This window comes from Budorcas taxicolor, chromosome 9 (assembly GCF_023091745.1).
Source record: "Budorcas taxicolor isolate Tak-1 chromosome 9, Takin1.1, whole genome shotgun sequence".
Lineage (NCBI taxonomy): Eukaryota > Metazoa > Chordata > Mammalia > Artiodactyla > Bovidae > Budorcas > Budorcas taxicolor.
This window is the reverse complement of record NC_068918.1, coordinates 52,513,424-53,090,139: the sequence shown is the minus strand read 5'-3', so window position 1 is coordinate 53,090,139 and position 576,716 is coordinate 52,513,424. Positions and strand designations below refer to the sequence as shown.

General features: G+C 39.9%; 3 protein-coding genes and 1 long non-coding RNA gene across 5 annotated transcripts; 2 read left to right on the top strand and 2 right to left on the bottom strand.

Annotated features, from left to right (window-relative positions):
* Positions 1–228,435: 228,435 nt before the first annotated feature.
* On the bottom strand, positions 228,436–461,973 carry RNGTT (RNA guanylyltransferase and 5'-phosphatase). Of its 2 annotated transcripts, XM_052645721.1 has the most exons (16): positions 461,790–461,973; positions 452,845–452,954; positions 445,193–445,296; positions 445,014–445,102; positions 428,148–428,223; positions 426,373–426,613; positions 417,182–417,291; positions 415,893–415,994; positions 380,133–380,268; positions 371,140–371,211; positions 364,990–365,154; positions 339,167–339,235; positions 311,232–311,332; positions 272,344–272,410; positions 230,570–230,693; positions 228,436–229,068 (listed from the first exon to the last, which is right to left on the bottom strand). In XM_052645721.1, exons 1-16 carry the CDS (start codon positions 461,851–461,853, stop codon positions 228,911–228,913), a joined length of 1,788 nt encoding a protein of 595 aa, XP_052501681.1. In that variant the 5' UTR covers positions 461,854–461,973; the 3' UTR covers positions 228,436–228,910. The 2 variants fall into 2 exon arrangements, with proteins under 2 accessions (XP_052501681.1, XP_052501682.1); XM_052645722.1 differs by lacking the exons at positions 228,436–229,068; positions 230,570–230,693 and adding an exon at positions 254,169–254,298.
* A 21,178-nt stretch (positions 461,974–483,151) lies between these two features.
* LOC128053594 (uncharacterized) lies at positions 483,152–512,444 on the top strand. The gene is made up of 3 exons (XR_008199926.1): positions 483,152–483,192; positions 501,619–501,744; positions 512,246–512,444. It is a non-coding gene; the product is annotated as an uncharacterized LOC128053594 (long non-coding RNA).
* Positions 512,445–530,015: 17,571 nt separating this feature from the next.
* Positions 530,016–537,787, top strand: PNRC1 (proline rich nuclear receptor coactivator 1). Its single transcript, XM_052646063.1, has 2 exons — positions 530,016–530,712; positions 532,984–537,787. The coding sequence occupies exons 1-2, from the start codon at positions 530,167–530,169 to the stop codon at positions 533,425–533,427; spliced, it is 990 nt and encodes a 329-aa protein (XP_052502023.1). The 5' UTR covers positions 530,016–530,166; the 3' UTR covers positions 533,428–537,787.
* Positions 537,788–547,640: 9,853 nt separating this feature from the next.
* Positions 547,641–564,572, bottom strand: SRSF12 (serine and arginine rich splicing factor 12). Its single transcript, XM_052645834.1, has 5 exons — positions 564,508–564,572; positions 556,757–556,872; positions 555,340–555,447; positions 555,021–555,162; positions 547,641–548,012 (listed from the first exon to the last, which is right to left on the bottom strand). Exons 1-5 carry the CDS (start codon positions 564,570–564,572, stop codon positions 547,643–547,645), a joined length of 801 nt encoding a protein of 266 aa, XP_052501794.1. The 3' UTR covers positions 547,641–547,642.
* Between the last annotated feature and the right edge of the window lie 12,144 nt (positions 564,573–576,716).

Here is a 576,716-nt window from a genome sequence, read left to right as displayed (position 1 = left end):
GTTTACTGAATTCGGGAGTTTTGAGGGGGAGGTATATTTTATATTATTTTTTGTTGTAATAAGCAGCTCAACAAGATGAAAAGGATACACAACTTATAATGAAAATGAAAAGCTTCCTTCTCACACCCCATTGCTACTTAGTTCCTCTTCCCAGAAGCGATCAGTACTGGCTTTATGGATCCTTCCAGAAATATTCTGTGCAAACACACACACACACACACACACACATCATTCAGGTAATTTGTATTTTCTTCTGTGTTAGAGTCAACAAGGATTATAAGCTTTAGTGTAAACTTTATATTAGAAATATATGAGGCTTCCCTTGTGGCTCAGTGGTAAAGAATTCGCTGGCTCCAGGAAGATCCCACATGTCTCAGAGCAAAAGCCCATGCGCTGCAACTATTGAGCCTGTGCTCTAGAGCCTGGGCACTGCAGCTACTGAGTGCTGCAACTACCGAAGCCTCTGCACCCTGGAGCCCACGCGCCTGAATGAGAGAAGCCTTCCGCAATGAGAAGCCTGCACACCGCAATAAAGAGTAGCCCCTGTTCACTGCAATTGAAGAAAGCTCACATGCGGCAATGAAGACACAGTGCAGCCAAAAACAAAAAAATAAAATTATTTTTATAAAAGAAATGGACTTTATTTGAGACATAATTATTGTGCGCGTGCTCATGCTTCTCTGCATCTCCATGGACTGTAGCCCATGGAGTCTGACCAGCCCACCAGACTCCTCTTTCTTTGGAATTTCCCAGGCAAGAATACTGAAGTGGGTTGCCATTTTCTTCTCCAGTCTAATTATTGTCTATCTCATCAATCCACTGACTTGCATTATGTCTACCTGGAAAAGATACTATGAATATAGAGATATATGGGCATAATGCCTAGCTCACAGGGTAGCTGTGATAATTAAATGTATTAGAGGCAGTTGTTTAGTAAACTGTACAACAAAGCACTATACACCTGTAAGGTAATCTTATAATAATTTAAGATAGATAATGTTACCTAGAGTTCCTTGGAAAGCTGCTTTAGTGTATATGAAAGACTGTGTTGTTTGCATATTTATTTATGTTAATGTCCATCTAGTTTGCTGGGTAACTATCCTTCTACCTAATTAAAATTTTGGCTATCCTAGAACAAATCCTTTCTTCATAGAATTGTAAAAATAAACTTTAGCCCAGTTCCTTGTCCAAATTATTAGAAATTTCAAACAGACCAATTTTATTGCAGTTTTACTATTTTTTCATTTAGAAAACATAAAATTGTTGCTCTGGAGTAGTAAGACTTTTTTGAGAATAACATTACTGAATGTTATTCAGTGGAGTTCTGGTGATTTTAAATAAATGGAACTTTGTTATTATTACATGAAACGGAATTGGACTTTTTAATGGAAAATAAAATAGGACAGAAAAGATTTTAAGTAAGAAGTGACCATTTTATTTTAGTTTTTTAGGTAAAATTGTGCAGACATTTCTTATTAAAAGTCCCAAACAAGGAAACAATGACTAAAGATCCGATTGAAACAGGTTTCATGTGCCAGCTACATCTGACATTGTACCTAGAGAGGACCCTTATCCTTTCTGTGTACTGCTGTTGAGGTCAAAGAAATAAACAAGAAGTATCTGGGAGGTTTGTCATTCAGGTAAGAAATACAGCTCAGCACAGGCATGCCTCACTTTACTGTGTTTCACAGATATTGTGTTCTTTTAAAAGTTCAAGTTTTATGGAAACAGCATTGAGCAGGTCTATTGGCACTATTTTCCCAGCAGCATTTGCTCACTCGATAATTCTCAAAATATTTCAAACCCTCCAACAGCAAGAAGATTATGACTTACTACAGGTTCAGATGATGGTTAGTATTTTTTAGCAATAAAGTATTTGTAATTAAGAGGTGTCCATTTATTTTAAAATAATGCTTTTGCACACTGAGTAGACTACAGTAGAGTGTAAGTGTAATTTTTATGTGCGCTGGGAAACCAAAAATTCACCTGACTCAGTTTATTGTGATATTCACTTTACTGCAGGGGTCTGGAACCAAACCTGTAAGGTCTCCAAGGTCTGCCTACACTGCTAAATATAAAAAATGAGATTCATCCAGAGTTGAAAGCAAATGAGAAAGATATGGGAGTTGTCTTTTTTCTTCCTATCACAAATTTCTCTTGTCAAAATTATTTTTTCTCTTATTTCTAATATAGTCATAGTTTTATGTGAAGAATTTTATTTAGTTCAGTCTTTGATCAAATCGTATCATTCATTCATTCATCCCGCATGTTTACTGAGCACCTTTTATGTACTGAACATAGTTCTGGATGCCGTGAATGCAGCAGTTAAATAAACGTTCTCTGCCCTCATGGAACTTCCATCCCAGAAGCACTCAAAGTTGAGTTGAGCAAGGCATGGGTGGGTGGCAGGCTTACAAAAAATGAGAGGAAATGATCCATTTTGTCTTGAAAGAATATGCTTCCTCCTGGGGCTTAAAGGAACTAAAAGCCTTGAGAATCCTTTGACTCCAGACTTGATTCCAAAACGTGTACTTCTGTATATATCTGGAAAGCAAGGAAAAGATCCAAGGTGTGGGGGTCTAAAGAACCTGAGTGAATATGAAGACAGCAGATTATTTAACTGTAAGATCCACTGGTCCTCTCCTTTCTCCAAAGAGTAACGAATTGCCAAATTAATCTTGTGTATCACCGGTGTCCCAGAACGGCCTTAATTTCTAATATGCTGTCTTACCCTACTCATGAGTACATTCATACTTATCACACAATGTTTTCTTAAATTTTGTTTGGGAAAATATGGCCTCTGTAAGCATAAAGCAAATGCTAGGGCCACAGCCAAGCTGTTGTAACTGCTCTGCCAACACCTTGCACCCGGACTGAGGAGAGCAGACTGATTAACCGAGGCAGTAAAAGCCTGAGATCATGAGAGAAATATCCATAACTCCTAATATGTCAGGAAGTACAGTGGCATCTGGGGAGAAGGAATGACTCGTGTTTTTAAAGAGAGAGGAATATCAAACTGTCTAAAGCCATTTCGAGAGCCTTAAGGGACAATAAAGCACTACCTATCAAGTAACCTTATCTTCCCATTCCCTGTGGCTTTCCAGATTAGGGGAGAAAGAACTCTGCCCTCTTCCTGGGACTCCCAGGTGGAATTTCTGGCCCCATCTAGCCTTTTCAGCCCCACTGTTTTCCTATTGCAAACTCACCATGCAGATACTCCACGAGGGAACAAGGTCCCAGAGGCAGAACCACAATCAACATCCATCAATCTAAAACAGAACCTCTTAGTTTTGTCTCATTTGACTGAAGATTCCATTGCCTTTTAATAACAAAAATTACAACGTACTGGAACATATATTTGTAGGTTTTGAAGTCCACTTGGATCTTGCAAAGATGGCTATAATTTTGTTCTCCTCTCTCCTTTCTGTTCACATCCAGCAAGGGGGAGTCTTACTAATTCACATTTCTTGATCCCATTAAAAATCATGTCACAGATGATGATAGAAGCCAAATCAGACTTGACAGGTCACCTAACTCAAACCCTCATGTTGTAGTTGAAGAAGCTGAGACCCCTGGAAGTGATATAACTGTCCCTGGCCACAAAGCCAATCAATAACAGGGTCAGAGGCCATTGACTCCAACCCCATAGTTATTCCTCTAACTATAGGAATACACTCAATAACATTTCTGACAGACTTCTTGTATCCCTGAGATCCTCTGCTTCTTTGGGGGAGGAGGTGGAATCTCTCTGGGAACACAGGGAGGTAAGAAATGGAAAGAACAATTTATCCACTAAGAGCCCCCTAAAGCTCCCCATGACATGGGAAGGTGCCTCTGACCACATTCGGTGTCTCTTCAGCCTATAGATGGCACAGCTGGGCACAGAGTGATGGAAGGTAATTGTTTCTGTAATCTCCTGTGCTCAAGGACTTTGATTCATGTAAGCTGCAATAATTATTCATCAAACTATAAAATTTATATGATTCTTGACACTTAATATAGTTCCAGCCAATAACAAAGACATGCTATCGCATGGGGTCTAGACAGCTTAACTTGGACAAGTATGAACAGATACCCCTTTTTATTACAGTGGATTCCTAAAACTGATTTTGTATAAAGATAACTGCAATAAAATGGGCTGTAGTTGCCATAGGAACACAGTCTCTGGTGTTTGGTAAAAGTGTTGTAAGTGTGTGTATGTATGAGTGTGTGAGGGGGAAGGGCATATTCTAGACCAGAAAGGAGCCCCAGGAGATGGATAAAACCTAAAATGGATAAAATTGATGTGCGTACACAATAGTTGTGGATCATTTGTCTTCAAGATGATCTATTAACTCTAGCATGAATAAATTAAATATTTAATTTGCTATCATTTGATTCACTTCCTTAGAATTTAGAAAGACTTGGAGGTATTAATTTAAATAGGCCAGTTCTCTTTAATGTGCTACCCACTAACTTTCAGCTACTACCTTTTTCGCCTTTGGAAAATGTCTCCATAACAAACAGAAGTATTATTATTAAAAATAATTCTGTCATCCAGAGTTTCTTTTGAAGTGGTGATTACTCCACAAATCTCTGTTGGTGTTAGTAGCTGAAAAGAGTCCCAAAACACAGGAGTTCTCCTACAATTCTCCTCATCTTCTTTTCCTGCCTTCTCAATGTATTTAAGTTACAAGTTGAGGCAACCATGCACCTATCAGTCAAAAAGCACCGCTGTCTGGAGATGATCAGAGTGGCTGAGGATCCTTCCATAAGACCAACCTGACACTTTGTGGCTAAGCTTTTTGAGCACTTCACACCCCACTGAAAAGCATCAAGCCAATTACCAGACTTTTAGAACAGGCACTTTATAAAGAAGTTAATAGAATTACTAAGACAGCCACAACTACACTGGTACTAGAGTGGATACACTGTCATCAGAAATGCTAAATAAACAGGAGCAAACATGGAGAATTTAATTAAGGGTGTTGATTAGGCAGTTAGATAACTAGGGTTGACCAAAGGGTCTGAATGGCACAACAAGACAGAAATAAGCCTGGTTAATGTAAAATCACTAAAATTTGCTGGATTTTTCTGTCTCTGAAGATTTGACTTATGGCTGCAATAGTCAAATACTTTTCCCAGTTGCGTCCCATATATAAATGTATCTAGAAGGTGCTTATCCAGGGACTCCATGAACATCTCAAAATATTAATGGTTAGTAAACCTGAAAAAAGTCCATGTGGTACCTAATAAAGAATATAAACAAAAATAATAATGCTCAGGCATTTAACTGTATTCATCCAAATACTGCCAAGGATGGGGCTAGCTAAGTTTGATGAGTATGATATGTCCAAGTCAAAATATAAAGCAAGCAGTTGTCAATACAGATCTAGAGCTCAACAGAGAAGTCTTAGTTGACGGTATGTTTGGGAGACTGTGTAGGTTTACTGAATCCCAGGAAGGAAATGGAAAATATGAGGAAAAGTCTATAGAACAAGAAAGGGACTAAAAAACGAAGACCCGGGACAGGACTTGAAGAACCCCAGAACTGATGGCATGATTGGCAGAGGGTGAAATAGACTAGAGACTGGGAATAAAAGAGTGGTAAGATGGGCAGAGAGGAAGCCAGAGGATGTCTGTTATTGCTGTTTAGTCACTAAGTCATGTCTGATTCTTTTGCAACCTCATGGACTGGAGCCTGCCAACCTCCTCCGGCCATGGGATTTCCCAGGCAAGTATATCGGAATGGGTTGCCATTTCCTTCTCTAAGGGACAGAGAGGAAGCCAGAGGATGTAGGGGGAAACCAAAGAAAGAAGAGCACTGAAGAAGTGGGAGCTTCTGGCAGCATCAAATGCTGCTGGGGAGAAGTGACAAAAGGATAAAAGATGGCCAAGGGTAGTTATTGTGAACCTTGGTATATAAGGGAGAGTAGAAAATGTTTTTACTTTGTTGTTTTTTGTCTGTTTGTTGTTATCTTTTCAGAATTTTCCTTTTCTTGAACTCCACAAGAGATTTTGGTTGTCATCACATCTCAGGTTTGCTGGCCTCTGGGGTAATGTGTCATCCAGGCTGTGCCATTCCCCTATGGTATTTATTTCCAGTGGCTACTGTAACAAATTACCAACAACTCAGTGGCTTAAAACAACAGAAATTTATTGTCTCACTATTACAAAGGCCATAAGTCTGAAATCAAGATGTTAACAGACCAATGCTCCCTCTGGAGATCCTAGGGGAACATCTATTCCTTGCCTCTTTCAGCTTCTGGTGGTTCTGTTCAGTTCAGTTCAGTCACTCAGTTGTGCCCAACTCTTTGTGACCCCATGGACTGCAGCACACCAATTCATCACCAACTCCTGAGTTTACTCAAATTCATGTCTGTTGAGTCAGTGATGCCATCCAACCATCTCATCCTTTGTTGTCCCCTTTTCCTCTCTTTCCTAGCATCAGGGTATTTTCCAAAGAGTCAGTTCTTCACATCAGGTGCCCAAAGTATTGGAGTTTCAGCTTCAGCATCAGTCCTTTCAATAAATACTCAGGACTAATTTCCTTTAGGATGGACTGGTTGGATCTCCTTGCAGTCCAAGGGACTCTCCAAGAGTTTTCTCCAACACCACAGTTCAAAAGCACCAATTCTTTGGTGCTCAGCTTTCTTTAGAGTCCAACTCTCACATCCATACATGACTACTGGAAAAACCATAGCTTTAACTATATGGACCTTTGTTGGCAAATGTCTCTGCTTTTAAATATGCTGTCCAGGTTGGTCATAACTTTCCTTCTAAGGAGTAAGCGTCTTTTAATTTCATGATTGCAGTCACCATCTGCAATGATTTTAGAGCCCCCCAAAATAAAGTCTGACACTGTTTCCCCTGTTTCCCCATCTATTTGCCTTGAAGTGATGGTACCAGTTGCCATGGTCTTAGCATTCTGAATGTTAAGTTTTAAGCCAACTTTTTCACTCTCCTCTTTCAATTTCATCAAGAGGCTCCTTAGTTCTTCTTTGCTTTCTGCCATAAGGGTGGTGTCATCAGCATATCTGAGGTTACTGATATTTCTCCCAACAATTTTGATTCCAGCTTGTGCTTCATGTGGTCCAGCATTTCTCATGATGTACTCTGCATATAAATTAAATAAGCAGGGGGACAATATACAGCCTTGAGGTACTGCTTTCCCTATTTGGAACCAGTCTGTTGTTCCATGTCCAATTCTAACTGTTGCTTCCTGACCCGCATACAGAATTCTCAAGAGGCAGGTCAGGTGGTCTGGTATTCTAATCTCTTGAAGAATTTCCACAGTTTGTTGTGAGCCACACAGTCAAAGGCTTTGGCATAGTCAATAAAACATAAATATATGTTTTTCTGGAACTTTCTTGCTTTTTTGATGATCCAATGGATGTTGGCAATTTGATCAGGTTCCTATATTTTTTCTAAATCCAGCTTGAACATCTGGAAGTTCATGGTTCACGTATTGCTGAAGCCTGGCTTGGAGAATTTTGAGCATTACTTTACTAGTGTGTTAAATGAGTGCAATTGTGCAGTAGATTGATCATTCTTTGACATTGTCATTTTTGGGGATTGGAATGAAACTGACCTTTTCCAGTCTTGTGGCCACTGCTGAATTTTCCAAATTTGCTGGCATATTGAGGGCAACACCTTTACAGCATCATCTTTTAGGATTTGAAATAGCTCAACTGGAATTCCATCACCTCCACTAGCTTTGTTCATAGTGATGCTTCCTAAGGCCCACTTGACTTCATATTCCAGGATATCTGGCTCTAGGTGAGTGATCACACCATAGTGGTTATCTGGGTCATTAAGATCTTTTTTGTACAGTTCTTCTGTGTATTCTTGCCACCTCTTCTTAGTATCTTCTGCTTCTGTTAGGTCTATACCATTTCTGTCCCTTATTGAGCCCATCTTTGCATGAAATGTTCCCTTGGTATCTTGAATTTTCTTGAAGAGCTCTCTAGTCTTTCCCATTCTATCGCTTTCCTCTATTTCTTTGCACTGATCACTGAGGAAGGCTTTCTTGTCTCTCTTTGTTATTCTTTGGAACTCTGCATTCAGATACTTATATCTTTCCTTTTCTCCTTTGCTTTTCGCCTCTCTTCTTTTCACAGCTATTTGTAAGGCCTCCTCAGATAGCCATTTTGCTTTGCATTTCTTTTTCTTGGGGATGGTCTTGATCCTTGTCCCCTGTACAATGTCATGAACCTCCATCCATAGCTCTTCAGTCACTCTGTCTATCAGATCTAATTCCTTGAATCTATTTGTCACTTCCACTGTTAATTGTAAGGGGTTTGACTTAGGTCATACCTGAGTGGTCTAGTGGTTTTCCCCACTTTCTTCAATTTAAGTCTGAATTTTGCAGTAAGGAGTTCATGATCTGAGCCACAGTCAGTTCCCGGTTTTTTTTTTTTGCTGACTGTATAGAGCTTCTCCATCTTTGGCTGCAAAGAATATAATCAATCTGATTTTGGTGTTGACCATCTGGTGATATCCATGTGTAGAGTCTTCTCTTGCGTTGTTGGAAGAGAGTGTTTGCTATGACCAGTGCGTTCTCTTGACAAAACTCTATTAGCCTTTGCCCTGCTTCATTCTGTACTCCAAGGCCAAATTTTTCTGTTACTCCAGGTGTTTCTTGACTTCCTACTTTTGCATTCCAATCCCCTATAATGAAAAGGACATCTTTTTTGGGTGTTAGTTCTAAAGGTCTTGTAGGTCTGCATAGAACCATTCAACTTCAGCTTCTTCAGCATTACTGGTCAGAGCATAGACTTGGACTACTGTGATATTGAATGGTTTGCCTTGGAAATGAACAGAGATCATTCTGTCATTTTCCAGATTGCATCCAAGTACTGCCTTTCAGGCTTTTGTTGACTATGATGGCTACTCCATTTTTTCTAAGAGATTCTTGCCCACAGTAGTAGATATAATGATCATCTGAGTTACTGAGTTCTGGTGGTTACTGGCATTATTTAGCTGGTGCCTGCATCACTCCAGTCTCTGCTTCTGTGGCCACATCACCTCATTTTCTGTGTGGGCATCCATATCTCCCTCCAAATCTCTGTTATAACAACACTTCTAATGGCATCTAGGGGTCATTTATTTCTCATTTACGTTCATCATTTACAAGATCTGCTTTCCATTCAACTGTAGGTCACAGTTCAGCTAAGTTTCTGCTACTGTATAACAATGATCACCTTTCTTCCAGTTTCCAATAAAATGCTGAGTCTTCATCAGATGTGCCTTTAATGTTTGTATTTCTACCAATATTTAGCTCAGGACAATTTAGTATTTTTTTGCTATCAGGCACCTCAAATTTTTTTCAGCCTCTGCTATTCAGTTCCAAAGTCACTTACAAAATTTTTGGTGTTTATTACAGCTACTCCCACTTTCTGGAACCAAAATCTGTATTGTTTCCTTTGGCTGAACATTTTCTCCAGTCACAGGATCAGTCTGAGAAGGGTGTGGCCTTAGGGATCATCTCTGAGATTTTAAAACTTGACCTTGAAAGACAAAATCCTTATTTACTCTCTCATTAGGACTGTTAAGCTATCTGTGTAGGCTGTGGGCATCCAGGCTCCCTGTAGAAAGCCTATGCTCACTAGGAAAGAATGAAGCCAGTATACTAAGAGACAGACATGGAGAATGAACTTCCATTCTGAGTTCTAGTTTCTGAGTCCTTTCCCCCTTGAGGTCAGGACCAAGCCATCTAACTCACTTAGAGGTTGGAAAAATATGGAGTGCCACCTAACAAGATTGAAAAGAAGTGGCTTTCTGCTAGGGGAACAGAAAGACACCTGGAGTACCTGATTTTCCAGAAGTCGAAAGAAAAAATGACTCAATAAGAAGTAGATGGTGGGATGGATCAGTTATGGCAGAGATATCCAGAAGGGAGAACTGGAAAGGTTCTCCTGGCTTCAGCAATCAAGAGTAATTGCTTACACTATTTACAATAGCCTAGACATGGAAACAACCTAAATGTCCATCAACAGATGAATGGATGAAGATGTGGTCCATATATACACAATGGAATATTATTATTCAGACATAAGAAAGAACAAAATAATACAATTTGCAGCAACATGGATATAACCAGAGACTATCATACTAAGCAAAGTCAAACAAATACCGTACGATAACACTTGTATGTGGAATCTCAAATATGACACAAATGAACTTATCTATGCAACAGAAGTAGACTTACAGACATAGAGACCAGATTTATGGTTGCCAAAAGGGAGTAGGGTAGGATTGGGAGTTTGGGATTAGCAGATGCTAATCTGCCAATGTGGACTTCCCTGGTGGCTCAGATGGTAAAACACCTGCCTACAATGCAGGAGACCCAGGTTCAATCCTCGAGTTGGGAAGATCTCCTGGAGAAGGAAATGGCAACCCACTCCAGTATTCTTGCCTGGAAAATCCCATGGACGGAGGAGCCTGGTAGGTTACAGTCCATGGGGTTGCAAAGAGTCGGACACAACTGAGCAACTTATTATAATCTGCTAATTACATATAATAATGGAGAAAGAAATGGCAACCCACTCCAGTACTCATGCCTGGAAAATTCCATGGATGGAGAAGCCTGGTGGGCTACAGTCCATGGGGTTGCAAAGAGTTGGACACGACTGAGCGACTTCACTTCACTTCACTTCAGATATAATAATATATATTATTATTATATATAATCTGTATAACATAATATAAACTGTTATATATAAAATAAACAACAAAGTGTTACTGCATAGCACAGAGAACTACATATACTCAATATCATGTAATAAACCATAGTGGAAAAGCATACAAAAAGATACATATGTATAACTGAATCACCTTGTACACCAGCAACTAACACAACATTGTAAATCAACTATACTTTAAAAAAAGAAGGAGTGACTAGACTATTGAGTGCTCAGGAAGCCCATTTTTGGGAATGATGAAAACTGAGACAGGACTAGAAATGGCTGAAGGGAGAGTGGGAGGTGAGGAGGCACAAAGGGATTGAGAGCATATGTGGAGAGATCACTTTTGGTAAGATAATGAAGAAAATGGAGTAAATGCCCGTAGGATTGGCAATTTGTTGGCAGGAATACGAGGACTTCTATTTTCTCTGTCACATATGAGGCCAAGTCTATTGTGGGTGAAAAAGAGAAAAGCAGCGGATGGAAAAAGTTTGATGGAGAGGGGATAATAGTCAGAAATTCAGAGGGATTCCCATCCATTTTTGAACAAAATGGAGAAGATATTAAAGTTATTGAGGAGGATGATGGAAAGAACTTTTCTCAAAAAAACATCCAAAATTGCCTAGAAATTGTAAAAGCCTGGTTGAGTAATTCCTGTAAACCCAAGTAACACTGCTGCTCATATTAAGCTAAAGTCAGACAAAATCTCATCTCAGCCATATCATTAATTCAAGCCCCCTCCACCAGAACTCTGTCAACCAGAGAACTGTTTCAGATTCCTTTCCCCCCTTATTAACACTTAAATGACCACTTGGGAGCAATACTACAGCTCTGAAGCCTTGGAAAAGGAGGAAGAGAATGAACAGAGGGCAGAAAAGGTAACTCAGAGGTGCTAAAGACATCCTTAGTCAAGGACAAAAAATCCTACAATGTGAATATTCTTGGTCTTTCTATCCTGCTCACTAAAGAAAATATGGTCTCGCCACCTCAGCCCCGAGCTTTTGTGATGTTGAATGAAGATTGAGTAGAAAGAAGTAAAAGTAGGAAAATGAGGAGGAGTTGAGTGGTTTAGTGTTGAGATTTATTCTTGGTCAAGAATAAAGAATAAGAGCAGAAATAAAAGGAAGGAAGACCAAGGACTTCCCTGGCCATCCAGTGGTTAAGACTTTGCCTTCCAATGCAGAGGGTGTGGGTTTGATCCCTGGTTGGGGAAATAAGATCCCACATGCCTTGTGGCCAAAAAAACAAAACATAAAATGGAAACAATGTTGAAGCAAATTCAATAAAAACTAAGAATGATTCACATCCAAAAAATCTTAAAATTTTTTTAAAAAAATTAAAAAGAAAAGAAGGCTAAAATTCATGCTGGAAGATTAAGGGGGTCATTGGCTGCCAGCGGAGGATGTTAAACAGAAAGAGGTGGAGAGAGATGACTTTTAAGAAATTTCAGTCTGTGCTTAGAATGTATACCTGCTGGGAGACTATTTTGGATAGACAGATGGATTTTGCTTCCGTGGTTGGGTCATACAGTAAAGAATTCACCTGCAATGCAGGAGACTCGGGTTGGGTCCCTGGGTCAGGAAGATCCTCAGGAGAAGGGAATGGCAACCCACTCCAGTATTCTTGCCTAGAGAAGTCCTTGAATGGATTTTGCATGTTTCTGGATCTTGCATGTTTCTGTACTGCTTGCAGATGTTCCAAGCTGACTTTTCAAAGATATTTGTCTGGCAAAGAGTCTTTGAAAATGGAGATGGTGTCTCCCTCCAGAGCAATGAGGAGGCATGCTTGCTCCCCAGTACAGCCAGTCCTCTGTATCTGCCATTGTGGAATGGGAGGTGTGAAAGGCTGAATGCAAGGGTCTCAAGCATCTGCAGATTTTGGCATTTGCAGGGTGTCTGGGAACCAATCCTCCATTGATATTGAGGGATAATTGTGTAAAAGGTTCAGATTCCTATTCTGTATTGCAACCCACTGGGTATGTAGGTGTGCCAGTTTGACTCTCAGTTTGACTCTTGTTAGACTGTCTGAGCATCATCAGGTGGAAATGAAACCTGGGGGCCCAGAGTAAAAATGCCTACCCTCTGGGTGTTGCTGTTGCTGTGAGTAGTAAACTGTCCTTCACCTCTGATCCAGGAATCTCCTGTCTCATGTCTTGGAAATCAGGAATTTTGTGACTCAGTGGCAAGGAGACTTGTTAACTTGCAAGTAGGTTAAATCTCAGATCCACCACAGTTCTTGACAAGAGTATCTATCCATCCATTTGTCAGCTTCTTAGAACACTAAAGCATACATTTGAACTCCTTAAATCATATTTTTTTGTCAAAATTTATTTGAGCTGACATCATGAAGACACCAGACACTCTTAACCATGCCCAGGGACTCCACTTACATTCAGATCTTACCACTGTCTTTTCCTGTAGTCAGATCGTATTAGTCATTAACAATGGGTCATTAACACAAGGTGCTTTTTATTTCTCTTGTCATGTTTACCCTGTCACACTCCAAAAGAGGACTTACAGTGCCTTACAAAAATTCATAGAATGCAACAAAATAAAAAACAAGTTAAATGAGGAAATCAGGTTAAAAGAAAATGAGGACAGGAGAAATCATTATGAAGCCAGGTACGCAGCTGTCACTTTCTAGAGATGGGTCACAGATTTGGTGCTGAGCCTTCTTACCATCATGACAAAGATAAAAATATGTAAGATTCAAATACACTTGTTTTTCATGTACTTAAGTTAGTTATCAGTCATTCCTACAGAATTTTTATATCCTCCTAAGTCTAAGTGTAAATTGTTAAATTTGAAGACTCTTTCCTTTTTCCTCCCATAAGCATTATTGGAATAGGAAAACTAGCACAGGGCTTTAATACCTACTATTTGTATGAACTTCGTAGAGTCTCTTAGCCTTTCTGAATCTCTCGACTGTTAGCTGTAAAATAGGGATAGGGCCAAATACACAAAGCTTATTCATTCATTTGTACACTAATTCAAATATTTACTGAGTGTACAATGTGCAACACTATTCTGATAATTGGAAATAGAAGTAAAGAAAACAAGCATCCTTGCCCTTATGGAGTTTATTTGGGCTTCCCCAGTGGCTGAGCCGATTAAAAACAACAATAACAGCCTGCCAATACAGGAGACACAAGAGATGTGGATTCCATCCCTGGGCCAAGAAGATCCCCTGGAGAAGGAAATGGCAACCCACTCCAGTATTCTTGCCTGGAAAATTCCAAGGACAGAGGAGCCCATGAAGTCACAAAGAGTCAGACACGACTGAGTGTGCACACATGAATGCACCAGTATGTCATAAACCATATAATTAAGCAAATAAAGATTATGTTAGATGTTGTTATTAAGGGAAGAAAAATAATCAGAGAGTGGGACAGTGAGTGCCTGGAGAGGGCTGAAGGACTGCAATTTTAAACAGGTTGATCAGGAAAAGCCTTATTGAGAAGGTGCATCTCAGGAGAAGTCCGAAGAAGGAAAAGAGGGAGCCACGAGTTTATAGGAGGAGGAGCATTCCATGAAGATGAAACCATCAGTGCAAAAGCCCTGAAGCAGCAGAATTCCTAGCTTGTTAGAAAAAGAACAAGGAAGCCAGTGAAGCTGGAGTGGAGTAAATAAGACTGGAGGGTGGAGAAGATATAACTTGGAGAGGTAACAGGGAACTTGGCTAAGTAAAGGCTTCTAGGCCCTCATAAGAGCTTTTATTCTGAGTGACATGGAGAGCCATGGAGAGTTTTGAATAGAAGGGAGACATTTTCTGATTTTTATTTAAACAAAATCACTCTGACTGCTGTGTTGAGAATGAAATGATGTAGGATTTAATGTTAGAACAGGAGGAAAGGCAAAAGCAAGAAGGCTACTTATGAGACAATTGCAATAATCTGCGTCAAGATAAATTGGTATCTCGGTCCAAGGTGTTAGGCATAGAAATGGGAAGATGTGGTGGACAGGAGTTGATTAAAAAGATTCAAATGAGATGATGCATAGGATGTTTGAAACCTATGAATTCCCATTAAAAGATCAAGAATTATTTTACATTGTATTTTATAGGGAACTTTTCAGTACAGTCATCCCAAGAAGTGATATAATCAATATAAAGGTCTTTGGCAGCCCCCAAAGGAGATATTGCAACTAGAATCCAACTGGGTAACTTGAAAGAGCAAAACAGAAAAGGAGGGAAATCCAATCCAAGGTGCATTATTAAGCTGCAATTTATCTGTAAGTATTTTCTATACTTTTCCTTAGTTTCCTTTTCTTCCCCTTTTCTTTAGTTTACCATTTTAAATGTATACCAGTCTTCCCTGGTGGTTCAGACTGTAAAGAATCTTCCTGTAATACAAAAGACCCAGGTTCAATCCCTGGGTTTGAAAGACCCCCTGGAGAAGGGAATGGCAACCCACTCCAGTATCCTTGCCTGGAGATTTCCATGGACAGAGTAGCTACTGTAGGCTACAGTCCATGGGGTCGCAAAAGAGTTGGACACCACTTTTTAAATGTACACTAGATGTACAAGCTGGGTTTCAAAGAGGCAGAGGAAGCAGAGATCAAATTCCCAACATTTGCTGGATCATGGAGAAAACAAGGGAATTCCAGAAAAATATCTACCTCTGCTTCGTTGACTGTGCGAAAGCCTTTTACTGTGTGTATCACAACAAACTGTGGAAAATTCTTAAACAGATGGGAGTACCAGACCACATTACCTATCTTCTGAGAAACCTATATGTGGGTCAAGAAACAGCAGTTAGAATCTTACATGGAACAATTGACTGATTCAAAATTGGGAAAGGAGTATGACAAGGCTGCGTATTGTCACCCTGCTTATTTAACTTCTGTGCAGAGTACATCATGGGAAATACTGGGCTAGATGAATCACAAGCTGGAATCAAGACTGCAGGAGAAATATCAACAACCTCAGATAGACAGATGATATCACTCCAATCGCAGAAACTGAAGAGGAATTAAAGAGCCTATTGATGAGGGTGAAAGAGGAGAGTGAAAAAGCTGCCTTGAAACTCATCATTCAAAAAACTAAGATCATGGCCTCTGGTCCCATCACTTTATGGCAAATAGATGGGAAAAGTGGAAACAGTGACAGGTTTTATTTTCTTGGCTTAAAATCACTGCAGACAGTGACTGCAGTTATGAAATTAAAAGATGCTTGCTCCTTAGAAGGAAAGATATGACAAACCTAGACATACTTTGCAAACAAAGGTTCACGTAGTCAAAGTTATGGTTTTTCCAGATGTCCTGTACAGATGTGAGAGCTGGACCATAAATAAGGCTGAGCACTGAAGAACTGATGCTTTTGAATTGTGGTGCTGGAGAAGACTCTTGAGAGTCCCTTGGACTGTAAGGAGATCAAACCCATCAATCCTAAAGGATATCAACTCTGAATATTTGTAAGAAGTACTGATGCTGAAGCTGAAGCTTCAATATTTTGGCCACCTAATGTGAAGAGCTGACTCATTGGAAAAGACTCTGATGCTGGGAAAGACTGAAGAAGGAAAAAGGCAAAGAGGGTGGCAGAGGATTGGAGATTGGTTAGATAGCATCACTGACTCAATGGACATGAATTTGAGCATACTCCAGGATATAGTGGAGAATGGAGGAGCACGGCATCCTGCAGTCCATGGGGTCGAAAGAGTCAGACATGACTTAATGACTGAACAGCAACAACAATTTCATACCTGAAATTTTCCACATATACAAACCCACTGAGGAACCGCTTGGGGGCCATGTAGAGCACACCTCAGGATCATCCACCTGAGATGGGAAGGGGTGATATTTATCCATGTGCTGTGCCCCAGTGGCCCATGGGTTGCCCTTGCGTGTTAGCCCCCTTGAACATGTCCTGAACAAGCTCCTGCTGGCACCCAGGCATTGTGGCAGAGGTGTGGCTAGTCCCTGCAGTCCCAGCTGCATGAAGAGATGGTTCCAGAAGATGTGACAGAGGGCACAGGCACCTCTGCCTTCACAGCACAGAGCACCCCAGAGTTTGCAAAGTTGCATGTAGAAATATTTTCCAGAATCAGGAAGTAAAATGATAGCTTCTTAATAAATGCAGCTATGATTATGTGACTAGCGCCCCTGACTTGGTCCAGAGATTTTGTTTTTAGAATGGCTCATGCCTCCTAACAAGCTTGTGACATCTCCACATCCTTTTCCAGATAAAATTCCTTTTTCTAAAAAGATTCCTATTTTTTTCAGATAAGCAATCATATCTGAAAAAGAAGAGCAGTGATAACTTTACCAGGCAGCATAAAAATTAAATTAGATGGCACTTATATACATATACATATGTCATCTAATACATCACACATACACATAGGCTTCCCTGCTGACTCAGTGGTAAAGAACCCACTTGCCAGTTCAGGAGATGTGGCTCAATCCCTGGATCAGGAATATCCCCTGGAGAAGGAAATGGCAACCCACATCAGTACTCTTGCCTGGAAAATCCCATGGATGGAGAAGCCTGGCAGGATGGAGTCCATGGGGCCGCAAAAGGATCAGACATGACTTAGCAACTAAAATAACACAAATATCTAGTGCTAATTCACAGAACTGTATAAAATGTGAATCCCATTGGGCAATGTTGTTGTCGTACCCCACTGCAGTGCTGGACAAAGCTCAGGTGGGATCAGGGTTCTGGGCGAGGCTTGGACCAACACAGCCAGGTTCCTACTTCCTGAGGAGGAGAGGTGGGATCTTGGCCACTGTTCTTCCCACTCCATTCTCTTTCCTCCTCCCCAGCATCTCTTCTTTCTGATACAACTTGGTGAATGCTCCCATCACAAAACCTGAGTGTGGCCACTAAAATGCTCCTTTACAACAATATGCAGGGTAGTTCAGCCAAAGATCTACACTGCTGCTGCTGCTGCTAAGTCACTTCAGTCGTGTCCAACTCTGTGCGACCCCATAGATGGCAGCCCACCAGGCTCCCCTGTCCCTGGGATTCTCCAGGCAAGAACACTGGAGTGGGTTGCCATTTCCTTCTCCAATGCATGAAAGTGAAGAGTGAAAGTGAAGTCGCTCAATCGTGTCTGACTCTTAGCAACCCCATGGACTGCAGCCTACCAGGCTCTCCCGTCCATGGGATTTTCCGGGCAAGAGTACTGGAGTGGGTTGCCATTGCCTTCTCCAAAGACCTATAGGTGTGTAAGACCTACCTATAGGTGTGTAAGACCTACACACCTATACTTATTCTGTCAGAGAAAACTAGTGATGATGTCCAGTGCCCTCTAGGGTATCAAATGTTCACTCTTGAGGTCCGAGTTAAGTGAAATCTGTAATCCACACCAAATGAGAATGTTGAATTGTTAATAGTCCTTTAAAAGTTTCACTTCTTCCTTTTAATTAGCACACTGCACTTGAAAAGAAGCAAAAGATTGTCATTTGTGCTTATAAATTTATGTCCTAAAAAGTTTATTTCCTTAGTTTGATGTTGATGTATTTCAAGCTATATCTTATATATATGTGAGAATAACTGTGTGTATATATATATACACACACGTATGTATTCCTTTTAGATTTTTTCCCTTATAAGTTATTGCATAATGTTGAATATAGTTCTTTGTGCTATACAGTAGGTCTTTGTAGTCCTTGTATATTCTGCTTTACTAAATAACTTTACAGTGGGCTCATTTTTATATATAACCATTTTATAGGATTTCTTAACAATGATTATTATTTCTCATGTTATTTATTAAAGACACAATGAAAAAATTAGAAGTTAGTGGCAGAAAGATGAATAAAAGGGGAAATGAGCTCAGCATCTCTGGCAGGGGACAGATGGGTACCGTAAGACCTGGCCATGGAATAGGGCTGGTGGCAGGGGGTAAATAAAAATGGGCCACGAAAGACTAGTTGTTTTGTTGTTGTTGTTTAGCCACTAAGTCGTGTCCAACTCTTTGTGATCCCACGGACTGTAGCCTGCCAGGCTCCTCTATCCATAGGATTTTCCAGCAAGAATGCCAGGTTGTTTTGCCATTTCCTTCTCCAGGGAATCTTCCTGACTCAGAGATCGAACCTGCGTCTCCCACGTCTCTTTCATTGCAGGTGGATTCTTTACCGCTGAGTCACCAGGGAAACCCAACTGAAGACTAGAGACTTCTGTAATGGAGAGAAGGGATGAGAATATTCCCCTAATTGTCCATCACACATGGCTCAATCCTAACCAGGCTCAGAGCAAAATCCCACATGCCCACTTGGTAGTCTGATGCTGTTTCTAAACGAACCCAAGGTCCAACTTATTCCTGTTGTCTGTCCAGATAAGGTTTTATTGTTTATTGCTATACAAACCTCCAGAAGTCATATTTATGCTTTTGGCTTCACATAGTTCCTCATGTGAAACCCAAAGAAAATAAGCTAGAAGATATGGGAGGGAAAACATGATAAGATTAGGGAGTCTCTATTCAGTGAACAATACCCTCATTTTCATTGACTTCAAGGTTATATTGACTTTCATAGATCAGGATGCTGGTCTTTACATTGGGATTTCAAGGAAGACTGCACTTATAAATTAGTAAAATGTATGAGTCATTGCAAAGTTGTGTTTGATCCAAGATTCAGCTACCAGCCTAGCATAACACTCGGCATCTGTCCTAAATGCTGTGGGCCCTTCATTAAAACACCATTCCTGGAATCTAACCAGTCTTGGGGTTAAACTACAGAATTTTTATTGCTGTCCAAATTAATGTTCAATCACTTAAAATGCTGGGCTTTTGTTACAGGGCAGTTGCCATCCGAGCATGTGTATTTAATGTAAATGCATGGTTGGGTTATAAGGTAGAGCTCCTTAAAGGATCGCTGCAAGCGTAGTTTTTTAAAAAATGAACTTTGTATAATAACCTTGACCCCTGTGTTCCAAAGACATTAGTAAGTTGTGAACAACACTGATGTGTGGTTGTGGCTTTTGGAACAGAATCAGTCTATTGGGTTTTATAAGGTTCAAGAGGGAAAAATCAAGAAATGCTAGATAACTCAGTGAAAAACATTCAACGATGGACTGCATTAATCCAGTAGAAAGTTTCTTTCAGTGACAATTAACCTCACAGATCATAAAGGTTACTCAGTTGAATTATTTATTCAAAGGATTGCACTCTAAAAAGAAAAGAAAAAGATCTTTAAATGGCACTGCTTTGCACAGATTTTAGGCAGTGAACCAACTTCCCAAGCAATTTCACTTATTAATGGGCTCAACTGTGTTAGATTATCAAACCAAGGGAAAGAGCAGCACGTTCTACATTTGGGACCCAGAATATACGTACATTATTGCCTTCAGGCGTGTCTCTGTTGGTTTAGGAAGAGAAGCACATGTTTCACAGGTCGAATAATTTTCCAGCTTTTAGTCCCAGACTGACACAGTGCTGACACCAAGAAAATTGGTAGAATATCACTGAAGCTTAAATTCTGTAAATATGAACCTAGTGTGTTCCTTTTGCATCCAGTACAAAAAAGAATAGATTCTTCTCAGAGATTAAGGTCTGCAGCAGGGGACTAGGAATGAGCCTGAGATTGGCAGTTGTGTGCTTTTGTGCAATCAATATTGTGTATGGATTGCTCTGACATGGCTGCATCCATTTGAAGGGGAGAGAAAAGAAACTACAAACACACACACTTGAGAATTCCAGGGAAATTACCCAAATGCTCAAATCCTTCCCTGGGGGCAATGGCTTTCAATAGTTTACGTGATAAATCCATGTGGTGAATACATTTAAAAAATAATAATCTGGCAGCCTCATGGAACAATAGAACACCCATATCGGCTGCTTATTTTGAAAAGAGTCCTTAGTCAGAATGTGTGTGAAATAGGGTATCTAAAAGGAAACAAGACAAAGGAGTCCAGAATGACTAAGCCAGGCAAGACGGCTTATCCACAAGTTGCCGACAATGTCACACACACTGCGGAAACTACTCGAAACAGGGCTTACAAAGAGGGACACAAAGCCAGTGTGGAAATGGATGATAAGCAGAGATCTGCAGCCATCAAGAGTGGGAGAACAGGCAGCTACAAAGAGAGGAGGCTGCAAATGACAGAGTCCAGTTGTCAATAAACACATCCATAGGAACAAGATGTGCTATTGAGAGCCAGGAAGTGTTAGCATGGGGTCACTGCCATTAACTCGTTTTTTGCCATCTCCATAGCTTATGTGCTGCTAACAAACAAGGTCAACTTCCATGGCCAAGGTTGTGTTAGGGTTTTGATCAGGAGAGAAAATCCACTGCAGATTCCAAGTGCAGTTCTGAAAAATATCATGTCTGAAACTAGAGTAAACACCAAAGGCTAAATTTTCAAAAACAAAAACGGAGAGCCAGTGTTTGTGAGAAAGCCCATGCACACCCACACGCTGGCTGGCACCAGAAATGTGGGCATATCTTGCAGGGTAGCTGCTTCCAAAGTGAGAACCCACTGACAGCCATCAGTGCTCTCCCGCACAATCTTGCGTTTTCAGCTGCATCTTCTCTGAGTGCAAGATGCAAAAACTCTCCAGGTTTTCAATAACTTTTTTTTTTAACACTTGAGTCATTTCTTTACCACAAAGGAAAAGTGTTCCCACAAGACAAGTGTCATTCAAGGTATAAGCCAAGAGGAGATATTTTTGAAAACATTAGGAATGTGCAAGAATCCTATTTCCAAAATCTCTTCTCTGTATTGAAAATCTCCATTTGCATGCCTGCAGTTTTCTAAGTGTGGCTTCAATGTTCCATTTAGAGAAACTTGCTGGAGGGGAGGGATAAAGTAAGAGTTTGGGATTAACATATATACCTCAGTTTAGTCATTCAATTGTGTCCGACTCTTTGAGACCCCATAGACTGCAGGAGGCCAGGCTTCCCTGTCCATCACCAACTCCCAGAGCCTATTCAAACTCACGCCCATCACATCGATGATGCCATCCAACCATCTCATCCTCTGTCATCCCCTTCTCCTCCCACCTTCAATCTTTCCAGCTTCAGGATCTTTTCCAACGAGTCAGTTCTTCACATCAGGTAGCCAAAGTATTGGAGTTTCAGCTTCAGCATCAGTCCTTCCAATAAATATTCAGGACTGATTTCCTATAGGATTGACTGGTCGGATCTCCTTGCAGTCCAAGGGACTCTCAAGAGTCATCTCCAACACCACAGTTCAAAAGCATCTATTCTTTGGTGCTCAGCTTTCTTCATAGTCCAACTCTCAAACCCATACATGACTACTGGAAAAACCATAGCTTTGACTAGATGGGCCTTTGTTGGCAAAGTAACGTCTCTGCTTTTTAATATGTTGTCTAGGTTGGTCATAGCTTTTCTTCCAAGGAGCAAGTATCTTTTAATTTCATGGCTGCAGTCACCATCTGCAGTAATTTTGGAGCCCCCAAAAATAAAGCTTCTCACTGTTTCCATTGTTTCCCCATCTATTTGCCATGAAGTGATGGGACTGGATGCCATGATCTTAGTTTTCTGAATGTTGAGTTTTAAGCCAACATTTTCACTCTTCTCTTTCATTTTCATCAAGAGGCTCTTTAGTTCATATACAACTACTCTATATAAAATAGATAATCTGCAAGGACCTATTGTATAGCACAGTGAACTCTACTCAATATTTTGTATATAACCTAAGATTATTATATAATATATATATGGCTTACCTGGTAGCTCAGCTGGTAAATAATCCACCTGCAATGCAGGAGACCTAGGTTCGATCCCTGGGTTGGGAAGATTCCCTGGAGAAGGGAATGGCTAACCACTCCAGTATTCTGGCCTGGATAATTCTAAGGACTGTATAGTCCATGGGGTTACAAAGAGTCAGACACAATTGAGTGACTTTCACTTTGACATATATATATATGAAAGGGAAAGTGTTGTTCAGTTGTCTCCAACTCTTTGAGACCCCATGGACTATAGCCATCCAGGCTCCTCTGTCCATGGGATTCTCCAGGCAAGAATACTGGAGTGGGTAGCCATTCCATTCTCCAAGGGATCTTTCTGACCCAGGGATCAGACTCAGGTCTCTTGCATTGCAGGCAGATTCTTCACCTTTACTGTTAATATATATATTAACTGAATCACTTTGCTGTACACCTAAAACTGACACACATTGTAAATAAAGGATAAGTCAATGTAAAAAAATAATTAATATAAAAGAAACTTGCCAACTAATCATGTTTCCCCTCCCCATCCCCACTACTATGGATAGACAAAAAAAGCAGGTCTAAACCTGAGGAATAAAGGCCATCATGCCAAACCAAGGATGGTACAACATAAACCATCCCTGCTGGATTCTCAAATGGATATGAGCATATAGCAAATTACTTTATATTTTCAGTTGTAAAGGAATAATTTGACAAAAGCACTATAAGTAGTACAGTTCATTCCCTGGTCAAAAGGTTGAAGGAAAGGAGCAAAGAACTTGCCCTGAAGAAAAAAAGAAATCTCTATGATTCTGGTCTTATGAGCTGCTCTTCAGCTCTAGCACAAAAGAACGATGGGGAAGAATGGACAGAGAGCATTGCTTTCTCCCCGGTGTGTCTCACTCCTGGCTCCATATTTATTTGGAACAAATCTCATGTTTTATAGCTCCATGCTGAGTCAACGTCTACAGAATCACGACTGTGCTGTGCTTTCCTGGTTCAGAGAATAGACACCCTGGGCATTGAGAAAGGGATGGGCAGCGTCCCTAACTTAGCAAGCTGGCAGTTTGGGGGATGGAGTGGTTGAGGGGAGTCATGTGATTGTGGCTTCATGTGCACAGGGTGAGAAATACCCTTTGAAGCTCAGCCTTCTTTTTTGAGGGAAAGGCAGTCTTTGAAAAAAGTGTCAGTGGAAGGTAGTCTCCTTAATAACAGCAGGAAATTATTTCCCCAGCATTTGGGGCTCTGATGATACCTATGACATCTCCTCCCAGTTCAGCAGGCTCCAATCCTCAGTTTGGATTACAAAAAGGTGATAGCAGACCCAGGGCCTCATTATAACAAGACCCCAGGGCAGGGGAGAAAAGAGCTTTTCTCCAATCTCTAATAATTGTGTCAGCTATAAAATCTGTGTTTGACTCCCCCTTTTTCTTGTATCAAAGGTCTTACGGTGATGAAGAGGCATCTTTCTTTCTTCATTGTCGATTTCTTTCCAGCTCTAGAAGAAAAGACTTCCTGGTGTTGTTGCTAGCTCGAGGGGGACCAGTGTCCTTAATGACAGGCCAGTCCAGCCCAGATTCTAAATGTTAATAGGCCGACCACCCTAGGGGGAGCAATTCTCTTCTCCGCCAGCCCCAGGCCGGGAATGGAGCTGGCAACCGCCCATCTTGCAGTGTTGACTCATGCCTGAATCACAGCCAGGCTGGCAGGATGTTGTTTTGGGGAAGTTCACAGGCCTGTCAAAAACCTGCTGTTGCCATTGGTTGATATTATGCAAGATTCCAAATGATATTTATTTATATTCTCCTTTTGGGTTTGTTGTGTGTGTGTGTGTGTGTGTGTGTGTTTTTCTTTCTCTCCCCCTCTCCACAGGCACTAGAGCTTCAAGTGACCGAAAAGGAAAAAAAATAAAAATAAAAAACAAATACAAATTTAAGAGATAGGCAAGAGCCCATTAAAAATAAAAAGGACTTTGCCCCCAAGCTTCCTTCGGCTTTCAGGTCAGAGCAGTGCCAAGCAATTTGCTCTAATGCTTTAAACGCCTCTCCTCCCACCTCCAGATTGATGCAGTTGGAAAATGGGGCTGGTGAATGAGACATAGCCCCTGTTTAGAATTCCATTGATGGCAAAGAGCAGCTCACAGCTCCATCCAAGCATATTCCTTTCCACGTTGGTAGAAATCTTTCTAACTTGTTGGACTGACAGTTTCTCACATCAAAAGAGTAACTTCCCTGATGAAGTTGGGCTGAAGGCGAAGAGGATTTCCTTTGTTCTGTGTCTGACTGATGATGGGGTGAGGGAATGGAGGGGACAGTGCCTCTCTGAGGAGACTTAAGCTTTTCCATCTGAGTTTCTCCCACTCCCTCCCAGAGTCTGTAGGAGTTTCACTGTAGAGCTGAGGAAATTCTCCCAACTGTATTATGTAGTGCAGAGAAGTTCCTTTGCAGAAACTTGGTAGGCAGAGAGAGTGTGAGTGAATTCATTTATGTGCCTAATTTAAGACACAATTGAGAGGCACAGTGTTCTAATAGATGGAGTTCTGGCTGAGGAGGTAAGAAGCCTGAGTTCCATTCTTAGCTCAGATGATGGCTCAGCTCGGTGAAACTGAGGTTTGGCACTTTCCAGAAGAATTTGAACTCTAGAGACAGTCAATTCAGGACAAAATTATATATAAGTACAACCATGATCCCCATTATCTAGTGCTTTCATTGTTCTGATAAAACCCAAATTTTGTTCTTCTTTAATTCTTAGAGATGTCCTAATGAAAAATGTTCTTTGAGTTGAATCTCTAGGGGAAAAAGGAGTTGTTCAGCATTCACTGTGCAAGGGGGACATTTCTGTGGGAGGTTGTTAAAAGCAGATGTGTGGTGCAGGGGAGGGGCACTCCCCCCAACCCTGGCAGTGGGGAGACAAACAGGGTTCTTTCAAGTCCTGCCTAGGGCACTGGAAACAGCTGCATCTCTGCCCTGCTAGAAAAATGACCTTGGCCGTTAGTTCGAGTGCTTGATGGTTGCTTCCATCTGAAGAGCACACTCCGGGAAGATTTTAGATTTAGAAGACAAGACAATCAATAACCACAGTTCCACTGACCTGACATCCAGTACAATCTGCTCATTGGCTACAGTCTACTTTCTCAGGCCTCCATGATGGCATAAAAATAGATCTCAAGTACAGATAGAACCGTACTGTACCTGTGTGCTCATGCATGCTCAGTCACTCACTTCAGTTCCGATCAGTCGCTCAGTTGTGTCCGACTCTTTGAGACCCCACACCAGGCCTCCCTGTCAATCACCAACTCCCGGAGTCCTCCCAAACCCATGTCCATTGTGTCGGTGATGCCATCCAGCCATCCCATCCTCTGTTGTCCCCTTCTCCTCCTGCCCTCAATCTTTCCCAGCATCAGGGTCTTTTCAAATGAGTCAGCTCTTCGCATCAGGTGGCCAGAGTATTGGAGTTTCAGCTTCAACATCAGTTCCTCCAATGAACACCCAGGACTGATCTCCTTTAGAATGGACTGGTTGGATCTCCTTGCAGTCCAAGGGACTCTCAAGAGTCTTCTCCAACAACACAGTTTAAAAGCATCAATTCTTTGGCACTCAGGTTTCTTATAGTCCAACTCTCACATCCATACATGACTACTGGAAAAACCATAGCCTTGACTAGACGGACCTTTGTTGGCAAAGTAATATCTCTGCTTTTTAATATGCTATCTAGGTTGGTCACAACTTTCCTTCCAAAGAGCAAGCATCTTTTAATTTCATGGTTGCAATCACCATCCACAGTGATTTTGGAGTCCAGAAAAATAGTCAGACACTGTTTTCCAATGGGACCGGATGCCATGATCTTAGTTTTCTGAATGTTGACCTTTAAGCCAACTTTTTCACTCTCCTCTTTCACTTTCATCAGTCTTGTCCAACTCTGCAACCCCACGGATTGCAGACCACCAGGCTCTTCTGTCCATGGAATTCTCCAGGCAAGAATACTGAAGTTGGTTTCCATTTCCTACTCCAGGGGATCTTCTCAACCCAGAGATGGAGCCCACATCACCTGTGTCTTCTGCACTGGCAAGCAGATTCTTTACCACGGAGCCACCTGGGAAGCCCATTATAACTAAATTACAAAGCCTAATTTTCTCCTCAAAATAATGATTGCTTCATGAATTAATGCAATGTGCCAATAAATAATGCTATAATACAATAATGTTTCATTCAAAGTAGTCCTTCCCCCTCTGGCACTAAGAACATCTTTTGATTCCTTTTTCCCCAAACATTTTAATTTTTTCAACTGTCAAAAAAAATCTATATTTGTATCCTGATTGACTTTATCACTGATAAGCAGTTTATTTGTGTTATAATTATCATTCAATAAATATTTATTATTACCAACTATTGGTCATGCACCTTGTCAGGTATTTGGGAGACAAAGATAAACGATTGTCCCTGTCCTTAAGAGCTGACAGTCGAGGTGGGAAAATATATGGATTGGAGCAGGACTGAGGGACTTCCCTGGTGGTCCAGTAATTTAAAAATCTGCCTTCCAACGCACAGGACTAGGCTTTGATCCCTGGTCAGGAAACTAAGGAGAAGGAAATGGCAACCCACTCCAGTACTTTTGCCTAGAGAATCCTGTGGACAGAGGAGCCTGGTGGGCTGCTGTCCATAGGGTCGCATAGAGTCGGACACGACTGAAGTGACTTAGTGTGTGTGCATGCATTGGAGAAGGAAATGGCAACCCACTCCAGTGTTCTTGCCTGGAGAATCCCAGGGGTGGTGGAGCTTGGTGGGCTGCCATCTATGGGGTCACACAGAGTCGGACACGACTGAAGCAACTTAGCAATAGCAGCAGCAACAGGGAACTAAGATCCCACATGCTGCAGGGCAACTAAACCCAAGTACCACAGCTAGAGAGAAGCCCACCACCACAATGAAGAGTCTGTGCACTGCAACTAAAGATCCCATATACTGCAGCTAAAACCAAAAATTAATTAACTAATTTTAAAAGAGTAGGACTAGGTCACAAGTGCTCTGATACAAACCTGTGTAGGCTTGGGGGGATGCAAAAGCAGGATAAGATGAGAAAGTAGTTGGGAGAGAGAAGTTAATGCAAAGATATTTTCTAGGTGGAGACATAGCTATTTTCTAGGGTTTGGCTTCCTGAGAAAATTCAAAGTAGAGCATAATATAAGGTGTTTGGGGAATCTCAGTGGTTGGAGCCAAGGCAGAGAGGGGAGCAAGGGGGAGGGGCAGAACTTTCCAAGTAGGCAGAGGGCAGACCTTGGAGTGTCATTCATGCTTTTCCAGACCTTACCATGTAGAGGATAGGAAATTTTGGAGGGATTTTAGCAAGAGGAGGGTGTGATTCAATGTGCAGAAAATGATCGATCTGGTTCCTGGATAGAGTTTGAGATAGAGTTTTAATGGACATTTACACTCAAGTATACATTCTCTTGGTGCTTTCCAGGTGGCTCACTGGGTAAAAGAATCTGCCTGAAATGCAAGAGACACAGGCAGACACAAGTTTGATCCCTGGGTTGGGAAGATGCCCTGAAGGAGGAAATGGCAACCCCACTCCAATGTTCTTGCCTGGTAAATCCCGTGGACAGAGGAGCCTGGCAGGCTACAGTCCATGGGGTTGCACACAGTCAGAAACAACTGAAGCAATGTACACATGCACACGTTCTCTCTTCTTCTACTAAAAATTCTTTATTTTTCTTGAGGAACCAACTGTTCCCCATGCCCAACTGACAGGGTTCATGTAGGCTGATCTGACTCCTCTCCTGGCGCAGTGGGCATCAACATGGTGAGAGTCAAGAAGAGCTGATCCCAAGACTTCTGCTAAAGCACCTAAGGAAGAGGCTGTCTCTAAACTGAGATTGTTAGAACAGACCTGAAACTGATCTGGCAGCACAATCCATTTTGGGATCACACCTGAGAGCCTGCCTGAGACAGAACCACAGAGAAGAAAGTAAAGTATAAGAATGAAGTGACGCCAAGCTCTAAGTAAGTCTTTTAGATCCTGAATTGAGCTGCTCTAAATCTTCTGACTTCTGTGTTATATAAGCCCACTAAGGTGAGTTTTCTGTCACTTGTGACCAAATATTCCTAATTAATGCAGTGAGGCAAAGAGATCCATTAGAAGGCTAATGCAATAGTCCAGGTGAGAGATGAGAAGAAATTGAACTAAGGCAGTAGGAGCCGATGTGAAGAAAATAGTGGAAAAAGTGGATTATACTAAAGAGATAGAATCCCAGAATTTAGTGACTGGTTAAATGTAATGGTGAGGAGAGGAAGGCATCTAAGATGATCCTCAGGTTTTTAATTTGACTGCCCTAGCAGTAGCATTCAGCAATAAAGCAGGCATTTGAGATGAAGAGTTTTGAGGGAGAAGAGAACAAGTTTGATTTTTGGATGTGCTGAATTAGGTCCTCTGGAATATCCAGACCCAGATGGAGATGTAAACAGTTTGGATAATGATTCCAGAAGTCAGGAAAGAAGTCTGGATGATCTAGAGATATGAAATATCAAATGTGGTTCACAGATTCTCACAACTCATGACAACGAAGACACTCAAAGATCTTGAGATGGGAACATTCAATGGATATGAACTAAAAAAAATAGCTGTTTCCCAAAGAGAGAACAATTTACATTTTTGGCAAGACAATTCTTGTTTGTGCAGAACTGTTCAGGATGTTGCTGAATTTTTAACATCCCCCGAAGCTAGGCACTAAATGCTAGAGCACCTTCCACCCTTCAGTCAATGTGGCAACTGGAAATGCTCCTATAGGATTCCAGACCTCCCCTTGAAGAGGCAGTGTCGTCCTCCATAGCCCTGTGAGTTACTGTACCAGCGTGTGGGTCTGTATGCTAACATTGGCAGCAGTCTTCTGCTACAGTGCCATTCACACAAATATAGATGAGATGGCTTATTTGTAAATATAATTGAAAAGCTACACAATGAATCCAACTCTGATAAAGTAGAGTGCTTCCTCACTGTGTCATCTTGCCTGTCTGCTCTGCTGTTCTCAGGATTTCAATCTTCTCAGACCACTCTCTCTCCAGGCTTTCTCATTCCCTGTACCATCTGGAGTGCATCACTTTCAAATGCAGAAATGACCATACATGTAAAAGTGCATGAGCCCTGTGTTACCAACTGCATCCTGACTTTGGGCTTTCAGGCGGGCATCCATATATTACCTACTTGTACCATCTCTAAGTTTGGGGAAATGGTTGATTTCTTACAAAGCAAAGCAATATGGCAGTATGCTTTGAGAGTCAGATTCTACTAATGTAAAAGTCACCTGCAAATAAGCAGGTTTCTATGTTAATAATGTACTTATGTGTTGAGAATGACATATAATATGGGAATTATGTAAACCTCTGATGAAGATGAATATATAAAAGATATTACTGAAGTATACTGTGATTGGCTCCTTGATTCAATGACTAATAGGTGTCTCTCAGACTAAATTGAAAGCCTTCATTTTGGTGACAAGTCCTTTAATTTGCACACTGCCATGAATTAACTTGTATGTAAACATTGCAATTTGATGAGTTAAATAAAATGCACCAAATGCCTCATATTATATACACTTGCTCTTGGAGTAAGAGTCTTGAATAAATTAAGATGACTTTATCAATCAGAAACGGTGGGAGGTTAATTTTTTTTCTCCATTTCTATTGGGATTAAAGAGAGCCTGAGGGAAAAAAAGGGGCGGGGGGTGGGGGGGAGAGAAGAGCAAAAGTAACCGGGAGATAGAATCCTGTCGGTGTAGACCACACCTCTGGGTTGACAGTGGAAGAAGGGTCATTGTCTGTCAGTGTCATGCCTACACAGGCTACAAGACAGTTTTCAGGCCCAGAGCCTGTGTAATACAAAGAATATGAAGATAAAAAGAAAACCCTAACCCAATATGCTTGTGAATAACCTAATATCTGGTCAACTTTTCCTGCAGTCTTTACTTACCAAATTGAGTCACTTGTATAAGTTACTAGTCAAGACTTCCCTTCCCAGATCATTACCACTGAAACACACACAACAGATGAACAAACAGAATGAACTAGAAAATGTCTCTGTCCGCCATATTGGATAGTGTGTTCTATAACGTTGTGGTGAAATGGGAACAGAATATATTTACTTCCAGATATAAAAAGGAAGAGAGGAAGAGTGAGAAAGAGTGCGACATGTGCTCTGGTTCTCAGTTTCCAGGTGGGGAGTTCTCCAAGTGCAGAGCCATTTACTAGAAAAGAGAATGGCTTGTAAGTGAGTAGTGGAGAGATTTGACAACTCTTTGGGTTTTACATCTACTAAAGCATGAAAGAAGGCAAAAAAAAAAAAAAGTAGGGATAAAAGACGGTTTTGATGCACACTCAGCCATTTTCTTCAAAGAATTGCGCTTGGCTTTTTATTCCACGGTGTCATCTTCAAAGTCCCAGGACACAGTGCATTTGTTCTGGGCAGAATTTTATTCAAAAAAAGCTGCCACATGGTGATGCTCTCATCAACATGGAAAGTTTCCCATGAATTCACAAAGCAGCAATATTTTTAAATGTGCTTTATAACTAGACAAGTGGAATCAGGACCATTTTTGTGATATTCCATGAGCCAAGGAAAATTATTTACTTCTTATTATTTCAGTGAAAACTAGATTTCCAAATCTCATTCTTTTTATTCAACAATTAACTACAGGGATTATTCTTCCTATTTATTATTGAGAAAACTCAGCATTCAAAATCAAGGGACTTGCCCAAGATTATCCAATTAAGAAGTAGCAAAACAAAGATTAAGGCTAACTCCAAAGACAGCGTTTTTTCTGATACAGTGCTTCCCTAATGCCAGTAGTTCTTCAACATGTTTCAGAATTACCTAGAAGGCTGGTGAAAACACAGATCGTTAAGCCCATCACAGAGTTTCTTTCTCAGTAGGTCTGGATTGGAGTCAAAGCATTTGCATTTTGCTTTAATATTTACTTATGTGGCTGCACTTGGTCTTAGCTGCAGCCGGGTGATAGCTGCAGCACTTGGGATCTGGTTCCTTTACCAGGATTGAACCTAGGTCTTCTCCACTGGGAGCACAGAGTCTTAGCCACGGGACCACCAGAGACGTCCCAAGAATCTGCATTTTTAACAAGTTCCCCAGTGATGCTGATGCCTCTGGTCCACAGACTGCACTGCACTTTGAGAAACACTTATTCATTACCTATGTGTGTTTTTGTCTTCCCTTGGTTCTTTGAAAGCTGACTGCTCTTGAATCTGGAAAACAAAAGTACTAATTACTACCTGGCATTATTGTTGTTGTTTTTTTTTCAGTACAGTCTGGAAACATAAGTAAAATATGGGTTCACAGTAAAGATAGAAAAGTGTTTGATAATAAGGCATTACCAAAAATTTATGTCCCTTTCATTTAACAAGTGCTCAGACTATGAAAGGCAATTGGACAAATAACATATGATATTGTTTATATGTGGAATTTAAAACATGACACAAATAAACTCATCTACAAAATAGAAAACAGACTCACAGACATAGAGAACAGACTTGCGATCGCCAAGGGGGAGGGAAGATGGGGAAGGGATGGATTGGGAGTTTGGGATTAGCAGATACAAACCATTATATTGCTATATAGAATGGATAAACAACAGAGTCCTATTGTATAGCATGCTAAGTTGCTCAGTAGTGTCCAACTCTTTGCAACCCCATGGGTTGTAGCTCACCAGGCTCCTCTACCCATGGGGTCCCCCAGGCAAGAATAATGGAGTGGATTGCCATTTCCTCCCCCAGGGAATCTTCCCAACCCAGGGACTGAACCTGTATCACTTATCTCTCCTGCATTGGCAGGAGAATTCTTTACCACCTAACACCAATATCCAAAAGAATGTGGAAAAGAATATATTTATATGGATAACTGAATCACCTTGCTGTACAGCAGAAATTACCAGAGTATTGTAAATCAACTATACTTCAATAAAATAAGTTTTTAAGAAAAGAAAGGTAATTGGATTTGTGAGTCTCAATGAAGTCGTTCCTTCAGAGAAGTCCCTTGGGGGACTACATGCTAATTCTAAAGATAATGGTTATTGAATATCCTTATGATAACAAATCTTTATACTTTGAGGGGGAAAAAAGCCCATGCCACTTAAAGTCTAATGAAGTAAGGAAACAATTAGAATAGAATATAGTATTTTGGATTTTTTAAAAAGCACATTATCTTGAATGCCCTTTAGACTAATTATGAATAAAATTCTGAAGGAAGAGGTTCAAACATTCACAGAGTTGTAGCAGATTTCCGATGTAACTGCTTTGTATATGTGGAAGAATTTTGAATTAAACAACTATAAATTTCCTTCAAACACTGCAATACTGTACAATTCAATAGCAGGTTAGATCAGAAGTTCTTGGTTTTTTATTACTTTTTCATTGTCTCCTGCAAGATCCACAAATTTCAAAAGGAATCAGTTTCATGGAACATTTTAAAGTAAACAGGTATTGAAGTATAGCATATGTATGAAATGTATATGAATTACAAGTGTGAAGGTCTATGTATTTTCAGAATGAACACATTCATGTACTGAACACAAGGCCAAGAAAAAGAACATTATCAGCATCCCAGGGGTCTCCACCCTTGTGTCCACTACCAGTCATAACGCCTCTTAAGGTAATCTCTTTCCTGGCATTGATCACAATTGATTGATTTTGCTTAGGTTTGAACTTTCAGTACTCTTTTGTGTCTGGTTCATACCACTCAATATTATACTTAAGCATTTCATCCCAAATTGTTGATGTTGCCATAATGGTTCACTCTTGATGCAATATAGTATTCCATTGTATGAATATACCATGATTTCTTTATCCTCTGCTGTCAAAGGGTATTTGAGTTGTTTCCAGTTTAGGGATATTACAAACAACAGTTCTATGAATATTGGGGTGCCTGTCTTCTGATGTCCACTCCATATTTATCCCACCCAAGAATAGAGTCATCGGGTCACCTAATGTTCAACTTAAGTAGATGCTGTCAAATAGTTTTTCAAAGAACTGGGTCAATTTACCTTCCCTTCAGCCATGTACAAGATACCACTACACATCCTTGCCAGCATATTGTCTGCATTCTTGAGTTTTTTAAGGTGCGTGGTAGTATCTAGTAGTTTCCATTTGCATTGCCCTGTTGACAAGAAACTAATTACCCTTTCATATGTTTACTGATATTCGTGGATATTCTCTGTTGTGAAGGATCTCTTTAAAGTCCTTTGCTCATTTTTCCACTGGTTTGTATTCCTTTTTCTTATTTACTTTTGGGAATTTCTATATATATTTTCAATATGAATCCCATGTCAGATGTAGGCTTAGAAAACATCTCTTCCCTGCTTGCCTTTTCACTATCTTAATGGTGACTTTTAATAATTAGAAATTTTTAATGTTAATGTAGTCCAATTTATCCTGATTTTAAGACATTCCTTTTTTTATTTGTATATGAACCCATAAATTTCTCTTCAAATAAGTTTTAACCCCATATTACAAATTTTGATATGTCATATTGTATCATCATTTAGCTCATAATATTCTCTCATTTTCATTTAATTTCTTCTTAGGTCCATGGATTGTATAGAAGTATACTGCTTAATTTCAAAACTTTGGGGAATATTTTATTTATTTTATTGTTGTTTTATTGTTATTTATTTCTAATTTAATTTCACTGTGGTCAGCAAGCATATTTTTAACTGCTTCTGTCTTTTAAAACTGCTATGTCTTGCTTTACGCCCCAGAATACAGTCAATTTGGATTAAATGTTCTTTGAAAGAAGGTGGATTCTGTTCTATAGCTGTTTGCCATATATTTCATTTACATCAAGTAATTATGTACTTAAAATTTTTTATTTTTTCACTTATTTTTTCTGCCTTTTTATATCAGTTATAAAAGAATTGTGCTATTATGCTCTTTTCAGCATTTCCACCCTTTTTTTTCTTTGTGCTTTAGTTAATATGTTTTTTATTGTCCTCTTTTCCAGTCTGCTAATGTTCTGTATCCATCTGATATTGAGTGCTTTATTATAGTAAGTGTACTTTTTAGTTCTCAAAATTCTGCTTTATCCCTTTTAAAAGATTCTAATTATTTGGTGAAATTTTCCATCTTGTAACCTGTTTTGTTAGACATACCAATCACAATTATTAAGAGAAAAATGTATGACTGATAAATTCAATAGCTTAGACACCCATAAATAGGTATCTATTGTCTATTTCTCTTTTTGTTCTATTTCTTATGATGACCCCTCACTTTCAAGGATTTTCTTTTTTTTTTTTTTTTTTTTGGCTGTGCCAGGTCATGGTTGCAGCATGCAGGATCTAGTTCCCTAACCAGGGATCAAATCTGGGCTCCCTGAATTGGGAGAGCAGAGTCTTAACCACTGGACCACTAGGGAAGTCCCCTTGTTGTTTCTCTGTATGAGTGGTAATTTTTTATTGAATGCCAAAAATTGTGATTGAAGTATTGTAGAGGTGCAATGCTATCCTCCTCCACAGTGAATTTACTTTATCTTTTGCCGGGAAGTAAGCAGATGACTTTCACACTCTTTGACAGTTTAGTCTATTTAGCCTTTATGATGCAGTCAACTCAGAACCTAGGGTATTGACTAGCTCCCACATTTTTGGCAGGTCATGCACTCCAATTTTTATCTCCTTAGCATCAGTGAAACTGCTAAACAAGAAAACTTGACTCTGCTTTCTGCTCAACTTCATAGCATCTGACCCTGCCTAATTTAAGAATCAGAAAATATGTAAAGGGCAAGACTGGTGCTAAGTGTGAGCTTACCTCTCTGTACCTCCTTTCTCTCTGGGACCTTAGACCTTCAAGATCTAGCTGCCTTAGCAGGCCCAAACTTAAATTTGGCCATCCTGGCTCTTTGAGATCGCCTATAATTCGGCTGAGCAACTCAACCTCTTTCTCTAGCCAAAAAATTGGAAAAGCACCCCAGGAGAAAATCAACATGCAAAATATTCAACTCACCACAGTAAACATGTCTTTTCTATCTATTGGTCCCTCAAGTCTTGGCTGTCTTGGTAGCTCCTAAGTATTTCAAATGACTGGTTTTGCTTTACCCCCTCTGACTTTGCTAGTTGTTGTCAGTGGAAACATCAGTCTTTAATAAAGCACACCATCATATCCAGAAGCAAAATCCTCAGCTTCTTGGAATACTTTTGCTATATAACATCTGCACTGCCTTCCATGCTAACTCCAACACCCTTACAGATGTCCATAGCACAGGATAATGCTCTCTATATCTCTTTTGACAACACTGGTACCCCTGGTGGCTCAGATGGTAAAGCATCTGTCTACAATGCGGGAGACCTGGGTTCGATCCCTGGGTCGGGAAGATACCCTGGAGAAGGAAATGACAATCCACTCCAGTACTATTGCCTGGAAAATCCCATAGACAGAGGAGCCTGGTAGGCTACAGTCCATGGGGTTGCAAAGAGTCAGACACGAATGAGCGACTTCACTTTCACTTTCACTTGTGATCTACTGTAATGTTGAATTCAGGACACATGCAATCCTGGTCAATGACAGAGCGTGGCAGGAGGTACTAGGTCCTGACCATTTCTACCCAACATGGGGATTCTTCTACAGGGAATCTTACATAAACCTAAACTCTCTTAGAATAATACCCAGGTCTTAGGCACTTCCTACACAAACATCCTTTCTTTCTTCTCTCCTTTCACAAGTGTCAAATCTGCACTGCAGTCTGAAGGCTTTTCCTATCTACTTCTAGTCCTTCTTCCTCTATCCTTTATAAGTGTCATTCACCAAAAGTTTTTGTACTTCTGACCCACCTCAGGGTCTGCTTCCTAGAGGACTTGAACTGACACACACTCACAGAAATCTCATTCGTTTAGATATGTCTCCTTAACTTATTCGTGATGACTGAAGAAGTAGAAAACTTTCTGGTTGTACTTCCTCCCTAGTTTTTAATGCACAAAATATGGCAAGATTCATCTCACTTTTCTGGAAACCCAACAATAAGCATTTCTCAGATACTAACATCTCTTTTCCATGTAGTTTATTGTGTTGTTGTTGCTGTTGTTTTGGGGAGTAAACGTTTGTCAATTTATTCTTCCCTTTATTCTTTCATTAAAAAAAGAAATCTTATTGAGTGTCTAACACATACCAGATACTTAAAAGCCCTAAGAGTACAAGACAAAACTTATCATCTAGCAGGTCATGTTCAACCCCTTTTTGATGTCTCTCTGACCCATCAGATATTCTCCTGTATCATTTCCTATTCATGTTGCAGTTTTTGTCATCCTGAGGTTTTAGACTGTAAGTACGCTGGCTGTCTGCTTACTGTTCATGGCCCAATTATAGCCATGTTTCAGAACAAACACCTAGGGCACTTTGGGTTAACCTATGTAAGTGGCTCTGGAAGTTTGAGCATCACCTCTTTCTACTATCAAACAACATCTAACCAGTACTGTGTTCCTTTGCCCTTGCAATTCTGATATGAATTACAGTTAGGGGAACAGGGAGCTATGGCTAAAAGAGAAATTATAACACAACTGCACTAAAAGAAAATCTGAGGAAAAGCCTTGCCAGTAAGTAGGACTTAAAGGGAAGAAGACATCAGGCAACTACTACAAAGCTGATCATCTCCCAAGGACTTGTGTTTCCCCAGGAAGTATGGCCAGGGAGCAGACTCCTGATGGCCTGTGAGAAACCTGTAATGATTTCCTGGTTCCCTTCCATTCCACAGGCTAACATGGCTCTCATTTCAGAAAATACTTTTCTCAGTCATTCTCCTAAAATCCATGGAAGTCAGGCTGAACAGTTTCATTATCATTACATGGCAGAGAGGAAAAATTGGTCTGTGAATAAAAGCTGGCTCGAAGGCAGTCATGAGCACAAATGGGGCAGTGACAGAATTGCAAAGAGGCTGATATTATTCTAACACATTACACATCTCCAGGCTTGCCATTCCCTTCCAGGGTCTCACAGCCAACTCCAGACTTGCTGAATAATTTTAAAGAAAAAGCTGTGCCTTAACAGCTTGAGTAAGATGAGCTTTCATTCCTTCACAATGTCTGACACCAGAGTTCCAATTTTGATTGGCTTACATGGATCAGTAATTTTCTTCTGTCTGAAGAGGGACCCCACACTGAAGTCTGCTAAATAGTATGAGGTAAAGTGTGCAATAAAATATGAGTACAATAAACTCCAAGGAGAAGATTGAAAATATAACTGATAAGCTGAAGGATCTCAAGATAAGGAATTGAAATACCTCAAAGAAATGATTACAGAAGGGCTACGTGTTCAGAAGACAAGCACAGTTTAAAGCTCACTGATTCATTTTCCCAGTCCGAAAAGGACAATATATCAGGAATATTCCAGCCACTAAAGGTGAGATGATACTGAAGCAATTTTTGCCATCTTAATTACAGTGAATTCTTTCTTTTCGGCCTTACATCCCTCTGTGGATGAGTCAATGCTTCTTCTTCCTTTTAAACTCAGTATGAAATGTATGGTTGAGTTAGATAAGAAAAATGTGCAGTATTTGTCTATGTTGATTCCCCACTAGTGTTTGCCATTACTGGAGGGTGTGTGTGTGTGAGGAAACCTTCCTGACCAAACTGTGAGGTAACCCTTTGTAGTACCATTTACCATCCCTTTTGCACACTCTTCTGGGGAAATACCCAGATGTTCCCACCCCAGGGAACCAATCTATGTATTCTTCTTACTCTCCCCTGCCTGTCATCCTTGACCTGCTGAGGTGTTATTCCTACCAAGCTGTCAGAACAGAGCATGGCATTTTGGCCTCCAAACCTTGGCTTAACTCCTGCTCTGCCTAGAATTCCCTCCCCACCCTTCTCCATCTGTTTAATTTCTGCCTTTTCTTAAAGGCACAGATATTGGTTTGGACTCTTTAGTTCATAAGCAGCTAAAATCATACTCAGCTTAGGCCAAAAGGGCATTTCTTAAACATGAGTATGCAAGCCATGGACAGAATAGAATCTTGGTCGCCACAGGATGTCTGGAACTGGGCTTTCAAACGCTGTCGAGATCCACTAACTCTGTTTACTTTGTTTGATACCTTTAAGAATTTGGCTAGCTTCTTTTCAAGAGGCTTTTATACAATGTGGGAAATGTGGTCTTGTGCAGTTCTATTCTTCCCAGCTTTGCCAACAGAGAATAACTGTTCCCTTTCCTTAGGTCAATTTTTTAAATTCTCTAGAAGAAGACTGGGTGGTCTAAGTTTGATCACTAACACATATTCATGTGCATGGGAACAAGTCAATACAGTTTTCAGCCCTTATTAGGGCTACATGGTTGGAAAGATAAGAGAGAGAATTCTCTGAAAGAAAAGATGGAGCTTTTTACTTCTGGAAGAAAAATACCATTGGTGAACCAAAAAATGAGTATCCTCCTATGTGGAATTTAGTTCTGTCTCTGTTCCAGTAGCAGCCTCATGTAGTTGGGTAAGTCACTTGTACTTTCTTAGCCTCAGTCTCTTCATCTATACAATTAGGAAGTTGAGCTGAAATGTTTTCAGCGTTCTTTAACTTTAAAATTTTATAATTCTGTGTTTTGAAGACCCTGTAAATGATCTCAAGGATCTTGTATTACTATCCCTTGGGTTGGAAAGATTCCCTTGGAGGAGGAAATGCAACCCCACTGCAGTATTCTTGCCTGGAGAATTCTATGGACAGAGTAGCCTGGCAGGCTACAGTCCATGGGGTCACAAAGAGCAACTAACACTTAAACACTAACACTTTTTCTCTGAATCTAAGCATTGCTGATATAATTATGGACTATATAAAACAAGCTTAGATTGAACTTTATAATAAGCTTGAGTTAATTATTTGGAGTGCTCATTTAGAATATTAATAATGTCAAATGAATGTGACTACTGAAAAACAAGTTGAAGAATTATTCAGAGATTCTATGGAAGCAATGTGTGTTTGTGCGTGCTCAGTCGTGTCTGACTCTTTGCAACACCATGGACTGTAGCCCACCAGGCTCCTCTGTCCATGGGATTCTCCAGGCAGGAACATTGAAGAGGGTTGCCATTTTCTCCTCCAGGGTGTCTTCCTGATCCAGGGATCGAATCCGCATCTCCTGTGTCTCCTACATTGGCAGGTGGATTCTTTACCACTGAACTCCCTGGGGTTAAATAAAAGCAACTATTAATAAGATAAAGTTGCCACTATGAAAGGAAGTAGGAGTTAGAAAGAAAAGAATTATTCTTAAAATAGTGACTGAGCCCAGGTATTAAATCTCTCTTCAAATCATCACCATATTCAGACTGGAATAACCAGTGGAATGGAGAGGATAGCAATATGGAAGAAATTTCATGACAATTCATGGAAATGGACAAATTAAAAATTAGGCCATCTATGAGGCACAAACTCCAAGGAATTTTAGCTATACATATTACATATAGAAAGAGAATTTTGAGAGATATTAAGATACATTCCTGAGAAAACAATGTTAAATTGTAAGGGAAAAAAAGAAGAGATATCAGAAAATTCCCCACAAATATGAGTTAATAGGATTTTGGCTAAAAGCAAGTATAAAACAAGAGAGAAATATAAGCCAATTCTTTTGAACTTATTTCAACAATTCTGATCAACAATACTTTGTGGTATTACCTTCACATGCCATTGAATATAACTGATGGAAGCTAATAAGAGGTGCTTCTTAATGCAACAAAGTTATCCTGGGAAGGAGCAGCTAGTGCAACTAGGATACAGGCAGACATTCTTTTCCTGAGTATCAGAAGCAACAACTTAGACAAAATTGAAAACTAGATGCAATGAGCAAGTCCCCAGTGCACTAGCATACTAACAGAGAAACTAGGCGAAGATAAATTTATCTTTTGAAAATGCAGAGAAAATGGAATTAGAGAATTTAAATGCCAAAAAGAACGTAATAGATACTGTGGGCACTGAACAGTAATCAGAAAACAGGTACAAGTGCTCATGAGACTCCACCAGGAAAAAAAAGAACAAAACAAGTATTAGAAATATAATAAAAACAAACTTAGCTAAGGTGAAGAAAATTGAATTTAAAGCTGAAATAATTCTTAAAGTACCAAACAAAATCAATGAAGTGGGAATCATATTTAGACATATTCTGGTAGATTGTTGAACAAAAGAGAGAAAAAAGTCTACAGTTGTCCAAGACGAAGGTGACCAAGAAAGGGAAAAAATGTCTTTTTCTTTCAGATTTCTCTCCTACCACATAAAAGGAAGAAAATTTTGTTATAGTAAAGAGAAAAAGTTGTAGCCATGTATATATATCCAAATCTATATCTAAATAGGAAAAAAGAAATGTACATAAAAAGAAAACAGACATTTTCAAAGGTGCAAGTGTCAGAAATTTATAATTTGCTATTGAAAAAATCCAAGAAAAGAGGAAGCACTAAAAATAAGATTCCTGAAATGAATAAAATAAGTTCCAAATAACTGTTACTATTTGGAAAATATTCTTATTTGGGAAATATGGTAAACAAATTCAAATAACACAAATGATTTTTTAATGCCAAGACATAGTTAAAAATGCTAATATATTAATACCAATAATAAAACAGACAAAAATCTTAAGGCATGCTACCTCAAATCAAGATGTGACAATGAGAAAGTGGGATCAAGACTAACTCATTGAATAATATACTAAAATTGGGGAATTTATTGTATATAATTTACATGTAAATAGATCTGAATACATATGCAAGCATACACAAACATATATAAATACACATATATACAGAGAATATTATGGACAAATTCATGCAAATAAGTCTAACTATTTAGAAGTAATAGACATTTTTTTGGGAAAACACAATTTTGCAAATTTGACAAAAATAGAAATAGAAAGCAAAATTTGTCATGTACCTACTAAAGTAATTGAATCTGTAATTTAAAACTTTCCCATGAAGCATTTGACAAAATTCATTGCTAAAATGAATTCATAATAAAACTTGTAATGAACTAGAAAAAACTAAACTTCAATAATCTGATTTAAAGTATTTTAAAAAACCAAATAATCAAAATCATATTAAACAGTGAAATTTGATATCTCCCTGAGATCAGAAATGAGACAATAATGCCTAGAAATAGCACTTCTATTCAATATTGTTTTGAAGAACCAAGAGAGTGCCAAAGGCCAGAAAAATAAGTACAGGATTTAAGGATGCAAAAGGAAAATATATTCAAAGTCATATATAGATCAATTGTGTGAATTCAAAGTAACTTCAGTTTCGTAAATTCATTTATCATTTCCTTTTAGATTCCATATATAAGAAATGTCATATGATATTTCTCCTTTCTGTCTTACTTACTGCACTCAATATGATGCTCTCTAGGTCCATCCACATTGCTGTAAATGGCATTATTTCATTCTTTTTAATGGCTGAGTAATACTCCTCTGTATATAAGTACCACATCATCTTTATCCATTCCTCTGTCAATGGACATTTTGCTTACTTACAAAACAGAAAGAGACTCACAGACTTAGAAAACAAACTTATGATTGCCAGGGGGAAGGGACAGTTAGAGAGTTTCGGATGGTCATGTACACACTGCTATATTTAAAATAGATAACCAACAAGGACCTATTGTATAGCATGTGGAACTCTGCTCAAAGTTATGTGACAGCCTGGATGGGAGAGGGCTTGGAGGAGAATGGATACAGGTATATGCATGGCTGAGTCCCTTCAATGTTCATCTAAAACTATCACAACATTGTTAACTGGCTATACTCCAATACTAAAAAAAAAACAAGCAAATTCAGCAAAATTGCTAAACACAAAGTCAATGTACAAAAATCAATTTTATTTCTATATATCAACATAAAACAATAAGGAAATTATATTTGAAAAACAATTAATAATAATATCAAATAAAAACATCAAATACCAGTAATACATATAACAAAAAATATGCAAGATTCTTACCCCCAAAACTAAAAACCTTTATTGAAAAAAAGTGAGAAAACCTAAACAAATGGACAGATATATTATATTTGTGAATTGGAAGATTGTGTATGGTAAAACTATGATTTTCTTCCAATTAAACTATGCATTCAATTCAATCCTAATAAAATCTCAACTAGGCTTTTAGTATTGCTGTTGTTATTTCTTTTTTCCTATTTCCTACTCTTTATCTCATCCTTTGAAAATTTCAATGTTTATGGGTACATAATATATAAACCTAGCAATAAGGTGACTATGGTTTATAAGTACATTAATCCACAAATTCTGGAATGTTTCCCAGGGGAGAAACAGCCCCTCATCCCAGTCGGCTGCACCCAGGAACTCACACTTAATAGGTGTCCAATAAGCATTCTGTGCTTGAAAGTGTGCCAAGCATTTATGTTTGGAAAGCAGCAGGGAGGAGATTCTTCCTGCTTCAGGAGGTATGCTACAGCCCCAGCCCCTCCAGGGGCCCAGGCCTGCCTGTAACCTGCAGTTGTTATTTCTAATTGACAACATACTCCTAAGATGTACATGGACTGTTAAAGATCCAAGAATAGTTAAGGCATTCTCAAAGAGCTAGTGTGGAAGCTATCAAGATTCATTATAAAGCTACAGTCATTGCTCGTGTACGTGCTAAGTTGCTCCAGTCATGTCTAACTCCTTGGGACCCTATGGACTGTAGCCCGCCAGGCTACTCTGTCCATAGGATTCTCCATGCAAGAATACTAGAGTGGCTTGCTATGCCCTCCTCCAGAGCATCTTTCCCACCCAGGGATAGAACCGGAGTCTCTTACAATTTCTACATTGACAGGTGGATTCTTTACCAGTAGTGCCACCTGGGAAGCCCATGGGGTATGGAAATAGGCCACAGGAACAAAATAGGGACCATAGAAACAAACCCACAGTTTTATGGTCATTTAATTTATGATAAAAGTAACACTGCATAAAAGAAAGATATCTTCAATGTAGAGAAAAACAAACAAATCATGACCTCACACCATGTTTAAAAATCAATAAATATTATTCCTAGATAAAAACTAGATCTAAATAAAAAAAATTTTTTAAGTTTTCAGATTATTTTCTTGGAGTATAACATTATGACTTAAAATAAGCAAAGCTTTTTATAATAACATGAAAAGCTATAACAATAAAGGAGATGATTGAAAATTATAAATGTTAAAATTTTGATTCATCCAAAGACACCTATAAAAGAGTAAAAAACAAGTCAAGATATAGATGAAAACATTAATATATATCTGACAAATGACTCCCATCCAAAATATATTAAAATTCCTAACAATAAATTTTAAAATATTTCCAAATAGAAAAAAAAGCAAAATATTTGAACAAGAACTTAACAAAAGAAAATATCTAAATAGCCATAAATATATTTATTTTTTAAAGTGCTCTGCCTTTTTAATGCCATGATAATACAAATTACCACAAGGAAATGCTAACATACTCAGCATAATGATTAAAATTACCAAGAGTTGGGACTTCCCTGGTGGTCCAAAGTTTAAGACTACATCTTTCCGCCGCAGGTGGTGCAGGTTATATCCCTGGTCAGGGAACTAGACCTCACATGCCTCTTGGCTTAACCAAAAGATTTAAAAAAGAAATTAGCAAGTGTTGACAAGGACATGCAGCAACTGAAAATCTCATACATCACTCCTAACAGCTGTAAACTGGTAACAAAACTTGGGAAAACTTTCCTGGCATTATCTCCTAAAGCTGAACACATACATACCCTGTGACCCAGCAACTCCACTCCTTAGTATAAAGCCAACTAAGATGCAAACATATTGTCTCCAAAAGACATGTATGAAAAAGTTCATGACAACATTGTAATAGCTCCAATTGGAAATAAACCAAAAGTCCATTCACAGTCAAAAGAAAAAATAAATGGTGGTGTTGTCAACGAAACATAAAAAAATGAACACTACCAACAACAGCATGGAGGAACCTCACAAATACAATGCTGCACAAGAGAAGCAAACTTTACAGAATGCAAAGCGCATGGCTTGCTCACATCAAGTTTGAAAATGGTCAAAACTAATGGGTAGTAGAGAAGTCAGGAAAGCGGTCATTCAGGGCAGGGTAGTTCAGGGAGTTCAGGGAGAAGTTCGTGGGAGATCTCCAAAGGGTTGATGATATTCTTCTTTCTGTTCTGCATGGTGGTTCACCAGATGGGTTTACTTCATGAAAAATTAATCAAATGACACATTGATGATTGGTGTACTTTGTTACATACAGCAATAAAAAATTAAAATCAGTTGATAAAAAATTGTAGTAAAATGTCAGCTTCAAGGACAAAATGATGATGTGTATATAAGAAAAAGTCAAAATGTAGTTGTTCCTGTGTATTAAAATACCTAAGAATTACTTTGGAATTAATTGCTTTAGACTTAATTTGCATAGTACTATTTTTTTCTTTTCATTTTCTGTGTTGTTCTCTATTTCCAACTTTTTCACAGTGCCCAGGAATCACTTTTCTATTTTAAAAGAAAAATAAAAGTACTTTAAATACAGTAAAAAGGTCTTCTTCAGGCTTGACCCATCAGATGGCTTGACCAGGAAGGCTGTAGTTAACAGGTAGATCGGTGAAAGAAGGTGCTTCCTTAAAAAGTTATTGAGCTGAGCAGAAATGACTGATGAGCAAATAAAAAAATTATTCCACCAGATAAGTATAAAGCATTGTACTTCAGGTTAAACTCAGTGAGAAATGATAACATCTCATATTTCAGAGGCTCTTTATGGTTTCAGTGTACTTTCATGTCCATTTTCTGATTTTAGCCTTGCAAAATTCTGTGAAATAACTGGGACAGGTCTATTATCATCATTTTGTGAATAAGAAGTGAGTCCTAGAGAGAGAAAGCAACATGCCGCAACCTAGAACTGGGTAAATGACTGATGGAAAATAATAGTGACCTGGAAATTTTTGTCCCAGTTAGGTTGCATTTTATGAGAAATGGTGATCAAAACTTTTGAATATTCAAATATACTCAAAATATATCTCTCAAGTAACCATTCCAAAAAATTACTGGAAAACCAATTCTACGCCAAAAAAAGCAGTAAGTAATAATTTAAAAGCAATAAATAATAACAAGAATTCAGGCATTAAAAAGTATATGAAAAGATACACATTAGCCTTAAAATCAAATAAACTTATGGAGTTAAATGTAAATAATGATAATAAATATTTCCAAATTGAATCTAGAAAATGTTTTAAAATCTTGATGTCTTGTATTTCTAAGTATATAATAATCTAAGCACACAGTCACTAATGTAATTAATATTGGTAAGTGTTTGACATATCAAGAAATTAAAATTTATTCTTTTATTTTTAAACTTTGAAAATTAAAGATATTCTCATAGGTATTTTTAAAAACTTAAAAAATCACCAACAGAACTTGAAATACTATGCCCTCCTTATTATATTCTTTGTAAAGGATATAAAAGCAAAGCAAATGAAAAAGGCACCAGTAAACATAAAACAAGGTGACAGGAATAAGAACTAGTGATTCACTTGGATCAATACAAAGGACATAAACACTAACTTAAAAACAAAAATTCTAAGATTCTATTAGAAAATAAATTCTACCAGATGATTCTTACAAAAAGCTCAAAAACTAAGGGTAGAACTTTAAAAAAAATTCCAAGTGGGTTTATATCACACAAAAAGAAAGAAAACTGTAGAATAATAAATACCAGATTAAGTAGAAGGGGACGACAGAGGACGAGATGCTTGGACATGAGTTTGAGCAAGCTCTGGGAGATGAAGGACAGGGAAGCCTGGCCTGCTGCAGCCCATGGGGTCTCAGAGCTGGACACGACTGAGTGACCGAACAAAGACGACGACAAAGCCAAAGACACTGAATATGTTAGAAGAGAATTGTTTTATAATGAATTATGTCCACAATGAATATATAGCAATTCAAAATATATAAAATAAATCAAGAACTATATAAAATAAAACTTTTTTGATAAGATTGTCAGGGAGGCAATTATAGTGAAAGGTTTAAATCAGCAGTCAGTCTCTGACAGGTTAAATTGGATAAAAAATAAGGACATGAAATTTTATATAATTTAAATACTAGCCTAGAATTAATAGATCTATATTATGTGTTCTGAACAGGTAATATGTCATCTTTTTAACTGTCTATGGATCATTTACAAAAATTGACTACAAACACAATTTTTTAATTCAAAAAGTAGACATTCTATGACCCACATATCCAGGAAGTCAGACCAGGCAATATGTCGACAGCCAGTAAGTAACAAATGCTAAAGCCAAAAATCTCAAACAACCTGAACATTAAAAAAAAAAAAAAACCTGTCCTAAATAAATAATGGGTCAACAAAGACATCAAAAGTAAAATCACAGACTCTTTTTAAAATAGTAAAGTTGAAAACATTATCTTCCAGAATTTTGGAAATGGGGTGAGAGCTGTACTTATTTCTTTAAATTAAAGACTTTTTCTCTCTTTCTAATAAAGGGGTAAACATTTTTTTAAAATCTTCATCTTTCTGATTATGTTCTCGTAGTTGATGAGATTTAAAACCAGTCATCTAATTGTCCCTTTTAAAAGTTGAAAACTGAGACCACTTTCTCTTAGGATATTTGAACCCACAACTGATCGCAAGAACCAACTGGACTTTTGCGGGTGCTGGAGATGACCCTGTACAGAGTTTGTGTCCAGTGACTTGAGTCATTCCTAATAACACCATCCTGTGTCCCTTGCATGGGTTTCTTTGCTGGCTACAAAATGTGAGAGTGATACTCCTCTTTCTAGAAATGATGCTCTTGGGTGACATCGTCAGGATGATGGCAGAGAGGCCAGGAGAAAGGGAGAATTCTCTAGCTGAGGCAAATTTAACTCCGCTGCTACCAGATTAACGTAAGCATCAGGGCTACAGTGGCCCATGGGGTTCCGCTCTGGCCAGGCAGTGATAACACACATGGGGCAGACAGGGAAGATGGCACATTCAGCTGGACGGCTCTGATAACTGGGGAAGTCAGCTGTGGCGTGTGGCCACCCACTGACAGACCGCACAGTCCTGTAATGAAATTCACTAAGGACAGTGATAAACAAGTTTCACCTGCTCCGTTTCAAAAGAGTAGTTAAGAAATCTGAATCTGAGAGACTCATTTACACTCCATTGAAGGCAATAATCTCAGTATCAGACTGGGCCAAATTTTCTCCGTATAATTTGGAATGAGAAAAACACTTCTGCTTCCAGAGTATCTAATATCCCTATGCATGCTTAAAATCTGTAAAACACAGGTCCCTCACTACCATTTCCATAGTGATCACAGCAAGTGGGTCTCTGACTCCAAAAAGCTCCCAGCAGATAACCGTGGTTCTCTCCAAGTGACAGTTCAGCATTATTTCCTGGTGTGTAGGACTGAGAGATTTGCAGAGTAGAAAAGAGTCTGATGATAGTCCTTAAATGTAACCTGCCTTATCATATGACATCACTTACATGTGGAATTAAATTTTAAAAAATCACAAATGAATTTATTTACAAAACAGAAACAGACTTAGAGACATCAGAAATAAACATATGGTTATCACAGGGGAAACATGGGGAGGGCTAAACCAGGAGCTTATGATGAACATATACACACTGCTGCTGCTGCTGCTGCTGTTGCTGCTGCTGCTGCTGCTAAATCGCTTCAGTCGTGTCTGACTCTGTGCAACCCCATAGACGGCAGCCCACCAGGCTCCCCCGTCCCTGGGATTCTCCAGGCAAGAACACTGGAGTGGGTTGCCCTTTCCTTCTCTAGTACATGAAAGTGAAAAGTGAAAGTGAAGTCGCTCAGTCGTGTCCGACTCTGTGCGACCCCATGGACTGTAGCCTACCAGGCTCCTCCACCCATGGGATTTTCCAGGCAAGAGTACTGGAGTGGGGTACCATTGCCTTCTCCAATACACACACTACTATATATAAAACAGATAACCAACAAAGACCTACTGTACAGCACAGGGAACTCTACTCAATACTCCATAATAACCAATATGGAAAAAGAATCTGAAAAAAAAGTGAATGTATGTATATGTATAACTGAATCATTATGCTATTTACCTGAAACTAACACAACATTGTAAATCACCTATACTTCAATAAAATTAAAATTTTTTTTAACTGTAACTTGCCTTGGAAAGATGCCAGAAGCCAAAATAATATCATGGCGAAATATCTCTGGTTATTTAACAAAGACAGATGATAAGTACAGTGATTATGAATCTACAGTTTACAAAGTGCCTCCAAATATTGAGAATGGAAGTCGGTGCCCCTTCATTGGGAAGACAGAGTTGGTGGGAGGGGGCGGGGAGGGGTGTTGCAGAAACACCTAGTTTGCTGTCCAAACATTTAACCAAGATTCTACCCTTTCAAACCTTGTTTATTACCTGAAAGCGAAAGTGAGAGACGCTCAGTCGTGTCTGACTCTTTGTGACCCCGTGGAGTTCTCCAGGCCAGAATACCAGGGGATCTTTCCAACCCAGGAATTGAACCCAGGTCTCCTGCATTGCAGGAGGATTCTTTACCGGCTGAGCCACAAGGGAAGCCCAAGAATACTGGAGTGGGAAGCCTATCCCTTCTCCAGCGAATCTTCCCAACCCAGGAATTGAACCAGGGTCTCCTGCATTGCAGGCGGATTCTTTACCAATTGAGCTATCAGGGAAGCTAGGACTGCTCAAATACAAAACCAAATAAAATCTTAGTTTCCTGTCAAGCTCTCTCCCATTTACATAATAAATATATAATTTGCCACTGGTAAACCTGTGTCATTGGTAAATAGTATGACATAATGCCTTGGATTTTCTATCCTTTTTATCCTTGAATTTTATTGTTGATATGGATAGCAAATTATGCAATTCCTTTACTTCCCGTGGAGACAAGTGCTCTGACTCATCCACATTACTTTGCTGAGTTCACTGGGAATAAAGGCACATTTTTGAGGTGATTAGCTGAAGTCAGGGGGTCTGAGTTTGTTCTTGGAGCAGTTTTTCTTTCAAGAAAAGTCAATGAGCTGGTGTTGGCCCTAAATGAAGACTCTGAGCCTGTGGATTTCTACAGTTGTCTTTTGACTTGTGATTCTTTTCATCGCTTTTTTTTTTAATTACTATTGAAATCCTGTAGAAAGTGGTTTATGGCTCATTAAGCGGAAGATTGTAAAATTATATTGCAAAGTAAGGTAACTATGGCTGAATCAGTTTTATATATTTTCATGGTATTGAAAGAAAATATATTTTGTGTTATGAATTCTCAGAGATGGCCACATTATCTAACAATAGCCCTATGGGCCTCTATAACTTAGGAGTGAAAAGTGCTGGACTACTGGAATGTATTTGCAAAAGTAACTTTAATGTTGTCTTCCACTGTCGCTTTAAATTTACTCTTCAAAGAGTTTTGCCTTGATTATCACTGGGAGGGACCCCATGATTTTTCTGTTTCCTTCTAAAAATAATTTGCATACCATAAAAAGACTCTTTATGAATGTATAGTTCCATGATACTGTTAATAAGTTTTAGTGAGTTATACTTTTATCATGACAATCTTATTTTAGAACATTTCCATGACTCTCCCAAAATTCCTTCAAGCCCATTTGCAGTGGATTTCTGCTCCCTCCCCAGCCCCAGGAACCACCCAGCTTCTGTTTGTCTCTATTAATTTGCTGTTGCTGGATGATTTATATAAATGGCATTATACAATTTATTCTTTTTTCTGGCTTGTTTCACTTATCATCAGTTTAGTTTAGTTCAGTCACTCAGTTGTATCCGACTCTTTGTGACCCCATGAATCGCAGCATGCCTGTCCATCACCAACTCCCGGAGTTTACCCAAACTCATGTCGGAGTTGGTGATGCCATCCAGCCATCTCATCCTCTGTCATCCCCTTCTCCTTCTGCCCCAAATCCCTCCCAGCATCAGGGTCTTTTCCAATGAGTCAGCTCTTCACATCTGGTGGCCAAAGTACTGGAGTTTCAGCCTCAGCATCAATCCTTCCAATGAACACCCAGGACTGATCTCCTTTAGAATGGACTGGTTGGACCTCCTTGCAGTCCAAGGGACTCTCAAGAGTCTTCTCCAACACCACAGCTCAATACGCTATATAGGTTGGTCATAACTTTCCTTCAATTCTTCAGCACTCAGCTTTCTTCACAGTCCAACTCTCACATCCATACATGACCACTGGAAAAACCATAGCCTTGACTAGATGGACCTTTGTTGGCAAAGTAATGTCTCTGCTTTTGAATATGCTATTTGGGTTGGTCATAACTTTCCTTCCAAGGAGTAAGTGTCTTTTAATTTCATGGCTGCAGTCACCATCTGCAGTGATTTTGGAGCCCAAAAAAGTAAAGTCTGTCACTGTTTCTACTCTTTCCCCATCTATTTCCCATGAAGTGATGGGACCAGATGCCATGATCTTCGTTTTCTGAATGTTGAGCTTTAAGCCAATTTTTTCACTCTCCTCTTTCACTTTTATCAAGAGGCTGTTTAGTTTCTCTTCATTTTCTGACGTAAGGGTGATGTCATCTGCATATAATCCTTATGAAATTCATCCATGTTGTAGCATGTATCCATATTTCATTCCTTCTTTATTACTAAATATTATTTTATTCTATGGATATGCCACAGTCTTGTTTATTCATTCAACAATCATTGGACAGTGAGGTTTTTCTCATTTTCAATTCAGTTCAGTTCAGTCACTCAGTCGTGTTGGACTCTTTGCGACCCCATGAATCGCAGCACGCCAGGCCTCCCTGTCCATCACCAACTCCCGGAGTCTACCCAAACTCATGTCCATAGAGTCGGTGATGCTATCCAGCCATCTCATCCTCGGTCGTCCCCTTCTCCTCCTGCCCCCAATCCCTCCCAGCATCAGAGTCTTTTCCAATGAGTCAACTCTTCCCATGAGGTGGCCAAAGTACTGGAGTTTCAGCTTTAGCATCATTCCTTCCAAAGAACACCCATGGCTAATCCCCTTTAGAAGGGACTGGTTGGATCTCCTTGCTGTCCAAGGGACTCTCAAGAGTCTTCTCCAACACCACAGTTCAATATGTTATATAGGTTGGTCATAACTTTCCTTCCAAGGGATAAGCATCTTTTAATTCTCATTTTGTGCTACTATTAATAACAATGTCATGCATATCCATGTGTGCTCAGTTGTGCCTGACACTTTGTGACCCCATGGACTATAGTTTGTGAGACTTCTCTGTCTGTGGAATTTTCCAGGCCAGATTAGTGGAGTCGGTTGCTATTTTCTTCTCCAATACAAGTCTTTGTGTGTGCATAAATTTGCATCATCAATTGGCCAAAAATAGAATGTTAGATTTTGACCCCTTGATTCTGTCTCATTGATCTGTATACCTATTTTTCCACCAATACCAAACTGTCATGATTACTGTAGCTTTATGTTCAGTTTTGAAATTGGATTATGTAAGTCTTCCAACTTTGTTCTGTCCTAAAATTGGTTTAAAAAAAAAAAAATGTTGAAGCCCCAGTACTTTGGCCACCTGATGCAAAGAGCCGACTCAGTGGAAAAGACCTGATGCTGGGAAAGATTGAAGGCAGGAGAAGGGGACAACAGAGGATGAAAATGATTGGATGGCATCACCAACTCTAGGACATGGGTTTGATCACACTCTGAAAGATGGTGAAGGACAGGGAAGCCTGATGCGCTGCAGTCCATGGGGTCTTACAGTTGGACCTGACTGAGTGACTAAACAACAACAGCAAAAAATTGGTTTGCCCAATCTGGATTCCTTGCATTTCCATATAAATTATTATATCAGTATGTCAATCAGAGTTCAACAAGAGAAGTAGAACCAGTAGGACAGATATGTATTATTAAAAGATTTATTATGAGAAATTGGCTTATGGAATTGTAGGGGGTGACTAAGCAACTCTGAAACAATAGGAAAGCAGGCAGGCAGGCAGGAAAGTCAGCCTAGAATTCAGGGATATGGGCTGAAGCTACTGTCTGCAGGTAGAATTTCTTCTTTTTCTCAAGAAAACATCAGCCCTGATTTTAAGGCCTCCGGCCAACTGAATCAAGCCCATCAAGATTATCCATCATAATCTTTCATAAAATCAAGTGATTAAGACATTAAATACATCTCCAAATTTTCTTCATACCAACATCTAAATTAGTGTTCTATTTGAAATGCTAGAGATTATAGATTGAAGTGACTTAGCACACACATATACGTAGCACATAGACTAGCAAAGTTCATACATCAAGAAAAAAACCCAAAACCAACCATCTGGTTGGCAATTTCTATTATAAAAGTCTGCTGGGATTTTGAAAGGAATTGTGTTGCTTCTATAGGACAATTTGGAGAGAACCTCCATCTTAACAATTAAGTCTTCCAAAACAAAACAAAAAATATCTCTTCATTTATTTTTGTCTTTATAATGTTAGCAATGTTTTGTAGTTTTCCATATGGGAAGATCTTTTATTTTATTTTTGTTTTAGGTTTTTTTTGTTAGTTTATATAAGTTTAATCTGTACAATATTATATGTCAACTTCTGTATACACTACTGGGTGCTCACCATCAAAAGTTGAATTTCTATCTGTTGCCATGTAGTTGACCCTCTTTACTCATCTCATCCTCCCTTTACTTCTCTCCCCCCCGGTAACCGCTATTGTGTTCTCTGTATCTGTGTGGGTTTGTGCGTTTGCTTTGGTTTGTTCATTTATTTGGAGTTTTATTGGTTTTTTCCCTTGCCTAGTTGCTCTAAGCCTTCCAATACTGAGTTGAGTGGACATACTTATCTTATTTCTGATCTTAGAGGGATAGCTTCCAGTATTTCACCATTGAATATGAAGTTAGCTGTGAATTTGTTATGAAAGTGAAAGTACTAGTCACTCAGTCATGTCTGACTCTTTGTGATGCCGTGTAATGCCACTGTAGCCTGCCAGTGTCCTCTGTCCACGGAATTCTCCAGGAAGAATACTGGAGTGGGTAGCGATTCCTTTCCCAATCCAGGAATCAAACCCAGGTCTCCTGCATTGAAGACAGATTCTTAACTAACTGAGCCACTATACATATAGGGAACCCCTATAGCCTCTATTATGTCCCGGTACATTCCCTTTATACCTATTTTTCGGGGGGGTGTTTATTATAAGTGAGGGTTAAATTTTGTCAACTGCTTTTTCTACATTTATTGAGCTGGTTATATGATTTCCATCTTTTATTTTGTTAATGTGGGATATCAAGTTGATTGATTTGATGATGTTGAACCATTCTTGCATCACTAGAAGAAGTCCCGTTTGATCATGGTGTATAATCCTTTAACCATGTGGGAAGTTTTTAACAACTAATTTAATTTCTTTACTTCAGTTCAGTTCAGTTCAGTCGCTCAGTCGTGTCCGACTCTTTGCGACCCCATGCCAGGCCTCCCTGTCCATCACCAACTCCCGGAGTTCACTCAAACTCATGTCCATCGAGTCGGTGATGCCATCCAGCCATCTCATCCTCTGTCGTCCCCTTCTCCTCCTGCCCCCAATCCTTCCCAGCATAAGAGTCTTTTCCTTTTTTTTAAATATAAATTTATTTATTTTAATTGGAGGTTAATTACTTTACAATATTGTATTGGTTTTGCCATACATCAACATGCATCCACCACAGGTATACACGTGTTCCCCATCCTGAACCCCCCTCCCTCCCCGTACCATCCCTCTGGGTCGTCTCAGTGCACCAGCCTCAAGCATCCTGTATCATGCATCCAACATGGACTGGCGATTTGTTTCATATACGATATTACAAGTTTCAATGCCATTCTCCCAAATCATCCCACCCTCTCCCTCTCCCACAGAGTCCAAAAGACTGTTCTATACATCTGTGTCTCTTTTGCTGTCTCGCATACAAGGTTATCGTTACCATCTTTCTAAATTCCATATATATGCATTAGTATACTGTATTGGTGTTTTTTTCTGGCTTACTTCACTCTGTATAATAGGCTCCAGTTTCATCCACCTCATTAGAACTGATTCAAATGTATTCTTTTTAATGGCTGAGTAATACTCCATTGTGTATATGTACAACAGCTTTCTTATCCATTCGTCTGCTGATGGACTTCTAGGTTGCTTCCATGTCCTGGCTATTATAAACAGTGCTGTGATGAACACTGGGGTACATGTGTCTCTTTCAATGCTGGGAAAACCGGTCAACCACTTGTAAAAGAATGAAACTAGAACACTTTCTAACACCATACACAAAAATAAACTCAAAATGGATTAAAGATCTAAATGTAAGACCAGAAACTATCAAACTCCTAGAGGAGAACATAGGCAAAACACTCTCCGACATATATCACAGCAGGATCCTCTATGACCCACCTCCCAGAATATTGGAAATAAAAGCAAAAATAAACAAATGGGACCTAATTAAACTTAAAAGCTTCTGCACAACAAAAGAAACTATAAGGTGAAACTATAAGGTGAAAAGACAGCTTTCAGAATGGGAGAAAATAATAGCAAAGGAAGCAACTGACAAAGAACTAATCTCAAAAATATACAAGCAACTCCTGCAGCTCAATTCCAGAAAAATAAACGACCCAATCAAAAAATGGGCCAAAGAACTAAACAGACATTTCTCCAAAGAAGACATACAGGTGGCTAACAAACACATGAAAAGATGCTCAATATCACTCATTATCAGAGAAATGCAAATCAAAACCACAATGAGGTACCATTTCATGCCAGTCAGAATGGCTGCAATCCAAAAGTCTACAAGCAGTAAATGCTGGAGAGGGTGTGGAGAAGAGGGAACCCTCTTACACTGTTGGTGGGAATGCAAACTAGTACAGCCACTATGGAGAACAGTGTGGAGATTCCTTAAAAAACTGGAAATAGATCTGCCTTATGACCCAGCAATCCCACTGCTGGGCATACACACTGAGCAAAACAGAACTGACAGAGTCTTTTCCAATGGGTCAACTCTTCGCATGAGGTGGCCAAAGTACTGGAGTTTCAGCTTTAGCATCATTCCTTCCAAAGAACACCCAGGACCAATCTCCTTTACTATCATAGCTCTATTCAGATAATCCAGTTCTTCTTGCATCAGTTTTGGTAATTTGTCTTTTCAATAACTTAATAACATTTGGCTTTATTAGTTTTCTCTACTATTTTTTGTTTTCTATTTCAATAATATCTACTACACTCTTTGTTATTTGCTTTTCATTAAGCAAATATATTCTTTCTGTTTACTTTTAGTTAAGATTGCTCTTCTTTTTCTAGTTTTTAAGGTAGGTATTTATATTTATCAGTTTTCTGCCCAGCACTACTTTAGATTCTTTCAATATTTTTATTTGTTCTTCTTTTGTTTCATTCAGTTTAAAGTATTTTTACTTTTCTTTTTGATTTCTTCTTTAACCCATAGGTTGTTCAGAAGTATGTTATTTAATTTCCAAGGAGATTGGAAATTTACCAGATATCTCTCTGTTGTGAATCTCTAATTTAATTCTGTATTGTCTCAGTGTTTGGTCTAACCTAGAAAATGCTACATGTGCACTTGAAAATAATTTGTATCCTGAAGTCTTTTGATGTTCCATAAATATCAGTTAGATTAATTTGGCTAATAGTGTTGTTGATGATTTATATAACCCTGGTTGATTTTCTGTCTCTTCTATCATTTATTGAGATTGGGCTGCTGAAATTCCAACTATTACTGTTAAAATGCCATTTCACCTTTCAATTCAGTCCATTTTTACTTCATCTATTTTGAGGATCTGTTGTGAGGTATGTATGTAAATTTATTTTCTATAGCAACTTTTCAATTTTTTAGTTGAAGTGCATTTGATTTACAATATTATATTAGCTTCAGGTATACAGTATCAAACTCAATATTTTTACAGATTATGCTCCATCAAATGTTATTGGAAGATGATGGCTGTAATTCCTATAATTTTTAATCAGTTGATTTATTGATCCTTTTATTAGTATGAAATATCCCTTTTCTTTCAGTGATATTTCGGACCTTAAAGCCTATTTTAAGCCACTTTAAGCCACTCTAGCTCTCCCATAGTAACTGCTTCGTGCTATATCTTTTCCATCCTTTTACCTCCAAACTATTCATGTTTTCGAATCTAAGGTATGTTTCTTGTAAATAGCATATAGTTAAATCTTGCCTTTTTGTCCAGCCTGACAATCTCTGCCTTTTGAATAGAGTATTTAGTTTATCTACAATTATGTAGTTACTGATACCACTGGATTAAGTAGACAAGTTTGTTGACTGTTTTCTATTTGTCTCAGGTTTTGCTTATTCCTCTGCTTTCCCTTTGCCAACTTATTTTATATGAAATACATATGTAAGTGCTCTAACCCAAGAGAAAGAATATCCTGGGCATAGAGCTAAGTTAAGAGTTTTAGACATGAATCCAAAACCATAGTTTTTAAGAGAAAAAAAAAATGGACTTAATTGAAATTAAAATCTTTTCCTCTGTGAAATACCTTTTTAAGAAAATGGGAAAACAGGTTACTGATTGGGAGAAAATATTTGCAAACTATATATTTCACAAATAAGTTGTATTTGGAATATATAAAGATATCTCAAAATTCAATAGTTAGAAAAATCTAATTAGAAAATGGATGAAAGACATAAATAGATGTTTCATCATTAAGTAGGTATAGATAACAAAGAAACACACAAAAAGATGTTCAACATCATTAGCCGTTAGGGGAATGCAACATAAAGCCACAAGATATTACTACACACCTGTTAGGGTAAGTAAACTAAAAAATAATAATACCAGATGCTGACAAAAATGTAGAGAAACTGGATCTCTTATACTGGTGGGAATGTAAAATGACACAACTACTCTGGAAAAAAGTATGTCATATTTTTAAAAAATTAAATATGTACTTACATACAACCTGGCAACTTTCAGGCATTTATTCCAGAGAAATGAAAACTCATGTTCATACAATAACTTGTATATAATATTTATAACATACATGAAAGTTTATTTGTAATTGCCCAAGATTGAAACAACCCAAATATCTTTTAATAGGTGACTGGTTAAACAAAATCTGGAACAATCATATAATGGAAAACTACTCAGTAATAATACTGAGTAATAACACCAGGGAGTAATAATGTTCCCTGGTGGCTCAGAGATGAAGAATTCACCTTCAATGCAGGAGACTCGGGTTCAATCCCTGGGTCAGGAAGATCCCCTGGTTACTCACTCCAGCATTCTTGCCTGGGAAATCCCATGGACAGAGGAGCTTAGCAGGCTACAGCCCATGGGGTCACAAAGAGTCACACACAACTGAGCAACTAACACTTTCACACTCAGTAATAAAAAGGAACAAACTATTGATATAGACATCAATTTGGATGGATCTTAAGGGCATTATGCTTAGTGAAAAAAGCCAATTTCATAATGTAACATACAATATGATTTCATTCATGTGATATCCTCAAAATGATTAAGCTATAGGAATGGAGAGCAAATTAGAGATTTCTAGGGAACAAGGATGGGCTGGAGATTGCATATGACTGTAAATGTACAGCATACAAGATTTTGTTTACGGGGTTAAAACAGTTCTATATGCTGATGTTCTCTGATTATGATGGTGGTTACACAAATTTATACCTGAGAGTAAATTGCACAGAACTACACACAAACACTAGAGAAGAAAATGGCAAGTCACTCCAGTATTCTTGCCTTGGAAATCCCATGGACAAAGGAGCCTGGCTGGTTACAGTCCATGGAGTCTCAAAGAGTCGGACATGACTGAGCAAATGAACACACAAACACACACACACACGGGTACCTGTGAAACTCAGCGAAAACCAAATGTAGTCTGTAGCTAACCATACTATGCCAACGTTGATCTCCTGGTTTCTCACATTGTACTATGTACTAGTTAAATAAAGGCTTCCTTGGTGGCTCAGAAGGTAAATAATCTGCCTGCACTGGAGGAGACCTAGGTTCGATCCCTGGATTGAGAAGATCCCCTGGGAGAAGGGAATGGCAACCCATGCCAGTATTCTTGCCCAAAGAATTCCAGGGACAGAGGAGCCTGACAGGCTACAGTCCATGGGGTCACAAAGAGTCAGAGATGACTGAGCAACTAACACTTTCACTTTCACTAGTTATATAAGGTGCCACCATTGGGAGAAGCTGGTTGAAGGATATAGTGATCCTATACACTATTTTTGCACCTTCCGTTGAGTCTAAAACAATTCAAAATAAAAAAGTCAGAAACAAAAACACATTCACACATGTGCATACAAAAAGTGTCTAGTCCATCATGTCAATGTATGGCAAAAACTACTACAACATTGTAAAGTAATTAGCCTCCAATTAAAATCAATAAATTAATTTTTAAGTATCTAGTCCAATATATTAATTTACACCAGTTTTCATCTGATGGCAACTGGTCTTTTCCGTTACCTGAGTTGGGGGTTGGGGGTGAGTTAGGGGTACAGAGTAAGGAGCAAAGCAAGAAGACAAGATGATAGGACAGTTCCTGTGTGATGGGTACTGTCTTGGGACAGCCTCATGTTCTTCAAGTTTGGCAGGAAGTTGAAAGTGGGTACTCTCTCATCCTCACTTTCAACTTCCTGAGTAAAGTCAGCATACCTTCACTGGCTGCCCTGCCCAGTCTCCTGCCTCTGCTTCCACTGCTACACCCACAGCTTCTGAATGCTGACCTCTGGTGGCTCCCTCCTTAGGAAGAATTCCTTTCTTAAAAAATATTTATTTGGCTGTATTGGCACTGCTGCATGGGCTTTCTCTAGCTGTGGCAAGCAGGGGTTACTCTCTAGTTGGAATGTGAGGGCTTCCCATTGCCCTTATCTTATATGCAGTGACATATAGAATCTTCCCAGACCAGGGATCAAACCCATGTCCCCTGCATTGGCAGGCAAATTCTTAACTGTTGGACCATCAGGGAAGTCTGGAAAGAATCCCTTTTAAAGCAACCCTATGCCAACATTCTCCATGAGTTCCGCCTCTGATAACTGGGACTCCCTTGCCTTTGATCTGCTGAGGAAATTGGGTGAAATTACTGCCCAAAGGCAGTATCCACTGTGTGGCCACAGGCCACGTGAGCTTTCTCAGACATGAATTGGTCATCAGTTCTTACCACTTTGGTAAGATCTTTCTAAAATACTCATGGAATACTCATAATAATGTGAAATGAAATACCATCAGTACCTCAGCAAATATCCATAGTACCTCTGAGAGCACTGCTGCATTTGGTTTTAGAAACAAAAAACAATGACTTGGTTGAATTAGTGTTCACTGCAACTTGTCTGATTTATTTCCCATACATAATAAAGAAATATGGCAACATCTTGAAAATAGATGGAGTGGGTCATTTTTACTCATAGTACAAAATTTGTGCCACCAATCCTAAAAAGTGTTTCTGGATCATTAAAGCACTACAGTTTAGTGAACAATTAAACACACACTCACACATCAACCTTAACCATACAAAGTGTACCTAGGCATAGATCTTTGCAGAGTCTGAAGACAGCATGGAACTCTGAGGCTTAAGCAACATGCTGTAAAACAACACACTAATAAGCACAAAAAAAAAAAAAAAAAAGAAGAAGAGGGAGTTATAGCGAATGGTCTGGCAGAGCTTACAAGAACTAACAGGCAGCATCCTAAATTGGATGTGTCACATGTTGGCAATAGCAGCCACTTGTGATTAGTGCAAAATAGGCGCTAACAGGCTAAAGTGCCCACAAGAAGCCAAAATAAGTGGAAAACAAATGAACCTCCAACAAAAGATGAAAATGAAGACAACTCAATTGTTGCAGCTTCCTTTCCTCGTCAGCAATTCCATGACTCCCCAATATACAGATTTGAGCTCGTTTTTTCATTCTTTTCTCACCTTTACACTGTGTAGTCTTTCTGTGCCCTGAGTTTACCTGCTCAAGCCCCCCTTCTGCCCCTTTATTGAGTTTCATCCTTGTCAGCTTGGTCCCTCTGGGTTCCATTTGCAATCTCTGATTCCTCCTGTACCAAACATCAGAACTTCCTCGAATGCCACTTTTCCCTCATCACTCCTGGGTCAAGAACTTAACTCAATTTTAGAAGTAAATGCAGATTATCTCTACAAAGTGTACCTTTTACATTAAGGCACAGACTAATGAAGAATACATAAAAGCACATTTTAATGCTGTTTGGTATTTCAGAAGACTCAATCAGGGAGAAAAATAAGACCTTTAGCCAGAGGGAGGAAGGGTTAATCCCTTATCACCGCCCTAGGCAAGCTGCAATGCATGCTGATGCATAGAAGGGCATGAGCATGGTTCTGACCACCTGAGTCCTCCCTTATTTGGACTAAGAGGATATATGCCCACCCTATCCTTGTACATAGGTACACAGCTCCAGCAGTACAACAGGAGCAGACCAAGTGGCCAATGCATGTTCTACTGTCTCAAAGTGAAGTCACTGAGTCGTGTCCGACTCTTTGCAGCCCCATGGACTGTAGCCTACCAGGCTCTTCTGTCCATGGGATTTTCCAGGCAAGAATACTGGAGTGAGTTGCCATTTCCTTCTCCAATGTCCTCAAAAGTTGGCCATCATACCTTCCTTCTTATGGCTAGAGAAGCTCTGCATACATATACTAATTCAGTGCAGAATGTCCAAGTATTAATATTAACATATAACCAAAGCCACCTGGGTTGAAAGGTGTCCCGCAAATAGATATGTCCAAGTTCTAATCTTCTGAACCTGTGAATGTGATATTATTTGGAAATCGAGTCTTTGCAGATGCGGGCTTCCCAATGGCTCAGCAGGTAAAGAATCAACCTGCAATGCAGGAGACACAGGAGATGCCAGTCCAGTCCCTGAGTTGGGAAGATCCCCTGGAGAAGGAAATGGCAACCCACTCCAGTATTCTTGCCTGAAAAATCCCAAGGACTGAAGAGCCTGGTGGGCTCCAGTCCAAAGACTTGCAAAGAGTCAGACATGACTGAGCAAGCAAGAAGATGTAATTAAGTTAAAAATCTCCTGGAAAAGGTCAGTTTTCATTCCAATTCCAAAGAAAGGCAATGCCAAAGAATGCTCAAACTACCACACAATTGCACTCATCTCACATGCTAGTAAAGTAATGCTCAAAATTCTCCAAGCCAGGCTTCAGCAGTACGTGAACCGTGAACTCCCTGACATTCAAGCTGGTTTTAGAAAAGGCAGAGGAACCAGAGATCAAATTGCCAACATCCGCTGGATCATGGAAAAAGCAAGAGAGTTCCAGAAAAACATCTATTTCTGCTTTATTGACTATGCCAAAGCCTTTGACTGTGTGGATCACAATAAACTGTGGACAATTCTGAAAGAGATGGGAATACCAGACCACCTCACCTGCCTCTTGAGAAATCTGTATGCAGGTCAGGAAGCATCAGTTAGAACTGGACATGGAACAACAGACTGGTTCCAAATGGGAAAAGGAGTATGTCAAGGCTGTATATTGACACCCTGCTTATTTAACTTCTATGCAGAGTACATCATGAGAAATGCTGGACTGGAAGAAATACAAGCTGGAATCAAGATTGCCAGGAGAAATATCAATAACCTCAGATATGCAGATGACACCACCCTTATGGCAGAAAGTGAAGAGGAACTAAAAAGCCTCTTGATGAAAGTGAAAGAGGAGAGTGAAAAAGTTGGCCTAAAGCTCAACATTCAGAAAACGAAGATCATGGCATCCGGTCCCATCACTTCATGGGAAATAGATGGGGAGACAGTGGAAACAGTGTCAGACTTTATTTTTTGGGGCTCCAGAATCACTGCAGATGGTGACTGCAGCCATGAAGTTAAAAGACGCTTCCTCCTTGGAAGAAAAGTTATGACCAACCTAGATAGTATATTCAAAAGCAGAGACATTACTTTGCCTACTAAGGTCCGTCTAGTCAAGGCTATGGTTTTTCCAGTAGTCATGTATGGATGTGAGAGTTGGACTGTGAAGAAGGCTGAGCGCTGAAGAATTGATGCTTTTGACCTGTGGTGTTGGAGAAGACTCTTGAGAGTGCCCTGGACTGCAAGGAGATCCAACCAGTCCATTCTGAAGGAGATCAACCCTGGGATTTCTTTGGAAGGAATGATGCTAAAGCTGAAACTCCAGTACTTTGGCCACCTCATGCAAAGAGTTGACTCATTGGAAAAAACTCTGATGCTGGGAGGGATTGGGGGCAGGAGGAGAAGGGGACGACAGAGAATGAGATGGCTGGATGGCATCATTGACTCGATGGACATGAGTCTGAGTGAACTCCGGGAGATGGTGATGGACAGGGAGGCCTGGCGTGCTGCGATTCATGGGGTCACAAAGAGTAGGACACGACTGAGCAACTGAACTGGACTGAAGATCATCCTGGATTTAGTGTGAGCTACAAATTCAATAACTGCATACTTAAAAGAAAAAGGAGAGGGAAATTTGAAACACACATATAGAGAAGGAGGTCATTTGAAATGTCATGCAGAGATGGGAGTTACATAGCTACAACCCAAGGAACACATGAAAGCAAGACTAAAGTGTAAGAATTTTAGGTGTACATTTGATGCGTCTGGCAAACATACACTCTTATGTAACTATTACCAATCAAGAAGGATTTGTTTCTGTCCAAAAATGTTTCTCATGCCTCTTTCAAGTTCAGCCTCATCCACTTCATGAAAGGTAACTACTGTTTGTTTGTTTGTTGTTTTTTCCACCATAGAATTGTTTTGTTTGTTCAGATATTTCAAATAAATGGAATCAAAAAGTATACACTCTTCTCCATCTAAATGTTTTTACTTAGTAGGATTGCCTGAATTCACCCATGTTATTAAATGTATCCATAATTCATGCCTTCCTTTTGCTGGCTAGTATTCTATTGTATGAATATACCACAAGTTGTTCATTCATTTACATGTAGACAAACATTAAGTGATTCTAGTTTGTAGCTAATAAGAATGAAGTTGTTATAAACATACTCATGTAAGTCTTTCTGTGGACAGATGCTTTCATTTCTCTTGGGTAAAAACTAAGAAGTTTAATTGCAGGGTCAAGGGTAGATATACATTCAATTTCATTTTTTAAATTGACAAACAATTTTTCAAAGTGATCCCACCATTTTATACCTACATCAGCAATTTATTATAATTTTAGTTGCTACATATATTGACCAACATTTAATTTTTCTTTTTTAAATTTTAGCAATCTTGTGGATATGCAGTGGTATCTTATGATGGGTTATGATGGGCTTCTCTCATAGCTCCATCGGTATATCATCTGCCTGCAATGCAGGAGACCTGGGTTGATTCCTGGGTTGGGAAAATCCCCTGGAGAAGGAAACAGCAACCCACTCCAGTCTTCTTGCCTGGAGAATCCCATGGACAGAGGAACCTCGCAGCTACAGTCCATGGCGTTGAAATACAGATTAAAATCACAAGATGGTGATGGTCATCTTGTGATTTTAATCTGTATTTCGCCAGTGTTTAGTGTTATAGAGCACATTTTCAAGTTTATTGGCCATTTGTGTAATTTTTGTGAAGTATCTGCTCAAGTCTTTTGCTCATTCTTTAAAAATTGGGCTGCTTTTTCAATATTGACTTTTTGGCATTATTTATATACTCAGGATACAAGTGTTCTGTCAGATATATAGACTGTAAATATTTAATCCCAGTCCATGGTACACTGTTTCATTTTCTTAATGGTGTACTTTTATGATAAGCCATTTTGATTAAGTCCAATTTATCAGTGTTATGGTTAGTGCTTTTTGTGACCTAATTAAGATTAAGTTAATTAATCTCTCTCAAAATTGCAAAGATAGTCTCTTATGTTTTCTTCTAGAATCTTTATAGCTTTGGCCTTTCTATTTAAGTCTATCATCCATCTTGAATTATTCTGATGTGTAGTGTGAAGAAGGGACTGAGGTACATTTCTGTTTTCATAAGAACATCTAGTTCTTCTAGCGTCAGTTCTGTTCCCTTTCAAATGCTTTACACCTTTATTGAAAATCAATTGACTGTCTATAAGTCAATCTATTTCTGGTATTTCTAGTTCATTCCTCCAATCTATTGGATTGGTTAAAAAGTTCATTTGGGTTTTTTTCATAAAACCTTAAGAAAAACTTCAATGAACTGTTTGGCCTACCCAATATTTGTCTGAACTTATGCCATTATCACACAATCATCATTGCTATAGCTTTACAGTATATCTTAATATAACTTTATTTTAATGCAAAATAATACTCATGAATATTTTACCAGGACAATAATTCTACTGTGATATCTTCAGCTTTTATGAATGCATAATATTCTCTTCTATGGATGAATTATAATTTAGGAAAGAAATTCCTCATTGTTGTAATTTCTTAGCCTTTCTATTTTTAAGAAGCACTTAAAATATTGCAGTGAACATTGTTCTAAATTATTTCCTAAGAATAAACTCTTGGAAATAGAATTGCTAAAATTAAAATGCTTGTTGATTTTAAGATTTTCATATATATTACCAAACTACTCTATAAAGTTGCATCTGTTTGCACACCAGAAGAGTATGAGGGAGCAGTACTGTGAGTTATCATTTAAAATGCTGCTCTTTAGTCGTTAAGTCGTGCCAGATCATTTTGTGACTCCATGGATTATAGCCTGCCAGGCTTCTCTGTCCATGGGATTTCTCAGGCAAGAATACTGGAATGGGTTGCCATTTCATTCTCCAGGCGATCTTTCTGACCAAGGGATCAAACTTGGGTTTCCTGCATTGGCAGGCAGATTCTTTACTGATGACATCATCCTTATGGCAGAAGGCAAAAAAGAACAAAAGAGCCTCTTGATGAAGGGGAAAGAGGAGAGTGAAAAAGTTGGCTCAAAACAACATTCTAAAAATGAAGATCATGGCATTAGGTCCCATTACTTCATGCAAATAGATGGGGAAACAATGGAAACAGTGAGGGACTTTATTTTCAGGGGGCTTCAAAATCACTGCAGATGGTGACTGCAGCCATGAAATTAAAAGACACTTGCTCCTTGGAAGAAAAGTTACGATAAGCCTAGACAGCATATTAAAAAGCAGAGACATTACTTTACCAACAAAGGTCCATATAGTCAAAGCTTGCTTTTTCCAGTAGTCATGTATGGATGTGAGAGTTGGACCATAAAGAAGACTGAGTGCCAAAGAATTGATACTTTTGACCTGTGGTATTGGAGAAGACTCTTGAGGGTCCCTTGGACTGGAAGGAGGTCAAACCAGTCAATCCTAAAGGAAATATATCCTGAATGTTCATTGGAAGGACTGATGCTGAAGCTCCAATATTTGGCCACCTGATACAAAGGGCGAACTCATTAGAAAATACTCTGGTGCTGGGAAACATTAAAGGCAAGAGGAGAAGGGGATGACAGAGAACAAGATGTTTGGATGGTATCACTGACTCAATGAACATGAGTTTGAGCAAGCTCTGGGAGATGGTAAAGGAGAGGGAAGCCTGGCTTGCTGCAGTCCATGGGGTCAAAAAGAGTCAGACAAAACTGAGTGACTGAACAACAACAACAAATCATTTTAAATAAAAATTACACAGTAAGTTTTAATTAATATTAATTAATTAATTTAAATTTTTTTTAATTTTTAAATTAATTTTTAAAATATAGATTTATTTATTTTAATTGGAGGCTAATTACTTTAGAATATTGTATTGGTTTTGCCATCATCATCATGAATCTGCCACGGGTGTACACGTGTTCCCCATCCTGAAACCTGCTCCCACCTCCCTCCCCGTACCATCCCTCTGGGTCATCCCATGCACCAGCCCTGTATCCTGTATCCTGCATCCAACCTGGACTGGTGATTCATTTCATTTATGATATTATACATATTTCAATGCCATTCTCCCAAATCATCCCACCCTCTCCCTCTCCCACAGAGTCCAAAAGACTGTTCTATACATCTGTGTCTCTTTTGCTGTCTCGCATACAGGGTTATCGTTACCATCTTTCTAAATTCCATATATATAATATGCATTAGTATACTGTATTGGTGTTTTTCTTTTTGGCTTACTTCACTCTATATAATAGGCTCCAGTTTCCTCCACCTCATTAGAACTGATTCAAATGTACTATTTTTAATGGCTGAGTAATAATCCATTGTGTATATGCACCACAGCTTTTTTATCCATTCATCTGCTGATGGACATCTAGGTTGCTTCCATGTCCTGGCTATTATAAACAGTGCTGTGATGAACAGTGGGGTACATGTGTCTCTTTCAATTCTGGTTTCCTTGGTGTGTATGCCCAGTAGTGGGATTGCTGGGTCATAAGGCAGTTCTATTTCCAGTTTTTTAAGGAATCTCCACACTGTTCTCCATAGTGGCTGTACTAGTTTGCATTCCCACCAACAGTGTAAGAGGGTTCCCTCTTCTCCACACCCTCTCCAGCATTTATTACTTGTAGACTTTTGGATAGCAGCCATTCTGACTGGCATGAAATGGTACCTCATTGGTTTTGATTTGCATTTCTCTGATAATGAGTGATGTTGAACATCTTTTCATGTGTTTGTTAGCCACCTGTATGTCTTCTTTGGAGAAATGTCTGTTTAGTTCTTTGGCTCATTTTTTGATTGGGTCGTTTATTTTTCTGGAATTGAGCTGCAGGAGTTACTTGTATATTTTTGAGATTAGTTCTTTGTCAGTTGTTTCCTTTGTTATTATTTTCTCCCATTCTAAAAGCTGTCTTTTCACCTTGTTTATAGTTTCCTTTGTTGTGCAGAAGCTTTTAAGTTTAATTAGGTCCCATTTATTTATTTTTGCTTTTATTTCCAATATTCTGGGAGGTGGGTCATAGAGGATCCTGCTGTGATATGTGTCAGAGAGTGTTTTGCCTATGTTCTCCTCTAGGAGTTTTATAGTTTCTGGTCTTACGTTTAGATCTTTAATCCATTTGCAGTTTATTTTTGTGTATGGTGTTAGAAAGTGTTCTACTTTCATTCTTTTACAAGTGGTTGACCAGTTTTCCCAGCACCACTTGTTAAAGAGATTGTCTTTTCTCCATTGTATATTCTTGCCTCCTTTGTCAAAGATAAGGTGTCCATAGGTGCATGGATTTATCTCTGGGCTTTCTATTTTGTTCCATTGATTTATAAATTTGTCTTTGTGCCAGTACCATACTATCTTGATGACTGTGGCTTTGTAGTATAGCCTGAAGTCAGGCTTGATTCCTCCAATTTCATTCTTCTTTCTCAAGATTGCTTTGGCTATTTGAGGTTTTTTGTATTTCCATACAAATTGTGAAATTATTTGTTTTAGCTCTGTGAAAAATACCGCTGGTAGCTTGATAGGGGTTGCATTGAATCTATAGATTGCTTTGGGTGGTATACTCATTTTCACTATATTGATTCTTCTGATCCATGAACATGGTATATTTCTCCATCTATTAGTGTCTTCTTTGGTTTCTTTCACCAGTGTTTTATAGTTTTCTATATATAGGTCTTTAATTTCTTCAGGTAGATATATTCCTAAGTATTTTATTCTTTTCATTGCAATGGTGAATGGAATTGTTTCCTTAATTTCTCTTTCTATTTTCTCATTATTAGTGTATAGGAATGCAAGGGATTTCTGTGTGTTGATTTTATATCCTGCAACTTTACTATATTCACTGACTGGCTCTAGTAATTTTCTGGTGGAGTCTTTAGGGTTTTCTATGTAGAGGATCATGTCATCTGAAAACAGTGAGAGTTTTACTTCTTTTCCAATTTGGAATCCTTTTATTTCTTTTTCTGCTCTGATTGCTGTGGCCGAAACTTCCGAAACTATGTGGAATAGTAGCGGTGAAAGTGGGCACCCCTGTCTTGTTCCTGACTTTAGGGGAAATGCTTTCAATGTTTCATCATTGAGGATAATGTTTCCTGTAGGTTTGTCATATATGGCTTTTATTATGTTGAGGTATGTTCCTTCTATTCCTGCTTTCTGGAGAGTTTTTATCATAAATGAATGTTGGATTTTGTTAAAGGCTTTCTCTGCGTCTATTGAGATGATCATATGGCTTTTCATTTTCAATTTGTTAATGTGGTACATTACATTGATTTATTTGTGGATACTGAAGAATCCTTGCATCCCTGGGATAAAGCCCACTTGGTCATGGTGTATGATCTTTTTAATGTGTTGGTGGATTCTGATTGCTAGAATTTTGTTAAGGATTTTTGCATCTAGGTTCACCAGTGATATTGGCCTGTAGTTTTCTTTTTTTGTGGCATCTTTGTCAGGTTTTGGTATTAGGGTGATGGTGGCCTCATAGAATGAGTTTGGAAGTTTACCTTCCTCTGCAATTTTCTGGAAGAGTTTGAGTAGGATAGGTGTTAGCTCTTCTCGAAATTTTTGGTAGAATTCAGCTGTGAAGCCGTCTGGACCTGGGCTTTTGTTAGCTGGAAGATTTCTGATTACAGTTTCACTTTCCGTGCTTGTGATGGGTCTGTTAAGATTTTCTATTTCTTCCTGGTTCAGTTTTGGGAAGTTGTACTTTTCTAAGAATTTGTCCGTTTCTTCCACGTTGTCCGTTTTCTTGCATATAATTGCTGATAGTAGTCTCTTATGATCTTTTGTGTTTGTGTTGTCTGTTTTGATCTCTCCAATTTCATTTCTAATTTTATTGATTTGATTTTTCTCCCTTTGTTTCTTGATGAGTCTGGCTAATGGTTTGTCAATTTTATTTATCCTTTCAAAGAACCAGCTTTTGGCTTTGTTGATTTTTGCTATGGTCTCTTTTGTTTCTTTTGCATTTATTTCTGCCCTAATTTTTAAGATTTATTTTCTTCTACTAACCCTGGGGTTCTCCATTTCTTCCTTTTCTAGTTGCTTTAGGTGTAGAATTAGGTTATTTATTTGACTTTTTTCTTGTTTCTTGAGGTATGCCTGTATTGCTATGAACCTTCCCCTTAACACTACTTTTACAGTGTCCCACAGGTTTGGATTGTTGTGTTTTCATTTTCATTCATTTCTATGCATATTTTGATTTCTTTATTTATTTCTTCTGTGATTTTTTGGTTATTCAGCAGCGTGTTGTTCAGCCTCCATAAGTTGGAATTTTTAATTGTTTTTCTCCTGTAATTGAGATCTAATCTTACTGCACTGTGGTCAGAAAAGATGTTTGGAATGATTTCAATGTTTTTGAATTTACCAAGGCTTGATTTATGGCCCAGGATGTGATCTATCCTGGAGAAGGTTCCGTGTGTGCTTGAGAAAAAGGTGAAATTGATTGTTTTGGGGTGAAATGTCCTATAGATATCAATTCGGCCTAACTGGTCTATTGTATCATTTAAAGTTTGTGTTTCCTTGTTAATTTTCTGTTTAGTTGATTTAATTGATAGATGACACTGGTATATCACTGATGCTTTAATGTGCTTTTTAATTCATATTTCTAGTAAAACTGAAAGACTATTTTATGCATGTTGGCCATGCAAAAGGCCATGCAAATACAAATTTCATCTTTTTTGAATTGCCTGTCATGCCATTTGGTCTTTTTTTCTATTGCCTTTAGTTCCTTCATAATGAACTAATGATCAAAGCTAATTGTAGCCTCAGTGTAGAAATCCTTTCAGGCTAATTACAGGATAAATAAATAAATCATTTTTTTCTAGAAATAGTGTAAATGAAATGAAATCAGAGGAGAGATTTTATGAAATGTAGCTATTAAAAAATAATTTATTCGTTATAATTATATTATGACCTTGTCCCAAGTACGAGCTCATTTTCTTTACTTTGAATGAAACTGTGCTACTTCAGGGCTTTGGCACCAAACTCAGTTGGTCCAGATGGCTTCAGACTTCCTATTTCACCCTTACTTTCCCCTGAAAACTTGTCATTTCTGTCCTCTTGGCTTGTTTCTTCTAGATGTATGTCTTTGCCATCCCCTTGTTGTCCCTTTCAGTTTCCCCTAAAAATTATCTTTTTTAGCCTTGCCAAGGTTTTGACCAGTATAATCTGACTGTCCAATTTTTGTTATTGAAAATTATAATGGAGAAAAAAAATACTGAAAAAAAAAAACCTCAAAAACATCACAGTGGAGACTCTTATGTCACTTATTCAACAGTCGTGCCTGCTTCTCTTAATCACTTGGCTGTCATAGTTTAGAACAGGAAATTTCCCTCTGATCTTAGTCCCAAGAATAGTTATGCTTTGGAGCAGTTGGTTTGTTTTTATGTATGGACTTCGTGAATCATTTAACCGATCATGCTCTCCTAAGCTGGCTGCTAGAAATCACAGAGTCAGATTTGCAGTCCATCTGTAGCAAATGGATTGCATCTCAAGACATGCTTTCTGTCTATTCTTTCCACTCTTGTTTTTCATCATCTTATGTGTTCTACTTTTCTCTTACTTTTTCAACTACTTGTCCATTTATGCTTTTTTAACTTAAATTTTTAATCATATATTTTGAACACTGACTTAAAACTCTTTTTACAGAATAAGATGGATTATCTATAAATAAACATCTCTTATTTTCTTTTTTTTTTTCCTCGAAGAGAGTAAAGGGAAATATAATGCTGTAACCTAATGCCATAATTCATGTCTCATCTATCATAGGCTAAATCTTCTAAAAGCAGTACCTCTGGTACCCTAATCTTATCCCCATTTGCAAATAGAGAGGTAGATATCAAGAAGTTAAGTGAATGGTCCAAGATCACAGATTGAGTCAGTGACAAAGATTCATAATGAACTTCCCCACCCAAAGAATTGTTTATGTGTCTAGCAGTCCACAGGTACTCAGATCATGACTATTTGGGATAGCTAATAAATTTGAAAATGTATTTAAAGAGCACCAGTCCATGGCTTTTAGATCAATGGGTTTTAGGTCTATGGAGATATGGCCTAAGGTTATGACAAAGTTAGTGGTTTGGATTTTTTTTTTTTTTTTTTTTTTTTTTGGAGCAGCTATGGTGGAGGGAAAAAATCATTGCATCTTGATTTTTTTCAAAATCTATAACTTAGGATTTTAAAAATTCCTTTGATTTTGTTGATCCTTACAGCTCAAAGTACAAAATATTTACATTCCAAAGGAAAATACTGTTATGTTAATGAAAGTATTGGGCTTCCCAGGTGGCGCTAGTGGTTAAGAGCCCACCTGCTAATGCAGGAGACATAAGAGATGTGAGTTCGATCCCTGGGTTGGGAAGATACCCTGGAGGAGGGTATGGCAATCCACTTCAGTATTCTTGCCTGGAGAATCCCATGGACAAAGGAGCCTGGTGGGCTATAGTCCAGGGGGTCTCAAAGAGTCAGACAGGACTGAAATGACTTAGCCCACACTCTTGCAATGAAAGTATTAACCTGATGTGTTAAAACCTTCCAAGATGCTAAGGAAATTCAAAGGTTAAGCCAAAGATGATTTTGGTTAGTTGTCAGAAGAGATTGAAGAGCATGTTTGAGTTAGGATTTGAGAGAAGGGAAAGACTTGAAATGTTTAAGTCAGGGAGGAAAGTCTTCCAGGACTTTGAGAATACAAAAATAGGAATGAGGAGGCATTCTGGAGACAAAGGAAGGATACCATTTGGCCAAGGTGAAGGGAGATTTTGGAGATCATGAGTTTAAATCATATTTCTTACCTTCATGGGGCAAAATAAAAACTCAAGGGAAAGTTTCAATATTCTGAGAGGCTCCTGGAATCACCATAGGCTCTTGAATAAGATAATAATGGGTTTATCTTTGTGTTGTTTGAAAACACAGCTGAGAGAAGAATGGGACACAGTGCTGGGAAGGGCTGTGTTGGTTAGTAAGGCCTCACACCGACCCTGTGAATGGAAAAGTGAAAGTGTTAGTCGCTCAGTCGTATCTGACTGTTTGCAAAACCCATGGACTGTAGCTTGCCAGGCTCCTCTGTCCACGAGATTCTCCAGGGAAGATGCTGGTGTGGGTTGCCATGCCCTCCTCTGGGGATCTTCCCAACCTAGAAAAAGATATGTTCAATTTCAGACACATTGCCCAAAAGAAACAGAGAGGACTTAATTATTGGTTACATAAAAAGATAGCAGAATAAAGAGCATTTGTAATACCTGAAATGTTAGCAATGAGGCAGTTTTGAGATGTTCAGGAAGCATCTGGACACAGGAATCTGGGCACTTGATACAAAGTCAAAACTGGAAGTGATGATATGATAGTTTATTTTCTCTCTCTCTCTTTTTTTTTTTTTTTTTTTTTTTGCCACATGGCCTGTAGGACCTTAGTTCCCTGACCAGGGATTGAACCCATGCTCCCTGCATTGAAAGCCCAGAGTTTTAACCACTGAACTGCCAGGGAAGTCCTTGATGTGACAATTTTACATCATTCAATTTGGTAACTTAACTATTGAGTTTCCTCTTAATATATAATCTTATGTTAAACACTATAAAAGGTAAAGAAGAAGGGAAGATGTGGTAATGCCAGGCTTAACAAGGTATGCAAATAAGAGCGAGAAACATAGATCTAAATTAAAAGCCCAATTGAAGTATGATAAAGTCGTAAATAGAAGAAAACTCTATACAGCAAAGAAAATAAACAGAGTGAAATAGCAGAATGTGAGAAGTTAATTGCAAACCATATATTTGATAAGGAGTAATATCCAGAATATATTTTAAAACTCCTACAACAACAACAAAACAAATAATTCAGTTTAAAAATGGGCAAAAGACTTGAAAGTATATTTCTTCAAAGTGAAATGAAAGTGAAAGTTGCTTAGTCATTTCCAACTCTCTGTAACCCCATGGACTATAAAGTACATGGAATTTTCCAGGCCAGAGTACTGGAGTGGGTAGCCTGTCCCTTCTCCAGGGGATCTTCCCAACCCAGGTCTTCAAACCCAGGTCTCCCATACTGGAGGCAAATTCTTTACCAGATGAGCCACAAGGGAAGCCCAAGAATATTGGTGTGAGTAAGCCTATCCTTTCTCCAGTGGCTCTTCCCCACCCAGGAATTAAACTGGGGTCTCCTGCATCACAGGTGGATTCTTTACCAACTGAGCTATCAAGGAAGCCCATTTCTCCGAAGAAGATATACAAATGGTCAATAAGCATGAAAAGATACTCAACATCACTAATCATTAGAGAAATGTAAATCAAAACCACAGTGAGACATCACTTCACACTCATTAGGATGGCCACTAACAAAATAAAAAAAGACAGAAAATAAGCATTTGACAAGAATGTGGAGAAACTGGAATTTTGGGTACTATTGGTAGGAATAGAAAATGGTGCACCTGCATAGAAAACAGTATGGAGATTTCTTAAAAAAAAAAAAAAAAAAAAAAATACTGTATCATCCAAAGAGGCTGGGGTAGAAGAGGGTACTATTTTATTTTGTTTCTTTTTTTTAATATAGTAATCAGAGGGTCACCTGAGCAGAGATGTGAAGGAAATCCTATGAATATATGAGGAAGAGCATCAAGACAGAGGGAGGACCAAATGCTAAAGCTGGAAACAGGGGCGCACTTAGCAGGAAGTAGCAGTAAGGAGGCCAGTGTGGGTGAAGGCCAGCTTGAGAAACAAAGAGATGAGATCTGAGAGATGCCAGGAGGGCTGTGCCCCAAGAATCAAGAAGAGAGGGATATGAAGTTTACAATAATTCAGAGGGTTTCCTACTGAGCCAAAGGAAAGATGGAATGAACTGGAGTTGAATGGTTCATTGGTGTCACAGGAAGTCTTTACTGTTTGGTTTTTTAGAAAAGTGATATGTCAGTATTTGGGAAGTAAGTACTTTTTTCCTCTCCAGAAGGAAATCAACGGAGATATGAAATAGGAGGGCATTAATATAGAAGAAAATTCCTTCAGAAAGGAGGAAAAATGAAATTGGAGATAGAGTTCAAGATAATAGATTAAGGAAAAGGAAGACATGCCTTCCTTCCTCCAGAGACCCTGGGGTGAGATCCAAGAATAAAACTGTAGCCACTGATGCCTGCTCTCAGCATCTGCTTCTTTACAGCCAACCCCCCAAATCTATATATAAATATAAAGTCAGACAGTATAGATTCAATTCAAAGAAGAGACAGATGGTCCTAGAAGCCTGTAGCTATGGACAAATATTTGAGGTGATTCATTAGGACAAAGCAAAGGAAGCCTTTGGTGGTTGACTTAATACATTACTACAGGATCTTTACAAAACCTTAGGCTTGACTAGATTTGTGTTTAATAAGTGGTAATCATTACAAGATAAAGAGAAATGGTTTGATCTTCCTTTTCCTTAAGGCTTCTAAAATGATTGAAATCATCTTAAAAGAATTTTAAAATTAATACATTACAGTACTCTAGAAAATTCATAAACATACCAGAATATATGAGCAGCATGATTTTATAGGAAAAGTCATGTCAGATAAAACTAACAATCCTGCTCTAAAAAACAACAATGCTACTAAAGAAAACTGAGGGACTTCCCTGGCAGTCCAGTAGTTCTAATGCAGAGGATACAGGTTCACTCCCTGGTTCGATCCCTATTCTAATGTAGGGTGTGCGGGTTCGATCCCTGGTAGGGGAGTTAAGATCCCACATGCCTCGGGGCCAGAAAACCAAAGTAAAACAGAAGCAATATTGTAACACACTCAGTAAAGACTTTAGAAATGGCCCACATTTTTAAAATCTTAAGAAAAAGAGGGATTGAGAGATTTAAATAATACTCGACCATACTATTCAACATTAGAGTTGTTAATTTAAATAGTCTCAGACTCATGGCCCTTCTGTCCTAAAAAGTTTTGCAGTAAACAAGGTGCTTTGCATTTGTGATCAATAGGCAATACACGTCTTGAAATTTAATGTGCAGGGTTGGCTTAATTGACTAAAGCTCAGGCCCAATACTAAAAACCATTAGAAAAAGCTCAGAGAAGATGAGAGATAAATTAACAGCCTAATGCCTTTCTGTCAACCATAACGCAAAACCTACCAAGTATCAGAACGACTTTTGGAATTAGCTGATACCAGCCTTTAACATCACTCATATTTTTCTTAATTGTGAAACATCAGCATCCCTACAAAAAAATGTATAAATGATACATGTGTAGTTAATAAATGGTAACTGTGACCCTCCCTTCTCTTTCCCCTAAGAAATAACTGCCATCCTGGATTCTGTATTACTCATTCCCTTGCCATTCTTTGTGGTGTTTCTAACCATATGTGTGTGCATGAATGCTTAGTCTCTCAGTTGTGTCTGACTGTTTGCAACCCCATGGATTGGCTCCTCTGTCTATAGGATTCTCTAGGCAAGAATACTGGATTGCCATTTCCTTCTCCAGGGGACCTTCCTTACCAACGGATCAAACCCAGGTCTCCTGCATTGCAGGTGGATTCTTTACCACTTGAGCCACCAGGGAAGCCCTTCTACCTATATAAGCATTCCCAAATAGCATATTGTTTCACACCAGTGGTGGACAAGAAATCCTGTTTGATCTACACCCTGCATTGGTATTGACCAATTTTTTAGCTTTTCACCCTTCCGTTCTAGTGGCTATGAAATTCTACTTCATTGTGGTTTTAATTCACATTTCCTAATTACTGAGTTTGAGCCTCTTCTCACATGTTTAAGGAACATTTGGAATGTTCTTCTGATAGTAGCTTTTCTCATTTTCTTATGGGTTGCTTCCTTTTTTTCCCTGTTGATTGCTGGGAGTTCTTTACATAATCCTTTGAGTTATACATCTTGCAGATTTCTTCCCCTGGTTTCTGACTTGCTTTTTCACTTTCTTTTTGATGTATTTCAGTGAACATCCATTGTTAATATTAATGTAGCCAATATTTACCTACTTTTTCCCTATGGTTTTCGCCTTTAGTGCTCCAAAATTGATTTTGTGATGGTCAGAGAATAATTATAAATTGTTGAGCTGCCTCTTGCCCTAGCAGGAATTCAGTTTTTATAAATGTTTCACGTGGGCTGTACATTAGTCTGCAGAATGTGTATTTTCAAACTGTTAAATGTACCGTTTTCAAATGTCCATTAGATCAAATTTAATTGTTCATTGTTAAACTGCTAATTTAATTTATTACTATATTCTTACCAATTTTTCTCTACTTGATCTATGAGTATTTTAGAGATGACTATTGTAATAGGTTTGTCAATTGTTCTTTGTAGCTATGTCAACTTTTGATTTACATACATTGAAACTATGTTATTTGTGCCTGTCTTAGGTTTGCTTTAATTACAGGGTGAATTAAAATTTTTAGTGTTATTTTATGGTCTTCTTTATTTCTTCTCTCATCCATTGTTTTGTCTGTTATTAAGATAGCTGCCCTCGGCTTCCTTTGACTGTTAGCTAATGTATCTTTATTCTATCTTCTGGTTCTATATATCTCTGTGGTCATGCTGGACCCTTGTGATCTCCAGGACTGTAGACTGCCAGGCTCCTGTGTCCGTGGGATTTCCCGGGCAAGAATACTGGAGTGGGTTGCCATTTCCCTCTCCAGGAGATCTTCCCAACCCAAAACTCACTAGCAGGTGGATCCTATACCACTGAACCACCAGGGAAGCCCCCATGTTTCCAATATTGCAAAGCAAGTAACTGCAAGAAATAAGCTTGTTAGGGAAAAAATGCTGTAAATTTTTTCTGATAAAAAAAGACAATGACCTGCAAAAAGTTAATTCCGAATGAGCAAAAAACATACTAATGTGAAGAATACTTAGAAGGGAGAAGAACCATGGGAAGAATGCTCCCTCGTTGTAGAAAGGACTGAAATACATGAGTAGGTTGAAAACTGGTCTTCTCAAGCAAACTGTTCAACACAGAAACTGATAGAAATCCTCTGTCATTTGGAACTGCTGAAGAAGCTGCTGAACAAGAAAGCCATGGGAAATTTTCAAAGGAGCTGACCAACATATAAGGATGAAAAAATTGTAAAGTGGAGCTTGGCTCAAACTATTATTTACGTTTGTTTTTTTCACCACACTTTTCTTTAATGCTTTTTTGGAGAGTGTGCGTGTGTGTGTGTGTGTGTGTGTGTGTGTGTAACTCATTCATCACTAGTCCAAAATGTGGGCTAAACAGACAGACGCTTTGGAAATGTGCTCCAAACAAGTACACAATGGCAAAGGGCGATTCCTATTGAGTGTAAAACTGTGATATTTTGCTCAGAACCAGCATCACCCTTGGCTGGAACGTTGCATGCTTTAAAAAAATCTTCATGTGATTTATCCATTGTATTTGGGATATAACCTGATACCTTTCCAGCACATCTTTCTATTAAAAACAGATTAATTTGGAATGTAATTAGACATTGCATCTGTATAACCACTGGCTGATTAAAAAAAAGTGTATTCAAAGATATATAAGTTGTATGATTTTGGTTACTAAGAACTGAGAGGTATTCTACTGAAAAGATGTTAGTTGAGAAAAACTCTACAATGCATACTTGTACTTGGGTTTCCTTGGTGGCTCAGATGGTTAAGAATCTCCTGGCAATGTAGGAGACCCAGGTTTGATCCCTGGGTCAGGAAGATGCCCTGGAGAAGGGAATGGCTCCCCACTCTAGTACCCTTGTCTGGGAAATCCCATGGACAGTAGAGCCTGGCACACTATAGTCCATGGGGTAGCAAAGAGTCAGACGTGACTGAGCAAATAACACTTTCACTACTTTCATACTTGAATTTACTCTCAGAACCTTATTCTCCTATTTGTATCTCATTTCTCTGTTCCCCTCCCTCTCTACTGCTTCCTTGTCTTCAAAGCCCAGCTGTGGGCTGGTTTGTGGTTATAAATTATTGGGGGAGATAGGACACATTGTTTTCTCATTCCCAACACCAAATTCAAGGCAGGCAAATCCCCTGCTGCCCCGTTCTATCTGGCGGGCTTCACTTCTCATTTTCCATCGCCTTGAGAGTATAGCCTTTCAAAGTCCTGGCTTATCTGACATCACCTCTTGATACTTCCCTAGCTTCAGTCTGTTCCCTTCATCCACCTCTGCCAAAACACAAGTACAAGGTTTCAGTTCAGAAGCCAGCCTGGGTGATCCTTTGCACCCAAGATTTTACATTTATTCCAGTTCTCATGTCTGAGAAGAACTTACTCTCATGCCAGCTTAACAATGAATTTATAAGATTTTTTAAAGTATTTAGTATTTAACTTGTTTCTGTCAAGAGGGCTGTTCAGGGCATCTAATCTGCTGGCACTGGTGGAAACAGAAGATGCTCCTCCTTTCTAACATCTTTATTATTGCCCACACCCAGGGAGTCAGAACTCTGTCGATTAACTTCTCTGTTCATGCTAACTGAATCCAGAACATAAACCGAGCAGGTCAAAAACTGCCATAATGTTTTAATATGACGGAATGTGACTTAAATCATAAAATTAAGGTGAATCGCATATTCAACCATCACAGACAGTTTGCATGCTTAGTGGGGTGTGCCACTCACCAAACTCAGCAGGTTTACTGCTACTGGGATTTTGGAATTTTATTTTTGTGGCTCCAGAATCACTGTGGACGGGGACTGAAGCCACGAGATTAAAAGACTCTTGTTCCTTGGAAGAAAATCTATGAGAAACCTAGAGCATGTATTGGAAATCAGAGACATTATTTTGCCGACAAGGCCCGTCTAGTCAAAGCTATGGTTTTTCCAGTAGTCATGTATGGATGTGAGAGTTGGACCATAAAGAAGGCTGAGCGCTGAAGAACTGATGCTTTCAAACTGGTGCTGCAAAGAGTTTTGAGAGTCCCTGTACAGCAAGGAGATCAAATCAATCAATCCTAAAGGAAATTAACCCTGAATATTCATTAGAAAGAGTGATTTTGAGGCTGAAGCTCCAGTCCTTTGGCCACCTGATGCCAAGAGCCAACTCATTGAAAAAGACCCGATGCTGGGAAAGATTGAGGGCAGGAGGAGTAAAGGGCAACAGAGAATGAAATGGTTGGATGGCATCACTGACTCAATGGACATGAATTTGAGCGAACTCTGGGAGATGGTGGAAGACAAGGAAGCCTGGCGTGTGCAGTCTGTAGGGTCACAAAGAATCAGACACACAGTGACTGAACAACAACTGGTGTTTGGGGGTACATGTAAAGAAATGTTATCTTGTGTTTATTTAAAATAAGAATAAGGGACTTTCTTGGTGGCCCAGTGCTTAAGAGTCTGCCTGCCAGTTCAGGATACGTAGGTTTGATCTCTGGTCCTGAAATCAAGATCTCACATGCCACAGGGCAACTAATCCCCTGGTCTAGAGCCTATGAGCTGCAATAAAAGAAGATACCAAATTGGGGTGCTAGAGAGTAACCGCCCCCCCCACTCTCACCAACTAGAGAAAGCTGGCGCACAGCAAAGAGCCTGTGCAGCCAAAATAATAATAATAATGATAAAATAACTAATTAAAATAAAATAAGAATCATATGGGCATAGAAAGCAGGCTGGAAAAAATAGTGATCTATGGGTGATGGGAACTATGGCTCATTAATTATCTTTTCCCCCCTAAAATATCCATAATAAACATGTTTCATTTTGTTTTAAAAATGGCATAAGTTTTAAAGGCAAAGATATATGAAATTCAGCCATCTGGGGAGTAGGAGGCAGGGTCTACACAGGGACTTTAGAAGGGCAAGACTTGACTATAGACACCACTGTGCAGACAGTTGTCTCTGATCAGAAGGAGCAGAAAAAATGATAAAATGACTTATGGGAGTAAATGGTGCAGAAAGGTTTAAGTAGGCGAACATGGCAGGGAACAGTTTCTAAATGTTAGAGGTCTAAACACTCAGGAAGATATATTTCTTTAACTCACAATAAAATGCTATCATTAGACAATGTAAAATGAAAGCAGTTCTTTTGAAGGCTGACAATGAAAAAAACACTTCCTGAAATTGCCTAAGATTGGAAAATACATTTAAATTTTAATTAGGATGATTAATCAGCTCAATATTCTTACACATACAGGAAAGTACAAAAAGAAAAACAGGCTTTTAAGGATGCCCATAGTCATGTCAGCAAAGAAGTTACCTTACACAATCCATCCATTTTCTATCAACAGACATCACTGAGTACCTACTGTGTGCCAAGTACTGTGATGGAGCCTGGAATTCATAGACAACTGGTCTACCATTTATGCCTTCAAGGATCTTAAGCTCTTTTTAGTAAAACAGATTCATACATGAGCTGTGATATAGCATGATAGAAGCATGTTCATTTGGGACTGAATCCCTTCCTGAGTTTGCCAGTGATCCCTCTTTAACTATCTCTTACCACACTATCAAGGAACCAGTGTCTGGTCTTTGTACCTGACCTATATTCTCCCAACCAGATCCACAGGCTTCATTTTACCTTGTATATATTTGCTGAAAGCAGTAGAAGCAATCCTTGTCACCTATCTTCTGCCAAGAGACCTTAACAAAATTTGCACTCAGGAACTAGAGTCCTAGTTTGTGGTAGATTTGACAGGTCCAAGCCCTGCCCTCCCAGGGGTATTGCACTGTCATTAACAGTTAAAATATTTGGCTCCCAAATGTGGCCAAGAAAGAGAATTCAGGTACTGGTGTTTTGAAGCAGAGAACATACAGATTGACAGTCCTGACCTAGAAACTTCCAGAAACTGCTTCAGTTGTATAGTTTCTGCAGAACTGAGAAGCTGTAAATCAATGGCAGCTGGGTGTTTATTCAAGAGTTAAGGCATGTAATATAATTGCTCCTATTTCCAAAGCAGCTTGAAGAAGTACTTGCAAGGCAATAGCATGAAGTCAGAGCTCAGGATTTGTTGGGTTTCATGGCCTGTGCTTCTTAGGGCCCCTTCAAGAGGACCCACTCTATCCATGGGCCTTGGAAACTGCATCACAAAGGTAGCATTCCCATGGAGATGGTAGGTAGACCAACCAGATTCTTGGAGAAGAGTTTGAACTTAGCAATAGAGACTGTAGTAAGGCGAGGTCATGATATAGAGTTGGAGCTGTGTATCTTACTGGGTCATGGGCAAAACAAGAGAAGAAGCTGAGAAAAAGAGGAAAGGAGACAGATAAGAGGAAAGCAGAGAGAGCCAGAGATAAGAGGGATTATATGTTCCTGAGATAATAGGGAGCATTGGCTCTTTGTGTCAGCCCTGAATTCATATGTAGCCATAAAATGACCTGACACCCGACATTTCCCTTTAAGAGAGCCCTCTTTACTGAGGCTAGCTTGGGTGGATTTGTTTGCTTTGGATTCTAAAGAGCCTTGACTAAGACAAATCAGAACACAGTTGAGCAAAACCATTTTATTACTTGGCATAAGTGACATTCAACTGCTTCAGTGGGTAAACAAGCTCTATTAGTGAAAATCAACAAAAGACTGCAAAGCAAAATGGTGAAAAATACACTGCTAGCTTCCATGATACCTAAACATGAGAGGGTGAAATAGACTGCATCTTCAACTTGAGATTCAATGGGAAACCAAGAGACATGTCCCAGGGGATATTTTAAGCCCTCGTCTCTGATGGAAGTAACAGCTTGACTGCCTTGATTGACTCCTGGGCTCAAAAATGTTATGAAATCAGGTGCTTCCAACAGCGGAAATAGTGACATGAATTTAAGGGTAATTCATAACTCAAGACAACAGGCTGAAGCTTCATGACAGGCCTCTAGATTTTCCAAATCAAGGTATGGTCTGATGGACTGAATACATTAGAGTTTGTTTTCTCTGTGGCAATATCAGAACAGTGCCTATGTGCCTGAATCACAAATATATTTACACAATCTCTTTTGATGCTTGCAACTCATCCATTAAACGGTAATGTCCTATTCCTCCAATAAAGACAAATTACTCTTTCGTTTAGGAGATAAACTTATAAACTGGTTTCTTGTGTGCAGCAATCATCTGTTATAGAGCTTGTGCCTTCTGAAAGATGAACAATTATAGTCCCTGAGACGATCTGCCATATATACATATATTTATTTATACGTGTATATATATCTCACTGTGGTAATCATCAAACTGAAGGTTAGTTTAATAGGTGTGGACCACAGTGGTAAAATGCACAGCATTCTTTGCTGCCAGGCAACAAAGTAAATTGCTGAGCAGAGCCCTCCTTTCTGCACGTGAAGGGGATGCGTGGTCATCTTGTTTCTGGGCAGGTACTCTCTTTCTCTGTGATAAAATAAATCCTATGCCATAAAGACTTACATAAACATATTCATCCAGTGAGTAAGTAAAAGAAAGATCATAGATGACTTATGGATGAGTTCATTGGGGGCCTCATTTTATATAAATAGGCTGCCATTTAAAATAAAATAGCCATATTATTTTTACCACACTGAAAGTCTATATTCCTTGGGGAAAAAATGGCAGATCAGAAATCAGAATATAACAAGCTGTGCATAATGAATGTGTAGCATATGTTACGGTTGAATTCATCCCTCCAGTTTGCAGCATATACATTTTACCTAGAGCTGCAGAAGTGCTTGTTAGCCTGGTGACACTGAGGCAAGGAGAGAAGATGACAAGAAGAATGCCATCTATAGCTTGAGATATTGCCTCCTGGGACCATGTCAGTATTTCTAGCAATAAATCCATGGGAATAAATTCAGGAATCACTAGAGTTTAAAATTGCTGTATCCTAATTAAAGGCTGTTTTTAGAAGCGCCGTAAGTTCTGTGGATATGTTTTATAAATTATGCTGATTTCAATATAATGTATATTTTGTATACATTACAAAACGTGGTTATAAATGACTCATGCCTCCTGTTAATCCAGTACACCCTTTGGATGATTCTATCCTACCAGTTCTTCCTGGTAAAGCAAATCCTTTTCTCTCCTGCTTCAAAATCCCCAGTTTCTTCTCTTTAAAATGTCTACATGATTTATTATCTTATCCTTCATTCAACACATATTCATTGACTGCCAACTCTATGTATCACATAATACTAGACACCAGGAAAGATGTAGATGCATAATGCATTCTTGGAGTCCTCTAGAAAATTTATCTTTTTCAGGACAATAGAGCATGCACACATGAAAAGGGAAAAATCCACACAGAAGTTAAAATAGTGCAAGACAATAAAAGAAATATCACAAAGGAGTATGTTTTCAAATGCCAAATAATTGGTATAGATGAAAAATAAGAGAGTAAAAGAAGCAATGTTCTATCTGTGCTGAGTGATCAGAAAAGGGTTTCTTTTGGAGCAGAGAAGATTTGAACCATTTTAAAAGAAGCAGTCAGAGCATGGACAAGAGCATGGATCGACACACAGAGAAGAGGGAGGCATGGAATAAAGGCAGAAAATGGACCATGCCTTAGACTGGAGGCATGGAGTATGGGAAGAAAATAGACCACTCCTTAACAGGAGTGCAGGAGAACAAGCAGATGAGCAATTACAGGATAGTCTGCAGAGCATCTTGGGCTTCATCTTAAAGGTTAACGGATACCCATAACAGGTGTAACTATTAAATCAAATTTATCAAGGTGTACTTCACATACAATCAATTGCACACATTTTGAGTGTACCATAGATGAGTTTTTGCAAATGGACATTGTCGAGACCACCACTGCAAGCAAGGTACAGTCTATCTCCATCACTCCAGAAAGTTCTCTTGCAACACCTTCTAGTCAATCCCTCCTAACCTCTTTTTCATTAACACACCATAGTCCACTAATTACCCAAGACATTTTGAATAGTTCCAGTTCTAAGCTATAATATTTTTAAGCTGTTCAAATATTTTTCATACAACTTTGGCATGCTTAGTCACCCAGTCATGTCTGACTCTTTGCAACCTCATGAGCGGTAGCCCACCAGGCTCCTTGTCCATGGGATTCTCCAGGCAAGAATACTGGAATGGGTTGCCAAGCCCTTCTCCAGGGGATCTACCTGACCCAAGGGTCAAACTTGTGTCTCCTGCATTGCAGGAAGATTCTTTACCCACTGAGCTATCAGGGAAGCCCAATATATTTCATACAGCTATAAACACTATCAAACAACAGAGGTTTTATCAAAAGTTTTGTCAGTTGTTTTCTTAAGCCTGGCCTCCCAAGTGGTATTACTGGGTTAAAGCGCATGATACTCTATTCATCCACTAGATTTTAAGTGTGATGTGGCATCTGATGTCCTTTGTCTACCTTATTGGTTTTTTATTTATATTTAAATATCAGCAAATGTGGTTTTTTAAGTCTTTTTTTTTTACTTTGTTGCAATATTGCTTCTGTTTTCATGTTTTGGTTTTTTGGGGATGAGGCACATGAGATCTTAGCTCCCTGACCAGGGATAGAACCTGCACCCCATGCACTGGAAAGCAAAGTCTTAACCTGTGGATCACCGTGGAAGTCCCTTTCATTGGTTTTATAATCAGCATCGATAAGCCCACTAAATACTTCGGGTTAAACACAACAGACTGATCATGGACATATACTTCCTCTCACCCTCAAAACCCTGATAAAATAAAAATAAAAGAATAAAATATATCTATAAATATATTTCTCCGCAAAGAAAGAGAATGGAGGATAAGACATTGGGAGACAAGAATTTTTAACACATCTTGCAGGGACAGAGGCAGATAGAGTTGCAGTCATTGATTTAGCAGAGGAGACCGTATCTAAACGAGCCTTAGGGATGACATTTCCCCTTATCCAGAGGATCTCTGAGATTCTCAGACTCTCAGTGAGATACTACATGGTAGAGCTGAGGCATAGGGTTAAAAAAAAAGATGGACTGTTTGAAAGTCTGTGTGTATGGAATGGCTACACCTCAAGGTTCTCTCTCCTATGTGATTTTGTCAGGAAATAAAGAAAAATCTCTCTGCCCCAACTTCTGCCCATAGAAGAAGGGAGCTTTAATTTATGGAGAACTCAGGAAGAATTACTGAAGTCAGATCTCAGACTTAGTGGAGGACAAAAATGAAGGCATTAAATGTAGGAGTGAATACTGAATGGTAGGTGGTCCCTATTTTGCTCACTCCCATGACCTTGACCGCCAGGCACAGGGTGCTCAGACAGGAAAAGGGGAACTCTTCTTAAAGAAACTGAAGCCCTCAGAGAACAAAACTCCAGAGGATGACTTTTAGGTGTCACTTCAAACTCAAATAGCCAGGCTACTGCTCTTCACTGACAAATTTCACCCGTGCATACAGAGATGCCAAGAAACCCTTTGTTGCTTCTTCCTCCCCAAAACTGCCTCCCCTTATAAATGGACAGTCAAGAGTTATTGTCATTTTAGAGACTGATGAAAACAAAGAACAAAGAGGAACACAGAGGGGAAAAAAAGAGAGAGTGGAAAACAGGAAATTTTCCCCTTAAAAAGTAAATACCCATAGAGAAATAAGTGAATATGTTGAATTAATAAAATAAGAAAAGAAAGTCTTCCAAAAGAAACAGTTAAGAATCAGAAAGTGCTCTTGAAAATTAAAAATTAGATAGAATCAATGAAATCTCCCAGAAAATTAAGCACAAAGTGGAAAAATAAGAGAAAAAATATGCTAATGTTTCAACCTAGGAGAAAGAAATGGCAACCCACTCCAGTACTCTTGCCTGGAAAATTCCTTGGACAGAGGAGCCTGGTGGGCTACTGTCCATGGGGTCACAAAGAGTTGAACATGATTGAATGACTAAACAAACAACAACCTAGGAAATACATCCGAGTTCTGAAAAGAGAAAACAGACAAAGTAAGAGGAAGAAAATTACCAAAGAAATAATGTAAGAGAATTCTATGAATATCTGTTTGGAAAGGGCTGCTCTATAAATTGCAAACAGACTCATGTTAACATATTAAGATAACATATATAATGTATTATTGGAAAAGTCTAGCATACCAGAGATAAAGCAAAGGTTAATAATTTTTTTGAAGTTTTCAGAGATAAAAAACAATACTACATTCATAAAAACATGGATCAAAATGGAGCTGGACTTTCCAATAGCTACACTGGACACCAGAAAACAATAAGAGCAATATCCTAAAAATTCTGAAGGAAAACTATTTAGAACCTTGAAATGTATACCCAAAGTGTCGATCAAGGATCAGAATAAAAGGAAGTTACTGTCATAAGGGTGAGGTTTCAAAAACTGACTTCCTGTGTGCCCTTTCTTAAGAAATAACTGCAGAGTTTCCTTAATGGTCCAGTGATTAAGACTCCAAGCTTCCACTGCAGGGGATGTGGGTTCAATCTCCAGTCAGAGAACTAAGATCCTGTGTGCTGCACAGTGTGGCCAAAAAGAAAGAAAGAGCTGCAGGGTATTGCCCATAGAAATAAGGAAAATTATCAAGATAGTGGAAGACATAGAGGTCAGAAAATATGGGAATTCAACAGGATTGTGGAAAATGAAATTCCAAAGATGGTATTCCAGCTGTGTGGGAAGTATCAAGACCAGCAAGTCGGGGTGGGTCAGAAGAGCCCATGGTTCTAGGAGAGAGTCTCCAGGAAAACAAAATGGAATTGATGGACCAGCTAAAATGTTGAAATGTCTTACAGAAAATTTTATGAGGATATAAAAAAAGCAGTTAATAAACTCACGTTGAGGGCACAGCAAGTGCAAGTGAGAAATGAAAGTGAAATTAGTAGGTGAAGAAGGCTTTAAATAAAGAGATCTGAAAGGAACATGGAGTGGGAGTAATGGGGGATATAGGTGTGTAAATGTGTGTGCATGCATGTGCAGATGAGTGTGAGTGTGTGTGTGTCACAAGAGAGAAGTGAGGGCAGAGCAAGAAGGAAGAACTGACACTGTATTCAGAGGTCCCACTGCTGACATAACGGGCTCCCCTGGTGGCTCAGTGGCAAAGAATCTGCCTGCCAATACAAGAGCTGTGAGATCGATCCTTGGGTCCAGAAGACCCCCTGGAAGAGGAAATGGCAACCCACTCCAGCATTTTTGCCTGGAGAATCCCATGGACAGAGGAGCCTTGCGGGTTACAGTCCATGGGCCCACAAAAGAGTCAGACATGACTTAGCAACTAAACAGCAACAACTGCTGACGCAAAACTCAAGTTCCTTTAGGGAAAGGTCTTTGAGGTGATTTGTTTGTTTGTTTTTCAGTTTGTTCTAAGGTTAGAGGTCACTGCTAATTCTGCCAAGTGGCCTGCGATGTGTTGTATCTTCTGGGTACTGGAATTTCCCAAGCACTTCACCCACACAGCACAGCGCTGATGGAGGGCTGGAGGAGCCTGCTGGCCTTGTGAAGTCTGTGGATATGAAAGGGTTTCCGGGGGTGGGGTGGGAGTGGGGGTGTCCACTGGATGGACAGCCCTCATATGGAAGTCTGTTGTCACATCCTAGAGCCTAGTTGTGTAAAGAAAACTAAGTCAAATCTGTCTCAAAGGGGACTTTTTAAGCTTCCACGTGGCACTTCCACTGGTTGAAAGGATTCAGCAAAGAGTACAGGAGACATGGAAACTTCCACCTGATTTTGAGAAAACAGATGACTCTATCTTTTAAAAGTCCGAGTGGAAGCCACAGTGGGAATGCTATTCTGCAAAAATGATTACCTTTTTTTTTTTCTCAACTCCCTGGACTATTATCACTGATGGTTGTTATTTGACATTAAGATCTGGGACTCACAGCCTCACACACAAATCTTTATCTTTTTTTCACACAACATAGTCTTATGGCAATGATGAAGACGATACCAGGATGGAAGAGGGAGAGCTAGCTGTCTGGCCAAAAGAAATGGCAGTTGTGCCAAGGGCATTGGACTGGGGGCAGGACTAGACCACCGAGGTGGGTCCTAAAAGGTTGTGACAATTGAGCGGTGGCCCCTGGAGCCTGGGATCTGAGACCTGGGTTCAGGGCATGGCTGTGAACCCAGGTAAACTACTTAACATGCCTCAGTTTTCTCATCTGTAAAATAGAAATTATTACCCTTCCCATGCCAACAAAGGTGCATCCAGTCAAGGCTATGGTTTTTCCAGTGGTCATGTATGGATGTGAGAGTTGGACTATAAAGAAAGCTGAGCACCAAAGAATTGATGCTTTTGAACTGTGGTGTTGGAGAAGACCCTTGAGCGTCCCTTGGACTGTGAGGAGATCCAACCAGCCCATTCTAAAGGAGATCAGCCCTGGGTGTTCAGGACTGATTGGAAGAACTGATGTTGAAACTGAAACTCCAATATTTTGGCCACCTGATGAGAAGAGCTGACTCATTGGAAAAGACCCTGATGCTGGGAAAGATTGAGGGCAGGAGAAGAAGGGGATGACACAGGATGAGATGGTTGGATGGCATCATTGACTCTATGGACATGGGTTTGGGTGGGCTCCGGGAGTTGGTGATGGACAGGGAGGCCTGGCGTGCTGCGGTTCATGGGGTCGCAAAGAGTCAGACACAACTGAGTGACTGAACTGAACTGAACTGAACTCTTCCCATGGGATTAACTTCAAAGGTGACAGATGTGAAAGCCTTTTAAATGTGAGGAATTACTAAGGTGTAATTTATTATTATTACAATTCATATCATATTATATAATATATAATTGGTATGTGATATATAATTATGTTACACTTTATAACAATAAGGGCTTCCCTGGTACCTCAAATGGTAAAAGCATCTGCCTGCAATGCAGGAGACCTGGGTTCAATCCCTGAGTCTGGAAAATCCCCTGGAGAAGGAACTGGCAACCCACTCCAGTATTATTGCCTGGAAAATCCCATGGATGGAGGAGCCTGGCAAGCTACAGTCAATGGGGTCACGAAGAGTCGGACAGGACTGAGTGACTAACACTTATAACAATACATGTTGAGTATATATTAAACATCTTCCCATTTTTCAGAATTACTGCAATGCATTGTCCTCAACATGTAGACAAAATGCAGGCTGTATATAACTGGACTCACTGAGGTGACAGTTCTCTCACGATGCATTTGATGCAAAGGCCAATTTCTCAGCTGAAGCAGCTACCAAGTAGTGAACTGGAAGTCCTTAGGACCCAGGACCAGATGTCTTGGTTCTGCCATACAGCCTGGTCAGGTGAGTCCCCTCTCTGAGCCTGTGCCTACACATTGTATATCTGTGCAAGGGAGGAGTTAGATGGATGGCCTCTGAGGTTCTCTCCCTACTCAGGAATTTTGTGTCTCACGTGAGGCATCTGGGTTAAGCACAGGGACCATGAGCCACTGTGTTAGTCATCTGTCACTGCATAACAAGTTATCCTAAAACTTAGCATCAGCAACATTTATTATCTCACAGTTTCTGTGAGTTTCCTAAATTTAGGCTTAACTTAAATGGGGACCTCTGACTCAAGGTCCCTCACAACCTTCAATCAACCTCATGGCCAGATCTGTGTCACCCCAATGCTCAGTGGGGGAAGAATCTGCTTCCAAGCTCACTCGGAAGAATTTAGCAGAATTCAGTTCCCCCAGGGTTGCTGGACTGATGGCCTCAGGTCCTGCTGGCTGTTGCCCAAAGACACCCATCCTTCTACCCCTGGGCTTCTCCATAGGGTTACTCAACAAGGCCGCTGCTTTTTTGGTTTTTATCAGTGAGAGAAAGACAGGGTGGGGGGGGGGGGGGGGGACAAAAAGAGAGAGAGAGAAAGAGAGAGAGACTGTGTCCAAAATAGAAGCCACGGTCCTTTTCTAACCAAATATCAGAAGTGACATCCCATTGCTTCTGCCAAATTCTGTTCATCAGAGGCAAATCAGTAATTCAAGCTGACATGTAAGGGAAGGGCATTACACAGGGCATGTCTGGCAGGAGGCACGGACTCATGGCATATTTTAGAGCTAGCCAACCACAGCAGCTAAGGGGGGAATCATCCATGAACTGCCACTTAGTTGGCGTCACATGACACTATTTATCCATTGGTTCACTGTTACAGTGAACATTCTTTACCCCCTTCCATGACAACACCTTGAGTATATGCTCCAAGATAGCAAAGACAACAAATCAGAAAGTCCTGGTCTCCATCGACTCATATTTGTCCTCTGTGAAGTAGGAGTGTCACCTGGAGCTGCTTCTCAACTGTGTGTCCTGAAGGGCCCTCCACCCACATTGATTCTAATATGCTTTTCTGTGAAGAGCCCCTTATAAGAGAAAGGCTCAAATTGGTTCTCAAAGGACCATACAACAAAGCAGAAATAGGAAAGTACTTAAAGGGGTTCTTCTGCAGCCAGACCCATAATGCGCCTCCTAGTGGCTGTCCCTTGGAGGTGTTATTGGAAGAAGCAGATGAGATGCCAAGTTCCAATAAGAAACTAGGTGGCTGAATGCTAACCAAACACTCCCAGCACCTCCCCTATTTCACTGTCTTCTTGTATCACTTTCTATGCCCATTTTCCCCATCAGATGTCAAACGCTACTGAGGACAGCGTCTCTGTCATTTTTACACCACCTCCCACAGCCCTACCCCCTCCCCAGTCCTACCCCAACAATTTTCTTTCTGGTCGATGTCCCTCTTTAGTTTATGTAGATTAATGTTTTACATGTGGTACATGTTCAATAAATTGATGTTAACTTTAAAGGTAAAGCAAAAGGAGAAACAAAGGACTAGCGAGGGGTTGAGAGGAGGTAAAATAATAACAGAGAATAGTATTTGAAGTCTTTCCAAGAAAGAAATGGAATTTATATTTGGTTTCCTTAAAATTCACTTTGGCCAGTGACATTTTGTCACAAATCTCTGGTGGGAAGTGAGTTCCTTGTGAAAAACAATAGTGTCAGAGGGGATGAGGACCATGTATTCCTTCAGTTTTAAGCATCTTGACACTTGGAGTTTTCTGCCTCCTTTTATCTTTCTTTTTTTAATTAATTAATTTATTAGTTTATTCTTGGCTGTGCTGGGTCTTTGTTGCCGCTTGAGGGCTTTTCTCTGGTTGTGGTGAGCAGAGGCTACTCTCTAACGCGGTGTGCTGGATTCTCATTGTGATGGCTTCTTTCCTCGCAGAGCGCAGATTCTACGGTGCGTGGGCTTCAATAGTCACAGGGCACATGCTTTGTTGGCTCTCGGCATGTGGGACCTTTCTGGACGAGGGATCGACCATGTCCCTTGCATTGGCAGGAGGATTCTTAACCACTGGACTACCAGAGATTTCCTCTCTTTATCTTATTTGATGCCCAGACCCAAGGGGAAAGCTGTGTCTTCATCGAAAGCCCCTGTGTGTTGAGGGGCATGTGTTAGCAGTCACTGGAGAAAGTTCTGCATGGCACAAATCTGCATAAGTGGGTCAAACAGTATCCCCCAAAATTCATGTCCACCCAGAACTTCAGAATGTGAAACCGGATCTCTGCAGACATAATAAGGTAAGGATCTAGAGATGAAATCAGCCTGGATTTAGACAGATCCATTGATCACTTGAGATTCCTGGGTGGCTCAGATGGTAAAGAAGCTGTCTGTAATGAGAAAGAACTGGGCTTGATCCTTGGGTCAGGAAGATCCCCTCGAGAAGGGAATGGCTACCCATTCCAGTATTCTGGCCATGGAGAATCCCGTGGACAGAGGAGCCTGGTGGGCTACAGTTCATGGGCCGCGAAGAGTCGGACACAACTGAGCTACTAACACTTTCACAGGTGATGAGAGGGTTGGTTATTCCTTCACAGAAATGGAAAAATTAGCCAATTCTACCAGGCACTGGCCATGAATATGATCACAGAGGGTCAGAGAAGGAAGCTGATTGGGAAAGTTTGGGGAAGAGTAAGGAGGAGGCTGTGTAGGTCTCAAGGGGAGTGAGGAGGGCAGACAGAGCCTCTGCTAGTCAGGCACGCAGAACCTGGTGCTAGATCAACTCTGGCTTTGAGTTCTTCCACATGTATCATCTAAGCTGACTAAAACTTTCTAATCTCCAGGGACTTCCCTGCCAGTCAAGGGGTTAAGACTCTGCACTTCCAATTCAGCCTTGATCAGGAAACTAATATCCTATATGCTGTGTGGTGCGGCCAAAAAACACATTTTTTCAATAAATAAATTAAAAAAAAAAAAAAACACTCCATCTACTTACTTGTTCGTAGGTTCATTCTACCACTGCAGTTCTCTGTGCTGGAAGTACTACGATAAATGTGGCGGTCTTTGTCCACATGACGGAGTTTAGAGTTTACTGAATTAGGGCAGACTGAGTGGAGCCAGTAGCCCCCGACACCTGTGCACGGGGCTGAATGGCCCACTCGTCCTCCTCACTCTGCTCTTTGCCTCCTCCCACCGGCTTTGTACTGCTGGTGTTGCTCTTTATCTTGATCACAGACTTTCCTCTCTTTGCACCCACTCCTCTACCACTGTATCTCCCAGCTCCTGACGGAATTTGACGCTGGGATCTATACTCACAGGACCACACACACACACACACACACAATAACCACCTTCGTCTTTCTAGGAACTACTCCCAAAGAGCCAGCTTCCTAAGAGGCAAGTCCTATGTGTCTGGATTCTTTATTGAGAAGTCACGGAGTCCTTTGTTTGAGAGACTGGTTTTCTTTAGAAGAAGCTATCCCAGATATGCATAATTCTCTGCCTCCTTTTTTCTTCCCTTCGCCCCCTTTTCTCTTCTCTTCTCCCCTGCCTTTAAAAGATTCGACAATCCTCCTTTGATAGCCTCATCAGGATCTAATAACATCACATAAAAAAGTGACTGTTTTACACAGGCGTCTTTCCTGCTGCAGCTAGGCCTTACTCTGTAGTTTCTCACAGTGGGGAAAAAACACCCTCCCGGTTGCCCTGGCCACTTCCCTTATGTTTACAAAGAGTCAATGAATTCGCCTTTCTTCTTTGTTCGTTTCGAATAAACACAATTTTTAAACTTTTTTTTTTTTTTTTGGCTTTTGGTTTGTTTAATTTTGCTTTCTTACACCCTCACTTTGTTCAATTTATGTTTTAAGACAGTGAATTATTTCACATATTTTCAAGTTCTTACATTTCTAAAACTTGTTCATGTTGGTCTTCTTAGAGCCCCCACCCTTTCCCCTGCAATGATCTTAATATTCCATTAAACAAATGAAAACAGTGCTCTAAAGTATGACATACTGAGGAGAAGAGAACCCTTGTTTTCCACTTTTTATCCTTTTCTTTATCCTACTCAGTATGCCCCATCGTAGTAATGAGGCCACAGTATTGATTCTTGTTCGACTTCCTGGCCACCCCCATCCCTATCTGTCACTCTTGTATTATCTGCAATTCCCAGCAGAGTATTTGCTTCACTGATTTTTTCCTGTTCTCCTAGAGTTTTTTAGTCTTGGATTCCATTCTGCTTGCTTTAAAGTTGGCAAAGAAAAAATATTAAGAATGATTGTTTTCAGGTTGTGAGTGAAATTGTATAAAATAGGAGCTTTAGTCTTTTTTATTGTTTTAGTTTATCTTATTCCCCAAACTGAAAAATGTACCCACTACTTAAACCATAATTTTTTGGCAGTGGTTTCTTGGTCAGAATCAAATTCCCTCCTTTGCCTTCAAAAACAGCAAATACATCAAGAGTGTTGTTACACTCTATGTATTGAATTGTGGAATATCCATAATATTTTCTGATCCTGCAGGTTTCTTGATGTTTGCAGGACATACTGCGAGAACACTATTGTTTCCAGATAACACAGCTAAATATACTTAAAGAGCATGTGAACTTAGAGTCAGAAAAAAACATTGATATACATTGTGTTTATTTTTAGCATGTTGATACATAAGGACAATTTTTGAATTGTAGCTCACAGGGTTTTATTGTGACCAAAAATGAAATTGATAATTAAAATAGCTTTACCTAGTTGATAAGAGTTTTTTTATCAAAAGCTAAATTATGGCAATCTGAAAACCATATGTAAAATGAAGATAAGTTTAAAATATAAATGGAAAAGAAACCTGAGATAATAACCTTTATTGAAATGCCCTAATGCAAGAAAGAATACATTTCCATTATAGAAAATATGACCATTCAAGTAAAGGTAAAAAAAAAGAAAATTATTTCAGTGAGCTTTCATTTTTTAAAATTTTTAATTTGCAAAATGTTTTTAATGTCTGAGAATCCTTCTAGATCATAGTTCTCCTTTGGCATGATAACCTGCTCTCTTTTTAGAGATGTCAACACTCAGTGAGGATGCTACTTGGCTTTCTTTTCAATCCTCTAATAACCACCACTAATTCTCTTTCCCTAGAGCAATTACTGTTTGTCCAGCTAGATCTTCTTCTAAACTAGTTCCTGATCCTTCTCAAATGCCTAACGATTTTTCTAATAATTTTGCATATTCATGGGTTTAGTATTAGCTGGTCTGGAGTGGATCCTCTGACACTGCTAACTGTGGTAGTCGTGCTGGTTAACTTCCCTTGGCTGGCCTCTGCTCGAGTTTATCTTCACAGGAATACAGTCAACCCCTCAGCTACCACCATTCTTGCTGCCTCCCAAAACAGATGAGATCTGGGATCAGACCACACATCCCAAACCACATTCTGGCTCTGCTCTTGCCAACTTCCAGGTAACTCTGATATGAAATCAGGAATCCATAACTTTCTGGGCAAAGTGGGAGAAGACTCACCCAATCTAAGTGTTAAACATTAGTCTCTTAGTCGTATCTGACTGTTTGCGACCCGATGGACTGTAGCCCACCAAGCTTTTCTCTCCATGGAATTCACCAGGCAAGAATACTGGAATGGGTAGCCATTCCCTTCTCCAGAGTATCTTCCTGACCCGAAGACCAAACCTGGATCTCCTGCACTGCTGGCAAATTCTTTATCATATGAGCCACCAATCTAACACGCTATTAATTTACCACCATCACCCCCCACCAAACACTGTAAACTTGTGAGTCTCCTAGAAAAGCTAAGATGCTTCCAAGGTGCCATAAATGCAATCATACCAGTCAGTCAGATAGCATATGATATGACTTACATGTGAGATTTAAAATATGATACAAATGAACTTATCTATGAAACAGAAACAGACTCACACACGTAGAAAACTTACCAAAGGGGAAAAGGAGAGGGGGAGGGATAAATTAAAAGTTTGGGATTAGTAGATAAACTATTATATGTAAGACAGATAAACAATAAGGTCCTACTCTATGTATGGCACAAGGAACTGTATTCAATATCCTATAATAGAACATAATGGAAAACAACCCCTGTACCTCAGTTCAGTTCAGTCACTCAGTCGTGTCCAACTACTTGTGACCCCATGAACTACAGCATGCCAGGCCTCCCTGTCCATCACCAACTCCTGGAGTCCAACCAAACTCATGTCCATTCAGTCGGTGATGCCATCCAGCCATCTCATCCTCTGTCGTCCCCTTCTCCTCCCGCCCTCAGTCTTTCCCAGCATCGGGTTCTTTTCAAATGAGTCAGCTCTTCGCATGAGGTGGCCAAAATATTGGAGTTTCAGCCTCAACATCAGTCCTTCCAATGAACACCCAGGACTGATCTCCTTTAGGATAGACTGGTTGGATTTCCTTGCAGTCCAAGGGACTCTCAAGAGTCTTTTCCAACAACACAGTTCAAAAGCATCAATTCTTCAGTACTCAGCTTTCTTCACAGTCCAACTCTCACATCCATACATGACAACTGGAAAAACCGTAGCTTTGACGAGATGGACCCTTGTTGGCAAAGTAATGTCTCTGCTTTTTAATATGCAGTCTAGGTTAGTCATAACTTTCCTTCCAAGGAGCAAGCGTTTTTTAATTTCATGGCTGCAATCACCATCTGCACTGATGGGAAGGAAATCTAAAAAAGAAGAGCTGATTTGCTTTACTGTACAGCAGAAACTAACACAACATTGTAAAGTAACTATACTCCAATAAAATTTTTTAAAAGATCAAACTAAAGAACATTAATAGAAAAGTGTGTGTGTGTGTGTGTGTGTGTGTGTGTGTGCATGTCTATCTGAATTATTTTGTATACACCTGAAACTAACACATTTTAAATCAACTATACATATGTATAGGCTTCCCTGGTGGCCCAGATGGTAAACAATCCACCTGCAATGTGGGAGGCCTGGGTTCGATCGCTGGATCGGGAAGATCCCCTGGAGGAGGGCATGGCAACCCACTCCAGTATTCTTGCCTGGAGAATCCCCACGGACAGAGGAGCCTGGTGGGCTACAGTCCATGGTGTTGCAAAGAGTCAGACAAGACTGATCGACTAAGCACTTGCACATATATATATATATACATATTCATATACATGTATATATTCTTTTAAAGAGAGGCTAAAAACTCAGCTACCAAGTAGAGATGTTAGAGGACTTGAACTCAGCCTCACACTCATGATACACCCTGTGCAAAACAATTAATTGGCAATAGGAACTCAAAAGAAATATGTACACTTGTCAGAAAGTCCTTTACACCCTGACCTACAATGAGGTTATACCAAGACCACAGGTTAAACCAATTTCTGCCGGAGATAAATTTAAGATGTCAACATGAAACTACATCCCAAGGGAAGAAAAATAGAAATTTTAGTTACATGGATAAATAATTCCATTGAAATGGCAGCAAATACCCAGGAGACTATACTGTTCACTTTTCAAATGTATTTTTGTCAAATGTACAAAGACTTTATGTTTCAGACCTTTGGCTTTTCCGCCCTGTGTGTCTTCTCTCTGAAGGTATCCTGCAGTATCTTCTATTGTATTCTCACCCTAACTCCACTTCCTCTTGATCTCTGTTCCCATTCTGATCCAGCTTTTGCAGAAACTGAAAGCAAAGCTTGCTCCAGGCTGGCAGACACAGTATGTAAGCTAGGAATTTAACATATGTGGGTTTCCATAGCAGCTCTGTCTCTTACCAAGCATGTGACCTTAGGAAATTGCCCAACCTTGCTTATCCTCAGTTTCCTCACCTGTAAAAAGTTAATGACTGTCCAGGGTATGAGTGAAACACTTCCAAAGAACCAAGAATGGGGGGCCCCATTAGAGATGAGAGAAGTATGAATCCTCCAATTTTTAACTGGAGCCTTTAGAAATTGGAGAATTCCAGAAGTTCCTTTCATGTACAATACTCCGTATGGGTGTTCAGAGGAACACAAAACCTCCAGTGTAATCACACACCTGCTCTCAAGGTGTTCACAGAAGCCCAGGCTGATCAAAATGGAGCTCTGAATAGAAGAGAAATAAAAGCTCCTTTTGCAGAGAGAGCTGTCCCAGAGACAATGATGAAGCTTAATCCTGAACTTTTCTCTATTCCTCTACCAGGGGCAAGGACAGGTGGCAATTTCACTAAGCTCTGAAAGCCACTTAATCCCCTTCTGGAAAACATTGAAGGTTTCGCCTCACTCTGTTGCTTAGGATCCTCTCTTGGGTACATGAGGCATTCAAGGATATCTTCTTCTAGTTCTGAAAACTCCTGGCTCTGGAACACACCAGAGCCTTCTTTGCCATGGGGGAAAATTCCAGTGATGTATTTCTTAAAATTAATATTCGATTCACCAAGCTTGGATTTCTTACCATTACAAATAAAGAAGTTTCCATGCAGAAGGAATTCAAATACTATAAAGATCAGGGATGCATGAGAGGATTACAGATTTCCAACTTATTCTTATTCTACTATTTCTGAATTTTACTTTAACTTGATTGTACTAAAATGAAACTCACACCCATGGATCAGAACATGTGATAAATAAAACCCAAATATATGGCGAAAAGGGACATTGACTTTTACTAATTACCCTTCTCCTACTTCTTTAAGAAAGATTTTTCTTCAGTATGTTTTATCAAATTGGGACCAAGGTCATGGCAACCCCCTTCAGTATTCTTGCCTGGAGAATTCTAGGGACAGAGGACCCTGGTGAGTTACAGTCCATGGGGTCACAAAGAGTCATACACGACTAGGTGTCTAACACTTTCACTTTCTCTCAATGTGGAGAAAAGGGAATCCTCCTACACAGTTGGTGGGAATGTAAGTTGGTGCAGCCACTGTGGAGAACAGTATGGAGGTTCCTCAAAAAACTAGAGTTGCCATATGATCCAGCAATCCCACTCCCGGGCATATATCCAGACAAAACTATAATTCAAAATGATACATGCACCCCTATGCTCATAGCAGCATTATTCACAGTAGTCAAGATGTGGAAACAACCTAATTATCCATTGACAGTGAACAAATAAAGAAGATATAGTACATACATATGATGGAATACTACTCAGCAATAAAAAGGAATGAAATAATGCCGTTTGCAGCAACATGGTTGCAACCAGAGTTTATCATACTGAGTGAATCTGAAAGAGGAAGACAAAGAAGAAACAGAAGGACAAATACCACATAATATCACTTGTATGTGCCATCTAAACCATGACACAAAGGGACCTATCTGTGAGGCAGAAACAGAATCAGGGGCATAGAGAATAGTCTGCCAAGGTAGGGTTGGGAGAAGGATGGATTGGGATTTGGGGATTAGCAAATGCAAACTAGTATATATAGGATGGGTCCTATAAAAAAACAGGGTCCTACTGTATAGTGCAAGCAACTGTATTCAATATCCTGTGATAAACCATAACAGAAAAGAACATGAAAAAGAACATACATATATATAATGAACACATATATATATGTATAACTGAGTCACTTTGCTGTATAGCAGTAATTAACAACACTGTAATTCAACTATACTTCAACAAAAAGAAAAAAAATTGGGACCCTCTCACCAGGTTAAAGTAAATTTAAAAAAAAATAGATTCAATATCCTGTGAATAAACCATAATGGAAAGACTATGAGAAAGAATATATATATTATGTATATATATAAACATATATGGGCTTCCCTGGTAGCTCAGCGGTAAAGAATCCACTTGCAATGCAGGAGACGCAGGTTTGATCCCTGGGTCAGGAGGATCCCCTGGAAGAGGAAATAGCTACCCACTCCAATATTCTTGCCTGGAGAATTCCATGGACAGAGGATCCTGGCAGGCTACAGTCCATGGGGCCTCAAAGAGTCAGACACAACTTGGCAGCCGAACATGCAACACACACCCATGAACATATATTTATATATTGAGTCACTTGTCTGTACAGCAGTAATTAACATGGCAATATAAATCGACTTACTTCAATTAAAAGGCTTCCCTCAGAGCTCAGTTGGTAAAGAATCCATATGTAATCCAGGAGACACTGGTTTGATTCCTAGGTCAGGAAAATCCACTAGAGATGGGATAGGGTACCCACTCCAGTATTCTTGGGCTTCCCTTGTGGCTCAGCAGGTAAAGAATCTGCCTGCAATGCAGGAGACCTGGGTTCCATCCCTGAGTTGGGAAGATCCCCTGGAGAAGGGAAAGGCTACCCACTCCAGTATTCTGGCCTGGAGAATTCCATAGACTGTATAGTGCATGGGGTCACTAAGAGTCGGACACGACTGAGCAACTTTCACTTCATTTCAATTTTAAAGAAAGAAAAAAGTTTGGCACCCACTCACCAGGTTAAACTTTGAATTGAAAAAAGAAAAAGATTCCAACACTCTCAGTGCCAGTATTTGGAAGAGTTTTGCCTAGACTTAAGTTCATGGGAGGACAAGCAATTTCAAGGAGGCAGACTTTTGTTTTGCAGAAAGTTTTCACTTTCATCTCAGGTTCAAAGGGTTTGTTAACAAAATAAGCCACTCATTATAAGTCGCTCAGTTGGGTCTGACTCTTTGCAACCCCAAGGACTATACTGTCCGTGGAATTCTCCAGGCCAGAATACTGGAGTGGGTAGCCATTCCCTTCTCTGGGGGATCTTTCCAACCCAGGGATCGAACCCAGGTCTCCTGCATTGCAGGTTTCTTTACCATGTGAACCATCAAGGAAGCCCATATACAAATAAATAATGCCAATATTTATTAGAGAATTGTGGAGCTTACTTTTAATATCCTAACATTAAAAGAAATGAGAAATAGAAAGAGCAGAGGATACATCACCAAATTGGGTGTTGACCAACAACCAGGCTCAAACAATGTTGTAAAGTCCCATGACACAGCACATCTGGACTCCTGTTGGAAAAAGGTCCCAGGCAGCCCATCTGCTCCCAGGGTGAAACTTCAAAAATTACAGTGCTGGGTGCACACTTATAATCCCACAGATTGATATTATCATCAACCTGTAAGCAAATTGCATATCTGGTTTCATGTTAATGCTGTTTGTTTTGTTCATAGTGATGCTTTCAAAGGCCCACTTGACTTCACACTCCAGGATGTCTGGCGCTAGATGAGTGATCACACTATCATGGTTATCTAGATTATTAAGATCTTTTTTGTATGGTTGTGTTTATTCTTGCCACCTCTTCTTCATATCTTCGGCTTCTGTTCGGTCCATACCGTTTCTGTCCTTTATTGTGCCCATTTTTGCATGAAATGTTCCCTTGGTATCACTAGTTTTCTTAAAGAGATCTCTAGTCTTTCCCATTCTATTCAGTTCCATTCAGTCACTCAGTCATGTCCAACTCTTTGCAACTCCAAGGACTGTTTCCCTGTCCATCACCAACTCCTGGAGCTTACTCAAACTCATATCCATCGAGTCAGTGATGCCATCCAACCATCTCATCCTCTATCGTCCCCTTCTCTTCCTGCCTTAAATCTTTCACAACATCAGTATCTTTTGCAATGAGTCGGTTCTTTGCATCAGGTGCCTAAAGTATTGGAGTTTCAGCTTCAGCCTCAGTCCTTCCAATGAATATTCAGGACTGATTTCCTTTAGGATGGACTGGTTGGATCTCGTTGCAGTCCAAGGGACCCTCAAGAGTCTTCTCCAACACAACAGTTCAAAAACATCAATTCTTTGGGCCTCAGCTCTCTTTATAGTCCAACTCTCACATCCGTACATGACTATTGGAAAAACAATAGCTTTCACTAGCAGCAGCAGCAGCAGACAGACCTTTGAAGGCAAAGTAATGTCTCTGCTTTTTATATGCTGTCTAGGTCATAGCTTTTCTTCCAAGGAGCAAGTGTCTTTTAATTTCATGGCTGCAGTCACCATCTGCAGTGATTTTGGAGCCCCCAAAATTAAAATCTGTCACTGTTTTCACTGTTTTCCCATCTATTTGCCATGAAATGATGGGACCGGATGCCAAGATCTTCGTTTTCTGAATGCTGAGTTTTAAGCCAACTTTTTCACTCTCCTCTTGCAGTTTCATCAAGAGGCTCTTTAGTTCTTCTTCACTTTCTGCCATAAGGGTAGTGTCATCTGCATATCTGAGGTTATTGATATTTCTCCTGGCAGTCTTGATTCCAGCTTGTGCTTCACCCAGCTCAGCATTTTGAATGATGTACTCTGCAGATAGGTTAAATAAGCAGGGTGACAATATACAGCCTTGACGTACTCCTTTCCCAATTTGGGTCCAGCCTGTTGTACCATGTCCAGTTCTAACTGCTGCTTCCTGACCTACATACAGATTTCTCAAAAGGCAGGTCAGGTGGTCTGGTATTCCCGTCTCTCTTGCTAGACCATTCAGGGATGACCTAAATCAAATCCCTTATGATCATCCAGTGGAAGTGAGAAATAGATTTAAGGGCCTAGATCTGATAGATAGAGTGCCTGATGAACTATGGAATGAGGTTCGTGACATTGTACAGGAGACAGGGATCAAGAGCATCCTCATGGAAAAGAACTGCAAAAAAGCAAAATGGCTGTCTGGGGAAGCCTTACAAATAGCTGTGAAAAGAAGAGAGGTGAAAAGCAAAGGAGAAAAGGAAAGATATAGGCATCTGAATGCAGACTTCCAAAGAAGAGCAAGAAGAGATAAGAAAGCCTTCTTCAGCGATCAATGCAAAGAAATAGAGGAAAACAACAGAATGGGAAAGACTAGAGATCTCTTCAAGAAAATTAGAGATACCAAGGGAGCATTTCATGCAAAGATGGGCTCAATAAAGGACAGAAATGGTCTGGACTTAACAGAAGCAGAAGATATTAAGAAGAGGTGGCAAGAATACACAGAAGAACTGTACAAAAAAGATCTTCATGACCCAGATAATCATGATGATGTGATTGCTAATCTAGAGCCAGACATCCTGGAATGTCAAGCCAAGTGGGCCTTAGAAAGCATCACTACAAACAAAGCTAGTGGAGGTGATGGAATTCCAGTTGAGCTGTTTCAAATCCTGAAAGATGATGCTGTGAAAGTGCTGCATTCAATATGCCAGCAAGCTTGGAAAACTCAGCAGTGGCCGCAGGACTGGAAAAGGTCAGTTTTCTTTCTAATTCCAAAGAAAGGCAATGCCAAAGAATGCTCAAACTACCGCACAATTGCACTCATCTCATACGCTAGTAAAGTAATACTCAAAATTCTCCAAGCCAGACTTCAGCAATACGTGAACTGTGAACTCCCTGATGTTCAAGCTGGTTTTAGAAAAGGCAGAGGAACCAGAGATCAAATTGCCAACATCTGCTGGATCATTGAATAAAGCAAGAGAAGTCCTGAAAAACATGTATTTCTGCTTTATTGACTATGCCAAAGCCTTTGACTGTGTGGATCACAAGAAAGTGTGGAAAATTCTGAAAGAGATGGGCATACCAGACCACCTGACCTGCCTATGGAGAAATCTGTATGCAGGTCAGGAAGCAACAGTTAGAACTGGACATGGAACAACAGACTGGTTCCAAATAGGAAAAGGAGTACGTCAAGGCTGTATATTGTCACCTTGCTTATTTAACTTATATGCAGAGTACATCATGAGAAATGCTGGACTGGAAGAAGCACAAGCTGGAATCAAGATTGCCAGGAGAAATATCAATAACCTCAGATATGCAGATGACACCACCCTTATGGCAGAAAGTGAAGAGGAACTAAAAAGCCTCTTGATGAAAGTGAAAGAGGAGAGTGAAAAAGTTGGCTTAAAGCTCAATATTCAGAAAACGAAGATCATGGCATCTGGTCCCATCATTTCATGGCAAATAGATGGGGAAAACAGTAGAAACAGTGTCAGACTTAATTTTGGGGGGCTCCAAAATCGCTGCAGATGGTGATTGCAGCCATGAAATTAAAAGACGCTTACTCCTTGGAAGAAAAGTTATGACCAACCTAGATAGTATATTCAAAAGCAGAGACATTACTTTGCCGACTAAGGTCCGTCTAGTCAAGGCTATGGTTTTTCCAGTGGTCATGTATGGATGTGAGAGTTGGACTGTGAAGAAGGCTGAGCGCCGAAGAATTGATGCTTTTGAACTGTGGTGTTGGAGAAGACTCTTGAGGGTCCCTTGGACTGCAAGGAGATCCAACCAGTCCATTCTGAAGGAGATCAACCCTGGGATTTCTTTGGAAGGAATGATGCTAAAGCTGAAGCTCCTCATGCGAAGAGTTGACTCATTGGAAAAGACTCTGATGCTGGGAGAGATTGGAGGCAGGAGGAGAAGGGGACGACCCAGGATGAGATGTTGGATGGCATCACGGACTCGATGGACGTGAGTCCTGAGTGAACTCCGGGAGATGGTGATGGACAGGGAGGCCTGGCGTGCTGCGATTCATGGGGTCGCAAAGAGTCGGACACGACTGAGTGACTGAACTGAACTCAGAATTTTCCACAGTTTGTTGTGATCCACACAGTCAAAGGCTTTGGCCTAGTCAATAAAGCAGAAATAGATGCTTTTCTGGAACTCTCTTGGTTTTTCGATGATCCAATGGATGTTGGCAATTTGATCGGGTTCCTATACCTTTTCTAAATCCAGCTTGAACATCTGGAAGTTCATGGTTCACGTACTGTTGAAGCCTGGCTTGGAGAATTTTGAGCATGACTTTACTAGTGTGTGAGATGAGTGCAATTGTGCGGTAGTTTGAGCATTCTTTGGCATTGCCTTTCTTTGGAATTGGAATGAAAACTGACCTTTTCCAGTCTTGTGGCCACTGCTGAATTTTCCAAATTTTCTGGCATATTGAATGCAGCACTTTCACAGCATCATCTTTTAGGATTTGAAATAGCTCAACTGGAATTCCATCCCCTCCACTAGCTTTGTTCATAGTGATGCTTCCTAAGGCCTACTTGACTTCGCATACCAGGATATATGGCTCTAGGTGAGTGATCACACCATAGTGGTTATCTGGGTCATTAAGATCTTTTTTGTATAGTTCTTCTGTATATTCTGGCCACCTCTTCTTAATATCTTCTGCTTCTGTTAGGTCCATACCATTTCTGTCCCCTTCTATTGTTTTCCTCTATTTCTTTGCATTGTTCACTTTGAAAGACTTTCTTATCTCTTCTTGTTCTTCTTTGCATTCAGATGGATATATGCTTCCTTTTCTCCTTTGCCTTGTTTTGTCATGTAAAACTTGGAATTTTGTTAAGCCTGAAGCTTGGTTGGCCAGACCTGGGCTCAACAGTTTCAAGATTCTTCCCCTGTCTTATCTATGGTGCTGCAAGGCTTGCACTCAACAGCAGTCACTCACAGTCAGAGCAGCCTCCAGGCATGTCAGAAGCAAAGTCTTTGCTGCTCTGCTTTGTCTCTGAAGACTGAACAAGACTATCTATTTAATTTCCCTAACAATTTCTGTTCCCATGTGATTGCCCTGACAGAGTCCCCAGGGAAAGCATGAAAGGTCCCAAGTCAGCCACTGTCCCCCCAGCTGACTGGCCCTTTGTGCCCATGACCATCCTGTCCACACAAACTTTACTCTCTGAGGCAAGGTCCGTAATGTTCTATGTAGTAAATACAGCTCTTCCCCATACTCCTCTGAATTTCCCAGTTACAATGGGATGATGGGTCTCACTTCTGGGCAGAATGCATGGGCTTCCTTTGCTTCCTGCCCTGCTGTGGTGGTCAGTGGCATTCCAAACTTCTGGAGAGCAGCCAGAAACTCTAAGTGATACCAGCCAGCCGAGTGCCCTTCAACTGCCACCACCACTTCAGTTAGTGGACTTGCCATGTGTGCCAGCAGTAAACATTTGGGATGGCAGGTTCTTTGCTTACCACGGCATGAACTAATCTCATTCCCCATTAACACATCCTTTAACTCAACCCCTGGTTCCTGCTTCAGACTAGGAGAGTTTCTGTTTCTGTTCCTTCGATGCAGCAGCCTGAGCCACCCACCCAGAAATGAGAGATGACACTCACAACTCTGCCGAAATAACATCTGACCAAAATGAGCATTGCACGTGTGTGCATTAATAGTTGGAAATATTCTCAAGAATTATCTCGGGATGGTAGGATTATGGGCAAATCATATCTCTGTTCTTTATACTTTTCCATGTTTTTCCAGTTTTCCTCAATGTATATGCAAGCCTTTTATAATTAGAAAATAATATTAACATTATTTTTTAAAGAAATTTGTTTCATTGAAATCAGCAAAACATGTTATGACTGATAGGCATTCCAGAAAATGGCCCTTCACTACTGTTAACATGGTTTGCTTACACCCTCCCTGCCCTGGCTTTCATCTTACCCTTGTGTGCTCACCAAGGTCATCTGTGGCTTCCATGTGGCCATGGGGTGTCTCATCACTCTGGTTGTATGTCACATGTTTGTCTCTGTCCCTGAACTAGACTACAATCTCCTCGAGGGAGGGCCAAAATCATGTTGAAAGAGTCAGCTGGGCTGTGCCCCTCCCAAGACTTGAGGGGAGAATTTGTCCCAGCCTCCCTCCTGGTTTCTGGTGGCACCCAGCATCCCTTGGCTTGAAGCCACATGGCTCCCCCCTCTGCCTCTGTCTACACATTGCCTTCTCCTCTCTCATAAGGATACAGGTGATTATGTTTAGGACTCACTCAAATAACCCAGGATAAGCTCTTCTCAAGATCCTCATCATAAGGACTTCTCTGGTGGTACAGTGGATAGGAATCTGCCTGCCAATACAGGGGACCAAGGTTCAATCCTGGTCCAGGAAGATTTCACATGCCACAGAGCAGCTAAGCCCACGCACTGCAACTACTGAGCCTAAGTGCTATGGCTGTTGAAGCCTGCCTGCCTAGAACCCATGCACTGCAGCAAGAGAAGCTACCACCATGAGAAATCCATGCTCTGCAGTGAATAGCAGCCCCTGCTCATGCAACTAGATAAAGCCCACATGCAGCAAAAAAAGACCCAGCATAGCCAAAAAAAAAAAAAAGATCCATAACATAATCATAACTTCTGCCATATGGTGTTCTAGAGATCAGGACATAGACATGTATTTGGTCAGGTAGTTCCTTGGTGGCCTAGTGGTTAGGATTCCGAGCTTTCATTGCCTTGGCCTGGGTTCAGTCCCTGGTCAGGGAACTGAGATCCTACAAGCCTGCACGGCTTATGGCAAAAAAACAGAAAACACAAAATAAAACCCAACTAACTACATATTTGGTGGGGCTACCATTCAGCCACTATGCCTAGCATAAGATGAGATTGGCATCCCATCATATTTGTTAAATGGATCAATAAATTATAAATAAGTGAATGACTCCTTCAGGCTCGACCCCTTCTATAAACTCTGACTTATTCTTCCACAGGCTTGACTAGGCACGTCTTGTCTAGTCCAAACTCACTATGTCCAGTACTCCCATCACATGCTAGGGGAGAAAAGTGCATTTGGAATCCATGGCTCTTGACTGGCTAACCCATTTTGGCCACAATTCCCTTTCGGAAGAGGAAATGTCTTGCTTCCTTTGGTCCAGTCAGTTGTTTAAAAAGAATCCCTCCAGCATCATCCAAGATCTACATTTCTTTCCTTTTTTTTTTTTTTTTTGTTTATGTGGCTGCACTCAGGTCTTAGTTACAGCATGCAGGATCTAGTCCCTTGACCAGGGATCGAACCCAGTCCCCCTGCACTGGGAGTGCAGAGTCTTAGCCACTGGACCACCAGGGAAGTCCTTAAGATCTGCATTTCCAGTCAAGCTGATTCTCTGGATCATGTTAGTGTTATAGACCCAAACAATAGCTTGGAGGTAAGACATATCTCTCCTTGTATCAAATCTCAAACTTCATATTAGTGTGAATTCTCATCACCTTTGATACATAGTAAGGCTGTAAATGGCTTCCCAGGTGGCGCTAGTGATAAAGAACCCACCTGCCAATGCAGAAGAGGAGGGTTCGATCCCTGGGTCAGGGAGATCCCCTGGAGAAGGGCATGACAACCCACCCCAGTATTCTTGCCTGGAGAATTCCATGGACAGAGGAGCCAGGTGGGCTACAGTCCATAGCATCGCAAAGAGTCAGACACAACTGAAGTGACATAGCACACACACAAGGCTGTCAATAATGAAGGAATGCTTTTGCAAGAACACAGGATTAGGAGCCTGCTCCTGCCCTGTAACTTCCTGTTGAGGACAGAAACACCAAATTTAGAGCGTTGACATTTGACAATCTGACAAGCACCCTCCTTGTCCAGACAGACATGACATAAAGACACATTTGCTGTGACATGAGTCTTCCCTGAGGAGCCCTCAGTGTTTAGAGATCAAAGCAGAGGTCAGCACTCCTACTGTCAGGGGCGCCAGGACCACTGAGAAGAAAACACGAGCAAAATGACCTTTCAGCAATGAGGCAGCTGGAAAGAGCTGCAGTTCTCCACATGTGACTTGATGGCCTGTGCTGTGCAGAGATGGAGCAGACCAGGGGGGCAGTGAGGAAAGGACCTGGGGAAGCAAAGGGGTTCTCTCAGGGACTGTGGCTTTCTCTGCTGACTCCAGGATGGCCCTGAATCTTATCCTCTACTGAGAGGATTTGCCACGAAAGTAGCCATACCATTAAATGGAAGTGTGGCACATAGTTCCCTGAGTCACTTTCATGTCCATTTCATTATCTTAGTTCTGCCTTCCTGCATACACTCCCTCTTTAAGAAAGCTGTTGCAGCTTCTTTTTGCTTTCCAGCCTATTGCTTCACCCAACATAGCAGCAAAGCCTTGAACTGCCAAAGGAAAAGACAGAAATCTCCAGTAATCCATTGCGTCAAAACTACCAGTCAATTAGCCTGTCAGCCTGTCATCTGACTTTTTAAAAACTAAAATACATGTTCTTTGGCATATACATGGGAAAAAAAACGGTCAGAATGTACACCCAAATGCAAACAGTGGTGCTCTGATGAGGGTTCAGAAAGGAAAAAAAAGAAAAGACTTTCACAACATTCTTCTTTTGCTTGAGATTTTTTGCAGTCATTCTACATTACTTTTGTAATTAGAAGAAATCAATCAAGATTTCTGTTTTCTGTTTAAAAAAATTTAAAGAATTGAACAAGTTCATTTTTGCTTTCTGCTTGGCCCAGGGAAAATGAGATCATTCTGCAAAGTGTGAGGAGACACATGTGTTTGAGGATGTGCGTGCGCTTGCACTGCTCAGAATGACAAAGTGCACATGCACAGGAGGAGCTGGGGTAAACGGAGCCCCTGAGGGCTTCAGCCTCCCATCTGTAAGAGCCTGAAGTGTGAGTGCTTCATCTGCATGCCAATGGTGGTGCTGAAGAAACAGCCGGCACCTCCCCCTGCTCTCACAACTGAGCAGCAGGGACCTCGTGCCCCGAGGGAGGAGGGTTCCCTTGGGTATTTACCAGGACCTTCATGGAGAAAGCAGTGAATTGTGCCTGACTACTGGCGCAATAAGGGCTTCCCTGGCAGCTCAGTGGTAAAGACGCTGCCTGCAATGCAGGAAACCCCAGTTCCATCTCTGAGTTGGGAAGATCCCCTGGAGAAGGGAATGGCAACCCACTCCAGTATCCTCGCCTGGAGAAACCCCATGGACAGAGGAGCTTGATGGGCTACAGTCCATGGGGTTGCAAAGTCCAACACGACTGAGCAAGTCTTGCCTGGAAAATCCCATGGACGGAGGAGCCTGGCAGATTACATACCACAGGGTGGCAAAGAGTTGGACACAAGCGAGTGACTTCACTTTCACTTTCTTTCATATATATATGTACATATATAACTGTTTGCTGTGCTATACACCTGAAACTAATACAACATTGTAAATCAATTATACTTCAACTTTTAACAATGGCTGGTGAGGATGTGCACACACATTTACATGGAAATAAATATGAAAACAAGGAACCAGAAAAAATAAACGTGAGACTAGATATAGTTGACTAAACATGCCCTTGTGTTAAGGAAGATGAGAAACGACAATGGAAATGGGAGTCAAAATTTCCTCTTCTTTATTTCTTGCCCTAAAAGGATGGCTGGAAAATAGAACAATTCTCAAAAAGCAATTGATATTTCCAGTTTCACTTGGAAAATGGAGAAAGCTGGAAAGAACATGGTAATCTCTTACAAGAAGAAAAACTGGAACCAAAAAAAAAAAAAAGAAACTGGAAAACTTTTCCTGAACCCATGGGAGAGCTGAGGTCACAGGGCAAGCATCCAACACAAAATCTGGGAGAGACAGGCACCTGCAGGGAGAACGGAGAATCAAAGCCAAGCACCCGCTTACCTGGGGCAAACACTGCCATCTACCACATTAGCTGATAAGAAGATTTAGTTAAATTTTAAAGAATCACTAATACGCCAGCAAATCTGGAAAACTCACCAGTGGCCACAGGACTGAAAAAGGTCAGTTTTCATTCCAATCCCAAAGAAAGACAATGCCAAAGAATGCTTAAACTACCACACAATTGCATTCATCTCAGTTCAGTTCAGTTCAGTCACTCAGTCGTGTCCGACTCTTTGCAGCCCCATGAACTGCAGCCTGCCAGGACTCCCTGTCCATCACCAACTCTCGGAGTCCACCCAAACCCATGTTCATTGTTTTGGTGATGCCATCCAACCATCTCATCCTCTGTCATCCCCTTCTCCTCCTGCCCTCAATCTTTCCCAGCACTCATCTCACACGCTAGCAAAGTAATGCTCAAAATTCTCCAAGCCAGGCTTCAACAGTATGTGAATCGTGAATTTCCAGATGTTCAAGCTGGATTTAGAAAAGGCAGAGGAACCAGAGATCAAATTGCCAACATCCGCTGGATCATCGAAAAAGCAAGAGGGTTCCAGAAAAACATCTACTTCTGTTTTATTGACTAGGCCAAAGCCTTGACTGTGTGCATAACAACAAACTGCAGAAAATTCTTCAAGAGATGGGAATACCAGACCACCTGACCTGCCTCTTGAGAAATCTGTATGCAAGTCAAGAAGCAACAGTTAGAATCGGACATGGAACAACAGACTGGTTTTAAATCAAGAAAGGAGTTCATCTAATTTGTATATTGTCACCCTGCTTATTTAATTTATATGCAGAGTACATCATGAGAAACGCTGAGCTGGATAAAGCACAAGCTAGATCAAGATTGCCAGGAGAAATATCAATAACCTCAGATATGCAGATGATACCACCATTATGGCAGAAAGTGAAACAGAACTAAAGAGCCTCTTGATGAAAGTGAAAGAGGAGAGTGAAAAAGTTGGCTTAAAACTCAACATTCAGAGAAAACTAAGATCATGGCATCTGGTTCCATCATTTCATGGTAAATAAATGGGGAAACAATGGAAACAGTGGTAGACTTTATTTTGGGGAGCTCCAAAATCACTGCAGATGGTGACTGCAGCCATGAAGTTAAAAGACACTTACTCCTTGAAAGAAAAGTTTTGACCAACATAGACAACATATTAAAAAGCAGAGACATTACTTTGCCAAAAAAGGTCCATCTAGTCAAAGCTATGGTTTTTCCAGTAGTCATGTATGGATGTGAGAGATAGACCATAAAGAAAACTGAGCACAGAAGAATTGATGCTTTTGAACTGTGGTATTGGAGAAGACTCTTGAGAGTCCCTTGGACGGCAAGGAGATCCAACCAGTCCATCCTAAAGGAAATCAGTCCTGAATATTCATTGGAAGGACTGATGCTGAAGCTGAAACTCCAATACTTTGGGCATCTGATAAAAAGAACTGACTCATTGAAAAGACCCTGATGTTGGGAAAGATTGAAGGTGGAAGGAGAAGGGGACAACAGAGGATGAGATGGCTGGATGGCATCACTGACTCAATGGACATGAGTGTGAATAGGCTCTGGGAGTTGGTGATGGACAGGGAAGACTGGCGTGCTGCAGTCCAGGGGGTTGCAAAGAGTCTGACATGACTGAGCAACTGAACTGAACTGAACTGAAAGGATCACTAAAGGCTGGTTGGAGAGCATCAAGTCTCTGGGACTCACAGACCTAGGGGAGCTCATAACTTCCTGCAGATTTTAGTTCCCAAATCCCACCAGGTACTTACAGGGAAAGCTGGGGAGAGTCCTGAGAATTGGGACACTGCAACCACTGCTGAAACTCCCCCCAGATGTATTTTTTCCGTCTCCTCTACAGAACAAAAGCTTTCATTTGCAGAGCGAAGAGCAGCACAGTTTGAAGCCTTAGGTCACTGGTAGAAGTCTATTGCAGCAGTGAGAAGGGAATCGATTTTTTAAACACTCTGCCCTTGGGAGAAAGATGAGCTCACTTGCTAGCACCAGCACTACTGCTGGAAAAAAGACAAGGACACTTGTGAGGACCACACCCCTGAGAGCGGATTCCCAGCTCCTGCCTAAGCTGAGCCTAAATCAAGCCATCAGAAAACTGGACCCATCCATCACTCTTTCTCTGTAGCACAGGAATGAGCATTGGAAAAGTAACAGTAGAATACAGCTGGAAGAAGTGTAAGTGACAGATTCTCTCTTGAGAGTAGACACCAAAGAAAATCCTCTGGCAAAGTAATCCATATCCTTAAAGAAAGGTAATGATAGAGAAATTTGAAGCCCACAGGTACGCTAAGGGTAAGCCAGTACAAAAGAAACTCAAATTCAGCCCAATAACTGATTAGATTAACATAAACATTCACACTAAAGGCACAGAGAAAAAAAAAGACAGTCATCTCTAAGCATAAAAAGCAGTGCTGTGATCTCCTATCTTATAAAACATGTACAACTTTCTACAAAATAAATGAATAAGGAAAAAGGCATACAAAATGGTAAGGAAAAATCCAATCTGAAGAGACAAAACAATCAACAGAAACAGACACTCATATATGATACAGATGTTGGAAATTCAATAGGGAATTTAAAACAACAATGATTAATATGGGTGATAGGCTGTAATGGAAAAGACAGACAACATGCAAGATCAGATAGGTAATTTCAGCATAAATCTAGAAACTATGGAAGAGTCCAATGAAAATGAAATCAAAACCACAATAACAGAGATTTTTTTTAAATGCCTTTAAAAGAGCATGCAGGAGCTATGAGATAACATCAAGTGGTCTAACATATGTAAAATTAGAATCCCAGAAGTAGAAGGTAGGAAGAACAAGCAAAATATAAATAATGGCTGAGAATTTTCTAAAAGTAATTACAGAAACTGATCACAGATACCAAAAAAAAAAAAAAAAAAAAACCTTTGGAAAACACCCAGGAGAATACACACGTGCATGTGCACACACACACACATACACACACCTACACACCTCCAGGCTTTTAGCATATCAAAACCAGAAACCAAAGACAAAGTCTTATAGGCAGCCAGAGGAATAAATTAAAACCACGTAAGATACCATGCATACATATTAGAATGGTTAAAAATAAACTGACAATATCTAGTGGTGACAAAGATGAGAAGAAACTGGCACTTATATTGTAGTTTTCCAGTTACTTATAAAGATAAATATACCCTAAACATATGAAATCCCACACCTAGATATATTTATCCTAGACATAGGAAAATAAATGTATGTTCACGTGAATGCTTGTACTTGATTGCTTTTGGTAATTCTATCTATAAATGCCAAAAAACTGCAAACAATTCAAATGTCCCTTCGATGGGTGTATAAACAAAATGTGCCACATGCATGCAGTACGATCGGTCATCAATAAAAAGGAATAAACGATTGATACACGCAACAACGGTGATGAATCTCAAAGGCATTATGCTGAATAAAAGGAATTGGCCTCAGAAGTTTACAAACTATATAATTCCATTTATATTAGAATTCAAGAAAAAGCAAAGCTACAGTGATGGAGAACATCAGTGACTGCCAGGATTTGGTTGTTAAAGGAGGGTGCAGCTACAAAAGGGCAGTATGAGAGACTGTTTTAGAGCAATGAAACTATTTTGCCTCCAAATTGTTGTTCATACATTAATGCACAAATGTTTAAACTTATAAAACTGTACCCCCCTAAAACTCAATTTTACTGTATGTTAATTTTTTAATATCATTCTAACCAATAAAGAGATTAAATAGATTGAGACAAACACTAAATTTTTTTGTTTCTTTTACTTTTTAACATTTTTTTATTTGGCTGCTCAAGGTCTTAGTTGCAACTCTTGGGTTCTAGTTCCCTGACCAAGGATCCAACCCAGGCCACCTGCATTGGGAGCATGGAGTCTTGGCCACTGGACCCCCAGGGAAGTCCCAGAAACACTGAAATTTTAAAACTAGTAATCTCATGCTTCAGGTAACGTGGTTTATTCCTAAACGATCCTTGAACTAATTGATCCAAGTCGTGATTTTTTAGCATAGGGCTATCTTGATAGCTAGTAAGATTCTATTTCTGTGCTAAGACATTCTGCTTTGCCTTGCTACCAGGTAACATGTAATTCTCACTGGGTCAGACAAATTTTCCTCAGCAGAAGGGTGAAATCCTGGTGGCACACTGGAAGGTCACTAATACCATGGTAAAGATAAAAGTGAAAAAGCTGAGATTTCTGACTTCTGATTTAATTGTGGCAGAATATTTTTGAGTATTAATTTGTCTTGCTTTCATATTTTTCCGTCCTGCCTCCAGTCTGAACAGGTGGACAGGCTTCTGTTAGCCTTTGTCTCAAAGGATGCTGGCGCAGGAGACTGCAGAAGCAGCCTGAAGTTTTCCTGGCTTTGGTTTGCTGGAAGCGTGAGCCAAATTGGAGGACCGTGTTCTGGGTTAAGGGTGATAGGGGGCTGTTAGAATTCCTCTGGAGGGTAGCAGCATGGGTCAGAAGGAGAAGAGCCAGTGCAAACTATCAGGAGCCACAGCATTTGAGGAGCTATACAGATGAGGGGCCACAGCATTAGAGGAGCTATACAGATGAGGAGCCACAGCATTTGAGGAGCTATACAGATGAGGGGCCACAGCATTTGAGGAGCTATACAGATGAGGGGCCACAGCATTTGAGGAGCTATACAGATGAGGAGCCACAGCATTTGCCTTCCAGTGTCCTGGGATGAACTTGGGCTCTAAGGAAAAGCGAAATGTGCCCAAGGAGGCAAACCTTAACACCATTGATTCTAATCATCACAAAGCTTCCAGACACATAAGAATCTTTCTAATCTAAGTAATGGTGGCACGATGACCAGGACTATCCAAATATTTCGCTTTGAGTGAATGTCCTAGAACCTCTGCTCAACTTTAGAAGGGACAGAAAGATATCTATTAATAGATGATGTTATATTTTCAGGCAAGCTACGAGAGGGCCTGGGGTTAGGTTGAGTTACCTTTAAAGAAAATGAAATATTGTAACATTTCTTGAGGATCATCAGAGCAGGACTCCACCCATATACATTTAGCACCTACTGTTTCTATGCTTGCTGACACAGTTTCCAACTGCCAAAGCCCCCAAGCATATGCCTAAGAGTTCTCTGGCTGCTGGAGACAGCTGTGCCTGCATGAGACATAGATTTGACATTCCGAAAAAGTAATGGCCCCAATAGCAACTTTCAACCAATAAATATATTGGATAAAAAACCAAACTCCCTTTACCTCAGGCAGGATAACTCTAAGGTATGTTTTTACAATGTTTCTCAAAGTTCTCTAATGAAATGAAATGCCTGTTTTCAGTAGTGGGAGATTCCTTGATAAAACACCTTCCTTCCTATTTCTGTCTTACTTTCTCAGTGACTAACTAGTATTTCCTGAGCTCAGTTCCTAAATGAAACGTTATATATGCTAAAGTCAATGTATTATATCCTAAAGTTTGTGTCCAGACTTCCCCCAAATTCACATGTTAAAACGTAATTCCCAGTGCAATGGTATTTGAAGGTGGGAGTCTTGGGAGGCATTTACATTATGAATGCAATTAATGCCCTTATAGGGAGGAAAAAAAGAAAAACAGAGAGCTCCCTCAACCCTTCTGCCACCTGAAAATACAGCAAAAGGATGGCTGTCCATGTCCCAGAAAACAGGCTGGCACCTTGACCTTGAACTTCCCAGCCTGTAGGGTATAAATTACTGTGATGTTTCACCTTAGCAGTCTAAACGAACTAAAACTCTATATAAAGCGCTTACACTCAAACTCTTATCTCCTGCTCTGCTTCTAGACAGCCCAAAATGAAGACCCCCCAAGGTTTGGTTGCAAATTAATACCAATTATATTTTTTATTTTTAAAACATGGTCTTTTTCTCGATTGTTAGTGAGGAGAACATTTATTCCCTGACTACTTCTGTTTCCATTAGGAGAAGTCTAGCCAAAACACTTGCAGATTTTACTGCCCATTCACACTTCTACACGGAAGGAGTGAGTTATCTGGTTGTTGAGTTCAGGAAAAGGAATTGAGCATGTTTGGCTCAATTCAGTCCATCTAGGCCCTTTGTCACAGATCTACCTGCCCTCAGAGAGGGTGACGTCCAGTCTTCTGGTCCAGTTCTTTGGAAATTATCAGGGCAAAATACCACTGCATAAGTAAAACATCACATTCAAAAGTGAAGGATTGATACTAACCCAATTTGGTATTGATCTAAGCCATTCTCTAATTAACTTTATCAACAATAAAGCTGAATATTCATCTCTGTCTATCTCTTGTGTTTGGGTTTTCAACTGATTCCAAATTTAGGAGATAAACAACGCAAAAATGTTATATAATTATTATTTAAAAGTTTTCCCAAGTATTCTTGAAATTAAGCATACATTTCATTTGTTTATTGATTATTTGTATCATTATATAATTCCTGGTTGACAGAGTTTTTCCTTTCTTTTCATATCTTTAATGATGTTGCTTCACTGGTTCATTTCTGGTTAGAAAAATTACTGTCATCCTTAATTTTTCGTTCCTTTGAACATGTCATGTCTCTTTTCTGGCTGCTTCTAATAATTTCTCTGTTGCTGGTGTTAAGTAGTTAGAATAATATGCGCCTTGGTTAGACTTTTTTGTATTTCTTGTGCTTAGAACTTGCTGAGTTTCTTGGACCTATGGGTAACTGCAGCCACGAAATTAAAAGATGCTTGCTCCTTGGAAGGAAAGCTATAAAAAATCTAGATAACATATTTAAAAAAGCAGAGACATCATTTTGCCAACAAAGGTCCATATAGTCAAAGCTATGGTTTTTCCAGTAGTCATGTACGAATGTGAGAGTTGGACCATAGAGAAGTCTGAGCGCCGAAGAATTGATGCTTTTGAACTGTGGTGCTAGAGAAGACTCTTGAGAGCCCTTTGGACTGCAAGGAGGTCAAGCCAGTCAAACAATCCTGAATATTCATTGGAAGGACTGATGCTGAAGCTGAATCTCCAATACTATGGCCACCTGACACAAACAGCCAACTCACTGGAAAAGACCTTGATGCTTCGAAAGATTGAGGACAGGAGGAGAAGGGGGTGACAGAGGATGAGAGGATTGGATGGCATCATCGACTCAATGAACATGAGTTTGAGCAAACTCCCGGAGATATTGAAGGACAGAGAAGCCTGGCAGCTACATTCCATGGGATCACAAAAGGTTTTCAACAAATTTTGAAATTTTCCAATCATTATTAACTTCTTCAAATTATTTTTCTGTTCCCTTCCTTCAGGACTCTAATTACACATGTTTTAGGCCATTTGATGTTGTCCCACGGCTCATTAATATTCTTTTAGGGTTTTAAAATCTTCCTTTCTCTAAGTGTTTCATGTGGGGTAGTTGCTATTATTATGTCTTCAAGTTCCCTAATTTTTTCTTATGCAATATTTAATATAGCATTAATTCCATCCAGAATATCTTTCTTTCATCTCGAACATTGTACTTTTAATCTCTAGAAGTTTAACTTGGGTCACTTTTATATCTTCTAGGACCCATTTAATGTTTTGAACATCTGTATTACTTATAATAATTTCAATGTCCTCATGTGCTAATTTTAACACCTGTGTCAATTCTCAGTTAGTTGTTCTTGATTGATTTTTTTTCCTCTTTGTTATTGGTTGTATTTTCCTGCATCTTTGCATGTCTAGTAATCTTTGTGTTTCAAAGACCGTACATTTTACCTTCTTAGGTGCTGGATATTCCTATAAATATTCTTGAGCAACTTTTTTAAGGAATGCAGTTAAGTTCCTTGGAAAAATGATCCTTTTTCCTCTTTGCTTTATTGAGGCATAATAGATCAATAAAAATTTGTACACATAGTGATGACTTGCTATATATATAAACCTTTGAAAGGATTCTTATCAAATTAATTACGTATCCATCACCTCACACATTTGGTGAGAATATTTAAGTTCTATGCCTTTAGCAAATTTCAGTTATACAATATAGTATTAACAACTATCTATACATTAGATTCCCAGAATTCATGAACTATATAACTGTATCTTTTTATATCATTTTTGTATCTTATATCTTTTTATGTCTTATATAAGTTTTTACCTTTTTACCAATATCTCCCTATTCTGACCCCTCAACCACTTTTCACCTCTATTTTTGAGTCTGACTTTTTTTGGATCTTGTATCTAAGTAAAACCATGGCAAACTGATCCTTTTGGCTCTTGCTTTTAAGACTTGTTAAGTGGAGAAGGAAATGGCAACCCACTCCAGTGTTCTTGCCTGGAGAATCCCAGGGACAGGGGAGCCTGGTGGGCTGCCGTCTAAGGGGTCTCACAGAGTCGGACAGGACTGAAGCGACTTAGCAGCAGCAAGTGGGGTCCAGGGGCTGGTGACTCAGATGGTAAAGAATCTGCCTGCCATAGAGGAGACCCAAGTTCGATCCCTGGGTTAGGAAGATCCCCTGGAGAAGGAATGGCAACCCACTCCAGTATTCTTGCCTGGAGAATCCCATGGACAGAGGAGCCTGGTAGGGCACAGACTATGGGGTTGCAAAGAGTCAGACAGGACTGAGAGATTAACATTTTCACTTCAAGTGGGTCCAGAGAAGCATTTAATCAAGAGTTAATAAATTCCCACAGCTGAGGCAAGACCCTTCTGAGTGCCAATCTGGTTTGTAGGTAGAGGCATTGTGTGAGTGCTGGCCACCATCCTCACTTACCTTTTGGTGCTCTTCCCCAGGTCTTTCATTGTTTCCTCAGATGCTGATTAGCACTGTGCTGAAGACTCAGTGCAGTGGGGTGGGCGGGGAGGGGGAATCCTCACGTCTCTAGAGTTCTGGTTCTACCTGGGTTACCCTCCTGTGCTGTGGCCTGAAAACTCAAGGCTATAAGCTGGAGCAGTTGTTAAGTTTCACTTAGTCTGGTTCCCATCTGTCAGGGATTACTGTCCTTCTTTTCAAAAACAAAGATGGAACAAAGTCTTTCTCAGGCAAGAAAAAAGCTAGAGAACTCACCAGCAGCTAATCTTTAATCAAAAATGTTAAAGGAAGCTCCTCTAGAAGAAAAATTATACCAGACGGAAATTTGGATCTACCCAAAGGAATGCTGTAAATGGTAGATCAGTTCAGTTCAGTTGCTCAGTCATGTCCAACTGTTTGCAACCCCATGGACTGAGCACGCCAGGCTTCCCTGTCCATCCCCAACTCCTAGAGCTTGCTCAAACTCATGTCCATTCAAATCAAAATTTGTTGAAAGTTATAAACCTGTTGCTGTTGTTGTTTAGCCTCTAAGTTATGTCTGACTCTTTATGATACTGTGGACTGTAGCCTGCCAGGCTTCCCTGTCCTTCACTATCTCCTGGAATGTGCTCAAACTCATATTCATTGAGTTGATGATGCCATCCAACCATCTCATCCTCTGTCATCCCCTTCTCCTCCTGCCCTCAATCTTTCACAGCATCAGGGTCTTTTCCAATGAGTTGGCTCTTTGTATCAGATGGCCAAAGTATCAGAGCTTCAGCTTCAACATCAGTCCTTCCAATGAGTACTAAGGGTTGACTTCCTTTAGGATTGACTGGCTTGACCTCCTTGTAGTCCAAAAGAGTCTTCTCCAACACCACAGTTCAAAAGCATCAATTCTTCAGCATTCAGCTTTCTTTACAGTCCAACTCTCACATCTATACATGACTACTGGAAAAACCATAGCTTTGACTAGATGGACCTTTATCAGCAAAGTAATGTCTCTGGTTTTTAATATGCTATCCAGTTTGGTCATAACTTTTCTTCCAAGGAGCAAGCGTCTTTTAATTTCATGGCTGCAGGCACCATCTGCAGTGAGTTTGGAACCCAAGAAAATAAAGTCTGTCACTGTTTCCATTGTTTCCCCATTTATTTGCCATGAAGTGATGGGAATGGATGCCATAATCTTAATTTTTTGAATGTTGAGTTTTAAGCCAACTTTTTCACTCTCTTCTGTCACTTTCATCAAGAGGCTCTTTAGTTCTAAATGGTAAATGTCTGGGTGAATATAAAATTCTTTTATTCAAATATATAGTTGGTCCCATGACCACTTGTAGACTAGTACATTATTTTCCCACTGAAATGAGATACTTCCTTTATTATATATCACATTCCTTAAATACCCTTGGATCTCTTTATATACGCTCTGTTTTATTGCAATGACCTATTTGTCCATAACTATATAATGGTACCAATCTGTTTTTATTTCAGTCACTACAAAATTTATATAATACTTGTTAAGAAAGGCAATGCCAAAGAATGCTCAAACTACCACACAATTGCACTCATCTCACACGCTAGTAATGCTCAAAATTCTCCAAGCCAGGCTTCAGCAATATGTGAACTGTGAACTTCCTGATGTTCAAGCTGGTTTTAGAAAAGGCAGAGGAACCAGAGATCAAATTGCCAACATCTGCTGGATCATGGAAAAGGCAAGAGAGTTCCAGAAAAACATCTACTTCTGCTTTATTGACTATGCCAAAGCCTTTGACTGTGTGGATCACAATAAACTGTGGACAATTCTGAAAGAGATGGGAATACCAGACCACCTCACCTGCCTCTTGAGAAATCTGTATGCAGGTCAGGAAGCATCAGTTAGAACTGGACATGGAACAACAGACTGGTTCCAAATAGGAAAAGGAGTATGTCAAGGCTGTATATTGTCACCCTGCTTATTTAACTTCTATGCAGAGTACATCATGAGAAATGCTGGACTGGAAGAAACACAAGCTGGAATCAAGATTGCTGGGAGAAATATCAATAACCTCAGATATGCAGATGACACCACCCTTATGGCAGAAAGTGAAGAGGAACTAAAAAGCCTCTTGATGAAAGTGAAAGAGAAGAGCAAAAAAGCTGGCTTAAAGCTCAATATTCAGAAAACAAAGATCATGGCATCTGGTCCTATCACTTCATGGCAAATAGATGGGGAAACAGTGGAAACAGTGTCAGACTTCATTTTGGGGGGCTCCAAAATCACTGCAGATGGTGATTGCACCCATGAAATTGAAAGACGCTTACTCCTTGGAAGAAAAGTTATGACCAACCTAGATAGCATATTCAAAAGCAGAGACATTACTTTGCCTACTAAGGTCCGTCTAGTCAAGGTTATGGTTTTTCCAGTAGTCACGTATGGATGTGAGAGTTGGACTGTGAAGAAGGCTGAGCACCGAAGAATTGATGCTTTTGACCTGTGGTGTTGGAGAAGACTCTTGAGAGTCCCTTGGACTGCAAGGAGATCCAACCAGTCCATTCTGAAGGAGATCAACCCTGGGATTTCTTTGGAAGGAATGATGCTAAAGCTGAAACTCCAGTACTTTGGCCACCTCATGCGAAGAGTTGACTTATTGGAAAAGACTTTGATGCTGGGAGGGATTGGGGGCAGGAGAAGAAGGGGACAACAGAGCATGAGATGGCTGGATGGCATCACTGACTTGATGGACGTGAGTCTGAGTGAACTCCAGGAGTTAATCATGGACAGGGAGGCCTGGCGTGCTGCGATTCATGGGGTCGCAAAGAGTCAGACACGACTGAGCGACTGAACTGAACTGAACTGAAGTCAAGTTCATCTCATTGGTGTCCAGTTTTAAAATATCTTTGATCATTTCCCCATGTTTATCCTATGATAAAAGATTTAAAATCAATACATCCATTCCTACCCCCACCACAAAAAATTTAATTCCTGTTTGGATTTTGACTAAAGTTATAGTAAATCCATGTGGTAATTTGGGTGCAACAGTTGGCTGGGATCAAGTTTGCATTAGGAGAAAGAGATCAGAAGGTTCTGGGCCAGGATAAAAGCTTGAGACACTCTATTTCATACGGAAGCAGTGACAGCTCCTGACAGTCACTCAGGAAATGCTTCGTGGGATGCTGACCAAGAAGGGGTACATGCGGGTCAGCCAAGGGAGTCAGGAGAGAAGAGTGTGTGCCTTCTGACTGACCCAGGTCAGTGGTCCGTAGTGCCCTCTCTTAGAAACCTGATCAGCTTTTCTTTTATTGCTGAAAGATTCATCTAAGGGAAAAATGGAGAGGGAGATTGCCATGGACCTAATTAAGGATATAGACCCATGTGCAAAGAAAGGTTTCAGTCCTTGGTCACGAGGAGGGGCACCAAAGGTCAGCCTTGTCTTAGCCTTAGCTGTGCTGGCAGCTGATAGTTCTCCATCCCTGAGGTGATTTTATTTTCCATTTGAAACTCTAAACCACGAAGGCTCTGAGATGAAAGCTTATAACACTTCCGTATAAATGTGCTCATATTTAGCCTAGATCCTTTCATGCAAAAATTTCAGAGCACTGTGAAAACTACAAGGTGTCAGAGTTCATGGATCCCTGCCTTTCAAGGGAGGAACAGAGAGGAGAGGAGAGTGGAAGCTGCTTTGAGCTAGAGGATGGCTCGAAGCTGAGAGGGGAACTTACACTTGGAACGTGCACTGGGGGCCATCTCTGACTGCAGCTTCCTCCAGCTTGAGTGGCAGTTCATAACTATTCCACTTGGTTTGGAGCTCTACCCAGAAAGTGGCCTGGTAACTGTTAATGTATACATCAAGTATTCCTTAGTTACATTAGTTACTGGGTAGATTCAAAACAAGGGAAAGATGGGGTTGCTGTCATCAAGAGGCTTATGATCTACTCAAGGAAGGAAAGACACAGACACATGTAAACATTAGTACACAGCTGTGTTGTGCTTAGTTGCAGAAACCTCAGTTTAACAGAGTGGGGAGACCAGAGTGGGGAGTTCTCACATCCTGTGATGAGAGCCGAGCCCAACAGGGAAGGGAAGACTCCTCTTCTTTCCTGGCAAGGACTCAACCAATGGAAAACCACGGACTCTTTATTTTACAACTGCCCTCCCAACTTCCTTTTTTCCCTCCATCAGTTCAGTTCAGTTCAGTCGCTCAGTCGTGTCTGACTCTCTGCGACCCCATGAATCGCAGCACACCAGGCCTCCCTGTCCATAGAACTCTCTATGAAAGGATTCTCTTTCCTTAGCCTCGAGGGAGACTTGCACATGACTCACCATGATTGCAGACCCCTAATTACAATTCTCTGCTGATCCCAGAATAAACCCATTTTGCTGCAGAAATTTGTTTTAGGTCAACATACATAACATGGTTAAGTCACATCATGAGTTCCTTGAAGTGGAAACTGTCTTACTCAGCTTTGCACCCCTAGAATCTGGCTCAAAAAAAAAAAAAAAAGGTAAACTGAACACTTGCTTAGTACACAAGTCCACAAGATAGGTAATCAGTGCTAAAAGGTTTCAAACGTGACTCCTGAGAGATTACATGGGGAGGGAAGGCTGCATATTAGAAGACGGATGTGATCCAGACCCCAAAATTCTTTGAGGACAAATTCCTATATGACCATTGATCTTAAGCCCTTCCTTCTTATTCTGTGCTGTAGAACATAAGAAGAAAATAGATGTTCCTATTAACACTTTCCTTTATCTAATGAGAACCACCTCATTCATTCATTCTACCGATGATCTCAAGCACACTTTATCTGCCTGGAGCTGCCCAAAGACCTTAAGATGTAAAAGTGAGGAAGTCAGACATTTTATGCCCTTGATGCTCCTGAGAATCACAGGGGCCACACACTGGCCCCCCCCTTGCTTCCAACCTCTCTTTTGTGTCAGATCAGAAGACCATCTTCATGTTGGAGGCTAAAAGAAACTTTCCCCTCACCTTCTGCTAAAAGAAGAGAGGAGAAAACCCATAAGATCCCTCTGTGTAGTGAAAAGCTTCATGGTGACTGTAAACAGTAGATTATTCCTAGGCCCATGGGAATCTCTAATGAGAAGAAGCTGTCACACTCAAATTCTCCAGTGTCAGTTTCTTTGGAGAGATTCCCTTGGGAAACATTGACTGGACAAAATGCACTTTTTTGTACTATGCCTCATCCATTACTCCTGGGAAAAGGTACAGTTGAAAATAGTTCCCTAGCTCTATAGTTAGCAGCATGATTCTCAAAGCAACAAGGAAATCAGATGGGGAATCTGGCTCCAGCCTTGTGCCTTCCTGCTCTTAGATTTCAGTTCCATCTTCACAGCCACCTCTCAGGGGTAAAATGTGGACTTTCTCCCACAAACACCTATTCTCTGAGTCCTGCTATACCACCAGATCCACTCTCTGACTTCACAGATTTGTACCTGTTCTCCTGTCTTATTCACTGAAGGCCAGTGAGAGTTCCAATGAACAATATTACCATAAAAGAAGGATTGGAATACTATGACACACAGGTCAAGTCTGGCCCGCTCCTTGTTTTGTAAATAAAGTTTTATTGGAACACAATTCTACCCATTCATTTATGTATATCTTAGGGCTGCCCTTTGTACCATAACAGCAGGGTTGAAGAGCTGTTATGGAGATAATAGGGTCCACGAGACCAAAAAACATTTTCTAATCGGCCCTTTACAGATAACATTTGCTAACTCCTGCTATACACTGAGAGAAATTTAAGACATACATTCTGTGTTTTCCATTGTATTTAAAATGCAGTTGATTTTATAAATGAAATTACATTTAAATCTAGTCTTTATAGGTAATATAAATTTTATACACCATCTTGGGTAATTTATCTTTAATTATCAGAATCCAAATGGAATTTATATCTGTATTCCCGGTCTATTTGGTTCCCAGGGTGACTAAAGCTAATGATTCATTTCATTGGGTTCAAAAAAAGGCTGGTAAATAAAGAAGTAAAACATTTGGGGTGGCCTCAAATGAAGTTTCTCAAAATAGTATTAGAGAAATAGAATTTGGAGTGGCATCTTGTCTTGACTTGTGCCTTTCTTCCTCAGGTCAAAATATCAAGTGGCCCACAGGCAATTTTTTTTAAGTCATAGATTTCATAAGATTAGTATCATTTTCAGTTCAGATGGAAAGAAATAATCTCAAGTAATACAAAGAAAAATCTAGAGATCATCTAAAATTAAGCCCTGTCTAGGAAGCAGGAGACATCACTTTGCCAACAAAAGTCCATATAATCAAAGCTATGGTTTTTCTAGTATCATGTACAGATGTGAGAGTTGGACCATAAAGAAGGCTGAGCACCAAACAATTGATGCTTTCTAACTGTAGTGCTGGAGAAGACTCTTGAGAGTCCCTAGGACAGCAAGAAGATCAAACTAGTCAATCCTAAAGGAAATCAGTCCTGAATATTCATTAGAAGGACTCATGATGAAGCTAAAGCTCCAATATTTTGGCCACCTGATGCAAAGAGCCGACTCATTAGGAAAGACCCTGATGCTGGGAAAGACCGATGGCAGGAAGAGAAGGGGACGACAGAGGATGAGATGGTTGGATGGCATTATTGACTCGATGGACATGAATTTTGAGCAAACTCAGGGAGATAGTAAAGGACAAGGAAGCCTGGCATGCTGCAGTCCTTGAGGTCACAAGGAGATGGACACCACTTAGCAACTGAACAACAACAACATTTTTAAATATCTAAGAGTATATATCTGGGGATATATCTGGAGAAAACTCTAAATCAAAAAGATGCCTGCACGCCAATGTCCCTAGCAGCACTATTTACAATAGGCAAGACATGGAAGCAACCCAAGTGCCCATCAATAGACAGTTGACTTAAGAAGATGTGGTCCTTGTATACAGTGGAATATTACTTGGTCATAAAAAAGAATGAAATAATGCCCACTGCAGCGACACGAATGGACCTAGAGATTACTATACTAAGTGAAGTAAGCCAGATAAAGGCAAATATTATATGCTATCACTTCTACGTGGAATCTTAAAAAAAAACATGTAAATGAACTTATTTATAAAACAGAAACAGAAAGAGACCTAGAAAACAAACTTAAGGTTATCAAAGAGGAAAGGTGGCAGGAGGAGATTAACAAACTAAGGCCATTGGTATAAACTACTGCAGAAGCACTGGCAGGGCATGGCAAATCAAAATGCGGCTTGCGACAAAATTAAAAATCAGCAATACTGATCCTGCCTTTATTTAAAAAGTTGATTCTTTTTCATCATGGATTTTTGCATTAATTTTTATCTTTAAAACACTGCATCACTATTTTCATGAGTTGGGGGCGCCCCCTTAAGTTTTACAACCCACTCAGCTCATGCTGTCTAAGAAGTGGCTCAGTGGTAAAGAACCCGCCTGCCAATGCAGGAGATGCAAAAGACACAGGTTCGATCCCCAGGTCAGGAAGAACCCTGGAGGAGGAAATGGCAACCTACTCCAGTATTCTTGCCTGAAAAGCTTCCATGGAAAGAGGAGTCTGGCAGGCTATAGTCCATGGTGTCACAAAGAGTCAGACACAACTGAACATACATGCATTCAATCAGCTCATCCTAGTCTGGCCCTACTCAGGCTGAGACAAAATAAAAAGAGGGATTAGAACTGACTTCTCCCAGGAGCCCAGAAACTGCCAGAGGCGTGTGCACTGTCAAGGTTGCATCGCTCCTGTCTCCCTGACCGGAGCACAAGATGCAGTCGGTTTCGCCTCTTATGCTAGAGCTACTCTGTCCAGTACGATGGATTCTAGCCACAAGTGGTTATTTAAATTTATGTTAATTAACACCACAAATACAGAGAGAGGAAGAAGAGACCCCCCGAGGCAGTCGCACAAGGACTGATGGGGGTAGGGGGCACCATGGGAACAATGTTGGACAGAACGCAATGCCCAGTACACAGTGGATACAAAGTCATTTTTCCTTCCTTTACTGATCAGCAAACATTCACTGAGCACCTACCGTGCTCTAGGTACCAGGGATGCAGCAAAAACAAAATAGAGCGGAAAGCCTCTGCCAGTTTGGAGCTGACATTATAGGAAGGGGATAGAGCCATAAACAAAATAAAAGCAAAATGCATAGTACTGTGGGTGGTGATAAATGCTAAGGAGAGAAAGAACGCAGCGAAGAGGGAGGGAACTAAGGGCAGCGAAGATCCTGAGGCAGGACCGACTTACTGCTTTTGAGGAATGGTGAGGGGACCACAGGCTGGAGCGGCGCAGAGGAAAACAGATGATGGTGTGGCCACCGCTGGACTGGCGGGCTTCAGCCTCTGCTGCCTGGGGAGATCTGGCTACTCTGTGAAAATAGTTACTTCTTTCTGTGCCCGTCTTGTCTTCAGCTACCACAGGAGGCTCGGTCTCCATTCCATCCCTTCCTAACAGCCATCTGGGACCCCCTTTTCCACTGCTCCCCCTAAAGCAAAGCACTGCCGCCTCCCTTCTGGAGCACTGAGCCCTCATTGATTCTCCTTTCTTTGGGAACATCTTGCCTTTTCAAAGTTCCATTCTTCAGGTGTCAGCCAACGAAGTGCAGGCGGGCTGTATCCTCAAGTCGGACCTCTAGCCAGGGCTCTACTGTATGAGTTTACAATTCTCCTTGCTCTCTCCAAGTGAATCAGAAGTGTGAAGACCAGACGTGCTATTCCAAATGGTCCATAACAGGTAGGACGGGCCCTGGCAAAGCACGATAGACCCCAGGCAGGGTTGTGGACCCCACGATGCCAGGGTAACCTTTGCTTCTGGGTGCACAAGGTCTGGGAGGTGACAGAAAGGGCAGGCAACATTCAAGACTCAGGGCAGTGGCTGTTTTCCAAGCCAGTAAAGAAGCATTGACTATTTAACAACTGGTACAGCGCTACCAGCATCTGTCAGCTGAATATGCACCCTGCTTAAGGCCACATTTACAGTTTGATACAAACAGCTCTGGTTTCCTGAGGGCTTAACTTTCAATTTACAACCACTGGGCTCCTGCAGCAATGATTATCAGGAGAAGGTAACGTTGTCACTGAGTCAATTACTCTCAGCAGCACAATTCTCATAGAAGGGTCAGGAGTTTTCTTCCTAGAATCATCTTCGCGGTTGGAGAACAATGGGTGCGTGGATGAAATTCAACCTCTTTAAGTTGTTCAGAGATGGTCTGCCCAGGTGCGCCACCACCCACCAGCCGCTCCGTGTTGGATCCAACATTCAGATCACGTTCACAGTCACTGGAGCAATAATACGCAGGCCTCCACAGAGATCAGACCACCAGCATCATTTCTGAAACATGCAGAAGCTTGTTTGTGACCACAGGTGGAACCCAAGTAAAAGACAAGAGACCTCCTCCAAGTTCATTCGCCTTCATGTTTCTCATTAAATCCGAAACCACAGTCACTCCCTGAAAAACTCCTTAGTCCAGGCCATTATCTGAAATGTTCAGCATCACATAAAATTGTGCTTTTGGTCAGCTTCCAGCACAAGACATGGTGAGAGGGGCAAAAAGAGAGAGGGGGCGGGGGAAAATGAAAGGGGTGGAACTGGGTGGGCGCTCCTCCTCCTGCTGCTCAAAAGTCCCACCCCCTGGAACATTTCGCATAAGAGAAATTGTTCAACTGGGAGCTCTAAGCCAAAGGAAGTCACTCTGCCGGTATCTGGGTTTTTCATTTGTTTGGTGTACCACTTGGCAAGTTAAAAAATGTTGGCAGGGATTTCTGGTTCATGATTGCATACTGGACAAATGTATTTGCCTGCCAGCCTTCCCAGGAGACTCCCACATCACCAAATATAAATATGTCAATAATGCTGTAAGAAAGTTACTTACAGTTTTGTTAGCGAAAGACTCAAAGTAGAAATTAGAAAGTATAGTCGGGGCAGGGGGCCGGGGTGGTTAGAATTTGGAAATTAGGCTCAGAGGTTAAAGCATCCGCCTGGAATGAGGGAGACCCAGGTTCGATCCCTGGGTTGGGAAGACCCCCTGGAGAAGGAAATGGCAACCCACTCCAGTACTCTTGCCTGGAGAATCCCATGGAGGGAGGAGCCTGGTAGGCTACCGTCCATGGGGTCACAAAGAGTCGGACATGACTGAGCGACTTCACTTCACTTCACTTCTTAGGAAATCAAGAGTCCAAAGGGGTTACCAGTAAAAGGTTATTGGTGCTTGGACAGTTTGAGCTTAGCTAGTCTCATCTGCCATGGGTTTGGTACAGTTCATCCCATTTGCAGGTCGTATTACGACTGCTTGCTACAAACTTTGGTTCTGTTTTTGAAATACAAAAAAAAATTTTTTTTTAAGAAATCCATAACAGGGAACAAAACAGAAAAAGGGAGTCACCAGAAAAATGAGAAATTGCAGCAAATTTCTAGAAAACAAGAGCAAATGCAAGTAGTTTGATAGATGCAACAGGTAGAGAAGAGGCAGCCTAGAATACCCAGGGAGAAATATAAGAGGGCCCACCTTTGCGTGTGACCAGACATCTGGTAGTAACAGCTGCTGTGTGGTGGTGTGCTTACTGGGCAACCTGCTTTCCATTTATTACATCATTTAATGTTTTCAGTGACGTGATACTGTAAGAATTACTACCCATAGCTTACAGATTGAGAATCTGAGACTGCGACTCAGAGAAATGAAATAATTACCTAATTTCTTACAGTCAGAAAGCATTAGAGCTTGAATTTAAACTCACAGGACTTGAATACAACTTTCATAAAGCAAAGATTGCATCTCTGGTTCATTACCAACCACGACTCCAATACATAGCTGGCACGTGGCATCCATTGATGGGGGTAGGGGGGTGAGGAAAGAGGAGAAAGTGTGTGTGTACTGGAGTATTGGATGGAAGGGTGGACAAATGGATAGCTGAACCAACCAAAATCTAGACTCCAAATCCACCATACCACACCATATTGCCTCTCCACGGCTCTGAATGTTAGTAGCTAAGTCGCGTTCAACTCTTTGCGACACTATAGACTGTAGCCCTCCAGGCTCCTCTGACCATGGGATTTTCCATGCAAGAATACTGGAGTGGGTAGCCATTCCCTTCTCCAGGAGATCTTCCCAACCCAGGGATTGAAACTGTGGTCTCCTGCACTGCAGGTGGATTCTTTGCCATCTGAGTCACCAGGGAAGCCCCCAGAGCTCTGACATACCATGTAAGTCAGTCTAGAGACTGCATCTAGAGAGAAGATGTTCATTAAAGAGGGACTCAGAGGCTATGGAACCTCATGAAGCCACATTCCGACACAGGGTGAGGAGGAGGTAGAGCAGAGAAGCGAGACCCAGGAGACTATGATCAGACAGTAAGGGACGAAGAATCCCGACCAAAGTCTTCAGGCAAGAAGCAGCCAAGAACTGAGAGAAGTCCTGAGTGGCAGGCCTGGGGCACCAGCCCAGCCCAGGAACGGAGCCCATTAGCTTGTGCTTGGATTGAGCCAAAAGGCCGAGAAGCAGTGAAGCGTGCTATAGAGCCAGAGGCTCAGGAAGCCAGGTGCTTGCTATATTTATTCATGTATTTATACCCTGCCTGGCTCCAGGAAGAACATAAGGCACCTTACAAGGACACAGAAAGTACACGGTAGCACACATGAGAGCTACGTGAGATAAGAAAAGGTAAATAATAAGGAATGGAGTAGAAGAGGAAGCCGAGACGGGTGCAAACGTGCGTATTTTAAAATCCTGCACACTGGCTGCCTCTATGCTTGTTGAGGAAAGGACAGGAGAGGAGACCCGATGGTCTCGTTCTTCTCTACCCAAGCATAAAATTACCTAAGATATAGACGTGGACATCAGACTGACAGAAATGAAAACGACAACAACGTAGAAAGTATGTCTAAGTCGTTTGCTCTCCTTGGGCACAACCCTCTTTAGCCTAGCGCTCAGGACTGCCCTCCTGTGGGAGAGTTTGGAACTGCAGCCGGAGCGCTTCCCCAAGAGGTCTGTGGACGAGAGGGGTGCAAAGAACCCAGGTCCTCATGCTCACAGCCCTTTCCAAGATAAGCTTTACCCAAACAAGGAACATTAACTGTTAGCCGTCCATTCCCTCCCCTCCAACACTGTCCAGGGACTCCTACATTATGAGACAGTGAGAAAATCCACCTGGTCCATGAGACAGAAACAAACCAATTGCTCAGGAGAGGCCCAGTTCTTCTGGTACTAAAACCAGACAAGACTGTATCCTTGATTCATCGTTATAAAGTCACTCTGAACATCCTCAGACACATCTTTGTGGGAGCGTTCCCCATAACCTCCCCATCACCTGAGACTCAGCTCTGATCTCGGCCACAGGATTCCCCTCTAATTGGAACAACAGAACCACAAAGAAAGATTCCAGGGAATTCTGCACATAATGCTGAGAAAAGGCACCATGGCCCGCCCCACACGGCCAAGTCTCTCTCGCCAGACTAGACTGAACCAAATTTTCTGAATTGCCCCTGGTGCATATTTACTGCCGACAGAAGGGGAGGAGGTGAAAAAGAACAAAGAAGTAAAAGTCCAAAAAAGGAGAGAAAATGAGCAAGCCGTTTCACGTGGATAGCAAGCGAGTAGCTCCAGTCCTGTGTCAGCACGTTGGGGACCCCCACCCTGGCGGAATGCTCCCGGCTCTCCCCGGGTCTCTCACAGTGGGAGATGAGTCTCTGGCTGATCGTTGGCTGTAGAGTTACCTGGATGGTAATGTTTCTTGTTTGGACCAAGTTTACCGTAAGCATCAAAGATCTGGTTTCCACCCTGCTCCCTGGACCTCGGACCTCTTGGCTTTGTGAGCCAGCTGCAGTTCCACATTCTCCCATGGGAGGGCAGTAGAGAGGGCTAGGCTGAAAAGGACATGTGCCGGTGGAGCGCATGGGCAAACCAACTTGGTTGCACACCTTAGCCATGCATTCCATTGCTGTTGTCATTTTCATCTCCAGCTGTCTGATTTTCACATATGTATCTGAAGTACTGATAACTCAATCCTTTGGCAGGGGAGAAAGGGACTATTGCGTTTCCTCAACCCCCTACCAAAAGATACAGAGGATTTCTTTAACTGAAAGCCATTAAATCTGAGAATGAGCTACTCAAGGACAGGTAGACATACTTTATCTTTGTACTGACTAGCAAGATGCCATGCATCGAGTAGCATTCAGTTATGGTTCATGTCAATTTCCCTGTGATTTTTAGTGAGCTGTTATAGTAGGATTCAAGAAAAATGGCATCCTAGAGTTATCCAATTTTCATCATCAAAATCTGCATTTTGGTCAATTTCATCCCTGAAATATCTATAGTGAGGGTAGTGGAGATACAGTGAGTGAGAGGAAGCTCATTCTCAGGTGAGGGTCAGAGCTTAAATCTTGTGGCTCCTGGTATCATGCTGAGCTGTTCTGCGCTTAGTTGCTCAGTCGTGTCCAGCTCTTTGTGACCCCATGGACCGTAGCCCGCCAGACTCCTCTGTCCCTGGGGATTCTCCAGCTAAGAATTCTGGAGTGGGTTGCCATCCCCTCCTCCAGGGGATCTTTCTAACCCAGGGATCAACCCAGGTGTCCCGCATTGCAAGCAGATTCTTTACCATCTGAGCCACCAGGGAAGCTTTGGTATCACGATACTTTTCCATAAAGTCTGACTCAGAACATGAAGGGACATTTCCTGAAGTGAATAAAAGGGTGCCCTGTGCTCAGTCACTCAGTCGTGTCCTACTCTTTGGACCCCTTGATCTATAACCTACCAGGCTCCTCTGTCCCTAGATTCCCCAGGCAAGAGTACTGGAGTGGGTTGCCAATTCCTCCTCCAGGGGATCTTCCCAACCCAGGGATGGAACCCGAGCCTTTTGCATTCACCTGCATTGGCAGGTGGACTCTTTACCACTGTGCCACCTGAGAAGCCTGTAAATGCAGGAGGATACTTAAAATCTGTAGGGAGAAAAGGAAACTGCAGCTCTTACACATAAGACTCATCTCTCTCCCCTACTACTTTTCTTGAACAAACTCAGAGATCCTCATTTGACCTGAGTTTTAGTCTATTTCTGGATTCATGTGGAAGAGCAGATCTGCTGCTAGGAAGCATTATCATTGTGTTATTTTTAATGTTTTGGCACCAAAGCTTCCCTGGCTAATCAATTATTTCCAGCTCAGCTAAGCCTTCCACCTAAGACTCAATATTCTGTCAGTACCTCTTTGCTCTGTTTCACCTCAGAGCCTTTAGAGCAGACAGGAATCTATGGATACTTCATCTGTAAAGTTCTTCTCACAATGAGAAGAACTAAGATAAACTTCTGAAGGCCATGGGGATAACTCTCATTCTATATGCCAGCTTTCTTCAAAATCTTTTCTTAATGTTCCCCTCTCTCAAAGAATTATTATCAGTAAGCTAATTTAAGGAACTGATGTAACTAATAGAGGAGGAGGAATTAAAAAGTATAAAATCTAGTCACTTCCTGCTACAATAGAATTGAAAAAATAACAAATGAATAGTCACATCCCACTCCATAAATGATAAATCCCGCCAGTTTACACATAAGAAAATACAAGCAGTAAATTAACAAAGATAGAAATGCTTGCCTCAGTAACAAGGAAACTAATGCCAATTTAAATTACTTCAGGTTACCATTCAGTTCAGTCTCTCAGTCATGTCCATCTCTTTGTGATCCCATGGACTGCAGCATGCCAGGCCTCCCTGTCCATCACCAACTCCCAGAGCTTGCTCAAACTCATGTCCATCGAGTTGGTGATACTATCCAACCATCTCATCCTCTGTTGTCCCCTTCTCCTCCCGCCTTCAATCTTTCCCAGCATCAGGGTTTTTTCCAGTGAGTCAGTTCTTCACATCAGGTGCCCAAAGTATTGGAGTTTCATCTTCAGCATCAGTCCTTCCAATGAATATTCAAGACTAATTTCCTTTAGGACGGACTGGTTTGATCTCCTTGCAGTCTAAGGGACTCTCAAGAGTCTTCTCCAGCACTACAGTTAAAAAGCACCAATTCTTTGGCACTCAGCTTTCTTTATAGTCCAACTCTCACATCCATACATGACTATTGGAAAACCATTGATTTGACTAGACTGACCTTTGTTGGCAAAGTAATGTCTCTGCTTTTTAATATACTGTAGAGGTTGGTCATAGCTTTTCTTCCAAGAAGCAAGCATCTTTTAATTTCATGGCTGCAATCACCATCTGCAGTGATTTTGGAGCCCAAGAAAATGAAGTCTGTCACAGTTTCCATTGTTTCCCCATCTATTTGCCATGAAGTGATGGGATCAGATGCCATCATCTTAGTTTTTTGAATGTTGAGCTTTAAGCCAACTTTTTCACTCTCCTCTTTCACTTTCATCAAGAGGCCCTTTAGTTCCTCTTCACTTTTGGCCATAAGTGTGGTATTATTTGCATACCTGAGGTTATTGATATTTCTCCCAACAATCTTGATTCCAGTTTGTGCTTCATCCAGCCTGGCATTTCACATGATGTACTCTGCATATAAGTTAAATAAGCAGGAAGACAATATACAGCCTTGACGTACTCCTTTCCCAATTTGGAACCAGTCTGTTGTTCCATGTCCAGTTCTAACTGTTGCTTCTTGACCTGCATACAGATTTTTTTTTTTTTTTTGTCAATCCAATCAACATTTTTTTATTTTTTTATGTTTTTTTTAATTTTTATTTTTACTTTATTTTACTTTACAATACTGTATTCATTTTGCCATATATTGACATGAATCCACCATGGGTGTACATGCGTTCCCAAACATGACCCCCCTCCCACCTCCCTCCCCATAACATCTCTCTGGGTCGTCACCGTGCACCAGCCCCAAACATGCTGTATCCTGCGTCGGACATAGACTGGTGATTCGATTCTTACATGATAGTATACATGTTACAATGCCATTCTCCCAAATCATCCAACCCTCTCCCTCTCCCTCTGAATCCAAAAGTCCGTTATACACATCTGTGTCTTTTTTGCTGTCTTGCATACAGGGTCGTCATTGCCATCTTTCTAAATTCCATATATATGTGTTAGTATACTGTATTGGTGTTTTCCTTTGTGGCTTACTTCACTCAGTATAATCGGCTCCAGTTTCATCCATCTCATCAGAACTGATTCAAATGTATTCTTTTTAATGGCTGAGTAATACTCCATTGTGTATATGTACCACAGCTTTCTTATCCATTCATCTGCTGATGGACATCTAGGTTGTTTCCATGTCCTGGCTATTATAAACAGTGCTGCGATGAACATTGGGGTACGTATGTCTCTTTCAATTCTGGTTTCCTCGGTGTGTATGCCCAGCAGTGGGATTGCTGGGTCATAAGGTAGTTCTATTTGCAATTTTTTAAGGAATCTCCACACTGTTCTCCACAGTGGCTGTACTAGTTTGCATTCCCACCAACAGTGTAGGAGGGTTCCCTTTTCTCCACACCCTCTCCAGCATTTATTGCTTGCAGACTTTTGGATCGCAGACATTCTGACTGTGTGAAGTGGTACCTCATTGTGGTTTTCATTTGCATTTCTCTAATAATGAGTGATGTTGAGCATCTTTTCATGTGTTTGTTAGCCATCCGTATGTCTTCTTTGGAGAAATGTCTATTTAGTTCCTTGGCCCATTTTTTGATTGGGTCGTTTATTTTTCTGGAATTGAGCTGCATAAGTTGCTTGTATATTTTTGAGATTAGTTGTTTGTTGGTTGCTTCATTTGCTATTATTTTCTCCCATTCAGAAGGCTGTCTTTTCACTTTGCTTATATTTTCCTTTGTTGTGCAGAAGCTTTTAATTTTAATTAGATCCCATTTGTTTATTTTTGCTTTTATTTCCAGTATTCTGGGAGGTGGATCATAGAGGATCCTGCTGTGATTTATGTCAGAGAGTGTTTTGCCTATATTCTCCTCTAGGTGTTTTATAGTTTCTGGTCTTACATTTAGATCTTTAATCCATTTTGAGTTTATTTTTGTGTGCGGTGTTAGAAAGTGATCTAGTTTCATTCTTTTACAAGTGGTTGACCAGTTTTCCCAGCACCACTTGTTAAAGAGATTGTCTTTACTCGATTGTATATTCTTGCCTCCTTTGTCAAAGATAAGGTGTCCATATGTGTGTGGATTTATCTCTGGGCTGTCTATTTTGTTCCATTGATCTATATTTCTGTCTTTGTGCCAGTACCATACTGTCTTGATGACTGTGGCTTTGTAGTAGCACCTGAAGTCAGGCAAGTTGATTCCTCCAGTTCCATTCTTCTCTCTCAAGATTGCTTTGGCTATTCGAGGTTTTTTGTATTTCCATACAAATCTTGAAATTATTTGTTCTAGTTCTGTGAAAAATATGGCTGGTAGCTTAATAGGGATTGCATTGAATTTGTAAATTGCTCTGGGTAGTATACTCATTTTCACTATATTGATTCTTCCAATCCATGAACATGGTATATTTCTCCATCTATTAGTGTCCTCTTTGATTTCTTTCATCAGTGTTTTATAGTTTTCTATATATGTGACCTGCATACAGATTTCTCAAGAGGCAGGTCAGGTGGTCTGGTATTCCCATCTCTTGAAGAATTTTCTACAGTTTATTGTGATCTACACAGTTAAAGGCTTTGGTGTAATGAATAAAGCAGAAATAGATGCTTTTCTGGAATTCTCTTGCCAGGTTACCATTACTCATTTGTTTAAACAATTATTAGGCATTGTTGATGGATCTGTTCAGAAACAGATACTCTGACATATTTGGGGGGAGCAATTTATCAAAATGGACCAGAAGTTATGAAGCATCAGTGCAATTGAGCTCCATTTTATGAAATTCACCACAAGCAAAACCTAACAAAAATTAAAATAATGTATAAAAATATTTATAGAGTGTTATTTATGATAGTAGAAAACCATGAGTAGCCTGATTCTCTGCAACAGGAGAATGGCTGAGCAATTTGTGACTTGTCAACACAATTGTTGCTGTCTAGCTTCGTAGCTCTTTACAAATATGAGAGTTTAGTCAATTCACATTTAATATAGTCATTGATAAGCAATTTGTTTCTTTTTCGTAATTTTGTGTCTTTTGTCATTTCTCTGTTCCACTTGCACCTCTTTCTCTCCTGTTAAACATGATTTAGTGTTCTATTTTAATTTCTCTGGGGTTTTTTTTAGCCATATTTTTATAGTTGTTTATTAGAGATTGCTCTTAGGATTATAATGTGAGTATTTATTTTGTCAAAGTTGACTACAGATTGATACTGACTTAATTTTGGATTTAAGAAAAAGAAAGCAACTCTGCTCCAACGTACCTCCATTTCTTCCCCCTTTGTGATATCATTGTTATACATACTACATATCATCATAGGTATCACAGAGTCCCTGGAGGAGGAAATGGCAACCCACTCCAGTGTTCTTGCCAAGAAAATCCCAAGGACAGAGGAACCTGGTAGGTTATAATCCCACAGTCAGACATGACTGAGTATGCATGTGGCATGGTGGTTATCATATAGTAAACACATATGATACTCACATATAGTCACATATAATGCATCATATGTAACCATATATGAGATATATGTCCTTGTATCATAAGTAATCATATAGTCTATGTGATACATCCTTATATATGATGCATTGTATATATATTATATACCCAACAAAATAACATTATAATTATTGCTTTAAGCAGTCATTTTTTAAAATTAAGATATAAAAAGAGAAAAGAAAACCCCATTATAATCTTATATTTACCCACATATTTCACATTTTTGGTGCCTTTCATTTCTTTCTTTGGATTCAAGCTCAGTTCAGTTCAGTCACTGAGTCGTGCCCGCCTTTTTTAAAGCCAATGAATTGCAGCTCGCCAGGCCTCCCTGTCCATCACCAACTCCCAGAGTTCATTCAGACTCATGTCCATCGAGCCAGTGATGCCATTCAGCCATCTCATCCTCTGTCGTCCCCTCCTCCTCCTGCCCCCAATCCCTCCCAGCATCAGAGTCTTTTCCAATGAGTCAACTCTTAGCAAGAGGTGGACTCTGTTTAGAAGTTACCAAAATATAAATGCAGGACTCCTCATATTCTTATCTGAACCATCTGATGACACTGAAAAGAAAGTTACTTAACAGTTTGTGCAGTTTTTGTTTTTGTTTTCCTGTAATAGGACCAATACATTAGCATCTTGTTCTGATTCCCTTGACTCAGCAACAAATTGCTCCAGAATTTAGAGCTTAAAACAGTGACAACATTTACCTTGCTTACAAAGCTTCAATTTGGGCAGGACTTGGTAGGGTAGCTTGTCCATGTACCACTCAGTGTCAGGAAAGGTGTCTGGAAGATGAAGACAGCAATCATCTGAAGGCTTTAATTCACATGAAGCTGACTACCTGGTGAGGGTTTCACAGGGGGGTTGGCCGGAACCCCTGCTTGTGGCCTCATCATGTTACTTGGACTTCGATCTACACCTACTGATATTATGATGGCTAAGGATAAGTGGTGAGAAAGAGGAGGATCAATGGGAGAAAACATAAAACCTTATCCGTGATGGAGGAGTGTCTACATTACAATTTTAACAGAGCATGTTGGATAGAATGTAGTGATATAAGCATCTCTGTAGGGAAAAAAGTCTGCCACTCAGCTTTTTTAAAAAAATATACAAAAACTTAAAATGAAAAATAAATGAAATTAGAATAGTAATTTGATCTAAGTGAAAAGTTATGGTTTACAAAATGATATATAATGCACTTTTTGCAACTGTACACATTAAATCATTATTTGGGGGGACAGGCTTCTTAAAATAATAACTAACTTTTGAAGTAAATGCTAATGTTTCTTCAGTAGACTTATATCTCCTGGTTTTCATGTGGTGGTGACATTGTTACAGTCTCCAGTAGTGAATTCTAAATTTCAGCATTCAGTTCAGTTCAGTTCAGTCGCTCAGTCGTGTCCGACTCTTTGCCACCCCATGAATCGCAGCACGCCAGGCCTCCCGGTCCATCACCAACACCCGGAGTTCACTCAAACTCATGTCCATTGAGTCGGTGATGCCATCCAGCCATCTCATCCTCGGTCGTCCCCTTCTCCTCCTGCCCCCAATCCCTCACAGCATCAGAGTCTTTTCCAATGACTCAGCTCTTCCCATGAGGTGGCCAAAGTACTGGAGTTTCAGCTTTAGCATCAGTCCTTCCAATAAACACCCAGGACTGATCCCCTTTAGAAGGGACTGGTTGGATCTCCTTGCAGTCCAAGGGACTCTCAAGAGTCTTCTCCAACACCACAGTTCAAAAGCATCAATTCTTCATTGCTCAGCTTTCTTCACAGTCCAACTTTCACATCCATACATGACCACTGGAAAAACCATAGCCTTGACTAGACAGACCTTAGTCGGCAAAGTAATGTCTCTGCTTTTGAATGTGCTATCTAAGTTGGTCATAACTTTCCTTCCAAGGAATAAGCGTCTTTTAATTTCATGGGTGCAATCACCATCTGCAGTGATTTTGGAGCCCTCAAAAATAAAGTCTGACACTGTTTCCACTGTTTCCCCATCTATTTCCCATGAAGTGATGGGATCAGATGCCATGATCTTCGTTTTCTGAATGTTGAGCTTTAAGCCAACTTTTTCACTCTCCACTTTCACTTTCATCAAGAGGCTTTTTAGTTCCTCTTCACTTTCTGCCATAAGGGTGGTGTCATCTGCATATCTGAGGTTTTTTATATTTCTCCTGGCAATCTTGATTCCAGCTTGTGCTTCTTCCAGCCCAGCATTTCTTATGATGTACTCTGCATAGAAGTTAAATACGCAGGGAGACAATATACAGCCTTGACGTACTCCTTCTCCCATTTGGAACCAGTCAGAGAAGGCAATGGCAACCCACTCCAGTACTCTTGCCTGGAAAATCCCATGGACGGAGGAGCCTGGTAGGCTGCAGTTCACGGGGTCACTAAGAGTCGGACACAACTGAGCAACTTCACTTCACTTCACTTGTTGTTCCATGTCCAGTTATAACTGTTGCTTCCTGACCTGCATATAGGTTTCTTGAGAAATTTCAGCATATATTTGTGCAAATTCTAAAATATCACCAACTTTTTTGAGAAATAAAATTCAATATTTAGTATTTCATAAAACATGAACTTTTAAACTCATTGCTAACAAGAGTGCATTGCAAAATAAACAAGAAACCTCGAGGGAGAATAAAGTGATATATACATGCAATGGAATATTATTCAGCCTTAAAAAGGAAGGAAATTCTGACAGCATGACACAGAGTAAACTTAACATTATGATAAGTAAAATAGTGTATTAGTCACTCAGTTATGTCCAACTCTGCAACCCCATGGACTGTAGCCCACCAGGCTCCTCTGTCCATGGGATTCTCCAGGCAAGAACACTGGAGTGGGTTGCCTATCCCTTCTCCAGAGAAACTTCCTGACACAGGGATCCAACCTGAGTCTCTAGCATTTCCTCCATTGGCAGGTGGGTTCTTTACTACTGAGTCATCAGGGAATCCCAGTGAAATAAGTCAATCACTAAAGGACAAATATTGTATGGTTTCACTTATGTGAGGTATCTAGAATAGTCAAATTCATAGAGACAAAAAGTAGAATCGTGGTTGCCAGGGGCTGAGGGGAAAAAGGAATGAAGAGTTAATGTTTAACTGGGTGCAAAGTTTCATGAAAAATGTTCTGGAGATGGATGGTGGTGGTGGTGATTACAGTATAATGTGAATATACTCAGTGATGCTGAACTATACCCTTAAAAATGGTTAAAATGGTAAATTTATGTTATATATATCTTTCCACAATAAAAATGTAAGTAAATAAAATAACTGATGCATTTTTATTCCACATACTAAACAACAAGCTACTGTTAAAGAGATATTCAGAATACTCTACAAGCCCTATGGAAGGACAGCTCTGTGCCCATATCTTAAACATATTTCTCTTGTTATACATAGCCTATAATTTTCCAAATTCCCCCACTGACATCTCCAACTGGGAGCCTGGTGGTTTGATCCAACTGGCTCATATGAGCAGCCAGTTGGCACACCAAGTTGGTGGTCAGAGCCATTAGCAACCCTGAATACCTCTTCCATCAAACTGGAGAGAAATAGCTCTTAATGGAAACAATGCACTTTGTTTTACTGGTGAGTATGTTCTTGTCCAGGATGCTGCACTTAAAAGGGAGTTGTTAGTAACTTTGCAACAAGCATGGGTTAGGAAAAGGGAAAGTGTTATCATGGTCATCTTTCAGATTTAGCACATGTTAGGGGTGAGAATTCTTTTCCCTATATGCTCCTTATCCATTACTAGATAAGAGCATGACAGAGGTAAGAAGTTTCTCCATGGAGATGGTATCAACCTACCCTAGATTATTTTAATGCAACTATTAACAATAATACTCTCTTTAAAAATCAAGACATCTAGGAAAAATATTAAGGGATGGAGGGGCATGTGGACCATACCATGGGACTACCCCTGGTGTGGTCACCCTAAAACGGAAACAATAAGCATACCTCATTATAGTTGCTGAAAGAATTAAATGATAAAATGATGTGAAAACATCTTGTAAATCTAAAGTGCTATATAAATTCTTTCTATATATTAATCCATAGATGCATTCTCATGCACTGATTATTTCAAAAAGGATGTTAGCGTCATTTTGTAAATTTCCATAAAGTATCTTGCTGTGATTTTAATAGACATTGCACTAAATCCATCTGTGAACCTCGGGAGTTTTGTCATTTTCACTACTTTTACGATTTTAAATAAATAGTATGGTATAGCTCCCTACTTATTCAAGTCTATGTTTATTGTCTCCATTAGAGTTTTATAGAGTCTTCAAATAAATTCCTTTGTCCTGAATTATATCAATAGCCAAGGATTTCATGTCCTGTTGCTATTTTAACAGTACTGACATTCTCATTGCATTTTCCAGCCTTTCATCACTAGTGTATAGGAAGATGTTCTTGTCAGTATGGTAAATTAATCTTATATCCTTTTCTCACATGTTCACCCCATTTGATATCTTTTGCCTCCTTCCAGTTCTAAAGTCTCTACCCCCAAGTTTGTTCTCAGAGCATCAAACCCTTCTATACAACTCCCTACTGCCCAGATCACCCACAGGCACTTCAAATTTACTATAACCAGAAGAAAATTCATCTTTCTCCCAGAATTCCTCCTACTACTTTGATATTTGTAATTTCAGTGAACCAAATATCCCGCTGTACTCAATAGAATCTCACAACTCAAACATGACCCTTCTTATCTTTCACAGTCACCGCTTATCACACACCAAGTCCCGGACACGCCACATCCTTTATATCTCTTGAATCCAGGGTCTTCTCTTTCTTCAACTTCAGGTCTAGAAACAAAGATCATTTTTGTTTATTTGTAATGTTCTCCCTCCTTCCACTTTTGTCTGATTCTTCCCTTCCCTCCAACCCCTCCTCACCCTTACACACCCTCAAGTTGTTCTTCATACCACAGCTAAAGGGCTCTTTCTGAAATCACACTGCTCCTGTGCTCAAAATCCTTCCAAAGTTACCCATAACTTTTAGGAAAAATATAAATTTCATGCTGCTTTGAGGAGGATGCACAATACCGGGGACTTGGTGCCTGCCTATATCTGCATCTTCATCTCTCAACACTGAGCTATCTGCCCAGCCTGCATCTCCTTAATCACAGTCACGCTGACTTATCTCTGCTACCCAAGCAGCCATTCTGTTCTCTGGACTTATATGACTCCCCTTCCCTCTATTCAGGGATAATCAAGTCCTTCAGGTCTCCTCTAAGAGACAACGCATGTCTCTCTCACACCCTCTTCTGGGTTAGACCCCACAGTCAGTTTACACGTCTGTCTCCAGAAGCAAAAACTCATGTGCACAGGAGGTAGGCATCTCTGCCGTGGGCTTATACCAGAGACAACATGAGATGCTCTCTGCTCCTGAAGTCAGAGGAAAAGCAGATCACAACTGAAACAGATCAGACCTTGATGCTTGTTGGTACATGGAATTGGGTACCTGAAATGTAGAGTGCAGCTCACTCGTGTGTGTTTCACATGCCTGGTAAGGAAAGCGAAATATTTGTCACATGGACTGAAAGCAAAGATCAGTCATGGAGACAACTCCTAGCTCTGTGTGTCAAACCAAGGCTCTTCCGACTTCTGCCAGGGTTGCTGATGACAGAAAGAGTCGGTCGGTACAATAGAGTGCGACGTGAGAATCAGAGGGTCTGGGACATATCCTCACCAATGTGGGAAAGCCATTGTTCATTGCTTGTTTGTTAGTTTTTAATTAGCAACAACTTAAAGAACAGGCTGTTTCATTTTAGGATTATCATTTCCAGCACTACAATGATTACTTATGGTCCAGAGAGAGTTTTATGAGCCCAAAAGGTAGTCTAGTGGATTCCCTGGAGATCACTGTGGAGGGTGGGGGTAGCAAAGATGCCAGTGGAAGGTGTTTTTAATTTTATCTTTGCAGTGAGCCTCTATATTTAAATGTGTTAAAAGAGGAATGTATGAACAAACCCTAGTTGTACTGGTTATCTCTCATTTTTACAGCAAATTCTAGCACAGTATGGGGGAAAGGACATTACATGTTACGTTGTAATGTTGCATTCCCAGTGGACTGTTTACTCTTCCTGGGCCACTGACCTCTGCCAGGACAAAGCAAGGGTGGTCAGGGAGGGCTGTGCACTTGATTCACACAAGGATACGTGCCCACTTGAGACTGCATTCTAACTTTTTGTCTATGCGTGGAGAACGGACTTGAGGACACAGCGGGGGAAAGGACTGGATAGGACCTAATGAGAGAAAAGCATTGACATGTGCCTGCTGCTGCTGCTGCTGCTGCTAGTCGCTTCAGTCAGGTCCGACTCTGTGCGACCCCATAGACGGCAGCCCACCAGGCTCCCCCGTGCCTGGGATTCTCCAGGCAAGAACACGGGAGTGGGTTGCCATTTCCTTCTCCAGTGCATGAAAGTGAAAAGTGAAAGTGAATCGCTCAGTCGTGTCCGACTCTTCGCGACCCCATGGACCGCAGCCTCCCAGGCTCCTCAGCCCATGGGACTTTCCAGGCAAGAGTGCTGGAGTGGGGTGCCATTGCCTTCTCCGATGTGTATGCTACCGTGTGTGAAATAGACAGCTAGTAGGAAGCTGCTGTGTAACACAAGGAGCTCAGCTCAGTGCTCTGTGATGACCTCGAGGGGTGGGATGGGTAGGGCGGGGTGAAAGAGAAGCTCAAGAGGGAGGGGATTATATGTATACTCATAGCTGATTTACGTTGGTGTACAGCAAAAACCAACACAACAATGTAAAGCAGTAATCATCCAATTAAACATAAAATTTTTTTAATTAAACAAAAAATAACTTTTCATCTGTTTTAGTTTCAAGAGCATTTCTTGTCATCAGCTACATGCTCAATTCTGATTTTGTCATTGTTGTTGCCATTGTTTAAACTAGGGATCAGCCCAGCTTCTGTACTAAGGAATCCACCTCATTAAGTTTATGTAATATTCCCTGTATGGCCCTATAACTTCACCATTTTAGTTTGTTTTCTCTTTTTATCTTACATAGATAGAATGTAAAAATATGTCAAACTCTTCAGTTTAAAAAATGAGTGGAAATAGAATTTCTTTGTCTAACCTAATCTTGTTACTTTCACCCTCATTAATTAAGTTAACACCGGGCAGAAATAAGACATGTGGCTGTTTGAGTTTCTATCACTTCACTTTCCCTAACTGCCTCTTATGATTATACCTTTTTTGAAATATTATCTTAACACCGGGTAGTTTTCAGAGCAGGTAATTAAATTCAGTCGTGTACAAACTCAGTCAGATGAAGACCTTTTGTAAGTAGTTATGATGGTCTTATATTCATCATAACATCATAAATATTTTAACAAATATTTATTGAGTCCCTATTACCTGCTAAGTTTGGAGGTGCAATGGTGTATCTGTTCACTTTTGGTGCACAGCAAATCACCCCCAAGTTTCATGACTTCAAACAACTATATACTGTTTCTCACAATTCTTTGGGAAGCCAGGGCAATTCTTCTAGTCCGAGCCAGTGAGAAAGACTTCAGCTGGGCTTGTTCACGTGTCTGTGGTCAACTAGGAGGTTGACTGATAACCAGTTAATCTAGGATGACCTCACTCACACGTCCAGCAGTAGGCAGGTGCTGGCTGAGGTACCTATGTTCTTCTCCAAGGGGCCTCTCAAACTCCACATTTATGTGTTCATAAAATCAAATCATTCTTATGGTCACTATGGAGAACAGTATGGAGGTTCCTCACAAAACTAAAAAATAGAACTATCATAGGACCCAACACTCCTAGGCATATACCCAGAGAAAGCTATAATTCAAAAAGATACATGCACCCCAAAGTTCATTGTAGCACTGTTTACAATAGCTAGGACGTGGAATCAACCTAAATATCTAATAGAGGGACAGATAAAGAAAGAGGATGGGGTACAAATACACAATGGACTACTACTCAGTTTTAAAAAGGAACAAAATAATGCCATTTGCAGAGGCATGGGTGGACCTAGAGACTGTCATACAAAGTGAAGTAAGTCAGAAAGAAGAAAACAAATATTGTCTAATACTGCTTCATGTAAATCTAGAAAAATGGTACAGATGAACTTATTTGCAAGACAGAAATAGAGACACAGATGTAGAGGACAAAATTATGAATGCCAAGGGGGAAAGTTGGGTGGGATGAGCTGGGAGATTGGAACTGACTTATACACACTACCATGTATCAAATAGATGACTAATGAGAACCCCCTGTGTAGCACAGGAAACCCCACGCAGTGCTCTGTGGTGACCTAAATGGGAAGGAAACCTAAAACAGAGGGGACATATGTATACATATAACTGATTGACTTTGCTGTACAGCAGAAACTGACACAACATTGTAATGCAACTATAGTTCAAAAAATTAACCTTAAGAAAAAAGGAGGTTGTGGTATATATACACAGTGGAATATTACTCAGCTATAGAAAAGAATGCAATTTGAGTCAGTTTTAATGAGGTGGATGAAACTGGAGCCTATTATACAGAGTGAAGTAAGTCAGAAAGAGAAACACCAATACAGTATATTAATGCATATATATGAATTTAGAAAGATGGTAACAATGACTCTGTATGCAAGACAGCAAAAGAGACACAGATATAAAGAACAGACTTTTGAACTATGTGGGAGAAGGCGAGGGTAGGATGATTTATGAGAACAGCATTCAAACATATATATTACCATATGTAAAACAGATGCCCAGTACAAGTTCGATGCATGAAGCAGGGCACTCAAAGCCAGTGCTCCTGGACAACCCAGAGGCATAGGGTGGGGAGGGTGGGGGGTGGCATTCAGGATGGGGTGTACATGTGTACCCATAGCTGATTCATGTTGATGTGTGGCAAAAAAACACCACAATATTGTAAAGTAATGAGCCTCCAATTAAAATAAATAGTTTTTTTAAATCTATAGGCTAGACCTCATCCCAGAATTTTTTTAAAAAGAATCAAACCATTCAATTAATAATGAATGTTTCCCCAAGATTTTCCAGTCACATTTAATTCATATCAATTCTCTGTATAGCAAGAATAGAAGTTTTAACAAAGAATTTGATGAAGGAAGGGAAGGGAACATTGAATTGAGGAAACTATGTTCTTCAACTTATTTTTCTTCATGTTGGGAAAATATTTCGATTATTTTATTAGTGGGACACATTTGTTTTACAGTAGGGCATTTGAGAATGACATATCTAATTTGCCTATTGATTTTATCTTATAGCGTTAATCTCGCCCTTCAGGGAAGTTCTGGTCTACTTATCTCTTATTAGTGTCTTTCATCCACTTAAGATCCATAAAATCCCTTGTAATGGTCTTGCCAACTGTGAAACTTCGCTGATAACCCACATGGGCATCTCCACTCTTGAAATCATTTTCTCCTACTTTAAGAGAGTCACGTCTCCTTGACAAGGCTTTATAATTATGGTGATAACTCTATTTTTCTTTATTTGCAGAGGTCATTTTTCCCCCTCAAGCCCTTCATTTCTCTGGAGCTGAGGATCAACAAAATTATCCTTATTTTAACATATTTAGAAGTTTTTTCTTTTCTTCTTAATAACTTGTATGTGTCCTTTAAAGTTGTTCATTCTGTGATGACTGAGCAACTGAACTGACTATTGTGACAAGCATGTGTCTACTGAGTGGAATGCTGGGCCTCCTATGAGATCAGAAGGCTTTCTCCCATGCACTCAGTCAGTTCAGTCATTCAGGCATGTCCAACTCTTTGTGACCCCATGGACTGCAGCACGCCAGGCTTCCCTGTCCATCACCAATTCCCACAGCTTGCCAAACTCATGTCTATCAAGTCGGTGATGCCATCCAACCATCTCATCCTCTGTCATCCCCTTCTCTTCCTGCCTTCAGTCTTACCCACCATCAGGGTCTTTTCTAATGAGTCAGTTCTTCACATCAAGTGGCCAAAGTATGGGAGCTTCAGCTTCAGCATCAGTCCTTCCAGTGAATACTCAGGACTGATTGACTGGTTTGATCTTTTTGCTGTCCAAGGGACTCTTAAGAGTCTTCTCCAACACCACAGTTCAGAAGCATCAGTTCTTTGGTGTTCAGCTTTCTTTATGGTCCAGCTCTCATATCCACACGTGACAACTGGATAGAGTGTTTACTGAGTACCTACCTACAGTCTGAAAAGAATTCTGCTGGACATTATTTATAGGAGTTACCAAGACGCCTTACAAAGCCCTCAACTACAACCACACACTTATTCTCCTAACTCTTCTAGTTCTTCACATACTCTTATTGTTCACAGATTCTGTCTTGCATATATTTTCTTTGTGTTAGTTCTCTCTTGAAAAGTTAGCTCTGGTGGAGCGTTACTGAATTATGACATTGGACATCTCAGTTCTTCATGAGTCAATGCCTTGAAGAACTGCCACTTCTTAAGGGCTCTGCCATTTTTATGGATTTTTTTTTTTGCATTGTCATTAAGCACGCTTTGAATTGCAAATGTCAGTTATGTTGTGACAGGATGGTGTACAGTGCTGACTATTCACTAGACTAGCTGAGCACTGAAGTTGGTAAGGGCTCTCTAAGCTTAAGTCCTAGAGAAACGTAGAGTGTATTATTCTACCCAGAGGCAGGAGTATGACCACAGTTCTTTCCAAGAAAAAAAAAAAATCTTTGTTTTAAATTGTGAATTGTATTGCCGCTTACACTACTAGTTCCACAGCTGATTGACATGATGGCACTTTGGTTGAACTCTGAGGCTCTGGAGTTCAAATTTTAATTCCACTTCTTGCCTGTTATATGACATGCACTTTCTAAGTCTCAGTTTCCCCATCTGTAAAATAGGGATGATCATGGAATCCAACTTAGAGGGCTGTTATGGGGAGTAAATGAGACAATCCATGTGAAGCATTTGATATGCTACCAATAATGAGTTAAAGACTTAATAAATAATCATTACTCCCATATCTGTCTCCAATACTGGCATTTAATACATGAAAGTTACCTCATTTTTCAGAAGTATTTCATTACAGTTTATTAATTTGGCCTCAACTCTTCTCATGATGTATTCATATCTCTGATCAGGAAGAAATTGTGACCAACTAAGTTTTGAGGACATAAATGTGAAAAGAAATAAATTTCTTTCATCCTGATTGTGAGCATTGGCTAATGTTTGGTCACTGGTCACATATATCCTTAAATGAATTTGAATAGTACTCCAAACAAAAACAGAAATATTCATTGCTTAATAAATGCTATTTCATAAATCATTAGAAAAGTAACTTACCAAGAGTTATATAGTGAGATGGAGGAAAATTCCAGCATTTCTGATTTATTTATAAGACTTTAGATACAAATCTGAAAAAAGCATGACTTTCAAAACTCACAAGCAAAACAAAATAATGATAATACTTAGCTTTCAGAATTTAGACTCAAAAGCTTTCATACAATTTACAATTTTAAAAATCAACACTATTGTACAGAGAGATAATATCCTTATAAAACCATAACAGTGAAATTAAATGGCCAATATAAATTCCAAGAACAGCCAAAGAGAAAATGAAATGCAATGAAAATTTGTATTATTGGGTTTTCTCATTCAGAGCAAAGCTGTTCAGTTTCTGCAATATTTGAAGCTCTGAGAAAGTTTTTCACACCACTGTTTTATCGTTGAAATATGCAAAGTGCATCTGAAAAATCCTGAGGAGACTGAGAAGGCAAAAGTGAGTTTACTGCGAGATAGAATCCCCCTCCCAATCAAGTCACTAATCCTGGGGTTTTATGAAGGTTTCAGTGCCTGAAAAGGAGTTCAACATTGTGTTACTCTGAAGTCCCTAAAGCAAGTCTGAGGTAAGTCACTGAACCGTCTGTGTGTGATTCTAGGGAAAGAGCCTCCCAGAGAGCAACACAGATGTAGATAAAGAACTTTATCCCCCAGTAGAGTTTGAAAAAGAAGACCTGATGTTTGAAGACACTAAGAAGATTAAAGCTTAACTTTTTTTTTTTAAGCTTCAAAACAGAATCATCCAGATGGTCCTTATTTCGAGTAGAGAGTTCGTTGGTTTTAAATGTATAAGAAATCCTTCAACTCCCAGAGCGTGTCTCTCACCAAACGTGACTTTTATTTTCACTTCCTGGTCTAAGTTCTCGTCTGTGGCCCCCAGTGCAGAGTGAAGCCTCAAAGAAATTCCACACTGAATCGCATGCTGTCAGGAAGAAGAGATGTGGCGCCTGGAGGAAGGCTGACATGTTAAGCAGTTGTCAGCAGTTGTCAGTGGGATTCAATCAGCAGCTACTGCCAAGTTCAGGTCTGAAAAATAAACCTCATCACCACTCCCACCAATTTACTCAAAGCTTGTGATTGCTGTGAGAAGGATCGGGGAAAGGGATAGTTAGGGAGTTTGGGATGGGCATGTACACACTGCTTTATTTAGAATGGATAACCAACAAGGACCTACTGTATAGCACACAGAACTCTGCTCAATGTTATGTGGCAACCTGGAAGGTAGGGGAGTTTGGGGGAGAATGCGGTGGTGGGGAAGAAAGGATACGTATGTATGTATGACTGAGTCCCTTCACTGTTCACCTGAAACTATCGCAACATTGTTAACTGGCCATCAGTTCAGTTCAGTTCAGTCGCTCAGTCGTGTCCGACTCTTTGTGATCCCATGAATCGCAGCACGCCAGGCCTCCCTGTCCATCACCAACTCCCAGAGTTTACTCAAACTCACGTCCATCGAGTCAGTGATGCCATCCAGCCATCTCATCCTCTGTCGTCCCCTTCTCCTCCTGCCCCCAATCCCTCCCAGCATCAGTCTTTTCCAATGAGTCAACTCTTCTCATGAGGTGGCTAAAGTACTGGAGTTTCAGCTTTAGCATCATTCCTTCCAAAGAAATCCCAGGGCTGATCTCCTTCAGAATGGGCTGGTTGGAATTGGCCATACCTTAATACAAAATAAATGTTAAAAATTTTTACTCATTGTTCTCTTTGCTGATTATATAGACCAGAATGGAGAGGAATGTCTTGTTTTGTTTATGTCTACACAGGACAAGGTTTAACAACCAAGCTCTCTATGCGTTTGAGATGGGACTTCTACCCAAAGAAGTGATTTCAGGTACAGGAAAGAACAAAAGGAAGGTTGAACATGGAAGAGGATTTCACCAAAATTTCATTCACTTAGGGTCTAACTGAATGGGCTTCCTCGGTGGCTCAGATAGTAAAAGATCTGCCTGCTAATGCAGGAGACACAAGAGGCGCGAGTTTGTTCCCTCAGTTTAAAAGACCCCCTGGAGAAGGAAATGGCCACCCGCTCCATTATTCTTGCCTGGAGAATTCCATGGACAGAGGAGCCTGGAAGGCTATATAGTCCATGGGGTTGCAAACAGTGGAACACAACGGAGCGACTAACACCTTCACTTTCACTTAGGGTCTAATTAAACATGGTGACTAGAGATTTCCCTGGCAGTCCACCGGTTAAGACTTTGCCATTCAATGCAGGAGGTGTAGGTTCGATCCCTGGTCAGAGAGCTAAGATGCCACATGCCTCACAGCCAAAAAACCGGAAACATTAAGCAGAAGCAATATTGTAACAAATTCAGATTCAATAAAGACTTTTAAAATGGTCCATATTTTTTAAAAAAATCAAACATGGTGACTATAGTTGATACCATCAATCAAACAACTTTGTTAAGACTTCATTCAGATCTATTCTCAGAGCAGACCACCCCACGTAAGATAGCCCCGTCCATCATCCTCTTCTCTTGTCCTACTTCATTTGTCTCTGCAGCACTTATCACTCTGCAAAGTTGTATCATGTAATTATTTGTCTATTGATTTTTCTTTTGGTCCGTTCATCAGGGTTTCACTGCTTACTGCCTCTTGCTGGCCTAATTCCAGGCACTGAGATTGCTGTACTGAGTAGAACAGACCAAGTACCTGCTCTGATGGAACTTAGATCCCAATTAGGAGAAAGATTGACAATGAGTAAATAAACAAATTTGTCAGGAAATGATAAATGCTCTAGAGAAAAAATAATGTGCTAAACAAGGAGAAGGCAATGGCACCCCACTCCAGTACTCTTGCCTGGAAAATCCCATGGATGGAGGAGCCTGGTGGGCTGCAGTCCATGGGGTCACTAGGAGTCAGACACAACTGAGTGACTTCACTTTCACTTTTCACTTTCATGCATTGGAGAAGGCAATGGCACTCCACTCCAGTGTCCTTGCCTGGAGAATCCCAAGGATGGGGGAGCCTGGTGGGCTGCCATCTATGGGGTTGCACAGAGGCAGACATGACTGAAGCAACTTAGCAGCAAACAAGGAGAGGGTGTGACAGCATGTAGTGAGTAGCAATTCAGACAGAATCATCAAGAGGCCTCACTGAAAAGACAGCATTTGAACAGAGCTACTGTTTAAACAGAGCCAGTAGAGAAGGAAATGGCAACCCTCTCCAGTATCCTTGCCTGGGAAATCCCATGGACAGAGGAGCCTGGAGGGCTACAGTGCATGGGATCACAGAGAGTCAGACACCGCTTAGTGACTCACCACCACTACCACCACCACCACTAGACGTGAGGAAGGGAGACACCGTGACTCTCTGGGAGGGGAGAGAATTCCAAGCAGAGGGAACAACAGGTGCAAAGGCCCTGAGGTAGGAATGTGCTTAGTGTTCAAGGAGCCCAAGACAGTGAGCAGGAAAGAGGAGGCAGCCAGAGGGTGATGAATGGTGAGATCAGAGAGACACAGGCATCAGATCATGCAAGGACTTGGTCTTTACCTTTGAGTGAAAAGGGAAAGCATTGGTATAGGACTGCAAGATAAAATATAGGGCACACAGTAAATTTGAATTTCAGGTGGACAATGATTTTTTTTCTAGTGTAAGTATATTCCCAATATTGCATGAGTTATACTTTTTTTCTCAAGTATTTATAGTTTATTTAAAACTGGAATTTAATTGGTTATCCTTTATTTTTATTGGTTAAATCTGGCAACCCGATGTTGGATGGTTTTGAGCAGAGGACTGACATAGTCTGAAAAGTTTTAAACAGGATTTCTCTGGTTGCTGAGGTGAGAATACACAACAGGGACAAAAGTGGAAGCAGGGGGCCTTTTAGGGGCTATTGGATAATTCAAGAAGATGAGGCTTTCCCCAGTGTCAAAGGAATGAACCAACAAATGAATGGATAGATGAGTGGCACTTGAGCTTGGCTAGAGGGTAGGGCAAATTGAAGGGAGTCCTGGAGGTCATGTTGGAAATGTCTAGAGGGACCAGGTCAGAGTGGGAGCTTTTAGTGTCAGGCAGGGGATTCCTGGTGGCTCAGATGGTAAAGAATCCGCCTACAATTTAGGAGACCTGGGTTCGATCCCTGGGTTGGGAAGAGTCCCTGGAGGAAGGCGTGGCAACCCATTCTAGTATTCTTACCTGGAGAATCCCCATGGACAGAGCACCCTGGTGAACTAGTTGTTGGAGTTGCAAAGAGTCAGACACAATTAGGTCACTAAGCACACAAAGGATTTCAACTTCACATTTTAAGAAATGGGAAACCCCCTAGAGGCTTTGGAATGGGTGAATGAGCTGGGTTTTAGAAGGCCACAGTGCTACCATTGCATTGAGGAAGGGAGAAATGTTATAGGACTCTTCCACCTCCGGTTTAGAGATGCTGAAGGCATGAACTAGGGTGGGGCCTGTGGGGTTTCCATTCATTTAGGGACCTAGGCTCTCCCATGTTGTGTCTCTGCCATCCCTGTGTTAGTGCCAGATGCAAGATGGAAGCTGCATCACGGCCACATCACATTTCAGTCCACGAGGAGACGGGATGGTGGAGGAACAGATGCCGAATGTCATATGGCCACGACGTAGAGGTCATGCACGGTCACCTCCACTTCACTCTAAACCAGCCCCGTGGCCACCCCAGACTCCAAGGCAAGTATGCCTCTAGCCTGGGGACTCTACTCCCTAGACCTCCCATTTCTTTGGATAAGTCACTGACTTCAGGGTTTACCTTCTCCCTCCCCTCACAGCTCAGTTGGTTAAGAATCTGCCTGCAACGCAGGAGACCAGGGTTCAATCCCTGGGTCAGGAAGACCCCCTAGAGAAGGAAATGGAAACCCACTCCAGTATTCTTGCCCGGAGAATCCCATGGACAAAGGAGCCTGGCAGGCTATAGTCCATGAGGTCGCAAGAGTTAGACATGACTTACAGACTAAACCGCCACCACCATAGCCAGCATAGAATAAAAAAGTCCACTTAGCTACACAATACTGGGCTGTAACTGAATATCAGTGAAGAATGTGGTCCTTCCTGGACAATGTGATTCCCAAGAAGCATCTCCTTTGTATGGATGCTTCTCAACCATGCTTCATGCGCTTGTTTTGCCCAAAGTTTTCACTTTCATTTCAGGTTCAAAGGATTTGTTAACAAAATAAGCCACTCATCAAATAAATAATACCAATATTAATTAGAGAATTACCTACAGTACTTTCAATATCCTAACATTAAAAGAAAAGAGAAATAGAAACAGCAGAAGATACATCACCAAATTGGGTTTTTGACCAACATCCAGACCCAAACAGCACTGGGAAGTCTCGTGACGCAGCACATCTGGAGTCCCAACTGGGAAAAAGTCCCAGGCAGTGCTTCGGCTCCATGGGTGAGACTTCAAAAATTGCAGTTCTGGGTTCTCACTTATAATCCCACAAACTGATATCATCATCGACCTGTGAGCAAATTGCACCTCTGGTTTCATGTTAATGCTGTGTGTTTTGTCATGGAAACTTGGAATGTTGTTAAACCTGGGGCTAGGTTGGGCAGACCCCCTCCAGGGGCTCAACAATTTCAGGATTTATCCCCTGTCTTACCTATGGTGCTGCAAGTCTGGCACCCACAGCAGGCAGTCAGGGCACTCACAGTCAGGGCAGTGTCCAGGCAGGTTAGAAGCAAGGTCAGGGACATGCTCTGCTTTGTCTCTGAAGCCTAAACAAGAGTCTTTATTTAACTTCCCTATCGGGGCTTTTCCTGCCTGTTCTAGGAGATGAAGGAGCTGAGCTTTGTCCACCCAGCAGCCATGATTGGGAGCTAGGTCATAGCCTTCCTTGGTGCACAGCAGATGCACGAAGTTTCAACAATGAATGAATAACTGGGTGAATGGGTGGATGCGTGGATGAACGGACTGATGGATCAACTGATCAATAGATAAACGGATGGAATCAATCCTCTTCACAGTCTAACACTCTTTCCTGTAGGCTAGGCCAGAGGACCACACCTGTTCCAAAGCAGGCCATCCATCAGCAGGAACATTCTGGGGACTGACCAGCAAGAAGCAGCACCTACGTGGAGAAAGCATGGTTGAGAATAGCACTTTATTTAATATCCTTGTTCTCTGTTTTCTTTGCTGTGATGAGTCTTGCTAGAAAGATGACTCTGACCGTGATCTCTCTAAAATCTGAAAGTTTCCCCCAAATCCCCATCTCTGAAGTTTCTGAAGCCTGACGTTGGCTATATTGCTGGGATTTAAGTCAAAGCAGGAGAACAAATGTCGGTGTGTGCTCCAGGGTTGTAGCATGTGTCTTTCTGCAAGGGCAGGCCCTGGGGAGAGGCAGGTCTTCATATCTGCTGGCACCGCTGGGACTCAGCCTTGACCAGGCAGCAAGTCAGTCCCAGCAGACAGGAGAAGAGGAGCATTCTATGGATCACACACTGGGATGCTCCAGTTGGCAGCTAGAGCAAGCCAGCCTGCAATCTCACAGCAGCCCAGGCTCCATGAACAAGTTAGATGCTTCAGTTTCCCCTTGCATATAAGAGGAAAGTGAAACTGTTAGTCACTTAGTCGTGTCCAACTTTTTGCAATCCCACGGACTATAGCCCACAAATCTCCTCTGTCCTTGGGATTAATTAGTGGGCTTCCCTCATAGCTCAGTTGGTAAAGAATCTGCCTGCAATGCAGGAGACCCAGGTTTGATTCCTGGGTCAGGAAGATCCCCTGGAGAAGGAAATGGCAACCCACTCCAGTATTCTTGCCTGGAGAATCCCATGGACAGAGGAACCTGGCAAGCTACAGTCCATGTGGTCACAAGAGTCAGACATGACTTAGTGACTAAACCACCACCACCATGGACAGATTAAGGAGATTCCTATGGGATTAAGGAGAATCCCACGGACAGATTAAGGAGATTCCCATGGGATTAAGGAGATTTCCCATGGGATTAAGGAGAATCCCATGGACAGAGGATCTCGGCAGGCTAAAGCCCATGGGATCGCAAAGAGTCGGACACGACTAAGTGACTAACACTAGAAGGTCAGGTACCAATTCATCACATCAAGTTGCTTTGAGGAAAATGAATACGTAAGTGAAAGCTGTGTCAGCATCACCTAAAGGAGACATTGGACTTGTATGGCTCTTCCCAGGCTGCTGCTGAGGTCAGTCCTCAGCCTTTGGTTCTCTCTCTACAACCCCACCATTTACATCACTAGTCTTTCGAAACAGCTCAGGCCCCTGAAGAAAAATAATCTCCCTTTCTGAGTTACCATCTGAAGAAGTTCCTGGAACGTGCAGCGAGAGGCAGGACCATGAAACAGCTTTAAGATCATGGGTCTGCACTCCTGGTAGTGTCCTTTGACAGAATTTTTAAAAACCTCCTTCTTACAAGAGTACTTATCCTAGTCAGCAGGTTAGATGCCTAAGGAATAAAGGAGACACTTTTCCATGGAAATACTCTTATCCTCCTGAGTAACTCCCTCCAGGTGGATATCAAGCTCCAAAGGGTTACAAAGTGAAGGTAGAATCACCTTACACTTGGGCTAACTCTTCTGTCTGCCCCTGAGTTGAAAAGGAAAGACTGAGGGTTATTTTTTTTAAGACTGTTTCTGAAACCTGGTGATTGCAAAAAATGACAGCCCTCTGCCCCCTCCTTCAGGAAAGGATGGCTACAGGGTATGGCAAAGATCATAGTGAGGATGGACTTGATAGGATGCCTTGCCTTTGGCCAGATGCTTGAGACAGAGAGAGAGATAGACACAGACAGAGAGAGAATCCCTTAAGCAGAGTAACAGAGAGCTTTCATCCAACCAGCCATCCCAGATCCGTCAGAAGTTACTCCTCTGCCAGTCTAAGGTGAACCGGTTGTTCATCTGACTGATTTCCAGTGAATCAACAGGCGCTTTCCATTCAAACCCCTGTGCATTACCCTGGTCTCCTGTCCCATCCAAGTCCAAGCACAGATCCTACTGTGGTGTGAATGCCTCTTCACTTCCCTCATGCAATGGACTGTGAGTCCCTCAAAGGCAGGCTCCCTCCGCACCCACCCCCATCCCCCGCTTCCACTTTGTGCCTCCAGCACCCAGCACAATAGCCCTCTGATGATTAGGGTGACCTTAAAATTTATCATTTAACCCAGGAAACACTGACAGTGGGAGTGGGGCTAACCTGATGGAAGAGTTGGAAAAACAACATAAACCAGAACTGCCTTGAGCACCAGGAGTCATGATCACTCTATTTGTAGCAGACGATCAAATGTTGGTGGGATTACTAAAGTCACTTAAAAAAACATTCATTCAAAACATTAATAAAATAATAATTTTTTAAAATTTTGTTTAAAACTAGGGAATTCCCTGGTGGTTTCCCTAATTTTGATTTAAAATTAAGAAAAAAAAAAATCCCTGGTGGTTTCAGACTTCCCTGATAGCTCAGTTGGTAAAGAATCTGCCTGCAATGCAGGAGACCCCAGTTCAATTCCTTGGCCACGAAGATCCACTTGAGAAGGGAATAGGCTACCCACTCCAAAGTTCTTGGGCTTCCCTGTGGCTCAGCTGGTAAAGAATTTGCCCACAATGAGGGAGACCTGAGTTCGATCCCTGGGTTGGTAAGATCCCCTGGAGAAGGCAAAGGCTACTCACCTCACTCCAGTATTCTGGCCTGGAGAATTCCATGGACTATATAGTCCATGGGGTTGCAAAGAGTTGGACACATCTGAGTGACTTTGACTTCTTCTCTTCACTTGTGATCTCAATGGTTAAGACTCTGCTCCCTCACTGCCAAAGGCCAGGGTTCAATCTCTGGTTGGGGAACTAAGATACCACAAGGTGAATGGCATGGCTAAAAAAAAAAAAAAGAAAGTAAAAATTTAGAAAGGAAAACAAAGGACTTCCCTGTGGTACAGTTAATGAGAGTCTGTCTGTATATGCAGGGGGCACAGTTTCAACCCCTGGTTTAGGAATATTCACAAGTGTCCCTCATGCAACAGTTACTGAAACTTGAGGGCCCCAGAGTCAGTGCTCTATAAGAAACCCAAGCCCTGCAGCTAGAAAGTAGAGAGAAGTCCCCACTCTCTGCAACTAGAGAAAGCCCATGCACAGCTACAAAGACTCAGCACAGCCAAAAATAGATAAACTATTTTTTTAAGTAAAATGAAAACTTTGACAGGATTGGCCCATTTCCTGTCAATTGTATGGTTTGGGTGTCTCTCAGTTGAGACAGGGCTTCCCATGACAAACCTGGGTAATAGGAATCACCCCACTGAGTGCCCAAAGTACACAGATAGGCTGGTGCTCCAGCACAGAGCAAGCCCTCATAATACCTGCTTCCCTGCTGAAGCAAATTAACACACTTGGTTAACTTGTTCATGTGGTTGAGGTCAAAGATGGTGTTGTGGGTTGAACTGTGCCTCCTAAAAAGATGAGTTCAAGTCCTAACTCCCTTTAACTGGGAAAATCACTTTATTTGGGAATAGGATAATAGGGTCTTTGAGGAAGTACTCAAGGTGAGATGAGGTTATACCGGATTAGGGTGGAGCTCGAATCCAATGACTGACATCCATATAAGAAGAAGGAAATTTGGACCCTGACATTGACCCAGAGGAAAAATCTATGTGAAGACCGAAGCAGAGGTTGGGATAATGTATCTATTGATGCAAGCCAAAGAATGTGGATGATGGCCAGCAACCAGCAGAAGTTAGGAGAGAGGCGCGAGTCAGATTATTCCCCAGACTTTCTAATAGAAACCAACAAGATGAGGACATCTTCATTTTTTATTTCCCACCTCCAAATTGTGAAAGAATAGGTTTCTATTGTTGTAAACCACCCCGCCTGTGGCAATTTTTGCCCTAGGAAACTAATACAGATGGCACATGTTCCTTGTGAATGAGAATAAAGATGGTAGTACGCACATCACCTGGCAGGAACAATTCGTCACTCTCACCACTGCCAGCCTCTGCAGCCTCCTTTCCAGCTACACTCCTCTGGGCTGCATCTGCTCCAGCCACGTGGACTTATTCATGTTCAAGAACATGCTTCGCCATCTCTTAATTCTGTGCCTTTGCACACGCTGTTTCCTCTGCACTTGTCTTTCAGATTCTTGGTTGGTAGCTAACTCTGAAATGGAGCAGGATCCTATGGTCCTTCCCCAGCCATGTCTTCCACCTGCCTTTTGTCTGGGGAGAAACTTTAACCAAAGAATAAGTTTCATCAGAGAAGTAAGCAAATATAAGAGAAAAGGAAGACAGTCAAACAGGACAAAACAATAATAGCTTAGTCAGTAAGCAAAGTCAAGGACCTTGAGCTCCTTCTCGAGGGCTGTGGATAATATTCTGATAATATTTGAGCTCTGTAGATACTGAATATTTGAGTTCTGTAGATACTGAAACCCCCACCAGGTGGAAGAAATTAACTACACGATGCCCAGACTGAAGCCATGACTTAAGCAGCCACAGTTCCCAGAACTGGCCTCACGAAAACGGGAGCAAACTTACCCTGGAACTGAAGATTGACTGTGCATAAAGCAATCAAAAGGATGCTGGTCAGACCACTGCATGAACAATTTCAAGATGACTGTCAGAGCTGACCGTGCCGTTTCTGCATGGAGCCACCTCCTTCTGTCTATAGAAGCTCTTGCCCCCAATGTCAGTGGGGAGAGTCAGCCTTTGGACAGGTGTCCACCCTCCATCCCCACCCTCGGTTGCCTGCATCCAAAACAAAGCAAACTTTCTTTTCCACCAACTTGCCTCTTTATTAGCTTTGGAGCTGCAAGCAGACAGACCCCACTTTTGGTTTCAACTCCCCAGAAACCATCTATAAGCCTCTCAGGGGCAGTTACAGCTCCCTCTGTGAAGTCTACAGAATGTTCTCCTTTCTCTCCTGGTGTGCTTTGTCACAATCTCTATTCTCGTCTATTTACCCCTTTGAATGTTGAGTGCTTCCAGGACCTGTGCCCTCCTCCTCTCTGAATCTGGGATGCCTAGCAGGGTGCTAGACACAAACTAGAGACACCATAAAAATTCAAATGATAGAAAGCCCAGAGTGCCATTTTTTGAGGGAAGCTAAGGCTAGCAAGGTAGGTTTGAGCCAGATTGGGAAGGGTCTGAGACACCATGAAGAGAAGTTTGGACCTGCTCTGGCAGACTTCAGAGAGCCTGTGGAAGTTTCTTATCTGTGGCCTTAAAAGACATGTGCTGTGGAACAGTGGATCCTACAGTAGTGGAGGCATCCACAAGCTCAGCTGGGAGGTACTTGTCTGTCCAAGTGAGAGGCGGCCAGTGAATGAACTAGGGTGGAGGTGGTCCAGACTGACTATGGAGGTGTGTCTGAGATCCAATCAGGAGTCTTCATGGCCAAATTGTTGGGCAAAATAATGGACAGAAGAAACCCCAGAGAACTCTGTGGTTTCTGGTCTATGAATATAGTAGGTGATAGTGTCATTTATCTGAAGGGATCACTCAGAAGAAGAGCATGTTTGGGGGACAGACTAAGGGTGTCCAGAAAGTGAATTCTGTTTTGAACTTGCCTGGAGATTTCCAGAAGGATGTTGTATAAGTGGTTCTGGAGCTGAAGGAGAGAGCTGGTTGGGGATATTGGGGTTGGTCAAAAAGTTCCTTTGGGTTTCTCCATAATCCAGTACAGAAGAACCAGAATGAACTTTTTGGCCAACCCAATACAACAGTGGGAGGTGTCAAGAGGTACAGCTAGGAAATGGCAGAAAGGGTGGATGAGGTCCTCCAAGGAGAGAGTACACTGCAAAGGCAAAGGCAGCTGTCAACAGACCCCTGAAGACACCATAGCAAGCCAGAGCCCCTCCGTAAGGCGCTTTCTGCATGCCCTTGCTCTGAACCAGCACTGAAGCTGCCCTGTCATCATTCTGTGTGTGTCTGTCCCCAGGGCCCTCTGGGCTACTTCGAGGACAATGCTCCTACGAGGAACCAGTTTTTCAGTCTGCCGTCTCTCCAAATTATTTTCCCATCTGCTAATAATATTCAGGCATGAAAAACTCTGGCTCACTAGCTTGGGGTTTCATGTGATGAAAATCCATATTCACCTTGAAAGGGAGTGTTTCAGACAACAGATCTTTATTTGATCACACCCCATTATGCCCTCAGCACCTTCTCCGCTATGAGAAGAAAGGCGCAGCCCAAGGTTTTGGAGACCATTGTTCAGGGTCCTTCAGTCCCTGGAACACAGTAACCGCAAGAAGAGACAGATTAAAAATGGATGAATATGCTGTACTGGATGTCTTGCAGTCAAGGATATTTATGAAGAGAAAAGAGCAAAGTGGAGGGGGAGGTGTCATTGCTAATGTTTTTCTTTATAATTATTAAGTGGGGAAAATTGGTGAAGAAATTGAAGGAAAGGACAGGGTGACTGAAACAAAATTAAAGACTTGCATTAAGAAGCAAGGCAAGCAGAGATGAGATGGTGCAGACAAATGGTCTTTTTAGGCTTGTGTCATGTGGAAGACAGCACACAATAAACCATGGAGGATATCAGGGTAAAAAGCAAAAATCACTTTCACACAGGCAGCTTCACCCAAAGCCTGGCCAGCCCTGATTTGAATGATGAGGCTGTTTGCACTAGCCAGAGGCCAGTAGCAGAGACTTAGGTAACAGAACAAAGAAGTCTCAGCTTATCTACCATCCCTACAGAAAAGAGGAGGCTTCCTACACATTTCAAATTTTTGTCGCCATGGAGAAATTTTGTGCAGGTGCTGTGTTGTGACTGGGGCTTCCCTGGTGACTTAGTAAAGAATCTGCCCGCAGTGCACAAGACCCAGGTTCGATCCTGAGTCAGGAAGATCCCCTGATGAAGGGAATGGCAACCCCCTCCAGTATTCTTGCCTGTAGAATTCCATGGACAGAGGAGCCTGGTGAGCTACAGTCTGTGGGGTCACAGAGAGTTGGACATGACTGAATGACTAACATTTTCACTTTCTGTATTGTGGTTACCACCAAAAGAAATGTGTGTTTCCTAGTAAGTAAAAAATGAATTAAAATGCTATTTATAAAAAAAAAAAAAAAACTCATTCCCCCACCTCCAAACACACACACACACACGCTGAGCCCTGAAACAAACCAATATTTGTATGATCTTGTAAGATCAATAGACATCCCCCCTCCAAAACACAAAGGAATGTGTAGTGAATTAAAAGCAAATCTCCATACTTTCTAAAATTACTGAAGTGTCATAAACTCAGAATATGAAAACCTTTTTCAAAGCAGGCCTGAAGCAAAGATTGCATTTGGTTTGAGACATGTTTCATAAAATATACCATACTCCTATGCTATTGTGAGCAGACAACTAAAATTTTGTTGATTAAATCCCAATAGAAACCAAAATATAGGCATCTAGGATGAGGAATTGGTTGAGTTTTACAACCTGTATTTTCTCTGAAACAGATGGGCTTTTGGAAAATCAGCTCAGTGGGCAGAGCTTACAGAGCAGCAGAGCCAAGGTCAGAGCTATGATGGCTTCCAGAGCTGAGCGGTCACTGTTTTGTTTGGGACCTTGAACCAAAAGACCACTAGGGACACGAAGACCGTGTTCCCTGTGAGGTGGAGCTGATAGGAATGTCCTTTTTCAAAGCACGTAATCCATCCCACAGCACAGAGCCTGCTGGGTTTCCCAGTAGCACAGAAGTTTGCAATGTTCACTGTCCATCAGAATCACCCAGGGGAGCTTTGTAAATCTATCGACGCTCAGGCCTCACCCAGAGTTCCAGACCCAGTGGCTGGAGGCGGTTATGCGAACCGGGAGTCTGTGGTTCCCATGTGCATCACCCCAGAGCCCTGCCTTTGCCCATCCGAGCTGGTGGCTGAGTCCCCTCCTTCCATTCCATTTCTTCCTGGGTCAGGGATTGCCATCACTACCCCTCCACTCAGCGTCCTCTGATGGTGTGAACGCCTAGTCACACCAAAAGCTAAAGCGAGACAGGCACTGTCTCTAAGCAAAGAGTGATATGATCTGAAATGTTAGGAACCTGACTGTGCAGGCAGGATGGCAGAACAACTGAAGAGGGAACCTGAGGGCAAGGAGTCCAGTGGGCACAGGACCAAAGTCGGCTCTCAGGGCCACGGGGACCGGGGCCGGGCAGGGACTAGAACCACATGGGAGCGAGTCTGAGATTAAACCAAGAAATGCGTTGAGTATTAGAAAGGGGAAGGGGCAAGGGAGGAGTTGAGAGCAAAAATACAAAATGGGAAATAAGGTAAGAGTGACAAGATTAACTAAGAAGAAGACCAGCTGACTGGGGGAATGAGAAAGAGCATCTTTCTGCCTGGAGGGTTTGCCCTCCCTTCTCATCCACAGTCCTGGAAGAGCTGCCATTAGACCCAGTGGTCTAGACTCCTATTGCAATATTCTGCATTTGTGTCTAAACCCTGAGCTGCTGAGGAGCAGAAACTGGTGGTGTTCATCTCTTTTTTCATCTCAGCACCCAGCATGTATGCACGAAATAGACACACAACACGTTTTTGCTACAAAGATGAGTGACATAATGGAATTGGGAACAACCTCACTGGGAAATCTCACTGTTGTCAAGCCAGCTTTATGACAAAGACTTTCACATAAACAGGAGCCAAAATGCCTTATTCACCTGGGCTGCAAATGGCTTACATGACACAATGATTCCAGTGACTTCCTTGGGGAGGAAGTGTTAATGAGAAAAGGTTTTCCGGCGTGAGGCATCATGTGTTGGTGCAGTGTGTGTTCTCCAGGGCAGGCAGCCTCTGACAAAAGCTCTTGTCCCTGGGAGGTGCCGTCTTCCTGGATGCTGGGTGGTGGGAGGGCTGAGACAGAGCCTGGTTTGTCATGTCTTTGTCACCGACATGGTGGGGATGCGGGTGGGGTGGGGGAGGTGGCAGGGCAAGAAGTGAACTTGACCAGTGTATCCTGGGGAAACGGGGTTACGCCCATTAGGCTCAACCACACAGAAAACTCTCTGGAGGCATGACGACGGTGCTGATAGCTCCAGAAGCAGTAATTTCCAAGTGCACGGGGAAACAGATTCTATGGTTCTGTCAGAAATGCCAGTCTTTGCTTTCAGATCTCCCTGCAACACTCGTTTCTTTTCCCCAAGCTCCCTGAAATGACACACGGAATATGGCTAATTAATCAGTCAATCAATAGCCAGTGATATTCAGACAGCTGCTAGATGCCCACCAGACAGGAATCTACTAGCATGCAAACAGGGGAGGGGGGAGGGCCATCCAGACCAGGGGACAATTGACCCCAGATGTGCCTGGGGCAACGTTTAACCAGACACTCCATCCCCACCCTCTGCACAGACACTTTCTAAGTAGCTTGATCCCTCCTGTACCAAGAAATTGATCATGTCAGTTACAGTTCTATTTTTCAAATAAAATCTCCCTGTGTGTCTTTTTATTGTGAGGGAGTTCTCTCTTCTCACCATCATCAACCCACACCATCTCCCATGGGGGACAGGACCTCATTGCCAATTAGAAGCATGAGAGGCAGACCTCTCTGTCTTCAGTGCTGTGAAGGCTTCATTTTCACATTTCTCTTTGGCTGGAAGTGTTAACTCGCAGTTTCCAGGAGTTCAGAGTGGGTTTTCCTTTCCATCTCTATGAAAATCAGTATAAGTCTGGGCTCGTTTTCCCTGCCCTGAAGATTTTCCTTTTCCATTTCTTTTTTCCTTCATGCTAGAAGTTAGCAAAAATTCCATGCTTGGTAGTGTCTATGGACGACACTATTGTTGACAGCTTGGGAGGGTAAAACAGAGGAAAAAGAGAAATAGAGAACAGACCAACAGGAAAAAGGACTCAAGGCCAGAGGGAGCTGTTGAAATGCTTTTGGAAACAGCCGACTGCCTCCTGTTGTCTGCTACGGGCTTTTGTTTTCAGTGTCTTGAACTCAATTGCCACTTGATTTATTCGGTTCTCCAAGCCTGATTTTGCTTTCAAGTTACCTGATACATGTCTAAGCACACTCTCTACCGATACATCCATTGTGGAAATGAAACCATCTTACAAGAAAGCACTACTAAAATGGAAGGGGAGAGTATAAACTATGAGACAGGAAGAAATTAACATATAAATATTCAGAGCCTTATTCTCTACCCCACTTGAAAGAGTTCTGGGCTTTTTTTATGTGCATGCTGCTGCTGTTGCTGCTGTTGCTGCTAAGTCGCTTCAGTCGTGTCCGACTCTGTGCAACCCCGTAGACGGCAGCCCGCCAGGCTCCCCCATCCTTGGGGTTCTCCAGGCAAGAACACTGGAGTAGGCTGCCATTTCCTTCTCCAATGGATGAAAGTGAAAAGTGAAAGTGAAGTCGCTCAGTCGTGTCCGACTCTTTGCGACCCCATGGACTGTAGCCCACCAGGCTCCTCTGTCCATGGGACTTTCCAGGCAAGAGTACTTGAGTGGGGTGCCATTGTGTGCATAGCAGAGGCCATTGGAGAAGAACCTCCAAGCCTGATCAGATTTGTTTCAGGGAGAGCAGAGAATAGATGTTTTTGGCTTTGTTTTTGGCTGTACTGAGTCTCTGTTGCTGCATGTGGGGCTCCTTTCTCTAGCTGCCTGCTGCGGAGGAGTGGGGGGGGCTCTTCATTGTGCTGCTCAGGCTGCTCATTGTGGTTGCTTCTCTTGTTGTGGAACACGGGCTCTAGGGCACACAGGCTTAGTCACTGCAGCTCTTGGGTTCTGGAGCATGGACTCAATGGTTGTGGCACATGGGCTTGGTTGCTCTGAGGCATGTGGGATCCTCCCAGACCAGGGATCAAACCCATGTCTCCTACATTGGAGGCGGATTCTCACCCACCGTGCCACCAGGAAAGTCTTCATTTCTTTTTTGTTTACAAATATTGGTTTTTTAAAAGCCTTTATTTTTTAAAGTTGTTACAATATTGTTTTTATTTTATGTTTTAGTTTTTGGGCCAAGAGATAATGTGGGATCTTAGCTTCCCAACCAGGGATCGAACCCTCACCCACTGCACTGGAAGGCAAAGTCTTAACAATTGGACCACCAGGGAAGTCCTGAGAATAACTATTTAAAGCACAAAGCGTTAAGGGCCCTAACCAGTAGTTAGTAGCGCAACCAGGGGGAAGAGAGAGACTGGGAAGGAACTGCTGTACTGAGGGGGTGGAGAAAAAGAGAATGTTTAGAAATTTTCTTTGCATTATGATAATTATCTGCCTTCATCATTTTCTCAATAATGTAGTGAAGATTCCAGTTACTTTTAAGTGTTTTGGGGTAACACTCAGATTTTACTCCACGCTTAGAAAGGCTCCATGTGGCAGCTTTGGTTACAGATAGATGTACCAACAGCGTTGCAGAAACTAAGTTTGAGTAAGAGCTGGAGAGGAAAATGGTGGGTAGAGAGTGTTGTTTAGGTTAAAAAAAAAAAAAAAAGAAGAAGAAGTGAAGGAAATAAGACTGTCATAATGGTATGCAGAAGTTAGACTCCATTTTTCTACCAGATAGGCCTTAAGTACTAAACTAGCATTTATAAACTAATAATAATCATGAAGCGCCCCAGGGCCTCAGACCTCCTCTCTGTAAAACAACCTCCTTCTTGTTACTAAATGCTAAAAGTTAGTTTGCGGTTTCCTCTGTGGTCAAAGTAGCAGTCCCTCCCACCATTACAGGCTAATTAGAGACACCGCTGCAATGAGGTCAGGACTTGGCTCCCAGAAAGGCTATTAACCACTTCACAGGAGATGAGGGACCAGCTCTCTGCCCTCTGTTGGCAGTTTCCCTGGACGTATCCATCCTCTTGGGGGTTAAAGGGAACTACGGGAGACCAAGATTTATGAAAAATGATTAACAAATTACCATAGGTGAGAAGTCCCTTCATAGCAAAAAGCAGTGATCAGTTCCCCAAAAATAACCATTCAGGATATTTCAGAAAAGAGTTTCTAGAAAGGTGGGCAGAGATGCTCCCTGACCTTGATCTCACAGCTCCAACCTTGTAGTTTGTTTGTTTGTTTTTAATTCTGTTTTTTTAAATTAGCTTCCCTTGTAGCTCAGGCCTGGCGTGCTGCAATTCATGGGGTCGCAAAAAGTCGGACACGACTGAGCAACTGAACTGAACTGAACTGTAGCTCAAACAAGAAAGAGTCTGCCTGCAGTGTGGGAGACGTGGGCTCGATCCCTGTGTTGGGAAGATCTCCTGGAGAAGGAAATGGCAACCCAATCCAGTATTTTTGCCTGGAAGATTCCATGGACAGAGGAGCTTGGCTGGCTACAGTCCATGGGGCCACAAAGAATTGGACACATCTGAGCGACTAACACTTTTTTTTAATTAATTAGTTAACTTGTCTGTGCTGGGTCTTAGCTATAGCATGTGGGATCTAGTTCCCTGACCAGAAATAGAATCCGGAACCCCTGCACTGGCAGCACAGAGTCTTAGCATCTGGACCACCAAGGAAGACCCACCAGCTTCCTAGCTTTGAAAGCTGCACGCCTAGGGCTGTACTTGGCCTCACAAGGACCAAAAGGCCTGCCCTGCCTCTCCCCAGGCAGAGAGTGGTGGAAGCGCCAGGCTAGGTGGAGGGCTTTACGCAGAACATGCAGGCTCCAACTCTCACCCCCCACACGAGCACCGGCCTCACTGCTTCAAGAAGGAGGTGGCAACTCTTCCACTCTACTGGGTGTCGTTTTGTCAAAACAGCCACGATGGTCCTGCGTGCATGCTTAGTCACTCAGTCATGTCTGACTCTTTGCAACCCCATGGACTGCATAGCCTACCAGGCTCCTCTGTCCATGGGATTCTCCAGGCAAGAATACTGGAGAGGGTTGCCATTCCCTTCTCCAGGGGATCTTCTTGACCCAGGGATCAAACCCAGGTCTCCTGCACCGCAGGCAGATTCTTTACCGACTGAGCCACCAGGGAAGCCACAGTGGCCCTGCTCCCCTCTAACCTCAGCCCCGAGAATGAGACTGGGAGCTTTAAACCTTCCCTGAGGTGCAGTGTCAAGTCTAGTAGCCCAGTATTCAAACTTATGAATCACCATGATCTCTGTTAAACACTGTGGGAAAAGATACATAAATAAAAGATACGAAACGTAACCCATGTCTCCATTAGAGCTCTTCCTATTTTCTCCATCAAATAAAACTTTTCTATTCTCCCAATTTTCAGCTGCCATCATTTGTAACTTTAACGATCAGAAAATCTTTCTTTTAATTGTGAAAATAATTACAAGTTACAAGTCCTTGCTCTGCCCCTGATTACTCTGGAAGAATAACCCTCTCCAAGCCTTGGTTTTCCCATCTACAAAATGAGAAGGCTGTGTATAGCTTGCCAGCTAAGGTCCCATTCAGCACCAATATTCTGGAAATCTGTCAGAAATGTGATTATAAGTTATACTAATTTAGCCACAAGAGAGTATAGTCCTTACAAACCTGAAGTTCCAATTATTTGTATCTAACTTGACAGAACAAAATTAAACTTTGATTGCCATGGGGAAAAACCATCATCTATACTAATTCTATTTTCTCTTTTGGAGGACTTAATGGTCCATTCATTTATCAGATTTTGGTAAGGGCTCATTCAGTTCACTTCAGTTTAGTCACTCAGTCGTGTCCGACTTTTTGCCGCCCAATGGACTACAACACACTAGGCTTCCCTGTCTATCACCAGCTCCCGGAGCCTACTCAAACTCATGTCCATTGCATCAGTGATGCCATCCAACCACCTCATCCTCTGTTGTCCCCTTCTCCTCCTGCCTTCAATCTCTCCCAGCATCAGGGTCTTTTCCAATGAGTCGGTTGGTTCTTCACATCAGGTGAACAAAGTATTGGAGTTTCAGCTTCAGCTTCAGTCCTTGCAATGAATATTCAGGACTAATTTCCTTTAGGATAGACAGGTTGAATCTCCCTGCAGTCCAAGGGACTCTCAAGAGTCTTCTCCAACACCACAATTCAAAAGCATCAGTTTTTTGGCACTCAGCTTTCTTTATAGTCCAACTCTCACATCCATACATGACTACTGGAAAAACTATAGCTTTGACTACACAGACCTTTGTTGGCAATGTCTCTGCTTTTTAATATGCTGTCTAGGTTGGTCATGGCTTTTCTCCCAAGGAGAAAGCGTCTTTTAATTTCATGGCTGCAGTCACCATCTGCAGTGATTTTGAAGCCCCCCAGAATAAAGTCTGTCACTGTTTCCATTGTTTCCCCATCTATTTGCCATGAAGTGTTGTGACCAGATGCCACGATCTTAGTTTTCTGAATGTTGAGCTTTAAGCCAACTTTTTCACTACCCTCTTTCACATTCATCAAGAGACTCTTTATGTGCCAGGAACTCTGCCAACCACTGTCATCATCTTCACAACACATGCCCATGTTTCTAGCATTGGTGCATTAGCTGAGGTAAAGCTAGCTGCTGCAACAGATAAACCCACAGCTATCAGGGGCTTGCGACATGATGTTTATTTCTCACTCACTTAAGTCCCAAATGGATGTTCCTAACTGCAGTGGAGGGAAATGTTCTTTCAAGTAATGATTCTGGGGCTAAGGTTCCTCAATCTTGGGTCTCTGCTACCTTCAAGACATGGCTTATAAGTCACAGTTCTCAACTACCTTAATCTGGCAGAGGGGTGAAAAGCATGGAGGCTTTCTTAAGGGCTACTGCTGTAAATGGTCCTCATAACTCCTGCTTGTATTCCTTTGATTCTCCTCAGTCACGTGATCTGCATCACTCCAGCGGGGAGGCTGTTTGCCCAGGAGGAAGAGGAACAGCTTGCTCATCACCTGTCAGTCTTTGCCTCAACAGGCATTAGTCCCATTTTGCAGATGAGAAAACTAAGGCTCAGCGAGCAAGTGGCAGCTTCAATTTTTAAACCCTAAACCCTTGACTGCAACACAAATGCCACATTCACATAAATACAAAGGGACTATACTTGTGAATGCTGTGATAGTGAAACCAGAAAGAGAAATTGATAAAACAGCTTGTTGGGGAGGGAGATTAACCTTGCCTGTTGGAGGACATGGGGGCTTCCCAAGCGGCTCAGGTAGGAAAGAATCCACCTGCCAATGCAGGAGACACAATTTCTATCCCTGACTCAGGAAGATCCCCTGGAAGAGGAAATGGCAACCCACTGCACTTTTCTTGCCTGGAAAAATCCCATGGACAGAGGAGCTTGGCAGGCTATAGTCCATGGGATCGCAAAGAGTCAGACACAACTAAACAACTTAGAACAGCATTGGAGGATGTGAGGGTCAAAGGGCCAGAGAAGTTATTAATAGTAAAGCAGTAAGACCAGCCAACCAGGCATCGGCTAAGCTGGGACTCCAAGCCCAAGTCCTCTTTCTGCTACGCCGCCAGATTGCCTTACATTCCATCTTGAATGACAGAAAGATATTTGCGGGCCGACAAGAAGAGGCAGGGCACTGCAGGCAGATAGAATGGCATGGATAAAAGTCTGCAGGCAAGATAAAGCCTCCAGAGACAGACCTAGTTATTTCATGTGGTCAGTTGTCTGTTACTAAGGCAATCAAACTGTCTATAGCCAGCCCCAAAGTAGATGACGTCTGTGGAATATTATTTCTTGGATAGCCCAATTGTTATATTGTCTGTCATTTTTTTAATGCATAAAATTGAACTTTATGGTTCCGTGATAATAAAATCCTTTCATTTATACTGTGTTCCTACCCACTAAGCTTTCACTAAGATGTACTCTTTTATGTTACAGCTATATACTTGTATTAAAGCAGTTACAGATCCATCTAATTCCACATTCAAATAACTGCCCTGATCAATTTTTATTTTCCACACTTTCCCTTTTGATCCATTATCTCATTTCTCCAAATGACTACGATCATTTGCAATGCCTGGCATTTTGCTCTATGTATAGGTGCTGACCTATACGTTTAATAGTTGTGCAAATCAGCCTGGCTTAATGTGCTATTCGTCATTATTTGCAGCCTGATTAAAGTCATGAATCTCTGAAGTATAACTATGTTTTCAAGATTGTCATCTAAATTATGTAAATAACAAGCCCCATAATTAGCACTCTTCTGATGAGCTTCCATTCAGGTTCAAAGTGTGTTCATCTATATTTATCACGTTCAAGGTGTGCTTGTCTCCCAGACTGCAAGCCTGTGCAGGAGGTGAGCTTCTCAGGTAGGAGTGATGTCAGCACCCTGACCAATACAGCCTGCCCACCATCCCTTCTCTTCATGTCAACTCACACGCTTGCCAGTCCTCAAGGCTGGAGATTCTTTAAGGAGTGAAAAGAGCTGAATCCTTATTTCTCTTAACAACTTTTCAGGATCTGAAGGCTGACCACCATGTTTCTTTTGCCATATTGTTTCTATCAACAAGGATAGCTTTTCAGATCCTTCTAGAGAAATTCTTTCTATTTTTCACCTCACTCGGAGATAAGAAAACCAAGCAACTTCCCTTTAACAATCAGGGGTTCTTGGCGCTTCCCTGGTGGTTCAGTGGTAAAGAATCCTCCTGCCAGTGCAGGAGACAGGGGTTCGATCCCTGATCCTGGAAGATCCCACATGCCAAGGAGCCACTAAGTCCATAAGCCGTAACTATTGAGCCTGTGCTCAAGAGCCTAGGAGCCACAACTATTGAGCTCACGTGCTGCAACGACTGAAGCCCCAGTGGCCTAGAGCCAGTGCTCGGCAACAAGAGAAGCCATCTCAGTGTGAAGCCCACGCCCTGCAACTGGAGAGTAGCCCCCACTCACCACAATCAGAGAAAAGCACATGAGGTCACGAAGACGCAGCACAGCAACAAATAAATAAACTCATGTTTAAAAACCAGTGGCTCTTCTTTCCAGCAGAATGGGAGCAGGCTTCTGAGCTGACCTTTGGAAATCCAATCATTGGTACAGTTCTCGGCAGCCCCGTGGAATGAGCATGTGTAACCTGGGTTCGAATCCTGGCTCTGCCACCTATGAGCTGCATGACAGGGCGTCATCTCTCTGAGCATCAGGTTCCTCACCTGGAAAGTGGGGTAATTACCATCACCTTCCAGAGTTGTCATGAGATATAAGAGAGGTTAACGCATATCACATGTCTTGGCAGTGTTCCCCCAGAGAAGCCATGTTATACAGTGGTTACACACCTAGATTCTGGACCAGAATCCCACTCCACTACTTTCAGTGACCTTGAAAAACTTAATCAGTTCTTCTGGGTCTCAGTGTCTTCACCTCTAAAATGGGCATAATGATAGCATCTATCTCATCAAGTTCTTTTCAAATTAAATGTTTTGAGATTTAAATGTTTTCATCCCCACAAAGCATCCTTTGAGGCCCAGGACAAATCAGTCAACAAACCATATTGACTCCATGACACTGTCTACTAAGTGCTGGCCTGAATATGTGATGGTATGGTAGCATCTGCCCCGCAAATTTCTTCTGCCAAAGATGAACTGTCCTGCAGTTCACAGTTGGGATTGGCTGCACAGCAGAGAGGAAAGGGTGATGATTAGACAACTGGACCAGAGAGGAAATGAGGGAATGCTTTCTGGAGGAAGAGAATCTTGAGCTGGACTTTAAAGCAAGATTTAAAACACCTGCAAGGGAAGGGATAGGGGCTCTATCCATAGTGGCTGTTGGGTTTTCAAGCCAAATATCTCACATTTAATAACAGAGCTCGATAATAAAAGCAGAAAATAGATTAGTGGTTGCCAGGGATGGGAAATAGGGTGTGACTGCTTATGGGTACGGAGTTGCTTTGGGAAGGTAATGAAAACATTCTAAAATTAAATAGTGGTAGTGGTTGCACAACTCTGCAAATATACTAAAAGCCAGTGACTTGTATACTTTGAAAGGGTGGATTTATGCTATCCAAATTAAATCTCAATAAAGCTGTTATTTACAAAATAGAAGAAAAATGAAGTACTAATAAGATCCTATCTGTTCTGCCTGTCCCCCTCCAGCCTCGGGAACTGCCAGGAAGCAGATGTGTTCCTGACACAATGCCACAAACCATGAGGACAAGCACAAATATTAATTGATGATAACATTTTTTCATCTAGCTCAGTAATTTTCAGCGGTGTGTAATTTTGTCCCAAGGGACATTTGGCAATGTCTGGAGACATCTTTGGTTGTCACGACTTGGGGATGGGGGTGGGATGCTGCTGGCAGTTAATGGGTAGAGGCCAGGTAAACGCTGCACAGGGTACCAGGCAACCCCCCCACCACCACAACAGAGAATGATCTAGCCCAAATTGTCAACAGTGCTGAGGCTGAGAAACCGGATGGATCTAGCCAAAATTCTACAGATTCTTTTTACCATCTCTTTTCAAATGTAAGCTTATTTTTAAGACACAGAAATGAATATCTAAAGCAATTCAAAAATTCTCTCCAGAGAATTTTTCCCTATATATGATTGTAGCAATAATATCCCAGTTTCAGTTTGTTCCAGATTCATAAGGAAAATAGGCTTTTTCTGTAATTTCCAAGTTTATTCTTCTCTTGAAAGCAAAACTAGGTAATATCTTTACAGGAATATGATATTTTCACTATATAAAAAGTTTATATGTTCAATTCAATTATTCATTCAAGTTTCCTCAGTATCTCTCTGGGCACAAAAGCACTTTTTATTTAACAACAAGGACAACAAAATGTTGCTTTTCCCTTTAAAATGAAATTTAGAAGAAAAATATCTTACTGGGAAAATGGAAGTGTGTGTTCATCTCTAGGGGGGTGTCAGAGACAGATGGGTGAAGAGAAAGGGAGGGAAGCTGAGTCTGATTGGGTCTGACTCAGCCAGGTGGTCCTGGGCAGGTCACCTTTCTCACTAAACCTCAGTTTTGTGTGCGTGCATGCATGCTAATTTGCTCCAGTCATGTCCAGTGGGTTGTCATGCCCTCCTCCAAGGGATCTTGCCAATCCAGCGATCAAACCCTTGTCGCTTACGTCTCCTGCATTGTCAGGTGGATTCTTTACCACTGTGCCACCTGGGAAGCCCCACCCTTCTGGGCTACTATGAGTCAAATGAGATTATGCATTTCGGCACTAAGCCCATGCTCAGGGATGTGCCCCACACCCCCCTTGCTTTGGGCCAATCTGGACCACCCGCCTCACCCCTGACACACCATTACCCATCCACACTCACATTAGTAAATACAGGACCCATTGCTCCTTAGCCGGCACTGGTGGTAGTTTCTAGAAATGGCATTAAGGAAATAAGTTTGCCACCAGGGATGGCTCTCTCTATTGTCTCGCCTGGAGTAGCGCTGTTAGGCGACAGCACCTGTTACCTCCAAGGCTAGTGTCTGGGGACCCCACTCCTACCCTGTCTGCTCTGAACTCACAGGCAGTGCATCTCTAGAACCCTTCCTTTGAATGCCAGGTCTGCTGAGAAGCACCTGGGTGTGGGAGAGGGGGCGGCAAGGGGATGTCATTCATGCTTATGGAGCATCTTCCAAGGGCTTGCCCTGCGCTAGTCACTTCCCATCATCCTCTCATGTGACTCTCTGCAGTGAGTAACCATGGTCACGATCAGGACCTTTAATGATTGCTAGATTACGTGCTCAGCACTTCACATGTACTGACTCATCTTAATTTTACAACAAACATATGTAGAAAATAATGTCCCCATTTTATAGGCAAGAAAAAATGAGGCACAAATGGGTGAAATAACTTGTCTGGAGACACAGGAGAGGTGAGTCAGACTTGCACCTTGTACACCAAGGGACTTCACACCACACTACAAGCATCTGCTTCCCTCCCCCTGACCCACTTTACTCTAAACTGGCTCCTTTCTGTTGAACAGTGACCTACTTCCAAGGTGAGAGTTATAAGGACTTGGGCTAGCCGGGCTGGAGTACTGTCCACAGTTCTGACGTTTCAGGACTAAGTCTGCCTGCCTCTAGATGGACTGCGGAATGCAGAGTTAAGTGTAGGGGGCTCAAACTTAGATGCCAAATCCAACTTAAGTCAAAAACCTACTTAAAATTGGAAAATACTACAGTCTTAGCCTTTAAAGTACTTTTAATTTTTAAATGAGTCAGTCATACTGGTTTTCCATTCTTTTGAAGGTAGAGAAAATTTTATAGTCCTTCATAAGCCAGTTTACCCCTGGGTTAAAAAAATTCACCATAGCTTTCTCTGCATATCACTAGAGCCCTTGAGCATCCTGATCGGTACCCTACTATCCAGGAGAGTTCTAAACCTAAGTCTGTATTCAAGTGCACCCAGAGGCCCTGTTCTACTTAGATACATTTTTCCCTTTTCAGTAAGTTGTGTTTTCATGGACAATCCTAGATTCAATATGGTGCCTCCGTACATCCTAGGCCAAGAAATGACCATACTTCTTAGGACACCTCTAAGCTGTAATTGATTCCCATGTTCAATACAGTCCAGACTCTGAACCTAGAAATGACCTTTGAGGAAATGGAATGTAGGTAATAGAATGCACCGAACAGCCCAATATTTCATCACATGTCACAGGACTAAAAATAAGTGCAGTAAATGATACATCATTAATGAATCATCCATCAGAGATCCACCCAAATGACATCTTTCCTCTGTTTAGAGTGCCTATTCCTTTTCCCTCCTATCTTCATCTTACTCAGGCTTCAAGAGATGCAGCTCACATGCTCCTACCTCTGGGGAAATCTTCCTATACACCCACTGAATTAATTGTTCCCCTTTCTGGATTCCCATGCACTTTGTACTGACAGCAAATCCACACCTACTGTACCTTAAAATTACCTGTGTAGGTCTGTCTTCTCTACCAATGAGCTTAGGGGGCACCCTGTGTTGGCTTGTCTTGGAGGCCCCCAGCCTGTCAGTACCTGAAGTAGAGGAGCTAGTGAAGACCTTTGGGAGGAAGTGGGAAAAGAGAAAGGAAGAGAGAAGGAAGTATATAAGGGGAAAGAGAGGGATAGAATCCAGGAACATGGAGTCCATACAAGTCAGAGTTTTCCACAATGAGAGCATGGTGAGATGGAGATTGTATTAGCCTCCCAGGGCTGCCACAACAAATTACTACAAATGCTGCAATTTAACACAGAAGAAATTTTTTGTTACCGGTTTATGAGGCCAGATCTCCAAAATCAAGGTGATAGCAAGGCCACACTCCTCCCCAGGCTCTAGGGGACAATGCCGTCTTGCGTTTTCTAGCTGCTGGTGGCTCCTGGGGCTCCTGGGCTTGTGTTATAGCTTCAATCTCTGCCTCTGTTTTCCTGTGACCTTCTTCCCTGTTTGTGTCAAATCTCCTTTTCTCTTATAAGGATACCAATCACTGAATTTCAGGTCCACCCTAAATCCAGGATGATCTCATCTAAAGATCCATAACTTAATTATGTCTGCAAAGACTTGATTTCCAAAGAAAGCCACATTCATAGGTACCAGGTGTTAGAATGTAGACATATCTTTTGAGGGGACCCAATCCAACCCGTCTGCTCTGAAACTCCACATCTTCAATACGCTCAACTCCCACCACCACCCAGGGGTTCCCAGAGGAACACGTTCTATTCCCAGTCTTCCCAACTTGGTTCACTGCCCCACATATACAGAAATGGTATTTCAGCATCACACTGGAGCAGAAATGCAGCCACTCATGGCCTGAGGCCACTACCAAAAAGATTTGGCTGCCCTCAGGCCAGCTCCATGGCCTGAGCTGCTGCTGCTGCTGCTGCTAAGTCACTTCAGTCGTGTCCGACTCTGTGCAACCACATAGACAGCAGTCCACCAGGCTCCCCTGTCCCTGGGATTTTCCAGGCAAGAACACCGGAGTAGGTTGCCATTTCCTTCTCCAGTGCATGAAAATGAAAAGTGAAAGTTGCTCAGTCGTGTCTGACTCTTAGCAACCCCATGGACTGTAGCCCACCAGGCTCCTCTGTCCATGGGATTTTCCAGGCCCTGAGCTGAGGGGATCATTGTCTCGGCAACCCTGTGACCCATTTCCAGCCCAGCAGCAATGCTCTGTAAACACGTTAAGAGTCACAAAATACAGAGTCACCACCTTCAATCTCCTAACATCTAAAGCTGACAGAAAGTACAAAAGCAACATTTCCCTCCTGGGAGCCCCCTTCTTCCTCTTCTTTGGCATCCACCCACCAGAATTTCTTGCTCTCCTGTCTTGGCGTCTGAACCAAAAAGAGGAGGCAGGCCAGTCTGCCTCTTCAAATGTGAAATGTCAGGAGACACCCCTTCTTCCCTGTGAACTTTCTCCTCCCAAGTGGCATAGATCTTGCCTTATGTGGCTGCAAGCCTAGTTTCAAGCTTATCTTTCACCTTCTCTCATTATGCCCACCAGGTTTCTAAGGATGTGCAGGGCATGCCCGAGACCAACAGAAGCTGGGTGTTCTTTATTCTTTCACCTCTGTGTGTGTATGGGATGGGGGCAGTTATGTGGAGAAGAAGATATGATTTTCCTTTTGGTGGAACCATTCTATCCAGCCCCAATATGGGATTCAGAAAAAGGCCCTTCCTAGATAGAATTCACTTCACATCTTTATTTTGTATTCTGACAGTGAATGGAGAGTAATCTGTCCTTCCTGAAACACCCTAATCAACTAACTTGGCCAAGTTCTTTCCTAAACAAACCCTGTGCAGCTTCCAGTACTTTTTCTGCAAGAAATACCAAATTAGCTGCTTTGTGGTTTGCTGATGAGCCCTGAGACCTTTATTTCATTATTAGGCACTCCCTGGCCTACAGGGAGCACTGCCTGGAATAGCTAAAACTGTCTATTGTTGAAGTTCATTTCATTTCATTTCTGTGCTTGCTTCCGTTGGTGATCTCGAACATGGGCTGTGTACCAAAATGTTACTGGAGGGGGAGAAACACATGAATAAGATGATTACGATGGCAAAAGAACCCAATTCATTTAAAATACCCCACATTGCTTTTCAGATTTAATCATTCATTCTTTCATCCGTACAAGGGTGGTAGTCAGTGTTGGCTGATCTTAAGGATAATCAGTGAAATTTTCTGGGAATATATTCTCAAACATGCTGCAAAATATATGTGGCTTAGCATTCCATATTCAAGTGGGAAGGTAGTTTTTATAAAAGCAATTTTTGCGGAAAATATTCAGACCTTCATTTATAGAGCTGGGGAGGTCATTTTGGTGAGTCAAGTCAGTTTGCCCTTGCTGGGCTCTCCTCTCAGCAAGGACCCTGACAACCCTAGGAATTTGACAGGGCCCATTTGCAGTTTCAAAGACAGGAACTATTTAAATACACAGCGTTCACAGCAGCTGGAGGTAAGGAATTGCGGTGATGCTGACACTTTGCCCCTTAACTCAGCTGTGAGTCAGAGCGAAAATTATCACAGTGTCAAAATTTTCAAGGGGTGACTTTAATGTTCCTCCCTGGATTAAGATGGACTATGCATATGCTTGTCCTACTGCCCAATATCCCCCTGGAGTAACTATATAACTTATCATCCAAAAGTGGCCACCTCTGAGAATGAAAGGGGCCTCACTTTTAACAACTTATCAGGAAAAAAAAGCATAAAACCAAGACTATCCCAGGCAAACTGGGAAGTATAGTCAGTCCTGCTTCTCTCGCTCCCCCTAGGCCTGATCTCATCTCCACCTCATCCCTAGACATTTACCCTTCATCCTCCCACCCCCAGTGACCTTTCTGATAGCAGTGGGGGTGAGGTGGGGGGATATTGACGGCAGGCATCTCCATAGCCTCTCTCCTCAACCTCATACTCAAATCCTGCCATTGTCAGTATATGAGATGCCGTATATTGATGCCATTGTCAATACAAGAAGACGGCTGAATAGTATGTATGGAATATATGTACCCAGGAAGATATGCGACTCCCAAATGTATGTGGGGAAACTGTTCTGCATCTCCACTCTACTCTTCAGTTGCCAGCACCTGCCTCCTTGCATGACTAACCACCTCACCACCGCCAGCTCCTTCAAGCCATTCATATCACGGAAGCTGCTGCTGCTACCGAGTCGCTTCAGTTGTGTCCAACTCCGTGCGACCCCATAGATGGCAGCCCACCAGAAGCTAGAAGCACCCAAACTTGCATTAAGCAAACAATACGTAGAAAGTCTTCCAGTTCTCCAGCATCTAGCCTTGATGACAGAAATGGATTTAGAATCATAGACTTGGAAGAACTCTGGAGAACATGACTACCACCCCACCCACTCATCTTAAAGGAAATGGCTTCAGTCACCTAAGAAGACATTTTGTTGCTAGAATTTGTCTAGAGATGGAGCTTCCAAAGCCTAGTTCAGCAAGTCTGTTTTCATATTTGCCGACGTAAGCAACCAGCATCTCCTGTTTCATATGCTCTGCAGTTTAGGGGTTATTTCCTCTTGTCTGCCAACCTAAAGTATGCTCTGTAAGACAACCCCTTCTCTGCTCTTTTCTTCCTAGCCTGTGTCTTTCTTGTTCCTATTCATTTCATAATTATCTTTGGCTACATAGACTGTCAAAGAGAGGATTTAGGAGGGATGGTTTTCCTATCTAATATTTCTAGACCCTGGATCTCTGACTGATAATGACATCATAACATTCATGGTTTTCCATCTAAATGCTATTCTTCCTCACTTGGCCATCAGTTCAGTTCAGTTCAGTCGCTCAGTCGTGTCCAACTCTTTGCGACCCCATGAATCGCAGCACACCAGGCCTCCCTGTCCATCACCAACTCCTGGAGTTCACTCAGAGTCACGTCCATCGAGTCAGTGATGCCATCCAGCCATCTCATCCTCTGTCGTCCCCTTCTCCTCCTGCTCCCAACCCCTCCCAGAATCAAAGTCTTCTCCAATGAGTCAACTCTTCACATGAGGTGGCCAAAGTACTGGAGTTTCAGCTTTAGCATCATTCCTTCCAAAGAAATCCCAGGGCTGATCTCCTTTAGAATGGACTGGTTGGATCTCCTTGCAGTCCAAGGGACTCTCAAGAGTCTTCTCCAACACCACAGTTCAAAAGCATCAGTTCTTCGGTGCTCAGCCTTCTTCACAGTCCAACTCTCACATCCATACGTGACCACAGGAAAACCCATAGCCTTGACTAGACGGACCTTAGTTGGCAAAGTAATGTCTCTGCTTTTCAATATGCTATCTAGGTTGGTCATAACTTTCCTTCCAAGGAGTAAACGTCTTTTAATTTCATGGCTGCAATCACCATCTGCAGTGATTTTGGAGCCCCAAGAAATAAAGTCTGACACTCTTTCCACTGTTTCCCCATCTATTTCCCCTGGAGTGTTGGGACCGGATGCCATGATCTTCGTTTTCTGAATGTTGAGCTTTAAGCCAACTTTTTCACTCTCCTCTTTTACTTTCATCAAGAGGCTTTTTAGTTCCTCTTCACTTTCTGCCATAAGGGTGATGTCATCTGCATATCTGAGGTTATTGATATTTCTCCTGGCAATCTTGATTCCAGCTTGTGTTTCTTCCAGTCCAGCATTTCTCATGATGTACTCTGCATATAAGTTAACTCCTTTACCACTTATTTTAAAATATGGATTTCATATCTAGAGAGTTCAAGGCTATCACATCCTAGGGTTTTATCCTACTTGGTCTTTGACTTCTAACCCCTCCTTTGTGTATCAAGGACATTTGGGTTCAATATTATCTCACTCTGCCTTAATTAAATCAATCAAGGAAAAAATATCAGAAAGCTAGTTACAAGCAGAAAGGATCTATAAGAGCCTTGTCTTGGGAGAACACATGATGCTTTGCTCTTGCTGGGCATTCGGTACATTTGCTGAACTGAGTTAATTTCAAACTCAAAGTGTCCTTTTTAAAAAAATGTTGAGACATATCTGTAATGTCTCCAGTGAGAACCTTACCTGAGAGAGACAGGGTGTATTTCATCATTAGGAAAATTTTGCTTTGGGGTTACTCTTATGAAATGTTGGACAAAGCTCTTGACTGGAGGCCAAAGTCTGTGACCTTAAAAAAAATCACTTCACCCCTCTGGCTTTGGTGTCTTCATTCATAAAATGTGGAATATAAAGTCACACTCTAATCTTTCAAGTCATAAATTCCATGATTCTACTCTTCTACTCAGGTAAATAATGCATTTCCTTAAATTTCTTTTTACTTTTTAAAATTTTTATTGGATAATAGTTGATTTACAATATTGCATTATCATAAGCTTAACATTATCTTAAGACTAGAGCTCCCCCCCCCCCATCATTGTTTTTATGCTTCCATGATACATGTACTATCTCACATTTCAAATCCCTGCCCTCACTAATCATTTTTGTTTTTCTTCTCTTGGGAGTTAATTTTGATTGATAGTCAACTTCATTCATCTATTTGCCCTTCCTTGTCACTATCCAAAAGTATATATTCTTGAAAGGAAAAGAAAAATTTCATTCAAAATTCCAGAACTTAACTATTAAATTAGAATAACATTATGGAGAAAATTATACCACTTTACAGTGCAGTTTCTCTAAAGAATCCTTAACAACTTCTGCTAGTTCCCCTTACCCAGTGGAGAAACAATTTCTACAGAATGTAAAATAAAGAATAATGGTTTCATTTGTAACCAACGTCCTTTGGGAAAGCTCACAAAAAGACTTGGTAAATACTTGGATGGACTGGTAAATTTCTCGTGCTTATTCATCAACCTTGTCTCTCCTACAAGTAAGCACTGGGGAAACCTCTGTCTTTCAGAGTGTCATCGAAAATACCAGCATGTAATGAAAGTTTTGGAACAATGATGACAGTCGCTGTTCTGGATATAAGGCACTGGGGAAAAGAGGACCAAGGCAAATCAAGACAAACATTAACCTTTATCTGGACTAGAACCACATACCCTGTGATTATCCAACCAAAAGAAAATTAGAGTCAGCAGTATTAAATACCCTTCAGCTAAAAATGGTTGAGGGGGATAATTATCACTTATTTTGGAACATCTTACATTAATATCAGCATACAAAGCAATATTCCAATGTCCAGTGGAAATTATAGCTTTCTGCATTTTATCAATATTGCTGCTGTGGGGTACTGAGAGTCCAAGCTATTTGATAAAATTATGTAAGTCAACGAACAGTCAAGCTAGGATTTGAACTCTGATGGGGAGAATTATATTAACCATTCAGAGAAAATCTTACTTTTAGGCAACAGAAAATATTTCTAAAGCAAATGAATAGCTATGCATCTGAAATAATGAGCAAATTAATTCCCCATTTGGGGAACATCTGCCAAATTGGTAGACAGCCACCTGGGAAAATGGTCCTTGTCTAAGATCCTAAGAGACTGGAGCCATGTGAGGAAACTCAGATTAGTATCCAATGAAGTGTGTCAGACTGAAGCGTCTTGTCGTGAGGATGTTAAACTATGTGCTATCCTCCATCTGAGACTCCAACATCAAAATCCAAAAAGAAAATCCTGTTTGAATATCTTTCCCATCTTACTAAGAGGGTATGACAAAACACCTGGGGAAATCAGAGATGATGAAGGGAATTTCGTGAACATGAAAAAACAATCTTTGCCCATGAGGCACCGTTCTCGATCTAGAAAATAACAAAGGAAAAGTCCAGCATCAAATGCAGAACTTGGTATATTTTCCTCCTACTTTCCCTGTTCTCCTGCGCAAAACAAGCATCTCACCACTCTTCTTAACAGTTGGGGAAACTATCACTTAAAATATTTAAGTATGATATTGATTTCATCTCTTTCTACCATCACTCTAAGAAGAGCTAATATTTATTGAGTAATTCCTTCATGGAAGGTACTGTGTTAAGCACTTCATATGCATTTTCCCCTATGATCTTATAATAATTTGTGTTAAGTCGTGTTTGAGGGATGGATAGATAACCCAGTAAAACTCCCTCTAAGTAAAACAGCATAAAGAAAAAGACCACATAACAAGAAGCCCAAGGCTGGATTTAGGTGCAGCTCAATTCAAGGCTCGGTGCAGGGCCCACTGCCCTCTCCTCACCATTCCTTCACTTTCTCAGGATTAGCCCTATTCTCCACTTGGCTTGTATCTCACAATTTCAAGATGGTAGCCAGTAGCTCCAAAACTTTCTTCCTCTCAAATTCTGATCTGGTAGAGAAGTGTCTACCTCCAATCCAGAATTCTCAGTGCAAGTCTCTGAGTTTTGACTGGAACACATACTGATCCCTGCATCAGTTGCTGAGGCCAGGAAAAGCGGATGCTATTCTCTTAGGCCCAGGCACCTTGATGCATCTCTGAGTAGTAAAGAGAAGTCCCACCCAGAGCCCCTAGGCTGAGAGCAGGGGAAGGAGTAGTTCCTTGAGGAAAGTTCCAGAAGAAGGAGTAAACACAGGCTGGAAAAATACCTGGTGTATACAGAATTTATAAGATAGGCTAGAAAGATTGAAAATATTCTTGGATGAGAGACATGGCCTGATGCAAAAGTGTAGAGGGAAATAAATGTGGTTTGTGTCTGAGGAGACAGAGTTCATTACCTCAGCAGAATTCAGCAACTGAGCAGTGGAGAAAACACCAGAAAAGCAGGACACATTAGAAGTATGGAAAGCCTTTGATTAGGCCTTGGATTAGATGGATGTTTAGGTTTGACTCAATAGGCAACAGAGTCATTGTAAAGACTTGGAGAAATAAGATGAAAAATAATTGTGAGAGCATTGTGAGAATACTTGTGATTCAGAAACACCCAGGTATTAACTCTGCTTTCATTAATGCTCCATTCTGAAGTCTTGGCCTTACTGATGCCAAGTGAAAGTGAAATCGCTCAGTCGTGTCCAACTCTTTGTGACCCCATGGACTGTAGCATATCAGGCTCCTCCATCCATGGGATTTTCCAGGCAAGAGTGTTGAAGTGGATTGCCATTTCCTTCTCCAGGGGATCTTCCCGACCCAGGAATCGAACCCTGGTCTCCCGCATTGCAGGCAGACGCTTTACCATCAGTTTTGTTTAAGGACAAGAAGAACATCAAGGATGTATATAAACATTCCCTTAAGTGGAAACTCTCCAATACTTTGGCCACCTGATGCAGTGAGCCAATTCATTGGAAAAGACCCTGATGCTGTGAAAGATTGAGGGCAGGAGGAGAAGGGGGTGAAAGAGGATGAGCTGATTGGATGGCATCATCGACTCAATGAACATAAGCTTGAGCAAACTCCTGGAGATGGTGAAGGACGGGGAAGTCTGGCATGCTGCAGTCCATGGGATTGCAAAGAGTCAGACATGACTGAGCACTGAATAACATAAACTATTAGTGTGAATTTTTCTGACCATTGATACATGTTTGAGATTAAAAGAGCTAAGTCTTAATAGAAAACAAAGTATGATTACCACAAGGGTAAGGAGGGGTGGATAAACTAGAAGTTTGGGATTAACATATACATACTACTACATACAAAATACAAAAACAAGGACATACTGTATTATAATAAAGGGAACTCTACTCAGTATCTTGTAATAACTTATAATGGAAAGAATCTGGAAAAGAATATGTATATATATAGCTAAATCATTTTGCTGTACACCTGAAACTAACACAACATTGTAAATAAACTACACTTCAATTTTAAGAAAAGAGCAAGGTCTTAGCAAGAATTGTGTTTTCAGGATCTAGGAAGAACTAGACAATATTGCTGGTGACTCCAGGGCACCATGAAGTATTTCAGGGACCAAGAGAAGCTGCACTGATGTATGCTTTATGTGTTCTTCCCCGGCATGGCTTCAACGATTGCACTAAAATCGTGTATCTATTTAATAGAGGGACTTAATGTAACTTCACACCTGGGGGTAGTGCAGGGGAGTCTGTGATGGGGGGATGTATGCGTATATGAGGAGGGTTTTTCTCCACCAATCCACACCCCTCACAGAACCATCACAGTTTGTGTCGAAAATAGGATTAGCACAGAGACTCTCCTGTTCCCATGTTGGTCATTGGAAGGGATGCTGAGAGGTCAAAGGAAGGAAAGCAGAGCAAAAATACCTGGATACAGACTGCCTAGTCCTTAATAGTGAAAGTGAAAGTGAAGTCGTTCAGTCGTGTCCAACTGTTTGCTACCCCATGGACTGTAGCCTACCATGCTCCTCCGTCCACGGGATTTTCCAGGCAAGAGTACTGGAGTGGGTTGCCATTGCCTTAATAAGAGACTGTAAATTTTTGAGGGATATTTTGAAGAAGAGGTGTGTTATTAAATTCATCTGTTTCTTTACATTCAACAGGACAGCCCCAGTGGATCATTTTTAAAGTCATTTCTAAGGGCAAGATAACCCAGAGCATCATTCTCTGGCTTCTCCTAAACATGCCAGTCCTGGCACTGGAGGGGAGTGAAGATCCCCAAGGGTAAGGAAAGACTATGAACCTGGAGGGTTTCTCAACTCGGTCATCTGGGAACATAGCCTGAAGGATCCTCATTCCCACTAAGCAGAAATTGGAAACTGGTTTTGGAAGTATGAAGGGGAAAGCATGGGACTGAGAGGTACTTTAGCTCACTTAACTGCTACCATGGGAAGCGGGGGGAGTGCCAAAACCAGGACAGATTAAGACAATTCAAAACACTTCAAAAAAGACTTCCCTGGGTGGTCCAGTGGTTAAGAATCTGACTACCAATGCAGGGGGAACGGCTTGGATCTCTAGTCCTGGAAGATTCCACATGCCGAGAGGCAACTAAGCCAGTGCTCCACAACAAGAGACGCCTCCACGTTGAGAAGCCTGAGTACCTCAACAAAGAGTAACCCCAACTCCCTGCAACTAGAAAAAGCCCACCTGCAGCAATGAAGGTGAAGTGCAGACAAAAATAAATAAATAAAATTTATTTTTAAAATGCTTTAAAAAATATCTTTACTGACCTTCTCTCCACCAAAAAAAAAAGAAAGAAAGAAAAGTGGTCAAGGAGAACACTGTCTCTAATTTTAAAATCTTCACTGTAAGCTTCTTCAAGTGTTTGCAGATAGCTCCCCCAGCATGCAAATCTACCTAGGCCAGATTTGAACAAATGTCCTAGGAACTGATTGGATTAAATTTTGTATTAAGGAGTTTTCACATTTTTCTTAAACAAGGACACAGCATTTTCAGTAGTGAAAAAGCGAGCTGCTGCTTTCTGAAACCTGTACTTGAAGCGAGGATGCGCATGTAACCTGATGCAGTGACATATTTGTATGTCTGGGGAAACATAGGAGAAGAAAGAGATAGAAAGCATCATTTTCAGGATGTTCACGGTATCCAAGAATACCAAATTTACATGGTTTCAAGGGCTTCCCTTGTGGCTCAGCTGGTAGAGAATCCGCCTGCAATGTGGGAGACGCAGCGGGTTTGATCCCTGGGTTGGGAAGATCCCCTGGAGAAGGGAAAGGCTACTCACTTCAGTATTCTGTCCTGGAGAATTCCATGAACTGTATAGTCCATGGGGTCACAAAGAGTCAGACACAACTGAGTGACTTTCACTTTAAACCTTCTCTTGTAGCTGAGTTGGTAAAGAATCTCCCTGCAATGCAGGAGACCTGAGTTCAATTCCTGGGTCAGTAAGATCCCCTGGAGAAGGAAATAGAAACCCACTCCAGTATTCTGGGTGGAGAATCCCATGGATAGAGGAGCCTGGCAGGCTACAGTCCATGGGGTCGCAAGAGTTGGACACAACTTAGTGACTAAACCACTATCACCACCAAGACAATTCAGCTAAAGTGTTAAGCACAACTTCTATGTTTTAGATGTGTTTCCATTTGGGTCGGGCTTCCCTGGTGGCTCAGCGGTAAAGAATACGCCTGTAACGCAGGAGACTCATGAGATATGGGTTCAACCCTTGAGTTGGAAGGTATCCTGGAGGAAGAAGTCCATAGGGTGGCAAAGAATTGGACATGACTAAGCATGACACGGCCCTTTGCGTCATAAGTGAAATTGCTGGACCAGAGTCAAAGGCGATAAAAGTGGAATCTGGCACTGTGCCTAGAATCTCCAAAGAGGGAAATCTTAGAAGTGTTTTTCCTTCCTTTGGGGTCACCTTAGAATCTTGGCTTGAGGCAACAGTCTCTTTGGAAGCTAAAGGGATGATATACAAGGGCTTCTCTCTTCTTCCTTCAGTAAAATGCAGGGAAATGCAATGGAAACTGAATAGTGTAGAAGTTGCTGCGGTGGGAGGTGAGACATGGATACAACTGAGCACTGGAAGAGGAAAACACGTGTGTTTATTAGAAAATATGTCTTTTTTGGAGAGACTAACCAAAGGGAGTTGGGGCATAGAGACCCACTGGAAAGACTGTGTGTGGTTACTTGTAACACTAACAACGGGGACAGAGCCAGACAGACAGGGCAACAGGGGGTTGTGGGTGGGGAGAGGCCCTGGCCAGTTGTTCCAGGAGAACCCCTATCCACCCAACTCCCCATCCCAGAGAAATCAAGGTGGTGGCTCATGCCCAGCCCTGACCTATACAAACTGGAGGAGCCAAGCAGGGAGATGAAATGAAGTCCACTGAGACTTGAGCAGAAGACGAAGAATTCCTCGGTTTTTGAACAGAGAGGGTGGGGGACAAAACTGAATGCTTCCACTGTACTGCTCTCAAACCTCGGTGAAACGAGCCCTTGGGGGCCCACACTTTAGAGGGTTCCACATGCTTGTTCACTGATGCATTTTCTGGTACACACTGTCTGATAACAACAAAGGCAAAAACAAATAACTGGCTAGCTACCTAGGATCAAGAGGTGCACTTCGGTCAGATTTGTAATCAAGTCTTCAGATCAAAGTATTAAAACATCCCAAAGGAAACAGGAATATACTCATAGTCAGAGGGTGGCCCGCCCCATGACCCTGAAAGACTGGAGGCAAGAAGAACGTTCAGGGGCCCCAGGGCCCTGACTCTATTCTAGAAGAGAGTGGTCTTCCAGAGTAAATACGACTGTTCCTCAAGTGGAAATGCATGGCTGCTTAAGTCACACCTTCTGGAACGGTGATGTGAGCTCAGGTCTGATGTTTATGCAGCAGCAAGAACTGATGGGTATGTGGACGGTGTCACCAACAGCTGTGTGTCCCACAAGGAAATCTGGGGCCACAGAAAGCCAGCCAGAGAAGGGCCATTTCTTCTGCCCTGTGTCCCCTCCCATCACTTAAGACTTTGTATTCTGGGCTGATCAAACCAGGAAGCTACTGGAACCTCAATGTGAATATGAGTGCGTTGGGGGTGAGGGATCTCTTTAGCCCATCTCTAGTTCTCTTGAAACATTATATGTGTTCCCTTAAAAAATGTTACCTGAGCAAAATGACTGTAATTTCTGGAGCAAGAAGTTAGAAATCTCTCTGAATTACCCTCTAGTTGTTTCAAACGTAGTGCTATTCACCACTGCCTAAAGTGCTTCTGTTTCTCTGACTAAAAAGTAAAGCAGAGCTTACAAATATTTTTCCCGTCCATCTCAAAGGAGGCTGTGAAATTTAACTAGAAGAAATTTATGATCCCCAATAAAAGGTACTCATTAAGTATAATTGTTATCATTACGTGGGTCTATTTTTACTTTCCTCATTTTTTGTATTTAGAGATGGCATTACATGGTACACAAGTACACCAGGGTTAGCATCCTTACTCACTTGCCTGCATACCTGGGCCTGTCCTGGGCTAGACAGGGGATATTTCAAAGCCTTGGGTCTCTGGGCACTGGTGTTCACGGCAGCCCTAGATCCCAAGCTCCTCTCAGTGGCACTTTCTGACAAGCATCAAATTCCTTTCCAAAACAAATGTACCAATAGTTGGCTTGCTGTGGGTACAATTAGTCACTTTCTCAGAATGAGGAGCAAAGGGCTAATTGTTCTGCAAGTGGACAATTGCTGCTGTAATTATTAGCCCCTGTAATTTTTCATCCATACATAATTGCACATGCAGATGAGGAGCGCCTGGGCCGTCTTCTCGCAATTCCACCCATGAGGCCGCTCATTGTTATGCTCAGGGTTTTTTTCCACTTGTATCGGTCACAGTTGGTTGTGCTTTTCCGTGATTGTCTTTTCTTACTCGGTAAAATATCAATGCAAAAGCAGTTTTTAAAAAGTTTTTCCAGAACAATTTAAATACTGAATCAGCCCTCTAGTCACTGGGTTTCTGTTAAATGTAACAAGTATTTACAAAAGCAAGTTTCTGGCTGAAGTTTATGGAATCATAGAAAAGAATGAAGCTAGCAATTCCCCCCAGCTCCCAGTATCTGCTCCCCTATGCAGTCTCAGGCCTTCTCAAAGTCTTCAAGAAAAGGAAAGTCACTGTCTCTCTTTGGATCTTCATTTCAGTGTACAACACTCTAAAATATCCAAGTCTTGTGTGTTCACAAACTGAGCTCAGGAGTTCTAAGATCATCATAGCAGTGGTAAGTTCACTGTTAGTTTCTTGGAGCATAATATGCCAAATTTGTTATACCTGTTTTTAGCCAGAAACCGCCTATATTAGGTTTTCCATGTGAAGTTTTAAAGAAAACGCTTTTAAATGTAGCTGATCTTTCTCCTGAGGCCAACATCCACCTAGCTTCATTTCACCTGCATCCGCTAACCCTCTGTCCATGGCAGAAATGTATCTGGGTGATAGAGGAAGTTGTGGAGAAGACTTACCTCCTTCCAATTTGCAAAGTTCTTTGAGAACTCCTTGTATTGAAGGGCATCCCACTGTCCCCTGTTCCTGGAGCATGGCTGGAGGTCTGAGACAAACACATTTCCCCAGCACCCACAGTATGGCAGACTTCTCTTCAGATGAAAGCTCTGAATACTCAGGAAAATTCTTTTTAGCTTTGTGAACTCTCCTAATGCAAGAAGTCACAAAGCATGGTAATTCTGGAAAAGGCAAGATTGATTTAAAGGATTTGGGGAGAATCGTGCCATTAGGCAATGCTTTTGATTTTTCTTTTTACTATCCTTTCACTGGTTCCAAATGAAAGTGAAACTCTCTGAGAGATATAATATCTACCTGCTGAAGTTGAGAAATAGGCTCCAGTGAAATCATTTGCTATTAAAGGTAAACCTACCTGTACATAGACAGCAGACGTGCACCTATCTGCCTGCAAAATCTTCTGGAAGTCTCAAAATAACAATCAACTGCTCCCTACCTCATGACCCCTAAAAGCCGTGACCTGAATCACTCCCCCCCACCCCCACCATCTAAGAATGTTGATAATCACTGCTGAGATCATGCACTGCATTTCCAGCACCCAAATCCCCCTTGTCTCCTCCTCAAAGAGGATCCCAAATGGGCCACATTTGCCTTTTTTATGAGGCTACATTTGCCAGTCAGCTTCAATGCAAGCCCAAGTGCTTCAACAGCATTAATAAAGGGGTGGTAATCTCAAGAGTCCTATTTTTGTCCCTACTGTTCACCCTAAAAGGAAATGTGCTTCTTACTAATAATAGAGGACGTGACCAGAGCATTCAGGATATTTATCTGTTCCTAGTTCATTTGCCAAGGTTGCTGTTTCCCGTCAGAGCTCTTTCAGAAAGGCTCAAACCATTAACCTCTTTCTCACTTGCCCTGCCGAAAGTCAAGGTCTGGCAATTTTTGTTTAGGAGATTAAACCAAAGACCAGCCCCGCCTCCCTCAATACACAAACCAAATTAACACATAATGATGATGAACGCAAACTTTTACTGAGCCGGGTGCCAGGCATTGTTTGGTCCTTTACACATGTTAACTCATTTAATCTTCACAATGACCCTATGAGATAGATCCCATTCCGATCCTCATTCATCCCTGTGGACACTGAGATTTTTGTTATTTCAGTTGCTCAGTCATGTTCAACTCTTTTGTGACCCCACGGACTGTAGCCCCCCAGGCTCCTCTGTCCATGAGATTTCCCAGGCAAGAATGCTGGAAGGGGTTGCCATTTCCTTCTACAGGGTGGACACTGAGATACAGAAGAGCTAAATAACTCACCCGAGGTCACACAGCTGGTCAGGATGCTGCTCCTGAGACACTGCTCTAGCTGTAGTTGTTGCTCCATCACTAAGTCATGTCCAACTCTTTGTGACCCCGTGGACTGCAGCACACCAGGCTTCCCTGTCCTTCACTATCTCCTGGAGTTTGCTCAAACTCATGTCTATTGTGTTGATGATAACATCCAACCATCTCATCCTCTGTCCCACCTTCTCCTCCTGCCTTCAGTCTTTCCCTGCAACAGGGTCTTTTACAATGAGTTGGCTCTTTGCATCAGATAGTCAAAGTATTGGGGATTCAGCTTCAGCATCAGTCCTTCCAATGAATATTCAGGGTTGATATCCTTTAGGATTGACGGATTTGATCTTCTTGCTGTCCAAGGGACTTTCAAGACTCTTCTCCAACACCACAGTTTGAAAGCATCAATTCTTCAACATTCAGTGTTCTTTATGGCCCAACTGCACTTCTGGGTGGATGCTGTTTTATGTTTTAAGGTGATGTAGGTTGACCCATGGGCTTCCCAGGTAGCTCAGCTGGTAAAGAATCTGCCTGAAAGGCAGGAGACCCCAGTTCAATTCCTGGATTGGGAAGATCCCCTGGAAGAGAGGATGGCACCCCACCTCAGTATTCTTTCCTGGAGAAACCTCATGAACAGAGGAGCCTGGTGGGCTACAGTCTATGGGGTCACAAAGAGCCAGACAAGCACAGCACAGCATAGGCTGAACCATTGTCCTCCAGCTGCTATCAAGGACCACAAGACTAAGAAAGGGCCATCCTGTCTTCCCCCTATTCCTTAAGACCCATGATCCCCTTATGCCTCCTCTATAATTTAGCTCATTTATGATTTGGCTGAATTCTACTTCTAAAGCAGAAGTCCTAAAAAAAAAACCTCTTGGGCTCTGGTCCAATATAGATTCTTCCAGATTCACTTAGAAGTCTCTGAGTCAGTTTTCAATAGAGCACATATATTAGACAGACAAGCTCATTATCAGATTGCATGTCTAAAGAAATAGCAAGTAGCACACAAGAGCCCATCACATTATATTTATCACCATCAGGCATTTGTCAACCATAGTCACCAAGTCTAAGGCTCATTGGTAATCTTCCATGAACCGTGCAATGTAGCAAGCAGCTAGATAAGCCTTGCTGCCACGTACTTCAATCTCTTGTGACTTGACCCATCTCCATATACCATATATTACTGACTTTTTTCATTAATCTGTATATAAATCTCTTTATCATTTAAAATTAGTTTTCAAAAACTCTTGAACACTTGTTTGTTACAGTTTTGTTTGTTTTTCAAACAAAAGCTAAATTTAAAAAACTGTTTTATTACTCTTTACTTTTTATTTTGTATTGGAGAGTAGCTGACTAACAATGTTTTGACAGTTTCAGGTGGACAGCAAAGGGACTCAGTTGTATATATATACACGTGTATATATACACATGTATCCATTCTCCCCCAAGCTCCCTTCCCATCCAGGCTGCCACATGACATTGAGCAGAGTTCCCTGTGCTATACAATAGGTCCTTGTGGGTTATCCATTTTAAGCATAGCAGTGCGTACATGTCAGTCCCAAACTCCCTAACTGTCCCTTCCCCCAACATCCTTCCCCTCTCAGTAACCATGAGTTTTATCCTGATTAAAAAAAAAAAAAAACAACTTATGCCCTCATTTTTCATGTCTTCAGCAAGCTCTGTAGAAGACAAGGAGCTGAAAATAGAATTTGGCACTGAACAATATTCTATAACATGAAAATGCTTCCCTCGTGTAAAAAAAAAAATTGTCACAGGCAACTTTTCTCTACATTCAGTTTGATAACTAAAGCCCAAGAAAATACAAGAAGGGATGCAGATTTCTGTTCCTCATGTTTTCCTGGACGCGAGTCCCCATCACCGTCCCTGTCCTCCTGCAGTCAGTGAACCCCTGGCCTGGCTAATGCCCACCCACCCACTCATCCCCCGGCTCAAAATCTGATCCAGAGGAGGGGTGGGCTCAGGAAGACCTCCACTCTGAGTGAAGAGGAGTACCACTCTGGGGACTTCCCTGGTGGTCCAGTGGTGAAGACACCGCACTTCCAGTGTGGGGGACATGGGTTTGATCCCTGGTCTGGGAAGATCCCACGTGCCTCGGAGCAGCTGGGCCTGTGCGGCACAACTGCTGAGCCTGTGCGCTGCAGCTACTGAAGGCTGACTGCTCTGGAGCTGTGCTCTGCAACGGGAGAGACCGCGGCAGTGAGAAGCCCATGCACTGCAACTAGAGAAAGCCCACAGGCAGCAACAAAGACCCAGCAACCAAAAATAAGTGAATAATTAAAAAAAAAAAAAACCAGCACCACTCTGGGTTGAATTCATATGGAAGAGAAAGTTGTTCAGTCATGTCCTACTCTGCGACCCCATGAACTAACTATACAGCCCATGGCATTCTCAGGATAATGGAGTGTCCCATTCCCTAACCCAGGGACCAAACCCAGAATTCATAGTAGCTTTTTTTTTTTTTAAGTGAAGGATAATTGTTTTACAGAATTGTGTTGTTTTCTGTCAAACCTCAACATGAATCAGCCAGAGGTTACATATATCCCCTCCCTTTTAATAATGAGTTCAGTTCAGTTCATTCGCTCAGTTGTGTCCGACTCTCTCAACCCCATGAATCGCAGTTAGTTCACTGTATTTTTTAGGTCACAGAATGTTTTCCACCTTAAAAACTTATAGGTAAGGTGGTAAGGTAAGGTGAAGTCGCTCAGTCATGTCCAACTCTTTGCAACCCCGTGGACTGTAACCTACTAGACTCCTCCGTCCATGGGATTCTCCAGGCAAGAATACTGGAGTGGATTGCCATTTCCTTCTCCAGAGGATCTTCCTGACCCAGGGATCTAACCCGGGTCTCCCGCATTAGAGGCAGATGCTTTAACCTCTGAGCCACCAGGGAAGCATTATAAGTAATATATAAACTTATAAGTAATATATAAAACATCTTTCTGGGTCCTTAGCCTATAGCCTTCCAAGTTTTCTTCTCATAACTGGTACTGTTTCTCCTCAGAGTCATTAATTCAAGGAGAAACCAGCAATCAGCCTTTAGTTTAACCTTGCTGGTTTCCAACTGAAAACAAAAGGAAAAGAATCCAATGTTTGGCCAATGTCCCTTGCCAACAGGTATGGCCACTCTCTGAAGGCCAAGAGATATAAATTTCTAGCAACAAAACTGTTTTCCTCCGGCCTTGGGCTCCCCTCTGGGCCCTAAAATGACTGTTTAACCAGCGACTTACGTATCACAGTAGATGGTCTTTTTCCTACACTCCAGGCAAAAAAAAAAGAAAAAGAAGTACCAGCTTAGGTTTATCAAAAAGGCAATTTCCAGCAGTACTTTAATTAAATGTTAACCTTTCTGTGAAGAATTATAAATCGCATTGGAACATAAACGTCAGCCAACGACATTTGAGACCTACACTGAACTTATGTAATGTTACCAATAATAAGTGTGTCTATTTCAGATGTCAGTTAAAAGTTCAAAACCTTGATCTGTGGGCGCCATCAAAAAAAAAAATGGTGAGAGCTCTACACTGGGGTCCTTGGGGAGAATTTCCAGAAAGGTGACAGATTTTGACCAGAATTGAAGCAGACTTCTAGCTTAAAGATCTGTTTTCTTTCTGTTCTCCTGGGCTTCCCAGATGCTTGGTGAAATCTTAATAATACCAGACATGTTTACAAGTCAGACTCAGTCCATTTTAGAGTCAAGATTCATAATGCCCTTCTCCCTTTCTTAACAAGCTGACACCCTTCACCTTAGAGTGATGCGATTGCTGGTTCTAATCTTCCAAATTCCTCCCAGTCTGCTGACGAGTAAGAAATGGCTTTCCCTTCCATCCAACTGACAGGTGCCATAAACTGCACGTGATTTTGTCAGCTCTGAAGTCAGGGCATCGGTAACTTCCATGGGGACAAAGCTGATGATCATCTCTCGGTATAAAATTGTCTTTTAGAGAATTAGATAAATGTGAAACTCTCCACGATGTCAAGAACATCACTCAAGGCCGCCTCCCCCGTTCTGACAGAGTGTGACAGCCTGGCGTGGACATTTGTTTTCAGGCCTGTGCCTGCCGCAACCTGTCTTACTCTGCCTTGTCTCAGGCAGCCAACGGGGCTGCGCAAAGTGCTGGGTGGCCACCCTCTGAAACCCCTCCCAGGGCAATCGTCCTGCCCTGGGAGCAAGGCCTGCCTCTCAGGGTCGGGCCTTCACATCCTGCCCTGAAATCTGCTGACTCCGAGGAATAAATTATTCATCTCTCTCTAGCCATATCTCTTTTTACAGAGATTTCTGTGGCAGAGCCTTGACAGGAGTAATGCTCACTGTGGTGGTTTGTCCACAGAAATAAGGGGAAGAAGGCCTGGGGAGAACAGAGGGAAGCCCCAGCATGACTCCAGAATATCATTCCATGCCGTCAGCACCATCAACATTGAGAAGTACTCTAACAAAGGAAATAAACAGAGCTGTAGGGTGTCTTCACTGGCTGGAAGTTGCTGAGAGTCTGTTTTCCCTGGTCCTGGCTTGTCAGCAGAGATCCTGGCCCTCTAGACATTCTTGATGGGCCCTCTCTCCCATCAAGGGAGATCCTGGACTACTTGGCCTTTTTGGTTTTCTTGCATTTTCTCCTCGTGGCACACCTCTGCTCTTCCTGTTTCTTTTAGCTTAGGCAGAGCAGACTACTAGAGGGTTACTCTGAGTGAGGAGTGTAACTCCAGCCCAGGTCCGGGTGCATGCAGGCCAAGCTGCCCAACTTCTTGGCAGGGGAAGGGAGCAAAAACTACCAACATCTTTGAAAAAGACATCAGTAAAAAACCTTACCCAGGTAGAAAATAAGGCTTGCATTAGGTGAATGAATACATCCCATTTATTGTGGGGTATAGAGGGGAAAGGGTAGTTTTTCTTTGAAACTATCGGGGCTGCCTGCGCAGGCACCAAAATGATCAGTAAAATCCTGAGTATCATCAGAGCGACCCCCTGGCTCACCCCTGGGCTGTGGCGTGTGCTCCGTGTGGCATCGCAGCAAACAGCATGGATGTGACGAGGATGCAGGAAAGGAGGTTTGACCACAGAGGCCAAGGAGAAAACGCGAACAACAACAAAAAGGACTAGAAGGCCAGGTTCTCTCTTGACGGGACCAGCTGACAGAACGTCTAGAAGGCCAGGATCTCTGCTGACAACCAGGGAATGAATTCAGAAGCCTGGGTTTTTCTCAGCCCAACTCCCTCCCGGAAGCTCTGACCATGGATGAGGGAAGACGACGCTGGCCCTGGCCAGGTTGCATCCAGGAGGCCCCTGGCTCCAGCTTTGCTTTATCTTGTCTGTCTTTGTGTTGTAAGGGCCCAGGAAAGGGAGGGGCTGGGAGCAGACACTTTGACCTCTGCTCTCAGGTCTTAGAGAATCTTTGTGGCATTTCTCTCTGACACCTGGGTCAGCACCTGGCTGGACTCCCAAATTATGTTAAACCTCACAAGCCGTTCTAACCAGACTTCGCCCTAGCTCGTGGGTCCACAGCTGCTGGGTGAGGGGTTCTAGACTGAGCTCCGGGCGATGCGGAGAGGGGTCATTCTCAGGATCTGGCATTTGAGATATTTTTACTGGAATTTCTAAAATCAAAGTAATGCCTCTGCATCCTGAAACAAGAATATCAGGTAAGGAGAGTGATGGAACCTGTGATCTGGGTCTCACTGGGTCCATGTGTCAGGACCACCACCAAGCGCTCAGAAGCAGGGCTTCCCTGGCCCCCAGGTCTGGCATAAAAGCCCCGCATAGCCCTGATCCAGGCCCGGGCCCCAAGCTCAGTGTTGGGTGGCCTCACTCCAGGCACCCAAGGACCACTCTGACCTGTACTCAGCTCCCAGGTAAGGGGCTGCTCTTGATCTGGGCAGGATGGGTGTTGGGGGGAAGGGGACTCCATTTTGGGGAAAGAGGGGAGTGAGGAGGTAGGAGAACATGAGGGCCTACTAGGGAGGGGGGAAAGCATATCGCGGAGGAAAAAGGACCTGGCAGCCAGTCAAGCTCCCTTAGCGCTTGCAGTGACTGACGTGGGGCCCAGCACAGTGGTGCAGCTCCCACACTGCACAAAGGCGCGTCCACCCTCCCCAACCCCCACCTAGAGGCTGGGGTGGAGGTGGAGCTGCAGAGGCTGCTGACCCGGGCCTCTGCCTTCCACTCTGCCCAGTACCGTGTCCACCAGGAAGATAGGGACCTGTTCATATTCACACAAAGATGCAGCAAACACAGATGGACAGCCCTGGGCTTCTCACCAAAAGGACATTCAGGACATGTCACAGGAATGACTGTGATACGACCGATGAAAGCACACGCCCTCTCCTTCCTCTGGGGGAACCCGGGGTAACACACAATAAGCTGCCTGGGTTTCACTGGCCCAGCACTGGCTCCGCAAAGCCACATCCTTGGCTGGCCATGGGGGAGAGCATCTTCCATGTGCTGGGCTTCTTATCCACAGGGCAGGGACCCACCTGATGGGGCTGGGCGTCAGACCCTTGCCTTCCTCCCAGTCTCGCTGGGCAGGACCAGTGCCTGCAGAAGAGAGCATCGTTTTCCTGACCAGGGCAGCCAGCCCCCTTCTCTCCCCACCCACAGGCATAAGAATCGCCCCCTGCCATTAAGCAGCAGGCTCCCAGGGGGCAGGGGGTAATCCCCTCCCTGTGGCCGCTCCACAGGGATGACATCTAAGAACCATCCAAAGTGCAAGGGGATCGACCCCGCTCCGCAGTGCGCTTTCTGCTTAATAGGAACAGCTGGTCAGTGAAGTGTTTGCTAGCAATTTAACAAGGCTCAAACAGCAAGAGGCATCTGCCGATAAATCAAAAGGGAGCACCCGGCTAAATGAGGTTTAATTTAAATTCCTATCTTGAGCCGAGAGAGGAGCGTGATTGTGCCTTCCAGTTGTATTAGTAGCAGCGAGGCCCGGGCCAGATCCGCTTCGACGGGAGCTTGCCCCCGGCCGCCTTGGGGTGTGATGGCCCCAACGAGACTAAGCTGTAAACTCAAGCCAACTGTCGAGGGGGAGAGGGAGGGCGAAAGGAAGGAAATGAGGTGTCATTTCTTCTCTCGCAGAAACAGAACAAGCTTCACTGCATTCAGAAGCCATAAAACTCATCATGGCCAGAAGCATGTCCACGGTGGCCGCCCCATCAGAGCAGAGGGCAGGGGCCCCAGGGCAAGAGGCAAATGAGCCTGGCAGGGAGGAGGGCTCATTCCAGGGAAATGTAACCAGTCAGGGCCGTGGTGACACCCAGTCTCTTCCTTCTCATTGTTTCCTGGCACATCAACTCTGTAACGTACATACACGTCCTCCTCCGCCTTGAGCTGTGCTCAGCCTGCAGGTCCACCTGTGAACCCCCTGGCCGTAAAAGACTTCACTCTCCCCTCCGGGCACATCCTATTTCCCTTTAGAATTAGAGCCTTGACTTCACATCAGGCAAAAAGCTGGCTGCTGCCTAACTCTCTGCCATAGCCTCAGGAAGTCAAACCATGGGTCTCTGAAGATTTGTCCTTCAAGGAGTCTTATCCTGGCCACCCTGCTCCCACGTCTCATTTCACGGGGGCCGGAGAAGCCTTCCCCAGGGACTGGGTCCACAGGTGTGCTACGAGCTCTGTCCCCAGGACCTGTTAGACAGAAAGAAAGGACTGGGATGGAGGAGCATGTGGCCCCCTGCTCGCTGACGCTAATAGTACGGCTTCAAGTTCCCCATTCAATCCTCATGCCTTCATGTTTCCCAAGGCAAAGTCTATCCTCTCCCCCTGCTCCTCGCTCCTCTCAGTTACACTTCCTAATTTTGCTCTTCAAACACATCAGCTCCTGTTCTCTTGAAATCAACACATGTTCAGTGGGGACAGGGGACCTGCCACAGCAATCTCGTTCCCTTTTGTAATAAGTCCCAAGACTGACAGGCCAGGGCAGTGCTTCACAAAAAAGGGCATCATTTAGAAATTGTGCTTGACAACTAGTAATGTATTTTTCCTCTCACATTAAGGTTCACAGATGGCAGTCCTGGGCTGGCATGGCCATGCACATCAGGAATGAAGACTCCTTCAATTTCTTGGTTCTGTATCTTTTTCTTTTTATTAAACTATAGTTTATTTTTACAATATTGTTGCTAGTTTCAAGTGTACAACTTCAGGTTCTTTTTTATTATAGGATATCACAAAATATTGAATATAGTTCCCTGCGCTATAAGTAAATCCTTAGCATTTATCCATTCTCTAGATAGTGGTGTGTATCTGTGAATCCCATACTCCTAATTTATTCTTCCCCCTCCCCTTTCCCCACTGGTAATCGTAAGTTTGTTTTCTGTGTCTGTGAATCTGTTTCTGTTTGAACATAAATTGATTTGCATTATATTTCTAGATTCCACCTATAAGCAATATCATATAATGTTTGTCTTTCTCTGCCTAACTTATTTCACTTCATATAATCATCTCTGGCTTCCCTGGTAGCTCAGCGGTAAAGCCTGCAATGCAAGAAGTGAGGGTTCAATCCCTGGGTCAGGAAGATCCCCTGGAGAAGGAAATGGCAACCCACTCCAGGATTCTTGCCTGGGAAATCCCATGGACAGAGGAGCCCGGCGGGCTACAGTCCATGAGGTTGCAAAGAGTCAGACATGACTAAGCGCCTAAACAACAACAGCAACATGATCTCTAAGTCCATCCATGTGGCTGCAAATGCTTGGTTCTATATTTTTAACCTCTGGCTTTCACTCCTGAAGGTCCTCTCAGGAGCAAACATTGATACTGGAACACCAATGATCACATTTGAATTCTGCCCCCTGCCTAGGGGCTGAAGAAAGAGGAAAGGGCTATTGTCTTTTTTCAAAAGGCATTTCACAATTGCCTGTTTTATGTTTTCCCAGAAGTCTCATTCAACAACCCTTCTGTGTATCTCGTTGGCTAAAACTTAGTCAGATCACTCCACCTAGATACATAGGAAGCTGGGACATGTGGTGTGTTAGTCGAGCACATTGCTACCTCCTACATCAACAGGGCTGCTTTTACAAAGAAATGTGAATGGATTTGGGCTGGCATTAGCAGCTTCTGCCACCATGGACAGCATCTGGATTTCACCTTACCAGCTGACAAGTCTTCCTATAAGGTTCTACGGTTGAAGTGGTAACACTGGGACTCGGTGACCAGACAGTCTGGGTGGATTCTGTCTAAGCAGCCTCTCAAAGTGTGTTCTGACTCTGCCAGCTGGGATGGAAGTCTAGAGACCATCACAAGACCCAGCCTGATTGCAGATGTTAACAATGGCTTGACTGCAGTTCTCCAGAAGACAGGATCTTTGCCTCTCAGGCAAGTCCACCTGGAACATCTCTCAGCAGCTTGGAGTCCAATCTTCCAGCGAAGAGCCTTCAAGTTGCTCCATTTGGTGGCCTCTTTTCAAGGAGTCTGTCAGCATGGTGTTATACCCCTGCGGTCATGTCTCTTTAAGTTCCTCCTTCCATTCCTGTGATTCATGTTGGCAAACAAATATGCAAAGTAGCACTCTTCATTTATCCCTCTAAGCTTCTCACGGTCCTACCTCAGGCATTTCAGAACTACTAGTATGGAACTTTACATTGGGCACTGTGACTCCACTTTGAATGACTTAACACAATTCAAAATGGCTTAAACCCTAAAAGTTTCACACAAGATGAAGAGGAATCATAACACAAGAGAAATCACCTCATAACATATACTTTCTCGTGATACTGGACAGGGGCAGTGAGCTGCCCTCCCAGTCAGCCACATCACATGACGATCAACACCTGGTAACTTACAACCATCCTGTACCCAGACAATTCTGCTTTTTCACTTCCAGCACAGTGTTCAATGTCATTAATACATGAGATAGTCAACACTTTTATTGTAAAATAGGGTTTGCATTAGTTTTCTCCAAGGGGAGCCTAATGTGAGCGTTCTGAGCACATTTAAGAGAAGCAAGGGTAAGTCATGATATTCAGTAAATTAGGTGCATTAAACAAATTTTTATACTTAGAAGATTTTCAGCTTTGATGGGTTTAATCTGGATGTAGCCTGGTCATAAGTTGAGGAAGACCTCTACATTGTTTTACTGTCAAGGTAAATGAGTTCTTGATATATTCTAAAGTGTAAGTTCTCTGTCAGATATAGAATTTGCAAACATATGCCCACTTTCACCACTTTTATCCAGCATAGTACTAGTAGTGCTAGTCAGACCAATTAGGCAATAAAAAGGAAAAAAAAAAAGGCATCCAAATTAGAAAGTAGAAAGTAAAATTATCTCTGTTTGCAGATAATATGATTTTTATGTAGAAAACCCTGTAAAGATTCCACATGCACACACACTCACTGTTAGAACTAATAAATGAGTTCATCAAAGCAGCAGGATGCAAAGGCAGCAACACAAAAATCAGTTGCATTTGTATATGCTAACAAGGAACAAGCTGAAAAGGCGGTGGTGAGCAAAACCAGATCGGCAAGAGCAGAAAGAGGAGGAAGTGAGTCCCTGCATCCCTGCAGGTTTGTGGGGAAGGAGAGTGGTTTGAACAGCTCAGCCCAGGACTGACCATCGCCACAAAGCCAGCTCTTCATGGGGGCATCTGGGTAAAGACACCCAGCCTTCAGGAGACCAAACCTGACAAAGCACAGCCACCTTCCTGAACAGCCAGGCACACCCAACCGACCAAATGCAGGGCAGCAGCTGAGAGGCCTGACTTGCCTTTCGAAGGAGAGGTGGTTTCCCTCCTCTCCTTCTGCATTAGCAGGTGGATTCGCATTTCCACTGTTTATGTGTCTTGAAAGCCAACATGTTCAGTGTGTTTTGAGTGTGGAAAATGATCAGCCCACAATTGGCATGGTGAGATTATTTCTCAGCGAAGCATTTCCTCCAAGACTGAGCTGCCGTTTGTACAGTTTTGTTACCAAAGACCACACATTACTTGGCTGCTGGGGAACAGAACAGGAGTAAACTGACGAACTTTCTCAGGAACGTGAGAACCAGTCTCAGCGCCTGGTGAGAGGGAAAGCTGGCAGAGAACACCCACCTGCTTCCCTGTTCCCTAGGCTCCACCCACGTCTGCGCCCGGGCGGGGTGAGGCTTAGGGTGACTGCCGCTCACACATGTGCCCGTTCACCCTCTGCCTGCTCCAGCTCAGAGTGGAAGGGCAGAAAATGGCCCTTTTCTGAGCCAGATCCCAAAGGAGTCTAAACTGTGCAAAATATGTGGGCGCACTTCCTGTTTTAGTTACCCTAGGAGGGGTTCAGCTCCTCCCACACACTCCTATGCCTGTCCCCTTCCCTTCTTCCATCTTCCTGGCCTTAGAATGTTTTCCTGAGGGTTAGGCAGTAAGCTTAAAAGGACACACACACTCAGCGGTGAAAGAAATACAATTGGCGTGCATAAGCTGCAAAATGAACTTTAGTGTGATGTTTGGTGATTACATCCCCATGGGTAAAGGCTTGGACTCAGGGTACTGGGGGCTTTTTACTCAAAAGGGGTAGATAGATGGTACCTACACATCTGGATGGGTAGATAGGTAGATGAATGACTGAGCAGATGGATAGCTGGGTTTGTGGATGGATGAATGTATGCGTGAATGAATGGATGGGTGGGTGAGTGGATTGGTGGATGGATGAGTGCACAGATTTGATAGCTGGGTGGGTGGTAGATGGATGGATAGATGAGTGCATGGATGGGTGGTTGGGTAGGTGAGTAGATGGATGGATGGATGGGTGGATGAAGTAAAAAGAGAGCCACAGCAAGCTCCATTGCCAAGCTCCACTGGCCCTGTCCAGTGAGTGGAGTGGGTCAGGTCTACGAGCTTTTCTGTTTCCAGTATCCTATAGGAAAATCTGGTTCCTCCCTGGCCCTGGACACGAAGCACAAGTGACAACTGGGCTTGGAGCACCCTTGACCACACTGACATCTGTGTCTCTTCCTTGGCAAGAGCATGGTCTCTCCCAAGAAAGGAAGATAGTGATAGGAAAAGGTCCTCAGCTGGTTAAAGACACAGAGCTATTCAGTTTCAAAGCCAACATCAACCAACTATCCCTATTCTTACTTCAAAAGTAATCCATCAGAATAGAAGTAAATTCTGTGTCCTGGCCCTGCAGCATCTCTCCCAGTCCCCAGCAAGGACAGAACTTCAGTGACAGAACCGCGTGTCAGGCAGAGCAGCATCTTTGCTCTCTTCTCACACCCTGGCAACCTGCTGGGCTTCCCAGGGGACGGGAGCCAGACTGGGATCTGAGGTCTGTTTCCAGGCCCCCAACCCGAGGTCAGTGGTTCTGAGGCATCAGCCAGCAGGACCCCTGATGGGATCGGAGCCCTTCAGGAAAGAGCTGGATGGCAGGAGCTCTGGGCAGGGCCCGTTGTCCTCACCCCGGCTCACCAGGGAGCCCTTCGGGCTTCAGGTCAGCTCTCCTTCCGGACTTCTTCCAGGTTATGAGCTGGTAGGTGAGGTGGCCTCGTGTTCCCAAGGGGCTGACCAATGTGTCCTGTGGGGTCTTCTGGGGAGGACTCCCGTGCACTTCCTTTTCCTTCCTCCTCTTTCCATTAGTTCTCCAATCTTACGCTCTTATCTTAACTCCTTCCCTCTTTCCAGCATCTGCTGGATGGTGGGGATGGGGCCAATCTTCCCTGTGAAACTTCCTGGCCTGCCCTTCCATGCTCCCAGCTCCTCCTCTGCAAAGAAGTGACTGGGCCAGATGCTGTCTGAGCTTCCTCCCGGCCCTGACATGTTCTTTTAAAGGGTGGGTAGTATGTTCTTCCACAGATCCTCAGAGCAGAGGTCATGCTCCTAACCCCTTCTGGGTCCCATGGAGCCCCAGACTGGAAACAGAACAATCCACTCAGCTATAGCCCTGCCTGCATCATCCAGCTCCACCCATGGGAGCCACCAGCCACCAGCTCTGGACATTCTCATTTAAAGTAATTAAACTTAACATTCTGTATTTCAAATAATCTGAAAAAGAATATATATATACACATACATAACTGAATCACTTTGCTATATACTTGAAACATTGTACATCAACAATACTTCAATAGAAAAAAAATTGGAACACACTTTTTTTTTTAATTCCATATTTCAGTCCTGCTACCCACTTGTCAGCTACCCAGTAGCTATGTGTGGCTGGTGGCTACTATATGGGATGGTGTGGAAAAGCATTTTGTCAGCAGAGGACGTTTCTCCCAAATAGTCCTAGGAGGCAGGCATGCAGCCTGTGGAGGCCAGGCGAGAAGCTGAATCGGACTGACCTCTACAGCACTGTATTCATTAGAAGTTAGTCACACCAGCAAGTCTATATTCAAGATGGGAATACTGTTCAAGAATTGGTGGGCATGTTTTAAAATCTGTATAAAGGGTAACTCTAGCGGAGCCAATACACAGAATCTGACATCTTCTACTCCTGCTATGATCCTTTGTTTTAATTTTTACTGGAGTATAGTTGACTTACCATGTTGTGTTAGTTTTAGGTGTACACCAGACTGAACCAGTTATACATATACATATATCCACACCTTTTTTTTTTTTTTTAAAGATTCCTTTCCCATATAGGTCACTAGAGAATACTGAGTAGAGTTCCCTATGCTATACAGTAGGTCCTTGTTAGTTACCTATTTTATATGTAGTAATGTGTAATTGTCAACCCCAATTTCCCAATTTATCCCTCCTCCTTACCCCTCCAATAACCATGGTTTGTTTTCTATATCTGTGACTTGATTTTTCTTTTGTAAATAAGTCCATTCATGCCCTTTTTTGGGGATCGCACATGTAAGCAATATCATATATTTGTCTTTCTCTGTCTGACTTACACTGCGTTTAGTGTGACAGTCCATTCATGTTGCTGCAAACGGCATTGTTTCATTGTTTATGGCTGAGTAATATTCCATTGTACATATGTACTACATCTTCTTTATCCATTCCTCCATCGTTGCTGCCATGTCCTGGCTATTGGAAACAGTGCTGCAGTGAACTTTGGGGTCATGTGTCTTTTCAGATTATGGTTTTCTCCTGATATGTGCACAGGAGTAGGATTGCTGGGTCAGATGGTAGCTCTGTTTTTAGTCTTTTTGAGGAAACTCCACCCTGTTTTCCACCTGTACTAATTTGAACTCCCCCTGATAGTGTAGGAAGGTTCCCTTTTCTCTGCACTCTCTCAGGCATTTGTCCTTTGTAGGTTTCTTGCCGATGCCCACTGCCACCTCGATCTACCTCTTGCACACCCTCCTGGGTCCTCAAGGCAGGGATGAGAGCATCTGTCAAGACCCTGTTCACCTCACACCCACCTGGCACCAGGCCCTGTTGACTCAGCCTCTCAAATTTCTTTCAGAGTCCTCAGTTCCTCTTGTCTCTCCCGCCACTGCTTCTGGATCACTGCCAACCTCTTTCCTCCTTCCTTAGATTACGGAGGCCACCACTGGAATACAGCTCAGACCGTACCGTGGCCCTTCACTTACCATGGGGCCTTTGAGGCAAAGGTAGGCTAGAACCCAGGACTGTTGGCCCCTGGGGCTGGGCACCTTCCACTGCCCTCACAGCCTAGAGGGTAAATCTCTGGATGTTCTTGGAAGGCATTCTCCCCCCAGAGGCCTGGGACAGAGTCTCTCTGTCTCTTTATTGCAAGGCCCCAAATATGGTCTCTATTGCTGGATTTTTTGCAAACAAATTGTTGCTAGAGAAATAAATGGCCACTTTTATTATTTTCTTAATTTCAATTTACCATTTAAATAGGCATTACCAGATTTCTGGTTGTCATCATCTCATGAAGGAACTATTCTTGCTCTTAAGGAACTTCCGTTCTAAAATTATACAAGACACAGACAGAGAAGATAGACACACACAGAGAGACACTAGGCTTTTCTTTTTTGGTAAGGGCTGGGGGGAGTGCAGGGAAGGGAGAGAAAATAGAAAAGGATAGAGAAAGATCAGCACTGTTTGGTGGATGAAAATAGCAGGAGAGACAGCAATGAACTTGATGGGCTCTAGCCCCAAGAAGAAGGGATTTCGAAGCTGCGTGGCTATTTATTTATTTTTGCATACAGAATCAGCCATTTTATGCAACTGATAAAATCAAGGACAATTAGACCAAATTGAGCTTTAATTTTGGATTGAAAGTGTGATTCTTCCACCAAGAACTCCCTCCCACAACATCTGAAATTACTAGCTAGCTGTGGAAGGCACTGGGAGCCATCAGCCCAGATCAGTGTGGGCTTATGGCTTGTCAAAGATGTAGACACTGATAAGATCCACGTGCTCCTGCAGGGGCATTAGAAAGTCTAGACGCCATGCAGATTAAGGGCACACTTCAGGGAGCGTTATTTAAAGTGCTTGCTTGTTTACAGTTGATTTCATTTTGCAACCAAAGAAGAAAAAGTGACCCCAAAACCCCTGGAGTATCGGGCTGCTGGTTGTGGGTTTGGGAGGAATGAAGGGGTAGGGATGCTGGTGGGAGACACTCCAATCAAAAGCTAGATTTCCCTTACAATTTCATTCTTCAAAATGTATTGAGCTTCCCTCAACCTTAAAACAAACAGAAAAAAAAACAAAAACAAACACAAAACAGAACCATGTTATCACCTCTTTTCTCTTCCCTACATCTCTGTTCCTTTGTTAACCTGGGCCATGGGAATACAACATCCAAATTAAACGTTTGGAATCTTTGAGGTCAGACAGTCCTGGGGTGACCTCTCTCTTCACATGTCAAGTGAGTTCTCTCTGAGCCTCGGCCCATGGCTGCTAAGTGCCAGGCAATGATGTTCTCGATTTCACGGTGTGTGGATAGGATAATGAGATGATGTGTGGAAGGCGTTTGACTGGCACAAAGTCGAGGTTCAGAAATCATTTGCCATCACTTACTTATTCCGGTGCTCATACAGCCTCTAGGCTCCTTTCTGCTAATGATTTCTCCCATCTTGGAGAGATTGCCCTTCCGAAGGCTTGGTCCCTGTCGGGAAACTGAGAGATAGGGTCGGGGTGGGTGTTCCCACTGAGAGGAGAGGGGGACTCCACCCCATGCATGGGCCCTCTAGGCCAGACGAAGGAAAAGACAAAGCCTTCCCCAAGTGCTGCAGGCAGGGCTGGGGGTGAGGGACAGAATTCATCTCTGGCTTGTCCCTTGGACTGAGATGCTGATGGGTGAGATGTAAGGCCCTTCCTGGAAGGGCTCGGGAACCACAAGGGCCTGCAACATGAGAGACTCCTGAGCAGGGGCTGCACAGCTATGCCTTCAGAGTCCACTCTAGGCTGGTGTCTGGGCTCGAAACTTGTGACCAAACCCAATTTCAACTTTCCCTCCATCCTCTTTGAGATGCCTCTGACTCTCCATCAGTCCCTGGGTTTCTCTCTTTCCTGCGGGGGAGGGCAGGGCAGAGGGTTAGTGAGCTTCTGGTGAGGACAGGGGCCTGGGTGTTGAAAGGAACTGGGCAGAGGGAGAGAAGGGAAGATGCTGGAGGATTTGTGCTCAGCTTTTAGAGGGCTCCTGGAGGGGTTGAATTCTTTTGTGCAACTTATATAGGACACAGCTCCTGCCAAGAGGGGCCCATGAAGGGGAGGAGAAGGGGGTTCTAGTTATTGGGAAGAGATGGACACAGGCTGTGTTGGGAGCCCACGGAAGGAGGGGTCAGCAAAGGCCTCAGGAGAAGGTGAGGTCTGGACCAGAATCAGGGTTTTCTCAAGAAGGCAATGGGAAGCCCCACAATATGTTGAGCCCAGCAAGCGCCACAGAGGGATTGCCTTTCAGACCTGCCAACGCCACCGCCTCCCTCCCAGGATGCCCACCGGGGCCTCTGTGCTCACACAGCCGCTGCCACATCTCTGCTTCGCAGAACTGAGAAGACTCGAGGCAATATTTTTTGTTGCTGTTCATGCCTTTCCTTAGCAATGGAAGCAAAACAGCCTCATCTTCCATGTGATCCGGAGTCCTTTAAAATGTAGTTTTATTTTTAATCAAAGTGGCACATCTCCATAGATTAGGAAAGCCAAACATGGACACGAGGTATGTGACAGAAAACAGTGTCCCACCCCCTCTGCCTCCCTCCAGCTCTCATTCCTCATACACAACAAATACAGTTCCTCCCTCTTCTGCTCTCCCCCTCCCCGTTTGCAGGCAGCATACACAGAATGCTTTTTCTTTCTTTTTTAATATTTATTTTATTTGACTGCATTGGGTCTTAGTTGCAGAGTATGTGACATTTAGTTCCCCAACCAGTGATTGAACCCAGGCCCCCTGCATCAGGAGTGTGGCGTCTTGGCCACTGGACTACCAGGGAAGTCCATTTTTTCATTTTCTTCAGTTTTAGATTCTTTGTGGAAGGTTGTGCCCCTGAGGCAGCTGGGACCTGGGACCTTTTGAGGCAGTGTGTGCACCTGGACAAACATGTCCTTGAGCCACAAAATACAAAGAAACTGTAAGGGATCAAAAATAACTGCTTGCATGGGCATGCACAGTTGGGGTAAATTATGGACAAAAAGATACAAGGAGACCAAAAACACCCAACTGCTACTTCGGAAGAGCCTGGAGCAAGAACAGGGTATCGCACATGGCTCTGCACACACCACCACCAAAGGGGGGGCAAACCACCTAAGCCACCCATCCAGCCCAACCCCTGGACACACCCTCACCCCCACCCCATGTAAGGGAGTAACCCCCCACCCCACCTCGTGCTGCAACAGGGCCCCCAAAGAGCCTTGCCTGAATTTCATGTCTGGCCTCTTTATCTGTGGATTAAGGAGACCAAGAACCCTGGTCGGTAACACCATCCCTCCCAAACACATAATCTGACTCCTCTCCATTTCCTCAATATAGTGATGTCACGTTTTTAGCTAAATGAGTGACTAGTTCAGTGTTTCCAGGACAGCTGAACCACTTTGTAAACTAGAACAACGTTTTCTTTTGTTTCGCCTTTGGTTTTCCTGGAGTCAGTCATGGCCAGTTGGCTTGGTTTTCCCGTTAACTAGAGAATTCACGGGCCAATGCAGGAGGTGTAAGAGAGGCAGGTTTGATCCCTGGGTCATGAAGATCCCCTAGAGTAGGAAATGGTTATCTGCTCCAGTACTCTTGCCTGGAGAATCCCATGGACAGAGGGGCCTGGTGGGCCACAGTCCAGGGGGTCACAAAGAGTCGGACACAACTGAGACGCGTGTATTATTAAATCACTGATTCATCCCCAGCCTCTTTGGCTGAACACCAGTGTCCTTAATACCTTCCAGCAAAACAAGCCTTCTGTGGGACCCTTTCTGCCAAGCTCTCTTTCCTTCTGGACTCTCCCTCTCCTGCTAGGATGGGAGATGCTGCTCTCTAGGCGGCTGCCCAGGTGGCATGTAGGGGCTTCTCATTCTCTCCACCTGAAAAATCCCTTTGCCTTCAGAGGGCCTCTTGAGACGATTACGGGATGCTTCCTCCAGTAGAAGAAGCTACACGAAACTTTTTTAAAAACTAGAACAATTTTGGATTTCCCCTGTAAGTACACTGGAAACTACTCTTAGCCACATGCATGCCTTGGCTTTCTGAGGCTACAGAATGGAATCCCCTCTTTGGTTTTAAATCCACTGAAGCCTCTGCTCTGCCAGTCTGATTGCTGGAAGGGCATAGAACATATGCTGCTGGCGTTTTTTTCCAGGTGCACACATGGTAATTTAACTGAATGCTATCATAGACTTTCTAGGTGAAAAAGCCTCCTGGGCTTGTTTTAATGAATAGATAAAGCTCATTTGTAATTAGTACATTTAGTTGTTAATATGTAAATGAGGCCTGCTGGTATCTGTAATTAGCACCAAATTCTTGACAGGGAAGGATGCTGCCAAAATATTGTGTTGACCAAAAAGTTCGTTCGGGTTTTTCTGTGCAGCCTACAGAAAAAAACCAAATGAAATTTTTGGCCAATACAATACTTAGGAAAGTCTGTAATCTTCAGGCTCCAGCCACTCGAGGGAGGACCTCCCAGACCTCATCTCCAGCCCCGCCTCCTCCTCTAGGCTCCCCTCCCCATGTCCAGCCAGACCCTCCTCTCTGTATTCCAGAAGTATCTTAAATTAGCCCATCGCTAAACTCAAGTTCTGTTCCCTCCCTACCCTTTCAGCCCTTTCTAAGAAGCCCAGTCCTGGGTTACAGCCATTGTCTTCCCTTCATAGTCATCCCACCCAGCAGGCTCCCCTCATCGGGAGCCCCGCCCCCACCGACCCAGAAACACAGGCCTCTTCTGACCTCACCGCTGCAAGGGGCTGAGGGGGTGGCTGGGGAGGGAGGGGGTGGAAAGGGCCACCGTGTCTTTCCAAGGTCCCCCCACCTCCTTTCTTGATAGTACCATTCATTTCCCAGGTTTCAGCCAAGCATGATTTTTCCAAATCACCTCTTTACAGCTTTCAGGTCTGAGGTTTCAACCCAGCATCCCCTGGGGAGATGCCAGGATTCCCCACTCTCCAAGTCCAATGTAACCACCCTGCCCCACCAGCCTCCTCAACACCCCAGACTCTCCTCCTGTAGTGTTTAAGCACTCAGCAAGGTGTTTGCTTGTTCATGTGTCTGCCACCCTTCTTAGGAACAGGGATGTGTTGCTACCCTCATCAACTAACGCACAGTAGATCATCAGCAAATACTCTCAAAAGAATGACTGAATTAGTGTTCTCAGATTATTTTTTAAATTTCTCCATCAATTCTTGTTATTTGATTATTTTGCCAGCAAACCGACTCCCACCCCCTGCATGCAAGGGAAACCTTTGTCTTAATCTTGCTTGATTGACCTTGAGCCCTGAATTAGCAAAGCCCGAGCAAGCTCTTGTATCTGGTCTTATTGCCGCTGCCACCATGACCCTCTTGCCCCCGCCCTCCTCTGCAGGTACATGCACTGCTCTGGAAAGCTGGGTGGGACGGGGCCCGGGCCCTGCCCAGGGTCAGGAGGGTGGGATCTTCCCCTCTCGGGGGCTGAGACACCTAGGACTAACCTGCCCCCCTGACTGGACCCCCTGGCCGCCCGGGTGGCTTTGAAGCTGAAGCCAGAGCCCGCCTTCCTGGCTCCCCTCCCCTCCAGCTCTGCCACGTTGTGTATGATTTTGTCGCCTCCATCACTCACATCTGCAGCCACCGGCCCCCAATGCAGATTAAGTCCTTTGATGGCAGGCTCTGAAAGCCCGAGGAAGATATTCTCTTTGGTAGGAACATTTGAAATAACATCTTTTCAAGTGTGTGGAAGATCGGAATATGAATAGGATGGGGGTGTGGTAGGAAGGGGTTGTGAAAGGAGGGGGCTGGGGCCTGCAGCTTGGTCTATTCTGAAAGGGGTGGCCCTGAAGCTGGCTTTCTTTTCTCTGCAAAATGACAAAATCACTGCGGTGACATTTACAGCCTGTATCTCTTTGACATTTTTAAATCTCTGACATCATCACAAAACACCGTAGCCTGCGCGTTGGTAAGGGAAAGGCTTTGTGTTGGGGGGTTGTCTGGAAGATACCAACGGAGCCTGGTTAGCTCCATCAAGACTGCTCTCTGAGTTTCTGGGTCACTAGACATTGGTTATAGTCTTCTGGGCAGCATCTGAATCATGTAGAAGGGGGTCAGGGGTGGGTGGAGAGGACCAAGTGCTTCCTCACAAGTCGCTGCAGACGTGGCCAGCGTGTCAGGCTCATCTTGTCCGTCCCTCTTGGGATGGACGGGAAGGGACAGCAATGGAAATCTTCCAGGTGCAGGATGCTGTCACGGACTCAACCCAACCTTCACAGTTGGGTGTTGGAGGCCAGGCCTGGCCCAATACCCCTTAGAATCAAGGAAAATGAAGGAGCCTCCATTTTTCATGCGCTGAGAATAGAGTCCCGCAACCCCGGGGGCTCCTGGAGCCTTTGGCTCCGCCCCTCACATCCCCTAGCTCCTTGGGGTGGTGACTCAACGGACAAAGCTCAGGAACAAGCACTTGGCCTGGAAGGCAAAAGAACAATAACCCTGAAGTCCCAGTGAGGAATCATTTGGATGCCTATAAATAAATCACCCTCCTCCCCCATTTTCTACATGACAGCCATCACGATATCAGCCTCAACATTTGTTGCCCAGTTAATACTCCTTTAGGAGCCAGTGTGATGCCAAAGTCTAGCGGTCCACACAAACTCAACAACAACACCCAGCAAAGATGCCAACCACGGGATGCCTTCCGCCTTGCTGAATATGCTATTCCTTGCACGGAAGAAGCAAAAGGGAGGGTAAAAGCGGGGAGAAAAGGGGCTGCAGCCCTGAACAGGATTAGCCAAGCTGGAGTCTAAACAGGCTCTTCAGCACAGGGCGATCCTGGACTATGTCCTCTAGGAAGACCACACCACTGGCTGGTTCCGGGACAGCAGTTTTAAACCAGCCATGCTGTAGCTGTGTAGTGACAGACGCATCACCACCACATCCAAGAGCGGTGCTGAGTGGTGTAACCCTAAGTGATGTGTGTGGGTTGCTCTCCCGTTTGGAAACAGGAGACAGAATCAGCTTTGTATCCAGGATTGCTTCTCTGTCATCTTTACAAATACACACAAACAGGTCTGACAACTTGTTAGTGCCAAGCATAAGGGAGGATATTTTGTGTCAGTCACCCATGTAAGGGACAGTAACATGACCGCTGGGACAGGTATGCACAAATACCCCAAACTTGTCCCCAGACTGCTTCGGTCCTTAAGCTTTTGGGATTGTAGAACTCTTTGAGTATTAGTTAGAATCTCTGAACTCTCATTCCAGAAATAATGTGCCTATACACAAATTTTGCTGTAATTCTTCCTATAATTTCCCTGGAAACCAGGGATCTTTGGATCTCATTTATAGACTCCAGGTTAAGTTCCTGGCTTAGGAGTTGAAAAAAGTCCCTTCAAGGAGAATATTCTTCACTGAAACTGGCTAAATATTGAGTTCTCTCTGAAAATGTTATAAACACATTATAAGTGATTGGTTTTATTAAAATTCAAATTATTGACTTCTCAGGAATGTTTCTGCAGATCAAGTAATATATTCCTGGGGCATGAAGGAGGAAGGTGGTCTCCAGGGAGCAGGCTAGAAGGAACTGGTTTTCCCCAGAACTCACAGTCCCAGTTGCCTCCAGAGACTGTCTGAGCTGGAGCGCATCACTGATGTTTTCTTGGATGTCTCGTCTGCTTCTGATAATTTATGTGAGCAACGTGCATCGAGGGTATGTTTAGTGACAGTGTTGGTGACGGATTTCTTGCAGGTTCATTCACCCGGGTGTGATTTATTGCCCACCGGCTACGCTGTGATTTGGTGCTGCTGAAATGATTCTGGAGGTGGCTGGGGGCTGGCTCCTGGTCTCCATCTGTTTGGTTGCCACCTTTTCCTTCCCCAACACTCCAGATGCACTCTTCAGGGTGGTCACCAGAACTGGAGGTTTTAGGAATCACAGTCCAATCCAAATTCCTAGCTGGGATGTGGAAAGGCTGGGTTTTCTCATTTCTCCCAGGGTAGCTAAAACAGCGAGCTGCTTTCCAGGGTATTGGCTGACTCCAGGGAGAGCTGAGAAGGGGGGAACCAGGCCACCCTGTTGGTGAGCAGTTGGTGGCCTGCCGGAGTGGGAGAGATGCTGAGAGCCAATGCACTCTTGGCTTTGCAAACTCTACAGGGAAGCAGTTTTTCTTTTCTTTTTTTTTTTTTAAATATTTTATTTAAGGACTTCCCTGGTGGGCCAGTGGCTAAAACTCTGTGCTTCCAAAGCAGGGGGTGCTGGTTCAATACCTGGTCAGGGAACTAAGATTTCACATACCTTACTGTATCGCCAATAGATTAAAAATAAAATAAATCAAAAAATTTAAAGTATTTTATTTCATTTTGGCATGCCATGCGACATGTAAGATCTTAGTTCTCCATCTAGATACTGAACTCATGCCCCCAACATTGGAAGCACAGAGTCTTAACTGGGACTGCCAGAGAGGTCCAGGAGGGAGTCTTCCTAATGCCCACACAGGCACCAAATGGGTGAGCAGGGTCCTAGAAATGACCGCCTCTTGATGGGTATGATGGTGGACCCATGTCAGAGTGGAGGAGGAGGTCCTGGGAGTGGATCCCTGTCTGACGGCTGCCCAGGACTGAGGAGCCACCGTGTAGACAGACAGAACAAGGTCCCGCCATCTGCTCGGCACTGGTACTTGGGACTGAGGTTTGCTATAGCATCAACAGGACTCTGGCCTGTCAGGGGAAGGCCCTGCTTCCCTCCAGGACTACTGGAGTTGGTGGCAGATGTAAATCAATACTCTTACATGTTGCCACAAATCATTTTCCAGGGACTTCCTATTGGGCACCTTGTCTTCTCAACTGTGGGGCAAGTTCCAGAAGAAGAATTGGGTCTTTTGTTTTTTAAGGCCCATCTACGGCTCCGTGGACAGAGTCCCTGGGGTTGCAAAGTGTCAGCTGTGACAGTGGCTAACACTTTCACTTTCACTATGGCTGTAAGGCTGGCCCTGAATTTGTGGAAATCAGGTTCTCTGGCCACATGCCTTCGCTCATGCAGTCATGAGTCCCCCTAAAATGCAACTTTGTTCACCAGTGAAATCTGAAGTGACCAGAGTACACATCACCACACTGAATGCCACCACAAAGTCATGTGGGAAAAAAGAATGATGGGTCAAGTCCCAGCTAGACCTCCTCTGGATCACATGACCTTGGACAACTCACTCAGTTTCTCTGAGTCTACTCCCCTAAGCAATGGGAGTGATGATAACAATTTCCCACAGCTGCTGTCAGGGTTCAATCATGGGTTAGATGTGGGTTTTGTTGTTGTTTAGCCATCAAATTGTGTCCGACTCTTTTATGACCCCATGGACTGTAGCCTGCCAGATCCTCTGTCCATGGGATTCTCCAGGTAAGAATACTGGAATGGGTTGCCATTTCCTTCTCCAGGGGATCTTCCCAACCCAGGGAGCGAACCCGTGTCTCCTGCATTGGCAGGAGGATTCTCTACCTGGGAAGCCCAAAACTCACTAGAAACTTCTCATCAGCGCTCACTCTAGATTATGGCCTTTCCACCAGGAAGCAGCTTCCCAAAGCCAACCCAGAGACCCTCAGCCTCTCTTAGACCTCCACAGCAATGTGTATCCTCATGGCTCACGCTTCTTCTGCCTGTGTCATCACTCAACTGTGCAATATATAGTAGCTGTCTACCCCTACCCCAGCCTTCAACCCTAAGACACATTCACGTTTTAAATAAAATTTGTTATTTTCCTTATTAAGGTAGAGCCGATTTATAATAGTCTATGAGTTTCAAATGTACTACACAGTGGTACACAATTGTTAAAGGATGTATTCCATTTATAGTTGTTATAAAATATTGGCTATATACCCTATATTATATCTTTATAATGGATTTGTTTTATACATAGTAGTGGGTACCTCTGAATTCCCTACCCTCCTTCTCTCTCTCCGCTGGTAACCAAGAGTTCTCTATATCTGTGAGTTTGTTACTTTTTTGTAATGTTCGCTAGTTAGCTTTAAGATGTCACATATAAGTGATAACACACAGTATCTGTCTTTCTCAGCTAGCTTATTTCACATCGCATAATACCCTCCAAACCCATTCATGGTGTTGCAAATGGCAACATTTCACTCCTTTTTATGGCTGAGTAGTGTTCCATTGTATATAGACACCACATCTTCTTTATCCATTCATCTGTTAATAGACACTTAGGTTGCTTCCATGTCTTGGCTACTGTAAATAGTGCTTCTGTGCACATTGGGATTGGGATGCATATATCTTTTTTACTTATTTTTTGTTATTTTCAGATATATGCCCAGGAGTGAAATTACTGGATCATACGGTTTTTTATTTTTAGTTTTTTTGAGGAAACTCCATACTGTTTCCCACCACACCGGGGGCACCAGTTTACATTCCCACCAACAGTGCACGAGGGTTCCTTTTCTCCATGTCCTCACTATACGCAGTCATTTTTGTAAGCTTCTCAGGGCCAAGTGGACCTCTAGTTCAGATTTACCTACACCAGAGCCTCCAGCACATAAAGGATTAAAGGGCCACTGCCTGAACTGAATCATTTACTGCCGTGGAATAAATATTCCAGTTCTAAGAAGAAAGTCACACCAAAACACACAGTGGTGATGTTTCAAACTTGAAGATTTCCTCTGCAACAAAACTCTGTTTTTCTATCAGCAGCAGGCTTAGCCAGTCATGTGAATAATTTTAAACAGCCTGAAAAATTACCATTGATTTCGAAGCATTGATTTTCTGCACCACAGTAACACATTAAATCTCTTTTCAAAAAAGACAAAAGAGAACTAAAAGAATAAACTTTCACTCCAAAGGGTGGGGGTAAGGGGGTACTTATACAACAAAATTAATTTAGTAATTTGTCTATTTTTATAGTGGATGACCTGTGAAGGACATTTCGCTTCTATACAGAAAACCCTGTTATATAATAAAGCTCAGCTGTGGTCCCAAAGAAGGGGGAGCTGACATGTCACTGGCTACCAGAGTGACATTGCGTGACACAGACAACAGGGCCACCTCCCCTGCTGGAGGCTCGGGAACCTGGGGACTGGCGGGGGAGCCTTGAAACTGCCCACCTGGGTCCAAGCCCCCCTGGGGTTTGCATCCATAGGCGGTTACCTCCCAAGGCAGATGTTACGCCTCCAAGTCTGGGTCCTGAGTCAGGTCAGCTCTTGGTTTGACTTGTTTTATTATTTAAATGACAGGTTTAGAAAAGGAATATTGCTTCTCAACTCAAAAGAAGAAATCTCCTCGGGCATATGTGTGATGATCTAACCACCATTCATAATTTTTTCCAAGCCAACCTTGTTTCTGTGACCTTTAGTAAATCTTGTTATTCCCAGCAGAAAATGCTCAGAGCTAAAATAGTCTCATTATAACTTAGTCTTTATACTGAAAAAAAATTTTTTTCCCCACTGTCCTTCACCTCACCATCCTCTGAATGCTCCCCCTCCCCACCCCCCCACAAAAGAGACCCTGAAACTTCCATACTTGGTTTCAAGCTGAAAACAGATTTCATTTATTTATTTATTTTTAGAACGCATTAGTTAAATCTGTTAATCTTTTTTGAGTTGAAGGACTGGAAGAAATCACACATCGTTTCTGATGTGATATACCCATGGGCGGTTTTGCATTCTACCCAAAGATAGCTCAACTTCATTTTAAGATGTTTTGCCTTCTATGGCAATCAAAATCAAACTTTTGTAAGTAGATGTGTGCGTGTGGGTTACGCAACTCCTGTCAGCGGTGCCTGCGGTCTTTGCTTGACCTTGGATGAACAGCTAAGCCTTGGAGGCGGATGTGTGCATCAAAGCTGCCTACAGGCACATGGGTACCCCAGGTTGCTCAAGCTCCAGGATGAGAAGAGGGTAAAGGACAGTCACCTCTGGGCTATGTATAGGTTTTGTGAAAGGTCACATCGTCTGCCTAATTGGAATCAACTTTCTTTCATGCCTGTTTTTATCTCCATGGGGAGAAATGCTAAGTGAGCTGGGAATTAAGAAGTCAGGGAGACAGCTGTGCAACCTTGTTAAAGTAACGTTGGACTTTGGGTCTCACTTTGCTTATTTCTAAAATGGCACCAGATATGTTTGAAGGCAACTTCCCGCTCACATTCAGGTTCTTGCTTTTTTCCTGGGAAGATCTCAGGAAGTGTTCAGAGTCCAGGTAGTCACTTCCCGCTAGTCAGATGTCATCCAGCCAGCCTCCTGCATGTCATTGCTTTTTTCCTGCCATATGGACAGGGAGGCCTGGCGTGCTGTGATTCATGGGGTCGCAAAGAGTCGGACACGACTGAGCGACTGAACTGAACTGAACTGAACTGAACAGCATCTGGGTCCTTACACCAGGGCAGTGTCTTCCTTTCACCCCACACCTCCATGGGCTCCCTCCAGCCCTGCTCATCCCAGCACCAGCCCCCTCCACTGGATGCCATCAACAATATATCTGGGGTAATATATTTGTAACCAGGACAAGCTTTGGGAAAACCTCTGTTACTGTTCCTAGGAAAGTTGATTGTGCTTATTATCATAAACTCAGTTTCCTCAAATTTTCCACTTACTTGTTCTCCTTACATGAAATGTGATCTTTCCCCAAATGTAATACTTCTTATGCAACCCTTTTAAAGGAGACCATTGCATTCATTCAAATGAAATTATTCAGGACCTACTATTTGTTGGGCTCAAGAAAAGCTTGTTGAGTGAATAGATGAATGGATAAATGTATCTTGCTGGGTGCTACAGGAGATTCAGAGACAAGTTCTCTCCCCAGCCTTTAGAAGGATGGTCTATCTATGGCAGTGGAAAGGATTAAACACATACAGAAATAGTTGGAATACAAGCAGTGCCAATATTCAAAGTATGGTAACACCACCTGTAAATACTGAAAGCTAATACTACTTGAATACTAGTTGGGAAATAGCCACTTCCCTAACTACCCCCTGCAAGCATCTTTCCCCTCCCAGCTATCCTACCTCTTGCTTGGAATCCCCAGGTGTTAGTCACTCATTCATGTCCGACTCTATGATGCCATGCACTGTAGGCCCACCAGCCTCCTGTGTCCATGGAATTCTCCAGGCAAAAATACTGGAGTGGGTTGGAATCCCCAGACCTCACCCAAACCTAGCAACCAGGGAGGGTTAACATCTGAGGCTTGGCAGGGAGCCTCAGGTATGCTGCTGCAGAGCTGATCTGATTGGTCAGCACCCTTGCCTAACTAACCAGTTAGTTAACATTTGAGCTATCTCTATGGAATAAGTAAAGCTCAGGTAACTGCCAAATAATAACAACAATAAAAATAAAAGTGAGGAAAGAAAAATATTGGGAAAGCTGGTTCCATTCTCAACTACAGTGATGGGCAACAGCCAAAAGAGGGCATTACACTCCCTGGCCACGGAGACCAGCTCAGAAATGAGCAAATGACCAACCAGATTAAATGGGATGTAATAAAACTTTGGCTGGGACTGTTGGTAGAGAGATATTTGTTCTTTATGATGGATATGAGCTAAGATGTGATTCTTGAGAAGCCATAGGCTGCCATATGAAGCCCAGCGGTGCTAGGAGTTGAGTGATGGGAAGTTCCTAGATCAAGCCACTCCTGAAGTCAAGCATGTTTTGGAGACTTCAGTTACCTAACATAGGTAAGTTTGGTTTTCTGTTACTGTATAATAGAAAAAGTCCTGATAGTGGGATGAGGCAGCAAAGGAAATACAGAGTAAGAGATATGGAAAACAGTGCCCTGTCATTCCCAGTTCCCTTCTTTCTTAGCTTTTTGGAGCCAGCTCTCCACAATCCTGGAATTTAGTCCCTTTCCTCTTTGTCATTTCCCAGGCCATCAATGCCTACTGACTTTTACTTGATTTCCTACCCAGTCTGGGGTAAAATTCTTCACCCTTTTAACCTTCTGTTTTTACCTTGTTAATCTCTAACCCTGGGCCATCAGAACAACACTCCTTAGCTCTTTTCCCATCATGGCAAACTCAGAAAATAACAGTCTTTGAAGGACACCCTGGGGTAAACTACAGATTTAGGGTGTCTTTATGGGCCTTGGGGGAAAAAGTCTATTATATTTTTTATATTATGCAATTGTGATTTAAAGAAAAGTAACACACAAAGTCCCAGGGAAAATGGAGATTTGTATTAAACTTCAAAATAAAATCTTTTCAAAATGTTAAACGAGAAATAGGAAATTTCTTCCACGGACATGACTTTTTTATATCGGTTTTTACACTACAAATGCTGTCCTCAAATCCTGATCAAAACTTCTTAATGGTAATCTCTTCAGCTTTTTTTGGAGTCCCTATCAATGAGAAACTGCATATGTTAGAAATTTAAAAATTATAACCATTTTCTGGGTACCTTTCAAAATGTCAACTGCTGAAATTATATTTAAAGAACCAAATAGTGTTTCTCTTTTCAGTTCTACGTATAAATATCTTGTGGTTTCCTGTTGCAATCTCTTATGATAAAACAAATGAACTTTGAATCCAATAGGATTATTTTTAAATCAATTATTTCCAAATTACGAGAAGTCCTAATATACAGAATGCATGTGTATTTTTAAAGCAATCTCCTTGTACCTAAAATAAAGACTATCACAATAGATCATCAGTCATGGTGAGAGCTTCCCAACCACTGTTTCAAGACACCCTGCTGTGTAGCTGGGGGCGGGGGGTGGTTCTAAGTGTGCTATAGCAGTGTGGACCCTCTTGGCCCCCAGGATGACCAGGTGGGGCCTGGACTATAGCCTTCAGATGAGAGTTGCCTCTGGGCTCCTACAGGCAAAAGCACAATGATCAGCATCAAGGACTGTGATGTACGATGCTTTACTATGGAGACTGGGAGAGACTAGCTACGCAGCATGACTGCTCAGCCTGGACAGAGAGCCCATAGTGTTAACAAGCACACAGCCACTATGGCTAACTAATCGAAAGGGGCTCCTGGGAGGGCTTTAGCGTGTGGCAATAAGTGTCTGTCTTTATGTATGTCAGATGCTTGAGCCCACTAGACGTATCACAAACTGAACGCACCCTGTGTAACCACAACCCCTTGGAATGGTAATTTATCTGTTGACATAGAGTGCAAGTTGCTCAGTTGTGTCTGACTCTTTGTGACCCCATGAACAGTAGCCCTCCAGGTTCCTTTGTCCATGAGGATCCTCCAGGCCAGAATACTGGAGTGGGTAACTGTTGCCTTCTCCAGGGGATCTTCCCATCCCAGGGATCGAACCCAGGTTTCCCACATTGCAGGCAGATTCTTTACCAGCTGGGCTACTAGGGAAGCCCATCTGTTGACACAGATTAACCCCCAACCCTCCCACCTCCATTTCCTCCTATTTTCTCTTGCTTTTTGCTTGATCCCAGCCATCAGCACCATCCTTCTGAAGGTCACCTGGAAACCCAATTCAAGGACTTTTTCTCAGTCTTTGACTCTTTACGACTTTCCTGGAGCAATCAGAACTATCTTCTGCCTCTTCCAGCAAGAAACATTTCTCTCCCAGGCCAGGACCAGGAGGTTTTGTGTGACTTGTTAAGGAGACTTGAGTGTGGCTCCTCTGACTATAGGATTCTCCAGGCAAGGATACTGGAGTGGGTTGTCATGCCTTCCTTGTAGAGCCCTGAAGGCTCCAAGAAAACACACACAAATGTGCACACACACACAGACAGACTGGGCTAAATGGAGTAGGGCCAGGTTTCAAAGAAGCAGTATTTGTAATCACATTAAAAAGCCAAGGCTACTACTTTGGCTTTTAGCATTTTTCACCTTTGAATGCTCAGTAAAAATATTTTTGGCAAAGGAGAAACAAAATGAAACATCTCTCTCTCTCTCTCTCTCGGCTCCTGTGCGCTGTACATTCTTGTTTCTTCTACCCACTAACACAGGGGCTCTGACCCTCCAGTACTCCAAGCCTTCTACCCCACTGTTTCTACCATTACTACTTTGTGGATGAATTTAAAATCTTGCTGGTGGTCTGCTTGTTCAAGTTCCAGTTCTACATTTCTGCCTTCTCTTTGGACAATTCCATCTAAATCTCCGGACAGCACCTCCCGCTCATCATGCCTAGAGGCTTCTTCTGCATTCCACGTCCAAATCAGCTCTTCCTTCTCACTGCCTTGCTTTTGTTAAAGGCACCACTATCCCCCCACTAGGCTCGAACCCTTGAAGGTAAACTTGACTTCTCAGCTATTGCTGAATCCTGATGATCTCCCTCTTGAATGCCTGTCACACCCATCTCCTCAATTTCGGTAGATGCCACCCTATTCTGCGTTCTTTACCTCGCCTGGATTACCACAGTAGCCTCCCAACTGGCCTACCATCTTGCTTTTTCTGTCTTCTGCCACTTTTGGCAGATTATTACCAACTTATTTCAGCATAAAACACACTTGCTTATTTTTTAAATGTTTTTTAAACTTTCTTGTTTAAAAGCTTTCAAATAGCTCTTTACTGTTGATTGAATTTAGCTTAACTTCTTAGCCTGACTTTCAAATCCCTTCATAATCTGTCCCCAGCCTATCTATATAACCTGAATTTATTTATAGATCCTATATACTTTGTGCCAGACTGGCCGAGGTACTGGACAAGCAAACATATATGTTAGATCATAACTGCTGGTTCAGTTCAGTTGCATCCGACTCTTTGCGACCCCGTGAATTGCAGCACACCAGGCCTCCCTGTCCATCACCAACTCCCGTTCACTCAGATTCACATCCATCGAGTCAGTGACGCCATCCAACCATCTCATCCTCTGTCGTCCCCGTCTCCTCCTGCCCCCAATCCCTCCCAGTATCAGAGTCTTTTCCAATGAGTCAACTCTTCGCATGAGGTGGCCAAAGTACTGGAGTTTCAGCTTCAGCATCATTCCTTCCAAAGAAATCCCAGGGTTGATCTCCTTCAGAATGGACTGGTTGGATCTCCTTGCAGTCCAAGGGACTCTCAAGAGTCTTCTCCAACACCACAGTTCAAAAGCATCAATTCTTCAGCACTCAGCCTTCTTCACAGTCCAACTCTCACATCCATACATGACCATAGGAAAAACCATAGCCTGGACTAGACGGACCTTAGTCAGCAAAGTAATGTCTCTGCTTTTGAATATGCTATCTAGGTTGATCATAGCTTTCCTTTCAAGGAGTAAGCGTCTTTTAATTTCATGGCTTTAGTCACCATCTGCAGTGATTTTGGAGCCCAAAAAAATAAAGTCTGACACTGTTTCCACTGTTTCCCCATCTATTTCCCATGAAGTGATGGGACCAGATGCCATGATCTTCGTTTTCTGAATGTTGAGCTTTAAGCCAACTTTTTCACTCTCCTCTTTCACTTTCATTAAGAGGCTTTTTAGTTCCTCTTCACTTTCTGCCATAAGGGTGGTGTCATCTGCATATCTGAGGTTATTGATATAACTGCTGGTAAAAAATACTAATTCAAGTAAGGAGGTACATAGCGATGGGAGAGGCAGTTTCTTATTTTTTATTTTTTGGGGCACCCCATGAGGCAAATGGGATCTTAGTTCCCCAACCAGGGATTGAACCCACACTCCTTGCTTTGGAAGCGTGCAGTCTTAACCAACGGACCACCAGGGAAGTCCAGGAGAGGCATTTTAGATGGGATGGTCAGGAAGGCCTGCTGGATGAGGGGGCATTTGTCTGTAAAGACTTGAATGAAGCAAGCGAGCATGAGCCTTACAGACACAGAGGGGAAGGGCACTTCAGGTGGAGGGAAAAGAAAGTTCCAAGTCCTTAAATTCAGAGCATGCTTGGCAAATTGGAGAAATAGCAGAGGGGGCAGAATGGATGAGCAGAGTGAACAAGGAGGACGAGAAGACATGAGAGAGTCAGGCCTCAGGGTCAGGTTATATAGGCCTGGGGGATGACGGTGTGCATTTAGGATTTAATCCTGAATGAGGTGGAAGACACTGGAAGGCTGTGAGTAGTAAAGCGACATGTTCTAAAAAATACTACAGACAGCTGTGGGGAGACTGGATAGGGGAGGGGATGAGCAAGAGTGAAAATTGAGTGGCCAGTTAGGAGGCTACTGCAATCATCCAGGCAAGAGATGAGATGAGAGGTTTAGGGAGGGTGGCAGTGTTCAGTTGCTGTGTCCGATTCTTTGCAACACCATGGGCTGTAACCCGCCAGGCTCCTCTGTCCATGGGATTTCCCAGGCAATAATACTGGAATGCCTAGTCATGCCCTCCTCCAGAGGTCCTTCCCAACCCAGTGGCAGGCAGATTCTTTACCACTGAACCATCCATGTCTCCCAAAGATAGGAGACATCATTAAATTCTAACTACAGTTAAGAAACTAGTGCTAGCATCTGCTGGTGGATTGGATGTGAAGTGTCAGAGAAAGAAAAGAATCCAGGATGATTCTGAAGCAACTAGAAAGACAGCTGCTGTGAACTGGGCTCCATGAGAAGCAGGTGGGAACAGGAGTTGACAGGAGGAGGAATGTTCCCTGGGGTATATAAGTCTGAGGTGACTATCAGATAGCCACATGAAGACGTCAGTTTGTCAGTTGGATATCTGAGCCTAGAATTGACAAGAGGTCGGGCTAGCAATAAACGTGGAAGTTGCTTGTGTGTAGATGGCACTAGTGTTCAGACAGTGGGAGCGATCTCTTATAGAGATCGCTATACGGAGGCCAGCGGACTGAGCCTGGGTCACCATCACATGTAGAGGTTGAGAAGGTAAAAGAGGGATCAGGAAGGTTGAAGGAAAGCAAACGAAGAGACTACGATGGCCTGGAAACCAAGGGCAGAAAGGGTTCAACAAGCAGGGAGTAGTTTAGGAATCGAACCACGTCCCCTGCAGTGGAAGCAGAGAGTCTTAACCACTAGACCACCAGGGAAGTCCTAAGGAGGGAATGGTTTGTGGCCTGTTTAAAAATAATTGTGTGTGTGTATGTGTGTGTGCTGTGTATGCACACGTGTGTAATGGAGGATGGGAGACTGGCTTGTGCACTCTAAATATTCATAAACAGAAACTGCCAGATTGATCGTTGTTGAATCTGGGTAGATGGGAGTTCATGTTCTCATTTTCCATATTTGTGTATCAGTTTGAAATTTTCCATTAAAAAGAAGGAATGAGACAAAACAGGGAGGGAGAAATGGAAATGTTGATGGCACTGACAGGTCAGTTAGGAGCGGATGGGACCTGTACAGGCAGTGGTGCTGGTGACGAGAGAAATCTCAGGGAGGAGAGCCTGTTGGTAGTGGGTTCAAGAGAGATGGGGTGGGAAGGAGTGAGTGAGTACCATCACCTCCTTCTGGGGATTCTGTGGGAAAGCAGAACAAACAAGTGGGTCACTAGCTGGAAGGAGATCAAGGGGCCAGAGGTGGGTAGGGGGGTAGGTGAGCTCAGGATGGAGTGATTATAGCCATATTTCCTACCACCGTCCTGCACAAAAGCTCTAGACACACCCCCGGAAAGCATCCTTCCCCCAACATTCTCTGTCCACAAGCCCCCCATTCATCCCACCCATCCACCAAGGCCTGGACCAGCTCCCATCTCTGGCATCATCCTAATTGTATGTGATGTGTCCGGGTGTATAGTTTCTACCCACAGGCAGAATTTTTAAAGATTCATTATGAGAAAGCTTTGGCTGTGTGTGCAGTTGGAGTCTCGGCAGCCTTCAGCTTTAGTGTCTGAGCACACTGTGTGTTTATGCTGTAGATTCAAACTGCACCACACTCCCCTGACAGCCTTCAGAGGGGAAGCAGAACTTCTGCACAAACAGGAAAGTCTTATTCCTTTAGATCCTGGAAGACAGCATTCGATAGTAGCGAGGAGAAGAGTATCTTCCACTTGCCTTTCTCACTCTAAAAGACATGGCTAGAAGCACAGTTCACACTAAGGGATCACGGACTGGTATTTATTTTTGAAACTAACTGAAAAGCCTCAGCTGTTACCCAAGGACTTCTCTTTGAAAACATCAGAAGTTGGGCGGGAGTAGGTGGGTGGAGAGAAGCAGCCTTCTAGTTTCAGATGTGGCAAGCTCCATGAAACTGCACTGAAAAATAAGACGTGATGAAAAACACTGCTTCGCTCACACCTCCCTCAGAGTGTATCACAGTGAGGAGACCAGGGCACCAGTTCTTAAGATTTCTTCCTGCTGGGAAGCTTCCCTCAGAAGTATTCATTTTCAGTGTAAAAGGCAAGAACAGACAAGACACTTCTTATCAGGATTAAATACAAGATGCATCAGAGATGGGCTGTGAAGAAACTCTTAAGAAACAAGAGATGTTATCAATGTTTCTGTGATGATGAGAAGGCTAAAGGGACAATGTTTTTGTTCCTATACAGCTAAACTGAGGGCAAGAAGACTAAACACAACTTTTTTTTTTTAAACTGGATTGTAAGTGATTTTCAATGTTGTGTTAGTTTCAATTGAATCACTGTGCTATATACCTGAAATACAACATTGTATATATACATATATTCTTCTACAAATTCTTTTCCCTTATGGATTAATACTAAATACTGAGTATAGTTCCTGTGCTATACCAAACACGTTAACTGAGTCTCAGTAGCATGAACAGAAAGGCATGTGAACCTCAGGCCCCTAATTACTTCCGGTGCTCACTGTTGCCAAGCCCTGTGTCATGTATGTGTTATGTATGACCAAGTCCCTCCACTCACGAAGCCCGGGGAGACCATCACAACACAGGGTGACAGCCAAGAGGCCACCTGTGGTGGAAAGGCCTCCCTGATCCTCATAGTAAGGGAGCTTGGGGCTTTCTGACAGAAAGCACCATGAGCAGAGGTTCCTGGGTAGAGAGAAGTAGAGCTGAGACAGCCAAGAGCCACACACAGTGAGACCCAAACCTGGACATACAGGCAGAGACAAGGCCACAGAGGGCCTTGGATGCCAGGGAGCTCTGACTGGGGAGGAATAAGAGGCAGGTTTGCAGTTTCAAACGATCATTTTGGTGGCAGCGATCTAAAGGGAAAATAGACCATGTGCCAGCTTCAAAGTTGTGAAAATTGGTGACTCTTATTGATGTGATGTGCTGTCAAAGCCAGTCTGTTTTTCTGTTATATTCAGCTATGCTTATTTTTGTACCTCCAAGAGGTGAGGGTTTCATTCTATTTGAGTATTTTTAAACATTCAGACAATTTCCTTGTTCACCTATGCAGCTTAGATCACAAGAGCACAATGTAATCAATCATGGTGATGTAAGTAGATGGTAGTTAATATGAAAATGACCTTCAGCTATGGAACTGGGACAGCTTTTTCCCCTGCACTAACAAGCCCCTGCCTGGAATTTCACTGATGCAAAAAGTTTTCACCAGTTTGGGGTTAAATGTAGAGGCAATGGACAGTGTGGTGAGATGTCCATAAAACAAACTCTGTTCTATATAATTACATGTCTTTTCTTTGAACTTATGTCCTACCTCCTTTTTGGGAATTAAGATTCCCTTTACTTAATGAAACAACGGCAACAGTTTTTTGTAAACATCGTTTCATGGCAAAACAGTTGGCAACACCAGATGATCTGTGCAGTGATTTTTTTGAAATGTGAAGTTGTCTTAGAAGCCTGGAAGGCCCAGCGGTCACCTGACAGCCAAGTCTGGGGAAAGGACTGGCACATCTGGGCTGACCAAGGCTGATACTGACCTGCCAAAGTGTCAGAGCTGACAGCAAACTATGTGACAGTCAGAAAACACTGGCCCAGTGTGTGACTTAATCATTTATTTCCTCTTAATTGCATCTTTGGAATTAAGCACCTTAATGAGGATTATTAAACTCCTTTTCATGGCCTCTGTGTCACTCACATTTAAACACTGTTTAATTTAAATGTGACTTAGTAAGTTCCTAAAAATATATTTACTTTCCTGCTCCCAACTTCATCTTACTTGGGAGAGAGGTGCTCACAACCTATTACCTGTTAGCACTGAAGAAACAACTGAAACAATTTGGGACCCTGGCATGAAAGCAGCCCTCCCCACAAGAGCTGTACCAGAGCCTTTCAGCAAGTACTTACTACACCATCAATCAGGACAGCAGAGCCTGGTGTGCTGCAGTCCATGGGGTTGCAAAGAGTTGGACACCACTGAGCGACTAAACAACAAATTAGGTGAAGGAGGTGAAAGACCTATGTTTGGTTCTCAGCTTACAACTCACTAGCTCTGTAACCTTGAGTCAAAGCTTTCTCAAATGCAAAATGAAGTTGAGACGGTATCTCCTTGAACAAAGTGGTTCTGTTTGGGGTTTGGTGAATATTCCACAAGGGTGATATGGCTATTATCGTGAATATAGGATATTCACAAAACACTGGCTTTTACACAAGAATCATGTTAGACTTGAGAAGGTTCTTTTTGATTATCTGGCCCAATCTTGGCACTTTATAGATGAGTAGAAACGAGTCCTAGAGTGGACAGAAATCCAACAGGAGGCAGAGCCTAGACTTGGTCTCTGGGTCTAGCCCAAGATTTTCTCTAACACATTAGTTTTTCCTACCTGGAAGCATTTGATGCATAATTTTCAAGTTTCGTGGTTTCTCAGGAAGAAAAATAGAGGATTTTCCAAGTTTTTATGCTAATCTCAAGAATGCAACAAAACTAGGTGGATATTGAGGGGCCTGGTTGAGAGGATCTGATAAAAGCAATAAAAGGGACACAAAAGCAACACCAGTAAAACAAAGCAGATACACTTTCTGTTATTTGAAATCAGTAGTTTTATTACAATATGCACTGATACTCAATTAAAGAAGGAATGTCCTGACATTTTCTGAGCATTTCACGGAAAGCAAATGTAACCAGCCAGGCAGTCGAGTCTTCCACATCTTTTCCAAACACAAAGCAAAATCTTTTATCTGTGATAACAAAGGAAAGTAAAGTTTTCTTATTCTTGTCTACAAAACTTCAGTGTCAGAAAACAGTTATTAGGAAGTGGGCTGAGACAGGAAGTATCTCCTTCATGACGTTCCAAATCGTGCCTCCAGACTTCCACCCCAATTATTTTCTGGATGACTTTTAATGACACTATGGATGGTAATGTGTTCAGGGGCTAAATGGGATCTACTTACTATATATCACTACAACTGAAAGGGAAAGATAAGTTAAGAAAATTAAGTCCTGGAAAATGCACAAAGGCAAAGAGAAAATATCTGGGTGTACTGAAGATGAGATGCTCTTTTCACGTAACTCATTTAAAAGGTTACAATTACCATAAACATTTTAACTCCATTAAAGATCGCTGACAAAGACTTGCTCTCTCATCAGCAAAAGGCTTCTGCCTTTGCATGAGCTTGGAAGAAAGCATCACACTGTGTGAAAAGAGCCACTAATCCTGGTGAAGCAGATGTCAGACTATCAGGAGTCGCATAGGCTTTTCAGATCCATTTTGTACAAGACACCATGAAATCTTGACCGATTTCCACCTTTCAATAGTTGCAGTAGCAATCAGATGTTTTTATTCCTGTAGCACTCAAACACACAAAAGTACTCTAGGAAAGAAACACTAAAATGGCATTTTGAATAAATTCATATTACATAACTTGGGAACAATAAAGGGAGAAGCCCAAGCATGACTCTAGTATTTAATACAGAAAAGCATTGCAGGAGAAAACTTTGTTTAAAAACATTAAAACTCGAATGAATAGAAATGCACTTTTGGTTAATCTGTGCTGTTTCATATAGCAATCCTATCAGATATTCAATCTACTAGGTGACTCGTTTGGATTTTCATGTCTCACTGTCTTAGTAGAAGAATGTACACTGCTGCCTATACTCACATATATATGCATTTACATATATAAAATTCAGACAATGAAAATTTGTTTTAAATACACATACTTAAAACCTGTACCCTAAAAATAAATACATTGGCCTCTAGTAAGCTAATTCTCAAGAGTTCCTTGACAAACCAATCAGAACACAGTTTCTCAACAATGGCATGTGACGAATTAGCCACTCTTTAAATCCATTATCTGTCAGTAAATGTGTTAAAATTCAGATGTACAACCGAAATAGCATTCCCAGAATAGAAGATGAGAGAAAATTCTGGCTTTGAAAATAAATGTCTTGGCTTCCTTCATGTTTAGTTCCTACAGATGTCTAGTCTTTGCCTCTGCATTTATCTAGCAGTGGGAGAGCATTTTCCAGTGACAGCGGTCTCTTTCACTGATATTACCTCCTAATCAAAGGAGTCAGCTGGCATTTCCTTTGTGGTTTTGTGTAAAGGAACTAATACAACATTGTGTATATATCTGATATCACTCCCATCATCACAGTGAGTTGTGTGTTTTAATGTAATTTACAATGTGCCGATACCACTGAGGTAAGGGAGAAGTAGCCCTGGCATTAAAAAAAAGTCTCCCAGAAGAACAACACACATAGGACTGGGTGGTGTATCTCTATGTTTTATGAAGTGACTCAAGACCACTGCCAGAGTGGACAGACTGGATATCTGTCTGATACTGTAGTTCAAACAACAGACTCGATATACTTCCTTTAGAAAGAATGACATTCACAAAATGGAGCTTTACTTTTTTACTTTTACAGTTCCAAAACAATTCTTAGAATGATAGAAACCAGACCAAGTTGTTTAATACAGTACAATATTTAACAACCTTGTCATTTGGTTTTGAATACAAGAATTTCAGAGATGTAGGAAATCCATGATAAATAATAGCAAGAATGTTTAATGCCATTGCCTAAATGTTTTAAAAGGAAAATCTATCATAGTTGAAATATAACCTCTAAAAAAGACAATGTTCTATGCACTCACAGTTCCAGATTGCTAACTTTATAAATTAAAGCAAAAGTTATCCATATATAAACAAGGCCTCTTTTTCATTGATTTTGATCTCATTTAAACCTTTAGATATTTCAATCTTCAGATTCCACAAGGTAAGGCTGAGTTTATCAGATATAAATAAAATGTTTAAGTCCATGATGTACTGTAGCACTGAGGAAACAAAAACATCAAATATTTACAGACTGGCTACAATACTTTTTTTTTTTAAAGTCAAATGTGTATCAACATCAAGCCACACTTTTTTTTTTTAAATTTCTCTGGTTGCAAAAAATGGGACAACAGCATTTTTTCTCACTCATCTTTCCTCTCAGTCCTGAAGTCAGAGGCAGGTCTTTAGGTCAAAGGTCTTTTGGGAGGTGGTGGAGGCATGAGCTCTGTGTCTGGGTCTGGATGATGCTTTCGCTTCTGTCCTTGAGAAGCTGCTGCACATCTGTCAATGAACTCGAAGAGCATCTCCTTGGTGACAGGGTTGGAGATACTATTGCACACAGCTGTGGAAAAAGGGAGACACGTGTCTCGTGTGAGGGTTCATGAAGGGAGCTGACTTGCCCCAGGGAGATGAGGACGGGAGAGGTTTCCATCCCAACAGGCTAGAACGTTCCATCTTGCCGACGTGGGTGACTTGCTGCGAATTAAACTGTGCTCCTCTCTCCCCAACCCCTGAAATGAGTGCATTACTGGTGGCTTTTCCTTTTTTGGCAGAGCCACGTGGCTTGTGCGATCTTAGTTCCCAGCCCAGGGATCTATCCCCTGTACCCTGCGTTGGAAGCACTGGATCCCCAGGGAAGTCCCTCTGGTGGTTACACTTTACTATTAATTCTAGAACAAAATGTTTACGTATTTGGGTTTAAGCCTGTCTTCACCACAGTTTTCGATCCTTCCAAACAGTTTGTATTGCATATTGATTTCGAGCAGTGCATCACACTACAGTCCATGTTCATACAGTTTCTAAAGAAAACATACCCTGTGTCCTTCAACCTTTCTCTCTCTCAGAGAGAAGTGCACACTGTCACGTGTGTAACACGGCACACTAAGGCTTTGTTGTAGCTGGGAAAGCATATTTTTCTTTATTTTAGTAGCTTGTTTGAAGTAAGGTATTATAACAAAATGACTATTAAATAAAGCACCTTTTCTTATGTGATCAAAACTGTATTTATCTACTTGGTTTTAGAAAAAAAGACATGGGCTTAATTACTCCTCTTTTTTGAAATTAACTCATATTGTCTGAACACAAATAGTTCTAACAAGAATCTTTTGAATGTATAAAAGTAACTTTTAAGCTGTAAAACTCAAACTGGCAATTTCTTTATTATCTCTTAAGCTTATCATACAACCATCAGCACCTTCACTGACTGAGCACTCTTAAAGTTCACAATCCCATTAACCTTTAATCTTGGTTTGTTGTTTTTTTCCAATTCCACTAAAAGCTCAATCCAGAGTTGCCTGAAGTAGTAGTTTACCTTATAAAAATAATTAATGCATGCTGCTCCTCATGAAACTAGCTTACTACTCTGAATTCCCAAAGCAATCATACTGTACCCAGAGCACATCCTGAAGATAGCATACCAAATTTTACATTTTTTTTTTTTTAAGCTTTTCATTGACTTTGTTCTCCATTGTTTGTAAAGCTATTTTAGGAGCTGGAAATTACATTTTCCCCTGCTAATTCTGTCTTTTACCATCTGGCAAGCGACGGTTTTTAGCGTTTTGAACAGATCTGCAATTACCGTGGTTTTTGTTGTGGTTGTTGTTCAACAAATTCATCTTGTCCACAGCTCACCTTCTTGCCCTTTAAACTGCTCCCCTGGGCACCTGGCAGGAGCCCACAGGTTGAAAGAGGACTGGAGTCACAGGGCACAGACCTGCCACAAGCCCTCTTTGGTCTGGATGGTCTTCTCCCCTCTGAGCTGAACCATGAAAGAGGTTCGTTCTAACACCTTATCTCTTTTGGGGGGTTTCATGTACCATCCACTGGGAGGCTGTCATACTCACCCATGGCAGTGTTGTAGGCATTAGGAAAACTTTTATCTGTTCTCTGTCTCATAAAGACCCAGCTGTTGTTCTCGAATTTGCATTCTATAATTTTGTTGTCATACTGTTTTAGCTCTTTTGTCACCTGTTTTAAAAGAGAATTGAGGAAAATATTTAAGTCATTTGACAGGCTCTTGCCTTCATTACGTGACAGATGCATGAGGGGATGCCAAAAACACCTCAGTGGCCCGTCACATGGAGCTCTTTGTCATCTGAAGCGTCTAATCAAGCCCAAGGATGCAGTACTCACTCCCCTGCACACTTGCTGATTAATCTGACATCTTATAAATAGGAGTGAAAATGGCTGCCAATATATAGCAGTTAAAGGAAGCTATGAGGAAACCAGCCACTCCTGAGCCAGAGGCAAATATGTTACCATAGGGACCAGTGCCTCTAATACCGTCTGTGTCCCTCTGGCTTTCAGGAACTGAGTATCTGCAAAGGTTCCAAAAACTTACAGAAAGGTCCTGCCATCTAAATTCCTATGTCAGAACCTAAGAAATCCCCTTTACTGGTTAAGATAAAAAGTTGCACACAAGAGAGCAGACATTAGGATCTGATTCAGGCAATGTGCATCCTAAATATTTTGCTCTTTAAGCAGTGATAATTAACCAAACAGCTCATCTTTAGGCTATTTATTTACCCTTTTCATCTCCAAAATGGTATGGATTCAGAGATGAAGCTGGTTTTGATATTAGGTGGATTTTTTTGGCTACTTCACCTCAGATGATTGAATATGGATTACAACTTACTCTATCAAAGCTAACAAGTATCCATGGCAACTGTAGAACCTTTTAAAAGATATTTCATTGGGCTGTGAGGATGGTTTTCATAAATAGGAATCTAAGCTTATCTTTGCAGTTTTCAAATCAAATGCCAGTCATAGTAATATTTTAATTCTGTCCTCATCTTTCACAGCTAACAACTTTTCCTCACAATATGGAAGATTGCAATCAGTTAACTTCATTAGCATTATTTGAAATGCTCTCCTTTTTCTACTCACGTATTCACTACCACCTAGGAATATAAAGGGAAGCAAATTTTTAGAAGATGCTGTCAATTCACAGAACAGGCAGCGCATGTTTTCATAAAAACTTCCAAATTGTAGTCCTTTTCCCTTCTTCAGTATTACAGCTGATTGGACTACTTGCATTTTCAACAAATCTGACAGGACCAACACATTTCAATGTGCTGGAGCCAGACCTACCCAAGAAAATGATGTTCTACTTAGTAAACTTGATCATTCATTCTCAAATATTCATTATTCTAATCTCAACTCCCCTCCCTCCCTTCTGAGGGATCTACCTCCTTTCATTTTTGATACATGATCTATATCCAACCTAGGCTATTTACTCAGGTACAGGAACCACTTACATTACACCAGAAGCAGGGCCTAACAGGTAGGTTGCTAAACCTCTCAGATTCTTCATTTTCAATTTCTTAAGTGGGCAATGGAGTTTCTAAGGCACCGGGACACTGGAGCAATAATAAATGAGTGTCCAACACACAGTAGCCCACCAGTAAAATTCTTAATTGAATATAAAGTCAGGAAATGAAACATTACTTGTAAACTTTAAAAAAAACAAGCTAAGCAAATTCACTAAAGAAACCAAGATGACATGAAAAGATATACTTTGAAAGCACTTGTCAAGAAAATTATATCATACACATTTACAAGTATGGCTTGTTATCAATGTGCAGTCTGTACTTTTACTCACTACTGGTCACAGTACATCTTTATCAAATAGCTTATCATTCTTGTGTTCCTAGTATCAGATTTGCTATAAATGATGTGTTGTTCAGTCTGACTATAGCCATTGGGCTGCATTATTAAGTATCTGTTTGTATCTGTCCACATTAACACTCTGGGAAACAGGGCTTTCCAGAAAATGCAGGCACCTGCCACTATGCCAACCTAAATGTATTATGTTCAAAAACAGTACATTGTTGTTCATTCACCACACCAATAATATTCCCAAAATAGTCACACTGTCCTCATTTGGTCAGGTAATAAAATATATCTAACTGATAAATGTAATGCATCCCATATGTGTACAAAGACAGTTTTCACTAATGGTCAGATCAAAAGAATGATTGGCATACAGGGAAGGAGTTTAATTTTAGTATCTAAATTCTAATTGGTTACTATGACAATAATCATCCTCAGCCAATCACAGATTATTATTTACTAAAACAGGATCTGGTTAGGCCTTTTATAATCAGCTCTGCTATCCTGTTTTGAGTTAATGAGAGGTTGCAAAGTAATAAGAATAAAATATTTATAAATCAAGATTTCACATCTGTACCCATAATTACATTGGATTAATGAGATTTACTGGGGTTTTTTTGTGGGGGGAGAAAATACAGTGTATTTTATACTGAAGAAAATAATTTTTTTTCCTTTCTTCTTGTCCATCTTATTGAGTACCACACTTCTGATACCATTTAAATCTACCAATAATCTGGTGTTAAGAGATAGTCAGATGAAACCAGATCTAGTACCTCTGAAAATTTCAGATCAGCAGGTCAATGGAACAAAGGGCCCAAGACAGAAGACGACAGAACCACAGCTGTTGTTCTCTGTATTTTTTTCTGTTTTTAAAGAATGGTTTATGCAACATAGTTTAATCTCAAAAACATTATGCTGAGCAAAAAGAGCCTGACACAAAGGAATATATACTGTGTGACTCCTTTATACAAATTTCAAGAACAGACAAAACAAATCTAAACTGATATAAATAAGAATAATGGTTGCCTGGAGTACAGATCCAAGTGGTAAGGGGATTGACAGCATAACAGTAGCATGTAGGAAATTTTAAGTGTGTTGCAGATGTTCTAGAGCATCATTAGGGCAGTTGTTACACAGATGAATATATTTTTTCAAAACTCATCAAATTGTTGAGCAAAATTTATGCATTGTATTGCATGTAAATCACACCTCTTTTTTAATAGAATACTTTTTGTAACCTAAATGCTGGCCATGGCATCAGGTCACAAAAGGCAAACCATCGGTGTTGGCTGAACCAACCTGTACGGAGCAGGCAGATGAGTTTCTGTCTCTAACAGCGGAGCGCAAGCCTTTAAAATTTACTGTCCCTGCTCTATGAGAGCTGTTTTGTTATTAAGAGCTGTTTTGTTAGTCTTTCTTTTCTAGAGAGACTACAAAGCAGAGAGGGATTTCTCTGAACTAATTTGCTTTAGAGATACTACAAAATAGCAAATATCCTTAGATTGAGAAGACACCAGTAAGCTGGGTTTTAACTTTTAATTCTGAAATAATTTTAGATCTACAGAAAAGTTGTAAGATTGTATCAAGAGTTCCAGGATTCCCATCACCCTGCTTCTTCTAATGTTCATGTTTTGTATATCACAGGACAGTTATCAACTCTGAGAGGTTAACAATGATACAACACAATCAGCTAAACCTGATTCAGACTTCATCAGCTTTTCCACTAATGTCTTTATCTGCTCCAGGATCCAGTCCAGGAAACTGCACTGCACTTAGTTGTCACGTCTACGTAGTCTCTTCTGACCTGTGACAGCTTCTCAGACCTTTCTTGACACACTTGAAGACTGCTAGTCAGATATTTTGTAGAATGTTCCTCAGTCTGTGAGTTTCTGATGTTTTCTCATGATCAGACTGAGGTTATAAATTTTGGGAAAAAATGCCAGAGATGATGTACCCTTCTCATTACATAGTATCTATGGGATAGATAAGATCTTAGGCTTCCCAAGAGGCTCCCGCCCGCCAAAACAGGAGATGCAAGAGATGCAGGTTCGATGCCTGGGTTGGGAAGCTCCCCTGGAGTAGGAAATAGCAACCCTCTCTAGTATTCTTTGCCTGGAAAATTCCATGGATGGAGGAGTCTGGTGGGCCATAGTCCATGGGGTCACAACATGATTCCTTACTGGTCCTGATCACTTGGTGAAGAAGGTACCAGCCAGGTTTCTTTACTGTAAAGCTAGCATACTCTATTAGTTATGAGGCACTATGTCTAGCCCTGATCAAAGATAAGGGAATTCAGCCACTTGCTTGAAGGAAGGGTATCATCTAAGAATATGTGGACACTTATTAAAAGTATCACAGAAATCAATACATTTCCTAGGAGAGAGACTTTGAGGTTATACAAATATCCCTTTTCTTCTTAAAAGTTTCACTCATTAATTGTAGCATTCATCCATGAATCATGCCTATGGCAATTATTACTGTGGTATTCTAACGGAATCTTTCACTTTCTCCATTCCTTATACACTTATTATCTGGATGTCTTCTGTAAGGAAGATTTGCTCTTCTCCCTCATTTATTTATTTGTTTATTTGTATCGGTAAGAACTCATGGATATTTATTTTATTCTTTGGCATATCATGAACTATTTTCACTTCATCTTCTTGCTCAAACTGTTCTGGTTTTGGCCACTGGGAACTCTGTCAAGTTGGCTGCTGTGTCCTTTTAACTTGCTTCCACTTTTACTTACTTACGTAGTTTCAGCGTTTAGTCCCTGGCAACACAAGATACCACTCCAGTCTCATTTTTTATTTTCTCTGCCTCAGCTCGAGAGTCAGCCATGAATCAGTCAGCTCTAAAGTCATCCTCTACCAGGATTTTATAAGAAAAAATTTACTTTTCAATAGTCCAGACTATGCTAAAAAAGTATTAACACACACCACTTGCTTTGGTCAGAATTTAAAATTACTGAGAAAAAGAGAGGTGGGGGAAGAGGAGTGAGTGTGAGAGAGAAAAAAAGTAACAGTGAGATATTCATATTAGAGTGAATAATATGAATACGAATATATGTTCATACTTAGACGTTTCCACCCCATCTTTTGTGAACTGCTATCTGGAGCAAAACTAAGTTGACCACTGTTTCTTTTCTGCACTTAAAATTCTACTCAAGCTCTAACTCTGTAGTGTGACAGAAGGTGAATTTTTAAAACATATTTCAAGGAGATGAAATCAAAGATCTTATTTCCATGTATGCAACTTTGGTATCTAATACTTATGAATGAAGGCAGAGAAAATAAAACAGCAAAGAAATCAAAATGGAATCATAAAAGTTTTCCTTGTGATGTCAGAACAAGACAATCAGCTTAAATCTGAATCATTAGACAATCTTTTAGAACTACTATCTTATAGTAGGGCCTGGATATATTGCTTTTAGAAAGTACATCCATCTATCAGAGGAAATAAAACTCTTGACAAGCTACCCTTCCTAAAAATATGCTACACTTAACCACTTAAAAAAAAAGTTCCTCCATTAAAATCAATTTGTGTTTGTACTTTTATAATGAAGAACCACTGGGTAAATAACACACCTTACATTTGCCAAGTTAGAAACACAGTAACAGAAGTCTCTCTCATGAATAGCAGGGTCTTCAAGCCCTCCAATCTGGAGTTCAGCTAATGAAAGTAGCCAATAAAAAGAAAGCAGCTAGAACGCAGTCTTATTTATCCCACAGCAGACAAGTACAGGGTATGAAATCACCACTAAACTACAGATTACTACCTATTTATAAAATTATAGTTACAGTTACTATTCAAAATACAATAAATCTTCATATAAAATAACTGGGCAGATAAAACAGCAGGTTAATAGTGATTATTAGTAGTTAGGAATGGCTTATTTTCTTCTCTGTGCTTTGTTGTATTGTCCAAACTTTCTACATAATGCATGCTTAACTTTCATAATTTTTCATGAAAAATTCCTAAAATAAACTGTTTCATAAAAGATGGTAAACATGAGATTGTTTTTAATGTAGAAAAAAATGTCAATAAAAAAAGAAGTAAATCGAATTATGTCATCCCCCTATCAGGGGCTTCCCATTACAGAGCACTAAATGACACTGCCCCTGTTTATCTTTCTAGCTCTCATAAATTATCTTAGAGCATCCCACAACTTTTCCTCTACCTTGTTTATCATTATCTGATTATTTGCTTAATATCTGTCCACCACCATGGTTAATAATTACTGTATACTTACTAGGTGCGGGGTACTTTCTAAGTGCTTTACATGGATTCATTTATTTAACCCTCACAACAACTCTAGGAAGTATCACCCCTGTTTTTAAAGATAGGGAAGCAGAGGCAGAGAGGAGTTAAGCAATTTGATTAGAGACTCACAGTCAGTAAGAAGCAGAGAAACACTGCATCCCTATTAGGTTTTATTCCAATCTCAAAGGTTTTTACTCCATCCCTGTTAGGTTTTCATCCCAATTCCAAAGAAAGGCAATGGCGAAGAATGTTCAAACTACCACACAATTGCACTCATCTCACATGGTAGCAAAGTAATGCTCAAAATTCTCCAATACTGAGGCTTTAACAGTATGTGAACTGAGAACTTTCAGATGTTCAAGCTGGATCCAGAAAAGGCAGAGGAACCAGAGATCAAATTACCAACATCTGCTGGATCACAGAAAAAGCAAGAGAGTTCCAGAAAAACATCTACTTCTGCTTCACTGACTACACTAAAGCTCTTGACTGTGTGGATCACAACAAACTGTGTAAAATTCTTCAAGAGATGAGAATACCAGACCACCTGACCTGCCTCCTGAGAAATCTGTATACAAGTCAAGCAGCAACAGTTAGAACCAGACATGAACAACAGACTGGTTCCAAACTGGGAAAGGAATATGTCAAGGCTATATATTGTCACCCTGCTTATTTAACTTATATGCAGAGAACATCATGCGAAATGCTGGACTGGATGAAGAACAAGCTGGAATCAAGACTGCAGGGAGAATTATCAATAAGCTCAGATATGCAGATGACATAACCCTTATGGCAGAAAGCGAAGAGGAACTAAAGAGCTCTTGATGAAAGTGAAAGAGAAGAGCAAAAAAGCTGGCTTAAAACTCAACATTCAAAAAACGAAGATCATGGCATCCTGTCCCATCACTTCATGGCAAATAGATGGGAAAACAGTAGAAACAGTGACAGACTTTATTTTCTTGGGCTCCAAAATCACTGCAGATGGTGACTGCAGCCATAAAATCAAAACACGCTTGCTCCCTGGAAGAAAAGCTATGACCAACCTAGACAGCATATTAAAAAGCAGAGACATTACTTTACCAACAAAGGTATATATAGTCAAAGCTATGGTTTTCCCAGTAGTCATGTATGGATGTGAGAGCTGGACCATAAAGAAATCTGAGTGCCGAAGAAGTGATGCTACTGAACTGTGGTGCTGGAGAAGACTCTTGAGAGTCCCGTGGACTGCAAGGAGATCCAACCAGTCCATCCTAAAGGAAATTAGTCCTGAATATTCATTGGAAGAACTGATGCTGAAGTTGAAGTTCCAATACATTGGCCACCTGATGCAAAGCACTGACTAACTGGAAAAGACCCTGATGCCGGGAAAGATTGAAGGCAGGAGGAGAAACAAACAACAGAGAATGAGATGGTTTGATGGCATCACCGACTCGATGGACATGAGTTTGAACAAGCTTTGGGAGATAGTGATGGACAGGGAAGCTTGGCGTGCTGCAATTCATGGGGTCACAAAGAGTCGGACACGACTGAACAACTGAACTGATTAGGTTTTACAATCTGAACATGAATCTAATGAGGTTTCAGATGTAGACACTGAAGCCCAGAGTATTTAAGTAACTTGTATAAGGACACAAGTTGTATTGAAATTCAAATTCTTGGCCTCTGTCAGTCAAAAACCTGTGATTTCCTTTCCCCTAAGAATCTAGCCTCCAGGTTGAAAACGTATTACAGGAGGCAAAGGTACACTATACTTGAGGGAGATTTTACTTCTTGTGTAATAAACTGTAATTTAAGTAGTCATTTCCAAGGATTACATTCCACTTGGGAGAGCCTGTGGGTGGGAGGCGAAGTGATGTGTGACAGACGAAGGCCAGGAGAACATAACATGCTGGTTTGAACCAGTCACGATGTCTATCAAGTTTCCTTTTTCTGCACTTTCCAAACGCCCGCCATGTTGACCTGCATCAGTCTCTGCTGTTTGCTATTCTGGTTGCGTGAGCACGAACCACAAATCATAGCAAATTGCAGAATTTCTCAATCATTAAGAATTTACAATAGGTTAATTTTAAAATGGGCTGTACTTCACAGCTGCAAAGCTTTTGTCTGATTTCTCAACCAAATGAGAAGCCATTATTGGACTGAAGACCTTTCCATGGGCATGACCAGTCAAAGGAAAAGGTCATGTGCACGGAACAGGCAGTTCTGCCAGGTAAGGTGAGGTAATGGTAACGGTTCACTAAACAGAGAGCCACACTCTATGGCACAATATATCGTTCTGTGTAGTACCAAGCATGATGAGAATTTATAAGTAGATCATGGGTTCAGTGCATGCTTGGGATAGTAAAAATGATACAAAACCAAGGAAAGCTTTACAAGCTACTGGCATACCTCAGTTTACTGCACTTTGCTTTATTTCACTTCATAGATACTGCATCTTTTTTTTTTTTTTTTAACGAATCAAAGGTTTGTAGCAACACTGTTTTGTCAGATGCTGGTTAGCATTTTTTTGCAAAGTATTTTTAAATTAAGGTATGTATATGTTTTTGGACATAATGCTATTACTGAACACTCATTGAAAGTGAAAGTCACTCAGTCGCGTCTGACTCTTTGCGACCCCACGGAATTCTCCAGGCCAGAATACTGGAGTGAGCAGCCTTTCCCTTCTCCAGGGGATCTTCCCAATCCAGGGATCGAACCCACATCTCCTGCACTGCGGGGGGATTCTTTACCAACCGAGCTGTTAGGGAAGCCTACTGAACACTTAATAGACTATAGTTTAGAGTCAACATAACTTTTATATACATTAAGCAACCAAAAAATTCATGTGACTTGCTTTATTGCGATTATTTAGGTGGTCTGGAACCAAACACCAGTATCTCCAAAGTCTGCCTGGATCATTAATGTGAGGAAACTAAAATGCAATATGCATGTCTAACACTTTTTCTTACTAAATAGTTATAAGTATGATGACAGACTTAACTGAAGGTGCTTATTTTTTAAGATGTCTTTCTCACAGCCAGTGCAAATAATCAGTAAAGTATATTTGTCAGACTGAGTTTGAGTAATGGTCCGTCTACTGGCAGTAAACACCTAACTTAAAATCAAGTTAATGGTCATTAAATATCCATGCTTAACAAAGTTCACAATACACTGGATCTTACGTTTGAGTTAGGAAAGTCACTAAAATGTCAATGCTAAATCCAATTTACTTCATTGAGTCCTCCATTTACTTTCTAAGGACTTGCTAATGATTTGGACCCAATAATGGTCATTTTTTATTCTTTAGTAATGCAGGATGATTACATATAACTTTATCTCTTTCCTCTCCCCCAAATTTTTAAACCCAACTATTCAACTCTGCCCTTTTTATGAGACCTCATGAGAACTGTCCTCCAGCTTAGATCAATGTAGCATGTGGCAATAAATCAAAATGCTACCATAATAAGTAAAGATTTCCTTCCTGTTCTGCTTACCACTTAGAGAGAAAGAGAGAAGGGGTAAAAAAAAAAAAAGGCTGACATTCTTCCCTTTTGATTATCTTCCAGAATAAACTCTTGTTTTAAAATGGCCTGATTTGCTTTAGCATCACTAATAGGCACCGAAGTCCACAGACCTATTATGCCTGTGAATCTTTAGCTCGGAGACAAATAACTCCTCAGTTTAGTGATAATGCTCTGTGGTGACTGGGACCCATCGGAGCAAACGAAGTTTCCAAAATTCCATTCTTACAAGTTGGTATCTCAAGTCAGGGCAGACTCTCACTGAGACTCTCCAACCACAGTAACTGTAACTTTGCCATACACGCTGCATTCTGCTTTTATATATACTTTCTCAAAAACTATTTCTTTTTTGAGAAAGAAATCCTGGAGTTATTGACAAACATTATACAAACACAGAATGACAATATACTGCTCTGAACCCTAGAGTTCTATTTTGTATCTCTATATACCCTCTGAATGACATTCACAATGAATTTATTTAAATCTGCTTCATCAGCTTCTAGCTTCTGATATTGGAAATATCAGAAACCACTCAAAAGTTGAAAGTTTGAAAAGAGTTAATATAAATTATCTTTATCAGTTGTCACAGTCCTTAAACACCTTCTGCAAAAAAAAAAAAAATCTTTGTTTCCCCCCTAAAACATACTACAAATATCTTTCATAAAATCCAGTATTTTGGAGTTAACAGCAAACTTGGAGGTCATCAAATAAAACACTTATTCTGAAATATCCAAGTACTAAAGTACATTCCACACTATCTCTATGAATTAATGTATTTTTATGAGTGTGAATAGTCATGCTTTGAGGTAGTTATAAAACCAGCAGAAAAAGCAAATTCATTACTTTGGTAACTTGCACTCAAGACTAACTTAATACTCTTACCCAAGATAATATTTTTTTTTAATTAATTTTTATTTGAGTATAGTTGTGGCTTCCCTGGTGGCTGAGTGGTAAAGAATCTGCCTGAAATGCAGGAGACCCGAGTTCGATTCCTGGGTCAGGAAGATCCCCTGGAGGATGGCGTGGCAACACACTCTAGTACTCTTGCCTAGAGAATCCCATGGAAAGAAGAGCCTGGCAGGATGCAGTCCACAGGGTGGCATAGAGTTGGACATGACTAAAGTGACTAAGCAGCAGCAGTTTCTGAAGTATAGCAACTAAGAGATTTATTTTCATTCAGAGATATTTACTTTTAAAATTATTGACAGATTTTTTTCCTTCATGAGGAAAAGAAAGGGAGAGAACAAATAGTTTTTGAATACCTGACTTTGCAGTCAGCACTTTATGCACATTAGAAGGAAATGGCGACCCAGTCCAGAATTTTTTTTTTCTTTTTTTAGCAACACAGGTATATTTTATTTTACATTCTATTAGCAGACAGATGGGCAGAAGACAAAAATAAACCACTAAAGGGGAAGTTGAACACAAAATGCCTTAGATAATCTTTTCTCCTAAGTTAAACTGAAGAAAAACATCTGTAATTTCAGCTAAGAAAACTATTAAAGTCAGGTGTGTCCTGCTGGTTTCAGAAGAGTTGAAAATTTCATCTGAATCTTTGTAAATGTAAACCTTTTTAAAAATTAGGATGGGCGTGGGGTGGGGTGGAGAGTTAATTTTCAGTGGAGAACTACACATTTTCCCCTTCAATCACTTATAATGTATTTTCCAAACATAAGGAAACCAGCAAATAATTACTGGGAAAGAAGAAGGGACTACAGAAAAGTCTGGCTGACAGAAAAGAACTCTGGAATGATGTGAAATGAAAGTGGGGAAGACTGTGAGAAGAAATAACAGAGTCCTGATGGTATACTCTGTCCACCCAACCTCAAAATACACAGACGTGAAGAGCATCCAGAGGCCTCTGCTAGGATCAGGAGGAACGTCAAATTGTAGGGTGGTTTCTGAATTCACGTTACACCAAACAGCACAACTGTACTCACAAGGTTGAGGCCTGAGCCTGAGACCTCCACTCCCAAAAGCAATCACGTGCTCAAGGTCTCCTGCGTTTTGTGGTCTTGGGACAGAGCTCTGGAACCAGCATCTGAGTTTCACAAGTCAGTCTGAACTATCTGAACGCCCACCTCCAAGGAAATCAACACATAGCCCAGTCTTTTCTGGAACTAACTGTACTCTCATCAGAGGCAAACCTAGCCCTCAAAAATAAAACCCCAAAAGGCTGAGAGGTACAATCTCCACCTGGCTCTCTGGCTCCCCGCCACTCCAATATTCTTGCCTGGGAAATCCCATGGACAGAAGAGTCTGGCAGGCTGCAGTCCGTGGCGTCACAGAGTCGGACACAACTTGGTGACTAAACAACAAGGATCAGAAAGTTTAGCTAATTCTCTCAAGGCTGTTTTGAGATATGGAGCTCTGCATCATACTGTCCCTTGGAAATATCTAGAAAATTCAACATGCTGGAGGAAAAGGAAAATTTTATAGTTGTTCACTCCTAATCCAGAAATTACTGAACAACTAAACCAAAGAGCTAATGGAGTATACTTTGCAATCACCACAAACTACAGGGGACAGTGGATTCCTTTAGGTCACATTAAGATTATTGTAATACAATCTTCTAAAATAGATATGATAAAAAAACACAGGCTACATGTGAGAAGAACAAACAAAAATGAACAAACAGACAAAAAATTCACCAGCCTCCAGCGCCATGGGCTGGTTAATAGTAGTGTGGAGAAACAGAGGCCTGGAAACAAGTTACCAGGAAAATCTCTAAAGTGGTAGGGGAAGACGTGGAGAAGGAGACAAAGGAAGTTCTCAGTGTCCTAAGCCACTTCTGTGAAATGAAGGTAAAGTTCTTTTCAGCTGAGTAATATACAACAGAGAAGGATCTCAGTGATAATTAGAGCTAAATTTTTAGGAGGCTCCAGTGATTGGAGGGTCACATGATTTCTGTCATGTGATTCTCAGTCTTTTCTATCATGGCAACTGGTTTATCTCCTTTTATCTTCCCACCTTGGAGGGGTGGTGTGGGATCTTTGCAAAGAATTATGCATGTATGTAAAATGCACAAAAATACTATTATGTAAAGATTTCTATATTTAGAAGGATCTGATTGCCTGATTTTGGGGAGATCAGCATTCACAACTCCTGAAGGTTACGTTTGGAACCAGATTCAAGTTCTCATTTAGTTTCCTCCCTCCTCGACTCCCACATTCCCTTAGGTTTTTGTTCTCATCTGGTCCTGATGAGGACAGTGGCAATGTCTCCTCATGGGAATAAAGGACGAAAATCAAAATTACACAGGCAATCCTCCCCCTACCCTACGCATGCATACTTGTCTTTGCACATTCACCACTCAACTGCTCTTATCAAGCCTCCAGAGAGTCTATTCTGAATAAGGTGGCTGTGTTTGCCTGCTAGGAAGGAAATTATTCTCTGGGCTGTAGCACTAAATTACCTGGAATTAAGTATGAAGATATAAGGTAGGTGGCTTTTTACCTTTCCTCTAACAGGTACCTAGCACAATCTTGGTGCTTAATAAAAATAATACATCAGGTATGTGGCATGCTTGGCAGGAATGCTTTTAAATCATGTTATAAGACATCCTCACAGTAGTGTGCCTCCCTCTAATTCTAAGTCAGCTCAGCCCTGCGACTACAGAAATCACTGAGCAAGTCTCTGACAATGCTCCTCCCACCAGTGCCAACCTGTGCCGTTGCCAACTTTTAGGCCACGACACCTGCCACCCTGAGTGCCCATGGCTTCCACTGTGGTGTTTAATTGTGCCAGAAGCACGCTTGCTACTTGAGGGTCTGATCTGGCCAAATGACAATACAGGAATGATGCCTGTCTGGAGGTTTAATTCATAACTGGAATGTTGGAAAGTAACAAGCTGAGAACACTCCATCGCTTGCTTTGCGTGCCAGCTGCCACAGAAGAAGGGTGATCGCCTCCTGATCCTGTCTGTGCCTGGAGGCTCCAAATTACCACTGCTTTAACTGTCCTGCTACCACACTTCAGGCGTTACCACTTCTCTTCCATTTTTGCCTTTGAAATGTTCCAGGAACAACAGAACCCCATCCATCTCATTGGTGCCAAAGTATAGTCACACTTCCCCCACTATGGTGTTCAATGGACAGTCCTGTCCTCTTCTGTTCTTAGGAAAGAGTAGGGGTGGGGATAGTAAGTCCCTGTTTTACCACTCACACAGCAGAGTCTGGAGATTCCCAAGCAGATGAATGCTGTGTAGCCCCAATCCAAAGTCTGCTGACTGCAGAGCAAACAGCTGAATTTAACCCCAAATTAACCATGAAATATGAACTCTGGGTTAAACAGGTTGGCAGCAATTTGGTAAATCAGGGAAAGTGGCAGAGTGAACTTCTGGGGTTTTTTATTTTTAATCTGACATTAAAAGGAAAAGTTACTCATTCTTAGTTTTATTTCTTTTTGCCCACTCCTCCATCCACCCAACCCGTTTTATTTTCCTTAAATAACTTTTTAGAAATCAAAATCCAGCAGAGAACAATTATGTTAATAATGCTGGGAAATTTGTTTGCTTTGTTAAATTGGGCTTCAAAAGCACTTCAACTCACATTTGTGATCACAAGTAATGCCTGTTCTTATATCCATTTAAAATGTTTACTCTATTACAGCTTGTTATAAATGTGAGTCTCAGATGCAGCACCATGGCTGCTCATTTTCCAGACCACAATTTTATGATAATCATATGAAATATATTCATGTGTCAACAGCCCTGCCTAACAGTGCCCCAAATGGGGTTGTTTGCAAGACTGTGTTTCCAAGAGACACACAGTTCTGTGCTCCAGGACATTAAGAAACTAGCAGAAAGCCCTCTATTTGACTATTTTAACTGAGTTTGTAACATAAACTCTTTTGCTACACTTAGCTCAGTTTAACTGTTATGATCTCAGAAAACAGGTGAGCTCCAACAAGAAAACTGACCCTAAATACTCACACATGATGGGATAAATGGGTTCAGTTACTCTTATTTTATGCTTAGAGTCTCTTTCTGAGCCACCTTCAAGTGCCAGAGGTGATGGACTGCAGAATTCTTCTGTACTTGATGTTCCCCTACTGCACACAGTGATGAACAGCTATGTAGAAGATACTTTTTGTCACCCTGGCATCTCATAAAGAAGTAAGAGAACACTTATAAGATATGCAGATCCAAGAACTGAAAACAAAAAATGGGTCCAGAGGGTCCCCTCACTTTCCAGTATTGGTTTCTCCACATACTCACACCCTCCTCACTTTTGTGACAAGTAGCCCATATAACTGCCTAGTTCTAGGGGTTGCAATCTCAAGTTTTTCAACTAAGCATTTTTTTAGGCTCTATTAAACAGGTATTAGGCCAAGTGCTTTTACGCTCCTTGCATGCGTGCTAAGTCACTTTAGTCGTGTTGACTCTGTGCAATCCCATGGACTGTAGCCCACCAGGCTCCTCTGTCCATGGGATTCTTTAGGCAAGACTACTGGAGTGGGTTGCCATGTCTTCCTCCAGGGGATCTTCCCAACCCTGGGACTGAACCCATGTCTCTTACATCTCCTGCATTAGCAGGCAAGTTCTTTACCACTAGCACCACCTGGGAAGGCCTTTTCGCTCATTATTTCATTCATAACGTGTGTCCACATGCAGTGGATCATCAACTTTCTAGAGGGAGGAGCAGGCATGTACTGGCAGAAAGTAGGATCACGTGGAAATAAGCCATATATTATTTTTTGCTTCATTCTTGTTTCTCCTGCTAGGACCACCTCTCTGAATTAATAACAGGTTTGTGCAAATGCTTAATCTACCTTAAGACAATTCACTTTTTACAGCCGAGTGCTTTAGAAAGAGTACCAAGTCCAGAATCTTGGCTAGAAGGGAGCATAAGAGCTCACCTAGGCCTCTTCTCTTTTTAGACTGAAAACAATGAGGTTCACAGAAAGCCTGCAATTTGTCCAAAGTATATGGTTCTGTAGGGGCAGAGTCAGAATGAGGGTCCGGACTCCCTGCATTTCAGTCTTACCCACTGACCCTGTGGTCTACGAGGCAACGCTTCACCAGTAAACTGGGTTACTTAGCAGGTCAAATTTTTACTTGCAGTCACATAAGTTTCACCAAAGAGGAGGAAAATGTCTGACCCAGCTTATCTAATATAATAAAAAATAATTTATATCCCAACCTACTATGGACACACACACACAAACACATCTCATAAAACAATTTATATTCTGATGTGGTAAACTTTGCTGTTTTTCCTTCTATTTCATTCCATTTCATGAAAATCGAAACCAAAACTGGTTGAGACCCATGTAACTGCTCTCAAGACCAAGCACCAAAGTTAGGAAAAAACTTCACAGAGTATATTAAGAAAATAATAAATTAATTTCAAACTAACAAGGAAGTTAAGGGAGGCATTTTACCATTTCTGGTCTTGAAGTACATGAAAAATGGAAGAGGACAACTCTCAGCACAGCAAGTTAAACCCCACTTTACGGCTCCTTCACCTTTCCCACGTCCTCTCCTTTCCCAGAGTGGTACCCCTTGGAGAAGCTGCCCTGCGCCAGGCAAATGCTCTCACCCATCTCTCCCATGGCCCCTGAAGTGCTGAGGCTTGACTTTAATAATTTCAGATGACATTTCCTTAGAGAATTGAGTTTATTCTGTCAACTCCTGAAATATCACGTGATTTATTACTTCAGAATATAATTTCTTCCTTCTGTTTATGTTCCCCTTCATTAGATGGTAAGCTCCTTGAGCAAACAAAACAGGGGTCCTTGTTTCGTTCAGTACCAGAGCTCACTGCACACATAAAAAGTGCTCGATAAATGTTAAGGGGGAAAAAAAAAAGAAGAAGGAAGTTGATATGCATTATACAAAGAATTTATAGAAATGACATCAGATTTTGAAATATTTCAGCTGTTATTAAATGATTTTCATCTCTTGGACTGATCAGGCTCTCACGTCATCTTTGCTTCCCCTCTGGCTAACCACCTCGCTTTAATAACAGAATTACTTTCTCTGGGAAGCCTGCTCTGACTCCACAGACTCTCTGCTTCATTGATATGCTCTCACAGTACCTTATTCTTCCCCTTAACTCAGAAAAATAGCATACTGAATTCTCTACATGTAAGACTTGACAGTAAGCTCCATCAGGATGGTGCTTTAATACAATGCCTCTCATGCTGTATGTCCTCCATTAAAAATTTTGCATGCAAACATGCATGAAAAGTTCTGTACTTCTGAGCTGAAAACCAAACTAAACCAAAATTTTATAAACGCAACCTAATGACCTGACCCTATGCTGCTGCTGCTGCTAAGTACCGCTTCAGTCGTGTCCAATTCTGTGCGACCCCATAGACGGCAGCCCACCAGTATATGGATCAATCACAGCTTTCTGAGCAGAAGTTCCTTTAAACCATGCTGCCACATAAAATTAGGCTTCTCCTTTGTGGCTGTGGGTACAATTTCCAGTGAAAGAAGAAATAGGATGTCAGCTATTGAGGAGAACTGAAGGGGGAAACAGGAAGGAGAAAATAAGCAAACACAACATCTACCATGCATTTTCATGTCAGATGGAAAATAAACATACAAAACAGTTAAGGCATCCCATTGTATCATATTCATTATAAACCAGAATTTTCTGCTTCCTAAAATATGAAAGATGATTATGCATCCACCCAGTATTTATCAATATCATTTACAGTAGGAAAAAAGATGAATGTATCATTCCTTTTTGTATCAAATATACAAGTAGGAGAAGCACAAGAAAAATACACGGTGTAAATATGCAAATTTTAAATAAGTAATTCATTTACATAGCTAAAGAGGACAGTCAAAAAGCTAGTTTAAAATTCAACATTCAAAAAACTATGATTATGGTATCTAGTATCATCACTTCATGGGAAGTAGGAAAACAATGGAAACGGTAACAGATTTTATTGTCTTAATCACTGCAGATGGTAACTGCAGCCATGAAATTAAAAGATGCTTGCTCCTTGGAAGAAAAGCTATGACAAACCTAGACAGTGTATTAAAAAGCAGGGACATCATTTTGCCAACAAAGGTCCATATAGTCAAAACTACAGTTTTTCCAGCAGTCATGTATGGATGTAAGAGTTGGACTATAAAGAAAGCTGAGCTCCAAAGAATTGATGCTTTTGAACTGTGGTGCTGGAGAAGACCCCTGAGAGTCCATCCTAAAGGAAATCAACTCTGAATATTCATCAGAAAGACTGATGTGGAAGCTGAAGCTCCAATACATTGGCCACATGATGAAGAAGCACTGATTCACTGAAAAAGACTCTGATGCTGGGAAAGACTGAGGGCATGAGGAGAAGGAGACAACAGAGGACGAGATGGTTGGATGGCATCACCAACTCAATGGACAGGAGTATGAGCAAACTCCGGGAGATAGTGAAGGACAGGAACACCTGGCATGCTGCAGTCCATGGAGTCTCAAAGAATTGGACACAACTTAGCAAATGAACAACAACAACTGACAGGAACTCAAATATCTTTATAAACATTAGCCCTTCACATTCTCATGAGTTGGTTTTACAAGATTCCTATTTTAAACAGTGACTTAGGACCCATGTAAATAAGGATAAATTCAAAATAGTTCCTGCCTTCCTGTCTGCCACTCAAAACTGAGCCTAGATTTCTTTCTTAAAATAATTTTCCGTAATAAATCTTACGTAAGATCTCCATAAAAATTTCCTACAGAGAACAGACTTATGCACACTTTTTTTCTGTGTTTGGGATGTGTGTGTGTGCACATACAGTTATGTACATGATAGGTATGTTTATGATGTGTGTATACTTTTTTTTCAGACTTTAAATATTAAATCCAGAGTTTTTAGAAAGCATGTAGCTAATATTTGGATATTAAAAAAAAACAACTAAAACAGAGACGGAGTAATAAATCAAACCTTGCAACTGAGACTAGGAACAGAAGGCTCTTTTGTCATTTTTGAACCTTCCAAGGCCTAAAGATAAACCTCAGCCCTCAATTCCTCTGTGTTTGGGGCCACATCTAGCACCTGCCCTGCAGAATGAGGAGGAATGCCTCATCAGACCACCGTCTGTCACGTGAGCATTGCTGAGCTTCTCGGAGCAGATCCAGCGCTTTCAAGAAAGATAGTATGGTTGCAGCATCTCCTAGACCTGCCTTATTCTGAATTCAGCTCTTTCAGGAAGGCTGTTCTAAAGAAATTCCAGTTTATTATTGCCAATGAATATATGATCCCTTGGTAAACTAGACCAAATTCATAGCAAAGGGCAGACATATGCTACTAAGAGGCCACAGACTGTATTTACAAAATTCAGAGAGCTAGCCATGGAAGGTTTCAAGCTTACTTTCTCCTAACTCCAAAGCTCTTAACCATGTGATTTGAATAGAATTCTCAAAACATTTATTTTATATGACTTTGAATGTGTTCACCTTCCTTTTATAAATCCTTAAAATAAAAAAACTCATAAATGACTGCCTTTTAATTTTGGTTAAAAAGAAACTAGAAAACCAGACATGATTTACTGAAAAACATATTTTTAATTTAAAAAGTTGTTTTAAGACAAAGACAAGAACCCCAAATCTCATATTTAATCCTGAGTTCCTTCCAACATACCACACTACTTCTTTTTACTTCTTTAGTTAACCATATAGCAATTTAGGGACAGCTTGGTACACTATTTTCCTCACCTTACTAGATATTTGAGACAATTTAGGAAAGAGTGCTACAAAACAATATAAGGAACTGTGGATTAGGTAGAACTAGAAGAAACTCTTGGATTCTGGTGCTTTTGATACATGGGTGTTGTGCTGTGCACTGCACAAGCATTAGGCACTACGCTACGTCCCTCTATGCTGTTCAGGTTGTAAGCCACATAACCTGGAGCACAGTGCTTAGAATCTGCCCAATGGTTGCTGTTGGTCGGAATGAGTTAACCTATGTAAACCATTTGGTACAGACATCAGGGACCGCAATTCTGTTTGCCTGCTTCCCTGTTGTTTTCTGGGGTTATTCTGCACTCAGTTTCTGTGAGGAAAATATGATCATGTATTACATAAACAGAAGAATTCTTCTTCCATTCTATTTGTGTTAACTTCCATGTTAAACAGAAAATAAAACTAAATAAACTGAAGAAACTAAACCCCATGCAGTTCACCCTGACTTATTCAATATATGCTTCACTCAACATACTTTATATAGCATACACATGTGGCGGTGGTACTGGGGGTGGTCGCGTTGCTAAGTCACGTCTGACTGTGACCCCATGGACTGTAGCCCACCAGGCGCCTCTGTCCATGGAATTTCCCAGGCAAGAATACTGGAGTGGGTAGCCATTCCCTCCTCCAGAGGATCTTCCTGATCCAGGAATCAAATCTGCTTTTCCTGCACTGAAGGCAGTCTCCTCCACCACAAGCATTTTCTCCACCGCCGAGCCACCAGGGAAGCCCCCTCATAGCATATATACACACTTTTATATAGTATAAAAATATTAATGGTATAGAGGAAGGCAAATACTTGACTATTAGATTTACTTTTATTCTATTATCAATCTGAATTGGAAAAAGCTGTCTTTCCCATGAGGTTATTGATAAATTAAAACCAAAGTCATAACTGGCTTTGAAACAACACCTTGAGCTCAAAATCAAAATGTCTCCTGCAGTTAGACCCTGCAGCACAGATGGGAACTCCTAAGCACAGTCACATGCTCTAGTTTTTTAGGAGAGGTGTATCAGGTTTCCAATATCCAAGAAACAGACCTGTGGCGTTAGTTATGCACTCACGCAGTTTCTCATGTCAAAGTTCTTCACATGAAGGAAAAAGTCAAAAGAAAGTATATCAGAAGACCCTAATGATCTGGATCCCAAAGTTGATAAAAGACTAGAGCCCCTATTTATAATGACTGGCTACAAGCTTTAGAGATGAAGTGACACAGGGGTAGGAGGAAACATCATTTTCTAAAATGACTTTTATAAGCCTGATGCAAGACGCTTTATCCACACTATTCTACAGAATCGGGCAATAACTCTAAGGAGGAGACACTGTCATTCCCATCTGATAGATGAGAAACCAAGGTACGTACACTGGATGAGAATCCCACCACATTCACCTAGTTCTTGCCTATCCTACGGTTCAGGGATTGGTTTGCTTTTCAGTTGAATGGCAAATCATCCTTGTGCACTTTAAGAGATTCATGAAAAAATTTCCATAAAGATTTCTAAAAGCTAATTATGAAAATTAATCCTATACCCCATAAATGGCATAAATATGTCTCACACACCAGCCTGCCACATTTCTCACAATTAAATCTCAGCCAAAAAAAAAAGTACAAGAGCCAAAACAAGCTAAAAAAAACTGAAGGGTTCTATTCTTTTTGATAAGATATACCTTCTTCCTAATCTTTCAGATTTCTCTATTGGTTACATAGCATAAGCAATTTTCTCACAGGAAATCTCTTGTATTTATAGCAAGCTAATTACTCTCTAGAAGTGATTGTCATATGTATGTGGATGGTTTTGGATGCAGTTTTGTCAATAGCTGGGAAATTAATTCATGTCTCACCCCATGCAAGCTTTATGTTTTAAGAGATTAAAAACCACTGCAAAGACCGATTACCAGGGAATTTCTGAAGACTACCCTTAATTTAAAAACTCATTAATCTGCTTCCTTGTGGATGAGACAATCTATGACACTGTTTGCTATGGCCAGCTCAATGTTCCATCTAATTGTGAGGGGAAATATCTGTTTATTAAAAATAAAAGCTTTATGCTTTAAAGTTTAAATTAAAAAAAAGTTTATCTTTTAATAAAAGTACTACATTGACATAAAGACAAAAGATTCCAGCCAATAAAATGCTTACTAATCTTATATACCAAAAGCTACAATATGCTATTTACTACACAATGACTGTTTTCTCTCGAGAGAAATATAAGCAACATTTTGCAAATTTCATCTTGTTGAAATATATTCCTGTCTGCTGAGCTGCTTATTTTGTATGAGCAAAAGTGAAATATACCATTTTTGCTACTGTCAAATAAAAACTATTTAAATGATTACCAATTTTGACTCTTGCTCTAATTTTTTTTAGCTGCATACAGTAATACACTTTCAAAAAATGATGTCAGGGATGTCTCTTTACTACAGCAAAATATTAAAATAGATAATTGGTGTTATCTATGTATGGTGCACCCCTGAAGAATAATATGGAGAACATTTTTTTAAAAGAGGTGACATCCATTTCTTTATTTCTTTATATTGAGTCCCTCGAAAGCACGTGATACCATCATTATAAAGGCCTCTAGCAATTATGAGGGTTTTGTATAAGTAAGCCTAAAAAGTTTAATACGTTTTTAGGACCATTCATTAACATTCAGAGCACCTACTATTCATCTACTTCAGTGGGTGGGACACATACTTTCTCAATTCAAACATGGAAAGTTTCAGTGGCTAGAAAAGATCTACATGTGCAAAATCCTAAAAGTTAAATAAGAATACAGGAAAATAAAAGATTTTATAGACAGTGTAAGATTATTTGATAAGTACATGACATAGATTATATACCATTCCCAGGAAGAAAGGACGGTTCCTTACCAGAAATGGGCTCATACCGCCCTTACTGTTCTCACGGTATAGTCTTTGCTTTTTAGCCATTTGTATACATATCTTACCCATGGAGGAGGAAATGGCAACCCACTTGAGTATACTTGTCTGGAAAATCCCATGAACAAAGAAGCCTGGCGGGCTACAGTCCATAAAGGTCACAGAGAGTCGGACTCGACTGACTGACTGAGCACAGCACACATACACACCTTAAGTTCTTGAAAAGGCAGATTTTTAAACTTTTCATTTCTTAATCCCATCACAGTACCAAAAGGTACCCAACACTTGGCATATGCTCAATCAATGTTTATTTGAGCACCTGAATAAACCAATGACTGATGACAATGACACAGGTGGTGAAGACAGCAGCCACACTCAGGGCCAGGCAATGTTCTAGGTGCCTTGCGTGATTGACTAACTTACTGTTAGTTTTCTCTTGGTATTACCATTGAGAGACCAGCTTGTCCCCACTCATCTAACTCCTTCATGCCCTTCAATTTGGGGCTTAAACTTGACTTCTTTAGGGAGGTCTTCCCAACTCACTGGAAGAAGATACAAACCCTTGCCCTCTATCCAAATAACCCCTTATCTTCCCTATCATTACAGTCATCACTCCTGAAGACCTGATTCAGTCAGCAGTCTGGTACATTACACAGAAAACTCCACCAAGGCAGGGACCATGTCAGTCTTATTCACTGCTCTGATCCCAGTGTCTCTCCAAGAACATGGCACATAATGGGTACCTAATAAATTTAAGTTTAATGACTGAGTGATGCAGGTAGTCATTGAATGTTCGTATCAAAAGTAACAAAAAAGCAAATCTGAGATGATTTGAAAGAGTAAAATATAACTGTCCAGGAGGCATCTGAAGATTCAAAACTGTGGTTTAAGAGAAGAATGAGGTAAAGATTTGAGAGTCACCAGGAGGCTATTGCTCCACAGCTATAAATGACCACATAAAACTGTGGCATTATGGATGACCCATTTCTGAATACATATTAACTGTATATTCAGGAGAACCCAGCATCTTATGTTTAAGTTGTGAGCCCCCAAAAGAAAAATCAGAAAGGGGCCTTATCAATTGTAATATTAATTAAGATGAAATCATCCTTTAAGAGGTTCCTCTTAATAAGAATATAGTGCCATTATAAGTGCCTGGAACCTTCCATTAGCATATTTCTAGTTTGGTAGAAAAGCTTCCAGTTTATATTGAAGCTATCCTGTGTATTTTCTTTGAAATGACCATGGTGAGTCTGAACTACACTGACACTGTGATTACATACCAGAAAGACTCAGGCAGCAGAGCTGTTTGCGTTGCGGACATGAGGGAAGCATCTAAATCTGCAGATGTACCTACAAGAGATGTGTGGATTATAAACCACACCGCACTACTGCCGCAACACTAAACAGGAAAACTCCTGCAAAGCACTGACTGACAGGAGAAAAGAAAGCAGAACTGGTTCAGTCACTTTGCCTGAGAAACTTGAAGATACACATATGTTTTGGGAAAAGTATTATTAAGTTCCAAACCTGTTTTACATCACTTTGGGGTGGCTGTGAGTAGCAGTGACAGAGACATCAACGACTGGCACCATGAGGAAAAGAGACGGTGAGGAAAGGCAGCAGCGGGCTCACTGAAGAAAAGAAACCACCGCAGATGAAAGAATGTCATTTCTGAGCAGAGCTGCTGACGCTTTCTGACTTCTTGGCTGTATTCACACTTACACAACCAGTAAGCAGAACTACATTCAAATATTTAGGATCGTGAGAAAAGTGTACATAATTAAAAGAATAAAAGGGTAAGTTTGTAGGCCGTTCTAGCAAACAAAATGTTACAGAAGTGCAGTACTGTCTTGAGGCAAACACAGCAGAATTAACACCTTATTTAAAAAAGAAAAAATATGAATGCAATAACAATGAATTAAAGTACCACAGTTTGTCTAGGAGGACGTATAGACACCTTTAGCCCCACTGGTCAAAGGTTATGGATGTATACAATTGGGTGCAAATTAAGGTTACTGATTTAACAAGTTTAGTTCCTAATGTTCCCTAGAAATTTTGGCACTTTTTAAGTTACTGACAGGAAAAAAAAAAAAAAGCAGCAAGAAAGGAACTGCTAGAATTTGACTCTGAGAAATAATAGTTGACAGCAAATTACGAACCCCAAAGCACAATCATCCTGGGCCACTTTCTGAAGCAATAATTGATTTAAGATGGCTTGGTCTTCCCAGGTGGCGCTAGTGGTAAAGAATTTGACTGCCAATGCAGGAGACATAAGAGATGCAGGCTCAATCCCTGGGTCAGGAAGATCCCCTGGAGGAAGGCATGGCAACCCACTCCAGTATTCTCTCTTGCCTAGAGTATCCCATGGACAGAGGAGCCTGGCTGGCTACGGTCCATAGGGTCACAAAGAGTCAGACACGACTGAAGCGACTTAGCATGCAGCACATGCAACTGGTTTAAGAGGAATTAACAATCCCTGAAAACAGTGGAAACAGTGTCAGACTTTATTTTTGGGGGCTCCAAAATCACTGCAGATGGTGACTGCAGCCATGAAATTAAAAGACGCTTACTCCTTGGAAGAAAAGTTATGAGCAACCTAGACAGCATATTGAAAAGCAGAGACATTACTTTGCCAACAATGGTCTGTCTAGTCAAGGCTGTGGTTTTTCCAGTGGTCATGTATGGATGTGAGGGTTGGACTGTGAAGAAAGCTGAGCACCGAAGAATTGATGCTTTTGAACTGTGGTGTTGGAGAAGACTCTTGAGAGTCCCTTGGACTGCAAGGAGATCCAACCAGTCCATTCTAAAGGAGATCAGCCCTGGTGTTCTTTGGAAGGACTGATGCTAAAGCTGAAACTCCAGTACTTTGGCCACCTCATGCGAAGAGCTGACTCATTGGAAAAGACTCTGATGCTGGGAGGGATTAGGGGCAGGAGGAAAAGGGGATGACAGAGGATGAGATGGCTGGATGGCATCACCAACTCGATGAACATGAGTTTGAGTGGACTCCGGGAGATGGTGATGGACAGGGAGGCCTGGCGTGCTGTGATTCATGGGGTCGCAAAGAGTCGGACATGACTGAGCGACTGAACTGAACTGAACTGAACAATCCCTGAGGCTATCACTTTATTAAAGCACAGGCAAATAGCCCAAGATGATACTCAAAATAAAAGTTATGTAAAAATTACAGAACACTTTAAGGAGGCAGAGATACTTTCAATGTATCAAAGGGAAAAAATTAACACAAATGCTTGCTTAGAAAAGCTACATGGTAAAATTTTCATTAAATGATGAAGATATTGGGTAACTGAACTCTTCATTGTCTTGCATTTCTATAGAGCTTGCTCTATTCAATGCACAGTTGTGTGAGTTGACTCCCTTGGAATACATGATCAACATCTCCAATGGAAAATTTAAATCAGCAATATTTTCACAAAACAGTGCTGTAAAGAACAAAGAGACTGGGCTTAGGGAGTCAGGAGAACCTGAGTTCTGATCCCAATTATAATATATCATTTATTGGTTGCATGTCCACAGGTAAGTTATTTAACCTCTCTGTGTCTTCATTTTCTCATCTGTAAATAGAAATAGTATTTACTTTGTAAGACTTTATAAATATTAGGAGGTATAATACATTCTGGGCATATAATATGCACTGAATAAAAATGACTTCTTTTGCACTTCATAAAAATACCTTATTTTTTTTCTATTCCTAGTACAAGCATATGCTAGCATTCCATTTATGCCAGAGCTGCTTTTGTATATTATCACTGATCTTCACAAAAACATTTAAGTTTAAAAATAATGTCAAAGGTTTTTATTTCCAAAACAAAGACTATATATATGTATATATAATCAGAAATATGCAAATTCTACTACTGGGTAGTATATCACTAGAGTTCAGGTTTCTGCTTCCAGATTACTGTGTAGAAACATTGAAGGAAATGTTTAATAAAAATGGTACACTAGAGGAGCTAGATTTTTAGACTTATTTATGTATTATTTGTAAACAATTATTTAACTCAATAACACAGTGTTGATGCTATGTTTTTAAAGATAACTCTCTACATAAATAAGTCGTGAATGCAACAACAAAGGGTAATTATCACCTTCTGTGGGGAAAAAGGTATTATGAACTGATTTCCTTCTCACAATAAAAAATCTGCACTGAACAAACCTGAACTAATCAATTTGTTGTATTTTCCAAAATACAATTCCCCCTGTGAAAACTATGTCTAACAGACTCAGGTTTAATCTTAACTTCTCAAGACACACAAAAGGAGGTGAAAATAACTGAAAAAAACAACTATGGAAAGGAAAGATCTTCCGTGACTTGAACTGTCAGATTCAAAAGTATAACCAGTCACATTAAGAAAGGTTCTCTAGTGCATTCACTTCCTGTCACAAATAATAGTTCCACTTGAGCAGGAAGAGAATGACGGGGAAAAAAAAACAAATAGAAACATTAATTTGAACTATTTTTATATTAGTTCCACTTCAAATAATGTGAAGAAGATATAATAATATTTTACTACCTGAAAGTTATGACTTTAGGAATCCAGGACCCTTCTGTCATTGTCCATGGCAGTGAGCATTATTGTTAGTTTCTTTATCTGGGCCTACAGAAGCCATCTGAAATACTCATATGAATCACCAAGAAAATGTCAGTTCTTGATGGTGAGTTTAGTTCTCACCTAAAATTTTCATGTTTCTCTAAAAAAGTATTAGGTACCCCAGCCCAGCTCCAAATTGAAACTTCTTAAAGTGGTCTGCATAGCTTCACTGTTAGTGTGGCTGTTTCTTGTTTCTGTTTTTAAACTCTCTTAACACTGATTCACCTCTCCAACCCTACCTCGGATTACTTTCTCAATACACTTCTGCTCCTATACTCAAGGCAAAACTTCCATAGCTCCACTCCCTGTTTTATGTCGTCTGCTTCCCTGAGACACCTGCCATCCTCCCATTCTTACAGTAAACAGAAAAAGACAAAGTCTCAGTCTCTCTCTCTCACACACACACTATTATATACCTAACTGGTAGGACAACACGGTTCTTCTTCACTTTATAAATCCCACTTCAGCTGCCCCTCACACAGTTCTTCCTCAACTTCTGACATTTATAGTGAAGTCCAAGCAAACACATCACTTCCTACTTTCATTATATATCTTTTCACAAAGAGATTCCTTTCCATCTCACCAACCAGACTATTAATAAGTTGGGGGCAGATGAAATATTTTTTAAGTCTTGTTGTATTTTTAAGTGAAGTATGGTTGATTTGAAACGTTGTACTAGTTTCAGGTGTACAGCAAAGTGATTCATTTATACATATATATATATATGTATTTTGTTTTTTCAGATTCTTTTCCTTTATAGGCTATTACAAAACATTGAGAAAATATTAATCTTTATATCCCTGTCTTCACCAAAATACCTGTACATATATACCTAATCAATGCTGCTTTTTGATTAGCAGGTCAATTCTGTGATATAGAATGGATAAGAGAATAGTATGTATAGTCAAAGGGATAGAGAACTGTCAGCATTAGAGGGATGTGGGAGGTAGCAGAAATGAGGGGACAAGAGCATGGGAAAGCCAGATGGAATTTACCTTTGCTACAGTGGGCAATAGGAAGCCATTCTTGGTGATGACTTAAAAACAAACAACAAAAAAAGCAAACTAGTAGGTAAGGTTCTCAAGGCCTGAAACAGGTCACTGAATTTATGCCAGAGAGAGTCAAGATGCCTACAATAGAAACTATCAAGGAGCAGGAGGTTTGGAGGAAGAAAGCGACAGGGCCCTACCTCAAGTCACTCAGGTGACCATTAGTTAACCGCCAACATGACTGAGTGAAGCAGAGGCCTGGCCCTGAAGAAGGCAGATTTATTAAGGACATTTGTGACTCCACCAAGAATGAGGAGAATTCAAAAGAACAGACATGTCTTCACTTTTTTCTCCCATTTTCCATATTTGCATTGATTTAAATTGCCAACATCCGCTGGATCACGGAAAAAGCAAGAGAGTTCCAGAAAAACATCTATTTCTGCTTTATTGACTATGCCAAAGCCTTTGACTGTGTGGATCACAATAAACTGTGGAAAATTCTGAAAGACATGGGAATACCAGACCACCTGACCTGCCTCTTGAGAAACCTATATGCAGGTCAGGAAGCAACAGTTAGAACTGGAAATGGAACAACAGACTGGTTCCAAATAGGAAAAGGAGTACGTCAAGGCTGTATATTGTCACCCTGCTTATTTAACTTCTATGCAGAGTACATCCTGAGAAACGCTGGGCTGGAAGAAGCACAAGCCAGAATCAAGATTGCCAGGAGAAATATCAATAACCTGAGATATGCAGATGACACCACCCTTATGGCAGAAAGTGAAGAGGAGCTAAAGAGCCTTTTGATGAAAGTGAAAGTGGAGAGTGAAAAAGTTGGCTTAAAGCTCAACATGCAGAAAATAAAGATCATGGCATCTGGTCCCATCACTTCATGGGAAATAGATGGGGAAACAGTGGAAACAGTGTCAGACTTTATTTTGGGGGGCTCCAAAATCACTGCAGATGGTGACTGCAGCCATGAAATTAAAAGACGCTTACTCCTTGGAAGAAAAGTTATGACCAACCTACATAGCATATTCAAAAGCAGAGACATTACTTTGCCGACTAAGGTCCCTCTAGTCAAGGCTATGGTTTTTCCAGTGGTCTTGTATGGATGTGAGTTGGACTGTGAAGAAACCTGAGTGCCGAAGAATTGATGCTTTTGAACTGTGGTGTTGGAGAAGACTCTTAAGAGTCCCCTGGACTGCAAGGAGATCCAACCAGTCCATTCTGAAGGAGATCAGCCCTGGGATTTCTTTGGAAGGAATGATGCTAAAGCTGAAACTCCAGTACTTTGGCCACCTCATGCGAAGAGTTGACTCATTGGAAAAAGACGCTGGAGGAGAAGGGGACAACAGAGGATGAGATGGCTGGATGGCATCACGGACTCGATGGACATGAGTCTGAGTGAACTCCGGGAACTGGTGATGGACAGGGAGGCCTGGCGTGCTGGGATTCATGGGGTCCAAAGAGTCGGACACGACTGAGCAACTGAACTGAACTGAACTGAAAGGCTTTTGAAAATCCTCAACAGACTCAAGATTTTACTCATTATGGATAAGAAGCCCTGTGAGGACATGGGAGTCTAAATTCTTTTAATAGGATAAAGAAAATGGAATAATTCATCACTGGTAGTAACTTACTCCACTAATACAGTGTCTACCTTTTCCTTGCATGGCCCCACGTCACTCCAGAAAGCTCCACTTTGTAACATCTCATGACCTATATCATATGCATGTTGCCTTATTTCATTCATCCTTTTGCTAAACCATAACCACCCTGAGAACATATCTCTGCTTATTTTCACTGTCACTGCTTCCGACATCATCCAATTACCCTTGTGCTATGCAACCAACCTACTCATCCTGAAACTTAGAAAACATCTGTTCCTTCTCTGCAATTCTGCTCTAGTTCCTTCTGTGGCTAAAATCAGCCCTGAGTCATCAAAATTCCTCCAAGATACACTGATCTTGAAAAACATTAAAATGCTTTAATTCCAGCTATGCTCACAAAGCATACTCAACTTTGAGTCAGAAAATGAGAAACTGTTTTTCACTTTATTTAGCAAAACTGTCACACCTGGTGGGAAAAAATCTTGCAAAGGAGGTACTTTTTCTTTCTGAGCTAATCAAAGCACACAAAATGCTCAGGTGATTTGTTTATATACCTGATTTCTTCCCAGCTGGTTAGTAAAGAAATAGATTTCTAGAGACTATTTCAAATTAATAACCGCATACTTTCACCCAAATCTCTTGGATATTAAGAAGTAATAAAGATGAAATAAAAATCATTTACTACAAAAGAAAAACAACAAGGAGGGTGAGCCTCTCTAAAGGCCTTTTTAAAAAACCACAGCTGAGGAGAAATACATGACACAATGAACTCCAAAACAGATGCTTTGGGAATAAAAAGGAAAATACTCCACAACTAGATCAGAAGATATTGTAATTAGAAGCCTTTTAATATCTTAGCAATTCACAAATGTTCTCAATACAGCTTTTACTATTTACAACTAATGAGCATAAACACTTAACAATGACTAAATAAGTAGCAGAGGTAAGACTGTAACTTTGTGCCCTTTATACTCCCATCTCTTTAAACGTAAATAAACCACAATGATTCCATCTTGATCCTTGTGGTAGAATCCTATTTCCTCTGGTCAAGTCATTTAGTCTAATCTGGGTCTTAACTGGTATTATACCAATTACAGGGATAATTCTGACCAGCTGTACAAGCAAAACTCAGAAGGGTTTCAAGAAATATAACACTATACTATATATAATGCAACATAAAGAGTAATTACTAAATAGCGTCCACTAAAATAATACTCCATAGGACACAATATAATATAATCTATCTGTTGTCTTCTATGTCTTCCTGATCCATAAAACTGAAAATGTTAAAAGTACCTATACTTTACAGGCTGTCTGAGAATTAATTAGAATAGTGTCTGACACTTGGTGCTCAATAAATGTTGGTTATGATTTTCATTTGCTTGACAACAGTACTAACTGAACTAATTGTTTATGCTTTTGGTTTTAAACAAATATATTACTCTGTTTTCCTTCTCCGTGTTAGAAAGTTTTCAAATACTGACAAAGCATTAAAAAAAAAATTAGATATTCAAAGAGAGAAACATGGTTGTAACATTTGATAAAATTCAAAAAAAAGGAAAAAAGATACATTAGAGGTACATTTAATTTAAATATTCTTCTATACTATTTGTTTTTCAAAGTTTCAGCCTTCTTTGGCTAAAAAAATGTTTTACACAAAATGAATTTTCCACGAGACAACCACTTTTATTAGTTAAAACCTATAAAGTCAAATCTGATTCTAAAACATTGCAATCTATTGAGAAGAAATTTTGGATAGCCAAATAATCTAAAATGTCATTTTATGTGTCTATCTACAAAGATTCTAGATTGATTAATTTTTTTAAAGATATATGATGTGTGTTCTATATTGTGAACATACAACAGAACAGTATCACAGTGTTGTTCTGATATTGTGACTATTATCAGACTTGAAGTTTAGTATAAAATGATTAAAAGTACTTTAGTATTAGAAAGAACATATTACTTCAGTAGATGAGATATTACTCATGAAGCTATTTCCTTGTAGCATTGTTATGATCTGGTGACACTGTTGAAAGAATCCAAATGGTATCTTGTATTTGCAACGATAAATTTGTAATAACTTCTCCAAACCTTACATTTCATTTAGTATAGCTTGTGAATTTTCTGAACTACAAGCTTGTCATTTTTACTTACTGGCAAATAATTCTAACAAGCAAATGAAATCTGGAGATGTGAAGAAAACAAATATATAGCTCACTATTTAGAAAAAACTATTTAAAAAGATACTTAGATTTATTTGACTGTATTTTTAAATAGCTGTTTAAGACAAAACAAAATCCTCCTACCCACACCTTATAATATCTACTTCCAACAAAATATCATTTACTACAGTAATTTCAAATTCCTGAAGGTGCTCAAGGTAGTAACTTTAATAGTGCTGACTACAAATCACTGGCAACATTAATGGATTTGTATTATCTAGACTCAAAGCTTCATAGTTCATTACTTGAAGAGTCAACGAAGAGAACACCAATCTGGAGTGTTCCTAACTGCCTGAATCATGGCCATGTAACTCTTGAAATGGTCTTTATTGCTACCTCTGCCTTGGCAGGCGGGGAGAGAAGGTTACTAAAACTTTATTAGGCAAAGGACAAGTAAATATGCCTTCCCAATTGGCTACTTACTGGAGAAATTCTTTTTCTCTTTTTGTGGGAAGAAAATGAAATGTATAGCTTCCAGAAATCTAGCATATAATCTAGATCAGAAACCATGGCATTTGTCAGAAATACGACCTCAACAATAGTCACTTTAGATACGATCTTTTATTTACATGGTTATCAGTGCCTTTGAAATTCTTTTTAGAAGTAAAATATTCGTAAGGAAAAAACCCAACAGGTTAAGAAACACTGTGTTATTTCCTTTCACCAAAATAGGATGTCTGCTGCATTATGAATACCTAAATACATGATACCATTTTCTTTTCTGAGAACATTTCAAAATTCAAAAAAAAAAAAAAAATGCTTAGTCTTTTTCTCTCTAAACCACATTTACAATAAGAGTCACATCGATATGATAAATCTGGTTTTCAAAAAGAAAATCTAGAATATGCTAAAATGATTTCTAATATTTTTCTATAAAGTGTCTAACTCAAGAGAGATCGAAAATAACTGGAATTTATAGCTAAGAAAAATGCTAACTTTCTTAGCTGGAAAATAATTTGAGGACTATTTTTAAAATGTTCTCAGAATAATGTATTCATGAAATCTACATTTCAAATAAAGCTACTATATTAATAATAATTTACAACCACAATCTTAAATTAGAAAATTAATTTATATCGCCTCAAAGACATCCCAACTCAAGAAAAACAGAGATCAGAAAATAAAGTTTTAAGGCAGTAAATATATATGCAATTAGAACCACAGTTTTGAATACTCTGATGAACTTCATGGTAAATACTTTGTAAAAAACAAAAAAAAAATTACACAACAACCAAAAAACACACAAGTTTAAAGATACAGAGAAGAGATTAGTCGTTGCCACAGGCAGTGGATGAGGGTGGGAAAAATAGATGAAAGGCCTTAAAAGGTACAAACCTCCAGTTATAAGGGAGATAAGTTCTGGGGATGTAATCTAACAGCGTGGTCGGTCAGTTCAGCTACTCAGCTGTGTCCAGCTCTTTGCAACCCCATGGACTATAGCATGCCAGGCTTCCCTGTCCATCACAGCATGGTGACTATAGCTAATAATGTGTATGCATGCGTTCTAAGTAGCATCAGTTGTGTCCAACTCTGTGACCCTATGGACTGTAGCCTGCCAAGCTCCTCTGTCCATGCGATTCTCTAGGCAAAAATACTGCAGTGGCTTGCCATGTCCTTCTCCAGGGGATCTTCCCAACCCAGGGACTGAACCTATCTCTCTTAAGTCTCCTGCACTGGCAGGCAGATTCTTTACCACCAGCACCACCTGGAAGCCCACAGTTAATAATACCATATTGTATACTGGAAACTTACACCATATTGTATATTACTTGAAAGCTGCTAAAGCGTAAAGGCTTCCCAGGTGGCTCAGTGGTGAAGAATCCACCTGCCAATGTAGGAGACACAGGAGATACGAGTTTGATCCCTGGATTATGAAGATCTCCTGGAAAAGGAAACGGCAACCCACTCCAATATTCTTGCCTGAGAAATCCCACAGAGGAGGCTGGCAGGCTAGTCCATGGGGTCACAATAGAGTCGGACATAACTGAGCGACTAAATATACACACACAAGGTGATGTATATTAAGTAGACTGACTGTAATGATTGTTTGCCATGTATACAATATTAGATCATTATGTTGCATATCTGAAAATAATATGTTACATATCAACTCTACCTTAGTAATAATAAAAAAAATATTTGGTTTTCTAGGCATTCTTCAATAATACTGTTAACAAATATTTATTTAGTGCTTTTACATTTTAGACACTAGGTTAACTGTTGACAGTACAGAAGTACACAAGACACAGTCTAGCCCTATGGAATTCAAATTCTTATAGGTAAGTTTTTTAAGGACATGAAGGTAAGAATACTGAAACTAAGACAGGTATGACTATAGGCCTGAAGTATTACTCAATTCTGGCAATAACATAGCCATAAGGGCCTTGGTAAAAATGGCAGGAAAACTACTGCTATTGAATACATTTTGGAAACCTAAGTCTGCAATTTCTATATGACTTGTTGGTAACAATGCATGACTTTAAACATCCAGAAAGTTATAATACAGGCTCGTAGAGAGCCCTGCAAGGGCCCTGAAGCACTCTGGTAGCAAGTATACGAGATAAAATGCTGTCAGTGACTTAATAGCTATTGCACAGAAGCAGACAGACTTTTGGCTTTTACAACAGTTTGTGGGTTGTTTTTTTTTTTAAGCTTCTTTCACTTTTTGAATCTGCTTTCAGCAAAGAAATATTCATGCCTGCTCTGATTACTGCAATATGAGACATTGAAAATTTACCTCTCTGCTCACAGTACTACAGAAAACTTATTCATTGAATATGGCACACAAATCCACAAATCTAGATACGCTTCCACTGCTTTCTCTCAATTTCTCACTCATCTGTTTCTTTCTGTTTGTTAATCTAGGAGGATCTTAATTTCTTTATCTTCAAAATACATGAAATCATTTGAAAGACAGAGTAGGTGTGGAAGGTTCTCTTTTGTTCTTGAGAATTAGGATTCTGTTGAAACAGAAAGAAGCTTTGCTTGGCTCCATAAAACACCTTAACTCCATTCTCAATAATCTTTCCCTATGCTCTTTTCCTCCCTCTCCCCAGCAACCATGATGTCCCCTCCGAAGCCAGGCCAAGGGCTAGCATCAACTCAGGAGCAGGTAAACTTGCTCCACTCTCCCGTACTGCATCAACGTGACAGATGGCAGAATTAGCTGGACAAGTCCTACCTCGCAGCAGTGCTGGTGAGTCGTGACCCATTTTCCAAGGAGAGAAGTTAACTGAGTGTGCTGAGACCCACATTTAAAAACTAAGTCAACAGAAAAATAAACAGAACAGAATGGAAAATACAGTGGTTACATCACACTTCTTTTGGAACTTTGGTTTACATTGTGTGTATATAAATGTGTGTATGTGTATGTGTACTGGAACTCAGTGAAAAGTACAGCCCTACAGGTTCACAGTGATAAGTATGGAAGCCACTAAACCAGAATACTCAGTTCTACAGCCTGCATCTTTATCTGATGTAATACTTTAGCTACCTTATAGACTGAAAAGTATCAATATTAACTAATTCCCTTCAGTAAAATACATTGATCTAACAAAGCTAGTGGAGATGATGGAGTTCCAGTTGAGCTATTTCAAAGCCTAAAAGATGATGCTATGAAAGTGTTCCATTCAGTATGCCAGCAAATTTGGAAAACTCAGCAGTGGTCACAGGACTGGAAAACGTCAGTTTTCATTCTAATCCCAAAGAAAGGCAATGCTAAAGAATGTTCAAACTACTGCACAACTGCACTCATCTCACACACTAGCAAAGTAATGCTTAAAATTCTCCAAGCTAGGCATCAGCAGTATGTGAACTGTGAACTTCCAGATGCTCAAGCTGGATTTAGAAAAGGCAGAGGAACCAGAGATTAAACTGCCAACATCCGTTGGATCACAGAAAATGAAAGAGAATTCCAGAAAAACATCTACTTCTGCTTCACTGACTATGCTAAAGCCTTCAACTGTGTGGATCACAAAACTGTGGAAAATTCTTCAAGAGATGGGAATACCAGACCACCTGACCTACCTCCTGAGAAATCTGTATGCAAGTCAAGAAGCAACAGTTAGAACAGGACAACAGACTGGTTCCAAACTGAGCAAGGAGTACGTCAAGGCTATATACTGTCACCTTGCTTATTTAAATTATATGCAGAGCACATCATGCGAAATGCGGGACTGGATGAAGTACAAGCTAGAATCAAGATTGCCAGGAGAAATGTCAATAAGCTCAGATATGCAGATGACACCACCCTTATAGCAGAAAGTGAACAGAACTAAAGAACCTCTTGATAAACGTGAAAGAGGAAAGTGAACAAGTTGGCTTAAAATTCAACATTTAAAAAATGAAGATCATGGCATCTGGTCCTATCACTTCATGGCACATAGATGGGGAAACAATGGAAACAGTAACAGATTTTATTGTCTTGGGCTCCAAAATCACTGCAGATGGTGACTGCAGCCATGAAATTAAAAGATGCTTGCTTCTTGGAAGAAAAGCTATGACAAACCTAGATAGTATATTAAAAAGCAGAGACTTGACTCTACCGACAAAGATCTGCATAGTTAAAGCTATGGTTTTTCCAGCAGTCATGTTTTGGATGTGAGAATTGGACCATAAAGAAAGCTGAGCGCTGAAGAACTGATGCTTTTGAATTGTGGTGTTGGAGAAGACTCTTGAGAGTCCCTTGGACTGCAAGGAGATCAAACCAGTCCATCCTAAAGAAAATCAGTCCTGAATATTCATTGGAAGGACTGATGCTGAAGCTGAAATTCCAATACTTTGGCTACCTGATGGGAAGATCTGACTCAGTGGAAAAGACCCTGATGCTGGGAATGATTGAAGGCAGGAGGAGAAGGGGACGACAGGATGAAATAGTTGGATGGCATCACTGACTCGATGGGCCTGAGTCTGAACAAGTTCTAGGAGTTGGTGATGGACAGGGAAGCCTGGCATGCTGCCATCCATGGGGTCACAAAGAGTCAGACATGACTAAGTGACTGAACTGATTGATCTAATGAGCCACACATTTTTTAAAACACCATCAGTCAGTGAACAGACAGAATCAATCTTCTTAGCTTTTTCAGTATTCTCTAAGAGAGACCCCATCTCTTTCGCAGTCTTTTCCGTACCTACTGCATATGCATATGGATGCAAACACCAATCCTATATTTCCTGGGCTGTAAAGAGGCTTTTAAAAATTGAAGCTCAGAAAGCTCAGAGTATGAGACTGTGACTAACGGCACCCAGTTCCTCGGCAGGGATGGAACTGGGCATGAGGCAGAGAATAACTCAGCTGCACTGATTATAAAATAGCTGCTTCAGAATAATGTTTACATTCCTTACTTTTCACATACGCCTGCTGTATGGAATTCATAGTTAAAATACAGAAGACATCTTTCCGCTGTTCTGTGGTGTCAAAGTGGAAACCGTACGTGACTCAGCCTCACAGCTTCACACGCTTCTTGGGCTGACAGGACTGCAAGAGGCAACTGATCTCAAGCCTGGAGGGGAGGAAAAGCCCTGTTGCCTTGAGACTCTCCATAACAACCATTAAGTTGATTAAAAGTGATGCTGACAGGCTTCAATCTTTCTTTGTTTTATGGATTCTGGCTGCTAAGTGGAGCCTCCAGGACTAGAACCCTATGAGAACAGCACTGAGATTTTTATCAGACTATAAAATGCTTTAGAAAACAACACTGAATAACAGGTGTAAAATGTAAACTATAATTTAACCTTGACCATGTCTATAAAAATAAACTATGGATAATAGGATTATATACACACTGAACTAAGACAAAGGTATTATACAAAGACATATAGAAATAACCACCCCAAAAAGTTTCTGACAACCTGAAAGCATATGAATAGGAATTAAGTAAAATTTTACTTTAATCAAAATGTTTCTTTTGAATTTCAAAGACTGAATATAAAGATATAATGAAATCTATTTCTTTCTTAAGAAAACCCTAAGTCACACACAACCCAGTACATTTAGAAACTTATCTTAATCACACACAACCCAGGACATTTAGAAACTTATCTTAATCTCAGTGATGGTGACAGAAGTTAGTATTGGATGAAGGTGCAATGTGCTTCATTCACAGCACTCAACAGTAGCTGTGGATATGTGAGACAATTCTTTTCTTACACTGTATTACAACTCACTATAAGATGATCAGTGTTTTATTTGGTTTATCATATTTTAGGATAAAATAAGAGCATAATCATGCGTGTTTAAAATCAAGTTCTTCGGATGACAAATTTCCCATGAAAACTTAAGGACTGAGCTTCTTTGAAAAAAGAACCTTTCAATGACTTACAGAAGATGTTAGGAGATACAAAAGGCAAAGTTGGAATAACTTCCTCTAAAAATAATGAAACCTGAAAGTAGCATATAGATGTACTGGTCTTAAACTATCATGAAGTTCCATGTTTGTACACATCTGTATCTAGGGTGTGAAGGAGGGAGGGAGGGAGAGAAAGATGGTTGTAACAATTCATATTATACACTAATAGTACATACATCTATTGTCATCCTATAGCAAATTTCTGAACTCATTTAATACTTGTCCAAATATCTATCACCCTTTTTGTGTTTTTTTCTTTCTGATCTTTATAAATTGGAGCTCCTTTTTAGAAATACAACCGTGAAATGTCTCTTTAACAAATGGAACCTCTAACACCAAGCCACTAACATTTAGTCTTGTGATGTTAATGAAATGAGAATTCCTTTTCTTAAATATTCAAATGAACAAACTCCTAGGTTGATTTATAAAATTTCAACCAATATTCTCTTAAGCAAAGCCATTTCCATTTATTAAAGGTTATATCTGATATATATGCCATATAATATAGTATATATTAGTTTAAAGAGAGAAAAATACTGGTACTTCATGACCAGAAGAAGTCAGATGCAAGGCAAGGGGCACAGAAAGAAACTTAAATTTCTAGGCTAATCTCAAGCATTTCAACTATGATTTTTTTTAATTGTTTTCCAATTAACTTGTAAGCATTCTAATTAGATAGGATCTATATAGCATTTTCATAAGAACTACAGGAATTATAAAAGAACCTCGATAATTAATGAGGATAAGAAATCCTTTCATAGCATATGAAAGAAACCTTTCCCATGGAAACATCAAAGGAAAAACATGCCCTAAAATAATGGACTTTTTTCTATTGAGTTGATTATCCAGGCATAAAGGGTTGACAAAGGATTGACCTCTGTCACTGGGCTTGATAGAAATGGCCTGAATAAAGAAAATGATATGTTAATAGATGAGGTGAGTGATGGAGGAATCACCCTCATACATACACTTATGCTTTTGAGATAATATGTAACATGTAACAGACACATACCCACAAATTCTACCCTTCCTTAAATGTATCAGATATATCTCTCACTTTTTCATTATTTCAGTTCTAATAAGGGGAAAGAGGATTTTCCAAATCAGTGGATAGGAAAAAAAGTTGGGCTTTTACAAATGTTTCTGCTGAAACTTATCAGGATTCCTGGCTTTACTGTAGAATTTGGTGAACAGGATAGTGAGGGAGGCTTATGAAGAGACTCTTGCCAGCTCCACTTGTGTTCCAGGGATGTTAAAAATAGGAAAAAAAAGAAAGTACCTGAATTCGTGTCATTACTTAGGGAATCAGAAACACTCAAGAGGGTTCACAACTTAAGACCTTAACATGGACTTTTGAGTGTCTTAAATTAAGGAAGGTATTTAAAGAAATGCTGATGCTATGGTAGCTAAATAAGGTATTTAATTTAATAATGTCAATAATGTGACTAACCTCCTCAGTATTATATACCTTGTATGTCCTATTCAGGCTCAGTATAAAACCTTTGTTTTTCAAAGCATAAAAATATGTCATATACACAAGGGGAAAGGACTTTGAAAAGAAAAACTTGGAGGATTTACACTACCTGATTTCATGACTTATTTTAAAGCCACGAAAATCAAGACTGTGTTATTAGTGAAGGCATATAGTACAGACACATGGGGCTTCCCTTGTAGCTCAGCTGGTAAAGAATCTGTCTGCAAGGCAGGAAAGGCTGGTTTGATTCCTGGATCAGGAAGATCCCCTGGAGGAGGGTTAGGCTACCCACTCCAGTGTTCTTGGGCTTCCTTGGTGGCTCAGATAGTAAAGAATCCACCTTCAATGCAGGAGACCTGGATTTAATCCCTGGGTTGGGAAGATCCCCTGGAGGAGGGCATGGCAACCCACTCCAGTATTCTGGCCTGAATTCTGTGGACAGAGGAGCCTGGTGGGCTACAGTCCATGGGGTCACAAAGAGCTGAACATGACTGATAAAGCACAGTATAGACACATAGGTCGATGGAACAGAATAAAGAGTTCTGAAATAGAGATTTACACACACACATATGGTGAACTGATTTTCAACTGAGATGCAAAGATACTTCAGTGGTGGAAAGGATAGTCTTTTTAACAAATGGTTTTAGAACAACTGGATATCCTCGTGCCAAAAAGGGTTGGGGTATAGGAAGGACAATATTCCTCTTTACCTTGAACTTTGCATCACATACAAAAATTATTTCAATTAGATAATAAACCTAAACGTAAAACGCAGAACTATAAAGATTCCAGAATGATACACAGAAGAAAAATCTTTCCGCCTCTGGGCTAGGCAAACATTTCTTAGATCAATACTAAAAGCAGGAGCCATGAAAAAAGAGTAATAAACTGAATTCCATCAATATTAAGAATTTTTGCTCTTTGAGGATCTTGTTAAGAGAAATCCCATATCTGATAAAAGACTTACATTCAGAAGATACAAAGAATGCTCAAAACTCAACAGTTTAAGAAAACAAACAAAAACAAAAAATGGCAAGTTTTTGAACACATACCTCACTAGAGATGTATAAATGGCAAATAGTACATGAGAAGATGCTCAATATTATTAGTCATTACAGAAGAGCAAATTAAAACTACAGCGAAATACTATATACCTACAAGAATGCCTAAACTCAAAGACTGACCATACCAAATGTTGATGATGAAACGGAGGAACTGGCACTCATCCTGATGGTGGGAAAATAGTTTGATAGTTTCTTAAAAAATTAAAACACACAGCTACCATTTAACTCAGGCTTCCCTCATGGCTCAGTTGGTAAAGAATCCGCCTGTAGGGCAGGAGACCCTGGTTCGATTCCTGGGTCAGGAAGACCTGCTGGAGAAGAGATAGGCTATCCACTCCAGTACTCTTGGGGTTCCCTTATGGCTCAGCTGGTAAAGAATTTGCAGGTAGACCTGGGTTCCATCCCTGGGTTGGGAAGATCCCCTGGAGAAGGGAAAGGCTACCCACTCCAGTATTCTGGCCTAGAGAATTCTATGGACTGTATAGGGCTCGCAAAGAGTCAGACACGACTGAGCCACTTTCACCATTTAACTCAATCATTTTGGTGTTAGGTATTTACCCAAGAGAAATTAAAATATATGTCCATACAGAGACTTGTATACAAATGTTCACAGCAGCTTTATTTATAGCAGCCAAAAAGTAGAAACAACCCAAATGTCCCTCAATATGTAAAAGGATAGAGAAACTGTGCTAAAACCATATAATGAAATATTACTCAGCAATAAAAAAGAATGAACTACTGAAGTGTAACAACATGGGTGAATCTCAAAATAATAACTGAACCAAAGAAGCCAAAAGAAAGAAATACAGTATGATTCCATTTAGATAAAATTCTGGCAAGTGCAAATTAATCCATAGTGATTAGATCCGTGGTCACCTGGGAAGTGGAGGAGAAACAGGAAGGGGAAGAGGTGGGGGAATTCAATGGGGCACAAAGACACTTTTAGGGTTGATGGATATGTCATTTGTCTTGATTGTGGTGATGGTTTCACAAGGGTAAGTATAACTGGATGTCAAACTGTACAGTTTAAATATGTATATTTTCTTACATGTCTATTATACCCCAATAAAGCTGTCAAAAAAATTCTACTGGGAAATAGGGTAATGAAGCTCTAAATTGTATTTTTCTTAGCTAATCACCAAATTGTACCGGTCAAATTTATTATGGGCAAGATTATTAAACTAACTGATTTACTGAAAAGCTGAAGTACTATTTCAGCAGAGATATGTAAAAGTAAACAAAATTAATAATTCACACTCCCCAATTTTTGTGAGTTACTTGAAGGATTTTAGTGGGTTCTAGATGAATGAACTGTACCTAGGAAAAAATGTTAGAAAGTGAACAATCATACCTTGATTTGTGCAAAGGGTCTTTCATAACCTCCAACATAGAGAAGGCCAATGTTCTGAGGAAGCAACCTACAAATGAAAAGAAAAACATCATTTATGAAATATCCGTCCTTAAATATAAGGTTGCATAATTATCAAAATTTGCATAATAGATACTTAATATGAAAAAATTAATATCTATGCAACTATTCTTGTCTTTTGCATGATGGAACAGTAACCAGCAAAGGAATAATTCTTATACTTCAGAAAATGGTGGGTAAACATTGAAAATGGCAATTTAAATGTAAAACAATCCAACAAAATAGTAATTCCAGCAAAATCACTCCATAGAAGAGAATTAAGCAATGCATAGATTTTAAAAATCTATGAGTTCAATTCAAAAACCAGTCTTTGCCTTTCTATACCATTCACTACGGAGATAATATTAATACAAACCTAAATAGTTCACTCCCAAAATCTAACAGGAAAAGCAGACACACAAACAATTAACTACAACAGAAGGTAGTCTCTGATAAATGCTATTGCAGAGGTATTTATCATTGCAAGGTAGTGGAGTGAGAGGTACTTGCGATGGAGGGAACTGGAGAAGCCTGAATAGATGGAATTAAGACTTAACTCTGATGAGTGGGTAAAGCAAAGGGAAAATTTTATAAACTAAATTCTGAGAATGCAGAAGATTTGAGATAAAAAGGAAACAAGTATGGCTCAAGAAAGGGATAAGTTAGCTGGAGATGAAAACCCAAAGAAAGCTTAAAATGGGCCATGAAGAATGTCAGACTTCATATCTTTATTTCATAAGCAATATTTACTTTTTTTATACAAACAGTAAGTGCACATAAAAGTGAAAAGCCATCTAGAGGGTGGGGATAAACTGGCTACCTTTCCTGCATCCTTCCTTCCTATTTAAAGAGGTCTACCATTCTTGACTTCTAGGGGCTTCCCTGGTGTCTCAGCAGAAAAGAATCTGCCTGCAATGTAGGAGATGTGGGTTCAATCCCTGAGTGGGGAAGATCCCCTGAAGCAGGCATGGCAACCCACTCCAGTATTCTTGCCTGGAGATTCCCATGGACAGAGGAGCCTGGCAGGCTACAGTCCCTGGGGTCGCAAAGAGTCAGACACGACTGTAGCAACTGTGCACGCACACATCATTCTTAACTACATGAAACATAATGAATAAGGAAATACCATCATTAGAACCATGCTGTATCAAGGGTTTCCCTTGTGGCTCAGTGGTCAAGAATCCACCTGTCAATGTAGGACACGTAAGTTTGAACCCTGATCCAGGAAGATCACACATGCTGTAAAGCAACTAAGCCTGTGTACCACAACTATTGAGCCTATGCTCTAGAGCCTGCGAGCTGCAACTGCTGAAACCCATGTGCCCTAGAGCCTCTGTTCTGAACAAGAGAAGCCACAGCAATGAGAAGGCCATGTACTGCAACTAGAGAGTAGCCCCTGTTCACTGCAACTAGAGAAAAAACCCTGTGCAGCAATGAAGAACCAGAAGAGCCAAAAATATTAAAAAAAAAAAATTTTTTAAAAAAGAACTAGATTTGTGGAGCATGTAAGTCATGCAGGGTACGAGGAGCACATAATTAAAGTAACTACTCTATGGTGTCTTATAATCATTGTCACCAGGTGACAGTGTGAGCAGTTGTGTTATTACTGAAGGGGAGAACATGCCAGCCTAAATTATGCCACTTCATATGTGGATTATTTCCAGCTGACGGCAATCAAGATCCAGAAGACTCAGGAAAAACTTACACCTCTCCCTTAACTACCTGAAAGAATTTGGATAGGGGGCCTGGCCCAGAAAAACAGCTATTACCATGATGTTATCTGCAAGTCTTACCTGCATGGCAGGGCAAACTTCTAAATACTACACATTAGGTCTTATTATCCTATGAGTCACTCTCTCCCCCTTTGAAGACCCAGGCCCTACTCCCACTCCTTAGCATAGGATGGCACATAAGCCTCAACTGTCCAACTTGCTCTCAAGTCTCTTATCACAGGGGATCCTGTATGTACCAACTTAAATATGTTTTCTCCTGCTAACTTGTCTTATGTCAATTTAATTATTAGACCAAAGAACCCAGTGCTGTGCTGAGTCACTCAGTCGTGTCCAACTCTTTGCGACCCCATGAACTGTAGCCTGTCAGGCTCCTCTGTCCATGGGGATTCTCCAGGCAAGAATACTGGAGTGGGTTGCCATGCCCTCCTCCAGGGGATCTTGCCAACCCAGGATCTAGGTTCAAATAACCTAGAAGAGAAGGGAAAAAATTTCCACACCTACATTAACTTTCCATTGACTTGGTAAGACTAACAGAGCACACTTTTAAAGCATCTTCGATTTTATGAATTAGGTAAACAGATATTCCATCTCTCAGGAATATCCTCTGTTCCCTACATTCTTTAAAAGCCTATAAAGTATTAAAGGCCACTAAATGTTAGCCACTTAGTTGTGTCCAAGTCTTTGCAACCCCATGGACTAGAGCTCGCCAGGCTCTTCTGTCCATGGGATTCTCCAGGCAAGAATATTGGAGTGGGCTGCCATTTTAAGACTGCTAAGAGCAGATAAATACAACAATAAATTAAACCAGTTTAGCAAAAAGCTACTTAAGTTTGGAATGTGAATCTTAAAGTAACACATTTTAACATGTTGTTGAAGGTTATAAACGACTAAAGGCATTACTTCTTTACTGGATGCAAGTAGAAAGCATGAGAAATGTCCCCAAATGTCTCAACTGGGAAATGGAGAATTTCTTCACCATCATTTGACAAATAAGAAATTAATCAAATCAATAAAACTTTAAATCACTCACAAACTGCTAGTATCACAAAATTAATGTTAGTTATATATAGCAGTGGTAATTTATTTCCTATATAACAAATGTTCACAAAAAGCTTGATAAACTCCTTTTAGAAGTAAGAATAGTCACTTCATACAAATAGATGCTAGAAAAGGAAGAGAATAAAAGCTGGCTGACATTTAAAAATCAATGCCTCTAATTACTATGCATATGCATTTCAGGAAGTGTGCCAATATATAATTTAGTGTCCCCCTCTTCCTCCAACTTGCCTATCTAATAACTACCTTCTAAACAAGAAATATCTTAAATATGTTAGTTACACAGCATATATATATTTTGCTTTTTAAATCTTGTTCTTTCTCATCCATGTACATATTATTCCTTACCATAAATTATACTACCACCTTCGTTTGAGTGGGTTTTAATATGTACCATAATTTAAAGGTTTGCTATGTGTAAAATAATTAATACTCTGAGAACAAAAATTCCAACTTATAAGATGGAACATTTCTTAAAATGCTTTTACCTTTCAAAAAATTATTTTGCCAGATTGTATGCATAATTATTGTCAAATAATAGGCACCGTTTCATTATGACAGGGTACTCATATGTTATACAGCAATCACATTTTAAATCCCAGAGTAAAGGCATTAATTCACCATTGATAGATGCACTTAAATGTATATGTTAAAAAGTATGTGTTAAAGTAAAAACCCTGACTCATTTAGTACCAGGAAACTGTTTTGCAACTTCTGTTAGGTGAATATTAACATAATTTTTATACAAATGCTAATAACTCCCAAAATATTTGCTTATAATCAAATGCTTCTACAACGTGGCTACCAAAGAAATTTTTGGAATAAGAAGGCACTATTGGGAAAAAGAAAGAAAATCTATTAGAGCTTTTGAAAAAAGTAAAGATAGGCAAGACTGATGTTCATTTTGCTTCAATTTCCCAAATACAAATATTAACAAATATCTATTCTGGAAAGAAAGCTGCAAAATTATTTCCAGAAAATTTTCTCACATAAAGGAAAAATACAACTTGGCAGGTAATAGAAAGAACATCATTTAAAAGAATCTCATTCATCATCATTCAGTGATGATATATCAGGCTTAGAAAAAACTGCTTTGAAAGGAAATTGAGTCTATAATTATTTCAAATTAAAAGTTTAAAAAAAGGCAAAGGGGATCTTTCTAAAAATAAGCTAAATAACTCAAAATTAACTGTTCTGTCTACAAGCCCTAATTACATTACCCACTAACTGATACACTTTTCAGCTGCAATAAAATACTTTGAAAAAACTTACAGTACCTTGAATACTGACTGACTTAAATAAACTCCCACTTCTAAGCCAAAGAGCAAGTTCCCCAAAGAGCAGACTATATCCAATACATTTAGTACCAGGGAAAAAGAGAAAGTCAAGGTACTTAGAATAGGATCAATAGGGCCCTTCTGAGTTTGAGAAAACGTACATTATTGAGAAGGCCTACATTATTCTTTGAGAGTTGTAATATAATATAAGTAAAAGCAGCATATGCCATCAGGCACAGATAAAACATGAATGAGCAAATGAATGAGTTCATTATTATCCTTACAGACTTTTCTGTAGCCTACACTTTTCTCTTCTGGTTTGCTTTCTAAATACTTGTATAAGAGTAACAAAATGCTCTACTGATTCGTGAAAAAACAAAATCCACCACCACCACGTTTAAATAAAGAATCTGTGTGTTGTTAGAAATAAATTACCTGAACATGATCTTTGTGAAATATACACTGACACAAATAACAGAAATAATAAATAAGACTGGGGAAGGATAAATAAGATGCTGAAGTAAACAAAAGAAAGCTTAATCATTTTGCAAAGGTATATATGAAGAAATGCTGTTAGCCACTGATATTCAGAAAGTAAATACTAACATAATGTGTAAGCATATACAGATGAATAGTATACCACATTAAGGGAGCAACTTCAGAAAAGAGAATTTTGGCATATTCTGTAAGTCTACAAGTAAAAAGAACTGTATATAAATATAAGTCCTTGAGTTCATAAACTTGTTTCGCACAGGGGTATGGGTTAGTAATTATGAAAATACATCATATGCATATAAGAATTTAAAAAACAAATATTCCATGGATAAGGAGATATAGATTGCTCATTGTGCAAAGTTATAAATAAGAAAAGGGGAGAGGCTAGAGTGAACATAATAAATAATACTGGATTAGAATCAAGAGGTATCAACTGGAACTCTTGGCTTTTAATAAATTCACAGATAGATAAAGATATAAATATAAGTGTGTGTGTACGTGCATGTCAGTATACAATACATTCCTAACTCTGACAACTGACAGGGTCTATAATGACACCCAGCAGCAACGACCCTGCTGAGGGCTTCGATCTGTGTTTCCAACCATCAATCTTCACCAACTAAAACAAAAACATTTGGCTCTTTAGAGAAAAGGTTGAGTTCTGGACTGAGGAAGGAAAATTGTAAGAGCCTAGAACATCTTGTGGTACTGGCAAGTCAGGAGGTACGGAAAAGTGATGACAGTGCATCAAAAACTCACAGAAGCCGAACTGAAGGTGTTCCAATGGCCAAAGCCAAAGCAGCAAAATCCAGGCAGAGTGCTGGCTTACAACCCGTGGAGTGAATTACTCCTAAGTCTTCAGTAATATGAATAAGTATATCAGGAAGAAGGGACAGTGGTTCTTTACATTTCAATCCCTATTAATGCACCGAGAAAGAATGAAGGAAACTGAAATTCACCATATTTGAAATATTTGCCAAAATGAAATTGAAGAAACGTTATGATAACTATTGCTGCAGGCAAAAACCACTGAAAGATACTAAAACTAGAAGATGAAGGTAGGATGAGAAACATGACACTTGCCTAGTCTCAAAGTTCTTCCCCAGAAAACACTTACTAGTTACAATATATATACACACACACATACACACACAGTAACTTCAGGGTACAGAAATTCAGAAAACTAACCAAATAATCAAAATTACCAACACGACCGCCTTACCTGCCTTCCCCCCTCCACCACAACACAATGCACCTAGAAGGGCACTCTATCACTTCCATGGTGTTCTTCCCTAAAAGCATCCCCCCAAAAAGATCAGCCTAAGGGGCATTCTATGTAGAAACTGACTAATATTCTTGAAAAAGTGTCAAGAGCATGAAAAGCACAAGTGAGGTACTGTCACAGATCATAATAAGATTATATTAAAGAGACATGAAGCCAAACATAAAAAAATATAGGGATGCATTTATGTAAGTTTCAAAATCAGACAAACCCAAACCCCAGTGTTTGGAGTTGGATACCTAAGTAATAAAAGTATAAAAAAGAGCAAGAAAGCACAGATGTACAGACAACGGTCATCTTTGATGGGAGAGAGGAGCTTGTGAATGAGAAATAGCATACCGGAGGCATCTAGGGTGCTAGCAACATTTTCCTTCTTGTTCTGAGTAATGGTTAAATGTGAGTTGGTTATATGAAATTTCATTAAGCTGTACATTTATGTTTTATGTACTTTTCTGTATATATATCTATTACATATAATATATACATATAGTATTAAATGTATACTATAATACTATAAAAGGTCTTTATATAAAAAGCACAAAAGAAAAAAAACACAAGCAATCAGTAAGAGAATAATACTGACTCTTATATGAGGGGTACAGTACTAACTGGTATATCAACATATTTTAATATTCTTGTATAAACAGATGAGTGTTCTAAGAGAGAAACTTCTAGGGAATCCACAAGTCACTCTATCTACTTCTTAGTGCATGCATTCGTGCTAAGTTGCTTCAGTCGTGTCCAACTCTTTGCAACCACATGCACTGTAGCCCGCCAGGCTCCTCTGTCCATGGAATTCTCCAGACAAGAATACTGAAGTGGGTTGCCATGCCCTCTTCCAGGGGATCTTCCCGACCCCGCCTTAGTACTGGAGCCAAAAATTCTATGGAATAAATATAATATGAAAACAGAGAACTCACATATCTGGGCATGATGGTATAATGGTTTTAAATGGAACGACATTAAAATTTTTTTTAAAAGAAACACAAGTGCATTAAAAATGTATAGATAAAATTTCTACTTCCAGCCAAGGATAAGGGTAATAAGAACTGAATTAGGTCCTACTCCCTCTAACCAACTAAAAACACAGTGTGGTACAATGGTTTTCAGAAATTGGTCAAAAGGTAGCACAGGTCAGTGGTTCCCATAGAAAGGAAACAAATAAGTGAGTCCTACCACTACCCCAGCCTACCACCTGGAGCTTTCAGATCACAGTGTCCATAAAGCCTAACACACTTACTATCTGAATCTCCAAAGAAAAAAATTGCCAACCCCATTTCAAGACAAACGAAAGCACACATCTATGAGAAGACTTGTACCCAAGTCTCACAGCAGCTTTATCTGTAACAGGAAGACTGAAAATATAACAAATGTCCATCACACACAGGTGAAGAGATAAGTAAATTGCGACACAGCTATACAACAACAGGCTGCTCAGCAATAAAAAGAAATTGACTATTGATACATGTAACAATATGGATGAATCTAATGTTAAAAGAAGCAGGGGGAGAGAGGACACACCTACTGTGTGTTTCCATTTGTTTAAGATTCTAGAAAATGAATACCAACAGCATGGTTGCCGGAAAAGAGCATGAAGGGTGTTGCAGGAGAGAGGGAGAGAGGGATTAACAAAGGGCAGGAGGCAACTCTGCAGGGTGACGGATATGACCATTATCTTATTCCAGGAGTGGTCATTTCACACTCAAAAATCTAATTGCACACTTAAACTATGTACAGTTTATCATATATCAATTACTCCTCAATAAAGTTGTAAAAAGTAATGTACAAACTTCACCTTCCAAATTTTACTAAATATATTTTAAAAAGAAACTCGATAAATGTTCACAGGCCACAAAGCAAACTCAGTCTATGAATAACTCTTAATCAATCCACCCTGATCATTCTAAATGGCAAGTTGGTTTTTTTGAAGAACTGCCTGTGCAAACAGGAAGCAGAAGAGTCTGAAAAGTGGATTTTAACAAGGAAATTATTTAACACATATAGTTCCCCACATGCTTTATTATCTACTGATCATTAAGAATTATGCTATAGTTTACTTCTACCTACAAAAGAAGAGAGAGGAGAGTGATTTATATAGGGATTAGCCTCAAATATAAACATCTGAATTTCTGTGAACTTCATCATATCCACAAATTTTCACCTTTTTGAAAACTGACTCCACGATGTATATATATGTAAAGCACATTTGTTAAAAAAATAAGTGACTAAAACTTTCATTTCCTGTACTGGGAAATTCTGAATCTTATTTTATTTTCTCCCTCTAATTTTGTTGTACAAGTTTCCCTTGAATACTCTGCATAAGACTTTGATCGTCAGCCTTCCTTTTTCCCTAGGAAAAAGTAGGAACATTATGCTAAGGGGCCTTTTTTGCAGAAAAGTATAAAAGATGCCATGGAGACAAGAAACAGAGAGATTTAAGCTGAGTGGATATAATTCACAATCCGTTTTTTTTCTGTCTAAATTATAGCACCATGTCACATATTACCAGCTATTTCAATAATAGCTATGATCAATCAAAGAGAGAAATGTCGTTTTTTAAAATCACAGACCCCAGAATGACTGAGACTGTTATATTCTACATTGAAAAGAATTACTGCAAATCTGAATTTCAGCTTCATAGAACTCTCCACAAAATGCTGACACATGAACTGTGAAAACTACCACAAACTGCCTATATGTCTCCATTGATAAAATATACATTATATTGATTTTCTATTTACTATTAATTTTAATTTGAATACTCTTCTAAATATTACATATGCATCCCTTTTCTTAAAATATAAATTATGGTAAATATTGAATTAGTATATTTTCATTGTTAAGGCACATATTAGCTATCTTTATTAAGTAATTAATTCTTTATCATTTTCAAGACTCCACTTATGAAAGTGCCTATTTTGAGTTAACAGACAGTTCCTGCCTTAATTCAGTGTATTCTTTTGTTCAGAGTAACTTCTGACTGGCTTAGTTTATAAAGTCCTTGAAGGAACTTTTTACCTAGTTGAATAGCTCATGTAAAAGAATTTAAACTATAACAATTCACTTTAACCTTTACTTTGATATCTGTTCAAAACACATTGATAATTAATGAACTATTTTTAATTACTTCAAATTTAAAAGTGACCAGAATACTATCAATTCAGTTCAGTTCAGTTCAGCTGCTCAGTCATGTCCGACTCTTTGTGACCCCATGAATCACAGCACGCCAGGCCTCCCTGTCCATCACCATCTCCTGGAGTTCACTCAAACTCATGTCCATCAAGTCGGTGATGCCATCCAGCCATCTCATCCTCTGTCGCCCCCTTTTCCTCCTGCCCCTAATCCCTCCCAGCAACAGAGTCTTTTCCAATGAGTCAACTCTTCGCATGAGGTGGCCAAAGTACTGGAGTTTCAGCTTTAGCATCAGTCCTTCCAAAGAAAACCCAGGGCTGATCTCCTTTAGAATGGACTGGTTGGATCTCCTTGCAGTCCAGGGGACTCTCAAGAGTCTTCTCCAACACCACAGTCGAAAAGCATCAATTCTTTGGCGCTCAGCTTTCTTCACAGTCCAACTCTCACATCCATGCATGACCACTGGAAAAACCATAGCCTTGACTAGACGGACCTTTGTTAGCAAAGTAATGTCTCTGCTTTTTTCTTCAAATTTAAAAGTCACCAGAATACTATACTGCACATCAATTATTTGCTTATAAATCAATATTTATCCTTGATATAAACCTTGATCAACTAACAAAGGTCAATATAATGTGTGAGATAGTTTAACTTCAGTAATGTAACAACCATAATCTAGTCTAAGTATATTTAAGATGAAGTTCCAGAATATCATATGCTGGGCTGACAACAGGAAATTATGTGATATTCATAAGTAAGACATCACTGGATACTGTTGGTGATGCTATAAAGCATGATACTAAATGTTACCCATCTGCCTAGGACCATATTTTATAAATGACTAAAAGATCCTCATGCCTTTACAGTGAAATCAATGTGATTATTCCCCCAAAACAAGATAGAAGTCTGAAAACATTAGTGAAAGAAGCCAGTCACAAAAGGACAAATTGTATATTGCACTTATATGAGGTGCACAGCACAGTCAAATTCATAAAGACAGACCAAGGCGAGAAAGAAACACACAGTTACCGTTTAATGGGTACAGAGTTTCTGTTTAAAATGATCAAAAAGTTCTGGAAACTGACAATAGTGATAGCTGTACTGTCCTGGGTACTTAAGATCACTGATTTGTAAAATTAAAAAATGGTTACAGAGGTTGTTTCATGATATGTATATTTTATAACAATTTTAGGAAGTCCCAAAATACCATTCCTAAAATACAAGTCTATCAACAACTTCAAACATTTTTCTCTTAGTGATTCCCAAAGAGATTGTTCCAGACCTCCTTCCATCTCTAAATCTCCTTAAATCATCTCTTTCTCCTATCATTCCAAAAACACTTTCATTTTTCATTGAGTGGAGAAGCCTTAGTCTTGAGGTATCAGTTTATCTATTTCCCAATTCATCTGTTCAGTTCAGTTCAGTTGCTCAGTCGTGTCCGACTCTTTGCGACCCCATGAATCACAGCACGCCAGGCCTCCCTGTCCATCACCATCTCCCGAAGTTCACTCAAACTCACGTCCATAGAGTCGGTGATGCTGTCCAGCCATCTCATCCTCGGTCGTCCCCTTCTCCTCCTGCCCCCAATCCCTCCCAGCATCAGACTCTTTCCCAATGAGTCAACTCTTTGCATGAGGTGGCCAAAGTACTGGAGCTTCAGCTTTAGCATCATTCCTTCCAAAGAAAACCCAGGGCTGATCTCCTTTAAGATGGACTGGTTGGATCTCCTTGCAGTCCAAGGGACTCTCAAGAGTCTTCTCCAACACCACAGTTCAAAAGCATCAATTCTCTGGCGCTCAGCTTTCTTCCTAGTCCAACTCTCACATCCATACGTGACCACTAGAAAAACCATAGCCTTGACTAGACGGACCTTTGTTGGTAAAGTAATGTCTCTGCTTTTGAATATGCTACCTAGGTTGGTCATAACTTTTCTTCCAAGGAGTAAGCGTCTTTTAATTTCATGGCTGCAATTACCATCTACAGTGATTTGGGAGCCCCCAAAAATAAAGTCTGACACTGTTTCCCCATCTATTTGCCATGAAGTGATGGGACCAGATGCCATCATCTTCGTTTTCTGAATGTTGAGCTTTAAGCCAACTCTTTCACTCTCCTCTTTCACTTTCATCAAGAGGCTTTTTAGTTCCTCTTCACTTTCTGCCATAAGGGTGGTGTCATCTGCATATCTGAGGTTATTGATATTTCTCCTGGCAATCTTGATTCCTGCTTGTGCTTCTACCAGCACAGCGTTTCTCATGATGTACTCTGCATAAAAGCTAAATAAACAAGGTGACAATATACAGCCTTGACACACTCCACTGGTTCCAGTTTGGAATCAGTCTCATGTTCCATGTCCAGTTCTAACTGTTGCTTCCTGACGTGCACATAGGTTTCTCAAGAGGCAAGTCAGGTGGTCTGTTATTCCCATCTCTCTCAGAATTGTCCAGTTTATTGTGATCCACACAGTCAAAGGCTTTGGCATAGTCAATAAAGCAGAAGTAGATGTTTTTCTGGAACTCTCTTCCTTTTTCCATGATCCAGCGGATGTTGGCAATTTGATCTCTGGTTCCTCTGCCTTTTCTAAAACCAGCTTGAACATCTGGAAGTTTGTGGTTCATGTATTGCTGAAGCCTGGCTTGGAGAATTTTGAGCATTACTTTACTAGCATGTGAGATGAGTGCAATCGTGCAGCAGCTTAAGCATTCTTTGGCATTGTCTTTCTTTGGGATTGGAATGAAAACTGACCTTTTCCAGTCCTGTGGCCACTGCTGAGTTTTTCAAATTTGCTGGCATATTGAGTGCAGCACTTTCACAGCATCATCTTTCAGGCTTTGAAATAGCTCAATTGGAATTTCATCACCTCCACTAGCTTTGTTCGTAGTGATGCTTTCTAAGGCCCACTTGACTTCACATTCCAGGATGTCTGGCTCTAGGTGAGTGATCACACCATCGTGATTATCTGGGTTGTGAAGATCCTTTTTGTACAGTTCTTCCATGTATTCTTGCCACCTCTTAATATCTTCTGCTTCTGTTACGTCCATACCATTTCTGTTCTTTATCGAGCCCATCTTTGCATGAAATGTTCCCTTGGTATCTCTAATTTTCTTGAAGAGATCTCTAGTCTTTCCCATTCTGATGTTTTCCTCTATTTCTTTGCATTGATCGCTGAGGAAGGCTTTCTTCTCTCTCCTTGCTATTCTTCGGAACTCTGCATTCAGATGCTTATATCTTTCCTTTTCTCCTTTGCTTTTCACCTCTCTTCTTTTCACAGCTATTTGTAAGGCCTCCCCAGACAGCCATTTTGCTTGTTTGCATTTCTTTTCCATGGGGATGGTCTTGATCCCTGTCTCCTGTACAGTGTCACGAACCTCAGCCAATAGTTCATCTGGCCTTCTATCAGATCGAGTCCCTTAAATCTATTTCTCACTTCCACTGTATAATCATAAGGGATTTGATTTAGGTCATACCTGAATGGTCTAGTCGTCTACAAATTCATCTGTATTTCTATACAAACATTCTTAACCTTCCTTTTCATCCCCTTGCTTAAGCTGTCCAGCCCTCCATTGACTTAATACCTTCCCAACTTGAATACTTATTATTTTCTCCTCAAAGATCTGTAATCTTCTATTTTCTCCTACTCTGCCAATTAACAAGGAGGGTTACCAGGGCAGGAATGGCCATTCTGAAGTTGAGTCAACTAAAAATCACTATATAATGGATAACATTTGTGGAAGTAATCTATCCTGAGACAGATGACTCATAGATGAAGATTTCTAGGTCCTTTTTGTTCAGAGTGTTATAATGCTGTGGAAAGGGTGGCTGAAAAATTACACTGTATGTCTGATTCCCAACTTTGGTGCTTATTACCCATACAACTTCAGGCAACTCAATTAGCTCCTTTGTAGGCTCAGTATTTTGTTGGGCAAATGGTTATGACTTAACTTGACAGAAATGTTTTGAGGGTTAATTGAAATAATGTATGTATTTAATATTCATACAATCAGTGGAACACATTAAATGACCCAAAGTATATTTTCAAAATACAGGATGTTTTAAAAAGAAGAAAAAATGAATTGACTTGGATGAAATAATCTGTCAGAATGTATATGATGCACACATGTCTACATGTAAGAAAAGAGGGAGAAAAAGAAAGAGGCAGATAGTCAGAAAGGAGGATAGAGACTGGCTGACAAAATTAGCAGAGATGAACTATCTGGATGCTAGAAATGCACTTACTAGTGTGGAAGAGACCTAATTTTCTAAGCTCTGGATGCAATATCCTTCCAAGATTACCTAACTCTTTTTCTTTGATCACACAGTCACAAAGGAATCTCTTCTGAGGACTGAATAAGTATCTGAGTAGTTAGAAATGATGCTGTAGACAGATGAATGTATGAATATATGAATGTATATGCACCTCCTCGGTGGCTCAGTGGTAAAGAATCTGCCTGCAATTCTGGAGAAACAGGTTCCATGTTTGGGTTCTGAAGATCCACTAGAGGAGGAAATGGCAACCCACTCCAGTATTCCTGCCTGGAGAATCCCATGGACAGAGGAGCCTGGTGGGCTACAATCCATGGGGTCACAAAGAATCGGACACAACTGAGCACACACACATGTATGTAAATGTATTTATACTGCATGTGTGTACATACACATCTACATGTAATGATATACAGTTGACCCTTGAACAACACACAGTAGGGGCACCGACCATCAGCAAAGTGAAAAAGCTGAATGTAACTCACAGTCTACCCTCTCTACACAGAGTTCCTCATCTACAGTCTCAAACTGTCATGGATCCTGTTGGACTGTAGTATTTTCTCTTAAAAAAAGAAAAACACATATAAGTGGATCTGAGCAGTTGAAACCTGTCTTGTTCAAGGGTCAAGTGTATTACTATAAACTAGTACTGATAGTTACAAAGTCACAAAAACTATAATAATTATAGTTATTACTGAGAACCTCATTGTACAAGGCCCTTTGCTAAGCTTAATTTTACATTACATGGTCTTCTCTCTGGTATGAATTTCAATTTGAATACTCTTTAGTGTTAGGAATTTAGATTTGTCATTTAATCTTGTCAATGAATCCCATGAGTTAGGTACCATTATTACCCCCATTTAATAGATGCAAAAGCTAATAGAAATTACTAATTTGCCTAAGAGCACACAACTTGTAAGAGGTCAAGCTGGGAATCAAACTGCTTTTCCTCGGGCTCTTTGTTCTTAATTCTCACACTGTACAGGCACTGTTCTTTAATAATTAAGAAGTTTGGTTAAGGATAATTAATTCCCCACAACACGATCAATGATGAGGGATAAAATCAGTTTGGGGTTTGCAAAGCGCTAGCCAACCTCTTCAGATGTGTGGAGTACCTCCTCCTCAGTCAATGTGCTTTACTTCTTTAAGAGGAGAAACAAAGGGTGAAAAAGAAAAGTCAACAAGGGAGGAAAATCAGGTCAATCCTCTATTCAATCTTGGCTCTTCCCCATCTTCCTTCTCTTTATGAAGTTGAACCGTTTACTATGTATTATTTACTTATGGTATATTTCCGACTCTAGGCCAGGTATCAGAGACATAAAGATGATCCCTGCCTTGGGAACTCTCACTCTTCAAAAGAGGCAGAAGGTTTGAAATATTCAAACTATAATAAACTGAGATAAACTGGAAAATTCTCTAACAGTTCCATGGAAACTACGCAGTGCAGTAATCTTCTGACTACTTAAGACTTTTAAACCCTGAAAGCAGAGGGTTGCAGATAAAGTGCAAACTCACACACTGGTTTTCAGGGGCTTCCTTTAGGTGCATGCCCTCAATGTAAAACCCAATGTAAGACTGAAACCACTGATAAGAGTTTTCATATTTTAAGACTCTTATCAAATGCCATGAAGTGTCATCATATAACATTTTATATTATAATCCCAGACCGCCAGTACAGTACCCTGACACAAGGTGCATGATCAATGGTTGCTTGCTAAGTGGAAAAAAAAAAATTAAACAGAAGAAAAAAACCAAAGCAAACAAAGAACAACCCATATGTCCTTAGGGAAGAACCACCACTGAAATTAAGTTACTTAAAAAAAAATACTGAGAAATATAATGCAGATTTTTAAATAAATGAATATGAAGCAAATTTATATGTAGATGACTTTGCCATAAAATATTTTGATATGCTCAACCAAAACTGACAGCTGAAGTTCTAGTATGATCTAAATAAGATAAGATTACATGGTTTGGGGGAATTTAGAATAGGATTTCCACAAATGAGATGACAGATGAGGCATAACAGAAATAAGGAAGGAGCTTAACAGGTTCTGAAAATTCTTCTTCAGTCTAGTTTTAAAAAAATAAACCTGAGATATTTATGCAAAATTCTAAAATGTTGCTGTATTACATCCTTACTAGAACCTAAACCATCTGAAAGCACCTGTGGCATAACTGCCAACAAACACTGTCTTATAAATGCTCTGATTATGAGTAGTAGGGCCCAAGGTAATTTATTTCTGAGCTCAAACAAATATTTCACTTTATTTCCTGAAGTTCTGTTATATTACTATTATAGAATGCACAAGTTCAGCCTCCTTTTCACTTTCCATCAAGTGTTACTCCTAACAATTTTAATTTTAAAATAGCCTCTTTCTGAGACTAGAATTTCTGCATCAGGAGGGTGATTTGATACTGAATTACTGGGATAAGAATGGGGAAAATGGGAGAGCAGAGGAGGAAGGAGGAGTCAGGAGAACAACATTAAGAGATACCAACAACAGAGGACTGCAGTTAAATGGCCAAGAGAGATTTAATCCGCTAATGTTCCTTGTCTTCAAAAGCATAAAAGTTGTTCTCGTGACTTTTTTCCTTAATTAAAAAGAACAAGGCGGCGGTGGCAGGCAAGTAGCATGAGTCAAGTCTTAGAATCGATATGAACATCGAGTATGTCATAAATGCAGTGAGATGCCCTTTTAATAGGGAGGGAGAGGAACAGTAAGTATGCTTTGGGTGATTCAATGAGGTAAAGCAATGGGTTGCCTCCCTGAAATCAGATTAATTTTACAAGAAAGTGAAGTTGTCTTTACATTTTATATTACAAGGTACAGTGCTTATAAGAATAACAATCTCTACCATCAAAAAAACCACAGAGCTAATGAGAAGGAAAAGACACTGTGAATATATCTATTATATATAAGGTATCTAGAAATTGCTGCATAGAATATGGCTATTATACTAATTGCCAATATTTATTACTATATATGAACAACAGCACTGAAGATTTCCTGCCAGATGGCAGGTAAGAAGGTCCTATTAATATGATTCTGTAATTTAAATGGTTACAAGAAGCAAACTGAAAACTCAAAAAACTTTCAACTAGTAGTGTTTTAAAACAGAATTCTACTACAATACCTGACAACAGCAAGCACATTTCAAGTATTTCATAAGGTAAAATAAATTTAGTAAGGTAATATCAAGGTAGCTTAAAATAAAGCAAAACAACTCCGTATATGTGCATGCCACAAATAAAAGTAAAATCTAAAGATGCACAGTTACTGCAGGAGATTAACTGTTTCACAAGTTCTTACTAACAGGTTAAGTTTCAACGTTTTGTCATTCATTAGAGAGGTACTCAAAAGATTATGTATGGCAATCTAAAGTGAAGACACACTGAAGAGAAATGGCAACTAGATCCTTTTTAGGTGCTACTGCCATAACTTATCCAGAATTATCCAGAATACTTTGCTTTCTTTTTTTCTTATAGCACATGTTGTTTTTTAGTTGTTCAGCCGTGTCCAACTCTTTTGCTACTCCACCCACCAGGCTCCTCTGTTTTCTCTCCACGTCTTTCATCTCCTGCATTGGCAAGCGAGTTCTTTAACACTAGTGCCAATAGAGTACATATAATATTGTTTATAAACTACCTACCAGTGTTGCTTATAAAGTACCTACAAAATTTGCATTTATTGAAAGTTTTATCCATAGTTTAAAAGCAATCTGACAAAGTGTAACTCAAACTACATAGTTACTTACAATGATGATGAGCACAGTACTTTGAATTATAACCATTTCAGGCTATGAAAAACACTTATAAAAACAACCTCACACATGTAATACAGATTGAAGTGAAATTTCTAATGGATCAAGTGTATGTCTGACTACAAATAGGATGGTTCACTTTAAGCTATGGATTCTTCATACATCTCTCTTAAGGCAGGGAAGAGAGTTGCTGGGTGCTGGGGGCAAAAAAGTTTAGTCTTAGAGGGCAGGAGTTTTGTCTCTTAGGTCTAACAGTTTATGAATGCAGAATAACAAACATTTATGAAGAAAAAAATCTTTAAGGTAAAATATGTTTCTTGATCCCATGGGATTCCGGTAAATCAGCCATACTGTTAGGCAGTCTATTATCTTCCCTATGGACTGTAGCCTGCCAGGCTTTTCTGTCTATGGAATTCTCCAGGCAAGAATACTGGAGCGGGTAGCTATTCCCTTCTCCAGGGGATCTTTCCAACCCAGGGATTGAATCCAGGTCTCCTACATTGCAGGCAAATTCTTTACCATCTGAGCACCAGGGAAGCTCCTGGTCAAATGTTATGACTGATGAAAAATATTTCTAAAATATTGTTAGTCACAGCTATGAAAAACCTTAGGAAGTACAACTGACATGTAGGACATAAAAGATGCACAAGCAAGAGTGATTTCATCAAAGGATTAAGAAAATTATAGTGGGATCTTTATGACTTTTCAGGGGAAGAGAAAAGAGGGTGGAAAGGGTGAGGCAGACGGCAAGTGAACAAGTCTGAGGGCTTTCATTCTTTCAGGCAAGGAAATGGATAAGAACTGTTTCTCAGAAGATAGGTAAGCAGTTCTCTGAAATATGGAGCTACAAACCAGGTGTAATCCTAGCTGGTATCACTTTATCTTAAGACCTCGATGGCAACCCTTTCAAACCATGGCAAATGCTATTTCTAAAGCATTTATACCCTCTCCAAAGTACAAAAGGCCTTCAAAGTCCTAGGTACTCTGTTACCTTGGAACAATAGATTCTACCCTCAAGAATATTATTTTCTTAGTGAAAGACACCATAAAAAAAATTAAGCTCCATAATTCAATGTAATATGTTGAATACACAGCAGAATGACCAATGGACTCAGGCTCAAGAGGTCCACCAAGTTAAGAATTCCCCTGCCTTATGGTTGCCTTGCCTTTCTCATGTTCTTTTCTTTTTTTCAATAGTATATGTGAATTGATACCATACCTATACATTTTGTAATTCATGTTAAAGCTTAAGATTTTCCTGGACCAGGCAGAAGATTCCAGTGAAGGAAAGACTGGGGGAAGGAGGCAGCCTTTCAGACTGTACACTCTAAGAGCTCTCTCTCCCACACAACTGTGACAAGCTGTTTCTTTCTAATCCCTGTTCTGCATCACTGAGTCCTAGAGGGTTTCTGCAGCCAGCACAGTTCACCCTAGTCATCTGGTTACCTCACTGATCACCATCCCCAGGGAAACAGCCCTGCTTTCCAGGGCACAAACCAAGGAAGGCCATGTGAGCACACAGCCTGGAAGAGGGCCCTCACCAAGAACCCAACCATGCTGGCACCCTGATCTCAGACTTTTAACCTCCAGAACTATTAAGAAATGGGAAGGGAGTCTCAGGGAGAAGGGATACGTGTATGGCTGAGTTCCTTTGCTATCCACCTGGAACTATCACAGCACTGTTTAATGGGCTAAACTCCAATATAAGATAAAAAGTTAAATAAATAAAATAAGTGTTCTTTATAAGAGAGTCCCTTGAACAGCATGGAGATCAAATCAGTCAATCCTAATGGAAATCAACCTTGAAAATTCATTGAAAGAACTGATGCTGAAGCTGAAGCTCCAATACTTTGGCCACCTGATACAAAGAGCAGATTCGTTGGAAAAGACCCTGATGCTGGCAAAGATTGAGGGCAGGAGGAGAAGGGGGCGACAGAGGATAGGATGGTTGGATGGCATCACCGACTCGATGGACATGAGATTGAGCAAACTCTGAGAGATGGTGAAGGACAGGGAAGCCTGGCATGCTGCAGTCCATGGGATTGTAAAGAGTCAGACGCGACTTAGTGACTGAACAATAACAAGTGTTGTTTAAGTCATTCAGTCTGTGGTACCTGTTATAGCAGCCTTAACTAAGACACCCTCAGTAAGATTAAATGTACTTTGTAAAATGGATTTATAGTATGAATTTGTTAAGCAATAAAAGTGAACTTCTACTCAACCTGCATGGAAACTATACCCAGAATTCCAAAAGAGTCTAATCCAAAATAACAAGGTTTTATTACACTCAAGTATTTAAATGAACTATATGTGGCCTAAAGGTTAAGACCTTTAGGTTTTTTCAATTTAAAAAATAACCAACAGAAATTATACAGGAGCTAGGATTCAAACACAGTATAGAAAATCCTGAAAGGAGGGCATTATAGAACAAAAGCACAATTCTAAGTTTGGGGTACTAAAGTTAAGGTATTTCTTTATGTGTCAAGAAAAGACTTTTTCTATGGATCTTTATTTTTCTAGCTACACAATAGAAGTTTTAAACTATAAAAAAAATGACCAATAGATTTATTATGATAAAAGGAATGGAATATAAATAAAATATTTGCGTAAAGTGGCTACCTTATGTATTAGACACCAGATTTTAACTGTCCTTCATATTTTCTAAGTACTGTATTTAAAACTCTTCTGTAAAATGCTGCTTTGCAACCATATTAATCTCAATAGAAAAGTACAATCTGTTCATGACTGCTGGTAAATAGAGGTCTAGACAGCAAATGATCTCTGAAAGGATGTTTCCACTGAATAAGTCCAAGACACTGTGTACAATCCTATTATACACAAATGTAAAGAGGACAACAAAACAACATGAGTTAAAGGAAATTTTTATAGAAAAAGTTATACTTCCTCTTCATGCACAAGTTAAGAAAAAAGTTATACAGGTTTCCAAAGGTTCAAAATGATAACCTAAGAAACATACTTCACAGTGATTTTTTTAAAAATCAGATTATGCTAGTGAATCCTTTCAGGCTTAAGGTAAAAAAGTCAGGTATTACTAATATGCTTAAATCTTTTCTTGGGTGGAACTGAAAATCTTTTTCAATGACAATATATTTTCATCTACCATTTTACTTGTTTCCTTCATCATTTACAACTTTAAATAAACAGAAATCTAGTCATGTTTTTGAACAATCTTGAGACAAGCTTGAATCTTTCAATGCGCAGCCTTTCAGTATTTTGAACAAATAAATTCAAACTACCAATAGGTTTTCCAAAATGATTCCCCTCACAGCTTCAAAGACAAAGATTTTATTACAGCTTTGACACAGAAATTTGCTTTCTAATAATTATCTATCCAGACTATATACTATCTACATGTACACATTTCTATATTTAAAATAGATAACCAACAAAGACCTACTGTATAGCACAGGGAACTCTGCTCAATGTTATATGGCAGCCTGGATGGGAGAAAGGTTTGGGGAAGAGTGGATACATGTTTATGTGTGGCTGAGTCCTTTCGATGTTTACCTGAAACTATCACAACATTTTTAATTGGCTATACCCCAATATGAAATTTGCCCAAGTTCATGTCCATTGAATCGGTGATGCCATCCAACCATCTCATCCTCTGCCTTCAATCACTCCCAGCATCAGGGTCTTTTTCAGTGAGTCAGCTGTTCGCATCAGGTGGCCAAGTATTGGAGCTTCAGCTTCAGTATCAGTCCTTCCAAAGAGTATTCAGGATTGATTCACTTTAAGATTGACGGGTTTGTTCTTGCTTTCCAAGAGACTTTCAAGAATCTTCTCCAGCACCCCAGTTTGAAAGCATTAATTCTTTGGGTCTTTGCCTTCTTTATCATCCAGTTCTCACCTCTGTACATGACTAGTTTTTTGTAATTTTTCTTATAATTGAATTTTTCTAATTATTTAGGAATACCATATTCAAAAGCAGAGACGTTACTTTGCTGACTAAGGTCCCTCTAGTCAAGGCTATGGTTTTTCCAGTGGTCATGTATGCATGTGAGAGTTGGACGGTGAAGAAGGCTGAGTGCCAAAGAATTGATGCTTTTGAACTGTGGTGTTGGAGAAGACTCGAGAGTCCCTTGGACTGCAAGGAGATCCAACCAGTCCATTCTGAAGGAGATCAGCCCTGGGATTTCTTTGGAAGGAATGATGCTAAAGCTGAAACTCCAGTACTTTGGCTACCTCATGTGAAGAGTTGACTCATTGGAAAAGACTCTGATGCTGGGAGGGATTGGGGGCAGGAGAAGGGGACGACAGAGGATGAGATGGCTGGATGGCATCACGGACTCGATGGACGTGAGTCTGAGTGAACTCCAGGAGTTGGTGATGGACAGGTAGGCCTGGCGTGCTGCGATTCATGGGGTCACAAAGAGACGGACATGACTGAGCGACTGAACGGAACTGAACTGAAAGACACGTTGCCAAGAATAAGATAAAGCTTTGTCTGTATCTTGATAATCTGTACAATCCAGTATATATGCTCAAATATACATCACATATTCTGAGAAGTATATTTACAATACAAGAGTATTATTTAGCATGTATGATTAGTTGTATTTTAATAATAAAAGCTTGACTAATAAACAAATTAACCTTTGGGTAGTAGTTCCCAGTCCATAGACTCCTTTCACACATTATATCTCATTAACAATTCTATGCGATTCTGTTCAATGAGCCCTAACCTATCAATTCACTTTGGATAACTATTAATTTGGTACATCTTAATAAAGTTAACAGGCTTCATGTAACATGTTCATGTAGAGAAGCAGGTTTTAGCACTAAAGAGTTTAAACTAAAACTAAGGATTTTTAACAAATCTTTGAACACAGTGATCTTACCTATAAATATCTAAGTATATAAACTATTAAACAGAAAGGCTATTAGAACCTTTTGCTGTGTGTGTGTGTGCTTAGTCATTTAGCCATGTCCAACTCTTTGTGACCTCATGGACCACAGCCCGCTAGGCTCCTCTGTCCATGGGGATTCTCCAAGCAAGAATACTAGAGTGGGTTGCCATGCCCTCCTCCAGGGCATCTTCCCAACCCAGGGATCAAACCCTGGTCTTCCTGCATTGCAGGCAGATTCTTTACCATTTGAGCCACCAGTGTTAGTTCTCTCATTTATTCATTTTTGAGCACTACTATGTGGTAGGCACTGTTCTGGTTAGAATGATCATGTAGATGGCATATACTAAAATGGAATACATTTTAAAGTAATTGATCAGTGATCATCTGATTTTTCATCATGCAAATTAGAAGATTACTGAGGAAACAAAATCTTAATAATTCTAACCAGGTGAAGAAAACTATGATTAAACAATAAAACTAATTTGACAGCCAAATGAGGAATAAGCTGAATAGAAACAATATCAATACATCCACATTAAAAATCAGGTATCAGAATGGGGTCATGAGTTTATCTTGTCTTCACAGAACTGAATTAGATTCAAAACATGTACGTGAGAATAGGTAGTGTAAAACAATTTATTAGGTACTGTAGGGGTCAAGTTAACAGCTCACTATAATGTAAGGCAAAATACAACTGACTTTAATAGCAAAAAAATTATAGGATCTCGAAGGTAGAGAAGAACTAGTCTGGAGTGATGAATGAAGTGTATAAGTCAGTTTTGTTATAGGCATTCCTAATCTTTGACAACTGAGATACAGATTTTAATTTTTAACTTGTTTAGTATCACCTTGGGCTTCCCTGACGGCTCAGTGGTTAAAGAATCTGCCTGCAATGCAGAAGCTGCAGAAGCCACATGTTTAATCATTGGGTTTGAAGACCCCCTTGAAGAGGAAATGGCAACCCATACCAGTATTCTTGCCTGAAAAAATCCCATGGACAGAGAGGAACCTGACTAGCTACAGTCCATAGGGTCAGAAAGAGTTGGACACAACTGAGTGATAGAATCATACCATAGTACCATCTTGAACTGAGTCATTTTAAATAAAACACCCATTGTGAAAAACAGAAGCACTGAACTGGAAAGCAATACATTGTTATACAGTTTTAGCTGACATTGATTAGAATTTTAACAATAGAATACAAAAGGAAACTCTTAGGAATAAGAGAAAAGGTGAAAAGAAAAAAAAATAGCAGAAAAGAAATCTCCACCATGCTATATTATCAATAATAAACTGCTATATGAGGATTCTAATTTCCAAAGACAAACCTGCAAATATGTTTCCATGATCGATATATTTAGCTGAGTAAGAGCTCAACCTAGAACCCAGACTCTCAATTTTTAGTAATAAATTCTATAACAAACTACTCTAAAATATTCTATATAAATATTTCAAACTAATAGAAGAATAATATGTAATGAAATTTAATTTTAATAAACCAATTTCCAAGTTCCAACTTACTTTACAGTTAGTAATCTATAATATGATAAGCTCCGATAGCTTGCAAACCTACCATAAATTTTCAGTAAGTTTTATAATGCATTTGTACAACATATAAAATATAGATATGTAATATATTTAATGGCAAGTATGTGCTGCAGTTCATGGGGTTGCAAGGAGTCAGACACAACTAGGCGACTGAACCATAACAACAATGTGCACTATATTTGTTTATTCATATCACATTTTTCAGTTTTCCTTTAAATTGTAAAAAAATTCAAATAACTATCATATTTCTTGTTAAGGAGAAATTCATATTTTTTTAAATTACTGCCTAGTATTACGGACTTTTTATTATGCTGCATATGAAAAAGGGGATATGATAATGATGAAACATTCCTGATGCATCAGACTGAAAAATTAGACACTTACAGACCATGTCTAAAGTTCTCATTGGATAACCCCTTCTCTCCCCTTGCTCTTATTTTGAAAGATATATAAATTTAATTTAGTTAGTGGCATGGTCTATTGGACTGAGCACAAGATGGTGGTTAAAAAAAATATTGAGAATTCCAATCTTGGTCTGTTGTTCCAGTTTTAATCTCAGTTCACTGAATGCTCTTGGATAAGTCATAAAAAATTGGCATTTTTCAATTTTCCCATCTGTAGAATGGAGATATCTCTAACTCATAAAGACATTATTTACTTTAATTTTCTGGATAAAATACTGTGAAAATTAAACAATGAAAATGTTTAGTCCAATTAAAATTTAAACTTAAGTCCTTATTCAATCTGAGAGTCTTAAAATGTATTTTTTTACAATCTAAACTGAATAATAGCATTTGTTGAAAATCACCAGGCTCATCTATACTTTTGTATTTCAAAGGCTGTGGAGTAGCATCAAAATGAATGACAGCTTATAATTTAGAATGGATACCTTGACCAGCTCACTAGCTCCAGAGGTGATCTGTGGTTCTGCAATAAAAGCCCAGGCTTATTTAACAATCCACAGCACAATTAAAAGATAAATGATCATCTAAGATAAACTGAGTGTAACAGAACCAGTTAGCAATGGAAGTGATAGGAAAAGACTGAAGTTATTGTCAATACAATGCATTCTATCTTTCCTCATCTAAATCATAAATTATGATTATGAAAGGTATGGAAATCGACATATCTGAAAACTAACTTGGTAGAAATGCTGTGAGTGTTTATCTTCACCTTCCTTTTCTCAATTCACAAAGCTCTTGGATGGAGACAAACAGCCTTCCAAAAAAAAAAAAAAAGCACCAATTCAACGAGTGAGCAACTATAGTATCAACTGTTCTTAAATTATGAGTAATTAAACTTTATAAATTAAATTGTATGCTAGGACTTCTGCTTCCAGGAAGATGAAGCAAATTTTTCCCTATTCCTCTAAGTACAATTAAAAAACAAGGACATTGCATATAACACAAACATAAGACACTAAAGGATGAAGAGAAAAAGGTAGTCCAAGTAGGGAGCTCAAGACTCAAGGAACTACATGGTAATGAATATCCTATGTGTCTGTTTTTTGCTTCATGTATTTCAGACTGGAAATGAGAGAAGCCAGCAAGCCAATGGGAAGAGACTCCCTCCCCAAAAAAAGGCCCCAAGAAAACCCTTCCCTCTCCATCCAATGGGGAGCCTAGCAAGAAACTTTTTAGATAATTACCAGTAGTGCAACACCAATGAAAATATTTCACACCATCCCCAACCCTAATAGCAAAGATCAAGTAGGAAGCCTAGGTGTCCATCCTCACCAGACTACAAAAAGGAGGCCCAAACCTCTGATAGGAGGTGGATAGGGAAAGCTGACTGGGCAGCCACAGGCTAAGGAGACATTCTCCAGTAACCACAATGATGGTGAAGACCATGGAAGAACCATGAAAGAACCACAGAAGAACTGACATGTCCACTCTCACCCCACCTCTCACTGAGGCTGTCTAGGAGATCAGGTCTTTGACCAAACCCAGTGGTAAGAAGGCTATCCTTTCTCTAAAATACAGTGTCAATGGAAGCCATGAGGGGATTCTGAACTTACAACTTTCCCTGCCCAGCAGAAACAAGGGGCATCTTCCAGTTACCCCCATCTCTCCACCATTCTACAGAGGCCAAGTGGAGAACCTGGACTTCCACTCCCACCCACCAGTAACAAGGCAGCACCTACCTTCCACCAGTGGAGAAGTGTCAGGGGAGGAGTCCACTTGTTGAATGACAAACAAGCCACTGACTTATCTAGTTAACTTAAGTATAGTTAGTTGTTAACAGGGTTAATATCTGTACCTGTGCTAGACTGCACAGTGAGCGTCATCAAATTCTAGTTTTTTAGAGTTTCCAATGAGCACAAACATACATGTATCAAAAATCCTAGTATGTATAACACAGGATACACATGAAAAATAGTTTTAAAAAAAATGACAGGTATACTTTGTCTGCAAAGGTTCCAAAGAGCAACTTACACAAGCATAAATTAGCCAGTGAAGTTTTGTCAGACCAATATAATTACAGGGAATTTTTCCAGAATGTTTCTAATGGTATTATTTCAAAAATACATCTAGGACTTTTTGTAAGCATAAGTATTCCAAATCTAAGGTACTTTCAAAATGGTATTTTTTTGTTTCACTGAATCATGTCAATATTCTGGGGCATTAGAGAAAAAATTTCCCTTCATCAGAAACATCTGTATCTGTATATATCTCCAAAATCCTGAGGAAGTCTACTCTTATTTTTTCAATATGACAAAATTCTAAAATGAAAGTAACATTCCAGTGTAGTATCTTTTGTAGTCAATTTATTCAGTATTCATTATTCAACAAAAATGTACAGTTCTGCCTTGGTATTCATGGGGTACTGGTTCCAGGATATCCCCCTGCAGATACCAAAATCTGAGGTGCTCGAGACCCTCATATACTATTTATGGCATAATACAGTTGGGCCTTCTCAGGAGGTAGAACTGGGGAACCGGTGGATACACAGAGCCAACTGTACTGGTCATCTACTACATGAAAGACACAGAGATTCATTTATTCACTGAATGGGTGTTTATTAAAAGTTGCCAATATGCAGAATGATAGCTCCTAGGAGAAAAAGAACAAGAGCTTATTATTCCAAGGAGCATAAGAACAAGATAAAAGAAAAAATATTCCGTCCATTCTTGTCATTCACAGTAGTTCTATAAAGTCACCAAGAACACTAAATTAGGGAATGCTAAACCACTGCTCCTTGGGTAAATTCAGCATTAGGTTCCTGCAATTCCCTGATCATATTTTGTTAACCAAACAACACATAACCGTGTTCTCAGTTTCTGTTTTAAGACGTATTATTTAAAATATAACTGTTGATTCGTCAACACTGAGCTCATAGCCAACACTTTAACTCATACCTGAGTGAAGCTTATTTAATACACGTATTTTCTCTGAAAGGAAAATCACAGCTTTCCTGCACTTAGGAACATTAGATAGCACTTCAGGATTACACTTGGAGGTCCAGTGAAATCACCAAAAAATAAAGCACCAAAATATAAAAACATGGCACCACAGGAAAGACTTGTTTATAGTATGAGAGTTAAAACAAGAAAGCAGAGCATTGCCTTGTTAGACCTATATACATCAGATGACTCTTAATGTTTGTCACTCTGTGCAGATCCATGAATGACCGTGAAAGCAATGCAAGCATGAATTTTTTACCAGCTGAGCCACAAGGGAAGCCCAAGAATGCTGGAGTAGGTAGCCTATCCCTTCTCCAGCAGATCTTCCCGACCCAGGAATCAAACTGGGGTCTCCTGCACTGCAGGCAGATTCTTTACCAACTGAGCTATCAGGGAAACCCAAAAGATAAAAAGTCCAGCTAAATGCTATTTACAAGAGATGAATCTAAAATACAAGGAAAAAAAGAATAATTAAAGTTAAAGGGTAAAACAATATATACAAGATGCATTTGTTTCCTAGAGCCTCCATGAGAAAGTACCACAAAGCTGGGTGGCTTAAGTCAACAATTAATCATCTCACAGTTCTGGAGGCTAGAATTCTGAAATCAAGATGTTGATACAACCATGCTCCCTCTGAAATCCACAGGAAAGAAATCTTGTCTTGCCTCTTCCTCACGTCTCATGGTTTGCTGACAAACCCTGGCTTACAGCTGCAGCACTTCAATCTCTGCCTCCCTCATCACATGGCATTTCTTCCTCATGTATCTCCCCTTCTCCTCTTATTATATCTCTTAAACAACACTAGTCACATTGGATTAAGGGCCCACCCTACTCTAGTATGACCTCAATCTTCACTTATACCTTGATTACATCTACAAAGATTCTATTTCCAAGCATAGTGACATTCATAGGTAACAGAGCATGCAACACACCTTTTTGAGGGACACATTTCAACCCACCACACCAGACAAACACTAACCAAAGAGAGAGAAGGTTGAAAGAAAAGGGCTGACAGAGTTCTGGTAATGTTTACTAATGTCAGATGGTGTACTAGGTGAGAACAAGGGCAGTAAGATCAGTTAGAGGCTACTGCGGTAGTCCAGGTAACACAATGCTACCTTGAATGAAGATCATGACTATGGGACAAAACAAAGTCAACAGACTTAAGCAATAGCTGAGAAGTAAAACTAACAGGACTTTTCTGGATAACCAGGTAAGGGAGACAAAGACAACGTATAGGTTTCTGGCTTATAAAACTGATTAGAAAATGTTAGCAATCTCTATCTTCTAGCCAGTTACTTCCTAAAGCACAGATATCGGTTCTTTTAACTGATCACTAACTGTTCAAGGTGAGTCCTAATTCTCTACTCTGGCTTTCTTGGTCTAGCACAATCTGGTCCTAGTCTACTTTATACAAGTGTCCACTTCCAGAAATTCTAGTGATTCAATAAACATTTCACACTAATTTCATGACTTTTTTTCAGACTATATATCTTGAATGCCATTCCTATGTATTTACAAAGTTTTACTCACAAAACCTTCTTCTATGGAAACTTCACTGTGCTGTTACTGACAATTAAAATATTGTATATATAAGATTGGTCTTCTGTAGTGCTTTCCTCACACTGATAGTACAGCTTTTGTCACACTAATACTTATCTGTATCTATCCCTCTAGCCAAGCTACTCATACCTTCAGGATAGGGCTTATCCATCTTTCTATTCTCATCTCCTAACAATGTGGTTTGCACACAGATGGTTTTCAAAGAACAGTTACTGAATAGTGATTAATCAGTTTTAACTAGCACTGCTACTTACTATGATGAAAGTCTAAAACTAAATGGAAGACAAAGGATAGTGATTTTTTTTTCATTTTTATAAATTAGATTCTGAAAAAGATGAATAAAGGTCTTTGTTTCTTAGTAATGAATTCATGTAATTTACAGTTAATGTATTCTAAACTCCCTTGAGACTATGTAATATGGCCTATACTTTCTACAATAAATCCATATTTAAATGCCAAAGCAATTTAAAAATCTAAATAATACATATTCCTGCTCTAGTTATGAAAGTTAAAGACATTACTCAGAAGCGGTAAATTGGATGATATTTGAGGAACTTGTGTCATTGTACAACAGTCAGGAAAAATACTTCTGATATTAGCATGTTAATGGACATAGAATTTAGATCCATTTTCAAACAATTAAGTAAAAACAATGCATTTTCTTAAAAAGCTGCATAATCTACAGACTTCCCTTTGATAATTGAAAACATGCTTATGAAATCTGCAATGACTTCCATTTATCAACATGAACTATCCTTAAGCTGCATATATAGAAAACTTCCAGTTGAAAGAGGTTTCTAATTAAAACATTATAAGGTGGTAATTTACTATAAATACAGTTGTTAAATCTGTAGTGTTTACAGTGAATAATGCTGGTACATTTATGGACACTTAGAACAGCTAAAGCTTAGATTATTATTAGACAATGAAATATATTTCTTACAATTAAGTATAATTTTTTTAAAAAGTCATATATTACAGGTACTAATATAATAAAATTAAGATACTGAGAACAACTATTAGCAACACCACTTCACAAAGTTTTGCAAAAATCATGGATCATAATTGTTCTTACCATACTATTATTCAACATTATTCAATACTTGGAAACTAAGATAGTTTTCTGATAAACACAAAGAACAAAATGAGTTCCATACCCTTCCCCCATATATTTTCCCCTGAGGTTCAAAGCTTAATATGAGTTCCATTTTCCAGAGATAAAAGGACTGCATTAACAATGATGTGCCCTAGCTTTATTCTTTTTACAATAAATTACCATATTTATATTTTGGAGCTGTCATATGCTACAGGATATTAAATATCCTCTTGTCATAATTAACTCTTTAAACCGAATTAAATGACTTGGTTCAAAACGGACTGTGAAAGTTAAAAGAAATAATTCTATCACTAATTATTTTCTAATTATTTTAATAATCAGAGCTATTTAATTTATTCCATAATTGATTTTAACAGAGAAATGCACAGTGACTAAAAGTTCAATTTTTTCCCTCCCTTTACCCTTAAAATACAAACAAGAATCTGAACTTGGAATGGTTAGCAATAAATGTATCATAACTTCATAAATACTTCAGGCCAAATCCTAACACAGCAAGTGGTAACAAATTACTAATTTTAAAATCTCCATTCATAATTATATCAAATATAAGCCATTAGACAGTACTATAAGTGTCTCATTTCACTGTTGTTGTTGTTCAATTGTTGTTCATATCCAAATCTTTGTAACCCCATGGACTACGGCATGTTAGGCTCCTTTGTCCTCCACTATCTCCTGGAGTTTGCTCAAATTCATTCCCATTGAGTTGGTGATACTATCTAATCATTTCATCCTTAGAGGATGAGACGGTTCATTTTACTTAGGCTTAGTAATATTTTTGTTATGAACACTACTGCTTCTGCAGTAGGTTAATATGATGGCATTTAGAAAAACTCTCCTTTATATTAACACAAACTCAAGAAGGTTTATAGTAAAATACTGTTTTCACAGGCTACTTGGATTAGTTTGAATCACATTCTCTCCTATGTGATTCAAAGTAGGAACAACACTGGTATTGTATCTATACAATATCTCCACAGATATCTACCAGGTAACAAGCACCTCATAACATAAAAGCTAACTTAGAAAAATATGTCATTAAGGAAAATTAAATTAGAACAAATAATACAAGCAAAAGGCTCTTGTTATAAAGAATAATTTTTAATGAACAAAAATAAAAGTTAAATTCCAAAGAACCAAATTATAAAATAAATGTGATGCCAATTTCTCTTTAATAAATTAACAAGTAAAAGAGTATTCTGACTCCAGTGAAGTTATAAACACGTTTTGAAACCATATCTCCCTTTCTCCTAGGCACTTTGACTGTGGTATTTATTTTTGGTAGGTGGCCTGAGATCAATTTTCTGTAGGAAGTAGGGTAGATCAGACGAAAGAGTTAACAGGAACTATTAACACCTCAAAAACAGCCAGACAGCCGGGCAGAGGAACTGAAAGCTCAGCCACAGCTTCTCCATTGCTTTCCCGGTCCCTTGGAAATACACCATAATCAAGAATTTGATAGAGTAACCATACAAAGGACTGAAACCCAAAGAAGCATTTTTCTTTAAAAATGTTTGAGTGATGAGAATATGTTTAAATAGGATAACCAAAGCAGTTACTATGGGCCATTTGTTAAAAGATAAAAGTAGCCACTCCTATACCCCCCAAAGTGTGATCAGCTATATGCCAAACACAGTCATTAGGTGTACTCTGTAATAATACTGGTTACATTAGTGTTTTTATCTCTAATTTCACTTACTTAAAAATATTCCTCAATGAAATATAAACAAAAGAGTTAAACATTTCATCCAAAATAAAGTGGGGCGGGGGGTGGGGGAACTCTGCTCAGCAAAGAAGAATTTTTTATTATATTCTCGCTGACTTAATCCTTTCTAACACAACAACATTTTTCAACAGTCTGAATATCTTATCACTATAATGTCTTTCTTAAAATCCTAAGACTAGTTCAAGTAAATATGAGAAATATTAATAGAATTAATCATTCTTTTCTTTGAATAAATCTTAATAAAAGAAAAAAATCACTTTAGTCAGAGTAAGAGGATTTTTCATCCATTTTCAAGCAAAGTAGAATCATGTAGTTGATTCCATTTACCTCACCGCGCTTGTTATGAAGCTATTAGCACTTCTCACTTTCAAATGCCCAGACCTGAGCTGGGTTAATAAGATGCACCATTTTTTTCATTCTACAAAACCTCATAACGCAAAATTATTTTTGCATTTTAGCCTACTAGCTTATAATTGTAAAGTCTATACAGGCAGAACTCGAATTTACTCAGTCTACTCATACAGTTAAATAAAGAGTATGAATAAATCTTCACAACAAATCTATGAGCTAAGCATTATTACTGGGGACATTTTACACATGAGGAAGCTTAAAAAGATTAAAACAACAGCAAGTTAAGTAGTGGAGCTAGGATTTGGTTCTGTGCAGTCCTGGTACTCATGTTCTTACCCATTATACATATCACAACGTTATTTTAAGACATTCGCTATCAAAACTTTCTGTAAAAACTTTTCTGATGTTTGTTATGCTCTTGCTCTCCAGATATTCAACAATTTATATAATTAATTATACAAATACACTGAATATATAGGCACTTTAAGAGGGAAAAATTAACAGAAATTGGAATCAAACAGGAAGTAATCCACATAGAAAGCTGAATTCAGATAATTCAGCAAACAACAGAACTATAGGACTGGCAAAAAGGGAATATGGATTTTTAACTTATGGATGAATATAGATGCCTTAACCTGAAAACAACACAAACAATAACAAACAGAAAAATGCTTACCAAGTGCCACCTGTTCTAAAATAGTTTACATATATTAGTTCACTTAATCCTCACAAAAGTTTTACGAGGCCAATTTCTATTTTGTGCTGTTGTTGTTCTTCAGTCACCCCATAATGTCCAGTTCTCTGCGACCCCATGGACTGCAGCACTCCAGGCCTCCCAATCCCTCACCATCTCCTGGAGTTTGCCCAGTGTGATGCACTGGAGAAGGGAATGGCAAGCCACTTCTGTATTCCTGCCTTGAGAACCCCATGAACAGCATGAAAAGGCAAAAAAGATAGGACACTGAAAGATGAACTCCCCAGGTCAGTAAGTGCCCAATATGCTACAGGAGATCAGTGGAGAAATAACCCCAGAAAGAATGAAGAGACGGAGCTAAAGTAAAAACAACACCTAGTCGTGGATGTGACTGGTGATGAAGTAAACTCCAACGCTATAAGAGCAATATTGCATAGGAACTTGGAATGCTAGGTCCATGAAACAAGGAAAATTGAAAGTGGTCAAACAGGAGATGGCAAGAGTGAACATAGACATTTTAGGAATCAGTGAACCAAAATGGACTGGAATGGGTGAATCTAACTCAGATGACCATTATGTCTACTACTGTGGGCAAGAATCCCTTAGAAGAAATGGAATAGCCATCATAGTCAACAAGAGTCCAAACTGCAGTACTTGGATCCAATTTCAAAAGTGACAGAATGGTCTCTGTTTGTTTCCAAGGCAAACCATTCAATATCACATTATGCCCCAACCAGTAATCCTGAAGAAGCTGAAGTTGAATGGTTCTATGAAGATCTACAAGACCTTCTAGAACTAACACCCAAAAAAGATGTCCTTTGCATTATCGGGGACTGGAATGCAAAAGTAGGAAGTCAAGAGATACCTGGAGTAATGGGCAAATTTGGCCTTGGAGTACAAAACGAAGGTCAAAAGCTAACAAGAGTTTTGCCAAGAGAACGCACTGGTCATAGCAAACACCCTCTTCCAACAACACAAGAGAAGACTCTGCACCTAGACATCACCAGATGGTTGATATTGGAATCAGACTTATTATATTCTTCGCAGCCAGAGATGGAGAAGCTCTATACAGTCTGCAAAAACAAGACCGGGAGCTGACTGTGGCTCAGATCATGAACTCCTTATTGCCAAATTCAGACTGAGATTGAAGAAAGTGGGGAAAACCACTAGCCCATTCAGGTATGACCTAAATCAAATCCCTTACAAACATACAGTGGAAGTGACAAATAGACAAAGGGATTAGATCTCATAGACAGAGTGCCTGAAGAACTATGGATGGAGATTTGTGACACTGTACAGGATGCAGTGATCAAGACCATCCCCAAGAAAAAGAAATGCAAAAAGGCAAAATGGTTGTCTGAGGAGGCCTTACAAGTAGCTGAGAAAAGAAGAGGAGCTAAAGGCAAAGGAGAAAAGGAAAGATATACCCATTTGAATGCAGGGTTCCAAAGAATAGAAAGGAGAGATAAGTAAGCCTTCCTGACTGATCAATGTAAAAAAATAGAGGGAAACAATAGAATGGGAAAGACTAGAGATCTCTTCAAGAAAATCAGAGATACCAAGGGAACATTTCATGCAAAGATGGGCACAAAAAAGGATAGAAACGGTATGGGCCTAACAGAAGCAGAAAATATTAAGAAGAGGTGGCAACAATACACAGAAGAACTATACAAAAAAGATCTTCGTGACCCAGATAACCATGATGGTGTGATCACTCACCTAGAGTCAGACATCCTGGAATGTGAACTCAAGTGAGCTTACGAAGCATCACTATGAACAAAGCTAGTGGAGGTGATGGAATTCCAGTTGAGCTGTTTCAAATCCTGAAAAATAATGCTGTGGAAGTGCTGCACTCAATATGCCAGCAAATTTGGAAAACTCAGCAGTGGCCACAGGACTGGAAAAGGTCAGTTTTCATTCCAATCTCAAAGAAAGGCAATGCTAAAGAATGCTCAAACTACTGCACAATTGCACTCATCTCACATGCTAGTAAAGTAATGCTTAATATTCTCCAAGCCAGGCTTCAACAGTACATGAATCGTGAACTTCCAGATGTTCAAGCTGGTTTTAGAAAAGGCAGAGGAACCAGAGATCAAATTGCCAATATCCATTGGATCATTGAAACAGCAAGAGTTCCAGAAAAACATCTATTTCTGTTTTATTGACTATGCCAAAGCCTTTGACTGTGTGGATCACAACAAACTGTAGAAAATTCTTCAAGAATTGAGAATACCAGACCACTTTATCTGCCTCCTGAGAAATCTGTATGCAGATCAAGAAGCAAAAGTTAGAACCAGTCATGGAACAACAGACTGGATCCAAATTGGGAAAGGAGTATGTCAAGGCTATATATTGTCATCCTGCTTATTTAACTTATAAGCAGAGTATATCATGCAAAAAGCTAGGCTGGATGAAGCACAAGCTGGAATCAAGATTGTTGGGAGAAATACCAATAACTTCAGATACGCAGATGACACCACCCTTATGGTGAAGGAGAAAAGGCGTTGAACGCAAAGGAGAACTAAAGAGCCTCTTGATGAAAGTGAAAGAGGAGAGTGAAAAAGTTGGCTTAAAACTCAACATTCAGAAAACTAAGATCATGGCATCTGGTCCCATCACTTCATGGCAAACAGATGGGGAAACAGTGGAAACAGTGACAGACTTTCTTTGTTTGGGCTCCAAGATAACTGCAGACGGTGACTGCAGCCATGAAATTAAAAGATTCTTGTTCCTTGGAAGAAAAGTTATGACCAACCTAGACAGTATATTAAAAAGCAGAGACATTACTTTGCCAACAAAGGCCTATTTAGTAAAAGTTATGATTTTTCCAGGATTCATGTATGGATCTGAGTTGGACCTTAAAGAAAGCTGAGCGCCAAAGAATTGATGCTTCTGAACTGTGATGTTGGAGAAGACTCTTGAGAGTCCCTTGGACTGCAAGGAGATCCAGTCCATCCTAAAAGAAATCAGTTCTGAATATTCATTGGAAGAACTGATATTGAAGCTGAAACTCCAATACTTTGGCCACCTGATGCCAAGAACTGACTTATTGGAAAAGACCCTGATGGCATGAAAGATTGAAGGTAGGAGGAGAAAGGGACAATAGAGGATGAGATGCTTGGAAGGCATCACCGATTCGATGGACATGAGTTTGAGTAAGCTCCGGAGTTGCTGATGGACAGGGAAGCCTGGCATGCTGCAGTCCATGGGGTCGCAAAGTTTCGGACATGACCGAGTGACTGAACTGACTGAAGTCCATTGCATCAGTAAGGTGATTCCTCTTTAGTAAAATTTCCATTTTACTAATGAGGAATTTGAGGCACAGAAATAAAGAATATGCTCAAAGCACAGTTAATAAGATTTAAGCCCAGGCACCCTGGGTCTAGAATCTGTGCTCCAAACTATGCTATACAAATAATAAGGTTATTTTGCTCACTTTAAGTCACTGACATTGTTGTACTCAAGTGTTTGCACTCTCCAGAATACAGACAACCTTTGTAATCCTAGCTTTTGACAATGACTACATTTTTTGATTGTAGATTATTTAAACCCACAATAATTTTAAAGCAATGCAATAGCTTTCTGATGAAAATCTGTATTGTATGTCAATACAATGTATACTGCTAAGATGCACACAAGTTATTTTAGGCCATGATAAATCAACATTAACTTAATATGCTCAAATTTTCAGAAATGATACTACAAGAAGTGAAAATACCAAATGTCTGCAAAAAGAAAAAAATCATTGCAGACATTTTCAAAGATTGGTATTTATATTATACCTGTCAAGACATTCCATTCCATACTTAACTTTGTAGAAATATATAGGAGCAGAACAAAGAAAAGAAATTAGCTTGCCTTATGATATTTAAATATTTTAGTCCACTTCACTAGTCACATGTTATGATTCTTATGATTCAGAGACATGGCTACATTCCTCTCAAACTATTACAGGTATATTCCCCCATAATGCTCTCTGACATATCGCATCTAACATAAGCATTAGATACAAACTCATTTACTTTGTGAAAACTGCTATCATCCATAACATTCTCTCCATGGGAAAAAAAAGGATATTACTCCAGCTAACTGAATAATACATATTTAATATAATATTTATCACTTTATAGTTCATATTAAATACTCCATTTTTGAAAACTGACACTCATGTTACATATATAAATTATGTACCTACATCAATGTAAGCTGCTTAATTCTATAAGAAAAATCATCTTAAATGCTAATATTTCGGTATGTTTTAAAGAGGTACTAGAATAAGAGATAATTCATTTTTTCTTATAAGAAGACATTGCAGATAGGTAAAATTAAAAATATACATATATTAAAACATACTAAGAATAGAAGCAAATGACAAACTACTAAATTATACTTTGTCATATTCAATTGCAATAGACAAATAAAGGAAAAAATTAATATCATTTTTAATACTTAGAAAAATGGTCATTCCACATGTAGCCTCATATAGCTTTTAAGTGCTGCTAAGAACTGCAATCTTAGAAAGCCAAACAAAATGACTGGCATGTGTTTCAAAACTCAATGAAACAATCAACAAAATCACAGAAAGGTTTATACTTAACTAAATATTATAGAGATTTAAGTAAAATAGAGGATTTAGCAATGAAGCAATTTCACAAATTTCACTTTATCTTTGAAGTCTTATTTCCAAAGAACCGTATTCATTTGTGTCTTTTAAGGGAAAAAAAAGATGCATGCAGACTTAATTCTTCAGCCACAGCTATTTAGAAGAGAGATGGTATTCTCCAAGGCACTTCCAGAAAGACATACGAACATCATCTTGCATGACTGCTGATTTGGAGGTTCTAAAGTGAACTGGCAACCCAGAATACCTGTACACCCAACACTTCATCAGGAAGAATAAGTCTTGAGCTTACTACTCAGCAATATTTATCCAAAGACAGCGTTATTTTATATATATGAGGGGAGGTAGAATGTGTTTGGGGGCAGTTTCCAGAAAATATTAATAATATTTAGTCATCTTATTAGTAGTTAAGTGTTACAATAACAATGTTGTAGTGAGAATACTGGTTAATAATTAATAAATGGTTAATTGATATTAATATCAATGCATAGCTAAGTATTGATAAATAGTAAACTAAAGATTATTCTTCCTGACAGATATCCAGCATATAGATATCCTAGATTATGAATATTATTTCTTTTATCTAATCTTCTACATTATTCTATAGAATATATATATTCTATCCAATTCTATCTTTGGATTAAACCAGATCAATAGAGAGTAAAATACCTAAACAACACTATTTGAGGTCCCAGATTGTTGTTCTGGCTAAACAGTACTTTGTTATTAAGTCACAAACTCTCCTTTAAGGACATAAAATATTAACTACTCTATGTTTTAAAAACTGATATACAACTTAATAAACTCTCTCTTTTTAGTTAGGATTCATCACCCTACACAGTATCATTATTTGAAAACGTATAATCTCTTAAGAGACTTAATCTTCTGGAATCTGCAGTCACATAACTCATTGTCTACCCTTCATTCTATTAGCTACAAAAAACCAATCCTGTGGTTTACCTTTGGCAAATAAAAAGTGCATGCATTTCATGGCATGCACTGGTACATTTTTAAGCTTTCTGCCAATCTTATCATATATACTTTCTCTTTAGGATTTCCTTGATTAAACATTTCTTGTTTTGTTATTATGCATTTACTTACATAAGATGCCATAAAAAATTGTGGAACAGGTAAAATAAAACAAGGCTTTGGAAAAACAATGAAAATATTTATTAATGCTAAAGCATGTTTCTTTTTTTTTATTCTAAAGTAGCAACCAATGATGGAGAAGGAAATGGCAACCCACTCCAGTATTCCTGCCTGGGAAACCCCATAGACAGAGGAGCCTGGGGTCGCAAAAGAGTCAGACATGACTTGGTAACTAACAACAACAACAACCAACCAATGAAGTCATGTATGAAGATTAACCAATACATGAAATTAACACTTAACAGACATTATGAAAAATTTTAATGAAATTCTACAATTAAAACTCTACCCCAATAAAGTATAAATAAGTTTTTGCTATGCAAATGCAAACATGAAGCAGTTCCCTTCAAAGGAAAAATGGCTTGTTTTAAAACGTTCAATAATAATAATAATATCTTACATTTATAATTCACTTGACTAGATTATTTTCAAGTAAAATCTATTTTCATTTTTATATTTTAATGAAGTTTATTGTGTTAATATTAGAAATAACTTTTTTTAAGACTAAAATTGGTCAATTTTAAAGGATGCTACAAAATATGAGCTGTAACATATCAAAGAAATAATCTGGGAAAATGAGACAGATTTATAGTATACATATATAAAGTATTCTGGGAAAGTATTTTACTTTATTTTGAAGGAATATGTAAAATACCAGATAAACAGTGAAGCTTTATATAATATAAACATTTATGTGGACATCTGTTTTCATAACTTCTGGGTAAGTACCTAGGAATAGTAAAAGTATTATTACATATAGAAATGATGGGGAATCAAACATGCATACTTACCCTTCTCCTCCCATTCTTGTTATTTTTAGGCGAAAATCCACAGAATTCAGACTGGGAGGCTTCCATTTCAAAATATCATCACATCGACCAGGTTTGTATTTCTAAAGTGATGACAATGAGGATAATAGTTAATAAGAAGCTAAAGATTATACATCTGATATACTAAATATAATAACAATTACTTTTTATTAAGCAAAATCACATCTTCTTTTACTATAATCTTTGTTATTGTCAACTGATGAGTAAAGTTAGATATCGGCACTCATGAGTTAGATGGGAAGAGCCCCTGGAGAAGGGCATGGCAATCCACTCTAGTATTCTTGCCTGGAGAATTCCATGGACAGAGGAGCTTGGCGGGCTAAAGTCCATAGGGTCACAAAGAGTAAAGCGACTTAGCATGCACACACACTATTCGTTAGATAGCCAACATCTTACGGATAGCCTTTCTCTCTTCCCTGCCAAAACACATAGATACTTGTTCGTGAAAGTTTTGAAAAATAATGACACATATATACTTGTTTGTGAAAGTTTCGAAAAATAATAAAACCTGTTACTCCCTACAATTCACTACAACTTAAAGGAAGTTTGGTCATTTAAAAATAATTCTGCCTATTTAGTTCTTTGGACCACTTTTTGATTGGGTTGTTCATTTTTCTGGTATTGAGCCTCATGAGCTGTTTGTATATCTCAGAGATTAATTCTTTGTCAGTTGTTTCATTTGCTATTATTTTCTTCCATTCTGAAGGCTGCCTTTTTTACCTTGCTTACAGTTTCCTTCATTGTGCGAAAGTTTTTACACTTAATTAGGTCCCACTTGTTTATTTTTGTGTTTATTTCCATTACTCTGGCAGGTGGGTCATAGAGGATCTTGCTGTAATTTATGTCAGAGTGTTCTGCCTATGTTTTCCTCCAAGAGTTTTATAGTTTCTAGTCTTACATTTAGATCTTTAATCTATATGAGTTTACTTTTGTGCATGGTGTTAGAAAGTGTTCTAGTTTCATTTTTTTACATGTGGTTGACCAGTTTCCCCAGCACCACTTGTGAAAGAGGTTGTCTTTTCTCCATTGTATATTTTTGCCTACTTTGTCAAAGATAAGGTGTCCATAGGTACATGGATTTATCTCTGGGCTATTTTGTTTCATTGATCTATATTTCTGTCTCTGTGCCAGTACCATACTTCCTTGATGACTGTAGTTTTGTAGTATAGTCTGAAGTCAGGTAGGTTGATTCCTCCAGTTCCATTCTTCTTTCTTAAGATTGTTTTGGCTAGTCAAGGTTTGTGGGGTTCCCATACAAATTGTGAAATTATTTGTTCTAGCTCTGTGAAAAATACCTTTGGTAGCTTGATAGGGATTGCACTGAATCTATAGATGGCTTCAGGCAGTATACTCATTTTCACTACATTGATTCTTCCAATCCATGAAGATGGTATATTTCTCCATTTATTTGTGTCATCTTTCATTTCTTTCATCAGTGTTTTATAGTTTTCTATATATAGGTCTTTTGTTTCTTTAGGTAGATTTATTCCTAAGTATTTTATTCTTTTCATTGCAATAGTGAATGGGATTGCTTTCTCTGTTTTTTCATTGTTAGTGTATAGGAATGCAAGGGATTTCTGTGTATTAATTTTATATCCTGCAACTTTACTATACTCATCGACTAACTAGTAATTTTCTGGTGGTATCCTTAGGGTTATGCCCATCTCTTTAAGAATTTTCCACAGTTTATTGTGATCCACGCAGTCAAAGGCTTTGGCATAGTCAATAAAGCAGAAGTAGATGTTTTTTTGGAACTCTCTTCCTTTTTCCATGATCCAGCGGATGTTGGCAATTTGATCTCTGGTTCCTCTGCCTTTTCTAAAATCAGCTTGAACATCTGGAAGTTCATGGTTCATGTACTGCTGAAGCCTGACTTGGAGACTTTTGAGCATTACTTTGCTAGCGTGTGAGAGTGCAATTGTGCAGTAGTTTGAGCATTCTTTGGCATTGCTTCTTTGAGATTGGAATGAAAACTGACCTTTTCCAGTCCTGTGGCCACTGCTGAGTTTTCCAAATTTGCTGGCATATTGAGTGCAGCACTTTCACAGCATCATCTTTCAGGATTTGAAACAGCTCAACTGGAATTCCATCACCTCCACTAGCTTTGTTCGTAGTGATGCTTTCTAAGGCACACTTGACTTCACATTCCAGAATGTCTGGCTCTAGGTGAGTGATCACACCATTGTGATTATCTGGGTCGTGAAGATCATTTTTGTACAGTTCTTTTGTGTATTCTTGCCACCTCTTCTCAATATCTTCTGCTTCTGTTAGGTCCATATCATTTCTGTCCTTTATCAAGCCCATCTTTGCATGAAATGTTCCCTTGGTATCTCTAATTTTCTTGAAGAGATCTCTAGTCTTCCCATTCTGTTGTTTCCCTCTACTTCTTTGCATTAATCGCTGAGGAAGGCTTTCTTCTCTCTCCTTGCTGTTCTTTGGAACTCTGCATTCAGATGCTTGTATCTTTCCCTTTCTCCTTTGCTTTTCACTTCTCTTTTCACACCTATTTGCAAGGCCTCCTCAGACAGCCATTTTGCTTTTTTGCATTTCTTTTCCATGGGGATGGTCTTGATCCCTGTCTCCTGTACGTCATGAACCTCTGTCCATAGTTCATCAGGCACTCTGTCTATCAGATCTAGTCCCTTAAATCTATTTCTCACTTCCACTGTATAATCATAAGGGATTTGATTTAGCTGTAACATACGAGAGATCAATTTCCTCTGCATCTACTGCAAACTAGGTATTGCTGGTCTTTTTAATTCTAAAATTTTCATTCTAAAGTATGTCTCATAATTCTGGTTTGCATTTCTCTAATGACAAAAGATGCTGAAGATCTTTTAAGTTGCTTATTGGCTGCTATCTGTGTATCTTCTTTGGTGAGATACCTGTTCAAAATTTTACCCTTATTTTTACTGGGTTATCTCCTTATAATGGACCTGTAAGAGTTGTTTATATTATATATTCTGGATAAACAGCCTTGTTTGGATAGATGTTCTGCAAATATTTTCTACCAGTTTTTGTCTTGTCTTTTCATTTTCTTAACAAAATATATTTCTTTTGAATATATTTTAATGAACTCAAAATCACCTATTTTTTTCCAGCTTTACTGAGGTATGATTGAGAAATACAAAATTTAAGGTCTATAACATGGTGTTCTGATATATGTATACACTGTGAAATGATTACCACAATCAAGCTAATAAACATATCCATCATCTCACAGTTACTTTTTTGTGTGTAACCATTCAAGATTTATTCCCTTAGGAAATTCCAAGTATATTTTATTGTTAACCACAGGTACCATGCTATATATTAGGTCTCCAGAACTTACTCATCTTATAACTGAAAGTTTCTACCCTTTGATTAATATCTCCATTCGTCCCCTACCCACCGCTTCTGGTAACCACCATTCCACACTCTGACTTGACTTTTTTTTTTGTTTTAAAGATTCCATATATAGTGAGACCTTATTTCACTTAGCATAATGTACTCCAGGTTCATCCATGTTGTCACAACTGGCTGAAGTTCTTCTTTCTTAAGGTTGAATAATATTCCATTGTACATGTATACCATTATTTTCTTTACTCATTCATCCTCTGACAGACAAGTTATTTCCACATCTTGGCTACTGTGAATATTGCTGCAGTAAAGATGGAAATGCAAGTACCTCTTCAGGATGTTGATTTTCTTTCTTTTGAATACATATCCAAAGGCAGGACTGCTAAATGACATGGCAGCTCTATTACTAATTTTTTGAGGAAACTCCATGCTATTTTTCATAAGAGCTATATCAATTTACATTTCTACCTACAGTGCAGAAAGGTTCCCTTCCTCCACTTTCTCACCAGCATGTTATCTTTTCACTTTTTGATAATGGCCACCCTAACTGGTGTTAGGTAATATACCAGTGTGCTTCTGACTTGCATTTACCTGATGATTAGTGATGCTGAGCATCTTTTCAAATTATCAACTTTAAACTTTTAAAATTTGTGCTTTTTGTGCCCTTTTTAAGGAACCTTTGCTTATCCTAAGGTTACTGAAATTTTCCACTACATTTTCTTACAGAAGTTTCATTGTGTTCTTATTTTTATGATCCATTTGAGGTTAATTTATTTATGTGGTGTGAAGTAAGGGACTGTTCACTATTTGACAGATGGATATCAAAGTGATACAGCACCATTTGTTAAAAGACTATCCTTCCCTCACTGAACTGCCCTGGCATCTTTGCCAAAAAGAAATTGCTTATGGATATAGACGTATTTCGATTCTTGCTAACCTGTTGCATTGATAAGTACGCCTTTCTTCCTGCTTACACCATACTGTCTTGATTTCTATAGCTCTATATTAAGTATTAAAACAAGAGTACACAGGTCCTCAAAGTTTGTTCTTCTTTTTCCAAAGTCTCTTAGCTAATGTAGATTTGTATTTCCACATATATTTTAAAATTACCTGGCCACTCTCAATGAAAATAACTTTATTAGGATTTTAAGCAAGAATACAGTGAATCAACAGGTCAGTTAAGGGGGAAGAATCTTAACAATACTGAATCTTTCGATTCACAAACACTGCCAATCTCTTTAGTTATGACTTCTAAATTTCTCTCAGTAGTGTTTTGTAGTTTTTGGTATACAGGTCTTGCACAATTTTTGTTAAATTTATTCCTTTTAAAGTAATATTTTGGTGGCATTGTCAATACAAAAGATCAGTTGTTTCTATACAACAGCAGTGAACAAAAGAAGGAAACTAAGAAATCAATTCCATTTACATCAAAACAAAAAACAAAGAAAAAAAAACCAACAAAACCTAGGACAAGTCAACATGGCAGCATTATTCAAAACTGCCAAAAGGTGGAAACAACCTAGGTTTCCATCAACATTAAAACAGACAAAGTACACTATATACATACAATGGAATATCACTCAGTAACAAAATAAGAAAGAATTTCTGATACATGCTACAAAATGAATGAACCTCAAAAACTACGCTAAGTGAATAAGCCAGACACAAAAGGACAGAAATTGCATGATTCTACCTACATGAAATATCCAGACAAAGGACTGAGTGAATACCACAGGAGAGCTAGCAGGCAGCAGACCAGCCCATTCCCCACCAGAGGCAGGGAGGCAACAGCCAGAGCAGGAGGGCGAGGGTAAAACTCGGCCCCAGAGACAACATCCTCTACCAAACTGTGAGCAGGCTCCCAGTTGCTAACCAAGTCTTCCTGGGATCCTGGACGGTTGACATCCGCCAGGAGGTTCACAACCAGAAATCAGCTCCCCAGAGGAGACACAGGGCACACCTGAGACAGTGTTCCCGCTGCACACCCAGGAAACCAAGCAGCTGGGACCAGGCAGGTGATAAGACACATTGCACCTGGGGAGAGTGCACTCGCCAAACACCTGGTTGCCTAAGCTGCTCCGACCTGGGAAGGGCACAACATGCAGGCCCAACCGCCTCTGCCTTTGTGGAGTACCTGAGAACCTGAACCTGAGCAGCTTAGACCTGGGAAGTGTACTCAACCCAGGGCCCGCTTTAGAGAGTTCCCCTGCAGAGCAACCTGGAGCCTGATCAGTACAGACCGGGAAAGCACACACGCCGTGAGCAGGGGACAAACCCAGTGTGGCCCAGACACTGCGAGCACTCCCCACACATGCCAGTGATATTTGTTTGCAGTGTTCCTCCCTCCCCACAGCACAACTGAACAAGTGAGCCTAAATAAATGACCACCTTCGCCCCCTTGTGTCAGGGCAGAAGTTAGATACTGAAGAGACTTGCAAACAAAGGAAGCCAAAATAAAGAAGAGGGAATGGCTTCGGAAGTGATAGCTGCAACAGATTAAAGCCCTGTAGTTAGCACTGGCTACATTGGAAGGGACCTATAGACCTTGAGTAGAAGTATAAGCTGGGACAAGGAACTATCTAAAACTGAACTGACCCCACACTGCCCTCAACAGCTCCAGAGAAATTCCTAGATATATTTTATTATCATTTTTAAATTTTTTAAAATTTTTATGTTCTTTATTACTCCTTTAATTTTCATATTTAAAACCTATTACCTTGAAAAAAAAAGACCCTATTTTTAAAGGAAATTTCATATCTTTTTTTATAACTTTTTAGATTTTGTTTTTTAATATTGTATTTTTGAGAGTCTATTCTAGATTTTTAATCTTTGCTTTTTGGTATTTGTTATCAATTCTGTACCTTTAAGACTCCAATCTTCAGTAGCCCTTTTCACTTAGGAGTATGATTACCGGCTTGATTGCTCTCTCCCCTTTTGACTCTCCTTTTTCTCCCCCAGGAATCTCTTTGGGTATTCCGGGCTGTGGAGAACACTTAGGGAACTGATTACAAGTTATATTGGTCTCTTTCCTTTTGACTCCCCTCCTCTCCTCCTGGTCACCTCTATCTCCTTCCTCCCTCTTCTCTTCTCTATGGAACTCCTTGAACCTCTCTGAGTGTTCCAGACTGTGGAGAGCAAATAGGGACTTGATTACTGGCTAGACTGCTCTCTCCCCTTTTGATTCCCCTTCTTCTCACAGTCGCCTCAATCTCCCTCCTCCTTCTCTTCTCCACGTAACTCTGTGAATCTCTCTGGATGTCCCCCACTGTGGAAAATCTTTTCACCATTAACCTAGATGTTTTATCATCAGTGCTGTATGGATGGAGAAGTCTTGAGGCTACTGTAAGAATAAGACTGAAAGCCAGAGGCAGGAGGCTTAAATCCAAAACTTGAGAACAACAGAAAACTCCTGATTCCAGGGAACATTAATCAACAAGAGCTCATCCAAAAGCCTCCATACCTACACTGAAACCGTGCTCCACCCAAGATCCAAAAGGTTTCAGAGCAAGACATACCAAGCTAGTTCTCCAACAATGCAGGAACATAACCCTGAGGACAAAATTACAGGCAGCCAAAAGTCACACCAAATCCATAGACACCTCAAAACTCACTAGTGGACTTTTCATTGCACTCCAGAGCGAAGAGATCCAGCTCCACCCACCAGAACACCGATGCAAGCTTCCCTAACCAGGAAACCTTGACAAGAAACTCATCCACCCCATCCACAGGGAGGAACCTCCACAATAAAGAGGAACCACAAACTTCCAGTATACAGAAAGGCTGCCGGGGGCCAGCGTGAGGAACTCTGCCCATGGCAAATGTCATGAGGAAGGAGGCTTGGCATACGCAAAGGCATGATCAAGCCTCAGGAAACCCCCTGTTCCCGAGCATCTAACCCCAAAACCAGAGTCTGTTTTATGCTCTCACCTATACCTCTGACTTTACGGGGGGCTCTCCCCCATAACCGTTTCTCTCGGAGAAGGAGTAAATGTGCAGCTCCAAGGCAATAAAAATTCCTGCGCGTGACAAGAGTGTCTCAGCTTACAGACTGCTCTGAAGGTTATCTAGCCCGCCAGTATAGGTTCGTCAGGCCACATGTGATTGTTTACAGCCTCCCAACCTGAGAGGCACGAGATGTTTTAGACTTACTAAAGGCAAATTCTTTTGGGGAGTTGGAAATTATTAGTATAGTGGGTTGGTTAGGAATTATATTGGTGAAGGGTTTTTCATTTGTTGTGTCAATAATTGCTGCTAATTCCCTACCCTGGGTGTGACAAGGGTGTCTTAGGCCAAACCTCTCTGCTGACAGACTAGCTTGTGTGACAGGATTATCCATACTCCTGCCACTATGCACATGATTGTTTACTACCTCTTAACCATAAATAGCACAGAGAGTTTTGGAGTATTTTGAGAGTCTTCATTAGCATAGGGCTTTTTCTTCTTGTTGAGTCAATGATTATCGCCAGGCCTCCATATCCTTAGGCACCTGGGAATATATTAACCAATGTATTTGGAATATAGAAATAAAGAATAAAGGAATAAAGGAAATATAGTAGTTTTTGATGTTAGCAATACTAGACTTTTTGAGTTAATGGATTTTCTCTTTTGTAATAGATCACTGTACTTTGTTATAAATCACTGTGTCCTTGCTATGTAAAAATGTAATTTTATCACTATCTTAAGACTAAATAGATCTTAAGGGGAACATTGGTGAAAGGATTTTCATTTGTTGGGCTGATGTTTGCTGCTTAAATCTCCATGCTCCCTGCCCTTATAATGAATATAACCAGCATTTAGGAGAAATAAGTATTAACCTTTAAGCATATAGGAGAAATAAGTATTAACCTTTAAGATTAATCATGTTACCCTTGGGTTAAATAAATTCCTTTCTTGATTGTAACTCACTACACCCTCACCCTATACGAATGTAACTTTATTTGGAGGGTGGTGCCTGCTTTAAGAAAAAACACCCTTGGAAGAAATAAGTTTTTTGGTTATCAGAAAGAAAGGATCATAAAATCCCTAAGACCTTTTTATGTGAAGCACCTGATTTTGATAAAGGTCAGGCCTGCTGACCCCCGCGTGACTCTGTATTCATCCCTATATGTAACAAAAGGTATATAAGCAAACCCAAAAATAAAGAAATCAGATGAGTTTCCGGAAAGACTGATACCCCCATGTCGTTCTTTCTTGCTCCTCGTTTTTCTGGCTGAATTCCCATCTGGAACATGGATGCTATTCCACGTAATCCAAGTTATTGAGCCTTTTTCTCCACTAATCTTCCGAATACACTATCCATTACTAATCTCTCTATATATCTGTAATTAAATATGTATTTTTCCAAGGATGCCGACTCCGTCCCCACCTTCGAATCACCCTGGATCTACCGGGGCTGGACCCTGGCAAAAGGCCACCCCAAACACAGCAATCTACACAAGATGAAAAGGCAGAGAAATATTCAGCAGGTAAAGAAACATGATAAAAGCCCACCAAAGCAAACAAAAGAGGAGGAGATAGAGAGTCTACCTGAAAAAGAATTCAGAATAATGATAGCAAAAATGATCCAAAATCTTGAAAACATTTTGGAATTATAGATAAATAGTCTGGAGACAAGGATTGAGAAGATGCAAGGAAAGTTTAACAAGGACCTAGAAGAAATAAAGAGTCAATCAATAATAAATAATGCAATAAATGAGATCAAAAACACTCTGGAGGGAACCAACAGTAGAATAACTGAAGCAGAAGACAGGATAAGTGAGGTGGAAGACAGAATGGTGGAAATAAATGAAGCAGAGAGGAAATAAGAAAAAGAATCAAAAGAAATGAGGACAACCTCAAAGACCTCTGGGAAATGTTAAATGCCCCAATATTTGAATCATAGGAGTCCCAAAAGAAGAAGACAAAAAGAACGGCCATGAGAAAATATTTGAGGAGGTTAATAGTTGAAAACTTCCCTAAAACGGGGAAGGAAATAGCCACCCAAGTCCAAGAAACCCAGAGAGTCCCAAACAGGATAAACCCAAAGCAAAACACCCCAAGAAACATGTTAATCAAATTAACAAAGATCAAACACAAAGAACAAATATTAAAAGCAGCAAGAGAAAAACAAGTAACCCGCAAAGGGATCCCCATAAGGATAACAGCTGGTCTTTCAATAGAAACTCTTCAGGCCAGAAGGGAATGGCAGGATATACTTAAAGTGATGAAAGAGAAAAACCTACAACCCAGATTACTGTACCCAGCAAGGAGCTCATTCAAATATGAAGGAGAAATCAAAAGCTTTACAGACAAGCAAAAGCTGCAAGAATTCAGCACCACCAAACCAGCTCTACCACAAATGCTAAAGGATCTTCTCTAGACAGGATACACAGAAAAGGTTTATTAACTCGAACCCAAAACAACAAAGTAAATGGCAATGGGATCATTCTTATCAATAATTACCTTAAATGTAAATGGGATGAATGCTCCAACCGAAAGACAAAGACTGGCTGAATGGATACAAAAACAAGACCCCAATATATGCTGTCTACAAGAAACCCACCTCAAAACAAGGAACACATACAGACTGAAACTGAAGGGCTGGAAAAAGATATTCCACCAAACAGAGACCAAAAGAAAGCAGGAGTAGCAATACTCATATCAGATAAAATAGACTTTGAAGTAAAGGCCATGAAAAGAGACAAAGAAGGACACTACATAATGATCAAAGGATCACTCCAAGAAGAAGATATAACAATTATAAATATATATGCACCCAACATAGGAGCACTGCAATATGTAAGGCAAATACTAACAAGTATGAAAGGGGAAATTAACAATAACACAATAATAGTGGGAGACTTTAATACCCCACTCACACCTATGGATAGATCAACTAAAACAGAAAATAAGCAAGGAAACACAAACTTTAAATGATACAATGGACCAGTTAGACCTAGTTGATTATCTATAGGACATTTCACCCTAAAACAAGGAATTTCACCTTTTTCTCAAGTGTACAGGGAGCCTTCCCTAGGACAGATCACATCCTGGACCATAAATCTAGCCTTGGTAAATTCAAAAAATTGAAATCATCTCAAGCATCCTTTCTGATCACAATGTGGTAAGATTAGATGTCAACTACAGGAAAAAAACTATTAAAAATACAAACATATGGAGGCTAAACAACGTACTTCTGAATAACCAATAAATCACAGAAGAAATCAAAAAAGAAATCAAAATATGCATAGAAACGAATGAAAATGAAAACACAACCCCAAACCTATGGAATTCAGTAAAAGTGGTGCTAAGGGGAAGGTTCACAGCAGTACAAGCCTACCTCAAGAAACAGGAGAGAGATCAAATAAATAACCTAACTCTACACGTAAAGCAACTAGAAAAAGAAGAAATGAAGGACCCCAGGGTTAGCAGAAGAAAAGAAATCATAAAAATTAGGGCGGAAATAAATGCAAAAGAAACAAAGGAGACCACAGCCAAAATCAACAAAGCTAAAAGCTGGTTTTTTGAGAAGATAAATAAAATAGACAAATCATTAGCAAGACTCATTAAAAAAAGGCGGGGGAGGAATCAAATGTACAAAATTAGAAATGAAAATGAAGAAATCAGAATAGACAACACAGAAATACAAAGGATCATAAAGACTACTACTATCAGCAGCTTTATGCCAATAAAATGGTCAACTTGGAAGAAATGGACAAATTCTTAGAAAAGTACAACTTTCCAAAACTGAACCAGGAAGAAACAGAAAATCTTAACAGACCCATCACAAGCACAGAAATCGAAACTGTAATCAGAAACCTTCCAACAAACAAAAGCCCAGGACCAGATGGCTTCACAGCTGAATTCTACCAAAAATTTAGAGAAGAGCTAACACCTATCCTACTCAAACTCTTCCAGAAAACTGCAAAGGAAGATAAACTTCCAAATTGATTCTATGAGGGCAACATCACCCTAATACCAAGATCAGACAAAGATGCCACAGAAAAAGAAAACTACAGGCCAATATCACTGATGAACAGAGATGCAAAAAATTCTTAACAAAATTCTAGCAAACAGAATCCAACAAAATATTAAAAAGATCATACATCATGACCAAGTGGGCTTTATCCCAGGGATGCAAGGATTCTTCAATATTCACAAATCAATATGATACAGTAACAAATGTGTATACACTTATTGTAACAATGTGATACATTAACAAATTGAAAGACAAAAGCCATATTATTATCTCAATAGATGCAGAGAAAGCCTTTGACAAAATTCAACATCCATTTATGATAAAAACCCTCCAGAAAGCAGGCATAGAAGGAACATACCTCAACATAATAAAAGCCATATATGATAAACCCGCAGCAAACATTATCCTCAGTGGTGAAAAACTGAAAGCATTTCCTTTAAAGTCAGGAACAAGACAAGGGTGCCCACTCTCACCACCACTATTCAACATAGTTTTGGAAGTTTTAGCCACAGCAATCAGAGAAGAAAAAGAAATAAAAGGAATCCATACCGGAAAAGAAGTAAAACTCACTGTTTGCAGACGACATGATCCTCTACATAGAAAACCCTAAAGACACCACCAGAACACTACTAGAGCTAATCAATGAATATAGTAAAGTTACAGGATATAAAATTAACACACAGAAATCCCTTGCATTCCTATATACTAACAATGAGAAAACAGAAAAAGAAATCAAGGAAACAATTCCATTCACCATTGCAATGAAAAGAATAAAATACTTAGGAGTAAATCTACCTAAAGAAATAAAAGACCTATATATAGAAAACTATAAAACACTGATGAAAAAACTCAAAAATGACACAAACAGATGGACAAATATACCATGTTCATGGACTGGAAGAATCAATATAGTGAAAAGGAGTATGCTACTCAAAGCAATCATTCAATGCAATCCCTATCAAGCTACCAAAGGTATTTTTCAGAAAACTAGAACAAGTAATTTCACAATTTGTATGGAAATACACAAAAACCTCGAATTGCCAAAGCAATCTTGGGAAAGAAGGATGGAAGTGGAGGAATCAACCTGCCTGACTTCAGGCTATACAACAAAGCCACAGTCATCAAGACAGTATGGTACTGGCACAAAGACAGAAATACAGATCAATGGAACAAAATAGAAAGCCCAGAGATAAATCCACTCACCTATGGACACCTTATCTTTGACAAAGGAGGCAAGACTATACAATGGAGAAAAGACAATCTCTTTAACAAGTGGTGCTGGGAGAACTGGTCAACCACTTGTAAAAGAATGAAACTAGAACACTTTCTAACACCATACACAAAAATAAACTCAAGATGGATCAAAGATCTAAACATAAGACCAGAAACTATAAAACTCCTAGAGGAAAACATAGGCAAAGCATTCTCTGACGTAAATCATAGCAGGATCCCCGATGACCCACCTCCCAGAGTGATGGAAATAAAAGCAAAAATAAATGAATGGGACCTAATTAAACTTAAAAGCTTTTGCACAATAAAGGAAACTATAAGCAAGCTGAGAAGACAGCCTTCAGAATGGGAGAAAATAATAGCAAACGAAGCAACTGAAAAAGAACTAATCTCAAAAATGTACAAGCAGCTCCTGCAGCTCAATTCCAGAAAAATAAATGACCCAATCAAAAAATGGGCCAAAACTAAACAGACATTTATCTAAAGAAAACATACAGATGGCTAACAAACACATGAAAAGATGCTCAATATCACTCATTATCAGAGAAATGCCAATCAAAACCACAATGAGGTACCATCTCACACCAGTCAGAATGGCTGCGATCCAAAAGTCGACAAGCAGTAAATGCTGGAGAGGGTGTGGAGAAAGGGAACCCTCTTACACTGTTGGCGGGAATGCAAACTAGTACAGCCACTATGGAGAACAGTGTGGAGATTCCTTAAAAAACTGGAAACAGAACTGCCATATGACCCAGCAATCCCACTGCTGGCATACACACCAAGGAAACCAGAATTGAAAGAGACATATATACTGCAATGTTCATCGCAGCACTGTTTACAACGGCCAGGACATGGAAGCAACCTAGATGTCCACTGGCAGACGAATGGATAAAGAAGCTGTGGTACATATATACAATGGAATATTCCTCAGATATTAAAAAGAATGCATTTGAATCCATCTAATGAGGTGGATGAAACTGGAGCCTATTATACAGAGCGAAGTAAGTCAGAAAGAAAAACACCAATACAGTATATTAGCACATATAGGCAGAATTTAGAAAGATGGTAATGATGACCCTATATGCGAGACAGTGAAAGAGACACAGATGAAAAGAACAGACTTTTGGACTCTGTGGGAGAAGGCGAGGGTGGGATGATTTGAGAGAATAGCATTGAAACATGTATATTATCATATGTGAAACAGATCGCCAGTCCAGGTTCAATGCATGAGAGAGGGTGCTCAGAGCTGGTGCACTGGGATGACCCTGAGGGATGTGATGGGGAGGGTGGTGGAGAAAGGGTCAGGATGGGGAACACATGTACATTCATGGCTGATTCATGTCACTGTATGGCAAAAACCACTACAATATTGTAATTAGCCTCAAATTTAAAAAAAAAAAGAAAGAAAGAAATATCCACAGTAGGCAAATTCACAGGGAGAGGAAGTAGATCTGAGGCACCAGGAGTAGTGGGTGGAGGCAGTAGGGGAGGAGGGATGGATGGACTGGGCAGAAGTAGAGTTATTACATGATGGTTATAAAACTTGTTTGCAGTGATATAAAAGTTGTGGAAATGTTGAACAATACTACCCATGTAATTAAAGAGACGACAGAATAGGGGAAAAAATGTTTTAAATGTATTCTAGGAACACAGTAAAACGAAAAAATCTTTTACTTGGGTGGTTATGTACTTAAAGAGGAATGAACACTGTGAGCCTCAAATAATGAGTAATATTCATGAACACAGATTACAGCAGAGAGTAAATATGAGCAAAACACTCAGACAGAAAAATACAGACTCCCCTGAAGGAGAGGAAACTATGTCAATTCAGAGAGGCCATATTATGAGAAAGATAGGAAGGGAAAACTGCTAAGTGTTCTCACTACTAATATTTTTTAGAAATACAAGTCAAATTGAATTCTAACAGATTTTTAGAAATTTTAAAAATGCAAAAACCCTAGTCATAGGATCACTTATTTGAAACAGAAGTCCATATAATGGCAAATTTAGTGTATCAAGTTTTGCTAAAGAAAGAGAGTCACTGGAGTTGATTGAAAACATTATTTTTCTCTGTAGTAAATTTAAGAACATAATACACACTATTTTCCTAAGTCTTGTATTTAAACCTGAACAAACATAAAATCAAATATATAATATTTCAGTGGAAGTTTTAATTCATTTATTTGCCCTGAGGCTCATTCATGTAACATATCTTTCAGGATGATCACAGATAAATCTCTTTAAACTTACTGAATATAAATATTTTTATAAATGTTAAAATTGCTAAATTTTCCAATTATGATCCAATTAATAAAACTAATTTTAAAAATTTAGTCTGTTTTCTAATAAAGTCTATCTGACAGAAACATTACAGACCTTTTAGTAGTAAGTGTAGTTCCCTATAGTGGTAAAGGGTAAGAAAGGACTGAGGGGCAGAAAGGAGTGTCAGCATCCCACACCAACCCTATTTACAACCTCTGCCAAGGGAATGTCATATTTACAAACCAACCATCATTTACTTCTGTTCCTTATTTATTCATATGACTAGTATGAGAACACTTAGAAACCAATACCAATCTAAGTTCTTAAATCTAGGAAATGTTAAAGCTAGGGTTGTACAGCTTTAAAATATTTCTTGCTTGCTAAGTCACTTTCAGTCATGTCCAAGTCTTTGCAACCCTATGGACTGTAGCCCACCAGGCTCCTCTGTCCATGGGATTCTCCAGGCAAGAATACTGGAGTGGGTTGCCATACCCTTCTCCAGGAGATCTTCCCGACCCAGGAATCAAACCTGTGTCTATTATGTCTCCTACACTGGCAGGCAGATTCTTTACCATTAGCGCCACCTGGAAAATCCCAAAATATTTTATAATGGGTACCTCACATTCAGAAAACGAAGATCATGGCATCCGGTCCCATCACTTCATGGGAAATAGATGGGGAAACAGTGGAAACAGTGCCAGACTTTATTTCTGGGGGCTCCAAAATCACTGCAGATGGTGACTGCAGCCATGAAATTAAAAGACGCTTACTCCTTGGAAGAAAAGTTATGACCAACCTAGATAGTATATTCAAAAGCAGAGACATTACTTTGCCGACTAAGGTCCATCTAGTCAAGGCTATGGTTCTTCCTGTGGTCATGTATGGATGTGAGAGTTGGACTGTGAAGAAGGCTGAGCGCCGAAGAATTGATGCTTTTGAACTGTGGTGTTGGAGAAGGCTCTTGAGAGTCCCTTGGACTGCAAGGAGATCCAACCAGTCCATTCTGAAGGAGATAACCCTGGGATTTCTTTGGAAGGAATGACGCTAAAGCTGACGCTCCAGTACTTTGGCCACCTCATGCAAAGAGTTGACTCATTGGAAAAGACTCTGATGCTGGGAGGGATTGGGGGCAGGAGGAGAAGGGGACGACCAAGGATGAGATGGCTGGATGGCATCACGGACTCGATGGACGTGAGTCTGAGTGAACTCCGGGAGATGGTGATGAACAGGGAGGCCTGACGTGCTGCGATTCAGGGGGTCGCAAAGAGTCAAACATGACTGAGCGACTGAACTGAACTGAACTAAATAATTCTAAAAATAATTTTAACATAATGCTAATTGTAAAATAGATACTAAGGATCCTTTACATTTTTCTCTCTGGAAATCATCCAATGGAGAATAGATATACTAGCTCTTCCATTTTTACAAAGCAATAATTCACAAATGTTAGCCATTCCTCATCTGACTCTATACCAAACCATTTACGTTCATCTGAAATACTAGATTTGACATGACTGAGAATTTCAAAGCACTTTTATGAAAGTTAATGAAATGCTTGATAAAAAATTTTTAGAAAACTATATATTTAAAACATTGCAGTTCTCAGTTATTGAAAATAAATGCAAAAGCAAAACAATTTCTATGAGTAAAATGTATTTAAATGTCTATTAGAATATAAATTTTACTTCAGTAAAATCATGTCTAATCATACGCCTGCAAAACAATTAGTAAAATGCTCAATAAATACTTGATAAATAATAAAAAATAATAAAGTGAAAAATTTTAAAACTTATTTTAAAATATTAGTCTCAAGTATATTTAAATGTGGGCTTCCCTGGTGGCTCAGACAGTAAAGTATCTGCTTGCAATGCAGGAGACCCAGGTTCGATCCCTAGGTTGGGAAGAACCCCTGGAGAAGGGAATGGCTACCCACTCGTCTTCTTGCCTGGAGAATTCCATGGACAGAGGAGCCTGGGTGGGCTACAATCCATGGGGTCACAAAGAGTCAGACACGACTGAAGCAACTTAGCACAAGCACATGTTTAAATTTATGTTTAAACAGAATATTTTAGATTATGAAATGATAAATCACTATGCATAAAAGATTATATATATCAGTAACTATTAAAACATTCTTCTTTCAAGTTCCTCAAAATAATAAGGGGAAAGATATTAAAAAACACAAGGATTTTTATTTTAAAAATAAATATTTGTGAGTTATCAAACTTGAAATACAGAATCTTGCTAAATATAAACAAGGGTACAGAAACATTCTTCCAAGCCACGTTTTACCACGTGTAATTAGGGCATAAGGCATTTTAATTTCATTAAATTCACCAGCATGCATCTAGATTAAAATAATTTTCAAAGGTATATTTATTTTCATTTTTTTAAAAATTTATTTATTTTAATTGGAGGCTAAATTACAATATTGTAGTGGTTTTTGCCATACATTGACATGAATCAGCCATGGGTATACATGTGTTCCCCATCCTGAACCCCCCTCCCACCTCCTTCCCCATCCCATCCCTCAGGGTCATCCCAGTGCACCAGCCCTGAGCACCCTGTCTCATGCATTGAACCTGAAACTGATACATACTTAGTTCTATAGACACAAATCTGATTTTACCAGGTGAACTGTCAAATAAAAAATTAGATAGATTATATCTGAAAGCAATTATCAATATTACCTGAGTTGTCCACTATTATCTTTAAAAAAAAAGTAATGAAAGCAAATGTCAGGCAAACAAGTAAGATGTTTAGGAACGTGTTTACCAAATGAGAGCAGAACTTGGCTTAGAGGTAGAGGATGGCCATGTGCCAAAGAAATCCTCTAAAACTAAAATAGAGAGGAAAACAAAATGGAGACATAAGTGATATATCTGCTGTATAAAGCAGTGGTTCTCAATTAGAGGTTTTACCCCCCAGACGATGTCTGGCAATGCCTACATGTTTGGTTGTCACATTGGGGAGGAAAGGGTGCGCTACTGCCATCTAGTGGGCAAAGGCCAGGGATGTTTCTAAACCTACAATGCATAAGGCAGGAGCTGCCCACAACAAAGAATTATCCAACCCGAAATGTCAATTGTACCAAAGTTGAGAAACTCTGATCTAAAGGAAGCCAGCAGTAATAACAACATAGAGGACAATATATCTGGTTCTTCTTTACCTCTACTAACTTCATGATTTTAAGTAAATTCAAAGTCTGGGCTTCATCTATCTTGCTTAGAAAAATGTAACAATAACATTTTGCTTGCCTAAAGACAGCATATGTAGACCAAAGATAACCTTAAATACTTTGCAGTTCATGCTACTCATTCCACTCATTAAATGTGAGCAGTTTATCATAACACATATTCCAGGCCCTACACTTAAGCTAAGAAAGAACCCTGATCTTGCCATATATTGGTTTTATTTTTGTTGTTGTTCTAGCATTTAGTTTTAAAGGAAGCAGAAAAAAGTCCTCTTTGGTAATTCTACTGGACAGAAAAGTAAAACAATTCTAGATTTAGCAACTTGGTTATATCCTTTGCCCAAGTTTCATTGAGATGCAAATATAAATACCTATTTTGCAAAACAAGACACATAAATACCCTGTATGGAGGAAAAATCCTTAACACTAACTACCTACTATGTGCCCAGTAACTCACTAGATGGGAAAGATACAAATTCTCTCAAGGAACCAAGTTCAACCACAGTGAGGCTTTTAATATAAACTCCAAGAGCATTATAGGAGCACTCAAATGAACATAAACAAAGCTGCTGAGGAAGAACAACAGAGAAACACCAAAATCAGGGGGCAGGGGTAAAGCAAGTTTTCTTGAATAAGAAAAGTGCATGAACTGAATTTTGAAGAATAATAAGGTTACAAGGAAGTTCTAGGCAATGAGACCACAAGTATACCTGACTTGAGGGGAAGTTTGCTTAAGTTTTCTGAGACTAAATTATCTTGGTACTCTACGCTGTTCTTATTGATGTAGGGGGAACAGTCCATCACCTAAAAAAATATACCTCAAGACAATCACCTGGCATTTCATTTCTAAAAAGTCACAAAGTTGGTAGAGACCAGTAGGGAGAGCTATCATAGAAAGAAGCAAGGGAAGAAGAGAACTGCATTTTCAAAAGCTTGTTGACATTTCTCATTTACTTATAAAAGTTTTCTACCTTATGGAAAGTGAAGTTGTGATTTGAGGGTGAAATTTAATATTAGAGAATTCATGCAGTGTCTTGGATTATTCAGGGTGGAAAAATTACTCAAAATACATTCATATTACTAATTTTACTGTCTGATTCACAAGTCTAATTAATTTCTTCTTGCTTCTTGTTTTTTTAATATGCATGCAACAAACTCCTTTTGTTTTACAGATAAGGAAACTGATAACCAGAATAGTCCAACTTGTCAAGAAAATGCCCAAATCACAGAAATCTTTCCATTATTTAAAAAAAAAATTATATATATAAAATCTGTCTAAAAGCAAATAACAGAAGATTGGGTTGGAAGGTCTCATGATATAAAACTGTCTCAAAAGGAACCAATTTTAAGTCAGTTGTTTTCTAATTACTTTCAGCCTCTTTTTGTGTGGAGTGGTGAGTAGGAGGGACAAACAACTGGCAATGCCCTGGCTACTGGGAAGAGGGAGCTCAGACAACAAAGTAAACTTCAGCATCTCTCCCACTCAGGCACCGGTGAACCAAAAGTCCTGTCCCATCTGTAGCACAGGCCCCATCTCCCAGTGCACCTTGCCCCTACTCCCTGGACCCACCAAAGTGCCTCTGCCACTCCATCAGTCTGCACGTTTCTCACCTTGCTGCTGGGTCAAGTTTCTTCATACAGTGTAAGCCCTTTGAGGGCAGAAACCCTGCCTTTATCCATTTTTATTACTTCTTACTCAGCAATATAGTAGTCACCTTATTGACACAAGAGCCAATATATTACAAAAATTTCTCAAGATTAATTCTGCCTTAATAACCAAGACTACTGCCATCTGGTAAGTCAGCAGATTCTCGCCGTGTTTCTCCTCTTCTCTGGTGGACACAAATCCAAATAAAAGTCATCTACTGATAGGGGATCAAACTCTAGATACGAGTGATATCTGCAGCGTAGTCACTATTTATACATCCAGTACGTTACCCTTCTTTCTTGCTAATTTGTGCTGCATATCATTAAAACAATTATCTCTGCTCCTAGTACTGCCATGAGGAAGAGCATTTTAAGCACACAGGGAGAGACGCACTCACCGAGTCAGCCAGGCTTCCCTAAGGAAGCCACACCTAATTTGATATTCAAAGGCTGAATGGGAGTAATACAGAAAGGAAGAAAACAGTTTGTTGCAAAAGAATCAGCTGGTGTAAAGATGTACTCATTATAGTATACTTCAATTTGCACTTTTACAAAACGAACCAGTTTACTAGCAAAAAGCCCCACTGAAGTTCTCAATGAACTTTGACGAGGAAAGGAAAATTTATTCTAAATCAACAAAATGTTATGTTTTGAAGTATTTCCTCCTAAAAGTCTGAACTGCCATAAGCATATGGGATGGGGGTGTCAGTAACAAGTCCTATCCTTCTGCTGATTCCAATACATCCCAAGATGCTCAAATTAGATCACTGACAAAATATACATTAAAATATATAGCTGGACAAATTCTGAAAAGCAAAGTGCAAAATAATGTGCTACCTTCCTTGAAAAGTGGAGCGGAAATAAAAATGTATTAACAAATTTATATTTACTTATAAATACATAAAAAAAACTATGTGAAGATAAGTTAAATACAACAGAAGATAACTGAGGGAGGGGAGGAGAATGAGAAGGAGACTTTCTTCTCCATATTTTTCTTACTGAATGTTAAAGTGTATTATCTGGTTAAAATTAAAAATATATCACTGTAAAACATAATTTTAAAAGTATCTACCATTACTATTTCAAAATTAAACAAATTATTTTTAAAAAGGAACTATCCTTAATTCATTGTGTTTAATATGTATCATTTACATGAAAATTGATTTTGCACTTTATATAGTTACCCTCTTGGAATTCACTGATTCATTTTTAAGTTAAGTCCTTATTTATGTTTACTTCTCCTTTTCTCTGCTACCAATATATCATCATTTGCAGTGTTTTTTTGTTGTACAGTAACATTACATATCTATATCTAGCAGAGGCTGATCACAAATTATTCACCTTTAGCTGTTTATTTTGTCAACAAAATTCAATGGAAAAGCAAATGTTTTATTTATTAAGAAAGCTAGAACAATAATATTCTTCTCTTTTTTTCCTCCTTAAAAAAAAGCAAGCTAAGACTATTTTGCTGTGTTCCAAAAGTTGAAAAAGAAAAAAATAAAAATAAAAAATACCAAGGTGCATTTTCTTCCTTGGCAGTTCACTATTACAATTCTTTGGAAATTATATGTTTTTCAATAAAAAATAATATATTGGGGGAAAGGCTAGAATGACACTTTTCCAGTCTGCCAGGAAACAGAGCCCTTCTTCAATTGAAGACCTATCAAAATATGCAAGCAAATGTCATGGCAACAGAAGCTCTCACCATGGTAACATCATCTCTGCTACAGAGGAAAACCACTCTAATTTGTCATGTACTTCAAGACAAGACATTAACTAATTCAAATTTTCATTTTACAATCTATCCATAACATTCAATATACCTGGCAGTAGTAAAGATTTAATAAAAACATTAATATTTCATAAGAAAGCAATATTAAAATCAAAGCTGACTCAATTTACATGCAAACTGATTAATGTGAGAAACATAAAATCAAGCTGACCCACCATACATAAAATCAAGATAGTAATGAAAACACAAAAAACAAACAAACAATACTATCACTACTGCTTGAGAATAAATACTCTAGATTCAAGATAGAAACAATTATATGTTTTACTAATCACAATATAGCTGGCAGTAAAACAAGAAAAAGTCTTTTATAATCAAAGAAAAGATTTTAAGTTTTTACTAGCATGTCTATTTTGCAATTCATTGCATATAATCCTGTTTTTATTTCATAGTGAGGGATTATTAATGGCACAAAAATTCTAATCTATAAATGTATCTCTAGATGAAAAAAGTAAACTCAAACACAATTTTTAAATGGTTATAAATTAATCAGTTACTACTACAAATAAAAATTTACTATGCTACCTAAGTTATTAAAATTCTCTTGCAAAAGCTTTAAACAAATAAGCATTATCAACTTTGTAAATTAACTTGAAAGATCTAATATCTGTCAAGTAAAAGATCTACTACCTATAGCATATTAAAGTACCAAATGGCCACCTTAAAATATTCATTTTTAGATGACAAACTGCAAAAGATTAGCAATTCAAAATGTCAGTGAAATCATAAAACTGAAAACGTTATATGTAAGAGTCTAATAGAACCTATTTGGTTTATGATGTAGACTATAACCAGATGGAAAATTCAATTTGAAGATACTTCTTTTTAAAAATCATCACCTCAGCATGATCAAAGTTTGAGCCTTAACACTTAGAAAGAATAGAGGTTTATATTAAAATAAATGGTTAATTTTTTCTTTGGAGAAAATACCCATTTTTCTCAAAATATTTAAATATTTTAGCAAATATACTTCAATTTGTTTAAAACACTGTTGATGAATAAAGTAATATAATTGTCACCTTTAAATAAAAATATCAGTTATTTTCACATCAGCAAAACACAGAGGGAAACAAAAAGGCAGCATGTGATAAGAGAGTAAGCTGGCTTCAAATCTAGGTATGGTCTTTAACATAAAAGCAAGGGAAAATCGCTAGAGATAAAGGAAGAAGATCACTGTGAATGCAGTATGATGAAGACAAGAGGATGACAAAGTGGAGGCTGCAGGACCAGTTAGGATGCTGCTGCAGTGGTCCAGGCAAGAGGCAATGAATGACAAGTGAGACTGGAGTGTGGCAGTGGTAATGAAGAGAAAAGGGAATAATTTAAGAGAGATTTAGGAGCTAAAGCAAGACTTGGAGATGGATCAGATGAATAAAAGAGGGGAAGGTGTCAAGATGACATCTAGATTTCTCACTCAAGTAACTGCATTTAAGCAACTGAGAGAGGAAATATCAGGAAAAGATCATTGTGTAGTCTCTATGTTGGTTTGCTGTTTGGGGAATAGAGATGGAGTTCAGCTGTAAGGTGATTTCTGGTATTTCTGAAAAACTGAAAAGGTGATATCAGGGTAGGCAATTAGATAAACATATCTGGAGCTTAAAGAGAAATCAAAACTGAGTCACAGGCTTACAAGAGATAATTGAGCCACGGGTGCGAATGAGACTTCCAGGGAGAGAGTGGAGCTTGAGGAAAAATGAAGGTCCAGCATACAGAGCCTTTAGAAACTCCAAACTTTGATAACTAGCAGAAGACAGAGACCTTGAGTGAGACGGAGAAGAAATGGCATGAAACTGAAAGGAATCAGGAGTGTGTGATGTTTCAGAAGCCATGTCAGAGTAGGGAAGTGTGGACAGTGGTACAGACTACCACTAGATAATCCAGCAAGAAAAAGGCTGAAAATGAACTTGATATTGTAAGGAAGAAAGATCACTGGAGACCTTTCAAAAAAGTAGCTGATTCAAATGGTATTTATATAGATGAAGCCCTTTCTAAAACACAATCATCCAGAAGTACAATATATAAAAGAAATAAATCAGGGTTGTCATGAGATAAACAGAATGCATATAAACAAAACATGTAAACAGAATGCTTACATAGTAACCTATACCTGTACATGGTCCCCTGAGGCAGTTCACAGAAACCCAGAAATTTAGAACTTCATGTTTTGAAACCAGTGGGCTTAGAAGTGATAATCTTAGAAGTGCCTTTTCATCTTTGATTTTCTCTAATTCTATAAATACAATTTAATCTACTTTTTTAAAAAATTGAGGTTTTCCTGATAATTAATGACTGCTGTGTTTTAGTGAATACCAGCTACCGATACACTTCTTTATAAACACAAAGAAATATCCTAGTATTGAGTTGTATGAGCTGCTTGAATATTCTGGAAATTAATCCTTTGTCAGTTGTTTCATTTGCTATTACTTTCTCCCATTCTGAGGGCTGTCTTTTCACCTTGCTTAGAGTTTTCTTTGCTGTGCAAAAGCTTTTAAGTTTAATCAGGTCCCATGTGTTTACTTTTGTTTTTATTTCTATTACTCTAGGAGGTGGGTCATAACGTGAGTGAGTCAGTGAGCGAGCGAGTGAGTGAGTGAAGCCGCTCAGTCGTGTCCGACTCTTTGCGACCCTGTGGACTGTAGCCCACCAGACTCCTCTGTCCATGGGATTCTCCAGGCAAGAATACTGGAGTGGGTTGCCACTTCCTTCTCCAGGGGATCTTCCTGACCCAGGGATCAAACCCAGGTTTCCCGCATTACAGGCAGACGCTTTAACCTCTGAGCCACCAGGGAGCTCTAGGAGGTGGGTCATAGAGGATCTTGCTTTGATTTATGTCATCAAGTGTTCTGCCTATGTTTTTATGGTTTCTGGTCTTACATTTAGGTCTTTAATCCATTTTGAGTTTATCTTTGTGTATGGAGTTAGAAAGTGCTCTAATTTCATTATTTTACATGGAGCTGTCCAGTTTTCCCAGCACCATTTATTGAAGAGGCTGCCTTTGCCCCACTGTATATTCTTGCCTCCTTTGTCAAAAATAAGGTACCCACAGGCACATGGGTTTATTTCTGGGCTCTCTATCTTGTTCCTTTGGTCTATATTTCTGTTTTTATGCCAATATCACAGTGTCTTGATGACTGTAGCTTTGTAATACAATCTGAACCCACTGTTCATTGCAGCACTATTTACAACAGCTAGAACATGGAAGCAATGTAGATGTCCATCGACAGATGAATGGATAAATAATTTGTGGTGCATATACACAATGGAATAATATTCAGCCATAAAAAGGAACATGTTTGAGTCAGTTCTGATGAGGTGGATGAACCTAGCACCTATTATACAGAGTGAAGTGAGTCAGAAAGTGAAAGATAAGTATTGTATTCTAATGCATGGAATTTAGAAAAACGGTGCTGAAGAATTTATTTACAGGGTAACAATGGAGAAACAGAAATAGAGAAAAGACTTATAGCCATGGGGAGAGGGGAAGAGAGGGTGAGATGTAATGGAAAGAGTAACATGAAACTTATATTATCATATGTAATATAGATAGCCAACGGGAATTTGCTGTGTGGCTCAGGATGTAAAGCAATTATCCCACACTAAAAAAAATAAATTAAAAAAAAAGAAATATCCTAAGCTTTACTTTCCTCAATATACCATCAATTAGCTTTACTTGTCCTCTTTCTAATAAAAGTTATAAACTAAGTGTGATACTGGATGTGTTACAAGGTTATGTCTCTGAAAAACAGGACATTAAATCAAAATGTGAACGAACTTTCTTCGAAGTTGGTGCTTGGGGTTTCACCCTCAATAGAATCATCACTTTAATATAGTACCTTTGTCACTCTTCTTCAATATTTTGCCAGGATTTTTTTCAGCACTAGTAATATCTTCTATCTTTTATTTGACTTCAGTTCCCTCACTATAACTACTGTAATGAAGCAGAAGTAACTCCTTGCTAAGTCGTAAGTGTGCATGTGTGCTTAGTCACTCAGTCGTGTCTAACTCTTTATGACCCCATGGACTGTAGTCTGCCAGGCTCCTCTGCCCATGGGGATTCTCCAGGCAAGAATACTAGAGTGGGTTGTCATGCCCTCCTCCAGGGGATCTTCCCAACTGAGGGATCAAACCCAGTTCTCCCGCCCTGCAGGCAAATTCTTTACCATCTGAGCCACCAGGGAGGCCCCAGTTTCAAGTAACTAGCACCAAACAAATGAAGGCCAGGAATTTTTACACAAGTAGAAGCACTAAGAATCCTCTTCACTTTTTACCCTTCATTTGCCTCTGGAATATTTCTGTAGCATTAGAGAACAGACTGAAGATTATTAATAAAAGTCAAGTTTTGTCCATCCCTGACCAGCACCTTCTCTCTGCTCTATGTAGCCTCCCTCAAATTGCTAAGCTGGTCATTCAAAATAGTCCCTTTCTTCATTTACTTGAATTGTTGGCTCAAGGAACCCAACAGATGCAATACCACATTGTGAGAAGCTTGGAGGACTTTCTGATAAATGTGGTGGATTAAACACGTGCATTTATATCCACTTTGTTGGTTTTTTTTTTAATTTTAATTTTTACTTTATTTCACTTTACAATACTGTATTGGTTTTGCCATACATTGACATGAATCCACCACGGGTGTACATGCGTTCCCAAACATGAACACTTTGATTTGAAACTTCGCTAGAATGGGAGTTACAGGAAAGAGATATCAGTAGAAAAGGAAAAACAGGAGAGCAGAAAACAACCTTTTGAAAACTAGAAAGTAGGTGAAATTAATAAAGACTGAATGTGAAGTGCCTGTGGGGAAGGACAGGAAGGCAGAGGAATTCCTGTCGGGTTCCCCAGAATGGGCTACTTAACATATGGAATAGATATGTACTGAGAAGGTTACGAGGGGATGAAAAGGGAGATCTGGTACTGGGTAAAAATCAGACAGACTGAGAACAAACTGGGTAAAAATCATGAATAGGTCTGAACCATGAGTATTAACAGTATGAAACACCCTAATTCCTTTTATAGTTAGATTTTACTTCTTTCAGTCCAGGGAGATTAGGCTTAAAAATACTGGAACTCAAAGATCTAAACTCTATCTTCCTAAAACTTTCTACTATTTCTGTCCCCAGCCTCTAACTCTCCTCCATCTCCTCCTCCTTCAACGACATAAGATTCTTCCTTCCACCTGCTTGACAAGCGGGATGAAGACAGAAGCCAATCACATACCACCAAATTTGCAGTTTTACTAAATAGTAAAGCATATATACTATAATATTTAATACATAATGTTTGAAAATATTAGTCCTCTTCCCTTTACCCCAGATACCTAGTTTGATGTCTCTCTACGTAACTTCACGATTAGTTCACATCCTTATTTCTAAGGAGAGAGTGAAGGCAAAATGCAGCTTATGACAAGGTGGAGCACATAAAATGCAACTCTTTCCTAGAAGACCAGTGGTTCTCATACTTGAACACATGTCAGAGTCACTTGGAGAGCTTGCTAAAGCACCAATTGCTGGACACCCATTTCCCAGTGCCTCTCATCAGTAGGTATGGGTAAGCGACATTTGTAACAGCTTCCTGGGTGGTGTTAATGCCACCTTGTTCACAGGACACAGTTTTGAGAAGCACTGCCCCACAGAGCACAGGTTCTCAAGTGAAGGCAAACTTGCCTTGCAGGGGAAAGGAGGCAGTGAATGTATGCATTTTTGGTTGTCACAACCTGAAGGGGTGAGAGGGAGAGCTAATACTGACATCTGATACGTACAGACCACAGATGCTACGAAACATCCTACCACACACAGGACAGCTCCACATAGCAAAGAACTATGGGGCCAAAAATGTCAATAGTGCAGAGGGTGAAAAATCTTACCATAGAGTAAAATAGAATTTACTCCAAATATATGATTTGACCATTGTGCTGGTGAAAGGTTTTCAGCGAGTTTCAGAAATCTGACATGGAATAAACATGAGAAGAACTGTTTTTCTTCAAATACTGATAACTCTGAATTTTACTCATCCGTGACAAAACGAAGTTTTAAACATAATTAATACTTACAAGATATATTGGGCTACAGAAAGAAATAAGCATTTATTTACATAAGGTTATTGGTAGATTTCTAGTAAAGAAACATCAGTTAACATTCATCTTGCAAGAACAGTAAGAAAACTAATTATAATAAAAGACTAATTTTGAAAAATAAAATGATCAGCTGTATTTATTTCCTAAGAGTGAAACACGAACAACTATTCATTTTGCTATAATAAATATTTAATATAAAGGAAATACTTTATTTTATAATGAACCATTTGTTTTAAGGAAAAGCTGATTATAGCACTAATCAATCCTAAGTAAACATATCTCAGAAAACTGTACTTTATATATACATGCATGTGTGTGCATGGATATACATATATACATGTACATGTATACACACACACACACACACACACACACACACACACACACAGACAAATATACTTACTCCAGTGGGCTGGAAAATAAGTCCATCCATTTCATGGCTGACTTCTTTGGCAAAATTTCCTTCAAGTAGCTATAAAATAAACATATGTTTTTAGAAATATAATAATCAACACAAAAATCACTTTTAAAGTTTTTAAACTTTTTCTAAGCTTTATAATAAACTTAATACATAAGCTTCAAAAACTGAAATACAAAATGGGGGAGAAGGGTGATCCAGAGGGATCTAGGCTAATATACTGTAAGATTCTTTTTTTAATATATGAAGATTTCCATTCCATGGCAGGCTAGATATCTCAAACAATAGTCCTAGCTGCAATAACCAAAATGATGGTAAAATATTCAAAACCTATTTTTCCTTCTTCTAGTTTTATTAAGATATAATGGACATACAGCACTGTGTAACTGTAGGTGTAAAGCATAATGATGTGACTTACATATATCATGAAATGATTACCACAATAAGCTTAGTGAACACCTATCATCTTATGTAGATACAAAATAAAAATGTATTTTTTCCTTGTGATGAGAATTCAGGATTTATTCTTAACAACTTTCATATATAACATACAGCAATATTAATTATCATAACTGTGTTATACATTACATCCCTAGCTCTAATTTATATTACAAAGGTGGTCCAAAAGCACCAACTTCCAGTTATAAAAATATTTTTAAATTCACCATGCTGAGCCAGCATAAATGTAGCAAGACAAAGAGGCCAAAACCAAAATGACTGTAGAAACTCTGGGAAGTAATAAATATAGGGAATAAAAATAAATGCATCCACAAAGGAAGAGAGCAGAAAATCTTGCTTGGGGATAGGTGGAGTGAGAATAAGATTCTCTGAGAATCTGTAACTACAAGATAGCTCACATATGGGGACTGCACCTTCAAAATGCATAATCTGTGTTTTCCGCAAAACCTCAAGCAGAAAATTTAACCTTTCTTTCTGTCCTACTTTTGCCTCATTTTTTGTCTTTATTGTATTTTTTCCAGCAAAAAATTGCACTGCAAGGAATACACACCATGAAATACAAACAACAGTTTTTTCAATGCCATATCTACTGAAAAGCATAATTATAGGCCCAATGCTCTCTAATTATTTCTGAACAATTGTTTTAAATGCTTCTCTTCCACAGACTTTTATTATTCTGAAAAACTGAACATGCGCATCACTGATGGAGGACCTAAACACTGATTTCTGCATCGTAGGAGAGAGAACAGAAGATACTTTCACAGAGCCAGGTAATAACACTGTTACCCAGAGTCTTGCCAAATGATATAATATTTAGGAGAGTTCTAGGATTCAAATATATTCCACCAAAATTTTGGATCTGCTGTGTGTTATCCAATCAAAATCTTTCATCACAATCACATCTTCTTAAAACCGCTATACTGAAAGGGAGATGTGCATTCCAAAAGTGACAACCAAGATTTCCAGTATATTTCACACGTCACAAGATCTGTGATTCTCTTCCCAAACTGTGACTTCATTTTCTCTGCCATTTCATTCCTTGAAATCTGCAATTTCTATAAACTGGGAGCAGCTCAGCAAAGAAAAGTAAGAACTATCCTACTTTCTAACTGCTTTAAGACCAATTTGAGTTTGAATAATTTATACTTCCTTAAAACTGTAATGTTCTTTAGTCAAGTTCATGGGGACAGAAATCAGAGAGACTGAGAGGGAGGGGAAAATGAGGCGTTAGTGTTTGATGGGTACAGAGTTTCAGTATGAAAAGATGAAAAAGATCTGGAAATACATGATAACGATGACTACACAACAATGTGAATGTAATTAATGTCATTGACATATATGCTTAGACATGGCTAAACAGTCAATTTCATGCTATGTATATTTTACCACAATTTTTTTCAACTGTAATGCTCTTGGTGTTTTCTTTCTTGTAGTGTTTTGTTCTTTCCTCTTACTATAACATTAAGATAGTAGGGAGCTTGCAGTGGGACTCTTAGAGCCATGCTACCTGGAATTTGGCAGAACAGGTAAAAATTTCAGGACAGATGTGAAATTGATCTCTAATTCATTCATAGGTTTAAATGACCTAGCCATGTGAGGAGGGAATTTGCCTAAGTAAAAATTCAATATGGATTAAAAGTACTGATTTTTTATAATGAACTAACTAATGGGTCAAGGTTCAAATAAGAAAAAGATGTATAATATTGATACATCTTGTATTTCATCACGTGAGAAAAGGTAACCTATTAAATTCATAGCACAAATCCTGTTGAGGAATGAAGCAATGAAAACAAAACACCACAATCATCTTTATAAATAGTATTTTTTAAAGGTTAAACAATTTGTTCTTTTACTGCAGGTCCATCATTTATGGCACATAAACATAGCTTTTTCATTCTTAAGAGCATATTTCTCCAATTCATATATTGGATTATCCATGTAGATAAAGTATAAAGTATATGTTGACAAGACTCTAGATAACATAATGCTACCTGCTGCAGAAATGGAAGTAACTTCCTTTTTAATTTTACTCTAACTTTTTAAGAATCAGAGAATTTAAGGGACTATGAAACTTCTTAGGTCAAAATAAGAAATACTCCTTGTTTTCACCCATTTTACTCCCTGTTGATTACTCTAGACAATATTTCTTTCTTAACAATTTAAGTATCACTTATTACATATTAAAAGACCTTTTTATAATATAAAGGTCTTTATTCTATATAAATACTTTATACTTTATATAAACACTTTATACTTTATATATATAAAGCTTATATACTTTATATAAAGTATAAACACTTTATAGCATAAAGTATAAACACTTTATAGTATAAAGTGTTTTTGTGCTTGGTCCTTATATAATTCAAAACACACAACCCCTCATGAGGTGTATAATTTTAATTTTGTATTATTATTCATTTCACTAGAAAATGAAACTGACGCCATCAGAAATTAAGCAACTAGCTTCAACTCACTGGAAAAGACCCTGATGCTGGCAAAGACTGAGGGCAAGAGCAGAAGGGGACCACAGAGGATGAGACGGTTGGATGGCATCACTGACTCAATGGTCATGATGCAAACTCTGGGAGATGGTAAAGGACAGGAAAGTCTGGCATGCTGCAGTTCATGGAGTTGCAAAGACTCGAACATGCTTAGTAACTGAACAGCAACAGCAGCAGCAGCAGCTTCAACTCAGACAGTTAACAAAGTAAATTCATTCAGAACAGATTTCAATTAGACTTTAATTAAAAACAGGGAAATAAGCAAAGAAAGTCTCTGACCCTCTAAAATAAATGCCCTAAAGACTTCTGAAACTTCCCACGTACATCCTCCAATAATCATTTAAAACTTAGAGACTTTAAATGTACTGTAGCACGTGCTACATGAATAACATACATACAAAGGAAGATAAAATTCTTGAGGTGGAGAGAATTATTTTGGGGGGATAAAAATTTTATTAATATATATAACAAATTTATATAATTCATTTATTGTTCATATTAGAAATCAGATATGTAAAATAATGTTAAATTTAAAATATTGCTTTTTGGGGTCATAAATTCTGAAAGAAAATTTATCCAAACTCATTACGAGCATCTTCTATACATCAGTGTCATTATCATTAGAGCCAATACTTAAGTCACTTAATATATTAATATATTTCCATTACTTTCACTGCTGTCTCTGAGTTATAGCATACTTCAATTCACACAGGAGACTATCATTGCAGATGTTATCTCAAGCTACAGGTACTGATTTGAATAACACACCAGAAAAGTCCCCTCTGCAACCATTCCTTAGGTCTGTATTCATTTTCCTGAAAGTGTTCAGCATCTTTAAAAAGCTGATTTATGGAAAAGCTCCATTTTTACCTACAATGTAAAACTTGCCTAACCTGACAATACATTTTTAAAAAGCAGACAATCCGTAAAATCATAGCTTTTGTTAAGGTCATTAGCAGACTGAGGTCTTCAGGAAACCAAGTAAACTGAATTCCAAGCCCTTCAAAGAAAGATGAAATACATCTTTCACTTTTGGAAGAGCGTAAGAGGAAAAATTGGAAGTCATAAAAGCAGGTATAAAGAAAACCTGAAAATTTGATAAATTTTTAAAAACCAAGTGTGAGTTAGTTTAACAGTTTAGAATCCCTGAAAGCCCCAAACACACGAGGAATCCAACCCTACTCACTAGCTCTATTCCTCAGGTTTCTATTAAGATTCACAGGAAAGACTAGGGGCAGGGCAAGAAAGATGACAAAGCCTCATCTTAGTTGCAAACAGACATAAAAGCCTTCTCAGACCCTATCTGATATGAAATAAAGGCCATCTGAGGATAAAATCGTCTGCAGCTACACAAGGGTCCAGAAAAGCCCTGGTCCAAGAATATTACATTGATAAAAAGCAGGAAAACTTGCTCCTGCCAAAACATCCCATCTGTGCAAAGCAAAACGGCTCCCAAGAGTAAGAGGTCAGCCCACTGATGGGAAACCCATCCCCGAGACTCAAGCGCCCAGGGTCTGCTTAATACCGAGGCTTGAGGTTAACACTACAGCACTACAGTCCCCACAAGTCAGGCACTGAGTGACAAGAAACAGTAGATTACATAGTAGGGAGAGTGCAAGAGCGCAAAAATAGACCACTGCATGGTAGAGGCAAGCAGAGTCCACTGAAAGCTACAGGTGAAGCTGAACACTGGAGAAAACCCATCTTATACCCTAGGCCTTTCAAGTAACAGAAGTCATCTGTTTAAGGAATCTGAAGTCTCTGGAGCACTGACGATAACTATACAGCAATACAAAGTGAAAGTGAAAGTCACTCAGTCATGTCCAACTTTTTGCGACCCCAAGGACTGTAGCCTGCCAGCCTCCTCCTTCCATGGAATTCTCTAGGCGAGAATACTGGAGTGGGTAGCTGTTGCCTTCTCCAGGGGATCTTCCCAACCCAGGGATCGAACCTAGGTCTCCCACATTGCAGACAGATTCTTTACCATCTGACAATACAAACCGATCTCAGATACAGAACAGATTATCACCCACTAATCCCACCTCCCACAAATGAAGCTTACTAAACTTAAAGAAGGAGAGGTATGCACATTACTAAACAAAAGACATTTACCTCAGTATCTATTGTTCTTATAGAAAAAAAGGCAAAACATCCAATAAAAAACTATCACAAACACATACAAAGGAAGAAAAAATGACCTACATCCAATAGATAAGGTAATCAATAGAAGAAAACACAAAGGATGGCCCCTATTTTGGAATTATCAAACAAAGATTTTAAAATAACCTTCACATTTTAAAAGAAAAGATAGAAAACATGAATGAGCAAATTGGAATTTCAGCAAAGAGTTAAAAAAAAAAAAGGAACAAATAGAAATCCAAGAAATAAAAACATAATATCAAAGAAAAAGAATATTAATCAATGGGAATGACAATCAATGAGATTATCAACAGGCTGAATATAACAAAGAAAAGAATCACTGAACTCAAAGAAGAGTATAGCACTTTTTCCAACTGAAACACAGAAAGACAAAAGGGGAGATATAGGGGTGGCAGGGAAGGTAGGAAGACAGAACTAGGAATCAAAACGCAAGGGTGAAGAGGTCTTTAAAATACAGACTACACATAGAGAGAAAAATCAGTAAGAATATAGAAGACTATTACAATAATGAAATCTGACCTATTTAACATTTTATAGAAAACTGTACCCAGCAATAGGAGAAAATATATTTCTTTTTTAAGTGCATACAACACTTCTACATAGGTCAAATCCACACAAAGTATGCTCTCTGACCACAATGAATTAAATTAATTAAAAGTAAAAGAAAAATATCTGGAAAATCCTCCAATGTTCAGAAACTCCATAACCAACTTTCAAATAACTCAAGAATAAAAAGAAGTCAAAAGGAATTCTTTAAGTATTTCAAAACAATGAAAATGAAAATACAATAGATGGATATTTGACAGATACAGTTGAACAGTGTCACTGGAAAATTTATTGCACTAAATGACTAATTAGAAAAAAAGAAAGGTGACAAATTAATGATACCAACTTCCATCGTAAGAAACTAAGGGCAACTTTAGAGAATTCAGGATGGAGAAGGCAATGGCACCCCACTCCAGTACTCTTGCCTGGAAAATCCCATGGATGGAGGAGCCTGGTAGGCTACAGTCCATGGGGTCGCTAAGAGTCGGACACGACTGAGCGACTTCACTTTCACTTTTCACTTTCATGCATTGGAGAAGGAAATGGCAACCCACTCCAGTGTTCTTGCCTGGAAAATCCCATGGACGGGGGAGCCTGGTGGGCTGCCGTCTATGGGGTCGCACAGAGTCGGACACGACTGAAGTGACTTGGCAGCAGCACCAGCAGCCAAGGATAAGTTGCCAAAGTAAAAGTGACTACATCAGAAGAAAGTGTCACGGAGCTGAAAATTTTTAAGAAATGGAGAAGCCAGGGTTATAAGTAGAGCAAACGAAACACAGAAAAGTTGAGTACGACAAGTAAAATGACCAGTCTTTGAGAAAAGAGTTTAAGTTAGGCACAGCTTCTAGGGAAAAAGGAATAGTTACCAAGAAGCCAAAAAGTGGCTGAATACACTTAATTAAAACAGAATGGCTTGAAAAGCTAAGTTTTATTTTAATAACTTAAATATCAGATAATTTTAAAACTCACTTTGCTCTCCATTTGTCTCTGATACTATATTCCAAGATAAAATGTCCTATACCTTTAAGTTAGTCTGTTTTCTTTCCTCTTCTATCTTTTAAGTAAAACTTATGAATTGCACTTATTTTTTATGTAAGAAGAGCTAAGTTTTTCTTAGAAAATCTTATTAGATGATAATATCTCAATAAAAATAAAATTTCATCCATTCTTCCATTAGGAAGGTATTTCCGGACTGCCTACTAATGCCAGCAATCCAGTTAGTATTCAGGATACTATGAATCCAACAATGATATAAACCTAGGCCGATATGCCTAAACAATACCTTAAATTTAACAGTAAAACTACAAATACAATGATGTAATCAGCCATTTCTCCCTGTCAGTTTTTATTCAGAAACACAGTTCTACTTAAATTACCTAAGATTTGGGTTTTAAAATCATTTCTAATAAAAAAATTTTTTAAGATATTTTACTTTAAAAATATTTAACTACAAAACCTTGGAGAAGCTTTAAGGTGGAGTATGTGGTGATTTATCTATCCTAAAGGCACCCCACCCCAGTACTCTTGCCTGGAAAATCCCATGGACGGAGAAGCCTGGTGGGCTGCAGTCCATGGGGTCGCTAAGAGTCGGAAACGACTGAGCAACTTCACTTTCACTTTTCACTTTCATGCATTGGAGAAGGAAATGGTGACCCACTCCAGTGTTTTTGCCTGGAGAATTCCATGGACGGGGGAGCCTGGTGGGCTGCCACCTATGGGTTCGCACAGAGTCAGATACGACTGAAGTGACTTAGCAGCTAAGAGCCTAGGACTTCTTTGGCCATATCACGCTCAACATGCCCAATCTCATCTAAAGATTCTAGGATACACTTTCAGAACTGCAATTTTCTTGATTATTTTCCACTAGATAAAATTAGAAGATAATGAGATAAAAGATAAAATAGTAGGTAAAACAGCAATGCTATGGACTGCAGCCTGCCATGGGATCCCTCTATCCATGGGATTCTTCAGGAAAATATACTGGAGTGAGCAGCCATTCCCTTCTCCAGCAGATCTTCCCAACCCAGGGATCAAACTCAGGTCTCCCACACTGCTAGCAGATTTTTTACCATCTGCTACCAGGAAGCCCCAAAATAGTAGACATAATTTATCAAACAGATATTAATAAAGCATGACAGTATTTCACAAATGTTTACAAGATTTAAATGTGTTTACCTATGAGTATTATATCTCATTACCTGAATACATTGCAGATGGCATGTAACTTTCCATTAACAAAGACTGGTGGAGCTGACAAACATTATACCAGGTGATTGACTCTGGATTGATATTTTATACATCTATGAATCACAAAGTAATTGGAAATCAAATCATTATAAATGCATAAGCAGAGAAAGATAATACAAAAGGGCTAAAAATTAAAAACATGAGAAACAAAAGAGAAACTGTAAAGTTACAAAGCATAGACAAGAACCTTTAGAAATAAGGAAAATGATAGCTTAAGACAACAATGAAGAGGAAAATGAATCTACAGTAAAATTGGGAATACAAATTGGCAACATTAATTCATCATAGTATAAAAAAATTCTTTTCTTAAACAAAAGATTAAACTATCTCTACCTTTCTGTCCTGGACTATTCTATTCACAACAGATATTTTCTGGGTAGACAGTCTCCACATGGCCTCAAATGAGAATACTCAATACAGTAGCTTCTATCTGCTGACTTCTTAAAATGTGCTTTCATAATTCTCCTAAAGTTCTAGTTTTACCAATCCCCCCAAAATGGAAACTTCCACTCACCTGGATATTACTATTTATTATTTTTAATTCCCAAAGTGTAACTCCTAATTTAGGTAAAGATTATTCAATGCTTCTATACCTTAAATACTCCTCTAATAGCAAAAAATGACTCTATAAAACACCTTTCTTGCTCACCAAAAAGCCAATATTGGGCTTCCCTGGTGGCTCAGTGGTGAAGAATTTGCTTGCCAATGCAAGAGATATGGGTTCAATCTCTGATCCAGGAAGATTCCACATGCCACAGAATAAGTAAGCCCATGCACAGCAACTACTGAGCCTGTGCTCTAGCGCCTGGGAGCCCCAACTCCTGAGCCCACATGTCAGAACTACCGAAGCCTTTGCACCCTAGAGCCTGTGTTCTGCAACAAGAGAAGCCACAACAATGAGAAGCCCGTGCATCACAACTAGAGAATAGCCTCCACTCACCACAACTAGAGAAAAGTCCTCACAGCAGCAAAGACCAAGCACAGCCAAATATAAATTAAATAATTTAAAAAATTGTAAGCCAAATTCACTCTTTTTAAAAAAGAATGACTTGATTTCTGTGTTGTTGTTTTTTTTAACCAATGACACCTATACAACAATATCATTAAAGTTAGCTAATCAAAATATAAATATTAATAACTTCTGGAACACTATCATTGGCTCTTTCATTAATTCATATTATTACAATTAAAATTAAGCAAAATAATTCAAAAAATTCTAGTGAATCCAACTTAAAAAGTTAGAAAATCTAAAATCAAAATTTCTCTAGAAAATAGTTTGGTTTTTTTCATGGATGTTCATCTTATTTCTACCAAAATTCCCTCATAATTTCACCAAGTAGAAGCCAACTCACCCTCATGAAACAATCAAAGTTTTTTTTTTTTGCCAGATTTCCAGTTTTTCTTTTTAATCTCAAAATGAGGCATCAACATACATTCATTCAGTGCCAGTAACTGACAGTTACTCTATCAAGTGTTTGAAATTTTAAAAGAGATCAATCAGTTTTCTCCTGGAAGGGCTAGTGTCAGATCCAGTGTGGAGGTCCCAAACTGAAATGCCTCTAGGTACCAGGCCATGAACCTGAACTGGACTGGGTATAAGATAACCAGGACTAGTGAACGCTATGACAAACTGGAGAGCACATCTTCATCCAGAAAGACAGTATTGTGCTAGCTTCAGCAGCACATATACTAGAAAGACAGTTTTTTTAAGGTTTAAATGAGCTTAATCTTTCTGAGCCCTACCAGTTTAAGACTTCTGGTTAATATGGACCTAAATACACATAAAATAGCCATTTTACAGTCAGTGCTTTTAATAGAGGTGCTTCAAGCCTTCTGAGAGAACAGAAAAGTAATTATCATTTCATCTATCATCCGCGGTTCTATACAAATGTTTACTGAGTACTAATTATCCATGGGGGCGGGGGTGAAGATGGGAAGCACAGAAGGAGCAGAAGGAAGAGCTAACACATATAACACCATATGCCAGACACTGCTCTGAGCATTTTACATGTACAGTTGGCTCTCTGTATCCACAGATGTGGGACTCGCAGACACAGAGGGCCAATTCTACTACATTCGTTTACAGAAGGGCTTAAGCATCAGGAACTTTAGCATCACAGAGGTCTCGGAACCAATCCCCTGCAGATGAGAGACCCATATTAATTCAGTCTAGCCTCATAACAATCTTATAAAGTTAGTGAAAAGTGAAGTCGCTCAGTCGTGTCCGACTCTTTGCGACCCCGTGGACTGTAGCCCTCCAGGCTCCTCCATCCATGGGATTCTCCAGACAAGAATACTGGAGTGGGTTGCCATTTCCTTCTCCAGGGACCATAATTATCCCCATTTTAAAGGTGAAGCTTAGAACTTGCCCATGGTCACAAAGCAAGAAACTAAAATCAAAAATCACTCTGGCTCCAGAGTCTACATTTTTGATGGCTTTTCTAAACTAGGCTATAACATCCCCAGATATCTCCTAGTGTCTAGTCCATATACTCCATCAACACACTCACAGCACACTGCACTCCCCTCCATCGCAAGATGTTCATGTTTAATTATCTGACTACCAAATTGAGCTGTGGGCTGAGGACAGGAATCACATTTTATTATCATTTTATCTTCAACATCTATTACAGTAATCTGGTACAGAGTAAGCTCTCACTTCAACAAACATGTACTGAATAAAAATGAAGTGAACGGCACAGTAATAGGATTGACTGTAAAAAAAAAAAAAAGTCGATGAGCATAGGTCAGGCAGAAAATGCATGGGATGTATTGGGTTGGTCAAAAAGTTCATTCGGACTTTTCCATATGATGTTACAGAAAAACCCAAATGTGAACTTTTTGGCCAACCCAATATTATCCCATGAAGCTGTATAAGATAAAAACCTATTTTAAGAGAAATTTAAAAGCTACTGGTCTAATGTATACATACATTATTAAAGGGGTAAGATTTTTTAAAAATACTAAAACCATCATTCATAGTAATTTTCTCACAAACCATCCCTTGCTACCCTCATAATTGCCAGTGGGACAACTGAGTCTGGACAACAGGATTCTAACTGGCCTTCTTTGTAGGCTAACTTCCTCTCTCTAAACTACTTCGATTCACTGCTGCTAGAATTAACTTTCTGAAACAATCTGTTGTGTCACAGTCACATGTAAAAATCTTTGAATGCTCTCTCACTGCCTAGGGCCCAAGTTCCCTTGCTGCTGCTGCTGCTGCTGCTGCTAAGTCGCTTCAGTCATGTCCGACTCTGTGCGACCCCATAGACAGCAGCCCAACAGGCTCCCCCGTCCCTGGGATTCTCCAAACAAGAGCACTGGAATGGGTTGCCATCTCCTTCTCCAATGCATGAAAGTGAAAAGTGAAAGTGAAGTCGCTCAGTCATGTCCAACGCTACTTCAAATACAACTAAGGAAACAGCAACAAAAACTCAATCTAATCCTAAAGTACATTAATATCACGGATCATCTTAGCCTGGTTTTTATAATTCTTTTTTTTTCACCCCAGGGCAACCTCTCCTAAAGTTTTTTCCAAAATGCTTGTCCAGACTACAGCTGGTACAAAGTGTAGGTGAGGATTTCCTTCAAGGGCAGAAAAGTATGATGCCCTAATTCTGGAAGAATTTGATGCACTTTTGGAAGGAATACATGCATAGGATGGATACTTACATAAACACATGATACAAAAAAATTAAACCAAACTACCTAAGAAGCTAGTGTGAATGTCACAAGAAAAAGAACAAAAACTAGAGAAAGACATCAACGAAAAGACCAAAAATTTGCAATGTACATAAAGGGAAACCAAATTTATACAAAATATAATTTAACACTTTCAAACAAGGGACAGTGTGGTAAATTGCAGAACAACAGATCCCATTCAAAACTACATCCTCTGTTTGAACAGGTATGTACTAAAGAATTTACCTTACCCAGAAAGAGGTCTGGCCTTTGCCCTCTGCTACTAGGAGGTAATCTATAGACCCTTGGAATATCCTGCCTGACAAGAGTATCTTCGTTTGCCTGCAGGGCTGGTCACTGAAAGTCTAACAATATGATTTATGATGTTTGAAACAAGCCACATCAGTTCCAGCCTCCAGAGTAACTGGAGACTAAATGGATTAGCCTGAACTTCTGGGAGGGACTGAATACTCACTAAAGGGGAGCCATGCTGGTAGTATGTCATTGATCTGCAAGGTAAACTCTGGACGCCAAAGGCTTGGGTAAGCTTTTCTGGCTGGCAATACTCTTGAGTCTGATCACACATCTTAGCCAGGAGTAGGAAATGCTGTCTCTGACACCCTGAAGGGAAGGTTCCCATTCGGGCCACTCCATATTTTGCCCTACTAGGCTTAGGCTCATAATCTTGCCTGGATTTAATTTGCATCCTCTTGTTACAATAAAACTTAACAGACTCTTCCTTTGGCTGGTTTTAACTTGTATCCTTTTGATACAATAAAACCATAATCATCGGGATAGTGCTTTTCTGTGTTTTAAGGCCTTCTAGCAAATTACCAATTCTGAAGGAGTCCCCAGGTGACCCCAGAATTGGTAACTGACTGGTCTGAAGTAAGGTGGCTCTGGGGATCCCCAAACTTGTAGCCAGTGTCTAAGTAAGGGCAGTCTTGTGGGGACTATGGAGTTGGCCTGAAGTCATTACAGTAAGTTTTTATCACTATATTTCTTGAGGTGATATAATTTAAACTGTCCTCAAAGTCACGCCCCTCAGCAGGAAAGCACCTGACTTGCCCTGTTGGCATTACTGCCAAGAGGCTATTCAAGAAGTGACAGACTGTAGAACGATGCCACAGTGGCCCTGTTGGTTAATGGGTAAAGGGACCCAGTTAGCCACCATAGAGGCCTTTATATACACAGAGTATCTCTGAACAAGGACAACCCATACTAGGATGACAAATGGCACTTATGAAGTACCAGAAAAACAGAATGAGATATTGTTATCCACAATATAAAGAGCATATAACGTTTCCTCTATTCTTCATATCAATTTCAAGATGACACAGAAAGTTCAGAATCATATAAAAACAGGACCTTCAGGTTTATACCTAGACTACTGGATAAAATACCTCAGGTCACAATATTGTAGACTCATCTATACTTCAATTTAAAAAAATATTTCAGGAACAAAATAGCAAAAGTGCTATACCTCTGTTGCAATGGTTATATTTCCTATAATTACTGTTATTTATTTATGAAAAATTAGTTAAAACTAAGCAAAGTAGATTTTAGGTACTAGAAAACCAATGGATTTAAACCAACAGACGATGATGACTGCAGCCATGAAATTAAAAGACACTTGCTCCTTGGAAGAAAATCTATGACCAACCTAGACAGCATATTAAAAAGCAGACAGACATTACTTTGCCAACAAAGGTCCACCTAGTCAAAGCTAGGGTTTATCCAGTAGACATGTATGGATGCGAGAGTTAGATCATAAAAGAAGGCTGAGCACCAAAGAATTGATGCTTTTGAACTGTGGTGTTGGAGAAGACTCTTGAAGAGTCCCTTGGACAGAAAGATGATCAAACCAGTCAATCCTAAAGGAAATCAATCCTGAATGTTCATTGGAAGTACTGATGCTGAAGCTGAAGCTCCAATATTTTGGCCAGCTGATGAGAAGAGCCAACTCACTGGAAACGACCCTGATGCAGGGAAACACTGAAGGCAGGAGGAGAAGGGGACAACAGAAGACAGGATGGTGGATGGCATCACCAATTCAATGGAAATGAGGTTGGGCAAACTCTGGGAGATGGTGGACAGGGAAGCCTGGAACGCTACAGTTCATGGAGTCACAAAGAGTCAGACACGGCTGAGAGGCTGAATGACAACACATCACCATCCTGAATTTATTGCCCTTGTTTCTAAGCATATAAAACTATGGGCCATTCAAGATTCTACTTAAAAATAACATTAAAAAAAAAAAACCTCTTTGGGAACCTCCAAGAATCAGTAATAAAATCTATTCTACTTATATCTTGATAAAACACTGATTTACAATACACTAAGATTTAGAAAAGGTGACCCAGGTATGTGGGTATCTAAAACATCATTTTTTGCTTTCCCCGAATAAACTCGGTCTAAAAGATGGGGGGAACCCACAGCTCAAGCTGAGAGAGGCTCTCATTAATTCCAAACAAAATACAGCGGTCATGTACTCCAAACCATAAACAACACTGGCCTAATATGCCTAAAAGGAATCCTAAACATAAATAAGGCTTTCCCTTAAATTTCTGTCTTCTCAGACCAAAAAAAAAAAAAAATCCAGGTATTCCGAACCTCCTGGTACCATACATCTGGACTCAGTATAGTTAATTATCTCACCTCAAACAGCTAGAATTAAAAGCTACTACATTCTTGGTTCATTTACGGTTTGGTTTTTCTGGTCATTCCATCATAATTTAAGGGGTAGCCATATTTTCTTCCCTCTAGTTGTTTAAAAACAACAACACATTCTTAAGCTTATTTCTTTTTTTTTTTCTTAAGCTTATTTCTGAACATGAACAATGACTAACTCATCTTCTCTCCATCCTCCTTCACCATCCACGTCTGTCTTCCAACCTGTGTCCCCACAACCTATTAGTCTTAAAATATTCTGTCTGTACAGAACAGATGATTCAATATTTAACATTTCAATTTCTCTATTTAAATATAATCTCTGGGAGGCTAAGTATCATGCCTAATTGTTCCTGTATTTTAAGCACCTAAAAACATAATCAAATACACTATCATTATAAAAGTCAGTAGATTGAAGAACATAAGCTCAAGGTGTCAGGTTAACCAAAAGCAATAACTTTACTTCATCCAAGTGGAATCAGATACAGTCATCCTAATGCACATTTACTGACAAACTAAGGCTATGAAAGTAGCAAACAATTCACTATGTCTATGATAACACAGTTTAAAACTGTGCCATTGTACTGCAGAAAACTTAATCAACAGGAGAAAATAATTTTGGTAAATACATACTGAGAGTAATTTTAATAAAATTAAGTTGCAACTCCTAAAACCAGTAATAAATATAATTTTGCAAAGTTCAATCATTCTTTTTTAAAGAGAATCCTATTTAGGTCTCCAAAACCATTTACATGACCAGATATTTTCTTTTCCTTTTCAGGTTCACTATAAATAGAAGAAAAGTAGACTTCCCTCAAATTTGTTGTCAATGGGTAAAATTATATCCACAGTAAAGAGTTCAAAAAGGATGATGTAGGACTTCCCAATTTGTTCAGTGGTTAAGAATCCGCCTCGCAACGGAGGTTCAAGCCCTGGTCTGGGAACTAAGGTCTCATGGGCTGCACGGCAACTAAGCTCACAAGCTACAACTAAAGAAAGCCCACGTGCAACAACAAAGAGGCCCTGTGCCGCAACAAAGACCCAGCACAGCCAAACATAAAAACAATAATAATAAAATTAACACTAAAAAGATAATGGTACTATTCCTTTAATATCTTCAACTAATTTTCTTCTGGTTTATAATTCAACAAACATGGCAAATTACTGATAAGATTTTAATTTAGAAATATATAGCTGTTACTATAATACCTATAAACTACAGCAAATATTTAATAAGAGTACTGCTTTTCCTTAAGTATCCTCCAAAAGTATATTTTTATAAACTTTTAAAAGATAAAGGAGGTTTAAACCTTTATAAACCATCTTTTTTTTTAATTTCTAAAATGACTTCTTAGCATTTCAAATGAACTATAGAAAAGAGAAAGTTGTCAAGAGGAAGGTTTGAAGTAGGAAGAGTCTATTACACTAACAGATAACAGTAACAGAGAAGGCAAGGTGGGGCTCAGGGATTACATAGCCCCAAAAAGAAAGAATGAAAAGAGCAAGTTCTAATAGAGGTACTTGAAGAACTCATGCATTGAATAAAACATGTTCCACATAACCTTCACCCTGATGGTAGGCTCTCATAGAAATTTAAAGCTATTTCTAAGACTTTACTTTTTCACTTTGAATAAAGAGCTCTAATCCTTGGTCATCATATCCATCAGCTACTCTTAACTTTAACCTTAATTGTTCAAAGCTATCTATCAAACTCACAACAAGGACTTCAGCACTTGGATCATGGTCATCTTCATGTATTCCACCATCCTACAGGTCCACTTATATATGGGTTTTTTGTAAAATAAATATGTACTACAGTACTATATGATCTACAGGTCGTTGAATCCAAGGATGTAGAACCACAGATAAAGGGGGCCAACTGCAAAGTTTTATTGGAATTTCCAACTCCACACAGGGCCGGAGTCCCTAACCCCCATGTAATTCAAGGGTCAACGATATTCTATACTTGTCTTCTATCATAATACTACACTGTTGCTTCCCAGAAAACACATATTAGGATTAGTTCATCTGTGACTCTACAATCAAATCAAGTTTTTCAGTGCTTCACTTGCACCCCGTGAAGTCATCATCACAGACCAAATATTCTATGATTAAACATTATACAATATATATTCAAATATATTTACTATTATCACAAGTAGTAAAGCACATAAAATAAGCCCCAATTCCATTTTCCTAGATATTTTATGAACTATTTTAAAATTTTACTGCAATTCTTCAACAATGACACAATGATATTTTACTTTTGGTAAGACTGGCCCTATTTGGGGTATAAAAATGACTAGATGTGCATTCAATAACCAAAGGATATAATCTAACCAAATATATATATATATATATATATACGTTCCTAGTTTTCCTAATCCACTGCAAAAGGTTACATTTTCAAAACCATGTCCCAAAGTCCATTCTAACTCTTTCCAGTTCTTAGGGGAGAACTGAAACACATATTATAGGTTTTAAGAAAGTCTGGAATTGTTAATTATTTACTCTTTGAGCAATGTGATGAGAGTTGTGAGGTTTTTTACTTTAGGAAAAAATAAAAAGATGTACTATAGATATTACTTTTAAACTCATACGCTGGAACTAAGTACCCTCCATCATTTCAACAATGACCAACAGAAGGTTCACTTAATTTTCTGTGTAACTGTAAAAGACAAAAGCTATTATTTAACCTTAATCTTTCATCTTAAAATTCTAACAAAACTACAAGGTCGGACACTGATACCAAAGTACTGGGCATACCAATGAGAGTTACGAACTTAAAAAAAGGTGGGGGGGGGGAGGGTTCAGTTGAATTTGAAGATGTGTGATAAGTCATTCCTGTGCCTTTGTTAATCTATAGTAAATTCACAACCACACTTGGTTAGAGGAATTAATCTATCAGACTTTTTTAGAAAAGAAACTGCCTCCTAATCACTTTAGAGGACAATAATTACTTTTTCTTTCTGAATCTATAGTACTAATACCTATCCCCTGAATGTTAATGGTCGAAAAAGAATTTAAGCTGCTATTCTGGGCAAACAGATGGCTATTTTCCCATATTACAACTCTGAGTCCATAGAAATGTTTAAAATATATTTGGTACCACATATAATGATCTCTTCATGTTTCAGTGAACAAGATTTACTACCCCAAAAGAAGTTTCCTGGAACAATAAATCTTGAGGTTCACTATACAAAGCAATTAAGAGCTCTCTATATTACACATTACTGTGATTTTCTTAAATTCTCCTCCGAAATGGTAAATGAATGAGACTGAAAGCATCCATTAGGCCATATTCAATTTCGGTGATGAATAACATATTAATAGACTAGATAGTACAAAACTAAACACCAGAAATATGAGAATACATAAAGTTAGCCTCATTTCATCTTGCGTCTGCCTTTAAACCAAAATAGTTTTACCATCAGATCTGTAATGATGTAAAAAAATGAGGCATAATCACTGAAAACCTCTGTGTGAAGAACAGTTCTTCACATTTAAGCAAAGGTTTTTTCCTTCTCTTCAACCACAGATGCAATAACAAACTCTCAAAGGTACTTTTTCTTTTACTATGATACAAACAATACAATGATAAAGTCATATAACATTTGTATATATAAATAACACATCTTATGGCTAGATTTTCTTTATGAACTACTAGTCTTAGACAAACACTTAAGAACTATAAATTTATATTTAAGGATAAAATAAGAAAAGAAAGAAAAGTAAGGCAATACCTAGAAAATTAAACTGAATGCCAGATGAAATACATGCATATATATATAAAACCTAAACTTCCTAGCTAGCAGAGTATGCAAGAAAATAACAGATGAATATTTATAAAATCCTTATTACACCAGATGAGTATAAGCTCTTGAAAAATTAGGTGCAGTTAAAAAAAGTTTTTGTAATTCTCTGTTTAATCCTCTTAAAAGTTATTAGAAATCTGCATATTTATTACTTTCATCCTACATATCAAATATTTTACTTTCAAAACAGTAACAAATCATTGAAAAATATTTTCCACAGAATTTTAATAAAGCAGTCACACTGGACATGTAAAAGTAAAATGACTCCAAGCAGAGAAGAGCAAAAAAATTATTGCTAGAAACTTTTAAGAGATCAGGTCTTCCTTTTTCCTGTTTTTTTTTTCTTCTTTTTTTCTGTTTTAACTTGAGAGAGATAAAAGGAATGGAGTCTTCCTTAACTTTTTTAAAAATTTATTTATTTTAATTGGAGGCTAATTACTTTACAATGTTGTAGTAGTTTTTGCCATACATTGACATGAATCAGCCATGGGTGTACATGTGTCTCCCATCCTGAACCCCCCTCCCTCCTCCCTCCCCATCACATCCCTCAGGGTCATCCCAGTGCACCATGCCCTGTCTCATGCATCAAACCTGGACTGGCTATCTATTTCACATATGGTAATATACATGTTTCAATGTTATTCTCTCAAATCATCCCACCCTCGCCTTCTCCTACAGAGTCCAAAAGTCTGTTCTTTACATCTGTGTCTCTTTTGCTGTCTTGCATGTAGGGTCATCATTACCATCTTTCTAAATTCTGTTCATATGTATTAATATACTGTATTGGTGTTTTTCTTTCTGACTTACTTCACTCTGTATAATAGGCTCCAGTCTCATCCACCTCATTAGAACTGATTCAAATGCATTCTTTTTAATAGCTGAGTAACATTCCATTGTGTATATGTACCACAGCTTTCTTATCCATTCGTCTGCCGATGGACATCTAGGTTGCTTCCATGTCCTACCTTTTGTAAACAATGCTGCGATGAATATTGGGGTACATGTGTCGCTTTCAATTCTGGTTTCCTCGGTGTGTATGCCCAGATTGCTGGGTTGTATGGCAGTTCTATTTCCAGTTTTTTAAGGGACCTCCACACTGTTTTCCATAGTAGCTATACTAGTTTGCACTCCCACCAACAGTGTAAGAGGGTTCCCTTTTCTCCACACTCCCTCCAGCACTTATTGTTTGTAGACATTTTGATAGCAGCCATTCTGACTGGCATGAGATGGTACCTCATTGTGGTTTTAATTTGCATTTCTCTGATAATGAGTGATGTTGAGCATCTTTTCATGTGTTTGTTAGCCATCTGTATGTCTTCTTTGGATAAATGTCTGTTTAGTTCTTTGGCCCATTTTTTGACTGGGTCATTTATTTTTCTGGAATTGAGCTGCAGGAGCTGCTTGTATATTTTTGAGATTAATTTTTTGTCAGTTGCTTCCTTCGCTGTTATTTTCTCCCATTCTGAAGGTTGTCTTCTCACCTTGCTTATAGTTTCCTTTATTGTACAAAAGCTTTTAAGTTTAATTAGGTCCCATTCATTTATTTTTGCTTTTATTTCCATTACTCTGGGAGGTGGGTCATCAGGGATCCTGCTGTGATTTATGTCAGAGAGTGTTTCACCTATGTTTTCCTCTAAAGTTTTATGTTTAAATCTTTGATCCATTTGGAGTTTATTTTTGTGTATGGTGTTAGCAAGTGTTCTAGTTTTACTATTTTACAGTGGTTGACCAGTTTTCCCAGCACCACTGGTTAAAGAGATTGTCTTTAATCCATTGTATATTCTTGCCTCTTTGTCAAAGACAAGATGTCCACAGGTGCATGGATTTATATCTGGGCTGTTTTGTTGCACTGATCTATATTTCTGTCTTTGTGCCAGTACCATACTGTCTTGATGACTGTTGATTTGTAGTATAGTCTGAAGTCGGGCATGTTGATTCCTCCAGTTCCATTCTTCTTTCCCAAGATTGCTTTGGCTATTCGAGGTTTTTTGTATTACCATACAAATTGTGAAATTACTTGTTCTAGTTTTCTGAAAAATACCATTAGTAGCTTGATAGGGATTGCACTGAATCTATAGATCGCTTTGAGTAATATACTCATTTTCACTATACTGATTCTTTCAATTGGTGAACATGGTATATTTCTCCATCTATTTGTGTCATTTTCGAGTTCTTTCATCAGTGTTTTATAGTTTTCTATATATAGGTCTTTTGTTTCTTTAGGTAGATTTTTTCCTATGTATTTTATTCTTTTTGTTGCAATGGTGAATGAAATTGTTTCCTTAATTTCTCTGTTTTCTCCTTGTTAGTATATAGGAATGCAAAGGATTTCTGTGTGTTAGTTTTATATCCTGAAACTTTACTATATTCATTGATTAGCTCTAGTAGTGTTCTGGTGGTGTCTTTAGGGTTTTCTATGTAGAGGATCATGTCATCTGCAAACAGTGAGAGTTTTACTTCTTTTCTAATCTAGATTCCTTTTATTTCTTTTTCATTTCTTATTGCTGTGGCTAAAACTTCCAAAACTATGTTGAATAGTAGTGGTGAGAGTGGGCACCCTTGTCTTGTTCCTGACTTTAAAGGAAATGCTTTCAATTTTTCACCACTGAGGATAATGTTTGCTGCAGGTTTATCATATATGGCTTTTATTATGTTGAGGTATGTTCCTTCTTATGTCTGCTTTCTGGAGGGTTTTATCATAAATGGATGTTGAATTTTGTCAAAGGCTTTCTCTGCATTTATTGAGATAATCATATGGTTTTTATCTTTCAATTTGTTAATGTGGTATATCACATTGATTGATTTGAAAATATTGAAGAATCCTTGCATCCCTGGGATAAAGCCCACTTGGTCATGATGTATGATCTTTCTAATATGTTGTTGGATTCTGTTTGCTAGAATTTTGTTAAGGATTTTTGCATCTATGTTCATTAGTGATATTGGCCTGTAGTTTTCTTTTTCTCTGGCATCTTTGTCTGGTTTTGGTATTAGGGTGATGGTGGCCTCATAGAATGAGTCTGGAAGTTTCCCTTCCTCTGCAATTTTCTGGAAGAGTCTGAGTAGGACAGATGTTAGCTCTTCTCTAAATTTTTGGTAGAATTCACCTGTGAAGCCATCTGGTCCTAGGTTTTTGTTTGTTGGAAGATTTTTTATTACAGTTTCAATTTCTGTGCTTGTGATGGGTCTGTTAAGATTTTCTATTTCTTCCTGGTCCAGTTTTGGAAGGTTATACTTTTCTAAGAATTCATCCATTTCTTCCAAGTTGCCCATTTTATTGGCTGATAGTAATCTCTTATGATCCTATGTATTTCTTTATTGTCTGTTGTGATTTCTCCATTTTCATTTCTAATTTTGTTGATTTGATTCTTCTCCCTTTTCTTCTTGATGAGTCTGGCTAATGGTTTGTCTAGTTTATTTATCTTCTCAAGGAACCAGCTTTTAGTTTTGTTCATTTTTGCTATAGTCTCCTTTGTTGCTTTTTCATTTATTTCTGCCCTAATTTTTATGATTTCTTTCCTTCTACTAACCCTGGGGTTCTTAATTTCTTCCTTTGCTAGTTGCTTTAGGTGTAAAGTTAGCTTATTTATTTGATTTTTCTCTTGTTTCTTGAGGGATTGCTTATCTTTTTTTAATCAACCATAATTCCCTAAAACCATTCAAGATCGATGCCTTCCATAGTCTAGCTAAATGCTAAGTACATACATCCCTCGAGGGAACATAACTACTCATAAGAGAAAGGTATGGAGTGGAGGGAGGCAAACAAGCAGGAAATGAAGACAACTTAGTAGAAATAACTTAGCAGAAACAGAACTTTGCAAATGGGAGATAATCCAAGTTCAGGCTTATGAAAGAGTCATATGAAAGAGAAAATTGGGGAGTTTACTAAAGAAGACAGCTATGCAAGTGTGATGGCAGGAGGTAGATAAGAACTCTCTGCACCTTCCTTTCAATTTTGTCATGAACCTAAAACTGCTCTAAAAAATAAATCCTTTTCAAAAGATAAATTAATAATAATATATTAAGACTAAATAGGGCTTATCCCAGGAACAAAAGAAAGCTTCAGTGTTAAGATATATTTCCGCTTAATTCATAAAATAAATAAAACTAAGCTGAAAAGAAAACTATATTCTAGCTATAGATTTATAAAAAGCCATTTGACAACACTGAACACCTAGTCTTGACTAAAAGTAAAATAATAAACAAAATGGAAAAAAAGGAGTCAATGAAAACACAAAGGCCTACAATAGCCAAAACAACTTTTAAAAAGAAGTACCAAGTTGGAAGATGAAGTCTGTCTGATTTCAAGATTTATTATAAACAAAAGTAGTCAAGACACTACCACCACAAAAACAGATAAAACAGATCAAGGGCAGAGAACAAAGCATTTAGCAATAGGCCCAAACATACATGACAACTTATTTTTTATAAAGATGTAAAAGGAATTCAATGGAAAAAAAAAAAAAAAAGGATCATCTCATCAATACTTGGTGCAGGAACAACTGGATATCCAAATGCAAAACAAACAAAACCTATCAACAGGCTAAAAATAACCCTAATGTCGATGACTATGGATTAGTTAAGTAAAGTATGGTATAATGATAAGATGGAAATTTGTGCATCTATAAAAAAAAGATTGAAGGAGATGTACCAAAACTGGCACAAAGACGACTCAAGATAAATTTTTTTAAGTTAAAAAAAAGTCAAAGTATAGGAAAAGAAGTCAAGAATCACCTCCTGGGTAAGAGTGGTAAGAATATAAATAAATGTACTTGCTTGTATAAAGAAATTCTGATGGATACAATAAACACTGATAGCAATGGTTACTCTTCTAAGATGATAAACAGAAACTATCTATTATCTGACTTTAAAAATTTTGTTAACCATATTTAATTATTCATATAATTCTTTTTAACTGGCCTTCAAACTGGAAATGCAAATAAAACTGTAATTTAAGAAACTGCTACTTATTAACATCTATGCATGTATATTAAGTTAAAAATTGAACAACTCATTATCCCTTCACTAGTTTGATGGATCAAATTAGACAAAATGAAGAGGCTGTTTATAGAGCTTGCGTTAATAAAGTTTTAAAATCATAGTTATGTTCAAGATTTTATGAACAGACAGAAATGAAATTCTACTATTTTCTACCCAAAAGTACATATTTTTTCAGAATTATAAATTTTGTTTAAAACTATCTAAAACCTAGCCTTCCTCATAAAAATGATACATATTTTCCTGCTGCAGGAACAACTGGATATCCATATATAAAACAAACAAAAACCTATCAACAGGCTAAAAATAACCCTAATGTCTATGACTATGGATTAGTTAAGTAAAGTACTGTATAATGATAAGACAGAAATCTGTGTATCTATTAAAAAAAGACTGAAGGAGATCTCTATGTACCAAAACTGGCACAAAGGAGACTCAAGATAAATCGAATGCTGCATCATTCATAATATCAGTACTTTACAATTCCCATTAACAAAGATAAAAATAATAAGAATCTCCAGAGCAATAACCTGCCAACCGTAGCTACTATTCTATAACTGGTGTTACTACAGCCTGTTTTAGACCTGAAGTGAAGTGAAGTCGCTCAGTCGTGTCCGACTCTTTGCGATCCCATGGACTGTAGTCTACCAGGCTCCTCCGTCCATGGGATTTTCCAGGCAAGAGTACTGGAGTGGGTTGCCATTTCCTTCTCCAGGGGATCTTCCTGACCCAGGGATTGAACCCAGGTCTCCTGCATTGCAGGCAGATGCTTTACCCTACTCTACTATAAAACGTGCTTTCCCTCTGTATTCCACAACTCTACACTTTGGTAAGAGAAACTGAGAACAAAAAATAACAGTAATAACTAAAAAAGGAAGGAAAGGTGACTTATATTTAAAATACCAAATATTAGAACTGCTCTAAAAGAATTTCCTATGATAATTTCAAAGCGGGATTTCATAAGCACAAAGGAAAATAAGAGCATCATGTTTTTCTACTGAAAAACTACATGAGAAGTTGTTCACCATAACTACTTAAGATCCCCGAAGAACAATTTTCTAAGCATTTCTAAGAAGCACTGATTCTGACTAATAAAACTACACTAAGACACATTTTCTTAAACACTAAACTTTGAATTGTGACAACACAAGCTGTCAAAATGGTTTTTTTAAAAAATGAATGCAAACTGAAAGAATCTGGCTTCTGCTCAACTTTTATGCTGTATTAATAATTTAGAAAATATTTCTATAAGGGTACAAAGCTGAAACTCCAATACTTTGGCCACCTGATGTGAAGAGCTGACTCATTGGAAAAGACCCTGACGCTGGGAAAGATTGAGGGTAGGAGGAGAAGGGGACGACAGAGGATGAGATGGTTGGATGGCATCACTGACTCAATGGACATGGGTTTGGGTGAACTCCGGGAGTTGGTGATGGACAGGGAGGCCTGGAATGCTGCGGTTCATGGGGTTGCAAAGAGTTGGACACAACTGAGTGACTGAACTGAACTGAACACAGCTCCAGTTAGCAGATTTCCATGAAGGGTGTGACCTGCACTAAATGTTAACATTATCCTTATCCTACCGACTGGGCAGGGCATAGAAGTGTATGGCTCTTATAGGCACCCCTATTCCTGTAGCCAAAACAGACAGAAAAGGCAAGCAGTGAACTGTAGGAAGGCTGTGGCACCAGAAGTCAACCAATGGGACCATGCCAAGCAGGCATTATGCAAAATGTGAAAGTGGAATGGTAAATTTGTATCTGTTGAGAAAAAAAGATAGGCATTCAACAGGGCTAAGATTATTGCTAATATTATATCCAAGGGCTAATACCAAATTGAGCAGACTTGAGCAGAAGCAGTTCAAATACAACACAAAATTACATCATCCAACATGTGAGAGTATACCAGAAAAAATTTTAAAACATGTAATTGCTCATGTTGCGTTATTTCCTGTATTCTTCTATCCTAACCACACCTCTTCTGAAACATAATAATTCCATGGTGCATCTTTACTGTCAAACACTATGCAGCAATTACAAATCTCTTTGCGTGACATGGAAATATTTCCACGTGAGCATTTCCAAGTACTGTTAAGTGAAATAATTCCAGAATATTTAGTATGATGCATTTTCAGTATCAAAACAACAAAAAAGCAATAACAAAAGAAAACTCTCCATGTGTATGTATATATATCCATATATATAAATTAGTTTTTTGAATAAGACTACACACTAAACACTGTTGACCTTCAGAAGGCCTAACAGGTGATTCTCACTTTATATAATTCTATTCTCTTCACAGCTTTTTAAAAAACATAAACCAACCACCATGAATCAAATACTATTATGAGACACAAGGAACAACTTAAGTTTCCATCACTAAAATCTTACCAAGATAAAGCAGATAAACAAGGACCTACTGTACAGCAGAAAGAACTATATTCAACATCATACAATGACCTATAATGAAAAACAATATATATACATATATATGTAACTGAATTAATTTGCTGTACACCCGAAACTAACACAGCATTGTAAATCGACTATACTTAAATTATAAAAAAAAGAATCTTGTGAATGTGCAGACTTGAGGTTTTACATGTCTGTCCAAACCAGTGCTATATTCAAGTAATTTCTGGAAAAGTCAAGAAAAGAGGGCCTCAAAATGTCATTCATATTCCTTTCACAAGTTAAATTTTGATACACTGTAAGTACTAATTAGAAAACTTTACCTTTCTTGAAGCATAGATGTCAAAAAATGGCTTATGTCTGACACTGAATGGTTCCTGTGTTTTGTCAATGAGCCCTGTCTTCATTTTTTCATGTCGAGGATTTATTATTTCTCTTTCTATACACTGCAGACGAATATTAAAATCACAATCTCCAACCGGCTGTGCCTGAATTAAACCAGACAATTATTTAAATTTCAACACTAAAAACTATTATATCAGAATAGTTATTTAGGCTGTCACACTATACATAGCAGTCTATATAAACAGCATCCTTTGGAGCTGCCCAGTGCACAGCCTGTACCACCATATGTGCCAGTCCTGATAGACTAATGATAGAAGCATACCTAAACATGCAAATACACATATACAAAATTATTTAGATTATAAATATATAAAAGAATATAGGGGAACAATATAAATCTCCTCAAATACAAATTTTAGATCCAAAGCTTTCACATCTTAATTAAAGTATTAATATACTCACTAATCACTTTTATTATTTATATGAATTAGTAAGACCTGTGTGAAAACTAAAATCCAAGTAGGTAGGAAAGTATATGTAAACAACACACCAAAATAAGCAAAAAAAAAAAAAAATCATCGTTTTGTTGTTTAAAATGCTAACACCTTACAGCCATCAAGAAGTAGAAGATATTATTAAAGAAATATATTATCAACTCTGAAAACTAATACAGAACAGTTTATAAAATATATTCAAAAAATAAAGTAATCCACTCCTCTATATGTATATACACAGTATATATATTATGGTATATGTATTTGATGGGGTTCCCAGGTGGCACAATAGTAAAGAAGCCACCTGCCAATGCAGGAGACACAGGAGACATGGGTTTGATCCCTGGATCAGGAAGATTCCCTGGAGGAGGAAATGGCAACCCACTCCAGCATTCCTGCCTTGAGAGTTCCATGAACAAAGGATGGGCCACAGTCCATGGGTCTGCAAAAAGCTGGACATGACTGAGCATGCACGCAGCCAGAGGAGCATATATGTGATATATATACACGGTTTGAATGATGAAATAAAAAGTACACATAATGCTTTTGTATGAGTTGAGGGTAGGGGCCTGCCCTCTCCTAACTGGATATACAAATAGAGCTGTAACACTTCACTTGGGTGACAGTAATGGTCCAGATAAGCAGCATCACCTCAACGGGATACCAAGTACTCTCTTCTTTACTTCACAATTAGATACCCTTCCCAGCATTTTCCCTATCTTTTCTGCCTTCTTCCTCTTCTCTAATCTATATTACTCAACCTAACATTTACCCAACCTATTGTTTACAATGAGGTGACAACACTTGATTAAGCTGTGAACATTAAATACACCTCAAGGATGACTTTTCCTCAACTTTGGAAGGATAACAATTTTGATACTCAGCAAAAAATATAGAGCGAAACAAAGTGAATGAGAGCTAGATATGAGGTAGAACATGTTCCCTTTATATAAAGGCATACAGCTGTTTGTAACAGATGTTTATTGAGGAAATAGAAAGTAAAGTGAAAGTAAAGTCGCTCAGTCGTGTCCAACTCTTTGCGACCCCATGGACTGTAGCCTACCAGGTTCCTTCATCTATGGGATTTTCCAGGCAAGAATACTGGAGTGGGTTGCCATTTCCTTCTCCAATGGTAGTTAGTAAATAACCATGTAGTTAGTCCATCTGCAATCTTTTCCACGTCACCTATGTCATCAACAAGGTTGAGAAATCTAAAATGTCAGGTTCATTTATTAGATGAGTTCAGACCCCTATAAAATTACAGTGAAACAAGCAAGGCTTCTTCTTAAGAAATAAAATAAGAAGTCTAAAAATTACAGATAGAAAGTAAGTTCACCTTCAAATCTGTGCTACCCACGATAAAGGAAGTTCCTGATAGATGTGTTGAATTATGGAGAACAGACTACAGGAAGCACTCAAACTACTGACTTCTCAACAGTCTTCTCTGTTTTGAGTTCTTTCTTAGGTCAAAACACTACCCACACTGCCAGTGGAGTTATCTTTCAAAACAATTAAAGTATGATTGTATCATTAACATAACTAAAACCCTTCAGTAGTATCCTATTTTACACAGAACTGAGCTAAAACGCCTTATTCAAGTAATCTGCCCCCCAACCACCATCCATTCTCATTTCCTGCTACATCGCACATCTCACCACACATCAAGTACACAAATGTCCATCTAACGCTCCTGACCTCTTAGGCTCACTCCTTCACAATTAATGGGTCACCTTCTCTGTTTACAACTCTGCACCTCAAATGACTCAACCTGGAATATTCTCACCTCTCTGCTACCTCTCATATATCTCCCATATACTTCCCTATTTCTCCCTAATACCTTTGATATTATACTTATGATACTTTTATAATTATTTCTTTAATTTACATTCCCATTCATAAGTGCACTTCAAGTTTCTTTTAATTTTGCATTCAATCTAAACACATATCCTAACAATTGTGTATAATATATGCATATTAGCCTCTAATAAATTGCATATATACACAACTGTATGTTATAAAACAGACAAAAATTGAATAATAGATTAAGAATAAATCTTTCTTCTTTTCAAATCCCAATGAATTGTTGAGGAAGTAGCCTTTTTTGGAGGTCAGTACACTAAATCACAAATTCCCTGGAGGCAAGAAATCATGTCCTAGTCTTCTGCGTATTCCTGATACCTAGAATAATACTTGACATACGAAAAATTATCAATGAAATTACTGCTGGACAAAATAGTAAACTAAGGGATTAAAAAGTTTTAAACTGTTATCTCAAAAAAATTTTTCTCACAGTGACCTTGATTTGATAAATCAAAATAAACAAAGTGGTTAATCATAAGTGAAAGTGAAAGTCACTCAGTTCTGTCTGCCTCTTTGTGACCCCATGGACTATACAGTCCATGGAATTCTCCAGGTCACAATACTGGAGTGGGTAGCCATTCCCTTCTCCAGGGGATCTTCCCAACCCAGGGATGGAACCCAGGTCTCTTGACTGCAGGCAGATTCTTTACCAGTTGAGCCACCAGGAAGCCCTAAATGAAACCATCAATGAAAGCTCCATGGTAAATTAAAGAATTAAACATATGATGCTTTCAATTATATCTTATTATCAGAAATATGAAAAATGTGACATTAAAACCAATGAAAAATAGTAACAGGCACTCAATTAATACTTATTGAATGATTGATTATAAACCTTGAGATGAAAACTATGAATTCACCATTTTTACAGCAAAATATGGATGAATTTCCTAAACAAGACACAAAAGCACAAACTTTGACATCCGGTGACTTTGATTTCACTAAAATGAAAAAAGTTCTGTGCCTCAATAGATACTAATTTGGAAAACATATTGTTTGCCACATATATAACTAAGAAAGGATTAGAATCCAGGAAGGATAACTATTAGAAGATTATTTGAACTTACAATTAAATCACAAAAGAAAAATTCAAGCAAGTAAAAATAAACATGAAATATGCTTAATTTCAAACTTCCCTAGTAGTCCAGTGGTTGGGAACCTGCCTGCCAAAGCAAGGACAAGTGTTAGTCACTCATTTGTGGCCACCTCTTTGGCGACCCCATGGACTGTAGCCCAACCAGGCTCCTCTGTCCATGGAATTCTCCAGGCAAGAACACTGGAATGGGTTGCCATTTCCTTCTCCAAGGGATTTTCCTGACCCAGGGATCAGAGCGGGTCCTCCTGCATTGCAGGCAGATTCTTTATCATCTGAACCACCCACCAGGGAAGCTCAGGAACATGGGTTCAATCCCTGGTGTGGGAAGATCTCACATGTTGCGGGGCAGCTAAGTCTGTGCACCACAACTTCTAAGCCAGCACACTAAAGACCGTGAGCCGCAACTACTGAAGCCCTCACACCCTACAGTCCACACTTTACAGTCCACACTTTGCAACAAAAGAAATCATTGCGATGAGAAGTCCGAGCACCACAACTAGACAGTATCCTGTTCCACTGCAGCTAGAGAAAGCCTGCACCCAGCAATGAAGACCCAGGGCAGCCCAAAACAAATAAATAAATAAGTAAAAATAAAAATTTGAAAATTAAAAAAAAAAAAAGAAATATGGTTAACTTCACTAGTAACCAGGGGAAAACAAAACTATCCAGTTGCCAAAAATCTTAGTCTGAAAATATCAACTGTGGTAAAGTGGCACAACTACTCCTGAGGGGAATTTAGCAGCACAACAAAAAAGCTGTAGTCACCAATGTAATCAGAATCTCCATGATGTAGGGATGAGGGACTGCCTTTTTTTACAGGTGATCATGGCTTCCCCAGTGACTCAGATGATAAAAAATCCACCTGGATTCTTTGACCTGTATTTGGAAGACCTGGATTCGATCCCTAGGTTGGGAAGATTCCCTGGAAGAGGGCATGGCAACTCACTCCAGTATTCTTGCCTGGAAAATTCCATGGACAGAGAAGAGAAGCTTGGCAGGCTACAGTTCATGGGATCACAAAGAGACATGACTGGGCAACTAAGCACAGCACAGGTGATCATATCCCAAGAATGAGAGCTGTCGTGGAGAAGCTTGGACACACATGCACAATAAAAGGTATATAAAACTGTTCCATGCAACAGCAGCCTAACAGCAAAGTATGGAAACCCAAGTGTCCATCAAAGAGGGGGAAAAGATGAATGCTGTTTATTCATACAATGTAATAAAATACTAATTAATTAAAGTGAGTAAAGGTATTCAAAACATTCATGGGAATAATAGTAACTTCAGGGTAGAAGCTCCTTCTGGATAAGGGGGGATCATGAATGGAATGAGAGAGGTTTGCATAAGAAACTTCTACTAAATCTGTAATAATTTATTCCTTATTAAAAAGAAAATGGAGTAAAACTGACAATGTTAAACTTCAACAAAACTGGGAGCTCAGTACATGAGTATTCCTCATATTATTCTCCATATTTTTGTGTACTATAAAATTTTTCATGTTTTTTTTTTTTAAAGAATTAGAAGGCTGTCGTCTCAGACAAAGCTCCCGGGCTCACAAGTGAACCTGCACTGAACAATATTAAAGCAGAGCTCATTATCAAGAGGCAAAGCAGACAGTGTGCCCCCAATCACAAAGAAATGAGGCCACCCCCACTCTTTACATCTCATTATGGTCCACTGAACATTATCCAAGATTGGCGATGAGAGTAAGTCAATCTTGGGATGCATTATTCTTGAGGAATATAGGAATCAAAAAGAGAACAAAATTAAAATTTGGTTTCTGACCTTCAGTTTCTTAAATTTGAAACTCTGTTTGAAATAGAAATTTAACAAAAAATGAGATATGTAATTGAAAATTTCTGAGAAAAAGTAATCTGGATTAATACAATCCTGAATCTTAATACTGTAATTTAAAATGTATATCTCCCAAAAAAGAACTTTTTGAAAATTTTGTTACAAATCTTCAAAGCCTTAAAACTTAATACTTTTAATCCCCAAAGCCTTAATTGCTTTCAGCCTGGTCTGAATACTAAGTGATTATGCAATTTGAATAAAATATGTAGAGGAACAACTATACCTTTTCATGGATATACACTATTGAGAGAACTTCTGCATTGACAGAAGTCATCTTGTACTGCCTAAATAATTTAGTCATTATACCATAATTCAGAATTAACAGGCAGATTATAGGTAAGTCTAAAATTGTAGGAAATAGGTAGAGAATATAATTCCTACTTTTTTATTTATTTACAAAAGGTAGTTTTACACTTTGTTTTCTTTCTGTATCTTTATGCCTCCATGTTATACAATCAACACTCATAGTCAGTTTCTCTTTTTTAAGTGATAGACAGTAATAAAATTTGGAGACTTTTTAAAATCCAGTATAAGATAGCTAAAATTGACAATTTTCCATTTTACAAAATACTGTCTTATTATATCACAATTATACTCACTTGAAGTTCCTAAAGACTCCAAAGACAAGAAATGTGCAAAATGTTAGGTAATAAAGAGAAAGAAAAGGAGATGTAAAAGCATTAACAAGGTGTCAAATGAGTAACTTGATATATTAATCATTTTTCTTTCCTACTATCTCTAAGGCAATAATCCTTTTTATTTGTTAAAAACCAATTATCTCATTGACAATTTTTATTTTATAAATTATAGAAAGTACTTACATTGAATTTAATTATGTCATATATTAAGTATCTAGGAACGGCCTGTCCATTAACTCTGTCAATAATCATTTCCTTGAAAGAGAAAAAAAAGGTAAGTTTATTCATATTTTAATAGCAATTTCTTCAGTTTGATTAAAATATAACAGTCATACAAAGTAGTACATAAAACATAAATATACAACTTGATGAAATTTCAAAGTGTACACACTTATATACAAATGAAATCTATAGACTGTCAGCACCTCACAAAGCCCCATCATGAATATATTCTGTGTTGCAATAAAATCATGACAATATTTCATTATTTTTTATATGTGAATTACTATGCTACATTTCATGGTGTTTGGATTACTAAACAACTATTAGGAAAAAGAGACTACAAATTTTTAATTCCAAATATCAGGAACATTTAAAAAGTTAACTTTGTTAAATCATAGTTTGTTCTATGTTGTGTCATATGCCAATTACTTTAATCATAAACCTATAGGTAATAAATGGTACCCTTATTATAGATAAAATCTCCATGTGACCCACACAGTCTTTCTTGGTTCCATATCCCTCTACTCTCATCAATGGAACAGTGCAAGAGAATATGATATCATACTACATTAAGTGAAAAGAAGTTAAATTCCGCGCACTGACAGAAAAGAGATAAAGGACACTAAAGGGAAATTATAGGCATAAAAGTATAATTTTTTAAATTTTATTTCTTAATACTAGGTTTTAACCTAAAATTCTTTTTCTTCCCTCATATTCTTCCTAGGAAAGTAAGCAAGCTATTTGTTACCTAATTTCACGATGAAATATTCACACACAACCATCTAAAATTACAAAGAATACATTGATTTAGGAAAGATACATTTTCCAGTTTTAAGGAATTATTACCAATTGGTTTCTTTCTCAAATTTTGTTTGCTGCACTACTGACATTTATTTATGGTTATCATCTTGAATGTAACATGACATAAATCACTTTTCTTACTTTAAACTGCTTACTGAAATATTTTTATTGAAGTATCTGAGAATTTTATGAGCCAACAAGGTAGTACCAATAACAGGTTTCAATTAATCTTTTCAAAAATGGGTGGATGGAAGTTAAGTGGACTTACAGGTTCAGAGAACAGACATCACAGAACTTCCCTCTCAAACTACCTGATGAAATGAGTAAATATGTATATTCTTCAAACATTAAAAATAACAAAAAAGAAAGTTTGTTATCAGCAAACAAAACAAGTAAAAAGGAATAAACAAACCAGTAAACTTTAAAAACTGACAGCCATGGAAAACTACCAAAATTCTGGTAAAACAAAAAGGCACAGCAGGATTCAGCCCCAAGCCCACTAAACCCCCAAAAGCCCTATTCATAAATGACAAATTCTTGATAACTGTCACTATTATACTCAAATATAGAGAAGCAAACTCAGTGGTTGTTCTTGTCTCAGAACACTGTAATAAAGGCTATAGGACTCCATGCTGAAGAAACAATCTGAGTTACTAGAATAAACTATGGCTCCCAACTAGCTGAAGAAAATTTTCACCCACAGTTTTTAAAAGAGAATAGAACCCAGGAATTCTAACAAAAACCCAATACCTCGGCTGCATTCCTCCCAATAACTTCTTCATCACAATGTCACCCATCCTCACAGCTGTCACTATTGCTCTAGGATACAGAAAAGTGAGTAAACATAAAAAAAGTTTAAGCCTAAAACTGAGGTAAGAAAACTGAACTGCACTGTTAGTGGGACTGTAAAATGGGGCAACCAGTATGAAAGAAGTACAGCAGTTCTCTCAAAAAATGAAAATTAGAACTACAACAGGACCCAGCAATCTCACTTCTGGGTATACCTCCAAAAGAATTAAAAACAATATCTTGAAGAGATATTTATACACTCATTGTATATATCAGCATTATTCCAACAGCTAAGAAAAGGGACCCAAATGTTCATCAACAGATGAATGAATAAACAAATGTGGCATGGACAGATAGTGGAATATCATTCAGCCTTGAAAAGGAAATATATCACATGCTACAACATGCATAAACCTTGAGGCCATTATGTTACGTGAAATAAGCCAGTAATAATAAGAAAAATAACACATAATTTTACTTATATAAGGTATCTAAAGGATTTAAATTCACAGAAAGTAGAATGGTGACTGTCACAGGCTGGGGATAATGAGAAGCTGTTTAACTGGTAGACAGTTTCACTTTTACAGGATGAAAAAGGTATGGAGATCTGCTGCACCACAGTGTGCATATAGTCACCACTACTGAACTGGATCCTTTTTAACCACACTTATAAATAAAAATTTTAAATAAATAAATAAAATGTAGTGAAGAAGGGAAAATAGATTTTCTCCTATGATCAAATTTTAGAAACAGGGCCTAGATTTACCCTCCTGCATGAAACAACCTAAGAATGAAAAAAGGGGTAAACAATCTAAAGTTCAGTAATAGGCAGGACTTACAGTTTCAACGGCTCACAGTCAAAGATGATGCTAAAGACTTGGCATGGCCCAGATACAAGGAATATTAAGTTGAGTACTTTGGCAATATTAAGTTGAGTACTTTGAAGAACCAATGAGAGTTTTAATGAGAGAAAATAACCGTGGAAAACTTGGGGCCTTCAAAGCTTATCTCAAAGATAACCCATTCTTTGAAATGCTTTTAGATAAGGCCCAGTTGTTTCTAATTACCATAGAACATCTAGGTGACAAAATGTTCTGGAATTAGCAGCAGTGGTTGCACAGGGCTTCCCTAGTGGCTCAGCAGTACAGAAGCCACCTGCCAAAGCAGGAGAGGCAGGTTGGATCCCTGGGTTGGGAAGATTCCCTAAAGAAGGAAATAGCAACCCACTCCAGTATTCTTGTCTGGAGAATACCAGGGGCAGAGGAGCCTGGCAGGCTACAGCGCATGGAGTCACAAAGAACGGAGTCAGACACAACTTAGTGACTACACAACAGCAACAAAGTGGTCACACAATCTTACAAATACAAAAAACCACTAACTTATACACTTCTAGAATGGTGAATTACATTTCAACTTTCTTAATAAAGTGAAATTTGAAAAAGAAATCCAAAAATCAGTTTTTAAGATGAAAGGAAAAGGAATGTCTGACACATAGCCTATATTAAATGTGAGTTATATATGTGTTGATTATACACATTCTATACATATAGCCATAACAAAATAATTAAAAGGAAACACATCAAAAGGTTAAAATTTAATCTTGATAGCTGAGTTTTCTCCTATTTTATAACACACAGACTTTCTAAAGTTTTAACAAGCATGCATATACTTTTATAAAAAATTAACAGATGAAAAGACATGTCATTTTCCCAAGATTTTTGTTATTAACTTTAATGATTAACTGTTATATTCTCCTGTTATCCTCGGTATCAAATTGATTGAATTTTACTTGTTTCAAGTGAATTAATGCCGTATTTCTAAACTCCAATTTTCCACATTTTGTAGGTCAAAGAACATAATTTAGAGAGCAAAACAAAGCCTCAACACTCATATCTGACAGCCAGACAATTAGGTAGTTTGAGTTATTCTTGGATTTGGAATTTTACAAAAACAATTTGCAAATGAAAATGTAGAAGAAACAGGAAACTAAAGAGGGCTGTTTTAATTAACTAAGTGGAAAAACAGATATGGTAGCTATAATTCTGATCCAAGTAAATGACATCATGAATCATATTGCTATTTTTAAATCTCATGAGAGTCTATTATGTTGCTCTCAGTTATCCAAGTTTGGGGTGAAAATAAATAGTATTGCTAAGTTAAATCTGCAGAGGGTTAAACATCTAAATTTTAAGCATTATTTCTACCTGGAATACCCTTGGCTCATGTCCAACCAAAGTCTCTTTCTATAGAAATCCTCCCATAATCTAATGCCAAATCCTTTATAAACCATCTTTAATTACTAATTAGATATGATTCATTTCTCCTCTAAACCACCCTAGACTTGTTTCAAATACCTAGCATCAGATTATTGTTTTATTATTATTTTATTCTCATTTTTATTATTGTTTTATTCTTCACCTATCATTCTCCATCCCTCCCCAAAGAAGTGCAGTGTCTCCAAGGTGAGGCCTTCTCCTTGATCTTCTAAGCACTGCCTGCGCTCTTTGGCACGGCTCATGACAAAAATGAAAAACTACACTAAACTTTGGCAAACACTAAAACTTAAGTCTTTCTCTTCCTTTTATTTCATGAATCACAATGCTAAAAAAAAATGTAACTTAGATAAAATGAATAACAAAAATCAAAATAAATGTTCTTGTTTTTCCCATGAACTAAGTACCACAGCTGTGGTGTTGGTGATGCAGATTATGGACAGCACAACTCCAGAGATGCCTGTCACATCAACCAGGACAAGAACGGTGCACCCTGGAGATGTGCAGTGAACAGTATTTCTGATCTTATGCAGTGGCTCTGTCAACCACAAGGGGTGTGTGTGTGCAGATGCACACACGCACACACAAATACGTTAAAAAGTTTACGTATACATGTAAAGTATTTTAATACACACACTGTCGTAGGAATGAAAATTTACCAGTAGCCTCACAGAGTATGCAGTATAGGTGCCTCTGTGACTATAGTTACTCTCTGTTCAGTCTCTGTTTGCTACTCAGTCTCAACCAACTATATGAGTTTCTTTCCTTCTTTCTTAATCTTCAGTACCTGGCCCAGTCATCCTCTCAACCTGGACTGCTACCAACACTCATTAGGCCCCATCGAAAACACTCTTTGATCTTATGTCCACTGCTCTTTTCCACACAGCCTCAAACTCTCACTCTCTCTAGGTCACATTCTCGACCTTCTAAGCACTTAAAACTATACCTCACAAGTGACTAATTCAAACCATCTCATTTTCGAATCACAGTTGTCCATCTTCTGGCCAGCACAAGCCAATAGAAAACTGGTAAATTTTTTAAAAAGCACATGAGATAGGGGCAATAAGCATTCAGGTAACTTAGAAAGTGGTACTCCCTCTATTAAACAAATAAATACATATTTTATGCATGTGGTTTTCATGAGGGTATTTCTATCATTGAGAGTTTAAACAAACATTCACAAGCTACTCCCTAGTCTTCCAATATCTACCTGCTAGTACAACTCCAAACTAGAGAAGCGAATTTCATCTTAAGACAGAAAGCATTCTCATTCAAATTTCAGAGACTATTAGTCAGATATAATTTAATCCACCTCGTGAAAAAGGTTTAATGTTGAAAAAAGTGAAGAAATATTAAAGAACATGAGTAGTATCTCGGTAGAAAAGAGACTTAAAAGTTGTGGTAAGTCATAAGAAAGATGTAGAGTTCCTTTTCCCTCCAAAGAAAAATAGTGAAGGTGTGGCAGACAGATAAACCACACAACCAAACAGAGCAAACAGAAACATACATAGTGCAGAACCAAGCCTACCCGAGATCACTCTGCAGAGAAAAATACAAGCGACTTGTTGTACAGAGTGTAACATACTAGTTCAGCCTACCTTTTCAAATAGCCTTGTTCACCCAAAGGCTAAAAAAAAGAATAAAATCTAAGTGGTAAACTTCAGAAGAGCCAGAATATTGCATATTCTTGCACTATCAGACATTAATTTGTATGCTAAAGTTATAGCATTTAAGTCAACCTAAAACTACCACCGGAAGTCCTAAATATTAGCAGAATAGGAAAGTGGATCAAGAAACAAAGATATATGGAAATCCTATAAATAATTTTAAAATGACATATGTAATTTAAAAGGAAAAATAAGATTGGCTGACTGATGCTGGGGCAATAGCTTAGACATTGGGAAATACATAAAACTGTGTCCCTACCTTATTTCTTTTATCAAAATATATTGTGGATAGATCAAGTATTTAAATATACAAATGAAGTCATAAAAGTATCAGAAGGAAATACAGGTGAGTATTATAGTAATTCTTAAGTAAAAATATCTCTTAAAATGGCACAAAAGCCAAATATTAAAAACCAAAGTGTTTAACCACTATATATTAAAAAGATAACTAATAAGAACCTACTGTATAGCACAGGGAACTCATGATCTACTGGAAAAGAATCCAAAGAACAGTGGGGTGTGTGCACGTGTGTGTGTGTGTGTGTACAGTGGGGCGTGTGTGGTGTGTGTGTGTGTGTAGCTGATTCACTTTGCTGGACACCTAAAATGAACACAGCACTTTCATAATTTACCTACATAAATTTATACTTGTGCCACAGAAAACACCAGAAAAAATTTTAAAACACCTTTTTATAAAATATGGATCATAAAGCAATATCCCAATAAACAAAACATCTTGTAAACCAGTAAGAAAAAGATGAATATCCAATAAGAAAATGTATAAAAGATCTGAATGGGCAACTCACAAAAGAAATACCCTATCTCTGTACCATACTAAATACATAATAAGTGAAAAATGTTAAACCTCCTTAACAGTTCACATAAATTAAGAGGTAAATATCACTATGTATCAGACACTATTATCAGCACTTTATAACCCATCCAACTGAATCTTCACAGCAGCACCAAGAACTTAGCCTAACTTCATTACAGATGAGGAAATCAAGTAAACCATAAGAGGGCCCTCATGTCATAACATATGGAGCCAATCAGGTACCATCAGTTAGAGTCAGGGCTCTTAACCACTGTGCTATATATTATCCCCTAAAATGAAAGAGTCATTTAAAATTAGAAGATTTTAAATTTTCAAAACCCATTTACATATGGTAGGCAGAACCATACATGTGTTCAAACTTTCTGGAAAGAAGAGTGGTAATCATACATGTCAATGTTTAAAATGGGCAATGCTCTCAAAACCAGCATAGTCCCCACAGTACAGTATAGCCTGTTACTGACCCTTCCCTGGAGGGACTGCTCCTCTTGCACTCCTAGCGGTACCACCAACAATGAGCTCCTGGCCTCCACCATCACTCCTCCTTGCATTTACACGTAACTCAGGCCAGGCCCTCTGGAATCTTCCCTGGGACTGATATATGGATACTAGGAGAAAAAGTTCCCTTTCTGCTTGGGTTGCAATGTAACTCGCCTCCCATGTGGAAGGAATCTTCATGCAGTGAGAATAGACAAGTAAAGCAAACAAAGAGAGAGAAAGACAGTGCCTGGCCAATATCACTTGAGTCCTCAGATCCAGTCTGAAGCAAATCAAGCTGAAATCTAATTATTTGTGACAATTTAGTTCTTGTTTCCTTAGTTACTTTAAGATGGACTTCAATTACTTGTAATCAAAAGATTTTTAAATGCATATTAGTCTCATTTCTAAGAATCTTAATTATAAAACTGCACAATTGTGAAAAGAAAAAGGTATAAGGATATGCATTCTAGTGTGTCTTTTAATACAAAAAGCTACCAAAAAGTCTAAATGTCCACCAAAAACGGACTGGCTGAATTAATTATAGAATTGTTTGCAAACTGGCCTGATTAGAGTCACTTGGACACTTGTAAAAATTAAAGTTCAAGAGGAAGCTGACAAATGAATAATTCCAGTTGATTTGTGTTGTTGTATGGCAGAAACCAACACAATGTTGTAAAGTAATTTCCCACCAATTAAAAAAAAAAACAACTACCTTGGCCCTAGGGAGAGTCTAATTCACTAGGTCTAGGACAGGCTATCATATTTTTTCCACTATTATTCCCTATCATTTTCATAATCAAGATAGTTTGAAAACCCCAAATTACAGTGTTTACATATGTAGTGGCCTATTACTCAGACTTTTATATGAAAAAGGTCCAAAATATATTGCTAAGTAAACAAAAGACAAGTTACAAAACACATTCAGATCTTTTCATACAAAATTATGTAATAACTATCCATGCAGGTACATATTTGACCAAAGCACTCATTTTCAACCAGAGCAGAGGTACCTGTACTCAGAATCTTACTGGGACTAGAAGGATTCCCAACTTCCCCAGAGATCCTGATACATATACTGTTTAAGAATCTCTGTTCCGAGTTACTATTACTAATATGAACATGAATCCTTCAAAAGCAGGTGTCAGACTGAACGTTTTGGCACAGAGGAAAGAAACTCAGGAATAATGTTTATTAAAATGATAACAGAAATTACTTCAGGAGTGGGTATTCAGCTGATTTTTACTAACTTTTTTGTACTGTTCTGTATTATTTCAGTTTTTGTTTACAATGAATTAATAGTTTTAGAATCAGGGAAAAGAAAGCTATTCATATAGGAGAAAGATAAAATACTTTTAATCAAGTAATTTTATAATTATTAAATATAGATTTTCTGGATGGGAAAATTCTTAACAGTTCCCAAAATTCAAATGTAAAAGTACAGCGGGTACTTTCAAAGGCACGATCCTCTTTCAACAAGAACTGTCAGTCCATACAGTTAAAGAACCAAGGGAAAATGTGATATATCATCGTGTTCGTGCTCAGTCACATCCAACTATTTGTGACCTGATGGACTACAGCCTTCCAGGCTCCCCTGTCCATGGAATTTTCCAAGCTAGAATAATGGAGTGGGTTGCCAGTTTCTCCTCCAGTGGATCTTCCAAACCCAGGGGTCAAACCCACGTCTACTGCACCTCTGGCACTGCACATGGATTCTTTACTACTAAGCCATCAGGGAAGTGTGATGTGTCATATCACACAACTAAAATTTGATCAACAAGTAAAACCATAAAATAAAATGACTCTTTTTCAAAAAGTTTTTTTCAATCACAAAGAACAAAAAAATTAAGATTTAATTTTGCTTGCTTACTCTGTATCTAAGGCAACAATCAAGTGCCAGTAAGTGTAGGAAATGAAATAAATGAAATTTAACATCTTAGTAAAAACTAGATTCAATTTTTTACCTGTCAACTCTACATCAATAAAAAGAAGTTTTTAAAAAACTGGATCAGATTCTAAATTTCATGCTTAATTATTAAAAATATATGTATACCTCCACAAGAAAGAAAAATAGCAATGTTTGATTTTTTTAAAAAAGATAAAAATATGACTTACCCCATCTAACAGAGTATTTGATAAATGCATACGGAGGTCTTTACGAAATGGAAATTCCAGATTTGAAACATGAAACACTGAATTATCTCTATCAACCATAAAAACTTCATTTGTGCCATCAATCAACATCATATACCTGTAAATGAAACAGTAAGAAAGTAATATTAACAGTATAATTCAAGAATAGGGTCATAAGAAATAACAATTAAACTGTTTTTCCTTAGACTTGCAATAGCTACCTGGAATAATGTTCACCAGAGTGCCCCCTCCACCATCATTCAGATTAAAGTACCATAAATAATAAATTTTTTTTTTAAGTTTTTGCTTCCTATAAAAAACACAGGGTATATAGAAATCAAAACTTTTTATGAAAACAATGTGATATTCAAATGCAATCTCATAACCCATCTTAGGAGAGACACATTCTCTAAGTTTTATTAAACTTCAGACATCAAAGTTTATAAAACACAAAAACACACATATATGTAATTACTGCATTTTACCAGCTCAACAGCTATATGGATTAGGTACTGTTGTCTCCACTTTGCAATAGGAAAAAAGAAAGTAAGTGATCAACAAATGCCCAGACTTCGACGTATCCCGGGTCCCTTCTACCATACAACAATAAGCAGAACAGGTAACCCCTTTCGTTGGATTAATATGATGATAAAACCAGATCCCACCATTTCAGGGACAACTATCATTCATTACTATCGAATTAAAATAATTTTTAACACAAGTTCATAAAAACTTTCATTAGTCAATCATTTCATTTCAGAAAGTGAAGAAAACCTAAAGAGCCTCTTGATGAAACTGAAAGAGGAGAGTGAAAAAGTTGGCTTAAAGCTCAACATTTAAAAACTAAGATCATGGCATCCAGTCCCATCACTTCATAGGAAATAGATGGGGAAACAGTGGAAACAGTGGCTGACTGTATTTCTGGGGGCTCCAAAATCACTGCAGATGGTGATTGCAGCCATGAAATTAAAAGACGCTTACTCCTTGGAAGGAAAGTTATGACCAACCTAGACAGCATATTCAAAAGCAGAGACTAATATTACTTTGTCAACAAAGGTCCGTCTAGTCAAGGCTATGGTTTTTCCAGTAGTCATGTATGTGAGAGTTGGACTATAAAGAAAGCTTAGTGCCGAAGAATTGATGCTTTTGAACTGTGGTGTTGGAGAAGACTCTTGAGAGTCCCTTGGACTTCAAGGAGGTCCAATCAGTCCATTCTAAAGATCAGTCCTGGGTGTTCACTGGAAGGACTGATGTTGAAGCTGAAACTCCAATACTTTGGCCACCTGATGCGAAGAGCTGACTCATTTGAAAAGACCCTGATGCTGGGAAAGATTGAAGGCAGGAGGAGAAGGGGATGACAGAGGATGAGATGGCTGGATGGCATCAACGACTCAATGGACATAGGTTTGGGTGAACTGCAGGAGTTGGTGATGGACAGAGAGGCCTGGCGTGCTGCAGTTCATGGGGTTGCAAAGAGTCAGACATGACTGAGTGAATGAACTGAACTGATCTTCCCCGGTGGCTCAGACAGTAAAGAATCCACCTGCAATATCGGAGACCTGGCTTGGGAAGATCCCCTGGAGAAGCAAATGGCTACCCACTCCAGTATTCTGGCCTGGAGAATTCCATGGACAGAGAAGCTTGGCAAGCTACAGTCCATGGGATTGCAAAGAGTCACACATGACTGAGCATCTTTCATTTCGCTTCACTTCATATACATTAAAATGACTTTGGTCATTAGTCATCCTTCCAGTGACCAAGTTACTGTCAATACATTTATTGATATATTGATATAAGTTACTGTCACTGACTCCCAACTAGTGGATCATCAAGAATGGAGCACTAGTGCACACCATATAAAAAAATGAAGTCCAGATGAACTCACAGTTGAGGAAATTACAGACTGACAGGCTACACTACCAAACAGATAGCAGCAAGATTTGGGGTAAAAATGGAGACCGTATCCAGGCACCAAACTCTTCAAAGAATGAGAAAAAATTGACAGCAATTAATTAGAAAGTTGAAAGGCATGAGCTTGAAAGGAACAGAAGAATCACTGTGTTGTCTGGTTTGCTGTTAAATGAAACAGTGGAAGAATAATAGTCCCGATGTACCACTGAGAATGGAAGGAACGTGGATCAAGTCGGTCTAATCTCCTACCCATGAGGCAGATGAAAAAAAAAGCAGCAACAACCGAAAGATGGGCGCTAAATCAAGTTAAAGCTAGGGGAATAGAAGAAACGTTCAACTGAAGATGTGGAAGCAAACATACATGGAGGCTATTATACCAGAAGACAATTTGTTTCCCATAAACAAGTGTTCTAAGAAAAGAGAGAGATGCATTCAGTTCAGTTCAGTTCAGTAGCTCAGTCGTGTCCGACTCCTTGCGACCCCATGAATCACAGCACGGCAGGCCTCTCTGTCCATCACCAACTCCCGGAGTTCACTCAAACTCACATCCATCGAGTCGGTGATGCCATCCAGCCATCTCATCCTCTGTCGTTCCCTTCTCTTCCTGCCCCCAATCCCTCCCAGCATCAGAGTCTTTTCCAATGAGTCAACTCTTCGCATCAGGTGGCCAAAGCATTGGAGTTTCAGCTTCAGCATCAGTTCTTCCAATGAACACCCAGGACTGATCTCCTTTAGGATGGACTGGGTGGATCTCCTTGAAGTCCGAGGGACTCTCAAGAGTCTTCTCCAACACCACAGTTCAAAAGCATCAACTCTTCGGCGCTCAGCCTTCTTCACAGTTCAACTCTCACATCCATACATAACCACTGGAAAAAACATAGCCTTGACTAGACAGACCTTTGTTGACAAAGTAATGTCTCTGCTTTTGAATATGCTGTCTAGGTTGGTCGTAACTTTCCTTCCAAGGAGCAAGCGTCTTTTAATTTTCATGGCTGCGATCTCCATCTGCAGTGATTTTGGAGCCAAAAAAAATAAAGTCTGACACTGTTTCCACTGTTTCCCCATCTATTTTCCATGAAGTGATGGGACCAGATGCTATGATCTTAGTTTTCTGAATGTTGAGCTTTAAGCCAACTTTTTCACTCTCCTCTTTCACTTTCATCAAGAGGCTTTTTAGTTCAGGAGAGGAGAAAGGGAGGGCTGGTTTAGGGAATAGAAGTGCGTGACAACAGACTGAAGAGCAGCAAAACAGACCAAAGGGGCAGACACTTGGGGACTGGACTGGAAGCATGCTGATATTAGTGTTTTCAAAATAATTAGTCCCAGCAGGCCCCTGAGGAGGAGGTGGAGGACTCCTGCCCTTGCTACATATTAAAAGAGCGGCAGCCCTAGGAAATAAGGATTGTGAAGACTCAGGCTGCACTTGGAAAAAGAAAATCAGCCTCCGTCTAGACTGACAGTGCACCTGAGAGACTCAGACCAACTGGAGGGCCAGCGGACAACAGCAATACGTAGCTCCCAAAGCCCTCCTGCAAGTGCTTTCCAAAAGCTGCAGCTCCTGGTAGAATCTAGTCTTCTTGAAGAAGTCAACCCTGCCCTGGGTGGTGTTTCAAAGAGAATTTAAATCAACATAAGAACAGGTCGAGTAAAAAGCCTTCTGATACCTGTAAAAATGGTACTGAAGGCACAATCTATCACATTGTTTAAAGACCTAGGCCAGCATTGTGCAAAGTTTATTATTAACTTTTAGTATTTCCATGGCAAAATAATCAGGAACACTTAAGGTTGTAAGAAAACATACAAGGAATTACTCAGTTTTCCAAGTTATTAAACTTTTCCTCCAGTTTAAAAAAAAAAGATAGAAAAGCCTATTAATTTAACTTAGCCCATTATTTCCTAAACTTATTCCTGATATCTGTTAATATCTGCAGAACTAGTATTCCATATTCACAATCTGAGAAAAGCTGGCTTACACTAATGAATTTCAGAATTCAGAAAAAAGAAATAGTTGCCTCTTCTGATCATATAATAACAACAGAAATTATATCTCCCTTTTTGCTGGTTGCCCAGAAGTTCAGAATTAAATATAATGTTAAAACAGAGTAAGTATTAAATCCTAGGGTGCTGGTACATTTGTTTTTTCTGTCATAATTATTCTCTATTCATTTTTTAACACATTTGAGATAAGTATACACACACATAAATATATATGTATATACATCTTACTATCAGACTTTGCTTTTTACTTCAAAATACTATCTCTGTATACTTATGCATAAACAGGTTTAAAAGACCAAGGAAGAAAGGGCTTTAGAAGATGGAATTCACTATAAAAGACTGCTCATGGGAAATTCAGCATGCATCTACAGATATATTGTAGAAATTATTTAGTAGTTGGTATTCCCGGATTCTTCTGCACATATAAATTTTCAGGCTTTAGAACAAAAGTTTCTGGGATGCAATTTCTGGTTTGAATTCCAGTCATTTCAAATTACACATTCTTTTGTTATGTGACAGCCACAAAATGTAAGAAGTTATTTCATGTTAGGGAAGAAATAAGGAATGTGGAAATATTTTCATATCACTCCAAAGTCTCTGAATGAATAGATTCTTTAAAAAATGAAACCATCCCAAGTACTATCAGATGCTGGCTTAGTACATAATGATGTACTAAGTGAAAATGGATGTACTTCAGTGAAAATGGATCACTAATGCAATATGATTCCTTATTAATAATGATGTAACTTCAATTACAAATCTAATATACAGGATTACTAAATTATTTGTATAATATCCATTCTTATTAAAAGACAAAAATTAGTAAGAAGTTTCACTGAACTAGAAGTAGAAAGCACTGATTCATTTTTTATATTAAAGTATATATACCAAAGCCATAGTTTACTGAACTGAACTGAACCAAAGCCATATAAATAACAGCAAAGCCAAATGCAATCGTTCACTCATTGAGGCCATCCCACAAGGCTTACATGATCTTAGTTCCACGACCAAGGATTGAACCCATGACCCTTGATGTGGAAGCTCAGAGTCCTAACCACTGGACCACCGGGGAAGCCTTGCATAAACTGTTTCATGGTAAATATCCTTCCAGTCACTGAGATGTGAGACAGCTATTCAAGTAAAACCACCAACTGCATATTAATACAATTCAGGAAGTACATAATTAAAGAAAAGGAAAACCGATTTAAAAAATTGGTAACTAATAGCATCTTAAGAATTTTAATTCACACTTCTAATATTCTCAGAGTAAAATTGTCTTTAAACATCTTATAATTTAAATTTATCACTAATATCCATTGATACAGAAAGAGATTCACAATATATTAAATGAAGAAAGAGCACCTTAAAAATCAGAATGTATGAATATGAGGGGTAGGGAGTTAAAACTCTGAATAGCAAAACAGACAGGAAAGTCTATACCAAAATGGTAAGAACTTTCATCTCTAGGTAGAATTATTAACGATATTTGCTTTCCTCATTATACTTTTTTGTACTTTTAAGAAATTTTAAAAATATAAGCACATATTGCTTTTTCAAGCCAGGGTGGGGATGAAAATTAAAGCTACAGAAAAAAAACAAAAAATAGAAATACAGTCTAATTACAGTCTAAACATTTTTCCTTTGGCAATAAAATGTGATGTGATGTTAAACCTCGGTCCGACTCTTTGCAACCCCATGGACTATACAGTCCATGGAATTCTCTAGGCCAGCATACTGGAGTGGGTAGCCTCTTCCCTTCTCCAGAGGATCCTCCCAACCCAGCAATCGAACAGGGGTCTCCTGCACTGCAGGTGGATTCTTAACCAACTGAGTTATCAGGGAAGGCCAGTCATACCACAACAGCTTCAAAATTAGCAGGTATTTATCCTCTCTTATATAAACCACTCAAAGTGGGTAATGAAAACAGAAAAGCTGACTCATTTCACCATCTCTATCCACTTTTACCAATTCCCATCAAACTAACTATAGTTTTTTCTTTTAAAAGGATTAACCAATTAATTTTTTAAAATACTTACTAAAGGGTCAACCAGGCATCAGGCACAGATGCTAGAAATATAATAATGTAAACAGCACAAGTTCTTCATCTAACTTCATATGGTTTTATACCCTTAGCAAGAAAACAAGACATTAAACAAATAATCCCAAACACAGTAAGTACTCATAAGATGAAGTTGTTGTTGTTCAGTTGCTAAGTCATGTCTGACTCTTCTGCAGCTCCATGGACTGCAACCCACCAGGCTCCTCTGTCCATAAGATTTTCCAGGCAAGAATACTGGAGTATGTTGTTGTTTCCTTCCCCTATTCCATCAGACCCAGGGATTGAACCCTCATCTCCTGCGTTAGCAGGCAGATTCTTCACCAGTGAGCCACTAGGGAAGTACCAAAGTGAAGCACAAGATGCTACAGGAGCACACAAAAGGTACAACCTGTCAAAATTCAGACATCAGGAAAGGGATCCCAGAAGGATTCTCAAGTAGCTGATAGTAACAGCAGGTTATAATCACTTAGTGAGCAATGACTATGCACAAAGGAAAGTCGAAGTACTTTATGTTAACTCAATTAAGTCTTAAAACAATCTGACCATGTAAAGAAAATTATTCTGCCTGTATTCCTGATGAGGAAACTGAAATCACACTCAGTAACCTGCTCAAAGCCATAAAGCTGGCAAAACAGCAAAGCTGTTATTAAAACCTAGACAAGAGCCTATCTCGACAACCTCTACAGTATCCTGCCTCTGACTTGCATTGTGCAGGAGTTAACTAAACACACATTGCGGGGGGTGAAGGGAAAAGGGAAGGGGATAGGGGTGTGTTGTGAGAACCAGTGCTTGGTACACAGTCTGCCAGGTGCAATATCCTTGAGACAAAAACAGAAGGTTCACGCTCTGGCAACAGCAACAACAAATTCAGAATACAGAAGCATAGGGAGAAAGAAAGATAACTTGAGACTACAGAAGTAGTCAAGGACTCAGTGATTAATGAAACCATTTTTAACTTTATTCTGGAAAGTAGAAAATCCCTCTTTTGAGACAAACAGAAACCATAAAGGGTAATTCAAACTAAAGAGGTGTAATTCAGGGAACTGGTTACATAGATATTGGAAAGATGAAAAGGTAAGTAGGGAAAATGAAAGTAATCAAGAGATGAGTAACTGTAGGAGGTACTCTACCCAGAGGGCTGCAGGAACAAAACGGAAGAGGCATGTTAGCAGAGGCCAGGAATTTGGAGGATGGGCACTGTGAAACATGGAAGAGGTGGGGAGGTCAACGGAGCTCAGGGCTCAAACCTCTAAGGAAGTGGCACCGAATGGCTAAGACCTGGACCTCTAAGGAGAGGAGCCCAGCATCTCAAGTTTCAGCCTCTACAGAGGAGTACAGAAGGAGGATCCTCAAACTGCTGAGAAGACACAGCATCGTGGGTGAGGAAATGCAGGTGGCACTCCTCTGCCTAGAATGCCGCTCCAGCAGCAGGCACGTCTGAGAGGGAGCAGTACCGCTGGTGCTGAGATTGCTAAAAGAAGCTGGGGGCGAAGTCAAAGTTGCTGCCACCTGCTGAAGGGATAAAGAAACTAACACTAGGGAAATCCCTTCTCTCACCTTCCAAATTCCTGCTAGCGCTCTCCATGATAAAACTCAACAGGACACGAGCTGGCAAGGAAGTCTGAGAAATAGTTTGCACAGTTTAAAAGGGTGGAATGGGAGCTCAGAAACAGCAGACCACTGAAATGCTTTTAGCTAAGTAATAGCACAATCTGACCTGCATTTTTCAAAGCTCACCCCCACATTATGTGTACTCCTATAGGGTAGGAACCAATCTGTAGACCAGAGAAATTATGAGGTTTTTACAGTACCCCAAGTGGGAATGCAGTGGCAATGATAACTTAGAGGTATAAGTGGATAAATTCAAGATATGAAAAAGGCAGACTGACAGGATACTATGCTCCTGACAGGCAGTGGGGCTGAGCGGCAGAAGTCGAGGAGGACTTCCAGGCTTCTGGCAGGAGGAATGGGTGCACTCGATTTAATGATCCATGGAGCACTGGGGGAGGAGTCGCTGTTCAGTTTAGTTGGGTGGAAGTGATGGCATATGGACTTGGAGCTTTTCATTTTTACACTGGAAACCAAAATGCCCTGATTTTCTCTATCCCTGTGTCTAACTGGTTGGAGGCAGAATCTAAGTCAGACAACTAAATGCTTCCTTCTTAAAACTTTTAACTTGAGTGACAGTGAGGCACAGGAATAGCTTAAAAGTGACTCAGAGTGATGGCAGAGGCATCATTAGCAAGCGCCAAAGGTGCCTTCCTCTTCCAAGTGTTCCTGTGCCTGACCTTGGCCCTGGTCCTTGCTGCCTGGCCTCCCTTGATTCTTACCCATTTTCTGAGACTGGTTCTCCTCAGAGTCAGCCTTCCAACATATCCCTTTCTTACAGGCGCCAAAGCTGATTTCTACTGCTTCTAGTCAATCTAATGCCAATGGATATGCTGGGTCTGGGGTTGCTTTTTCTTTTTTTTCCATTTTGCCTATTATATATGGTTGAATTCACGTAAGTTAAATGTGCCCATGACGGAACCCCACTGCAATATGTTCCCCAACCTATCCTTAATACAAACGGTTACATGACACTAGCTCTTTACACAATAACCTCATGCCAAAAGATATGCCATCTATTTCCTGTCCTTGATAACTATACGTTAAGCCCAAAGTTTACCTTCCCTTGTATCTTTTCCTCCCATAAGAATTCACTGCCAAACCTCTGCTGTTTCTATACCAGCTACACTGCCTCTCATTTCTATTCCCAAAAGAATTGGTATATAGTCCCTGAAACCTAATTCTCAAGATTTCAGAGAAAAAAATTCCGCTATATTAAAATTTCTTATAAAGAAAATTCACAGTTTAGAGCCACTTCCCCATATATAATTATAGACCTTCCTGACATAAGAGCAGTTGGTCAGACTCCCCCAGGCCCACCAACACCTGTCAGACCTTGCTTCAGAAATGATACAAGAAAAGCTGGCCTGCTAAACTCCAGCTTTCTTCCTTCCCCATGGGGGCTTATGAACACTTTGCCTTTTTCTCTCACTAGCTCACCACTCAGTAAATTTGATCTCTGGTAATCTTTTCTGCAAAGTATATCCATGTCCTCTTTAAGCCATTTTGCCCCATTTCTTTCAACTCTTAAAGAAAAGGGAAATGTACGTTATGCATATTTTGCCACAATTTTTAAAAATGAAAAACAAGAAGTTACAGTCATGAGTTTTCACCTAGACCAAATAAAAAATCAGTGTCACAGAGTCCCTTTCACAATTTCTATCATACTCTCAATCTATCTCATCTTACAAAAATGAAATCCATTTTCTCAAGAGAGTTTTTAAACAAGTCAAAACAGTTTTTATAAATGTCTTCTATTTGTTGCAATATAGTTTGTTTGGTTACCTGTGTTGGAACAGTACATCTTGTCACTTTTCACAAGTAAGTAACTTACCTACCTTAAAAGCAAGCTTCATAGGCTAGGCTTGGAACCTAACCACCATTCAGACTAGAATTCTATGGAAATACAACCTAAAGTCTACCAACTTAAATTAAGGAATCTCAGAAAAAGGTTTCAGATAACTTAAAACATCACTGTTTATACTGCTTTCACAAAAAGACCAATATTTGATGATAAAACAATGTAATCGTACACATGAGCTTTGCTTCCAAACATAATGGCTATCATCTGCTTATCTGACACAAACATTTCAACCTTTGAAAACAAAATATATCTAAAGGAAAAGCATATGAGAGTTCACTCAGTTGTGTCCGACTCTTTGCAACCCATGGACTGTAGCCTACCAAGCTCCTCCATCTGTAGGATTCTCCAGGCAAGAATACTGGAGTGGGTTGCCATTCCCTTCTCCAGGGGATCGTCCCGACCCAGGGATCGAACCCAGGTCTCCCTGGCAGATCGAACCCAGGCAGACACTTTAACCTCTGCACCACCAGGGAAGCACAGCTTTACCTAATCTCACCTTCCCAGAAATTCAAAGAACTCAATTAAGGTCATTCCTATGGCAAGAATACACGGAAGAACTATACAAAAAAGATCTTCACGACCCAGATAATCATGATGATGTGATCACTAATCTAGAACCAGGCATCTTGGAATGTGAAGTCAAGTGGGCCTCAGAAAGCATCACTATGAACAAAGCTAGTGGAGATGACGGAATTCCAGTTGAGCTGTTTCAAATCCTGAAAGATGATGCTGTGAAAGTGCTGCACTCAATATGCCAGCAAATTTGGAAAACTCAGCAGTGGCCACAGGACTGGAAAAGCTCAGTTTTCATTCCAATCCCAAAGAAAGGCAATGCCAAAGAATGCTCAAACTACGGCACAATTTCACTCATCTCACACGCTAGTAAAGTAATGCTCAAAATTCTCCAAGCCAGGCTTCAGCAATATGTGAACCATGAACTCCCTGATGTTCAAGCTAGTTTTAGAAAAGGCAGAGGAACCAGAGATCAAATTGCCAACATTCGCTGGATCATGGAAAAAGCAAGAGAGTTCCAGAAAAACATCCATTTCTGCTTTATTGACTATGCCAAAGCCTTTGACTGTGTGGACCACAATAAACTGTGGAAAATTCTGAAAGAGATGGGAATGGCAGACCACCTCACCTGCCTCTTGAGAAATCTGTATGCAGGTCAGGAAGCAACAGTTAGAACTGGACATGGAACAACAGACTGGTTCCAAATAGGAAAAGGAGTACGTCAAGACTGTATATTGTCACCCTGCTTATTTAACTTATATGCAGAGTACATCATGAGAAATGCTGGACTGGAAGAAACACAAGCTGGAATCAAGATCGCCGGGAGAAATATCAGTAACCTCAGATATGCAGATGACACCACCCTTATGGCAGAAAGCGAACAGGAGCTAAAAAGCCTCTTGATGAAAGTGAAAGAGGAGAGTGAAAAAGTTGGCTTAAAGCTCAGCATTCAGAAAACGAAGATCATGGCATCTGGTCCCATCACTTCATGGGAAATAGATGGGGAAACAGTGGAAACAGTGCCAGACTTTATTTCTTGGGGCTCCAAAATCACTGCAGATGGTGACTGCAGCCATGAAATTAAAAGATGCTTACTCCTTGGAAGAAAAGTTATGACCAACCTAGACAGTATATTCAAAAGCAGAGACATTACTTTGCCGACTAAGGTCCATCTAGTCAAGGCTATGGTTTTTCCAGTGGTCATGTATGGATGTGAGAGTTGGACTGTGAAGAAGGCTGAGCGCCGAAGAATTGATGCTTTTGAACTGTGGTGTTGGAGAAGACTCTTGAGAGTCCCTTGGACTGCAAGGAGATCCAACCAGTCCATTCTGAAGGAGATCAACCCTGGGATTTCTTTGGAAGGAATGATGCTAAAGCTGAAACTCCAGTACTTTGGCCACCTGATGCGAAGAGTTGACTCATTGGAAAAGACTCTGATGCTGGGAGGGATTGGGGGCAGGAGGAGAAGGAGACAACCGAGGATGAGATGGCGGGATGGCGTCACGGACTCGATGGACGTGAGTCTGAGTGAATTCTGGGAGATGGTGATGGACAGGGAGGCCTGGCGTGCTGTGATTCATGGGGTCGCAAAGAGTCGGACATGACTGAGCGACTGAACTGAACTGAACTATTTTCATATTAACAAATTAAAGAGAACATACACACAAACAGTAACACTACCACCTAATCTTATCTTAAATGTTTTATTTCTGCTGTTAACGATCACTGAAATGAAGGCACAGTCCTAACATATTCTTCACGTAACCAGGAAGACATAGTTCATAAAAAACTATTAAAATTCTCAGACTTCCTTAGTGGCTCAGTGGATTAAGAATCTGACTACCAATGCAGGGGACACAGGTTCAATCCCTGACCCAGGAAGATTCCATATGCTGGGGAGCAGCTAAGCTCATGTACCACAACTACGGAGCCTGTATGCTTAGAGCCTGTGCAGCAAGAGGGGCCACCACAATGAGAAGCCCATGCACCACAACTAGAGAAAGCCCATGTGCAGCAAAGACGCAGTGCAACCAAAGATAAAAATGAGTAAGTATTCTTTAAAAAGGAAACTATCACAATTTTCACTCAACATTATAGAAGATTCCAACCTAACAGGTATTTTTACCTTGATATATTGATTCTAAAACCACAACAGACTTCTTCAAAAGGATTGTGTGTTGTGTGTGTTAGTCGCTCAGTCGTGCCCGACTCTTTGCAACCCCATGGACTGCAATCCACCAGGTTCTTCTGTCCATGAGATTTTCCAGGCAAGGATACTGGAGTGGGTTGCCATTTCCTTCTCCAGGGCATCTTCCCAACCCAGGGATCGAACCCGGGTCTCCTGCACTGCAGGCAAATTCTTTACCGACTGAGCTACAAGGGAAGCCCCTTCAAAAGGATTAGCTTCTTTTTAATCTTCATATCATATCAATTTACATTCATGAAACAGATGGGATTAAAGTTTTATAGTCTTAAATTCACTTTAAGCCCACAGCTTCAATCTATTACATGATCACCTATATACACACAGGCTTCCCTGGTGGCTTAGAGGTTAAAGCATCCACCTGGAATGCGGGAGACCCGGGGTTTGATCCCTAGGTCGGGAAGATCTCCTGGAGAAGGAAAATGGCAACCCACTCCAGTACTCTTGCCTGGAGAATCCCATGGAGGGAGGAGCCTGGTAGGCTACAGTTCATGGGGTCGCAAAGAGCTGGACACGAATGAGCGACTGAGCGACTTCACTTTCACTTTATATACACACAACAGTAATTAAACAGACAACCTGTATCATTTAATTTTAAATTGCAAAGCCCATTTACTTCCTCTCCAATTTAATTGTCAAACTTTGATCTTAACATGTTAATTGTAAATTAAATGGCAGGCCCAAAGCATACGACTGAACATTTGAACAGTCTGCCAACATTTGAATGTCTTCTACCTCTGGAGAGTCATCTTTATTTTATATGTTGTTTCTACAGCAAGTTTTCTACTATGTTATGTTCATCTAAGTTTTATTTAAGCTTGGTACTTAGTAAGCTTTGTCTATGGAAAAATTATCAGTCAAAAAACTTTATTTCAACTTACATAATTCATCACAAATTATTCTTGAAAACCTAGGGGTACCTACCATGAAAAAAATAATCACAAGTCATCCAAGCCTTCTCACTAAAATATCATGTATGCCTATTTCTATTAATAGACAGTAACAATTTTTAAAGTGTAGATGTTTCTATTTCAAGAAATCTCCTTCAACCAGCAAGACTTAGTCTTGCGCAAAGCTTAAAACTCAACACTGCAAAAGAATCTGGCAGGCATAGGGCCCAGTATCAGTTTCTGGATTCCTCCCTCCCATTTCACAGAATTAATGACACATAATACAAATAATCAAGTTTTTAATAAGATTTAGAGTAAACTTTTTGTTCCAAATCACCCCAAAATTTAAAATTTTAATTTTCTTACTTTGTTTTCATTAAGTATGAGTGGTGCCAATGCTATTATTACAGGCTTTGGAAAGAAAATTCCAGTTTCATAGCCTGTAACACCAGACTCTCAGTGTTTGCCAACTAGACTGCTAAAAAATAGGCAGGCATCTGGAACCAAAAATCCCAACAAATATTATAAAATGATTATAAAAGTCCAATCCAAAAGTATATGCTTTAACTTCAGAACTGTAACTGCCCTACCCTTTCTCATTTTGCCATCCTCCACTGCGCAGAAATACATACATACCTACTGCCAAGCTTTCGTTTCTATAAAACTACATTTTGTCCTAAAATACATAATCTTCAAACTTTTACTCAAACCTTCCTTTCATGGAATCTCTCATACTCTAAATAACAGGTCTTATTCAACTCACTCTATCCCTCCCAAGTTTTCTAAAACTTGTAAATCTAGTATGTCCCACCTCTGGTAGAAAAGAAAGCGTACAGCAGAAGAAGCAGATGCCTGAAAATTCACTTGAAGGAGTCTCAACTTTATTTTTAATTGAGCTCATTTAAGCTAAAATATAACAAATATTAAAAAACATAAAATAATATACAATGTGTTATTCACTAGTGAACATTAAAAAGTATTTTATTACAAGCCATTAATTTTATATATATAGCATATATATATATATATATATATATATATAAATAATATATAGCAAATAGGAGTGAAGATATCCATAGGCAGAACAGAAGGCCCCTACATAGAAAGATACGTGGGAGGCCACTGTGGAGGTTAAGACATTCCAGACAGGCTCTTTCTAGCTGTGTGATTTTGCACAAATCACTTGATTACTCTAAAATACAGTTTCCTCATCAAAAATTTCTACCTCCTAATGTGACTGTAAGAATTAAATGAGTTAGTACCCCCATGCTCAAAGTAGCATTATCCAAACCAGCAACAGTATACAAGCAACGCAAGTGTCCACTGACAGATAAAAGGATAAGCAAAATGTGGTATATACATTAAATGGAATGTTATTCTGCCCAAGAAAAGGAGAAAATTTCTGAAATATGCTATAATACAAATGAACCTTGAGGACATCATGCTAAGTGAAATAAGCCAGTCACAAAAAGATAACTACTGCGTGATTCTACCTCTTTGAGGTACCTAGATTAGTTAAAAAAAAAAAAAATCAGAAAGATCAAAAGTAAAATGGGTGGATACCAGGGGAATGGAAAATTATCACTTAATGGGTATAGACTTTGAGTTCTACAAGATGGAAAGAGTTCTGGACATGAGTGGCAGAGATGTGTGCAAACATTATGAATGTATTTAACACCACTGAACTATATACTAAATAATAAAGTGATAAATTTTACATTATGTGTATTTTACCACCATAAAAAAATTTTTTTAATGAGTTAATACATGAAGGATAAAGAACTGTATGTACCTGTTACATGGTAATAAAACTTAAGTTACTGCTACTACATTATGTCCAAGGCACACAGTAAGTACCTAATTAAGGCAGGATATAATTATTAATACAACAACTATTATTTTACACAATCCATACAAGAGTTGAGGTCACTGATAAACAAAGACTGGATAAGAGAGGAAGGATTCATTTCCTGTAGACAGGAAAAAAGAGGACATCTCTTCTGAATAAAGAGGAAAAAGGTAAGTGAACCAGAAATTTTGAACTGGTAGAAAAATAACCCTTGGTAACTTCCTGTGAAGGTTACTCACAGCCCTCAAACTCAAGCTTTTAAGCATACTTACACAAAGGGAGACAACAACTACAGTAAACAGCTCCTTTTAATTTTTCCATGAAGAATTATAACCCAAGAAAATTTTGTAAAATCAGAAGCTACACTACCTGAGTAAGCAGTAACTCAAAGAGCTCAAATAAAAGAGCCTGTGTCAGGTGCATGTCTCAATCTGCCTAGGAAACTGTTTTCTAAACACTAAGATGATAAAAACAAACCTGAGCCTAAAATATGCCAATGTATTGGAACAGCTTCTTAAGATTTACTAACAAAAATGGTATATATAAGTAAACACACGGTAACGCCAAAGCTATTGTACATAATGGAAAACTACCACATTTTTGTCCCAGTCTAGCACATCAAATAAAAATTAATAAAAGGATAATTTAAACAAAATTATACTTGAGGGAATTCCCTGGCAATCAGGGGTTAGGACTCCACACTTTCACTGCCAAAAGAATGGGTTCAACCCCTGGTGGGGAACTAAGATCCTACAAGCTGAACTGTGTGTCCAAATTAAAATATATATGGATATAGATATATACATGTATATCATACATATATAATATACATGTACGGGGCTTCCCTGGTGGCTCAATGGTAAAGAATCCACCTACCAGATGCAGAAGATGCAGGAGATAAGTTTAATCCCTGAGCCGGGAAGATGCCCTGGAGAAGGAAATGGCAACCTACTCCATTCTTCTTGCCTGGAGAACCCCCATGGACAGAGGAGCCTGGCAGGCTACAGTCCATGGGATCACAGAGTCAGATTCAATTTAGCAATGAGCATGCACACACATATACATGTATATATCTATATATACGTATGCTGCTGCTGCTGCTGCTGCCGCTGCCGCTGCCAAGTTCACTTCAGTCATGTCCAAATCTGTGCGACCCCACAGACGGCAGCCCACCAGGCTCCTGTGTCCCTGGAATTCTCCAGGCAAGAATATTGGAGTGGGTTGCCATTTCCTTCTCCAATGCATTCATGCACGCTAAGTCGCTTCAGTCATATCCGACTCTGAGTGACCCTATGGATAGCAGCCCTCCAGGCTCCACTGTCCACAGAATTCTCCAGGCAAGAATATTGGAGTAGGTTGCCATTTCCTTCTCCATATATATGTATATATAGATACAATTCTTGGAAACATGCAAAAGAAGAACTTCCACTAAAATGCACGTTCAAAAGTTATATTCAGTAGATTTTTCCTCTCTTAGTCACAGAAATATTCTTGTTTGGCTGCTGACTAGGGTAAAAAGAGCAGAGAGGATTCAAAAGAGAAGAGAAAGAAATAATTAAGCAAGATCACAAGTTAGTTCCAATTATAATCTTCTAGTTTTCACATTTTATGTTAAGGAACTTTTTTTTTTTTTTTTTTTGGATTTGACCCCATGGGGGTCAGGCTTCTCTGTCCACACAATTCTTCGGGCAAGAATATTACAGTGAGGTGCCGTTTCCTTCTCTAGGGGATCTTCCTGCCCCAGGGATCTAACCTGCGTCTCCTGCATTATAAGTGGATTCTTTACCACTGAGCCACCAGGGAAGCCCCTACCTTAGGCAACTTTTGAAACTTACAGTTGCCTAGACTAGCTGAATAAATGCCAATATAACCTACTTTCAGTAAAAGTTTTACAAAAGACCCCAAAAAGGTTCACCTAACAGTGCTTGAATTTTAACTGAAAGTGGGAAATAAAGTGTTGCTACAGGGTCTCCCTGTGGCTTCTGTCAGAACCCTTGAGGAGTCTTGGCAGCACTGGCTCTCTGGCTTTTCTTCCTTCAGTCACAGAAGTAGGCTGGCTGCTTCTCCTTCAACAGCAACTATTCTTCAAGTGTTCGCTTCCCTGCCTTCTGTATCTCTATAGAGTGCTCTTTGTCCATACCATACATATTTCAAAAAATAGATCTTTTAAAGTATCTCAAAGGCCACCGGGCTAACCAACTGATGGAGCAATCCCAGGTGACCTTAAATTTCAAGAAGATTGAGATAAGGGAACTCCCACCTTACAACTTCTTAAGAATAACTTAAGAAGAAGTAGGAGTTGGTATAATAGTCAAAATTTAAATCACAGATTCATGGTTCAGCAATCATTAAAACTCTGACATATTTAAAAATATAAGGATTTAAGAGGTTACCAGTATAATAATTTTCTTCCTGTAGCCTAAACACCTTACTGCCTGATGGCCAGAACCAGTCGGGCTCAGGCAGGCTGCCTCCACCTCGTGACATCCCTTGCGCTACTCCCCTTGCCCATGTTACTCACTCTTCACTAGTCATCCTCCTCCTAAGAACTCCTACGTTCTAGAATCTATGTCATGTCATTTATAGGCAATTATATTTCATATTATTCTCTCATGTATTCCCATTTTAACATCGCAATTAGATTTTCAACCATTTAAGGGCATGAATCACATCTTAAATTTTCTTTTTTTAAATAGGTTCAAATTTTAAAAATAGAATTTTACCATGACAATGGAATTCCTCTTCAGAAAGTCAGAGTTTGGTTTATTTTAACAAATCTATTAATTTGGTAGAATGTGCAACTATTAACACTTACCAAGCACTTCCTACATGTTAAACATTATTCTAAGTGCTTTAGATGAAATTACTTAATCCCATATCATCTAGGAGGTAATTATTATTGCTATCTCAATTTTTCAGATGGGCAAGTTGGAAGACAGAGGGGTTATATAACTTTCCTCGGGTCACATGACTAATAAGCATGGAAACCTCAGGATCTGAACCCAGGTAGTCTAGTTTCCAACCAGTCCATTCTAAAGGAGATCAGCTCTGTGTGTTCTTTGGAAGGAATGATGCTAAAGCTAAAACTCCAGTACTTTGGCCACCTCATGCAAAGAGTTGACTCATTGGAAAAGACTCTGATGCTGGGAGGGATTGGGGGCAGCAGGAGAAGGGGATGACAGAGGATGAGATGGCTGGATGGCATCACCGACTCAATGGACATGAGTCTGAGTGAACTTCGGGAGTTGGTGATGGACAGGGAGGCCTGGCGTGCTGCAACTCATGGGGTCGCAAAGAGTCGGACACGACTGAGCGACTGAACTGAGTCTAGTTTCAATACCCAAGCTCTTAACCACTATACTATACCGCTTCTCAAAAATAAACCTGTTTTTACAAGTTAATGTATTAATACATAAACATTCTTGATTTTAGAATTTTATTACATTACTATCTTTATAAGTCCTTGATTTTATTGACTATGCAGAATAGTCAATCTCTCTTATTTGAAAAATTTGGATGTATTTTATTCTAGATGTCATTTCAGTATTTTGAATTTTAAAAAATATTTAGACAAATTAATCCTAAAATGTATTTTAAAAAATTGTTCTTGTTGTTGTTATTTAGTTGCTAGGTCATGTCTGACTTTTTTCCGATCCCATGGACTGTAGCCTACCAGGCTCCTCTGTCCATGGGATTTTCCAGGCAAACATACTAGACTGGGTTGCCATTTCCTTCTCCAGAGGATATTCCCAACCCAGGGACTGAACCCACGTCTCTTGCATTGCAGGCAGATTCTTTACCATTGAGCCACCTGGGATGCCCAGGTGGGTTTTACCTATTTAAAAAAAATAGGTAAAACAAATTTTCCTCTCAAAACTTTATTGCCATTGAAACTGACCATACACTGTGATAAATAATGTAGTGGTTTCAAGTACACATTCAGAACAGCTACCATTTAAAACTTGCCAAAAATTAAAAATTTTCTATAAAACAAGCAATATCTTTTGTGTGTGTGTTATTTATACTAGAATAATGAATCTTTTTCATAACTATTTTAGTGAAAGGGAAAAAAAGACCTATAAGAAACTTGAAATAATTTTACTTTTAACACAGACATTATACTCTATTATACATATTTTACTTTAAAAATCCCATTGTTTTAAATGTTTAATAGATGAATAGCACCACTAAGATTATTTTTAAGAAAGATAAATAAAAACACATGTAGAAGATGCATAGTATGTTGATGCGTCATTTTATTTAATACTGCTTCATGCACATATAAAAATATAAGTTTATAAAATTATATCTAAGTGCACCAAATGCTTTAAATGACTTTTAATTTCCTCATCTATTATTAATAGCAGACCCTTCCCTGCTGGCTCAGATGGGAAAGAGTCTGCCTGCAATGTGGGAGACCCGGGTTCAATCCTTGTGTCAGAAAGATCCCCTAGAAAAGGGAATGGCAACCCACTCCAGCTTTCTTGCCTGGAGAATTCCATGGACAAAGGAGCCTGGTGAGCTACAGTTCATGCGATTGCAAAGAGTTGGACATGACTGAGTAACGATCACTTTCACTATTATAATAGTACAAAATGTTCAAAGGACCACACTATATGAAGTGAAATTACTTAGTCGCGTCTGACTCCTTGTGACCCCATGGATTGTAGCCTACCAGGCTCCTCTGTCCACAGAATTCTCCAGGCAAGAATACTGGAGTGTGTTGCCATTTCCTTCTCCAGGTGATTTTCCTAACCCAGGGATTGAACCCAGGTCTCCTGCATTGCAGGCAGATGCTTTACCCTCTGAGCCACCAGGGGACCACACTATTAGAAATCAACTTGTTTCCACTGGTCTTTGTTTATGTTCACATAAAAGTACCAGGAAAAATTTTGGATGCAACAATAGCTAAATATTGTAGCTAAACACTGAGACTACAAAAATAAATATAATATGGACTCCCTGTACTAAGGCAACTACCAAGGCCAGACCAATACTGTATTTTGTACTTCTAACCAGTAGGTTACATTTTATCAGGTTAATATAACATTTAAGAGACTTAAAGGCCATTTTAAATAATTCACAGATAGACAATTTAGTTCTTTGCCCATGCAAAAATATTTTCAAAATTAAATTTCCTAAAGTCTAAGATGTTAAAAAATAAAACGTGTCCAAAAAAGCTTACCTGCCAGCAAAAACAGCAGCAACCAGCAGAGCTGGGCTGAAAGCCAGGAACATACTGTACAAAGATGGGCTGCATATAAAATCCTCAAACCAGATCTCACAGTTTAAAAAAGAGCTGTCAGAATTACTCATTTTCAATTTCTTTGCCTAGTTCACAGATACCAGTGCCTCAAGGGAACCAGATTACCATTAACATGCAAAAACCGAATATAGTTCCTAAAGAAAGTAAAGATACTTTATGATACATGATTTCTAAAAAAGAAAGCATATAGAAATTTCTTTCCCAAAATATAACTGGAGCACATATATCAAAATCACTACTCTTCACATGCTATGCACAAGTCCAACAACTGTTCTACCCTTTGGAACATTAATTTCACTATCTAAAACAGAAGAGTTAAATTCCAACACTGAGTTTTTCTATAGACTCCTTTGCTCCCAACACAAACAACTGACAGTAAAACCCATATGGGATAAAATAGAATCTTCAAATCATCCTTTCACTTTTAGAGATTCCAACATAAAAATATCTGTTTCCTGAATCAAACAAAACACCATCAGGGACTTTAATATGGCTAAATGGTTTTTACAAAAACAGTTCCGAAATGATACTACAGAGTCATTTACAAATATAATAATTCAAATATCTGAACTTGAACATGGCAACATTAAGGAACACAGCAAAATTATCAAACCTCTATGCTTTCAATACTGCTGTATACATGATCCCCTAATCCTTACTAAATTCTTAGTAGTCCCAAACTGTTATTTCTGGATGTATTAGATGCACAATGCATTGGGTACTGCATCACAAAATAAGACTGTATTAAAGCTGGTCCTCTGCTGCCCTCTAGTGTAATCATAAAATGCCAAAACTAAACCAAAAGTAACTGGAAAAAAATACTTTGGTGATAAATCTGAATAATAAATCATTAAAATAAACTAGTTCAAAATATGGTCCTTAAATCACTGGAGATAATGCTATAAAATTTTAATAATTTACTTTAAAAAATGTGAGTCTCTTACCACAGATGCATTCTGGAGGATATAGATAGTTCCTTATAATGAGGATATCTTAGATTATAAAAAGATTGCTACTTCTATCTTAAATATCTTGGAAATTCTTGGATCACTTGATCTGGGGGAAGCTGGCTACCATGTAGTAAGGATGTTCAGGCAACTATTTAAGGACACACAGAACTCCAGAGTTAGTATGAAGATTACTTTAAACTGAAGACATTTGAGATTCAAGAGATGCTGAAAGAAGCCTTCCCACCAAAGCAGAAACTTCTGGAAAAGAGGTTTCCATAAATCGCCTCTTTGGAGCATATTCAGTTCCAGAAAGGAGATTGAGAGTGAAATTATCTTAAATCCCCTCTCTGCGGTAGTTTTACAGCCATGAGGAAGATGGAAAAGACCAAATCAGGCTAGCATAACGAAGATTATCATCAGCTTTCTTATCTCCTGTTGCTATCCTAAAAACAGGTTTTCCTAAAGAAACCCATCTGTTCTTCCCATAGAAGAACTTTACTAACTTCAGTCATTTAGCGAGTCACTTATTTTGTGCACTCCCATAAGCATACGAATAAACTTTGTTTTTACTTTTCTTTCCCCAGTTTAATCCAGACTCCCAAACACTAAACACAAGCAGGTGCGAGAAGTTTTTCCTCCCCACCATCTATGGACAGGCCCACAAAGCAAGGGATGGAGGCTCCAGGCCAACAATCAGCAAAGAACTGAGGCTGCTATCAACCACAAGAATAAGCCTGGAAGTGGAGCCTCAAGATGACAGCAATCCTGGCCAACAGCTTCACAGCAACCCCATTAGAGACAGTGGGCTAGAACCACCCAATTAAATCACTCCCCAGAACCATTAGATATTAAATGTTTGTTGTTTTACGCTGCTAAATTTGGAGGGTAATCTTGAGGTAATCAGAGGCGACTCACTGGAAAAGACCCTGATGATGGGAAAAATTGAGGGCTGGAGGATGAGATGGTTGGATGGCATCACCGACTCAATGAAATGAGTTTGAGCAAACTCTAAGAGATAGTGAAGAATAGGGAAGCCTGGTGTGCTGCAGTCCACGGGGTTGCAAACAGTCCAACAGGAGCTGGCGACTGAACAACAACAATCTTGAGATAATCTGTCAGGTGGGAACAGATAACTAATATAACAAACATCAACGAAGACAAAGAAGGAAAGGAAGGAAGAGTATCAGCAGATGAACTACTACATTTCTGCTGGACAAGAAACAGAGAAATGCTGAAAAGCACAGTGACCACAAAAGAAGCTGACTGTTTTACAAAATCCCGAAAAAGAAAGATCCAGACCCAAAAACATCAACTAACAAGAGTAACAGTATGGACAGAAGAGAAGAAATTGGTTATTTTTAATTATATAAAACAATTAAATCCCCACAACTCACAGAAAAGGCATACTAGTTATCCATTTCTATATCCATACTAGTTATCATTTCCTAAGCAATCAATCAACAAAACTGGAAAGCCCTTCTTTTAAAAAACCGACCAAACCTTGAGGTAAAGCAACTACCACAAGAGTAATGGTGCCCAGAAGCAAAGACTTCTCCACACAGTAGGACTGAAGGTCCTCCAAGCACAACCGCCTATTATGAAGCAAAGCTGTCAACGTGACAAACCCAGCCCACTTTCACAAAATTTCTTTCAAGCAGTTTTTCTGCCTCCTTTTCAAATGCAGCCAACCGAGGATCACTGTACATTTCAAGAAAACCAGAAACATGAAGAAGAAAGATGATTCGAAATAGAGTAACTCTGTGCCTTCCAGTTAGTATTCCCATAAGAAATTCAAAATGGTATCATGTCCATAAATTAAGAACAGGTTGGCATAGAAAGGTATAAGCAGACAGTAAGAATGCATGTACTCTTGAAATTTAAAAGCATAAATATTGAAATTAGTAATTCACTAGAAGTATAGGAAGAAATAATGAGAAAGCCTATCAGAAAGCTGAAAAAAGAGACCAGCAGATGAAAAGTATGACAGAAAAGATTAGAGAAGAAAAAGAATCTAGGCAGTAAAACAATCAATAGTAGGTCTAAAGGGGGAAAACAGAAGGGAAAAAAGGAGGAAATAGAATAGGAGAGATAAAATTACCCTGAATGGAAGAGCTCAGGTTTTCAGATTCAAGTGATCTCCAGGTGCCAATGAATGGAAAGAGGGGTGCGGGGTAGTGTAGACCCACATAATTAGTCATCCACTGGTCCACTGAAAAACTTCAGGACAAGAACAAAGAGAAAATTCTAAAAGTTTCCAGGGGCAAACCACGTACACGGCACTAGAATTAGAATGATAACACAACTTTTATCAGTGGCAGAGGTTAATAGAAGTTAAGGTTTTTGTTATTCTGAGGGAAAATCATTTCTGATATAAACTTTTATACACAGCCAAAATACTAAACTCAGGACCAGAGGAACAGCATTTTCATACACCTAAGCATGCTTATGGGTTACTTCTTACATATAACTTTCTTAGGAAGTGACTAAAGGAGGTACCCCTGCAAAATAAGAGAACATACCTGAATTTAAAAAGAAATGGTGGGAAGAGAGGGAGGGAAGAAAAACACAGAATCCAGAAAGCTAGATCCAACCAGGATAAAAGTTGGGAACAGAGCTTTATACACAGGCCAAAAATCACAGAAGGCTATAAAAGAGAAAAAAGTCCTTGGGATAACAAAAAATAATTCAAAGAAGAAATAAAATGAGTAAAACTTTGAAAACACTTAATTATAGGGTAAAGGCAATGACTAGAGTAAAAAAGAACCTATTTAAACTTGACAAAAGGAACATTCTACTTGAAGTGGGAGCGAACGCATGATTTTGAACCCTGAGCATGGTGACTGTCTTTAGTGATCAGCTCCATCCTAGCACTTGCTCTCAATGGACCTTGGTTGAGAAGTAAGCAAATGACCCTACCCCGATTCCTTTGCCAGCTCCCTGGAAGGAGACTGGAAAAAAGGGGGAGGGAAAAAAACCTATTGATCTGTTTCTGTCAGCATCTCAGATGCACTGAAGGCAGCAGCCACAAGATGACAGCAGGGCTCTTTGGGGTAGAAACCCCGGGGAGTGGCTGCTGGCGCGCAGTGGTGAGTGGCACCAGCAGCAGCAGCCACACAGGCAGTACCTCTCCTGCTTCTGGGCAGCAAGTGCTAACCAGGCTCCCACCAGAAGCAGTAGCAGCTCGCTGAACCTCTCTCACCCTTTTGCTTTCTTGTTCTCACAATGTCTTTGTAATCAATTCTATGTAGTAAGTCCCTATGTGTTAGAAATATCGGAGTGATTTCTTTTCACGTCATAAAAAAGGAAATATATTCCTTTCTACTAATCTAAACAACAGTTCAGTAAGAAAAAAATTTTAAGTATTTTTTACCATTTAAATCAACCTTGACAGAAAACAAAAAAACAAAAACCTATGTTTAACAAACAGCATGTAAATGTAAACAGAGTTGAAAATATTAAAGTTAGAGCTAATGTAAAGAAGCAGATGGAAGACCTGGAACTCTAAAGTTTACATCTTACAAGAGTTAAGAAATACTGGGTCACCCCTAGCAGTCCACTGGTTAAGACTCCACCTTCCAATGCCAACGGTGTGGTTCAATCCCTGGTTGGGGATTAGGATCCCACATGCTGCTTAGTGTGCCCCAAAATAATCAATTAATTAAAAAATAAAAGAATTAAGAAATACTAAGTAAGGGTTATTAGAATAAAGGGAAGATTAAATATAGAGGCACGATAAATGAGAAACTATCAATAATAGTTTTATCTATGATAAGAAACTAGAAGAAACAACAGACGGGCACAGAGAAATTGGTGAGCCACATTCTCATGACCATATTAGAAACTCACCTAAAGTTAATAAACATCAACATAAACATGTTACTCACAGATATGAGGATAATCACAGGATAAATTAAAAGAAACAAAAAAAGAAAGGCTAAAAGTGGTTGCCTTAGACCTTGGGAGATATCACAGGTTCATTTCCAGGCCACCATAATAAAGCAATAATGGAGCTGGGGGCGGGCAGTGGTTGTCTTTAGGGAGTAAAACTGATAGAAAGAAAGAGGCGATGGAGAAGTGACTTTCATCATAAGCTTTCTAGTGTTACTTGATTTATTTAATCTGAAACAAGGCTTACCTTAATAAACAATTTTATTTTAGTCATCTAATAGAAAAATGTTTAATAAAACAAAAATATTTAGGATGCACTAATTATAAGGTATAGACATATTCACTGATTTTGACCTAATTAAGAGGATTTGAAAATCTTTCAAATTAATAGAAAACTGAAAAATTATTATTCATTACACAAATCAGGTAATTAGTTCCAATACTAGTAAACAAATCTCATGAATCTATCTGTTCTGAGGATAAGAAGCCTCTGTTAGCTATTTTAACTAGTTACTTTTAGATTAAGTAGCTCTGTTCACAATGAGAATACAGAGTATCATTAGACTTCAAAGTGTAAAATCAAATGGTATATTTATTTGCACTAATTACCATGAATTATTACAGGTCATGCTTTTCAGAACTTCATAGTCATGCACAAATTAAATATGTAAAATACGATATCCTTTTAACTGGTCTTCCATGAGAGAGGGTAAAAAGCCACAATTGATTTCTCAAGATTTACCTTGATCTGGAATAAAATTTTAAAGCCACAAAAAATGGTTTGGGCAGCACTTACATATCAAAGGGGCTGAAAGGTATAAAAACATTTTAATTTTATAAAATAATCAGTCCTAATGAGAAGAAAAGATCAAAAGAAATATTCCAAAGACTTTATTTTTTACATTTGTCCCTTGACATGACTGATTACTTCCAATTTTCTTTTAAAGCACACCTTCCTTAAAAAAAAATTACAATTCTTTCAAACATTTTTTCACTGATTCACAAACTCTTTGTGAATTTTCTTTTTCAGTCAACCTAGTACTTACCATTTCTATAATAATGAACTAAAGCACGTGAGCAAATAACCAGTTCTTAAAGTATCATGAAATTGTCAAAAAAAATAAGTAGGAAAATCCCCTTAACATCTCATCCTCATACCTCACACTCGTAGCTCTATTGCTGAGATGGGAGTAGGGGGTAGATGTTCTCCAGTGAGCTTAGAAGCATTAGGCAATACTAAATAACAAGTGTATCTGTATCTCTTTTGTATTCCACTATCACAGGTAAACATCCATCTAGGATACCCATTATTATACTCTTAAAATCAAAATGAGCACTCACATTTCATATGGAATATCAAGTAATGCTCCTAAGCAGTTCTTTGTTACCTCTCCTTATTTATCGTGCTTTGTACTACACACAATTTTACTACATCTCTTAATGCATCTTAAAGCTGCTTCAAGGTCAAGAATTGTATTTTGCTTTCCTACAGTGTCTTATATTGTCTTTGAGATCCTCTAATTCCTAAAGTAGCATGGTTATCTAGTAAAGCAATAAATATTATTTCTTCAAAGATACAGATTTTGCCATTAAGTGAATGTCGCTCAGTCATGTCCAACTCTTTGAGACCCAATGGACTATACAGTCCATGGGATACTGCAGACCAGAATATTGGAGTGGGTAGCCTTTGCCTTCTCTAGGGTTATCTTCCCAACCCAGAGATCGAACTCAGGTCTCCCACACTGCAGGCAGATTCTTTACCAGCTGAGCCACAAGGGAAGCCCATTAAGTGAAAGGGGCAAGGCAATTCCAATTACCATCACAAAGCAATTTGAGGGAAACCAGATAGTTTTCCATAGTTTATAACAGAAGAGAATATATCATATCCATTTATATGGAGGATCAGGTGGGTTTTTATCACTTTTAATATATATATGTAATATATATGAGGAAACACTGGAAACAGTGAGAGACTTTATTTTGGGGGCTCCAAAATCACTGCAGATGGTGACCGCAGTCAGGAAATTAAAAGACGCTTGCTCCTTGGAAGAAAAGCTATGACCAACCCAGATAGCAAATTAAAAAGAAGAGACATTACTTTGCCAACAAACGTCCGTCTAGTCAAAGATATAATTTTTCCAGTAGTCATATAGGGATGTGAGAGTTGGATTATGAAAAAAGCTGATCACCGAAGAACTGATGCTTTTGAACTGTGGTGTTGGAGAAGACTCTTGAGAGTCCCTTGGACTACAAGGTGATCAAACAGGTCAATCCTAAAGGAAATCAAACCTGAATATTCATTGGAAGGACTGATGCTGAAGCTGAAACTCCAATACTTTGGCCACCTGATGCAAAGAACCAACTCATCTGAAAAGACCCTGATGCTAGGAAAGACTGAAGGCAGGAGAAGGGGACGACAGAAGATGACATGGTTGGATGGCATCACCGACTTGATGGACTTGAGTCTGGACTTGATGGACATGATGGACACCAGTCAGTCCGGGAGCCAGTGATGGACAGGGAAGCTTGGCGTGCTGCAATCCATGGGGTCGCGAAGAGTCGGACACAACTGAGCAACTGAACTGAATGTGTGTGTGTATACATATATATATATATATATCACTTAATATATATTTTATCACTGTCAATATATATTTTCTCCTCATATATTTGACTTCTATAGCATAGCTCTATTTAAATACATACATATTTAAGAATATTAACAAAAGGGATTTTTATTAATGTTTCAAAGTTTCAGATGCTCATTACCCCTAGAATATGGACAACCTCAAATTTTAACCAGGGACTGCTCTTATCTTTGCAACACAGGTTTTACCTGTGTATGTTCTGTTTAGCTCTAAGAGTTTTTGAGCCAAATTTGGTAATGAATTCAGTTGATTTTCTATTTTTAAGTAGCATTTCAGAGATAGTATCTCTGTTAATAAGTAGTAACTCTCATATTAATAAGTAGTTTAATTAAAGAAATTAATATTTAAAGGTCCTTTTTATCCTTTAGTAAGTCCTAAAGATGTGACTAGCTGACATCTATTTCAAAAGTTTGCTTTTAAAATATTAGACTGCTTTTGTCCTATACCCACTTTTATTCTTGTACAGTAACTACCTCACAACCTAAGAGAATTTTGAATAGATTCTGGGAGACTAAATGATAATTACCAAGTGAAAATGATTGCCCAGGGAGTCTTACACTATGGTAACAATAACATTTATTGAACATCATGCTAACAACCATTTGATATGAATCTCCTTTAATCAATTAATGGACAAATCCTCAGCTATATCCTTAAGTCAATGGCTGGCTAAACACTGCTCTTGGAGAAGGAAATGGCAACCCTCTCCAGTATTCTTGCCTGGAAAATCCCAAGGACAGAGAAGCCTGGAGGGCTACAGTCTATAGGATCGCAAAGAGTTGAACATGACTGAGCAACTACACTTTGAATTTCAAACACTGCTCTGGTTTAGATCACTGATTTTTAAACTGTGCTCACTCAACAGGGCACTAAGGGCAGTGGTTCCTGGACTTGGCTAGAAATCTGAAGTAGCCTAGGGTGCTTCTGAAAACCAAATTCTCAAAGCCAACTAAATCCTACTGAATTTGGATCTCTAGATTTTTCTTTAAAAAAAAAAAAAAGAAAAGCTTACTATGATGGTAATAGGGGCTTCCCAAGTGGCTCAGTGGTAAAGAATTTGTTTGCCAATGTGGGAGCCACAGGGTTGGGAAGATCCCCTGGAAGAGAGTATGGCAATCCACTCCAGTTTTTTGCCTGGAGAATCCCATGGACAGAGGAGCCTGGTGGACTATGGTGCATGTGGCTGCAAACAGTGAGACATGAGTGAGCGAAAGAACACACACTCACACATGATGGTAATACTACAACAATGGTGAAAATGAAAGTGTTAGTCGCTCGGTCTTGTCTGACTCTTTGTGACCCCCATGGACTGTAGGCCACCAGGCTCCTCTGTCCATGGGATCCTCCAGGAAAGAATACTGGAGTGGGTTGCCATTCCCTTCTCCAGGGGATCTTCCCAACCCAGGAGTCTCCTGCATTGCAGGGAGATTCTTTACCGTCTGAGCCACCAATGTAACCCAAACATCCAGCAGCATTTGGGATATGCTATCCTAAAAAGTTCCATGGTGACCTTAAGAGGCCACCCAGAATAGAACTCCACATGCTGCCCCAAAATGTTCAACAACCAAAGCAGCCCCACTTTTGTCTACTTCAAATAATGGTAAGTAAGATGTGAGCTTAGAGAAGGAGTAAGAGTAAAATGAGTTCCACTACTTTCTTTTTTTAATCAATTTACTACCAGATATCATCAACTATAGCTTTAGATCAATAAACAGTGTTTCTGATCAACTTCTAATCACTCCTTATTTGTCTCCCTTCTCCATGAAGGGAACATAAGAAAGGAACACAGGAGTTATGGCTTTCTTGTGTTCCTCCCAGATGCAAAAAAACTGGCCTTGCACCCTGGCAGTACTAATAGTTCTAATGAAGCTGTTAAAAAACAGGACCGGAGTCTTCAAATAATGAAACCTGGTTTAGGGTTATCATTTGAAATACGGTGCTAAATTTTCATTAAGTTTCAAAATGAGCTAACTATATAATGAAGAAAAACAACATTAAATCATATCTTAGAAGCCCAAATTCTAAAATACAGAACAATGAAGGGGGAAGAAAAGAAAGCTACAGAAGACCAATGCTGTACTGCCAATTTTGCCTCTATCTAGTTACAAGATTAAAGCAAATATTCTATTTTCTGGATTCCACCCCCTCAAATATATCCACAGACACACTCACTTCAGTTCAGTCACTCAGTCATCTTAGACTCTTTGCAATCCCATGAACGGCAGCACGCCAGGCCTCCCTGTCCATCACCAACTCCTGGAGTCCATCCAAATCCATGTCCATAGTGTCGGTGATGCCATCCAACCATCTCATCCTCTGTCGTCCCCTTCTCCTCCTTCCTTCAATCTTTCCCAGCATCAGGGTCTTTTCAAATGAGTCAGCTCTCCACATCAGGTGGCCAAAGTATTGGAGTTTCAACATCAGTCCCTCCAATGAACACCCAGGAGTGATCTCCTTTAGAATGGACTGGTTGGATCTCCCTGCAGTCCATGGGACTCTCAAGAGTTTTCTCCAACACCACAGTTCAAAAGTATCAATTCTTTGGTGCTCAGCTTTCTTTATAGTCCAACTCTCACAACCATACATGACCACTGGAAAAACCAGAGCCTTGACTAGATGGACCTTTGTTGACAAAGTAATGTCTCTGCTTTTTAATATGCTGTCTAGGTTGGTCATAACTTTCTTTCCAGATGATCAACACTGAAATCAGATTGATTATATCCTTTGCAGCCAAAGATGAAGAAGCTCTATACAGTCAGCAAAAACAAGACCAGGAGCTGACTGTAGCTCAGATCATGAACTCCTTATTGCTAAATTCAGACTTAAATTGAAGAAAGTGGGTAAAACCACTAGACACATTCAGGTATGACCTAAATCAAATCCCTTACGAATATACAGTGGAGGTGAGAAATAGATTTAAGGGACTAGATCTGATAGACAAGAGTGCCTGATGACTATAAATGGAGGTTCGTGATATTATACAGGAGACTGGGAGCAAGACCATCCCCAAGAAAAACAAATGCAAAAAAGCAAAATGGCTTTCTGAGGAGGCCTTACAAATAGCTGTGAAAAGAAGAGAGGCGAAAAACAAAGGAGAAAAGGAAAGATATACCCATTTGAATGCAGAGTTCCACAGAGTAACAAGGAGAGGTAAGAAACCTTCCTCAGCGATCAATACAAAGCAATAGAGGAAAAGAACAGAATGGGAAAGACTAGAGAGCTCTTCAAGAAAATTAGAGATACCAAGGGATATCATCTTTACATTTCATGCAAACATGGGCTCGATAAAGGACAGAAATGGTATGGACCTAACAGAAGCAGAAGATATTAAGAAGAGGTGGCAAGAATACACAGAAAAACTGTACAAAAAAGATCTTCATGACCCAGATAATCCCAAAGGTGTGATCACTAACACTCACCTAGAGCCAGACATCCTGGAATTTGTAGCCAGGTGGGCCTTAGGAAGCATCACTACGAACAAAGCTAGTGGAGATGATGGAATTCCAGTTGAGCTATTTCAAAGCCTGAAAGATGCTGCTGTGGAAGTGCTGCACAATATGCCAGCAAATTTGGAAAACTCAGCAGTGGCCACAGGACTGGAAAAGCTCAGTTTTCACTCCAATCTCAAAGAAAGGCAATGCCAAAGAATGCTCAAACTACCACACAATTGCACTCATCTCACACGCTAGTAAAGTAATGCTTAAATTCTCCAGGCCAGGCTTCAGCAATACGTGAACCGTGAACTTCCAGATGTTCAAGCTGGTTTTAGAAAAAGCAGAGGAACCAGAGATCAAATTGCCAACATCGCTGGATCATCGAAAAAGCAAGAGCATTCCAAAAGGACATCTATTTCTGCTTTATTGACTATGCCAAAGCCTTTGACTGTGTGGATCACAATAAACTGTGACAATTCTGAAAGACATGGGAATACCAGACCACCTGACCTGCCTCTTGAGATACCTGTATGCAGGTCAGGAAGCAACAGTTAGAACTGGACATGGAACAACAGACTGGTTCCAAATAGGAAAAGGAGTACATCAAGGCTGTATATTGTCACCCTGCTTCTTTAACTTATATGCAGAGTACATCATGAGAAATGCTAGGCTGGAAGAAGCACAAGCGGGAATCAAGATTGCCGGGAGAAATATCAGTAACCTCAGATATGCAGATGACACCACCCTTATGGTAGAAAGCGAAGAAGAACTAAAGAGCTTCTTGATGAAAGTGAAAGAGGAGAGTGAAAAAGCTGGCTTAAAGCTCAACATTCAGAAAACAAAGATCATGGCATCCGGTCCCATCACTTCATGGGACATAGATGGGGAAACAGTGGAAACAGTGTCAGACTTTATTTTTGGGGGCTCCAAAATCACTGCAGATGGTAATTGCAGCCATGAAATTAAAAGACGCTTGCTCCTTGGAAGGAAAGTTATCACCACAAACACACTAAGTCTCCCTAGAAGAGTTCACAAATTAAAAATCTTTTCCAGGCATAGCTTTATTTACAAGTGAGTTTCTAAATATTAGATACAATGTTATGGGCATAATTAATACTTATTAGGAAATAAGACAGGAAGTAAATTCTTATTAAATGCAATATTCAGTCAAAGTTGTTATATACCAGAAAAAAAAACTACTTACTTCATGATCAAAAGAAAATTAGGGCTAAACAGAAATTTATCTGCTCTGATATCTTCCCTCAAGAGGAACTAAAAAACAGCTAAGTGAACAAATCTAAATTATAGCAGTGTAACATCACTGAATTGTTAATTTGATTTACTCATTCTGTTCCTAAACAGCATAAAATATCATCTGTTTGTAGCTCATTGAAAATTATTCCAGAGATATCTAAAACCTCTTTAATATTCCTCTCAGTATATAAAACTTTTCTAGTGTAGCATCTCATTATCCTATCCACACTATTCCTGTCTGAACATTCAGTTCCACTCACTGGAATAAACATCTGCTACAAACATTATTAATGAGATAACATATCAAAGGATCCAAGCAAGTTACTAACTTCCTGGGGTAATTACACTGTTCTGTATAAAAACCATTAGAGCAGTAACTATGTTCAGAAGCTTCCTGAACATATTATAAATGGTTTATCTACATAACAGCTATTTCTACAAGTCACCAAGTATTTGTCAGGACAAGTAAAGCATGACTACATGTCTAGCACTCAATTAAAACAAAGGCATAGGACATTTTTATGAGAAAAAAAAATTACAATTTACATTTCAAATCTATACGTTTAGTAAATTGCTGATATAAAAGCTCAAAACCAGAAGTTAAGCAATAACTACAATGAATTGTGTATTCAATTTTTCTTAAAGCAAGAATGCTTGTATATACATGTGTATTACATATACATATATATATACACACACACACATATAATACACATACATCAGAAGTATGTGTGAAAATATCAGTAGCTATCTTTTACAGAGTGTCCACTGTATGCTAATTGTTTGGAATTACTTTATTTAATCCTTTTATAGCAAATCTGTTGGGTAATGGATTGCCATTATCTTATATGAATCCAAACATTTTTCTTAGGGTCATCTAGCTTTATCCTACCCTATGTGTCATGTTCTTTGAAATATGTTGTTGCTGCTGCTGCTTTTGACTAAGTGGTTTACATTTTTGTTTGGAAATTAATGTGACAGAGAGTTGTCACATTTAAAATCTCAAAAATTTCACAGCCATCACAAATGTTCCCATAACTTTCATGCGAAGACATTGACAGCTTTTCAATGATTAATTGATCCAATAAACATTTACTGAGTGCCTGTCATGTGCCAGGCACTATTCTAGGCACTGAGGACACAGTGGTTAGAAAGACAAAAGTCTCAGTTCTCGTAAGGTTTGCTTTCATTATGGCTATCTATTCATTAAAAGACTTTTGCTTATCTATACAAATTATTCCCATAGCATTACATACTTCTTATGGCAAATATACTTTGAGTTCTTTTCTTTTACTTCATTATTGGCATTATAATAGTAGTTATAAAAATATTAATATTAACAATAAAATCAAGTTATATCCACTCCATATCTCCATAGGTATCTTTTAAGGTCACCACAAAGTTAAATGTAGATGAAGACAGTATTTAAAAAAAAAGATATAATTATCATTTTGATATTCAAAAACTGTCATAAAAATCAAATGCAACTTATATCATCTTCAAAATAATATTTAAAAATAAAATATGAAAACAGGATCTTAAAGAGATTATTTTCTTTCCCATTTTACTGCAGCATTATTCATAATAGGCAAGATATGAAAATAACCTATCCACCAACAGATGAATAAAATTGATGCATGTAAGTATATATATATAATAAAAAAAATGTATATTATACACACACACACAATGGAATATTCTTCAGCCATGAGAAAGAAGAAAACCCTGTCACTTGTGACAACATGCAACTTGAGGACATCAGTTAAATGGAATAAGGCAGAAAAAGACAAACACTGTAAGATGTCACTTATATGTGGAATCTGAAAAAGCCGAACTCACAGAAACCAAAACTGGAATGGTAGTTACCAAGGGATAAGAGGGTGGGAAAAATGAGGAGATACTAATCAAAGGGTACAAGCTGCCAGGTATAAGACAAATAAGTTTTGATGATCTAATGCACAACATGCTGATTATAGTTACTATTGTATTTACATACTTGAAAATTGCTAAGATGATAGATCTTAAATGTTCTCACTGTCGAAAAGAAATGGTTATTATGGAAGTGATAGAAGTGTTAGTTAACACCATAGCAATAACCATTTTGCAACATATGTGTACCAAATCAACAATTTGTACACCTTAAACCTGCTTAATGCCATGTCAAATTGTATCTCAACAAACCTGGAAAATAACTAAAATAACTAAAATATACATATATGTATATATGAAAGTGAAAGTGAAGTTGCTCAGTCACGTCCAACTCTTTGCAACCCCATGGACTGTAGCCTTCCAGGCTTCTCCGTCCATGGGATTTTCCAGGCAAGAGTACCTAGAATGGGTTGCCATTTCCTTCTCCAGGGGATTTTCCCAACTCAGGGCTCAAACCAGGGTCTCCTGCATTGCAGGCAGACTCTTCACCTTCTGAGCCACGAAGGAAGCCCCATATGCGTGTGTATATATCACATACATACATGTGCGTTCATGCTAAGTTGCTTCAGTTGTGTCCGACTCTTTGTGGCCCTATTGACCGTAGCCCGCCAATCTCCTCTGTCCATGGGATTCTTCAGACGAGAGAGAATACTGGGGGAGGCTGCCATGCCCTCCTCCAGGGGATCTTCCTGACCCAGGAATCGAACCTGTACCTCCTGCACTGTAGGTGGATTCTTTTACTGCTGAGCCGCTGGGGAAGCCCATACACATACTACATACAGTCTAATTATTCTAAAATATTTTCATTATGAAAAAATTAATGACTTCTATATTAATTTCTGTTAAAGTAGTTATTTCAACTGGTATAAAATTCGCTGAATGAATAAATACATATATAGCAAAGCCATATAAAATATATTACAATCGAGAAAAAGTTAACTGGTATTGAGGAAGCATAAAATTTTTACTAATTAATACTTTTAAACTTAGGAATATGAAATGTGAAGCTAAGCTCTGTTATAAGAATAGAACCATAAGAGTGGATAAAATTACAAAAAGTATTAGTAAGGATTAACAGAAAAAGGAAAAACTATCGAAGGAATAAAATACAGAATGAATCAGGGGACTTGGTGATTTTTAGATTATAAACTCATAATACATCTGTTAATTTTAGAAGTGCCCAATAACCATTAAAGACAAGGTGGTGGGCAGCAGACATACCAAAAGTACAATATTATTAAGAAAAAATACTTTCAGATTTACATTTAATCTGAAACCAAATATTTAAAAAATGAAAGAGATAACTGTAGTAGACAACGAAGAATACTAGTAAAACAAAAACTATACAATATATGAAACAGTTTATTTTGCTGTTCATGTCACTCCCAAAAGTACAAACCTTCTCTCACAACAAAGCAGTATTCTTCAAGCATTTGGGTTATTTAGTATAACTTTTCTTTTTCAGAAGTCTAACTTACCGAGTACCATCTGCTTTCCAGCTTACTTTATATGGCTTCTGCTCCAAAAGTTTAATGTTTTGCTTGTCCATGGAAACAGGCTGTGCTCCAGGGAATCCAGACCTTAACGAAGATCACTGTATCACTATTATGGCTGGTATCCATACAAAGCAATACATGTCTTAAACCAATCTCACATGAGTCACACATGTAGCACAACGGTCTCCCAATCATGAAATTAACATCAGTTGGAGTAATATCAGCTTTCACAAGAATGCTGACAAAATGTTATCATTTTCTTGACATTTTAAAATTTGAGTTAACAAGATCCTAAATGCCACTATGAATTATGACTACTGGGCTAATTTTTAAATATTAACATACATGATCTAAATATTAAAGCATATATATTTACAAGTCTTTTACTTCAGGAAGAAGTCTTGCCTTAATTATCTTACATTGCTCTAGGCCCCATACTTCTCCATCATGACACTGCCAACTTGGCATAACTCTGCAGGGTTGGCAAGTTTCTGCTCAAAAGATGCCCAGAAGTGACAAAACAGGAGAAATTCAGGTCGAGATTAAGGTACACTGGCAAGGGTTTAACAGAACACTAAAACTGACATCACTTCATCATCATTTGCAGCTTTCAGTTAAAATTATTTCTAGTTGATTGATCTGTATGTACCAGTCCAAAAGTTCTTTATATTAGGAATTTTTAACAATAACCCTATTTCATCATGTTCTAACTGTATTAAAGTTTTCTGCCACAGATGGCAAAAACCTACAGGAATGACCACAGACCAAGACCTGAGAACAACAGATAAGAGCCGTGAACTCTCCCCTGAATACTCTGCTATGAAATGTCTTATGAATATCTTCAAGTCATGGTAAGGGGCAGAGTATATTTAAAGCTGATTCTTCTAGATTTCTGATGACAGAAAAACTGGAAAGGGGGGCTCATTCAAGTTTCACCTCTTCTTTCTTAATAAAATCATAAGGGCAACCAAAACTCTAATCAGCAACAGTAGAATCAAACCCACCAAACAAATACCAGAAGGTAACAACAGTAATTTTCTATTCCTCTAGAGAAGACATGTGAGTCATCTAATTTTGACTCAAAAATCTAGTTATTACACTGTTTATCTTGAGAAAAATTTGATAAACTTTTGCTTGACAAAGAATTCTATGTAAACACAGAAATTTCATAGAGCAAAGAAGCTATGTCACTGTTTGCATTAATGTTAAGTACTGCAGAGTAAGAATAAATTTTATTTAAAACTTAAATTAAAACTTAAAATGCTTATTACCCTTCCCAGCCACAGAACTGATGACACTTCTGCTGTACCTCTCCTAACTTTGGCTGAGTTGTTACTTGAGTTACACCTTTAACAGTTACACCCTCCAAAAAAATAGCACCCTGAAAATAAAAGGAAAAGAAAAATATATTAGAGTTCAAATCTATCTACAAAGACTAGACGGAATGACAGATTCATTTATTTTCAGAAATCTGAGTAAATATATGCAACAAATAGTCTGCTACAGGAGGTTCTGTAGATTTCTCTGGGACTGTACACTAGTTTTCCTTAATCCAGCATATGATTTTCAGTGTACATATACAGCCCAGTGTCTATATCATGCTATCAAAGCAACCGTGGTCACTACTCAGGAACCATAACAGCAATAATAACTTACCTACCATTTACTCAGTTAGGCAAAGTACCTGGCATTTTACAGTTTCTCTAACCTTTATTTAACAATTCTGAAAATCAGACTGCATTACATTTATTTCATAAATGAACAAATGAGGCATAAAGATTTTATGCAATTTATTCAAATGGTAAAAACAGAATTTGAACCCAGGTCTAAACTATACCATTCACCAATGATTCCCATTGAAGAGGATGGGAAGTTGTGTCACTAATGGAGCTTGGATTTTGAGATACACACCTACAATATATACCTTTGTAAACTAGAATAAGACTATAACAGTAGACAAAATGGCTAAGCTATAGTCATTGGATGTATCAACATAAAAACTAAATATTACTCATCACTCAATTTTTTTTTAATACAAAAGCTTTTGGTTTATTGTTTAATAAACATACACAGGATTCTGTAAAGGTTACTAACTGAATGAGATCTAACACGTACCTTCTCCACCGCTTTGACCCACACCGCTTCTAAATGATTTCCAGCTAACCAGTTAGGATTGAACACTTTGTACTTTTGGTTGCTCAGTCGCTCAGTCCTGTCCAACTCTTTTGCAACCCCATGGACTGTAGCCCGCCAGGCTCCTCTGTCCATGGGATTTCCCAAGCAAGAATACTGGAGTGGGCTCCCATTTCCTTCTCTATCATCCCTGAAGTTTTAATCTAAATTCTTTGACTCAGAACTACAGAAAATGTATTATTGTCTTTCATAGCAAATATACTTTTAAAATATCACAGAGAAGTGAAGCAGATGGAGAATTTATGTATCAAATAAAGAACACTCCTGGAAATTTTAGACACTAAAAAAATAGTCTAGATTCATGTTACAATTACTTTGCAACCCATAAGAGGGCTGGCATCAGTCTCAAGAAAAATCTATAAAACAGCTAGAGAGCTGTTAACGTAATTAAGGAATAAAAAATATGGTCTGCAAACTGCAATGATCAATCTTCTGGCAAAGACTTGGCAACCTGAACCATTTGGGAAGGGAAAAAAAGAATGCAATGTTTAGTACATACACATCTAGAAGAGTCCTAGGTCAATCCACCAGACACTGATCTTAATTTTTGCCCCTAGTTCTGAATCATATTTTATAGTTATTTAAAATGTCATCTACCTTGTTTTCCTTCAAGGGAGGTTCCATGAGCCAAAGGATCAAAGAGTACCATTCCTCTCCTATTATACCATAACCTCTCTTTATCAGCCAATGAAGTTTCTGTTTTAGAATCATTTCTCCATTAAATATAATAACTAAACAGAGTATTTTCAAAGGAAAACTTAATCAGGTGGTTGTTTTTTCAACATGTTTAGTAACTGAGATACTCAAATAACTTCAATATCCTGATAAAATTATATCTTGTATATATTAATTAAAAAAAGAAAGCATCTTTACTCTGAAAGTACTAATAGCATAGAAGTTTCACATGAAGAAGGTATCTAGTTTCACTTATGAGCATGTATTTCCTAAGCAAAGGCAAAAAATCAATGATAATTTCTGAAAAGCAAAGGTCAAATTCACATAAATTAATCCTAAAAACACAAACACTACATTTGAAGAAGCTAAATTTTTTAATTGAACAGAATAAATAAATATTGAGCCTCAGTACAAAGAACTAATCACTCTTGGCTCTCTGTTAACTATCTTCAATCTCAACTAACATAAAAGAAAAATGAAAGTTTTCTAACCATGAACTTGCCCATTAATTACATCCACACCTGTCATGCCTGTCAACCACACTGCTGACATTACCCCAAATTCAACTCTCCAGTCACCTTTCCTCTCTGATGGTCTTGTCCTCACTGCTTCTGAGCCCCTTCTTGGTTCATCTTATCATTAATCACCTTTCCAATGTAAACCCTGGAATCTCTTTTTCATAAATAACCTTCCCTGTAAACTTTACCTTTTTCATGAACACCTTGTACCCTGTGTCCTCATTGGAAGCTAGCTCTCTACCAAGAAAACCACTCACTTTTCTCTTAAGTGAAAACCACTCATTCTCTCACTGCCCAAGTCCTATTCTGCTGCTGCTGCTGCTAAGTCACTTCAGTCGTATCCGACTCTGTGTGACCCCACAGACGGAAGCCCAGCAGGCTCCCCCGTCCCTGGGATTCACCAAGCAACACTGGAGTGGGTTGCTATTTCCTTCTCCAATGCATGAAAGTGAAAAGTGAAAGTGAAGTCGCTCAGTTGTATCCAACTCTTAGCGACCCCATGGACTGCAGCCTACCAGGCTTCTCCATCAATGAGATTTTCCAGGCAAGAGTACTGGAGTGCGGTGCCATCGCTTTCTCCAATAGGGTAGTGTAAACAATTCTCTTATATCCTCACTGCTCTCCTGGCCTCTTTCTATAGCTCCTCTTCCATTCAGGCTAACTCATTCAGCTATTAGCAGAATCAAGTAGGGCAGATAACCACTGTGGCTGGTTACATAAAAGCTCTCTTTGTGGATGGGATGCATTCCCCACCCACAAGGAAACAGGCAGCTGAAATTTACTGAGGAAAAATCACAATCTCAGTGCAAAGGATGAGACTTCCCTACTCTTGTTAAAGACCTACTTCTATCTGCTCATGAACTCCATTTCCTTCAGTCTCCTCAGAAATTGCCCTGCCATTTCTTCTGCTATGATTTCAGGTTATTTTCAACTTCATTGATTCCACTAGTTCCTTATCCTCAAGTAATAACTATGCTTGAAGCCTTTCCCGAATATTTCTGCATCAAGCAATCACCCTCAGTCTCCCTTTTTGCTCATAATTAAACTGCTCGAATAGTGTGCACCAGTGTGTAGAAAAGAGTTAACATAACAGGACTGCTTGCCAGGTGGGCCTCTGGATGGCATCTGGGAAACAACTTTCACTGTTCTCAGTCAACTGATAAGACTGGGTCATCATGCCTAAACTACCTGTACAGACAATAAAACTTATGCTGAACAAATGCTTTGCTTCTGGGATTCTGGAATACTGATACATGCTAGGTACATGCTGTCTGCATGACGAACCATAAATAAAAACATTAGGCACTGAGACTCTAACAAGCTTCCCTAGACAGCAACATCACACACACGCTGCTGCATCTCCACTGCTGTGGGAAGAGTGAGCTCTGTATGATTCCCTGTGGGAAGGGGAGAGCATAAGGAAGCCTGCACATGGACTCCTCAAAACTCCACTTCTTTTTTCCCCTTTTGATCTGGATATTCTCAGTACATTGGTGCACTAAATCTTAGCTCTGAGTACAACTAAGTATATACTGAGTTCTAGCAAATTTTCAAAAGTGGGGTGGTACTGTGGACCCTGAACACAACTGTCTCCTTTTTCTCACCTCCCATCTTAAGAGAGATCACTACTGTGACCTAGCTCTACTGTACCACAGAAAATAATCCTCAGAAAGACATTTCCTATCCTTATCATATTTGTTCCCTCTGTGACTTTTCATACTATTAAATCATTCACACAGGTCACTACCTAAAACTCTAAACTATTCCTCATATTTCTTTGTCCTTTTGTGCTACATCCAGGAAAAATTTCTTAGCTGGATCTTCCAGTTTGATAATTTCCTCCAGACTGCTAACTTCAGGCTGCTATTAAACCCACCTCCTGATTTTTTTCTTTATTATTATCATTTCCAAGTTCTCTAACTAGTTCTTTTTCATAATAGCCTGCCATTATTTTATGGCTTGATGCCCTCTCTTGTCTTCTAAAGAATGTTCTGTTTGCTGCTTATAAACTATTCCCTCTGGTGCTAGCTAAAAGGAATGAGGTAGTTCTGAATGTACTAAGAAAAGATATCCAAGTGGGAAAAAAAAAAAGCTAACATTAAATACATTTATGTTAACAACGGATAGGGGGAGTCAGGTTAAACTGAATAAATGTATGTAAATGCATAGAAAAAGTCAGTATCTAGAAGTATAATCAAAAAGTAGAGTGGAAGTGGGAATAAAGAGATAACTTTTAACCCTACATACACTTCCAGATTTTCACACTTTTATTTTACAAAGAGAACTGAACTTTAAGTCACTTGCGGACACTCTAAAAGAGATAGGTAACTAGACAGGTAAGTAAAAAGGAAGAAATTCTTTTAAGATGATAAAAATGCTAGTGGTAGGGTGAAAACGGAAAGATTATTTGTTTCCAAACTTTCTTTAATGTAAGATATTATAAATAAAAAATATTTAACAATTTTAATATTTACTAATTATGATCTGAAAAGAAGAAAAACCTACTAAAGTACATAAGGCTTTAGAGTTTTCTTTTTTCATGACTCTACCTTTGGAAGTATAAATACAAATATTCTTGAAATCCACCATGTCCTCAATGTCACTCAGAGATCAAACCTAATTGCTTCTTCCAAAAACAGAGAAGGGAAGCTTGCTGCTTTTGGCAATGGCAGACTAGCTTATTTAGATCAATAGTGCAGCCATGAGAAAACATTACAAAACAAGTTAAAAATACCTGTTTTAAGACATCAGAGAATTATAAAGGTGTTAAGGACCTGAAGCCAAGAACTTAGAAAGAATGGAATTCCAGAGAGATGTGCTAGACAGCTGGCATAATTTTTCTCCTCTAGGATTTTCATCTATAGGCACTGTTTCAAAAATAGTAGCTGAGAGGGTAAGAAACTGAACAGAACTTTCAGCATTTATCACAAGAATAGGAAGACAAAAACTAGAGTACCAGGCCATCAAGGAGAAGAGGTCCTGCTTAATTTTCCAGGCTTTCAGTTAGAATTCCCAGAGGACCACACTCTGGGAATTGGGGTGAACCAAAATCAGACCAGCTCTCAAACTAAAGCCCAGCTTTTAACAGTTCAATTCCGAACTGAGTTAAGATTCTCTACTCCTATCTTGTGTAGGAGCAAAAGTAAATCTTCTCTGAAGGAAGATAACAGGGTATAGAGCTGCAAACCATTTCCGTAATTTTTCATACATAATATCTAGCTAGCAGAAATACCCAGGTAGGAAGAAAAAAAAAAAAAACTACAACTGACTGGAAATCAAAGGACACAAGAAGAAAAAAAAAAAAAAAGACCCAGAGGATAGCTGTACATCAGTTACCTCACATGGGCTTTCAAATAGGCTTAATAAATTCAAAAACTTAAATGACAAGATGCAGAATCCCAGTAGAGAACTGAAAGTTATTTTAATACTCAAGCTGAAATTCCAGAAGTGAAAGTAAAGTAACTAAAATTAAGAACTCAATGGATAAATTTAACAGCAGCACAAACTTAAAATAGAGAATTAAAACACTTGGTCAGAAAAAAATATCCAGACTGAAAAAAATGAAATAAAAGTATAGAAAATATTGAAAAGAACATAGACAACATTTTAAGAAATAATAAAATATAAAAGGTCTATTGGGTAGAAGGAAAGAGGTGAAAAAATTGATATAAATTAATATTTAAAGAGATAATAGCCAAGAACATCTAAAACTGATAAAAGAAAAATCCAACCATAGATTCAAGAGTCACTGCAAGTAGGAAGCTAGAAAAATGCAAGAAAACCACAGGTAGAAATATCACAGTAAAACTGCTGAAATCAAAACCAAAAAGAAATTACCTTTAAAGAAGCAACTTCTCTAAAGAAATGAATTATAGAATAATATGTTCAACGTGCCAACACAGAAGTCAAGAACCTGGGTTTCGAAGAACAACTGTTCGTCAAAAAGATGGGGAAAATAAAGGCATTTTCACATGAATGTGAAATGTGTCACCTCAAAACATATAAAGCAAAATCTAAGAGAACTATAAGGAGAAGAAGGTAAATCCATAATCATAGTGAGGAATTTTTAAATACTCCTCTTAGTAACTGACAAAACAAAACAGAAGAAACCAGGTTTGGGTTTGCTTTTATTTTACGTCATTTTTCCCCCTAAAAAAACATGCACTTCTCATGTACTTCTTATGCCACTGGAGCTCTTTTGTAAAAATAAGGATTTAATGGTACTTAACTGAATATTTTTAAATGAATATAATTTTTAAAGCATTTCTGCTGGCAAAGAAAAATAAATGCTGCAAACTTAACTCATTCTGTAAAATCAGTTCAGTTCAGTTCAGTCCAGTCGCTTAGTCGTGTCCAACTCTTTGCGACCCCATACTGCAGCACACCAGGCCTCCCTGTCCATCACCAACTCCCAGAGCTTACTCAAATTCATGTCCTCAAGTCAGTGATGCCATCCAATAATCTCATCCTCTGTCATCCCCTTCTCCTGCCCTCAATCTTTCCCAGCATCAGGGACTTTTCAAATGAGTCAGCTCTTCACATCAGATGGCCAAAGTATTGGAGTTTCAGTTTCAACATCAGTCCCTCCAATGAACACCCAGGACCGATCTCCTTTAGGATGGACTGGTTGGATCTCCTTGCAGTCCAAGGAACTCTCAAGAGTCTTCTCCAACACCACAGTTCAAAAGCATCAATTCTTTGGTGCTCAGCTTTCTTTATAGTGCAACTCTCCCATCCATACATGACCACTGGAAAAACCATAGCCTTGACTAGACAGACCTTTGGTGACAAAGTAATGTCTCTGCTTTTGAATATGCTGTCTAGGTTGGTTGTAACCTTCCTTCCAAGGAGTAAGCGTCTTTTAATTTCATGGTTGCAATCACCATCGGCAGTGATTTTGGAGCCCCCAAAAATAAAGTCTGACACTGTTTCCACTGTTTCCCCATCTATTTGCCATGAAGTGATGGAATCGGATGCCATGATCTTCATTTTCTGAATGTTGAGCTTTAAGCCAGCTTTTTCACTCTCCTCTTTCGCTTTCATCAAGAGGCTCTTTAGTTCTTTGCTTTCTGCCATAAGGGTGGTGTCATCTGCATATCTGAGGTTATTGATATTTCTCCCAGCAATCTTGATTCCAGCTTGTGCTTCATCCAGCCTAGCATTTCTCATGATGTACTCTGCATATAAGTTAAAGAAGCAGGGTGACAATATACAGCCTTGACATACTTCTTTTCCTATTTGAAACCAGTCTGTTGTTCCATGTCCAGGTCTAACTGTTGCTTCCTGACCTGCATACAGGTTTTTCAAGAGGCAGGTCAGGTGGTCTGGTATTCCCATCTCTTTCAGAATTGTCCACAGTTTATTGTGATCCACACAGTCAAAGGCTTTGGCATGGTCAATAAAGCAGAAATAGATGTCCTTTTGGAATGCTCTTGCTTTTTCGATGATCCAGCGATGTTGGCAATTTGATCTCTGGTTCCTCTGCTTTTTCTAAAACCAGATTGAACATCTGGAAGTTCACGGTTCACGTATTGCTGAAGCCTGGCTTGGAGAATTTTAAGCATTACTTTACTAGCGTGTGAGATGAGTGCAATTGTGCGGTAGTTTGAGCATTCTTTGGCATTGCCTTTCCTTGGGATTGGAATGAAAACTGACCTTTTCCAGTAAGCTGTTTAAACTTTTACACTTTTAAATACTAGATCATAATTCAAGAATACATTACGCATATGCTTCTAATTAATGTTACTCTTTAAAACTTCAGTTGAATTCCCTCATAAAAATGATATGAGAGGGTAATCATCTATGTGTTATGCTAGTAGACTTTCTTTAGAATATGATACTTATTTTTCCAGGTATGTGATTCAGTAATTTCAGATATAAATCCAGAAAATAAGTAAGACTAAAAAAAATGTTATTTTTGAAATTAGTTTCATGTTTCAAAGCAATTTATACACTTGTTAGTGGTGGTAGAATATTGAAAATTGAAATGTATACATATTAACAAAATGTTTTCCAAATAAGAAACTTTAAGTCCCAAATAATTATATTTTATGAGTTACATTTCAGGCATTTTCTTCCCTGCCTGTGAATCAATACCTACTAAGAAATGAGTTGTGAGGTTTACTGCTTACTACTCAACCATGGTATCCCACATACCTGAATGATTAACTTTATTAACAATTAATTACCACCACACTTTTCCTAACTTTCCCCTTTGGCCTACAACATATACTTCTGTATGTACAGTCACAGCCAGCATTTTTCTTCTCAATATATCCACTATCCCACCAAGAAAAGAAGGTTACACCTAATGTTTTTTGTTAGGCCTTGTATTTCTAGAAGATTAATAGGAATTGCTTATTGAAGAAATAAGAGTTTTCTGAATTCAACTTTACAGAAAAATATGAAAGTGCCACCCATGGAAAGGAGAATTTATGTATAAAGTTATTTTAAATATGGGACAAGTTTGTAAAGCACTAGGAAAAATATTCACTTTATATTTAGTTGGAATCTCATATCTTTTGCAAAGAAACAATAAATTCTCAATCTAACAGTTCTTTGGTTTACCTAAGAAACAAAAACAGGAAAAATTCATATAACTGAAAGTTTTTGTAGAAAAGTCCACGATCCATGGCTATCAAAAATCTTTGGGAGGATAGAAAACTCTCCTCAATGCTTTGTGGTGACCTAAAAGGGAAGGGAATCTAAAGAGGGGATAACTGTGTATGTATAACTGATTCACTTTGCTGTATAGAGGATACAAATACAACATTATAAAGCAACTATACTCCAATAAAAATTAATTTAACAAAAAAGTCTTTGGGGGACTTTCCTGGTGGTCCAGTAGTTAAGATTCCACACTCTCACTGCCAAGGGTCTAGGTTCAATCCTCAGTTGGGGAACTAAGACCCCACAACCCACATGGTGCAGTCAAAAAAAAAGAGTCTTTGGAAATAACAGGTATAGAGAAACCTTACAAATCCAGCAAAACAAACATAGTCAACATTCTATTTGCATAAATATCAATAAGCCTGTAGAGGAAAAAGGTAGACTATAATAATAGCTTTAAACATTACCAATTTTAAACGTTCTTTTCTCCTTTTACCAAAGGAGGCGCTTGACCCAGGTTCTGATTCCTTTTTTCCATCCTCGTCCTCATCTTCATCTTCATCATCCTCAAAACACCAATCTGGCAATAGAGGTGGGGGTGGTGCTTCCTCTATATCACCATAGCGACGAAAAAGTTCTTTCAAGTAATCACCCTTATAAATTCCTGGTGGTCTGGCTTGAGCAAAAGTAGCAACTGCTGCTTCAATACTATGGAAAATAAACACCATGCAATTTCCTCACTACTCTCCATTTATGCAGATTTATCAAAATTCTCTTATTATATTTAAGGCTATTATAACAAAGTATAATAGAGGTTTCATAAAATGGGTACACCACAATCCCTACTCTCAAGGCATTCAATCTACTAAGACAAATCATTCTGAAACAGTTTTAACACAAGGTACATGGTATTTCCTAAACTCTAAAGGTAAACTACAATGAGTGTAATGAGGAGACCTGGGTGGAGTCTGTAAAGAATTTATGTAAACCCTTAAAGGTTGAGGTCTGATTATAACAGAAAACACCAGTCAAGGAAAAGCAACATGAAGATAAAGTAAAAGCATGCTGGTTTTTCAGCAACTTTCAACAGACCCAAGCGTTACGAGCAGAGGTCATCAGAGCGAGGCTAAGCACAGGCTGAGTCTGACATAGCAGTCGACATAGTGTAGAGTTACCTTTTAGAGCATCTGAAAGGGCAGAAAGGCAGAGGCAGAATGTATGCAGTAGAGAACCACAGAGGATGAGTGAACAGGGAAACATATAATTACATGTCTACTTCAGGTGATTATATTCAGAGAAGGACTTACTGCATGAAAGGCTTTGTAAACAAAAGAACTTTAAAGTGAGGAAATTCAGTAATATCTCATTCTCTAATCTCTCAGAATCTAAAAAGACACTTTACAAGTTAACAGGTGCTCATAAAGACCTGTTGATTGGCTTAAACAGAGTAACTCAGTCCCCAAAAATACCTTTATATTTAAGACTATTATACAAAGCATAACAGAAGTTTTATAAAATGGACAGACCACAGTCTCTACTCTCAAGGCATCCAATCTACTAAGAGACAAACCATTCTGAAACAGTTTTAACATAAGGTATGTGGTATTTATAGTATTTAAGCTTTTTCTAATACTCAGCAGCTATTTTTTTTAAAGGTACTTAAAAATGAAATTAAAAACAACAGTAGTAACCTCCAAGGTGAAAACATACACAAAATATTGGGAGAACTTGTCTCCAATAATTCTGTAAGATGTGAAAAAAATAATCTGGGAAAGAAAATGTGTAGTATTTGGGATCCATAAGCACTCAACATGCTACTTGGCAGAAAACATCAGTAATGAATGGTATTCTAAAGATTAACCAAATCTAAAATAAAAACCACTGAAATCATGTTAATCATGAAGTGAAGTGAAGGGAAGTCACTCGGTCATGTCCAACTCTTTGTGACCTCATGGACTGTAGCCTACTATGCTCCTCTGTCCATGGGATTTTCCAGGCAAGCGTACTGGAGTGGGTTGCCATTTCCTTCTCCAGAGGATCTTCCTGACCCAGAGATCAAACCCAGGTCTCCCGCACTGTAGGCAGACACTTCACAGTCTTAGCCAAAGTAATCTATTTGTTAATCATGACTTCACCATAAAACCTGGAAATATAAAATGCTAAAACTGAAAAAAAAAAAATTGACAAAATTTTTTATCAATTACTAAATATATCTTCTTTTACTACAACAAGAAACAAATACCTCCAATCCATTTTCTCCACCAAGAAGGCACATATGAGGAAACCAGTGCGATTGAAACCATGGGTACAATGAACACCTAGAAAATAAAGCAGTTTTGATTTAAAATTACAAATCACTTCAGAGGCCATATTTCACTTTAAAATTCCAACCTGCAAACAAAACATTTCAATCATTTTATAAAATAACCACATTTTTAAAACTTAGCCCTCTCTTATAACTATTAAACCTGTCAGCTTAAATTGCTTGGAATATAACTTACAGCACTAGTAACAGTTTAAATATAACATTGATTTATTAATTACAACTGTTTCTAAGGTCTAAAGTTTTATTTCAAAACTAAAAGATCCAAGCATTTTAAATAAGGAGATATTTCATCAAACACACAACTCTAAAAGACACACATACACACCCACACAGGACACTTGACTGGATACAGAAACTGATGAACATACAACATACTAAAAATAAAATTACTTTAAAGCTCTCTAGAAGCCAACTGACTGTATCTTTACATTAGCCTACAATCTTTCAAAATAGACTTTTAAGAGGAAAAACTGCTGAGAAAAAGAAATTTATTTTTGTTAAGCTTTTTTTCGGAACATATTCCAGGTAAGTATGGTCCTATCTTTATAATATGCAAAGCTACAAATGAGCTTCATAACTTCCAAAAATGATTGCATTCTCAAATCATTTTAACTACTTTGAAAATGTAATAAAAACGACTTGGTGTACATTACTAAATTATCACATTTTATAAAATCCACTTCATTGGCAGTTCAACACAAAATAGAGACGAAGCATCAATGAAGCAAGAAAACTACTAAGGAAATCATCCCACTAATCTCTATGTGAGATTAGGGTTTGACTGACAAGGGTCCTGGTGATGGGAATAACACGGAGAGGCAGATCGAAGAAACATTTAAGGTAGAATCTGCAATCTGAGGGATCAATTACTGTCAACACTGATAGAAAAGATGTAGAAGGAGTCTTCGGTTCTGACTTGGATGACTAATTAGGCAGCGGCACCACCCATCAAGTTACAAAATACAGGAGTTTATATCAGTCTACTGGGCAACACAATGAGTATAGCTGTACGTGCAGAGTCAACACAGTGAGCACACTTGGACATGCAGAGTTTAAGGTGCTTAATAGGAAGTCCCCCAGTGACCCAGTGGGTAGGATTCGGCGCTTTCACTGCAGAGGCATGGGTTCAATTTCTGGTCAGGGAACCATCCTTATGCCTGGTGGTGTGGCCAAAATACAAAAAAAAAAAGGGGGAGGGGAGTGTTTTCTTATGAGATTCAAAAATATTTGGAAATAGGGTAAAGAGCTTCACAGAGAGGTCTAGCTGGAATTGTGGATTCCAGAATGATCAGCTTATAGTCAACTACAGAAGGTGTCTGTGGTGTGGATAAAATCACTAAAAATGGGTAGAACAAGAGAACATAAATAAAGATGGAATGTGAGGAAAACTAACCTTTCAAGAATAAGTTGAGGGGGTGGGAAGGCATTAAAAAAAGACTAAAAATGAACTTTCATGGGGTCAAGAAAATAAAGAGAACATGAACATAGGGTCATGTTTACCAGGGAAAGAGGAAGTCCCAAGAACTGTTTAAATGTCACATGAAGATTAGAACTGAAAGTCGCTATTTGTTTAGAGGGAGGACTCCACATTGCAATGAGGTGAATAGGAATGAACGGATTTGAGCGTCAATCTTTTGGAAAGTGTGCTGGGAAGGGGAAGAGGACATATAAAACAGCAAGAAAAGGTTTTTTGGGGACAGGGTAATATTTTAATATAAGAGGTTTAAATACGTTTATAGGCTGAGAAAGATCTGGTTAATTCACAGAGGTTGAAAGTAATAGAGAACAATGATATAAATGAAATGAAGTTTCCTAAGAGATTTAAAAATAATAATAATAAAGAGATCAGCCTTGAACAAAAAAAGACACTCCTTAGAAATAAGCTGCTATAGAGGTGGTCCTAAGATGGCGGAGGAATAGGACTGGGAGACCACTTTCTCCCCGACAAATTCATCAAAAGAACATTTAAACACTGAGTAAATTCCACAAAACAACTTCTGAATGCTGGCAGAGGGCATCAGGCACCCAGAAAAGCAGCTCATTGTCTTCGAAAAGAGGTAGTAAAAAATATAAAAGACAAAAAAAGAGACAAAAGAAGTAGGGAGGGAGCTCCGTCCCGGCAAGGGAGTCTTAAAAAGAGAGAAGTTTCCAAACACCAGGAAACACTCTCACTGCCGAGTCTGTGGCGAGCCTTGGAAGCACAGAGGGCAACATAACAGGGAGGAAAAATAAATAAATAACTAAAACCCACAGATTACGAGCCCAACGGTAATTCCCCCAGTGGAGAAGCAGCGCAGATGCCTGCATCCACCACTAGCAAGCAGGGGCTGGGCAGGGAGGCGCTGGCTGCACTGCTTTTTAAGGATCAGGCCCAAATGCCCCGAGGGTAACCAGAGCGAACTAACCTGGGCTAGCAAACCAGACTGTGGGATAGCTACCACACGAAAAGCTCTAACATAAGACACCACCAGGACCACGCACAGAACAAAGGATGGAACAGAATTAGCCGGCTGCAGACCATCCCCTTCCGGTGACAGGCAGCCAGAGCCCAAAGGGCTGGAAGGGGTCGATCACAGCCCCAGAGAAACATTATCTACCAAACTGCAAGCAGACTTATTTGCTAACTAAGACTTCTTGGGGTTCTGGACGGTCATCATCCGCCTGAGAAGGTACGCCAGTTGTACACCCAGAAAACTGAGCAGCAGGGAAGGAGGAGGCAATAAGTCACAGTGACCGCGCTCGCCAAACACCTGAGCTACTCGGACCTGGGAAGGGCACAAAACACAGGCCCAACTGAGTCTGCGCCTCTGAGGACTACCTGAGTGCCTGAACCTGAGCAGCTTAGACCCGAGAGGTGCGTGCAGCCCAGGGCCAGCCTCAGACGGTTCCCAGCAGAGCAACCTAGAGCCTGAGCTGTGTGCACTGTGACTGGGGGCAGGCCCAGTGTGGCTGAGACACTGCGAGCACACATCAGTGTTATTTGTTTGCAGCGTCCCTCCCTCCCCACAGAGCGACTGAACAAATGAGCCTAAAAAAAGTGTCCACCACCGCCTCCCTTGTGTCAGGGCGGAAATCAGACACTGAAGAGACCAGCAAACAGAAGAAGCTAAAACAGAGGGAACCGCCTTGGAAGTGACAGGTGCAATAGATTAAAACCCTGTGGTTAGTACGGACTACGTAGGAAGGGGCCCACAGATATTGAGAAATATAAGCCGGACCAAGGAACTACCCGAAAATGAACTGACCCCACACTGCCCACAACACCACCAGAGAAAGTCCTAGATATATCTTTACTATTTTTACAACCATTCTTTTTTTTTCTTTTCTTTTTAACTTTTTTTAATTTTTAAGTCCTCTATTACTCCTTTAATTTTCATTTTTATAACCTACTATTACTTTTCAAAAAAAGACCCTATTTTTAAAGTAAACTTCAGATTTTTTTTTAATAATTCTTGTTACTTTGTTTTTTTTTTCTTCTCCTTCTTTTCTTTAATATTGTATTTTTGAAAATCCAACCTCTACTCTAGATTTTTAATCTTTGCTTTTTGGTATTTGTTATCAATTTTGTACCTTCAAAAACCCAAACTTCAGTACCCATTTTTACAAGAGAGCGAGATTACTGCCTTGACTGCTCTCTCCTCCTTTGGACTCTGCTTTTTCTCCACCAGGTCGCCTCTGCCTCCTCCCCTCCCCCTTCTCTTCTCTACCCAACTCTGTGAATCTCTAGTGTGTTCCAGATGGTGGAGAACACTTAGGGAACTGATTACTGGCTTGATCTGTCTCCCTCATTTTCATTTCCCCATTTTATCCTCCTGGCCACCTCTGTCTCCTGCCTCCCTCTTCTCTTCTCTGTATAACTCCATGAACATCTCTGAGAGGTCCAGACTGTGGAGCACACATAAGGAAGTGATTACTGGCTAGCTTGCTCTCTCCTCTTTTGATCCCACCTCATCTCATTCCAGTCACCTCTAACTCCCCTCTCCCTCTTCTCTTCTCCATGTAACTCTGTGAACCTCTCTGGGTGTCCCTCACTGTGGAGAAACTTTTCATCTTTAACCTAGATGTTTTATCAGTAGTGCTGTATAGAAGGAGAAGTCTTAAGACTACCGTAAAAATAAAACTGAAAATCAGAAGCAAGAGGCTTAAGTCCAAATCCTGAGAACATCAGAGAACTCCTGATTCCAGGGAACATTAATAGATAGGAGCTCATCAAACACCTCCATACCTACACTGAAACCAAGCACCATCCAAGGGCCAACAAGTTCCAGAGCAACACATACCACACAAATTCTTCAGCAACACAGGAACACAGCCCTGAGCTTCAATATACAGGCTGTCCAAAGTTACTCCAAAACCACTGACATCTCACAACTCATTACTGGACACTTCACTGCACTCCAGAGAGAATAAATCCAGCTCCACCCACCAGAACACGAACACAAGCTTCCCTAACCAAGAAACCTTGACAAGCCACAGGTACAACCCCACCAACAGCGAGGAAACTCCATAATAAAGAGGACTCCACAAACTGCCAGAATACAGAAAGGACACCCCAAACGCAGCAATATAAACAAGATGAAGAAACAGAGGAATACCCAGCAGGTAAAGGAACGTGATAAATGACCACGAAACCAAACGAAAGAGGAAGAGACAGGGAATCTACCTGATAAAGAATTCCAAATAATGATAGTGAAAATGATCCAAAATCTTGAAATCAAAATGGAATCACAGATAAATAGCCTGGACACAAGGATTGAGAAGATGCAAGAAAGGTTTAACAAGGACCTAGAAGAAATAAAAAAGAAAATCAATATATAATGAATAATGCAATAAATGAGATCAGAAACACTCTGGAGGCAACAAATAGCAGAATAACAGAGACAGAAGACAGGATTAGTGAACTAGAAGATAGAATGGCAGAAATAAATGAATCAGAGAGGAAAAAGAAAAACGAATTAAAAGAAATGAGGACAATCTCAGAGACCTCCAGGACAATATGAAACGCTCCAACATTCAATATAGGAGTCCCAGAAGAAGAAGACAAAAAGAAAGACCATGACAAAATACTTGAGGAGATAATAGTTGAAAACTTCCCTAAAATGGGGAAGGAAATAATCACCCAAGTCCAAGAAACCCAGAGAGTTCCAAACAGGATAAACCCAAGGTGAAACACCCCAAGACACATATTAATCAAATTAACAAAGATCAAACACAAAGAACAAATATTAAAAGCAGCAGGGAAAAACAACAAATAACACACAAGGGGATTCCCATAAGGATAACAGCTGATCTTTCAATATAAACTCTTCAGGCCAGGAGGGAATGGCAAGACATACTTAAAGTGATGAAAGAAAATAACCTACAGCCCAGATTACTGTACCCAGCAAGGATCTCATTCAAATATGAAGGAGAAATCAAAAGCTTTACAGACAGACAAAAGCTGAGAAAATTCAGCACCACCAAACCAGGTCTCCAACAAATGCTAAAAGATCTTCTCTAGACAGGAAACACAAAAAGGGTGTATAAACCAGAACCCAAAACGATAAAGTAAATGGCATTGGGATCATACTTATCAATAATTACCTTAAACATAAATGGGTTGAATGCCCCAACCAAAAGACAAAGCTGAATGGATACAAAAACAAGACACCTATATATGCTGCCTACAAGAGACCCACCTCAAAACAAGGGACACATACAGACTGAAAGTGAAGGGCTGGAAAAAGATATTTCACGCAAATAGAGACCAAAACAAAGCAGGAGTAGCAATACTCATATCTGATAAAATAGACTTTAAAACAAAGGCTGTGAAAAGAGACAAAGAAAGACACTACATAATGATCAAAGGATCAATCCAAGAAGAAGATATAACAATTATAAATATATATGCACCCAACATAGGAACACTGCAATATGTAAGACAAATGCTAACAAATATGAAAGGGGAAATTAACAATAACACAATAATAGTGGGAGACTTTAATACCCCACTCACACCTAAGGATAAATCAACTAAACAGAAAATTAACAAGGAAACACAAACTTTAAATGATACAATAGACCAGTTAGACCGAATTGATATCTATAGGACATTTCACCCCAAAACAATGAATTTCACCTTTTTCTCAAGTGCTCATGGAACCTTCTCCAGGATAGATCACATCTTGGGCCATAAATCTAACTCGGTAAATTCAAAAAAACTGAAATCATTCCAAGCATCTTTTCTGACCATAATGCAGTAAGATTAGATCTCAATTACAGGAGAAAAATTATTAAAAATGCCAACATATGGAGGCTGAACAACACACTTCTGAATAACCAACAAATCACAGAAGAAATCAAAAAAGAAATCAAAATATGCATAGAAAAGAATGAAAATGAAAACACAACAACCCAAAACCTCTGGGACACTGTAAAAGCAGTGTTAAGGGGAAGGTTCATAGCAATACAGGCATTCCTCAAGAAACAAGAAAAAAGTCAAATAAGTAACCTAACTCTACACCTAAAGCAACTAGAAAAGCAAGTAATGGAGAACCCCAGGGTTAGTAGAAGGAAAGAAATCTTAAAAATTAGAGCAGAAATAAATGCAAAAAAAACAAAAGAGACCATAGCAAAAATCAACAAAGCCAAAAGCTGGTTCTTTGAAAGGATAAATAAAATTGACAAACCATTAGCCAGACTCATCAAGAAACAAAGGGAGAAGAATCAAATCAATAAAATTAGAAATGAAAATGGAGAGATCACAACAGACAACACAGAAATACAAAGGATCATAAGAGACTACTATCAGCAATTATATGCCAATAAAACGGACAACGTGGAAGAAATGGACAAATTCTTAGCAAAGTACAACTTCCCAAAAATGAACCAGGAAGAAATAGAAAATCTGAACAGACCCATCACAAGCATAGAAATAGAAACTGTAATCAGAAATCTTCCAGCAAACAAAAGCCCAGGTCCAGACAGCTTCACAGCTGAATTCTACCAAAAATTTACAGAAGAGCTAATACCTGTTCTACTCAAACTCTTCCAGAAAATTGCAGAGGAAGGTAAACTTCCAAACTCATTCTATGAGGCCACCATCACCCTAATACCAAAACCTGACAAAGATATCACAAAAAAAGAAAACTATAGGCCAATATCACTGATGAACATAGATGCAAAAATCCTTAACAAAATTCTAGCAATCAGAATCCAACAACACATTAAAAAGATCATACACCATGACCAAGTGGGCTTTATCCCAGGGATGCAAGGATTCTTCAATATCCGCAAATCTATCAATGTAATTCACCACATTAACAAATTGAAAAATAAAAGCCATATGATTATCTCAATAGATGCAGAGAAAGCCTTTGACAAAATTCAACATCCATTTATGATAAAAACTCTCCAGAAAACAGGAATAGAAGGAACATACCTCAACATAATAAAAGGTATATATGACAAACCCACAGCAAACATTATCCTCAATGGTGAAAAACTGAAACCATTTCCCCTAAAGTCAGGAACAAGACAAGAGCGCCCACTCTCACCACTACTATTCAACACAGTTCTGGAAGTTTTGGCCACAGCAATCAGAGCAGAAAAATAAAAGGAATCCAGACTGGAAAAGAAGAAGTAAAACTCTCATTGTTTGCAGATGACATGATCCTCTACACAGAAAACCCTAAAGACTCCACCAGAAAACTATTAGAGCTAATCAATGAATATAGTAAAGTTGCAGGATATAAAATCAACACACAGAAATCCCTTGCATTCCTATACACTAATAATGAGAAAGTAGAAAAAGAAATTAAGGAAACAATTCCATTCACCACTGCAATGAAAAGAATAAAATACTTAGGAATATATCTACCTAAAGAAACTAAAGACCTATATATGGAAAACTATGAAACACTGGTGAAAGAAATCAAAGAGGACACTAATAGATGGAGAAATATACCATATTCATGGATAGGAAGAATCAATACAGTGAAAATGAGTATACTACCCAAAGCAATCTACAGATTCAATGCAATCCCAAATGGCAACCCACTCCAGTACTCTTGCCTGGAAAACCCCATGGGCAGAGGAGGCTGGTAGGCTACAGTCCATGGGGTTGCGGAGAGTCGGACACAACTGAGTGACTTCACTTTCACTTTTCACTTTCCTGCACTGGAGAAGGAAATGGCAGCCCACTCCAGTGTTCTTGCCTGGAGAATCCCAGGGACGGGGGAGCCTGGTGGGCTGCCATCTATGGGGTCGCACAGTCGGACATGACTGAAGCAACTTAGCAGTAGCAGCAGCAGCAGCATCAAGCTACCAGTGGTATTTTTCACAGAGCTAGAACAAATAATTTCACAATTTGTAAGGAAATACAAAAAACCTCGAATAGCCAAAGCAATCTTGAGAAAGAAGAATAGCACTGGAGGAATCAACCTGCCTGACTTCAGGCTCTACTACAAAGCCACAGTCATCAAGACAGCATGGTACTGGCACAAAGACAGAAATACAGATCAATGGAACAAAATAGAAAGCCCAGAGATAAATCCACACACCTATGGATACCTTATCTTTGACAAAGGAGGCAAGAATATACAATGGATTAAAGACAATCTCTTTAACCAGTGGTGCTGGGAAAACTGGTCAACCACTTGTAAAAGAATGAAACTAGAACATTTTCTACCACCACACACAGAAATAAACTCAAAATGGAGTAAAGATCTAAACATAAGACCAGAAACTATAAAACTCCTAGAGAACATAGGCAAAACACTCTCTGATATAAATCACAGCAGGATCCTCTATGACCCACCTCCTAGAATACTGGAAATAAAAGCAAAAATAAACAAATGGGATCTAATTAAAATTAAAAGCTTCTGCACAACAAAGGAAACTATAAGCAAGGTGAAAAGACAGCCTTTAGAATGGGAGAAAATAATAGCAAATGAAGCAACTGACAAACAACTAATCTCAAAGATACACAAGCAACTCCTGCAGCTCAATTCCAGAAAAATAAACGACCCAATCAAAAAATGAGCCAAAGAACTAAATAGACATTTCTCCAAAGAAGACATACAGATGGCTAAAAAACACATGAAAAGATGCTCAACATCACTCATTATCAGAGAAATACAAATCAAAACCACAATGAGGTACCATTTCACACCAGTCAGAATGGCTGCAATCCAAAAGTCTACAAACAATAAATGCTGGAGAGGGTGTGGAGAAAAGGGAAACCTCTTACACTGTTGGTGGGAATGCAAACTAGTACAGCCACTATGGAGAACAGTGTGGAGATTCCTTAAAAAACTGGAAATAGAACTGCCTTATGACCCAGCAATCCCACTGCTGGGCATACACACCGAGGGAACCAAAATTGAAAGAGATGTGTACCCCAATATTCATCGCAGCACTGTTTATAATAGCCAGGACATGGAAGCAACCTAGATGTCCATCAGCAGATGAATGGATAAGAAAGCTGTGGTACACAAAGGAGTATTACTCAGCCATTAAAAAGAATACATTTGAATTAGTTCTAATGAGGTGGATGAAACTGGAACCCATAATACAGAGTGAAGTAAGCCAGAAAGAAAAACACCAATACAGTATACTAACGCATATATATGGAATTTAGAAAGATGGTAACAATAACCCTGTATGTGAGACAGCAAAAGAGACACAGGTGTATAGAACAGTCTTTTGGACTCCGTGGGAGAGGGAGAGGGTGGGATGATTTTGGAAAATGGCATTGAAACATGTATCATATCATATAAGAAACGAATCACCAGTCTAGGTTCAATGTAGGATACAGGATGCTTGGGGCTGGTGCACTGGGATGACCCAGAGAGATGGTATGGGGAGGGAGGCGGGAGGGGATTCAGGATTGGGAACACGTGTACGCCCGTGGTGGATTCATGTTGATGTATGGCAAAATCAATACAGTACTGTAAAGTAGAATTTTAAAAATATATATATACTGCAGATCAAAAATAAAAAAAGAAATAAGCTGCTATAATCATGAAACTCTATAAATTCATCATCTCCAATGCTCTGTAAGAAAAGGTGCCTCAAAAATTATGCAAAGATGTCAGTTTATGTAAACAGACTTTTTTATTCAACATGTATCAATACAACATGTAAATTTCCTTTCTACTATATATTTGAGACCAATTTAAGCAACAAATATTCTAATTTTTGGAGAAGGAAATATCAACTCATTCCAGTATTCTTGCCTGGGAAATCCCAACAACCGAGGAGCCTGGCAGGCTACAGTCCACTGGGTCTCGAAGAGTCAGACATGACTTAGAGACTAAATAACAACACTCTAACTTTAGATATGTTTCTCATCTACACCACTACTGTTTTTGCATCTCTTTAGAGCAAATATTTTTATAAATAACATATCTAAGAATAATTTCAATCAAGTGATTAAGTCATGTGATGATACACAATTTAAGTACCAGTGCTCTTTTAATATTATTTGTTAAATAAGTACATAAAGTTTTACTTTATTGTTACACTTCAAAGCATTAATAAATGATTAGATTGTTAAAGTAAGGAAAACATGAAGTAAGAAACATAAAAACCTTCAACAAAACAAATCTCTATAGAAAAATATGGAATATTATCTATCTGATTTTTTTTTTAATTTCATTAAATAGGTATACCAGAAGCCTAACCTCATTTGTCTTCAATGTTTAGGGGGTGGGAAGGGGAAGCATTTGTTTTTTTTCAGTTTTCCTCAGTTCATTATGAGAATAGGTCCATCTAGTGGCAAGCAGAGCACAGTTTATAAGCAAAGATTAGCTCTTGATTAACTATTTCAAGTCACTTCTTATTCAAATTTGTCATCATTTTCTATTCTAAGCTAACGTAAGGAAATAAATTTATACAGAATCTCAAAAAATACTAACATTACTCTACATATTAAGGAAAAACGATAGTCTTTTAAAATCTCAAATCAAGAAAGGAAAACAATCTCCCCAACATAAATACGGTATATTTAACTATAGAAATACACATACTGAAATGACTATAAGTATAAATTAGGAAGAGGTGACTAATACAGGGCTGGTGGCAACATGGCTTTCTAAATACTGCCTGATCTCAATATACACAACTTCCTTTTTATCTCATTAGTCAGATAAATTTATTTTTAGTATCAAAAACATTACCTGATGAGTCTAAATAAATGATTCTCGACTGGGGGTGACTCTGCCCACCCCCCTCCCCAGAGGACATCTGGCAGTGCCCGGAGACTTGTTGTGTTTTGGCTGTGCCGGGTCTCCATAGCTAGGCCAGCTTTTCTCCAGCCGTGACAGGGGCTACTCTCCAGTTGCAGTGCTCAGGTTTCTCAGGCAGCGGCTTCTCCTGCTGTGGAACGTGGGCATACAAGGTTCAGAAGTTGCGGCATGTGGGCTCAGCAGTTGCAGCTCCCTGGCTTTAGAGCACAGGCTCAACAGTTGTGGCACACGAGCTTAGTCTTTAGGTGGTATGTGGGATCTTTCCAGAACAGGAATCAAATCTGTGTCTCCTGCACTGCCAGACAGATTCTTCACCACTAAGCCACCAGGAAAGTCCCAGGAGTCATTTTTAATTGTCACAACTGGTGGGGTGGCATTAACACTTCGTGGGTAGAGGCCAGAAATGCTGTTAAACATCCTACAGTGCACAGAAGAGTCCCCCAAAATAAAGAATTACCCCATTCAAAATGTCAATAGTGTTTAGGTTGAGACAACTCTGGTCTAAATGAGCAAAAATAAAAAATAAAAAGAGGAAGAATAGTAAGAGGAAACTATTAATTATTAAGAACTTATTACATGTCAAGTAATCTTAAAATATTTTTATCAAAAAATTTTTTTTACCAAAATTCACATGCACTACTCATAAAAATATATATTTGAAAATCTGACCTGTGTGTTTATAACCAGAAACACCTAAAATAATCAGAAGCATTAGTTAAGTTACATATCTATTAGTCTACCATTTACCAAGAAATCAGTCATTTCTCTTATAACAAAAAACAGACTTCTTTATTTCTCCAGCCCACAAAATTATTATCCTCAATTTTCAGCACATGCAAACAAATGTACTATAGCTCCATACATAATCTCTTACTTGTAATTATAATTTTTAATAAAGCTCTTAAAAATTAAGATTTGGGGTAGATCATTTGGGGACAGAACCTGACCTGAACTGATGTGATGTTATTTATAGTCTATTTTTCCTCACTTAGTGTGAATGAATATTCATGTATTTAACTGCAGAAATGTTCATGTGTTTAATTATGGAATGCTCTCTATACCTAGATTATTTCTAAATACTACTTTCCACTTAAAGGAACCAGGTTCCTTAAAGGAATAACTGACCCCATGTCTGGAAAACATGTTATACCAGAAAACAACAAAACTGTCAAAGACTGATGGGGTGCTATCAAAAAGACACAGAAATCAACTTGAAGAAGCTCCCACTGGCCTAGGATAAAGCAATTTGGGCATGAGAATAAATATTGACTACAAGTGATTTAAATATATCAACTACACAAAAATTCATGAGTTCAAATAGATACTCCAAAATATAAAAATAAGATTAATCAGTCACCACCAGATATTGTTAAGATACCAATACATTATTCTGGAAATTGAGAAATAAAACAATCAGAAATTTAACTTGCCTTTTCAGTACAAACTGCATTTCAGGATAATCAAATTGTTGAGAAGGAATAGTTCTTTGCTAAAGAGGAATTCCAGCTAATTCATGAAGAAATTACCCAATCAGAGAAATCACTATTTTGCAACTCCTAATAAAATATCGGAAGAAGGTAACAGTCATCAATAGATTAAAAAAAAAAAATTAGGTAAAAGACAGATTAAAAAAAAAGTAACAGAGGAAATAACATGCCACCACCTATACCCCTAAAAGTGGGTCCCCCAGACATTATGTGCTAACTGATGTAGGGTAAAAGGAAACATACGACACCAACTGGGAAGTATTCTTGCTTAAAACATGTAATTATGCCTCTTGTTTTAACTACCAGTTTACAAGACAGACAGGGGACAAAGGAAAAAGTTAACTAATACCATGAGGAGGCACTCAGGTAAATCCAGATAATGGAACATTTTATAGGACAAAGACCTGATTTCTCCAACAAACTGACAGCATTTAAAAGAGAGAGAATAACAAAAAACAAAATATAATATCTGGATACCGTTGGATCCTGGTTTGAAAAATCTAACTTTAAAAGGGGATTTTTTAGATTATTGAGGAAATCTAAAAGTGGACTAAGCATCAGATGACATTAAGGAATTTCTCTTTATTCTGTTTGGTATAACTGCATGGTGGTTATAAAAAAACAAAAATTCTTCTCAGTTAGAGATGCATAATGAAACACTTTTAGTGAAATGACATGGTACCTATGATTTGCTTTAAAACTCAGGAAAAAATTTGTTAGGAGGAGGAGAGGAAAAATGAAAAAAATATCAGTAAAATGATAATTAGCGAAGCTGAATGATGGATACATAAGGTGTCATTTTACTGTTCTCCCTACTTTTGGTATGATGAAAATTTCCACTATAAAGATATATTAGGGGGTACTGCCCCCAGGGATTATGGGATTATGAAGCTGTAGTTCTTGGGCAGGTCTGTGGTAAAGACTCTGCCTGCCAAGGCAGGAGACACAAGTTTGATCCCTGGGTCAGGAAGATCCCCTGGAGAAGAAAATGGCAACCCACTCCAGTATTCTTGTCTGGGAAATTCCATGGACAAAAGGAGCGTGGCAGGCTACAGTCCTCTGGGGTCACAGAAGAGTTGGACAAGACTTAGCGATTAGAAAACGTTTGAAGCTTCTGTGTGTTTCAAGAACCCTGTATCTCCACTAAGTCTACAGTATCATCCCACAACTAGGCTAACTGCATGTACTGACAGTCACATCAGTTAATTTAAAGATTTTTTTTATCAGACTAACTTTGTAAATAAATGTGTCTCACTTTTGCCATACAATCAATGTCCCCTGGTGGTCACAAGTATGCTTCAGCAAGAATGTATGCAAGGCTGATGAAAACTGCATCTCAAAAACACAATTAAAATACTGTAAAAGCAGGCCAATATTTTCTGATTCTAGGAACACAGACTTGATTCTTTAATCCTTTTGTTTGAGAAGATGATATGAGAAACCATCTCTAAGACCAGTTTCTGTTACTGTCTTCTCAGTATTACTACAACAAATAACTGCCACCCCAACCTGTGCTCCAAACTGAGCATACCCAAGGGAAAAGTTTGCACTTCAATCCAGATGAACAGAATCACTGTCCAATGATATAAAACAAATAATATACAATAATGAATAATATATTATATCACAGTTATAATTTTAATAACCCATCAGTTCACTCCAGTCGCTCAGTCGTGTCCAACTCTGCAACCCCATGACTTGCAGCACACCAGGCCTTCCTGTCCATCACCAACTCCTGGAGTACACTCAAACTCATGTCCACTGAGTTGGTGATGCCATCCAGCCATCTCATCCTCTGTCGTCCCCTTCTCCTCCTGCCCCCAATCCCTTGCAGCATCAGAGTCTTTCCCAATGAGTCAACTCATCGCATGAGGTAGCCAAAGTATTGGAGTTTCAGCTTTAGCATCAGTTCTTCCAATGAACACCCAGGACTGATCTCCTTTAGAATGGACTGGTTGGATCTCCTTGCAGTCCAAGGGACTCTCAAGAGTCCTCCAACACCACATTTCAAAGCATCAATTCTTCGGCGCTCAGCTTTCTTCAGAGTCCAACTCTCACATCCACAGAAAAACCATAGCCTTGACTAGACGGACATTTGATGGCAAAGTAATGTCTCTGCTTTCTAATATACTGTCTAGGTTGGTCATAACTTTGCTTCCAAGGAGTAAGCGTCTTTTAATTTCATGGCTGCAATCACCATCTGCAGTGATTTTGGACCCCAAAAAAATAAAGTCTGACACTGTTTCCACTGTTTCCCCATCTATTTGCCATGAAGTGATGGGACCAGATGCCATGATCTTTGTCTTCTGAATGTTGAGCTTTAAGCCAACTTTTTCACTCTCTTCTTTCACTTTCATCAAGAGGCTCTTTAGCTCCTCTTCACTTTCTGCCATAAGGGTGGTGTCATTTGCATATCTAAGGTTACTGATATTTCTCCCGGCAATCTTGATTCCAGCTTGTGCTTCCTCCAGCCCAGTATTTCTCATGATGTACTCTGTATTTAAGTTAAATAAGCAGGGTGACAATATACAGCCTCCTTTTCCTATTTGGAATCAGTCTGTTGTTCCATGTCCAGTTCTAATTGTTGCTTCCTGACCTGCATACTGGTTTCTCAAGAGGCAGGTGAGGTGGTCTGGTATTCCCATCTCTTTCAGAATTGTCCACAGTTTATTGTGATCCACACAGTCAAAGGCTTTGGCATAGTCAAGAAAGCAGAAATAGATATTTTTCTGGAACTCTCTTCCTTATTCCATGATCCAGCGAATGTTAGCAATTTGATCTCTGGTTCCTCTGCCTTTTCTAAAACCAGCTTGAACATCTGGAAGTTTACGGCTCACGTACTGCTGAAGCCTGGCTTGGAGAATTTTGAGCATTACTTTACTAGCGTGTGAGATGAGTGCAATTGTGCGGTAGTTTGAGCATTCTTTGGCATTGCCTTTCTTTGGGATTGGAATGAAAACTGACCTTTTCCAGTCCTGTGGCCACTGCTGAGTTTTCCAAATTTGCTGGCATATTGAGTGCAGCACTTTCACAGCATCATCTTTCAGGATTTGAAACAGCTCAACTGGAATTCCATCACCTCCACTTAGCTTTGTTCGTAGTGATGCTTCCTAAGGCCCACTTGACTTCACATTCCAGGATGTCTGGCTCTAGACGAGTGATCACATCATCGTGATTATCTGGGTCATAAGCATCATTAGAAATCACCAAAATGGCCCTCCAGAGAGGCTATATCAATTAACACCTTAATTAACAATGTCTCAGTACATCCATTTTATCCAATCCTTGACATTATGATTTTTTTAAATCTTTGCAAATTTGATTGTGGAATGTAACAACATATCTTTTAATTTGTATTTCTTGTTAACAAGGGAAAATGAAACTTTTCTCATGTTTCTTGGCTATCTGTATTGCATTTTCATTGTTTTCCATATTTTTCTAATGATGAATGTCTCTTTGGCCTGAAGAATTATAGAATCTTTTTATCAGAATATTAATTTTTTATCTTATCATATAAGCCTCAATTATTGCTCTCAACTTGTCAAATGGCATTTTGCTCTGTTTTGGTTATTCTATAACACAGAAATTTTTTTCACTTTTATGTGGTCAATCTAGAAACCAGTGTTACATGTAATTAGAGACTTGGAAACTTGGTTCAGAAACATTACAAACTTGGCTTAAACAGTTATTAGACGTGTGAACAAGGAAAAACTACTTAATTTTTCTGAGGCTCAGTTTTCCTATTTGTAGAATAGGGATACAGCCACATATCACATGGAGTTGTTATAAGGATTACAACCATTCATTCCTTCATTCATTCATTTATAGTTTCCCACCAAGTCTGCCAGGCAAATAACATCCCAGTCACTACCATAATATTATCACGAATAGACAACATTTTAATTTTTAATAGCAGTTCTCAATAGACTATTACTTTAATAAACACTTCTTGGCAATTACTTTAAAAAGAAAAAAAAAATTCCATATCAACCCATTTGGAAAAAGAGAATACAAACCCAATCACTAAAGAAGATACTCAACAGTGGCTAAAGTAAAGCCAAACATACCAATAAGTTCAGGTGGGTTTCTTTCATTAAACCGCTCACACAGACGAATAAATGTCTCAGTATTCTCCGTTGTAGGGCACTCGCCATGTCTAGTAATACAGAAACATTTTGTTTCTAAGTAGAGATGACAAATTTCAGCAAAAGGTTTCAATATTAAAGACTCTTAATACATGACTTACCCTTTACACTGAAGTTTTATATATTTGATTCCTTCTTTTTCTATGTCATTTCTGTCATAGAATCTTGAAGTATTTGTCAGGTCTACCAACAAGCCCATTTTAACCTTAGGCAAAAGGAAAGAAAGGAGATTTCCTAGTAACTGAATCTGTTCCAAAATAAGTTGACTGAATGGCAATATTCTGGGCCAGTTCATTCATCTACACTGAGGAAGATTTTATCTTCACTCTGTCAACATAGTAACAATGAATATATCACTTCTTCAAGTCTTATTTGAGACACAGAACTTAGGCACTGAATGAAATAAATTAATCCCAAACAAATGATGAAACAAGACTATAAGCAAAAGAAAAAAAGAATACAAGCAAAACAGACTCCACTTCAACATTACAAAAACCTACCTGAAAAGCAAATGTAGTTTTCTACATCTGTCTCTCCACCAATGATTTATTAGAAGTAGCTAGAACAGGGATAGCATTTATCTGAAATACACCCAAACTCAAGCTCCAGAAGCACCCAAGAATTGATGCTTTTGAACTGTGGTGCTGGAGAAGACTCTTGAGAATCCCCTGGACTACAGTCCATCCTAAAGGAAATCAGTCCTGAGTATTCATTGGAAGGACTGATGCTGAAGCTGAAACTCCAATACTTTGGCCATCTGATGCGAAGAGCTGACTCAAAAGACCCTGATGCTCGGAAAGATTGAAGGCAGGAGGAGAAGGGGACAACAGAGGATGAGATGGTTGGACGGCATCACCGACTCAATGGATATGAGTTTGAGTAAACTTTGGGAGTTGGTGATGGACATGGAGGCGTAGCGTGCTGCGGTCCATGGGGTCGCAAAGAGTCGGACGTGACTGAGCAACTGAACTGAACTGAACAAGCTCCAGACACACATCAACTCAGCATTCCAGCAGCCATCACCAAAGTGAGTACGTAGGGGAATAGTATGTACAGTCAAAATGCCCTTGGGCTTCCCTGGTGGCTCTACGGTAAAGAACCCACTGCCAATGCAGAGACACCAGTTCAACCCCTGATCTGGGCAGTATTGTCAAATGAGTAATAAATTTTCTCAAGTTATATTGTATGGGAAATGTTATTAATATAGACATCCTAGAAATTAAATGCAGTTTCTAAAATTCTGGTATGTACTGAATTATGTTATTAGTCATAATGCTAGTTACTATCTCAAAGTGTTACATATCACAGCAAAGTAACCAAGTTACTTTGGACTGTCATCAGATTTTAAGCATGCCATTTTAAGCCTTTTTGTCATTACAGACAGCTCTGGTTTCTCTCTGATGCCTTTGCAAAAATATCCCCTCTTCAATATTTACAGAAAGGACTTTTCTAAGATTAAATTAAAATTAACTAGATAAACAAATTTTGTTATTAACAGTAAGCTGGTATCAGACTGGAATTTGGTTTTCTCTGTTAAGAGAACAAAGTTTTCCTGAATGCGGTGTTTGAAAACAGACTATGTGAATTTCTTTGCTTTTAAGTGATTTATATATGTTTTTAAAATCTTTTGTTACTTTGGTAAAGTATATTAATATTACTTCACAATGATCTATGAAGATTGTGGCACCCACAGATAAAGTTCATTTTGATTCTACAAAAAATTAACCCCTCCTTGTCAGCTGAACTGAACTGTCAGCCTTTTTCTATCCTGATGTCCTTAGGACCCAGTAACAGTTTACTTCTAAATCAAGGAATTTAAAATGATTAAACAATAGCTGTAAATTAAACAGCTGGGGCTATGGAAAATTCAAGATGGCTGCTTAGCTTTTCCCAGCTCCCTGACAAACCTTATTTTTTATTTGATGGGATAAGGCCTTCACTGGCTGCAGAGTTAAAGCCCTCACAAAAAAACATTATGTTTCACTGAATATTAAATTCTAGTTTTGCTAATTGAGATCTACATTGACCAAGACTCACTCCCAGACTCAGTTCCCAGACAGTCCCTTGCTGTTATGTTTCATTGCTAAAAAGTTTAATTGAATTATCCTAAAGCTTATCACAGTAATCTGTCTTTGGATGGAGATCAGACACCTCATGAGCTATAACCAAGGGACATAAAATTCATGTATCTATCAATGAACCATATGCTAATTGGAACTTACGGCAAAAACGACATGACAAAACAATGTCCCTGGGTTTCTGGATTAGGAAATTTCCAGAGGCCAGAAAGAATTATACTAAGAGTAATCAATTTGCTGAATTACATGCAGTATATGAAGCTCTAAAACAAAAAAAGTTAACAGAATGTCATTCTACAGAACATTAACATAACAAGACTCTTGGTTGGTAGCCAATGGATTAACCACAGCTTTGACTTTGTGGGCACACCAAAAATGTGGCAATGTGGGAGAAAAAGCAACATACAGATGGGCTCAAAATCAAGGTATTTCCTTTATTATGGATCTCATTCAATATTTTACAATGTCCAATTTATCAATATATTGAACACAGACACTTAACCACAGCTAGTCAAAGGACAATTGGCATGTGGCAAGCTGCCTGGGCAATTATGGCAAATTGATTATACTGATCCATTAATTTGAGATGAAGGATGTCAATATGTAGGTACTGCTATGGACACCTATGGATATTTAGTGGCCATTCCCTTCAAGAAAGCCAATCAGACTAATACTATTAAAACAGAGGAGATAATTAATTTACATTATGGTGTTCCACTTCAAATTCAGAGGGACAATGGATCACATTTTAAAGGTAAGTTAATACAAGGGTTTGCCCAGGAATATAATATACAATGGCTCTTTCATATTCCTTATTATCCTCAAGCTCCTGGTTGGATTGAAAGAATAAATGGTTTTCTTAAACAGCAATTAATTGATAATTAATTAATTAGTAAGAGAGGGCTCTTATAAAAACTGGAGAACTAACTTTAAATACTTTCCTCAATATTTTAAATAATAGACCTATTAGAGAATCAGAAACTCCTTTGAAGAGAAAAACTATTCCAAATTTACAGATTCATAAAACAGACTTCTATCCTGAAACAACTGAGTTTGGGGAAATTAGCCCAGGAGCACTAGCTCTTTTCCAAGCTACTCCTGAGACTACTGGATTGGATTAATGCTCTTTATCTGAACAGAGACTTACAAAAAGATTGATATGTGCTATTTCAACTGGTATTGGAATCAAAATGCCTCCCAGGCACTTTGGGTTAATTAAGGAATGCTCCTATTAAGTGTTAAAAGGCATCTGTGTCCATGCAGTAGTTACAGACTACCAAAGAGAAATCCAAATAATTTTACAAAATTAAGGAAAGGATGAAAGGATGATCTATTTATTAATAAACATGATAGAACTGCCCAACTTCTGATTTTCCCATGTGTAAGTGGTAAGTACAAAATGAGAAGAACCTCCCACCTTACTAACAGAGATGACGGAGGGTTTGGGTACACAAATGAAATATATGCAACTAGAGCTAAAGTCTGGGCGAAGCAACCTGACAGTCCTCCCATATTTGCTGACGTGGTTGCACAGAAGGATAACACCATATTAACTGATGATCCCCGGACAAGAAGAATGGCAATATGTGCTGTTAACACATATTGCTATGCTCATGAACAGACTATTCTTAGAAGCCTGACTGTAATATGGATTGTCATTCATACCTCAACCTTCAAGGATATCCTACGATTAAAAGAAAAATATGAAGAAAACTATTGAGGAAGCTTCAGCTAGAGAACCATAAGCCAGACCTGAACTCAGGATAACTTCATGTGCCCAGCAAAAAAGACCTTTTCTTTCTTAACTTTGACTTTCTATGTACAAAAGATTATACACAGCACTGGTAAGGATATAGCTCAAGTCTTAATCATTAACACTAAATGGATCCTTGCAACACTAAAGTCACATGAACTTTATGTATGACAAAGACTTTTAATAGTTGTTTAGTGACTCAGTAATATTTCAGCTGCTGTTGTGTAGTCGCTGAGTCATGTCCAACCCCGTGGACTGTAGCCTGCCAGGCTCTTCTGTCCATGGGATTTCCCAGGCAAGAATACTCAAGTGGGTTGCAATTTCCTCCTCCAGGGGATCTTTCTGATCCAGCGATCTTCCCCACCCAGGCACTGCCTGCTTGGCAGGAGGATTCTTTATCACTAAGCCACCAGGGAAATTCAACATTTCAGCTACACCGAACTAAATCCTAAACCAACATGTGTGATTGGACTCTTTGTTCTATACAGCTGTTATATTATCTTGCTCAGAAGGATAAGGTCCAAGGACTTTTAATGTCTGCTAATGCATATGCTAAAGAATTTCTTGATGAGGGTAAAGGAGATGGGAAAAGCCGGCTGAAAACTAAATATTAAAAAAACTAAGATCATGGCATCTGGCCCCATTACTACATGGCAAATAGAAAGGGAAAAGGTGGAAGCACTGCTTCTAGATGGAAGTCTCTGCCAAACACAAAGACTTGAATGCCATAATACAGCTTCTCACAAGTTAGAATTAGAACCCATATTGTTTGTCTCTAGGTCCAAAATAAGAAGTGAATGAAATGTGGGGATGAGCAAGAAAATGTGAATTCTCTAAATATATATGAATACTTTAGCTAAGAAAACCAGGAAACTATTACGTGACTTAGCTGCACTGAGTCCATATATATGTACATGTGTAAATGCGTGTCTGTGTGTGTGATATGTCTGTGTGAATAATGTGTGTTTTTTAATGTATCTGCCTATATACACATATACTCATATATACATAATCATTTTTCCTTATAGATTCCCAATCCATGAAATAAGGATAATAACAGTATCCACCTCATACAGCTGTGAGATTTAAATGAAGCCCTTACTCTGTGCCAAGCACTATTCTATGCTTTACATGCACTAATTTTACTTGCAAATGAGGAAACTGAAACACGAAGAAATTAGGTAACTTGACCACAAAGCTGTAAGTGGCAAACTAGAATTTAAACCCAGACGAACTGGCTTCTAAACCCAAGCTCTTTAAGTGCTCTGCCTGGGAATATTTAATGCTTTACAAATGTTAACTATGACTTTCAAAAATGTATATTAATAATGAAGATAAAAATTAAAAGTTTATAAGCTAAAATAAAAGATATAAAATGAAGACCCAAACTACACCAAGAACAGGGATAAGTAACAGGTATCAAAAACTAAGTGGTATATTTACTATCCTGTAACAGGAAACTCGCATGTAATAGGCACCAACATTTGCTGAATGTACTAACTGTTGTTCAGTCGCTAAGTCATGTCCAACTCTTTGCAACCCCATGAACTGCAGCATGCCAGGCTTCCCTGTCCTTCACCATCTCTCAGAGCTTGCTCAAACTCATATCCATTGAGTCCGTGATGCCATCCAACCATCTCATCCTCTGTCACCCCCTTCTCTTCTTGCCTTCAATCTTTCCCAGCATCAGGGTCTTTTCCAATCAGTCTGCTCTTCTCACTAGGTGGCCAAAGTAATGGAGCTTCAGCTTCAGCATCAGTCCTTCCAATGAATATTCAGGATTGATTTTCTTTAGGATTCACTGGTTTGATCTCCCGGCAGTCCAAGGGACTCTCAAGAGTCTTCTCCAACCACAGTTCAAAAGCATCAATTCTTCGGCACTCAGTCTTCTTTATGGTCCAACTCTCACTTCCATACATGACTACTGGAAAAACCATAGCTTTAACTATATGAACCTTTGGTGGCAAACTGATGGCTCTGCTTTTTAGTATACTGTCTAGGTTTTTCATAACTATTTTTCCAAGGAGCATTCAATAAAAACCATCACTTAAAAAGAGTAACAATGGTAGGTGTTATGGGTTGTATTATGCCCCCTAAAAACATATTCAAGCCTTAACTCCCAGTACCTATGAGTACAACCTTATTTGAAAGAAGGTTATAGAGTCTTTGCAAATATAATCAAGACGAGGGCATACAGGGGAATTCCCTGGCAATTCAGTGGTTAGGAATCCAAGCTTCCACTGCAGGTGATCATGAAACCTTCCCTGGTCATGAAACTAAGATCCTGTAAGTCACATGGTGTGGCCAAAAAAAAATTAATTAAATGAGGTCATACTGGATTAGGGTGTCCTTATAAGTGGGAAATTTGGACATGACAAACAGAAGGAGCAGGCAGAGACAGCTAAAGGAGCTGCAAGCCTAGGAATACTGAGGCCTGCTGGCCATCTCTGGCAGCTAGGAGAAAAGAATGGAAGAGATTCTCCTCCAAGACTCCAGGAAAAGCCAACCTCTCCAACACCTTGCTGTGGAATTTCTAGCCTCCAGAACTGTGAGAGGATATGTGTCTGCTGTTTTAAGTCACCAAGTTTCCAGTAATTTGTCAAAGTAGCCCTGTTGTTGGTGTGTCAGCCGCTCAGTCGTGTCTGACTCTTTGCAATCCCATGTACTGCAGCCCACCAGGTTCCTCTGTCCATGAAATTTTCCAGGCAAGAATACTGGTGTTGCTTGCCATTCCCTTCTCCAGGGGATCTTCCTGACCCAGGGATTGAACCCAGGTCTCCTAAATTGTAGGCAGGTTCTTTACCACCTGAGCCACCAGGGAGGCCCAGAAACTAATATAATCAGTGTGATGTCAGAATAACATAAAAAATTACAACGTTTTGTTTAGAAAAATAGTTTGGCACTTTTCTGTAAAACTAACCACGTGCTCAACAATCTTAGTCTTGGCTATTTGTTCCAGAAAAATAAAAACTTAACATTCACACAAATACCTGTACATAAACCTTCACAGCAACCTGATTCACAATACCCCACAGCTGGAAACAACTCAAAATGGCTAAATGGTTACTTAACCATTCAGTGGGAGGAGAATGGTTAAACTCTGGCATAGCTATACAACTGAATACTATTCAGCAATAAATATGACCACAACTTTCATCGATTCATGCAAAAACCTGGAGGACCTCAGCAGCATTATGCTTAGTGGAAGAAAGTGTATCCCGGGGGCTTCCCGGGTGGCTCAGTGGTAAAGAATCCACCTGCCAACACAGAAGACATGGGTTCGATCCCATATGCTGCAAGCAGCTAAGCCCATGAGCAACAACTGAGCCTGTGCTTTAGAACCCAGCAACCACAAATGCTGAAGCCCACATGCCTAGAGCCACAACACGAGAAGCCACAGCAATGAGAGGCCTACATACCACAACAAAGAGTAGCCTCCACTCCCTGCAACTAGAGAAGGCTTGAGTGCGGCAAGGAAGACCCCAGCACAGCCAAAAATAAACTTAAAGCATTTTTTTAAGTGTATCCTGAAAGGTCACAAACTGTTTCATTCCATTTATATAACATTCAGAAAATGACAAAACTACAGACAGAAAACAAGTTAGCAGGTCGAACGGCACAGAACTTTACACACATAAACACAAATGAATGCACATAAACACTGGTAAAAGACTTTTAGGTCTACAATCCAGTCAGTACTGTACCAATGTCAATTTCCTGCTTTTGATATTATACTACAATCACATAAGATGTCACCATTGGGAAAAACTGAGAGAAGGGTTCATAGACTCTACGTACAACTTTTGCAACTTGCTCTGAGTTAATTATTTCAAAGTAAGAAGTTTTCTTTTAGAAAGCCACCTGAAAAACAAGAAAGGGATAAAGTATGATAAATCAATATCAAAAATGTTTTGCTTCTTACCTTCAGACTCTTCAGATAATTTGAAAGCATACTAGGATGGAATCGATTTTCTTCAGCAACTTGACTGTCATATCTTGGTCCTAACATTGTTTTCAGAGGTAAGAATCTTCCTAAATAACATAAAGATAGGTAATAATTTTCATTAACAAAAATGTTCTGGGTTAAAACTCTATAATTAGCAATTCTCAAAATCACCTTCTTACAATATTTTTAATGAAATTGTTCATAAAATACTCTCAACCTATTCTATACTTTTAAAGGGCACTATATTTTATATTCAATATATCCAATATATATTCTAGAAATCGACAATCAATATAAGAGCAAAAGAAATTACCAGTAAATGGAATGTCCAGAAAGATGTCCAGAAAGTTCTAAACCACTATATTACAAAGTTACTGCCTTAAAACCTTTAAAGATATAGTACCAGAAAACTGATAATGAAAATCAATTCTTTGAAGTTGCTATTACGCTTTTTTAATATGAAATTGGAACTTCTGATGCCGAGCAGGGCCCTGTGGGGCTCCTGGGCATGGAGGCCTTTTTGTCCCCCATTCCTTAAAGGCAAGACTCAGAGCCTCCATGATCAAGATGGTGATCAGAGGAGGAGCAGCAAGGAAACCACCTGAGGCAAGGGGAGCAGAAAGGCTCATCAAGATCAGGAGACCACCTAGGACCCTGTACACACCCTAATCCTGTCAGCAACCCCACCCTTTTGAAACTTGAAGGAATGAAGACTGTTACTGCCTTGATAATTACCACATACCCCTGTCTGACTATCTAAGTTAAGTCGCTCAGTCGTATTTGGCTTCTCTTCCATGGGATTCTTCAGGCAAGAATACTGGAGTGGGTTGCCATTTCCTTCTCCAGGGCATCTTCCCGACCCAGGGATCGAACCCAGGTCTCCCGCATTGCAGGCAGACGCTTTAATCTCTGAGCTACCAGGGAAGGTTCTAACCTCTCCCTATTCAGGGAAGGGGGACACAGTTTTTCAGGCGCTAGCCTCCTAAGTTCCCCCTTTGCCTGCCAAAATAATAAGGCCACTCTTTCCCTCTCCTCCATAACTCTGTCTCCATATTTCTGTTTGGCATTGGTGCACAGACAGCCAAGATTTTGGCAACACTTTCTCCATTTTACAGACCTTATCCTACATCCCAGAAGAAGAATCAGGGTGAGAAGCATACTAACCAAAATCACTCACCAAACAACTATCAGTGACTCTAATTTCAGCAAAACTAACTTTTTGGCCTTTTTTTTCTGAATCACCGTGTGAACATAGGGGAAGTTATCTTATAAAATCAATTTTTAAATCATCTATTTTAGCTGATTTATATTATAAAATCACTAAGTATAAACATCTACCTAAAATCATACCTAAGCGAAGTCTTAACATGTGTCCATAGACTTTAGCCAAAACCAATAAAAAGATCATTTTCTTTTTCTGTTTTTATTTTCCACAAAGAGTCAGATATGACTTAGCAACTGAACATTTTCTACAAAACCACTCAAGATCAACAGTAACCTCCATCACTCAGTTCTCAAAAACCGATCATTTTTAACTCAGAGGGAGTTCCTGAATCGCTTTCTTCACAAGGCTTCCAGGACACTGCATCCTCCCATTTCTCCCCTCTGCCTGGCCTCTCCTTCTCAGTCTCCTTTACTAGCTCCTCCTCATCGCCCTGGCCCCTCTGTTTTGTCCCAGGGCTCGGTCTTTGTACCTCCTTTCTTTCTACACTCTCTGCCTTGGTGTCTCATTTGGTCTCACAGGTTTAAAAGCCATCAAGGCACTAATGACTCACCAACGTGGAACTCTGTGCCGAACGTCTCCCTTAACTCTAGAATCAAACATCAAATCACTGACCTGACCTACTAGTCTTCTGCTGCTAAGTCGCTTCAGTCATGTCTGACTCTGTGCGACCCCACAGACGGCAGCCCACCAGGCCCCGCCGTCCCTGGGATTCTCCAGGCAAGAACACTGGAGGGGGTTGCCATTTCCTTCTCCAATGGGATGTCTAACAGGTGTCTCAGACTTGGTATCCAAATCTGAGCTCTCAATTTTCAAACTCCTCTTAAGGTCCTCCCCATCTCAGCAAATGTAACACCCTTTTTTTTAACAGTTTAGGGCAAAAGCTGTGGCCTTATCCTTGATCCATCTCTTTCTTACACACCCCACATCCAATCCATCAGCAAAATCCTATCAGATCTGTCTTCAAAATACATCCAGAATCTGACCACTTCTACCATCTCACCTAGATTATTATACTTCATTTAGTTTATTTACTATTTATTAAGTGCCTATTGGAGAAGGAAATGGCAACCCACTCCAGTATTCTTGCCTGGAGAATCCTATGGACAGTCCACGGCGTTGCAAAGAGTCGGACACGACTGAGCAATTTCACTTCACTTCACTTCAAGTGCCTATTACGTAACAGGCATTATTCTAGATGCATGGAATATATTAGTGAAAAGAACTAAAAAAAACAGATAAAAAACTCCCTGCCCTCATGAAGCCTAATTTCTATTGAGTAAACCACAAACAAGAAACATAATAAATAATAATAAGGTACGTTAGAAGTTTCATCCCACTAAACCTCTCTTCTCATTGTCATCTCAGAGATCTCATCCTATTTCCCCTGCATACCCTTAACTCTGTGCTCCTCCCCTACTGCTCAGCCACACTATCCTGAAAAAACCCCAGACCTAACTAAACCCAACCACCTGATTTCTTTGGGCCTACCCCTATGCGGCTCGACTCCTAGAGAAAATCTCATATGGGTGACAATATAAATTATAATCACCAATTTCAAAGGCAATCTTCTGTTTCACATCTTTTTCTCATTTTTAAAATATACTAAGCTCCTCTACCCCCTTTTTCAACTGCTGGCTTCATGTTATACATTACTGAAAAGAAAAGGCAAAAAGAAGCAATTTCTTATGTTTAACACATACCAGACACTGTTTAAAACACTTTACATAGATTTATTAATTTACTCCTAACATCTGATGGACAGGGAGGCCTGGCGTGCTGCAGTCCATGGGGTCGCAAAGAATCAGACACAACTGAGAGACTGAAGTGAACTGAACATAAACATACATAATGTTATTATCCCCATTTTACAGATGAGGAAATCAAGGCAAGACAAATTAAATAATTTGAAAACTGTCACACTTCTAGTAAATGAGAGAACAGTGATTCAAACCTAGGTGATCTGGACATGGAGTCCACAAATAAAACTGCTATTCAACAGCACCTCTCCACCACTGAAACTTGCCTCACCCTTATAGTTATAAACCTTTCTGTCCATTTTCTCGAGTCCATTTTCTCTTTCATCCTCTGTCTTTCCTCCCATTAATGGCAAATCCCTTCCCTTCTGCTCTGGATTCCTTTCCATTTTGCCTTCACAAGGACATCAACCTTTCCTCCCTTCTGTGTGGTTACCAACTTTTCTAATATCTTACGTCTTAGCAGTATCTCATACATCTGACTCTTCCTTGCTTCTTGAAAAATTATCTTGGCTTTCATAACACTAGACTCGTTTAGTTTGAGGAGTTGCCTGTCAGAGAAACTAGCATTACTTATCCTGAATAATCAAATATCATGCTTTTAAATACTTTCTTTACGCTAATGATCCTTAAATGTACATCTACAACTCGAACTTGTTTGAATTCCAAACCATATATCCAGCTGTGTACTCAACATCTCTACCTGTGCAGTCAGGGTCTTCCAACTTGCCTTCCACTCCCTCCCCCAATAAGCCCTAATGGTACCAATCATCCCACTGCATAAGCAGAAACCTAGGACTAAGTTTTGACTTTCTTGCTCTCATTCTAAATCCAACAATCCAAGTCCTGTCTATTTTCCCTCCTTGTTGTCGTTGTTGTTTAGTGGCAGGTCGTGTCCTACTCTTCTGTGATCCCATGGATTGGGATCTTCCAAGCAAGAATACCGGGGTGGGCCACCATTTCCTTTCTCCAGGGGATCTTCCCAACCCGGGGGGGGGGGGGGAGGGGGGGGCGGGCAGGGATCAAACCCTCGTCTCCTGCATTGCAGGTTCATTCTTTTACGGCTGAGCAACTGGGGAAGTTCATCTTCCCCTTTAATTTTCTCCAATCAGCCTATGCACACTCAGTTGCTTCCGTCGTGTCCAACTCTTTGCAACCCTATGGACCGTAGCCCACCAGGCTCCTTTGTCCATGGGATTCTCCAGGCAAGAATACTGGAGTGGGTTGGATGACTCCTCCAGGGGATCTTTCCAACCCAGGGAATGAACCTGCATCTCCCACAATGCAGGCAGATTCTTTGCTGCTGAGCCACCAAGGAAGCCCACTACTCCAACTCTACTTCTAAACCATCACCATTCTTTCACCCAGACTACCATGAAAGTTCCTAAATAGTCTCCCCACTCTCATTCTTGTCTCTTTCATCAATCACAGAGCAATCAAAGTGAGCTTCTTTAAACTGAAGTCAAATCACCTCACCCCAGTGCTTAAGAAATGGCAATGGTTTGCCAGTGCAGTTTGAAAGTATATAAATATTAAAATCCCTTATCACACCCTAAAGCCTTTAGGACCTAGCTCAAACACTCCATCCTCATATCCACATCCTCATTTTAAGGCTGAGATCTCTCCATCATCATCCTATCCTAACAGAAACCTTTAAAATAAAAACAACAACAACAACAAAAAAAAAACCAACAATATATCTAGCATATTTTGGGGGGGGGTCAGCCTGTGCAACTTGTGGGATCTTAGTTCCCTGACTAGAGATCAAAACCCAGCCCTCGGCAGTCAGAGGAGGACCGCCAGAGAATTCCCTCTATCTAGCAAACTTCTATTTATTCAAGATAACTCACACACACTTCCTCTAGGAAGTGTGAACCCTTCCTGAACGCTTTCTTCCCTGAACCCTTTCTTCTTCCCTAACCTCAAACAAAGAATTGGGTTTATCACCTCTAGTATCCCATAATATTCTATAATAGAGTCATTACTGTACTTGTTATAACAAAACTTTGTTTAAAAATGATGGTTTACTACTTCCAAGAAACTATATGCTCTTTAAGGTGAGGGACTATATCTTAATCATCTCCCAAGTCCCAAAAACCAGCACAAAGTATACACAAATACTTGCTAAGTAAAATGACTTCAAAGTCACCATTATTCTCATAAGACTATCATATTTATAGTCCCACAGTTAGTTCCCAGGAAGTTCTTTACACATAGTATATATAAACTGTTATGCTGAATAATCTGCCTTTAAGAAATGAGAAGCCAGTTTTCTTCAAAGTGTTCACCTAGAATCCATCACTCAGAGGAAAAAAAAAAGAATTCTTCAGAAATAAAGCCTCAGGAGAAAGGTCCTATCTCCAGGAGCTCTCTCACTGGAAGTCTGGTTTAAGTAGAAAAATGAACTTCAGTGGGGAACAGATTATTTTTATAATTAGTACCATCTTCTTTCTGATTCAGAAAAATTACGAACTTGTATAGTACTAGTAAGAGTTGGTGATGGACAGGGAAGCCTGGAGTGCTAGTCTATGGGGTCACAAAGAGTCAGACACGACTGACAGAACAAGTCATCCTAATGTTTACAATGAGAAAATTTAGCAGTCATAACATATTTTCCTAAATGTGCAAAATATCAAAGAAATTATACAATAAGCATGAATTCCTTTTCTAATGAAAAAAAAATAAGAGGAAGAAAACAGGAGGTAGAAATTGAGAATATGAATGATTCCTTATTTTTCTCTAAAGCTTGCAATAATATAGCTAGCATTTCTTGTTCTACTACTATAAAACACTGCCAACCTTGCATTATCTAAAATACACAATGTGTCATGAACACTTCTAGGACACAGAATTTTAAGGTAAATTCAGAGAGATTTATCAAGAATTTTATGTTGTCTTCCTTACTTTTTAACCAGGGTCACAAGCCAAAGCACACCTGATTACCAGTAAAGATCCAGCTGGTTGTCAGGAGGCCTGGGGTTCTGTCCAGGGCCCACAACTGCTCAGATGAGGTGAGTTTAGTGACTCAGGGAACACAATAATTAAAAGTCTAGCTTTTGGGGGTCAAAATACTCCAATACAATAAAAAGGAAAACTTTTTTATTTCTGACCCTTATCTCCTGGAGAGGGAAAAAGAAAAGAAAAGCACACAACTCTGTTTCTTAGAGTGGTATAAAGCTGTCTGGGGCTTAGCACTTCACCGGCTGCTGTCCACCCCCAGTCAGTACATACATGCGTCCCTTTATCTACCATGAAGTCAGTATCCTGATATTTGTCATCGCCATGAGCAGAATACATTAAAATCCTGACTTTTAAGCTGTTTTTCTAATTCCAAATAAAAAATAATTCTCTTTTGACAAGATCTTCTTTATGATTTTGTTTTTCTCACAAATAAATGTAGCAGGTAACTCTAATAATAAAGCATCCAGGAAACATGCACCAAGTTAAAAAAGAAGTCAGACATCTAAGTTCAGAGGTTTCTTCATAACTCTATAGAGGGGGAAATGTAAAAAAAAAAAAAAAAGGATTCAATACTAAGTTAGAGATAACAAGGGGAAAAAGTCAAAATGTCTGAAGAGTAAGACCTATAAAGAAAAATGTAAAGAACTGTAATCAATTCATCTAAAGAAAGTATAATGACTATCAACTACAAGTGAAAATGCCTATAAAAATGGTTAGAACATAAAGAAAATTATTTCATTTTTGTTAAGGAAAAACATTACTTCACCCTAAGACTTATTTAGATTATCTTTCAATAAGACTTTTATCCATCATTTATATGGTTTTACTGACTGAAGATTTAATATAAAATGTGAAGAAAAGCTGACAAACCAGAAGAATCAGAAAACATGAATTAAAAAATGACTACGGAATCTTTTCTTCCAACAATTTAAAATAACTAGGCAGACATACTAAAGATGTGTATATAATTAGTAAGCATGCATAGTTCACTGCAAAATCCTTTAATTTTGTTTCAAAACATCTTCTAGAAAAAGGATTAGGTTGAAGTTAGTTAAAATTTAAAACTTTAATTCTTCAAAAGAAACTGTTGAGAGAATGAAAAGGCAAGCCACAAACTGGAGAAAAGACTTGAAAAGCATATGAAGTTCCAATACTTTGGCCATCTGATGCAAGGAGTCAACTCACTGGAAAAGACCCTGATGCTGGGAAAGACTGAGGGCAAAAGGAGAAGGGGTAACAGAGGATGAGATGGTTGGATGGTATCACCGACTTAGTGGATGTGAGTCTGAGCAAACTCCAGGAGATAATGAAGGACAGGGAAGCCTGGCGTGCTGCAGTTCAAGGGGTTGCTAAGAGTTGGACATGACTTAGCAACTGAACAACAAAAAAGGACTTGTATTTACAACATATAAAGAACAATAACAACTCACAAATAAAACAACCCAATTTTAAAAATCAGCAAAGGAACTTCCCTGGTGACCCAGTGGCTAAGACTCTGAGTTCCCAATGCAGGGGTCCTAGGTTGGATCCCTGGCCAGGGAACTAAATCCTACATTCTGCAACTAAGAGTTTGCATACCACAGCTAAAGATTCCACATGCCCCATCTTATGATCTCCAGTGTCACACGAAGATCGTGGATCCCAAGTGCTACAACTAAGACCCTGCACAGTCAAATAAATAAAAATAAATATTTTTAAAATCAGCAAAAGATGTGGACATTTTGCAAAAGAAGATATGTGAACTGCCAAGAAGCACATGAAAAGATGCTCAACATCAAACCACAATAAGACAGTACTAAGCCCCTACTGGGGCTACCCTGAGAGCTCAGTTGGTAAAGAATGGGTAATATTAAAAAGACTGACCAAATCAAGTGTTAGGATATGGAGCAAAGAAGAATCCTCATACAGATAGGCAGGAATGCAAAATGTTAGGACTTTGAAAAGAGTTGGGCAGTTTTTTGAAAGGTTAAATGTACACCTACTGTATGATCCATCCCTCTCCTAAAGATTTACACAGGGGAAAAGAAAACACATGCCCATGCAAAGAACTGTACGTGAATGTTCACAGTAAGTTAGTATGCAACAGCCAGAAACTGAAAACCCAAAGGACCATCAATGAATGAATGAATAAACAAATCTAATTTAAACTGGTGTAGCTATAACAATAGACTACTACTTGGCAGTAATAAGGGATGAGTTAATGACACACACAAGCACACATATAAATCTCAAAATAATAATGCTGAGTGAAAGATGCCAGAGATAGTCCCCGAAAGAGAGTATGTTTCCATTTATTTTAAAAATTATACCAAACGCAAACTAAATCTATAGTGACAGCAGATTACCGGTTGCCTGCAGAGAGAGGGATTATCAAGGGCTGGAGGAAACCTGAAGAGGTGATGATTATGTTCACTATCCTGTGTTTCATTCTTGTGTTTCATAGCGGGTGTGCGGGAGTCAAAATTTATCCAACTGTACACTTTAAATTTAAAGTCTGTTGGGTCAAACTCAAAAATGAAAAAGTCCTCAAAAGTCATTCTTAAAAAAAAAAAAAAAAGATTTTAAAAAACTAAGCAAAACAAAAACCTCCAGTCTCGGTGTGGATCAATTTCACCACTGAGAACAGCCTTTCCTCCTCTTAAGCCCTCCTTCATCTCAAGACCCACACCCTTCCGAGAACCCTGAAAGGTTTACAAAACTCTTGACCTAAGCTTCAAAGTACTGCCCCTCGAGTTCTTGTGTCCTCAGTTCCTGCCACACAGAAACCGCCTATCTACCTTCCTGTTCGCAACATTTAGCCTTACTGAAGAATGACAAGTGCCCCTATTCCCTCCAGTCCAGGTTCCCAAACATTCATCCACGAAGCTTCATCGGACCAAGCACATCTCGGTCCTGAAACACCACTACCGAAAGCTGCACCTCCTCAGCCCACCCCCGGACCCGCCCGTGCGCGGGGACTCGAACACCCCAGTCCCGGTTACCTGCCACCGGCTGGCCGCGCCGCGGACAGTTTAGCCACCGCGGCGGGATCTTGTTGTGAGCCATGTCTTGGGGCCGCGCACAGTCGCCCCTCCACCAACGCTCGGCCTAGCGGCCGCCTCCTCGCGATCCCCTCTGAACCGCAGGTCTGAGGTACCCGAATCCCGGACGGCGTCCGAACCCTAGCCGCTCGGACGCGGGTAATGTCAGCGGCGGCGCGCCACTTCCATTCAGGCTCAACTCTAGACGAGCCCACAATGCACCGCCACTTCCGCCCCCAAAGGCCCCACCCACTTCTTTCCGAGGTCAGAGGTGAAAAAGAGAAGCTGGCGGAGGGATGGGAAGGAGTTAAGGCCAAGGCGAATGGAAGGGGCGGGTCTTCCCTCGCCCCGCCCCGCCAAGATCTCGGAGGGCTCTGTGGGCGGCTTTGCACATGCTCGGCTGCTATAGTGGGAGAAGGCACCCTGCTCCGAAACTCTTGCCTGGAAAATCCCATGGACGGAGGAGCCTGGTAGGCTGCAGTCCATGGGGTCGCGAAGAGTCAGACACGACCGAGCGACTTCACTTTCATTTTTCACTTTCATGCGTTGGAGAAGGAAATGGCAACCTACTCCAGTGTTCTTGCCTGGAGAATCCCAGGGACGGAGGAGCCTGGTGGGCTGCCGTCTATGGGGTCGCACAGAGTCGGACACGACTGAAACGACTTAGCAGCAGCAGCAGCAGCAGCTGCTGCTACCATAATACGAGATACCGCAGAACTACCGTTCTTTACATTTCTGTCTCGACAGCCGATGGAAACCCTGGAGAATGAAAGGAAACCAAGCCTCTTTCCAGACGGAGAGTGGTCCGCAGATTTCGTTAAGGCATCTATCTGTTTTACTGACGAAAGGGGCTTTCCCGCTGCCGTCATACCCCAAGAGCCTGATCGCCCTTTTTTCGGCCAAGTTTGGCGTTTCGGCAGGATCTGGATTTGATTGGGAATTTGAAAAGTTCTTCCTGACTTGGATTAGCGGAACAAGCTTTAGAGAAAATCTAAGGGCGAGAGATTGGAGCACCAGAAACGAGGGATTTCTCTTTGGGGATGTGTTTCTACGGATCCATGAAGCATCTGAAATTAACCCCAAACCGTGCTTTATGAGTTTTGTTTCTACATTTCTGGAGCAGTTTTATAGTGTATTTGGGAGTCTGAAAGTTACCACCTAATGTGTGTAATTAGCAAAGGCAGGAATTGCTCAGTGGAGTACCGCTACGCGGCAGTGTTCTCAATTTGGCTTACCAAATTGGAAGCATCTTCCAATTCCAGGCGATTGGGAGCTCATTTTATAAACTGTCCTGTTAAGACTTTCTATAGCTACCAGACTAATTTAGTTAAAGTATTAAATATAAAGCTGGATGCCGGCAAGTTAATTATAGTGTTAACAGGTTGGTTTTAAATATCAGTGCTGTATTTGAACTGCAAGAGAATGCGGTTTGGGACAGGGCAGGGAATGTGTGTTAAAGCAGTGGTCCTCAACCTTTTTGACCAATTTCATGAGAGACAGTTTTTCCACGGACCAGGCTGGGGAGAGGGGGTTGGTTTCAGGATGATTCAAGCACATTTCATTCATTGTGCACTTTTATTTCTATTATTATGACACCGACTCCACCTTAGATCATCAGGCATTAGATCCTGGAGGTTGGGGATCTGATGTTAAAGTGCTGGTGAGAAACTTGTGGGCCCTCTCAATATGATCAGAATTCTCCCCATAGAAAGGGGCTCTCTATGTTTGAGAGAGCCTGAATTAGTTGGCACTCCTGGTCTGTCTGGCTGTTGTATCTGTTGAGACCTTTTAGTGAAAGTAACAGTCCTCTGCTAACAGGAAAAGATAAGACTCAGTTGCCTTACAAACCAGCAATCTGCCCAGATGATGGCCAATTCTAGTGTCTGCTGGCAGAGTGGAGTTGGAGCAAAGAGGAAGTCAAGACATGTTAATGAGAATGTGTTTGTGGTTCCAGAAAGCCAGGGAGGACTCACGTTGGTCACTCTATGGGCATCTGTTTTTCCTCTTGGAAAACGGCAGAGAGGTGAGAGTAGGGGTAAATAAGATTGAATTTTCCCTGTTGACAAAAAGGAAAAAGACTTTCCCCTTTCCTAGAACATTTTCTTTCAAAAACTTTTATTTGTAAATCCTGCCCCATCGCTTTGATACCTATATATAAGTCTTTTGAACAGCTCAGTAAGCCTCTTGCCTGCTTTACAACCCAAGAACTTTTCTCAAGGTCTAGAGAGCCACCTCTTTGTAAACAGGAAGAAAGATGGCACCCCCCCCCCACCCCCCCCCACCCCCCCCCCCCGTCTCCTTGTCACCACAGGAATTTAACCTAAAGAAAGCAGAAACATTTCTTTACCAACAAAGGTCCCTACAGTCAAAGCTATAGTTTTTCCAGTAGTACTGTATGGATATGAGAGCTGGACCATAAAGAAACCTGAATACCAAAAAATTGATGCTTTTGAACTGTGGCGTTAGAGAAGACTCCTGAAAGTGCCTTGGACTGCAAGGAGATCAAACCAGTCAATCCTAAAGGAAATCAGTCCTGAATATTCATTGGAAGGACTGATGCTGAAGCTGAAACTCCAATACTTTGGCCATCTGATGAGAAGAGCTGACTCATTGAAAAAGACCCTGATGCTGGGGAAGATTGAAGGCAAGAGCAGAAGGGGACAACAGAGGATGAGATGGTTGGATGGCATCACAGACTCAATGGACATGAGTTTGAGCAAGCTCCAGGAGTTGGTGAAGGACAGGGAGGCCTGGCGTGCTGTAGTCCATGGGGTTGCAAAGAGTCAGACATGACTGGGTGACTGAACAACAACAACAACAACACCTGGCTCCAAGCTGTAAGTCACAAAGATAGAGCCCATGTCTCTTATGTCTTCTGCATTGGTAAGTGGGTTCTTTACCACTAGCACCACCTGGGAAGCCCTCTCTATGTGGGGCTATGTCCAAATTTCCAGTCTATCCATTGAATTCCGGCCCCATCCTGTGTAAACTCATCAAGATTAGATCTGCAAAAACCTACTTCCAAATAAAGCCACACTCAAAAGTACAAGGTCAGAAATTAAACATATCTTTTGGGACAATTCAATCCATGATACCCACCATGACTTCTGGAAGCACATCCAGACTTGCAGAAACATAAGTCCTTCCGAATCCCAGGAATTTGGCTGCTCTATGTCTTCCTTTTTCAGAGAACCATTCCGTTTTTCTGAAAAGTCAGAAACTGCAACACAGGTCTTAAAAATCGCCTTCCTTGTCCCTCCCTTTTTTTGAATACTGCAAGTGGAACCCAGCAGTATCCTTCCTGGGACAGACCCCTCCCACCATGTCCTCTGCTTAACCTCCTCTCTGAACATCTCATGTGCATTTTCTGAGTTGTTCTACAGATGCTAAAACCCCCATCAACGGAACTACCTGGCAATCTGGTGGTTAGGGCTCCACGCTTCCACTGCAGAGGGCGCACAGATTTGATCCCTGATCAGGGGGCTAAGATGCTGCAAGCCTCTCAGAGTAGCCAAAAAAATAAAACCCCCACTAAGCTAATATAATAACATAGAACATAACAGTACATTATGACTAGAGCGTGTAGCCCCCTAACCTACAGGAGCCTGAGGATTGATAATGTTAACCCCTGTAACATCAACATCAGCCAATAAGAAAATGATGCATAAGCTGATCAGATACCCTGTGACTCCCCTCCCTCACCTGGCTTCACCAGGTCTTAGTTATGGCATATAGGATCTTCCAGCCGACATGAGGGATGTTTAGTTGCGGGATTTTTTTTCTTTTTTTTTTTTAGTTGCAGTACGTGGGATCTAGTTTCTTTGACCAGGGACTGAACAGGGGCCCCCTGCAATGGCAATGGAGAGCCTTAACCACTGGACCACCTGGGAAGTCCCTCTCCTTGCCTTTAAAAATGCCTCCTTGAAATCCGTTGAGGAGTTTGGGCTTTTTTGAGTACTAGCTGCCTTGGACTACATGTCTGGTGTCCAATAAATGCCTTTCCTTCGCCACAACCTGGTGTCCATAGATGAGTTTTACTGTGTGACGGAGTGGACCAAGTTTGGTTTGGTAGTACTAGGAGATGCGGGAAATGAGATATCTTGAGCAAAGTCAAAATCACCTTCCATAAATTAACATGTTGTAATGGCAACCCACTCCAGTGTTCTTGCCTGGAGAATCCCAGGGACGGGGGAGCCTGGTGGGCTGCTGTCTATGGAGTCGCACAGAGTTGGACACAACTGAAGCAACTTAGCAGCAGCAGCAGCAAATCAACTGTACTTCAGTTTTCTAAAAAAATTATTCAGTTATCTAGAGCGTAAAGCCTCATTGTCTATTTATGATTAGTTGTCCTTCATGTTTTTATTTCCTGCTGCTGCTGCTGCTAAGTCACCAGTCATGTCTGTGTGACCCCATAGACAGCAGCCCACCAGACTCCCCCATCCCTGGAATTCTCCAGGCAAGAACACTGGAGTGGGTTGCCATTTCCTTCTCCAATGCATGAAAGTGAAAAGTGAAAGGGAAGTCACTCAGTCATGTCCGATTCTTCTCGACCCCGTGGACTACAGCCCACCAGGGTCCTTCATCCATGGGACTTTCCAGGCAAGGGTACTGGAGTGGGGCGCCATTGCCTTCTCCTAACCTGGGCATATTTACAGGGTTTGATTTTGGTTTATTTCTGTAGGCCCTCTTGGCATGAGAGACACACATCAGTCGAATGGCCTCCTTAATTATTTAATTGTAAAACTGTTTAATTAATTTAACAACATCAATTCCCCCAACAAAGTCTCAACATGAAATGACTCCAGTTCCAGGGTTGCAAATATATGCCCAACTCTGAACAAGTCACAAACCTGCATACAAGGATACCACATCTATTTTCTATAAATCAACTCAATCCTGATTCTGAATTCCATTCTGTTATTAATAAATAGGTCATGTAGGAAAGGAAAAATAATGTTCCCTCTACTTTTCTTGGCTGAGACCTCCTATCATAAAAGACAAGAGAGAAACAAACAGAAGATTATTAACATGGACATCTCACATATGGATGTGAGATACCCAGGGAAGCTGAGACAGCCAGCACCATAAATACTAACATCTTGAGCCAAAGACAAAAGAAAGATGTTGGGGGAAATGGAGAGACTGTGGTGACCCAAGGACAAAAGAGCAGATAAAACCAAGGAGGATCTTGGAATGCAGGAACAGAAAAACCAGATAGTCCTTCCCTCACCCATGTTGTAACTATTAATGGAACAGTATAACCGGTCTCCCCTCCTACCCCATAGGGAGAAAGTATTTGCCCTACTCTTCTCCCACCCAGTATATATGCCTCATCCAATTAGTAAATGACCCACAAGACCTCTATCCCACTTCTTGTACCCTGGGTATTAAAGTGTACTAAGGACCCCCGTTCAACATCGGTTCTCCCTTGAGCTGGCCCACTGTTCTAACAATGTCTCCCATCCTAATAAACTTTATTTCCCTCTCATTCTGTCTCACGTCTGGAAATTCTTTTTCAACCTGCACCCAGACCACGACACTTCTGATGGCCCGTACAGGGACTTGGGGTCTCTTCCCCACCTCCTCGCTTCTCCTTTCTCATAGGGACCCTCTGCGAACAGGCAAGTGCTGTGGAAGCAACAAAGGAACACTGGCCAGGGTTACCCTCTAGTGTGTTCCGAAGGCCCCACTGCTCACTGCACCCCAGTAGCTCCCGCCCGAACGGGTGAGGGTCTCTCCTTTGTCTTCTTTCCAACTGAGGACTAGGCCAAGAAATATTCAAAACGGAGACCATCATCCCCTGGCCACCTCCTCCCCCATAGGACTGTAAGGCGAATTCCTCAGCCTTCTTCCCTATCACTTTCACTTCTTTCCCTTTTTGGTCCAGACTGATTGACAGGAGCCTAGGTGTTGTCTCCGAGCCATAACCTCCCCACCCCAACCCCAAAAAAGGCCTCTGAATGGTACACCAGCTTTGCCAAAAGCCGGGAAAAGACTCAGAATTTCCTTCCTCCCTATCTCCTGCCCACCTCTGTCTCTCTCCATCAGATTTCTTAGATGACCTGTTCTCGACCTTTCATAGCCACATGATTTTTAGGAAAGGATTCTGAGGTTCCCTTTGGTCCAGGTCTTTCTCCTATATTTGAAAGCCTGAAGGATCAAAAACTCTCCTCTTTGCTTCAAAACCAATTCTTTTTGCATATGCGGTTTAAAACAACTAGCTTGTTAAAAATCCTGCCTAAAGAAAAGCTTGAAGTTAACCCTTTCTATGACTCTGAAATACACAGCCCACTTTGCCTGAGACCTCAGCCTTGGGCAAATTAAAACCTAAAAAAAAGGTGGGGAGGAGTCAAAGAGACATTTTAATTATCAGGTGGAAAACTATAAGATCTCTGCCTGTCTGTCTGGATTTATGTATGTCTCAGTGTGTGTCTTTTGGGTTTATTTTAATATTGCTGAAGTTGTAAATGAATTCTAATTTAATTAGCCTAAACAAAAGTAAGTGCTTACAAATCAGACAATTCTAAATACAAGAGAAATTAACCTAAATGAATTTCAGATTCACGTGAACTGGGGAATATTCAATATCTAATATTAATGTTTGTTTGCTAATCTAATTAGACATGTCTAGTATAGACATGTCTAAGCACCGTTAACATTAAGCATATTTTCATTGTGCTGGGTTTATTATAAGTTAAATATTGTTATATCTGTTACAAGTTTGTCAGCAAGAAAAGTACCTGCCGTGAAGAAACTTCAAAAAAAATGTAAATGAGATATGAGCTTTTGGACAAACTCTATTAAGAATAATTATACTTTAGAAATGTCTGTCTAAAACAGTCTCTCTAGATTTTGGTAGCCTGATTTTCTAGGGTAGTGCTAAACTAAGTGACAGAAGTTTATTGAATAGCTAGGTCTTCTCCAAGTAAAATAAGATTCGGAAACATTTGCTACTTAACGCTAACTCCCTCTTATACAGAAAATAAAGAGACTTTGGACTACCAATAAATAATGTTTGATGCCATCCTGAGATGCTCTCTGTAAGAAAGCAAATTTTTTTTTTTAGAAATTGTCACTGGTATTTATGTCCACCAATCTATAGAATGCTAATACAAAGGTCGTTCTTGGTTGCTTAAGGAAAGCACAAAGTGTTTTCAGTAAAGACGGTATGAGAAATGAAATTACATTTTATGAAGGGAAAAGGAAGTAGGTTTGACTTACAGGTGGCTGTTTCAGGATGGGAGAACAAAGTAATGGGTACAGAAAGTGATAAGAAGGTTTTATGGAAAGTAGACCCCAAGGGAAGAGTTTTGTGTACAAATATATGTTTTCTTAAGATGTTGAACTGCCTTTGATAATGGATTTTAAGTTTCTTTACCTTTGAAGTAATCTGTTCTATGTTTACCTTTGAAATCTTCTGTTAACTTTGGCTAAGTGAGTAACTATTGTTTCATAGTGACTTATATGATCCTATCTGATTGAGTGTTACAAACCCTTTTGATATTTATTGAAAACACTTCCTAAATCATTTGACTTCTAGCTAACTTAGGGATGCTTCAGAGGGCCCCTGAAACATGCCATAAAGAGCCATTAAGCTACCTGAGTTCATTTGACATGTTAAATGACTTGGGAAGTATTGTTAGAGAATTTAAACAAATACTTAAAGATGCAGATTTAACCTGAATCTTCTCAGGTTAAATTGTATGGTTGATGTTGCTTATATAGATAGCCTATAAAATTATGTGAAATTCATGAAAATCTGATATGTCCTGATATGTAAAATGTTGTCAGTTATAATTAGTTATCATGTTAAAGTGTTACAAGTCACAGCAATGATCAGGCTACCTTGTCAATTGCAATTTAATTAGATTTTAAACTTGCCTTCTATGGTTTCACTCTCATGCCTTTAAAAAAATACTGCTAGTTCTTCAAGATTTATGGAGAAGACTTTTCTAAGATTAACTGATGAACAAATTTTGTTTGTTTGTTATCTGGTAAACTGGTACCAGACTGGAATTTAGTCTACTCTCTGTATTAAGAGAACAAAGTTTTCTTAGAATGAAGCTTTCAATAACAGATTATGAATTTCTTTGCCTTTAAGTGATTTATATTTGTTTATTAAATATTTTGTTACTTTGGTAAAGTAAATAAGCATTATTTAAGATTATGGTACATGTAGACAAACCTCATTCTGCTTCTACAAAAAATAAGCCTTCACAATTAGACTTTTGCTATCCTGATGTCCTTAAAACATGGCAACATTCTACTCCTAAATCAGGGATTTAAAAATGGGTGAACAATAGCTGTAAATCAAAGAGTCAAGGCTATGAGAAATCCAAGACAGCCACTTGGCTTTTCCCAGCTTCCTAACAAACCTCATTTTTATCTGATGGGTTAAAGCCTTCCCTGGCTACAGAGTTAATGCCCTCATAATGAAAAAAAATCATGTTTCATTGAATATTAAGTTTTGTTAATTGTTAAACTAAGTTTCTAGTTTTGTTAATTAAGGTCTAGTGTTTACCAAGACACTTCTGAGACAGTTCCCTGTCATGTTATATTGCTAAAAGGTTTAATTAAGTTATTTAAAAAGACACTCTAAGTTTGTTTCTAAAGCTTATCTCAGTAACCAATCTTCAGATAAAGATCAGACACTCCGCTCCCTGAGGTACAAACAAGAGATTAACACCAGGCTATAGTCATTTAACAAATGAAGTCAGATGACCTGGGGTATACTGGGCTATACCTAATGAAAGCTCTTGACTTAGATTCTTGCTTGTGACCTTACTAATAACTGCTAGCTATACTATTTTCTATGTCGCTTGTTTCAGAAGATTTTTTACATTACCAAATGTGTAACTGAGTATGTGATAAAATGCTGATATACAGTTCCATATGAGATCAATGAGTGTAACAAAGTAACTCTAGATATGGGAAGAGGCAACAGGAGGGAATATTTTCCTGGACCAAGCAGCTAGTAAGACAGGTATGGTCCAGAGACTTTTGCTACTCACAAGCCCTGGTCTAGTAACAACACACTGAGTGGCCTGTCAGTGGAATCTTCGGTAAGCCTGGGAATAACCCTTCCCAGCACCTCGGGACACAGTGGCCATGAAATGCCCCAAAGAGTCGTCGAATATGGGGCTATGAAAGGACCCTGCTGATTGGAAGGTGGCGCTTGCCAGCTGCCTCTCTAAGGATTACTTTGTGACCACTGGAATCTGCTTACCTTCAACATCCCCTGAAAGGAGTTCAGGGTGGAGATCAGAAATAAGGCACTCTGTGCTCTGGGAAAAACCCACAAGAACCGGCCTTCAGATAGTCAGATGTTTTCAGGTAAAGATTTTATGAGCCCAAATTCTTGCATCTTCTCATACCGAGAGAAACACTAAGGTTGCAAACCAATGTCTGCTCCTGGTTCTCCTGGTAGCCCCTGAGCAACTTTTCTACTTCTATTAATCTTTGGGCCACGTACCTTTACCTTTCTTGTTAAATTTGTTTCTTCTAGGATACAACAAATCTCCAAGTGTTAGTATGACAAGAATATTCCCTGACCAACAAACAGCTAGACAATGCTGGAACAAGTCACCTTATCATTCCATGGACTCTCATCTCCCTCCATAAATGCACCCTGACAGAGAGCAGGCAAACGGAACCCAGAGCCCCACGATGCCCCTGTACAGCCTGAAGAAGCCAGAGTGGTCATCACCCCTTTCCCTCTGAGACTGGGTTCCCAAATGCCTGAGAAGGAAAATAGGTAGATAGTTAGACAGGAGCAGGGAATCAAAAGGGGCCAAAGAATTGGCCATAAAATTCACAAGAGGGAGGAATGTGGTGACCCCAGGACAAAAGAGCAGATAAAACCAAGGAGGGTCTTGGAATGCAGGAACAGAAAAACCAGACCCTTATTGTCTTTCCCTTCCCCATGTTGTAACTATTAGTGGAACAGTATAACCGGTCTCCCCTCCTACCCCATAGAGAGAAGGTATTTGCTCCACTCTTCCCCGACCCAATATGCATGCCCCATCCAATCAGCAAATGACCCGCAAGACCTCTATCCCACTCCTTGTACCCTGGGTATAAAAGTGGCCTAAGGACCCTTGTTTAGCGTCGGCTCTCCCTTGAGCTGGCCTGCTGTTCTAACAGTGTCTCCCATTCTAATAAACCTTATTTCCCTCTCATTCTGTCTCATGTCTGGAAATTCTTTTCCAACCTGTACCCAGACCAAAACAGAGGCCAGTTTGGGGAGGTTACCAGGAAAAAACACAGTAAAAGGTAAGGTTTGTTATGGAGATTTAAGTCTCTGCCTTAAAAAAGTCTCTTTGGCAGGTGGGTTGCTGCTGCTGCTGCTGCTAAGTCACTTCAGTCGTGTCCAACTCTGTGCGACCCCATAGACGGCAGCCCACCAGGCTTCCCCGTCCCTGGGATTCTCCTGCAGGTGGGTTACTTCAAGCTAAAAACAATGAAGGCCTGAAGGCCACGGAAAGAAATGTGGACCTTCCCCCTAACTGCCTAAAAAAGAATTTAGATATAAGACCTGTTCCCAAATACAACTATCTCTAGAGATATCTGCAAAGACTATGGGTTATATGTACAGGGAAAACTCTCTAGAGATCAGGTCTACTCTGAATCCCATTTTTTCTCCATGGCCCATGCAAGCATTTATTTACCAAATATTTGCTTTCTTTTTTTTTCTTCACCTCCATGTCAATTGTCTTTCTCCCTTCTGACGTCCCAAACCACTACCCCAAACATCTCTTGTCTTTACCTGGCGATAGTATTGTTGCTGTTGATGTTCAGTCCCTAAGTCATGTCTGACTCTTTGAGACCCCATGGACTGCAGCACGCCAGGCTTCCTTCATCTTCACTATCTCCCAGAGCTTGCTCATACTCATGTCCATTGAGTCTGTGATGCCATCCAGCCATCTCTTCCTCTGTCATCCCCTTCTCCTCCTGCCCTCTATCTTTTTCAGCATCAGGGTCTTCTCCAGTGAGTCAGGTCTTCACATAAGGTGACCAAAATATTGGAGCTTTAGCTTCAGCATCAGTCCTTCTAATGAATATTCAGGGTTGATTTCCTTTAGGATTGACTGGTTTGATCTTGCGGTCCAAGGGACTGTGTTAAGATAGTATTAAGGTTCATTAGTGGTTTTGGCCATTTTGGTGAGTTACTCAGTTTTCCTGGGTCTCTCCCAGGTAGACATGTTATGAAACTTTGATTGTCTCCTGTTAACCTTCCTCATATCAGGGCTTCCCTAGTGGCTCAGTGGTAAAGAACCTGCCTACCAATGCAGGAGACCCAAGTTTGATCCCTGGGTTGGGAAGATCCCTTGGAGAAGGGAATGGCAACCCACTCCTGTATTCTTGTCTGGGAAATCCCATGGACAGAGGAGCCTGGTGGGCTACCGTCCACAGGGTTGCAAAAGAGTCAGACACAACTAAGCAACTAATGCTTTTCACCTTCATGTCAATTTAATTCTTAGATCAAGCAGAAGAACCTAGAAGGGTAGAGGAAAATGTCTTTCTCTCTGACTATGGCTAATGTCTTGAGAAACAAAATTTTAGGGTTTGATGACAGAATGGACATACCACAGAAATGAAGTAGTGAAATAAAATTATTTTAAAGCAAGACGAGAAAAATTTAACAAAATTTTCTCTGCCATTGGAGCCACTCTCTCTCCCTTTAGTGGGCACTGTGCATATGCGTTCTCCTTAGAAGACAGAGGAAAAAAAAAACAGACAGACTCACCAAAACAACAAAAAAAAGGTAATTCCCTCCCGACACCAACAAGTAACCAGTTAGGAGCTGATACTTTTTTCTTAATCCTGTAAGAGATCACAATGACCCACTACTCACCTTGTCAGACTATTTAAACTATCAGAATGTCACTTGGATATAGAACCTTTTGTCTCAAAAACTTCTATAATCGTGCTTTAACATCTAAAAAGAGAACCGACCTCAGAGCTTCTTGAAAAACTGTCTCCCAGCTTATAAACCCTCAGGTTGACTGGAATAAAATCTTCTATTTCTTTCTTACATTGATTATTGATTCATTTTTTTCATCAACAGAAGCATCAAAAATGACCCTAGTTTTTCTTTCCAAATCAGAAAGTTGCCAACTTACCAGCTAGCAACAAGAATCCTAAGCCAATTTTTTTTAATCAATTGGCTTATTTTTTAGAACTATTTTATGTTTACAGAAAATTGAGCTGAACAGAATTCTCTCCCTCCCAACAGTTTCCTCATTATCGCCTTGCATTAATATGGTACATTTCTAAATAAATGTACCGTTAGTATGGTACATTTATAAGCCTATTATTATGCTAGCCAATTTGGAAAACTCAGCAGTGGCCACAGGACTGGAAAAGGTCAGTTTTCAACCCAATCCCAAAGAAAGGCAATGCCAAAGAATGCTCAAACTACCACACAATTGCACTCATCTCACACGCTAGTAAAGTAATGCTCAAAATTCTCCAAGCCAGGCTTCAGCAGTACGTGAACCGTGAACTTCCAGATGTTCAAGCTGGTTTTAGAAAAGGCAGAGGAAACAGAGATCAAATTGCCAACATCTGCTGGATCATCAAAAAAGCAAGAGAGCTCCAGAAAAACACCTAGTTCTGCTTTATTGACTATGCCAAAGCCTTTGACTGTGTGGATCAGAACAAACTGTGGAAAATTCTGATAAGAGATGGGAATACCAGACCACCTGACCTGCTTCTTGAGAAATCTGTATATAGGTTAGGAAGCAACAGTTAGAACTGGACATGGAACAACAGACTGGTTCCAAATCAGGAAAGGAGTATATCAAGGCTGTATTCTGTCACCCTGCTTATTTAACTTATATGCAGAGTAAATCATGAGAAATGCTGGGCTGGATGAAGCACAAGCTGGAATCAAGATTGCCAGGAGAAATATCAATAACCTCAGATATGCAGATGACACCACCCTTATGGCAGAAAGTTAAGAACTAAAGAGCCTCTTGATGAAAGTGAAAGAGGAGAGTGAAAAATTGGGCTTAAAACTCAACATTCAGAAAACTAAGATCATGGCATCCAGTCCCATGACTTCATGGCCAATAGATGGGGAACCAGTGGAAACAGTGACAGACTTTATTTTGGGGGGGTCTCCAAAATCACTGCAGATGGTGACTGCAGCCATGAAATTAAAAGATGCTTGCTCCTTGGAAGAAAAATTATGGCCAACCTAGACAGCATATTAAAAAGCAGAGACATTACTTTGCCAAAAGAGGTCCATCTGGTCAAAGCTATGATTTTTCTATAGTCATGTATGGATGTGAGAGTTGGACCATGAAGAAAGCTGACCACTGAAGAACTGATGCTTTTGAACTGTGGTGTCGGAGAAGACTCTTGGGAGTCCATTGGACTGCAAGGGGATCCAACCAGTCCTTCCTAAAGGAGATCAGTCCTGAATATTCATTGGAAAGACTGATGCTGAAGCTGAAACTCCAATATTTTAGCCACCTGATGTGAAGAACTGACTCATTGGAAAAGATCCTGATGCTGGGAAAGATTGAAGGCAGGAGGAGAAGGGGATGACAGAGGATGAGATGGTTGGAAGGCATCAGCGACTCGATGGACATGAGTTTGAGTAAACTCCACGAGTTGGTGATGGACAGGGAGGCCTGGCGTGCTCCAGTTTATGGGGTAGCGAAGAGTTGGACATGACTGAGTGACTGAACTGAACTGAACTGAGGCCTATTATTTCACATATAACAAACAAAAATACATCTGATAATGTATATATCAGATCATTTCTCCTCAATAGTGAGAATTTGGATGCGTTTTGTTTCCCTGGTGGCTCAGAGGGTAAAGCATCTGCCTGCAATGTGGGAGACCTGGGTTCAATTCCTGGGTTGGGAAGATCCCCTGGAGAAGGAAATGGCAACCCACTCCAGTACCCTTGCCTGGAGAATCCCATGGACAGAGGGGCCTGGCAGGCTACAGTCCATGGGGTCGCAAAGAGTCTGACACGACTAGCGACTTCACTTTCACTTTTCATGTTAAAAGAGAAAACTACTGTAGAATTCCTGGTAATTGCCCTGTATCTGAAAATTGATGCCTATACCATATTTGGCCACTAGATGGAGCCGAACACTGGGAAATGCAGCCTCACCGTGTTTTGGTGGCCAAGAAAGTAGGTCAGTGAGTCAGGTTCTTTAATTCCACATGTGGGTGCCAATTTCAAAGGGTGAATTTGGCCCCGGTTCACCAAATTCATATTAACATAGATCAGCCTAACCATCGAGATGATTAACTGAGAGTAACTAGCAGAGCACCTGTGCCGGGCAGCTTATATAAGTATTTTTAATGGAAAATATGAAAAATTAAAAGGGGGGGGGAACTGTCTTCTAAACATTTCTGTCAAGGCATGAAGATTTTTAGAGATATAAATAACGATCTGCTTCTGTGTGCAGTAAAAAACTTACCTCTACTGTTTAAATTATGCAGAACATTGTCTGCCTTTCCATCAGAGAATAATAAGCCTTTTCATGTGAACAGTCCCTTGTGCTGGAGATTTTCTGATTTGAGTTAAACCTCACAGTTCTGTGAGGCAGACATTTCATAGATGAGCAGACAGGCTCCGAGAGGTTCACTAACTTGTCCTAAATTCACAGCCAAAAGCTAGAGAACCAGGCTGTGATGTAGTGAGCGATGCTGGAACCACCAGCAGTCAGAAACCTTTGTTCTTATCCATTCTCTGCCTCCCATGCCTATTAGAGCTTGAGGAGAAAATCACCCTTAAAATCCCGATTTCTGTTTTTCCATTTGAAAAATGATGAGACGGTCCCTAAGGCAGTGTACCTTAAATTTAAATGTATTCAGCCTCTGGAGATCTTGTTAAAATGCAGATTCTGATACCATAGATATGAACTGGACCTGAGAGTGTGTTTCTAACCAGCTCCCCCAGTGATAATCACACTGCTGATTGGAGGACCACATTGTCGAGCCTTCCAATTTCAGGCAGCTGATAAATAACGCGTTGGCTTCCCAGGTGGCTCTAGTGGTAAAGAGCCTGCCTGCCAACACAGGTGGGTATAAGAGAAATGGGTTCGATCCCTGGATTGGGAAGATCCCCTGGAGACGGAATGGCAACCCACTCCAATATTCTAGCCTGGAGAATCCCATGGACAGAGGAGCCTGACGGGCTACAGTCCATAGGGTGGCAAAGAGTTGGACACAACTGAAGTGACTTAGCGATGACTAACATCTGCAAGGGATGTGCCAGCAGTGAGAAATGAGCAAGCCATATATCTGCAATAATGCTTGCAGTTTGGTAGCTATTTGAAACGAACTCTATTGCCTGGTGTTGATCTATATTTATGTGTCTAGATTAGTTGGAGCCTAGCAGATCCTGCTGAAGAATGCAACTGTTATTCCAATTATCAGCCACAATTTCCTTATCATTTTTGTTTTGTATTGCTGATTGATAGCATACGTAGCATCTCAGATGGAGTCACCCCAGATTTCCTACATGACATCTGATATGAAGCCCGTGTTTTATATCTTTGCAATGCAAAACCATAATCTCTACCTAATTACATGCTGGGACACAGGTAAGCATCCTATTTCCTAAATAAATAACCTCCAGATTTTGTACTCTCTCCGTCCTGGAACATGCTTTAATCTCCACGTGCTAGGGAGTTAGTAAACCATAGCATGTGCTTGAGACCCATTTGTCTGAGAGATTTTGCATTTGTTCTATGCAGTGCTTTACAGTTTATAAAAGCATTTTCACCTAACTCATTTGATCCTACAAAAATGTGGTGAATTAGATAGGGAAGTTACCATTTTCCCTATTGTGGAGGAAGAGACAAAGTCTCCAGAAAGATTGTGAGGGGCAGGAATACAGCCAGGGTCTCCTGACTAAACCCCAAGCACCTTCCACTGCAAGACACGGCTCTTCTACTCTACCTCATGTTCAATGTCCGTGTGAATCTGTGAGCAAGGAGTGAGTTGATGCTAGGTGAAAGAAAAGGAAATAAGGAGGTGGGGTAAGCTTGGCATCACTGTGTTAGAAGAAACTAGGAAATAAGAGTAGAACGTTGAGGCAGGTTGATGGCTAGGAAAAATCTGAAGTTTCTGGTGACCTATTTAAAAACTCCAGGCTTGATTTCTACAGACCCGCAATTTCAAAAGTCAATGACTTTTTCTAGAGTGAATGTTTGAAATCAGGCCCAGCAAAAGTCCACTCAAGCCTAATTCATTCATCCTATTCCACTGTCTACTGAATGCTGACTGCGTGTGAGAAAATTTAGGAGATGCAAAGATGAAGACACATTCTTGGGCCATAAAAAGTTTCTTATTTAATGTGTCTGTTAGTCACTCAGCCGTGTCCAACTCTATGTGACCCCATGGACTGTAGCCCACCAGGTTCCTCTGTCCATGGAACTCACCAGGCAAGAATACTGGAGTTGGTTGCCATCTCCTTCTCCAGAGGATCTTCCCAACCCAGGGACTGAACCCAAGTCTCTTGCACTGCAGGTGGATTCTTTACCATCTGAGCCATCAGGGAAGCCCAATAGAGGGAGCTAATTATTTCGATTACTCATGGACTGATTCATTTCGAAATATGATGCTGCACCTTGCTACATGGCAAACACTATCCCAGGTGGAGAACAATGGCAATGAATAAGACAAAGCCCTTGATGTTTTATTTTTCCCTCTGAAAAATGATGAGATGGTCCTTAAGGCGGTGCATCTTCAAGTTAAATGTACTCAGTTCCTGGAGATCTTGTTAAAAGGCAGTTTCTGATTTAATTGGTCTGGGGTGGGCCTGAGAGTCTGCATTTCTAACCAGTTCCACTGGTGACAATCACGTTGCTGATTGGAGAACCATACTATGAAGTCTTCCCTGACCTCCAAGACTTCACTTGGCCGGTATTGTTGTTGTTATTGTTGCTGTTGCTGTTCAGTCGCTCTGTCGTGGCAGACTCTTTGTGACCCCGTGGACTGCAGCATGCCAGGCTTCCCTCTCCTTCACTATCTCCCAGAGTTTCCTCAGACCCATGTCCGTTGAGCCGGTGATGCCATCCAACCATCTCATGCTCTGTCGTCCCCTTCTCCTCCTGCCTTCAATCTTTCCCAGCATCAGGGTCTTTTCAAATGAGTCAGTTCATCGCATCAGGTGGCCAAAGTTTTGGAGCTTCAGCATCAGTCCTTCCAATGAATATTCAGGGTTGATTTCCTGTAGGATGGACTGGTTTGATCTCTTTGCTGTTTAAGGGACTCTCAAGAATCTTCTCTAACACCGCAGTTAGACGCATCAATCTTTGGCACTCTGCCTTCTTTATGGTCCAACTCTCACATCCATATAGGATACCGAAAAAATCAGTATGATAAGTGCCACAATGCAGGGTGACGAGGTCCCGGGTTTCCATAGAATCATAGAGAAGCGCATCTATTCCAATCTTGAAGAGTCAGGAGACGCTTTCAAAAGAGGCATTTAAGCTGAGCCAAGCTGGAGTAGAGAGGAAAACATATATACATAGTCCTAAAAGCAATGCTGTGTGATAGATTTTTAATAGCCATCTCTCTAGGAGTAGGTGAGAAGGCCCGAATTTGTGGATTTTGCCAATTTCCTTGATATAAATACTCCCACGGTGGCTGAATTTAGGCAACCAACAGGACATCACTGAACACATGATTGGGAAAAGATGCGCACCAAACTCACAAGCGACTAAAAATCCCCTTCAGAGCATCACTGCCTACAGGTCGTATGATGCTTCTAGGGAATTCCTAGCATCCTGTGGGCGGGAACTCACTGCGAGGGGTGGGGGCAGCAGGCAGGGGAGAGGAGTGCAGGCAAAAAAGGGAGAGAAGGCTGGAAAGGACCACATGCCATTTTAAACAGTTTGGACTTCATCCAAAGGTAAATATGGAGCCACTGAACAGTTTTAAAAGGGAGTGACTTTGGTGAGAATAATACCTGCAGAGTGATGGAGCCTGACCACAGTGTTCTGGATGGAAATAAGAAGAGATGGAGCAGTCTGGGGAGCAGAGGCAGTGAGTCCAGACAGTATCTACACTTTCCTGCTAAGCAAACCAACCAAGGATGAAGGCAGAACTGTTGGGTAACTTGCAGCCCCAAATCCCTGATTCAGAGATTTTTTTTTTTAACATGAAAGATTAAGTGATTGCCTTTAAATGAATATGACAGGGAATTCCCTGGCAGTACAGTAGTTAGAACTCGGTGCTTTCACCACTGGGTTAAATCCCTGGTTGGGGAACTAGGATTCCACAAGCCATTTGCTTGCTGAACTGAGATTCAACAAATGAATGAATATGGTAAAGAGCCAGTAAAGAGAAGAGGGGACCACTGATGGAGGAAGCTAGAAGTAAAGATGGGACCCCACGTTCAGATGACCTAGTACAGGGTAGAGTAGTATAAGGACCATGAGATTAAGGACATGTAATTAATGCTAAGAAACAATCCAAAGTAGTGCTCGGAGGACTAGCCTCTTATCCATTCTTCTCAACGCTGCCTCGCCAGCACCTGGAACATGGTGAATGCTAGTTGCTCAGTCATGCCTGACTCTTTGCAACTCCATGGACTGTAGCCTGCCAGGCTCCTCTGTCCACGGAATTCTCCAGGCAAGATCACTGGAGTGGGTTGCCATTTCCTTCTCCAGGGGGAGCATGGTGGATGCTCAGCAATTATTTGCCAAGTGAAGTAATGCATGGACAGCTAAGAGGAACTGCTGATGAGACCCACGCTTTGCGCCAGGTCTGTGAAAATGATGGTAATGTGTATGCTCTTGAATTCTTACAACTGCTCTGAGAGGTGGACGATTCTTCCCACTTTACAGATGAGGAAAGAAAGGCGTAGAGAGATAGAGACATGAAGGCGTTCAGGATACGCCACCCCAAAATACGTTGTTTTGGTATGATGGTCATTTTGAGCTGAAGGAGTTTGAGAAACAGTTCCTCTCTGAAAGGTTCTCTGGTCTTCCCTTTTCTACCTAAAAAAAGAACAAAGTTTCCCAGGAGGAAGTTGCCCTCACTGTACCAGGAAGAGAACATCCTTGTCCCCAGAGACGGGGAGTCGATACTGAAATGTACAATCAGTCTGTACAAACATACTGAAATAACCCTTCTCTTCCACGAATTCCCCTCATGAGTCTCCTAGTCACTTCCCCATGACGCTCTGCCCCAGCCCAGCCCCTTTGGTCATTTCTGCAAAAGTTATTGTTTCTTTGACTAAAAGCTACAAACGCTTCTTGCTTTGATCACTTCTTTGGGTTGTCCTTCTCTTGAAAAATTTGATTAAAATCTGTACACTTTTCCCTCTGTTACTATGTCTTACGTCAGTTTAATTCGTAGGCCCAGTTGTAGCCCCTAAGAGAATGGAGAATTTTTTCCTCCCCTACAGAAACTTGCCTGTAATCACACAGCTGATGAGTGGCAGATGTGTGATTTAATCCAGATCAATCTGATTCAAATTCCTGCTTTTTAACAATGACGATTATTTTAAATGTCTGGCTTTTACACATTCTGTCACGTTGCCATTTTACCATATTCTCAAAGTACTAATGCCTGAACTCACCCCAGACCAACTGAACCAGAATCCCTGGATGTGAGACCCAGGTATCAGTATATTCTAAAAATTTCTTCAGATGATTCCACTGTGCAGAGAAAGTTGGAACCTACCTCATTAACTCATTTCCTAGTTTGAGGCTACAGATCTTTCCTAGCTGCCATTTTATTTTGAAGGAAAATTTTTGCAAATACACCAAACAAAACATTTCACTTTATTTTCATCGAGTCAGTAAAGTACCAGGCCTACAGTAGGCATCCTGTAATTGGACAGTGTTCTCGAAAGCACTAATGTAATACCTTTATAGAGAAGTAGTAAATATTTGAACTAAAAATTGAAAATACTTCAGAAAGAAAGAGGGAAACGTGTGCTACCTTATGTCAATAGAATAAGTATAAATAAGCTAATTACAGAGAGACAGAAGATAGCAGTTAAGCATGGAGCGTGTGGCACCATAAATTGCAGCTCAACGCTCACTAACGTGTGAACTTCAGCAAGTTAACCTCTCTGTGCACCATCTCCCCCTCCTATACAATGGAGTTGCTGATAGTACCTACTTCCTGGGATTGTTAAGAGAAATGAAATGAGTTAATATGTGTAACCACGTGGAGCACAGAAGCATTTTGTGTCAGTCAGGGTTGTAATTGCCTATCTTTTCCTCCCAGAGTAAGAAAATTTTTGTCTGTTTTCTTCCCAGCTATATTGTCTGTCCTTAGAACAGAGCTTGCTACCATGTGGCCTTCCATCAATGCTTATTGTTGTTATTTTAAAAATAAGATAATTATGTAAAATAACTGTCCAGCCTGTGTGTGAATGCCACTCAAAAGTATTCACTGAACCTAAAACTAAAACTACAAAATTTACTCATAAAGCATGTTATGACATCATACTTTTGAGGAACTTGGTAAACCACTCTAAAATAAAGAAACTGATAGCACCATTAAAAAAATATGATTAGATAGTCAGGTCTTAAATTGTACATGTTATCATCCAAATAATATTGACCTTAGGTTAGAATAAAAATATGCAAAAATAAAAATGATTCACTATTAAGACTATAGAAGCACAGTGACTTAATCCTTTTTCTTAGCTTTGTTATTACATCATCATTTTATAGGGTACCTGTTTTTCCCTACTGATATTAACTTCTCAACAACAATTGAGAAGGAGAAAGAAAAGATAGGAAATATTCCAACAACTGAACTGCACTAAATAGTTCAATGTTGCCCTTTTAATGGCTGGAAATTTTTCATGAAACAGCTCTGGCCACTCCACGACTTGCAAAACAAGTAATTTAGGAAGCTGGTGCTTTGTGAGCAATTCATAGCCCTTAAGGAAGTTGGAGCAATGAAATGTACACTGTGCCTATGAGTCATCCCTCAGATACTGGCATTTTTTTCAACAAGCCTCTGTAATGAGAAAAAATATTATCATTTCACACAAGCTTCTGAGGCCTGTTATCACTTTGTAGATTGAGTAACCCTTGGAGACAAGGCAATCTACTGGCCTGACAGCGTGGAAACAGCTTCCAGACCAATCAACTCCCTGGAAACTGTTCTTGGACCAATCAACCACCTAGAAACAGTACCTGGACCAATCACTGTTTTCTAAGGATTATTTCTCCTAAAACCTGCCACTGCTGCCTTGCAAACCAAAAAATAAACTGTACTGAAATTATTTCTCTGCTGACCTCATGCGTCCTGGCCCCTTTGATGGCCTATTTAACAGGCACCTGGAACCCTGTGCCCTTCAGTGGGATTTGTTCTGTACCGAATAATTTGTTTAGCCATGTCATATCCTTTGTGGAATAAGGTAAGGAATAAATACATTTAAGAATATATCATGTTGTACATTGTAGTGGTTTTAATGTTATTTTATGTGGTTTTGTTGTTGTTGTTGTTATTCAAACTAGGTGGTTGTCAACCTTGGCTGCACCTTCAAATCACCTAAGAAGTTTTTAAAATCCTGATGCTCAGACCTCCCCCTACATCAGTTAAATCAAATTTCTGTATCAGTATTTGTTAAAGTTTTGCAGATGATTCTCGTGTGCATCTTAAATGGAAAACAACTGCTTAACTGGAGCTTAGCTAGATTAGAAGTTCTCCAAAAGCAAGATGATTTCTTGTGTTTTGCTTTATTTCACCCCATGCAGCCTAGTACAGTTTTTCTACCCACACTAGGAAACTGGTTGATAGTAAAAATACAGGGAGTTACAGACAGGTATCTGGGGTTTGGGGTAAGATCAGAAATATGCACTCCTCTGAGGACTGGAAGTTTATAAGAGCTTGTTCTTCTGGGCTTGGATCTGTGCTTGAGGTACAATTCTGTCACCACCCCACTCTCTGTCCTAAAGTAAGTTAATCATAAAATGAGGAAATAAAAGTATCTATTTGAAAAGGTGTCATAAGGGTTATACTACATAATGTAAGGAAAGCACTTAGCCTGACCTTTGGTACATGCTCCAGAAATATCAAACTAGGAATAAAAACAAAATGATTGTGATGACCCACTTCCAAGAGTAATCCTTCCTAAAAGATGATGGGTGCCATTCATGGGGAAGTTGAGAAAGTAACTGCAGGAACAGTGTTCTAAATGTATCTGCAGGCATGTTATTTAACGAAACAGAAATGTAATCTGATCAACCCTCCTGTCATCTGAACATTTCAGGTGACATTATAGTAATGGAAGTGTCATTGCCTGCACAGACTATGAAAAGAGAAAACACTATAGAGATAGAAGAAAAGAAAGAAAAAGAGGGAGTTTATGGTGCATGCCTAGCACTGTATGGGAGAAAGAACATACCTTCCATGGTGGAAGCATTTTTGACCCCAGCTCTGGGAGACTTTCCTGTATTATTAAAATTAAGTAAGTGTGCAGTTACTCCAGCTACAACTTGATTCTCTAGAATCAATGGGCCCTTTTGGAGGAATTCCCTGAAGAGTATCAGGCCTTATTTAATTACTCAGCCTGATGGATGTGAGTGTGAGAATCATAGAGAAGCCCCATCTTTTGTCCTCAAGAAACCCCTCTTAAAGTGTAGGAGGGAAAAGTTTTCAAAACTTAATCACATTTATATGCTTCCCAGGTGGCACTAGTGGTAAAGAATGCGCCTACCAATGCAGCAGGCTTAAGAGACGTGAGTTCCATCCCTGGGTTGAGAAGATTCCTGGAGGAGGGCATGACAACCCACTCCAGTATTCTTGCCTGGAGAATCTCATGGACAGAGGAGCCTGGCTGGCTACAGTCCGTAGGGTTGCAAAGAGTCAAACACAACTGAAGCGACTTAGCACCCACAATCACATTTATATTCCAGCTTGTTAGGGCAGGAACTTCTCCTTTTGATTAACCTCTGTTAGTCACGATAATAATGCTACCTCCCATGTACATGAAGGATGTGATTCTTCCAGTATCTAAAAGAAGTCTTCAGCTATTGGCTTATGAGATATCATTTTTGCAGATGTAGCCCCCGCCCCTCCATCCAGCTAGGAGTTTCACAAATATATATCATTGGTCATGAGTGAAACTGGAAATTTCTCCTACTACTATGAATATATAGGGAGGGATTAAACTTGCTGTGAAAACAGAAGGCCATTTTTATTATGTCATCCAGGAGGTGAAGCATTATTTAATGAATTAGAAACTATTTTCGAAACTATGCCCTTGTGTCCTCAATGTTATTGCAGCCCCTTAACAAGTTTTTCATAATAAATAATACTCCTGTGGCTTGAGAAAGCTAATATAGCACTACAGATGCATAATTTATTTCCCAGGACATGGATAACACAGGCTCAAAATTGTAATTTGTCACACATATATACTATGAATGTGATTATATACAATGACAGTTTTTTTCATACATTATCTAGTTCTTCCAGTCACATGTGTTATTAAGATGATTGTCATTTTTCCCACTGGATTCCCTTGACACCTTTTTTGAAAACCAATCAACTGTACAAATGTCAGTCTACTTCTGGATTCTATTCTGTTCCATTGATCTATTTACATCAACATCACTCTGTCTTGACGACTGTAACTTTTTAGTGATTCTTGAAATCAGGAAATTCTGACAACTTGACGAGTTTGACAAAGTTCTCAAACTTTGTCCTTTTTAAAGCTCGTTTTCCCTGTCCTTTGAAATTTCACAAAAAATTTACAAATCAGCTTATAAATTTATTTTTGAATGACCCTGCCATGATTCTGATTTGGATGGTTTTTACTCTAGATCATTTTATGAATGATTGACATCATGATAATATAAAGGCTTCTAATCATGAGCAGTTTCCAGTTTTTACTCTGTTTAGATTTTAATTTCTCTCTATAATATTTATATTTTTCAGTGTAGATGTTTTGCACATTTTTTGTTAAATGTGTTCATTCTTAAGTATTTTGTTGTGCTGCTTTCATAAATAGTATTCCTTTTTAAATTTCACATATGGCCCAGTAACATAAAATATATCTTGGTGAATGTCTGGTATGCACTTGTAAAGAACATGTACTCTGCAATTTTTGGATCATTTAAATATGTCAGTTAGGTCAAATTGGTAAGAATGCTGTTCAAATCTTTTATATCGTCACTGATATTTTTGTCTATTTATTCTATCATATCATCTAAATATGTCAGTTAGGTCAAGTTGGTAAGAATGCTGTTCAAATCTTTTGTATCCTCACTGATATTTTTGTCTATTTATTCTATCACATCCTGAAAGAGAAGTATTAAAACCTCCAAGTATGACTGCAGATCGATTTCTGTTTTGTCAGTTTTTGCTTTCGTATACTTTGATGCTCTGCTATTAAGTGATCACACAGTTTGAACTGTTATGTTTTCTTGATTGATTGACCTTTTATTGTTACAATATCGTTCTTGGTTCCTGAAAATACTCTTTGTCTTTAAATTTACTTCACCTGATATGTGGTAATACAGAAATACTAGCTTTCTGATGCTTAGTGCTTGCATGCTATAGAGAAATAGCTTAAAAATTAAAGAAGGTTAAAAAAAATCTATGTATGTCTCTGTATTTAAGTGTATCTCCTATAAACAGAATATAGTTGGGCCTTGCTTTTTATCCAGGCTGACAATCTTCATCTTTTAATTGAAAAGTTCAGTTTTTCAAATTTGAGGTATTTATGTTATAGGTGGGGCTTCCTGGGTGGCAGTACTGGTAAAGAACCCGTCTTCCAATGCATGAGACATAGGAGACATGGGTTTGATCCCTGGGTTGGGAAGATTCTCTGGAGGAGGGCATGGCGACCCACTCCCGTATTCTTGCCTGGAGAATGCCATGGACAGAGGAGCCTGGAGGGCTCCAGTCCATAGGGTCACACAGAGCCAGACACGACTGAAGCATCTTAGCACATATGGATGCACATGTTACAGGCAGATTTCAGTCTCCTATTTTGCTATTTGTTTTTAATTTGGTCTCCTTTTGGGTTGAGGTTTTTTGTATGTGTGTGTGTGTGTGTGTTGTTGTTGTTTATTTTTGTGTACTAGCTTATCCCTTCTATTGGCTTTTTAGCTTTTTTTTGGGGGGGGTGGGCATGATCTTAGCTCCCCAACCAGGGATCAAACCTGCACCCTTGACAGTGAAAGTACCAAGTCCTAACTACTGGACTGCCCAGGAATTCCCCTTTAGGTAATATTTTTTAAGTGCTTACTGCTGCTGCTGCTGCTAAGTCACTTCTGTCGTGTCCAACTCTGTGCAACCCCAGAGACAGCAGCCCACCAGGCTTCCCCGTCCCTGGGATTCTCCAGGCAAGAACACTGGAGTGGGTTGCCATTCCTTCTCCAATGCATGAAAGTGAAAAAGGCAAGTGAAGTCGCTCAGTCGTGTCCGACTCCTAGTGACCCCATGGACTGCAGCCTACCAGGCTCCTCCATCCATGGGATTTGCCAGGCAAGAGTACTGGAGTGGGTTGCCATTGCCTTCTCCGTAATGTATCAAAATCTATCTTGATATTATACCACTTCGTATATACTATAAAAGCCTTATAACAGTATATGATAATTTTTGGTAAAAGTTGTACCTTTTTTGAAACTTCAAATTTTCATGTACATGTTTATCAACACCCATCAAATGGAATACTTAAGATGTTCGTATATAAAGAACCATGAACAAATATTAAACTCTAGATAATAGTATGCATACTGAAGTGTCCAGGGATGAACTTGACTGATGTCTCTAACTGCTTTAATATGCATCAAAAAATAAGGTGGATTGATGGATGGTGAGAGGAATAGCTAGATGGATAGATACGTGACAAAGTAAAGCTAGCAAATATAGGCAATTCTTTCCATTCTTCTCCTTGTTTGAAAACTTGTATAATAATATGTTGGATTAAAAAGCCAATCTTCTAATATGGCATAAAAATTAAATTTTAATCTATTTTGCAAAGAGTCAGACACGACTGAGCGACTGGACTGAACTGAACTGAACTGAATCTATTTTGCAACAACAATTAATTACATAATGAAACCTTAAAGGCAAAAGAATTATGCACATAAAGTATTCTGGTGATGGCCTTCCACACTAGCCCAGTGATTCCTTTACCTTGGTTTTTTTTTTTAATTAAAATTTTTAAAATTGTATTTATTATTATTATTTGACCACACCTATGGCTTTAAGGATCTTAGTTCCCAGACCAGGAATCGAACCCAGGCCCACGGCCGTGAAAGCACTGAGTCCTAACCACTGGATAGCCAGGGAAGTCCCTCCTTGACCTATTAATTCCTGACCTAGCCTGAGTCCTAAATTCACCACACTGTTGCAAGGCTACGGAAGATCTCACACTTGCCTACCCTGCAGACTCACATACAGCCCTTTTTTCACTCTGCACACCAAACAGGAAACTTTCAGCTCCCAGAATGCCCTGGGGTTGATCTTGCCGAGGCCTCAAAGCCTCCACTCTGTTTCCTTGCCTGGAATGGTGCCCACCCCTCCAACCCTCTCCTTGTTTTGGAAACGCCATGCTCACCGTTTGTATTTCAACACAAATGTCATTTCTGTTGAAATGAAGCAGAAGCAATCCCTCCTCTCCCAAAGTAGGTGGGGTTCCTGTTCTGGAGGAACTAAGGGAAAGCACCTCCCAGGGCTGGAATTTCTCTGAAGCCCTGACAGAATCACTGAGTTTCCTTCTCAAAGAAGGCAGGCTGTGACCTTTGTAAGTTGTCCTTAGGCAAGGCATTCCCCTCCCTCATTATGTAGGAGTGTGTGTAACACCTAAAAATTCCCGATTAAAAGCCTGTTTGGGTTTAAAAACCATGCTTGCTTGCTTTTCACATTAAATCATCAGGAGAGAAATATTGCCCCTCTCCCATGTCCTAAACGAGGGGAGGTGTGATGGGGTACTACCCGGGACCCTTGGGAAGCAATGCAGGGTCAGAACACCAGCAGCACACACACACGCACACACGCACACACAGCAGTCAGGCAGTAACTCCTCAGCAGCCTGTCAGCTGAACCCAGTCTCTCCAGTCTGCCCAGTTGCCAACGCTCCCCTGCAAAGCCTTCTGCACGTGTGCAGAGCTCCACCTTCAGCCAGAGATCCGAAGCAGTGCCTTTATAACAATAGCAACAAACTGGAGCCACCAGGAACGGAGAACCAGTGAAAACCGTGGCTTGCTTTCTACTGTGGGGGGCCCTGAGTTGCCTGTCTTGTTAGAAAGACAGAACCAGACTCGATTCTGAAAAGAGAAGGGAAGCAGCCCCAAACTGAACAAAGCCCAGAGCAGCCTTCAGCTCCATAGCTCCCTGTGGTTCTCTTTGTAAAACCAACCCCATCCTTCCATGTTCCTCTTTGCATCAGCATCTAAGCTCCATGAAGGCAGAACCATCATCTGTCTTGCTCCCTGTGGTATACCTCAGCAGGGAGCGCAGAATAAGACTTTCATAAATGCTAGGTGAAAAAAAAAAACAAGGAATCCCTGTCTCTCTTCTTCATTATAGTACCATTCTATATCTTAATCATGGACTTCCCAGAGAGCTCAGCTAGTAAAGAATCTGCCTGTAGTGCAGGTGTGAAGTGAGTGAAGTGGCTCAGTCATGTCCGACTCTTTGCGACCCCATGGACTGTAGCCCACCAGGCTCCTCCATCCTTGAGATTCTCTAGGTAAGAATACTGGAGTGGGTTGCCATCCCGGTTCAATTCCTGGGTTGGGAAGATCCCCTGGAGAAGCGATAGGCCACCCACTCCAGCATTCTCAGGCTTCCGTGGTAACTCAGATGGTCAAGAATCTGCCTGCAATGCGGGAGACCTGGGTTCCATCCCTAGGTTGGGAAGATCCCCTGGAGGAGGGCATGGCAAACCATTCCAGTATTCTTGCCTGGAGAATGCCATGGACAGAAGAGCCTAGTGGACTACAGTGGCAAAGTGATGCTCAAAATTCTCCAAGCCAGGCTTCAACACTACGTGAACTGAGAAATTCCAGATGTTCAAGCTGGATTTAGAAAAGGCAAAGGAACCAAAGATCAAATTGCCAACATATGTTGCATTATAGAAAAAGCAAGAGAGTTCCAGAAAAACACCTACTTCTGCTTTAATGACTATGCCAAAGCCTTGATTGTGTGGATCACAACAAACTGTGGAAAATTCTTCAAGAGATGGGAATACCAGACCATCTTACCTGCCTCCTGAGAAATCTGTATACAGGTCAAGAAGCAACAGTTACAACCAGACATGGAACAATGGACTGGTTCCAGATTGGGAAAGGAGTATGTCAAGGCTGTATACTGTCACCCTGCTTATTAAATGCAAGGCTAGATGAAACACAAGCTGGAATCAAGATTGCCAGGAGAAATATCAGTAACCTCAGATATACAGATGACACCACACTTATGGCAGAAAGTAAAGAGGAACTAAAAAGCCTCTTGATGAAAATAAAGGAGAATGCAAAAGCTGACTTAAAACTCAACATTCAAAAAATGAAGATCATGGCATCTGGCCCCATTACTTTATGGCAAATAGATGGGGAAACAATGGAAACAGTGAGAGACTATTTTCTTGAGCTCCAAAATCACTGCAGATGGTGACTGCAGCCATGAAATTAAAAGATCCTTGCTCCTTGGAAGAGAAGTTATGACCAACCAAGACAGCATATTAAAAGCAGAAACATTACTTTGCTGGCAAAGGTCCATCTAGTCAAAGCTATGGTTTTTCCAGTAATTATGTATGGATGTGAGAGTTGGACCATAAAGAAAGCTGAGTGCAGAAAATTGATGCTTTTGAACTGTGGTATTGGAGAAGACCCTTGAGAGTCCCTTGGACTGCAAGGAGATCAAACCAGTCAATCCTAAAGGAAAGTCCTTAATATTCACTGGAAGGACTGATACTGAAGCTGAAACTCCAATACTTTGGCCACCTGATGAGAAGAACTGACTCATTTGAAAAGATCCTGATGCTGGGAAAAACTGAAGGCAGGAGAAGGGGACAACAGAGGATGAGATGGTTGGATGGCATCACTGACTCGATGGACATGAGTTTGAGCAGGCTTCAGGAGTTGGTGATGGACACGGAAGTCTGGTGTACCTCAGTCCATGGGGTCACAAAGAGTCAGACACGACTGAGCGACTGTCATTGCATTATCTTAATCCTGACTGCCATAGTACGCATTCTGCACTGCATTCATTCATTCTTTCCTTTAATCATTTATCCAACTGACATGTATACATCTTCTGAATATTGAGGGAGCAAGTATTACTATTACAGATTCCTTACCCTTAAGAAGCTCATAATCCATAAGAAGTCCAGAAACTAGCAAGGAAAGCACCACCATCTCATGTGGAAGCGCCACATGCAGGCATGAAGGGGACAGACGACAGACAGGAGGGTAAAATAGCAATGAGGAACTCTCCCCTATCAAATTAGCAAACATAAAAATAAAAGAGTAATAGTCCATCCCTGCTTGTTCCTTTCTAACAGAAGCCCCAGTTTTTCTTTGGGTGTTCCTGCCTCATACGTGCAGTCAGATGACTCAAGAGAAGCTGACTTTATCCCAGAATCCAAAAGCAGATTCCTAATAAACACAGTGGCCACCCATTCAGTGGATGGCCAGTAACTGGCTCAAGAACCCAGGCTTAAGGTTAGAGTTAGATTCCCCCAGCAATTATTCTACGTCCAGGGGAAAGCACATGACCTACAAGTGCTTTTAAGTTTGACCCAGTCAGACCTAAAAGTGCAACTTTATTCCATCATCAGGGTAGCATTTAGCCCCTTCACAAGCCAGGAAGAGGCTATCTCAGCTTTGATGTGAGGGGCCCTGAGGACAATGTCAGCCCGTGGCGGGAGTGTGGAGCAACTGCAGATAGGAGAGAACTGCAGAAAAACAGAGTAGAAACTCAAATTATAGCCTGCCTGAAGCCTGCCCTACTTCTGTGGCTCTTGTTATAGCAGTGATTATGACGCATTCCTTATTGTTCAGGACATTCTGAGATGGTTGTTAACTTGGATCCGAAAGTATTCTAACTGAGAAAGCAAAGGTATTGTGAAACTGTGTAATAATACAGGGAAACGTTTCCACTAATATTACCAGCGCTCCCCACCAAAAGTAGACTCCCAAGTAATGCACACATAGTGATTACAGCAATATTTTAAAATCTACAAGAATAGTTATGAAAATAATTAAAATAGGACAAAAATAGTTTTTAAAAAGTAACCATGATTGTATTTGGTTAGGTGTTAGTCACTCAGTCATGTCCGACTCTTTGAGACGCTATGGATTGTACCCCACCAGGCTCCTCTGTCCATGGGATTCTCCAGGCAAGAATACTGGAGTGGGTTGCCATGCCCTTCTCCAGAGGATCTTCCCAACCCAGGGATAGAACCCAGGTCTCCCACATTGCAGGCAGATTCTTTACCATCTGAGCCACCAGGGATAGATATACTATTGAGGAATAATTTTTAGCTCTCACAACTTTATGTAATAAATATATGTTACTGTTATGGTGAAAAATGTTTGAAGATTTAGTGGAAACATAAAGGAATGGATGCCTAATATCTGAAGTAGTCAGAGCAGGTTTTACAAGGAAGTAAGGCAAGCTGATGCTGTCAGGAAAAGTCATTCACCAGAGGCAATTCTAGGTCACACTCACTTTCTTTGTTAGGTTTGGGCAAAGAAATTAACTCTTACCAGCCTCATTTTATTTTTTTGGCTTCACAGCATGCAGGCTCTTAGGTTGATTAGCATGCGTGCTAGGTTGATTCAATCGTGTTGGATTCTGTGACCCTATGGACTGTAGCCCACCAGGCTCCTCTGTCCATGGGAATTCTCCAGGCAAGAATACTGGAATTGGCTACCATGCCCTCCTCCTGGGGATGTTCCCAACCCAGGGATCAAACCCGCATCTCAAGTCTCTGGCGTTGGCAAATGGATTCTTTACTACTATGGCCACCTGGAAAGCCCCCTTAGTTCTCTGACCAGGGATCAAACCTGCATCCCCTGCATTTGAAGCACAGAGTCTTAACCAGTGGACTGCCAGGGGAGTCCCTCAGGGTCCTCATTTTAAACTACAGATGATATGACCAACCTCACAGAGTTTTAGTTGGAGATGATGTTGATAATGACTGATGTTGTGTCAGAGGCAGAGTCATGAATGTGCACGGCTGGTTCAGAGAGATTCGAATATTTTAGTATGTTTGGAACACAGGGCCCATGTCAGACATGGAGCAGCAGCCAGTTAAAAAGGGCCTTGTGTGTCCTGGGGGAGATAAAGCTTCCAGTAACCTGAAGCCTTATCCTGTTTGGGAAAGTCAGATTCAGATGTCACTGGAAATTGTTCTAGGATTCCACCTGGGCCCACTGTGGTTGCTTAGGAATGCACTGAGCCTGCTACACATCATCTATATTACAACCTGAGAAAAGGCAGAAGTGCATATCCTCCCCAGGGCAGGGTGCTTCCTACCATGAGAAAGTTAATTCATAGTTTGCAAAAGGAGGCTGGCAGAAACACAGAAGAGCTCTCAGCTTCTGAGACCAACTGGCCATCCTGAAAGGGACTGGGATGGTCTCTCCTCAAAAAGGATGCTGGTCCAGTGGCAGCATCAGTATGCAAGCGTGCTAAGTCGCTTCAGTCATGCCAGACTCTTTGCAATCTCATGGACTGCAGCCCTCCAGGCTCCTCTGTCCATAGGATTCTCTAGGTTGGTTGCCACGCCCTCCTCCAGAGGATCTTATGTCTCCTGCATTGGCAGGCAGGTTCTTTACCACTAATGCCACCTGGGAAGACCTCGGCAGCATCATTTTAGGGTGTCTTTATGGGAACTTGAGGACAAGGAAAGCTTTGGCCTTCCTTTGGGGAGGATGCTGCCAAGTCTTGCTTTTCTGTTGTTGTTGTTTTTGTTTTGATTTTTTAAATTGAAGTATAGTTGATTTACAATGTCATGTTAGTTTCAGGTGTATAGCACAGTGATTCATATAAATATATTCTTTTTCAGATTCTTTTCCCTTAGATACTATTACAAAATATTGAGTAGAGTTCCCTTTACTATACAGTAGGTCCTTGTTGGTTATCTATTTTATATATGGCAGTATGTATATGTTAATCCCAAACTCCTAATTTATCTCTCCTCCCACCCAAGTCTTGTTTTGTTAAGTACAACATTTACCAGACTGGAAATCATACCTTTTGCCTGTGGTATTTAGAGCATCTTTTCATCACCTCCATCACCCTTCCAACAATCACATTACTTGTCAAGGAATTTGCTTGTCTCCTGTAGGCCAGTGGTTCTTCCCTCTTGGGGAGCCACAGACCTTTTCAAGACTGTGGCTCTTGAAAGGAATGGACATGGTCATGTCAGGAATGCTCTCCCAAGGAATGGACATGGTCATGTCAGTTGTCTGCACATCTTCAAAGGGTTCCTGGCCCCTTATCTGCCTAATATCTGTGGACCATGAGTTAAGGACCTTAGCAACAGAGGATGGTGAGTCCTGGAAGGGTTTTATGAAAAGGAGTGGCCAATCACCCAAGCAGTGGGGTGAATCCAGAAATGGATTCGGAGGTAGAGGGAGTGAAGGCGGTGCTAATGGTAAGGAACTCACCTGCCAAGGTAGGAGACATAAGAGATGTGGGTTCAGTCCTAGTTGGGAAGATGCCCTGGAGGAGGCAATGGCAACCCACTCCAGTACTCTTGCCTGGAGAATCCCATGGACAGAGGAGTCTGGCGGGCTACAGTCCATGGGGTCACAAAGAGTCTGACATGACTGAACTGACTTAGCACACACTCACAGAGTGAAGAAGAGACCGAAGGCAGGAAACCCACTTATGAGGCCACCACGAAATTCCACAGGCTGACCTAGAGCAAAGTCAACAGCAAAAGAGAGAAGGTGGCAGCACGGTCTTTGTCGTGAGATCTGTGGAGCACTTGAGCGAGCGGATGGGTTAGGGGATCCTCATACACCTTCAGTCGCCATGGCTGAAACTTTGTAACGCCAGGAGAGTCAGTTCTAAGCTGCTTAATGCTTAGGCCTCCTTATGCCCTCTCCCCACAAACACAGCAACCCAAATGTCCAATCTGGCAGAGGTTTATGATCTATAATATTTTTTTTAATGAAAATAACACAGAATAAATTTACTGAAAGTTCTGGTCCTTGGATAAATCTCCTGTCTCAACTTTCTTTTCTTTTTTTCTATTTTAGAAGCTCAGTTGTGTCCTACTCTTTATAACCATGGACTATCCAGTCCATGGAATTTTCCAGGCCAGAGTACTGGAGCAGGTAGCCTTTCACTTCTCCAGGGGATCTTCCCAACCCAGGGATTGAACCCAGGTCTCAACTTTAAACAATAAAAATAGAAACAACTTCTCAGAAAGCATTATTCTATATTCTAACAGAACTCTATCTTTTGGATAATGTTAGTTGAAGTAGCCACCTAGAAACAATCAGTTGTCAAAAGAACACAGAGTACTTCTCCAGAGATTTATTACTGATATGAATTTCTTTTTTTAACTTAATGACTCACCAGCAAAATCCTTTAGAACTGGAAGGCTCTGTACTTGGTGAGCGTGCCGATGTTAGTCCCTGATTTATACCCCTGAGTATAATTTGGAAGAAACTGCTGTGTAAATCTGAATACTGTAAACCTGTAAACCATGAGTCTTTTTTAATCTAGTTTCCCTATTAATAGGGCGTAACGCTTGAGAGTAGAATCATGAATGGAGTGGAGGAGAGGAATATGGAATCTTTGCTGTGCTAAACTTCTATGTAAAAACTTCTACTGAACCTACATTCAGAGCATCAGTGGCAGATTCGGCACAAATAAAAGCAGAGAACCCTAGTTCTCTAGGGTTCTCAACCCTGGGATGGGGCAGACTAGGTGGTTAACCATGATTGCAAGGGCTCATGTCTTGAAGTTGGGTAAATATCCTTTGTTGTTGTTGCTTAGTCTCTCAGTCATGTCTGACTCTTTGAGACCCCATGGACTGTAGCCCACCAGGCTCCTTTGTCCATGGAATTTCCAAGGCAAGAAAACTGCAGCAGATTGCTGTTTCCTTCCCCAGGGTGGGGAATGGGGTGGTCAATAATCCTGAAATTATCAAAGGGAAGGAACACCAAAAAAAAAGTCATTCTTGTAAATGTGTCACTACAAACTATGCTGAGTATCATGAAAGCCACGTGCATGGTACTCTGATAATGTCTAACTGGGGAATGACTTGGTCTAGGAACGTTGGAGAAATTTTCTTTTCCTTTTTTGGAGGCATTTTCTCCAGATGACTCAGTTATCCATTGCTGCACAACTAGCTAGCCCAAAACGTAATGACTAAAAGCAACCATCTTGAAGAAGAGGAGCCTTTTATTCTACTTGCTCATAACTTTGTGATTTGGGTGGAGCTAGTTCGTTCCCCTGCCGGTCTTTTCAGGGGTCATTCACGCAGCTGCATGCAGCTGGCACGTAGGCTAGGATACAGCTAGGGTTCTCAGGAGAAGCCTCTCCATTTGGTCTCTCCAGCAGGGGAATCAGACCTTTGTTATACTGGCCCAAGTCTTCCAATAGCACAAAAGTAGAAGCTTCCAGCTTTTCTTAAGGGTTAACCTCGGGACGGGCACAGCCCCATTTGGTGCTGAATTCTGTTGTTTACAGCAGTCACAGCACCAAGCCAGAGTCAAGGGGGCGGAGACTACAAAAGGACATGAATACCAGAAGGTATAATTCACCAGGAGCCACGCTGAAACAAACTAGCAGAGTGACGCTAGTCAGGGATCTGGAAGATGAGTAGGAGCTAAACGGGCAAAGAGGGTGGAAGACTGTTCCAGGCAGAGGCAATGGTACCTGCAAAGCAATTGCAGCAGAGGAGCAAAGGAGCTTCTAAGCGACTGAAAGAAAACCAATGAAGCTGGAGTACAGAAAGCCAGGGGAGCAAAAGGCCAAACCACACCGTGCCATTGTATATTTCTTAGCTATCTTCCATGTGCAAGTGGTAAAATTCCAAGAGAAACTGGCTTAAGCAAAAATAAAGAAATCAATAGAAAAAGAGAGGGGGAGAGAGAGAGAACTTATTAGTTCATGGTCCTGAAAATTTACTAGTTCATGGTCCTGAAAAGGCCAGGGCACAGTTCACTTCAAGTATGGCTGTATCGGGACTTTTCCTGGTGGTCCAGTGGCTGAGACTCCGCCCTCCCAATGCAGGGGGCCTGGGTTAGATCCCTGGTCATGGAACTAGATCCCATATGCCACAACTAAAGATCCCATATACCACAACTAAGACCTGGGGCAGTCAAATTAATAAATAAGTCTTAACAAGTATGGCCGTTATCTGTTGAGGCAATCTGAGAAGGAGCTGGAAAAGAATTTCCAGACACACAGCATTTCAGAAGGGAGTGAATTTATTAAGAACAAAGAGCAGAGATAAAGTGGGCACTGCAAGCACAGGCAGGCTGACCTCCTGACAGACCAGGAAAAGTTGACACTTTTCACGGGTTAGTAGCCAGTTTTTAGAACTTCAAGGTGAATAAAATTCCTGCTAGAAGGTTGGCATTAGGTGATTGGTTAGGGCGCTATAGGGTGACTACTGAGGTGGGCATATTTGCCTAATAAGGGTCAGGAAGCCTGCTTATGATGATCAGGGGGCCTTTTGGCAAAGTTACAAAGGGGCTCTGTCAGCTTTTGAGGTGACCTTGGCTCTGGGTTCTGCTTTTGTGGCCTTGGTAAAGGCCTCACACCAGCAGAATCCAGGGCTGAGATGATATGGCCAGGATTTGTCTACTTCCGTCTCTTAGCTCTGCCTTCCTCTTGGTTGCCTTTGCTCTCAGCTTCTGAAGCTCTAGTTTCACATCCTCCCAGATTTAAGTCCTATAGAAAAGAGAGCTCTTTTCTCTCTGATTAAACATTTAATGGTCCAGGATGGTATCAGAATCAGTTCGGGGCCCAATAGGAATCAGATAAGTGTGTAGTCGCTCAGTCGTGTCCGACTCTTTGTGACCCCATGGATTGTAGCCCACCAGGCTCCTCTGTCCATGGGGTTCTCCAGGCAAGAATACTGGAGTGGGTTGCCATTTCCTTCTCCAAGGAATCAGATGGCACACTCTAATTAGGATAATTTAGAAAGAATTCATTTATAAGAGGACCATCTCCGTGAGTGCTGTGCTGGAGCTGGCTCATAACAGTTTATAAAAGCCACCTCTTAGCATTTCCTCCCAGCTCTGGGTTCAGTGAGTTCACACTGGTAGCTTAAGATGGGCCATGATAGGAACATTTATATCAGAGCAAGTGGCAGGTACTACAAGTTAAGGCTCTCCCACACCCCTTGGCCCCAGCTATCTACCAGCATATCACCAGCCTATTTTGAAAATGTGGGAGAGATATAGGGATCCTGCAAGGACCCAGGGCTAATAGCAGTAAAGGTCCAAAAGAGCAGGAGGAGAGGGAGGTTACCAGAATCAAGAGACAGGAGTTGTGACACCAGTACTCTGAGGGGTATCACCGGAAGGGAGCTGGAGAATAAATATCCCAATCTTATTTTCTGCACCAAAGAATTAGTAATATTGTTTTATAGATTCTAGAAAGAAAAAACTTGAAATGGACTAATCAGTGTTCAATCAATTCATACTAATAGAATGTAGAGTATTAGGCTGCCAATTTATTTGCCTAATATCAAAAAGTACAGCGCTAGCTTTAGGAAGTCCCCATCCTTGCCTTGCTGGAAACTCCCGTGGCCTGACAGTTTAGGAGCCAATCCTGTTCTTGTCATGGACTTCCTCCTCCCATTGGTTTCAAATTCACTTCTACATATTACCTGAAGAACTGCCATTGATACGGGAATTTAGTATACAACAAAATGGTATTTAAAACATTAGAGAGAAGATAAAGTGAAAGTGTTAGCCGTCTGACTCTCTGACCCCATGAACTGTAGCCCGCCAGGCTCCTTTGTCCATAGGATTCTCCAAGCAAGAATACTGCAGTGGGTTGCCATTCCCTTCACCAGGGAATCTTCCTGACCTGATCGAATGGGTCTCCTGCATTACAGGCAGATTCTTTACCATCTGAGCCACCAGGGAAGAGAAAAGACAAAATATTTAATAAATAGTATTGAGACAATTGTCTAGTCATTTGGAAAATAAAATCAGATCCCTACCTTATACCAAAATCATACGTTAAATGTCCTCAAAACAATCTGTACAATGGTTCTCACTTTTCTGTGGTCCTTATTCTCTGTAGAGTTTCCTTTTGTGACTTTTTGCACCAGGTAACTTTGTGTAAATTATGTTAAAAAGATTAAAGTGTGCATGAGAAAATAAATCATTCCCTTAGGGTAAATAGCACTAAGGCCATTCATTCTATTCAATCCAAAAGTTTAGTTGATGAGGCTACTTATATGTGTAATTCGAAAGCATTTCAAAAGACATGAATCCAAATGGTAAGACTTTTCTTGTTTTTCTTTTTAAATTCCACTCAAGGGCACTGTTTATTTTAACAGAGACAGGCAATTTACAAGTGTAAAATTGTAAAAAGCTGTATTTGGAAAACCTGAATTAACAGAGACACCACAATCTAATGTATTTAGCAATGATTTGTGCCTCTTAGAGGTAGTTCAGGCCACTGCTGCCTGGCTTGACCCCTAATGCAGCTCTCTCTGCAGTATTTACATTTCTGGTAGGCACAGCCTTTCAGAGTAATGAATTCTATATTTTCATGTGTGCTATATAAAGAGGTATTTCGCTTTTATTTTTAGTAGAAGGATTTTCAAGCTTAAGAAATGTTACCTATTTCTTTCTTTCTTTTTTTCAGGTTTGAGAAAGTAATCTGTGATTATTATTTGTGAATTTAAGACTTTAATTTTTTTTTCAAATAGAATATTTTTTATTTTTACTACCATACCTACCTAATTCCTTCTGCTTTGATCATCTTTAACATCCTTCTCTGGATTTTTTTCTAGCTCTATCTTATGCTAGAGAGACCAAAATCCTATGAAATATTTATCATGTAAAATATGCCAGGACCAGGCACTCCTTGAATTATAGTCACCTCTCTTTTTCTACAACAATCCCCAGACCTGTTTTCAGTCATTTCTTCGACATATCTCACAGACCTGTCCTTGTTGGAGACAGAACCTTATTGGAGAGTTCACAACTTGTGCCTCCATTCTGGTGTGAACTGAATCCAATCAAATGCAAGATCACACTTGATACCATAACCTTTCCTTCATCAGATATTTATATGAGTTTAAGAATGTGCCAAGCACAGTGCTAGGTATGCAGACATGGGACTAGGGAGTGTTTTTAAAATATTAAAAAGAAGCAAGAGCACCTTGACTTTTCCTTGGCAGAGAGGGCCTTATTGAACTGGGTTTTGTCTCTGTCTATTCTTTCATTTGGTACCTTCATTTGAATCCTGACTCCTCTGCTTGCCAGCTGAGATGATGGGCAAGTTTTTTAAAATACTTTATATTAGTTTATATAGTAAAGGGACTTCACAGATGTTAAGTTAAGGATCTTGAGCTGGGTAAGTACCAAACTGTAGAGTTTGGTACCCAAGTCTTCACCCTCCTGAAATAAACACAATTTGAAGTAAGGATTTGTTCACACTCGTCACAAAGAAGAAGAAAAAATCATCAGACCCTAAGAAACACACGTACACAGCCTAATGGGGAAACATAAGAATTAAAAACTATATATAGATAAGAGATACGTAAATGTTATGGAATTCACTCCATCTCCTATTAATGCTGTAGCAATTTAACACACACTTAGTGGCTTAATTCAACACCAATGTATCCTCTTACAGTTCTGGAGATCAGAAGTCAGAAAAGAGTCCTAAAGGTTAAAAATCAATATGTTTGACAGGGCTGGTTCTTTCTGGAGGCTCTGGAGGAGAATCTGTTCCTCATTTCTCCCAGTCTTTCAAGGTTGCCAGCAGCCTTTGGCTCACGGCTGCCTCACTGCAGGCTCGGTTCTCATCGTCACACTGCCTTCTCCTCATCTTTCTGACCATCCTGTCTTCCTCTTATAAGGCCCCTTGTGATTACTTGAGACCCACCTGGACAAACCAGGATACTTACCCAGCTCAAGATCCTTAACATCTGTGAAGTCCCTTTGCTGCTAAGTCGCTTCAGTCGTGTCCGACTCTGTGTGACCCCATAGACGGCAGCCCACCAGGCTCCACCGTCCCTGGGATTCTCCAGGCAAGAACACTGGAGTGGGTTGCTATTTCCTTCTCCAATGCTTGAAAGTGAAAAGTGAAAGTGAAGTCGCTCAGTCGTGCCCACCTCTTAGCGACCCCATGGACTGCAGCCTACCAGGCTCCTCCATCCATGGGATTTTCCAGGCAAGAGTACTGGAGTGGGTTGCCATTGCCTTTTCTGTTACTATATAAAATAATATGAAGTATTTTAAAATAACTTGCCCAACATCTCAGCTGGCAAGCAGAGGAGTCAGGATCAAATGAAGATGTCTGCCCAGAGCCTTTGCTCCAAAGCATGATGCTGTCAAAGAAATGAAAGAGAGGGCATTCCAGGACAAGAAAACATTTAAAGGCCAAGAAGCCTGAAAGAGCACAGCACCTGCAAGTTGTAACTGGGGTGAGGATGTGAAGGGAAGCATGATGGAGAATAAAGATTGTAAGGGAGACAGAGATTCAGGTGATGGACTCCATAGGAGAGCAAGTAGAGAATATTTTCTCTATCAATAGTGGCAAATCCTTAAAAGATTTTACAAAGGAAGATAACCTGATTTGGTGGCTGTTTGACAAAGATCACTGGTGGCAGCATTTTGGAAGAAAATTACAGAGGGGTGAATTTAGTAACAAAGTTATTCTAAAGATCCAGGTAAGAGCTGATGGGAGCCTACACTGAGGCCTGGGAGGACAAGAAGACCGATCAGAAGAGTCATGGAAGAGATAGAATCAACTGGATTTTGCTGACGATATCCGTATGGGTGTGATGGAGGTAAAGAGGGAAGATTTAAGCATGTCTCAAGATTCTGGCATGACTACTGGGTAAGAGTAAATTAAGAAGGGGCTTCCCAGGTGGTGCAGTGGTAAAGAATCCACCTGCCAGTTCAGGAGACACAAGAGACTGGGGTTCCATCCCTGGGTGGGAAGATGCCTCGGAGAAGGAAGTAGCAACCCTCTCCAGTATTCTTGCCTGGAGAATCCCATGGACAGAGGAGCCTGGCGGGCTGTAGTCCTTGGGGTCACAAAGAGTTGGGCAGGACTGAGCAACTGAGCACAAATTGAGAACAGTAGAAGTTTCACATATTAGATGGTATGAAAAGCCTTCTATTTTGATTAATAAAAGTCATTGAGAGCTTTCTACTTTCTGAGAAACTGAACTCCTATGCTTCCAAGAGATAACCCTCCTCAGTGGTCTGCCAGTGACTCATGTCCAACAACCCAATCACAGGGTCCCTACATCCTAGCCACCTGGTCTGATCTTATTACCACAACCTAACTGAACTGAAAACAGTGACGTCAACAAAGTAAACTGCCCACCAACCACAGCCTAGTCCAAACCTACATGTTCTTGCTCTGTGACTAAGTAGACACTCCAAGAGGACTTCAGAAAAGAGTAAAAGCTTTTCTATGTCCCTGGGAGGGTTGAGGCTCACTGTGGGTATAAGATAAATACTGTCCATGAAACAGTGAGCAAAAGTACAAGGGAGCTTAAAATAAAACACTGACTTGTGAAGTACATTCCGTTCAGAGGAACGTGATATATTTTTACTCTCCTAAAACAGTCAGGAAAGGTATTAATTTTTACCGAGCATCTAGTGCCAAACCACTACCTTGCGAAATATTGTCCCATTTTCCGAAGAAGGTAAAAGAACTTCCTTAAATCATACAGATGCTTAAAGGGGAAGAACCTGGGTGAGAACTTAGGAAAGACTGTCTTCGAGCTAGCACTCCAGGAAGGCTTGGGGTACGGGTGTGGGCAGGTGAACGGGGCAGCAGATCAGGGAGAATCACGAGAAGAAAAGCAAAGAGGCAGGACTCGACACGTTTTAATTATTCCCAAAAGGAGGCCTTCTAACTGGAGACTTTCAGTTCGCCTACCACTGCTTGGTATTCTAAGCATTTCACCATGGCGGTAAACATCAAATGTTTCGTAACACAGGCATACGCCTCGAATATTCAGTGACAGCTCACTGCCATGAATAATTATTTCAAAATAACAGCTGTGAAGAGATCATGAGGCAGCGGCCCCTCCTCTGTACACTTGGGTATGAACTACGGGCTTTCCAAGTCCGCAGGAACCAGGCCAGACGCTCATTCCAATTATGGAGTTTCATTGGTCACCTTCCAGGTACATCGTTTTATTGGTGAGAATGATGACTAACCAGCAGGCTGATTTACATGCAAGTTCCTACTTGGCCTTTTTCCTGTCAGCAAAATCTACTAGTGTCTTCTAGTTAACTACCAACTTCAGTATAAAAAAGAATTACAGTCCAGGCAGCAAAATACATCCAAGGGACAAGCAAAGAAAGGTTAAGGAGAAGTCCAGGGACAACGTGGGCTAGACGTTACCAGAAAGAGCAAGAGCAAGCTAGCCAAGAAGTGTTGCAAGGAAAGAATTTTCTGGAGCCTTATACAAACTCTGGTTATTATCCTGGGCAATGTTACAGTTTCACTGCTGGTTTATATTAACTAGTACTAGAAACACATAGTAAGTGACCTAATTCTTTTCCAGTGGATTTTCCTTTTTTAGGGCTATACCCTGGTTGGCTGCTTTTTTTTAATAATAAATCAACAGTCAGTATGACTTTGAGCTCAACCCTGAATTAAATTTTCAAATATGTTGTTATAGTATTTAATAAATATTAATTCAGTTTTTTTAAGGTTTCTTAGGTGTAATTTTATATTTCATGAAATTTACCCATTTTAAGTATACAATTCAATAACTTTCAATATTTTTACAGAGTTATGCAATCATCACCAATTTAAGAATTCTTTGGGTTTTTTGGCCATACCAGATGGCTTGTGGGTAAGATCCCTGACCAGGGTTTGAACCCAGGGCTATGGCAGTGGAAGCACTATGTCCTAACCACTGGACCTCCCAGGGAACTCCCTAGCATTCATTTTTGAGCTTATTTTTACTTGAATCTTTCAATAGATGATAACTTTCAAGAGTAAATGATTAGCCACAGAAAGGTCTGCCATCTAAGTTACTGACTAAACTTTTATTGAGTTTTCTTCGAGTGGCCAGAGGTCTCCTGCCTATCCTTTCAGATGCCTGTGTTTGAAGATAGTGTGTCTAGATAACGGGATTTATTGTTCCGACTCATCACTGTTACTTGAGCTTCCCTGAAGTAAATGATCACTGAGAAGGGAGGGGACTAATGAGACCTTCCAGTTGGTCTCATTATCACACATGGCAACCAGTGACCAAACAACTCTTGATGTCATTAGTAAGTGCTTTGAAATCAAGCACTTCAACAATTCTTGACAACAACTGTGCGAAGTCCCCTCGTGGATCAACAGTGTCATGTATTTCTATTTTTGCTTCAACATTGATTCCAATTCCCTTCACCTGCCTACATCAATCACTATGACCTTGAAATGTGGGACAAATCTCTTTCCAGTTTTCCCCTTTCCCACATGGACTTCTGTGACCTTGACTCTGGCTTTATTTTCTTTATGCTTAAAATGATAATCCATTTCCTTCTGTTAAAGGCATCTTCATTACTGTCTCCTTTTCCCTTCTCTTCACAAACTATTCCTACGGCACATACCAAAATTTCAGTTATGAACACCTCATTCTCTGAAACTGAACACTTGGTCTGTGGAGCTTCTGAATTCTAAGGTTCTAAAGTCAGCTCTTCCAGGAGTTGCCTTCAAAATCGTCTTAAGCAAACCACTCTCTGACCACTGCCTCCAGTCTTCGAAGCTCTGACTTCAGTAATTCTTTCTTTGTCTGGGATCCATAATTCACTAATCCTCAAACTATTTCACTGTCCATAACATTATCATGTCTGTCCTGAACTATCTTCCATCCGTGATTCGTTACTCCCTACACCGCTCCCTTCAGCAAACTTGCCTGGTAAAAGCCTAGCCCATGGCAAAACTAACTGTCCATCAGCTCCACCTTTGCACCAGTGCAGCTGAATGTGGCTGGAGGAGAGCAACCAACCGTGCAGAGTGGTTCACGTTAAATTATGACCACTAACCTCAGGTGTCCCCTGAGTGCTGCCTGGCATCCCTATCCCATTGTCCCCCATCGTTCACTCTTCCACTCTCCAAGGCAGCTGTTTCACACCTTCTTTTCTCTCCTAAACCTCACATGGATGACCCTACCTCCCATTTCCTTAAGAAAAGAGAAGCAACCAGAAAAAAGTCTTCTCGGAGCTCCCATTGTCACCTCTGCCTTATCCTCTACTCTATCACATGTCATCACAGATAAACTACCCGAGCTCCCTGTTCAATATCATTGTCTCACTTGGGTACAAGACCCACTATTCTCTAACCTACTTGAAGATATGGCTTCAGAAATTATTCCTCTCTCCCTTGCATACTCAAATTTTCCTCTCTACTAGATCATTCTCCTCAGTCTATGAATATGTCCTAAAATATCCTCATCTTAGCATGTAACAATATTTACCTCTCAGTTTCACATTTATCCCCCTTCTGGTGGCTCAGATGGTAAAGAATCCGCCTGCAGTGCAGAAGACCAGGGTTTGATCCCTGAATCGGGAGGATTCTCTGTAGAAGCGAATAGGAACCCACTCCAGTATTCTTGCCTGGAGAATTCCATGGACAGAGGAGCTTGACAGGCTATGGTCCATGGGGTCGCAAAGGGTCAGACACAACTGAGCAACTAACACTTTCACTTTCACTTTACTGGCTGCTACCCTATCTATCTGCTTCCCTTTCAACAAAACTTGAAGACATACATTGTCAGTGCATGCTGTCTCCAATCTGTCTCTTCCCATTCTCTTTGGAATCTCCTCTAATCATCTTTTCATTGTTTTTGTCATGATCCCCTGTGAGGTCCATGCTATTAACTTTGACAGTCAAACCAGCGTTTCCACAGCTGATCTTCCTCTGCTCCCCAAAACACTTTCTTCCCTTGGCTTCCAAGACAGCACTCGCTCTTACTGCCACTCTGTCTCACTGGCTGGCCTGTCTTCTCTGCTAATTCCTCCTCTGTGGATGTAGTGTCTCAGGGCTGAGTAGTCAGAACAATTTCCCTCTTCTTGCTATAGCCCCAGATGATCTTAAGCAGCTTGTAGCTTTAAATACTATTAGTATGCTGAGGACTCCTAAATATACATCTCCAGCCAGATCTCTCCTTTGACCTCCAGATTCATATTCAATTGCCTGCTTGAAAATTGCCAGTGTATGTTTCTCAGGCCTATTAAATGTGTATATCCAAAACAGAATACCCAATTTCCAACCCCCCAGATTTGTGCCTCTTGTAGTTTTCTCCACCTCAGTGATTGGCTTATCAGTTGCTCAGTCCAAACATTTAGATTCACCTTGATCTCTCCCTTTCTCTCATGCTAAGACTGCATACTTAAGACTGGGACTTGAACCCGCAACTTCTGGCTTAGGAGGAGACTTGAGCCCACAGTCTCCCAGCTGAAATTGAACACCTGGTCTCAGGACTTAATGAAACTCATGTTCTTTATGTTTCGGTGCAGAAGGAATTCAGCAACAGGCAAAGTGATAGGCGAGAAATTGATGTATTGAGAGAGAGTCACACTCCATAAACAGAGTGTGAGCCGTCTTGGAAGGTGAGAGATCCCAAAATATGGCATGGTTAGTTTTTATGGGCTGCATAATTTCATAGGCTAATGAGTGGGAGGATTATTCCAATTATCTGGGGAAGGGGAGAGGATTTCCAGGAACTGGGCCACCGCCCCCTTTTTGGACTTCCATGGTTGGCTCCAAAACTGTCATGGCCCTTGTTGCTGAGTCATTTAGCTGATGTACTGCAATGGCATATAATGAGGCCCAAGTTCCACTGGAAGTAAATCTTTCACCATCTTGGGTCTAGTAGGTTCTAACTAGTTTATGTCACATCTTCACCCACAGCACAATGAAAGACCTGAATGATTCAGCAAAGATCCTGAGTGCCACAACTAAGACTCAACACAGCCAAAAAAATAAAGACACTTTAAAAGTTAATAAATAAATAGGTACAGAAGGTTTACTCTAAGACAAACACTTTGCATGCTCTTAGTTAATTTTGACTATCTAAATATAAACACACTACTAAAGTGTCGTGGCCTTTTCTTTTAAAAGACCGAATAGAAATCACAGAGGAAATGTCTCGTTTAATTTTCTGTACACGATCCTGAATATCTCACTTTTATTCATATTGAAATAATCAGTGCTGAAAATCTTTCTGAAAGGATTTATGCCTGATGGAAATCTAGACCTTCAATATTCACGTTAGAGGAAGGAGCACCTACTTAATAAGATTTTCAAATAAGATGACCTTGTAGGTTTTCTTCCTAAAAATTAAAAAATAAAATAAAACTAGAGTTTCCTTCAAAGATGTATTACCCAAACTAGCTTTGAACACACACCTCCCAGTTTCAATTTGTATACTCCTTTCTGTGGTTCTGTGGGTTTTACCCTGTTATTTTGTTAACACTGTGTTTTCTAGCAAATGTCCTTTCTCAACCTCAGGGCCTCTTCCTGCCTTTTCTGAGAAGGAGGGCCCACCAGCCTCTATCAAATCTCTCCTCCCAAGCTCTCCTCTTCCGGGTTCAGAGATTGCGCATTATTTTTTAAAAACAGCTTCTCCCACACAGACCTGGTGGTTTCAGACGTGGGAAACCACCCACACCCAGGGCAGACTTTCTGAGTCCAGCCTTGCACAGCTGCACCGTGTTGGGGGAGGGAGGGCACATGAGGTGCTCCAGCTTCTGATTCCAGCCCCATGGAGGCCCTCCAGCATGTCACATGTTCATCCAGGGCTTTAGTGTCCCCAAGTTAAACACAGGGGCCAGGAGTCCTGTCAAGCTTTCACTGTCCCTGTTCCTCAGATGACAAGGAGATTAGAAAATACAATGATGGATTCCCCTGAGCCTGTCAGAGGGGAGCTGAGTGGATATTGAGGATCATGCGTTGATTTCTTTTGGCAAAGAAAGCTGTAAATGGTGAATAAAAGTTCATCTACAAGTGTGCAGAGTTGTACTGAGGTAGTCTAGGGAAGAGAAATAGTACCTTAGAAAGGAGATTTTTCTTTCCATAAAACCAAAGAATGGAAGTTTCAAACACTTCTCAGAAATGCTAGTAACTAGATTTCTTGAGAGTCATTCTCAAAGCGGTTATATCTTTTGGGTTTTGGATTAGTGAGTAATTTCTATTTCCTCTTTTTTATCTTTTTATATATCCTCTGAATCTTTTACTAATATATATTAATTCTATAATCAAGATAGGTATTTTTAAAAGAAAGAAGTAAATGGCTTTAACTGTGCGAATGGAGGACAGAAGAGAGAAAGAAACTGAAAAACTAATGATGAAACTGACATTTACTGAATATCATTTGTTATCTGCTGGACAGTAACAAGTGCACTTACTTCTCAATTCTGAATATGTAAAATTCCCATTTTACATATAAGAAAAACAAGGCAGAGAAGAGTCAAATAACTCTTCTAAAGTCACGGAGCTGGTAAATGCAGTCACTGGGGCTTCACCAAGATGGTCTAACATAAGGGCCTCTGCTGTTTTATCACCATGCTCTGCTGCCTTCTAAATGGTCTAAAAATTAGGCATAACATTGTTTAACTTTAGAGGACAGAATTTTTTGTTGCTGTTTTTTTCTTTTTTTTTTTAAGGACAGGTTTTTTGCCTTTTTTTTTAATACAAACTATATTTTATTTAGGTTAATATTTGCTGAACACACATTAACAAAAGTTGAATAGTTTAAAATGGTCTGTGATTTAAAGTTTGCCATGGATGGGGGAACGAGGGATTGAGAGTTTGGGGCTAGCATATACAAACTTATATAGCGAAGATAAACAACATGGGCCTACTGTATAGCACAGGAACTATATTAAATATCCTCTAATAAACCATAGTGGAAAAGAATATATATATATCCGAATCAGCAGAGATTAACACAGCATTGTAAGTCAGCTATGTGCATGTGTGCTTCGGTCGTGTCCAACTCCTTGTGACCCTGTGGACTGTAGCCCACCAGGCTCCTCTGTCCATGGGGATTCTCCAGGCAAGAATACTGCAGTGGGTAACCATGCCCTCCTCCAGGGCATCTTCCTGACTGAGGAACTGAGCCTGTGTCTCCTATGTCTCATGCATTTCAGGCAGATCCTTTACCCACTGAGCCACCTGGGAAGCCCCAAGTCAATTATACCTCAATAAGATAAATTTTTTAAGAGAATGATCAATAAATAAGGGACTTCGCTGGTGGTCAAGGGGCTGAGACTCCGCCCTCCCAATGCAGAGCCAGGGTTCGATCCCTGGTCAGGGAACTAAATCCCACATGCCACAGCTGGGGGCTCACATGCTGCAAACTAAAGATGCCACAGGGAAGAAAGACGACCCCGTGTGCCGCAGCTGAGACCGGGCGCAGCCAAATGCCTTAGTGTTGTGCTGTGCTCAGTCGTGTCTGACACTTTTCCACCCCATGGACTATAGCCCACCAGGCTCCTCTGTCCATGGAATTCTCCACATGAGAATACTGGCGTGGGTTGTCATTTCCTACCCCAGGGCACCTCCCCAACTCAGGGATCTAACCCGCATCTCTTGTGTCTCCTGCATTAGCAGGCCAGTTCTTTACCACTGAGCCACGTGCCTTAGAGGCCCTAAGCAAACCCAAACTGGAACTTATAAATACCTCAAGTTTAAGAAAGCCAAACCTCAGGACTGCCAATCACAAACAGCAAAGCAAGCTTTCCCATATAAGACAGGAGTGTAAGCTGTAGCCAATCAAATAATTTCCTTGCTTTGAATCTACCTTTTCTCTATAAGTCTTTCCCCTAGCTCTTATTGGTGGAAAGCACTACTAAATACTTCTATTTTGGTGCTGCCTGATTCCAATTGATATCTGCTCCAATAAACTCTTAAAATCTTTAATACGCTTCAGTTTGTCTTTTAACAGCTAATATCTGGATCATTTTGTGTAGGCACCTCAAAGAGATTCAGAAGATGACTCGAATGGTTTGGATGGTTGGGAAACATTAGGAGCTGCCAATCAGCTTTCAAAAAATATTTGTACAGGGACTTCCCTGGTGGTCCAGTGGCTAAGACTCCACACTCCCAATGCAAGGGACCCAGGTTCGGTCCCTGGTCAGGGAACTAGACCCCACATGCCACAGCTAAGAGTTTATATGCAGTACCTAAAGACGCCACACATTGGGCTTCCCTGGTGGTTCAATGGTAAAGAATCTGCCTACCAATGCCAATGCCGGAGACACCGGTTTGATCCCTGACCTGGGAAGACCCCACATGCCAAGGAGCAACTGACCCTGTGCGCCACCACTGTTGAGCCTGCGCTCTAGAACCCAGGAGCTGCAACAAGAGGAACCACTGCAATGAGAAGCCACACACTGCAACTACAGAAAAGCCCGAGGAGCAACAAAGACCCAGCACAGCCAAAAATAAATAAAGTTATGTGAGATTATTTCTTTAAAAAAGATCCCACATACCACAGCAAATTATTTTGTGTGTGTGTGTGTGTGTGTGTGTGTGTGTGTGTGTGTGTGTGTGTATGTGTGTATTTTTTGGTCGTGCCAGTGACTAAACCCAGGCCATGGCAGGGAAAGCCCCAAATCTTAACCACTAGGCCACAGGGGAACTCCCCGCAAATAAAATTTTTTTTTAAGTATAATCTATCCATAGGTCAGAGGATGAGATGGTTGGATGGCATCACCGACTCAATGTACATGAGTTTGAGCAATCTCTAGAATTTGGTGATGGAGAGGGAGGCCTGGTGTGCTGCAGTCCATGGGGTCGCAAAGAGTCAGACACGATTGAGCGACTGAACTGATCTATAGGACAAGATTCTATCGGCATAGCAAATGGTCAAGGAGAAACCACACAGCAAAGGGGCCCTCATCACCATGATCTCATTTCATGTCAATGGTGTGGTCCCTGTCCTGCTCACTGCCAGGACTGGTGACTCCTTAGGGCTGCTAACTGTTGGTCTTCTTTCTCCTCTCATCCTCCACTTCCTGATTTTTCATCTGCTCTCTTCCTATGGCTGGATCCATTCCACTTTGTGTGTGTGTGTGTGTGTGTGTGTGCACGCGCACTCATGTGAGTGCTCAGTTGTGTCTGACTCTTTGCCAGCCCATGGACTGTGGCCCACCAGGCTCCTCTGTCCATGGAATTTTCCAGGCAGTAGTACTGGAGTGGGCACCTATTTCCCACTCCAGGGTATCTACCCAATCCAGGGATTAAACTCTTGTCTCTTGCATCTCCTGCATTGGCAGGCAGATTCCTTACCACTAATCACCTGGGAAGCTTCATACCACATTTCAGGACACTGGATCACAGAAGCAATTTCAGGGCTCAGAACTGAAGAAAGGCCTCAGTCTCAGTAAACATTAGCCGGATGAATGAGTAATGACTTTAGGTGTGGTCATTTCATCTAATATCCTGGGGTGGGGAAGGACACAGGACTGCAAGATATACTAAAGACTACCTATGCTGACAATTAGGTTCTAATTGTGGGGGATGGGGGAGCTTAGAAGGGCAGCAGCATGGTTTACTGGAACCTACAAGCCAAGGTCAGACTCTGACTTTGCTCCTTCCTTAATGTGGGACTTCAATTTCTTTCCTTGAGCCTCAGTCAATAGGCCTATTTAAAAAGCCTAGCTCAGGACCCAGGTGGTGCAGTGGTAAAGAACCCACCTGCCAATTCAGGAGATGCAGGAGCCATGGGTTTTATCCCTGGGTCAGGAAGATCCCCTAGAGAAGGAAATGGTAACCCACTCCAGTATTCTTCCCTGGGAAATCCCATAGACAGAGGAGCCTGGCAGGCTGTAGTCCAAGAGATCGCAGATGAGTTGGGTAAGACTGAGCAAACACACACAACTCAGGACTTCCTTGGAGGTCCAGTGGTTAAGATTGTGCTCTCAGCGCAGGGAGAACAGGTTTGATTCCTGGTTTGGGAACTAAGATCCCACATGCCACACAGCTCAGACTTAAAAAAGAAAAATGCCTAACTTTCAGGGATGTTGTATTTTGGGCATGAGAAGTGTCTACTCAGGCTGTTCCTTGGTCCTTGCTTTTATTCTGACTCCACAGAGGAGACCCCAAGTTCATAGGTTATGAATTGGGCCACAAGTGAATGGGGCTCTCTTTCTTTCTTCTTTATCTTTTCTGAGGGTCAACATGGAAGGAGTCACCCCGCCCCCTGCCCCCTCCACCCCCAACACACACACACACTCATTGTTTTTCTCTTCACCCTCTCTTCTCTTTCTGGATGTATGTTTCAGTAGTAGGAGGTCAGATCAATCTCAGCTCTTTCTTTCCAGGTGGCCGAAGTGGCAGAGAAGACGGGAAGCATTTCTTTCTGAAGAAACGACCTGTCCATCCTGTTGTCTTTTCTTCTGGCATCTCTTCGCTTCAACCTCCTGTCTCCCATGTGACTAACTGGTCGTTACACTTGGGTTTAGGATTAAAAGAAGGAAGGGTCTGATTGAGTCATTATCACTGGAGTACCCTGCCCCAGGGATTCACATACAAGCCCAGCAACAATAAATGGTTAATGCATTCAGACTGAAATTTGATGACAGGTCATGCAAAGAAAATGTTGAAGATGGAGCTTCAAATTGCCAATGAAAGTATCTCAGTTTTCTAATGTGAGACAGTGTTATCCCAAGATGACAACTCTCTGCCAAAGCTGTTTCTCTCACTTTTGTTCTCTTCCTCCTGGAGACAGTGTCTAGAGGGTGGTGCTTAGGTGACCTCATGGTGACTCTTCTCTGGATTGTCACCAACGTGTGTTGCAAGAATGCTAGTCTGGTCTTGTCCTTGAGCTGTCAATCCTAAAGTCTCCTCTCTTCGATCTCCTCCTTCCCCGCCATTCCTGTGACTGGCAGGAACTTCTCTTGCATCACATCTGCCTCCTCACCAAGGTGAAATCTGTAAACACCTACTTCCCAGAACCATAGCAGCAGAATGGCTCTTGGGAAAACATTATTTATGGAATAGAAAAAAACATACACCCCACACACACAATCTTTGTCACATTGCATTCCTTTATCACTGTCTGTTGTCTGAATATCACCTTTGGAAATCATATAGGGAAAGAAACTTGGAATTTGGGATTATTCTTACAAATAATTCTTACAAATAATTTCTAGTATTATCGCTACGTACACCAGGGGCTTCCCTGGTGGCTCAGAGGTTAAAGCGTCTGCCTCCAATGTGGGAGACCCAGGTTCGATCCCTGGGTTTGATCCCTGGGTCAGGAAGATCCTCTGGAGAAGGAAATGGCAACCCACTCCAGTATTCTTGCCTGGAGAATCCCATGGACGGAGGAGCTTGGTAGGCTACAGCCCATGGGGTCTCAAAGAGTTGGACACGACTGAATGACTTCACTTTCATCGCTACGTATGACTTCATTTCCCATTATACTCTTTCATGGTCTCCCTATAACAGAACATTCAGAGATTTTCCATTTTGCTTGCCACTGTAACTGCAACATCTGAAATAGCTGCAACATCTGAAATAGCTGCAACATCTGAAATAGCACATGGCTATGGGTTGGTGCTCAATGAGTATTTGTTGAATGGCTGAGTGGTCAGTCACATCCTCTGTGTTTGGATTTATCCAGTTCCACTCTCGGGGCAATCCTCCTTCCCTTCTCTCCAGGTCCTTGCAGAGTGGTACCCAGGCGCTTGCACACTGGCCAGAGCAGTCACCAGCTTGGAGGTGGTGGTTGATAGTGGTGGGTCTTAGTGAGGTCCCTCAGGAAGAGCAAGAAGGAGCACACATGGGGGCCAAGAGTGGTCCTAGAGCAGCAGTTCTCAAACTTCTGAATCTCAGAACCTCTTTACACTTCAAAAAATTGTTGAGGACTCCAAGGAACTCTCTTTACATGGGTTATGTCAATATTTCTTCTATTAAAATTAAAACAAAAATTTAAATAATAATTTATTGAAAATGAACAAAAATATTACATTAGCATAAATAATATATTTTTTAACAATTATATTTTCTTTTTTTAATTGAAGCATAATTGATTTACAATATCATGTTAGTATCAGGTATATAAGACAAGTGATTTATTTATATATTAATATATATATTCTTTTTCCGATTCTTTTCCCTTATAAATTACTACAAAATATTGACTCTGTTTCTTTGTCCTATTCAGTAGGTCCTTGTTTTGTATATAGTAGGCCCTATATTTTGTATATAGTAATGTGTATAAAGCATAGCTGTATTTTCCAAAACAAAAGTTACCAAGAGGAGTGACATTTACTCTTTTTTAAAGTCTCTTGTGTCTGGTTTGATAAAGGCAGCTGAATTCTTATATCTGCTCCTCTGTTTAATCAGTTGTGGTATATTTTGGTTGAAATCTGGTCTCACATAGAGATATAGTTGGAAAAGGGAGGATCTTGGGGATGCTGGCGGTTTCTGGCCTCATTCTGGAAACTGCTGTCCTAAAGTGACACTTGTAGGGCATTCTTGGTGGTTCAGTGGTTAAGACTCAACTTCCACGGCATGGTGCATGCGTTCAGTACCAGGACAGAGAACTAAGATCTGGCATGCCTCGGGGCATGGGCAAAATAATAATAATAATGATATAAAGTAGCTATTTAAACTTAATAAATAGACAGTTGCTGCAGCAATAATGACCCTCTCTGTCACAAAGCTCCTCTTGTTGTTGGTCAGTCGCTAAGTTGTGTACAACTCTTTGTGACCCTGTGGACTGTAGCTCGCCAGACAGATCTGTCCATGGGATTCTCCTGGCAAGAATACTGGAGTGGGTTGCCATTTCCTTCTCCAGGGAATATTCCCAGACCTGAGATCGAATCTGCGTCTCCTGCATGGACAGGCGGATTCTTTACCACTGAGCCCCACAGAGTTCCAGCCCTTCAGAAACTCCAGATCCTGCTAGAAGAACAGAACTCCCATTTCTCACCTTCCCTGCCTCCCATTTCTCCACTTATGATTGCCCAATTCTCAATCATATATGACAGCTGGCAGTCTGGAACAGGAAAGACAGATAAAATATACGTTCCTGAGGGAAGGTGCTGAGGGAAGAGGGGAGTGGACTAGCCATCCTAGGAAGTGGGTGAGGGAAAGAAAACACACTACCCATCTTCAGCGAGACGAGGTTAGGAAGTGCAAGCACATTTATGAACAAAGATGACTCAGTGCCTGGGCTGAAAGAAGGAAACAAACAATAAAGCCCAACCTGCTGGGTGTGTGTGGAAAAAACTGGTTCTCAGAGAGGTAGGAGTTGGTGTTATAAATTAACAACGTAATTACATTTTTACAGCCTGGTTCCTATTTATTGGGGGAACTGATGGAAAGATAGCTGACAACCAAGTTGAGCTCTGAGACTAGCGAATTCTCAGCACATTGGCGTGGCCTTGCTACCACTGGTGGGAAGGCTTTAGGCAACAACAGTTTATAAAATGCTCCCCTTGGGCCAGCACCACCTCCTACACCTTCACTGTGTATCTTGCTTGTCTGCTTTACAGAGGGAAGGCACAGGCAGCAGCTGTCAATGATCCTAGCCAGGTCCCTGGGACCACCTATCACCTGTGGTCCAGCTCTGCTTGGAAGGCTGTCTCCGTATGCGTGTGTGCGTATGTGCATGCGTGTGAGTGGTTGTGTGCTGATGCAACTAGAGGCAAGAGCCACACCCACATGGAAATAGAAGATTTTTGTGTCTCTCTAAGAACTACTTAACCTATTAGCTCAGTGAAGAAGTATAAGCAAAGATTGGGTTTTTTGTTTTTTAACATAACAACTTTACTGAGATAAATTTGAATGCCATAAAATTTACAGTTTTAAAGTTTACAATTCAATGAATTTTAGGATATTTACAGAATTATGCAACTATCATCAATATCTAATTTTAAAACTTTGTTTCTTTTCCAAAAAGAAACCCCATACTCATTAGCAGTCACTCCCCATTCCTCATCCCCTCCAGCTCTTGTCAGCTACTAACCTTACTTCGGTTTTCTATACATTTTCTTTTACTGGACATTTCATATAAATGGAATCAAATCATACAGTCCTTGTGTCTGGCTTCCTTCACTGGACATGTTTTCAAGGTTCATCCATGCTACAGCATGTACCAGTATTTCTTTCCTTTTTATGGCCAAATAATACTCTATGGTTTGAATATACCACCTTAGTGATCTGTTTATTATTCGACAGATACCCATTAATTGGCAACCATTTGGGTTGTTGTGACTATTATAAATAAGGCTACTATGCATATTTATGCCACAGCTACTGAGACACTAGAGAGTCTGTACGCCGCAGTAAAAGATCCTGCTCGACGCAATGAAGACCCCAAGTGCCACAACTTAGACCGGAGGCAGCCAAACATAAATAAATTTTTTTTTTTAAGTCAATCTCATCCAAAAATATCCTCATGGAAACATCCAGAACAGTGTTTGACCACATACTGGAGAACTGTGGCCCAGCCACATTAACACATACAATTAATCATCGCATTGGGAAATTTAAAAATAAAAAATTAAAAATAAAGTAAAAGTAGTGTTGCAGTGAAACATGAAAAAGTTATCTTTTTCTCTTTCCCTTTTGAGTCCTTCTTTGATTTAACTGTTCCTGATCTACAGTCTGCACTGATAACTAAATTTCCTTCTTTTCAGAAGACTAATCTGTTGGGTAAACTACATCACGGACCTATTGCCGTCTAACTCTGCATGAACCACATTATGTATCCATTATCTTCTAATTTTATGCTAGTCACATCCTGATGCTCAACTTTACTGCAGTTTCTCTACAAACCACCCATTATAGTTTGTTTTTCCCTCGTTCTGCAAATCGCAGTGCAATCCACAAAAAACAATGGACCCCACTATTGGGACCAACTGTTAGACCCAAGTGACTGGGCTACCTGACGCCAGCCTATCGAGTGTTTTGAAACAATGCAAGAAGAAAGAAGAATACAGGATCCTTACATCTTTGCTCTTTATTTCCAACACCTGACTGCGAGCAAGCCCCAACTATAGGATCCCCTTGATTCCCCATGGAGGGGAGGCACAATCCTTGAGGCATGAGCCTACTTCTCTCCTCTGCTGGCTTGAGGATTAAAGCCATCTTTAGATTTTCTCCAAACTCTGTCTCCATATTTTCTTTCCGGTGGGCAGAGGAAGCCAAGATTTTGGCAGCAGCAATAGCTTCTAATTAGCCTCCTTGCCTTTCAATTTTGGATGTCTTGGCACTCTCTTACTAACTCTGCCAAAATACGCTCCCCAGCACATGACATAAATACTTCACCACCTTCTTGAGGTACTCACAACACCAGAGTTCTTCAGCAGGGCCCTGAGTGCCCCTCTCAGTATGACCTCCATCGAAATTTCCAGTTTCTCTGGATTATTTTCTTTCCTACCCATGCTTGCCCTGCGTACTCTCATCTCTCTGCCTTTGCTTTAAGGTTGAAGTCCTCTTCAGTTCAAATTAGTCGCTCAGTCGTGTCTGATTCTTTGCAACCCCATGTACTGCAGCACACCAGGTTTCCCTGTTCATCAGCAACTCCTGGAGCTTGCTCAAACTAATGTCCATTGAGTCGGTGATGCCATCCAACCATCTCATCCTCTGTCATCCCCTTCTACTCCTGCCTTCAATCTTTCCCAGCATCAGGGTCTTTTCTAATGAGTCAGTTCTTAGCATCAGGTGGCCAGAATATTGGAGCTTCAGCTTTAGCATCAGTCCAGTGAATACTCAGGGTTGATATCCTTTAGGATTGACCAGTTTGATCTCCTTGCAGTCCAAGGGACTCTCAGGAGTCTTCTCCAACACCAGAGTTCAAAAGCATCAATTCTTCGGTGCTCAGCTTTCTTTATAGTCCAATTCTCTCATCCATACATGATTACTGGAAAAACCATAGCTTTGACTAGACAGACCTTTGCCGGCAAAGTAATGTCTCTGCTTTTTAATATGCTGTCTAGGTTAGTCATAGCTTTTCTTCCAAGGAGTAAGTGTCTTTTAATTTCATGGCTGCAGTCACCATCTGCAGTGATTTTGGAGCCCCCCAAAATAAAGTCTGTCATGGTTTCCATATTTTCCCCATCTATTTGCCATGAAGTGATGGGGACCAGATGCCATGATCTTCATTTTTTGAATGTTGAGTTTTAAGCTAGCTTTTTCACTCTCCTCTTTAACTTTCATCAAGAGGTTTTTAGTTCCTCCTCACTTTCTGCCATAAGGGTGTGTCATCTGCGTATCTGAAGTTATTGATATTTCTCCTGGCAATCTTGATTCTAGCTTGTGCTTCATCCAGCCTGGCATTTCACATGATGTACTCTGCATATAATAAGCAGGGTGACAATATACAGCCTTGACATACTCCTTTCCTAATTTGGAACCAGTCTGTTGTTCCATGTCCAGTTCTAACTGTTGCTTCTTGACCTGCATACAAATTTCTCAGGAGGCAGGTAAGGTGGTCTGGTATTCCCATCTCTTGAAGAATTTTTCACAGTTTGTTGTGATCTAGACAGTCAAAGGCTTTGGCTTAATAAATAAAGCAGAAGTAGATGTTTTTCTGGGCTTCCCTTGTAGCTCAGTCGGTAAAGAATTTGCCTGCAGTGCAGGAGACCCAGGTTCGGTCCCTGGGTTGGGAAGATCCCCTGGAGAAGGAAATGGCAACCCACTCCAGTATCCTTGCCTGGAAAATCTCACGGACAGAGGAACCTGGTGGATTGCAGTCCATGGGGTCGCAAAGAGTCGGGCACGACTGAGCGACTAACACACACACACAGATGTTTTTCTGGGATTCTGTTGCTTTTTCTATGATCCAACGGATGTTGGCAATTTGATCTCTGGTTCCTCTGCCTTTTCTAAATCCAGCTTGAACATCTGGAACCCCATGAACAGTATGAAAAGGCAAAAAGATATGACACAGAAAGATGAAATCCTGTAGGTCTATTTTTTTTTTTAATCATGATCTTTCTTTAAAAAGAAAAATAAGTGTGGTATCATAAATCAAACTCCTTCTACCAGCCCTTGCTTCCTGTCCACGCCTTCTCCTTTCTGGCAAACTTCTAATCTTCCGATGGTTCTTTTAATGTCAATCTTCATATTTTAAAGTAAAACACTAATAATGATATATGCGGGGGGCTTTCCTGGTGGCTCAGTCGCAAAAAATCTGCCTGCCAATGCAGGAGACTCAAGTTTGATCCCTGGGTCAGGGAGATCCCCTGGAGAAGGAAATGGCAATCCTTTTCAGTATTTTTGCTGAGGAAATCTCATGGACAGAGGAGCCTGGCAGGCTACAGTTCATGGGGTCACAAAAGAGTTGGACACAACTTAGTGACTAAACAACAATAATATATTTATTTTTTGGCTGAATATAAACTGATGACTTTCTACTATGATGAGGTTTTCACTCTGTTATCACCTAGATCCCATCTATACACATATACTTACACTTATGCGTTAAAAAAAGTAAAAGAAAAAAACCCTGAATATTCATTGGAAAGACTGATGCTGAAGCTGAAGCTCCAATACTTTGGCCACCTGCTGGAAAGAGTCAACTCATTGGAAAAGATCCTGATGCTGGGAAAAATTGAAGGCAAAAGGAGAAGAGGGTGGCAGAGGATGAGATAGATAGCATCACGGACTCAATGGACATGAATTTGAGCACACTCTAGGAGATAGTGAAGGACAGGGAAGCCTAGTGTGTGAAGAGTTGGACATGACTTGTCAAATGAACAACAAGTATATGTGTACATATAGTCTCCTTCCCCATCTTAATATGGTTAAATCTTAAGTTTGAATTCCATTAATATTTGTCATGTTATAAAACAAAAGTATACTGAGTAAATCTAAAGGTCTAATTGGCTTTATTATTATTTTTTAAAAGATTTTTTGATGGCGATCATTTTTAAAGTCTTGATTGAATTTGTTATAGTGTTGCTTCTGTTTTACGTTTTGGTGTTTTGGGATGTGGAATCTTAGCTCCCCACCCAGGGATGGAATCTGCACCCCCTGCACTGGAAGGGAGAGTTTCAGCTGGACTGCCAGTGAAGTCCCTGACTGGCTTTATTAAATGACTCCTGAGGTGCTCCAGAGGAGTTTGTATAAAATGGAAGGTTTCTATAGCAGAAAGAGGGTGGGACAAGGAAATTACAAGAGTGGATTATTTTAAGACCCTCACCCTCCCTGAGAGGAAGGTGGGGCAGGGTGGGGGGCGCGGTCATAGGCAGATTACCTCACTAGCCCTACCAGGAAATTTCACACTCAATGGTTTTTAAACCTCCTGGGAGAGGTTAAAACTGCATTAGGTTAGGTATTAAGTCTTGGTGTGATTTACCACAGTGACTTCAGGGCTTGTTGTTTCTTTTTAACAGGTATTTACATGTAACCAGTTTTACTATGAATATAGTCTCTTGCTTGGGCTTTTTCTCTTAATCATTGCCTTGCTCCTCCCTTGACTTTATTTTCCTTGTTTCATTTTCCATTTTTTGTTGCTGTTCAGGCACTAAGTCATGTCCGACTCTTTCTGGGACGCCATGGACTGTAGCCCACCAGGCTCCTCTGTCTATGGAATTCTCCAGGCAAGAATACCGGAGTGCATTTCCATTTCCTTCTCCAGGGGATCTTCCCAATCTGGGGATCAAACCTGAGTCTACTGCATCAGCAGGCGGATTCTTTACCACTGAGCCACCAGGGAAGCCCATTTACCTAGCATTTATTAGTCCCCAAGCTCTCTGCCAAAAGTGTACATCTCTTCTCAATTCCTTCAAACTTATTGAGGACTCTATCAATTTCACCTTTTTCTTAGAAGTCCTCCCCTCCCCCCAGAGTCATCCACCTTCCTGCTGCATGGTGAGTGTCTTGCCTTCCAGGCCACAGTACAGCTATCGCCCTGAGCTCACCTCTCACCCTGATCCTGAAGATTCCTTCTACTCCTCTCTGGTGTGGGCTCTCATGTTTCCTAGTCTCCATGACTTCCTCTTTGTTGGTTTATTCTCTTCAATGAAGCACTCTTCTAGTAGCTTCCTGAAGAAAAAAATGCATGGGAGAAATTTCACAAGTTGTTCTGTATTTGAAGATCTGTTATTGTGCCTTTATGCTTGAATGATAGTTTGGGAGGTATCTTAGTTTGGGCTGCCGTAACAAAGTACCGTAGATAAGGACTTCCCTGTAGCTCAAATGGTAAAGAATATGCCTGCAATGCAGGAGGCCTGGGTTTGATCCCTGGGTTAGGAAGATCCTCTGGAGAAAGGAATGGCAATCCGCTCCAGTATTCTTGCCTGGAGAATCCCATGGATAGAGGAGCCTGATAAGCTACAGCCCACGGGGTCGCAAAAAGTTGGACAGGACTGACTGACTAACATACACCGGTGGTTATAAATAACAGAAGTTTCTTTCTAACAGTTCTGGAAAGTGAAAGTGAAGTTGCTCAGTCGCGTCCAACTCTTTGCGACCCCATGGACTGTAGCCCATCAGGCTCTTCAGTCCATGGAATTTTCCAGGCAAGATTACTAGAGTGGGTTGCCATTTCCTTCTCCAGCGGATCTTCCCAACCCAGGGATCGAACCCGGGTCTCCCGCACGGCAGGCAGACACTTAACAGTTTCTGGAGGCAGGAAGTTTCATATCAGGGTGCCAGCCTGGATGGGTTCTAGGGAAAGCCCTCTTCTGACTTATGAAAGTGAAGTGGCTCAGTCGTGTCTGACTCTTTGCTACCCCATGGACTGTAGCATTCATCCATGGCTCCTCCGTCCATGGGATTTTCAAGGCAAGAGTACTGGAGTGGGTTGCCATTTCGTATCCTCATCTGATAAAGAGCAGAGAGAAGGAAGCAAACTGTTACAAGGGCACTAATCCCATTCATGAGAGCTCCAAGTACATGACTGTATCACCCCCTACCCCCAAAAGCCCCACCTCTTAATATCATCAGGCAGGGAAAAAACAGGTCCAATACAAAGTATTGAAAGCAGAATCGTATCTGAAATATCAGCTTGAAGCCAGAAGACAATGGAATGATGACTTCCATTCCTAGTCCTGGCAGATTCCGCATACCAAGGAGCAGCCACAACTACCGAAGCCCACGCTCTAGAACCCATGCTGTGCAAGAGATGCCACCGTGATGAGAAGCCTGCACAACACAACTGAATATCTCAGCTAGAGAAAGCCCATGCACAATAACAAAGACCCAGCACAACCAAAAATAATTTTTAAAATTTCTTCTACATTTCTATGTCCTGCAAGTTCCTTTTATTCCTGCTTGTTCGTTTCTCTGGTGATCCTTGCCTGACTGCTTGCACTTTAAGGTATAGCAAAAAGCTGATCGTAAACTCAGTGTACATGGCATGAATTACTGGCCAGTGAACATCTTTATGAGATGATCTGGCTGGGATAGCTCTTAAAGAATCTTTGCTATCAGTATTTAAGCTAACCACATATGCACTTGTATACATGCAGAATAACTGTAATATGCTTAACTTACTAATTTTGCTGAAAGATCACTCTCATCTCTCTCCTGAAATTCAAAAGCCTGATGACATCATGTTAGATTACAGCAATGAGTCATACTTGGCTGAAAGTCATAATCAATATCTTGGAGAAAACTTGGTAAAATATCAATATCACAGTTTCATTCTGAGTTTCTCTGTGCTTTTCTTTGGCTCTGCAATTCAAACATTGTTTTGGTCTTCCGCTCTGTGTTCAGCAATGTAAAAAGAAAAAAAAAAAGATATAACTCAGGGATGGTCAGTTTCATTTTTTTATACAAATCTTATATTTCCAAGGATGGAATAAGGACACAGTAAAGATAACTCAGGCAATTCTGGTTTGGATTGCTTCGGACAAATCTTAAATCTTTTTGGATATGGTAAGGACATGGAAAATCTTCTTTCTTAGGAAAAATTAATAGAAAAATAATTGGCCAAATTTCATTTTTCTTTTTGTGCTCTAGGGTTACAAACTGAAAAAAAACAAACAAACTGAAAATCAAGAGCGTTTCTCTAAAACAAAGATTCATTTTGGAACCTTTTACTATCACATAGTTGAAAGAGCCCTTGAGTCTGAAATTCTGCTTTATTATCTCACCTTAATGGAATCAAGATTGCTGGGAGAAATATCAATAACCTCAGATATGCAGGTGACACCACCCTATGGCAGAAAGTGAAGAAGAAGTAAAGAGCCTCTTGATGAAAGTGAAAGAAGAGAGTGAAAAAGTTGGCTTAAAGCTCAACATTCAGAAAACTAAGATCATGGCATCCGGTCCCATCACTTCATTGCAAATAGATGGGGAAACAGTGGAAACGATGACAGGCTTTATTTGGGGGGGCTCCAAAATCACTGCAGATGGTGATTGCAGCCATGAAATTAAAAGACGCTTACTCCTTGGAAAGAAAGTTATGACCAACCTAGACAGCATATTAAAAAGCAGAGACATTACTTTGTCCAAAAGGGTTCATCTAGTCAAGGCTATGGTTTTTCCAGTGGTCATGTATGGATGTGAGAGTTGGACTATAAAGAAAGCTGAGCACCGAAGAATTGATGCTTTTGAACTGTGGTGTTGGAGAAGACTCCTGAGAGTCCCTTGGACTGCACGGAGATCCAACCAGTCCATCCTAAAGGAGATCAGTCCTGGGTGTTAATTGGTAGGACTGATTTTGAAGCTGAAACTCCAATACTTTGACCACCTGATGTGAAGAGCTGATTCATTTGAAAAGACCCTGATGCTGGGAAAGATTGAGGGCAGGAGGAGAAGGGGATGACAGAGGATGAGAAGGTTGGATGGCATCACCGACTTAATGGACATGGGTTTGGGTGGACTCTGGGAGTTGGTGATGGACAGGGAGGCCTGGCATCCTATGGTTCATGGGGTCACCAAGAGTCGGACACGACTGAGCGACTGAACTGAACTGATCTCACCCTAAGTTCAAATACAGTAAAAATTGGGGCATTGCACTATTTCATAGAAATGAGATATGCTATTTTCTCCATGGAATTTTAGCTGACTAGGATAAGATTGAATTGACTCTTCGGGGACCTGAAAAATAAGGTGATTTGACAGGGTATATTTCTATTAATTTTCCTTAATTTAAGTTTTCTGGAAGTAGCTTAAGTATTTTCAGGAAATGTCAAATGAAATAAGCAAAGATAACCAGATTGATTTAAAAAGTGGATTTTCATGTTTTTACTGAACAAAAGTAAGAACACTTTTTCTATAAGGGGTTCATAGGCAAATTTTTAAAAAAGCAACTTAATTATTTTTGGTTCTTTTGTTTATGAGAAACAAAACAAAAATTTTAATTCATTCGGCTTTGAAATGAAGAACATCAAAAATAAAACCTTACTAAACCCCAACGATCATATTTTCTCCTCAAATTGCCCCTCTAGATTTTCACAATCCTGTCAAGCTACTATTTCTCTCCAAATCAACAAGATTAGAAAGTCAGGGAGCATCCTGTCCAGTCTCCCTTCTCCTTACCTCTCCTCTTCCTCATCTTCCCCACCATGTCTGGTCTCCCCGCTCAGTCACCAGGCCTCAGGCTTTTATTTCCATGTCTACCTTTCCATTTCCTCTGAACTATCTTAGTCCAAGTCCTCAGGTGCCTCACAGGTAAGTTATTGCCATTTGCCTCACTGCCTCCAATCTGTTTTTAGAGGAACTTCAAGCTTTTTTGCCTAAAGAGTCAGGGAAGTAAAGGAGTGAAATGATCTGGATGAGAACAAGCAGGCTTTTATTTTTTTAATCGAAGGATAATTGCTTTACAGAATTTTGTTGGTTTCTGCCAAATATCAACACGAATCAGCCATAGGAGCACATATGTCCCCTCCCTCTTGAGCCTTCCTCCCATCTCCCTCCCTAAGCCACCCTTCTAGGTTGCTATAGAGCCCTTGTTTTTTTTTCTAAATTTATTTGTTTTAATTGGAGGATAATTACAATATTGTGATGGCTTCTGGCATACATCGATATGAATCAGCCATGGGTGCACACATGTCCCCCGATCCTGAACCACCCCCACCAACCTCCCTCCACACCTTATCCCCCTGGGCTGTCCCAGGGCATCAGCTTTGAGTGCTTCATGCATCTAACTTGTATTGGTCATCTATTTTACATATGGTAATATACTTGTTTCAGCGCTCTTCTCTCAAATCATCCCACCCCCACCTTCTCCCACATAGTCCAAAAGTCTGTTCTTTACATCTGTGTCTCTTTTGCTGCCTTGCATATAGGATCATTGTTAGCACCTTTCTAAATTCCATATATGTGCATTAATATACTGTAATGGTGTTTCTCTTTCTGACTTACTTCACTCTGTATAATAGGCTCCAGTTTAATCTGCCTCATTAGAATGGAGTCAAACTCATTCGTTTTCATAGTTGAGTAATATTCCATTGTGTATATGTACCACACTTTCTTATCTGCCAATGGACATCTAGGTTGCTTCCATGTCCTAGCTATTGTAAACAATGCTGCAATGAACATTGGGGTACACGTGTCTCTTTCAGTTCTGGTTTCCTTGGTGTGTATGCCCAGCAGTGGGATTGCTGGGTCATATGTTAGTTCTATTTGCAGTTTTTAAAGGAATCTTTACACTGTTCTCCATAGTGGCTGTATCAGTTTGCATTCCCACCAACAGTGTAAGAGGTTTCCCTTTTCTCCACATCCTCTCTAGCATTTATTGTTCGTAGACTTTTTGGTGGTGGCCATTCTGACCAACATGAGATGATACCTCATTATGGTTTTGACTTGCATTTCTCTAATAATGAGTGGTGTTGAGCATCTTTTCATGTGTTTATTAGCCATTTGTATGTCTTCTTTGAAGAAATGTCTGTTTAGTTCTTTGGCCCACTTTTTGATTGGGTTGTTCGTTTTTCTGGTATTGAGCTGCATGAGCTGCTTGTATATTTTGGAGATTAATTCTTTGCCAGTTGTTTCACTGCTATTATTTTCTCCCATTCTGAAAGTCAGGCAGCCTTTTTAAAGGGCAGCCTCTATTCAACTCTAGCCAATTGTCGCTTCAGCAAGCATGATGGGACAATGTTGCTAGAAATCCAACTTTCTCAGAAAAATCAGAGATTTCCAGAGTTTCCATAAGTTCTCTCACTTCCCTTGAATTTCTGGGAATTATACATCCAAACAGAGGGATGTTTAGTGCCTGGAAAATAGGATATGCAATATACTGGGCTGGCCAAGCCTACCAATGCTTGTCATGCCCATAGTTCCTAAATTGGTCCTAAATGGTTCCTTAGAAAGTGCCTCACTATCCTGGCTCATCATTTTTGGCAGGAGCGGCCCAGAGGAGATCTGATCTAGTAAGAAAGTTCTGTTGAACCAGGATGATGGTGATGAATCATCCAGTCATCCAGTGAGAACCAATCCAAACTGGACCAATCAGTTTCCCTCTGGAATTTGAACTTCAGATGAACAGTGTGTTAATTGGCAGTGATAGTACAGGTAGAAATATACAAAAGCACAGAGTAGTTAAATCATGGAGCTGACAGAACATTAGAACAAGCAAACATCTTCTGTTTAGGAGTCACAAAATAAACCTAGTTATCTAGGGTTGCGCTGGATGCTGAAGAAATTTTGAGTTTCTTCATTCCAGATCTTTTAGGCACTATACCATAATTCCTCTTCTTCCCATGAGTTCTGGGTATAAAGGTTTCCTAGGATCCTATGGGAGAAGGCAATGGCACCCCACTCCAGTACTCTTGCCTGGAAAATCCCATGGATGGAGGAGCCTGGTAGGCTGCAGTCCATGGGGTCGCTAAGAGTCAGACCCAACTGAGCGACTTCACTTTCACTTTTCACTTTCATGCATTGGAGAAGGAAATGGCAACCCACTCCAGTATTCTTGCCTGGAGAATCCCAGGGACCAGGGAGCCTGGTGGGCTGCCGTCTATGGGGCCGCACAGAGTCGGACGTGACTGAAGCGACTTAGCAGCGGCAGCAGCAGCAGGATCCTATGAGGCCTGATATGTGGTCAGCCAGGAAGATCCCCTGGAATAGGAAATGGCAACCCACTCCAGTACTCTTGCCTGGGAAAATTCCGTGGATGGAGGAGCCTGGTGGGCTATAGTCCATGGGGCCGCAGAGTCGGACCACGACTGAGTGACTTCACACTTTCTTATCTCTCTTATGACTGTGTTTGTATCACTAAAACAGATACCTCATTACTTTAGGTAATCTGAGTGAATTTCTCAATGAAGAAACACAACAATGTATGCAGTGTTCTTTTTTTTTAAGAGGTAATTTTCTCAAACCTTGATAAACTGCAAAATGCTTGTCCTAACTGCTCCTTTTCTGTGATCCTCTGCCTTTCTCTTCAAATTGTTTTGTTGTTTAAAACTGTTCTGTAATACTTAAGAACACTGTTTACTAATGGAAAAATATATCAGTAAGTCTAATTAATGTGAGAGTCTAAAAGTCTAAAAAATGTGCCAGTATTCTAGAGTGCACAGGAAGCCTGGGGTACTGCAGTCCATGGGGTCGAAAATAGTTGGACAAGACAGAACAACAACACACCTCAGGGCATGTGGCCCCCAGGCAAGTTACTTTATCTTTCAGTTCAGTTGCTCAGTCTTGTCTCTTTTCAGCCCCATGAACTGAAAGAAACCCCAGGCTTCCCTGTTCATCAACAACTCCCAGAGCTTGCCCAAACTCGTGTCCATCGAGTCGGTGATGCCCTCCAACTATCTCATCCTCTGTTGTCGTCTCCTTCTCCTCTTGCCTTCAATCTTTCCCAGCATCAGGGTCTCTTTCAATGAGTCAGCTCTTTGCATCAGGTGGCCAAACTATTGGAGCTTCAGCTTCAGCATCAGTCCTTGCAATGAATATTCAGGACTGATTTCCTTTAGTATTGACTGGTTTGATCTCCTTGCAGTCCAAGGTACTCTCAAGAGTCTTCTCCAATACACCAAAAGCATCAATTCTTCAGCACTCACTTCATCTTAAGAGACTTTATGTATCATTTACATCTACATTACAAGTAGATAGAATATCTTCTTTAAAGGATTGAAGAATTAAATGATAATAGATGAAAAAGTGCTTTGAAAAAGTAGAAACTCTTACAAAAACAAAAGAACAATTAGCTCATTCTAGAGGTTCCACAATTTTTGTCCCCTCTTTCCCACAAGCTCTTGCTAGGCTATATTTTTTACTTGGATCTTAAACCCAACTTCAGTTTAGAGACCTGAGAACTTCAATGAAAGGCTCTCTAAGATCTTTGACAACAAAATCTTTTACAGGGATTCCCAGGTGGCTCAGTGGTAAAGAATCCGCCTGCCAATGCAGGAGACAAGGGTTCCATTCGTGGATGAAGATCCCTTGGAGAAAGAAGTGGCAACCCACTCCAGTATTCTTGCCTAGAAAATCCTATGGACAGAGAAGGCTGGTGGGCTACAGTCCATGAGGTCGCTAAAAGAGTTGGACACAATTTATCGACTACACAAGATCTTTTACAGGACTGGAAGTATATGACTCCTATTCATCCCATGATCACGAACACTTACTACGTAGTAAGTGTTGGAAACACAAAAATGAGTAAAATCCAGCAAAAAACGCGAACAGCAATGAAAAATGATGAAATGTAGCATTCACAAAGTTTATATAAAGTTATTGGGAAGCATCATTCTGGCTATTGCCTCTGTTCGACTCTGCTATCAATCACAAAATACTTCTCAAGCACTCAAAGCTGAAGAATACTGGTTAAAGGGTGGTAAGATACAGAGAAGTTAAAAGATTATTGTGGTATTCTAATAACCTATAATCTAGTGTTGCAAGCAGTACGATGGTGTTAAAATTTTAGTCTTGCCTGACCTGGAGTTCAAATTCTGTTAACTTGCTTATTGTATGACATTTGACAAGTACTTTTTGCCTCTCTAAGCCTGTTTTCAGGATTCCCTGGTGGCTCAGAGGGTAAAGAGTCTGTCTGCAAGGCAGTTTGATCCCTGGGTCGGGAAGATCCCTTGGCGAAGAAAAGGGAAACGCACTCTAGTATTCTTGCCTGGAACATCCTATGGATGGAGAAGACTGGTGGGCTACAGTCCATAGGGTCGCAAAGAGTCGGACACTGAGCGACTTCACTTTCACTTTCAAGCCTGTATTCTCTCCTCTAAACTAGCGATAAAATATAGTACCTATTCCTTAAGAGTTCTTTCGAGGTTCGAACGAGATAATTTATGTAAAAAACAGGTCAAGGTACATAAGTGCTAGATAAATAGCCACAATTCTTTCTGTGTGAGTGCAGTACGGGGAGATGACGAATTTCTATCAACACAGAGCAAGTAAAATGCAGTGTGTTGCAGAACTGTTTCACTTTCTCCCTTTGAGACACAACCCTCCTCTGCTTCCTTCTCAGTACCAAGCACTGTTTCGCGATCCAAAGTCCCACCGTATGAAAGCGGTAACATTTCCATTTCGCAATTACGGATTATGGAGAACTTTTTATATATTAAGAAGTCAGTTTCATGGAGGCACTCTCTTAATTTTTATTCCGATTACCATGGCTAATGAGCAGCGTTTCTCACTCAGGTTAATGAAAAAACGTTAGCCACACTTCATCAAACGTAAATGTGGACTGGTTTTCCGACTGCGAAGAATGAAACTCTTACAACGTACTCTGAAATCTTAAAAACACACACACACATTAATAATGCTATTATGTTGGGCTTGAAATAAATACTTCCCCAAGGTCAGTGGCTGGGGAGTAGGCGTCAGTGGTCTTGAAGATTTCCGATTCTTTCTCCCTGGTTCCCGCCCCCAACCCCAACGCCCAAATCAGCCTAGATCTGGCTATCTGATCAATGCTTTCAGGGCAAAGTGCAAGGATAAGTAAGGAGGAGTCAGGATCGGGGGGTGGGGCAGGTGGGGCTGAAACGGAACTTCATTGTTCGCGGGACCGACTCTTCCCGAAAGAGCCCGTTGGCAGCGCCTGCGCAGTGCGCGCTCTTTGTGCCCGGCTGCAGCAGCGGGTTGTTTGTGTGTGTCTCTTCCAGGCGGTGGAGGCGGAGCCTGATGGGCGTGACCTGCTCTGTCGCATTCTGATTGGGCTTTCTCAGGAAGGTGGGCGGGCACAGGGCGGAGCTTCGGATAACAACACTCAGAGCTGAGGCTGAGGATATTTGTTGCTGCGCCGCCACCGCCCGAGCCATGGTCCGCGATTCACTCCGGCTCTCTTAGCAGCAGCAGCCGCCACCGCCGCCGCCGCCGCCGCCCTGTGATCTGTGGCCTCACTAGCTCCTACTCCTGCGGAGCCACTTTTCCGCTCAGCGCTATGACCGTCGTTTCTGTCCCACAGCGGGAGCCGCTTGTTCTAGGCGGCCGCCTTGCGTCCATGGGCTTTTCCACCCGCGGTTACTTCGGCGCCCTCCCGATGGTTACCACTGCTCCGCCGCCTTTACCCCGGATCCCGGACCCCCGGGCGCTACCTCCCACTCTCTTCCTTCCTCACTTCTTAGGGGGAGACGGTCCCTGTCTGACCCCCCAGCCTCGCGCCCCAGCACCTCTTCCCAACTGCAGCCTCGCCGCGGCGGGGGGCACTCCTCGGGCGGCACCAAAGAAGCGACGAAAGAAGAAGGTGCGGACCAGCCCGTCGGGGCAGCTCCCCAGCCGCTTCCACCAGTACCAGCAGCACCGGCCGAGCCTGGACGGCGGGCGGAGTCCCGCGACGGGCCATGGCGGAGCGCAGCAAGTCCCGGACCAGGCCCAGGCCGCTGCCTGGGTCCCAGCTCCTACGACCGCAACCCGAACTGAGGAAGCGAGCCCTTTACTTGGCCCGCTGCCGCCTGCGGCGCCCGGCCAACCCTCGTTTAGAAGAGAGGTAAGGGCCACGAGGGAGACGGAGGGGGAACCGTTGGCGTTCCGGCCTATACGGCCACAGCCGGGCCCCGAGGTTTGGGGCCCTGCGCCGAGGGGTCGGGGAGGGGGGCGGGGGCCGGGGGCCGGTGCGAGGGGCGGCTGTTTACTCGGGAGGGAAGTTTCCGTGACGCCGGCTCCCTTCTTGCTGGGGGGAGGGGGGAGGCCTGCGCTGGCACCGCTGATTGGCTCCGGGGAGCCGTCCAATGAGAGAAGCCGCTGCGCCCCAGCAACAGCCCGGATTTAGAAGGCTGGCGGCGTTCCAGGGGGTTTCGGCGTTCCGGGCGCGCGGGGGGCGGGGGAGGGAAGCAGCCCGCGGGAAGCTGACGTCAGCGCGCGCTACGTGCGGAGCGCTCCGGAGCCCATGAAGGAGGCGAGCGGGCGGCGATGGAGAGCCGGGGTGCGGGCCAGCCAGCGGCTTCCCGACCGCTGGTAGCGCAAAAGCCGGTCGGGACGCGCTTACGGCCTCTCGCCTCCCTAGGTGGGGTTCTCAGTGGGCCGCCAGCCGCTCGCTTACGTTGGCTTTTTGTTGAGTTGTGAGGTGCCTGGTGGGCGCCGGTCCAACTGGGGCGCAGCTCTTTGCCGGGCCGACCTACTTAGCTGTACTTTTCAACTTTGAAAGCTGGCAGGAGCGACGGTAGAGTTGGGTTGTCTCTTTGAAGCGATAATTCTCTGTTTATCAGGGGAACGGAATTTACTTTTAACCATCCCCACTATGTATGCTGTGCCAGGCTTAATGGAACGTAGTGTTGTGCCCAGAAGGATGAAGTTTTCGAAAGAAAAGTTAGCAGTTGATGTTATGATGCCCAGTTACTGTTAAAGGACTAGGATAAAACTGATTAAAACTTAGATGGTATTAAGTCGCTAAGGTAACATTTACATCGAAATAAGACATTTTTCCTTTAATTTCAAAGATTTTCGTAATAATGAAAATAAGTTACTGGCATTTGTTGAAAGAATGTTTAAGAGACTTGCAGCTTATCTAGCTGTGCCCTTGCAAAAATTAAATTTGTCCGCCGTGAGTCCTAAAAATTTAGTATAGGTTCTTGTTTCAGTTCCATGGGCTTCCCTGGTGGCTCAGACTAAGAATCTCTCTGCAGTGCAGGAGACCCGGGTTCAGTCCTTGGGTCAGGAAGATCTCCTGGAGAAGGGAATGGCAACCCACTCCAGTATGCTTGCCTGGGAAATCTCATGGACAGAGGAGCCTGTCCGGCTACAGGCCGTGGGTCTCAAAGAGTGGGACACGACTGAGCGTCTTACACTTCCATGGCTCTTCTGAAACATAGAAGTGATAATGTAAAAACGAGCTTTTATACTTGTTTCTTAGTAAGATTACTTTTTCTAGAACCATATTCAAACCTGGGCTCTCTCTGTTGAAGTTACCACTTTTGTCTTCGTTGTTATCTTGTGCTCTGGCTTTCTATTTGTGTCCTACTTCCCTACGACATTACAAGTGTTGAAAGGACAGTGATCTAATAGGTATCTTGTCTTTCCATCCTCTCATCGCTTCCTATAAGGATCACTTGAGTTAGGAAAGTGGTAAGTTCTTGAAGCAATTGTTAAAACAGAAAGTAGGGGGCAGGCAGAAATCACCTTTACCATTAAGTATAAAAGTGGACAGGATGATAGTTTTTTTAGTATTTAAATTTTTGAAATTTTATTTTCAGTAGCCGGGAGATCATTTTTAATGTATATACTTAGTAACCATTGTCAAAACATTTCCTCACTCCTTCTGACATTTCCTGGCTCCTGCTAATCAGATTTTTATTTTGAAATATTTTATAAAGTACCTGTCTTACAAGGTAGATAGTGTATCTGTTAACATAGTTTTTCTTTCTAATCTGCCAAAGCATTTGAAAATTTCTCTTGGAAAACGCCTACTGTAAGAACACTGACCTTTGTTAGGAAAAGGTTGGCATACTTGTTTGGAAGAGAGCTCATTATCTTCTTTCCAGAAAGGTGAACTTGGTTTTCTTGGGCCTTTTACTGTATGTTTTAGAATCAGCTCGTACACTGCACTGGTAACAGTGATTTAACTATTTTCATGGTAAAATTAGATGTGTGCATATTTGGACATCAGTGCTTAAGTGCAGCAAGCACATTTAATCAAGATAGTGAGTGAAAGTCCAGGAGAACTTTTTAAAAAAATAAATATTAGATATATGGTGAGGTTCATGACTGCTTTTTTTTTATCATGAGACTGTATTCACTTTTATTATGTTCCTTGTCTTTGTAGGTTTTAAAATCAAAGATGGGAAAATCGGAGAAAATTGCCATTCCCCACGGCCAGCTTGTTCATGGTATACCCTTGTGTGAACAACCAAAGATAAACAGACAGAAAAACAAATATAACTTACCACTAACCAAGATCACCTCTGCAAAACGAAATGAAAATAACTTTTGGCAGGATTCTGTTTCATCTGATATTATTCAGAAGCAGGAAAAAAAGCCTTTTAAAAATACTGAGAATATTAAAAATAAGCATTTGAAGAAATCATCATTTCTAACTGAAGTGAGCCAAAAGGAGAATTATGCTGGGGCAAAGTTTAGTGATCCACCATCTCCTAGTGTTCTTCCAAAGCCTCCTAGTCACTGGATGGGAACCACCATCGAGAATTCCAACCAAAATAGGGAGTTGATGGCAGTACACTTAAAAACTCTCCTAAAAGTTCAGACTTAGATCTCAGTATGTATGTAAAACACAGTTTTTCCAAAATCCCTGGACTCCTTGAAAAGAAGTGGTACAGAAACGGAAAATTGCCTTGTTGTAACATACAAGGGCAGAAGATGAGTTTAAAAAGTTATAAACAGCTTGTATTATATTTTATATTGTAAATACTGTATACCATGTATTATGTGTATATTGTTCATACTTGAGAGGTACATTATAGTTTTGTTATGAAAGTATGTATTTTGCCCTGCCCAAATGGTAGGTGTTTTGTATATATACAGTGGAGAAATTTTAAGTGTGCTAAGGCACATATAAGACCGATTTATTTGCACAAGGTACTGAGATTTTTTTTTCAAGAAACAGCTGTTGAATCTCAAGGTGAAGATCTCAATGTGAACAGTTTACTAATGCACTACTGAAGTTAAATCTGTGGCACAATCATTGTAAACATAGGATTTGTCTATGTTTCTCTAAATTGATTTCTGCCTTCTAATCTGTAATTACTGGAAAACTTCTATTCCCATTTTTACCAAACTTAATTTCTGGTTTTTTGGTTTATATCCATTCAAATTTAAGATTTTAATGCCAACAAAATCGGTTGTAATCAAATTTTAAAACAATAATAATAATTTGGCCCCCCCCTTTAAGTCTTGACTCTTTGTGTGTGATTGTTTTTCATGTTTGAATGTGTAACTAGGAGATGGATTTTAACTTTCCATTTCACTGGCTAAATGTTTATACTAATTGTATGTCCTCTTGAAATTTGGAGAGTCTAAAACACTACTACCTCTAAGGGGAGGAATTCCCCATTTTACGAATGGAAATGGTTGTGGGCAAAAGTGTAGCTGATTTAGTTTATAGAATGTTTTTATTTTCGAACTGTTTTCGTAAAGTACCATTTTCGTAAAGTACCATTTCACTTACCATATTTAGAATGAAGGAAAATGGTACTTGTTTGGTTTTCAAATTTTCAGTGTACTGGTTTTCAAAATCAGTATATTGATACTAAATGGGATACTTGAATCAAAGCAAATATAACATGTTAAAATAATAGGTGGAGATTTTGGGATCTAAAGCTTGCTTGAAGTTACTGTAGCATATGTTTTTTACTTTAAAATTCAAACTTCTACTCAATAGTGTATACGGTCTATTCCAATAAGAAATTCTAGAACACAACTTTCCCTTCTCATTATACAAAGCCAAGGTTATCCCAAACAGTACAAAGGAAAAAGTCTTAATGAGTAATTGGTCAATATTTAGACACGTGAAAATGTAAAGTTGTTAAAAGGTTAAATATGATTTTATAAAACAGTATAGATGAGAAAGGTGCTACCATCCTAAGGGGAGAAAATGAGTCATAAGTCTCAATTTCTTGGATCCTTTGGTTCACACAAGGGAGGACCTAACTTTAGAATCCTGTTGACTTGATAAGCAGTGCCATGATAGCATGATGACTTGTTACTGCCACCACAAAATCTCTTAAGAATTTACAACTTGTAAAAACCCATCCAGGTATTTTTCTTCGGCACTGATGCCTTGTTCTTATGAATTTAGAGAAAGTTACACTTAATTTACATACAGGTATATATAGCTAGATTTTTAAAAAGCATTTAGAGAAACTAAGATACAAGTGCACTTTCAACCTTGTAAAGACTTTTTCTTTTAGCCAAGAGGAGTGTTAATACACTGGTAAAGAAGATGGCTAAATTTTTTAAGGGGTGATATAAGGAAATTAATAAATTTTATAGTTTGAAAAGTGGTTGAAATAGACTACAGATATATTTAGTGAGGTGTTAACAAATTTGAATAGTTTTGGTTTTACAGTAAAAGTTATTTAACAGTATTAGTCCCTTCAGACTACTGTAACAACATACTAGAGATTGGGTAGCTTATAAACAATTTCTCAGTTCTGTAGGCTGGGAAGTCTTAAGATCAAGGCATCAGCAGATTTGTTGTCTAGGGCTTCCCATGTGATGCTAGTGGTAAAGAGTGTGCCCGCCAATGCAGGAGATGGAGGTTCCATCCCAGGGTCAGGAAGATCCCCTAGAGGAGGGCATGGCAACCCACTCCAGAATTCTCCCCTGGATAATCACATGGGTAGAGGAGCCTGGTGAGCTACAGTCCATAGGGCTGCAAAGAATAGGGACAGGACTGAAGTGAGTTGGCACGTTAAGCATGCCCGGGAGCCCTCATGAGGTTTGTGGGAGGCGACCTTTAGCTGTGTATGCGCATGGCACAGGGGTGGGGGGGCTCCCTTATATAAGGACATGAATCCCATTCATGAGGGTTCCCCCCCTCCTAATCACTTGCCAAGTCTCTACCTCCTAGTACTATCACCTTGGGGGCTGGGTTTCAACATAAAAATTCAGACCATAGTGCAGCCTAATTATTCAACAATTATTTTTCTCCTATTGGAGTTTCTTGAAACATTTCCTCCCAATGTTCATGTAATTTGTCTTGTGGGGGTATAAAGTACACTGCAGTTTTCTGCTACAGACCTAAATGTTAACTAATGGCCTAGTTTAAAATTGCAAAGGGGTAAAAGGTGTGAGCGGAAAATGTTCTATTCAGTGGCACTTCCCCTATAAAACATATATGTGGTTTAGAATCTTATACTGAAGTGTCTTTAGGTAAATTTGTACAATTTGATACTGAGTTTATTCAGCTCATACCACTGATGTAGTGACAATATAGAAAGCTGCTTTTATTTGCATTAATCTTGGTGCTAAGTAATCTGTGTCCTTGAAGAATGAGAAAGGGGAAAAAAAAAGGTAATAAAAGACCAAATTACAATATTAAAAGATTGATGGGAGCCATTCTTTTCAAACTTAAAGGTGGTTTTTAAGTTAAAATACAAACTTTAGTGTAGTTTATAAATTTGAAGATCTGAATGTATTATCAAGTAATTTACATTTTACTCTTAACCAGCTTTCAGGTTTCTAGGCATTACTATACCCCTTTCCTTCACAAATTATAAAACTAGTATAATTGTGGGAAATGAATGGGTTACGCTGTACTTAAAACCACTTGTATTTCTTTTGCCTAGTATGTGGTTTTTAAACTAGTTAAAAACCCATAATATTTGTTCTGTCTTCACCTGCCTTCATTAAAAGCCCTGACTCAATATTGGTGTTGAGAAGGAACAAAATCCAGGCCCATCCCAGTGCTTCTGCCCCTCAGCACCCGGGCCGAGCATGGACCTGGTAAGGCGGGCACAGTGGACATCCACCCAAGACAGGGAAATGAGGATTATGAGGAACTATGAGTGTAGTACTCGTGCCTGGGAAATCCCATTGGCAGAGGAGCCTGGTAGGCTGCAGTCCATGGGGTCGTGAAGAGTCAGACATGACTGAGCGACTTCACTTTCACTTTTCACTTTCATGCATTGAAGAAAATGGCAACCCACTCCAGTGTTCTTGCCTGGAGAATCCCAGGGACGGGGGAGCCTGGTGGGCTGCTGTCTATGGGGTCGCACAGAGTTGGACACGACTGAAGTGACTTAGCAGCAGCAGCAGCATGAGTGTAGTGGATAAACTAGACCCCTCTGATGCCTCAGCTCCCAGCATGTTCTCAAAAGCATTTCAATGTCTGGGGAGGAAAAGGGCTGTCGTAGCTCAAAGCCACCAACCTCTGCCCTATTTATTCCTGGTTCCTCCAGAAGTGCTGGGGAGAAACATGAATATTCAGTGGTTTGAGATTACCCAAAAAATGCAAGGCAAGTGTTCTGTGGGGGAAGCTGGTTTTGTGATTGAGGCGGTGGGTTAATTTTGAGTTGAATCCACAGGGTCGGAACTGGATACGACTGAGCGACTAAGCCTTTCACTGAGCTCCTGTGGTAGCTCAGATGGTAAAGAATCTGCCTGCAGTGCAAGAGACCAGGGTTCAAAACCTGAGTTGGGAAGATCCCCTGGAGAAGATAATGGCAACCTATCCAGTATTCTTGCCTGGGAAATCCCATGGACAGAGGAGTCTGATGGGCTACAGTCCATGGGGTTGCAAAGAGTCAAACGTGACTGAGCAACAGATACTTTCTCCGTTAAGAAATCAGTTCTAGAACGGAAGATGCAAAGGAACTTCTATTTGATACTGGCATTTTTGTATGAGTCTTCATTGCTGCTCACATAAATGCAGATGTCTTCCTTACAGATGGGAAATTCATTTTAGGAGTTAAGCCCATAGTTAAAAATTCCCCCAATTGTTAAGTCACCAAGTTTAGCTTTTAAAAATAGTATGTTGTAAATATTACCACTAATTGGCCTACATGAGTTCTGAAGCCTCCCAAATCTTAAGTCTATGATTCCATCAAATGGCTCATTTATGTGCATATGCACATTTCTCTGTATAATAAAAATCCTAACAATGAAACTAATATAGAGTCCTTGTCTTGGATAAAAACTTCAACCACTACTTCCCTCTGTTTGAAATACCTGTTCTTTTGTGTCATTTTTGAGCAGCGTGTCTACAGAGTGTGTGGGATTAAGTGTGAAGTATGTTCAGGAGATAGCTAACCCTTGGACATCACAGGTTCAAACTGAGCAGGTCCACTTTATACACGTTTTTTTTAAATATTAAATACTACATGATCTGCAGTTGGCTGGATCCCAGGATGTGGAAGCTTGGATATGGAGGAATCACCGATAACAGACCATCATTTATATCATGTTTCCTTCAGCTGCAAGGTGCACCCGACCTATGAGTTGCTCAGGGCTCAACTGTACAAGGATAACTGACAAAATGAAAAGTTAGCAGCATAGGTGGGTGAGGAAGAAATGGCCACCATAACTAAAATACAAGCTGCATTCCCTTCACCCTACTGAATGTCTTTAGAGGATGTAAAAACAAGTCGCGTCGCTATGTCTTCCAACAGGTGGTTACTAACTAGAGAAAGAGTAGGGATCGTCTCCTTGGTGATCAGACACAATGGAAGGAATATTGCGTGGGGCCTTAAAATAGTATGACATGCAAAGAAAAGCTGAATAACTGTCAGAGGTAAAAGTTTTAGCGGTGTTATATGAAAAGATGTGGACTATCCAGTAGCTTGAGAAGTGCAGAGTTGGAAGATTCAGTCTTTTTTTTTTCCGAGATTCAGTCTTGAATGGTGTACTGGGGTAACAACACGAAGGGCTTTAAATTCCACGTTTAAGAGTTTCAACTTTATAAGCATGACAGTCATCAGAGGTTTATGAACAAGGTAATAAGATTCTAAAACAAAACGTGAAAAGATGGAGTATAGTTTGGAAAGGGGGAGCTTGAGACACGAAAGCCACTTGAGGATTCAGTAGTTTAAAAAATGCCTAAAGGACATTATTGGAGGTTATACTGAGGCATGGACTTATTTGGGAGATGTTCTGGAGGTAGAATTCAGAATCGAAAACTGAATGAAGCGTAAGAAAAAGATTTAATTTAAAATTGAGCTATTAGGAAGATAAAGCCAGCAATTAAGGAACTCTGGAAGGGGCTGGAATTGTAGAGGAAGGTAATTTTGATCTGCATGTTGAACTTTGAGATTTGTGTAGGATATCCCAGTGGAAATATACAGCAAGTAAGGTCAGGTCAGGCCAAGAGGTACAGCCATGGTAACCGCACAAAAACCCTAATTACAACATGAATATGAAACAAGTATTGTCCTCCTGTATTTTCTCCTTTTCCCCTCCTTAGGTTAGTACCTTTACCAGTATTCCTGACCTCATCCTTTCTGCCTCCTATAGACTCTAGACTTCATCTATGAGAGTATATGGTTTAAAAGTATTTCCTCTGAAATAGTATTGATGACGGTTAGTTACTACTGACCTGTAAAAGTCCGTTAGTAATGGTTCTAATACTAAATTCTCCATTAAAAACAGACAGCAGGGAGCCGGTTGCTGAAAAGGAGGAACAAAGTTTCTTTCCCTTTTCTGAATTTCAAACTGGGTAAAACTGGTCTTTTATAATACTCCTCCTGAATCCATAAATCTTTCAAAAGTTTCCAAATGGGTTAACAATAAGTCTGTTATGAAATTAATTGTAAGCACACACCATGTGTAATTCAGCAGCTCACTTGTTTTTGTATCTGAAAGGGAATTTAGCTCACTTGTTTTTGTATCTGAAAGGGAATTTGAGTACATTTTACAGACTTTTTATAAACTCATAAAAAATTAATCTTTGAAAGAAACTTTCTTGAAAATTTTATGATTCTCTGAAGGTATGGGATGGATGAAGTTTTAAGAGTTAGGGATAATCTATTTTATGCTTGGATTAAACTTTTTCTTTAAATCTCTTGGATTAGATTGTTCGATAGTTTTCAGATTACTTTTCATATCCTTTGCAATTTTCTTGGGAGTTCTAAATAGAATATGCTAAGAAGTATGAGTAATATTCTCAATACCCAAGAATTGTATTTGCCAAAACTAAACTTGTGAATTACAATTTAAGATTTATAGGTGATACATTTACTGAGGGTTCATTGTCAAGGTCTTAGGATTCATTTTCTAAAGTAGTTTGTTATTTAGTCATTAAGTCATGTTGGGACCCTGGGACCCCATGGACTGTAGCCCACCAGGTTTCTCTATCCATGGGATTCCTCAGGCAAGAATACTAGAGTGGATTGCCATTTCCTTCCCCAGGGGATCTTCCCAATCCAGGAATTGAACCCACATCTCCTGCTTGGCAAGCAGACTCTTTACCACTGAGCCACCAGATAAAGTGAAAGTGAAAGCAGGTCAGTCCATGGAATTCTCTAGGCCAGAATACTGGAGTGGGTAGCCTTTCCCTTCTCCAGGGGATGTTCCCAACCCAGGGATCAAACCCAGGTCTCCCGCATTGCAGGGAGATTCTTTATCAGCTAAGCCACAAGGGACGCCCCATATTTACATGTGCTTTGTGCTGAGTTGTGTCTTTGTGACCCTTTGAACTGTAGCCTACCAGGCTTCTCAGTCCACAGAATCCTTCAAGCTACTCTTAAATTATTAGATAGTTCCTTTGTTCTAAGATTAGAAATTAACCTGATTAGTTGTCAAAGCCGAATTACAAACCAGTCTAGAATCTTGAGATGACAGGATGAACACATTCTGGTGACTTTTTGATTATTTCTGACATGGAAATGTTTGATTTAATTGAACTCAAATTGCCTTCTAACAGTAAGCTCTTTAAACAGGAAGATCTTTACTTCACTCTGCTTGGCAGCATGGAACCAGAGGCCTTTGGCTCTTCCTATCAAAATCTTGGAGAGATCTACAGTTTGGGAGATCTTCTTGCTATAAAATAATGGCTGTTAACAGTCCCTTTCAACGTTGAAATTACCCTTAAAGTGACCAGATATTAAGGGCTCTCACATTAATAGAACAAAAGGATTATCAAAAGGTTAGATTTCCCTTTTCAGTCAGCCTTCCAAGGGTCCTAGTCACTGTGCACTCAGTCCAGTCTCTTTAAATATTTCTTAGGTTACTGTAAATCATGTGATCTTTGAAACCACACCCTGAATTTTAAAACTAAGAAAACAGGATTATGTTTATGAAAGATAATCAAGATATTTTGTCACTCTTTTGCTAACTGGAAAAGCCCACTTATGAACATTCCAATTTTCAAACATTTCAGTTCTGTTCACTTGCTCAGTCGCTCAGTCGTGTCCAACTCTTTGCGACCCCACGAATCGCAGCACGCCAGGCCTCCCTGTCCATCACCAACTCCCAGAGTTCACTCAAATAACTGAGGAAAGGATGTGATAAATCAAGCATAACTTACTGTTCAATTGTAGACTCTATGTAATTAATGAGTATATGGGTATTCATTGTAAAATTACCTTACTAAAGATTTCTACAAAACGTTAACAGAATTAGGGAAAACGAAGGCTGCTTATACACGTTAAAAATTATCATGAATATCCTAGTAGCGTCCCTGGTGGCTCAGTCAGTAAAGAATCTGCCTGCAACGCAGGAGACCTGGGTTTGATCTCTGGTTCAAGAATATCCCCTGGAGAAGAAAACGGAAATGCACTCCAGTATTCTTGCCTGGGAAATCCCATGGACAGAGGAGCCTGGCAGGCACAGTTCATGGGTCCATTTAGCAATTAAACCACATTACTCCTACATTATACACAAATTGAGTATTTGCCAACAATTCCAAAAATTCATTTACATTAAATATAAAGCAAAAATAAGTCAATCTTTTGAGGCTGTAAACTGAATGTTTTTTCTTTGCACTTAAAACTAGGCTGCTTAGTTGGTCATAACTTCTAAAATAACAGAACTCTAGTCATGATGACTGAAATACCAAAGTCATTGTAAATAAGAACTGAAAAATTAAGAGAAATGATAATGTATTTAAGCACTGGCTTATTTGGGAAATGTGACAATTGTTATTTAATGTTGAAATAAATGTTAAAGCTTGAAACTAAATTTAGAGGAGGAGGAGGTAGGTGGAGACTAGAGAGATTCTGAAGGGCATTTATCCTAACTGCCCATGGTGTGAGAGGAAAGTTAAAGAATGATCCTTAGGAGTGTAAGGAAATACCTGTTTGTATGAGATGCCCAAAGGAGAAGAAAGGGGACGGCTAGAGGGCTGGTTGAAGAAGGGAATGGCACCCCACTCCAATACTCTTGCCTGGCAAATCCCATGGATGGAGGAGCCTGGTAGGCTGTAGTCCATGGGGTCGCTAGCAGTCAGAAACGACTGAGACACTTCACTTTCACTTTTCACTTTCATGCACTGGAGAAGGAAATGGCCACCCACTCGTGTTCTTGCCTAGAGGACCCCAGGGATGGAGGAGCATGGTGGCCTGCCGTCTATGGGGTTGCACAGAGTTGGACACGACTGAAGCGGCTTAATAGCAGCAGCAGCAAAGGTCTGGTTAACACTGAGGTGACCAGGAAGTAGATGGACAAAGCAGCATGCAACTCTCTGGCTCCTACTCTTTAAAACCTTTAATGCAGAATTAACATCCGTGGAGCTAATGAAGTTAAAAGTGTTTAAATTCATTCTTCAAGTGTAGTTCCACTTTCCGTGATAGATATTCATGTAAAACCACAACATTTTAGTCAAAAGTAGATAACAGGTGATGGACAAGTGTGGTCACCAAAACCTCTTTGATTATTAGTTATACTTGACTACTGACAACCAGCTCAGAGCACCTTACACAAGTGCTTTTCATGTATGATACCATAGAATAAAATTTTATTATCCATGTTTTTAAGTGGCATTAAAAAAAAAACCCACATAGATTATATGACAAGACTAGGGAATGAATTATAAAGTATAAAACAATACCAAAAATGGTTAGACTTAATATACACATTAAAAATTATAATGAATATCTTAACAAGAGCCTATTTCTAATTCAGCTACATTGAACATTTTAAGGTTTACTGACAATGATCAATGTAAATGCTTTTCCTTAAGGTTCTTATGAAATTATGTTTCAGTGTTAAAATAAATTTAAGCAACACTCATTTTTTAAAATGTAAAAATGCCCTGAAACATTGAACCAATTACACAGCTTATGTCAGAGTACGTTTTCCTCAAGGTGCAAAGTATTACAACAAAGTGGATACTGCCTCACAAATTTAATAGGAATGGTTTTTAGTTTCGCCTTACAAAAAAAGCATTTTTTTCTTACTACTGAAACAGGGTATCACTTGAGCCTGGAAGACTATTTTATATTGAGATTTCTGTTGAAATAAGTCAATTTAACAGCATTTTAAGACTACTGATTATCAGGAGTAAGCTAAGAAAACTAGAATGTAGTTATTTCTTTAGGAAACAGCTGCTCATAGCAAAGAATCCTGGGTTTCCTCAATCTACATCTACATCCATTTCTAAAAAGCATATAGTTCTTAGGTATTTAGTTCATATAATATACTCCTGAATTCAGGAAGCTATAACTTTGCTTCTTGTTTCAGTTACACTTTTCCTGAGAAACTACTCATCCTACACAAGCTGCAGTACCTAAAATCAAACAGTAAAAGACATGTGGTCAAGATATTCTCTCATTTGGAGACTGACCCTTTAAATCTTCTATCCACATTCTGAAAAAACCTGAAACCTGACACACCATTAAGATATTCTTGATTTTAATTTACAACTTATTTAAATACTAGTTTATAAACTAAGTAGGCTTTAAGTGGTAGGTTTAATATGGTGTTTTAAATTGCATAATACATTAAAAAATAGTAACCATCAACCCCCTTGAGCATCTACTTCCACAAGTTGATACTTTTTTTCATGTATTCAAAATTGTGGTATATTCCTAGAACATAAGCTTCAAGAAGAGTAATCATATAACCCTTTCCCCCAAATATAATTAAAACATTATACCATGTTTTGTGAGGGGGCTATTACTGGGGTATAGTAGCCTAGGTGTATTTTTAAATTCCCAATTTCTTCATGACTCCTTTATAGTCCATCTACCTTCTTTGTGGGCTGTCCCAGCTCTACTGTGTGCCTGGGATGGGGTCAGTACATCAGGAACATTCTCTAAGTGGGGGATGGGGCTGGGAGGGATTCAGGGAAGCCCAGTCAAGAATGAAGTGCTAACTCCCCTGAGGCTGTTTATGTGAGGCAATGAATGGGGCCTGTCTGGGATGCACTAGTTTGGTTAATTTGCTTGATTCAAGAGCACCTTGTACAAGATACAAATTTTGCAGAGGGCCTAAACTGACCTGGAAGACCAATGCTGGAGCTATGATCCTAAATATCCTATCTTCATCAAGGGAGTGATTCAGATGCTAAATTCATAATCTTCACTTAATGCTTACATGTTTTCTAATTGAATATATGAGTTTTGAGACTAGTATCTGGATGTATCACTGAACCACTGGTTTTTAAACTACTAGGAGTCACAGACTTGTTTTAAAATCTACAGGCGCCAGATCTGAAGCTTTGGCTTCATGATGCTGGATTAAGATCCTCTGCATTAAGTAGCAATGTTATACAAGTACTCCAGATACTCTGCCACCCTGTTTGGAAAGCAAATTTAATTTTTAACTCCAAGCAGGAAATTACAATTTTAATGTAGTTTAGGAGAATTATGTTGCTACTGCTAAGTTGCTTCGGTCGTGTCCGACTCTGCAACCCCATAGACAGCTGCCCATCAGGCTCCACTGTCCCTGGGATTCTCCAGGCAAGAACACTGGAGCGGGTTGCCATTTCCTTCTCCAATGCATGAAAGTGAAAAGTGAAAGGGAAGTTGCTCAGTCATGTCCAACTCTTAGCAACCCCATGGACTGCAGCCTACCAGGCTCCTCCATCCATGGGATTTTCCAGGCAAGAGTACTGGAGTGGGGTGCCATTGCCTTCTCTGTAGGAGAATTATGAGCTTCCCTGAAAAGTTCAGTTGGTAAAGAATGCACCTGCAATGCAGGAGACTCTGGTTCGATTCCTGGGTTGGGAAGATTTGCTGGAGAAGGGAAAGGCTACCCACTCCAGCATTCTGGCCTGGAGAATTCTAGGGTTGCAAACAGTTGACATGACTAAGCAACTTTCACTTTTCTTTAGAAGAATTGTAGAAGTATTTCTAAATGTTTCTTCTTTTAAACTCTGATTTTGCCTCATGCAATGGAACTGGAATAAAGACACTCATATTTATTTATAATAGAAGAGCATGTCTTAGAACAGTAGTACCTCAAGTTAATATATATTTATCTCAGATACCACATAAAGTCCTGAAATTAGTTAATATTTTACATTTAGAGATAAATAGCCCAGTGGCACAAGGTTAAATCCTGATAAAAAAGTTTAGCATATTTCACCATTATCTGTCTGCAGCTGCAAATACCAGCTGCTATACAGCAATTACATGTATTATTTATAAGAGAAAGAAAACAAGCAATCAAAGTAGCCATCTTTACCTTCTCTGACATAGCTGATCCTCTATGAATCCTGAACAAATGGAGGTAGGAAGTGCCCCTATATTTAAACTGGGGAAGTACCTGAATAAATATACAATCTTTAAAGGAAATGATCACAGATAGGGGATACATTTGCTTTATTTAACAATCTTACCCTAAGTATCCTCTCTTAAAAGGCCCAAGAAACAATTCTATAGCACAAGTGAATCCTAGAACAGATGTACCCAGAATACAATTTTCCAGGGTATCAGCACAATTGTTAATCAATTTCTACTCACAGAACCCAGTTTCACTGAAGCCTGTAATTGTTTCTTTTCCTAATTCTATTATCTCCTTTTCCTCTAAATATTATCTTAGTTTAGCATATATCTGTCAAAGACTTTTGTCTTCCAAAAAGACAAGCATGGTGATCAGGGAGGGCAGCATGGAGCCCAGCCACCACCCAGCTATACAACGTATGTTGTGTGACCTTGTTTGTGCATGTCATTTAACTTCTCTTCATCTCACTTACCTTATCTGCAGTGGTATTGCCCTCCTGAACTTTTTGTGATGAGTGAGTAATGTAAAACTTTACAGAGCATTGCCAAGCACACATTAAATAATCATAAAGTTTAAACTATTATCATTCCAGTTTTTCCATCAAACCAAACAGCATCCTCATAAGCAGTCTAGCAATTACAGTGGACAACCAAATCAGAGTAAATCAAAGGATTAAGCATGTTCAGAAACACTGCCTTATTAACTTTTTACGAAAATATGATTAAATGTAGACACTATAATCAATTCGTAGTATCCACAATAACTACATACATATGTACATAAACCAAAACATTTATTTAGAAAATACAAAAAATTACTGTTTGTCTTGCTCTTTCTTCAGACTATCCTTTCAATTTTCAATAGTGCCACATAATTTTATAACTAAATTTTATTACATCTGAACACTTCAAAGAGCTGTAGTTTTGAAATAAATTTTGCTATGATTAAATAGAGAAAATCTATTCAGAAAGTACAGAATACACGAATTTACGGTACTTATCCAATTACCACCAGCATATAAATTATATTGTAAAGTTATTTCTTACACACAGGATGTAAAATGCAAAAAAAGGACAACAAAAAAAAGGAATTTGTATCCAAAACAAACAGAAGCAACACTGGCTCCTATATGCTAAAAATATATGACAGATTTTTTTTCTTAAGCATTCTAGATACAAGTATTAACTGTATGGGCTGAGAACTTTTAATTTCAATATAATTCAACAAGGTACACAAGTAGAGCTCTATAAATATATCCCCTATAATAACCATATGCAAAATCATTTTATCACAAATACTACCAAACTCTTTGAAAAACATAAACTACAAACACATTTTTAAAGAAATTGTTTTAACAACTACAAAAGAATATCAATAAAGCTATTTGGCTTTAAAAAACGAAGGGCAGTGTAATGTAAATCCCGTACTGAGAAGCTGTTTTCTGAGAATGCAGTCTTGAGTTTAATACCAGGTACTAAACATTTTCAAAAATAAACCAAGACTTATTCTATACCATTTAAAGTCTTGAACAAAAGCTCTAAAAAGAAACCACTAAGTAACAGATGAAAAGTAAGTATGTAGAATTAATGGTATAAAATGTGATTTTATACAAAATGTACCAATCTTCATATGTATAAGGCTTGATATGAATATTTTTGGACTATGAGTGTTGCACATTTTTATAGCAGTCTCAAACCATTCAAAATTCAGTATTTTTAAAACGTTTTGATATTTCTGACATGAATGAACATGATACAGGATACAACTTAATATCAATTTATCTATACTGTTCCACTCAGGAAGCTTTTTTGAGCTTAGGAAAGAATATCTTTTGAATGCTTGATCGCTACATAAACTCTACTTTTAGAAATGTCAGTATTTTGTGATACAGAACTAATACCATCAGGAATTGGCCCAAGTTTAAAGAGAAAACACAAAGGAGACGTACAGTGTCAAACAGTCTTAAGTTTGCCTTATGCAATTATACAGTCATCATTACTTTTACATGAAAGTGCTTTAAAGTAAAAAATATTTTTTAATTACTGTTAATACTTAATATCCAAATCAAATTTTCTAATTTAGTTTCACTTTATACATTTCCTCTAAAAAGTACTCTTCTGCCACAATGTAAGCAAAAAACGGTCCATAAAATGGGACATCACTCACATCATATTTGTGGTGTGGGCCCTTATACTGAGACCAAATCTTCATTAACCCAAGTGAGAGAGCCTTTATTTCTTATACATGCCCAAAGTAACTAATATCAACTCACATTTTCTGTAAGCCTTCAAGAATTTTTATTCAACATAATGAGAAGTTTAATAAGTAAGCTACATTAACACTACGGAGCATTCTTCTGTTGCTGTTCACCAACTGTTTTTATGACGATAACTCCGCGATCTGGAATGTGATCGAAAATGAGAGTGTTTCGCTGTTTGTGCTTTTGTTTCAGAATTGGTATACGCTTTGGGAGATTTACATGGGGATCTTGCTATGGAGTCAGAATGTCTTCCATGTGACCTTGATTTTGTTCCTGAGCTAGTCTGCTTCTGAGGTGAGCTTGACTGTGATTTTCCTATTGACTTGGACCTTTTCTGCAAGGACTTGGACCTTGACCGTTCTCTAGAACCAGAATTCCTTCCTGGAGTTCTTGACTGCCTTGCTGAGGTAGACCGCCTGGGTAGTGATTTGGAGCGAGATTTAGATTGGCTGTAAGAAAATCGCCTGTGTCGCGACCTGCAAACATCCATAACATCAGAGTATATATTTCATATAAAAATAGTTAATAGGTTAGGAAACAACACTCTCAAGAACTTATATACTTTACATAACATCAGTTGTGCTTTTGTTGGAGAAAAAAGTTCTAATTTTATTATGTGTGCTTTTGGTTCAAAAATATGTACAAGTTTGTAATATTTGACCAAAAGATTTTGACTTTGCTGGATATCTTTTATGAGTCAGTTCTGAAAAATATATTTTGCATATTTAGTCTGGGTTACATAATTCCTAAGAGGTAAGAAAATCTGAAAGGGGAAAAAAGATAAAATATCTAAGAATATTAAATAATGTTAATAAAAGCAAAAACCTAGATGGAGGACTTCTGAATCTTGCCATGACAGAGCAGCTTGTTCTAGACCAATCTTCCCATTAAAAAAAAAGCTATTATTAAAAGGCTAGATTATATTCTTTGCAGCCAAAGATGGAGAAGCTCTATACAGTGAACAAAAACAAGACTGGGAGCTGACTGTGGCTCAGATCATGAACTCCTTATTGCCAAATTCAGACTCAAACTGAAGAAAGTAGGAAAAACCACTAGACCATTCAGGTATGACCTAAATCAAGTACCTTATGATTATACAGTGGAAGTGAGAAATACATTTAAGGGACTAGATCTGATAGACAGAGTGCCTGATGAACTATGGACGGAGGTTGGTGACACTGTACAGGAGACAGGGATCAAGACCATCCCCATGGAAAAGAAATGCAAAAAAGCAAAATGGCTGTCTGGGGAGGCCTTACAAATAGCTGTGAAAAGAAGAGAAGCAAAAAGCAAAGGAGAAAAGGAAAGTTATAAGCATCTGAATACAGAGTTCCAAAGAATAGCAAGGAGAGATAAGAAAGCCTTCCTCAGCGATCAATGCAAAGAAATAGAGGAAAACAACAGAATGGGAAAGACAAGAGATCTCTTCAAGAAAATTAGAGATACCAAGGGAACATTTCATGCAAAGATGGGCTCGATAAAGGACAGAAATGGTATGGACCTAACAGAAGCAGAAGACATTAAGAAGAGGTGGCAAGAATACACAGAAGTGAAGTAGCTCAGTCGTGTCCGACTCTTTACGATCCCGCGGACTGTAGCCTACCTCCTTCCATGGGATTTTCCAGGCAAGAGTACTGGAGTGGGTTGCCATTTTCTTCTCTATGAATACACAGAAGAACTGTACAAAAAAGATCTTCATGACCAAGATAATCACGATGGTGTGATCCTTCACCTAGAGCCAGACATCCTGGAATATGAAGTCAAGTGGGCCTTAGAAAGCATCACTGTGAACAAAGCTAGTGGAGGGGATGGAATTCCAGTTGAGCTATTTCAAATCCTAAAAGATGATGCTGTGAAAGTGCTGCACTCAATATGCCAGCAAATTTGGAAAACTCAGCAGTGGCCACAGGACTGGAAAAGGTCAGTTTTCATTCTAATCCCAAAGAAAGGCAATGCCAAAGAATGCTCAAACTACTACACAATTGCACTCATCTCACACGCTAGTAAAGTAATGTTCAAAATTCTCCAAGCACGGCTTCTGCGATACGTGAACTGTGAAATTCCAGATGTTCAAGCTGGTTTTAGAAAAGGCAGAGGAACCAAAGATCAAATTGCCAACATCCTCTGGATCATCAAAAAAGCGAGAGAGTTCCAGAAAAACATCTATTTCTGCTTTTTTGACTATGCCAAAGCCTTTGACTGTGTGGATCACAATAAACTGTGGAAAATTCTGAAAGAGATGAGAATACCAGACCACCTGACCTGCCTCTTGAGAAATCTGTATGCAGGTCAGGAAGCAACAGTTAGAACTGGACATGGAACAACAGACTGGTTCCAAATAGGAAAAGGAGTACATCAAGGCTGTATATTGTCACCCTGCTTGTTTAACTTATATGCAGAGTACATCCCGAGAAACACTGGGCTGGAGGAAGCACAAGCTGGAATCAAGACTGCCAGGAGAAATATCAATAACCTCAGATATGCAGATGACACCATCCTTATGGCAGAAAGTGAAGAAACTAAAGAGCCTCTTGATGAACATGAAAGAGGAGAGTGAAAAAGTTGGCTTAAAGCTCAACATTCAGAAAACAAAGATCATGGCATCTGATCCCATCACTTCATAGCAAATAGATGGAGAAACAGTGAAAACAGCGTCAGACTTTATTTTTTGGGCTCCAAAATCACTGCAGATGGTGACTGCAGCCATGAAATTAAAAGACGCTTACTCCTTGGAAGGAAAGTTATGACCAACCTAGATAGCATATTCAAAAGCAGAGACAGTACTTGGCCAACAAAGGTCCGTCTAGTCAAGGCTATGGTTTTTCCAGTAGTCATGTATGGATGTGAGAGTTGGACTGTGAAGAAAGCTGAGCGCCGAAGAATTGATGCTTTTGAACTGTAGTGTTGGAGAAGACTCTTGAGAGTCCCTTGGACTGCAAGGTGGTCCAACCAGTCCATTCTAAAGGAGATCAGTCCTGGATGTTCTTTGGAAGGAATGATGCTAAAGCTGAAACTCCAGTACTTTGGCCACCTCATGCGAAGAGTTGACTCATTGGAAAAGACTCTGATGCTGGGAGGGATTGGGGGCAGGAGGAGAAGGGGATGACAGAGGATGAGATGGCTGGATGACATCACCGACTCGATGGACGTGGGTTTGAGTGAACTCTGGGAGTTGGTGATGGACGGGGAGGCCTGGTGTGCTGCGATTCATGGGGTCGCAAAGAGTCGGACACGGCTGAGTGACTGAACTGAACTGAACCGACAACACTTATAAAACAACTGCTAAAAGACATTGGAGAATAATCAACAAAAGCAGAACTTGAAGGATTACAAGCCATGGCTCTTTTCCTAAGACTGTTTTCCAAAAGCTGGAATGGGAGAATTAAGCCCAACTAGAAAATAGCTACTGGACTAAACTGAAGAGACAGAGATTATAATTCAGGGCCATCAAAATGGCTAAGACTTAACAGACAAAAATCTCAGAGATGAGGAAAATGCAGACAAACCACCTCACCTCACCCTAAACTCTGCCTATAAATTTTCCTTAAGTCACTGGCCACCATCTATGCTGCACATGTAAGACTCTAAGAGGTTAGCAAAACACAGCAGCTGAAAGATTGAAAAACTGAGTGAACAATGCACAGAAACAGAGGAAAACAACAAAATGGAAAAGACTAGAGATCTATCTCTTCAAGAAAATCAGAGATACCACGGGAACATTTCATGCAAAGATGGGTACAATAAAGGACAGAAATGGTATGGACATAACAGAAGTAGAAGGTATTCGGAAGAGGTGGCAAGAATACACAGAAAAACTATACAAAAAAGGTCTTAATGACCCGGATAACCACTATGGTGTGATCACTCACCTTGAGACAGACATCCTGGAATGTGAAGTCAAGTGGCCTTAGGAAGCATCACTGTGAATAAAGCTAATGGAGGTGATGGAATTCCAGCTGAGCTGGTTCAAATCCTAAAAGATTATGCTGTTAAAGTGCTGCACTCAATAGGCCAGCAAATTTGGAAAACTCAGTAACGGCCACAGAACTGGACAAGGTCAGTTTTCATCCTAATTCCAAAGAAGTCCAATGCCGAAGAATGTTCAAACTACCAAACAATTGAGCTCATTGGACATGCTAGCAAGGTAATGCTCAAAATCCTTTAAGCCAGGGATCAACAATGCAACTTCCAGATGTACAGGCTGAATTTAGAAAAGGCAGAGGAACCAGAGATCGAATTGCCAACATCCATTGGATCACAGGAAAAGCAAGGGAATTTCAAAAAACATCTACTTCTGCTTCATTGACTATGCTAAAGACTTTGACTGTGTAGATCACAACAAACTGTAGAAAATTCCAGAGATGGGAATACCAGATCACTTTACTTGCCTCCTGAGAAAACCCTATGCAGGTCAAGAAGCAACAGTAAGAACAGGACATGGAACAATGGACTGTTTCAAAACTGGGAAAAGAGTATATCAAGGCTGTATATTGTTACTCTACTTATTTAATTCATATGCAGAGTACCTCATGCAAAATGCCAGGCTGGCTGAAGCACAAGCTGGAATCAAGATTGCCAGGAGAAATATCAATAACCTCAGATACACAGATGACACCACTGTGATGGCAGAAAAGTGAACAGCAAATAGCCTCCTGATGAAGATGAAAGAGGGGAGTAAAAAAGCTGGCTTAAAACTCAACAGTCAAAAAATGAAGATCATGGCATCCAGTCCCATCACTTCATGGCAAATAGTGGGGAAACAATGGAAACAGTGACAGACAATCTTCTTGGGCTCCAAAATCACTGCAGATGGTGACCACAGCCATGGAAATTAAAAGATACTTGCTCCTTGGAAGAAAAGCTATGATGAACCTAAACAGCATATTAAAAAGCAGAGACATCACTTTGCTAACAAAGGTCTGTATAGTCAAAGCTGTATGGTTTTCCAGTAGTCATGTACAGATGTGAGAACAGGACCATAAAGAAGGCTGAGCCCCAAAGAATCGATGCTTTCCAACTGTGGTGCTGGAAAAGACTCCTGAAAGTCCCTTTGACAGCAAGGAGATCCAACCAGTCCATCCTAAAGGAAATCATTCCTGAATATTCACTGGAAGGACTGACGCTGAAGCTCTGATACTCTGGCCACCTGATGCAAAGAGCTGACTCACTGGAAAAGACCCTGATGCTGGGAAGGAGTGAGGGCACGAAAAGGGTGTGACAGAGGATGAAATGGTTGGATGGCATCAACTCAATGGACATGAGTTTGAGCAAACTCCAGGAGACGGTGAAGGACAGGGAACCCTCCGCGTGCTGCAGTCCATGGGGTCTTGAAGAGTCTGACAGGACTGAGTGGCTGAACAACAAATACTGTAACTGCAAACAAAAACCACTGAGGTCAGAGGCTTAAGCAACAGTCTTAACCTCTAGAGCTATAACTAGAACAAAGTAGAACTGTACTGTCTTATAAGAAAATGTGGTTCTTTCTATTCCTGATACTCCACAGTGACTGGGAACTGACAGTAGTACTCCAGACAAGTAGTATACTTTACTGCCACTAGAAGGCAGAAAATGCTGTGAATATTCACTTCTCTAGATTAATCAGGAGAAAAGGTGGTTGATTAAGGCTCTAATGCATTTGGAACAGCTTATATTTTAAGTGAATCAGATGGACAATTTTCTCCTTTTCTTTTACTCTTTTTCACCAAGACCACTGGTTATCATTTAGTAAGTTACGAAAGTACTGCTTTAGGTACAATATTATATCTAGTTTGATTTTTTGTATATAAACCATTAACTTATAGTAATGTGAAATGCTGAATATCATTCATACTACTCATGTCCTTTGTGAAGTCAGAAGCAATACCGGTGGTATTGGTGTGACTTTGCTACACACATGGCATATAAAATTTCTTAATTTGTTCTCACCACATTTTAGGTTCTATAAATGTAACTTGTATTTGAGTATATTGGTGTCAAAATCTCAAATAATCAATCAGTATGGAACAAAATGGATTACTCTCCACAGATTCATGGGAGGTTTATATTCTTACACTATTAGACCCAGTATGATAAAAGAATCAAATTCCAGACCAAAACATAACTGTTCCTAAATATTTCTTTATTCACCTTGGTGATGGCTCAGTCCTGACGTGGGTTCTCCTGGCTTATAAAAGGAACTCAAGGCTTCCTCTTACTTGCATGCCTCCCTAAGAATGTGCCAAAATCAAAACATTTGTTTCAAACCCAAGGAGAGGGACTGATCTGACATGTTAAGATTCTAGGGCTCTGAGTTGGCCACATTTTCTAATAATCAGGATTCTCAGATATTTCTCTCTTCCTAGTCTTTTCTTTCCACTTGGTTGGAGGGACTGGAGACAGGCCACTTTACAGTCTTGTTTTTAGAACTAGGTACTTGGGGTAAAGACTGTCTAGCTCAGGTACATACACCCTATGTTGGGCTCTTCCTTGTATAGGCTCCTGGGAGTTGAAGAACGAGGGAGTGGAGTGAAAGTGAGCAGCTCTACAGATTTGAGGTTATGTTGTCACTGGACAGCTTAGATATACGGCCCAGGAGAGCCAACTCTTTCTTATCACTAACTGCGCCATGTGGCATGTGGGAGCTTAGTTCCCTAACCAGGGATCAAACCCAAGATAAGTCCCCTGCAGTGGAAGCCTGAAGACTTAACCACTGGATTGTGAAGGAAGCCCCAGGAGAGTCAACTCTTTATTACTCATAGAAAGAGGACAGTAGCATAAACGCTGCTCAATCTCTAAGAACAGAATTCACCTTAAAATTCTATATGCCTATAAAAAAATTACAGCATTAAAACTCAAGAGAAAAACAGTAAGTGGTAGAATTTAGGTATGCTAATACAATTTCAGTCATGACTAAAACAGCATCATCAAGTAATTTCCACTGCAATTTCCTGTTATTCTAACAGAAACTAACCCCTACCAGGAAAAACAGATAACTTGTAAACATCTTTTTCTGAAAAATCTACTACTTTTATATTTTCTTCCTACAATGCTACCATACTTGGAATTTATTCTCGAAATAATCTGCTTTTTATAAATACGCTGATTCACATTTTGGTCAACTTCCTTTCACAAATGATTATATTTTATTTCATATGAGTTTTTAATTATCAGGCCTCAGATTCTTAATTTGGGGGTTCATTTAAAAATTTTTATTTAAAATCCTCATTTTATTGTCAAGTATACAACTTTAAATTTTTGCTTTTTTCCTCAGTATATATTATCTTTCTATTAGAAAGATAAAATGAACACACTGAAAGGTATCTAACAAACCCAAGTTAAAATAACAATACATTATAAATTGAGAGGAGCATCTCCTTCTAAAAAAGTTGATACTTGATGTATATTAAATAAAATGATTCTGGTGTCCTGTTTTTGAAAACTCTTTAAAATGTTTTCTGGAAACAGCAGAAAATTAAGTTTTCAATTCCCTTTTACTTTGTACTCACTCTTTAAGGCTATCCGATCGCCGCCTATTTCTTCCCCATGAGGAACTTCTACTTCGGGTTCTCCTTTGGCTAGGGCTTCTTGATCTCCTATGATCACTTGGAGAACAAGGGTGACGTTCTTTTGATTTCATCTGGCCTGGTGCTAGAATATGAAGTTCAAGATTTATAATTCATTACCTGAAAACCTCAATAAATAATCATTCAATAAATAAGCCACTCAAATAGTATTATATTCTGAAATAATTTTAAATTAACAAATTTGTCATTGCTGAAACTCATCCTGCTAAAAAAGCAAGATCTGCTATTAAGTCACACTTACTTTTGCGATCACCTTGTGCAAACTGTATTTCAATCTGACGGCCACATACCCACTTTCTGTTGAGGTTATAAAGTGCATCTTCAGCATCACGAACATCTTCAAATATGACTAGCTGTTAAGGACACTTTGAACATCAGATATCAAAAATATTATTTTTTAAAAATAATTTACAGGTGGCATGAAATTATTAGGAAAAACAAGCTCAAGTTTTTAAGGTCATATCTCTAACATAATTGAAAAATCAGAAAAAATACCACTATCAAAACAAATGCCCCATTATGATTCTGAAGAGTGAGTCTGAAAATAAAAAGAACAGAAACAAATCTCTAACTGTATTTTTAATGTATACATTAAAAGCTGTAGAATGCATGTAATTTGAAACATGAGAATAAGTCCAACACTGGCTAGTATTATCAAATAAAACATTTAGGCAGGACTCACTCCCTTCTCTTAGGTAAAAGATTTACCAGGTTTTTCAGTATTTCAGGTAAAATCAGTACACAGAAGCCTTCATTCTGAAATTAAAATTACTGTTTCATTAACAGGCTTTTTAAATTAATTTAGGAGAAATTACTTATAAACAAAAGTGCACACATATAAGTGAGCTAAAACATATTTTCAAACCGATTTGGTCCTTTAAAAGTGATCATATTTGACTTTGAACGTACTGCTTTAAAATACCTTTATGTTTTTATTACTTCGGATATAATTATAAAAGAAATATATAAACAATCTATTAAGGTCTATAAACAATCTGTTAACATCTGGAATTATATATCCCACTGAACTCCCTTATCTATGTAAATTATATAATAAACCTAACTAAAATGGAAACAAACTATATAAACCAACTAGCTGTATTTCAGGAGGTTGTCACTGGTTTAACTTTTTAGAAACAGAAAAAGCTCAAGTAATGCAATACAAAATGAGACTTAGGCAATTACCTCAGTGTCACTTGATCTTGAACCTTGACCTTTATTCTTTAGGGCTTGCAAGATGGACTTTATAAGAGACGCAGAACCAACAAAATCAGACTTGGCTTTGATCCTGGAACTCTGAGTAAATGTAGGAAAGCCGAAGTCTCAACCTGGTGTTGGCTTTGTCTTTTGCTTGGTAAAGACTTCCCCTCTTCCAGGTCTTTATATCTGTGTCCACCCTCCCTCTTTACTCCTTGATGCTTGAACTTTAGGTGCCTTTTGTCTTGCCTGCTCGGTTTATGCTTGGATTCTAGCTAACAGGTTGGTTCAAACTGAGGGGCGCTTGCCAGCTACTGTGGACTGCATTAGATTTTCTGAGATAAAGAAATAAACACATTTAATTAGGCAATATTATTTCATAAAATACGCTCCTGAGTACGTGTATGTATACACATATGTATATGCACATGTATGTAGTCTATGCACATGCACATAGTAACATAAAGGATATTGGACATAAGCAAATCCTCTTGGGCGGCGGGTGTAGAAGTCAAGTGGAATGTAAACGTCTACTATAGGGCCATATCGACCAAACTCACGGCGCAAGTCCTCAGGCCTGAAGTATTTTAGAAATAAGGTAAAGAAATATGAATAGCTAGATTCAAATATTTTGCCTACAGAAATTCACTTAAAAACTTCAGAAGAAAGTATAGTTTCCGGACTAGAATTAGCTAAAATTGTCTCTCATAGGAATCATCCAGGGTTTAGAAAAGAAAGAAAAAATAAAACAACAAATTCTCAGTTCTAAGTCTTGGAGATTCTGATTCAAGAGGTCTGGAAATTTGTATTTTTATAAGCACTCTAGGTGGCTTTTATGTTTATTCAGGTTGAGGATACTGACCCAGCACATTCACTTAATTTTTTTGCCTTTTTAAAACTGAAGTATAGTTGATTTACAATATTGTGTTAGTTTCAAGTGTACAGCATAGTGATTTAGTTTCTATATATTTTCTACACATTCCTTTTCAAATTCTTTTCCCTTATAGATTACAAAATATTGAGGACAGTTCCCTGTGCTATACAGTAGGTCTTTGTTGGTTATTTATTTTATATAGAGCATATGCACTTTTGAAAGTTACTTCTATTACAAGACTTTTCAACTGTCAAAATACAGAGTACTATTAACTATTCATTAAGAATACATTTATTTGTCTCACTATAATTTCATATTTATGTTAAATGTTTTCAGATAGCAATAAGATTCTAAAGAAGTCCTAAAGTTCTTTCTCAGGCTTTAAAAGAAAAATCGATGATTTATTAGTAAACATAAAGCAAAAATAACTACCAGAGCCTCAAATCTGGCAAGTATTTTTGAGTCACTTACATGCTTCCTACGGTCATAGGTATTAAAGAGGGGGAACCAAGGAAACACATAGCATAATACTTCTCTTCAGGATTTACAATTTAACTGAAGAGACAAAACACTTAGCATTAAAAACTGACATTTATAAGGCATTTATATACCAGCCACTGTTCACCTTAAGACCACTTAATTCCCATAACAGATCTTTACAAATGTTGTTTACAGATGAGGGTAGAGACAGATGAAGTCACCTAACTTCACCGAGTCAGCAAGAGACAGAGCTGGAAGCAAACTCCCACAATCTGACACTAACTAGTCTGGCTTCCTAATGACTACATCCTACTGCCTCATGGAGCTCTTAGATTCAAAACCAGCTATGAGCACAAAACACGGCTTAGAGGAATTAAAGAGTATTTCAAAACATGCTCCGTAGAAAAAAGGGCCCAAAGATGAGTACAAAGCTTCTAACTCGGGGAAATGGAAGAAAGATGGTGTCCAAGATAAAAATCAGATAGCTGGAAAGAGAGTTAGATTGAAGATTGAGGAGAGGCAAAAGAAGAAACTTTCACGTTTGGAAATGCCAAATTTGAGGTGATGGTGGAACAGCCATAAAAGTTCTATTCTATGAGCAACTGAAAACTGTGGTTATACAAATTCAATTTTATTTTTTCTCAAGACTAGAAGTCAGTGATTAAAGCTAGAGATATGAATTTAAGAATTACATAAAGATTCAACTAACACTGACCAAGTAGCCAATATTACGTTGATATCATGACAACTTCATTTTATTTTTGTTATTTTTAATATTCACTATACCATGCTTAACTGCCTGCCTTTCGTGACTGACTGTTAACTTTAGATTTAGAGGACAATGACAATGTCTTTTTCTTTCATTTATTCATTCAACAAATACTTACTGAGTATGTACTATGGGCCAGGCTCTAGAAATATGATGGAGAACAAGACAGACACAATTCCTGCTCCCATAAAACACAGACTAACAGCAAAAATTCTCAACCATTCCTGAATATTGGAATCATCTATAAAGAAGATATCATAGAAGCAGGCATTCCAGCCTGATCCTTTAATCCCTGACCTAACTTGTGCTTCCCATGGTGAGCCCCAGTTATATTTAATTTTTTAAGGGTTTCATAGGCAATTCTGAGGCTCAGGGTTGAGAATCACTTCTAAAGCAGATGTCGTCACTAATATATCTCAGTACCTAGCATAGTTGCTTGGCATATAGGAGGCCTCAGAATATACCTGCTGTATTAATGAGTGAAGGACACATTACTGTTACCATTTACCAGTCAAGGAGACTGAAAGGAGAGCAGTTACCTTGCCCAAAGATACACACGGCCAGTAGCAAAGCTAGAATTCAAATGAGTACCTTCAGAGGCAACCAATTCCATCAACCAAATGTGAGTGGCTGACAGAAAAGGATACTAGACATCTAAACGAGGCTAGAGCAAGCGGAGTAGAGACTTAGAACCCCGCAAGTCTGAGGGAATGAACCTTCTCAAAAGAGCTGGCTCTCGCTCAGTCTCCACTCCATCTGTTAGCTGTTGTTTTCATTGATTTTTATATTTCTGGTGTAATCTATTTTGATATTAAACACCCATGTATCCATCAATAAGATTTATTATGCCTTAATAATTACTATACTTGTAATTTTTAGTATTTTTTAAGTAAGATATTGTCTCCTTGTCCTTAGAAATAATCACTGGTGTTCATCATTCCTCTACATAACTTTGTATTTCTACTGCAAATCTATATAAAAGGTATCAGATTACCTGTAAAATTTTGAAGCTTGCCTTTTCCACCCTTGAGATTTCTCCATGGTGCTCTAGTTCACTCATTTTAATTCTGTATTGGTATTGTTATGGATAAACCACAATTTTACACATACTTCTATGGGTGAGCATTTAATATGCTTCCTTTTTTTTAACCCCAAATTGTGCTGTAGCATAGTTTTCTGGGATGTACCACTAGCCATTGAATTGACGGGCTGAAGAGTATACATATCTTCAGCTTTACTACATTTTCTTCAAAATGGCCAAATCAACTTATTCTCCTCAAGACATGCATCAGAATTCCTAAGAATCCAACTCCTCACTCCCTGCCATTCTGAAGGATATAAAGTGAATGGGTATCTCATTATTTGAATTTTAATTTCTGTAAACACCAGTTAGGTTCAACATCGTTACATGCTTATGGGTCATTTATTCTAGGGTCAGAATTTCTGGGCTAAAGAGGAGATATATATATATATATATATATATATATATATATATATATATTTAATTTCTATGAACCGACCAAACAGTTCTGCAAAATGGTTAACATTTTATACTCCTACCAACAACATGTACGATTCAGTTCTGCCCATCTCTGTCAGCACTTTGTATTGTCAGTCGTTTGAATTTTAGCCATTCAAGAGGGTATTAAGTGGAATCTTGCTGCGGCTTCAATTTGCATTGCAATTTTTGCATTTCAATTTGTACATTTGTGTTGTACAACTGATGCTGAGCACTTTTTCACATGCTAATTGGACATTCCTATGCATTTCTCTTGAACATGTAGGAGTTTTTTGTCCATTTTTAATAATAACATTTGTCTTTTCATTGTTGACTTTTAAAAAAAGTTCATTATATTCTTAGAAAAAGTCCTTTGTGAGATATATGCCTTCTGAATACTTTCTCCCAGTCCCTGGCTCACCTATTTAATTTCTTAATGAACAGAAATTTTAATTTTGGAGAAATCTGATTTTTCAATATTCCCTTTTAAGGTAATGACTTTGTCTTATAAAAAATCTGCCTATCCCTAAGTCATACAGATATTTTCCTTTGCTTTCTTCTAAAAGCTTTACCATTTTATCTTTTACATATCAATTAATGATCCAGTTCAAATTATGTGGGACAGAGGTCAAAGTACATTTTTTCCCTACATATATATCCAGTTGGTACAGCATCATTTGGTGGAAAGATTTTTTTTCTAAAGGCTTTAGTTTAGTGCCTTTGTAAAAAATCAATTGACTCTATTATGTGTGGATTATTTATGGACCTTCTTTCTGTTCTATTGATCTATTTGTCTATCCTTAAGCCAATAACAAACTATTTTGATATTGTAACTTTTTAGTAAATCTTAAGCCAGGGAATATAAGCCTTCCAGCTTCAGTGACCTTTTTAAATATTATTTTGGCTATTCAGATCCTTTGCATATTAATAGATTTTAGAATTAATTTATTCCTATTTTTAAAAAGCAATTTGATCACAAATACCTTGAATCTATAATATAATCAATTGATATCAAACTGATAACAGTTCACCTTCCTATCTAAGAACACAGTATATTTACTAATTTATGTTGCTCTTTGATTGCTCTTGGCCATGTGTTGTTATCTTCAATGCAAAGGTTTTTATGTGGTTTTGCAAAACTTATTCCTAAGTATGTGTTTTGATACTAAGATAAAAGGAATTTTTAAAGTTTTTGTTGTTTGCTGTTAGTATATACAAATAGAATTGTCACTAAATTTACTTCATATTCTGGTAACGTAAGGAAACTATTAGTTACTGTAGCTTTATGTAAACAAACATGTCACCTCAGAACAGGGCCAGGTTTTACTTTTACCTTTATAATTTTTATGTCTTTATTTTTCTTGCCTTGTTGCATTGGTTAGGACCTGCAATAAAATGTTGAATAGTGGTTGTACGAGTTGACATCCTTGTCTTGTTCTGATCTTAAGGAGAAAGTATTCAGTTTCATCATTAAATATGTTGTTAGCTAAAGGTTTTTCATAGATGCCCATAAGCTGAGGAAGTTCCCTTCTATTACTAGTTTGCTGAGACTTCCTATCATGAATTTGGCTGGATTTTAATGTTTTTTTCTACATCACCACTTACACCAATATTAATGTAAGCCTCATACACACTATCGGAGAAGGCAATGGCACCCCACTCCAGTACTCTTGCCTGGAAAATCCCATACATGGAGGAGCCTGGTGGGCTGCAGTCCATGGGGTCGCGAAGAGTCGGATGTGACTGAGGGACTTCACTGTCAACGCATTGGAAAAGGAAATGGCAACCCACTCCAGTGTTCTTGCCTGGAGAATCTCAGGGACGGGGGAGCCTGGTGGGCTGCCGTCTATGGGGTTGCACAGAGTCAGACACGACTGAAGCGACTTAGCAGTATACACACTATAACCAAAGAATGCTACTAAGTATGTCCCAGAGAAGTACTTGATGGGTGCTCCCCAACCTAACATGATGTTAAGCAGCAAAACAGGAATGTTTTATTTGAGATGTGGGCATTGTTTTGTTTCACTAGAAAACTATATCTGCCATTAAAAAAATTATACAAAAAGATTTAAAATTAATATTCTTCCCAATCCACATCTTATTTCACCAGTGAAGAGAAACATTACACAAATTATAAAATTACAAAACGTACTTTTAAACCTTTCCTTAGTTCTTTTGCTGAATTTCATTTCTAACAAATTTTTCGCTAACCTACATGTTATAATGTCTTGTACTTTATTATATATATTAGAACAGCTACTTTAAAGAAAATTTTTAAATAAAACTTGACTTTGTTATAAAACTAACAATTAGAATTTGAAAGCAGGATAAAGAAAACCACTCAAAGGGATTTCCTTCTAGGCTTATTTTCTATATGTGTGGATTATGTGTTTATATAGTTTTTCCCTTCATTTTTCATATAACTGAAAACATATTGTATATAATTTTATACCCCATTTAACATTTATCCCAATGATTTTCTTTATAAGCATACCAAATGTTAAAAAATTAAAATGCGTCTAGGTATCATATTGCTAGTTAAACTATATGCTACCTTGTACAAAAAAAGCTATTAAGGTTACATGTGATGATTCTACTTTCATAACACTACTCAATCGCTGAGCAGTTTTAGTCAAGATCCTTAATCTCTCTAAATTTAATCTCACATTTTCATCTGTTTTATAAGGTTATAAAATAATATATGTAAGGTTTTTAGTACAGCGCCTGGTACACAATGAGTACTCAACAAATGTTAGGATTACTATAATTTCACTACTTCAAACCTTCTAGATTTTGATTGCCCTCCCCACCCTCCACTGCCCAGTGGCAATGTTAAAAAGTTGTGGAAAAGATGGAAAAGAAAATTAATAAATCTCAATTATCATTCTTGATTATCTAGATCAGAGATCATACATCACACATATGTGTGTGTGTATGTTTTTCGGCCTGCACAATGTTTATAAACATTTAACGAAAAGTGCTGAAACGGAAATGCCAATATTTTATAGCTTTTAAAACTACAAAAATGGCAATTTCGTATAATTCAATTTAGAAACTACCAACAGTTTGAAACTGACAGTTCACACACACAAAATACAGGCTTTTGACTCTTTTGAAAATTAAAACAACGTGCCCACAAGTCCAAATGTCTATACAGCCGTTATTAGCTAAAGCTTGGTAGCAGCCGCTGTCCCCTTGAGATGGCACATGTTCTTTTCCATTTGCGACAGTCCACACCATTCTATTGGGCTTTAACCTGACACCTTCACTCATTCATTCATATTACCTTGGTTGGCCTCTGTGGCCATTAGAATTGGAAACTTTTTTTGTTGGCTCACTGCAATCTTATTCAGTATTCAAGTGATCTGTTTAACCGTAGGAATTTTTTTAACCTTACCCCAATTATAAATTTCGCTTGCTTTCTATGTAATATGCTGATAAACAAGCTGAGCGAAGACATGTAAACACAGGCATACTTAGGATGTTAAAGTATGTTAACTCACAGTCTATAGTTGTGACGTACATATATATATATTATTAGCAGAAATCAAGTTTCTAAAAAAGACTTAAAATTTACTTCTCAAAAGTAAATTATGATGATTACTCCTGATGGCTCTGGAGTCAAAGGCTCCAATATATTTCCAGCCGTAAAGCTCCAAGTAAGTCACTGAAACTCTGAATTTCAGCTTTCCCTTATGTACTACAAGATAATCTTGCATAACTATAAAGACTGGGATGGGGAGGAGGGCTGTGGAGTAAATTAAGCAAGCCCAGTGAAACGAAAACGTCTACTAATCCCCCCCATCCCCTCTGGCTCCTATTGAGGGAGAAAGACACAGCTATAAGAAATCAACGTTAAAAACTATGCAGACAGAATTCTCCAAAGGGGGGCGGGTGGGCTGAATGCAACAGAATCGACCAGGGAAGTCTAACCAAAACCATTATGATGGGTGTTCACACTGCACTCAAAACTTTAAAAGAAAAACACATAAATCTCATTCACTGAAGTTATCCTTTGTATACGGTATAAAATTGTGCAACAAATAAAATTGAACCAGCGCCACCTGTAAGTAAACCAGACTACTGACTAACAGGGAAAGGGAGTCGTAAGGCCCAAGGCACGCACTATTCCGTAACGCTTTCTCACCATCCCCAATTCCTTCCCATCTAGGTGGTGAGATGCGCGGCTTTATCCCTGCACAGCGACAAAGGGGCGAGACGCTGGCACTCGCCCGAGGAACTCTCAGGGGCGGAGGCGGGGAGTGACCGTGGCTCCCAGCCAGGGGCAGCCGGCGCTCCTCCTGTTCTCTCGGCGAGGAATAGGCACCCGCCAGCCGCCCAGGTGCGGGAGGCGGTCAAGGGCGGCGGGGCCCGGAGACCGGGCCGCGCCGGGGCGAAAGGCCGGGCGGGAGGGCGGAGGCGCGAGTCCCGCCCAGGCCCCGAGCACTCCCCGCCGGCCTCGGGAGAGGCTCCTCCACGGCGAGCCCCGGGCCGGCCGCGGGGAGGTGCAGGCTAGCCCCGCCGGGCTCTGCGTCGAGGCCGTTACCCGCCCCTCCCCCGCGCCCCAACCTGCGGACCCGCCGCCGCTCACCTGGTGGCGTCCGCGACGTTCCTGACGAACAGGGAGGTGTTGGGGGGCCTCGTGTAGCGAGACATGACCGCTTCCTCCGTTCCCTCGGGGGTCTGCCCGGCCGCCGGGCTCGCTCCGTCTCCCGCAGCCGCCGCCGCCGCCGCCGCCACAGCAGCTCCGCCGGCCCGCGGCGCGACCCCCTCGCCTCGGCCTCGGCCCCGCCAGCGCGCAGCCGCAGAGGCGGGCGCGGGGGGAGCGATGTGCAGCGCGAGTCTGTCCGTGCGGACCACGCGGGGGCGGGGCGGGGGGCGGGGCCGAGCGGCGTGCGGGGAGGGGGCGGCGCGGGGTCCCAGGATTCGAGGGCCTCTTCGAAGGGGGCGGCGCAGGAGCCCCGGAGTGGAGGGCTTCGGGGAAGGGGCAGCGCGGGGGTCCCGGGGGGTCGAAGGGGACTTTCAGAGGAGGCGGCTGGGTCAGAGTGTAATAGGAGGGCATGGACTAGAGCGGTCCTAGGGGCTGAACCAGGTGAGCCGGGGATTAGAGAGCATCCGGAGAAAAGATGTCACGAGTCGGAGGTGGGCGGGGTGAAGGATGCCTTCAAACGCGCCACAGCCGGATGGTCACTGGGGCCTTCTTTATTTCATCTTTAGCCCCAGACCTTGGCAGTGTTTCTGCCTCGTGCCCTTTGAATGCTGAGACTGTTTAGACTTTCAAACTGTGAGGATTTTTTTTTTCTGCGTGTTTTGATTCTTCATCCATTATTCGTTTAGAGTACACCATTGAGCTATGAGTACATTCATTCAGATGTTTATTGAGCACCTGCTATGCACCGAGAACTATTCTTGGTGTGGGACCCAGCAACAAACAAGAAGCCACATCCCTCCCCTCATAGAGTTTACATTCTTGAGCGAACACCAGACAATAAAAAATGAACAAGTGTAGGAGAAAGCGATGAAAATGCAGAGGCAATTAAGCAAATTTAAATTATCCTCTCCTTGCCTCTCCAAAATGTCATAGCCACCCCATCTTAGAAATCCTCGTACCTTCACATTTGCTACTGTGGTCAGAAAAACTTGTTACCAGGACTGAAACCAGGTGGCTTGTAATTATAGTAGCACCCCTTTTCATTCTCAGTAGTGGCTAATTTGGGAGGGTAAATAATATGGTCACCCTACCTAGCCCATGGCTGTCTCAAAGGCTGTGAGAGTTTCCCAAGGTCAGCAAATGCTTCTGGAATAGTGGCCATTCGTTCAAAATGTGATTCGTTAGGGCACAGCAAGCTCAGGGCTAGCCTGGGAATCTAAGGGGTGGGAGTGGGATCACATTCTTTGAAGCTTACAACTTGGTAGAGGAGGCAGAATCTAATTATCAAACTAATAAAGATAGGCCTATGCTAAGGGTATGAAAACAGCTATATGCAGGACTTCCCTTGTGATCCAGTGGTTAAAAATCCATCTTGCAATGTAGGTGATAAAGGTTCAATGCCTGGTGGGGGAACTAAGATCCCACATGCCTTGGAGCAACTGAGCCTGAGGACCACAACCAGACAGTCCATGCACCACCAGGCAAGATCTCACATGATGCAAGGAAGATCCTGTGTGCTGCAAGAACAGATGCTGTCAAATGAATTAAAAAAATTTTCTTTCTTGAAAAGGAGCTACATGCTACTGCAAGGGTACCTTATAGGGGTTGGCAAGCAAGGCTAGAGGATCACTGACCTTTACCCTGAAGAAGCCTTACAGGAATATTTGGAGAATGAAGAGAAGCAATCCATGCACTGGAACAGCATGTGCAAAGGCTTTGAGGCAATACAGGGAAATGAAAGGCAGCAAACAGGAGCAGCAAGCTGGAGAAGAACAAGAAAATGAGGCTGGAGAGCAGGCTGAGTGTATGGTAGGAAAGTTTGATTTTCTCAGTTCAGTTGCTCAGTTGTGTCCAACTCTTTGTGACTCATGGACTGTGGCACGCCAGACTTCCCTGTCCACCACCACCCCTGAAGGTTGCTCAAACGCATGTCCATCGAGTCGGTGATGCCATCCAACCATCTCATCCTCTGTCATCCCCTTCTGCTCCCACCTTCAATCTTTCCCAGCATCAGGATCTTTTCCAATGAGTCAGTTCTTCACATCAGGTGGCCAAAGTATTGGAGTTTCAGCTTCAGTGTCAGTCCTTCCAATGAATATTCAGGACTGATTTCCTTTAGGATTGACTGGTTGGATCTCCTTGCAGTCCAAGGGACTCAAGGATCTTCGCCAACACCACAGTTCAAAAGCATCAATTCTTCAGCGCTCAGCTTTCTTTATAGTCCAACTCTCACATCCATACATGACTACTGGAAAAACCATAACTTTGATTAGATGGATCTTTGTTGGCAAAGTAATATCTCTGCTTTTTAATATGCTGTCTATAACCTTTTTGAAACAAATTACCACAAATTCAGTGGTTTAAAAGAACAGAATTGTATTCTCTCACGATTTAGGAGGCCAGAAATCTGAAATCAAGGTGTTGGCAGGGCCATACTCTCTCCTAAGGCACTAGAGGAGCATCCTTCCTTGCTTCTTCTGGTCCCTAGTGCCTCCAATCTTGCTTCCATCTTCATACAGCTTTCTCCTCTTTGTCTTATGAGGACACTTGTCATTGGATTTAGGGCCCACCCAGGTAATCCAGGATGATCTCATCCCAAGATCCTTAACTTAATTGCAAAGACTCTTTTTCTAAATAAGATTAGGACTTGGGCTTGTCTTTTCTGGGGCCACCATTCAACCCACTACACTGACCTTGCCAAGGAAAGAGATTTGGTAGGAAGTGAGAGTTATCAATAAACCTCTTCCCTTGGGCTTCCCAGATGGTGCTAGTGGTTAAAGAACCTGACTGCCAAGGCAGGAGATGTAAGAGATGTGGGTTCTATCCCTGGGTCGGGAGGATCCCCTGAAGGAGGGCATGGCAACCTACTCCAGTATTCGTGCCTGGAGAATCCCACAGACAAGGGAGCCTGCTGGGCTACAGTCCATATGGTCACAAAGAGTTGGACACAACTGAAGTGACCTAGCACACACGCATGCACACTGACACATTAAGTGGGGTAAAAATTCACTGGACTCTATGTAAACCACAAACCTATTAGTTAAAAAATATATGCATTGGTATGCTCATTTATAAACAGAGCTGTTTCTAGGTGGAGGCGTTACACTCTGATTTTCACTTTCTTTTCCTTACATTTGGTACTGTCGAGTTATTTTTAAAACGCTTTTTATAATTGGCAAAACCCTACAAATCTCTTTACAGTTTGAAAAAAGCTTCTACTGGCATATCTGAAAAGACCTAATGGATAGGTAGTGGGTTTTTTCCCTCTTCCTATAGATAGAAGCATTTGAGGAAAGGGACTTAAACTATGAAAGTTCAGTTACAAACTGAACTTTAAAACTAGCTGGAATTGATTTAAAATAAGTTATGGAAATGGTAACCATGTCAGAGATGGATACAATAAGTAGCTTGACTGTAGTAATCATTTCACTATGCGTGTGTATATTCCCAATTATCATGTATGCTTTAAATGTGTAAAATTTTAATTTAAAATAATAAATAAGTTATGGAACCCTAATTTTTATATGACATAAAAATGTATATTCCTCCTATTTCCAAATTTGATTCGAGGCAATGAAGTGTAAAGAAGTGTGGGGAAATTGCTCTTTAGTTGGAAGGCTGGAGGAGGGCTGTTGTCAGGAAGGGACAACTGAAGAGTGTTACACAGAGGGTTAGGCCCCCCAGCCTCTAACCAGGTCCTTAAACCAGTTCAGATGGTAACTGCTGTGCTTTACCCTTCCCTTGGCATTTTGGGGCACTTACCAAAGTGAAAGTGAGAGTCACTCAGTCGTGTCCAACTCTTTTCAACCCCATGGACTATACAGTCCATGGAATTCTCCAGGCCAGAATACTGCAGTGGATAGTCTTTCCCTTCCCCAAGGGATCTTCCTAACCCTGGGATTAAACCCAGGTCTCCCACACTGCAGGCAGATTTCTTTACCAGCTGAGCCACCAGGGCAGATATTCTTACTGAAAGAAGCGAAGAAAAGGCTTAGGTCAAGACTAAATACTCTGCCTGTCACCAGGTTCACGGACATATTCATATTTACCCTAAGACTAGACTTAAGCTAGATGCATTTAGTGAAAGTATCACTTTAATGAGTCATTGCCTTAAGGCATTAAATGGTACCCCCAAGGCTTGGGAGAGTTAATGTTCTCTCTAAATTGCCAGAGAATTCCCAAGGGGTATACCACTGGCAAAATCTGATGACTGTTTAATAACTATAACCCCTGTTGTACAGCAGAGTTATATGTATCATACTTTGCAGCAATTACTACTTCCTTTCCATTTAATAAGTTTTAATGGGAATTCCTTGGCTGTCCAGTGGCTACCACTCTGTGCTTTCACTACTGAGGATGCAGGTTCAGTCCCTGGTCAGAGAACTAAACTCCTGCAAGCTGAGGAGCGTGGCCAGTACATAATAATAATAATAATAATGCAGTTTCAATATTATACTTTATATTCACCATAAAAAAGAGGTATTAATTATGCGATGTGATAAAAGTTAGCAAATGCTAATCATGTTGCCATACATAAATGTATCAAACAAATGTTATACACCTTCAATGTAGGCAATGTTATGTCAGTTCTAGCTCCATAAAATAAATAAGTAATTAATAAATGCTACAATCTAATGCTTCATGTTTTTCCCTATAAGAGAGACTTTGATTGGAAAATATTTTAGGAAAAATAGGTTATTTCTCACTTAAATAATATCATTACTTTACCTAGCTCACTTTTCAAAAGTAAATAGATTTTAAACTTCATTGAAATCACAGTTCCATAGAGAATATAGCATGAAAAATTCAGAATCTTTTTTTAACTTGCTAAAACTTGTCATAGTGGACAAATCTTTCAAATCAGCCATCTGTAAGTTATGTTTAAAATAAAAGCACTTACAATTTTATTTCTAATGTTTGAAACTTTACTCCTGTCTCTGGGAAAATTGCTGATAACTCACTTGTCATTTAGCATCTAAAGTTAAAATCAAAGTTTTGTTGCCCTGTGACATGTGAGATCTTAGTTCCCTGACGAGGGATGGAACCCATATCCCCTGCGTTGGAAGTTGGATTCTTAACCACTGGACCACCAGGGAAGTTCTAAGGCTAGCCTTATTTCTAATTACCATGGATAATCAAGAGATGCCAAAGCTGGTTTATAAAAGCAAACAATGTATTTTTGTTTTTCATTCTGAACACACACACACACACACACACACACATATAAAATTGAAATAGACCTGATGTACAATAGTATATTAGTTTCAGGAGTACCACATAGCAATTTGACATTTACATATATTATGAAATGATCACCACAGTAAGTCTAGTAATCATCCATCCCCATACAAAGCTATTACAGTATTATTAACCATATCCTTATGCTGTATATTACATCCCCATGGCTTATTTTATAACCCGGAGATTTATACCTCTTAACGTCCTTCACTTGTTTTGTCCACCTTTCCACAACTTTCTCCTCTGGCAACCACCCACTGACTTGCTCTCTGTGTCTATGAGTCTGTTTTGTGCAACATGTATTTGTTATTTTACAGCAAACCTACAATGCCTGTGGCTGTATAATATCACTAACTTTTTTTCCAGTTCTTAAATGGGTCAAAATAGTCTTGTTATCAAATCTGTAATTAAAGAGTCAAATCATAAAATCATAGTGTATTTTAATCGGTTTAATTAACTAGTTTTGTTTTTGACTATCATAGTGGAGAACTAGATGTAAATGAAAATTAAATTGTACTTGGATATGCATGAGTGTGTTGAAATTTGGATGATGAAAAGTACTTTGGAGAAATAAATTCCACAGTAATGAAGTCAGCTGGTATCATCTTATGCTGTGAACTAATTCTCCAACAGATGGTGCTAGCTTGCCTCTAGTGACAGCTATTCTGGTCTATCCTCCCTTAAAATGTACCATGACCTTGATGGTGTTGATGGTAGAAAGTGATGTGGTGATTTGAATAGAATGTCTTGTAAACATTCTTCTATTGCCCCTGAACTTTGGTTAATAAGACATCATTTCACACAATCCAATTGGAGAACATATCCTCTAAGAGGATTATGAATATTTCTTCCATGATAGTTCAGCTGGTAAAGAATCTGCCTGCAATGCAGGAGACCCTGGTTCAATTGCTGGGTTGGGAAGATCACCTGGAGAAGGGATAGGTTACCCACTCCAGTATTCTTGGGCTTCTCTGGTGGTTCAGATGGTAAACAATCTGCCTGCAATGTGGGACACCTGGATTCGATCCCTGGGTTGGGAGATCCCCTGGAGGAGGGCATGGCAACCCACTCACAGTATTCTTCCCTGGAGAAACTCCATGGACAGAGGAGCCTGGCGGGCTATAGTCCATGGGGTCGCAAAGAGTCGGACACAACTGAGTGACTAAGCACAGCATAGCTATAGGAAACCATTTTAAAGGTAGTTTATATGATAACAACGGAGAAGGCACTGGCACCCCACTCCAGTACTCTTGTCTGGAAAGTCCCGTGGACAGAGGACCCTGGTGGGCTGCAGTCCATGGGGTCTCGAAGAGTGGGACACAACTGAGTGACTTCCCTTTCACTTTTCACTTTCATGCATTGGAGAAGGAAATGGCAACCCACTCCAGTGTTCTTGCCTGAAGAATCCTAGGGATGGGGGAGCCTGGTGGGCTGCTGTCTATGGGGTCACACAGAGTTGGACACAACTGAAGCGACTTAGCAGCAGCAGCAGCAGCATATGATAACAATGAGTATCATTTAACTTTTACAGAAAAGTCAGATTAGAGAAAAGCTTGTCTCTTTAACTATATATCCCCCCAAATTACACCAAATCTCAAAAATGTTGGAGGTGGGTGTTTCTTCCTAACTTAATTTGACAAATATTTAGTGATCTACTAAACATAGTACTAGGATGAAAATAGATGTTTCCTAATTCTGAAGGACTTAGTGTAATTTCCCAGCATTAAGTTGTTTTCACATATCCTATAAGAGTTTTGCCATAATGATGCACTTTGTTACTATTATAAGCTCACTATCTTTCTTTAAATTATCTTTTATTTTAAAAGAAAAATCTATTATTGATATTAATTTTTAAAATTTCACAGACAAAAGGCAATCATCAGAAGATATCATAAAGTGGGACTTATCTAGTGGTCCAGTGGTTAAGACTCTGTGCTTCCAATGCAGGGGGCACGGGTTCAATCCCTGGACGAGGAACAAAGAGCCCACATGCTGTGAGGTGAGGTCAGAAAGTGAAAAAAAGAAAGAAAAGAAAATATTTTGAAGAAATATATAAACTTCAGCCAATGTAAGTAAGTATCTACATAATTTCAAGCGTGAACCTGCTCTTTCTTTTAAAAAGGAAATTAATCACACAATAATAGATGTTCAAGGCACGCATGTGTGTGTGCCTGCTTAGTCACTCAGTCGTGTCCGACTCTCTGTGACCCCATGGACTGTAGCCCGCCAGGCTCCTCTGTCCATGGGATTCTCCTGACAAGTATATTGGAGTGGGTTTCCATTCCCTTCTCTAGAGGATCTTCCTGACCCCGGGATCAAACCCAGGTCTCCTGCATTGCAGGCGGATTCTTTACCATCTGAGCCACCAGGGAAGCTATTAACTAGCACAAAACTAAAACTTTCTCCCTAAAGTATTAAAAGGGGAATAACTCTCACGCTATGGAATTCAATATTTAATGTCATATCAGTGGAACACATAAAACCATTTACAGTACCACCAGTGGTAAGTGTTTTACCTTTGGGGGAACATTCTAGCTAGAGAAAGAGAGAGAGAGTGATGGATGTAAACAAATCGTTCTTATACAATTTCATTAGCACCATATACAGATATTTCAAAGTACTATGAAGAACATGATAGAAACAGATTAGTTCTCTATGGGGATGTGAGATCACAATTTATTTTAGATAAAACTGATGTTTGAGCTATTTATTGAAGGATAAATACAACTTTACTGAGGAATAGAGAAATCCGAGTATTTCAGGGAGATAAGCAAAGGGACAGTGTGGTGGGAACAGTATGGTGTGCTGAACTACGGGGGAGGAAAGAATGAATGGTAAAGAGGTTGGAATGGAGATCAGGAGCCAAATTTTGAGAGGATCTGCATGTATACCATGCCAAGGAGCTTTGGCTTAATCCTTTGGGCAATGGAACTCCAGCACAAGTTTTTAAGCAGGGGATTAAGAAGATTAGATCTGTATTTTACAAGGCTGATTCTGACCGAAATGCGGAGGATGAATTGGAAGGAATAGTGAAGTAGAAACTGGCACAAACAGCTCAGTTAAAAGATTCTTGCATGTGGTACGTTTTCTCTTTAAAAAAAAATTTCTTAAGTCAGACAGAGAAAGACAAATACTACATGATCTCGGTTCAGTTCAGTTCAGTCGCTCAGTCGTGTCTGACTCTGTGACCCCATGAATCGCAGGCCTCCCTGTCCATCACCATCTCCCAGAGTTCACTCAAACTCACGTCCATCGACTCGGTAATGCCATCCAGCCATCTCATCCTCTGTCATCCCTTTCTCCTCCTGCCCCCAATCCCTCCCAGCAGCAGAATCTTTTCCAATGAGTCAACTCTTCTCATGAGGTGGCCAAAGTACTAGAGTTTCAGCTTTAGCATCATTCCTTCCAAAGAACATCCAGGACTGACCTCCTTCAGAATGGACTGGTTGGATCTCCTTGCAATCCAAGGGACTCTCAAGAGTCTTCTTCAACACCACAGCTCAAAAGCATCAATTCTTTGGTGCTCAGCTTTCTTCACAGTCCAACTCTCACATCCATACATGACCACAGGAAAAACCATAGCCTTGACTAGACAGACCTTTGTCAGCAAACTAATGTCTCTGCTTTTCAATTTGCTATCTAGGTTGGTCATAACTATTCTTCCAAGGAGTAAGCATCTTTTAATTTCATGGCTGCAGTCACCATCTGCAGTGATTTTGGAGCCCCCCCAAATAAAGTCTGATACTGTTTCCACTGTTTTCCCATCTATTTGCCATGAAGTGATGGGACCAGATGCCATAATCTTTGTTTTCTGAATGTTGAGCTTTAAGCCAACTTTTTCACTCTCCTCTTTCACTCTCATCAAGAGGCTTTTTAGTTCCTCTTCTCTTTCTGCCATAAGGATGGTGTCATCTGCATATCTGAGGTTATGATAATTCTTCCAACAATCTTTATTCCAGCTTGTGTTTCTTCCAGCCCAGCGTTTCTCATGATGTACTCTGCATATAAGTTAAATAAGCAGGGTGACAATATACAGCCTTGATGTACTCCTTTTCCTATTTGGAACCAGTCTGTTGTTCCATGTCCAGTTCTAACTGTTGCTTCCTGACCTGCATATAGGTTTCTCAAGAGGCAGGTCAGGTGGTCTGGTATTCTCATCTCTTTCAGACTTTTCCACAGTTTATTGTAATCCACACAGTCAAAGGCTTTGACATAGTCAATAAAGCAGAAATAGATGTTTTACTAGAATTCTCTTGCTTTTTAGATGATCCAGTGGATGTTGGCAATTTGATCTCTGGTTCCTCTGCCTTTTCTAAAACCAGCTTGAACATCTGGAAGTTCATGGTTCATGCATTGCTGAAGCCTGGCTTGGAGAATTTTGAGCATTACTTTACCAGCGTGTGAGATGAGTGCAATTGTGCGGTAGTTTGAGCATTCTTTGGCATTGCCTTTCTTTGGGATTGGAATGAAAACTGACCTTTTCCAGTCCTGTGGCCACTGCTGAGTTTTCCAAATTTGCTGGCATATTGAGTGCAGCACTTTCACAGCATCATCTTTTAGGATTTGAAATAGCTCAACTGGAATTCCATCATCTCCACTAGCTTTGTTCATAGTGATGCTTCCTAAGGCCCACTTGACTTCACATTCCAGGATGTCTGGCTCTAGGTGAGTGATCACACCATCATGATTATCTGGGTTGTGAAGATTTTTTTTGTACAGTTCTTCTGTGTATTCTTGCCACCTCTTCTTAATATCTTCTGCTTCTGTTAGGTCCATACAAGTTCTGTCCTTTATCGAGCCCATCTTTGCATGAAATGTTCCCTAGGTATCTCTAATTTTCTTGAAGAGATCTCTAGTCTTTCCCATTCTGTTGTTTTCCTCTATTTCTCACTTGCTTATGAAATCTAAAATAATGGAGCTCATATATACAGAGGACAGATTGATGGCTGCCAAAGCCAGGGTGAAAGGGCTGAAGAAAATGAATGAAGGTGATCAAAAGGTACAAATCTCCAATAGTGAGAACGTAAGTCCTGGGGGTAAAATGTGCAGCATGGTGACTAGAGTTCACAATACTGTGTTATACATTTCAAAGTTGCTGAAAGTAAATTTTAATAGTTCTCATCACAAGTAAACAAAAATTTTTATCTGTGTGTGGTAATGCATGTTGAAGACACTTTTTATGGTAATCATTTCACAATATCTACATACATCAAATCATTATGTTGTATACCTAAAACTAATACAATGTTACAAGTCAATTATACGCAAATATGCTAAGCTGCTTCAGTCATGTCTGACTCTTTGTGACCCCATGGACTGTGACCCGCCAGGCTCCTCTCCAGGAAAGAATTCTGGAGTGGGTTGCCATTTCCTTCCCCAATGTCAATTATACCTCAATTTAAATACTATTTCTTAGCTTTGTCCATTGAACAGGCTTAGAAACAATGACCAGTAGCACTTAGCACCCTGAAAGCATGGACTATAGTCTTTGAATATAATTGTTTTCTCAAAGGAAACATGACTGTGAAACAGTGGCTTAAAAAAAAAAAAAAGGAAAGCGTGGCTAATGTCAGGTCTGGGGAAAGAAGTGTAGAAAATAAATCTAGAATATTTTGTCAAATCAGAAGTAAAGAAGCTATCAAAGTCCTCTGAAGTCCTGTCAAAAGGATTCAAAAGGCAGTAATAGCTAAAGAGGGGACAATTTGAGTATCAATAAGGAAGATGAATTAAAGCATCATTTATTTGTAAATGTGCAAGGTCCCATTCATACTAAAAAATAAGTCTGATTGATCACCTTTTGAACCTAACTTCTCTGTACAAACTTATACCTCGAGGAAACCCAAATGGTTGATGAGAGAAGTTTTCTTTCTAAAAGTATTTCAGTCAGTAAAATTAAGAAGGAATGATAGAATTAAAGATGGAACAATAGAATTAAAGTGCAATTGCTCAGTGTCCGACTCTTTGTGACCATGGACACAAAGCCCATGGAGCCCACCAGGCTCCTCCATCCATGGGATTTTCCAGGCAAGAATACTAGAATGGGTTGCCATTTCCTTCTCCAGGGATAGGATTAAAATATCACAGTTTTGCAACTTCTAGAGAAATAATGGCTCTAGGCAATGACCATGAATGGCTGTTCAATTAACACAAAGAAACAACCAGTTATATGCCCTCTTGAAGGAAGTTCACATCAGTATACTCTTGCAAAAACATTGAGTGATCCAGCCTATAGCGCAGCACTGCCTAACAGAACTTTCTTTGATATTGGAAGTATTCTGTATCTATACTGTCCAATACCAGAGGAAAGCAGTTAACAAGTTTCACTATGTGGGAATCTATAAGAGTAACTACCCAATTTCTTTAACAAATAAATTGCAAACATTTTTTAAAAGGAGGGAAGCTAATGTGAATTAGAGGATGTGGTGGCCTCTTATTTTGCGGTTGAGGACCCCTGGCACTCAATGAGGGGTTCTTGCTGCAGAGCTAGGGGGCTGCCTTGTTGATGTGAGGTCAGAGGCAGTGGAGTGAATGGGGAGCTAGAAGGGTGGGCTGATGATGTCCAATCATGTGTGTTTGTACAACAGCATTCAACTCAGAATGAAAGACTTGGACCAACATGGATGAATGCCAAACACATGATGCTGAACAAAAGAAGCCAGATACAAAACAATACATTCTCATGATGCCATTTATGCAAAGAGTTCAAATTAATATATGTCGATAAAAATCAGAGACGACTGCCTTCAGGAAGTAGGGATTCCTAGGAGGGGGAATGAGGGAACTTTCTGAAGGTGATGAAACTGTCCTACATCCAGACTGGCATGTTGGTTAAACAGGTGTATATATTTGTCAAAAGTCATCAAATTATATACATTTAAAATACGTATTCACAGAACGTATATTTTACCTTA

Excerpts from the sequence above, each read along its gene's own strand:
- RNGTT (XM_052645721.1), bottom strand. The coding sequence starts at position 461,853 with ATGGCTCACAACAAGATCCCGCCGCGGTGGCTAAACTGTCCGCGGCGC. Across the intron at positions 371,212-380,132 it reads CAAATACTCTGTTAGATGGG|GAAATGATTATTGACAGAGT; the intron begins GTAAGTCATATT and ends TTCTCTTTCAAG. Across the intron at positions 339,236-364,989 it reads ACATCTATGCTTCAAGAAAG|CTACTTGAAGGAAATTTTGC; the intron begins GTAAAGTTTTCT and ends TTTATTTTATAG.
- PNRC1 (XM_052646063.1), top strand. The coding sequence starts at position 530,167 with ATGACCGTCGTTTCTGTCCCACAGCGGGAGCCGCTTGTTCTAGGCGGC. Across the intron at positions 530,713-532,983 it reads AACCCTCGTTTAGAAGAGAG|GTTTTAAAATCAAAGATGGG; the intron begins GTAAGGGCCACG and ends TTGTCTTTGTAG.
- SRSF12 (XM_052645834.1), bottom strand. The coding sequence starts at position 564,572 with ATGTCTCGCTACACGAGGCCCCCCAACACCTCCCTGTTCGTCAGGAAC. Across the intron at positions 555,448-556,756 it reads TTATGTCCAATATCCTTTAT|TCATATTTGAAGATGTTCGT; the intron begins GTTACTATGTGC and ends CTTAACAGCTAG. Across the intron at positions 548,013-555,020 it reads CGATCGGATAGCCTTAAAGA|GTCGCGACACAGGCGATTTT; the intron begins GTGAGTACAAAG and ends GGATGTTTGCAG.